Raw genomic sequence first — 491,621 nt, 5'->3', positions numbered from 1 at the left:
GTTGTCAGTATCCACTAGAAGCTAGGAGAAGGAGGGCCTGGGCCAGAACCTTTCTCAGCACCCTCAGAAAGAACCAACTTCTCTGGCACCTTGATCTTGGAGGACTTCCAGCCTCCAGAACTGTAAGGCAATACATTTCTGTTGTGTAAGCCATCCAGTTAGTGGTATTGTTATGGCAAGTCCCAGTAAGCTAATACACTTAGAAATCTCACCTAACATTCAGTTACTGTATGGCAGAGCCTGGAATTGGACCCTTGTGTTCTGTCTCCAAAGTCCTGTTCAGTGTCCACTAAGCCAAAGAAGACTGATGAAGATGATAAGCACAGAATGAAAACCAAACTGTAGTGTGATTTTATTGATCAGGTTCTGGCCTACTCACATCCTGGTTTCATTTACACTCAGTTTCAGTGGAATTATTCCAGCTCCCTCCCATGCCTTGACATCCATTATCACCACACATTTGCCTGGGATAGAAGTCAAGGAGGATCCACTGACATGTTGTATTGGTTCCTGTTTGCTTCACTAGGACCAACTGTATACACTGATAGATCAGCGAGTGGCCTACATACTACAATGCTGGATGGGCCCAGTATTGAAAGGTATCTCTTCCAACTTTATTTTTGGCAATTCACTCCTTAGGTTTGAAAATTCTTCAACATCTTCAAGAGGCCTTGATTAATTCATTTTTTTGAAAGTAATACTATCAATGAACAAGAATGAGACAGGGATCCCTGGGTGGCGCAGCGGTTTAGCGCCTGCCTTTGGCCCAGGGCGTGATCCTGGAGATCCGGGATCGAATCCCACGTCGGGCTCCCGGTGCAGGGAGCCTGCTTCTCCTTCTGCCTGTGTCTCTGCCTCTCTCTCTCTCACTGTGTGCCTATCATAAATAAATAAAAATTAAAAAAAAAAGATTTAAAAAAAAAGAAAAAAAAAAAGAAAGAATGAGATGATTCCAGAGCACTTAGCAAAGTCGCCTCGGGCCAGGCTGACAACATGGAAGGGCTGTGTCCGAACTCTTAGGTGAGGTTCAGTCTGCAGACTGAACCCCAGGGAAGAATAAACATACCTGTGGTGTAGAATAGAGACTTCAGAATTTGCAGTTTGGGTGGGGTGAGGTTGGGGCCAGCATCACCTCATTTTCAGTTGCTCTGACAAGGCCTTTGTTGCTTGGAACTGGGAAGCACTAGTACTCAGGAAATGCCATTCTCTGAAATGTAGCTGTGCAAAAAAAAGTCGTTGGTCCTTGTGTTCTGTGACCCAAACCAATGCTTTCTATTCACTGTCTATCTTACCATCTTGGAGTGGGACTCAGGGGTAAGGAAACTCTCTTTTGCCTTTTTGTGATCTTTATTTTCTTCCTTTGTAAATTTGTTTTTCCCCCAAATTGCAGGGAGAATGGGGATGTTCTGGTAATACAAAACTCTGAGTTCTTCTTTCTCAGAGCTAACCAACTTCCTTTGATAAGATGATGGACCCAATGCAATGTACTCACCCAATGCAATCCATATCAAAATATCAGTATTTTTCACAGAACTAGAACATCTAAAATTTGTATGGAACCACAGAAGACCCGGAATAGCCAAAGCAAACTTGAAAAAGAAAAACAGCTGGAGGTATCATCTTCCAGATTTAAAGTTATATTACAAGCTATTGTAACCAAAACAGTATGGCACTGGCACAAAAACAGACACATAAATCAATGGAACAGAATAGAGAGAGCCCAGAAAGAAACCCATGCTTATACAGTCAATCTATGAAAAAAGAAACAAGAATATACAATGGGGAAAATGTCTCTTCAAAAAATGGTGTTGGGAAAACTGGACAGGAATATACAAAAGAATGAAACTGGACCACTTTATTTCACCATACACAAAAATAAAATGGATTAAACATATTAATGTATATGAAAGCATATACATTGACCTGAAAGCATAAAAATACTAAAAGAAAACAGGCAGTAAACTCATGGACATCAGCCTTAGCAACACTTTTGTGGATCTGACTCTAAAGGTAGTGGCAACAAAAGCAAAAATAAACAATTGTGACTACACCAAAATGAAACGCTTCTGCACAGTGAAGGAAACCAGCAGTAAAACAAAAAGGCAGCTTATTGAGTGGGAGAAGATTATTTTCAAGTGATGTATCTGGTAAGGGACTAATATTGAGAATATATAAAGAACTCATACAACTCAATACCAAAAATCCCTCCCAAATAATCCAATTTGGGTAGAGAACCTGAATAGATATTTTTTCCAAAGAAGACATACAAGGCATTCATGGTCAATAGACACATGAAAAGATGCTCAACATCATTCATCATCAGGGAAATCAAAATCACAATGAGATATCATCTCACACCAGTCAGAATAGTCATTATCAAAAAAGACGAAAAACAACAGGTGCTGGCAAGGATGTAGAGAAAGGGGATCCCTCTTGCATTGTTGGTAAGAATCAAACTGGTGCAGCCACTGAAAAACAGTATGGAGGTTCCTCAAAAAACTAAAAATAGAGTTATCATATAATCCAGTAATTCTACTCTTAGGTATTTATCCAAAGAAAATGGAAACACTGGGGTGCCTGGGTTGCTCAGTGTTTGAGGATCTGCCTTTGGCTTGGGTCATGATCCCGGGGTCCCAGGATGGAGCCCCACATCAGGCTCCTTCCTCCCTCTGCCTGTGTCTCTGTCTCTCTGTGCCTCCATGAATAAATCTTTTAAAAAATGAAAACAAAAACACTACTTCAATAATATATATGCACCTCTATGTTTATTGCAGTATTATTTATAATAGTCAAGATACAGAAGTAACCTAAATGTCCATCAATATATATATGGATAAAGAAGATGTGGTATAAAATCTTGCTTCTGGGTAATTACCCACAGAAAATGAAAACTCTAATCCCAAAAGATATATACACCCTTACGTATATTGCAGCATAATTTACAATAGCCAAGATATGGAAGCAACCCAAGTGTCCATCCATAAATGAATAAAGAAGATGATGTAATGTACACAAACACACACACAGTGGAATACTACTCAGCCAAAAACAAGAATGAAATCTTGCCATTTTCAGCAACAAGGATGGACCTAGGTATTATGCTCAGTGAAATAAAGAGAGAAAGGCAAATGTCACGTGATTTCATTTATATGCAGAATCTAAAAAAACAAAACAAATGAATAAACAAAAAGTAAAAACAGACCCTTAAGGACAGAATAAATTGATGGTTGCCAGAGGGGAGGGTGGGGATATAGGCAAAACAGAGGGAATTAAGAGGTACAAACTTCTAGTTTTATTTTTTTTAAAGATTTTATTTATTCATGAGAGACACAGAGAGAGGCAGAAACACAGGCAGAGGGAGAAGCAGGCTCCATGCAGGGAGCCCGATATGGGACTCGATCCCGGGACTCCGGGATCATGCCCTGCGCTGAAGGCAGGCACTAAACTGCTGAGCCATCCAGGGATCCCAACTTCTAGCTTTAAAACAAAAAGTCATGAGGGTGAAAATTACAGCCTAGGGAATATAATCATTAATATTGTAATAGCTTCATAGAGTGATTGATGGTGACTACACTTACCATGATGAGCACTGCATAATGTATATAATCATCAAATCACCATGCAGTACACTTGGAACTAATATGATATGTTAACTATACTTAAAAAAAATAGGCTTGTCTAACTCTAAAAAAAAAAAAAAAAGATGGAGAAGGGCCAGGGAATGTTCTGAGGCCAGTTTGTATCCTCAGCTGGGTGGTCTGTGTCTTTGCCAATAACTTACCTCACTTCCCTCCCCTGGTCTTTTTTTTTTTTTTTTTTTTTTTTTTTTTTAGGTTTATTTATTTTTAGTAACCTCTGCACCCAGTGTGGGGCTGAACTCACGATTGCAAGTCGCATGCTGTTCTGATAAGCCAGCCAGGTACCCCCTCCACCAAGTCATTTTTTAACCTGAAATTTATAGAACTCAACAAACCAATTCATTAACAAGGAATAACTACATTGAATGCTAATGATGAGACAGGTGGAGAAAACTTTCAGGAGCACTACTGAGGAAGATTAAACCAGTCTTCTATTCTTAGGAATAGAAGCAATCTAGCAGATTTTCCTTTCCAAGCCACTTGGGAAATGTCTGTAATTTCTCTCATTTATTTCACCTTGTGGTTCACATAGATGTTGAAGCAAATGGACCCCAAATCAGGAATTTTGTGAGAAAAAAAAAGGGAGCTTGGGATTTGGCTCTCTCGCTGCATCAGTTCTCTGAATTATAGCAAGTTTTCCTTTTGTTCAGTCAAAAACTATTGAGTACCGACTATATGTCAGACACTGAGGTAGGCTCTGGGCACACACAGTGGTGGACCAGATGCAGACCCCGCTCTCATGGAGTCCACATTCTAATGAAGAAGGCAGACAATAAACAGCCACATTTATGTTGTCAAGTAGTGGTAAGTGCTGAAGACAAATAGAGCAGGATGAGAGGAGACAGAGCCATGGGCGTCGGGGTGTGGGTAGATGATGTCGGGCAGAGATGAGAAGGTGAGGGAGAGGCTGTGCTCATTGCTGGAGGAAGAGGGTCACAGACAGAGAACTCGGGATGCTTGCAGGTAAGATAGGCTGGGCTGGGGCAGTGCTTGTCCCTACACACACCCAGGACAGGGTAGATCTGCCCCTCTCCCTCCCCGCTGTCCAGCCTGGCTTCTCCGGTGACCAGTCACTCACGCACCAGGAACACTGGCTGGGATAAGGAACATTGTCTCCTGCCATGGAGAGAATCAAGCTATCTCATCTACCCAAGATGGAACCCTTTCTCCTGGCTTTTCCCACCTGGTTAACAAGCCGCCAAACCCTGAGTCCCACAGATGTGAGTCGGGATTCCCTCCACTGAAAGAATACACAGAACACTGCCTGTGAGTTCTAGAACAGTCAGAGGGTGATGGGTCTTTGTATTTCTAGGGACAGGGAGGCTGAGAGGGGCTCCAAGCATAAGGTTTTCACCCTCAAGGGTCTGGGTCTTCCAGAGAACTTTCTGCCTTTAGAGAAAACCAGGCCACATCTTATATTTGCCATCTGGTGTCAGACAATCATTAGTAAGTCTAGATTTGTGCTGGTCAAGACAGCAGTCACCAGCTACATGTATGTGGTTATGGAGCACTTGAGGTGTGGCTAGTCTAAAGAGAGCTTTGCTGTACATGTAAATATACACCAGATGTATTGAACACAATACAAGAAACAATGTGGAATACCTCAATTATTTTTCCATAGTTTACATTATTTTATGTTGATAATATTTTGGATCTATTGTATTCAATAAAATATGTTATAAAAATGAACTTCACTGGGTTCTTTTTACTTTTTAATTTATTACTTTTTTTTCAAGATTTTATTTATTTGAGGAGAGGGAGAGAGTGTGAGTGTGGGGTGGGGGAGGGGGAGACGCAGGGGAGAGGAGTCTTGAGTGGACTTTGCACCGAGCTTAGAGCCCCATGCGGGGCTCAGTCTCATGACCCCAAGATCACAACCTGAGCCAAAACCAAGAGTCAGAAGCTCAACCAACGAGCCACCCAGGTGCCCCAACGTCCTACTTTTTTAATATGGCAACTAACAAATTTAAAGTCACATATCACATATATGTGTCTATTATATTTCTACTGGATGGTACTGGTTTGAATACATTCAAGGCTCGTTTTCCTTGAACCTGATATAATCTATGCCAGCAACGCTCTGCTGTTTCAGGAAGTTCTTTGTATCTAACCCAAATCTCTATAGCCATTATTCAAAATCCCTGCCTTCTTGTCCAAGCCTCAGTGGAGATGGAGATGAACTGGTTCCCACCTTCCTTGGGATAAACTTTCCTGTCTTTAAATATCTTTATATGGGATCCCTGGGTGGCGCAGTGGTTTGGCGCCTGCCTTTGGCCCAGGGCGTGATCCTGGAGACCCGGGATCGAATCCCATGTCGGGCTCCCGGTGCAGGGAGCCTGCTTCTCCCTCTGCCTGTGTCTCTGCCTCTCTCTCTCTCTCTGTGACTATCATAAATAAAAAATAAATAGTCTTAGAAAAAAGGTGATCTGTATTTAAAAAAATAAATAAATGCCTTTATACCTCTTTTTTTAAACCTTTTTTCTTCAAGGCTCAGTAGTGCCGATCCTTATCTCTGATGGTAGGGGTGGAGAGGAGAGCTCATTTGGCACAGTGAAATCACCCAGACATTACTCTGCCACATAAGGAAATTCCCAGAATATTCTTCATAGAATGGGTTATTCAGAGCTAGACAAACAGCTCCCTTGAGCCCATGAAAGGTTAAGGGCAGCCAGTTCTATTTCAGGCTTTCTCCTCTGGCCCTGTCAGATCTGCTGAGGATAGGAATAAAGCTGTTTTCCAGAATTCTCTTGTCCGGCAAGGGTCACAGGAAGTCTGTGCCAGTTTTGAAATTGATCACTCTTCCTCCACCCCAAAAACTACCAGGCTATGATCACCTTTTATATTTGACACTTGGGTGATTTTCTCCTATTTTGTGGATGGCAAAACCAAAAAACAGAAAATTCAAGTGTTCATCTCTATTGATGAAAACAGACCGAACATGGTACACTGAACGCAGACAAGCTTGGTCAAGTATTCTGACCCAGTCTTTAACTAATTGGGTGACTCTGAGTGAAGTGCTCAAGCTCTTAGTATTACTTTCTCTCCTGTAAAACTGAAATGACACGTAATTTGTAGAATCTTTCTGAAGTTTAAACGAGAGGCAGAGTAGCAAACTTGTTAAGCACTCTCTATGGCTCAGTTTACTCATCTTTAAAATGGAGATTGTAAAAAAATAAAATAAAATAAAATAAAATGGAGATTGTAATGGGACCTATCTCATAGTATTGTGAGGATTAAATGGGGTGATTCTTGGAAAGTTCTCAAAACATTGCCTAATGAGTGCTGAGTAAATGTTTGCTGTTATTTGGGAACTGTACATGCACATAGACACGCACATGCACCCTCTCAGATGCCCCTCCCCTCTGCTCCCAGAGTACAACTGGATTGGTTATCTATGATACAATTTCTCACACTATTTTAAATTACTTGTCCACCTTCCCATCAGATCCTAGTCTTTCTAAGAGTGGGTCTTTTATCCTCTCTCTTCTTACACAAAGTTGTTGAATGAATGGTTCATCAGGACTCTCAGTACAGGAGGAAACATGCCATTATTACGCCATCTACTCAGGTGGTGAGACACTAGAACAGCCCGTTGAGTGCCCCACTCGAATTTCACCAGTAGCAGAATCCAACTAAGCCTTAGGCACCCACTCCAGACCCCGTTCTACTCATTCCCCTTTCTCTTGCACCCTCAGGACATACTTGCCAATTCCTCTCACCTGCTGGGCTCTGTGCCCAAATCTGGATTCTGCAAACTCCCCCAGAGGAATGACAAAGCTCCCTGGTGCCTCTGTACATTCCAGACTTCGTTGCTTCAGAGACTCCTGTTTTACCTTTCTTCTGGCTTCAGCCCTTCCCCTCCTCTCTCTTGGGTTTATCTGCTTTCTTTCCTGCTTCCGTTTTCCCCTCTCTCCTTGCCGAAGCTTTGGGCCTGCCCTTGGCACCCCTGGCCATGACCTTCATTTCCTAGTGGTAATCTGCTAAAGAAGTCACCGACTGTTTGCGGGGAACTGTGTGTGTTACCTGGTATGAGTGCTCAGTGAACATTTGGGAGAGTGGTGCTGGGATTGGAACAATGGAAACTTTACCTTGGCATAGGAACAATGGCATGATTCGGCAGCATGGTGATGTTCTGTCCTGGGACCTGCAGAGAGTGTGCTGGCTTGAGGTGACCATGAGATGGGCAACTATGTGACTAGCCACAGAAACCACTAATTATAATGATAAATAGAAAGAAGCAATTATTTACATTGTAAATAAGTAAATGTATGTGGTTCAGTGGACAGTACACGTAGGAGAGGGCTTGGAGGGGGAAGAGAAGAAGACGAAGAAGGGCTTGGAGTGAGTCAGCCTTGAGTAGAAACAAAAAGGCCAGAGGGTCCTAAGGAAGGTGGGAAGTGAGTCTGGAGGTGGAGGATGTCTGATTTGTCACCTCAGGGAGCAGCAATGGGGCTTTTTGAGGGTTGGCAATGAGACAGGACAAGTGTGGCACATAGCTACATGAAGACTGAAGACCAAAGAGCATGGTTGAGGGCCAACTGGATGGCTTGGTGGTTGAATGTCTGCCTTCAGCTCAGGGTGTGATCCCAGGGTCCTGAGACTGAGTCCCGTATCGGGCTCCCCAAGGGGAGCCTGCTTCTCCCTCTGCCTATGTCTCTGCCTCTCTCTGTGTGTCTCTCATGAATAAATAAAATCTTAAAAAAAAAAAAAAAAAGAGCATGGTTGACAGTGTGGTTGGCCCTGCACTTCCCCAAAGGTTCCCAGACCCACAGCTCCCGGCACTCACTGAGCTCCAACCATTCTTTCTGGCCCCAGTAACTCGGGAACCTGAACTGGCTTCAGCAACCCAGCTCATGACAGCAATACCTGGCTTAGGTGGCAGAGGGGGAGGTGTTGATCAAGAAGTGGCTCTGAGGCTGCGATTAATTAATGTCCAAGAGGCTGGTGGCACTCAGCAGAGCACAAGGTGTTCTGGGTATGTTGGGAAAGGGATGTTCACTCTGCTTCCCTCAAAAGTTGTAGCTCAGAGCAAGTCACTTCCCCATGGGCCTTGGTTTGCCATCTAAACCCTGATAGGGTTCCACTTGTGTCTCCATGGCCTACCTGGTTCTGACCTGTTAGGATCCTAGGTACAGGGGCCTCCTGCTCTTCACCACCATTCGCAACCCAGTGTGGGAAGAATGGGCACATTCCCAGAGCTCTGTCATTCCCTGGAGTACTTGGGAATCCTCCTTCAGCCCTTGACTCTGGTCATCCCCACCCATCCCACACACACATCCTGGGGAGAAGTGTTCAGGAGAAGGACTGCCAAATAGAACTATAGATCTAGAACCAGAAGGAAATTTGGAAAGTCTCTATCACACCCTATTTGTTGCAATTATTTTTAATGAAGATGAAGTTCACATAAAAAAAACAATAGCCATTTTTAAAGTAAGCAATTCAGTGGCATTTTGTTCATTCATGTTGGGCAACCAGCACTTCTATCTAGTGCCAAACTATTTTTACCACCCTAAAAGAAAACCCTGTACCCACTGAGCAGTCAGTTCCCACTTCCTCCTCCCCCAGCACGAATTCACCTCTCTATGGATTCACCTATTCCAGATCATTCATAGAAATAGAATCATACCACATGTGGCCTTTTGTTTCTGGCATTTTTAAGAAAGATTTTATTTATTTGCTCATGAGAGACCCAGAGAGAGAGGCAGAGACACAGGCAGAGGGAGAAGCAGGCTCCCTGCAGAAAGCCCAATCCCAGGACCCCGGAATCATGACCTGAGCTAAAGGCAGATGCTCAACCACTGAGCCACCCAAGTGCCCCTGGGTGTCATTTCTTAAAATATTTATTTATTTGAGAGAGAGAGAGGGAGAGAGAGAGAGAGAGAGAGAGAAAGCACCAGCAGGATGTGGGGGAGGGAGAACAGAAGAAGAGGGAGAAGCAGACCCCTCATTGAGCAAGCAGGAACACCCCCCCACACACACCAATGTGGGACTCAATCCTGGGACCCTGGGATCATGACCTGAGCCAAAGGCAAGATGCTTAACCCACTGAGCCACCCAGGTGCCCCTCAGCATCATATTTTCAAGGTTCATCTGCATTGTAGCCTGTGTCAGTACTTCAAGCCTCCTTTTGGCTGAATAATTTCCCACCCGTTGTTTTTATCCTATGAATAATTCCTGGTTGATAGCATCATTAACGGAGGGTCTACAATGTGCCAGACACTTTGCATATATTTCTCTTATATCATTTTATTTATACTGCTCATTTGTACCCTAGTGGCTCCCACTGTGCCCATGAGGAAACTGAAGGTAACAATGCCCTTCCCAAAGGTCATATAGCTGGTTAATGGTGAAAGCAAGGGGATCCCTGGGTGGCTCAGTGGTTTAGTGCCTGCCTTTGGCCCAGGGCATGATCCTGGAGTCCCAGGATCGAGTCCCACATCGGGCTCCCTGCATGGAGCCTGCTTCTCCCTCTGCCTCTCTCTCTCATGAATAAATAAATAAAATCTTTAAAAAAAAATGGTGAAAGCAGGGCTAGAACCCTGATGGGGTTTTGATTCCCAGGTACCTTGAGAAAAGTGGGCAAGAGGGCAATGACCAGAAGCCCAGGAGAAGCCCACTAACCTGGAGTATGACAGGGGTAAGAGGAGGTGTTGTGGGCCCCCACTATGCAACTTCTCTCCTTCCAGCCAGCTCCCTGCTACCCCTCCTACTGGGCCTCCCACCCCAGTCTCCACCCCAGCTGGGGGCAGCACCTCTCTGACCAACAGGATTCTCTGGCCTCCACTCTAGGCCCCTTGTCTCTGGCTCTCCATGACCAGAGCTGAGGCACCCAGGGTTAACTGTAGCACAGGCCCAAGGTCCTAACATAATGCTTCAGTCTCTACTTTGCCTTCAGTCTCTACTTTGCTCTACTACTGTCCCTCCACAGAGACCTGGTCTGCCTTCCTCAGACCTGACTTCTTCCATCCTCTAGGGCCAGCCTTGTCCTGACCTCCACTCCCAAGCCCTACATGGGAACTGCAACCCAGCATAGCTGCTTTTGGTCTTGGTCCAGACATCACATGGTCTAGGGAGGTGTGGAATTGAGGTTATTTTGTCCAAGAAGCTTCTTGTACCCTGACCAATCCCAGTTCTGTTCCAGATGGATTATGGGAGTAGAGTTAACTTCCTAGCCACATTTCTTACAGTGTCTTGTCCCCCATCCCAACACACACACACCTTATTCCTCCCCCTCCTCATTCTGTCCCTAGAAACTGCCCCCCCCCACCCGGCCTGCTCTCCTCCACTCATTCTTCCCACCTGCTATGAGAGAGTCCTCCAAGGAAGACAGATAAAAATTTAGAGTGTCAGTAGCATCTTCAGGAGCCCTGGAAGACAGAGGTGGCTTGAGGTTGGAGGGAGAGTGGAGAGGCTCTGTTCTGCAGAAGCCAGTCCTTGAGCATCCCCAAAGTCTTCTTGCTGAAGATGCATTGGCCTTGCCCAGCTGGAGGCTCTTTAGGTCTGTCCAGGTCTTCTCTTCATCTTCCTTGTTAAGGTTTTGCCAGGTGGTGCCTCGGAGAGATGACAGAGGGGCAAGGCAACCCGGTTCTCTATCAGGGTTTGGTAATTCCTCACAAGGTCCTGGCTCAGGGGTGCACTAGGCAGCAAGGCCAGTTTTAGCACCTTCTCCTGGTAATGAGGCAGAGGGTTCGGGCAGGGCCAGCCCCTGGCAAAATCATTGGGAAGTGGGTTGGGCATTAGCTGGAGGCCTCGGGGCTCAAACCTTCCACCAGCGGAGATGTGCCGGTACCTGTTGAGGGGAAGAGGTGTGCAGAGAACAGAGAGGTCAAAGGAGAGGTGCGGGCATGGTGGGAGGAGTATGGAGGGAAACAGGATATGCTTTTTTTCAGAGCTTAATTACAGTTCATTTTCACAGTGCTACAAGGGTAAGCCCCCAAATTTGTAACTCTTCATGTTCTTCTCAAGTTTTTGGAAAAGACTTGATATTAAATATCAAACTATACTTAAAAATTCTGTAGACTCAGTGTGCCTGGCTGGCTTAGTCGGTAGAGCATCTGACTCTTGATCTCAGGGTTGTGAGTTTGAGGTTTGTGTTGCATATAGAGGTTACTTTTTAAAAAAGTCTGTAGGCTTTTTAAAAAATCAGAATTATCTCAAATTATGACAATGACAAAATGCCAACCAATCAAGGTCCCAAACTAATATCATTCAAAATAAGAAAGAAGCATCACTGGGATCCTGGTTGGTTTGTTTTTTAATTTTTAGAGAGAGAGAGAGAGAGAGAGAGAGCACAGGGAGGGGAGGGGCAAAGGTGGGGGGAGAGAATCCCAAGCAGACTCTGTGCTCATTGAGGAGCCCAACATGGGGCTTGATCTCACAACCCTGAGATCAGGACTTGAGTGAAAACAAGAGTTGGACGCTTACCCAACCGAGACACCCAGGTGCTCCAAGTAGGGGGATCCTATTATATTTTGAGAGTGGTAAAGACCGACCAACTGTTGTCATTAATGCCAGTGCCATAAGAAGATAAGGCATTTATACCTACCCTGAAAGCATATTTGTCATGTACATCTTGAGACTGAGGTGTAAAGCCATGTTTTACCAGCATTTTTCTATTAATCTAACACAAGCTAGCGAATGATCGTGTTGAAGGGAATCCCTTCTGCCTCTCTTCCGTGTTGGGTATTGGTCTATGCCAGATAGCGTGCACCCTGTATTGTGTGTTTGGTGTTCAGATGATGAAATTATGTTATTTAGATGGTCAATCTCCCATTCTTTTTACATATTATCTGTATATCATTATCCAGATTCTTTCCTTTTGTCCCACGTCCTCTACTAATGCAGTGCTGGAGAAAGTAGAGAATGCAGCTCAGGGCTCAGGTGCCCCTTCCCATCACTGGTGAGCATGATGACATCCGAGAACCCTTCCTGCTCTGACCCGCTGCTGTACGACACCTGGTCTGATGGCTCCCTCTTCAACAGGCCTGTAGTGTTAGGTTCAACAGAGAGAGACTGACTTTAAAAAAAGAAAAAAAAAACAAAAAACGGTTGAATAGTGGTAAGTTTGTGCTTCAACATGTATTGGGGCTCGTCCGGCAGATATCCCTGTTTGCTGTCTTTGGTTTACATCGGACATTCTCAGGCCTGGCTGCACATTAGAAATCACTCCTAGGAGGGAGCTTTTTAAAAATCTCTGCCCCCCCCCCCCCCCCGCCCTGCCCTCATGCCAACTGAGTTAGAATCTCAGGGGTGGGACTTAAACCTCAACATTTTTTAAAGAGGCCCAGGTGACTGCAATGTAGTATCAGAGTTGAGAACGGCTGGGTTTGTATATAAATGTCCCATTTCTCAGCAACGCCATGGGCATTTTGAAGCTTAGATCTGTCTGAAGACTTCTCTGGATCTCTCATGCTCAAAATGTGCTCTCTCGCTGATCTAGAGACTTTTTAAAAAAGATTTATTTATTTATTTATTTACCTATTTACCTATTTATTTATTTATTTATTTATTTATTTTTGAGAGACAGGGCAAACATGAGCAGGGGGAGGGGTAGAAGGAGTGGGAGAGAGGGAACCCATGAGCAGATGCCCTGCTGAGTGTGGAGCCCGGCATGGACCTGTACATAGGGCTCGGGCCCGAGGACCCTGAGATGATGATCTGATCTGACACTGAGAATTGGCCACTCAACCGACTGAGCCACCCAGGCACCCTTGAGGTAGTGAACATTTAGCTATATTTTAACCCCTTACAGAACTGCTGAAAAGAAACAGCAGGACTGGATGGGCTCTCCCTCCCGCCATTCTGTCTTATTCCCTCCTGTTGAACTCCTACACATCCTTCAAGGTTCAGCTCAAGTACCGTGCCTTCTGTGAACAGCAAAACCTTGTCTGGGACTCCTTCATTCCTGGCTCCCGGGACTAGGCCTCCAGCAACAAACAGAGGGAAACAAGGATCCTTCTCTCACGGGGACGCCATAGTAATGACACACTTTACTGAGCCCCCTGTCTATGCCAGACACCACGCCCTTTCATCTTCCAACAACCCTGAAAGTACCGGGTACATCTCTAATCCATACTTGGCGAAAGTGAGGCTCAGAGAAAGTCATGTTTGTGATTGAGCTGGGTAGATTGCTACCTAGATCTGTGCAGCTCCTGAACCCATGTGGCTTCCACCCTCACACACACATTCACTGTACGCTGGGCATTGCACTAAGTTCTTTTCGTGCATAATTGTGTTTCTTTTATGCTGTCTTTATAGAACCCTATATCACATCAGAAGGAGCTGTGAACTTGTCTGATACCCCAGTCAGGCAAGAGGGAAAGTGGAGCCTAGTGGTTGAAAATACAGCTCCAGAACTGAGCTGTCTGGGTTCACATCCCAGCTTTGCCACTTACTGGCCATCATGACTTGAGCAAGATAAGTGACTTCCCCTATTCAGAGGACTTTTTTGTAAAATGTGGTTGCTAGTAATAGTTTCTATCTGGGGTAGTGGGAGTTTCCAAACAATATAGCTCAAATGACTAGAATATCTGGTACTATCATTTCGCTGAATTTTTTTTTTTTTTTTTTGAGGAGTGATCTAAGTCTTATCACCTTTGTATGCCTAGTGTTAGCACGTACTAGCAATCAACAATCCGTACTGCAAGGACTGCAGAGAGAATAACCTTCTCTCAAAATCATCGACTCCTGGCATTTTTGGAAAAGAGAAAAAATCACTACTTCCCCTCTAGCTCCTCAATGCTTCTGTTAATGCCCTTGGGGTTGGAATTTGAGATAGTCTATCCTTATTCCCCACCCCCTTTCCTGCCTCATCCCTTGTGGTAACTGCATTCAGCACAGAGAGGACTGTGCTGTGTTCCTACGGTGGGCAGGGAGGGAGAACTCCAGGGTTCTCCATTAACCTCATTCCTGTCTCTACTCAGACCGGTCACCCCTCCATCTCCTCCTTTTTACCTTTCTGAGGGCCCCCTACTCTTCCAGCCTTACCTGGTTTTCGCCCAAAGCCTTCCTGGGGGGATGCCCCAGCCCACAGGTGCCCCTTCCCCCTCTGGAGTTCTGTAATAACATCTGCTTTTTGTTCAGTGCTTTCATATATTCATTAACCCATTTTATCTTCACCCATTGAGGGAGACGTGGTCTTGACCGGCTCCATTTCATCAGTGATGGAATTGAATCCGGAACTCTAGCTCTTTCCACCAGTAATTGATAGTCTTACGACACCCACTGTCTGTGTCACACTTTGGACACCTAGCATCTGGCAGTCTTAGCTGCCTTCTCAAGCCTCTAGGAGATATCTGCTTTTCCTAAACCGACTGACCTTTTTCTGTACCCCCAGGGCCTAGCCGGTGTTATGCATCTAGTTGCCTCTTGGTCAATCTAGTTAAATGGTTAAGTGACCTCCTCCAGCTGTCCTTCCTTTGCACCTACACTTTCCCTCCAGCTACATTCAGAACCCATGACTGTGACCAAAGGCAGGAGGATTAGAGTCCCAAGGCAGACACGAGAAATGGGGATCAGAGAGAGGGAGGGGTCACCTGAACAGGAGCAGGTTGGGTGAGCTCCACCCCCCACCGAGGAAGGAGCTTCTCTTACTTCTTGAAGTTCTTTGGGGGCAGGATGTTGCCCTTGGCATCGAGCGGAGGGGCCCTGGCTTCACTCCTCAGCTTGAGTTTCTCCAGCTCTCTCAGTTCCTGCACGGCCCTGACAGTCACCTGGTTCTTCCTGTTCTCGTCCACGAAGATGGGAGTGCAGCAGATGAAGGTGAGAAAGCTGTTCTGACCCATCCAGGAGGGAGGAGGGATGGGGGGCTCCGCAGGGGGCCTGCCGTGGGCCTCGGGGTCGGTCAGCCAGCGCCACACGTTGCTATCGTAGGGCCTGTCGGGCCTGGTGGGGAAGGCGGCGGGCAGGCGGCCCACGTCCAGCCACGTGTGGAAGCCCCAGGTGTGCTGCGCCGCGTCCTTCTCGGGGCGGAGCAGCCGGCGGCGCACCTCGGCCTTGCGCGCGGTGCAGGGCGGCAGCCTCAGAGCCAGCCGGCGGGAGGCCTGCGGGGTGAAGCCAGGCCACGCCCGGGCCGCACCAGGGAGGAGGAACTCGCGCCGGGCCCGCGTCTGGGACGTCAGGAGGGGCTCGCTGGCCTGGGCCATCTGGGGAGAGACCAGAGGGAGCCTGGGGAGCGCCCTGCCTTCGTCCCGGGAGCAGCTGCGGAGAGGCCAGGCTGCTGGCCCGCTCACACCCCGGCTTCTGGTCGGGACCCTGGTGGCCGGGCCTGGCCACGGCGTCTGCGGGCTGGGCCTGCCGTCAGAAGTCCGGTCTGCTCTGGAGGGTCCCCTGGGTTTCTCACCTTGTGCTTTCGGATTTCCCACCCTGCTCTCCTCCTCACCGGTCTCCCAGCTCCTCACTTTTCACTTTCGTCCCTCCTCTGCACTCTGGCTGCCTCGGGCTCCTGCCAGGGTGGGGGCTCTGAACAGGGCCCAGGGGGCCCAGGGAAACTGTGAGGGGAAAGGCCCCTTACCGAGCGAGGCGTAGAAGGAAAATCATTCTCCGGAGAATGCAGCCCAGGGGTTCTTCTCTCCCGGACTCGTCCTCTTACTCGTTTCTCTCTCATGGGTGCGTTTCCCTCACTTCTCGTCCAAACACAAGCCAAGTATGGGGAAACATCTAGAAGGCTGGTTTCTTCCCTTTCCTTTGTCCCACCTCCCGTGAAATAAACTGGGCCCGTGCCTATAACTGGGCCCAGGTAGGTATTGGAACTGTGCTAAACACGTCCACAACTCAATTAACCCTCACAATCCTAGGAGCAAGCATTGTTACGGTCTCATCTCAACGATGCAAAAAGCAAGACATGGTGAGAGTCAGGAACTCACCCGAGGTTGCCAGGTCTGTGAGTGGCAGAGCTGGGACTTGAGCCATCTGTCCGTACTACTCATGAGACTATGCTCTTCTTTCCACCTTAGGACCTTATTGACTACAAAAACTCACCTGCCTCTTGGGCCCACTCTGCTGTCATTTCCACGTGACCACCCCAGGAGGTGGGGCTGGGAGATGTAATAACCAGGCATCTCCTTTTCTCTGTTCTGAGCTCTGTGTTCATAGTACCACAGGACTGAGAGACATCTATTGACCCCCTGACCCCAGGGGGGCAGTCCTTAGCCCAGCAGTGTGCAAACAGATAGGCTGTGGAGATAGGGCCCCACCTCCTACCTGCAAGAAAGGTTTTTGGACATGAGGCAGAACACGCCGCCCTCTGGGTTGTCTTGGTGGGCTACTGGCCATTCCACCTGTGGGCCTGATTGTCAGGAGAGGCCGCTTGGTAGGGAAGACTTTCCCTGGCAGCATTGTTTGCTGTTGGGGTTGCTATGGTGATGCTTCCTGGATGGTGACGCAGGAGGAGGCCCTTACCTCTCCCTGGGAGGACTCATCAATCCTTTGGGGCCTGGCTGCCTTTCAGGTGAGACAGGCAGGGGATAGGACTTATGTGTAGATGGTAGCCAGAGGGGTTTTTGGGGAGGGACTTGCCTAGGAGGGCAGGAAGAGAAAAGCAGGGTAGGCTGGCTTCCAGGCCCTGGGTTGGGGTGGACATGATCATGAGGTGCCTATAACTGGGCCCATCTTTCCTTACTCTCCAGAAGGGCAGGGCCCTACCCCTCTGTAGGTCTTTCCCTTATAGGGAGAACCAAAGGGCCAAGTTAACCATTAGGTTCAGTGGTTCTGAAGAGGCTGGCCATGCAGGACCAGCCTGGGAAACCTGCCAGTTTCTGATGTGTGCCTGCATAGGATGTGGGAGGCAGCCCAGGCCAATGCCCTGAGCACTCCCCTTCATGTGCTTTGTGTTGGCTTCAGGCCTTACCTCTTCCCTGTCACCACCATCTCCATCTCCCATGTTCTTCCCCAACCCCTCCTTATGCCTCAGGGACCAGACACCAACACACCACAGAGAGCACTTCCACCCTGGATTTTATTGACAGTTATGGTAGTGTTCTCGAGCTGGCTCACATGCATGCGGTCAGCTGGGGCCTCAGGTGGCTCTTAGCAAAGCTGAGGTGTGAGCTAAGGAAGTTAGGCAGGGCAGGGCCCTTTCAGTCTTCTCAAGCCTTGGGCCAAGTTCTTGGCAAATGGCTCGTCTCTCTGGCATGATTAGGGACGTTATCAGAGAAACATCTCAGGGGAGCACATCTGGGCACCTGCATTCTTTGCTTCAGATGCATCCATTCCCCCACCCCCAATTCAACTCTTGATCCTTGACAAAAGACCTTTTTTTGTCAGGATTTCTTCTTGCAGGAAAGCTGACTTGGAAACATGGGAAGGTGGGAAGGGAGGGGGACAATAAGCAGGACCCTAGGAAGCAGATCTGCTTGTCTACAGTAAAGAGCCCTGAAGGCAGGTGCCCTGGGCCTGGAAGAAACCGTACACTGCACGTCCTCCCTTCTCTAGGAATTGAAAGCAAGGAACAGGAGCAAACAAACCCCTTGTCATCCTACCCACCTTTCTGGCAGTCTCTAGATAATGATCTAAGGAAATAAGCTTACATTTATAATTAGAGGATAATTTGGAGAATATACACTATTTACAAGGGCTGCCCTGCAAGGATCAGGAAAAGTGGGGGACTCCTGGGCACAGGTGTAAGCAGTCCGAGGAGTTCCTAATCTCTTTTCACCCTTGCTTTTGCCATTCCCAACCCTTAGCTCCTAGCAGGGAGAGTGAGGAACTGGATTCTTTTGGGGAGCAGTGGTGGCACAGTGACCGGTCACCAGGACCTTGCTGCTTGCAGAGGGCTCAGTAGTGGCCACGGCATGATGTCCGTCTTGGCATAAGCAGGCAAAGTGGAGCTAGAGGGGCGGACGGTCCCTGCCTGCTGTCCTCGGATGGCCCAGCCACCCGAGATCCTGGAAGCATGGACAGCTCAGGCAGCAAGGGTAAGGTAGGCCTCTACCGTAGCTCAGGAATGAACTGAGCCCAGTTGATGCTGTCCGGGCCCAGAGGGTCCTCCTCCAGGCCAGGAAAGCTGATGTCCAGCAGGATCTTGCTGAGGCTGTCATTCATCGTGTCCAGAACCAGGCCTTCTGTCAGAGAGCGGTTGGCTGAGAGGCTGGCAGCCTCTGGCCCAGGGGAGTCTGGCTTGGGGACTTCCATATCTGAGGGGGAGGAAGTGCTGAAGGGGTCAGAGGTGAGGTCAAAGGGCTCAGAACTGAGGAGCTCTCTGGGCGAGTCAAAGAGGGGAATGCTTTTCAGGGGGGTGGTGCTAAAATCCGTCAGCCCCAGGGCATCAGGCAGGGGGCCGAAGGCAGCCTGGGGGTGGTGTACTGGGCTGAACTCTAGCCCCCCTACTTTGGCTGGGGGTGTGAGCCTCCAGGATTCGGGGGTCGCGGGGAGGACAGATTTGCTTGGAGTGGAAGAGATGGGCAGCGTCTCCTTAATGGGCGTCTTAAAAGGTCCTCCCTCCTCTTGGGAGTAGCCAAGCCGGGAGGCAGGCTCAGAGGACTCTGTGGGCAAAGTAAGCTCGGTGGCTCGCTGGGAAGCCCCGGGGCCCTGGGAGAAGAGCAGCTCGGGCTCCGGCTCATCCAGGCAAGGAGGCAGGAGGTGCTGTTTCCTTCGAGACCGGCTCATCTCCCGCCCCTCCCTCCGTTTAATCACAAGCATTTCTGAGACACACCGGGCTGGGGACTTGAGCCCGCTGTAGGACCTCTTGGGCCTTGGCGTGGGAGAGTGGGAGGAGTCCTCCCAGGAATGAGAGGATTCCTCTTTGATTGACGGGCACGGCGAGGGCCACTCCTCCAAGGGCGGGCTCTCCACTTTGATGGGCCTCCCCAAGTGTAGCGTCTCCTCCCCAGGCTGGGGTTCTTCCTCCTTGATGGACTGAACTGGAAGCAGAGGAGACAGCCCTTCTCCGAGCGGGAGTTTGTCCTCTTGCAGGGGCCCTGTGGCCGGCAGAGGGGCCACCCCCTCCTCAGCTAGTAGCACCTGAAAGGGAAGCAGGGGTGCAGTGAGAGGAAGCTCTCTGGGCCTTAACATTCACCCCACCCACCAGGCGGGACACAAGATCGTGACTAAATCAAGCCATAGGCTGGTACGGATCCTCATTTTCTATCTTTTAAAAGTCTTACAAACTATGAAATACGAGAATATACGATGAAGGTGGTAGTTCAGTTCTGGGGGTAAAAGAGAGAGCATTTACTATGCCGCTGCTATAATTAGTACCCCACAGAGAGACAGAAACCTGGATGCCAACACCTGGGTGGCTCAGTGCAACATTGAGCATCTGCCTTCGGCTCAGGTCGTGATCCCGGGGTCCTGGGATCGAGTCTCACATCAGGCTCCCTGAATGAAGCCTGCCTCTCCATCTGCCCATGTCTCTGTCTCTCATGAATAAATAAATAAAATCTTAAAAAAACAAACGAACAAACAAACGAACAAACAAACTGGATGCCTCTTCATAGCATACACAACGATTCAAACAGAAAAATTAAAACCATATGAATCCTGAAAGGGGATCTGGGAGACTACATGTACAATCTGAGGGTGGGGGTGACTCTCTTAAGCAAGACTGGAAACCCAGAAGCTGTAAAGGAAAAGAGAGACACAGTTGACTATATAAAAACTTAAAATCTTGCAGTGGCTAGGGGACCCGTGAAGAAAGAAACAAACAATAGAGGTAAAAAACTACCTTCAGCACAAAAGACAGACGTTAATGTTTTAATGACAAAGAACTTTCACGTATTATTATCAAAACCCCATAGAAAGATGGGCCATGCCCCTAAATAACTATCTCGTGGTGAACCATTGCAAGTGACCCAACGTAACAAGAAGGTACTCACGCTTACTGATGAGCAAAGAGAAATCAAATGAAACAAGGTGATATTTATACATAGCAGATGGGCAAATATTTAAAAGACTATGATTACCAATTGCTGGCAAAGATATAGGTCTTGTCACATAATGCTGGGAGAGATGTAAATTATTGTATATTTTTTTGGAAACCACTAACTGGCAAGATATAATAAAATGGAAAACCCCTTTCCACTGGGCAACCTCATGTCTGGTTTCCTATCCCACAAAATAAAAACGCTTGTAAGAAAGGTACTTGCAAAGATATTTATTGCAGTATTGTTCATAGGGCAAAAAAATCTAGAAACAAAATGTACCCATAAAAGTGGAAATGGCTGGAAAATTTATGGCACAGCTACATGGTGGAATATCATGTGGCCCTTAAGAGCTGATGCCATGTGATTGGAAGAATTTCCCAGTGGCAGAAAAGTGTAATGTGATCCCATTTTGAACATTCTGGGTGTTGTATGTGCATGTATAAAGTGGCTATGGCTACATGCGTATGTACCATACACAAAGAGCAGGGATAAATCATAAAAACAAACATACTAAATTGTCATCATGGGGATGCGAGTGAAGGTGGGGGGAGGGGAGGCACCAAGAAGAAAAGAGAAAAAAAAAAAAAAGACTGCATTAAAACAAAAACAGGGTATGTGCTAGTCACATGGATACATTTAGGTAAAATTATATATGGTAGTATATATAATTTTATGTACATTTAAAAATATTTTTTATTTATTTATTTATTTTATTATTTTTTTAAAATTTTTTTTAATTTTTATTTATTTATGATAGTCACACACACACAGAGAGAGAGAGAGGCAGAGACACAGGCAGAGGGAGAAGCAGGCTCCATGCACCGGGAGCCCGACGTGGGATTCGATCCCGGATCTCCAGGACCGCGCCCTGGGCCAAAGGCAGGCGCCGAACCGCTGCGCCACCCAGGGATCCCTAAAAATATTTTTTAAATTAAAAAAATACAAAGTAAAACCAAGTCTCTTTAAACTCCAGAGCCTATGCTATTTCTATCTCAATGAAGGAGGCACAAGGGGCCCTTTTCTCTGCTTTGTTCTAAGTTGGCTCTTGCTCATAAATCCTTCTGCACTGAGGTAAGCCCAGACTTGGTAGCCCATCAGTGTATAGGATCTTGACTTACCCTCCTCACATTCTCCTCAAGCTAGACCACTGGTCCTCAACCTGAGGGCCATATCCCCACCCTCTTGCCCCCTAGGGGACATTTGGTAATGCCTGGACACATTTGAATTGTCACACTGGGGGTTGCTCCTGGGATCTAGTGGGGAGAGACAAGAGATGCTGCCAAAGATCCCTCAGTGGGTAGGACCGTACCTGTCCGCCCCCAACAAATAATTATCCAGCCCTAGATGTCAATAGTATGGAGACTGAGAACCCCTGAGCAAGACTAACCCAACCACTCTACCATTACTGGGTATAAACTGGCATCTCCTGCCCCCATGGTACTGGTCATTAGAATGCTGTTAACACACCTGTTTGCTTGCCCAAATGTATGTCCTCCTAAAACCAATTTCCCTTGTAAATTCTTCCTTACCCATCCCAGCCCACCTCTCATAATCCCCCTTGTCTGAATTCTTATAAACTCAAGTATTCATGGGCTTCTGATACCACGTACACTATAATCCACAGTCCTTTTTAGCTCTTACAATGTTCTTGAATTTTCCTTAGTTGTCATAAAGGAAAATGCCTGGTCTACCCAACTAGATTCATAAGCTTCTCAAGGAACACTGAGCAGAGTGCTTGCCAACAATAGGCCCAATGCTTTTAATTGACTGGTGTCTCTCCTCAGAGGAGAGCAGGAGCCACTCACCTTGGGGGCAATACGGACTCGCTTGCTATGGCGGGCAAGCTCTGAGCTCATGAGTGAAGCTGCCAGGGGCAGTGGCATTTTTACCGAGGGCTGCAACACCAGTGACTGGTTCACTGGGAACTGGATGGGTACCAGGTACGAGCTGACCCGTGGCAGTAGTGGCTTCATCTTCCGCCCTAGGAGGACACAGGAGAGATGAAGAGCAGGAGTCCAGGGACACACCCCTTCTCAAGCCCAGGAGCTCTGCTCTCCTTCTCTGGGCTCAGAGCCTCCTTTGAGCTGGGCATAGACTCCCGTGGTCTGGTTCTCTAAAATATGCCCCTAGAGCAAGGACCACCAGCCTGATGCCCACTCTCCCATACTAACGTGCGCCTAGTGGGAGTTCGCTTTTGATGGTCACGTTCCGGCGGAGCTCAGGATTGGGTCGTTTCTGCTGCTGCTTGTGGCAGATAGGGAGAGAAAGAAATCTGGGTTAATAAGGCAGGGGGAGAAGGCAGGAGAACCCACCAGTTGCTTCCGATGCCGTGCACTGAGCTAACCGACAGCCCAGAATGAAAAGGCTGGTCTGGGGTGAATACAGGTGAACACTGTCTCCAAAGCCTGGTTAGCGGGAAAAGGTGGATGGCACAGATAGACGATGGCAGGACAGTCCTACCACCTCATCCATGTGTCCTCGCCGCCCCCAGGGGATGCTAAAGCATGTAGTTCTACGAGCGGCCAAGAAAAGCCAGGTAGAAAAGTGAGGGAAAACTGCCGCCTGCCAGGCCTACACCATGCACCTGCCGTTGCCGTCTTGCACTAAGCCCGCGGTGTGTCCTCCTGTCACACCCTGCTCTGCTCCGTGCACCTTCATCGTGCCCATCACAGGGGAGGAGAAGCGGGCATGAGCTGGGGCGTGGGGAGGAAGAGGAGGTGGTGGCCATCAATTTCCTTCCTCCCAGATGCTTAGGGTGCTCTGCATTTAGGGCTGGTAGTCACACGGCACACAGGCTCCCTTCCCTTGTCCACTAGAGCCATGCTGAGCAGTGAAAGGAAAACAAGGCCAAGCCCCGAGCCAGGAGGAAAAGAATCTTACTGATTCCAAGTGCTCAGGCGATTGTGGAGACCCTGGGTCCAGTGGCTGGTGGCGGTCAGGCATTGTGGGAGAGAAATGAGATGAAGTTACCACCAGCGTGGTCAGTCTGACCGGATCGGGAAAAACAGCTATTCTTGTTTGACGCTGAGGGCCACTGGGGACAACTTTCCCTCCCGGGGAACACTTATAGCTAGCAGCAGCCTTATGGGCACTCTGAAATCCCAAAACAATCACTTCTGCAAAGATGTTCTGGTGGCTCAATCTCTGGTCTCCAGGCTAAAGAAGCGATCTTTGAAAACAAGCTTCTCTAGACTTCCTCTGTAAGAATCACCAGAGATGCTTGCTCAAAATACATATTCCTAGGCCCATCCCAGACCCACTAAGTCAGAAGCCACAACAGAGGGGCCTGTATTTTAATAAGCATCACAGGCAATTCTTATCCACAAGGCAGCTAGGGAAACACTTCCCAGGGAAGTCATCTATTTGGATCCGAGCAGTCCTCTCTGTGGCCTAGCCTAGAACAGAAGTATGCCATTTGGTGTGTGTCAATTGTATTTAATTCAGCTAGTTTTACGCAGGTCGTCTCTGGGTCGTCTCTGGCTTCTAACTCTGCCCTGGCCAGGTAAGATCATCACAAGGAAGATTCATTTCCTTTTGAGACAGAGATTACGATGCCCAATTCTGGCCCTATTTAGATGAAACCAGGATACTCACCTTAAACACCTGGTCCAATGTCAAGTAGCGATTGGCACTGGGGTGGATAGTCCAGAAGGAGACCTTGCCATTGGCAGATGTCTCTCGAACAAACATGTCATGAAGAGAAAGGTTGTGGCGGATGGAGTTCTGCCGGAGAGAAAGACAACTACTTCTCAGCTACTTTAGCTTCAGAGTCATCCCCTTTGATCTCTCCCCAGTGGATATCAGCCTTGCCTCCCCCCAGCCATAGCCAGCAGCGTCCTCAAGATCTTGCCTACTGATCTTGTCAACTGGCACCTCTCTCCCTGCAAGCTGGGCCATAAAGCCATCAGTCCAGCAGCTGGTGATAAAGAAAAGACCTAGATGGCTGTCAGTAGCTAGGAAAGAGGACCAAGGCTGTGAAGCAATCAGCAGCAAGATAGATGAGAAAGGAAACTAAGCAGCTAGGGAAATTTCATTGAGGTAAGAGTGTGAAGAGTTCTACCATGGAGGAAGCAAAACCAAAAACTCTTGCTTGGAGCTGCCCATCTGTCAGAAGACCAGCACTGTGGCTCTGACGGTGTAGCATGCGCCACAGTCACTCCAAGGGATCTGTGTTCCCACAAGTACAATGAAGTCCCTGCCTTCTGGAGACAATATATGACATTAGGGGAGGTGAATCTTCAGTCACAAAGCTCATGGACAGCATTTTTTTTTTCCACGAAGACCTTTTCTTTTCTTTCTTTCTTTTTTTTTTTTTTAAAATATTTTATTTATTTATTCATGAAAGACACAGAGAGGCAGAGACACAGGCAGAGGGAGAAGCAGGCTCCCTTTGGGGAGATCGATGTGGAACTCAATCCCACAACCCCAGAATCATGCCTGGAGCCAAAGACAGACGCTCAACCACTGAGCCACCCAGGCGTCCCTAAGATCTTTTCATAAAGCTACTTAGTCACTCCAGCTGCCATCCAACGTAGCACAAAAGTAGGCTCAGTGCTACCCTGGACAGTCTCTCCAGGATCTCTACCCTTAGGGACCTCAGGGAGGGACCAAGGAAGTGGTTGTAGAGCTCCTGTTGACCATCTTGCCCTGATTTGGCAGGATTGAGATACAACTGTTTTCAGTTCCAGCTTTTTTTGCATTTAACTGTTACTCAGAGCACCAGACAGAAACTGCTGCACATCTATGAGGACAAACTGCCCAGCCAGAGTGACCTTCGCTTTGGTCACTACGGGTTGTTACATACCTTCCAGCCTGGCTTGGCAATGTGCTTAAAATAGGGGAAGTGATCCTCGATCCAAGTATAGATGTCTTTCAAGGTCATGCGCTTCCTCTCGGTGCTGTTGATGGCGAACTGTATCATAGCCATGTAAGAGTATGGTGGCCGCTCAGACGCAGAGTCCTGCCAGGATGCTGATGCTCCCGGGGTCTCCTCAACCTGCGAGTTATGAGAAGCCAAAGGTAAGGAGAAAAAGAAATGACATGGAAGAATTCATAAGACCTCCCTGGAGCCCCCTCAAAGAACATCCCCTAGAGAAACCTTTTAACCTGCAGAACTATGCTAGAAACCAGCTCATCTGAGACAACTATTCCATAGAACAAAATTTTAGGATTAGGAAGGATAGCGATGATCTAGTCCAGTCCCTAGCCAAGGTGGAGCCACTTCTGTCATTATTCATTTTTTAAAAAAGATTTTATTTATTTGACATGGAGAGAGAGAGAGAGAGAGAGCGCACAAGCAGGGGAAGCAGCAGAGGGAGAGGGAGAAGCAGGCTCCCCAATGAGCAGGGAGCCCAATGTGGGACTTGATCACAGGACTCTGGGATCATGACCTGAGCTGAAGGCAGATGCTGAACCAACTGAGCCACCCAGATGCCCTGTCATTGTTCATTTTGTTGAATATATTGTCCAATAATAAGTGAAGGTCTAGTCTTTGCTAGTTGAAATCTCTCAGGAAAGTTTGGGTGTATATTATGATTCTTAAAGCATTGATTTTATACTAAAACCATACTCATTTTTCAGACCCGGGAGTCAAGAGACCAAGGTCTTTGTCCGCTTTCTACTATTGCTGTGATGTGAACAAACCCATCTCTTTTCACTGTTTGTATAAGACAGATATTCCCAAATGTCTGCAAAGCATACATCTGGCTAAGTCTTAGGCAAAGAGCTGATCGGTCACATTTGTAAAACTGAGCTCTGGAGCACCTAGGCGGCTTGGTCAGTTGAGCATCTGACTCCTGGTTTCAGCTCAGGTTATGATCTTAGGGTTGTGGGATTGAGCCCTGGGTTGGGCTCTGTGCTCAGCTCAGAGTCAGCTTGAGATTCACTCTCTGCCCTTTGCCTCCCCTCCCCGCCCCTGGCTCACACATTGTCTCTTTCTCTCTCTCTGCAATAAAATAAATCTTAAAAATAATAGATACAAAAATTAAAAAACCCGAGCTCTAACTTTAAAAAGTGCATAAGTTTGAAGTGAACAGCTTTTTACTTTTGCACACATCCATGTAACTTTTCCCTTTTAAAGTTTACTGAATGAATGATCTAAGGGCGTGTGCAACAATATGGCAACTGTGAAAAACAACCCCAGGCTGCACAGTTGGGTCAAATCAAGTTTGATTACCAGGGAAGTATTTAAAACGCACACCTAACTCACTTTATTTGCTATTAATTTATCTTCTAATAAAACTATTCTCTAAAAATGCTCTATTCCTTTCATACCATTGGGGTGCCTCTTTAAAGCTCAAGTGGCTTTCCAAACTAAGATCTCGTCATCATTTCCTTTTTTTCTTTTTTTTTTAATAAATTTTTTTATTTATTTATGATAGTCAGAGAGAGAGAGGCAGAGACATAGGCAGAGGGAGAAGCAGGCTCCATGCACCGGGAGCCCGATGTGGGATTTGATCCCGGGTCTCCAGGATCGTGCCCTGGGCCAAAGGCAGGCGCCAAACTGCTGCGCCACCCAGGGATCCCTCTTCATCATTTCCTGAATACCTACTGAGCACCTGGGAAAGGCAGAGTACTAAACTGCTAATGGAATACAGAATACAGAAGCCAGGTGCATCTGCCCTCAAGGAAATTTCACAGATGGGGCAGAAAAGATTCCAAGACAAATGGCAGCTCCAAAGTTATACAGAATCACACTAAGTGAAGTGCTGACACCAGAACTTAGGGATTGTCCTCCACACACCACCTGATCCATTTCCCTCCTTAGAAATTCCCTGCAGTGGCCTTGACTTCCCTAGTGAGTGACAGAACAGTTCACCTTTACCTGACTTTGCTCCAGGTGACGATTCTCCTTTCCCTCCATCTCTTGTTTGATGTTGCTGGGGCCCAGTCCATCCGAACTCATCTTTCCAAGCCACTGGATGTTAGTCAAGCTGTTGTCGAGAGTGCAGCCTGCTGCCTCACTGCCAGCTAGAGGGGAAACAATCCAAGATGCCACTTAGCTGCCTGAACCAGTGCCCGGTAGGCCCATCAAAATCGGTGGTTAGGGAGCATTTCTCCAAGACCTCTACCCATAGGGACAGGGAACACGTGCTGAATCTACTGTGGCTCTCAGGTACTCTGCCCCATTATGGATTTCAGGAGAGAATCAGAAGTCACACTCAGCCTGAGAGATCAGTCAAGGCAACCCAACTAACAAAAGAATTCGTATTTGGACAAAGTCACTTTTCCTCCTCATGCTTCAGTTTTCTCCTTTATTAAAATGGGGGGAAATTCCTATTTCCTTATATGGTCAACGGGGAAGATAATTAAGAAAAATAAACAAATCCTTTTCTCATATAAGGAACATCAGAGAAATGCCAAATTATTATTTGGGCACTTTTGACAGCGCCCAAAAGATCTGGGTCAACGACTGGGGAGGAAGAAAGACAAGACTTTCCCCTGGTTCAGGCTAGGTGCCTGTCTGTGAAGTATCAACTTGATGGACTGCAGTCCTTGCTACCAGAGAGGAAAAGCTGGACTCCTCACCCCTTTGCCTTGCAGACCACATACCACAGCTCTCCCATCTCTGCCCGGGAAGGGCTTCAGGTGGTCTAGGCAGATTCACATCCCTAGCTGCCGGCTTTGATCCCAGGGTCTCGGTGACCACTTCTGTCCTCTTGGGATCATTGCTGGTTTGGGCTTGAGGCTGGGGTCCTGGAGGGTGAGTGGGGGCTCCCCCACAGCTGATGAGGATGAATTTGTTGGGCCCAGTGCTGCCACTCTCTTTTCCTTTGGCGGTCAATGCTGTGATGATGCTCTGGATATTGGCATTGTTAGGGATGGCCACCACTTGTGTGTTGGGCATGGTGGGGTGGTTAATAATCTTGATCCCAGCCGGAAACTTGCAAGAGTTGGACTCTGCTGCCTCCTTGGAGGCCTGTGCTTGACCAGGTTCCTGTTGGGCAGGGGGCCTCTTAGATTCCTCTCCTGATGTTTCACCTGGGGCATTTTGAACAGGAAGGGGCAGCCTCCGTCTTTTGAGAATCAGTGGCCGACGGGGGCTGGTTTTCATTATGAATCTGTGCTTTCACTCTCCATTGAGAATCACAGGCACGGACCCTGGAAAGTGCAAGGAACAGCAGGATGTCAGAGATTTGTTAGGCTGAGAAGGAGGTATTGCTAGAGAGAGGTGTTCCTCTTTCCAAGACCAAAAGCAAGAGCCCATGGGTCCAGGTTAATGATCCCTGGGCCTCTGTAAAGACATCAGACAATAAGGAGATGAGTTCTATGACAAAAGAAAGCTTAAACCTAGACATTTCAAAAGGGGAAAGTGGGACTGGGTTGAGTATAGGTCAACAAGGCCAAAGGTCTTCCAGAAGCTTAAGAATGTTGGCTAGAGAAATGAATGGGACAGTTACAAAAGTGTGGACATTTCTATTATTGCTTATTATTATACAGACTGCTTGCAGTGACTCGAGGGGCAGGAATGCTGAAATAGGAGGACATTTGGCAATTTGAGAAGTCCTGACAAAACTCTGATCCCGGGATCCTGGGTGGCTCAGTGGTTTAGCACCTGCCTTTGGCCCAGGGCATGATCCTAGTCCCGGGATCGAGTCCCACATCAGGCTCCCTGCATGGAGTCTGCTTCTCCCTCTGCCTGTGTCTCTGCCTCTCTCTCTCTCTCTCTCATGAATAAATAAATAAAATCTTAAAAAAAAAACAAAAAAACAAAAATCCCCTCTGATCCCATAATCTATTTCAGGATTGATAAAGCCTGTATATTTTTTTATATCATATTAGTTTATAAATAAAAGGATCAGCACCCATAGTATCAGAGGAGAAAGGTAGATCGTACTATTGCTCCCTTGCCAACACCTCCTCCACAAGACCTCAAAGAAAATGGAAACTGCTCTATTCAGGGCCCATGGTGCTATTCATATCACAGGCTACCACCCTTGCACTGGCAAAAGAAAAAGTACACTTTTCTTTCACAATCTGCAAAATATTTCTATAGTGACATTTTAGTATTTGCATGTGCTTGATTCATATTTTAACTTTCTAAGCATGTTACTCTATTGCTTAATTTCTCTTCCAGAACCAAGAATAAAACCCTATCTGCTAAGAGAATGTCCTGTCATCAATAGGCTAAGTGGTTTTGTCATGCTAAGGAAAATAGTTTTATCTTTTAACAAAATTGGGTTTGATTTTAAAAAATACACGGGATACTCTATCATGTAAAATTGCGTACTCCTGGCCAGAGGAATGGGCTGTCTGTGTTAGGTCATCCACTATCTCCCAAAAGATGACTGTCTTGGTCCTATGACATTTGCCATCTGCTTAGAGTTCATAGGCTCTCTCCCCTCTGCCTCCTCCCTTTCTTTTATAACTAGGTTTCCTCTACTTTCAAATATCAGTTTTATTTCTCCCTCATATCTCTTCGGGCCTCCCTCCGTTCCCCACCAATCAGTAAATACTATTATTCCTCCCCTGTCCCCAAAAGAGATCTTCCTGGTCCAAGGCTTCATTTTGCTTTCAACTCTCTCACCAGTCTCTTGCTATCATTGGCAACACTTGATCTAACCTAGGGGACTTCCAGGGTGACTCCTCTGACAGCACTGCCCATCCTGACCAGGGAAAGCTTGCAGGTGCTCAGGAACCAGGGGAAGGGCCCTGGAAAAGGGTGGAGTGGAGGAGGCAGTGCTGCCCAGTGGTGAGGGCGCCTGGGCGCTGGGAGGCTGCGGGCACGTTTGCCTCGTATGTAATGCAGAAGCAGCTCAGTCTTCACGCCAGCCGCAGTCTGCCTAGAAAAGCAGGCCGCCCCAGCAGCCCTCCCGAAGTTGTGGGCAGGGTGCAGAGGTCAAGCTTCCAGGGGAGGCCGAGAGGTGGTCTGAGAAAGAAGCGAGGGCAAGGCCGGGAGGCGGGGTGCGAAAAAGGCTTGCACCCTCGCTCAGCCCTGGTCCCGCGAGGCCCCAAACCTCCGCTCGGGTCCCGCGCCGGGCCGCTCGACCCCCCGGCCGCGGCGCCCGAGCCCGGCCTCCCCGCCGCCGCCCGGGCCGCGGCTCGGACTCCATTCCTCCGCCCCCGCTCACCTCCCGACTGCAGCAGTCGCCGCCGCTGGGCCGTGGCTCCGAGGGCGGGTTCCGGGCTCCTCCGAGCCGGGGGCTCGCGCCGGGCCGGCCGGGTCCCCGGCGGTGCGGGAGGGGTGGGGAATCCCGGGGGATCCCGGGAGGGGAGGGGAGGGGTCCCGGGCCGGGGGCCGGGGGTGGGGTCGGGCACCGGAGCTTTCAGTTTGTTCCGCTGTTTGAAATTGGCGCCGGCGGAGCGTTGCGGTCACGTGACGGAGCGTCGCCAATCGGCGGCCGCCCTTGTCTCCGCGTTCCGGGCCCAGGACGCGGCGGCCCGGGGGAGCGGCGGCCGCGACGGCGCCGGGCGGGTAAGGCGGGCCTGCGGCCGGCTCGTGGGGAGGGGCAGCGGGCCGCCGGGGCCGCCCTCGGGGCGCGGCGGGCGGGGGCGGGGGGCAGCCCGGGCGGCGGCGGCGGCGGCGGCGGGGGGCGGGCGGCGGGCGGCGGCGCTGCCCTGCCGGGCGCCTCGGCCTGCGCCCCCTCGCGCGTGGCGGCCGCTTCCCGGAGCCCGCCCCGCCCCGCCCCCGGCGCCGCGCCCCCCGCCCCCCGCCTCCCGCCTCCCGCCCCTTTTCAGCGTCCCGGGCCCGGCTTCCCTGCGGGGGGGGGCGGGGGGCGCTCCTCCCTCACCTCCGCTAACGATCCGCTGGCCGCGGCCGCCCGAACGCCCCTCGGCTCGTCTGAGCTAACTCCCGCTTAAAAGTAAAGGCCACGCCGTGAGGATCCCGGGCGCACTCGGTCGACCCCCTTTGCCGAGCACCTGCTCTGCGCCAGGCCCTGCGGGGACGCCGGCGGGGCAGGTTCTTTCCTCACTGTGCGCGCAGCGCAGTCTCAGGGAAGAGGAGAGGCCGGTTTTGAAGGCTCCAGCAAGCAAAAGGAGGATTACGGCTGTGAAGGGATAAATGAGAGGTCACTGATAGCAGGATCGACAAGATCTTGCCGTCGGCAGGTCAGGAAAGGCTTTTCTGAACGGAACCTTGCTCCGAGATCTGATGCGCTTGTGCAAGGAAGAGCGTGAACCCCGCCAAGCAAAGGGAAGAAGGTGCGCAAAGGCCGTGTGGCAGGAGGAAGATTGGTGTGGACAAAGGCTGAAGGACGGCCGCGGGCTCAGAGCTGAGAGGCCGGAGTGCAGTGTGCGGTGAGATGAAGCTGGAGCCGAGGATGTAGGACAAAAATCAAAAATGTTAAGCAGAAGTGATTCAAGATCAGATTTGCATTTTTATTTCTATTTTTTAAGATTTTATTTGAGAGAGAAAAAGCACAGGAGAGACGGCATGGAACGGGCGAGGGCAGAGGAAGAGGAAGAGGGAGAAGCAGACTCCCCGCTGATCAGGGAGCCGGGCATGGAGCTCCATCCCAAGACTTAGAGATCATGACCTCAGCCCAAGGCAGATGCTCAACTGTTGGAGCCACCCAGGTGCCCCCAGATAGGCATTTTTAAAAGGCTTCCTCTGCAGGGGGCGCTGGAGTGGATTAGGGTAGACCCATTAGGTTATTGTGATACTTCAGACCAGAATTGTTGGAACTTGAAGGGTGGTGGGGAGAGAATGAGAGCAAGAGAAGGGAGAAAGAGGCATTACTGAGGACATAGGTAAGAGGTAAGATTGTTAGGGCTTGGTGGTGTTGGATGGGGAGAAGGGGGGCCAGGTCAGTGTTTCTGGATGCATAACTAGATGAATGATAATACCATACCCGGAGCAAGGGCCCTGGAAGATAATAATCACCTGTGTGTGTGTGGGGGGGGGGTGCAGGGGAGAAGATCATGAACTGAGTGTTAAGTTTGAGGTGCATCTGAGACATCTAGTTGCTGTCAAGTAGGTAGCGGCTATGTGGGTCTTGAGTGTGAAGATTTGTAAGCTGAGTAGATAAATATTTAAGTCATCCATCTGTAGGTTTGAGCATATGATTGCCTAAGAAAGATGTACAGAGTAAGAGTTCCAAAGTACAGCCAGAGGGAGAGGTTTTAGGGAGCAAATGGAACCGACCAAGAAATAGCATCAAGAAAATGGATGCAGATATACATAGCATCAAGAAAATGGTTATAGCATCAAGAAAATGGATGCAGATATACATAGGTTTGTATGTTTGGTACCTGGAAAGTGAGAGTATTCTCTTTGATGTCTACCGCATTCTCTGCAAAGTAGGGAATAAGGTTATTTTTAAAGAGAGAAGGGGAGTTCTAAGGTTTAAGAAAGTGGAAAGATTTTAAGATAATCTGTGGATAATGAGTTGATGAAGGAAACGTAGTAGGATTGCAGCTGTGCAATGTCTGTTGGAGGCTGGCTAATGTCAACAGTTTGAGTGGAGCCACTGCAACTGCTGTCATCTCTCCACTGGCCTCCTGCAGCAGCCTTACCTGGGCGCCCTGCTTCCTTCTCCATGCCTGCTCCCCAACCCACCTGTTTGCACAGAGTGCCTGAAGTTCTCTTTGAAAAGTATAAATGTCGTTCCCCTATCCAGAGCTTTGCTTCCTGTCACACCAGGAATAATTAGATCCAGGGTCCTTAACCTTGCCTCTGAAGCCCTGTATCACACGAGCTGGTTCTCATCTGCTGTCACTCGTTGAGCCATGCTGACCTGTTTCTTGAACAAATCAGGCATATTCTTACCTTGTGATTTTTGCACTTACTATTCTTGAAGCCTGGAATATTCTGCACTCTCACCTTTCTAAAGCCTGTTCTCCTTTCTTCATTTCAGGCCTTTGCTCAAATACCACTTTTTCAGTTGCCTTCCCTGGCCACCCTGTCTAGAAGAGCACTGAGTCGGCTCAACCTCTTATTCTATTTGGTTTTTCTCCACAGTCATTTTCTTTTTTTTTTTTTTTTTTTTTATTTTTATTTATTTATGATAGTCACAGAAAGAGAGAGAGAGAGGCAGAGACATAGGCAGAGGGAGAAGCAGGCTCCATGCACCGGGAACCTGATGTGGGATTCGATCCTGGGTCTCCAGGATCGCGCCCTGGGCCAAAGGCAGGCGCCAAACCGCTGTGCCACCCAGGGATCCCTCCACAGTCATTTTCCAACTAGGTGTAAGCACCACAAGGGCAGGGATTTCATTTTGTTCCCTAGTATGGATTTCCAGCACCAAGAACAGCACCTCACACTGTGGGCATTCAGTGAAATATTTGTTGAATGCCTGAATGAACGAACAAATGGCTGTATTTATTACCTGTATTGTCCCTAAAAATGTTAGCGCCCAAGGTGGAGATTTTGTCCTTTGTTTTCTTTACCTGTATCTCCCCTGCCTAGTGACATCAAACAGAGTATGTTACTTTTTATTGTTGGCTAACTGAATGAATCATGAATGTGTCAGGGAACCAGTGTGCCCGCCTATGGGACTTGCCTGGATGCTCAACTGTACCTCCCATGCCCCTCTCCATTGCCTGCAAACTACTATCCCACTCTTCCACCGATGAAGCTCTCAGTAAAGTCAATCTGGGGACACCTGGGTGGCTCAGTGGTTGAGCATCTGCCTTTGGCTCAGGGCATGATCCCAGGGTCCTGGAATCGAGTCCCACATCGGGCTCAATGAGGAGCCTGCTTCCCTCTCTGTCTATGTCTGCCTCTCTCTGTGTGTCTCTCATGAATAAATAAATACAGCCTTAAAAAAAAAAAAGTCAATCTGGTTACTAGAGTCAGTGGACACTTTTTTCAGATTTTTCTTACTCTGTGGTCCTGTTGATCCTCCCTCCTCCTGTATCTAGCTTCCCATTTCCACTGACACAGCCCAGATTCAGGCCTGATCATTCCTCACTTAAGTAACAGAGTAACCTCCTAAAACTGGTCCCCTACCTCCAGAGTACTCCCCTCCTTTCACACTGTTGCCAGGATGATCTAAAAGAAAAACCCATTATGACGTTTATGAAACAAGTGAAAATTTGAACATGTCTGGATATTTGATAATATTAAGGAACACACACACACACACACATATATGTTAATGGGGATGATATAATGGTTGGGAATATCTTTTCTTCATAATAATACAAGGGAAAGGGAAGTGGATATAGGGTATGGATGGATCCTGACTGGCTGTGGGTTGATGGTTGTTGGAACTGGGTGATGGGTACATGGGGGCTCATCATATTACTCATTCTACTATGTTCAAAATATAATACATTATAAAATATAATACGTTATATTGCACACCTGCTTTTTCTGACCTGACCCTGACACTGGGTCCAGCCTCTGAGTTCTTGCATTTTTTCTTTTCATATGCTGCGTCCAGCTCCTTGGAGTCTGACACCTTGAATTTACAATGCTCCTTCATGTCTCCATGCTTTTATATGCTATTCCTCAGCCTGGAGTGCCTCGCTTTCTGCTTTCTGGCTTCCCTAGCCATTCCTTACTGGGTCAGGTATCACCCTCTCTAGAAAGCCTCCCCTGGGGTGAATGGAAGCATTCTTCTCATTATCGTAATTGTCTCCCTCTGCTAGACTCTCAGCTCTTGAAGACAGAGACAGTCTCACCTAGGTGGCTCTACAGGTGCTTGGCACTTGATAAATAATTGTAGCATCAATGGTTGTTCATCTTTAAATTCCCAACACCCAGAATGGCACTCAACAGGTGCTCGATCAAGGTGCATTGAATGAATGTTGTTGAATGTGAACTACAGTGTTTTTACTTGGTGCTGTAGGAATAGGAAGCTGTACTCCCCAAGGTGTTGAGGTAGGAGTGAGTGGTAGTTGATAGAAGAACTGGTTGGCAGAGTATGAGCAAGAGCTGGGGATGGAATCCTCAGAATTATTGTCTCCCAGCTTTTGTTTTTTTTCTCTGCAGGCATGGGTTGGAATCAGAGCCTGAACCCCAACCTGACTACAACCAGCATCATGTGGTTACTAACTGCTCTTCATTCACCTATTGATGCCTCCCAGAAAAAAACGCTGCCAACCTTCCCGGAAAGCCCAGCTGCTATTCCAACAAGAACCACTGGAGGGCCCCAAACACCACTATGGCTCTCCCCAGCGTCCCATCACCCACACTAGACAGGTGTCCAGCAAACCCATTGACCACAACACCATCACTTCCTGGGTAGGCCATGGGATTCTAACTTTGACTTTTTGCTCTGTTAGGCTTCTCAGAATTCTGACCCTTCTGCCCCTGGAACTATGGCCTCTGAAGATTCATGGGGGCAGGGACAAGGAGGCAATGTATTCTTTCTGTCATCAGCCATCTTCCCTGGTGTATCTTCTTTTCTAAGTCCAAGCTGAAACGTAGGCTGGTTGTATTTGGAGTCTTTCCCCCTAGATTCCTCTTAAAAGAGTTCAGTATAAAAGTTTCATTACCCAGTAGCTTGGTGAAGAAGCCAGATAAATGGCAGAATGAGTAAAAAATGAGATTACTCTCCAAGCTTCATGTGACAGGTATACTATTTAGCTAGATACTATATTCACTGTTTAGTAGACTGAGCCTGGAGAAAACCCCACAGAAACAGCAGGTTGTATTTTGATAGTTTCAAAGCCCTGGGAAAAGACTATAGCTACTGTCAGGAAAGTAGTATAGCCAGAGAGCTAGACAAAAACATAAACTTCACTTAGGCATGCTTAATAAATATAACTTGTTCAGGATTGCTTGGAAGAACCATAATACTTGCTTCAGGATTGTAGAAGGAACTGAAGTGTTAGAATCCCGTGGATGAGAAGAGGAATGAACATGTATTGAGAACTCATCACATGCCAGGTCTTATGCTAGTTGCTTTCCATACGTGATCTCACTCTCTATTCTTGCACTCAGCATTCGCTCTACTGGGGGCCTTCCTTGTGCCAGGCACCCTGCTAGGTGCGGGGCATCAAAAGTGAAGAATACTTCTGGTCTCTGTCCTCAAAGTTTAAAGATAGTTAAACTAGTTGCAGCTGTATGGTGTGATAAAGTGAAGAAGGCATTGTCCCTTTTCTTGCACATGAGGAATGGAAAGCCGGAGATATCAACTATAATTTGCCTAAAGCTCATACCCCTTATTAATATCCTATTAGACAGATATTTTATTTTGTTGTGTCCATTGCTATTGGGGGCCCCCATTAAGAATTCTGGTCCTTGGATATAGTTCCCTCCCTCAGGTTCGTACTTGGTAACTGGCTCTCCTCACTTCTTTTTGTTTTTGTTTTTGACCTTTAAGGTATCACCTCAGTTTAATATGACAGCAGAAAGCTGCTTCCCGGTGAACCAGAAATGTCATCACCGAAACCAGGCAAGACCTTCAAGTCGAAAATCTACCACCTCCAAGTTCCCACATCTAACATTTGAGAGTCCACCCTTGTCTTCTGGTTCAGCCACACATGGGACCTCCTTAACCAGTGAATGCCCCGATCAGTCAGAGAAGCGCATTTCCGGAAGGCTCTTAGTTCCAATGCTCAGTCCTCAAAGCTTTAAGGAAGCATCAGCACACATGCTTCAAGACTTATCGTACCCATTCATTCCACCTGATATCCAGACCCCAGAGTCCTCGTTTGTGAAGGAGGGTCCTGTTCCCCCAGGTCAGAGGGAAGGGAGCCTTCCAAGCTGCTCCTTCCACACTAGTACTCCCAAGAGCCTAGAGCCTGGGCCTGTTCTAGTTAAAGACACTCCTGAGGAGAAGTATGGGATCAAGGTCACGTGGAGGAGACGACGCCACTTGTTCACTTACCTCAGGGAGAGAGGGAAGCTGAACAAAAACCAGTTCCTTGTGAAAAACTCACTGGATTTCTCGGACACCAGCAGTCTCAAGAAATTTTCATAAAGTTGCTAAAGTACTTTTCTGGCTCACAGGAGAGTACATCAGGAGGATAAAATGGAAATGATACCAATTAATATCAACAGAAAAAAATATCTTAACTAGGACCTTGGAATCGTAAGGGAAATCAGTTCCCAGATTTGCTTTTTAAAATGTCTTTTCCTAAGAAGTTTTTAGTGTCATAAACAGCTTCATATTTTTCTTATAGTAACTGTTCAAAATTTTAAAGTATCTTGTAGTAACTATTTAACATGTATGTAAATAAATGATTGCAGAAAGGTTTTATTTTTTTATTTTTATTTTTATTTTTTTTTTGCAGAAAGGTTTTAGAGAGCCCTGCTTCTGATTACTGATCATGCAGCAATACTGCCTTCTCCACAAAAGGTCTTTCTTCATTGTTGTTGTTGTTTTTTTTTTTAAACCACTGCTCATTAATCCTCTAATCACACATTCAAACTAATTCATTGCACATTTTTGAGTACCAGCTCTGTGTCAAGTTCAGCCGCAGCTTCCTTTATGACATGATGGATGGGGAAAAATAAAAGCGGACTCTGACTCCAGTTGAGCCGCCACCTCTGCAACCTTGCCGGTCTGCTAAAAGGTCAAGGTGAGGAAAGGCAGCAAGCTCCGTTTTAGTGAAGATAGTGGGATCAGGGGTGATAAGGAGACATAGGTCACTTGGGTCTGCTCTGTTATGGTTTATTTCCATTCAGAGAAATCTGTAAATATCAAATTGGGTAGGCTGGGAAAATGATTTCTTATAGTGACAGTTTAAAATGTGATTAAATATGGAAACTTTTCAAAGACTACTTACTGTAACTAATGCAGGACTGCCCAGTCAAAAATTGCCTCCTGTGCCCTTTCACCTATACAGGCAGCATCTCTCTCACCTGCCTCCATTCAGTTTGAAGAACCTACTCTGTGTTTGGCGTAGCCAGAGCTAAACAAGCAAGGATTATTCTGTTTATTTTACAGATGGGAATCTGAAGCCCGATAATGAACCATGTTTAGGGTCACACAGTGAGTGGAGGCTGACACATGGAGGCGATGCTCTGCTTTCCCAGCTTGTGCCAAGTTCTGTGCCTCTTAGGCAAACACCCAATGTGGAAACAGCTGGCCTTGGAATGCTATAAACACAACATGCGATAACTTTTGCCAGGATGTTTTGTAGGGGTTATAATGATATGTGTAAATTGGTGGTGAGAAAGGAAATGGCGACAAGATTTCCTGGAAACGAGAGTACATATTTAGATCCCATGGGATATGGATGTTTGAAGATGGTGCGCAGGCCGCAGAGGTAAATGGGGAAAGTCCTTAGAGTCTGCAGTTGGTCTCGCAACGCGCTAAGAGCGTGGGCTGGAGCGGCGGAGGCTGAGGGAGTTTCGTGCAGTGGCACAGCGAGACCAGATAACTATGAAAGATGCACTTAACGGGGGATGGCTGCTGGAGGGGGTACAGGCGGTTCCCGGAAGGCTCCGGTGTCGGGAGGGGCCGCACCGGGAGGCAGCCGGCAGGGGTCCGTGCGTCCTAACCTTACAGACCTCTTGCAGCGCTCTGGGTGGTCTCGGGGCCGCTCGGGGGCCGCTCGGAGGCCGCTCGGTGGGTGGCCGCTGGGGGGGACGGGCCGCTCCTCGGACGGACCGACTTCCCGGCCGCTGGGAGCCCACGCAGCCGGCGCGAACACATCCCTCCGCCCTCCGTCCCATCCCCGAGACGCTCTCCAGCGACCCAGCCCTACCGAGCGCGTCACCCGCCTTCGCGCGCAGGCGCCCCCGCCCCCTGGAAACGCTCCAGCATCGCCGGGCGGCAGCAGTAGCCAATGAGAGGCGGGTGGCGAGCGCGACGACCAATAGGCGGAGGCAACAGTGCGGGGTGCGGTTGCCAGGGGGCGGGGCCACGCCGCCAGTCCGGCTCGCCCCCCGAGCGGCGGCCTCGGGGCTTCTGGCCTCGGTAGCCACTTCCTGAGCCGCGGGGATGGAGGCGTCGCGCTGCCGGCTCGGACCCCGCGGGGACAGGTCCGAGAGGGGTGGTGGCGGGTGTCGTCTCGAGCGGGGCGGAGGGACGGAGAGAGACCGCGGCGGTCCGCCCTGGGAGCTCTGAGGAGCTGGCGCGGGTTCGGGGAGGGACGGATTCGGGTTCGGCGGCGGGCGGCGAGTTCGGTCCCCCAGCCCGCGGTGGAGATAGGAGGAGGCGGCGCCTCTGCGGGCGGACCTGGGGGTCAGGTCCTTGCTTGGGAGAGTCTCGGAGTCTCGGTTCGGAGCTTGCGGTGCGGTCTGCGGGCCTGGCTTACTCGGGACGCGTCAGCGCTGCTCCTCACGGTGCCGCCGGCGGGGAGGCCCTTGCGATGCGGTGCGGCCCCCGGGCCGTGGGCGACGCTTCCCCGTCGGCTCCGATGCCACTGCTGTTGGCGGGCGACGCTGACTTCTGGAGCAGAGTCGAGGGCTCCCAGTGCAGCCCTGTTCTCCGCTTGTCTGCTCTGTAGGAATCCTCTCTCCGAGTAGGATGGTTCGTCTTGTTTGCTCGGTGCCCTACGCCTCGCGCGTGCTCCTCTGCCTCTGCGCTGCGCCTCTTTCCTGCCTCCGCCAGAGGGAGAGCCTGGGAAATAAAACCATCTGAAATCTCGGTCTGGCCATTTCTTGTTAGCTAGGCTGCTTAAAAGTTCAGGGGGAGCGGCCCGACACCATTGGCTTCAGACTCTGGCACTGAGGCTTGAACTCGCCCTCGCCGGCAGGATTCCCCGCTTGTCCCACTGCCGCGGCAAATGTGGGCGTAGCTCGTTGGGGCGCCCGGGTGGCTCAGCGCGTGATCGGGCTCCCCACGGGGGGCCTGCTTCTCCCTCGGCCTGTGTCTCTGCCTCTCTCTGTGTCTCATGAATAAATACAGAAAATCTTAAAAAAAAAAAAAAAGATGTAGCTTGTAAGGATTTAGTCTGATATTTAGATGAGCAGATATTTAAACAATTCTAAACCACTTAAAAACATTCCAAGGAGGCGTAAGGGATAGAGACACCCATTTTCCCCTTTGGTCAGATTTTATTTATGTGATAGCTGCAATCCGAAAGATTTGTTCACTGCACTTTCTTTTTTCTGGTTGAGAGGAAAATAACCCACATTTACCGGTAGGAATATGGAAGTGCTAGGAGGAGGTAAAGTGAAAATTCAGCATCTTTGTGGAATTCAGATGGTATATGTTCAGTGTGGGCATTTGATAAATTAATTGAATTTATGGCAATAAATTTCTTGGGTACCAGATGTTTGATATAGAACTCATGATTTTGGGGAGCGGGGAGAGGCATTGACTTGACTTTAAAACTGAGCTGACCAAAAGGGAATAGTTTAGTTTATTGGACCTGAAATTTAAAGGGATAATTTTAAAGTTTTCCCTTTCTTCCCAAAGAAAAGAGCTCTTTGATTTAAAAATTGACAAAGGAGAGTGTGAGTCACCAAATGTTTCTCCTGCCCCAGGTAATATTAAGTGCAGTTTCTATCACTGTTTAACCCAGTTCTTGCTGAGAAGGGGTGGAGTATCTCTTCTACTTTGTCCTCAGGTTGTGTGCTTAATGTTTTCGATGAAATACATCAATAGAGTTTTTGGTATTAATACCTTTTAATGTGGGATCCCTGGGTGGCGCAGCGGTTTGGCGCCTGCCTTTGGCCCAGGGCGCGATCCTGGAGACCTGGGATCGAATCCCACATCAGGCTCCCGGTGCATGGAGCCTGCTTCTCCCTCTGCCTGTGTCTCTGCCTCTCTCTCTCTCTCTCTCTCTGTGACTATCATAAATAAATAAAAATTAAAAAAACAAAACAAAAAAAAAAAAAAACAGCTTTCCTCGTTTTTTTTTTTTTTTAAAAATACCTTTTAATGTGAAGTATAACATCTGACTTTTAAGTTTCTTGTGATTTTTTTCATTTGAATTCTACTGTGTTTCCTTTGTTTTACCACAAGACAGATTTCTTTTCAATGAAGTGGAAAAATTACTAACAAACTTGAAATATTTTTCCTGTCTGCAATATTTAGTGAAAATTGGAGGTGGAATTTATGTTTTTAAAGGTTTATTTATTTACTTATTCATGAGAGACAGAGACAGGCAGAGACATAGGCAGAGGGAGAAGCAGGTTCCCCACAAGGAGCCAGAGGGATCATCCTCTGAGCTGAAGGCAGACACTCAACCGCTGAGCCACCCGGGTGTCCCTGGGGATGGAGTTTAAAAAACAATACTCTCAGGACCTTTGTCGAAGCTAGGCATTTTATATTATAGATTTCCTAGAGCTGACTGTGCTTGGCTAGTGCTAGAACTTGAACTTTGTCTAGCCTTTTTTCCTGATAGAGAATTGAAATTATAATGAGACATTTCTCTGTATGATGTGACCTTGTGACCCAGTTGACTAAGCCCTGGTCTGTGGTTTATCCATATACCATGCTTTCTCTTTAGAAATATGAACAGTTATAGTAACTGGAGGTTATGTACTGACTAGGCTTGTTATCCTCTCTCATGTTCTCTGTCTTTTTTTAAAAGATTTTATTTATTTATTCATGTGAGAGAGAGAGAGAGAGAGAGGCAGAGACACAGGCAGAGGGAGAAGCAGGCTCCCTGCGGGGAGCCCAGTTTAGAACTCTATCCCAGGACCCCTGGATCACGACCTAAGCCAAAGGTAGACTCAACCACTGAGCCACCCAGGTCCCCTCTTCTCTCTTTTTTTTTGAAGATTTATTTATTTGAGGGAGAGAGAAAGTGTGCAAGAGTGAGCAGGGGGAGGGGCAGAGGGTGAGAATCCTGAAGCAGATTCCCTGCTGAGTACAGAGTCCAATGCTGAGTTCTATCCCATGACCTTCCCTGAGAACACGACCTAAGCCGAAACCAAGAGTCATCCACTTAATCTACTGCACTGCCCTCTCTCCTTTTTGAATGTTTCATCAGACAACTAATTGTTGGCAAATAGAGACTTAGACCGGTGCTTAAATATACTCAGAGTAACTAACCCATGACTGCAGTATGTTTGGCAAATACCAAAAACTGATAACATCAAACATCCACTTATTTCTCCAAATGTGAAAGCTACATACAGACCTAGAAAGAGTAATCCCATGCAGTACATTTTCTTTTTTCTGGGATCCTTCTGTTCTAAGCAGACAGACTCAGACATTTTTTGGAATAGTTTTTACATCTGACTTCGCTTATTCTTTCCTGTGGAGACTCTGCCATTTCCCCTGCATTTGGGTCCATGAAAAGAAAATGCTAACGTTTGTTCTTACCAAGGGGAAAAGTGTGCTTGAATTACTTAGAGGCAGAGTTGAAGTTGCCTTGCTTCTCCGCATTTGACGACTTTAGGACTAGAAGGGGCCTTGCTAATTCCCTTCCTTCTCCTGTTTGAGAAGAGTGGAATTATTATGGCTTCTTTCAAACTAGAATTTTCTATAGTCTGCTTTTGCCTTATTTCCTCCAAATCAATTCACTAGAAATAAGCCCTTTTGTCTACTAAATCTATTCAGCCTCATCAGACATCCTTACTGTCAGTAATAATGCAGGCTGCAAAATTTTCCTGGCCTGCTTAAGGCTTAAACCCACTTATGCTTGAGCGAAGACGCCCTATCCACATGCTGATTGATGTGCTGTCTTTATTTACTCACTTTAATACCTGCCATGAGGGTTCAATGATGAGGATTGCTATCCCTGACTCTCTGCTTTAGAACTTCTGTGAAAACATGAATGATGAGTACTGTGTCATGTGAGTCCCCAGAACCCCTGAGAGTTACAGTAATACTTTTATTGTTCATAAGATGGCATTTGCTGTTTTACCACATGGCATTGTGAGAGACACTGGAAACTTACACCGGGTTCCTGAGTTCTGGTCCCAGCTTTTTCATTCTCTGGCAGTGTGATCTTGAGCAGCTCATCTACTTCTTTGGCTTCAGTTTTCTCCTTTGAAAAATGAGGGCTTCTTTCGATTCCCTCAGTGATTGTAACGAATTAATAAAATGATAAATATACTTATTTTTAACAGCACATGGCTCAAATTTCAAAAGATACAAAGTGGTATTGAGTGAAAAGTATGTCTCTCCATGTCACCTAGTTCATTCATTGATGAGCATCTTCAGGGCCTTCTAAAGATATTCTGTTAAATAATTTTTTTAAAGATTTTATTTATTTATTCATGAGAAACACACAGAGAGGCAGAGACATAGGCAGAGGGAGAAGCAGGGAGCCTGATGTGGGACTCGATCCCGAAATTACGGGATCATGCCCTGAGCCAAAGGCAAATGCTCAACCACTGAGCCACCGAGGCGTCCCTGTTAAATAAATAATCCTTAAATATTCCTTTCCTATTCTTAAAATTAGGTGGTTTTGAGTTTTAGTACAAAATATAATACTGTACACTCTGATGTCTACTTTCATCACTGACAAGATATATTTTTAGAATATGAATTATAGTTCCTGTAAGTTTTTTTCCTGTGGTAATTAAAGTATAGAAAGTAGCACTGTGAGAAGAAAACAAGGGTTATTTTTCAGACAGGCTTCTAGAAGGATAGATCTTGCTATTCAGCTTTTCAGGAAGAAACTTTGGTACATCTATAGTTTGCCTTTGATTTTATGTTTTAGAATGCAACCAATTTAATAGAAGATTGATTTGTTTCCCTATTGAAGCAGTGTAATTTTGTTAGGGCAATGCCATATGAGCTAGAGACAAAACAGGAGTTTCTTTGCTGAGTAAAGTTCTTGGGCTGTGTTGTTTTAAAAGGGAAGATGTGAAGATAAAATGATCAGTAATAAGGCTTACATTTGGGTGTCCTTTGCAGCCTTCATAGTGTTTCACTCATTTGATCTATTGAGCTTCATAGCTCAAAAGAAAACAGGGGCTGGTGTTGTTATCTTCATTTTATAGATGGTGAAGCTAAGAATGAGAAAGGATGTGATACACCTAAGATCACATGATGAGTAAATGATACCATCAAAAGTAAAAGTTTAGAAGTAAAATCCAGGCTTTTGGGATCTAGTCTCCTCTCCCTTCTTTCCCCCCCACCATGTATTATCGAAATATCTGTTCTGAGTATTCTGGATGCTATTTTTACAAATAAATGATAACAATGGGTACTGATTATATTCTAATTATTTTTAGTATGAGCAGTTGAAGAAATCAGACATTTAATTTCATCCGATGGAAAGGGAGTGGAAATATTTCTTTGGTATTATTAGGCAAACATCTTTACCCAAGAAATAGAAGGGAAATAAGAAATATTCCTGATGAGAGAAATGTAACCCTGAGGAAAGGAGAATCAGGCGAAAGGTAGAATGATCTTAGATTCTGAGTAACATCCCTTTTTAAAACTAGAAAGAAGAAATGAATTTACTTCAAATTATACATTTAAAATGTCCTTTCTGTTTGGTTCACTCAAAAGAATGTTTTTGCCTTTGTTCTGTGGAACATGCAAGATGAAGAAGAGTTCACTCTAAAGTAATTTTCCGGGATCCCTGGGTGGCGCAGCGGTTTAGCGCCTGCCTTTGGCCCAGGGCGCGATCCTGGAGACCCGGGATCGAATCCCACATCGGGCTCCTGGTGCATGGAGCCTGCTTCTCCCTCTGCCTGTGTCTCTGCCTCTCTCTCTCTCTCTCTCTGTATGACTATCATAAATAAATAAAAATTAAAAAAAAATAAATAAAGTAATTTTCCTTGCTGCATTATTTGGGGCCAAATGAATGATTAAGTCAGTTACCGACTTTTCCTTCTCATTGCCTCTCTCCCACAAACAATTCTCCCTTCTTTCTGAAGGAAAGAAATAGGTCCACGAAATAGGCCTCTTAGGAAATGGATTTTCATTCTCTAGCTTCAATTAAGTTAGTTCCAGATTGTGGCAGTCATTCAAGTAAAAGACAGCCGAGCCTAGAATACTAACATTTGTCCTCAGATGAGGAAGGATAGGTTTCAAAGGAGTCTTTTCTGGCAGTTCTAATTCGATCTTCCTGTGCCTTTTCCCAGAAGCCATGTTTTGTTCTAGCCAGAGGCGTTCTTGGTGTCTCAGTATATGCGAAAACACTGCCTTCCAAAATTGACATTTAGGATTGGGACAAGGTGAATTGATTTGTTTATTGACTTAGAGATGTTTACTTTAAGAATAGCCACTGCACCCCCCTCACATGACACCGGAATCAGTTTAGACAATGAAATCTGATGACTCCTTTTCACCAAATACAAACTAATCAACTCCTCCCATGGATTTCTTCAGAATCCACTCACGGGCTTGGAAATTCTCCCTAAAAACACTAAATGAACTGGCATTTTGACTGAAAAATTCTTGGCAGACTTATGGAAATACCATAGTAGTGAAAGCCAGACTGCTGGCCATTGATTGGAGGGTATGTGGTCAGTCAGTGGTGCAGGTTAACATGCCAAGTTGTTCCACTTTTTGGCTATTTTGAATAATGCTGCTATGAACATTAGTGTCCAAGTGTTTGTGTGCTCATATATTTTAATTTCTTTTGCATATGTGCCTAAGTGGAGTTGTTGGGTCATATGGTAACTCTGTGTTTCACAACTTGATGAACTAGTGGATTTGGTTTCCAAAATAGCTGCAACATTTTACATTCCTCCTAGTGATGTGTTAAGGTTCCAGTTTCTCTACATTCTCACCATGACTTATTATGGTCTTTCCTTTTGGTTATAGCCATCCTAGTGGATGTGAAATAGCATCTCATTGTGCCTTTGATTTGCATTTCCTTAATGGTGAATAATTGAGCTTTTTTTAAATGTGTTTATTGATTATTCCTATATTTTTAGAGAAATATCTTCGTTTGCCCATTTTTAAGTTGGGTTTTCTTTTTATTACTTAGTTGTAAGAGTTCTTTATAGGTATTCTAGATATAATTCCCTATCAGATAAATGATTTATAAATATTACCTCAGTGGATTGCCTTTTCATTTCTTGACGGTGTCATTTGAAGTGCAAATGTATTTTATTTTGATATAGTCCAATTTGTTAATTTTTCTTTCTATCCCTTTTGTTTTTGGTGTTGTACCTAAGCAGTCATTGCCTAGCCCAAGTTTATAAAGATTTAGTTGGATGTGTTCTTCTAAGGTTTTTAAAGCTTTAGCTCTTATATTTAGGCCTTTGATTCATTTTGTGTATGCTGTGAGGTAGGGATCCAAATGCATCCGTTTGTATCTAGTTACCCTAGAACCATTTGTTGAAAAAAATTTGAACCAATTTTTTTTTTTAAGATTTTATTTATTTATTCGTGAGAGACACACAGAGAGAGGCAGAGACACAAGCAGAGGGAGAAGCAAGCTCTCTGCAGGGAGCCTGACATGGGACTTGATCCCAAGACTCCAGGATCACGCCCTGGGCCAAAGGCAGGTGCTAAACCAATGAGCCACCTAGGGATGCCTGATGCGGAGTTTAATTTTAGTGGAGGCGAGATGCCTGGGTGGCTCTGCAGTTTGGCACCTGCCTTCCGCTCGGGGTGTGATGATCCTGGGGTCTCGGGATCGAGTCCTGCATCGGGCTCTGCTTCTCCCTCTGCCTGTGTCTCTGCCTCTCTCTCTCTCTCTCTCTCTCTCTCTCTCTCTCTCTGTGTGTGTCTATCATGAATAAGAGGAGTGAATAAATAAAATATTAAATAATAATAATAATTTTAGTGGAGGCTGCAAAATTTCCCTCCAAAAAGGTTATAAACTTTTCCTTCAACAGATTATGAATGCTCATTTGAAAGGGGAGTGGTTAACCATTTATTCTTGTTGCTCAGTCCCTTTTTTATGTACAGAATGAGTACATAGTAGGCACTTAGTAAATATTTACAGGTGGTAAAGACTAGGGTGAAATTGAGGGGCTACCTGCAATTTGGATTAGAGTCACCTTAAACCTTAAACTGGTCAGTGAGACAAAGAATAGAAAGCCAACTAATGCAAAACTGATCAACTAAAAGAAAATTTACATATGAAAGTAGGAACAAAGGTAGCCAAGATTATGTAGCTAATATTCTTATATTCTTTATAGACGAAATAAAGGACATTATTTGTCGAATCCAAGATGTTTACTGGCAATTATGACAGGGAATCACCACAGAAACTATTCCAGAAGTATATAATAAAATAAATTTTGATTGACAGGCATAAGAGTTCTAGTTAGCAAAACATAATTGAATGTATGATGGGAAAATGTACCATCTTGGAGGTGCTAAGATCATCGTTTGTCTCTCAAATGTGGTTTGATAAGAGGATTATCAGTACAGTAAGTTCAAATTTAAGAATGTATTTAAAAATCACTGCTTCCAGCTTTTCCAATACAGAATAATGATCTCAGACTGACTAATCTTGGCCAACAGAATTAAAGGTCTGCTCTGTGATATACATGATACTATAGTATAGTTTGAAACATTGTCCCATTTAAGCTTATAACTGACAGAAAAAATAAATGAGAAAACAGCAGAGGTCTCTGTCATCTCTGGTTGTATGTACACCAGTAGGGTAGGTACTATTTTGTGAAAGGTATATCCACAGTTTTAAACTAAAAGTTTTTTCTTTAAAAAATGATTTTAGGTTTACAGTAACTTCTGGTCAATTTATTTCTCATAGGCAGTTATCTTTTATCAGCTTCTTCATTATTTTCCATATCCATCCAACTATAAAATAGTATCTAATTTCTACCTACTTCGAAAAGCCCAAAAGTGAGGGGTGATGAATTAGAATATTTCTTGAAGACATAAGTAAAAGGACTTTTTTTTCAACTAACTTTAAAATTCATTTTTTATCAAACATTTATTTCACATTGTCCAAGTTCTAAGCATCACATGCCATGAGCAATGCTAAGTAGTGTTAGAATATACTGATGTTCATAAAGTTTCTTTTGTAATTTTATTTTTCTTTTCAGTGTTAGAAGTTTGTCTCAAGAGTCATAACACAAATGACTATGCATATCTCTTAGCTTAGCAGAGGCACTGCTTTGGTGATTGCTCTGTTGTAGTGAAAGCAAGAGAATCCCCAGAGAAGTGTAGAGTGCATCTCCTGACACCACAGCTATAGCATAAACACTCTAGAAGAGACACTGCGTGGATAAACTTAGCTTCATTATCCGCAAGCTTGTACTTGAACCAGAAGTATGCCATACTCCCTTAACACATGCCTCCTAAAAGTATTGTTTTCCAAAAACTGAGCAAGTTGCTCCTGTGGGTGTTCTGGATGTTCATATTACTAACTGGAATAATGGCATCAATTTTGATTTCTATTTGAAAAATAATCAACAGAAATTTTCTGGGTCATGAGTTCAAGACCCACGTTAGGCATAGAGTGAGCTTAAAAAAAAATAGGGTCTCTTGGCTAGCTCAGTTGGTAGAGCTTGTGACTCTTGATCTAGGGTTGTGAGTTAGAGCCCCACATTGAGTGTAGATATTACTTAAAAATAAAAGGGATGCCAGAGTGGCTCAGTTGGTTGGGCATCTATCTGTCTTTGGCTCAGGTCATGATCTCAGGGTCCTGAGATCAAGCCCCACATCTGGCTCCCTGGCTCCCTGCTCAGTGAGGAATCTGCTTCTTCTCCCTCTGCCCCTCCACTCTGCTTAGGCATGCTATCACTCTCTAAAGTAAATAAACAAAATCTTTTAAAAAATTCTAAAAAATAAAAATAATCAACAAAATTGACAGTCTTTTTTTTTTTTTTTCATTTAAAAATGCTGCCATTTAAGAGCCTTCAAAGTACTTGCTTTGGCAGCACGTGTACTTAGAGCCTTCAAGCATATTTTGAATGAACACATGTAGCAATTAGTGGAGATCAGATCAATGTGCTTATAACTGAGACATTAGGCTGGTTAATACATAGCAGCAGCACATTGCTAGCTCCTATATTGATTTCTACCATTTATAGTTTCTTTTTTTTTTTTAAAGATTTTATTTATTTATTCATGATAGTCACACACAGAGAGAGAGAGGCAGAGACATAGGCAGAGGGAGAAGCAGGCTCCATGCAGGGAGCCCGACGTGGGACTCGATCCCGGTTCTCCAGGATCGTGCCCCGGGCCAAAGGCAGGCGCCAAACCGCTGCGCCACCCAGGGATCCCCCATTTATAGTTTCAAATCATTTCATTTTTAGTTACATTTAATAGGCTTTAAAAAGTTGACTTTTTTTTTTTAAGAGTTTATTTATTCATTCATGAGAGACACACAGAGAGAGGCAGAGACATAGGCAGAGGGAGAAAGCAGGGTCCACGCAGGGAGCCTGATGCTGGACTCAATCCCAGGACCCCACGATCATGACCTGAGACAAAGGCAGACGCTCAACCGCTGAGCCACCCAGGCATCCCAAGAAGTTGATGACTTTTAATATATATATTTTAAATGTCTTTACATGGTACTGTTATGAAAGAACTCCGCTTATTCCTTCCTGGATAGGGGAAAACCCAGTCCTTCTATGTGTTTCTTTCCTGCTATGTGTTTCTTCCCTGTGTGTCTAGTTAACTACTCACACAGAACACTTTACTTGTGACATCTCTGGTCCTCATATGTGTGGGGGTTTTGTCCCTACAACAAACAATTCTCTGACACCAGCTGGGAGTCCCACAATTCAACTCAATTTGATACTATCTACCTAAGATAGTTTTGGATCCCACAGGTTAAGGGCCTTGGTCCTTCAAGTCTGCTACTAACCTGCTACCCCCATCTTTCAGATGTTATTCAGAAGTCTGGTTATCAACTGTGCTTTTGTCCAACTGGCTGTAGACAGTAGGTTCCAAAGATCTTCTTGGGTTCATTTCATTTGCTAGGGTGGCTCACAGAACACTTAACATTTCCCAGCTTATTAAAGGATATGATAAAGGATGAAGAGATATATAGGGCAAGGCCTGGGATGACTCCAGCCACAGAAACCTATGTCTTCATGGAGTTGGGGTATGTCACCCTCCTGGGGTAGATGTGTGTCAACCTGGAAGCCCTCTAAACTGTCTACTTGTGGAATTTAATGGAGGCTTCATCAGATAGACATTCTCAATCATGAATCCCATCTTCAGCCCTCTCTTTTCAAGAGAATAAGGAGCAGGGCTGAAAATTCCAAGCATCTTATCATGGTTTGATCTTTCAGGTGACCAGCCCTTCGTAGGTATGCAGGTGCAGGTACGAAATTCAAAAAGGATTGAAAGAGTACATAATGAAAAGTAAGAATACTTCCCATTCCCCTACCTTTTTAGTTTTCCTCCCTGAAGGCAACACTGATTCCAGCTTACTGTGTATCCTTCCAGAGATGCACTCTGCATTGCAGTTGAAAGATATGTATATTTTTTCTTTCATAAATGGTGATAAATACTCCCCAATTTTCTGCACCTTGCCTTTTTCAATTAGTAAAACATCTTGGAAATTCTTCCACATCAGTATCTCTATATTTCTATATTTTATTCATATCAGTACTTTCTTTTTAAAAACAGTTGTGCGATATTCCATTGTATGGATATGGTATACTTTAATCAGTTTCTATTGATGAACATTAGAGTGTGCTGTATTGCTATTACAGACAGTATTACAAAGTCATGTAAAGCTTATATGGGGTGACTGGGTGGCTCAAGTTGCTTAAGAGACTGACTCTTGATTTCAGGGTCATGATTTCATGATCTTAGGGTCATGAGATTGAGCCCTGCATGTCAGGTTCTGCTGCAGCCTGCATTGGACTCCATGCTGGGCATGAAGCCTGCTTAAGATTCTTTTCCCCTCTCTCTGTCAAAAAAAAAAAAAAACTTAATTTTTTTGGTAAAGATTTTATTTATTTATCTGAGAGCATGTGAGGAAAGACAAGCAGGGGCAGGGTGGGTGGTGCAGAGGGAGAGGGAGAAGCAGACTCTCCGCTGAGCAGGGAGCCCTATATAGGGCTCAATTCCAGGGATCATGACCTGAGCTGAAGGCAGACATTTAACCAACTGAGCCACCCAGGCCCCCTCCCCCAAAAATATTTATAATCATACTGGACAGTTGGCTAAGGTTGGGAAATAAGTTAATAAGGAGTATAAATTTGCCTAAAAATGGATTTCTCTGAGTGTAAGTTGTATTCGTTAGTGATCAGGAATTTTATATTTCATACCAATGTATTTTTAATATTTCAGAAAGAAATGTTAGAGAAAATATGTGATCATTATACACAATTGAACCCTTTATTTTTTTGAGAGTAAAGAAATAATGGAATCCTGGGAGCTGCTGGAAGGTTAGAGTGGAAAGAGGGAAAGAGTGGGACTTACTTATGTCTGTTTTTTTTATTTTTCTTTTACTTCATTGACACTATTTCTGATAGTTCCTTGTGAATGTCACTGCCTCCTCTTTGATAAATTATACTACCAGAGGCCATACATTTTATTTGTAGCTGCTTGAATTTATTGAGTGCCCATTATTATTTTATAAGTAGTAGACCATTTGATTTTGACATAAAGATTTTCTGTAACATTTATCAATGTTAGTGTCATTAATTAAGCATAAGTTATTTTGAGCAGTAACTATATCTTTAACTCTTGCCTAACACACAGGTAAGGTAGAGATTCAGAAAAGAATACAGATTTAATGTGTGCTTTCTTTGACCTGACACTATTCTAATCATCTTCTATTTATTAATTTTTTCAAATCTTATATAGTCATATGAGATAAAAACTACTATTATCCTTATGCTGTGCATGAGGTGGGCAGAGGTTAAATAACTTGTCTGAGATAGAAAGTAAAGGATCCATACTATTATTATTTTTAAAAATATTTTATTTATTTATTTACTCATGAGAGACACACAGAGAGAGAGGCAGAGGGAGAAGCAGGCTCCACGCAGGGAGCCTGACACGGGACTCCATCCGGGGTCTCCAGGATCACGCCCTGGGTTGAAGGCAGCGCTAAACCACTGAGCCACCAGGGCCGCCCAGATCCATGCTATTAAAGAGCTAGGGAATCTCGATCCAGAGCCTATCCTTGAACTTATTCCTCAGTCAAGTTGATTGACATTACTTTCATTCTTAGATGTTTTATTATGAGATCATTATTATTATTATCCCTTTTGTTAGGGAAGAAAAATGTAGAAAAATAAGATTGTTCGCCCAGACTATATTTATGGAAAGACTAAAGTAAGTATTCTTGATATAAGAGTATTGATAGGCAAAGATGCTAGGAGGAAGAGAATAGATTTTATCTCCTGGACTTTGAATGGCATGGCTGTTGAGCAATCACTGGTTTGACTATGGTTGAGATAGCAATTTTTGTATGTTTAAGTAAATTTTTCTTGTCCTTCCCATTTATTTTATGTGTCAACTTAGTGGCTTTTTTTTTTTAATCTTTATAGGACAAAACAATTCACAAGGAAGGGTGTGTTATTTAAAAATAAAACAGAATTGAGGTAGGAAACAAGAATGATTATTCGCTCTGCTCTGAAGAGAGGAATTACATTAGGTGTCCATGTCAGCACCAGAAGAAACTTTCCAGGAGTCATGAGCATCATGGCCTGCTTCACTTAACTAAATTTCACTGGTTTTTAAATTCAAATTGAGGGTTCTTGTAACTATATTGCAGTCTTGAAATGCCTTTTCTCTCTGAGATATTTTGTCATTTGACATCCCATAGAAAGGGGTGAAATTCAGAATGATGTTGATCATTGAAAGAATTCATCAGGAAAAAACAAACCGAAGTCTCAAGAAACAAAGATGAGGTACTGTATTTGGGGGGAAAGGAATCTTTTCCTTGGTGTTAGTAAAGGTCTGATATTTATTAAAGTATATCTCTGCTGAACAACTCCAGGGATGTGGGTAAAGTAGGGACTTAGGAGTGGATACTTGTAGGGAGGAGATGCTTCTGTGTTCCCTTTTCATTGATTTTTCTGGTCTCTGATTCATCTGTGTCTTTTTAGCAGTTTATCAATTCACACCCATATTCCCATTTATAAATATTTATCATATGCATATAAAATGATGAAAATAGATTATATGTAGTTTATCAATCTCATAGGTACACATGCTAAAATTCCTTGGCAGTGGGAAACGAGGAAGTGAAGGATGTCACAATATGACAAAATATTATGACTCAGTGATTGGGAATAAATGTATTAAAATTTCAGGTGCATTCATTTGGAAGGCATATGGGAAATTTAGGCTTTTCAAAGGAGTTCTAGAGGAAATTTTCTAGGGAAAATCTTTAGAGGGAGTTGTATTGTGAAAGGGTCTTTAAAAATATAGAATACAGGGGTGCTTGGGTGGCCCTGTCGGTTAAGCGTCTGCCTTCGGCTCAGGTCATCATTTCAGGGCCTGGGATCAAGTCCTGAGTTAGGCTCCCTGCTCAGCGGGGAGTCTGCTTCTCCCTCTGCCTTTGCAGTTCCCTCTGTTCTCTTTCTCTCAAAGAAATTTTTAAAATCTTAAAAAAAAAAAAAACCCTGCCAAGCTATCTTCCATAGTTGCTGTGCCATTTTTGCATTCCGTCTAGCAATAAATGAAATTTCTTATTGTTCATGTCTTTGTCAGCATTTGGAGTTGTCAGTGTTTTGCATTTTAGCCCTTCTAATAGGTATGCAGTGGTAATTATTATTGTTTGTTTTTTTAATTTGCCATTCTCTAAGGGCATATTATATGGAGTGTCTTTTCATATGCTTACTTGCCATCTATATATCTTCTTTAGTGTCGGAGTCTGTTTAGATCATTTAACTATTTTTTAATTGGCTTGTTTTCTTATTGTTGAGTTTTAAGAGGTCTCTGTATATTTTGGATATGACTTCTTTATCAGATATGTGTTATGTAGGGACGCCTGGGAGGCTCAGCGGTTAAGGGTCTACCTTTGGCTCAGGGCTTGATCCCTGGGTTCTGGGATTGAGTCCCACATCAGGCTTCCTTCATGGAGCCTGCTTCTCCCTCTGCCTGTGTCTCTGCCTTTCTCTCTCTGTGTCTCTCATGAATAAATAAATAAAATCTTTTTTAAAAAAAGATATGTGTTTTGTAAATATTTTCTTTCAGTTGACATTGTTTTTTTACCTCCTCTGGCCTCTACTTTTCTAGTAATTTCCTAGTTGGCAGAGCTGCACAATGCTGTTGGTCAATGAGAGTCAATATCACCAAGTGGTGACACTTATATAGGTTTCCTAGCAAGCTTCTCACATATCATAGGATATAGGAAATTGTAAACTTCCTTTCTCTACATTATCCCCCCAGATGTTAATTATTACATGGGTAACAGAGGAACAAGGAAAAAGGAAAGGCTATCCCAAGATTGAAAATGCCTGTCTAGTCTCCCAGGGGGAGGGAATGTCACTCAAAATGTATTCTGGGTAGATTTTACCCATGACCCATGTTAATGTGTTTCTGAGGGCATTGCAAGCATCCAGCTATATTTGCTACTTTCATCGGAATTTCACTAAGACTACTTAGGAAACTAGTCTCAGCAAACTCAGTAGACATCTTACCTTTTTATCACTAAGGTACTATGGTCCTTTTTACATCATGCTCAATTATTATTGGAGTTCAAGTGTGAATTCATTGTACAGACCCATGGCCTGCCTTAAGAACAATGAACAAAGGGGATGCTTTAGCAGGTAGCAGTTAACATTCACACAGTGCTTTGCAATTTCCAAAGCACTTTTCCTTATGTCTCCATATACTTTCATGTATAATTATCTAATACTTAACAAACAACTCTGTGAGGTAGATACCGCTGTCCACATTTTATGATTGAGGCGACAGATGTTTAGGTAGATGAATTGACTTGTTGAAGATTTAACGAGGAATTGCCAGAATCAGAATTTGAACCCAGGTTTTTTGACTGAGGTTTTACTACTATATTCTACAAAACCATTGATTTTTATTCTCTTTAAATATAAGATGTGGAAAGGATCAGGATTATTTTGAATAATTTGGGCTGTATGGTCATTGTGGTGTTAGTGGAGCATTGTTTGAATGAACAAACACAGTATTATTTTAAAAATGAGAAAATAGTGATACTTTAAAGAGCAGTTGCTGGTTATACCTGACTTTTTCTTTTTTTACAGTAGTCTTTGGCTTTTATTTATTAATTTTTAACAGGTTTAAACTTTTTAAAGGGCATTATTTATTTATTCATGAGAGACACAGAGAAAGAGGCAGAGACACAGGCAGAGGGAGATGCAGGTGCCCTATAGGGAGCCTGATTCAGGACTCGATCCCAGGACCCTGGGATCACAACCTGAACCAAAGGCAGATAGATGCTCAACCACTGAGCCCCTAGGCGTCCTGCAGGTTTAAAATTTTTATGTAATAAAATGTATCACTTGTTTCCCTGATACTTTCTGGGCTCTATGTCTTGCTGTGACTTTTTCTTTTCTTTTTAAAAATTTATTTATTGGTTTGAAAGAGAGCACGAGAGCAAGAGTTTGTGTGCACAGGGGGAGGGGGGCAGAGGGAGAAGGAGAGAGAATCTTTTTTTAAGCAGGACTCCTCACTCAGTGAGGAGCTGATCCAGGGCTTGATCTCACAACTCTGAGATCAGGACCCTGTGGTCATGACCTGAGCTGAAACTAAGAGTCAGAGGCTTAACTGACTATGCCACCCAGTTGCCCCTGCTGTGACTTTTCTATAGTTCATGTTATAAAAATATTAACCTATATTTTCTCAAATTTTATGTGTAGTTTTTTTTTTTTATTTTATTTATGATAGTCACACACAGATAGAGAGAGAGGCAGAGACACAGGCAGAGGGAGAAGCAGGCTCCATGCACCGGGAGCCCGACGTGGGACTCGATCCCGGGTCTCCAGGATCGTGCCCTGGGCCAAAGGCAGGCACTAAACCGCTGCGCCACCCAGGGATCCCCTTTATTGTGTTAAAATATACATGAATTTTTAAAAACATTTTATTTATTAATGAGAGACACACACACACAGAGACGGAGACATAGACAGAGGGAGAAGCAGGTTCCTTGCAAGGAGCCTGGTGTGGGACTCCATCCTGGTACCAGGATTACACCCTGAGCCAAAGGCAGATGCTCAACCACTGAGCCACCCAGGCATCCCAAAATATATGTGAAATTTACCATTAACCCTTCCTTCCTTCCTTCCTTCCTTCCTTCCTTCCTTCCTTCCTTCCTTCCTTCCTTCCTTCCTTCCTTCATCATTAACCATTTTTGAAGTATACGGTTCAGTGGTATTAAGTATATTCACATTGTTGTGCAGCCAGCAATCACCACTATCTATCCCCAGAACTCTGCTCACCTTGTAAAACTGAAACTCTACCTGTTAAACAATAACTTCTCATTATCACCCCCCACCTCAGCCCCCGGGCCCTGGCAACCACCATTCTATGATTTAGACTATTTTAAATACCTGATATAAATGGGGTCATGCAGTATTCGTCTTTTTCTAACTGGCTTATTTCACTTACTATAATGTCTTCAAGGTTCATTCATATTGTAGCACGTGTCAAAATTTCTTTCCTTTATTAAGGCTGAGTAATATTCCATTCTTTGTATATGCCACATTTTGCTTATATGTTGAAATTTGATGGCCATACGGGTTGCTTCTGCATTTTAGCTATTGCAAATAATGCTGCTATGAACATGAGTGTACAAATATCTTTTCAAGACATTGCTTTTAAGTTCTTTGGGGTAAATACCCAGCAGTGGAATTACTGAATCATATGGTAGTTAAATTTTTAATTTTTTGAGGAACGTCCATGCAGTTTTCTACATTGGCTGCACCAGTTTACAATTCTACCAGCAGTGCACAATTCTAGTTTTTCCAAACCCTTGACAACATTTGTTTTCTAGTTTTTTGATAGTAGTTCTCCTAATGTGTGGGTAGTGGTATCTCCTTATAGATTTGATTTGAATTTCCCTAATGGCATGATCCTGGGGTCCCAGGATCTAGTCCCACATCAGGCTTCCTGCATGGAGCCTGCTTCTCCTTCTGCCTGTGTCTCTGCCTCTCTCTCTCGGTGTCTCTCATTAATAAATAAATAAATAAAATGTTTAAAATATATATATGTATAAAAAGAATTTCCCTAATCTGTGCTGTTGGAGATCTTTTATGTGCTTATTCACCATTTATATATCTTTGGAGAACTGTCTTGCCCATATTTGAATTGGGCTGTTTTGTTGTCGCCATTGTTGTATTTTAGGAGTTCTATCTATATTTTTTGGATATAAATGCCTTATCAGACATATAATTTGCAAATATTATCTCCTGTTCTGTAAGATGCCTTTTTATTCTGTGGCTAGTCCCTTTTGATGTACAAATTTTAAAATTTTCATGAAGTCTATTTGTTTATTTTTTTTGTTACCTGTGTCTTTGGTGTCATATTCCAAGAAATCATTGCCAAGTCCAGTGTTGTGAAGATTTTTGTCCTGCTCTGAGTTTTGTTTTAGGTCTTACATTTAGGTTCTTGATCTTCTTTAGTTAATATCTGTATGTGGTGTTAGGTAAGGGTCCAAATTCATTTTTTTTGCATGTGGATATTGTTTTCTCAGCACCATTTGTTGAAAGACTATCCTTTCTACATTGAATGGTCTTGACACCTTGTCAAAAATTATTTGATCATATATTTGAGGGTTTATTTCTGGGCTCTCTGTTCTATTTCTTTGGTCCATACATCTGTCTGTTTTGGGGGTTCTTTGTGTGGTATTTTTTCTCCAGCATATGTCTTTATAGCAATACCATACTGATTAGCTTTGGGTAGTAAGTTTTGAAATCAGGAAATGTGAGTCCTCCAGTTCTTTTTCAGGATTGTTTTGGTTATATGGGGCCTGTGAGATTCCTTAAGAATTTGTGATGGGTTTTCCTATTTTTGGAAAAAAACGTCATTGGGATTTTGACAGGGATTTACACTGAATCTGTAGTGATTGCTTTGGGTAATATTGACATTTGAACAATATTAAGTCTTCTAATCCATGAACATGGGGTATGTTTCCATTTATTTCTGTCTTCTTTAATTTCTTTCAGCAGTGCATTGTACAAGTCTTTTACCTCCTTGGTTAAGTTAATTGCTAAGTATTTTATTTTTTTGATGCTATTGTAAATGGAATTATTTTAGTAAATTCCTCTTCAGGTTGTTTATTATATATAGAAATGTAGTTGTTTTGTGTCTTTGTGTCCTGCTAGTTTGCTGAATTCATTTATTAAATCTAACAGGGTTTGTTTTTGTGTGTATATGAAGTCTTTAGAATATTCTATGTCGGGATGCCTGGGTGGCTCAGGGGCTGAGTGTCTGCCTTCAGCTCAAGGAGTGATCCTGGGGTCCCAGGATCAGGTCTCACATCGGGATCCCTGGATGGAGCCTGCTTTTCCCTCTGCCTCTTTCTCTGTGTGTATCTCATGAATAAATAAATAAAATCTTTTAAAAAATATTCTATGTGTAAGATCATATCATCTGCAAACAGAAACAATTGTACTTCTTTCTTTATAGTTTGGATACCTTTTATTTCTTTTTCTTGCCTAGTTGCTCTGGCTAGAACTTTCAGTACTCTGTTGAACAGAAGTATTGAAAAGAGGCATCCTTGCCTTATTCCTGATCTTAGAGGAAATGCTTTCAATCTTTCACCATTGTGTAATATGTTTACTGTAGGCTTTTCATATATAGCTTTTATTATGTGGTGGGAGTTTCCTTCTATTTCTATTCTATTCTTTTATCTTGAAAGGATCTTGAATTATGTCACAGGCTTTTATACATCAATTGTTTTTGTGTTTTTTTAACTATATTTTGTTGATGTGTGCTTGTTTTTGAGAACCAGGGTGACAAAGGGAAAGAACAGGGACTTTTTGGTGTCTGACATATTTGCATAAAAATTTGGCTTTTTTTTTTTTTTTTTGGCTTTGTTTTTTTAATTTATGTGACTTTAAGCTTGGCTTAGTAAGTTGCTCAGTCTCCTGAAGCCACCCTTTTTCACTTATAAAGTAAATAAAATAGTAGCAACCTTACATGGTTCAGATGAACAGTGAATGAGATTTATGTGTATAAAGGCCTAAGCACTCTCCCTAGCAAATAGTAGAACCTTTTTCTTTCCTTTTGCCTGAATGACATGTATTTATTACTATTGTATTTCTGTCGTTAGGCTTTTGCCTGCTGTGGCTCTGGGGACAGGGCGGAGGGTGGGTGCTGTGGGGACCATTTGGATGCACACAGACATGAATGGATAACAAAATGGTATTGGAACAGTGGGAATCAGCAATTTTGCACAGGAAGCTTTGGGAGATGTTGTAATGTTGTTTACTGTAGTCTCTAAAGTTGGGACAAAGTTGAACAAACAAGGTAAGTTTGGTGCTTTGGAAAGTATGAAAAGTGCTAGTGAGCTCTATTCTCTCCTATCAGGAGCAGTAACTGAAATTAATGAAGCTCTTGTGGAAAATCCAGGACTTGCCAACAAATCTTGTTATGAAAATGGTTGGCTGATCAAGATAATGCTTGGTAATTCTTCAGAACTGGATGAACTAATGAGTGAAGAAGCATATGAGAAATCCATAAAATCTACTGAGGAGTGAAAATAGAACCCCTAAATAAACTAGTATGAAATAAAAAAAATAAATTAGCAACAACATAAATATCCAACAATAGGGGACTAGATCAGTATAGATAAAATATTATACAGCCAATAAAAATTGTGCTTATAGAAATTGTTTTTCCTATTTCTGCAAAAATGAAGGAAAAAGTTTATGATATATGACTTGGAAAAAATAATGCATTATTATTATGTAGTATATTTTTATTTACCTTAAAATTTTTCTATAATAGAAGTAAATTTTCTCATAATAAAAATATACTTTAAAAATCTGAGTGAGTATCATTATACTTTAGATATTGTGAGCTTTGAGTATGTGGGCATAGAGGGTAGTCAAGTTGAACTTCTTTTGTATCTTTGCTTGTATGACTTTCTGGATTTGAATCCAGACATTTCCAGTTGTAGATCAGTTATGTGTATCAGGTGGAGTAATTATTCATTATATGGTAAAAGATTCTTTTCCCTTAGTAATTAAAAACATGTAAGTTAAACAATTTTAAGCTCCTTTTTTTTTTTTTAAAGATTTTAAAATTTTATTTTAGAGAGGAGAGAGTGAGCATAAACAGGAGGGGCAGAGGGAGGAGAGAGAATCTCAAGCAGACTCCATGCCCAGCATGGAGTCCAACTCAGGGCTTGATCTCACATGAATCAGAACCTGAGCCAAAACCAAGATTCGGGTGCTTAACCAACTACACTACACAGGCGCCCCTTAAATTACTTTACTATATCATTAATCTAACAGAGATAATATCCCAAATTGGCCAGAGCATAGAGAAATATGGTATTAACTTATTGGTAGCAACATAAATTTATATAAAGTTCTATTTTGGAGAAAAACAATTTGGAAGAATTATAGGTAAGGATTTATAATAGCATAATTTATAATTTTTGACTTGAAAATTTCACTTTGAAGAATAAAGATACTCATTGCTGTTCCATAGTAACATAAAAGAAGATAAGTTCTACATTTAACAAGGGAACAAGTCCATCTTGCCAGTGGGGTAGGGCACTTTAACCATTAAGATATGATATGTATATGAATTTTGTCCATTAAAGGAGACACAGACATAAATAAAATAGTTGGGAAAAAAAGGCCAAAATGAGTTTTTGGAGTGTTCACAGCAAATCTGTGCTTGTGTTGAATTGGTAGTACATTTAAAAAGTTGATTTTACTGTATGATAATTTAAAAAATTAATATAAACTCATTTTGAGAAAAAGGAAAAATATATGGAGGTACTGACAAGAATTAGAAATTGATTGTGTTGTGAGAGTTTGTAATATATTGGGTTTTTTTTTCTGTAAAGCCTTTTTTAGTACTTTAAAAGATCAGCTGTGCATGTGTATGTGTACATATGTGTGCTAAATCACATTGAATAATAAAGTTCTTACTCCTTCACTGTCAACAGTTTTTGAATGTCACTGCTTTAATGGATAGGAAAAGATATAAATGTACCATCAGGATATTCAGGATAAGTATAATTTAGAAATGTTCAAAGTGCTGTTAAAGTAGAACAGAGGAAATTATTATGGAGAAATTGAGGACTTTTTCTTAGAAAAAGTGAGAATTGAACTTAGGGTTGTGTGTATGTGGCATTTGTTATTTTTGGCGTTCAGTGAGCTTTTGAATCTGTGAATTTATGTCTTTTATCAAACTTGAGAAAAGTCCAATGACTATTTCAAATACATGAACATTAAACTTTCTGATATTGTCTCTTAGGTCCCTGAATCTCTCTTTTCGTGTTTTAAAAAAACAGCTTTCTGCCCTGTTTTTCAGATTGGATATTTTCTACTGATGATATATCATGTTTTTCCTGTTTCTTTGGATATGGAATAATTTTTTATTGTGTTCTGAACATTATGAATGATACATTGTAAAGACTCTGGATTCTGTTGTTTTCCTATGAAGACAATTGACTTTTTCGGTTGGATTTTTTAAAGGTAGATCACTTATTTGATCTCTCTCTTTTTTTAAAGGTTTATTTATTTATTCATAAGAGACACAGATAGAGAGGCAGAGACATAGGCAGAGGGAGAAACAGGCTCACTGCAGAGAGCCCAATGTGGGACTTGATCCCAGAACTCCAGAATCATGCCCTGAGCCAGAGGCAGACGTCTACTCAACTGCTGAGTCACCCAGGCGTCCCACTTATTTGATTTCTTTAACTGCAACTGAGCTGGAAGGCAGCAGGTGAAATCTCAGGTTGATTCCTAGTCTTACCAGAATTGCTTGGAGCCTGCCTAGTTCATGCTTGATTCAGGGTCAACCAGATATTTGGGCTGAGTCTAGTGTGGCTGCTAGAGATAAAGATTTGGGGTTATCAGTCATGGCAATAGGTACATGACACAGGATGGGCCTGTAGATCAACATGTATTAACTACAATAATGGTCAATGGAAGAAGACTGAAAGTAAAGCTGTGAAGGCTTAAACTATTTCCTTGTTCATTCCTGTATCCTTAGTGTCTACCTTGGTGCCTGGTATGTGGGACAAGCTTAACATTTGCTGACTGTATTTAATGAAGGGAGCAGCTAGGTAAGAGTAGAACCAAGGAGTTATCAGGAAAACAAGGGAGGAGAGAGTTTCAGTAAGGAGGTGGTGGCTAGTTTTGTCAAGTACTTCAGGCAACTCAAGCAGGAATGAAGAGAGTGAAAACAAGCTATTATTTTTGGCAATTAGAGGAAGAGTTTCAGGAGAATAAGGGAATAGAGCCAGACTGCAATGAGTTGAGAAGTGAGTTAGAGTTGAAATAGTGACAGCGAGTGTTATTTTGAAGTTATTTAATGATGGTGGGAAGTGGCGATTGGTTCTTTGCTTTATAGATAGATAAGGCCTAGGAAAGTATCTTTTTAAAGAATGATTTTGAGCTGAGGAAAGAAGCTACTAGAGATGGAGAGGCTGAAAATACAGTAGCAGTATTCAATGTAATTCTAAGGGAATGGGGGCCAGAATCAATTCACCAGTATCAGAGTTCACATCTTCATCTGTTAGGAGGAGAGAAGGAGCGTATGTATTTTTATGAGTACAGTTGTAGAGGAGGATGAGAATTTGCTTCTCAAACTGTTATCTCACCTGAGGAAAAAAGAGCTTTGTGGCCCTTGGGCCCTCTAGGGAGAAGACTGAAACCTAATTCACATGATGTTTTATTCTTCAACTTACATGCTTTTTAAAACATCTTTTTATTTATTTAAGTACTCTCTACAAACCAATACGGGGCTTGAACTCATGACCCTGAGATCAAGAGTCACATGCTCTTCTGACTGAGCCAGCCAGGCACCTCTCCAAATTACATGCTTATTTACTGTGAATATTTTTGAGGCAAGCCTGCTCTTAGATCTTTATTTCCAAATATTTATAAAAGGCCTGAAGTATGTGCACGGAACACATTGGAGATATGTTTAACATTTAATATGTTGGAGATTTTCTGTCATTATAGTTTGTAAAGGCTAAATATATATAGCTTGCATTGGTTTAACATTATATTGACACTCATATCTTGTGAAATGATCACCACAGTAATCATATATCATTACAAAATTTGTTTTTTTCTTTCAATGAAAGCTTTAAAGATCTCTTAGCAACTTTCAAATATCTAATACTTTATTATTAGCTATACATTATATCTCCATGACTTACTTATTTTATGACTTATTTACTTTATAACCTTTTGACTCCCTTCACCCATTTTGCCTAGCCTCCACCTGTCTCTGGCAACCACCCATCTGTTCTCTGTATCTATGAGCTTGGTTTTTGCTTTTGTTTTAGATTCTACAGATAAATGAGATAATACAGTATTTGCCTTTTCTCTGATTTATCTCACTTAGCATAATGCCTTCAAGATTCATCTATGGTGTCCCAAATGGGAAGATTCCATTCTTTTCATGGCTAAATAATATTCCACATTTCATCTTTATCTGTTCATCCATTGATGGACACTTAGGTTGCTTCCGTGTTTGGATATTATAAATGATACTGCAGTGAACATGGGGGTGCATATATCTTTTCAAGTTAGGGTTTTCATTTTCTTCAGATAAACACCCCAAAATGGAATTGCTGGATCATATGGAAGCTCTATTTTTAATTTTTTTGAGGAACCTCCATACTGTTTTCCACAGTGGCTGCACCAATTTACAATCTCACCAACAGTGAACAATGGTTCTCTTTTCTTTTTTTTTTTTAAGGGTTCTCTTTTCTCCACATCCTCATTACCACTTGTTTCTTGTCTTTTTGATACTAGCCATTCTGACAGGTGTGAGGCAGTGTCTCACTGTGGTGTTGATTAGCATTTTGCTGATGATCAGTAATATTGAGCACTTTTTAATGTACCTGTTAGCCATCTGTCTCACTTTGGAAGAAATGTCTATTCAGATCTTTTGCCTATTTTCAAATTCGGTTGTCGGGATTTTTTGCTATTGAATTGTATGAGTTCTTTATATATTTTGGATTTTAACCCCTTATCAGATACATAACTTGCAAATACTTCCTCCCATTCAATAGGTTACCTTTTAATCTGTTTATTGTTTATTTTGCTGTGCAGAAACTTTTTAGTTTGATGTAGTCTCACTATCATTTTTAAGATTTTATATTTATTTATTCATGAGAGACACAGAGAGAGAGGCAGAGACACAGGCAGAGGGAGAAGCAGGCTCCATGCAGGGAACCTGATGTGGGACTCGATCCTGGGTCACCAGGATCACACCCTGGACTGAAGGCAGTGCTAAGCCGCTGAGCCACCCGGGCTGCCCACTGTGAGTTTTTTTAATGAAGTCCACAATCTGTTGATTTTATTGATTTTTAGTTTGTATATCTAAGTAAAAGGCATAATCAAATCTACAGTTTTTTCTCCCAGAAATGGGAGTCAAATCTTTAAGTATGAATAACTGACGATTTAAGAATTAAAAAATTATATAGCTTTATGTAGTTACTTGTCTTCAGTTACTAAACCTTTTTTTCCTGAATCTTTCCTGAAATATCTTTTTAGTAATTCCTTATCACACATAGTACATTTGTTTCTGATTGAGTTGAGTCAGATTTTCATAAATTGTTTTTATTTTAACTTCATACAGGCAGCTAATGACTAAAGACTTACAATTATAAATTCCCCTAACTAAAATGAATGAAATCACCTTCTAAGTTGTACCCTTTATCAATACCCTTTGGCATTTATTGCATTTATTTAAATAAAGTAGGGTCAGCCTTTCCTTCTCTTATCTTCACTAACTCCTGAGACTGAAAAATATCATTTGTGTTGTTATGAAGTAATATTATCATAAGCTAAGGAAGTGCTCACTCAAGTTACTATTAGAAAAGCCATGGGCTGCTCACAGCCTTCAGATTTGCAAGTCTTAGCCTGCTGTGCTCCTGGCAAGGAGGGTGTTTATTCCTTCCAGTGCCACAGAAGGAGCCTGTTTAGCCTCCTGCATCACTGGCCAAATTGCAGTTAAGTGCTGATTACAGCATCCTTATTATCTGGCACCGTGTAGGAGGCTGCAAGAAGCACTCCCCTGACTATATAGCAGCCATGGATTATGTGTTAGAAAAATTTATTCCTGTGTCTCTCATGAATAAATAAATAAAATCTTAAAAAAAAACCAGAAAAGTAAGTTGATAACCTAAGTATTGCTTATTAACATTATTTTTTAGTATCTTTATTTTTTTAATTCTTTTTTTTTTAAGACTTTATTTGTTTGAGAGAGAGTGTGTGAGCTGGAGAGAGCGAGCACGAGCAGGGACAGGGACAAGCAGAGGAAGAAGCAGACTCCCTATTGAGTAGGTATCCTGATGTGGGGCTCGATCCCAGGACTCTGGGATCATGACCTGGGCTGAAAGCAGATGCTTAACCAACTGAGCCACCAAGGTGCCTGTTATCTCACTTTAAACAATCTTTTAAATTAGACTTACAAAAAGGTTATAAAAATGTAAGAGAGTTCCTTGACTAAAAGTTTCTCCTAATGTTAATATCTTACATAATCATAGTAAGTTACAAAAACCGGGACATTAATACTGATTCAGTACCATTAACTAATCCACAGGTCTTTTTGGAGTTTTGCCACTTTTCCCACTAATGTCTCGTAATAGTTTGGGATCCAAATCCAGGATCCCATAGTCTACTTAGTTGTCACGTCTCATTAGTCTTCTCCAACCTGCATAGTGTATCAGTCTTTCTTTGCCTTTCCTGATCTTGAGGCTTTTTTAAAAATCAAAGTATAGGTGATACACAGTGTTACATTAGTTTCAGGTGTACAGCATAGTGATTCAACAACTCTGTGGTGTGGTCACAGCAAGTGTAGCTACCATCTGTCACCATACAAGGCTATTAGAGCATCATTGGCTACATTTCCTAGGCTGTACCTTTCATCTCCTAACTGGAAGCCTGTACCTCCCATCCCCTTCATCCCTTCTGATCTTCACACTTTTGAAGAATACTGGCATTTATTTTATAGCATGTTTCTCAGTTTGGGTTCCTGTGGTGTTTCCTCCTGATTAAATTAAGAAGCATTTTTTGGCAGGAATACCACCAACATGATGCTGTGCCTTTCTCAGCACATCATATCAGGAGGAGTACGATGATGCTGTGTTTTCTTACTGGTGGTGTTAATCTTAATTGCTTAGTTACGGTGCTGTCTTCCAGGTTTCTCCCCTCTAAAGTTACTATTTTTCCCTTTGCAATCAGTAATTATCTTGTGGGCAGATACTTTGAGACTATGTAAATACCTGTTTGTCAGCATACTTTCACCCACTAATTTTAGCATCCATTGATGATTCTTGCCTGTGACAATTATTTTTTTAATTATTATTTTTTTGCCTGTGACAATTATTATTGTGGTGTTTGCCTTTGGTGACTATTTCCATCATTCCTTTTATCTTTTTTTAAAAAAAGATTTTATTTATTTATTCATGAGAGACAGAGAGAGAGAGAGAAAGAAAGAGAGGCAGAGACATAGGCAGAGGGAGAAGCAGGCTCATGCAGGGAGCCTGATGGGGGATTCGATCCCAGGACTCCAGGATCATGCCATGGGCCAAAGGCCAGTGCTAAGCCACTGAGCCACCCAGGCATCCCTCCTTTTATCTTTTTTAATTGAATTTCTTTTTTTGTAAGGAAGAACCATACCTTCTTCATCATTTAATTAATTATTCATTCATTCATTCATTCATCTATATCATTATGGACCTATGGATACTCAGAGAAGTGTGGCTCCCCATCCATACCACCCTGTTCCCTCATCATTTCTACCTTATTCACACTCCTACATGATCGTAATACTATTTTCACATGTGGAACACTTCACATTAATATACTAATACCCTTATGTGCTAATGTGCTACTTATAGTCAGATATCCTTAGTGCACCCATAATAGTCCTTACTGTGTGTACGTTTTGATCCATAATACAAGGATTATGTGTTATATTTTCTTGCCAGAAATCTCTTAAATCTCCTCACTTTAACCTAGAGCTATTTTTTTCAACTCTCTTGGTAAGGATGTTTTTGAAGAATCCTGAGAGTCATCTCGCAGAATTTCCCTCCATTTGGTTTGTTTCCTCTTGAATAGATATAGGAAACATTATTGGCAGGAGTGTTGCATACATTATATTGTATGCAATATATTCTTCTCGGTACATCACATCAGGGAATACCAGATGTCAGTCTGTCCCATCAGAGTTGCTATATCCCTTCATTTGGTTAAGGCGATGTCTGCTAGATTTCCTCATTGCAATGTTACCTTTTCCTCTTTGTAATTAATATAATCTGTGGGGAGATACTTGAGATTGTGTTGAATATCCTGCTTCACTCAATGGTTATAGGATCCATCAATGTTTCTTTCAAGAGTCAATTATTAATATGGTGGTTATAAAGTCATGATATTCTACTTCCATTATTCATCCTATATTTATTAGTTGGCATTATTCTGTAAAGAAGATCTTTGTTGTGCTATATTTATTGAGAATTAGTATAGACTCATGAATTTTAAAAATAATAACAGCTTTATTGAAATATAATTCATATACCATACAATACATCCATTTAAAGTATACACACTTCACTGGTTATTAGTATATTCACAGAAGTGTGCATCCATCACCACAGTTAATTTTAGGACATTTTCATCACTTCAGAAAGCTATCCCATGCCCTTTAGCTATCATCTCCCAGCTTTTATCCCCCCAAGGCCCTAAGCAATCACTAATCTACTTTCTGCCTTTGTAAATTTGCCTATTCTGGACATTTTATGAAAACGGAATTATATAATATGTGGTCTTTTGTTGATTGGCTTCTTTCATGTAGCGTAATGTTTGCCAGGTTCTCCCATGTTTCAATATCTACTCCTTTTTATGGCTGAATAATATCCCACATTATAGATAAACCAGATTTTGTTTACCTGTTCATTAGTTGATGGGCACTTGACGTGTTTCTACTTTAGGGCTCTTGTGAATAATGCTGCTATAACAATTTGTATGCAAACAACAATATAAGTGTACTTAACACGACTGAACTGTCCACTTAAAAATGGTTAAGATGTTACATTTTATAGTACATGTTTTTACCACAATAAAAAAAAGAAAAGAGTTTATGTAATGTCCATGTGATGTGACTATTACATAGTCATTTAGTATTATATTTCAAAAACCTATATAATAACATAAAAGATGCTTATGTTATAATCTTAAAGTGATACAAAAATCATAAATATTTCAAATATATACAAATTTATAGAAATATTTGTAAAGATGTTTGTTTCCTTGTTAGCAGGGATTATATCTCAAGATGGTAGGATTATGAAAAGACTTTCATTTTCCTTATGAATTTTTTCAAAAGTTACAAAATGAGTATGCATTATTTTTTATAGTCAACGAAGGAAAACACTAGAAAGAAAAAAACCATACATAAAGGATTTAGCACCAGCAATCTTCTTGCAACACATATGTTACCTCAAAAATCCTTTCGGGGCACCTGGGTGGCTCAAGGGTTGAGCATCTGCCTTTGGTTCAGGGCGTGATCCCAGAGTCCCGGGATCGAGTCCCACATCAGGCTCCCCGCAGGTAGCCTGCTTCTCTGAACTCTGCCTGTGTCTCTGCCTCGCTCTCTGTGTGCCTCTCATGAATAAATAAATCTTTTTAAAAATCCTTTCAATTAAAGAAATAATAGAGTGAATAGGTGAAGAGCATTAACAGATACAAACTTCCAGTTATAAAATAAGCCATGAGGATAAAAGTATAGCATAGAGAATATGGTCAATAATGTTGTAATAATGTACTGTGGTGATAGATATGATTACAGTTATTGTGGTGATCATTGCATTATATATAATATATATAATGCACATATATATAATGGGAAGTAGTTCAAGAGAATGATGTTCTATGGGCATAATTATATCCCATACTCAAATGCTGGATCTGTGTTTTACTAAGATGTATGTTTAGAATTTTCCCTATTTGGCAGCCCGGGTGGCTCAGCGGTTTAGCACAGCTTTCAGCCCAGGGCAAGATCCTGGAGACCCGGGATTGAGTCCCACGTCAGGCTCCCTGCATGGAGCCTGCTTCTCCCTCTGCCTGTGTCTCTGCCTCTCTCTCTCTCTCTCTCTCTCTCTCTCTCTCTCTCATGAATAAATAAATAAAATCTTTATACAAAAAAAAAGAATTTTCCCTATTTGTATCAAGTAATAGGAAATTTTCCATGAGAAAAATGAGATACAGTAATTCCATCTCTTTTACTCTGTAGGAATTCTTTCTGTTTTGTGTTGATTTACTAACCAGGCTTGGTTAGACTTGCTAGTAAACAACTTGATTTGAAAGGAAGGGAAGAATATTAAAAGAAAAAAATGCAAGTTTAGTAAGATCATATTCGAGGTTAGACTAGAAATTCAGTTCAATGTAAGTGTATAAAATGTTATTTCTGCTAAATTATAATTTAGAACTAGAGCTCAAAGGAAGTGTAGCTTTTGATGTATAAGAGGTATCTAAATGTTACAATTATAGCATCTTTTTAGTACCTCTTTTGTTCAGGCTGAAACAAAACCTGTTTATTTGAATTGTCTGTTCAGCTTGCCCAGGCTTGATGAAAGGAATTAGTGGTGTCAAGATGGTTATTGAAGATACACCTGGTTTCCTCACTATTAGAGGCCTTAAGAGAAATGTTTGAGGACTTCATTTGTATGTCAAAATTTACCGTGATTGAGGAGGTTTTAGCATTTTGTGTGTGTGTGTGTATGTGTGTGTGTAAGAGTGGGCTGGGGGGGGTAGGATAGGATGATTTCTTTAACATGTCAGGGGATTTTGCAATTCTGGTTTAGTGTTGAGAGCAAAATGAGGTAGAGGAAAAGCAGGACTCATAGCAGTAGCTGTTAGTAGTAGTATGTAAGTGCGTTTTTATACCATGTTACCTGTTCCTGTATATTCGCAGTTTTTTCCTATATATATTTAAAATAATAATTTTTTGTCTTAGTGGGTTTTTTAAAAAGATTTATTTATTTACTTTAGAGAGACAGAGTGGGGGAAGGGGCCCAGGGGAGAGAAGGAGAGAGCATCTTCAAGCAGACTCCCAGCTGAGTGCAGAGCCTGATGCAGGCTCACAGGATCTCACAAACCCTTGAGATCATGACCTGAGCTGAAATCAAGAGTGCTATTCTAGCACTGTATTCATAAAGCTAAGATTTAAAAATATGTGAATGAGGGTTAAAAACACTAAGGAAAACAGGAATGTATCTATGAAATATGTTAGGAGCGCATGAAGTCAAGGCCTGAGTATATCTTATCTAACATTTCTGTTTATCTGTTTTTCTTTCCCTTTTTCTCTTCTTTAAGTAGGCTCCACGCCCAGAGCAGAGAGCCCAATGCAGGGCTCAAGCTCAGGACCTTGAGCTGAGATGAGTCAGATGCTTAACCAACTGAGCCACCCAGGGACTCCATTTGTCCCTCTTTTGAATTGGGAAAAAAGAGATGATTTATCTTGAATACTTAGGGTTTTTTTTAAAGCATATAGTTGATAAGGAAGTTAATAGAGGGGAACTGTCAGAGAACCAGAATGTCATCTTATCTATATCTAAGGGGTTATTAAATCTGCTTACAGATTAGTAGGCAGGAGGAATCTTGGAGATAGTATGCAAATTCCAAGTTGCTATGCATTGTTAAAAAGTGTAACACCTGGGTGCCTGGGTGGCTCAGTCAGTTACAGGTCTGCCTGCCTTCTGCTCAGGGGCACAATCTCTGGGTCCTGGGATCCAGCCCTATGTTGGGCTTCATGTTCAGCAGGGTGTCTGGTTCTCTCTTTCTCTTCCTCTGCCCCTCCCCCATTGCTCATTTTCTCTCTCTCACTCAAAATCTTTAAAATTCTTTTTAAAATAAAAAATAGGGGCAGCCCCGGTGGCGCAGCGGTTTAGCGCCGCCTGCAGCCCAGGGTGTGATCCTGGAGACCCGGGATCGAGTCCCACGTCAGGCTCCCTGCATGGTGCCTGCTTCTCCCTCTGCCTGTGTCTCTCCCCTCTCTCTCTAGCTGTGTCTCTATGAATAAATAAATAAAATCTTTAAAAAAAAATTAATTAAAAAATAAAATGCATAACACCTTCTAAAATATATGAAGGTAGTGGTGAACCATTAAGCCATGGATAAGATGCTTTAGTATTTACATCAATACAGGAAAAGCCATGCTTCCTTTTGTAGCCATAGAATTTGTCTTCTTAAATAGGACCTTGTATTTGTAGTTTCCTGACAATAAGCTCCAGTAAAAATTTATAATACAAATAATAATTACTATTATTATAAATAATAATAAGAACCATTTCTGCCTTGTTTCATACTCTACTCTTTCCAAGAATGCTGAGTTGCAAAAACAAAATCTTAAATTAGAAAAATTTCAAAAATAGAAAAGGCTTCAGAGAGAATTTTTGAAAAGTTCAAAAGGATTTGGAGACAGTAATTAGATTCCATTTTTGTCATTGTTGTTTTCTTCTCTCCAACAAATCTGTCTCCTAGTGGTGTTAAGTCTTATCTGTTCATCCATACTTATAGTCTCCTTGCATGACTGGCATCATGTTTTATTAATGACAAACTTGAAAGTTAAATGACTTGCCTAGATTTTAAGGAAATCAGTGGGCTATAATAAGATGCTATACACAGTTGTTGTGGGGAAGATTTTTACCCTGCCCATTTTACCCTTCCAGGTTCTTTTGGCTGGTCTAATAATTAAATCGACACAAGACAGATTAACAGGAGAAAAATTAATTTTGGGGGCTCCTGGGTGGTTTAGTGGTTATGTGCCTGCCTTCGGCTCAGGTCGTGATCCCGGAGTCCTGGGATCGAGTTCCACATCAGGCTTCCTGCGAGGAGCCTGCTTCTCCCTCTGCCTGTGTCTCTGCCTCTCTTTCAGTCTGTCTCTCATGAATAAATAAATAAATCTTTTTTTTAAAATGTGTCTCTTTAAAAAAATTAATTTTGTACATATAGAGGTCTCATAGATATGGGACCCAAGAAATGACCAAAGCAGGTAGTTTATATACCTTTTAGAAAAAGAAACAATAAATTTGTGAAGAACTGACAAGACAAAGTTAGTCTTGGGTACTAATTAGTGAAAAAATTAAACAGAGTTTGTATACATCGACTTAGTCTAGGTCTTGAATTCTCTGTCTCTGGTAATTAGCGTGTTTTTTTACTTCTTGGTACAGGGAGGGCACCTTTCACATGGAAAATTTATTTCCTGCTTTCAGGGGGACAGAAGAGGGTCAGAATGTGCTTGCATTGGCTGTTTCTCAAGTAAGCTTTACTTCAGAATCATCAGTGTACCACTTCCATATATCTGGGGACAGTCGGCCCTGAGCCCCGTTATAGTCTCATCTCTCTTTCCTAGAACTAGCTCCAAAAAAGAAGAAAAACATTTGATTTTTAGTGGAGTTTAGGCTCTGAAAAGAGACCTGGATTAGGGTCTGTTTCTGCTGTTTAACCTTATGCATGGCCTTCTGAGTCTCTTTCCCCATCTTCAAAGTGGGAAAAATAATAGTACCTAATCCATAGCATTGTTTTGAGGAATAAATAGAATATGCATGTGCCTGGCCCATAATAACTACTTTTACATATGGTTTTTAAAAATTCCTGCATGCATGGGAGTCTGTGCTCTACATCTTTATTTTTTTTTTAAGATTTATTTATTTATTTGAGAGAGCACAGGTAGGAGCAGAGGGAGAGGGAGAGAGAATCTTGAGCAGGCTTCATGCCCATTGCAGAGCCCCACGTGGGGCTCTATTCCACAACCCTGAGATCATGACCTGAGCCAAAATCAGGAGTTGAATGCTTAACTGACTAAGCCACCCAGGCAACACAGTACATCTTTTTTTTTTTTTTTTTTTTAAGATTTTATTTATTTATTCAAGAGAGACACAGAGAGGGGAGGAGGGAGGGAGGGAGGGAAAGAGAGAGAGGCAGAGACATAGGCAGAGGGAGAAGCAGGCTCCATGCAGGGAGCCTGACGTGGGACTCGATCCTGGGTCTCCAGGATCAGGCCCTGGGATGAAAGCAGTGCTAAACCACTGAGCCACCTAGGCTGCCTCCTTTTTTCTTTTTCTTTTTCCTTTTTTTTCTTTTCTTTTCTTTCTTTTTCTTTTTTTACTCTTTGGGTATTTCAGTCTCCTGAGGTCCTCTGTGGACTAAGTGTGACATTAAGGATGGCAAGTCCTCCTGTGGTCAGTGTGGGTAACATCTAGAAACTGATGCTTTCCCTAAGGCAGCATCAACTGGTTCCTAACAGTCCAAAGGAGTAGATACATGGAAGAGATGAAATTGACATAATTTTAATAGAATTTTTTCTTTACATGCTTTTTCCCCCATTTTTTTTAAACAGTGCCTTTGAAGATGAGACCATGAAACTTCGACAGCTGAAACTAGATAATCAGGTGAGTAAATCAGGAGTCTCTCTCCTGTTTTGAAATAAGTGGACAGTTATACTGACCATGATGGAGATAGTCTTGACTCTGAAGTATTGGTGGGGTCATGGAAAGATGACAGGAAAGGAAAGGCTCTGATGTTACTAAGTAGTGTCTGGAGGTAGTATTTGCTAAACCAAGGCCCTGGGCAAGACCAAAGTGTTTTCGGGATCACAGCCATAAAACTGGCCTTGGATTTATAATCACTGAAAATTCCTTGGCACTTTTCCTAAGAATTGGAAGAATGTTAACACTGTAGTAATTTAGTCCTGCTACCTTACATACCTCTCTGCACTGTAATTTCATTTAAGTACAAGATGTGTTTCTTATTCTAAAATGCAGATCTGAACATGCTTGCAGGGCTGCTTAAAAACCTCAGCTGCTTACGATACAATTTTCTTTACAATACTGGTCCAAATTTTCAGTTACATATGAATTCTTTTTTTTCAGTGATTAGATTTATGTTTGTTTCCTCCACTAGGCTAAGCTCCATGAGAACAGGAGCTTAGTCTGTTTATGATGACCATTATATCAGAAGTTCCTATCACAGGGCCAGGCTAATCTTTCACTAGACATTTAAATGAAGGAAGTAATAAATAAACAGTTGTACATCATTATTTGCTATGATCATCATTGTTAGCTTAGAACCTATTACCAACATCTATTGCTTTCATATTAGCATTTTCATATGAATGCCTTCTTAGGACATTCTGTAGTTGTAGTCTCCCTACATAGAATTATGACCAAAGTGTCTAGACCCTGTAGGTGATTAAACGTATCTCTAAAGTTTTATTTTATTTAATGTTAATGTTGGAATTAATAATGGGACTTCTAGTGTAAAAAGCTACTTTAAATGTAGAATCCTTAAAAAGTGGGAGAGGTCTCTGTGCTGTGTGCAGGGCCACACTCTGTAGCACAGTCCTGGCAGGTTGGAATGCCATGCCCCCCGCCCCCCGCCCCAGGGCCCCAGAACTCTTCTGGCGCTCGTGCTTATGTATGGCCACTCTCACCTGGCACCTTTTAAGTATAAGGAGCTAACAAGGGGACTGTCATCATGTTTCACTACCACTCCAGTCACCAGCTGGTGGCGTCCAGCCTTCTCACCTGCTCCTCCTGGAAGGGGAGCATTGCCTGATTGTCTTTAGGGATTCCCTATATGCAAGTCTGTGCCACATAGGAGACCTCTGGCTTCTGGATGGTGGTGATGGCCTCCATAGTCCTGTTCAGGCCCCTGGCCCTCTTCACGTGCTGCTTCCTGAAGTGCACAGACAGGAGTAGTCCCAGCACTTGGACAGGGCAGCCCAGCTGTGGATCCAGCTGCCTCTCTCAGTTGGCTTCAAAGTCTAAGTAACAACACAGTGGCCACTGGCCAGTACAGAACCGCCCAGCAGGGCATATGACAAGCACAGCTTCTCCAGCCCTCCCCTACTCCCCTGCCAGGGCCCCAGAGTGCTGGCCAATACAGACAAGGACCTCTGGGCCCGCCCCTCTGGACCCCAGTTGCCCCAGGCTCTCCTTGTGCCCAGGTGACTCATGCGACAGAGCTTGCCTGTCCTCTGGCCCCCAAGGGAATGCCTGCACAGCTGGGGATACAGAGCCCACTTTTCACTCAGGGAGGGCCTGGTGGCCCCACCAGCTCAATACCTGTGTTGGTGAAATCCACCTACTGGCTTAGGGTTCTTCGGCTCCAAAGACCCTGGTGTGGGTGACCTGTTCCTGGAGGTAGCCTGGCTGTAGCAGTTTTTATGGATAGATTCCTTGAAACCACTGCTGAGGTTAATATAGCAGCTGTAGCCTACCTCCAACCCTCTTTCTTTAAAGAGACTGAGGGAGGGGTCCCTAGGTGGCTCAGTGGGTTGAGCATCCAGCTTTTGATTTCAGCTCTATCATGATCTCAGGGTTGTGAGATCCAGTGGGTTTGGAGCTAGTGCTCAGCACTGCTTGAGAATCTCTCTCCTTCTACCCTTCTCCTTCTGCCCTTCCTTCCCCCTGCTGCACTCTCTCTCTCTAAATAAATAAAATAAAATCTTTACAAAGAGACTGAAGGCCATTTTAAACATATCTAGTTTTTCATAGCTTCGTAGGAAGATAGCAACAAATTTCTAAGGAATTACAGGTGGCTGTCTCAGCATTCTCCTTCATGGGATGGGCTGCCTCTAAGCAGATAACCACCTAGCATTTTGTGCACATCATCTGTAAAGTTGTCAGGGGAAGGGTGTGAAATAAAAAATCCTTTCTAACACTGGAAAACAATAAAATAAAAAGGTGGCCCAGATATTTTCTAATTTTTATTCTTTTTTTTTTTTTAAGATTTTAATTTTTCATGAGAGACACACAGAGAGAGGCAGAGACATAGGCTGAGGGAGAAGTAGGCTCCTCACAGGGAGCTGGATGCGGAATTGAATCCCCAGACCTGGGATCACGCCCTGAGCCAAAGGCAGATGTTTAGCTGCTGAGCCACCCAGGTGTCCCTCTAATTTTTATTCTTTTCAGTAAGAATGCTTCATGTGATATGTGTATGGTATACAGGTTGGGATTTTGTCAGCCTTTTTTTTTATGGCACAACTTTTAAAAAATTATGTTTTTATATGCACAATAAAAGCATATGGGAAGGATTCCAATAATACTGAAAAGATATTTCATGAAGTCTCTCCCTCTCTGCTTAGCTTAGTTCTTTACTGAAGACTGTCATTGACTTTTTATTCTTGTGTGTGTGTGTGTGTGTGTGTGTGTGATAGGGCAGAGGAAGAGGGAGAGAATCTTAAGCAGGCTCCACGCAGAGTACAAGAGCCCAGCATGGGGCTTGTTCCCGTGACCCTGAGATCATGACCTGAGGCAAAACCAAGAGTCAGATGTTTATCTGACTGAGCCCCCAGGAGCCCCCAGAGACTGTCACTGACTTCTAACATATCTTTGCAGAGATAGTCAATGAATACAAAGATAAACATTTTATAGGAATTCTTTCAAAAAAACCTTCAGACCTGATGTATAAATATTGGTGTTAAATAGCCTATGAGAATACTGTAAGGGCCTAAGGTGCTGCCTTGGGCAAAAGAAGGTTGGTTGCTCAGCAGGATGTAAGGGAATTTCCACAAATGCAAGCTGAGCTTTCAAATGGCCTGTAACAAAGGCAGCACTAACAGAATGAATAACATATTGGGCTGAGAATCTAAAGACTGGTTTTTGGTTCCGATTTTTACTCTGCCAATACTTAGCTGTATGATTTTTTTTTTTAAGATTTTATTTATTTATTCATGAGAGACAGAGAGGCAGAGACATAGGCAGAGGGAAAAGCAGGGTCCCTGTGGGGAGCCTGATGCAAGGACTCGATCCCAGGATCCCGGGATCACAACCTGAGCCAAAGGTAGCACTCAACCGTTGGGCCACTCAGGTGCCCCAGTTAGCTGTGTGATTTTAGGTAAGATTCTTAAACTCTGTGCATGAGGTCAGACTGGATAACATAATAGAATGTGAGGATCTGAGAGTATGGAAGTTAGAGTTGAGATGGGGGTACACTGAAGAAGTCTAGGGTTGCTGCTCAATCTGGGCCTCAGAGACTGGTAGGATCTTAGTGGAAGGCTCCTAGTCCAGGGCATACCAACCTACCTGAGGAGGACTGTGCACTCCCAGATATGACAGTGGCTGTGATTGTCAGGGGAGGTGGGAAGGGCTAGGGAACCTGAGTCTGCCCACCTCTGCCCCAAGTATACAGTAGATTAATCTTTTAGGGGTCCTATTTTGGGAATGTCCCAGTGGTTGAGAGTCATTGGTCATGAACTTTGTAGGATGAGAAATAGTTTGCTAAGAGCAGCCAAAATTTGTTAGTTTCATGAGGACTGGTTTGTACTAACCAATATCATAAGTGAGGAATCTAAGCCAGGGGATTAATTTGCTAATTTCTGATGAACTATATACCAGAATCAGCTGATCATGACAATCCTATCAGATAAGTCTGTGGGAAGTTTACAATGAAAAAGTGGCCTGGTGAGCTTGAAATCAGAGCAAGTGGAGTTTGTAAAATGATATTTATGGTAACTATCACTATGTGATTGTATAATTAATTCACCTCTACTAAAGGGATACACCTGTGGATGGAATGAGCTAGGTGAGTATCTGACCAAGCTGCTCCCTGCCTTGGATGGTACTAGACACACAAGGTGACTCCTGCTCCAAGTTTTGTCTTACCTTATTTCCACATAGACCATTTCCCTTCTCTTAACTTACTCTTTTATCGTCCAGGTTTCTGTAATACTAAGTAAGTTAGTTTCTTTCATATTGTCTTTATTCCCCTGACAGTATAATCTTAGGATTTAATGTTTAAAAATCCTTGGGTAGGGGCAGCCTGGGTGGCTCAGCAGTTTAGCGCCGCCTTCAGCCCAGGGCGTGATCCTGGAGCCTCAGGATCGAGTCCCACGTCGGGCTCCCTGCATGGAGCCTGCTTCTCCCTCTGCCTGTGTCTCCGCCTCTCTCTCTCTCTCTCTCTCTCTGTCTCAAATAAATAAAACCTTTAAAAAAAAAAAGAAAAAAAATCCTAGATTTACAGATAACTTACACGTGGCTATTTTTTGTCCTGTACAGGTTTTTGAACAACTTTATTGAGATCGAATTCACAATACTGTAAACGTACACCGGGTTAAAGTGCACAAATGGCTTTTAGACCTCATATCAAATGGAATCATAACATGTGATGGTTTGTGTCTGGCTTCTCTGACTTAAGAAGAAGTTCATACATGCTGTCACCTCTGTCGATGCTTCAGGGCTTTTTATTGTTAAATAACATTCTGAGTTGTGGCTACACCATGTTTCGTTATCCATTCATCAATTGATGGACATTTGGGTTGTTTTCACTCTTTGGCTATTACCAGTAATACTGCTCTGAACATTTGTGTGTAAGTTTCTTTTTTTTTTTTTTTAATTTTTATTTATTTATGATAGAGAGAGAGAGAGAGAGAGAGAGGCAGAGACATAGGCAGAGGGAGAAGCAGGCTCCATGCACCGGGAGCCCGATGTGGGATTCGATCCCGGGTCTCCAGGATCGCGCCCTGGGCCAAAGGCAGGCGCCAAACTGCTGCGCCACCCAGGGATCCCTGTGTGTAAGTTTCTATGCAGACATGTTTTCATTGCTCTTGGCTGTTATATCTCCATATAGGAATTCCAAGGCATACCTACTCTACCTTGGGTAATAGGGATGGAGTTGCTGGTGCTGGGTCATATGGTAACTCTGTTTCACATGTTAGGGAGCTGCCAGACTGTTTTCCAATGCCATCAAACCATTGTACATATACCCACTAGCCATATAAACTGGAGCCGCTGGTGCCTTATTTCTCCACATCCTTTCCAACACTTATTATTGTCTGTCTTTGATTATAGACATTTTAGTGGGTATGAAGTGGTATCTCACTGTAGTCTTGATTTGCATTTCCCTAATGACTAATGATGTGGAGCATTAAAATGTACTAAGTGGCTCTTTGGATGTCCTCTTGGAGGCATGGAGAAATAGAGAAAACTCATTTTTAAGTTGGGTCTTTTTGTTGTTAAATTGTAAGAGTTTTTTATTCTGTGTAGATCCAAGTTCTTTATCAGAAATATTATTTGTGAATATTTTCTTCAATACTGTGGGTTGTCTTTTTACTTTCTTGATGGTATCATCTTCAGCATAGTTTTATTTTTTCTTTTGTCCCTTGTATTTTTGGTGTCATACCTAAGAAACCATTGCTACCCAAGGTTATAAAGACTTGCTCCTGTGTTTTGTTTTCTTATAAGAGTCTTATACTTCCTGTACTTGTTTTGAGTTATTTTTTTTAAAGATTTTATTTATTTATTCATAGAGACACAGAGAGAGGCAGAGACACAGGCAGAGGGAGAAGCAGGCTCCATGCAGGGAGCCCAAAGTGGGACTCGGCCCTGGGTCTCCAGGATCAGGCCCTGGGCTGAAGGCAGCACTAAACTGCTGAGCCACCCGGGCTGCCCTGTTTTGAGTTATTTTTATATATGCTGTGAGATGAGGTTCCAACTTCATTCTTTTGCATGTGGACAACCAGTTGTCCCAGCACCATTTATTGAAAAACTACTTTTTTTCAGTGGGTATACTTTGCTTTTATTTTTACTAGTTTCACTAGGGTACTCATTTTTTCATGGTATGTGGACACCTTAGCTGGCTCCAGATTGTAAAGATTTCTAGACAAATCCAGTGATGTTCTTAGACACAGATGCACATTAGATGGAGAACATTTATGCCACCTGCTGGGCAATGGTCTTTTTGGGTCAGGTTGTCCATCTATTGGTACCTCTAAGAGAGGTGGTCATTGGTGTACTGAACTAATATTTTAAGAACTGTGATTTAAAGATTTTAGTCTTGTCTTCTTATGATCTCACTTTGTGTGCCAGGAAGACTAGTTATTTTTAGCCACTGTTAGACGCAGGCAACCATTCTGATCTTGCTGGTCGTCCAGTCTATTCCAGGAGTGTCAGACTATAACTAGCCCACCAGCTCTACAGAGTTTTTGTGGAAAATTGGCTGTCAGTGATGTCAGAATCTCATTAATTTGAGGCTTTCCTGACCTTTATTATTTTATAAAATGAAGCTCTTTGTTGGAATGCCATCTAATCTCCTTTATTTCCTCACTTATTTTGGAATTACCATTCAGTATTTTGCTCCCGGGGATTGATAATAGAATGTACCACCACATTCTGGAGAAAATGGAGTCTTTGAGTTACTGTTTGATTTCCAAGGGAATTGGGAAATTTAAAGGTCTATGCAACTCTTAACATCCTGAAAGCAACATATTTTAATTGCATTGAGGGCATCAGACAGTCACGTGTGGCTCTCTTCCTGACTGCCTGTCCTTTAATGTGGTTTATGGGGATGCCTGGGTGGCTCAGTGGTTGAGAGTCTGCCTTTGGCTCAGGGTGTGATCTCAGAATCCGGGATTAAGTCCCACATTGGGCTCCCTGCAAGGAGCCTGCTTCTTCTCCCTCTGCCTGTGTCTCTGCTTCTCTCTCTGTGTGTCTCTCATGAATAAATAAATCTTTTTTAAAAATGTGGTTTATGAAGCCTCATTGACCGCTTCTTAGGGAATGTAAAACATAAATGAAATATGAATTGTCATTGTTGCATTGAAGCTCAATTAACGCCTCATCCAAACCATATGAGGATGACTAGAATGCTAAACCCGGTGACACTTTTTGTCAACACGGCAATTTGCCCACATGTAGGTATTTTATGATTTTTTCTTTTTATTTACAAACTTGGACAAGAGTGGGATATATTTAGTGCTGTAATGTAGTACCAATAGTCCTGGGGTTCACAGTTCAAATCTACAGTTGTTTGTTTCCTTTTTTCCTTCAAGTTGTTGATCTAAATAAGAGAAAGGCTTCACCAGATACATTCATAGGATCACTATGACTGAGAATCTAGTTTGCCCTTTATAGGTCTAAAAACCTGGTTTTGTCAGTGAACCTAAATGTAACCAGGTCTTTTTTAAAAAAATATTTTATTTATTTATTTATGAGAGACACACACAGAGAGAGAGACAGGCACAGACACAGGCAGGGGGAGAAGCAGGCCCCATGCAGGGAGCCCGACGTGGGACTCGATCCCAGGTCTCCAGGATCAGGCCCCGGGCTGAAGGCAGTGCTAAACCGCTGAGCCACCTGGGCTTGCCCTGTAACCAGGTCCTTTGTGGCACAAACCCACACTAGTGAAATTGACAACAGTCAGTTACAAAACTGGATACCAATTTATTAATTTGCAATGAGAGCTCCAGCTTTACAGTATATTTTTTATTAATTAAAAATATAAATTTTTTATTAATTTGTTAATTAAATACAGTATATTTATTATTAATTTACAATGAAAGCTCCAGCTTTACAGTATATTTTCCAGTATATATTCATCTCTGCTGGTCATGATTCCCTATTCTCAGGAATATGGTATCTAAGAAGTCAGTTGACTATTAGAAGGCTGATGGGTAAGCAGGGAATCTGAGGAAATGAAATTAGTAGTCCCAAGGGCCATTTCATCAAGACCATGAAGATGCCTTATATAGTTTCTTGTCCACAAAGAAAGGAAGCTCTCCCCGTAAATAGATAATAGATTTAGCGTTTCTCTGTTTTTGGACAGGTTGGATAAACTCTGCCAAATTCTTGTTCTTTGGCTCCCCCTTTCTGGACCACAAACAGAATACCTCTTTTCTTTTCTCTTTTCTTTTTTTTCTTTTCTTTCTTTTCTTTTCTTTTCTTTTCTTTTCTTTTCTTTTCTTTTCTTTTCTTTTCTTTTCTTTTTTCTTTTCTTTTCTTTTTTTTCTTTCTTTTCTTTCTTTCTTTCTTTCTTTCTTTCTTTCTTTCTTTCTTTCTTTCTTTCTTCCTTCCTTCCTTCCTTCCTTCCTTCCTTCCTTCCTTCCTTCTTTCTTTCTTTTCTTTTTCTTTCTTTCTTTTTCTTTCTTCTTTCTTTCTTTTTTCTTTCTTTCTTTCTTTCTCTTTCTTCCTTTCTTTCTTTCCTTCCTTCCTTCTTTCCTTCCTTCCTTCCTTCCTTCCTTCCTTCCTTCCTTCCTTCCTTTTTTTTTAGAGAGAGAGAAAGAGGGAAGGGGGGAGAGAGTGTGAGTGAGGGAAGGGCAGAGGGAGAGGGAGAAAGAGAATCTTAAGCTGGCTCCGCATGGAGCCTGACGTGGGGCTCCATCTCACAACTCTGAGATCATGACTTAAGCTGAAATCAAGAATCGGGTGCTTAACCAACTGTGTCAGCCTGGCACCCCAGTTGTCCCCTTTTCCATAGAACATTTTTTCTTTACAGATGTTAACAAAATGGATTAGCCATGGCCTGTGGTTGTGCTTCCTTGGTTATTGCTGGGTATGAGACTATATGAGGCTAGATAACTGGCCACATAGAGCAGATTTGGCAGTTTCTTATGCCTCTGTGTTTCATATTTCCCATCTCTTCAGCATATCCCCTATGTGAGACTTCTCAGTTGCTGGAAGAACCATATCAGCAAGTTCTGCAGGGAGAAGTTCATTATGGCCGCTACATATTTAGTGTTCCTATTACATTAAGATCTGTCTATTCATATTAATTCATGAGTTTCAAAAATCTCAGAAATGTCAATTATTCTTCCTAGCTTCCTCTGACCTTTATTCTTTCTTGACAGGTTAGTCCATTTGGGCACATTACCTTATCTCCCTAGTCTTTTTTCTTATTCACAAGGTTGGGTAAAGAATAGTTCTGTTTCTTCTGTGTCCTCTGGATTTATTCACAAGCTTTCATCAGCCCAGTTGAGGAAAAACATACTTCCTTTCTTATGGATAGTCTCACCCCTTGAGTAACTCTTCTTTCTAGTAGCACTTTTTAAAAGCAGTTGAATGAAAAAAAGTAAATAGATTTTTGCCTAAGAAACAATAAAATAAGTTATAATATCTTTGCTTTAAAATCATGGCTTGAGATCCCTGGGTGGCTCAGTGGTTTGGTGCCTGCCTTCGGCCCAGGGCGTGATCCTGGAGATCCAATGAGTCCCACATTGGGCTCCCTGCATGGAGCCTGCTTCTTCCTCTGCCTGTGTCTCTGCCTCTCTCTCTGTGTCTCTCATGAATAAATAAATAAAATCTTTAAAAAAAAAAAAAGAAATATTTAAAAATAAATAAATAAAATCATGGCTTAATTTTTTAGGTTGGGGCTTGGCACTTTTCCTATTCTGAAATATTCCAGATCCATAATAATTTCCAGGTATTATAAGCTCTTAATTGCCAAAGCTTAAAAATAATATATATACTAGTACTTTCCTTTTCATGTTGTTGGACTTTTTTCTCATAGTCCTCATGCTTTTTCCCCTGACTTTCCTTGTTACATATTCTCTGTGTCACTTTTAGCCACAGAGTAATTGCCTTCTATTTGGAATGTAATTTATTTCCCTTTTTATCCTTGGCCCAGATTTGTTTGATTTCTCATTATGTAAAAATGAGCAAGAAAGCAAAACTTACTACTCTGTAGCCGATTAAAATGGAAAATAATTTGAGGTTTAGAGGATAATAAGTTTTATTTTTCTATCCATTATAAAAGTAAGAAAATTTAGGAAAAATATAGAAAACTAGAAAAAGGGGGAAAAATCCATATCCTACCACCCGAAGTAATCACCATTACTGTATTTCTTCATCTTTTCTCCTATGCATACGTTTTTATATAAACTTGTGACCATCCTCGAATAATAATATGATACTGTAAATATTTTAAATAACTTGGATCATGGACTCAGCTTGGCTAGAAATGCATTTGTATCATTTTAAATAGATTTTTAAAGGTTTTTGGTAAATATTTATTAAACAAAATGAGTGAATCCTTGTCCTTCTCTTGCCTCAATTTTCCCATGTCTCAAGCATGATAATTAGTTTATAAGAGGTTTGTGAGGATTAGTGAAAAAATGTAAATGTGTGAAGCAGCTAGGTCTTGTCATAACTCTCCTGTGATGTCATAACATCACATTTTTTTCCCTAGAGAGCCCTGCTGGAGAAGAAGCAGAGAAAAAAGCGCCTTGAGCCGCTCATGGTACAACCAAATCCAGAAGCCAGGCTACGTCGATCAAAGCCAAGAGGTAGCGAGGAGCAAACTCCTTTGGTGGAACCTCATACCCCACAGAACGAGGTCATCCTACATGGTGTGTGTTTAGGCAGCATCCCTGCCCACTAGGGTACAGTTTTCAAAAACCTAGCAGAAGGCAGGAAGATTCTCAGATGGACCAGAGGGACAATATTAGCATCATTACTAGGTACCTTCGTAAATCTTCTGGGTCTTTGAGTTAAAATAAAAGCAACGGTTTGATCAGTGGAAGGTACCTTGCAGTATGTGTCCATCCTAAAACTGTTGTTTTCATTGCCAAATGAATTAGTCCAGAAGGGCCTATTTGAGGAACATACAGTCTTGATTGTTGCATCATGACAGAGTAAGCCATGATGCCAAGAGTAGTAGAGAGCACCCATTCTTCCAATAGATAGGACTCATTGGACCACATGAAGTGGTGAGCTGTTGACTTGGACAGGATCTGAACTTTGAGGGGCCTACTTTGTTTTCATGATCTCATTCTTTGGTTTCTAAAGTATAACATCAAGTACATTTTATTTGGTAACAGTCAGAACATGTTAATAAAATGAACACCAGTCCTGAGTTCCTCTATTGACAAATGTCCATGTGGATATTAAGGAAGAAGTGAAATGCTTTTTGGTTCTTAATTCTAATCATATACACCAGAACCACCCAGCCAAATAACAGATAATACTTTCCTCTTTTTTCCTTTCTTTTGGACCCTAGGCATTGATGGTCCAGCTGCCTTCTTGAAGCCAGATGCTCAAGATTTGGAAACCAAACTTCATGTTGTCTCAGTAGACTCTTCTGCTGTGGAAGAGGATACCGAAGGAAGTGTTGATGGAGAAGGCACTTTGGATACTGTGTCCAAGCCAGATCTCCAGGAGATTCTCCAAAAACATGGTGAGGATTGGTAATGATTGTAAGGCAGTTAATCATCTTAGCCATGTATAATCTTTTCTTTTCCTTTCTTTCATTGTCAGTTAACAATCTAGATGATTCAAAATTGCTTGAAATGTGGCTTATGGCATTACAGAGGTGAGACAGATTAGGCATCTTTGACATCTGAGAATTGACCATTGTCAACTATGGTAGTATTTACTCTGTTGCCTGAGAAAAATAAGATAATTACATATAAATTATCAGCAACATTAGTTACTATATGTGGCTATTTCTTTTTGACATTTTTAGTTCCCACTCCCTTCTTTTGACAAAGTTGCCAGTCAACACCCCTACTTGGCCTCCATTTCACAGTTTATATTGATCTAGTGATAAGGGGAAAGATAAGTAGTGGCTGAATAGAAACACACATTATATCAAAATATACTTAAGCTAATACTTTTTTCACTAGAGCTTACTTTCTGCCAGTTGGAGTTATCATTTCCACAGATATTCCTATGTATTTTAGGGATCTCTTGTAGTTTTCTTTCCTTCTTAGAAAAATAATTTTGGGACACCTGGGTGGCTCAGTGGTTGAGCGTCTGCCTTTGGCTCAGGGTGTGATCCCTGGGTGCGGGGATCAATTCTCGCATCAGGCTTCCCGCAGGGAGCCTGCTTCTCCCTCTGTCTATGTCTCTGCCTCTCTCTCTGTGTCTCTCATGAATAAATAAGTAAAATATTTTTTAAAAAGAAAAATAATTTTATAGTGGGAAGGAATTAAGTGTTCCCTTTTCAGATGAGAAGACTGAAATCCAGTCATGAATAAGTATTTATTGGGTGCCTGCTTTGTAATAGGCCGGCATTGTAGGTCCTGGGATGTGTGAATCGGGAGATTCTACCACAGAATGCAGAACAGATATACTTTCAAACAAATTCACTAGGTACTGAGGCTGTACTATATATTGGGGAGTTATAGGCACTTAGGCTACAGTGGGTTCCAGCCCTCCTGAAGTGTTTACTCTAATGGAAGAATCACATACTTAAATAGACGAGAGTGTCAAGAGAGGTACCTAATCTAGAGCTGAAGGTTTGGAAAGCTTTCCAGAGAAAGTGATATCCAAGCCAGAGCCTGATACAGGAGGAGGAGCTCGCCAGTTCAGAATGGCTGGAGCACACAGTGTGAGGGGATGAGGTAAAAAGATGGATTAGAGAGGGGAGCCTGGAGGGATAAGTAGGCTCTGATTATATAGTCAAATATAGGCCATACTGGAAATTTGGACTTTACTTGAAGAGTAACAGGAACCTATGATTAAGATCTACAATGTAGCAGTTTGGTAGATTATGTCCCTTAAGTGGGTCCGATTTGTTTTTTCTACAAGTTTGGGAGAAATCTTTGATTTCCATCTTAAGACATATATTCACATAAGCTGAGTTCTTTGTATAAAAATGGCATTTGCAAACAGTACTAAGTGAAAATATCCACATGATTGTGAAGTTTTATGCCTTTTTGCTACAAAAGCACAGAAGGTTAACATTTTTTTCTGTTAACATAGAAAGCAAAAGAAAAAAAAAAACAAAGAATTTTTTAAATAATAGCTTTATTATAGTTTAAAGTGGACAGTGGGTGTAGGAGGTGAAGATGGCAACAGAGTAGGAGGACCCTGGATTCACCTCGCCCTACGAGTACAACTACATAACTAGCAAATCATCCTGAATACCCTGTTGACCTGAAGACTGGCAGAACATACTCCACAACTAAAGGTAAAGAAGAGGCCGCATTGAAGAAGGCAGGAAGCATGGAGACGTGGTTTGGGAGAAAAGTGGATCAGGGCTGCTGTGGTAGGGAGGGAGGTGCAGTCATGGAGAAGGGCAAGAGACAGACTCATGCAGGGGAGTGCACATATAGTACTAGAGTCCCTATAGCAATTGGCTTGGAAAGTGAGAGGGGCTGGATTTCATGAGTTCTTGCGAGCATCGGGGCTTAAAGCTTGGTGTTCTGAAGGTCAGTGGGCTTTGCTCAAGGAGAGCTTGGAGGGCACCGCGCAGTTCCTAGAGAAAAGGCAGGCAAACGACCTTTGCACATACAGCGTAGAAACGATCTGAAGAGTGCCCAGGGCACACAGTGGGAAGGTTAGTTGCTCATCTTGGAGCATTTCCCAGAGAGAGAGCATTCATGGAGACACCCCTCCAGGAACAAAGAAACTGGCAGGTGCCATTTCCCTCCCCTGCTCCTTAGCATAGGCACATAGCCACCTGTGAGAACCAGTGCAACACTGACACTCACTACCTAACTTGCTTACACCAAGCCCCACTCCACCCTTGGATCTGCTCACCCTTCCTAGTTATGCATGCCTCAGTCCCTGAAGTGGGTAGTCCCCTCTCCAAATCCCTCCCCCAGGCCAAACCCCTGCCCATGTTTTGTCTCCTGACCTGGAAGCGTGAGGCCCCAGTTCCATTGGCAGTGGTAACAGGTGTCATTTCACAAACAGACCAGAGCAGACCTAATTAAAACATGCCACATTCAGGCCAGGGACTAAACACTGCCAATAACAGGCAAAGAGAACCTCTGCAGATGACTCTCCTGAAGGATAAAGCAGACAGGACACAATTGCAGAGCACATGCAGCACATATTGGAGACATTCCTGGAAACACCAGGCCTTGAGAAACGGGACACTATACTGCAGGGCACTGTAACATATCTTCTTGATAAAGCCATTACCTTCAAGAACAGAAGACACAGCTGACTTTTCTAACACAGAGAAACAGGCACTGAGAGACAAAGTGAGAAGACAGAGGAATTTGTCCCAAATGAAAGAACAGGACAAGGCCATAGCCAGAGATCTAAGTGAAACAGGTATAAGTAACATGCCTGATGGAGGATTTAAAACAACGATCATGAGGATATTCACGGGTTGAGAAAAGAGTGGAGGACATCAGTGAGACCATTAATACAGAGATAAGGAATAACAGCAGAGAAAAAGGGCTCAATAGACAAAATGAGAAACATGCTTGATGGAATGAACAGCAGGCTAGAAGAAGCAGAGGAACAAATTAACGACGTCAGAGACAGAGTAATGGAAAATAATCAAGCTGAACAAAAGAGAGAAAAAGAATTTTGGAACACTAGAATAGACTTTGGCAACTCAGTGACTCCATCAAACACAATAACATTTGTATTATAGGAGTCACAAAAAGAGAGAAAAGGGGCAAGAGAATTTATTTGAGGAAATAATTGCTGAAAAGTTCCCTAATCTGAGAAAAGAAACAAATATCTGTATCGAGGAGGCACAGAACAGATCCACACCCAAGACATATTGTAATTAAAATGTCAAAATATAGTGTTTAAGAAGAAATATTAAAAGCAGCAAGGCAGGGGCACCTGGGTTGTGCTGTCAGTTGAGTGGCCAGCTCTTGATTTTGGCTCAGGTCATGATCTTGGAGTCATGAGATCAAGCCCCATGTCAAGCTCTACACTCAGTGCAGAGAGTCCTCTAGAGACTCTCTCTCCCTCTGCCCCTCCCCCTATACACTCACATAAATAAATAAACAAACAAATAAACAAACAAAGCAGCAAGTCAAAAGAAGACAATACAAAGGAAACCCCATAAGAATGTTTAGCAGATTTTTCAGCAGAAACTTTCTAAGCCTGAAAGGAGTGGCATTCAAAATGCTGAATGGGAAAAACCTGTAGCCAAGAATACTCTGTTTAGCAAGACTGTCTTTCAGAATAGAAGGAGAGATAAAGCGTTTCCAGACAAACAAAAACTAAAGGAGTTGTGACCATTAAACCAGACTTGCAAGAAACATTAAAGGAGGGTCTGGAATGGAAAGAAAAGACCAAAAATGACAGTGTGAAGATAGGAAACACAAAAGCAGTAAAAATGAATATTTCTGTAAAAAATAAAGGAACTCACAAAATAAAAGGATATAAAATATGATACCGTATACCTAAATGTAGGGAGGAGAGGAATAAAGAATGGTTTCAAACTTAAATGACCATAAACTTAATACAGATCACTATATGCAGATGTTATATGCAAACCTAATGGGAACCACAAGTCAAAAACCACTAATAAATATGCAAAGAATAAAGAGAAAGAAATCTGAATATATCACTAAAGAAAACCAACAAACCATGAAACAAAGACAAGAATCAGAGAAAAATCTTCAGAAACAACCACTAAACAAGTAATAAAATAGCATAAATACATATCTATCAATAATTAGTCTGAATGTAAATGGACAAAATTTACAATTTTACAAAATTTACAATCCAAACCAAAGACCTAGGGTGATGGAATGGATAAAGAAACAACATGAGGGGATCCCTGGGTGGCTCAGCGGTTTGGCGCCTGCCTTTGGCCCAGGGCGCGATCCTGGGGACCCGGGATCGAATCCCACGTCAGGCTCCCGGTGCATGGAGCCTGCTTCTCCCTCTGCCTGTGTCTCTGCCTCTCTCTCTCTCTCTCTCTCTGTGACTATCATAAATAAATTAAAAAATTAAAAAAAAAAAAACAACAACATGAGACCCACCCATATGCTTACAACAGACTCATTTTAGACCAGAAGACACCTACAGATTGAAAGTGAGGGAATGGAGAAAATTTATCATGCAAGTGGATGTCAAAAAAAAGCCAGAGTAGCAACACTTGTATCAGACAAATTAGACTTTAAAACAAAGACTGTAACAAGAGACAAAGAAGGACACTATATAATCATAAAGGAGACAATCCAACAAGAAGATATAATGACTGTAAATATTAATGCACCCAACATGTTAGCACCCAAATACACAAAACAGTTAAAACAGGGGCACCTGGGTGGCTCAGTGGTTGAGCGTCTGCCTTCGACTCAGGTAGTGATCTGGAGTCCGGGTATCAAGTCCCACAATCAGGCTCCCCACAGGGAGCCTGCTTCTCCCTCTGCCTATGTCTCTGCCTCTCTGTGCCTTTCATGATTAAATAAATAAAATCTTTAAAAAAAAACAGTTAATAACAAACATAAAAGAACTAATTGAAAATAATACAATAATAATAGGGGACTTTAACACTCCTTACATCAATGGAGAGATCATCCAAACACAAAATCAAGAAGGAAAGTGGCTTTGAATGACAAAGTGGACCAGATGGATTTCACAGGTATATTCAGAACATCCCATCCTAAAACAGCAGAATGCACATTCTTTTCAAATGCACATGGAACATTTTCCAGAATGCATCACATATTACACCACGAAACAAGCCTTAACAAATTCAAAAGGATCGAAGTCCTACCATGCATCTTTTCTGACTATAGCACTATGAAACTACAAGTCAACTACAAGAAAAAGAAAATCTCTGGAAAGACCACAAATACCTGAAAGTTAAATAACATGGTACTAAACAATGGAGTGGTCAACCAGGAAATGAAAGAAGAAATTAAAAAGTACATGGAAAGAAATGAAAATGAAAACACAAGTGGTTCAAAAGCCTTTGGGATGCAGCAAAAACAAATCTAAGTGGGAAGTTTCTGGCAATGCAGGCCTACTTTAAGAAGCAAGAAAAACCTCAAATATGCTACCTAACTTTATACCTAAAGGAGCTAGAAAAACAACAACAACAAAAATCCCTAAAACCAGCAGAAGGAAGGAAATAATAGATTAAAGGAGAAAAAAAACAAAACAAAACATAGAACATATCTATGAAACTAGGAGCTGATACTTTGAAAAAAATCAATAAAGTTGATAAACCTTTAGCCAGACTTATCAAGAAAAAAAAGTGGTTCAAATAAAATTACAAATGAGAGAGGAGAAATAGCCAACAGCACAGAAATACAGTTATAAGAGGATATTATGAAAAATTATATGCCAACCAAATTGGACAACCTGGAAGAAATGGATAAATTCCCAGGAAATATAACCTACTAAAATGGAAACAGGAAGAAATAGAAAATTTGAGCAGACCAATTACCAGAAAATAAGTATCCCCAAAAATCAGTTATCAGAATCAGTAATCAAAAACTCCCAACAAACAAAAGTCCAGGACCAGATAGCTTCACAGGTGACTTCTACCAAACATTTAAAGAATTAATACCTATTTTTCTCAAACTATCCCAAAAAATAGAAGAGGAAGGAAAACTTCCAGTTTCATTCTGTGAGACACCATTACCCTGATACCAAAACCAGATAAAGATACCACAAAAAAAGAGAACTATAGGCCAATATCTCTGATGATGAACATAGATGCAAAGATCCCCAACAAAATACTTGCAAATTGAATCATCCAACAATACATTAAAAAAAATAATTCACCGTGCTCAAGTGGGTTGCAAGGGCAGTTCAATATTTGCAAATCAATCCACATAATACATCACATCAATAAGAAAGGGTAAACAGTGTAGAGGTTCCTCAAAAAGTTAAAACAAGAACTACCCTATGATATAGCAATCACACTACTATTTACCCAAAGAATATAGAAATACTAGTTCAAAGGGGATTCATGCACCCCTATGTTTAAAACAGCATTATTTATGATAGCCAAGATATGGAAGCAGCCCAAGTGTCCATTGATTGATGAATAGATAAATAAGATAGCCCGAGTTCCACATCGGGCTCCCTGCATGGAGCCTGCTTCTCTCTCTGCCTTTGTCTCTGCCTCTCTCTGTGTGTCTCTCATGAATAAGTAAATAAAATCTTTTTTAAAAATGTGAGGATAAAATGAGAAAATAGTTTTTAATGAGATAGGGTTTTTCCCCCCACGGGGAGCCTGATGTGGGACTTGATCCTGCCAGGATCATGACCTGAGCCAAAGGCAGATGTTCAAGCACTGAGCCACCCAGGTGCCCAATCAAATAGTTTTTAATTTTTTTTTTAATAAAAAGGACTTCATAAATCCAAGGTAATAGCATTTCAAACATTCCCAACTCTAATTAGTTAGACTAGAGATGAACAAAATGCTGGAAAACAAAAAAGTAACTGATGTAGAGAACAATAGATCATTGAATTTTTTTAAATTGTGGTAAAATATACATAACATAAAACTTGTCATTTTTTAAGTGTACAGTTCAGTGACATTAAGTACATTCACATTGTTATGCAAGTATTGCCACGATCCATTTCCAGAACTGTATATTAAAAAGGAATGGAAAAAAAAAAGAAAAATAAATAAAAAGGAATGGAATTCTGACACAGGCTACCATGTGTTATCTGTTCATCAGTTGATAGATACATGGCTTGTTTCCACCTTTTGGATATTGTGAATAATGTTGCTGTGAACATTGGTATATAAGTATCTGTTTGAGTCTGTGCTTTCAATTCTCTTGTTACATACCCAGAAATAGAATTACCACATGTGGTAATTCTATCTTTAAATATTTTGGGAACCACCATACTGTTTTCCACAGTGATTGCCCTATTTTACATTGCACAAGAGTTCCAATTTCTCTGCATCTTTGCCAGTACTTATTTTCTATTTTTTTTATTTGCATTTGCATTTCCCTAATGAATAGTGCTGTTGAGCATCTTTTCGTGTGCTTATTGGCCATTTATATGTCTTCTTTGAAGAAATGTCTATTCATGTCCTTTACCCACTTCTGAATTGGGTTGTTTGTTTTGTTGTTGTTGAATGTGTGTTGCCGAAGTGCTTTTTCTATTCTGGATATTAATTCTTTATGGAAAGGGAAAACAAGGGATAGATCTGAGTGAGAATATGAAGAAAGAATTGTCAAAATTTGGATGAAGTAGCTATGTTTTAAGTCAGAATAGCTGGAATGTGTTAAGCAAGAAAATTAAAATTATATTTGGATCGATGATTTATTTTTTAAACCAATGTTGGCAGTTTTTGACAGTTCTTCCTTTCTGCCAGGTATCTCAGGTAGTTTGAACTTTGATGAAGAGGAGACCGATGGGGAGGAAGAAGGAAAAAAACTATGTCATTCACCATATTCAGTGGCAGAGAGACCCAATTCTGCTTCTAGCCAGAAATCAACCACAGTATGTAGTTCTGAAACTTCTTCCTTTGGAACTAATTTAACTATTTCCCAAATGTATGTCTAGTATTTAAACATGATTACTGAATGAAGGTTCCTTCAAAAGATTTAAGGTCAAATTTAGTCTTGAGGTTCATGACCTCCCTAATTTCCTGCATCTCAAGCCAGCTATTAGTGGAGTTATATCCCACTTTTGTACTTAGCTCCTTCATTATTTCCGATATTCATATACTTATTTAACTTCTCAGAGTTTCCCCTTGTTTTGTCAGGAGACTAGAGACTAGGAGTAAATCACTAAATTATTTTGTCCATTAATTGTTTCTTGAGGAGAGTACGTTATCTGATCCAACCTCCTATTGCTCATGTATGACTGTTCTTTCAGGATACAGGAGCTTCTGGTTCTGCATCCCAACAAACTGATAACCAGCTGGGAGAAGTGGAGAATTTAGAGGACTTTGCATATAGTCCTGCCCCTCGGGGTATTACAGTAAAGTGTCGGATAACCAGGGATAAAAAAGGAATGGACAGGGGTCTCTTCCCCACTTACTATATGCACTTGGAAAAGGATGAAAATCGGAAGGTATGAGAATTGGTTCTTTTTTTTTTTTAAGAGATTTTATTTATTTACTCATGAGAGACACAGAGAGAGAGGCAGAGACACACACAGGCAGAGGGAGAAGCAGGCTCCATGTAGGGAGCCCGATGTGGGACTTGATCCCAGAACTCCAGGATCACACCCTGAGCAGACACTCAACTGCTGAGCCACCCAGATGTCCTGAGAATTGATTCTTAAGACAGATCTTGAGATAGAAGGGAAGAATATTGTGGGAATAGATTGTTGAAAGGTCTTAGGATAGGAGAATAACACTGGCATTGGAGCAAGTTGGCTGGAAGCAGACTGTATTCATTAATTCCCAGTTGCTGTGTTCTATCTTCAAAGAGCTCATAGTCTCAGGTAAAATCTACTCTACTCCAAAGAAAAAGAATATAAGAAAATGGAAAATAATAATTTAATGTAATCATTTGCACCTCTATCCTATTTTTTGGTGGAGGGAGGGTGTTACTGTGGGCTCTCTGGTTTTTATTTTAATTACGGTAGAACATGACGCTGGAAGAAAGAGCAAGTTTTAGTGAATAGAAGGAATTGGAAATATAGAAGGATATGCAAGTTAAATGTCTTATTCCTCACTAGAAATTCTAATTTACTTTCAACCAAATTTGAGGCAATTTAATACTTGGTAATGAACAATGTATTTTGTTTTGCTACCAGGTCTAAGCTGATGATTTTAAGAGCATAGAAATGAGATGATGATTGATATCGTTATTATAACCTCTAATTTATTAAGTGTTTATGATGCACTGGGCATGTGCTTAGTGCTTTGTGTCTATATAATCTTCTACAATCCTAATCACAACCTTGTAAGATAGGATTTCTTATCTCTGCTTTAGAGATGAGTAGCTGGGGCTTGAGGAGTGACATACCTGCCCCAAATCATGCTAAGTGGCAGAACCCGAGTCAAACCCCTATCTGTTTGATTCCACAGTCCCTTTCTTAATTATTGCCATTCTCCTGCTTCCCTGTTGTCCAAGTCCAGTAGGGTATGGGAAGGATACACAAGTGTGACAGTGTTCATGTCACTGGAGCCACAGGGGTTTAAAACACCAACATCCAAAAAGGAATAGGAAGAAAGCAGCTGTGGTAAAGAATGGGAAGAGTGGGTAGTCAGCATCCTGTGTCTCCTGAAGTTGGAAAGACCCTTCCTCACTAATTCGGATGAAGCTTTTTTGAAAAAGCCACTGGAGGTTTTAGGGATAAGATTGCACATAGTTGCAGTAGTCCCCTCCCATCCACCCGGTCCAATTTTTTGCCTTCTGCAGTTTCAGTCACCTACAGTCACTGCTGTCTGGAAGCAGATGGTCCTCCTTCTGACATAGGTTGGGCAGGTCAATAGTAGCCAAATGCCCCCTCTCTTCATCTTATCACATAGGCATTTTACCATCTCACAGCAGCATGAGAAGAAGGGGAGTATGGTACAGTGAGATATTTTGAGAGAGAAAGACTGCATTCATACAACTTTCATTATAGTATATTGTTAGAATTGTCCTATTAGTGTTGTTGCTAATCTCTTGCTATGCCTTATTTATAATTTAAACTTTGCCCCAGGTATGTGCAGAAAAAAACATAGTTTGTATAGTGTTCAGTACTATCTGTGGTTTTAGGCATCCCCAAGGGTCTTGGGACACAGCCTCTGGTGGGTAAGGGGGTCTAGTATATATGGAGAATCCAGCTAAGTGAATTTTGAAAAGCTGTATAGTAGGGAAACCCTGATAGTGAATTCTGAGAAGCATTATAAGGATTAAAAAAAGAATTGAAGTTCCAAAGATTGGTCTTCTCCAAGAAAACACCTAGTGGCAGATGACACTGGTGCCAGAGGAAGCACTGGGATGGGAGGCCACATGGCTTCAGCCGTCAAGGCCAAGGAGCTCATGACAGCAAGACTAAGAATGAGGAGTGGGTGCCTCTCTCCAATTTGGGTTGTCTTGTCAAGGACATAAAGTTCAGGTCCCCAGAGGAGATCTATCTTTTCCGTCTGCCCATCAGGGAATCTGTGATCTTTGAGGTATTCCTGGGATCGTTCTTCCAGGATGAGGTTTTGAAGATCATACCTGTGCAAAAGCAGACCCATGCTGGCAGGCAGACTGGGTTCAAGGCATTTGTTGCCATTGGGAATTACAACAGACACATGCGTCTGGGTGTTAATGCTCCAACGAGGTAGCCACTGACTTCTGCAAGACCATCATTCTGGCCAAGATCTCTAGTCCCAGTGCAGCAAGGTCTCTGGGAGAACAAGACTGGAAAGCTCCACATCATCACTTGTGAGGTGACTGGACACTGCAGCTCTGTGCTGGTGCACCACATCCCCACCCCCAGGGGCACTGGTATCATGTGGGCTGCTACACGTGGGCCAGGGGCTGCAGAGCCACCCTGGGCAACTTCGCCAAGGCCACTTTTGATGCCATCTACAAGACCTACAGCTGTCTCATCTCAACTCTGGGAAGAGACTCTTTTCACCAAGGCCCCCTATCAGGCATTCACTGACCATCTTGTAATGACCCACACCAGATGCTGTTGCCATCATGAAGTTTATATACAAGAAAAATTAAGGTGAATTAAGCCTGTTAAAAAACAAAAGATCAAAAGATTGACTGCTTGGTACATGATAGGCACTTGCTAAACATTTGCCAAGTAAATAGGTAGGACGGACTGTGGTGGTTCTCTTGACATTTTTGACTGGCATTTTTTCTTTTTTCCAGATATTTCTTCTTGCGGGTAGAAAGCGGAAAAAGAGCAAAACATCTAACTACCTTATTTCCACTGATCCAACAGATTTATCTCGTGAAGGGGAAAGTTATATTGGCAAGCTCAGGTGAGAGCAGCCTTGTATCACTGACCTATTCTTTCTGATACTTTTATTCCTGTAGTTTCAGAGCAATCTGTATTTTTTTTTTACTCTGAGCATGTATGATGTTGTAATCTTTAAAAAAAAAAAAAGTTCACAGAGCATCTACGTCCCTTCCTTATGTTAATGAGAGATCTTTGAAACAGTGGCGATGAATATTTGGAAAATGGCAGAAGGGCTTCCATTCTGTTCCATACCTGTCCTAGATTTATATTTGTGTAGGAGAAAAAATATAGATCATTAATGGCAACTTTGTCCTCTCGATTCTAGATCCAACCTCATGGGGACCAAGTTTACAGTTTATGACCATGGTGTCAGCCCAACCAAGGCCCAAGGCCTGGTAGAAAAGGCCTATGTCCGGCAGGAGTTGGCAGCCATCTGTTACGTATGTGCCATTCTCGTAAAGCACTCTTTTTCTGAGTCTTTTCCCTAATCTCCTGGGTGTCCTGCTGGCACTTGAAACTTACCCAACACTGAGCTCATGATCTTCCTTCCGAAGCTTGTTTCTATTTCTATAATCCTCCTCTTCTGTTGCTGGTTGCATTTTTCTCTGTATATTCAAGTTTTAATTATTTATGAATTGCCAAGTTTGGTTATTTTTTATTTTTTTCTTTAAAAATTTTTCTTATATTCAAATTCAATTAATTAACATATAGTGTATCATTAGTTTCAGTGGTAGAGTTCTATTATTCATCAGTTGCATACAACACCCATTTCACCACCACGTCCTCCTTTATGCCCATCACCCAGCTACCCCATCCCCCCAACCCCTTCGCCTCCAGCAATCCTTAGTTTACTTCCTAGAGTTCAGAGTCTCTTAAGGTTTGTCTCCTTCTCTGATTTCGCATTTCTTCTCTTACCTGCTCTTTCGTTTTCCTAAAACACAGCTTCAGTAGATCCTGTAGTTTTCCTGTTTCAAATCTTCTAACGACTACCCATTGCATCCAGAATAAAGCCCTAATGTGTTAGCCTTTCCTCCCAGACTCCTCTAGTGGTCCTGGCCCCCTCCTGTTCCCCTGTTCTAGCCATGACAGCCCCCTGTCATTCCTTTGCTGCACCATGTGATCTTTCTTCATCCAAGAGCCTTCCTTTCCCTTTCCTTGTCCTTTATCTAATCAATTGATGCCATTGGAGAAGTCTTTCCTGACCATTGATAGAGTCTACCTTATGTACACATCCCCATGGCACCCTGTGCTTCTTCTTGTAACTAACACATTATACTTATTACTGCTTGTTCAACATGAACCTTCTCTACCAATTTGCAAACTCTTATTCTCTGCTACATCCTCACTAGCAGAGGGACCAGTGCAGGTAGGCACTCAAAGCGTTGTTGAGTAAAAGAAAGCAAGAATCAAATAACCTGACTTAGCTGTTGCTTTGATTCCAAAGTCTTAACTTTTGCTTAATTTAGAATTAATCTCATCATTTCCCATGAGGTTTTATCTATGTGATTGAGAAGCATTTGACTTAGTATTTTGTAACATAGTATATTTTTTTCTCCCACCTTCAGAATCCATTACATATTTCAATTACGTATAACTTTCATATGTATGTACATATGTATGTGTATGTATGTATAGGTGTACAAACACAAACGTATATACCTACCTATTTGCTGTGTTATTTTATTCATATATAGTCTTCCTGGCCTGACAGGTGTTTAAGGTTTTTTTTTAAGGTTTGTTTCCTTTTTTTTTTTTTTTTTCTCAGATTTTATTTATTCATGAGAGATAGAGACAGAAGCAGAGCCAAAGGCAGACACTGAAGTACTGAGCCACCCAGGCATCCCATGTTTCTTTTTTTTAAGATTTTATTTATTAATGAGAGACACAGAGAGAGCGAGAGAGAGAGAGCGTGGCAGAGACACAGGCAGAAGGAGAAGCAGGCTCCGGGCAGGGAGCCTGACATGGGACTTGATCCTAGGTCTCCAGGATCAGGCCCTGGGCTGAATGTGGCGCTAAACTACTGGGCCACCCGGGCTGGCCATTTTTTTTTTCTTTTTAATTAAGGTATAATTGACATATTAGTTTCAGATGTACAATGTAATGACTTTTTTTTTTTTTTTTTAGTTTTTAAAAACTACTTATTTTTAAAGATCTTATTTATTTATTTGAGAGAGTGAGAGCGAGCGAGCATGAGAGGGGACGAGGGGCAGAGGGAGAAGCAGACTTTCTCTGAGCATGGAGCCCAATGTGGACTCAATCCCAGGATCTCGAGACCGTGACCTGAGCCATAAGCAGATGCTTAACCAAGTGAGCCACCTAGGCGCCCCAAGATTTATTTATTTATTTGAGAGAGAGTGCATGTGCACACGTGAGTGGTGGGAGCAGTAGAGGGAGAGAATTCCCCAAGTAGACTCTGCCCTTACTGCAGAGCCCAATGTGAGGCTGGATCTCAGGACCCATGATGTGACCTGAGCCAAAACCAAGAGTTAGACACTTAATCGACTGAGCCACCCAGGTGCCCCAATGTAATGATTTTATATATGTATATATTGCAAGATTTATATATATGTATATATTGCAATGATTTTATATATGTATATATTGCAAGATATGTATATATTGCATCACAGTAAGTCTAGTTAACATCCATCACCACACATGGTTATAATTTTTTTCTTGTGATGAGAACTTCCATGATCTACTCTTAGCAACTTTCAAATATTTACAATATTATTGTTTCCTGTGTATAGTTGACACACATAGTTTCAAGTATACTACTTAGGGATTTATACATTATGCTATGTTCACCAGAAGTGTAGCTACCATCTGTCCCAATACTGGTGACTATATTTCTTATGCTGACATGGGCATTTGAATTTTTTTGCCTCCTGCTATAAGCCCTATGTAATTTGAGCTATAATTCTCACTGTATATCATATAGTGCCATGTCCTCATTGAGAAATAAATATTTATTGATGATGACAGCATTGGACAGTTTGCTCACAATTATCTCAAATTTCACTTAACGCTAAAGAATAAGAATAAAGTTTCAAGCCTAGAATAGAATCTGTTCTATTTTTTTTTTTTTTAATGGAATCTGTTCTAAATTCAAGTGTTCACATTAGGTTTAAAAGGAGGTACAGTATTACTTTTCTTTTTCTTTCTTTCTTTCTTTTTTTTTTTTTATGGGAGAAGGAGCCAATGAAATGGCTAGTCTTTATTGGAAAGAAGAAACTTCACAGCACATTTTGAGTAAATTAGTGCAAAGGCTCAGTGGGCCAATTGGTGGGGCACCAGCTTGTAATGGGTTCCACAGCTAGGGCATTGCTGGGCCTCGCCTTTGTGCAGCCAAAACCAGATGACGGTACTATTGTCCTCTTCACAGATGCAGCCCACTATTCGCTTGTTGGTGATAGATGGGACTAAATTAGGGTCTTCTTTGGTGCCTGCAGCTGCCTTTGGGGCTAGAATATTGTATGGGTCCAGCCCCTTCCTTTCAGCCATCATGACCTCCCTCTCCAGCCCTGTCGCCTGCTCGTCATCAGTAGGAACACCACCTCCAGACGCCATTGAGCGCACCACGGCAACTCCATTGGGACCACGAGCCCTGAGGGCCTGCGTGGCCAGCGCTCCAACTCCGCGAAGTAACCTTGAAGCCATCACGCCCGCTACAAGCAGCCTATTACTTTTCTTTTTTTTATTTTCTGTCTCTCTTCATTTACCTACAGTAAAGTAATAAAATAATTTCTGGTCTTTTTGACATCATCACTGGACATTTTGCATGCCCAAGAAAGTCTTGTGTTAAGAATGTGGGCTTCTTTTTCCTTTCTGTTTCCCAAGTCCCTGCCTTATTGTCCTATCTTCCAGGAAACAAATGTACTTGGATTTAAAGGTCCTAGGAAAATGTCTGTGATCATTCCAGGGATGAATATGAATCACGAACGGATCCCATTTCAGCCACGAAATGTAAGTACAGAAATATTTAATCAGCAAAGGCATCTGAAAGACAAGAATACAATACAGGCAAGATCAATACCAAAAAGTATTGATTCTTGCAGAACCTCAAATATAGCTCATACCCTTCTCTAGGAGAGTGATCACTCCAGAACATCAGGATAAGTGCAATTGCACAGTAATTGCTAAATTGACATGAAACCACTTAATCTGCAAAGAGAAATGCGAGATAATCTATCAGAAATTTAAAATCTGCCTTAACTTTTAGCATTCTTTGTTTCTGTTGTACCCTTTCTGAAACGGAGACAATACTCCCCAACTCTACCTTCTACATCACAATGCTGAGAGTGAATGATTTCCTGTGGTTCTCAGTACAACGATTTTTCCTTCAAACAGGACCACGAGAGCTTGCTTTCCAAATGGCAAAACAAAACCATGGAGAACTTGATTGAACTGCACAACAAGGCCCCGGTCTGGAATGATGACACACAGTCCTATGTCCTGAACTTCCATGGCCGGGTCACTCAGGCATCTGTGAAGAACTTTCAGATAGTCCATGACAATGACCGTAAGCATGCAGGAAGGGCTGGGTGGGAATAGGAGGAAAGATGTTCTTACATGGTGGGGAAACAAGTATTTCCTATCATTGACAGGAAGTTCTGTTCACGGCAGAATTATTTAAGAAAGAAATTATTTCTTTGGAAAGGCTAAAGTGCAGTTTTATTTATGTATTTTACTTTTAAAGACTTATTTATCTATTTGGGGCAGAGAGGGGAAGAGAGAGAGGGAGGAAGAGAATCCTAAGCAGGCTCCACGCTGGGTGTGGAGCCTGATAAAGGGCTCGATCTCATGACCCTGAGATTATGACCCCAAGCTGAAACCAAGAGTTGGACGCTTAACTGACTGAGCCACCCAGGCATCCCTAAAGTGGCAGCTTTATTTTTTTTTATTTTTATTTTAAGATTTTATTTATTCATTCATGAGAGACACAGAGAGATAGAGAGAGAGGCAGAGACACAGGCAGAGGGAGAAGCAGGCATCATACAGAAGAGCCTGACGTGGGACTCAATCCAGCGTCTCCAGGATCACGCCCTGGGCTGCAGGCGACGCCAAACCGCTGCGCCACCGGGGCTGCCCAAAGTGGCAGTTTTAAAGTAAAACTTCTGAACCACTGTTTGGCAAACAGACACAATGGCCCTCACTCAGTAAAGGTTCCTCGGCATGTCTAGCCCTTGGAGCTTGTGCTGCTCCCTCCTCTGACCATTTCATGCTAGTCAGGAGTAGCCTCCTGCTTTCTGAGAGGAAGAGAAATAGGAACTTGGCTCACAGTTAGCAGTCTTGGCAATGTCTCTTTCCATCCTTCTCAAGGTTTCCCATTTTAAAGAAACTGGTGGTTGACTGATGTATTTGGAGTCTTCTGTGTATCCTAAGTAGGCTTTTTCCCAGTACGGCTCCATTATCTTCTAATGTCCTAATTTCTTTCTGTTTCTAGCTGACTACATAGTCATGCAGTTTGGACGTGTGGCAGACGATGTGTTCACCCTGGACTACAACTACCCGCTGTGTGCACTTCAGGCCTTTGCCATTGGCCTTTCTAGCTTTGACAGCAAGCTAGCCTGTGAATGAGGGAAACAGCCGGCGCCGAACTTTCTCACTCAGAGCTTTCAGAAGCCAATAATTGCCTCCTTTGCTTTTGCCCCAGGACATGAAGAGCGATAGGCTGCCCCTTTGGGAGTCATCCCTGAATGTATGTATATGTGTCTATACACATGTGCGTGTTTACACATATGCCTATGTGTAAACACACACATATGTACACACACACTCAACTTCTCTGGGTTTTACAGACCCGGACAATGATCACAGCTTAACATGGGTGAGAGGCTGTTCACAGCACAGGGGTTCTTGTCCAGAGCACATTGGTAACTCCTGAGGCTGTTGCCCCACAGATTCGGACCTTGAGAGCCAGATTTTCTATGCTTGGAGACGTGCAGCTAGAATCAGGTCTAATGATTAAATACTTGGGTCTTTTTTTTTTTTTTTTTTTTTTTGAAGACCTTTCCAGAGTGGGACAGTTCCCTAAATTGCCTTTAGTCTTCAGGTCTGCACATTTTTTCCATAAATGGCCAGAGAGTCCTTCACAGCTGCTAAGCTTTGTTGTATTACAAGCACAGCCATGGCCAGTTCATAAACCAGTGAGTGTGGCTGTGTCCCACTAGAATGTTATTTACAAAAAACAGGCAGCAGGCCAGATTTGGCCTGGGGACTGGGTTGCTGGCCCCTGCTCCAGATATATTTCTTTACGCTATGGGCCTCTCAGCATCTTCCAGAATGGGCCTGTGGTCATGATGTCATATGAGTGGGAAATGGACAACTCTAGGAAGCAACAGTCCCACGGACTGGATCTAAAAAGGTACTCAGCTCCATCCACATAGCTTTTACCTTATTTTTTAAAATTTATTTTTATTATTTTTTTTAAAGTATGCTTTACGGGCAGCCCGGGTGGCTCAGCGGTTTAGCGCCGCCTTCGGCCCAGGGCCTGATCCTGGAGTCCCAGGATCGAGTCCCACGTCAGGCTCCCTGCATGGAGCCTACTTCTCCCTCTGCCTGTGTCTCTGCCTCTCTCTTTCTCATGAATAAATAAATAAATAAATCTTAAAAAAAAAAAAAAAAAGTATGCTTTACATCCAACATGGAACTTAAACTCACGACCCTGAGATCAAAAGTCATGTGCTCTACTGACCAAGCTGGCCAGGTACCCCTTAAAATTTTTTAATTAAAAATAAATAAATAAAATAAAAATTTTAAATTTTATTTTACTCTTTTTCAAGTAAGTTTCATGTCCATGTGTGGCTTTTTAAATTTTTTATTTTTATTTTCCTTTTTTTTTTTTGAAAAGTAAACTTTGTGTTTACTTTGTTTTGGTGATGATGGCTTCTAGAGCATCATTTACCTTCAGAACTGGGAAAAACCCCAACTCAGTGATCATTTTGAGTCCACACAGGTAGCCTAATTCTGTGTCCTGCTGGAAGTACCCAAGGTGGGGAGACAGTGTCAGCCACTTCACCAGCCTACGAGAAGAATTTAATGCTCACTTGGAAACAAATCTAGTATCGTCTGGTCCTGATCAAAGAAAATGTGGTATTTGTGAGAGCTATCTTGCTTTCCTCGTGGGGCTTGAAGGCATGGATGTCAGAGTGCCCCTCTTCCCTCTCTTCCCTTGGAGCCGGTTGGCTGGCTGCAATCGCAGTCAAAACTGCTGTGACCAAATTTGTGATCAGTGCTGTGAGAACTGTATTGTCTTAATTTCAGTTGAAGCTGAAAGCATAAACTCTAGAAGTGACTTAGTCTAATGAAGCCTGAGAGTAATATGACAGTGGCCTTCATTTCCAATCCAGGAGTGCCTCCTACAGCCATCTTACTACGGAGCCATTAGCATAGAAGGACACACATACCCTGTAGACCATGTGAGAGGTAAGAGGACATTATGTATCAACACTTGTCATTGTCATTATCCAGAGAGGCGGCAGGGAGGCTTTGGTGAAGATCCACTAGCTGACTGAGCTCCACAGACCTTGTTAGGCAGAACTTTGGGCCTTTCTTCTTAACATAAATATTATCAGCTCCCTAAAGCCTGGCTTATTGGTACAGATCATGCTCCTGTCACTTTTCCTCACAGATCATAAGAGTTTTGCCAAGTCTTTCAGATAATTAGCACCTCCTAACAAGTCATAGGACTCTGCTCGCTACTGTTCCGCAGTCTCAGAATGCCTCTGAATCTTGAGAATCCAGGAACTTTGTGAGTTCTGCATTCAGCATCGGTCACCTCCGAAGCCTGTATGCACCAAACTCTTTGTCAGTATGGGGCAAGGAATCAGAGGTGCTTGTTCCATTATATTTCCCTCCTGTAGACTTCCTTTTTGGCTCTGCTTCCTGTTGGTCCTTGCTCCACATCAAATAGCCATGCAAAGGAAAGAGATGTGGGAGATGAAAAGACTCTTTGCTCATCCCCTGCTGGCAAATCCTAACTGCTTTGTTTTGACATGATTGGTTTCCATCTCAGGCATGCTTCCCATCAAGTGCCTCATTCATAGAAGTGCCCTAAAGCCCTTCAGACCTCTGGCACCACCGTCCTGATTTACTGTGTGACCCACCCTGGTCGAAAACAGAAAGCTGTTCACTGCTCTCCAGCTGCAGTAGATGACAGTGTCTGGGGACAGGGAGCCTGATGGGGCGACTGGATCTAATCCTGCTTCCTCCTGCTCTGTCTGGCTCTGAGACACCTATACCCCAGCTTCATGTACTCTCTGCTTGAGTATACAGGTGATTGGTTTTATATAAATCATATTTATACCTTTTGTATGCTACATAAATAAAAGATAATTTATATAAAAATCTAAGTGTCACTGGTCTTTGTGAAGTCCCATCCCTTACGGAGTTCTGCAGTCATGTTCTGGAATAATACTTTTCATCACGTGAATCAGTTCATCCCAGGATGGCAGGAGTCTGCAGACTCAGAAGGCTGTCTTCTGGAGACTGGACTCCTCATATTCATGACACCAAGAATTTTCTAGATAGAAGACAGAGCTAAGAACTGAGCGGAGAGGGGACCACAGAAGAGTGGGGCTTATATTGTTCTAGATATCTGCCCCCGTCAGCCTCCTGGATCTTCTTTGTTGATATCACTTACTGATTTGGCAGCAAAACCAATTAAATATCTAAAACTGAAATAGACCCTCTCTTGCCTCTGAGGGTTTACATTTTAGACCTACCTTATAGAGACAAGATGAAAAAAATTACATGTTCACAAATCTTTACTAGGCCTTCCTGCTCTTATCAGTGTTCTAGTGAAAATGAGTCACATGGAAGGAAGCAGGAAGAGCCTAAAAATCAGGATGAGAGCTAGAGTCAGAGTTTAATTCTTATGGCTTGGTTTTTCTTCTTCACGTGGTTCTTCTTGGCTAAGGTATGTGGTTGGATGAATGGATTATTTATGACACCATTTTGCATACTTTTCACTGACCAGGGTAATATTGCTTCACTGGTCAACATGAATGATATGGGCAAGTGGTTTTTAAAAATCTAAAACAGGACTACAGAAGGTTCTTTTTGATCAGAAGTTTAGTAAATCACACAACCAGCATCGATTCCCTTCCTTTAGAAGTTCTATTGAGACCAAATTCCAGGGTTTTGACCCCTTTTCTGCCAGTGATTTGCCATGTGCCTCTTTCCTCTTCTATACATTGATAGGGCTTCAATTATATGATCTTCAATTCTTGCATATGGTTTTCCCCACTCGTGCTGACAACAATGTGGAATTCCTCTACTTGCATTTTGTGGGGTTTTTCATTTTTTTTTTTTTAAGAAAGATTTTGAGAAAGAGGGAGAGAAAGAGGTTGAGAGCACACAGAGGGAGAGAAAGTAGCAGTTTTCCCGCTGAGCAGGGAGTCCGACATAGGACTGCAGGGTCCTGGGATCATCTCCTGAGCTGAAGGCCGATGCAAAACCGACTGAGCCGCCCAGGCGCTCCTCTATTCGTATTTTCTTTTAAAGTTTTATTTATTCATGAGAGACAGAAAGAGAGAGAGACATGGGCAGAGGGAGAAACAGCCTCCCTGCAGGGAGCCCGATGTGGGACTAGATTCCAGGACCCCCGGATCATGACCTGAGCCCAAGACAGACGCTCAACCTCTGAGCCATGCAGGCGCCCTCTACTTGCACTTAATTTAACTCTCTGGTTACCTTCTGGACAACTTCATGCCTTTCATAGCTGAAGATACTGCTGGGAGGAGTGCCAGGGATCCCAAGAAAAGACCATTGATGCTTAAGCTAAGGAACTGGGGAGGGCAGATTCTGAATGTCTTTGGTGGGAGATTCTAGAATGGCAGGAGTGCATGATGTGGGAGAAATAGGATCTGGTGCTGAGGAAGTGCAGGACCTCAGAGCTGCTTTTCCCCAACCACTGGAGACATCTTGCTCCACTGAGAAAACCCTGGGATGTGGCTAGCTGCCCTTCTCCTCAGCCTCCAGCTCCCCCTCCAGCTGGAATGGCTCCTGCTGGTGCACTCATGCCCTATGTCTTATAGCTGTGTCTCTTATAGTCCAGAGCCCTTCCTTCCCCATGCGAACCCCACCTAGAGGCTTGCCAAGGACTGGCCAGATCCTGTCCCACCTCTCAGACACATGTCTTGACCATTTGCATATTGGATTGTTTTGTCTTCTCTCCCTGCTTTGATCGCCTAGTTATCATAATCAATCTATATTCCTTAAAGGTCTTCACACACTCCTTTCCACAAAAAAAGCCAGGGACACCGCAATAAATGAAGGATTTGCCATTGGTGCTTAGAATTTAGGTGGCTTGATGAAACCATGGGTTCCTGGCACCACCTACCGACCAAGGATGCACACTGCAAGTGTATTAAAATGAACAGGACAGAGTCTGTAATCCAGTGGAGGAAGTCACCAAGGACTCAGTGACTCCAACACCTGGACCACGTTATTACATTTTACAACGCACCCCTGTGCTTCGGCATGACTCTTCTGATGGTCTGAGAACGGTTATATTCTGGAGTTTAAAAGCCAGTAGAGGCATGTCAGGTAAAATGTCCACAATCTGGCACACACTAAACATTCGGTATAGGATACAGCAAATATCAATATCACCATTATTAACACCCTTTTAAAATGGAGCAACACATTCCAGATGACTTTTTTGGCCATACAGTTATACAAAATGTCTTATATGCACTCATAATGGAATTCTAGATGGTTTTCCAGCGGCTGTTAATGAGAGGAAAGAAGAGCGGCAACATTACCTGGGAAACTAAACATCCAGGTTCTAGTGTCAGCCCTGACCCTACCCCATGTTCCTTTCTTTGTATCCATCTCTTTCTATGTGAAGGAACAGCCTAAGCAAACAAAACAGAAAAACAACAAGCGAACAAAATAAAAACAAAAACAAAAAACTCCTGATATTAGTGAAAATTTGGAAATACTTCAAAGATGAAATGGGCCTCCATGATCTCTTCTGGCTCTATCTGGTCTTCTGGTCAGTTGGGGCCCAGGCTCCTTTCACGAGATACTAGGGCTATGGCCCCACAGACTGGAGGGCAAAGAAAGACAGTAAGCCCTGGAAAGGGCAAAGCTGGTGGGGGCCAAGATGGGAGTGGGGGGTTTTCCATCTATTACCACCTTTTATTACACATTTTGGTTTAATATAGTAGTTCTCAAGCCTCAAAGAGTTTTAACATCTAGTTAACTACTATCTACCCAGATTCTTTCCCTTATCATGATGTTCAAAGATTCAAAGAGTAATCCAGTAGTTCTTTTCTGTAGTCTGGGGGTGGGAAAGCTAGGGAGGAAGAATGATCTGAGAGGTGAGTGGCAGGCAGAGGAGGGCTAGGAATTAGATTGAGGTTTTAAAAATGGGGCGGTATGCAATTTTTAGGGTACAAATGCACGTCAGGAAAGACTACATCCATGTGAGATAGAAATATGACCTTAAGAAATTTTGCCTTGTTTTGTCTTCAATTTCATGCTGTTCTCTATCAGATAGAGATACGAATTTTATTTTATTTTTAAAGATTTATTTATTTATTTATTTATTTATTTATTTATTTATTTATTTATTTATTTATTTGAGACAAGGGGCGGGGGCGAGAGGCAGAGACCCAGGCAGAGGAAGAAGCAGGCTCTATGCAGGGAGCCCAATGAGGGACTCGATCCTGGGACTCCAGGATCATGCCCTGAGCCAAAGGCAGATGCTCAACCACTGAACCACCCAGGCATCCTGAGATACGAATTTTAAATATAATGATTTCACATGGTCTAAAAGCAACCTTGAAAACTATAGTGAAAGTCTCTTCCCATGTCTGTTCCCTTCTTTTTCCCTTGCCCTGTCCTCCTCCTGTAGTGAACTCTTTTTAGTTTCTAGTGTATCTTTCTGGTACTTCACTCTGCCGAAAGAAATGCATCTATAATTCCCCAAACTCTGTGCAGAAAATACATATAGCAGACTATATAGTCAGTTCAATAGCTTGCTGTTTTCACTTATTGTACCCTGGAGATAATCCCCTCTCAGTAAATGCAGGCCTTTTTTATCCTTGTGTATGCTCCACAGTATTTCACTGGGGGAGGTACCAGTGTTTTTAAATAATCCTCTATGTATGGACAATTGGCACATTAAGAAATTTTATCAGAGGAGGAGCGGGAGTGGGGGGGTGGGGTGGGGTGGGGAGGAAGAAATCCTATCGTGTTTTGAATATATGCAGTGTTACAGGGCCCCGTGTTACCTATTTTAATCCTTTCCTTTTTCACTCTTCATACTCAGTAACTACCACCACGTGACACTTTTACACATGATGCTCCCACAGCCCTGAGTCCTCCCCTTAGCTCTGCAAGGGTTCTCTGACTGCCTGTGGAGATCTCCTTGAGGATGGTCCATGGCTGTGCTGTCCACGCCATGGCCACTAGTTGTGTGCAGTTCTTTACATTTAAATTAATCAAGATAGAAATCCGTTCTTTAGTCAGACTAACTACATTTCAAGTTCTCAGGAACCACATGTGAGCCGTGCCTGCCACACTGGACGGTGCCGAGGAAGGACGCTTCATGTGGGCATTGCTCTAGCTCGCTCGATAGACTGTTAGTAGCTTGAGAGGCAGGGATGGTGATCTTTCTGTTTATCCTTGGTGCTTTCCCAGCACAGTGCCAAGGACATAATCCGTGTTCAATAAATGTGGAGTGGAAAATTGAGTGATGAGGACACTGGACTCATGGCCTAAGTGTGCCCAAGGTCACAACCAGCATGTGCCTGAGCTGTTATTTGAACCTGGGTTATTTAGATAAGGTCATAATGCAGGACCTGCGTTAACTTTCAAAATATTGAATGGATAGTTATTATAAATGAAAACTGTAGCTGAATAAGGCTGGAGAAAGCTTTTCCTTCCCTTTGATTTTTTGTTTTTTTTCCCTGCAAGTCTTGGCTATCTGATCCTAAAGATCCCCTGGGGACCTGAGAAACTCTCACATGAGAACTGGGTGGGGAAGGCCCCGACCTCTGGCCTCTGGAAAGCAACAGTGTGTTTGGGTCTGTAAATGTGCCATAGGAATTTGCCAGGGTTGCCACAGCAAAATACCACAGGCTGCGTGGCTTTACCAGAAATCGACTCCTCATGGTTCTATGGGTTGGAAGACAAAGATCAAGGGGTTGGCATGTTTGGTTTCTCCTGAGGCCTCAGATGGCTTGCAGATGGCTACTTTCTTGTGTCTGCACTGTGTCCTCCTCTGTGTGGGGTCTGTGTCCTTCCTCATCTCTCTATACGGGCACCAGTTGGAGATTAGGGCCCACCCTAAAGACCTCTTTTTAACTTAATCACCTCTTTAAAGACATTATCTCCAAATCTACTCACACTCTGAAGTACTGGGGATTAGGACTTCAACATGTGAATTTGGGGGAGACACACTTCAGTCCAGCATCTTCAGAACAGCATCTACTGTTCCCTAGACAGACGGAGAATTCATTCTCTTTCACATTTCTCTTTGATGGAGAGACAGCAACACTAATATACTTATCAAATTACAAGCTGCTTTTATTCTATAGAGAAAGAAGGACTCCAAACACCTTTGATAAAGGTCTGCTTTGTTCTTCAAAGCCAAGATGCAGCTCAGTTGATACTGAGAAGTCTTCTTAAGGAGAAGCAAATAGAAATCTAGTACAGAGAGGTTAAAGAGGAAAAGGAACCTGGGTCCCAGGGGATCACAATCACAGGAGGAGTCAGCCACGTAATAGTGGAAGGGCAGCATGCTTTGGAGATATCTGAAAAGCAGTATAGAGGCCTTTTACCTAGCAGCTAAGGGAGGGATCTTCTCCTTGTCAACTTCTTATTAAGCCATTAAATCCACAGGTGGGTGGCTTCTTAAAAAAAAAAAAAAAAAAAAGATGTGGAGAAATTAGGAAAGGGTTAGATATACAGCTCTAGTCACACTTTTCTCCCCTACTATAAAAGTATGAGTCTTTTGTATACAGAAAGAAGAATAAAATGCAGGAAAATAAAGAATAACACCTGAAACTAATGTAACATTGTGTGTCAACTCTGCTTCAATTAAAAAAAAAAAAAAAAAAAAAGAATGAAAACAAAAAGGGACCTGGGTGGATGGCTCAGTTAGTTGAGCATCTGACTCTTGGTTTCGGCTCAGGTCATTATCGCAGAGTCCTGAGATCAAGCCCTGAGTCTGGGTCCCTGCTCAGTGGGGAGTCTGCTTGAGATTCTCTTTCCCTCTCCCTCCCCTTCTACTCTTCCCCCTTCTTGCACATGCTTTCTTTCTCTCTCATACATAAATAAATAAGATCCTTTAAAATAATGAAAGTGAGAAAAATTTTAAAAATCCTGTTAATCTTCAGCTTGTCAGAGATAGTCACTCTAAAATACTTTTCAATTTATTTTTCAAAAACAGGATCATCCCACATATACTGCTCTTGGAATCTGTATTTCCACTTATTATATCATAATAAGCCAGACAATGTTTGTCTGGTTTATTTTTGAAAAATTTGTTATTAATCACTGAAAAGAATTCCATCATATAGATGTAGTTGTATTTGTTTAACACATAATTTGTTTAACAGTGACCATGTGGGTTGGAAAAACAAAATTTATCAAAGGAGTGGAAATAATACCAAGCCACATGTGATAAAAGTAATTAATATAATTTTTTACTATAATTTTGGAGTATAGAACAACACAAGGACCTTCCCCACATGAAACCTGGCTCTGACCACACCCCTGCTCTCCTCCTTCTGCACCACTCAACATGAAGCCTAGGTGAGATCCAGCTGTAGAACCAGGTAGAGTGGTCTGGTTCACTAAGAAGTGAGGTGAGCTGTGAATTATGTGGTGTCATTTGTGGGGAGCCATATGCATCTCTTCTAGTTTGATTAGGACAGATGCAATACTTGCTTCATCAGGGTCAGTGAAAGAGGGCAAGGAATGTCTTACCCCTGATGGGGTGGGGCATATGTGTAAAATCACTGTCAGTCTTGAACCTTCAGAATTTCCATGTCTGAGAACTTTAGCCAGAGGGGCCATGACAGCATGGGAAGTGATATTCCTGGAGACCCAGAGCTTTCTAGAAGCCTGTTAAGGGTGTAGACCAGGAGGCTGAGCTCTCGAAGGCACGCTATTCCAACCTGGATCATTTAGGGTCTCGGATAGTTAAGATTTGGAGGGAAGAAGCCATTCTCACCTCCGAATTCTCTCTCAGCCATCTGGGCTGGATGTGGTGCTCCAAGGTTGTTTTATCCTCTCCACTCTGGATTCTGTCCTGCCTTCCTCTAAACCCTCTGAACCTTGGCTGGACTCAGTTCCCAGCTAACCTATTTCTCCTTGTGTTTGAATTCTTATCTCAGTGAATGGTACCACCAATTGTTCAGCTGTCAAAGCTTAGTGAGTTTTGTTTCCTCTCTCACCCTCACAGCCAGCCTAGTTACCAATTCTTGTTGATTTTGCCTGTGGACTTTTTCTGAGACTCTTCCCCTCATCACCAAGCTTAGGAGCATGGCCAGAGCTTAGGGCACCCTGACTCTCCAATCCAGCCTGAACCTCTTGCCAGAGAGGTCTTTGTAATAGAGGTACTGATGTCACACCTGCGTCAAAATGGCCTTTCTGATGCCCCAAACTCTTCAGCATGGGATACAATGATCTTCACAACCTGGCACCCACTTATTATAATCTATTCTTCCAGCATGCCAGTTTACAAGACTTTTCCTAAACATCCTGTGTGTACATGTTACTGTATCTTTGTGGGTCTTCCAACCCAAGTTGGTAAGTTGTCATTTATCCTTCAGGAGCTGGAGCAAATGTGGCCTCTGTAATTTGAAATACATTGTTCCATCCCTTGGGTTCCCTTTGAGCTCTGTATAAGTGTCTTCCCACCTAGACTGTGAACTTCTTGATGGTACCTATCCCTGTACTTACCATGGTGCTCAACGTCAACAGACATTCAACAAATAATTCTTGCATTAGATAAGCCAGTGTTTACAGTTTGTACTTCCTTTGGTACCTATGTACTGTCTTGCAGTCTTTTCATGTATATGAGGTGTGACCAAGCCCCGATGTGACTCATTATTTAATGAGCGTACCAGAATTTATGTAACCAAATAAGAGCTGCTTCCTTCAAGGTCTTCACCTTATGAGACTGGATACTTCGTCCAGTGATGCTGTCGTTGCTCAAAACACCTTTGAGCACCTTTTGGAAACAACTTTGGCATTTGTAGCACTTTCCTTTCAATCTCTGTGGTAGCTTTTTTTGTTTCCATTTATTCAATATTTATTATGTGCTCATCCATCCCCAGGCACCTAGCCGGTGCTGGCTGAAAGATAAGATATATCAGACATTTACTCTGTCTTCAAAGGAGTTTCTGTTTGGTAAAGGAGATAAGATGTGGCCAACCACTGCAATACAAGGTGAAGTGATAAGGCTTTCTGGAGGTTGGATCTGATTTTTGGAGAAAGCCAAAAGTCTTTTGGTTTCAGCCTACCAACAAGGTGAGAGGGGTATGTGGTAACACACTGCTTTAAGCCAACGTACTCCCCACACTTCCAGCGTTTCCAGCACAGCTCTCCCCGGTAACAAGAGGCTAAACTCTCCGGCATGTTCATGTTCCTCTCAAATCCGGGCTCCCACTCCGGTGTCGATGATCTTCCACACACGGCGTCTGGCCAGCTAAAGCTAAGCTCTTTAGCTGGGCAGGTGCTGGATCTTCTTTTCATTTTTGTGTTCACAGCATCTGGGGGACACGGCACATGCCGGGATAAATACTCATCGAGTTCCTGAGCTCTAGAGGGTCTCCCTGAGCCACAAGGACTTCAATGGAGGCGACTGTCCCGTGCGCTTACATTCTTGGAAGGGACAGATCTTCAAGGGACAGACGACCACGACGCACAGCCAGGGCCGGGGGGGCGCGCGTGGGGGCCCTGGCGGCGGGCCCGGTTCCTGCTTCCTGGCTGCCCGGGGCGGGTGTCCTCGGGTGGGAGCCGCGGGAACCGGGCGGGCAGCAGCCCCTCCTGCGCGCCGGGCGCCCGCCCTTCCCCCGCCTCCCGGGACTCGCGCGAGGGGCGCCGGCCGGCAGCGCAGACGCCGAGGGTGCCAGGGTCCCCCAGGGACCCCCAGGGACCCCCCGGCCACGAGGGAGGCTTTGGGCTCCTGGGGCACGCAGTCGGAGCCTCGGCCGGGGGAGGCGGGAGAGGCAGGAGCGGGGGGCGGGGGGCTCGGGGAGCAGGAAGAGAGCCGCGGCCCGAGGGCGCAGGGAGAGCGCGCGGGGAAGCCGCGGAGGCCGGGGGGGGGGGGGGGGGAAGGGCGGAGGGGTCCGCCCCGCGAGCCCCGCCCCGCCCCGCCCCGCCGCCCCCTCCCCCCTCCGCCCAGTCTCCTCCCCGAGGGGCCGGGGGCAGGGCCGCCCCTCCCTGCCTCCCTCCCTCCGTCCCTCAGCTGCGCGCATCTCATACCAGTCCTCATTCCGCACATTCCAGGCTTCCTCCTTTCAAACTCCAGGCCTGGGGGCGGGCAGGGCCCGAGCTCCCGGCTCCCGGCTCCCCGCTCCCGCCGCCCGCGGCTGCGTCCCCCGAGTAAGTGGCGCCCGCCCCGCCCCGCCCCGCCCCTCCCCGCCGCGCGCCCCCCGCCCCGCCCCGCCCCGCCCCGCCCCTCCCCGCCGCGCCCCCCGCCCCCCGCCCCCGCCCCGCCGGCTCCTCGGCCGCGTGCGCCGCCGCTCGGCCTTCCCGCCGCGGACTTCTCGGGCCGGCCCGCGCCCCCGCCGCCTCCCTTCCGCCGCCGGCCCCGCGCTCCCTTCCTCTCCCGTTGACTCACTCCTCCAGGAATAGGGAGCTCCCGTGCTTTCCCGTCAGTCCCATTCTGGGAAAACTCCTCCCTCGGCGCGCTCCGCTCCGCTCCTCTCGGCTGCGCTCCTCTCGGCTCCGCTGCGCCCGGCCCTGCCCGGCCCTGCCCGGCCCTGCCCGGCCCTGCCCGGCGCCCCAGCCCCGGCGGCGGCGAAGCGGGTGCGGGTCGGCGCGGGGTGGGCTCCGGCCGCCGCCCGCCCTGCTCCCTGCGCGGCCGCCCTGGTCCCGCCGGGCGCCCCGCGGACCCCGTGGAGCCGGCTGAGCGCGCCCGCCCGCCCGCACCCTGGGACCGGTAAGGCTGCGGCGCGGGCCCTGGGGCGCCCAGGGCGGCGGGCGGGCGCGGGGGGCCGGGCGGGAAGCGGCGTCCCGGGGACCCGGCCTCGTCTCCGCCGGACCCTGCGGGCCTGCAAGCGCGGGCCGCGGCGGTAGTGGGCGCGGGAGGAGCCCCGACCCCCTGGCCGCGCTCCCCGGGGCTGGAGAAGCGCCGTCCTCCGCGGTGGGGACCAGCCCGGGGGAGCGCTCCCGGGCCCCGGCGCACGGTCCCGAGGGACACGGGCTCCCTGCTCGTGTGTGTTAAGGGGATTCGGTCGCACACGGTGGCGGGCTGCGGAGTTGCTGTGACCGCCCGCCGTCCCGTCCCGTCCCGTCCCGTCCCGGCTCCGGGCTCCGGGCTCCGGGTGTAGGTGAGGATGCTGTGTGTTCACGGTGACTCACCTCGGCGGCCAGTAGGCGTGTTTGTTTGTGTTGAACGTGAGTGTGTTTCCACTCGGGAACAGTGCTCTCTGAGAGTCTGAGTGTCCCTGAGTCCTTGTGCAATGCCGCGGCTCTGCGTGTGCATCTCTGTGAGGTACTAGGCTCTGGGCATGACTGTCACCCCCCCCCCCCCCCCCCCGCCTGACGGTGGGCAAGGGACCGTGTCCCTGGCTGGATGCGTGCAGGAGTAATCCGACTGTGGCTGTTGGAGTGCGCGGCCCGGGCCCCACTCGCCCTGGACTGGGCAGAGCTGGCAGGAAGCTGTCCGCACCTGCCTCTTCCAGGCAGCGCGTTTCTGAGGGAGAGCGGGTCCTGTTCTTGCCCGAAACGCTCTAAGGGAGCTCGCTGGTAGAAGGGCTAAAGGAAGCTGAGATCTTTGTCTTGCGGTGGTGGGACCGGTTGTTGATAGTGAGGACTGGGGATGTTTTCCAGACAGTCTTGAATCTTGAGAGGTGTGTAACCAGTGCTTTTCTCGTTGGCCCCAAGGACAAAGAGAATGGATGTATACCAGCCTGAACCACCTTCTGCTGGTCCAGCTTTCCTTGGCGCCAGCTACCCAGCAATCAAATGGAAGACTCCTAATTCTTTACGATTTGCTAGATCACTCTACACTTTGCTGTGGGAAGGAAGAGGAGCAGCTGGGTGCATGCTTTAGTGCCAGCTGGGGGTCGGGGGGCAGGGCTGCCTCTGATTTGCTAGTTGACCTGTGGGAAGACCCTCCTGGGTGTCTCAGTTTCCCCATTTCTCTCTTTCTTTCTTTTGGGTTTTACCATACGAAATATTTTTGAGGCAGGAACTGCGTAAGGAGGGAGCCATGACTGTCCAGGAGGTTAGCAGAAGTGACAGCCTGTGCTGGTGTTGGTAAGGGGCACAGGCACAGCTGGCACTGCTTTCCTCTCTCCTCATTCCCACAACAAGCACAAGCTGATGGGAGCATCATGTTGAGGACTTCTTGGAAGAAAGGAACAAGACACTCACAGGAGGGATCCCCGGGTGGCCCAGCGGTTTAGCGCCCGCCTTTGGCCCAGGGTGCGATCCTGGAGACCCGGGATCGAATCCCACGTCGGGCTCCTGGTGCATGGAGCCTGCGTCTCCCTCTGCCTGTGTCTCTGCCTCTCTCTCTCTCTGTGACTATCATAAAAAAAAAAAAAAGACACCCACAGGGGTACGGACTGGGAGCTGCTCCTCTGTGCACCCTGAGGGTGGAGATGTTTTGGTGGGAGGCACCTCACCTTCTCACCTGTTGGGACCAGGTGTGTGGCTGGGGCTTTGAGGGCTTCGGGTCTAAAGGCAGCATTGATGGAATAGACAAGTGCAGATTTGGGGCCAGACATACCGCCTCACAAATCCTTGCAGTCACTTAGGACTGTTAAGGCGGGCATTCAGGCTTAGTTTCCTGATGAGTGATATGGGAGGGGGTAGTTAATATCTATCCAGAATGTTTGTTGTGAAAATTCAGTGTTTGCCAAGTGCCTAGCACAGTGCATGGCCCATTCCAGACTCAGCAGCCAGCGTTTCCTCAGTTTATTTCAGAAAGGACTTCTTTTTTCCTAAAAACTTCTCTGAACATCCTTTGACAAACCCTGTTCATTTGTCATTTGTGTTTACTTAACAAACATGAAATGAGTGTTTGCCATAGGCCGAGACCTGTATGATCTTCATCCTTAGACACATGATAGCTAGTGGCCCATTTGGAGGTGGGGGCAAGGCTCTGTCTGGGGAGCACAGGGTCCACAAGTCCTTTCCTCTGATATCAGTTTTGTCATGCCAGGGTGAACCTGCTGAATGTCATTGGACACACTGATGTTAGCATCTAACTCATTTTGTTCATTCATTCATTCATTCATTCATTCAAGATCTTATTTATTTATTTATTTGAAAGAGCATGAGCAGGGGGAGGGACAGAGGGAGAGGGAAAAGGAGACTCCCCACTGAGCAGGGAGCCTGATGTGGGGCTCCATCCCAGGACCCCAAGATCATGACCTAAGCCTGAGCCAAAGGCAGACAGTTCACAGACTGAGCCACCCAGGCACCCCTAACTCCCTAATTTTATTTATTTTTAAAGATTTTATTTATTTATTCATGTGGGCACAGAGAGAGAGGCAGAGACCCAGGCAGAGGGAGAAGCAGGCTCCCAGGAAGGAACCCGATGTGGGACTTGATCCCGACCCCAGGATCATGCCCCAAGCCAAAGGCAGATGCTCACCACTGAGCCACCCAGGCATCCCTAATGCCCTCATTTTAAAGACGGGGAAACTGAGCCCCTAGTGAGACAGTAACTTGCGTTAAGATCACATAATTGCAGTGAGTCAGAACTGAGACTAGAGTCCACTCCGTTCTCACTTCGCATTCTATCTCCTCCTCTGTGGGTCCCGATGCTTGGACCCCCTAGCAACCCTCATCGGACAAGTGTGGAGGCTGGAACAGTCTGGCTTGGTCACATCTCCCATCTTGAGTCTTGGATAGGAGGTAGTAATATTCCCTTCCGTCCAAGCAGAGAGCACAGAGCTGTAGTCGGAGAATGCCAACTTTGGAGGGGGCCCTCAAGGGGTCTTTAAATGCACCTCCTTTTTCCTCACCGGTTTGTACATTAGTCAGGTGGAGAAGGGTCTCCCTATCTTTCTCAATCTCTTGGGATGCAAATGTCGCAACATCCCTTGGCTTCTCCACTCTGGAGTCTTGCACTGGTGACCCTCCTAGAGCAATACTTGTTGCCTCATCAGTGGCTCCTCTCCTCCTTCTTGGTGGAAGTGGAGGACATGGGTCACTAGCTTTGCTCCGTGGCCTTTCCTATAGTTGAGGTCAGTCTGAGGGGAGCGGGAAATTCAGGGCTTGCAAGGGTGGCTTTACCTTGCCTGTCTTGCTTTGCCCCCCATGACCCTTTGTTGGCAGGGGTTTGGACGACAGCTCCCTTTAAAGCTCTGAAATTGGAGCTGAACAGCTGCTCTCCCATGCCCCCCCTCCTTCCTCTGGGGCTTTAACCAGTGCAGGGGCCCAGGTGGAGGTGGGGGCAGGGCTTTGTCACTGGGCAGTGCGGTCTCCAACTCTGTGTTCTAATTCCAGCTTTGCCTTGACCTCTTCTGAAACAACAGTTCTTCCCTTGCTTTTGGTTTTTCCATTTAGATATTAGGGAGATTCTAATCACCTCCTGGGTGATAGGATCCTGCGGCCTTCAGCTGGTAGCGATTGGATCTTTGCTTGGGAACATTTCCACTGGAGCTCCAGTCCCTGAGATGGAAGCCCACAGCCTCCTGCCTTTAATACAAGCAGGCCCCTGGAAAGGCAGGAGGGTGGGCCCAGCTCCCTGTAGTGTGGGCCAGCTCCATCACGGTGCTGAGGGTAGGCGGGCCCCTATGGGTGGGGACCCAGCTTCCTTTGACCCAAACTTCATAGGAACAATAGACTTCAGAGGAGTCACCATGGGCAGGAAATGGGAGCTGTGCTAAGGCAGGGTGACCCTCCTGTGGGATGAGATTGCATATCCGGCCAAAAGGAAAGGCAGGGTGTTGGGGGCAGTGCAAAGGGCACTGGGGAGGGCTGATGACACATAGGGTGGGCCTGTCCTTCCAAGGGGGCCCTTGACTCACAGTGAAACCTGAGCTGCTTAGAGCCCATTATTTGGTAGAGCAGTCTGCTTTGTGTCTTCGCAGTAAAAGTGTTGTGGTGTTTGCCAGCGTCTGCGTATGCCAAGCTCACTCCTGCCAGCACCATGAATTCCCCTTCCCTTCAAGCCCTTGAGAGGTCTTCGTGAATTGTCCTGGCTGGGATAAAAGGCTAGTTTTGTTTCTTCCTGGCTGATCTCCATCTTGGCTTTGAGCCTTGAGTAATAGTTGACGAGGGAGGCAATTTGTTCAGTAGGCAGAGCTCTGGGTGGGGAGGCAACAGGCCTGGGTCAGCTGGACAACATAAAGGGATTTTTTTAGCTACAGTCAGAGCCAGAAGACAACCAGAACAGGCAGAGGGAGATTCCTGCTTGAAGCATGTGGTGGAACGTTCTTGGAGGCAGAGCACACTTATCTTGCCTTTCTCTCTGTAAGGAGAGAACCGACTTGGGGAGAATGCTCGGGAGCAGAGGAGCGGGCTTTGGGAGAAGGGAGACATTGCACCGAGTTGCCTTTTGTAAATTCAGGTGGCCAGGTTCTTACACATCAGGTTTTGGGGTCCTGATAGCAGCTGCAGGAATGAGTACAGAATCACTCTAGGTTCTAGGAGGAGTCCTGACAAATGAGAGTGGGGGAGGTAAGGGTGACAAAATAATAACTGCTGTCCTGATTTATTTTTCCATAATGTGACGAGATCCTGGAAGTGGCAGGCTGGTAAGCTGCTTATTGACGAGGGGACTCCAGAATGGCTTTGAGAGAGTTACTTGCTAACACAGTCACTCTGCCAGGTCTTGGAAACATCATCTAGTCAAGGTGGAAGAATGTTTAGTAAGGACTTTGAGTCTCATGATTTTTCTTGGGTTCAAGAGAAATAAATAAGATCTAGCTGCTGCAGCAGTAAGATAGATTTGTAGCTGGTTGAAAGGCTGCCCTGGCTGTTTATACTCAGCTCATGTCACCATTGAGGGTGGAAGGTCTCTACTGATGGGCAGTTCTGTGGTGTTTAGGATAACAAGCATATTGGATGACAGAACCAGGATTCAAAATCAAAGAAGAAAAAAATGGTACATAATGCCACAACTCAGGGATGAACACAATTAATATTTTGGTATATATCCCTCCAAATTTGTGTTCATGCAAATAAGTTTATATATTTTATTTTTTAAAAGATTTCATTTATTTATTCATGAAAGACACAGAGAGAGAGGCAGAGACATAGGCAGAGGGATAAGCAGGCTCCCTGTCGGGGAGCCCAGTGTGGAACTCGATTCCAGGACCTCAGGATGGCAACCTGACCCAAAGGCAAACACTCAACCAGTGAGCCACCCAGGTGCCCCAAATTTATATATTTTAACATAATTGCAATTATGTTCTATCCTTTTTTTCCTACTGAATACTATATAGTAAGTAATATCCCATATCATAAAACATAATTTAAATCCATAATTAGAAGGATCTGGATAATATTACCGTATATGAATATACCGTAATTCCTTTAACTGCACACTATTAAACACTTTTGAAAGTTGTATTCAAAAAAAAAAAAAGAAAGTTGTATTCAATTTTTAGCCATTAAAAAATTACCTGACATTGAGTAATGTTAAGTAAATAAATATACTTAATTTCAAATGAACTCGAATAGATTTAATTATAAAATTCTGCATTTACGTATGTATAGAATAGGAACTTCCTATCAATTCTTAGGGGAAAAAACTTGGGGTTTTGGTTGATGAAGGAAGAGGAAGGGAAACGAGCATTTATTAAGTGTCTATCAGGTGCCAATTCTAGACATTTCTGCCTACATCACCTCATTTAATTTTCATGGCAGCCCTATGAGATAGGGTTTGCTGGTTTGATTCTGTTTTGTTTTTTAAAATCTACTTTACAGAAGAGGAGGAAGATCACACAGAGGTGAATTCTAGTGTTGGAGTTTGAACCCAGGTCCACATGACTTTTCCCACTGCCCTGTTAAATCCTGAGCCTGTGCAGGCCTGTGATGTGGTGGGGTCTGCATCAAGGAAGACCTTAGTCCAGTAGGCTCTGCAGTGCTCTGGCCATGTTGGGAGCCGTGTCTAGTTTTGAAGGGTGGATACACCCTGGCCTGTTAAGTACTGAGCATGCTGATATTGTGAGTGCTCCATGTTATGTCTTAGCAGAAGAAGGAGGATGGGAGGTCGGACGGAACCTGTCCCATCCTCTGCTGTCATTTCTCACTGCCAGAAGGCAGGCTGTCTTTGCAGGAGTACAGATCAGGTCCATGTGATCTGAAGTCACTGTAGCACTACATAGACCTACGGAATTTCATGGTGTAGAACGATGTAGGTAGAGCTTGCTAGGGCGGCTTTGGAGGAGGTTTCTGCAGTGGGTGGGAAACTGCACCAGATGACCTGTAGGGCTTCTACCTCCTTCATGTGGTCCCTGGGCCTGTGCCGCAGGTGGGGATTGCAGGTAGGGATTGCCCTAGGCGTTGAGGGAGAGATTTTTCCCACCTTGAAATTCTGAGATTCCTGCTGGGCGGAGGTAAAGATAAGCTGTCTCCAAAGCTGGGGGCAAGGTGGAGAGATGTGGGGTGGGAAGAGGCAGCATCTGAGCAGTTGAAGAAGACAGAATGGGGAGTTGTAGGAATTATTGCCTGGCTCCCTATCACCTTTGTACAGGCTGAATGAGCAGGTGTGAGGCGCAGGCTGCACCCTGAGGCTGGGGCAGGGGAAGAGGAGCGCCGCGTGGGGTAGTGGCTGCAAAGCACAGACTCCAGAGCCATACTGCCTACTAGAACTATAATGTTAAGTCGCATAGGTAATTTTAAGTTCTCTAGGAGCCACTTTTAAAAAGTAAAAAACAAATTAGTAAAATGAATTTTAATAATATATCGAACAGTGATGTCTAAAATATTATCATTTAAATGTGCCATCAGTAGTAAAAAAAAAATAGTAATGAGATAGTTTATATTTTTTTCATACAAAGTATCGGGAATCCAGGGTACATTTTAGAGTTAACAGCACATCTTGATTTGTACTAGCTGTTCTTCAAGTGCTCAATGGCCACATGGTGGTGGTGGCTAGAGTTTGGACGGTACAGCTTTATAGCTAGCCTGCCTGGGTTTGATTCCCATTTCTGCCACTTATCAGGCTGTGTGGCCTTGTGCAAGTTATCTACCTGCACTGTGTCTTATTTGCCCCCTCTGCAAGTTGAGGAAAATAATAGAACCAACTTCATATGTTTGATGTGAAGGTTAAATTAGTAAATATTTGCAATGTGCTTAGTTTCTTACCTGACACATATTAAACACTATATGAGTGTTTATCAAATAAATGACCCATGTATTATCCTTAAACTCTGGACAGGCTAAGTTGTAAGAAGCAGGCTAGATATGCTGGGAAGAACCCAATCCTGGGGTGTCCCTAAGTGTAGGGTGTGCCTGTACCTCACAATTCTACATTATGAAATTGCCTTCAGATCAGATGGATCTAATCTACTCTTGCTGAAAAGGAGGCCCGCCTTCTGGAAATGGAAGAAATGTCAGCACCTGTATGATAAGACAGGTTCTGGGCAGCCCAGGTGGCTCAGGGTGGCTCAGCGGTTTAGCACTGCCTTCAGCCCAGGGAGTGATCCTGGAGACCCAGGATCGAGTCCCACGTTGGGCTCCCTGCATGGAGCCTGCTTCTCCCTCTGCCTGTGTCTCTGCCTCTCTCTGTATGTGTCTCTCATGAATAAATAAATAAAAATCTTAAAAAAAAAAAAAAAAGACAGGGTCTGATCCTTTAACAGGTGTGTCCTGAGCATCTGTCCTGCTTGGGGCTTGGTGGTGTGGAAGAAACAGAAGCATCCTCCAAAATGCTCCATTATAAATTGCATGACCTCAAGTTGGAATGGGGGGTGAGGTCACCTCCAGCACTTGGAGGTTTAAGCAGTAGTCATGCTGCTTATGCAAGAGAGGAAGCAGAGCTGTATTAATGGCTCCTGATACCCTCCTGAGAACTCTGCCAGTCCCAGCACTGCCAGCTTGCCTCGCTTGGCATCAGCCCCCTCCACCTCCACCTGCACCTGCCCTCAGCCACACTCCACAGTGGTCACAGAGCACCCACTGTGTGCTTGGCACTGTGCCAGGAGCAGTGGGCAAAATGTGGAATGGAAGGCCTGGTCCCTGTCTTCAGGGAGTTTGCAATCCAGCAAGGAGACAGACTGAGGAGCAAATGCTAAAAGCCCACAAGATTGAAGAAGGGCTGGTTAGAAGCACAAACTAGTGCTGAGGGGGTGCCTGGTAAAGGGGATTCATTCTAATGGGGCTGTGAGGGGTCAGGAAGGCTTCTCGGTGGAGGAGGCACTTGGGCTGGCTTTGAAGGGTGGGTAGGGTTTGAGTAGCTGTGTGTGTGTGCGCGCGCGCTCTTGCCAGAGCAAGAGGTGGGGGGAGAAACAGGGAGGGAGGGAGAAATACAGGGGGAAGATGGGAAAAGTGATTTCAGAGTCATGGTCATGAAATTAGAGGAGGAGAGGTAACTGGGCTTTATGAGTGAGGTGGATTTGAACCAGGTCCTCTGGGCAGAAAAGGAGGACTTTAAAAAAATTCATTTTTAAATTCACACACGGCAAAATTTACTCTCTGGTATACTGTTATATGGGTTTTGACAAATGCAAAGCATTCGGTATTCCCTAGCTCCATCTCCCTCAAAGATTCCCTCATGCTGCTGCCCCTTGGTTGTTTGTCCCCCTCCCTCCTGCTGCCCATCCCCTGAGGACATGGATCTGTCCACTCCTGTCATTGTGCCTTTCCAAGAATATCAGATGGAATCGTGCAGTATGTAGCTTTTGGGTCTTCTGCTTTCACTCAGCATGATGCCTTGACTCATCCAGTGGCGTTTATCAGTAGCCCGTTCCTTTTTATTGCTGTGTAGTGTTCCATTATGTGGCTATACTGCAGTGTGCTTATCCATTCATTGGTGGAAGGGCTTTTTTTTTTTTTTTTTTTTTTTTTTTTTGTGGAAGGGCTTTAGCTTGTTTCCAGCCTGTGTTGATTTTGAATAAAGCTGCTGTCAACATCTGTGTACAGGTTCCTATGTGAACACAGGCTTTCATTTCTCTTGGGTTAGTACCCAGGAGTGGGATTATTGGTTCACACGGTAGTATGTGTGCAGTGGTTGAAGGCACTGCCAAGCTGTTTGCCCACATATACCACTTTGTATTTCTACCAGCAAAGCAAGACTTCTGTTGCTCCATATCTTCAACAGCAACTTGGTACTGTTGGCTTTTTTTTCTTTGACATTCTAATTGCTGTGTAGTGGCATCTCAATATGTTTTTTTTTTTTTTCATTATGGTTTTAATTTGCATTTCCTTAATGGCTGGTGATGTTGAACATTTTTTTATACAACTCTTTTGATGAAATGTCTACCCAAATCTTTGGCCTATTATCTCTTTTGATGGTTATGTTTTGAGAGTTCTCTAATCTGGATACAAGTCCCCTGTCAGATATGCGATTTACACATTTTTGGAGAAAATTCACTTAAGGAGAAAATCTCCAGAAGATGGTGGGTGTGCGGGACTCTGAAAGCAAGGAAGGAATTGGATGTCCTGAGCCTTCGCCTTTCTTTCTGGGGACCCAGGTGAGGCAGGGGGTGGGGAATACCTAGAGAATGACCTGTGAAAAAGAAAAGAGGAGGAGGAAGGACAGGGCCTTCTATGAAGTTCTTTTCCTGGCTTAGCTCCTGCCATAGAGTATGCTTCCAAATAGGCAAACAGGTGGCTTCTTGGTTTGCTAGGTACCTGGTCTACTCCTCATGGCTCTTGGTTCAGGCTGGGCCAGCCCTATCTAGAACAACAAATGCTTGTGCCCAGTCGGTTATCAACCAATTACATGTTTCCTTGTTTCCAAAGTGGATGATCATGCATTCTGGAATGGGAGGTGGGGTGATTATTGGGCCTGCAGGGGTAAGCCACTGGGTAGGTGTGTGCCTGGTGCGATAGAGAATCGGTGTGGTGAGATTTCTGGGTCAGGGTGGATCCTCTGTGATGGTGACCTCAGCCTAGGGTCTAAGGGCTTTGGGTCATTACAGTCTCCAGAGCAGTGCAGTCTGCATCTCTGTCCCTGTCCAGGCAGGGTGGCTCTGAGGCAGAAGAACAGGTCTGTGCAAGATAACCAAGGTTAGAATAGGTACTGCCTCCTGCCTCTTGTCCAAACCCAGTCTACCCTGTCCCCTGCTTCTGTGTCCTGGCAACCATGGCACTGTCCAGGTGCTGGACCCTTCATTCTTTTCTGGGGGCTGGCCTTTTCCAGGGACGATGAGGGTTTACGGGTGGAGAGAGGCCTTCAGGAACTACGTGGGTTCCCCAGAGCTCCCTTGAGGGGCTGTTCCCCAGCTCTGAGAGCTCCTGCCTGGGCAGGGTGTGCACCCCGAGCCCCCAGCTCTGGTGCCTGGTGCTGCTTGGGGCCCAGGGTGGTCATAGCCTCAGGTCTTGCCAGGGTAGGGTACGGTCATGTAAAGCAGCTGATTGGGGCAAACCCACCCCAGGCTGGGGAAAACAAGCATCTGTTGAGCAGCATATCAGGCTCATGGGCTCACGTCAGGAAGTTGGTTCTGTCACTGCCCAGGGGAAATCACGATTTGATGGGATTCAGGAGGAGGTGTGTTAGGCAAAGACTCCCGAGTTCTGGGATCTACTTTGAGATCTGAATTTTCATAGGACAGACCCACTTAAAGTGAAGTCAGCTAGTTTGGTTCATTACTTCTGCCTCTCTAGAACTTTTGTGACCTTTGCTTTATTTTAGAATCCTGAAGGAAGGCCCCAAGGAGAAAAACGTGCAAGCCTTATTCGCCTCATCTTAAAAAAAAAAGTTAATAGTCTCACCCTCCCACCCCCAAATGCCTTTATTATTATTATTATTATTATTATTATTATTAATTTATTTTTAGCAGTTGGGGTTTACAGAAAAGTTGAACAAAAAACAGAGTTTCTTTCCCTTTCCCCACTTAATCCCATTATTGACATCCTGCACTGGTGTGGCATATTTCTTACATTGATGAGCCTATATTGATACATGATTATTAACTAAAGGCCATAGTTTACATTTGGGGTTCACTCTGTGTTGTGTATTCTGTAGGTTTTGACAAATACGAATGTCATGTCTACTATTACACTATCATACAGAATAGTTTCACTGCCCTAAGATGCCCTGTGCTCCATACATCCCCCCATTGATCCTTATCCAGAATGTCCTGTGATTGTGATCATATAGTGTGTGTGTAGCCTTCTCAGATTGGCTTTGGATTGACTTGCACTTAGCAGTATATGCCCTTAGGATTCCTTTTGGTGACTTGGTAGCTCATTTCTTCTTATCTCTGAATGATATTCTACTCTCCCCACCTTCTCTTTGTGTGAGTGGGGATACTGAGGTCCAGATAGGGGAAGTGAATCTGTGGTGGGGCTGAGCCTGGAGCCAGGTTTGCCTTCCTTTGAGGGCCTGTTTGGAGGGGCTTCTGTGCAAGTGTTGTACTCGGGCCTCAAGCCCTATCACCACTTCATCAGCCTCTTTAGTGGCTCTGGGGCCAGCCCTAGGGAGTGGAGGCCGAGGGCCACCCATTTGCTGTGACCCACTTCCTGGATGTGTGAGGGCCAGGCCCCTTCCAAGGATGTGGGTGTCTGGGGCAGAGTCCCAGGTCCAGCTCCTGCTGTCCCCTGGGGTTGGAGGTTCTGGGGAATGGGTGGAGGACTTGAGGCTGTATCCACTTACCTCCCTCTTCATGTCTGAGTTACCCACTGCCCCTCCCTGTTGAGGCTTGTCCCACCGGCTGCCCCCTCTCTGCCCTTACCTCCTGTGCCCCTCATTACTCCTGCCCCTCTCCACTCCAGTGCGTCCCAGAGGGAATGGCTCCTACCTCCCTTGCCCCCTGCTGTCATTCTGCCAAGAATCACGAATGCTTGAGAGCCCTCCTGAGAGCCAGTTTCTGTGTCTGCACATGGGACACACGATTACACTCAGTCCTCGCTGCAGCCCCAGGAGGAGATAACATTATTGCCTCTGGAATGTATTTGGGGGGACCGGCTCAGAGAGGTCAATAGCTTGCTCAAGGATAATGGCCATTTGGAGGCCCAGCCAGGATCTGAGCCAGGCCTCTGCCTCTGGAGCCCAGATGGGCACCTCTGCCCCATAACACCCCTCTTCTGGCCTGGCAGGTCAGCTCTCTGTGACTCATTCCTTCTGACACACTGGTGGGAGGGTGGGGTCCTGCTTTGCCTTTTCTCTCTTCCCTCCCCCTGTCCTGTCAAGGAACAAGGTGTGATAAGTGTCTTCACACTGTGAGGTTGGTGAGGGTGGTGGTGGTGGGGGGTGCAGGCCTACTGTGCTGTGTTCCTGATTCTTTACCTATTTTGTCTCTGCCTTTCATCTCTGTCAGGCCAGGCTTCTTCTCTCTTTTTGAGAGATCAGGAAACAGAAGCTTTGGGGGGTTCCTGATAGAACAAGTTCCTGATTGGCCTCATAGCTGGTTAAGAGGTGGATTTTCCTTCAGATCATGTGACTGAAGCTTCTTCAGTGGATCGGGCTCGTGCCATACTTTCCCCAGAGCTTTGTGTGTGTGTGTTAATGGAGGACAAGGCACTGCTAGGGAGGCTGCTCTGGGGGTGGCATTGGGATACCTAGGTTTTGCGTGGTTTTATTATTTGCATAATAAAAATATTATTTGTTATATATATGTATTACTTCAGGCCTCCCACAAACTCTGGCCAGCCTCCTAAACTTACGCTGGGGCCAGTTTTGCTGAGGACATGGCTCAGCTCAGTGCATGGAGGTCCATTTGTCTACCCACTTGTTTTCTCATCCTTCGCTTCCTCTCCTTCCTTTCACCCCTAGGGACTCGCCTCCTGTGACCCAAACACTGCTATCTTTTTTCATTTCCAGCTATAAACAGGCCACTTTCCAGTGTCTCCTAATCCCCATTTCTGACCACATCTTTTCCCCTTCTGTCTCCTGGTACGCTTAAAAAATTTTGTGAAGTAAGTGGATGAATAAAATATTTGTCATTTTGTGACTGGCTTATTTCACTTAATATGTTTTTCCAGTTCATCCACAGTGCAGCATGTGCCAGAACGTCATTCCTTTATCAGCTGAGTAATATTCCATTGTGTGGGTTTGCCACATTTTGTGTGCCTGTTTGTTGATGGACATTTGAGCTCTTTCCACCTTTTGACATTTCTGTCTCTGTTAGCTGTTGCATTCCCAGGGTGTTGGGCTCAGGGTCTTTTAAAATCCTGCCCCGTCCTCCCAGGATATTCTTCTGTAATTGTTTAATGTGTTACCCTCCCTGGGTGCGCTTGATTCTTAGGATGTGTGGTAGTTGGGTTCTGTAAAGTCACCGAGCACGCTGGACTAACAGATGCTGCACCACTGCTTCTAGGGGATTGGGATTAGGTCCCTAAGAGTATCTAGCATGATGTTCTAAATTGATTAATTCAGAACCTTTGTTTTATATGTGTTTCTGTTCAAAGACTCCTTGTTTCTTTAATATATGTCACTGATTTATTACCATTGAACTCACAGCCAGCAGCATTGTAGGTCACACCTGAATGAAGCTTATCACACTCATGTATCTTCTCTGTAGGGCACACTGCAGCCTTCTTGCACTTAGGAACACCAGGCAGCACTGTACTTGGGAGCCATTTTCAATTGCAAAATCAAGAACAAAAAGCACAGGGGCACCTGGGTGGCTCAGTGGTTGAGCTTCTGCCTTTGGCTCAGGGTGTGATCCCAAAGTCCTGGGATCAAGTCCCGCATCAGGCTCCCTGCATGGAGCCTGCCTCTCCCTCTGCCTGTGTCTCTGCCTCTCTTTCTGTGTCTCTCATGAATAAATAAATCTTAAAAAACAAAAACAAAAAGCACAAAAATGTGAAAAAGATGACACTGAATAGATCATGAAAAGAACACTTGTTTATAGTGTGAGAGCTGGAACCAGAAGGCAGATTGCTGCTTTCTGCCTCAGGTGGGAGCGTGTGTGATGGCAGCTCACAGTTTTGGTGGCGCAGAGCATGTGCGTGTCTGCAGATAACCACAGAGGCCCTGCCAGTACTGATCTGGGGCTTCCAAATTTTAGTGGGTAGACAAATTTGCAAATACAGAATCTGTGAGTATTCTGTGAATACTAGGGACCGACTTGTACTTGCCTCTTCACAGGGAACTCTGGACCTCCAACCCCATAGGCTGAAGGATGATGAGGATGGGACTCTGTCATTTTGTGACCTTGTGCCCAATGCCTGGCATGGAGTAGGTGCTCCATATGCAGTTTTTGAATGAATGAATGAATGAATGAATGAATGAAGACTCATTAAGGCTAAAACCCTAATGGTGAAGTTTCAGGCATGAAAATAGGAGGGAGGAATCTTTCTGGCCGGGGAACCTGCTTCTTTGCACATGTGAGTCACCTGCTGCCCTCCTTCCTAGGAAACAACTCTCCCTGCACTTCAAGGGGCATCCTGATGAAGGCCATGGTGGTTGCTATTGTGGAGCAAAAAAGCACAGGGTTGAGGCTTGGTTTTGGTCCCAGTTTTAACTAGCTTTGGGGCCCTTTGGCAAGTCCTCTGGCCTCTTAGGGCCTCCATCCCTTCACCTGTAGAGTAGAGGGCAGCGTTCCCTTCTGGGGTTTTCGCACATACCTTGACATGCCCACCTTTCCCAGCTGGGACCTTCACTGGAGGCTGTGGGGTCTCTGTGCCTCTAGCTCCCCTTTGCTGGTCGTTCCCAGGGCTGCTCCCTTTCCCTCCTGGTCTTCACACTGAACTTCAGTACCGCATGCTGTAGCATCAGACTACTTCCCTGCTCTGTGGTCCACGGAACAGTCAGCAGAGGGGTCCAGGTAGTGTGCCTTGTGAGCTTGAGCTGTGTGCCTTGTACCTGATTTCACCGAAGCCACTCACACCCTGCAGCACTTAGCCTCCCGTCCCCCATCCAAAGGCCAAACCCCCTGAGGGCCCAAATCCCCTTCTCTGGTGTTTGGTCCAAGAATAGGTACTCAGATGGGTTTTCAAAAGTATTTTTTTCTTTTTTTAAATTTCAGCTTTATTGAAGTAAATTAAATGAAATTAAAAGTAAAATTGTAAGCTCAGGTATGCATTGTGATGATTTGATATACCTATGCCGTTGTGAAAGGATCCCACCATCTAGTTAACTAACACATCGGTTGCCTCACATCTTTTTGGTGAGAACACTTAAGTTCTACTCTCAGCAACTTTCAATTCTACAATAATACAGTATTACCCGCTATGGTCACCATGTTGTATGTTAGGTCCCCAGCCTTCTTCATCTCCTGGTTGAACGACCACCCTCCTCTCCCCCCGCCCCACTTCTCTCACCCTCAGCAGATGTTTGTTAATGGACTGGTGTCAGGGAAGAGGCCCACCCTAAGCAGTAAACTTGGGTCCGGGGCTTGCCGAGTAGACCAAGGGGGCTGAAGGGAAGAGTGGGAATGAGTCTGGGGTCTGCTGTCCTGATTGCCCCTCCCATTCTTGTTAAGTAATGAGGTCAGGGCAGTGAAGGCTTAGAGACATACATACCCCCACCCCCCAGATCAGGAGTTTGCCCAGAGGTCTGTATCTCATACTTGTGTTTCAGTGTGGTTCAGTTCCTGTTGGTGCTTGTATGGTTGAGCCTAGGCTCCAGGGTCTAGTCCAGGGGCAATGGCCAAGGTAATGGTGGGAGGGGCCATTTTTGTTTTTGCTGTGAAGTGTATTGATATGGGAGAACCATATTCCATCCAGCAGAGAGGGTGTCTAACCACAGCTGTTTTGGATTGGGCAGAGCACCTGGTTCAGAGACATAATCCCATTGACCTTGGTAACCGAGCCTTCCAGATAAGTTCACCAGCCTGAATTAGGACTCATGTGTAGGACTGAAGCAGGAGGGGATCTGTTCCCACCCTGGATTACTTTAGTTACTCTCCCTGCCTCCTCTGTCTTTATACCTCTGAGACTCATGGTGGAAGATTAGAATGGGTCTCCAGGAAGGAAATCCCGTTTTTCTCCTTCCTCCCAGCTTCTCAGGTAAGGAGTCATTGGGATGAAGGTGGTTGTTCTTTCCAAGGGCCCCAGGGGAGAAGCATCAGGTGCTGAGGCATCACAGGTCATGAGGAGCCTGATAGAGTTGAAACCTTTAGCCTGGATCCCAGAGCTCTTGGAATCTGATCTGGGAGAGGTGGGCAGAGAGAACCATTTCTACCCCATAACCAAGCAGGTGTCTCAGGCCCTCTCTGAATTGTCTCTCCCTAATGTTGGATGACACCAGGAGAATCTTGGAAACTTTCTGAGCTTTAGTCTCTATCCCTTCCGATTTGGGGTCAGGAGCACAGGGCAGAGGTTATAACATGAGTTGACCTTCAACAAGTTAAGAGGTAATGTGATAACAGGAAATGAGTGGGAGATTTGTTCTCGCCTGAGGAAAGGGAATTGGGGGGATCACTGCTACGTAATGTAGGATAACATCTATCCCGATTCCCCGAATGGAGCCAGGAGACTTGGGGAGGGTGCTAATGTATAAGAAAGAATCATGTGCTCAGGTAGCTCACAGTCCAGTGGGGGAAGCAGGTGAACAGAGACTGGGCACTGTCCTGTGTTGAGTTGTATCTTGGGAATCCAGCCAGAGGGAGAAGAGTGGAGCCTCGTGATCACGGATGGCTGTGGAAGGGTCCAGGAGGGGTGGGCTTTGGGAGCAAGAGGTGGAAGTCTTGAGGATACAGCTCTGGACCAGGTAGGGGACAGGAGTAGAGGGGATGAGATCTGGTCCTGCCACTTTCTCAGGGCAAGTCATTTGTCCTCCCCAAGCTTTGTTTTTTCATTTATAACCTGGGGATCATGATTCCCTTTCTGTCCTGAATGTGTTTTTGAGGAGTTTATCATAAAGATCTTAATTGAAGTTCTACTTCTTCTGAACATTCCTGAATAACTGGCATCTGAGGACCTGAGGGTGGAGCTGATTGTTGTATGAGCCTGGAGTTTGCCTTGGGTGGGCCATCTGGTGGGCTTTTGGGTGGGGCTGGGGACAGAACCAGAAGCCTTCCAGCCAGGCTCTGGAAGCCCAGCCAAGGATTATTTTTATTCCTCTGTTCATGGCACATGGCCCAGGCGTAACTCTGCCATCTGTCTTCACCTCCCGCTCTCGTCCTGGCAGGCCCATGGGGGTCAGTGTGGAGGCTGAGGGGAAGGAGGAGGAGTGGGGATCCTTCTCTGGGCTGGTGTTGGCTGAGCCTCCATTCTACTAGCTGCAGGGCCTAGGCTGTGTGGGAGGTTTGCCAGGTGAGGGGAGGCAGCTGCCAGGCCTGGGGCCATGGGTGGTGAGGCTGGGAGAGGCCAGCCACTGAGGGCTATGGCCTGGGGGCAGCGCCACACAGGCCCAGGAGCAACTCCATTTCAGTAACAAATCCTGTGGCCTGGAGCCTTGGGTGACCCCCTGCCCTCCCTTTCCTGGGTCAGACCCAATCCTGGGAACATGAAGTACAGGTCCTCAGAGACCTCACTCATGAGGCAGTGTCTGACATGAATCTCTGCTTCCCCCTGGGTCTGGTGTTTGGTGGTTGTCTTGGGCCCAACTTCTACAGGGACTGAAGCTACTTGCTTCAACTGGCTGGTCTAGTTCAGTTCCGATGAAGGAAGGGCCCAGAGACTCTGGTTCTCAGAAGGGTTTGTGTAGTCTCGGGGAAGTTGGGCCTCACTCCTTTCTGGCCTCCATAGCACCTCTGCCTCTCTTGGGTATTCATCTGTGTTTAGTGCCGGGTCTCAAAAGCGAATCTAGGCTAAAGCCAGGACATGAAAAACCTTAATATTATTAATTAGTTAACATTGATCAATGTTAGGCATTAAGGCTTAAGGTATATGTGTCTATTAGGTCCACTTAGGACTTTAGACCTTCCAAATGAGGCAATATTTGTAATTTAGATAATGATGGTGACAATTAATATGGCTCTTACTGAGCACTGACTCTGTGTCAGGCCCTGTACTAGTTAACATCTGATCTTGTCGACTGGCATATGGGATATCTGTCCATGGCAGATCAGTTCTCCTTCTTTGAACAAAGCTACAGGTGAAAGTCTGGGTGGTTCATCTAAAGGCTACTTAGGAAAGCTCCTAGAGGAAGTGGAGGGTCTGGGCAGGGAGTGTGAGCCACAGACTGTAGGACGCAAAGGACTTTAGATCCCAGTCTGAGAAATGGGTGAATTTGACCATGGTCCCAGTTGCTTGTAACACTGGAACCAGAGCCAGTCTCTTGACTTCCAGACATTACACTTTCATTTTGCAAACCTCCAAAATAAATCCCAAAGGGATTAACATACAACTCCAGCTCTCCCTCTGGTGTGCCAAAGTCCAGACATTTACTGATATCTTTTTTGATTTCCTGACACTAAACACAGCACAGTTCATTCTCCCCACAGAGAACTCATTATTTCACAAAGGCCACTTTACAGATATCCATCCACTCCTTTGTTCATTCTTTTGTTCCCCCTCATTGTGCAGTATGCTGAGGACTTAAGTAGAGAAAGACAACAATCCCTGTCCTCATGGAGTCTGAGGTACTTTGAAGGAGGCAGTCCTTCCTGGGAGCTCGGGGGTCAGATATAGATAGTGTGGGGATCTGTTGGAGGACAGAGGGGAGTTCCTAGTCCAGACTTGAGGTTTGGGTCATCCTGCCAGAGGAAGTGACATTTTGGCTGGGCTTTAAAGATGAGTTAGGTGAAAGAGGGATGGGATGAAAGGCTGCAGGCAGCACTTCTAGGTGTGGATAATGAGCTTGGCATGTTGGGGGTATCATTTGGGGGTTGGGGCTGGGGGTACAAAGAAGAAAGTATAGATGATAGTGCAGATGCATGAAAGGCATGGCCAGAGAGCAGGAATCAGCTGATGAAGGGCCTTATAAGGAGAGTCCGGGTGGCGCAGGTTTAGCACTGCCTTCAGCCCAGGGTGTGATCCTGGAGGCCCGGGATCAAGTCCCACGTTGGGCTCCCTGCATGGAGCCTGCTTCTCCCTCTGCCTGTGTCTCTGCCTCTCTCTCTCTCTCTCTCTCTCTCTGTTTCTCATGAATAAATAAATAAAATCTTAAAAAAAAAAGGACCTTATAAAGTCCTACTGTGGTGTGTGTCATTTTATCTAAGATCATGGAAAAGCCATTGAAAGATTTTAAGTAGAGGAATCACACAATCACATTTGTATTGTATAAAACACACTGTGGCTGCCATGAAAGATCATGTAGTCTACATGGGGTTGGCACAGTCACCCAGGTGAGGACTAGCAGATTAGCTTGGATTAGGGAGAGCTCTGAGATAGAGAAGTGGTTTCAGGAAGACTTTGAGGAGATAGGATGCAGTTAATTATTTATGGGAGATAAGAGGGAAAAGTCAGAATACCTCTTAGGTTTCTGGCCTCTGGGTAGATGGTGGTGTCATTTCCTGAGAGACCTGAGGGGGAGGAGGAGCAGGACTCCATGGCAAGCTGAAAATTTGATTTTGGAGGAGTTGAATTTGAAGAGTTTTGGAGAAGTCTGATTGGGCCTGTCTGGTAAGCAGTGCCGTATATAGCTAAACTCAAGAAGGACATACAGATTTGCGAATCAAAAATACACAATGGGAGTATAAGCCATGGGTGGGGATCCCCCAGGGGTTAGGAATGGGTGTTTAAAAGGAGAGGTCAGGGCAGAGCCTTGAAGAAAACACTTAGGGAATGGGTCTGGTGAAATAGGGGCCAAAGAGAAGAAAGAAGAGTGAAGAGAATGAGTTAAGACAACTTGAGAATGGTCTTTGTTTTAACTTGTGTTCTGAGATTTAGCTTGTTAAGTTCTGTGGAAGATCTTGTGGGATTATTAGTCATAATTTCATTGAACTTATGATTTTTTAAAATAGAGATTCAACGTCTTTATGATATTTTCCCATCCATGAACACCGTTTCCTCTCCATTTATTTAATATTCTCTGTCTTTGAAAACAGTTACAATTTTCTTTGTACTTTTCTAACAGTACTCATCTCTTGTTAGATTGATCAATAGTGAATTATGATTTCAGTTTCTAAATGGAATACTTTTTTTAACGGAATGCTTTTAAAAATTATATTGTCTAATACCTTATTTCTTTTTTTTTTTTTTTAAAGATTTTATTTATTTATTCATGATAGTCACACAGAGAGAGACAGAGGGGCAGAGACACAGGCAGAGGGAGAAGCAGGCTCCATGCACCGGGAGCCCGACGTGGGATTCGATCCCGGGTCTCCAGGATCGTGCCCCGGGCCAAAGGCAGGCGCCAAACCGCTGCGCCACCCAGGGATCCCTAATACCTTATTTCTGATCATGAGAATGTAATTGTAATTTGTCAAATCCTTTCATTCAGTCTTCTACCATAATTCCTTACAATGACAGTTTACTTCTTCTAATCTTCACATCTCTTTTCCTATCCTACTGTGTTGGCTACGACTTCTATTACAGCGTGAGTATAAATGTTGAAAGTGAGCATTCTTTATCTTATTTCTGACTTTAGAGGTAATTCTTCTAGTGTTTGTTCAGTATGTGTAGTGCATGTAAAAGTTCTGGTCACCAATCCCAGCGTGTACGTGTTAGAGTGGAGTTGGGGTAGGGGCTGAAGACATTCTCACACCAATCAAGTCTCCAGCATGAGCTGGGTGTCCTACAATTCAGTTCGATTCTGACACTGTCTACCTGGAGGTAGTCATATCCCACAGGTTAAGGGCTTAGTCCCCCAAGACAGCTCCCTGACCCCAGACACCAGTGGCAAGATTTGAGGTTCCAATGATCCCTCCTTAGGTTCTATTGATTTGCTATAGTGGCTTATAGAATTCAGAGAAACACTTTACATACTAGATTACTGATTAATTATGAAAGTTAATATCTCAGGAACAGCCAGATGGAAGAGATGCTTAGGGCAGGGTTGGGGGAAGGGCATATTACTTCCGTGACCTCTTTAAGTATGTACCATTTTCCTCATATCTCCATGTGTTCACTGGCTCAGCAGTTCTCTGAATCCTCTCCTTTTGGGTTTTTTATGGAGGCTTCATTCCATAGGCACAAGTGATCAAACCACTGGCCATTGGCAATTACTTTAACATGTAGTCCCTCTCGCTCTCCTGGACTTTTTTTGGGGGAGGAGCTGGTGGTATGGGACTGAAGATTCCAGCCCTCTAATTACATGGTTGGTTCTCCTGGCCACCAGCCCTCATTCTTAGGTGCATTCCAAAAGTCACCACATTCACATAATAAGATACCTTTATCGCTCTCATCACTTAGAAAATCCCAAGGCTTTAGCAGCTCTGTGCTAGAAACTAGGGCAAAGACCAAATACACATTTCTTATTATAAATCACAATATCACAGTGGGTTTCGGGAAGATACCATTTGTCACATTAAGGACATTTCTTTGTTTCTAGAGTTTGTTAAGGGTTTTTATTGTGGCTGGGTCTTGAATTTTATCAAAGTACCTTCTGAAATTATGGGTCAAAAACATGGTTTTTCTTGTGTGTGCATGCGTGCATGAGTGTGTATTATGTGACCAGATTTAGTCATAATCGTTGTTACTGTCTTCATAAAGTAAATACTGCTTAGATTCACTTTTACTTTTACCACCACTTTGTTCACCTTTCTTCCATGTATGTAATGTCTTTTCATACATACTTCCCTGTTTTTTTTCTTTTTTAGTGAGCGTGTTTAGTAGTAAGTTCTCTCCCATCTTTTTTTTTTTTTTTAAGATTAAAAAAAAAATCTATTTGAGAGAGAGAAAGCATAAGTAGGCAGAGGGAAAGGGAGAAACAAGCTCCCTGACCTGCTGAGCACGGAGTCTAATACGGGTTCAATTCCAGGATCCCAGGATCATGACCTGAGCCCAAGGCAGATGCTTAATCAACTGAGCCACCCAGGCGCTCCAATTCTCTCCATCTTTGTCTGAAAATGCCTCTATTTAATGTTCACTCTTGAATGATATTTTGGTTGGGTTTTTTTTGTTGTTGTTGTTGTTGTTGGGTTTTTAATTTTAGGTTAACAGTTATTTTTTTTCTCAACAGTTTGGAGACATTTGCTTGGGTCCTTTAGTGCCACTATTGAGAAGTCCACTATCCATATATACAGTTAATGTCATATTCCTTCCCTTGTAGGTAATTTACCTTTTTTCGCTCTGGATGTTTTAAGATCTATTCTTTGTTCTTTGTATTCTGCAGTGTCCTTACAGTATGTGTTGATTTTATTTGAATTTTTCCTCATTAGGATTCAGTATAGTTCCTTAATTGGAAGATACATGTATTTGATTATTTCTGGAAATTTTTCTTGCCATTATCTTTCAAATGTTGTTCTACTTCATTTTCTGTATTCTTTCTGGAGTGCTAATTAGAAGTATTCTGAACTGCCTTATTTTGTTCTCCTTGCTCTTTATCACTTAAAAAAAATACATTTCTGAGTAATATCTTCAGATCTATCCTCCAGGTTGTTAATTCTTTCTCTAGCTGTGTCTAATGTGCTATTACTCTCAGTGAAACCATTGAATTTTAACTTTGGTGATGAAAATGTTTCTTTCTAAATGTTCTGTTTGGCTCTTTTTCCAGTCTGCTTTGTGTTTTTTGATAGTGTCTAATTCTTATGTTACCAATTCCTTGTTTAAGTCAATAATTATTTCAAACACCATCATATAATAGTTTTTATCTGATAGTTCAGTTATCTCTAGTTCTTGGGGCTCTAATCCTATTGGATCTTGATCATGGTAGATTGTTTCCTCTTATTACTTGCAACTTTGGATTTTGAGATCCTTTTTAGAAAGGCTTTATCTTTGGGACTTCTCTGCAATGGGTTAAGACTGTCTTTTCAGATATTTTTCAGTCGCGAACCACTATTTATTGTCATGAATTGGCTGGGAATTCCTGAATAATGTAAAATTCAAATCTCAAATCCACTTAAGGTTAAGGCAGGCCTTTGCTTACAAATATTTAGGAAAGACAGTTTTTCTTCTTCTTTTTTTTTCCTAACCTAGGACTTAGGCCAAAACAGATGATCTTCCTTGTCATATTTTGTCAGTATTCTGCCTTTTCTTGGAGGATTGAGGTACGAGTTCCAACCTCCCTGTACAGGTCAGGTCTAAGCTGTCATCTGAGTAGCCATTGAAACCCAATGGCCTCATTACTAAGATTAACTTACCCCCTTGCCTCCCACGGCTATTAAATAAATTTTTTAAAGATTTTATTTATTCATGAGAGAGAGTTTTTTGTTTTTTGTTTTTGTTTTTTGTTTTTTGTTTTGGCAGAGTACAAGTGAGTACAAGCAGGGGAAACAGCAGGCAGAGGGAGAAGAAGTGGAGCAGGGAACCTGATGCAGAGTTTGATCCCAGGACCCCGGGATCATGACCTGAGCCAAAGGGAGATGCTTAACCAACTGAGCCATTCAGGTTCCCCTTAAGGAAAACTTATTTTAACAACCACAGAGAGGAAGCCAACATTTGGTATGCTGAAAGGGCAGAGAAGAAGACCCAGCTGCACTGTTGACTTACTGTATGAACTTGGGCCAGTCCTTAGGCTTCTCTGGGCCTCAGCAAGCCTAGGGGTTTCAGCTGGATTGCCTCTGGGGTTCCTGCTTTAAATTGTAATACTTCTCACCTCCTTCAGACTGCATGTCTGCCAGCAGCTTGGCCAGGTTCCTTGGAACTTCTACTCCCTCCGAGGTTGTACCCCCATCCCCAACTCCTCCTTTTCCTTCACTGTGGACATTGACCACACTCACCCTCATACCCACTACTTTGTGAAGAGCTGTGGGGTATGTGGGGCTTCGTGTATAGGGCAGGAAAAGACAATAAGGAATGCTCTGGGAAGGTCTTATCTCAGAGGGTCCTGGGTACAAGTAGGGTTGGGGAACTCAGGCACTTAAGACCCCCGGCCCTGTGCTTGGGCTAGTGGCAAAGGGCAGGGTTGCATTGTCAGCTTCTGGAGACACCAGCAAATCAACCCCGCAATAGCCCGAATATGGTAGAACCTGCCACAGCTGAAATCTTCCTTTGAAAAGAGCCCAAGCTGAGGATGGGGATGGGAGAATGGTGACCTGCATTTTATTTTGCATCCCTTTATTTTTAAATATACAATTTTGGTTGTAGTAAAAAACACATAAGATTGATCATCTTAACCATTTTTGAGTATATTAGTTTGGTAGTATTAAAAGTATATTCATGTTTTTGTGCGACAGATTTCCAGAACTTCATCTTGCAGAAGTGAAACTATGTACCCATTAAACAACAACCATTCAATTCCCCTCCCCGCGGCTGCTGGGAACCAGCATTCTATGCTCCGTGAATGATTTTGACTACTTTAATACCTCTTATAAGTGGAATCATACAGCATTTGTCTTCCTGTGGTTGGCTTTTTTCACTCAGCATAATGTCCATGAGGTTCATCCATGCTGTAGCATATGACAGACTGTTCTTGCTTTTTAATGCTGAATAACATTCCATTTGTGTATATAGCACATTTGGTTTATCCCTTCATCTGTCCACAGACATTTGGTCTGCTTCCACCTCTTGGTTATTGTGAATAAAGCTGCTGTGAACATGGTGTACAAATATCTCTTCAGGACCCTGCTTTCAGTTTTTTTGGATCTATATCCAGAAGTGGAATTGCTGGATTGAATGGTAGTTTTTTTGTTTAAGTCTTGAGGAACCTCCATACCTTTCTGTAATGGTTACTATTTTATGTTTCTACCAATAGTGCACAATAGTTTGCATCCTTCTGGCTCCTTGTTGACTTGAGGCCAGAACGTCTGTTGGTCCTTGGTCCATGTCTCCTACTTCTCAGCCCTATTTTAGGGTTCTTAGAGCTATGCTCAGAGAATGCCTGGGCCATTGTGCCCATCCAACAGGGTGTGAAGCTGGGATCTACAGAGGGGAAATGGCCTGCTGTAGATTCCAGGCCTCCCCATCCTCCTAGACCTTTCACTTCACTCTTTAGCCTTCCCCTCCACGTTCCTGTGCTGTGGATGGCCAAGCAAGGAAGAGCGAATGATTCTAGGGCTTGGCACTCCTCGGGGTGTCCTGTCCCACGGCCACAGAGTCCTTCCTCCAGTGCTGTGGTTTCTGTCCAGACAGGTCCAACGGGCGCTCCTCCAAGCGGAGCCTTGGAGGGCAAGGCCGGCACCATTACCTCCAACGAGTGGAGCCCTCCTAACTCCCCTGAGGGGAGCAACGTCTCTGGGGGCAGCCAGGCGTTGGACAAGCCCATCGACAATGACGCGGAGGGTGTGTGGAGCCCAGACATCGAGCAGAGCTTCCAGGAGGCCCTGGCCATCTACCCACCTTGTGGCCGGCGCAAGATCATCCTGTCAGATGAGGGCAAGATGTACGGTAAGGAGCCTGTTGGTGTGGGGTCCTGCCCTCATGGTCCGACTCTGAAAATTGGGCCTAGGCAAGGGGTGGGCTGCACAGTAGTCTTGGTGTTCTCCAAGTAATGGTGGGGGGGAATGACCTCTGGAGCATTTATCAAGTGGAAGCTGTCCTTCTGTGCTGGGTTCCCAAGGAGTGGCAGGTGTGTGAGGAGAAGCCTTGGAGTGGGTGAGAAGCTGTGGTAGTAGGAGACTTGGGAAGAGCGAGAACACTCCTGCTCCTCCCAGACTGGGGAGCAGACTGGGGAAATTCTATAAGCTGCCCCCAGGCAAATGCTTTGTCAGCTTCCAGCTCCCCACCCTTGGCCTTGAAGGGAGGTTAGGAAGGTGGTTACTGGACTCATTCATTCCCTCATTCATGTGCTCACTCTGTCATGAGCCTTCTGTGGGTCAGGCCTAGCTGGGGAAGATCTGGCCCCTGCTCACAGTAGGCAGGGGCAGGGGGAGGTGAGCACATGTGTAACAGTGCTGCAAGGCAGATGCGGAGTGTCCCAGGAGACGGTCAAGCAGAGTGCTGTAGACCTTTCACTCAGGAAAGGTCCTGTCCAGCTCTGAGTGATCTGGAAAGGCTTGATCTTTGGGAGTGGCTAAGGATACGGAACATACAGACATACTTTGTGGCCAGGAGTCATGTGGAAGGGACCAAGCAGTCTGCCCGGGGTTGTGCCTTTGGATGGGAAAGTAGAACAACACCAAAAACTGAATAGCTGTTGGAAGGCCCAGGTCAGGCTTCCATTCCCCATAAACCCCCAGCTTGAAACAGGTCTTGGGAGGATTTCTGTAACGGGCAGTCCTGACAACAGAGGGCGCTGCCCTGGCTCCCAGCAAGATGGCTCCAGGCCAGGTGCCCACCCGCCCCCAGGGTTTCCATTCAAGTTCTGTCTCCTATCCAGCGTGGGTCTGCCCCAGCCCCCAAGATTGAGACTCTGTCAGCTGTGTGAGAGGCTCGTGAGGGCTGGCCATATTCGTCTCCAGGGGCTGCTATAAGAAATGACTACAAACAGGGCAGCCCGGGTGGCTCAGTGGTTTAGCACCACCTTCGGCCCAGGCGTGATCCTGGAGTCCTGGGATCAAGTCCCACGCCAGGCTCTCTGCATGGAGCTTGCTTCTCCCTCTGCCTGTGTCTCTGCCTCTCTCTGTGTGTCTCTCATGAATAAATAAATAAAATCTTTTTTAAAAAAATGACTACAAACAGATGGCTTAACCCAGCAGAAATGTATTTTCTCACAGTTCAGAAGTCTGTAGTCAGGGTGTCTATAGGGTTGGTTTCTTTGGGGAGTTCTGAGAGAGGATCTGTTCCAGCCTCTCTCATAGTTTCTGCTGCTCGCTCACAAGCTGTGGCCCTCCTTGGCTTGTAGCTGCATCACTGCAGTCTGTGTCTGTGTTGTCACTCGGCCATCTTCCTGGTGTGTCCTCACCTCTTCTTATAAGGGTACTAGTCACTCCTAATCCAGTGTGATCTCATCTTGGTACAAGTGTAAAGATCCTGGTTCCATATAAGGCACATTCTGAGGTTCTGAGTGGACAGGAGCTCGGGGAGGACACTGTTCCAGACAGTTCAGGTAGATCGAACCCATGTCCTCTTTGGTACCACCTTGGGGCACCACAGGGCCCTCACAGCCCCTAGCACTCATCCTTTACCTGTTGTCTTCCCTACAAGGCCACAGTAAATCTTTCTTTTTCTTGTGGGGGAAGCAAGGTCCATGCTAGCTGGACCCTGGGTCTCATCCTCAAGTACCAGTTATAAGTGTGCATCTCTCCTCACCAGCCCCACTGCTGTGGCTTTGCTAGGTCCCCACAGAGTCTCTCTTATTTCTGTGGCATCTGTGCCTTCTTTCGGCCACCCTAGGCCACCCCTACTCTAACCACGTCCTGCTTTAGTGGTTGTTTCTTACTTTTGGACCCTATGGAAGCTTCATGGCGAAGACAGCTAAGTGTGTGGAGCTCCTGGTTGGGGTGCCAGGTGCGTGATCAAATGCTTTATTAGGTTATTCCCGTGGAGCTGGAGAGGAATGGAGAACTGGTATCCTGGGCTCTCTCTGCTACTTTGGTGGAGAGCGGGATGGGTATTGATGCAGAGCTGAGGTGTGAAGGTGTGAGGGAGTGGGGAGGGCTGTCTAGGTCTCTCAGTGGGAAGCCATGACACTTTGCAAGATACATCTTTGTATTTTAAGGAACAAGTTTTCTGGCAAACACAAGTGGCCAAGAGGTGTTCAGCAGAAGGAGAAAGCTGAGGGTGCTGCGGGTACCAGGGTTGGGGGGTGGAGATGACAATTTGGCAGAATGAGCAGACATTTATTGGAGTGCCATGGTAGACCAGACTTTGAATGCTGAGATGGCTTTGTGTGTGTGTGTGTGTGTGTGTGTGTGTGTGTGTGGTATAATATATAGTATGTAATATTTATTCTCTTTTTCTTTTTTTTTTTAAAGATTTTATTTATTTATGAGAGACCGAGAGAGGCAGAGACATAGGCAGAGGGAGAGGCAGGGTCCACGCAGGGAGCCTGATGTGGGACTCGATCCCGGGACTCCAGGATCCTGGGCCAAAGGCAGATGCTCAACTGCTGAGCCACCCAGGCGTCCTAAAATTTATTCTCTTAACAATTTTTAAGTGTATAGTTTGGTGGCGTAAGGTACACTTACGTTGTGCAACTACCAGCACCATCCTTCTCTGAGGCTCCATACCCACTAAACACTAACTCTCATTCCCTCCTCCTCCCAGCCCCTGACACTCCCTCCCCTTCTGTCTTGTGGATGTGACTGCTCTAGGTACCCCACAGAAGTGGGTTAGTTCACTTGGCATCACATCCCCAAGGTTCTTTCGTGTTTTAGCCTATAGCAGAACTTCCTTTCTCCAACTAAATAACATTTCACTGTATGAATAGCCCACCTTTTGTTTATCTGTTCACCTGCAGTAGACATTTGGGGGGTGCTTAGTTAGTTTTATTCAGTTGTTATGGGTAGATAATTTCTCTCCCCGCTTCACCTATAGAGGACTTGGGTTAAGAGACTTCCTTGTTAGTCAGCAGACCATTGTGACTGACCCAGTTGGGAAAAGGCATGCCTGCAGCCCTCTGGCAGGCCTTGGATTGGAATTCTGTTTGGCCAAAGGGAGCCCTTGGGTGGCCGGGAAGGAGGATGGAAACGGTGTTTGGCCCATATTGTTTGTGGCAGACAGGGAGGGGTGGGGTCACACAGGGAGGAAGGGAGGGGAGGGGCAGGGGCCAGGAGCCTCTGAATTCTGCCCAGGAAGACAAGAGCTGGCAGTGGTCTCTGACGTCCTTTATCTCCTCAGTCTTTTTAAGGGAGAGGAAGGAGGAATTGTAACTTCTGGTTGCAGATGCAGGGATAGAAGCTCAGAGAAGCCAAGAGTTTCTCCCAGAGTCTGTCGGGTAGTCAGAACCAGTTACCCCACCCCCAGCACAGTGCTCCCCCATCACCCCGGATGGCCTTTGTGCGCTTTGTGAAGCCAGCTGCCCATCTGCCCCTCTCCTCCCTGTACCCGCCTTCTGCTTGGCCCAGCCTCCAGGTGGGTCAGGCTCAGGGCAGGGGCACTGGAGGCTGCTCCTCAGTGTCTGGTGACTCACCAGCCCCCATGGCACCTGTCCTCCCAAGTACAGATCCTGCTAGGGTCCAGACACTGGCTGGTCCCCGTCTCTTCTTACCAGGCGTGGGGGCTGAGCCAGGGCAGGACCGTGCAGGGAGCTGGTGAAGGGGCCCTGAGCAGGGGCTGCCGTCCAGCTGGGAGGTATATATAGCTCTGAGCTCAGCCCCATGTGTGGGATGGGACCCCGGGAGGTGGAGGAACAGGGACAAGCTGCCAAACTGACTCAGACTCATCTCACTTTGCTCCCGTCTGTCTTCTCATCTTCCCTCGGGGGACCCACTCTTGCCATCCTCCAGGGCCCCGGCCCCGTCTTGGACCCTGAGAGCCCTGGCCTGTACGCATCCCGCTTCCTGCAGTCAGAGGCTGTGGGTTTGTTTTCCAGGTGGGCCAGCCCTGTGGGAATAAGCAGGCATGGGGAGGCCTCTGGCAGGCAGAAGAGCAGGCTGGTTCCAGGGTGTCTAGAGGACAAATCCAGACCTGGAGACTCCAAGGATGGGGATTAGCCCTGTTCCCAGCTCTGGCCCCCTTACAGCCTGAGTGGGACACTCAGGAAGGCCAGGCAGACGTGCAGATAACATGCGGAGCTGCAGGACAGATTAGCGCCTGTTACTTCTGAGCCGAGCGTCCCACACTGTGGACAGGCTCCGGGGCCAGGGCTGCTAGCCGCGGCTGCCCTCATTTTTGCCATGTCACTGTGTGGCCCTGGCCCTGGCCCTGCCGTGCTGGTAACTCTGACCCCCTTCGGCCGGCCTGGCCTCTGGCCCCGTGGGCAGGTGGTGGGGAGAGGTGAGGGTGGAGCGACTTCTCACCCCCAGCTGCCCACACACTCCCTCCCCCCCCCCCCCCGCCCCCCCAGCTCTGGCTTGCCTTCTCTGTTCCCGCTTCCTGCAAGAGGGCTGCCTGGCTCTGTGTTCCCTTCGCATCCATTCCTTCCTGCCCGCCGCGCTCTGGACTCTCCCAGCTCTCGTGGTCTCTCTTCCCTCTCTCTGCCTCTCCTCTCCTCACCTTCTCTGTTGTCTCGCTGGGTGCCTGTGCCGCAGCTTCTCATTCCCATTAGCAGCCAGGCAGCTCGTGTGCAGCGGGATCCCACTGCCTGTGCCGGGCTGGGGCCTAGGGCTGTGGCCTTTGTTCTCCACGACTTCCTGGGGCAGCAGAGGGGCAGGAGAAATGCCTTGGAAAGCAAACTCATGGCCCTTATGTTGTATGTAGTGTCACCCAGAGTGCTAGGTTATCTTGGAAGTTTTCTGGAAGGAAGAAGAGCATGAGCAGGGTAGAGGAAGGGTTATGCTCCGGGAAGGGGGAAAGAGTGAGCACTGGCCCAGAGGTGGGATTCTGTGTGGTAGTTTTGGTGGGCCATCTGGGCAGGTGCTGTGATGACTGTCCAGGGGTTTAAGGGACCCTGTTTTGGATGAGTCACACAGCTAAGGAGAGGCAGAGTAGGGACTAGGCCCAGGTCACTGAGATTATGGGACAGCAGTCAGCAGTGTCATCTGAGCTTCTGCCCCCTGCCTCTGCCGTGTTTCTTGGATCCTCCACTACCCTTTGTTCTGTCGTCCTGCGGTTTCTGGATCCTTCCACGTCCCTTCTCTGGCCTATAACACTGACTTCACGCTTCTAGAGGTCTGATGATATGACCCTCAGTTCAGACTTGGTCTGTGTCAGCAGCTGGTATGGCCTTGGGCTAGTGGCCTCACCCTTCTCAGCTTCTGCTCCTCATTTGTAAAACTGGGGAGCAGTGATAATAATGCCACCTTTTTGTTTGGTTTTGGTTACATTCATTTATTTGTTATTGTGGGAAGATATACATCACATAAAATTTACCACTGTAAGCATTTTTTTTTTTAAGATTTTATTTACTTATTCATGAGAGACAGAGAGAGAGAGAGAGAGGCAGAGACACAGACAGAGGAGAAGCAGGCTCTATCCAGGAAGCCCGATATGGGACTTGATCCTGGGACTGCAGGATCATGCCCTGGGCCAAAGGCAGGCACCAAACCGCTGAGCCACCTGGGATCCCCCACTGTAAGCATTTTAAGTTACAGTTCGGCAGGATTAAATTCATTTCATTTTGTGACAGTGCCATCACTACCATCTATCTCCAGAACATTCTCATCCTCCCAAACTGAAACTCTGCAGCCATTAAACACTGACTCTTTGTCTACTCACCTGTCCACCAGCCCCAGTAAATTCTGTTCTGTTTCTGTATGTACGATTTTCCTGTTCTTGGTACCTCATGGAAGTAGAGTCAGTCATACAATATGTGTCCTTTTGTCACTGGCTTATTTCACTTAGCAACAGTGTCCCCAAGGTTCACACACGTAGTGACCTGTGTCAGAACTTTTTTTTTTCCAGAACTCCATTTTTTATAGCTGAACGATACTCCTTTGCACGCATGTACCACATTTTATGTCTCCATTTACCTACTGATGGACAGTCCACCTCTCAGCTGTTGTGAATGGTGCTGCTATGAGCATGCATGTACGGGTATCTGAGTCCCTACTTTCGATTCTTTTGGGTACATACCTAGAGATGAAATTACTGGATCATATGGTAACTGTGCTTTTTGAGGAAGCGCCAAACTGTCTTCCAGTGGCTGCCCCCTTTCGTGTTCTACCAGTAATGCGCAAGGATTCTGATGTCTTCACATGTTTGCCAACATTTTCCGTGGGTTTTTTTTTTTTTTAATGGTCATCCTTGTGGTGTGGAGTGGTTATCTTGGTTCTGATTTGCATTTCCCTAATGATTAGTGATGTTGAGCCCCTTTTCATGTGCTCATTGGAAGAAGACATTACCTTTTAGTGTGACCGCAGGGATGAGAGAAAATGGAAGTGCCCAGTGAGCAGCAGTGGGATGTAGAACTGAATGGGACATGTCCTCTACCCTCCAGGAGCTCAAATTTTAGTGAGGGAGGAAGACTGGAGCTCCAGTGATGTTAGCCAAAGACTTATAGAAAGGCACAGACCCCTGTGCATGGGGAATTGCCATGGGGAGTGGGCACGCGCACTTGGGTACCAGGGCCGGCTTCTTGGGATGGTGGCCTCGAAGATGCGAGTCGGATTTCACTGGAAGCCTCAGAGCCCCTGAGGGACAAATGGTGGTACTAGCTCGGATGTCAGGCCTAATCACTGCCTTCACAGGCTGCAGGCAGAAGTTTCTTGTCCAGAAATAGACTCCCCCTCCAGCTGCAGGTGTTTATAGCTTCAGCTGATCCCTGGACAGAGAGGCCCCCAGGCCACCGGGGTTAGGGCTGGTCGTGGAGGGTGGCTGGCTTCCTCCCCTGGGTCTCAACCTGCCAGGGTGAAGTGGAGAGCTCGTTAGAAGGGCTCGCTCCCGGCTTGCTCCCATGAGAGGCCTCTGATGAGCTCAAACCCCACAAATTTCTGTAGGTCTGTCTCCTCTCGTGTGGAGCAGGGCTCTGCCTTCAGGTTCTCAGCTTTTTCCACTTCTGAAAACTAATAGCATTCATTATAAGGCCTTGTTAACAACGTAACAGTAGCAGCTGACTTCGCTGACCTGCTAGGTGATAGGTGCTTTACTTCCTTTACACCGTTTAGTATATTTACAGCTTGGAGGGAAGGCTGGTGCAGAGTGGGGAGGCTATGCAGAGAGAATGAGGTGCAGAAATGATCCGTCCCAGACGGGGTTGTGCAGATGGGATAACATGTGGTAGCATGTGGCCAATGAGAAGCCTGGGGTGGCTGGTGGGTACGTGTGACGCCATGTGTGGGATTAGGAGGAGGTGGTAGAGACTGTGTAGACCCTGTATTGGGAAGGCCCCCGCCCTCAGCCTGTGCTTAGGCCAAGGCTTCCCTTTGTCCATTGGCTGCCCTTGCCCATGGTGGGGTTGGGGTGGAGCCGTGGATGTCAGCTGGGGCTGTTGGACACATATCCTCTAACAGATGGGCCACAGTCTGGCGGGGGCGTCCTTTCCAGCCCCACCCAAGCCCACTCCCGGGGTTGGCCAAGGCCACCTGCCACACTGTAATGCCCAGTTGCCCTCTTGGCCCCGCCGAGGTCCAGGCTGGCCTCCCGCTGCCCCAGCATGCAGTCTCTGCACTGGAGGGGAGAGGAAAGGCCTGGTTTGGAGCAGCAAGTGGCAGAGCTGGGGCAAGGGTATAGATCTCTTCCCTTCCCACTAAACTGATCTGGAGTTTCTACTAGTTTCTTACCGCCCTTGCTCTTTGCTGGTCTTCACTGCAGTTTCAGGGCTCTGCTTCTGAGCACATGCTCCCTACTTCTCTCCACGTCTTCCTTCAACTTTGTGGCTTCCTGATATCCACATCATCCATGACATTGTTGGCTTCTATCAGCTGTGGGTATCACCGGTCATGAGCGAGTGAAAATAGGTGGGCAGGCTCTTAGGTCCAAATAGCTCTTCCTCCAGGAGCTGGGTCAGGGCGAGGGGCAGTTGGACATAGCTGAGGGCTTACTTCATGCCAGGACCCAGGGAATCGGGGGATTGATCCAGAGGGAGGAGCCTGGTAGTGTCTTACAGAGGCAGCTCCCAGCCCAGCCAACGGAGGACAGCCATTGTATCATAGTCGTGAAGCCATGGAACGGTGTGTTCTCATAGCACCTGGGACAATAACAAACTGTGTGACTTTCAATAAATCATTCCCCTCTCTGGGCCACAGTTACTTCTTCATTAGGCAGCATAAGACCTCTGGGGTCAGCAGGTCTGGCCCTGGCTTCTGGGAGAGATGGCCCTCACTCCCACATTAAATAGAAGTCATATTGTGTGATCCTGAAGAAACAGGCTCTGGAACCAGATGAGATGGGTGTCAGTCTCAACCGACACACTTGGCCTGTGACCCTGAACAGCTCTCTGAGCCTCTGTGTACCTAGATTTCCCAGTGTGTAGAAGGTGGTAGTAGCAGCTATTAGAGCCCCTGTGAGCACTGAAAAGGAGCACGCAGACACAACTATCCCAGTGCACAGTCTGTATTTGTACAGGTACCAGTGCACGGACGTGCTCAGTAAATGCTCACGACTGTAACTCCTGTTACAAGAGTGAGGGAAGCGGTAGCAGCTCCCCATATAAGTGTGAAGCCTGGATTAGACGCCAGCTGGCCCGGAGGCAGCAGAATGGCCGGGGTGACCTCCGAAGCACCCTGGTGGCAGGAAGGAAGCTGGTCGGCCCCTTGTGGCTCAGCACACCCACAGAAACCCAGCACTTCGCTCCTACCCAGGGGAGTTCTCAACTCCCAGCATCACCTCTGATACGCAGAACGAGGCTGGGTGGAATAATGTCTGAGATGAGCCAGTAAGGGAGAAGATGATGGAAGAATACAGACAGCTGAGCCCCCTTGGGTCTAGCTCCTGTGGCCTCCGCTGCTGGCCTCTTGCCCACACCAACATGGCCTCTGTAGTAGCAGAGCTCCTGAACCCTGCAGCAGAGGGCAGACGTCGTTGTGGGACCAGGAGGGGCTCTGCTTCATGACCTGGGGCTCCTTGCACAGGAGACGAGTCATCTCCAATCTCCAATGTGTGGAGTAAAGGTCTCAGCCCCTGGTGGGCACGGGCCTCCCTCGCTGCTGCTCGCTGTTAAGGAAGGCCCACTGTGTACAGAGGCCAGGAGCCTACCCCGTGTTGGAGGGCAGTTCTGTTAACTGAGCATCTTCTTGTTGCTGGGCACCCGCTGTGCCACCAGTGGTGGCTGAGCCAGTGCTGAGACCCACGCAGTTAGTGTTAGATGGGCTGGTGGATGCGCTGGGGGAGACTTTCTGGTAATAGGTGTGATTGCCCACCTTTGTACAGGCAGGAGGGTGGTGTGCTGTGAGGTTAATGAGGCTAATGCTTGGGGACCATCACTTGCACGTCCCCCTTCCAAGTCCCTCATCTTTTTATTTGTAATTTAAAATTTGTCAATTAGTTTTATTGGAGTATAGTTGCCATACAGTGAACTATACATATTTGAAGTGGACCATTTGGTTAAGTTTTGACAGATGTAAACACCTGTGAAGCCAGTTTCTCTGTCAAGACAGTGAACATATATCTATCTTAACCTAAAATGACCTTACCTATTTATATTTTAAATTCTTTTTCTCAAAGAGAGCATTCCAAGTTTTAGGTGCTTTAGGCCACACAGAAATCTGGATAAGCTCCTGAGTAGGGAGGGTCAAATGAAACCAGGATAAGAAAGCACTTTAACAATTATGTTAGACTAATCAGAAATAAAAGGTTATTTGTGTACCTTACCTGTAGTAGGCTAAAATCCCTCATGGGATGTCTGGCCAGCATCTTATCACTGTTCCCTTTTCATGCATCTAACAGATACATATTAGGAGCCTACTACAGAAAACTGCAGGCAGCATTCTAGGTGTTGGGCATGAACAAGTGAATAAACAGACAAAAATCCCTGTTCTCAGGAGCTTTCCTGCTGCTAGGAGTGGGGGTGGGGGAGGCAGTGCTCTGAGTGAGTAAGCAGATCCCAGGTGTGTGAGAAGGTGCTCGGGAGAGCAGTAGAGATGCTGGGTGGGTGGAGGCTGACCTCAGCTTTCAGCGGAGTATTCAGGAAGCTGTCTCTAACACGGTGCCACCTGAGCAAAAGAGGTGTTGGAGCAGGAAGGTAAGAGAGCGGTGGGCCATGTGTGGGCTGAGAACACGGCACGCCATGTTAAGAATAGGCTGAGAGCAGGGGATCCAGGTAGAAGGTTATTGTCAAAGTTGAGGCCAGACAGGACAGGAGCCAGACAGGACCGTGGAGGGCGAGGTGGTGAGAGGTGGCGAGATTCTGGAGATACATTTGACCTTTGAACAACATGGGCATTAGAGGTACCAACCTCCACCCCACCCCCCCAGACACAGTGACAATCCACATATAACTTGACTCCCCCAAAACTTAACTACAAATAGCCTGCTGCTGACGAGAGCCTTACGATAATATCAACTGTCCATTAACATGTTTTGTATGTCCTACGTATTGTGTCCTGTATGTTTACAATAAAGCGAGCTAGAGGAAGGAGAATGTTACTAAGAAAATCATAAGGAAGGGAAAATATGTGTCTGGTACTGTACTGTATTTATTGAAAATGATCTGTGTTGTAAGTGGACCCACACGGTTCAAACCCATGTTCCTCAAGGGTCTGCTGTCAAGATTGGCTGACAGGCTCACTCATTCATTCATTCGACAGATAGGGTGGATTTTAGAGATGCAGGCCTGAATGGTGATGTGACCCCTTGCTCTGAGGTGTGGAGAATCTAACACACAAGATGGAACTGCACACAGGTGTGGGCTAGAGAGGCAGCACCAGGCACGGGTGGCCTCTGAGGCCACTTAGACGCCTGTCCCCTGCCCTTCCCAGCAGCAGCCTCCCTCAAAAGTGTGCCCTCTGGTGCTGTCATCAACCTCCTGGCTCTCAGGAGCCCTCTGTCTTCCCCTCACTCCCAGGCTGGGCCCTGAGCTAGACTACTCACACGGGCCTCTTCCTTTTGCAGGAAAGGAAACTGAGCCACAGAGCACTCTCACTGAACCCAGGCTGTGGTCTGTTTCCTAAGTCTGTGGAACATTTGGTTAGTGTAATCTGGAGGAAGAAGCTTAACAAGGCCTGGTTTAAGAGGAGAAGTCTGGGTGAAGGTCCAGAGAGGTGTGGGGCTGGCCGAGGTCCCATAGCTCAGTTTATGGAGCTTCTGGGCTAGCTCCCGGTTCCCCAGCTCCCAGTTCTGTGACCCGCCTGTGGTCCCCCTACTGGTGGCCACTTGGACTCTCTGGCCAGTGAAAATAGCGTTTCTAGCTGCAGCATGAGTGTTTCTAGTTAGATGTGGCGCAGGACTGTTGAGCTGTTTTTGGACGTTCGTTTAAAGTGGAGTACCTTGCCCTGGAGTACATCTCCCTGGAGAGGAGAGGAGACGTGCTGCTGGATCTGTGTTTAGGTGCAGACCAGCCTGCAGGTGATATTGTCAGGGTCTGATCCCTGTCCCTCCTCTTTCCCCTGACACAGACGGTCCAGTGCTCCTTGGCTGGCTCGTCTTTCTGGCAGAGGAGCCCTCCCGAGGGTGGCCTCTTAATTCAGCCTTGGCAGTGGGGAAAGGTCACCTGGGGGGCCAGCTTGGCTCAGCCATGCTCTCTGGTTACAGCGAGGTGGCGGACAGCCCGCTTGTCTCAACCCTGCCCCCTGCACAGCAGCCTCCTGACTTGTGGCCACAGCCCCCTAGGCTCAGCAAGGGCCGGCAGGATGGCAGACTGGTGGCTGTGCCCGCCGGCCCCGGGGCTGGGCCAGGGAGGTGACAGCTCCCTCTCCAACCCCCTTGCCCTCCCTGTCCCCAGCCCAATGCCCTTCTTTATGGTCTAATCCTCCTAGTCATCAGGGCCCAGCAGAAGGCTCACCTGACCACCCAGCCCGAGCTGACCCCTGTGCTCTGAGGGCACTGTGTGTTCCCTGTCCGTGGCCCGCAGTAGGGTTGCAGCTTGGGCACATGTCTCTCCTCAGCTAGGCAGTGGTTTCTGTGAAAACAGAACCTCTTTTCATAATTCCATTTACAACACTAGAGGACATGGGCAGCTCCTTACAGGTTTCCAGGGTCCTTCAGACATAGCCTCAGCCTCTCAGAGGCTGGGCCCTTGGCACACACTCGATATTACCCGTTGACTGATCTAATCAGAGCCATGGAGCTGGAGTTGTGGTCTGCCCGGGTTCTCTTGATCTGAGTTCAGGGCCTCAGGCCTCCTCCCTGGGGATGCTCAGGGTCTCAGCACTAATGTCTCCCACACCCCCTGCTGCCCACAGACAACACAAGACATCTCATAAGGTCCTGCTCATTTGTGGAGGTGCTGGAAGCCTTGGAGGCTGCATGGGGGAGTGTCAAGGCCCGGCACTTCCTGTAGCCTCCTGAGTGTGCAGGAGGGAGGCCCTGGGGAGGCAGGACAGATTGGCAGCTGTCAGGCTGCTATAGAGTGCGGGGAGGAGATGGCTAGCATGGGAAGAGGGAGCCTCTGAGAGGGTGCGTCAGGTTTGTATGGGGCTCACAGCCCTGTCATCTCCTTGCTCTCAGGTTACCAGTCCCCCAGCGAGGGCTTAGTTTCCTCTTGCTGCTGGGAGATCCCTGGGATCCAAGGAGGGGGGGTGGGAACCTGCAGAATCCTCACCCCAAGTCCCCACTCAAGGTGAGCAGAAGATGAAGGAAAGGATCCCTCAGATCCTCCCCTGCACCTGCCTTTTGTCCTCCTCCTGCTGAGAGGCTGTTGGTGTCTTTGTAGGTCGGAATGAGCTGATTGCCCGCTACATCAAGCTCCGGACAGGGAAGACCCGCACCAGGAAGCAGGTGGGCCCTGGGAGATGAGAGTGGATCCCGGGGGCAGGTACCCTGCTCCCAGCCTGCTCCCATGGTGGGCCAGGCCCTCTGCAGGACCAAGGGTGGGTTCTCAGTGGGGCTGGTTTAGAGGGGTTAGCTCTTTCTGGTGTATCACGGACAGTTCATTGTCCCTGCTGCTGTCAACTGGGAGGAGATCCCTCACCTTCCAGGGGAGTCGGCAGCCCGCTCCCCGCCCCTCTCCAGGACACCAGAACAGAGAGTGGAGTGGCAGCACTATACTTTGTTTTATTGCCAGACTCTGGATTAGCTGGATGTGGCAGGACTGAGGGCCCATCATGGACTGGGCCTTTCATTCACTCAGTCCACAGATGTGGGCTGAAGGTGCTGGAGTGGGGGAGGGTCAGGGAGCCAAAAAGGGGAGCACAGGCCTTCTGGGAGGTGGGGACAGCAGCCTTCTCTTCCTTGCTGCAGGTCTCCAGCCACATCCAGGTGCTGGCTCGTCGAAAAGCCCGCGAGATCCAGGCCAAGTTAAAGGTAAGACAAACCAGCGGCAGTGGGAGGGGGACCTAGGCCACAGGTGAGGCCAGCTTCCTAGAAAGTGGGGCTCTTTTTCTAGCAGGAAAATTCTTCCCCTTGGGTTCAGGGACTGGCTGTTTGTACACAGAGCCAGCATGCTTCTTGGTGTTTAAAAGAGTGGGATTCAGCCTATAACTGCTTGACTGTGCAGGATATGACAGTTGACCTCAGAGCTGTGTGTGTGAGACCACCAGGCTGTACAGTGTGTGCCTCCCCCCACCCCCGCAGCTCACTCGCAGATCCCAGCGGGATTGCCCTCCACACCCCATTCCTTGACAACCTCCTCAAGGCCCTGGCCCTTAGTACCGTCCCCTGTGCTTGCAGGGTGGTCAGGCTTGGGCGGCACTGCCCCTGGGGTAGGATGAATATTATTGCGGAAGCTGGTGAGATTCCTTCCTACACTCTGCTCTCTGAGATGGGCAGCTCTCTCCCCGTCCCAGATCCGCCCCACCTTACAGGGCCATCTCCTGACAGGGACTGCTCTGTGGAGGGCCAGCTGCTGTCAGGACTCCTCTCAGGGCAGTCTGTTTCCCACAGGACTGAGGCTTCCTGGACACTAGATGAATACCAGGTGGGAATGAGCTCCCTGTCATAGATGTGTTCATAGCAGAGTTTGCCCAGCTGCTTGGCAAGAAGAGCTGACATTTGGGGGTCTCAGATGAGACCAGCAGTTAACACACTTTTTTAAAGAAGGAGCAGAGGCCTCTTTTCTTTTTTTCCCCAACAAAATATTGCACCAGTATGTTACCAGAGGAGCTACTCTAGTCACAGCTAGGTTGATGAGGAATAATAATAGGCCAGAGACCCCCTGTTCCTAGTCACCTCTCGTGCTCTGTGGCTCTTAAACCCCAAAGTAGCTCATAACCCAGTTAAAAACCTTGGCACTAGATGAGCTTGAAGGTCCCATGTGGCTCCGGTTGTCCCTGATCCTGACGCAGAGGCTCCAAATAAGTGGTGGGAACTTCAGGAAGCTGCACCCCACTGCCCACTCAACCCAGCTGTCCCCCACCCCTGCAGCTGCAGCCTAGCACCTCGCTCCTTTGTCCCCCGGACAGCTGGCCGGGCCTCAGCTGTTGCTCTCTTCCTCTGAGGCCAGGCACATGTACTCCTGCAGACCCTCTGGCCCTGGAGTCCAGCATGATCCCCACTTCTCCTCTCTGGTCTGCCTCTGACTCATTGGGACCCTGGCAGGGGGCCAGAATGAGCCAGAATGGAGAAAAGACTTTCCAGTGGTCTGTTTACAGCTGTCGAGGGAAACTTTTAATTCCCTTGGGGACCATCTGCACGGCCCACGTTTGCTTCAAGGAATCACTACGTTTGTCTATAGGCTCTAACTTAGAGGTTGGGGAGAGCTTTCAGAGACCACTGTGCAGACTGCAAGGGGAGCCATGAGCTCCTGAAATAAGATGCATTCATTTTCCTGGGGGGAGTGGTCTAAGGATTTTGTCATGTTCTCAGAGGGGTCTGGGATCCAACATAATTCGTCTCCCTGATGGACAGACTTCTGTTAGGTAGAAATCCTCCAGTACTTGGGATTTGGTCTGTCTGGGTCTGCCCTTGTGCTGTGGGAGCATGGATGAGTCACTGGCCCTGCTCAAGCTTTATTCATTTTAAAATATGAAATGACAGGCTTAAGCAAGGTGGTATCTGAGGTCTTCTTCAGCCCGCAAATTCGGTGACTCCCTGGTCTTGTTACCTGGTAACTGATGTCATTCCCCATGATGTCCTTCCCACTTCCCCCTGATTCCTGTTCCACCCTGGTGAGGGCGTGGTTTCCTGAGCCCTGGTCGTTTGTTTAGATCAGCTATCCGGGAAGGGACGTAAGTTGCTGACATTGAGTAGATGGAGCTCTCCGGCCCCATAATGCAGTTGTTAACCACAGAGGTCCACAGGCTTTCTCAGGGTACGGCCTCCTGCACACACATGTCCTCTTGGAAGGAGAGCCCCGGGCCAGCTGGCGTGTTGGGCTTTTCCCTCCTGAGCAGTGTGTGTCCTCCAGAGGAGCCGCCTTATGCTAATAGCTTCTTCTTTGGTTATCAAAGAGCCTCTGAGAGTAAGGTTGACCCCAAAAGGACAGTGGTTTGAGGATGACTCCTCCTCTCAGGATGGTCTCCTCTGCCTTCCACGGTGTGTGCTGGGTGCTGTCAGAGTTCACTGTACATCCTTCTCTCCCCCTGTCCCTGGCCCAGGGACTGCAGAGGCCAGAGCTGAGTTGATATGCAAACTTAGACCAAGCTTTCAGGCCAGCCATCACCACTGTCAGCACCCTAAATTCTCTGAGGGTGCCACATAAATTCTCTGAGCTTCTGTTTCTTCAGCTGAAGATGGGGATGCTACTTGTCTTGCCAGCCTCACGGGAGTGCTGTGATGTTCAGAATCAAAGTGAGGTTGTGTTGTTGACCTTCTGTGGACCATCTTGTGCCATGTGACTGCACATGGAAGGGCCTCTGGGGTTCTAGTTCCATAGTCATGAGGTACAGGGATGCTGGGTGACCACCTGGACCTTTCAGAGCCTAATGCCTGCACAGTGGTGTTCCCCTCATAGGGCTATGGCGGGAGCCGAGGAAAACTGTCCTGGAGAAGCCACCTGTCTGCTGCATGGGCCTCCATCAGTTCTCACTATCTGTGACTCAGGACAGATCTGGTCTACCAACTTAAGTCCCACAGATCGGCTAATTTATTTTTCCCATTTAAAAATACTCATCAGAAAGAGAATTTCTTTTTTTTTTTTTAATTGGTGTTCAATTTGCCAACATATAGAATATCACCTAGTGCTCATCCCATCAAGTGCCCACCTCAGTGCCTGTCACCCAGTCACCCCCACCCCCCGCCCACCTCCCCTTCCACCACCCCTAGTTCGTTTCCCAGAGTTAGGAGTCTTTCATGTTCTGTCTCCCTTTCTGATATTTCCCACTTATTTTTTCTCTTTTCCCCTTTATTCCCTTTCACTATTTTTATATTCCTCAAATGAATGAGACCATATAATGTTTGTCCTTCTCCGATTGACTTACTTCACTCAGCATAATACCCTCCAGTTCCATCCACGTCGAAGCAAATGGTGGGTATTTGTCGTTTCTAATGGCTGAGGAATATTCCATTGTATACATAGACCACAGCTTCTTTATCCATTCATTTTTCGATGGACACCGAGGCTCCTTCCACAGTTTGGCTAAACATCGGGGTGCAGGTGTCCTGGAGTTTCATTGCATCTGTAAGAAAGAGAATTTCTAATCTGAGCTCCAGAGTTGACATATCCAGTCTTTTGGCCTCAGTTAAGTCACACACACTGAATAATACTTAATATTCCAGTCTATAAATGTGGTCTTATTTTGGACAAAAACATAGTTTCTGTTAGGCTTTTTGAAAATACAGTAATCTGGGATCCCTGGGTGGCGCAGCGGTTTAGTGCCTCCCTTTGGCCCAGGGCGTGATCCTGGAGACCCGGGATCGAATCCCACATCGGGCTCCCGGTGCATGGAGCCTGCTTCTCCCTCTGCCTGTGTCTCTGCCTCTCTCTCTCTCTCTCTCTCTGTGACTATCATAAATAAAAAATTTAAAAAAAAGAAATTAAAAAAAAAAAAGAAAATACGGAAATCTGAATACAGAAATACTGAATTATGTCTCCTCATTTTAAAGACCCGTGGGATTGGGGCACTCAGGATGGGAACCACTGGCTTCCACACATATAAAGGTTATTATTACGGTTACTATTATTGCCAGTGTTGTGAGTGCTTACATGTGCTTTTCTCCCACGGAGGGTGAATAGCTTGTATTGAATCCTGATGTGTAAAAGGCAGGGGGTGCCCAGTGCAAGAGAAGACTCCTGGGATGGAACCGAGATAGGTGGGACCCCCAGGAGACCATCCCATGCCTCCACACAGTCCATGTGACTGAGGGTGACCCCTCCTGTCCATTTGAGGAAGGCTCTGGCACGTTGGTGTATCATCAACCCTGGGTCAGGTACTCCCCTGGCTGCCAATGTCGTAGAGGCAAACAAGGACTAAAAGGCCTTCTCAAAGTAGCCCCCTTGAGATAGTTTGGCAGATGGTTTCCCGAGCCCTTTAAGCTCTACTAAAATAGATGGAACAAGTATTTTGCCCTTTGACAGATGAGGAAACTGATCAGAGGAACTAAGTGACGTGTGCTCAGTCACTAATCAAGTTCATAGGACTGCAGGGGCCTGAGCCTGGTCCCTCAGGGCCTTGTCCAGGGTTCTGGCCACTGGTGGTGGGACAGCTTCCGCGAGCACCAGCCTGGACCCCGCCTCACCCACACCTCTTATGGGGACCACCACTGAGGCCCTCCCTTCCAATGTCTCCCCAGGACCAGGCAGCTAAGGACAAGGCCCTGCAGAGCATGGCGCCCATGTCACCCGCCCAGGCCATCTCCGCCACAGCCTTCCACAGTAAAATGGCCCTCGCCCGGGGCCCAGGCCACCCAGCAGTCTCAGGGGTAAGTGGGGCTGCCTGGAGTCAGAGGCCATGCCAGCCCCTCCTTTGCCACTCTTCCGCCTCTCTAGGAGCCAGAGGCACTGGCCAGGCCTGGAGAGCAGGGGGCGGGAAGGAGGGACCAAGGACCAAGGGGCCATGCCAGGGCATGGCTCTGCTGGTGTTGGCACTGGCTTCTCGGGGGCCTTGCCTGTGACACAGCAGACCTTCCACAAGGGGCAGAGCTTCCTCCAGGAATAGACCGACCGAGTAGCCCTCCATAGTTGGCCTGATTGACAGATGAAGGGCTGAGGTGCAGCCGCCTTGTGCCCTGGAGCAGCCCCCATCTCGGTCCTGCCCCCGCAGCCCTCACGCACTCAGCGCCGTTCTCTGTCGCCTCAGACAGTCCGTGTTCAGACTCTTGTTCGTGTTGTACATTTCTTACCCCTGGCCAGCTAGCTCACACTTTCAGAATGGTCTAGAGAGGCTCTTCCTTTCCAGGGCTGTATCCTCACAGGCTTCTCTTGGTCGTAGGGACTAAATGGATCTTCATAATGCACCTGTAGCACTGCCCTAGGTGTGCAGGGAGAGGGCAGTGATGGGCAGTGTGATTCAGAGATTGCTAGCCCATCAGGATATTACACAGGACAGAGTGATGCTGTTTGCAAGGGAGCTTGGGACACCTAGAGCTAAATAGGTTTCTTGACTCTGGGACTGTTGAGGCTGCTGTGTATTGTGGGCTTCCAAGGGAGGAATATAGCTGCCAGGATTCCAAACCTGGGGTTTCTCCTGAGGAGCACCTTTTCAGCAGAGCATGTCCAGAGACTAGAGCTCCTCGCGACACATTTTGGGACACCACTCAAGCCTGGATAGTCCTGGATAGAAGCGCTAACTGTCTCCTTACTCCCACCGGTCCAGCCTCCTAGCCCTGCCTTCCAGCTGAGGCTCCTGCCTGGCCTCCCCACACCATTGCCCATGTGCACGGGGCTCTGCTGACTCTGTGCTTTTTGCCTCCTCAGTTTTGGCAAGGAGCTTTGCCGGGCCAAGCCGGAACATCCCATGAGTGAGTATGGCCTGCTACCCGTTGCTCTCGGAACTGAGCTGGAGCATAAACTTGGGCTGTGGAGCCTGGCTCCCAGTCTGGGACAGGGCTGCAATGTGCAGTCAGCCTTCCAGGAGGGGCTAGAGCTTTGGGATTTGGCTCTCCTACTTGCAGGCAACAACTCAGTCGGCAATGTGGACACCATGGGAGTTTGGTATCTGCCAAAACTCTAGTCTGTCTGGGGTAGAGCAGGGCCAGAGTTTGAGACCCAAAGGGAGGGAGGCTAGGAAGCCGGCCTCTGGCTGGCCGCTCTGGTTGGCCGGGAAGGGAAGGAAAAGAAGGAGGGGTGGATTTTTCCAATAGGCACACTGCTTTTGTGGGTCATCCATGAAACCTGATGGACTTGGCAGGGGAAGGAGCAGGTGGCCAGAGCCCACCAAGGCCACTGATGGCCAGACCCCCAGCCACACAGGAGCGTTGCACATTGCTGGAGGCTCCTGGGCTACCACCTGCTGTAAGGCTTACACTTCCTGTCTCCTGTCTCCTACAGTGTGAAACCTTTCTCTCAACAAACCTACACTGTCCAGCCTTCACTGCCTCTGCCAGGTGGGTCAGAAGTGCATGGCTCCTTTGTACCTCGCATGCCTGCAGCTCTTGCCCCCCCAGGTCCCAGGCCCCCCGACAGCTGGACATCTTATGACCCACTTAGGTGCTGCCCTGGCATGTGCTCAGACCATATGTCCCAGGCTCCTGGCTCCATCCCATTGCTTGCCCCTATCATGCACACCTCTGCCGAGCCCCTCGTTGCCTGACATGCTCCCCAGTCTGGGCTCAGGGCTTTCAGGGGTTCACAGGGTGGGGCTTATGCCCCAGGGCGACTGTTCCACCTGGTGCCCCTCGTGTGCCACTCCTGAGATGGCCTCCCTCTTGGTGACACTATAATCCTCTCCTTCAAGACAGGAGGTCCAAGGAGAGCGTGGTTTTCTAGCATGGAGCTGCTTGTGAGCAGAGGGAGCACTCCTGGCGGAGGCCTGGAGTGTGGGTGGGCCCGCTTGGCAAGCACAGGAGTCCGTCCTGGCCCACAGTGACCTGCCCTGTCCTTGCGTCTTTCTCATGAGGGTCTCCCATCTCCTTCCTCTCTGCAGGGTCTTCACCCTTAACCACCCTTAACCTTAACTTTTCTGACTCTTTGCCTCTGCCGACTGGCCTGGCTTGTCCTTTTCCCAGAGCAGCACACCCCCCTGCCTGAGGCCTTGGTTGCTGCTTTCTCCCAGTCCCCAGGAATCCACCCTCCTGTCTGTGGCCGCCTCTCACAGGCCTCCATCTTGTTCAGGCCTTCCTACTCTTGCCTGGATTATTGCAGCAGCCTCCTAACCTGCCCCCTCCTTGTTTTATCTTGCCTCCCCTCTACCCTGTGGCTCATCCCAGTGACCTTTATAAAGCAGCAGTTGCACCCTGTGGTTCCTGGGCTTAAAATCTTTTCCTGGCTCCCTGGTGCCCTCTAGGTATGATCTAAACTCTGTCTTAGGACTTGCGTGGCCCTCCTTGGTCACTCAGCTTCTTTCCTCTCCCTGCTCCTGCCCTGCATCACCCCGCCCTGCCTCACCCCGCCCTGCCTCACCCCGCCCTGCCTCACCCCGCCCTGCCTTAGGGCTATGGCTTGGGCTTCCTCTCCTGCAAGCTTCCCTGCATCTCCACCTGCCCAGTTCAGGTGCCCTGAGCACTCTGCACCCCCACCTAGCACTTGACACTCTTCATTGCTAGGGGCTGGGCTTGAGGGGGCAGTGTCTGTGACTAGCTGGTCAGTGTCTTCCATGTGTCCTGTTGTGTCTGGCACATGGCACTTCCTGGGTGAGCGGTGCTTAGACAGTGAGTGAGTCCTTCAGCGGGTGTGTTCAACACAGGCTTTTATGTCCAGCATGGTCCTCTGCCCCCCTGTTTCTTCTCCGTCTCCTTCCTATCACGCTCCTGAGTTCCCCAGCCTCCCTCTCCTGGCCTGCAGGCTTCTGGCCTTGTGCCTCACTGCTGTCATCCCATCAGGCACCAGGGCCTGGGGTTTGGCTCCCCTCATGTGCCTCCTCGTCCCTTACTCTTCCTTCCATGACACCGCTTTCATTCACACCTTCTTCATATTTCCTCTGGGAAGACATCCCCAGGACTGTGCTTCTGACAGCCTCTCCCCTGCTTGCTCCTTCCTTCACATTGGGTAGGACCTTCCAGAAATGCAGGTCTGAACATTTCACTGCTCTGCCAGCAGTCCTCTGTCATTCCCAAACACCCAGGCTCAAATTCATGCTGCTTAGCCCAGCCCGCTCCAGGCCCATCTCTTTCACTTTGTTTCCTGCCACGGCTGCAGACCCACCTGCTCGGCAGCTCCCCTGAACACCTGGCTTCTAGATGGCCGAGCTTCTCACAGCCCCCCTACCTTTGCCTCTGCCTTGTCCTCTGCTTCCAGCACCCTTTTCCTGTCTTCACCCCTTGCCTCCTGCTTGTACTTGCTACTTCCTTCAAGCATCGCCTTCCTGGGGGAAGCCTTCCCTGACGACCCCGAGTCCATTCTTACCATGGTCACTACTTCCTTTCCTGGCGAGCCTGTGTGTGGGGTCCATTCTGAGCCAGGCACTGTTCTGGGGGCTGGAGGGACAGCAGTGAACAGATCAGGAGACTTCCTGTGCTCACAGGGCTTATATCACTGTAGCAGTCTCTGTGTCTGGTTATCTCTGACTGGACTCCAAGCTCCTCGATAAGAACCTAGCAGTGCTGCTCAGGAAGCCTTCAGTCCAGCAGGCATCCTGGCCCCTCACCCGGTGTCCATTTTCCCTTGAGTGCAGTTATTTCCAGGGGCCCGAGGGGACTGGCTTGTACTAGGCCAAGCGCTCCCTTCCACCGCCCCTGCTGGGAGGCCTATTTATGGGAGGCAGGAGATGCCCTCGCCAGCTTGGGGTCTCACTGCTGGGCCTGGGATCCTCGCAGAGGCTGTTGGCAGGGAGGCCATATGTGGACCGCTCCCCATGTGCCTCTCCTGCTGTATGCAGGGTTTGAGTCTCCTGCAGGACCCACCCCGTCGCCCTCAGCGCCCCCAGCACCCCCGTGGCAGGGCCGCAGTGTGGCCAGCTCCAAGCTCTGGATGTTGGAGTTCTCTGCCTTCCTGGAGCAGCAGCAGGACCCTGATACGGTAGGTCCTGGCCTGGGTCTGGCCAGGTCTCTTACCTGTTCCTGTTTCTGGAGGCTCCTGCTCCTGTGTCTTCTCCAACTCTTCTCCCACCTGCTTCTGGCTTCCTGCCCTGGCCTTCTGCCCCCCTCCACTTTTGGGTTTCACCTAGATCTCTTGCTCTTCCCAGTCTTCCCTTCCTCTGGCCCTCCCTCCCCTTTCCTTTTCTTCTTCAACCCCTCCCTCTTCTTTCCTCATGCAGCCTCTCCTCTTCCCCTCCTCCCCTGGCACAGTGATGCTTCCACCCTAAAGCCCTCCCCAGGTTTCTTTGTCCATCCCAGTTCTCTTGGCCTCTCCCTCTGCTGCTCCCTCCCTGACCTGAATTCTTCCCACCCAGTGCCCACCACCCCCTCACTGATCCATCCTTTCCCCTGTGGCTCTGAGGAGCCTCCTGGGTCTGACCCACATCCTTGTGATGCCAGCTGAGAGCGGGGCCCCGCCCCACCCTGTCCCCTTCAGTGTCCCATGTCCTGAATGACCAGCGTCACCTGGAAAGGTCAGAGGAGGAGATGCTAGAAGAGCCTGGGCCCGGGGGACTTCATAGGCCATTTCACTTTGCTGTTTTCAAACTTGTTTTCTCAGCTGAGGAACCATTAATCAGACTCTTACTCAGAAGCCTGGTGCGTACAACAAAAGAAGTAGACTTACTTTGGTTGTAGCCAGAGGTAGCCCAGCCCCCATCTGCGGGGTGGAGCATAGTTTGAAAACACCTTATCTAGGTCAATGGTCTGACATCCCAGATGAGATAAGAGAGGCCCAAAGGTAGAAAATGACTTGCCTACGGATATTCACTGACCCAGCCAGGACTAAGAGTGACCCCAATACCTACCATTTAATGAGTATCTATTAGGTGCACACACCACCCTGGGTGTTCCATACCTGTTAACTTTGCTTGACATTGGGTCCTTTTACTGTCTCCATTATTCCAGTTGGGAAAACAGGCCCGGAGAGGTGAAGTCATTCCTTGCTCCAGGTCGTATGGCTGTGATCTGAGTTCTGGTCTTCTCCATCTGCCCTGTTCCCTTGCACCTGTCCCTCAATCCAGCTCTTCTCTCCACAGTACAACAAGCACCTGTTCGTGCACATTGGCCAGTCCAGCCCAAGCTACAGTGACCCCTACCTCGAAGCTGTGGACATCCGCCAGATCTATGACAAATTCCCAGAGAAGAAGGGAGGACTCAAGGAACTCTTTGAACGGGGACCTTCCAATGCCTTTTTTCTGGTGAAATTCTGGGTAAGCCCTTTGATAAACCCTTCCTTCCAATCTCTAGGACATTGATGATAATGAGGAGAAAGGAGGAAGAGTGGGCATCAGGTGCCCTTTTCATGAGTGGAAACCTGGAAAGGTGGGGCAAAGGGCGGCGCAAATGCAAACTGGCCACTCAGTGGTGGGAGGCTGATACAGGAGGAGGCAGTGGTGCTGGAGGACTGAGCGTGCAGAATCAGGTACTTTTCTGAGAGGTTGTGATGGCAGCTGAGTCCAGGCAAAAAGTGCAGCCACAAGGGGGCTGTCATACTGGGAAGAGACCTCGGGGGACTCTGAGGGAGGGGTAGGTGAAGAGCCAACATGAACTCTGAATTCCAAGTCCTGAATTCATTTCAGGGGTGGAGCAGGGCAGCTGTTGGGTTGGGCAGGGCTTGGAGAAGTGGGCTGGAGGATTAGGATAGCTCACCCCGAGAGAAACACCTACCCAGCTCACCCAGCTCAGCCTATAGCCTGAGCCTCTGCTGCCTTCCCTGCCTCACCCTGGGACAGGTGCTGTGTGAAGAGAGCTCCCTGCTTTTGCAACACCTCCTCTAAGATGAGCAGGTACATGCTTACCTTCCAGGGGCCCAGTACACACAGAAAAGGGGTGCAGGGTGGGGAGGCAGACAACTACACACTAAACCAGCAGTGGGGACATACAGGAAATCCCTCTGACACACAGCCTTTGATCAGTTTTCAGAGCACAGAAGAGGCAGTACTGGGACTGCGACTTGGAGTTCCTGAGCTTTAAGGTGCTGCAGGCTTGTTGTGGGAGCAGAATAGGATTGGACTCGACCTATAGGGATGGGCAAGATCCATCCAGCAGAGCCTGGGAAAGGCTCTACAGCCTGGCACAGGTGTAAGGACCATGGGCTCCGGAGGGGAAAGGCATGGGCACAGGTGTGTGAAAGTAAAACTGGGGCAGCCCCAGTGGCCCAGTGGTATAGCGCCGCCTTTGGCCCAGGGCGTGATCCTGGAGACCCGGGATCAAGTCCCACGTCGGACTCGCTGCGTGGAGCCTGCTTCTCCCTCTGCCTGTGTCTCTGCCTCTCTGTGTGTCTCTCATGAATAAATAAATAAAATATTAAAAAAAAAAAAAACTGGTAAAGGGACTCCGATCCTGAAGGGACTCCTCGTCATAGAGTCTGGGTTTTATCCAACCCAGGATGAAAAATAGGTAATATTTTCTTTTACTTTATCTTATTTTAAATCAATGAATATTAATAGTTAAATAATGAATTAATACTAAGAGGCAAATCATTCATCAGGTCCCCCTCTCTCCTGGAGATTCTTCTCCCAGGTGCCTCTGTGCTGCTTCAGTCTGAACTGGTTGTTCTCAACCTGCTGTGTGGATGTCACCTGGACACTGCATTTACTCTTCCTCCTGTATGGAATCTGTGGTTTTCTAGATCTCTACTTCTCTCTGGTGTCCCTGCTTATCTTGCAGGAAAACATTCTCTAGTACCTCCCTAAGGAAAAATGTGTGATAAATGTTCAAGTCTTTGCCTGGTTGAATGCCTATTGTTTTGTGCTTGGTTGATAGTTAGACTGGGTATAGAATCTAGGTCACAAATATTTTCCCAGAGATGATTTTCAAGAATCATTCTTCAGTGCGTTGCTCCAAACACGAGTAGTCTGATTACATTTTAATTCTCTATCCTTTGTTATGTCACTTGGGGGTTTTTTTGTTTGGTTGTTGTTGTTGTTTTTTTTTTTTTTTAAGATTCATTTATTTATTCATGAGAGACCCACACAGAGAGAAAGAGATAGAGACAGAGACATAGGCAGAGGGAGAAGCAGGCTCCCTGAGGGAAGCCTGACATGGGACTTGATCCCAGACCCCAGGATCACACCCTGAGCCGAAGGCAGATGCTCAATTGCTGAGCCACCCAAGTGTCCCTAGATTTTGTTTTTTTATCTCTGAAAAATTTGCATTTCCTTTCTATCTCTTATGTTAAGTTTCAGATAGAGGAGCTTTGGGATATGTGTGTTTTTACTTTCTGATTTTTTTAAGCCAGGCACTTTGAATTGTGAAATTAGTGTTTCTCAACTTGGGGAAAATTTACTTATATTATTTCTTTCTCTCTGTTGGCTCTGTTTTTTTTGTTTTTTTGTTTTTTTAAGATTTTATTTATTCATGAGAGACAGAGAGGCAGAGACATAGGCAGAGGGAGAAGCAGGCTCCCTGTGGGGAGCCCGATGTGGGACTCAGTCTTGGACCCCAGGATCATGACCTGAACCAAAGGTAGATGTTTATTTAACTGCTGAGCCACCCCGGTACCCCTGGCTCTGTATTCTTATCCAAGAAACCATATCCTGGATTTACCCTCTATGATTTTTACAGTTTCTTGATTTTCCACCTCATTTTCTTAGAGATTTCCTTAACTTTATCTTGTAATTCTTCTGAGTTGATTGAGTGTATCTGAGTACATATTATGTAAAACCCGGTACAACAGTGGCATAAATAGTTTATTTTTCTTTCATGTAAAGTAAGTCTGGAGGTAGACTCTCCAGGGCTGGTCCAGCAGCTTCTTAAAATCACTGGAGATCTGTCTCCTCTCCAGCTGTTTGTATACACAGTGCAGGGCTTCTGTCCTCAAGGTCATGGCGGCTTCTGGAGGTTTTTTTTTTTTTTTTTTTTTTTTTTTTAAGATTTTATTTATTTATTCATAACAGACACAGAGAGAGATAGGTTTTTTTTTTTTAATTGATTTATTCATGAAAGACACAGAGAGAGGCAGAGACACAGGCAGAGGGAGAAGCAGGCTCCCTGTGGGGTGCCTGATGTGGGACTCGATGCTGGGACTCTGGGACCACACCCTGAGCCAAAAGCAGACGCTCAAACACTGAGCCACCTAGGTGTCCCTCACTGAAGGTTTTTGAATAGGGCAAGATGTGGCCAGGGTTGTCCTGGGCTGGATAAATCAACTGCCCAGCCTGGAGGTGAGGAGCAGGCTGTACTAGTATAGGTCAGGTCTCTTTGGGACCTCAGCCAGAGAGGCCGGCTGTAGGGGGTGATGTGTGCAGCAGGACATCTTTCTCCCTTTCTTTAGGAGGGGTGTAACCCCCTTCACTTCCCCTCTTTTCTCTCTATCAGCCCTGGACCTGGGAACAGGAACTAAGAGGCTTTGCCTTGGGTGGCTGTCAGCACCACTCCTGCCCGTCCAGCTGTGCTGATTCCTCTTTCCTGCTGTGCATCCAGGGAGGCTCCTGGCCTCTCTTGGGGGAAGCCTGCATCCGCTCTTGAGTGCTCCTTCCTTTAGATCCCCAAGCCAGTCCAGGCTTAGCCTTGACTTGGAAGAAGGAGCTTTGGGAGATGATGACTCTTTCTCAGCTCTGGCTCAGCTACCCTGGATTGTAATTTTGGGTCAGAAGGAAGGCCTGGTTGGCTGGAGGCATTTGTGGAAACAGCATCTTTGGCCAGTGGGGGGAGATGGCAAATCTGGGGCCTTTTTCACCAGCTCTTGGCTTCTTTTAGTTTCTAATAATATTCTGTGTTCTAGTCACCCTCCAGATGAGGACCATCCTAGGCCTACTATTTCACAAAGTGGGGGAACTGAGGCATGGAGGTAGTGTGGGCCTGACTTTGAGACACGCGAGCCAGGATGCACCTCTTTTTCCTTTGGTTGTCCTTGTGATATAAGTGTTGTGACCTAGGTCAGGGTAGTTGGTGGAAGGTTACGCCAGGCACTGTTCATCGCTGCATGTATCAGCACGTTTCATGCTTGCTACAACCCTAAAGGCAGTTTCTGTGGACAGCCTCGTTCAGTAGAGGGGAAACTGAGCACAGAGTGAAATCACTTGAGGGTCACCCAGTTCCTAGTGGCAACACGAGGATTTACACTCAGTGTGTCTCTAGGGTGTGCACTTGGAACTGTGACACTGAACTGGCTGACCTTACAGAGTGCCAGGGGTACCCTTCATGCAGGGTCCCGTGCTCCCCCTGCTCCTGTTGGAGAAGGCTCTGGGTCGCCTAAGAAAGGACCCGGAAGACCCTGAGGAATAGCAGGTGGTGGCAGTGTGGGGATTGCAGACTCAACTGTGCATCCAATGTAGAGTTGGACAGTTGGGCTTCTTGGGTTTTCTAGAACCCAGAGTTCCCTTCCAGAAAGTGAGGAGGTGAGAGTGCGCAGGTAGGGAAAGGTAATTAGAATGTTCCTCTCCAATTTTGCTTGTGGTCCACATCCCCTCCTTCCTCTTGATGTTTTCGGGGAGGTTGGAAGTAAGGATTGATGGCAGAAGGGAAGGGAGGAGACAGTTGGTGCTGGGGAACTTGACCAGGTGGGTTCCCCATGTGGCCTCTACGTTTGCTCATGGGCTATGCACGTGGCCCTCCTGTGTGGACTCAGCTGGCCCTTGTCTTCTAGGAACTCACATTCCTTGTGGGAGAATCTGGAGCAGGTCTCAGGGTCCTGGAGCAGCAACCAGTATACAGATACAGGGAAGTGTGGTGGACTGCAAGGGGGGCCCTCCTGGTGTGTCAGGGGAGGCCAGGAGGGCAGCAATGGGCTCCAGCTGGGGTGGAGAAGCTCTCATCTCTGCTCTGCCGCTCGAGACCTGTGACCTGAGCAAAGCTCAGCTTCTCTAGGCCCTTGTCTCTGTCTGAACAATCTGCGGTTTTGTTCTTGAGGGCCTGCAGGGGACTGTGTCTCTGAGGACCGTCATGTGCCCCTGCCCCTTGCTTGAGCCCCTAGAGCCAGGTCATCTCTGAAGACCAGACACTTGGTCAGGGCAAGGATGGGTGAAATCAGAGATGGGGGCATGTCAGTGGCCAGGGCTCCTTGGCAGTCATCTGGTCCCTCCTGTGTGGGGAGGGTTAAGGCACCAGGAAGTACAAATCTGTGATGGGGGAAAAAGAAATGCTCCTGTTTGCTAAGCATGAGAGTTTTGGTCAGCCATGGGGTCCTCATAGCCAGCTCTGGTGTTCCTGCCATCTGGAACCCTCTTCTCCTGCACCCTGGTGTGGCCACTCCCTCTCCTGCCAACAACTCTTATGAGGCGGGCCACACACAGTTAGAAAGGAGAGCTGTGCAGACAAGGAAACAGAGCCACCTCCCCTGAAGCCTTCCTTTCTTCTCCAGCCAGCAGTATTCTCGGCTCAGCCCAGGTTGTGCATGCTAGGGAGTTGACCAGGGCCCTCTTAGAGTGGGAGGAGGACTTTGTCCTCTTAGCTGCCTTCCCCCCACCCCCCACCCCGAAAGTTACTGTTCTTTCTTTGGGATGGCGGTTGTGGTTCCTAGGCTCATGGCTGCCAGGACAGATCATTTCCAGCAGGAACTGGCCTCAGGGTGCAGGAGGGGTCGAGTTGTGAGGCCGTGCTCTGTTGCATGTGACATACAGGGTCTGGGGAAGGGACTGAGGAACTGAAGTTGCTCCTTCCTTCCCCACAACATGTGGGACCAGCCGGGGCCATCTCTGTCTGTGGACAGGGGAGAGGGAGCTCTTGGATCACTGATGGCTGTTAACACCAGTCTGCAAACTGAAAGTTCTGGGCAGAGGGTGAGCTGAGGCCTTGGAGGGAAGAGAGTGCCCCCAGACCGGCCCCCATCCCAGCCTGCTGCTCCCTTCAGGCCCTGACATTTCTCCCAGGCACATACCAGCACATGACAATGGATCTGAGCCCCTCCAGCCCCCGCTCCTGGGCTGCGGCTGGCTGTCTCGGCTCATCTGTCTGTCACCCAATCCCCTACACCTGTCCTAGGCCCTGCCTGGGCTGCCCACCCGCACCACGGCTATGAATAGGGTAGAGGGAGGGGAGTGTGGGGGCATTCAGAGGGCAGGAGGGCGAGCAGGGGGGTGCAGCCTTCCTCTGAGGTTGAGAAAGAGAAGCCAAGCCTATTAGTGAGGGGGCTGCAGGGGTGCCCAGGAAGTATCTGAAGTGTGGCTGCAGGAGAGGACTGGCAGGGTAGTCAGGAAGACGGAGCACAGAGGACAAGAAGAAGTACTGGCCGTGGCTTGTCCGTGTCACTGGCTGTGTCTTCCAGCTCTGTGCAGTGTAACCACAGGGCAGGTCCCTGGGCAGATGTCGGATGGCCATTTGCGGGATGTTTATCTCTCTCCCACTACCTCCTTATCTCTTTTGTCTCTATCTCTCTGTGCCACTCAAACACCATCACATTTACCCTACTTGCTGTCGCACAAGTTCTGAGTTCCTTAATAGCAGAGACAATGTCTCAGCCTCTTTGGGCCCTACTCCTCTTGGCCGTGCTGGGCTGGGGCAGGGTAAGTGGGTGACTGCGGGATGGAAGGGCCAGGTGAGTGAGAGCTATAACCAGGACCTGTGGGGGTAGGGGGAGGCTGTGTGGGGGGTGCTGGCAGGTTGGTGGGGTGGGTGGAGGGGTGATGCAGGGCTCACCTCTCTCCTCACTCCGTGCCACCGAGGCCACGCACAGCTTTCATTACAGGCCCACCTCTCCCCAGGAGTGGCCCAGGCCCTGGGGCAGCTTAGTCCTTCCTGGCAGGGTATTTACCGTCTGGGAGGGGCCGAGGCCACCCGGAACCGATCCTGGCATGTCCAGGGCGCTGCGGGGGTGCGAGCAGCTGTGACCTTTGTGTGCTGGGAAGAACCTGGGAGGGACTGGGCCAATGCTGGTGCACAGCGTTCTTTTAGGTGACATATGAATACAGACTTCTTCTGTAATAGTTACGCAGTTATTATCACGTACATCAGAAAAAGGTAGAATCCCTGACTGACTTCACAGGTAACATTGCTGAGCATGGAGTTAAGGACTGAGCGGATTTCGGAGAAACCGGGAGGGGCAGCATAGGGCCTGTGGTGGGTGGTGCACAAGTACACCAGAATCAAGAGGGCCCACCAGTAGCTGAAGTCCAAGAGGCATCATTCTATGCTCTGGCGTTGCTGCCTGGTCAGTACCCGCCCTCCTGCGTTCAGATGCCTGCCCTTCCCAGGCGCCCAGGCACCCTGCCAGCTCTTTCTCACGCTTCTGCCCCGTGCTTCTAGCTGCATAGTTGGAGCGAACTGCTCCTTTTTAAAGAAATTTGGCAAACTTGTTCTCCTTAGGAGAAGCATGTGACTTAGCAGGGAAAATAGGAGACGGAGAGCTGGATTTTGGTCCCAGTTCGCCTTATACATAATTGTGTAAGTCCCAACTGCCCTTAATTCCCAGCCCACCTGAGGACCGAGCCAGCCCCGGGTGGGATGCGGGGTGTGTACAGCACTGCTGTTTATTCCAGAGGCTGAACCTTGATGTGAACATAGCTGTAATTGCTTGTTCTCCTGTCTTCCTAGAGGTCTCATTAAAACCATCACAGGGTATGCTAAATGTATGCCATTCTATACGACATGAAAGCAGCCCATTTTCTTTTTCTCATAAAAGTAACACATCCTCATTCTGTTCCATAACCTGCCTTTTTTTTTCCCCACTCAACAATTGTAGTCCATTCGTAATAATAAATATAGGTCCTTCTCACCATTTTTTGTGGCTACATAATATTTTTATTGTGCTGTAAGACATTTACCACCCCCCACCAGTCTAGAGAATGTTCTTGCTCTTGGAAAACCTTTTTCTGGAAAGGAGAGAAACCTGATGACTGAGCATCCCCTAATGGCCAGTAACAGAACTGCCTGGTGCCTGGCTCTGAATGGTGCCAGAACCTTCCCAGGGCTCTGGGGAGACCCTCATTTTAACAGCATCTAGAGCTTCTGCTGCATCGGTAGGGCTGCACTCTGGGGCCAGTTTGGCAGTGATTTCAGGCTAGTTCTGTTGGTGGGAGGAGAGGCTGCACCCTCAGACTCAGCCTTTTTAAATCGGTGTGTTTGCTCCGAGTTCTAAGTTGCTCTGTTAGCACCTCTGGCTCAGGTGGGATGACTCGGTGTATGTAGAAGACGAGGGGCTCACTAGTCAGGCTGGGGAGTGAGAGTCATGTTCTCTCATGGCAAGGGGCTCGGTGAGAGGGTTTTAACCATGGAATGATGCAGTCAGACTTGTCTTGTGAAGAGAACTCAGAGAAGTTAGAGAATGAACCAAAGGGAAGAAGACTGGCTTTGGTAAGGGGCATGAGTCTGGAGGCTGAGGCAGGCATGTAAAAAGGTCAAGGGTGGCTTGAGCCGCCTTAGAGATGGGTGAGAGGCCAGCCCCCAGGGCCATTTCCAAAAGAGCATTGGCAGGGTCCAGTCACCAGCTGAACCGGAGGATGAGACCTAGCAGAGTCCCAGCATCCCCTCCTACCCCTCTGCCAGTCTCCCATTCGGCTTTCTGTTCCCACACTGACTTCACCATCAAAATTGACTCTGGAAAGGAGCTAACAACTTCATACTAAAATAGAAATGACTGATATAGATTCAGACGTTTGTACTTTGACAAGAGCAAAGCCTTTGACTCTTAAAACTTGAAGTCCAGAAGGCCCCCATTGGGGGCCCACCTGCTGGTTATATTGGTGCCTGAACGGGTAGCAGAGGCCTGAGACTAATGTAGGTGCCAGTGTTCTCTTTTTCCATTATTGAGGCAATACAGCCTGACTTCATGCCAGGCCTAGATGTGGAGGAAGGAGGACACTTTCCAAGATCCTACTCTCCATGTTCTTTTTAGGCCCTTATGATGTCTTCCTGGGCCTAGAACCTGGACTGTGGCCCCTGCTGACTCACCTGTCCACTGTTTGTCTTCCCCGTGTCTTCCTCCAGGCAGACCTCAACACCAACATCGAGGATGAAGGCAGCTCCTTCTATGGGGTGTCCAGCCAGTACGAGAGTCCGGAGAACATGATAATCACTTGTTCCACCAAGGTCTGCTCTTTCGGCAAGCAGGTGGTAGAGAAGGTGGAGGTAGGAGCCCACCCTGCGCGCTTGTTCAACCAGGCCCTCCGTCGATTCTCACTGGCCTTCATCCTTGTCCCCACCTCTTTCTCCAGATTTGTCTGAGTCAGTGAGTCCCCTCACGAGTCTGGCAATTACTGGTTACCCACCTCATCTCAAACACCACTAGATGTGGGGCAGGTACCAGGGAAGAAACAGGGCTCATCCCAGGGCTTCCCAGCCCCGGCTGCACCTGCAGCTTGCTGGCGACTTTAGAATCACATTGGTACCTGAAACCTGCTCCCGCAGCAATAGTAAAACACTCTTCAGGTTATTATTATCATTATTTTTTAGATTTTATTTATTTATTTGAGAGAGGGAGAAACAGCACAAATGGAGGGGGAGGAGCAATGGAAGAGGGAGAAGCAGGCTCCCCACTGAGCAGGGAGCCCTGTGTGAGGTTCAATCCCAGGATCCTAGGATCATGATCTGAGCCAAAGGCAGATACTTAACCGGCTGAGCCACCCAGGTGCCCCTTTCCAGTTATTTTCAATTAAATGTTCATTCTGAGATAATTAGGGCTTCACACACAGTGTAGTTGTAACCTCTTGAGTATAATATTGGCATTCAGGAAATGGACGTTGAGGTGGCCCAGCAGCCTGGTTCAGATGTTACCTGCTTACGTGTACTCGTGCATGTTAGCACATGTGAGTGTGCAGCCAGGTCTGAGTCACTGCTCTGTGCCATCTTGCCTAGTGCCACTATGCCTATATCTTCAAGCTCCCTCCTCCTCTACCTGGTGTGCCTGTCACTGACCTAGAAGGGAGGCTCTTTTCTCAGGGGCCTTAGGCCTCCTGCCTTTTATTCCTGCTTGAGAGTGAGTGGGTCATGGAACTTCCCCATAGAGTTGGGCCTGGGCTGGAAGTGGTCAGAAGAGATTCTAAGCCCCCGCTGCCCCCTGGGTCCTGCAGACAGAGTATGCCCGCTATGAGAATGGCCACTACTCATACCGCATTCATCGGTCCCCACTCTGCGAGTACATGATCAATTTCATCCATAAGCTGAAGCACCTGCCCGAGAAGTACATGATGAACAGCGTGCTGGAGAACTTCACCATCCTGCAGGTGTGTGTGTGTGTGTCGTGGGGACAGGGGCTTTGCAGTTGTGGGGCCAGAAGGGATCGATGGGTCGAGCAAATGACGTGCCCTTGTTTGGGGCTTTAACTCTTGCCTTTTCCTTCACCTGCAGGTGGTCACCAACAGAGACACACAGGAGACATTGCTGTGCATTGCATATGTCTTTGAGGTGTCAGCCAGTGAGCACGGGGCTCAGCACCATATCTACCGGCTGGTGAAAGAATAAGAGACTCAGGGAGCAGGGAGGGGGGAAGAGACGTCGTGTGTGCAGGGACATGGGGAGGGAATCTGCAGGGGCAGCCCCTGAAATGCCAGGAGAGCTGGGAGGTCATGACTCTTCCTATCCAGCAACAACCTGCAGTGCCCAACCCCAAATAAACCCAAGATGGTATGTATTTTCAGAGGACCTGATCTGGCTGTCTGAGCCTCGGGAGGGACTGGGAGAAGGAGGGGGGCAGACTGGGAAGCAGGCCAGAAGCAGCCCCAGAGATCCCCAGTGGACTCAGCCAGGAATGGTGCCAGATGCTGAAGCTTCGGATGGGATGGTTCCTCTGTCACCACTCGAGCCCTGAACTGTGCTGCTGGCCATGCTGGGAGGCTGCAGGATAGGCCTGTGGGCTCTCTGTTCTGTGCGTGTCCAGGTGTGTACCTGTGGGTACTTGTGCACAGTGTCCTGGCTACCTGTGTTGCCCCTGCCTCAGAACAGCTGACAGGGAGGCTCAGTGCGCTCAGGGGTTGAGTTTTAGCTATGGAGGTGACAGTTGTTGGGAAATTTGAAAGAGGACATGGCCAGAGCTCTCTGAATAGTTTTCGTCCATCCCCAGTGGGAATGGATCCCGGAGCCACACTGACTGCTGGGGAGGATTGGTTCCACATCACAGGAGCCTGAGACAGGGAGGAGGTTTAGGTGGTGAGGCTGGTGTTACGCAGCATCCTTTGTGAGAAGGGGGAGTGAAGGCCAAGAAAGTGGGTCAGAGGTCTGCAGTGGACCAGTGGTCTCTAAGACCACACAGTTCTGAAGTTCTGCGAGTCCTTCCTCAGGCTGCCTCCCAGCCAGGATGCCTGCTGGGTGGTGACTGCATCGGGGCTAGCCCAGGCTGTCCACTCCCTCCCCAGACAATAGTAGTTTCTGTGTGCCCTGTGGATGAAGGAGGGCTGTGGAACCCACCCCAAGCCTCACAGGAACCAGCTAAGGGCTCCCTGGTTTACCTCCTTGGAGAGCTGTATGGGCTAGGGTGTTGGTGGTCCTGGCTTCAGGCCTGGTATTCCTAGCTGTCTGACCTCCGGCAGATTTCTCCACCAGTCTGAGGCCTGGTGTCTTTTGCTCTCTGTAAAGGGGAAGGCAACAGCACCTCCCTTAGAAGCCCCCAGTGAGAAAGAGAGCTAATGTCTGTAAAGTGCCTGGTGCAAGATGCACTGAATAAATGTGATTACAAGTAGTTTAACCCTCCGCTTCATCAGGGAGGCCTGGGTCTAGCTCTTTGCTGCATCTTGTGGCCCTCTCGTATCACCCTGTAATGGGAACCATAATTCTGGAAATCTGGAGCAGAAGGGACCCAGGATTCAACCTATAGGTGTTTACTTTGTGCGCAGCACTCAGGGAGATATTATACAGGAATACAAAAGTGAGTAAGACAGCATCTAGGAGGTGTTATGGAATGGTGGTTAGGATCAAGGGCTTGAGTCAGACAGCTAGGATTGAAATCCTGGCGCTTGGCCACTGACTAGCTTTGTGGCCTTGGGGCAAGTTACTTAATTTCACTGTGCCTCAGTTTCCCCATCTGTAAAATGGGTATAATAAGAGTACCTACCTCGTATATGTAGAGTGCCTCAAATAGTGCTGAGCATGTAAACATGTTCGATAAATATACATTATTTTTAATAGGAGCTTACAGTCTAAAAAGTCAGATTGGATAGTTCCTAAATGGAGTTGGTTGATCCTCACAGAAACTGGAGTTCAGAGGTGGGAGAGAGCAGGGTATGGAGGATCCAGGGAAAAGGTTGTGATTGAGAGGGGCTGCCCCTTAGAGGGTGGGTATTTACAAAGGCTGGGCAGCGTCCCAGATGGGGAAAAAAAGCCAACAGCCAGTGTCCTCTTCTCGTCAAAAAGCAACTTTAAATGCCTCTGGACTGCTGCTAGATCTCGTGGCAAGTTGCATAACTTCACTACATGTGGGGCCCGGCTCTCATCAAAAGATGTGCTATGGAGGTGGGGCGTGGGGTCCCTGAGGCCCTGAGCAGACTGCATGTGCTCACATGTCCACGGGCAGCGACTGTCACAACCCTCGCCCTCTCCCCTCGGGATTTTTGGATAAGGAGACCTCATGCTGCCTCCCCTTCCAGTTTGACTGTGAACCTTCAGGCAAATACTCAAGAAGGATGTGTGAGCAGCCTCTTGACCATGGCACAAATGCACGAGCTAAGGAGATGATCTTTTGCATTATGGATGGGAAGGAGTCAGTGCAGGTGTGGGGACCCACTCTTTGCTGTGTGTTTTCCCCTCTCTCTATAGACTGACCTCAGTAGCCTCATGGAAAGTCATGTACTTCTAGCCCTAAGTTCCAGACCAGTCAGCCATGGGGATTGCTGAAAGAGATGCCTCTGCCCCTGGCATAGTGCAGATGGGGCCACTGGGGCCAGTGGGAGCCCTGACGTGCCCCACCTGTCTCACAGGCTTGTCCAGCACTCCCCTACGCCCTCTGGATCAGGTGCCCATCCCTCCCTTTCAGCTTTGGCTCTGCATGTTCCCCTGGCCAGTTATGCCCTTCCTTTGTCTCCCACTGGAGAACTGTTACTCATTCTTTAAGGGTCAATGTGGAGTCACCTCTCTCATGGGGAAGGGTCAGTCATACCTGCCCTGTGTGGCAGGAGCCTGCCACCCTGACCCAGAACACAGGTACCTCTGTCACCTCTCCTGATCTTCACCCAGTGGGTGCTGTGCCATCTCCATTTGAAAGAACAGAAGGTGGAGCGCAGAGGAGTGAACTGGCTTGCTTAGAGTATTAATGTGTGTATTCATCCAGCTGACAGATGCTTCCTTAACTTCCATGTTGTGTGGGGCGGGCCCAGGGAATGTGTCTCTGACCAAGACAGACAAGGTCCTTGGGGAGCTTCCGTTTCATTGAGGAAGAAAACAAAGTGAGCAAGTAACAGGACATGCAGACTGTTACAAGTGCTTTCAGAGCAGAGAGGGGTACGCAAGTTGAGAGTCACAGGGGAAGCCTTGGGGGCCCAGGGGAGGTGGGGGAAGGCATTGCGAGAAGAGGCAGGGAGGTATGGGTGCAGGGCCAGTGCAGAGAGTGAGAGCTGCATGAGGTACGGGGGCAGCAGGGGCTAGATCCTGCCTAGGCCAGCTGTCCAGACCTGGGGTTGGGGCTATGGGGGACAGCTCAGCTTCCTCCACTGCCCAACACTCGTTGCTTGGCAAGGACTTTGGATTTTACTCTATGTGAAGGGAGGTCCTGGAAGTGTTTGAACTGAGGGTCTCTTTGATCTTTAATCTTTGGTTTTCTTTAGAAATCAGCACTGGGGCTGCTGGGTCCCACAGAGAAGCATGTGCAGTTGTCTGCTCCTGAGTCTCTCTGTCCTCCTAGATTCAATGCCTGTGGGTGGAGACTGTAGCTTCCTTGGTCTGTTCCTTTCTGTTAACTAAGCACATTTGGAACACAGCAGGTGCTTAGTAAACGTTTGCTGAAGGAGTGCACGGGTACAAGGCAGTGTGATCCATGGCAAGGCAGTGTGATCCATGGCGTCTAGGCCTGGGAGGTAAGGGCCCTGAGCTCGCCTGGGTGGAGCCCTTTGCCCTCCTGACCATCTAGAGCTGGGGGAGGGGGGCGGTGTTGCTGAGATGGGGATGTGACAGCAGGCTGCCTCCGGGGCCCCCAGTGAACGTCCATAGAGTGGGATGATCTTCCTAAGGAGAAAAACCCACACAGGACTTGAGGGTATGTGTGTGTGTGTGTGTGTGTGTGCATGTGTGTGTAGGTACCAACTCTGCCCTTTCAGGACTGAAGCCAGGGGAGTGAGGATCAAGGGGTGGCCATGGCTCAGGCCGCTCATAGACTGTGTGCCTTGGCCATCGCCTGCTCTCTCTCCCTAGCCATAGGCTCCAGGGGACCGTGGGCAGAGTGTGACGGGGCTGGAGGTAGGAGGGCCAGCAGCTCATAGAAATAGGGGCGGGGGCAACAGGGAGCTCCTGCTGGCCCACAGCGCTGGGCCTGGTGCAGGCCTGTATCAGTTCAGTACTGCTCACCTGGGCGGAACTGGCACAGAGCAGGGATGAGAGAGCCGCAATGGGTTTTTTTTAGCTCAGGGGCAGTTATACCCAGTGGTCACTGTGTCTGACCCCTTCTTACTTATCTGCTATATCAGCTCCAGAAAGAAAAACCAGAAGCTTTCCCCCAAAGACTTAAATCTGTATATAAGTTGTTCTTGAGAACTTAAACCCTAGAGCCAGGCAGACCTAGGGCCGAATTGGCTGCTGCTAAGTTATGGGATCCTGTGCAGATAGCTTACTCTCCCAGACCTTCATAACCCTACTTGGGAAATGGAAATAAAATGGCTTTGACTTTAGGTTGCTATTGGAAGAAGTGTACCTAGCTCACGGTGAGCACTCAGTGAATGGTAATAACTTAGGTGTATTAGAATCTCCCCGGCTCTGTTCTTTCCACCCCTAAGGCAGAAAGACACACACACACACACACATACACATACGTATTTTTATAGAAAACAAAACAAAACAAAACAAAAAGGCTCATGCCTCCTAGAGCCCACAAGGAAGCCTCAGGCCTTAGTTTAGTGGGAACTGTCTGCACAAAGACAAATGCTTAGACCTTCATCCTCAGGTTTCAGAAATGGGGAAGGAAGTGTTCTTAACCAGGAAAATAGCTTTGTGGCCTACGAGGGGAGAGAGGCCCCAGGGAAGGGTCTCGAAAGGGAGCACAGAACAGACTTGGTGGGCTAAGTCACTCTGAATAAGACGCTGTCTGGGAATTGGATTTGTTTACTTCCTGAGAGAGGATGGGAGAGGTGGTCCAGAACCTCTATAGAAGGCTGAAGCCCGATTGGTGGAAATGGCTAAAGGTCTTTTTATTTTTAAGCTCATGGATGTCTAATATTCAACTTTAAGTTTTTTGTATTTTTGCTATGTAACCCCCCTTTGTCTCCTCAAATCTTCAGTAAAGTCTGCTACCTACACAAAGCCCTTTGTGCGAGTGGTTTCTTTTCATGAAAGTGAGAGAGTCTCCTCTGTGAATAGAGCTTGGAAACAGCAGCAGCAGCAGATTAGAGCCACAGAGGCAGCATGAACCCAAGCATGTCAGTGGGAGCAGGGATGCAGATCCCACGTGAGCTGCCCCCGGCCGGCCCTGTCCCTCCCGAGAAAACAGAAAGCCCTCGGAGGTACCCACATACGTGGGGTAGAGTTCAAGCTTCTGCCATCTGAGTCACATAAAGTTCTTGCCACCGCCTGAGTGAGGATGTCCTGGCGCCGCTTCTGTGAGCACTGCAATGGTAGACGCACACCATCAGGTGCTTAGTAAACAAGAGGATACAAAGTCCACTGGATTTGAAGAGTGGTCAAAATGAGAGGTTCAGGCGGGGCCCGGTGGGATTGGGTTCCTAGCTCAGCATGTTAGGAATGTGATCCTAGCTCTTGCCCCAAGGGCGGGCAGACCCACAGGACTGGCTTGCTAACCGAAATCACAACAGCGGGATGGATAAAGCCAAGTGCCACTTCATTAATTCACAGGGAGCAGCACCACACCCGGGGCGTGGCAATACTTGCCCGCTTGTTGGCACATTCTTTCCTCCCCAGGGAACCGGGTCACCTGAGTACAGTAGCTGGTGCATGTGTTCAAGCAGGGAGTTGGGCGAGCTTAAAGGAATGTGGGCACCAGTGTTCAGAGTCTGGTAGTTCTGTCTCCATGTTGAGGACCAGACTTCTCCCAAGGAACCCTTTTCTCTGGACCCCGGTGAGAGACAGCTCCTTCTGTGTCTCCACAAGCCCTGTGACATCACACTGAAAAGTTAGAGCGCCTGTGCTGGCCGTCCTGAGATGGGGTAATCCCGAAGCTCCACCCCTCACAACCCAGAGGCCTGGGCTTGCTGGCAGGGCCCAGCGGCTCACCACAGCTCTCTCATCCTTGGCTCTGCCAGCGCAGGGGACAGGCAGCCTTAGGGTTAGTGTCTCCTAGCTCTCAGGACCTTGGGTAGTAGCCTGGGGCCTCATAGGCAGGCTTACAGCTTGGGACTGAGGAAAGGAAGGAAGGGGAACAGGAGTGTGAAACGAGAAAGGAGAGGGAAGGGCAGGGCTGGGAGCAGCATGTCCCCAGGGAGGGTCCTCCCAGGCGCATAGAGGCGTGGGGTCCCCGTGTGCTCAGCAGTCCTTCTGGCAGATGCATCAGAGCACATGCAATGTGCCAAGCACCATTCCAGGTGTGAGGCCACCAGGGAGATGGCAAGGGGCTTTGCTCCCAGAGAACCCCCATGCTAGCAGGGGGTACATAAGAAATAAGCCATTATATCTTGGCCATAAGAAATAAGCAACAAGAAAAGGTAAACAACAGCAGGAAGTGGTCCATGCTTTGATGAAAATAAAACAGGATGATGTATCAGAACAGGGCTTGGCCGTATCCGGCCTGCCACCTGTGTTTGGGTAGCTCAAAAACTAAGAATGGCTTTTACAATTTTTAATGCTGGACCAGAAAAAAAATCTGCAATTCAAGTTTCAGAGTCTAAATTGAATGTGGGTGGCATGCGGCCATGGTCCCTGCTGCAGGCTGTGCACAGTGGCTTCCCGGCGTCACCCCGCGCCGAGGGCTGGGGCACAGGCCCCATCTATGGCTCCCTATCTCGCCCTCTCCGGGAGAACTTTGCTTCTCTGGAGAAGAGGCTTCTTTGGAGCCGGTGGGCATCGGAGACCTCCCCAAGGGGACACAAGGAGCCAGCCACGTGAAGACCTGGGAAAGGAACCCCTCTATTTTGAGGGTGCCGAGGTTGGGAAAGGACTGAACGTGTTCCGGTGGCCAGATGGACCGCAGCGTGCTGGAGCATCTCCTGTCCGTGTCTTCACTGGTTTCCCGGAGGATAGCTGTGCCTTTGGAGAAGTCCCAACCTAATGTGCTTCCTCCCGGCTGTCTTTCTCTTGGTGCCTTTGGTCTTTGATGCCGCAGTGGAGTCTTCCCTTGAAAGCCAGCAACCCTTGGCTGTCTGTATTGTCTTCAGAGGGGCACTGAGAGCCTCTGGGGGTGTCCAAGCAGGGCTGGGCTCTGTGGCCCTCCCTCAGCTCCCGTGTTCAGAAGTGGATTGCTCCATAGGGTGTTTCTCATCTGGTCAGATTCTGTGGGAAGGGTCCCTCTGGTTTCTCACTGGGGAGGATATACACCTTATAAGATACGTTTATGGCCATCTTAGAAGAGTCTCCGAGGGAACAAAATAGATGCATGTGTTGAATCATCAACTTTGTCCTGATTTGCTTATTTAAAATCTCACTCTGTCATGTGAGGATCGGTACTAGGAGGCAGGTGGGGAAGCAGGGAGGGCTCATTAGGAGGTTCCTGTGGAGATCTAGAGGAGATATGATGGTGCTTTGGACGTGAAAAAAGTGGACCTTGAGATGTATTTTGAAGAGAGTCACTAAGACTTCCTGATGGTGTGGGTATATGGAGTATGGGAAAAGTGGGGAACTAAGATCAACACTAAATTTCCTGGCTGAAGTCACGGGTGCCATTTAGGGTGATGGAAGAGACTTGGAGAGGAGTAGAGGCGGAGACACCCGTTAGACATCCACGTGGAGATGGCAAGTAGCAGCTACCTGTATGATTCTGGAATTAGGGAGTGAGGCCAGGACTGGATTTACAATTTCCTGGGAGCTGGATTGGCATTTAGGTCCTTGAGACGAGATGAGATCACCTAGGAGGAGAGTATGGACGAAGAAAGAAGGACTGCCTGAGTCATTCCAACATTCAAGGGTAGCAGAGAAGAGGAGGAAAACCAGAAGGGCATTTTCTGGTTTTCTTCTCAGTAGTGAAGGAAAGAACTGAACTGCTACTGGCAGATTAAAAAGAAGATGGAAGAATGACCATTTGTGGTTGAGACTCCCTAGCTTCCCCTTCTTCTTGAGTCCTAGCTGTGCACAAGGCCACTCAGAATAAATACCCTATATCCTAGTCTCCCAGCTAAATGTGGCTGTGACTAGGATGGCCAATGGTAAGGAGAGCTACAATTTCCAGAAATGTCCTAAAATGGAGGAGGCATGCTCTCCTTACCTCTTCTTTTCAGTTGACTGGATTGTCATGTAATGGCTGGATCTCCTACAACCATTTTGGGCCATGAGGTGACCTTAGGAATGGAGTTACCCATGGTAAAGCAACAAGATAAAAGGGTCTTGGATCTTTGATACCACGGAGCACCATAACAACCGTGGACAGATTTCAGATGAGAGAGAAATAAACTATCTTCTTTAAGTCACTTTTACTTTGTGTTTGCTTGCTTGTTTTTGTAATTAGTGGCCAAACTTAGCTTTGATATATCATTGGATTTGGCAACATAGAGGCATAGTGGTTGAAGTGTGAACAACTAGAACAACCACCACTACAATAATACCACCTCAACTATAGCACTTTTTCAGTTTACAAAGCACGTTCAGACATACCGCCTTGCCCGATGATTGTGTTTCCATAGTGATTCTGTAGGCTTCTTTTTATAGATGAAGAAACTGAGGCTCAGAGAAACTACGAACTCAAGTCCCCTGGTTACTGAGTTGCAACTCCTGTACTTCAGCTCCTGTACTTCAGCCTGCATCTTCTGGCTTCTCACCTGGGGCTCACGGATGTACAGGAGGTTCTGCTCCAGAGTTTGCCAAATGCTGTGGGGATTGTTGGAAGCTGGTCCAGGAGGTCCCTGTGAGGGGACTGTGAGGCCTGGGACCAGATAAAAGTGTTATTTGGTGCAGCGATCAAAGCTTTCTCACCTTTTCAGGAAGATGCTTGAATTTCTAGAGCGCTGATAGGGAGTACAGGAGACGGTGGAGAACAAAGAAAGGAAGAATGAGACAAACATCAACACGGGGAAAGTGTGTCTGCCAGCTGGCATGGTAGCAATCCCATTTTGAAAGTAATCAAGTAGCAATCAGATGTTCAGACCAAGTCTGCTGAGTGTTTTGTGACCATATAAATGTCTCAGGATCAAAGGGATCTGCTGCTCTTTGCAGCCTCCCTTCCTCAGAGGCCGGGGTGAGCGCTTCTGAAGTTTGGCGTGAATCTCTCCTTCTGCTTTTCCTCTAAAGTAACAACGTTGCTGAATTCTTTCCAATTTCTTTCTTTAAATCCCCACCAATCTGGAGATTGCTGGGGATACACAGATTTTAAGCTGATCTGGGATTTGCATCTTCTTAATGGCAAGGTGAGATTACTTTTAAGGAACTTGCTTGAGGTTATGAAGCTAGGGTTTGAAATCAGCCGTGTGACTTCTAAGCTGCTCCCCAGCTCCAGCCCTAGGAAGCCGAGAGCCCGCGGGAAATACCATTCTGTCCATCTCACCCCTGGCCCCTTTGAATCTTGACTGAACCATCCTAGCCCTGCTCCTGGAGGCACATTAAAGCAAGCCTCACATGTCGCCCCAGGGAAAGGTCCCGGCCCCTCCCCAGTTCCAAGGGGCCCACTTGCTCTTCATCTCGCTGGACCTTGGATTCCTGGCTATAGTCCCTGGCTTTGATATTTGCTTCTGCTGTCTGGAGTTTGGCAACTCATCACATTCTCCTTGCAGCTTTTTGGGCCTCAGGGGTTTTTCCATTAGCCCTCTGCTCTGTCTACCTCTGATTCACTGTCCTTCCCTGGCCTTGGGTGAGGAGCACTCACCCTCCGGCCTGGGCCCTGCGGGAGCCGCATCTGGGCCAGAATGGATGTGGCATTGAGATGGCATTATGACGGGGTATAGGGAGACTCCAGTCCTGCCCGTGGCCACACTTCCTGGTCCTGGAGGGAGGTGTTTATCCAGAAGACTAAGCAAGGCACCACTCTCTTTATCAGGTAAGACTTGGACCCCAATGTCAAATTCTAGAAGGGTTGGTTTGAATGACCTAGAGCCAGAACAGGCTTCATTCATCCCATAAACACTGAGCACCTAAGATGTCTGGCAGTGTTCTAGCTCCTGGGGTTACAGCGGTGAATAGAATCAAAGTGCCAGACCTCTAGGAGCTTACATGCTGGGCGGGGCGGGGTGTGTGTGTGGGGGGGAGGGCGGGAATCACACAAATCAAAATAACATGGGACCTCCTGTACTGTACTCCCCAGCATTCCCGCCCCCACTGGCCATCCCCAGTCTTGGATCTGATCTCTGTGATGGAAGGATCAGTGTCAGACTCAGGAACAAGGGAGGGCAGTTGTTTCAGTGCCTCCTTAGATGCGCCCCTCCACCCCCCACCCCGGGGCCCTGCTCCTGTAGGAAAGCAAAATACTTTGTTCCATCATAGAGAAAACACCTTACCTGAGAGGGGAGGAGAGAGAGTGTGTGCATGTGCTCATCCGGCTGAGAGCCCTGGGTAACAGGGACCATTGGAAAGAGCCACATCCAGGTGTGCTCACGTGTGCAGAGCATGCCCTTCGCAGGCTTCAGGGTGTGGATCCTGGAGGCAGAGTATCACCAGGAGCTCAGGAAAAAAGCAGATTCTCACCCCACCCCAGTTGTTCAGAATCCAAGTCTGCAGATGATTCCTATGCACATTAAAGTTTGAGAAGCAACAGGCTGGACTTAGACCAGGAGAAGAGAAAAGCTCCATGCCCAGACCCATAATAATTCCTCTTGGAGACGGGCTAGGAGATGGAGTGTAGGGTAGGTGTGGGGTGGGGCAGGGAGGGAGGCTTCCTCCCCTGGGAGAGGTATGTATTTGAGTAACATAGTCACCACTGCTTGTAAAAGTCAGTTACTATAAATAAAATAGTAAAAGAAAAATAGAATAAAACTAAATTCAAAAAAGGATGCTTCCTTTTAATACTTGATTTGTAACACTTGTAATATTTGCAACTGTCACCATTTCAACAAACAAATACCATTCTATACTTTGTATTTGTTTGTAAACTGTGAAGCCACAATCCATTGAGTTTTTATTGTCCGAGGGGGAAATTTTATGCATCAGAAAGAACACTTAAAGTTATTTGTGTATTTTCATGTTTTTTCAACTGATTAAAGTTGTAAATTTAAAGCCTAATTTTTATTAACTTGTGTTCAACTTACAAATCTTGCTATTTTGTTCATAAAGCTAGTGTTTCCATGTTAGTCTTTTACTTTTTTTTTTTTTTATTAATGTTCGGTTAGCCTATGAATTCTCTAAATATTTAGTATCACTTAGAAACTCGAGTAATTAAAAAAAAAAAAAAGAAACTCGAGTAATTAAATTAGCTCTGTTTAAGCTATAATTAAGCACTTCAAAAATCTTACAAAACAGACTTATTGAATCTAACAAAATCCTAGACACTAAGTATTTAATTCTAAGAAGTTAAACACTATTCATGAAACATAGTAAGTCGTAACTTGTTGATCTAATCAGATATATTTAAGCATTTAATCATCAAACTTAATCCACCTAAATTACTAAATCAGTGTCTCAAGTCCAGTATGTCACAAGCGTTTATACTTATCCAACACCTTAAAAAGCAGATAAAAATTGTACACGTTGAAATGGTGGATGCTTAACTTTGTCACATGAATTTTTTTGTAAAGCAATACAAAATTTTTTGATTTCCTCCTTCTTTCCTTCCTTCCTTTTTTTTAAAAAAATTTTTATTTATTATTTATGATAGTCACACACACAGAGAGAGAGAGAGAGAGGGGCAGAGACACAGGCAGAGGGAGAAGCAGGCTCCATGCACTGGGAGCCCGACGTGGGATTCGATTCCAGGTCTCCAGGATCGCACCCTGGGCCGAAGGCAGGCGCCAAACCGCTGCGCCACCCAGGGATCCCCCTTCCATTCCTTCCCTCCCTCCCTCCCTCCCTCCCTCCCTCCCTCCCTCCCTCCCTCCCTCCCTCCCTCCCTCCTTCCTTCCTTCCTTCCTTCCTTCCTTCCTTCCTTCCTTCCTTCCTTCCTTCCTTCCTTCCTCTGCTGTGTCCCTTTCCCTAAATATCTGTGGAAACTAACACACTTCCGGCATCATCTAGTGGATTTAAGCCAACTTTGATTTTTTTCTTGTGCAGAGGTATGCTATGAGCTACCTTCCAAGAAGCCCTGGTTTCTTTAAGTGGTGAGTGTTATTAGGGACCAATGTCTGGGCACTCTTGGTGCAGATCAGATTCTCCACATGAGAACTGCAGGTGATGAGGGGTTTCCACCTCCAGTCCTGTAGTGAGATGGTCAGAAAATGAGTTCACACTTATTTGTCCAATTTAATGCCAACCCTACTAAGTCCTTTAGAGATAAATATTCTATAAAGGCTTTCATTTTATTACCCCTCCTTTAAACTACCAGCTTTCAGGTACCAGCTGCTGCTGCTTTAAAAACAACCTTGATATGTCATGCTATATATACTTTAATTATAATATGAATGAACCTTTCCATGTTGTAAATAGATGTGTACTGACTTGGATCCCAGATGCCCCTGTGGGGCTGCAAATGTGTTCCTTGTCACTTTCATGATCCTTGAGTGTCTTATCAACCATCATCCTCTGGTCATTTTATCAACAGTCACACAATTTTATTTCATCCAACTCTATTGAATTCACTAGGCTCGATTCCAATTTCAAAGTGTCGGCTTCAGCTCTCTTCCTGTCTCCTAGAGCAATCTTTGCCTCCTGGCCCTCCTCTGCCTTTTATACTGGAAATAGGGTTGTCACTTTGTTTCTCCCTGTTATCTTTAAGACTCCTCGCAGGCTGTCTCTGTATATGCCTCCACCATCTGCTCTTTAAAGAGGCCAGACTTTTTGGAGAAAATAGAATCAATATATATTTAGCAAAGTTAACCTATTTGACACATCATTTTGGAAGTAAGCAGATTTATCTTCCATGGTACATATGATAGAGAAAGGCAGAGAACCCAGTTTCCATCAACTTTACTCAAATCTGAGCCCCTTTTCCTGTCACATTATCCCTCCTCTGCCAAAGCCTCATCCCCAAGTGCTCAGCAGTTCTTTGCCTTGAGCCAGCTCCCACCTGCATCCACCATTTTGCCCCATAGTGAATGGCACACATCCCATCTCCCTTTTCCTACTGTGGAGGACAGACCCAAAGGTGCCCCCACGATTCCTGGTGTTCATGCATCTGTGTGGTATCCTCCCCTTGAGAACGTGTGCGCCTGTGCTACTGATGCATGCGGTATGGCTAAGGTGGTGGGATGTCATATCTGTGATTAGGTTATGTTCTACAAGACTCCATCTTGCTATGAACCTCTGTTGGCTAGATGAAATTGGTGTCCATGTGGAGAAAACCCACATGGCTAAGCTTTGAGGACAGTTTCCAGCAGACAGCCAGCAAGAAGCCAGTGTCCTCAGCCACACAGCCACAAGGAAGTGAGTTGTGACAGCAGCCTGAGTGTGGATGCAGATTCTTTCCCAGTTGAGCCTCCAGATGGCAATCTGCCCAACACCCTGACTGCAGCCTTCTAAGATTCTGAGCAGAGGACCCAGCAGAGGCCCAGCAGAGGACCCAGTGCTGGGCCTGACTCATAGAAAGTATGAGGTAATAACCAGGTGTTGTCTTGAGCTGCTGACTCCATGCTAATCTGTTGTACAGTAATAGATAAGTAATACACGTACGAACACTGCTTCTTTTGTAGCCCTCCCACATGGTGGCTGGTTGTGCTGTTCCACACCACAGTACTAAAGCTGGGGGGCAGGGGGCTTCATTTTCTTACTTCCCACTTTTCTTAGACTGTTTTTTCCTGAGTTTCAGCTGTATGGCTATGCCACCTTCTTCCCCTTCTGAGAGCCACTGCCACTTACTGACCTCCCCCCCCCCCCCTCATTCTTTGAAAAATCTCAGCATCTGTCTTATATTCTCTCCTCCTATGTGAACTCAATGTTTTGGGTAAAAATTTTTTGGCTGTTTAAAAATTTTTTATTTTATTTAAATTCAATTAACATAGTGTATTATTAATTTCAGAAGTAGAGTTCAGTGATTTATCAGGTACATATAACACCCAGTGCTCATCACATCAGGTGTCCTCCTTAATACCCATCACCCAGTTACCCCATCCCTCCATCCCCCTCCCCTCTGTTTCCTGTGGCTAAGAGGTTGGGGGGAAATTTTCAACAGGTCACCTGGGCTCTCAGTTTCTTGATTTCCTTCTCTCTGCAGGCCAACTCTTTTCTTTCTGAGCCATCCACCTCTACTGTCATGACTGGGGCTTTGACATCTCTGGGAACTGTTCCATTCCAAAATCATTGAGTCAGGCTGCCCCTCTCTGACTTCTACCTCCTTTTCTGTCAGTTGGCTGGCTACTCCTACTGCCCTCATTTCCTCTGTTCTACTGATCTCTCTCATTATCCCCACAACATCAGCCCTCTTACTTATTTTCTGTTCTCCTTATCAAGCTTAGAGTTAATGTCTATACCTAACCTCAATCCTCTGTCATCTAGTCACACCCATCTGGCAAAATCCCAGCTGCGATGAACCCAACTATCCAAAATCAGCATGCTTCCTTTCAAGCAGCCTCTGGGAAAGTCACACAACAGGGCATTTATGTAGGCATTGGTCCTACATAAATTCAAGCTTTACTGTGTTCAAGCCCTTAGTACACCTAGGGAACACAATTGAGTGCCTATGATGGACTCACTCTCCCACAGTGATTCTTTCAAGCCTCTGGCCCTTCCTTACATTTTCACTTGAGCAACAAATGAACTTCTGTCTCTAAGCCTCTTTCTTTATTTTTTTAAAAGATTTTTATGTATTTATTCATGAGACACACACACAGAGAGAGGCAGAGACACAGGCAGAGGCAGAAGAAGGCTCCATGCAGGGAGCCTGATGTGGGACTCGATCTCAGGACCCCAGTATCATGCCCTGGACTGAAGGCAGGCACTAAATACGCTGAGCCACCCTGGAATCCCCTAAGCCTCTTTCTTTAAAAGGGAAAACAGAGCTCATCAAATGAAAATCCCCATCTAGGACACAATCCACTTACGTTTGCTCTCATTCTACTCTCTTTTCCCTCTTGTTGCAGTGCAAGTGTTATCATCTTTTCTGCCTTAGCCAAATCTTGACATTTAGACTTTGGATTCCATCCCTTCTCTTATCCTATAAAAACTTGTTCTATTTGTGATCTCTTACCTTTCACATATATTCAACCTCTTCCTCTTGATTGGATCCTTTCCATAAGCTTTTAAACATATATATATTTTTCCACTCCATTTCTTCTTCTTCTTCTGGGACTTCAATTACCTATTTATTAATTATTTCTCTCACATTCAGATTGGTTACTTTCTACTGATTTATCTTCAAGTTCATCTTCTTCCACTGAGATTTTATTTGGCCAGTAAGCCCATCCAGTGAATTTTTTAAAAAATTCTAGATATGTAGTTCTAAAATTCTCATTTGAGGGGCACTTGGCAGCAGTTGGTTAAGCGTCTGACTCTTGATTTTGGCTCAGGTCATGATCTCAGGGTCATGAGATCGAGCCTTCCTGCATGGGGCTGTGTGCCGGGCATGGAGCCTGCTTAAGATTCTCTCTCCCTCTCCTCTGCCCCTCCCCCACTCGCACTCTTTCTCTAAAAATTTTTTTTTTAATATAAAATTTCCATTTGATTCTTTTTTATATTCTTATATTTCTGCTGTGGTATCCTATCTGTTCATTTATTATAGATGTATTCTTTTTTTTTTTTTTTTAGATGTATTCTTTATATCTTGGAACATAGTTATAATAACTGTTTTAAGATTTTTTTTAAGATGTTATTTATTCATTTGACAAAGAGAGAAAGCATGAGCAGTGGGGGAGTGGCAGAGGGAGAGGGAGAAGCAGCAGGTCACCTGCTGAGCAGGAAGCCTGATGCCATGCGCCATCCCAGGACCCTGGGATCATGGCTTGAACCCAAGGCAGATATATAACGACTGAGCCACCCAGGCACCCCGCTGTTTTAAAATTCTTGTCTGATAATTTCAACATCTGAGTTATCTTGGATTGGCATGGGTTGGCTGCTTATCCCTTGAGAATGGGTCACATTTTCCTGGTTCTTTGTATGTTGAGTAATTTTGGATCCTATCCTGAATATTTTGAAGGTTGTGATGAGGAGACTCTGGATTCTATTTTCATTGCTCAGAAAAGTATTGATATTCTTTTCTTAGCAGGCAATTAACTTGATTATATGCAAGCTACCGATTCTGTCCTACCTGCAGCAGGCAACTGCTTGAGTCTCAGTTTGGTTCTTTCATCTTTAGCTGGAATTCCCTGTTCATATGTGCTCCAAGTGTGAGCCAAAGACTTGGGCAGAGTTTCTGCAGAGAAACTTGGGTTCCTTTTCTCTGGCTCTTTCCTCTTTCTAGGATTCACCCCTCACTCTTCAGCAACCTTGATTGCTGGGCTCTATCTTCTAGTTCCTCTGCCCAAGAGACAGTAGGTTTTCTACTGGAATTATAGCCATCCTCTGTTGCACTGTGGCTGTGGCCAACACAGGGAAAATCCATGAACAGTAAGAACTCATCTCATGTCAGTTCTTCTTCCACGCTTTTTTTTTTTTTAAGATTTTTATGTATTTATTCATAGAGACACACACACAGAGAGAGAGAGAGGCAGAGGGAGAAGCAGGCTCCATGCAGGGAGCCCGACGTGGGACTTGATCCCGGGCCTCCAGGATCACACCCCAGGCTGCAGGTGGCACTAAACCACTGCGCCACAGGGGCTGCTCTTCTTCCACACTTTGAATCCCCTCCAAACTCTATGTACATGGATTCACTCTCCAGAGTCTTCAGGTAGTTGGTTGGTTGGTTTGGTTTTCTTTTGTGCGTTTCTTTGTTTTGAATGCTGTCCAGAGTGTATTGATATTATCTGTGAGAGGGTTGGTCAGTTAGAAGCTGATTCTTCTGTACCAGAAATAAGACTCTTTCTAAAATTCAATTCTCCCTGTTAAATTCCTCAAATCACAGGCTCTCTGCAGGGAGCCTTTTTCTCCCTCTCCCTCTGCCTATGTCTCTGTCTCTCTCTTTGTGTCTCTCATGGATAAATAAATAAAATATGTAAATAAGTATGGGTGTACCTAGGTGGCTCAGTGATTGAGCGCCTGCCTTCGGCTCAGGTAGTGATCCCAGGGTCCTGGGATCAAATCCTGAATCAAGCTCCCTATGAGGGATGCGAGGGAACCTGCTTCTCCCTCTCCCTCTGTCTATGTGTCTGCCTCTCTCTCTGTGTTTCCCATGAAAATTAAATTCCTCAAATCCTCCCTTGATGCACAATTTCCTTCAGTCATCTGCCCTATGTATCTTCTCAGCTTGTTTTGAGATAATTGTCTTTCCCCATTTCTCACCTTCTACTTCCTTCTCAACTCTCTCCAGCACAGCTTCTGTGTCATTACTGCAATGAAACGGCTCTTTCCAAGATCCTCGGTGATCTTCAACTCACTGAATCTGATGGATACTTATTAGTCCTTGTCTTCTTTGAACTCATGATCTTTTTTTTTTTCTTCTCCTCTTTCCCTGTTGCCTATCTTAGGCTGTTCAGAAAGCTAAGTTGTTTTTGACACCTTCCCCTATCTAATTCCCCATCTCCATCGCCAAGCGGTATATTTCACCTTCTAAATCTCTCCCAAGTCTATCCATATCCCTCCTTCATCACTACTACCAACCTAGACCAAGTTAACTTCATCTTGTGTCTAGACCTCTGCTAAAGCCTCCTGTATCCATTTGGCCCCTGCCACCCTCTAATTTGTTCTCTATACTACAGAGTGACAGTCTCAAAATGCAAATCCGATTCTATTGTTATGTATCTATTAAGACATATGTGCATGTCAAAACCATTAACATGGTTCACTATAGTCTGGTGCCCATGGGAATCTCCCAACCAAGTACTAACCAGGCCTGACCGTGCTTAGCTTCTGAGATCAGAAGAGATCCAGCTCGTTCAGGGTGGTCAGGCCATAGACTGCTCATGTGATCCTCTGCCTATATGTTGCAGCATGCCCCCCACAACTCCCTTGTTCCAGACACATTAACATTCTCTGTGCTGTGGCAAATTGATGATTGGATTTAATGTTTTTAATTGGTCAGCTCTTTTAGATGTGGTTTTGGTTTGAAGGGCAGAACTTGAGTTGGGATTTTAAACCACGGAATTGCCTTTGATAAGTGTAGAGGAATATTCTAAGCCCATTAAGAAAGTTGATATAAATATAACTCATATTGCTATTACTGTTACATTTACTGATTTCAATCTGCCATGCAAATTCCCCAGTTGCTACCCATGTGTTCAGGTAGATGGTGTGCATGTGGCATATGCGTGTGTATAGACACAGATACCTCCCATGTGTCTCTGAGTACTCTGCATCAGGTGAATGATTACCAACAGCTTGAGCTTCACCTTAAGGCTGTCTGCAGGGGCAATTTGCTTTTCTCAGCCTCTGTACTTTCTGTCTGATTTTACAATGTTGCTTATGCATTTTTGTCTTTACGGAGTACATGCCGACCACTAGGAACCCTGGACGTAGAATCTGTACTTCTTCAGACAGGGTCTGACTAAGACTTTGTAAAACCTTAGTGTCTCCAAACAACTCTAGAAGTGCATGCCTCCTGCAGGCACTGATCCACTTGGGTCACACACATGTACACCTCCTGGGAATTACTGGTGTTCATTACATGTGATGATTTTGATCAGTCTCTCTCTGTTTTCCACACTTGAGAACTTGGGTCTAGGTCATTGTCACCCTCACAATACATCTGAAGGTAGCCAGGAATCTAAAGGCCCTAACTTGGTCCAGGGCTAGGCAAATTGTGGCCTGATGCCTGTTTTTATAAATCAGGTTTGTTTTTTTTTTAAAGATTTTAAAAAATTTATTTGAGGTGAGGGGAGGAGCAGAGGGAGAGAGACAAGCAGACTGTATGCTGAGCACGGAGCCCAACACAGGGCTTGATCTCAGGACCCTAAGATCATGACCTGTGCTGAAACCAAGAGTCGGATGCTTAATGGACTGAGTCACCCAGACGCCCCTGTAAATAAATTTTTATTGGAACACAGTCATGCATATTCACTTATGAATTGTTAATGGGTGCTACAGTGGCAGGGTTGAGTAGTGACAGAGACCATATAGCTTACAAAGTCTAAAATATTGAGTATCTGGCCCTTTACAGGAAAAGTTTACAGAACTCTGATTTAGTTCAGTTTTATTTTAGCCACAACTGATACCAAAGTGGAGTTGCCAGATGTAGCAATTAAAAATACAGGACACCCAGGTAAATTTAGAATAAGTATGTCCCAAATATGATATGGCAACCCTACGACAAAGTCTTGTGCAAGACTCTTACCATTCCCTCAGTTCTGCTACATCCATCTCATTGAGCTTTGGACAAGAAAGAAGTTGAAGGAAAGAGGGGCAGTAGGGATTATCTGCATTCTCTAGCGGAGGCAGTGTGGAAAGGAAGCAGGAGAACCATTTCGGGTCACCTCTGCCTCCTTCATCGTGGGAATGGGTGGAGGTCTAGTTGGGTCCTCTGGGTGCAGATGGTAGGCTTCTGTGATCAGCACCCTTCAAACTGCATGAGTAAATGTTGAAGGCAGTCCAGTAGGGGAGGGACTGTTTTATTCTTCACGCTGGAAAGTACTTCTTTCATCTAGCAGCTCACTGTGCATCTGGCTGATGGTTATAAATCTTCTCTCAGTCTGGTTTAGTGCCCTGATCTTCATCCCCAGGAGATGCGGAAACTCCCCTCTTTATTGGTAGATGTGCAGGTCGGCCTCCTCACACACTCTGCCTCCTACTCTCTCTTCATGTCATCACCAGGAGGGGTGGGAAAAGTCACTTGGGAGGGAAGACACACCTCTGCAGTAACCCCGGCACCTGTAGCCTATGGAGGCTGGACAGAGAAGCAGTTCAGTGCCTTGGCCCTGCAGCCAGGCAACTGGGGCTTATATCCTGGCTCCGTCTTCCTGGGGAAAGTTACCTGCCCTCTGAGCCGCAGTTGTCTCATCTGTAAAACGGAGAGATGCTGATAGTACCTATCTCATGGAGTGGCTGTGGGGATCAAATGAAAGAAACATGTGAAGTACTTGGAACTGTGCCGGACACATAAGCGCTTGGTAAATGTTCACTTGTTCTCTGCTGCACAAGCTGGTTTGGAGAAACCCGTAACACTCAGCCTCCCGCAGTATGAACTGTCCCCACTAGGTGTCACCATTCAGCAGGCACCCTCCCTTTGCTTGACTTGGGGGGGAATTTGTACTTAACCATTTTTTATTTGATTTGGGATTTCAAGAGGGATGAATGGACGTACAATCTTTGGAAGTCTCTGGGGCTTTGGGAATCCCAGCAGAATTGCTGATAATCAGGGCTGGGAGGAGCTTTGTGGAGTACTGCCTTTGTTGTTAAAGTGACATATAATTTTTTTTTTTTTTGTCCAAACCAAGCTATTTCGAGAGTGACAGGAGGATGATTAATAACTATGCAAGGACAAGTAGAGTATATGGGTTGTGAGCTGACAACCGGGATACAGTCACCCTATCAATAGGCTAATTATTCCTTAGCATTTCCAGAATCTGCAGGACAGAAACTCAATGATGTTCCTTAGAAGTCATCTATGGCAAACTGTGGCCCCATGCTTCTGGGAGCTCCTGCCCTAAGCATGTCTTGCCTCCTTGTCAGGACAATTATTTGAGTTTTGTCCTCAACAGACACGATCAGCCTCACAGACTGCAAGTCACTTTGGCCTCCTTTGTGTTGAATAATCCTATAGCCTCTATAGCTTTTGACCACATGGGTTTCTTGCAGCCATAAACCCCTCTGGGGGCAGAGTCCCCCACCTCTGGATGTGTTGATGGGGAGTGAAGAACCACTTTCTCGGTTATTGCTGAGGGACCTCTAAGGTTTCTCCATCCCTAAGGCTCTATATTCTCTTATTTCTTATTTGTTTCTCTTCCTTTCAAGGGCAGCAGGAAACTAAATTTTGTTAGGCATCCCGCATGCATCAGATATTGTGCTTCCACCTCCATCATCTTAGTTATCCCCTCAGCCCATGTGGCATCACTAATATTAAGTCACATTTCACAGGTAAGGAAACAGGCCTAGAAAGATCACAACCCATGAGAGGCTGAGCCAGGATTCAATTCCAGGTCTGTCCGGGTCCAGAGCCCTTTGGGGGCTTCCACACCAGGCTGCCTCTCTGTTTTGACAGTAGGATGTACCTCTCCGGGGCAGGTATGGCCAGCAAGTCCGTTTCCCTCCCTGGGTCTGAATTTCCTCTTCTGGAAGCTGGGCAGAGCTGGCAGTGTTGTGCTGAAGGGCTGTCACAGTGGCTGGACATTGGGTGGGGGTTAGTGGAGGAAGATTTTAGGGGAGGAGGGAGCCGAACAGGGCTTTGGGGGAAGGAAACGCGGAGTCAGAAGGAGGTGGATTATTTGCTTGAGTGATGGACACTAGCAAGACGGGCAGGGGGCCGGGTGATGAGCAGAAACCACCAGTCTCATTGGGAGAGGCCAGGGAGACCCCGGGGATCATGGTCAGGTTTTAAAAGTCGGATCCAAATCAGTAGGCAGCACACGACTGTGCACACACCCATGCACGCGCCCGTGCACGTGGGGAGCACGGAATCCGCTCGAGGACACGTGTGCTGAGGAGGTCCGGTGGCTGCTCAGCCTCACTCCAGGAACTCAGGGAGGGTCGAGGCCTTCCAGCTTCCAGAATCAGGCCCGGGAAGGCCTCCGGGAAGCGCTGGGCCCGGAGATGCCTCACTTGAGTTTTTCCAGCTTCAGGCCAGCTCCTCCGCCGCAGCGTGCCCTTTATCCGCGCTTGGAGGCCGACGCTCCCGGGGAGACGGAGGGCGGCTCCTCCTCCAGGGTATCTGCGGGCAGGTCACCGCACGCCCCGGCGGCACATCGCGACCGGTCCGCTCCGCACAGCCCGGACGGACTTCTGGGGCGCGGGGGGCGGCCCGCGGGGGGCGGGGGGCAGCGGCGACCAGCGGCGACCGACCCAGGCCGCTCGGCGCCTCCCCACTGCTGCCGGCGGGGGCAGCGGGCGGTCGGGGACCCGGCGGCGGGAGGGAGGGAGGCTCCCGGAAGGAAGCGCAGACGGCGGCCACGCCTGGCCCGGGACGCCGCTGCCCAGGGCGGCCGTGCGCCCCTGCCGGCTCCCTCCCCAGCACGCTGAGGGCGAGCGGCCCTGGCCGCGGGCAGCCCAGGCCACGCGAGCCCGCTCCGACTCCCCGCTGCGCGCGGACCCCCCCCCGCCCCCCCTGCCCCGAACACCCGGCCCCGCCCCCGCCCCCGCCCCTCGGCCCCTCGCCGGCCCCGCCCCCGCCCCGCCCCGCCCCTGCCGGCCCCGCCCCTCGGCCCCTCGCCGGCCCCGCCCCCGCCTCCTGCCGGCCCCGCCCCTCGGCCCCTCGGCCCCTCGGCGGCCCCGCCCCCGCCTCCTGCCGGCCCCGCCCCTCGGCCCCTCGGCGGCCCCGCCTCCGCCCCGCCCCCTGCCGGCCCCGCCCCGCGGCCTCGCCACTCCCGGGCAGGCCCCGGCCCCCGCCGCGAGCCCCCGGGCCCGCCCCCCGTTTCCGCTGGCGGCGGCGGCGGCGGTGCGGGAGCGGGCGCGAGCCGGGACCCCACGTTCCCCGACCGCGGTGAGTGCGGCCCGGGGCGAGCGGGCGGCGGGGGCCCCGGGAGCCCGCGACCCCGCGGGACTCGCGCCGGCTGAGGGCGGGCCGGGCCAGCCCGCGTCCCCCCATCGTGGGGAGGGGCTGGGGGCGCCCCGGGCAGGGGGGACTGAGGGCGGCGGCGGGCGCGCTGAGGGAGGGATGGGGTAGGCGCGCTGTGAGGGCGCGGGAGGGGCCGGGGCGGGGGTGTGCGCGCGGCCGCGTCCCGGAGCCGAGAGGGGTGTGCAGGGGCGAGGCTCGGAGGGGGACCCCCTGGGAGCCGGGCTGCGGGACGGCGGCCCGCCGAGCCCCCAGTGACGGGATGGCAGGGCTGAGGTTGCAGCAGAAGGCGAGAGCGCCGGAGCTGTCCAGGCTCCCTGCCTTGCGGCCCAGTGGGGCGCCCCGGGCGGCCGGGGCTCGAGCCGGGCTGGGGTACTGCCTGCGGCCCCCCAGACGCCCCGGACCGCTCCTGGGGCCGCCGCTGGCCCATCGGCCTTCACAGTGACAGGGCTCTGGCACATCCCGAGCTCCAAGATGTAGTCCATCTGTGCATCCAAGTTTGGGACTTGAAAAAACTTTCTTGTGGTTGGAAACAAACAAACAAAAAAGGCCAAACAAGAAACTGGCTTGATATGTGAGCAGAGTTTGCACTTAGGTGTCTCGGAATTGGAGTCTCTGATGTCCTCTTTTTTGAAAAGGATGTTGACCTCTTCCCTGACTCCTCCCCAAATGCCTGTACTGTCTGGCCCAACCTGCAGCATTGGAATGATACGGGATCCCCTGGGATGTGTCGATCTTTCCTCCCCATCCCAAAAATGTGTGTAAGAGGGCAGCAACTCACTTCCCTTTGGTTCAGAGAAGCAAACTCATTATGTGAGGGTGACTTCTGACCTGCAGCTGTCCCCTTTTAGGTGACTTTGAGGTTTCCTCCTCCAGGAAGCTTTCCTGGACTAGTGGAGAAAACAGAGGACTCATGCTCTGATCCCTGTATACCCGCCAGCTTCCCTTTCGCTACTAAAAATAGCCACAGAGAATGTTTTGTATGTATGTTCTGCTGTAAAGATGTGCAGTCAGCTTGTCATCGTAAGTAATGGGGAGGCGAGGCGAGGCGAGGCCTTATGGATAATTTCAAACAACGGGCTGGACGAATCATTTATATTTAGCTAAGGAATGCAGCCAGGGAGGCAGACATTCACAGGGGCTTCCTATCTTCCACCTGGTCCCAGCATGGTTGATGCAGCTGGGCTGTGGGTTGGGGGTGAGGGGAAACAAGATTGGGGTTGATGGAACTTGAAGGGTAAATCAGCTCTGCACTCACTCATTGAAGACCTGCTGTGTGCAAGGCCTGGAACAGCTGAGAGCAGACCAGAATGGAATGGGATTTATTTATTTATTTATGTTGGTCTGACTAAATCAGATTTACATCTTTAAATCTATGAACAAATATCTAGTATTAATAACAATAACCAGTGTTTTTAAAAAGATTTTATTTATTCATTCATGAGATACACAGAGAGGCAGAGACACAGGCAGAGGGAGAAGCAGGCTCCCTACGGGGAGCTGGTTGGGGAACTCCATCCCAGGACCCTGGGATCACACCCTGTGCCCAAGGCAGATGCTCAACTGCTGAGCCAAGCTGGCGTCCCAATAACCAGTGTTTATAAAGTAATTTGTAGGTGGCCAGGTGCTTTCCCTGCACATTGGCTGTATGTAATTTTATTTGATTCACACATAATCTTGTAACATACGTTCTTTTTTTTTTTATAATGATGCTTTTTTTTTTTGAAGATTTTATTTATTTATTTATGAGCAACAGAGAGAGAGAGAGAGGGGGCAGAGACACAGGCAGAGAGAGAAGCAGGCTCCATGCAGGAGCCGAACGTGGGACTCGATCCCCGGTCTCCAGGACCACGCCCTGGGCTGCAGGCCGCACCAAACCGCTGCGCCACCGGGGCTGCCCACATACACGTTCTTTTTAATTGCCTTCTTATAGATTGGGAAAATGAGGCTCAGAGAGAGTCCATGACTTCTCTGTGGTTGCAGAACTCATTAGGTAGAAGAAGCAAAACTTGAACCTGAGGCTTCTGACATTACCCCCCGCCCCAGCCATGTGTTTTGTATTACGCTGTGCTGTCTCTGCCATTCTTCCCCATTGAGTCTATGGAGAGCTGGGCTCTGATCTTAGCTCTAATGCCATCTGTTCGTGCAGCCCTGGGCATGTTACCTCCCCTTTTCAGCTCTGTGTTTTGGAGAGTTACTGGATTAAAATGTTTCTAGGGTGTCTTCCTGCATTAGATAATTAACAATAGAAGATGCTGGTGGTAGACCATTAGTCGAATAATAAGTGCGTTCTATTTAAAAAAATGTTTTTAATTGTGGTATAAAACCTCACAGATTTTATCATCTTAGCCATTTTTAAATGCAGAGTTCAGTTGTGTTAAGTATACTCACATTATTGTGCACCAGATCTTTAGAACTTTTTCATCCTGCAAGACTGAAGCCATACACCCATTAAACAATTAATGCTCCATTTCTTAGTGTGCTTAATTATGCTCCTACTGTGTGCTTAATAAATGTGGGCCTTGATGAATTACTAAGGAGGGTTGTGGAGAAGCAGTCCAGCTTAAATGGGAAGTCTCTGGGTCTGCGGTAACTGGCTAGAGTGCTGGCCTTTATCCCTGGAGTGTCTAACTCCAGTCCCTGCTGCATTGTTGAGTGAGTGGGTGAGGCCTTGGGCAAGTGCCTTCACCTCTTGTAGCTTTAGCTTCCTGCTTGCAAAATGAAGATAACAATACCAAGCTCTCAGGGCTATTAGAGGGAGTGATGAGATAATGTATGTGAAGCTCATAATGTATGTGAAGCTTGGAGCTTCGGGCCTCACACACAGCAGGTGTGCAGTAAATAGTGGTTGTTATTTATAACCTAGCTGAGGAGACTAGACTAATATGCTCAGAGCAAAAGAGGACAAGACTTCTTTTCTTCTATCATTAAAGCCCAGGCCTGGCATGATTGTCATCCTCACTAAGAGTGGATGAATCAAATCCAGGTACCTTAGCCTGGCACTCAGCATCCTTCCTATCTGTCTCCAGCCTTCCTATCTAGCCTTATCACCTGGCCGTCTCCCCCACTCCCCGGCCCCTGCCTGGGACCCTCAGTTCCAGCCAAACTCATCTAAGCATGCTTTGCTTAATCCTTCTTCGTCCCTGAGTTCACACTGTTCCACTTTCCTGGAGTGCTCCCCGCCCCCGCCTCCTCCCTCTTTCAAGACTATACTCATGTTTGAGTTCCTTCTTGGAGCCTTCTCTGGCCACTCATCCCCACAGCACCTCTTTTCCCTTGGAACTTCCCTGGCATTTTCTGTCTTCATCTCTCCTGGCTTTTATACACTGCCTGGGGTGATTCTTTAGTGAATTCTATAAACACTTGGAGCGTGTGTTATAGTACAAGAGTCTGTGCTAAGTTCTGATGAAGCAAAAATAAAAAGCACAAACGTCCTTGTCTTCATGGGGTGTAGAATGCAGTAAAGGGTTAAGAAAGGGGTTCAAAAAGTGGCAATTAAGGGTATAAGGTGAGTGGCCTACAGTGTTCTATGGGTTCATATGGGGGACTCATCACCCCAATTCTGGACAAGCACCTCATGCACCAAGGTGAACTTGGAAGAGTGGCTTGCAGTTCAGCAGAAGGGAGGAAGGATCAGCCTGCAGAGAGGCACTTGAGAGTGTGGGCTGATGAGTAGGTTGTGTGAAGGGAAGCAGAGGAAGAAAAGGTTGGACAGGTAGGACAGGTAGACAGTGGGCCTATTGTGGTCACTACAAATACACAGCCAAGGATTGAATGTATTCCTTCCTTCCATCCATCCATGAGAAGCTGAGTGCCCACCATGTGCAGGCACTGAGCTGCTGCTGGGGAGACAGCAATCAACATTGGGAAGGCCCGGAAACTTTGTAGGGTTTTGCATAGGGGCTGCGGAAGTGGGGCTGGGGCTAAAGGGGGGGGCGAGTGTGGGGTCTGGGAAGGGGGAAAATCATGGTCGGGGGAGCACTGGGCAGCTGTGAGGAATGGTGAGGAGGAGCTGAACCAGGGACATTTTGGAAGCAGAGTTGAGGGCTTTTGTGAATTGGTCAGATGGGAGTGGTGAGGAAAGGAGAAAGAGGGATTGAAGCCACTTCTGAGCTGGGTGACTGTCAATAGGCAGTGCTGTTTACTGTTCTCAGTGCTCACCCTGCTTTCTCCAAGTAGATGGAAGCTCCTTCAGGATGTGGATTCCAACTCCCTCTGTGTTATTCCTGGCCTGAGATTCACTGCTGAGTGGCACAGAGTGGGCACAGTGTGGACCTCTGACATCCTCAAGAAATGAATCTTGCACCTTCTACAAAGCTAGATTTGCATCCACATGCAACATTTATTTGCGCTTGGGCCTGGCTTTCTCCAGAGTCATGTTACCATAGCCAAATGTCTCCTGTATATACCTTCATAGCCTGAGTGACCCTTCCAACTTCTGCTCTAGTTTTCTGTCACTTGATGGTCATTTCCCGCCATGTTTTTATTGCTCCACAAGATAACTTGGGATGTGGTAGAGGTGGAAAGAACAACGTGGCCTGTTCCTTTACATAAGCCCCTCACCTAGAGTATATGAGTCAAAGTCAGGTCTCAGTAAAGTAATATAGTTTTACAGATCTTGAAACTTCAGATCACTTGTCAGTGGTCAGAATTGCAGATGTTAAATCCTTGATGCCAAGGGTCTACCCAGGGATGGCAAATTGATTTAACAGGTTACTGTTACAACTCCCCATAACAGACATCACTAATCAATCACAGCTCTCTTAACCACTGAGCTAGGGCTTGAGTTCTGCTTATGATGCTTAGGTACCCACTATTAGCCAAGTGGAATTGTCACAGCAGCTGAAACCAATTTGCTATTTTTGGCCTTCTCCTTCTGTTGATTGAATAGGTTCTAATGGGAGGCTGCATCCCCAAAGAGTAGCCATTGCTGGACAAAATTTACCCTGGACTGGCTTCCCAGCAGAGTGATTGCTTAATTTTTTATTTTCCTGCAGGAATATCCTAGGATCTTCTCTTATCTGTCAGCAGCCAAGGTGTTTGCAGAAAATTAAAGGAAATAGGTCAGTCGGGGTCCATCATGTCATGGGGTCTCTGAGAGTGTGTGTGTTATATATAAACTGTCTAAAGTCTCTCTTGTCCTTTAACTGTGGATCAGGGAGGGAGGATAGAACGGGACGCTGGTATTTTCTGGATGTCTCTCTGTGTTAGCTCTTGACTTTGAATTGATAAGTTCCTTAAATTGGGCTTTAGGAGTTAAGGAGACAGCTATTTCCTCCCTGCTATTTCTGACTGACACTTGGGGTAGTACTCTCAATTTCTTCCTTGGCCTCCCTGATTGCAGGGAGGAGACCTAGGGAAGCAGGAGAGGCCTGTAACTTCCTACTTCCTGTCTCCTCCCATCAGGTTTGGGAGCCAAAGTGGAGGACCTCCCACTAGCTGGCCAGAAAAGAATCTGGGGGAATCTGGCCAATCCTACCTGTCTCTGTTCCTCTCTGCTGGCTGCCGCTGCAGCAATGCCCCTGGCCCTCTGGGTGGGCCCCCTCTGCCAGTATCTCCACCCGAATCTTAATCTCTGCTCCTGCAGGCTCCTGGAGTCTTGCTGATAGCCTCTTCTGTGCCCAGCACTTGGGCATCAAGGCACCCACCGAGCTGGAGCTAGGCAGGAGCTACTTAGGTAGGTAGGCAGCCCTTGTGGATGGTGTGGATTCAGGTTCTCTGGGGCTTGCTGCTTACAGGCCTGGGCCTTTTTATGTTTTAATTTATGTGCGTTTTATCCTATGGCTTCCTTCTGCTGGGGTGATTTGTAAATCTCTCACCTTCAAGAATTCAGCGGTGTGGGGGGAGGAGGGGAGTGGTGGTTGGAAGATGGTGCTGGCTGATGGCTTACCTTGCCAATAGATTCCTTTCTCCCTGAGTTCCCGCAGAGATTATATGATGCCCCAGGAGTGGCCATGGACCTCTTCTTGTCCTGCCATACTTTGCATGTCATACTTAGGATGCCAGTGCTCACATTTGTCATCATTCCCAGGACCCACAGTTTCAGACTCTTTCTGTCCACAACAGTTTAATGGGTGTCCTATCAAATCTTAATTTAAATCTCATTGAATTTTCCCAAGAGTCCTGTGAGGTAGCCCTCATGTGCTCCCCCTGTTACAGGGGCTGCAGCTGAGGCTGAGAGCAGGTCAGACTTGCCCGAGACCCTATCTTTAGTGGGAGGTAGGGCAGAAATTCCATCCGTACCCCCTTCTTGCGGCTCCTGAGAATCGCCTCCAGGTCTGTCCTTTGGCCTGCTACAGCAGGAATGTGGGAGCTCCCATTTTAAGTCTTTCCCCCCTCCTCCCTGGGGCCCGGGTGGGGTGTCTGCTTTCATTGTCACCGCTCTGGGATTTGGAGCACTGCCTGTGGATGGACGATGCAGTGCAGCCAGGCGCAGCCGACTGAGCTGAAGGAAACCAGCCTGGTGGAGAACAGGCAGCAGGCAGGGATAGACTTGAGGACTAGTGTCATTCTTTGCTGCTCAGCACCTCCTGCCTCTACCCAGTATAGCTTGCCTTGTGGAGACTCTATGGGGCCTGCTCCTGGTGGGTCCTGCAGGGCAGAATGTGGTGGTGAGCTTCCCAGGAGGCCCGTGCAGCCCTGAGGAGACAGGCAGACCCTGACATCACCAGTCATTTCTGGGCAGAAGGCTGTTGTCCTTCTGTACACCTGGGAGGGAGACCTGAGGGAGGGACCCTTGGGACAGGGAGCTTGTCCTCTACTGTGGTTTTGGCCTCACAGGGCTTTGGTTTTGCCATTTCTTGTCATGCTGTTGAGCCTCTGGAATGATGGCCAGTTCCTGGGATGGGGGGCTCTCATCTGGCTCCTGCCTCTGCTTCTAATGGGCTTTGTGACCTTTTGCAAATGGCTTGCTTTCTTCAGGCTGGTTTCCTCACCTGCAAGATGGCCATTAGCTCTGATGAAAGTGGTTTCTGAGTGGGACGAGGAGGCTTTGGCTTCCAGTCCTGGGGCTTCCCAAATATCTCCTCCTCTTACAAGTGCCCTCTCTGTCTCTGGCCTAGAGGTGAATGGAAGAGGAAAGAGTGAAGTTAATGATTAAACCAGAGGCTCTGATTTCTGATGGAAGTCGCAGGGAGGGCGGAGGTTGTTTACAGAGATGGTCACCTGTCCAGTTGGTGGCAGGGTCTTGCTGCCTGACTTCCATCCTGTACTGAGGGCTCTGCTGCCACTTCCATTTTAACTGCCTCCTGCCCCTGCCTGATGCATTTAGGAGTTAGAAAGTTCCATTGCTGCGCTCCAGCCTAATGAGTTAATAATTTCAACTTTCAAGTATAGCCACAGCATAATGAAATGAGAATATCTCCCTAGGTGTAGTCCAACGTCCAAACCCTTTCCCTCCTCTTGAACCACAAACTCAGCCTGAGCTGGGTTGAGGCACTTGTGAACAGGACAGAACCAGAAGGAACACCTCTACTGGTTTGGAATATCACGGCATGTGTGCTTTAGTTCATACTCAGGAGTGAAACGTGGATTATTTTTTGACTGTCCCTTGTTTAATACTGTGTGCTTTTGAGTTTACCACATCCCTCCTCCCCTCTGTCCCCCTTCCCACTCCTTATACGTGGCTGGAAATTAATTGTACTGTGAATACTCATGTACTTCTTGAGAGCCTTGTGACCATTTTTATGTTCAGTGGTCAGTGTTTGCTCAAATATCTGACTTTGTGATGGGGATAGGAAACGGTGTGGATGGACAACTGTCTAGGGGGTCTGAAGAGTCAGAGAGCTCAGCAGACCTCCTGGAGCCTCTCTGCTTATTGGGGACGCCTGCTGTCCCTGCAGGAAGGCTGAGGGTCTTGCAACCCTGGCACAGGATCTTGATGAGTTCTTGGCTTTTGGCCTTAGCAGCATAGGCCACTGCCAACCCTTACAGCACCTTTGTGTAAATTTGAAAAACTGCCCTTTCTTAGGTTAAAAGGAAAAATTAAAGCAAGTGAATTATTGTACAACCTGAACAATGTCTAGCTTTGCCTGGGAAGTCTCCTGGAGCCCTGGTGGGCAGTCACCCTGGCTGCATGTATACCTGTGGCCACAACCTCCCACCATCACGGGAGCCGGGGCTGGGGGGCAACATGTTGCTGGTGGCACATGCATACTGTGCTCCTTCTGCTCCCAGGGAGGATAGTGTTTCAGGCTCTGAGCCCAGGAGAGGGGCTGCAGTTGGGGACAGGCCTCTGAGAACAGTGGTGAAGGGGAAGGAAGTGATCTCAGGGGGATACTCAGAGCGAGGCTGGAACAAGGTGTGGCCATGCACGTGTGTCTGTGTATGTGGGAAGTTTAGTATGCGTATGTGTGCTGTAGCGTGTGTGGCTGGCTGTGCCTGCATGGGTTTGTATGGAAATAAGTTTTCTTGTGTTGCTCTGGAGTTGAGGTGAGAGCCCCACCTGAGCCCTTTCAGTATGTCACTATATACCTGGGAAGTGAATGCCTCCTCCTTAGAGGGCAGTATAAGACTTGAACACCATACTTGAGAGCCCTGCTTGAGCCCTGTCACCTGGCCACCTGCCACTGTGTGCAAACTGAGGCTTAGGGGCCTGCTGCTCTCCCACAAGCCCTGAGTCGGGGAGGTGCCAGGGACAGAGGGAGCAGATTCTGCCTGAGCAAGTCCCCAGCCCCCACTTGGGCCAAGCCCTCTAGAAGGGCTCAGAGGGGCAGGGTGACTGACTGGGTTTGAATGGGGGTGTGTGAACACGTAGCATGGCATGTTGTGTTTTAGAGAAAGTGAGGTAGAGGTCTGGGCTTGTAATTTTCCACTTGTCTTAATCCTGAGAGGTTCTAAACAGCTTTGTTTAAAAACTGGACGTGCAGATTGCAGACCCCTGAGGGAGGAAGTGCCATTGGGCCCCCCAGGAAGGCAATTAAGTTTGAAGTCAGAGCTTGGATCTGAATGCAGCTTGTGGGACCTGGAGGGTGGGGAGGGAGAGGCCCTAGAGCAGCCCTGAAGGCATGAGTCACTCTGAATTAGTGGCCATTGCAAATTGGCTCCCACTTGCTTGCTGCTGGAGGTGGGTGCGTGGGGAGGAAGCTGTAGTCCAGGGGCATCTCACACCACCCAGGCTGTGGGCACAGAGAGGGAAGTGGGTTAGAACTGCCTGTCTGGCCTCTTCTGTCTTGCTGTTAGTCGGAGAATCTGGAGATGGTGGCGGCCAGGCAGCCCGCAGGTGTCTGTGAGGTTCCCCTTGAGGCACTGTCAGTGCCTGGAGTGCAGGGAGAATAACATAGTAAGCCATCCAATCCAGGGCAAAGCTGGCAGGAACTTTCTCTGAGGATCTGTAGAGGAACCCAGAAGAGATAGGGCTGGCGAAGGGGGAGGGAGAGGTGGGGTTTTGAGAGGCAAAGGAAGGGGTTCTTTGTGTGTTTGCACTGGTGGAAGTGGGGAGGGGTGCAAGGTGGGTGTGACCTGGAGATACAGGGAAGGGGGAGGAGCATTCACTGGCTAGAGAGGGAGGCTTCGAACTGGGGCTTCCTTGGATCTTGGATGCTACCCAGAGGAGGGTCAGATTCTAGGAGCCCTGGGGGGGCAGGGGTGGGTGTGAGCAGTGTTCGTCCCTGAGCAGGGGAATGACAGGCGAAAGGGATGTTTTAGGAAAAATCAGCTTGTAGCAGAATTCAGGGTGAGTTAATTTTTTAAACGTACCTTTCTTTGCTTTTGTTGCAAAAATAACACCAATTCATTATAGTATTCGAACTTGACATTAATTGTATAAAAGGAAAATCTCCTATAATCCTGCCCTTCAGAGATGGTCACTGTTAATACTTCGGTTTTTATTCTTTCCAGGTATTTTATGAGAGATTGGCATCCAGCTGTTCACCTATTAACTTAACAATTTCCATAAATAGAATTGTATTCTGACTGGCAACTTCTTTTGCCATGTTTCCACACCAGTGCATAGAGAATGACCTCATTCTTGGGAATAGCTGCACAGACTTGCTGGACGAGTGTCATATTGATTGTTTATCGCTGCATAACAAACCACCCCAAAATGTAGTAGATGAACACAAAAAGCATTTTGTTTGCTCACGATTCTGTGGGCCATTCAGGCCAGGCTCAGCTGGTCCCATTACCTGAGCTTATTCATGCGGAAGCAGCGGCCACCTGGTGGCTCTGCAGGGCCTGGACTGGCTGAGAGCCTCTCCCACCTGTCTGCTGATTGGCGCTGCCTCTCACCTGGGTCTCTCTTTCCCCACGTGATTTCTCCTTCTCAAGGAAGCTAGCCTCTACAGTGAAAATGGGATCACCAGGACCTCTTGGGATCTATGCTCTGGTATCTCACAGTGTCACATCCATCAGCTGCTTGGTTGAAGCGAATCATAGGGCTGGGGGAAAGACTCCACCTCGTGAAGGCACGTGTGCTCAGAGGTGGGAGGACATGGATGTGCACTTCCTTTATGTGGCCAGGAGGAGGAGAACTAGAATATTTAGGAATGGACCCCACTGATCTTTGGACGATGGCATTGGTCCCCTCCCTTCCCAGCCCTCTCCCTACCATATGGGTCAACCTGGGGAACTGGCAAGGACAGGGCGCTTAATCTTCCTGTTGGGCGAGAGCTGTTGTTTGAGGTGGCTTCCGTGTGTTTGCATGTGTCTGGCGCTTGTGCTGGCTGGGCTTTGAGGGCAATCTGGAATTTGGCCTTTGGAGCAGACAGCTTTTGCTAGGGCTACCGGAGCTGCAGAAGTAGGGCCGGAAGCTCTGGAAGCTGCCGAGAGCTTGGCTGCTTAGTACCCCCTTGCTAATTTTCATGGCATCTCTGAAGAATGTGAGTCCCTGAGTGACAAGTCTTTAAGAAAGCCAGCTGGCCACCCCAGATCCAAGCCTCTGTTGGGAATTCATATATTCATTTACCCAGCAAATACTGTACCTACCCTGCCCTAGACTTTCTCCCTCTCGTCTTATAACTGCAGCAGTGAAGTAAGAAGATGTGGGCCTGTATCATTCCCAGGCCTTCAGGCAGCACAATGAACTTGACATTTTGACTTCCTACAATGTATTTGTTTTTAAAGTGTTCTTATTACCTACCTCAGTAGCTCTTCTCCTCTGTAGCTCTTCTCTCCTGTGAAATGTCATAAGTGGCAGGGAGGCAGAAGGAAACTGGGGAAGAGGCAGCCCCGGGTCATTAATGAATCCCCAGTGCTAGTTTAGGGGATGCTGCACTGGGGCTGCTGGTGAAGTCCTCATCGGCGCTGATCATTCATCAAACTTACCTCTCCCTGGAGATCTTAGGCTAGACTTGATGAAATATAGTTTCTTAGCACAACAACGTTCTTTGGCCTGTCATCTGCTTTGTGGTTTATGCATTCATCAAGTGAGAACAAAGGCTGAGTGGGGTTTCATATTTGAAAGCCCCTCAGTGTTTTATTGTCTCCCTGCTCCCTCTCAGCATCTCTTGGAAAAGAAATGTTTTGTGGCCCAAAGTTTCTCTGTGAAAGTGCAGTCCACTGCACAGCTCAGCCTCCTGGTCTTTCTCCCTCTTCCTGCTTGACCGTGCTGTGGGGACACTGACCCAGCTCAGCCGGAGGATTTGCTGAGGATTATGGGGAAGGGCAAGCAGCTGGCACCACGCTGAGAGCCACCCTGATGCTTCTGGGTGACCTAGGGTGACAGCATTGTGCTACTGTTGCGGGGTTAATGATATCTGACCAGCTCATGGAGATGACTGTGCACCAGTGTTTAGGGTTGAGGAAAACGTGCAAAGCTGAGTCTGCAAACCTTGAGAAATCTGGCATCACAGCAAGACCAGCAACCTCAGCAACTCCTTCTGGCCAATGAATTGGAAAAATTGGATGGAGGACCTCAGCCTGCTTCAGCTGAGAGTTTGCTACTTTGAGGCATATAGTGGATACATTCCCCAAGCAGAGATCCAAGAAGCCTTTCTCTGATTTCCTCACTTCTCTGTCCATGCCTCTACTCCCATTTCTGGTTCTCTATAGATATGAGAGTGGATTCATACTTCAGCATGCTCAAGAGTCATTCTATTAATTCATCAAGCAATTACTGAGTGCTTTGATTTTTTAAAAGAATCTTACTTATTTATTCATGAGAGACATAGAGAGGCAGAGGGAGAAGCAGGCTCTCTGTGGGGAGCCAGACCCTGGGATCATGACCTGAGCCAAAGGCAGATACTCAACCACTGAGCCACCCAGGTGTTTGGAGCACTTTGATTCTTTTTCTTAATTTAAAAAATTTTACCAAGAAGATATTATTTATTTGAGATAGAGAGCACAAGTGGTGGGCAGAGGGAGAGGGAGAAGCAGGCTCCCCACTGAGCAGGGAGCCTGATGCAGGACTTGATCCCAGGACTCTGGGATCATGACCTGAGCCAAAGGCAGATGCTCAACTGACTGAACCACCTTGGCACCTAATTTTTAGAAAATTAAAAAAAAAATTACTTAATTAGTGGAACCTAATGTGGGGCTTCAACTCATGACCTCAAGGTCAGATCTGAGCAGAGATCAAAAGTCCAGTGCTTAACTGACTGAGCCACTCAGGTGCCCCTGAGAACTTTGATTCTTTAAAGGTCTGAGACATCCTTTGATCTAAGTGCTCTGTGTGATAAAGGAGCTTCCATTCAAGATGGCAGTGTGGGAAGATCCTGAACTCACCTCCTCCCATAAACACAGACTTACAGCTACTTAGGGAAAAATTTCCCCTGAAAAAGACCTAAAAACTACTGGAATAGTAGTAGGTTGCCTGGGTGGATCAGTCGGTTAAACATCTGCCTTATGCTTAGGTCATGATCTCAGGGTCCTGGGATTGAGCTCCACATTGGGCTCTCTGCTCAATGGGGAGTCTGCTTCTCCCTCTACCCCTCCCCCTTGCTTGTTCTTTGTCTCTCATACTTGCTCTCTCTCTCTCTAATAAACAAATAAAATCTTAAAAAAAAAAAAAACTACTTCGCAATGGATAAACAGACCACACTGAGATGCCTAAGTTAGGTAGAGACACAGTCTTGCCAAAAACTCCACCCCTCGCATGATGACCCACATTCTGGAGGGATCTCACAAATTTGGAACTCGTCACTGTATAGAGAAGAGTTTGTGCCCTGCTCAGATACCCCAGCCTTGGGACCTACACCAGAGAGACGAGCCCCCAAAGTATCTGGTTTTGAAAAACAACAGGGCATAGGTCTGAGATACCATCGGGCTGTAGGGAACCTAGACTCCACTCTTAAAGGGCTTGTGCGCAGACGCAGTCGTCCTGGGATAGTGCAGAAGCAGCAATTTGGAAAGCGCCTAGGCCATAAGTGAAAGAGACTCATTTGCTATTCTTTTAAGAATAGCACTTTAGTGCCTTCCAGAAGGCCGAGAGCCTGTTGGGACTCTCTCCAGGGAAGGAGATGCTGGCAGGTGCCATTTTCGGTGTTCTCCTTCTGCCCTGTAAGAGCCAGTATTGGTGGATGCCATTTTGTCACTTTCCCTCTACCCTGCTAGCACCGGCGGACAGCCCTTGTGCTGCTTCCCAAGACCCCGCCTAAGCCAGTAGGACAAAAGCCCTGCCCCCACCTGCTGCCTGACTGCAGCCCTGCCAAAGCTGGCCTATGTATGTAGCCTCCACAGGGGATGCCCGAGCACCCAGCTCCAGTGGCTGGGGACTGTGTTTCTGGGTCATACAGGTCTGAAACAATTGGAGAGAAAGTTCTTGGCAGACTGCTATCCCCAGGGCACTGCACAGACAGCAGATACACACCCCTAGTTATCTGATGGAAAAGACCTATTTATATGTCCTAGAGCTTTAGCTTCGGGCACAGGCTTCAGGTTTGCCGCACATCTAGGAGCTATGGAGGTACTATCAGGAAGCAGGGGTTACCATCATTGAGCTGACCCTCAGCCTTGCTACACCCACCCAGAAAGCTTGCTGGTACCTCCCAGAAAGGGGGCTCACATTTTGCAACTATCACTGAAGGGACATCTCCAGACTGCTTGTTTTGCAGGCTGGCAGGGTCTCTGATTATGGTCCCATAGAACTGTATATATTTACATGCTTTAAAACTTGCTGCTTAAGGGTCTAGTTTCCAAACAACCTGAAACCAGGTACTGACTGAAATCCCTCCTTCTGGAACACTCACAAGTCTTGGCATCCCTCCACAACTGGGAGCTGCCAAGGAGAAATCAGGCTACTTAGATAATCACAAAGGTTTGAGAGACAAACAAGAGTTAGGGCATGGTTGAACAATAAAGTTCATCTCCTACATAAGGCCACTCCTGCAAAACTGGGAGACAGAGCTGTTTCACCTAATGCATAGAAACAAACACAGACATTCAGGCAAAATGAGACAAACACATATGTTCTAAAGGAAGAACAAGATGAAGCCCCAGAAAAAAATTTCAACGAAACAGAGATGAGTAATTGGTCATAAAGTAATGCTTATAAAGATGCTCATCAGACTTGAAGAAGAATAGATAAACACAGTGAGAACTTCACCAAAGAAACAGGAAATATAAGTACCAAACAAATAGTAGAACTGAAGAAAAGAATAACTGAACTGAAGAATCCACTGGATGGGTTCAACAGCAGATTAAATGAAGCAGAAGATAGAATCAGTGAGCTGGAAGATAGGGCAGTGGAACTCATCCAAAAGAAGATCAAAAAGAAAAAACTAAAAAAAAAAAAGAAATGAAGGTAGTCTAGGGGACTTATGGGGTAACATCAAATGGACTAACATTTGAGGCACCTGGGTGGCTCAGTGGTTGAATGTCTACCTTTGGCTCAGTTGTGATCCTGGGGCCCTGGGATTGAGACCTGCATTGGGCTTCCCACAGGGAGCCTGCTTCTCCCTCTGCCTATGTCTCTGCCTCTCTCTGTATCTCTCATGAATAAATAAAATCTTAAAAAAAAAATGGACTAACATTCACATTATAGGAATCCCAAAAAGAGAAGAGAGAGAGAAAGAGGAAGAAAACTTATCTGAAGAAATAATAGCTGAAAACTTCCATAACCTGGGGAAGGAAACACACCTCCAGATCCAGGAATCCCAGAGAGTTACAAACAAATGAGCCCAAAGAGACCACACCAAGATACACTATAATTAAAATGTCAAAATTTAAGGATACAGAGAGAGAATCTTAAAAATAACTTGTTTCATACATGGTGGCCCCCAAGACTGTCAGCAGATTTCTCAGTGGAAACATTATAGGCCAGCAGGGAATGGCATGATATATTCAAAGTACAGAAAGGAAAACCCTTCCAACCAAGAATACTCTACCTGGCAAGGTAATCATTCACAGTTGAAAGAGAAAGCTTTTTGGAAGCTAAAGGAGTTCATCAACACTACACTGGCCCTACAAGAAATGTTCAAGGGACTTCTTTAAGCTGAAAAAAAGGGGGACTAATTAGTAACAAGAAAACACATGAAAGTAAAAGTCTTACCAGGAAATGTAAGTATTTTGTAAAGGTAGTGGACTAATTACTTATAAAGCTAGAATGAAGGTTAAAAGTATTAAAAATAACCATAACTACAATAGTTAAAGGATACACAAAGAAGATACAAAATGTGATATTAAAAATATAAAGTGTTGGAGGGGAGTAAAATCTATATTCTAGAATGCATTCAAACATCCTGCTGTCACCTTAAAATAGATTGCTATATATATGGGCTGTTATATACTTATGTATGTATATATATGTGTTATATGTCTTATATATATAAGTACGTAACAGCAATATATATACGTATATACATATACATACATGGTGATGACCAAGCAAAAACTCGTAGTAGATACACAAAGGGTAATGAGAAAGGACCCTAAGCACAACCCTATAGAAAGTCAACAAACCACAAGGGAAAAAAAAAAAAAAAAAACAAGAGAAGACATAGGAACAGAGAGGAATTACAACACAGACAAAAGACCCCAGAAAACAAAAAAAAAACAACCCACAAGAAAAATGTCAGTAAGTATGTACCTTAAATTCTCCATAGAATATAAATAATTACATTCTCCAATCAAAAGACATAGAGTGGCTGAATGGATTTAAAAAACCCCGAAGAATACTATGAGCTACCCACAAGAGACTCACTTCAGGACACATAGAGACTGAAAGTGAAGGGATGGATAAAGATATTTCATGTAAATTGAAACCAAAAGAAAGCAGGGGTAGCTATACTGATATCAGACCATATAGACTTTAAAACAAAGACTATAGTAAAAGACAAAGATGGACACTACATAATGATAAGAGGACCAATCAGCAAGAAGATACAACGTTTGTAAATATTTTTATACCCAGTGTAGCAGCATATACATATACAAAGCAAATATTAACAGACCTAAAGGGAAAAATAGACAGACTACAATAATAGTAGGGGACTTTTATACCCCACTGACATCAATGAATAGATCATCCAGACAGAAATCAACAAGGAAACATTGCATTGGCCTTACATGATATATTAGACCACATGGACTTAATAGATATGTACAGAATGTTCTATCCAAAAGCAGAATACACAATCTTCTGAAGCGCACACAGAACATTCTCCAGGATAGATCACGTTAGGCCACAAAACAAATCTCAATAAATTTAAGAAGATTTATTTATTTTTTAAAGATTTTATTTATTTATTCATAGAGACACACACAGAGAAAGAGGCAGAGACACAGGCAGAGGGAGAAGCAGGCACCATGCAGAGCCTGACGTGGGACTTGATCCAGGGTCTCCAGGATCATGCCCTGGGCTGCAGGCGGCGCTAAACTGCTGCGCCAGCAGGGCTGCCCAATTTAAGAAGATTTAAATCATATCAAGCATTTTCCAGCCACAATGGTATAAAACTAGGAATCAATAATAAGAATGTTAGAAAAATCACAAATATATGGAGATTAACAACATGCTATTGAGCAACCAATGGGTCAATTAAAACAAGAAATAAAGATACCTTGAGACAAATGAAAATGGAACTATAACATATCAGAATCTATGGCATGAAGCAAAAGTAGTTCTAAGAGGCATGGTCATGGTGATAACTGCCTACCTCAAGAAATAAGAAAAATCTAACTTTATACCTAAAGCAACTAGAAAAAGAAGAACAAATGAAGCCCAGAATGAATAGAAGGAAGGGAATAATAAAGATCAGACTGGAAACAAATGAAATAGAGACTAAACAGATAATAGAAAGGATCAGGAAAACTAAGAGCTGGTTCTTTGAAAGATTAGAAGAGTTGACAAACCTTTAATTAGAATCACTAAGAGAAGAAAGACAGGGCTCAAATAAATAAAATCAGAAATGAAAGAAGTTACAACTGATACCAAAGAAGCACAAAGGATCATGAGAGGCTACTACAAACATGTATGTCCAATGACTAGACAACCTAGAAGAAATGGGTAAGTTCCTAGAAACATAAAATCTTCCAGGACTGAATCATGAAAATGTAAAACTTTTGAATAGATTAATAAGGAGATTTAATTAGTAACCAAATACTTTCCAACAAACAAAAAGTCCAGAACCAGAAGCCTTCCCTAGTGAATTCTATCAAACATTCAAAGAAGATTTAATACCTAGCCTTTTCTCAACTTCTTACACAAAGTTGAAGAGAGGGAATGCTTCCAAGATACTAATATGAAAACCAGACAAGGACACCACAAAAAAATTATAGGCCAATATCCCTGATGAACATAGATGAAAAACTCCAGCAAAATATTAGCAAACTGAACTTAACAGTATATTAAAAGCATCATACGCCATGATCAAATGTGGTTTATTCAAGGGTTGCAGGAGTGTTTTAACATTTTCAAATCAGTTAGTGTGATACACCATATTAAAATGAAAGAAAATTGTGTGATTGTTTCAATAGAAGCAGAAAAAGCACTTGAGAAATTCAACATTCATTTGTGGTAAGGACTCTCAACAAAGTGGGTATAGATGTAATATACCTCAACATGATAAAGGCAATAAATGACAACTCCACAGCTGACATTATACTCAATGACAAAAAACTGAAAACTTTTCCTTAAGATCAGGAACGAGAAAAGAATGCCTACTTTTGCCACTTTTATTCAACATAGTATTGGAAGGTCTAGCCAGAGCAACGAGGCAGGAAAAAGTAATAAAAGTCATTGAAATTAGAAAAGAAGAAGTAAAACTGTCATGGCATGTGGACAACATGATTTATATATAGAAAATCTTAGAGCCTCAACCAAAAAAATTTTCTATGGATTTGATAAATTTGAAGGGTAGAAAACCAATATACAAAAATCTGTTGATTTTTTTTATAGACTAAGAATGAACTATCAGAAAGAGAAATTTCAAATTGCATCAAAAAGAACAAAGTACCTAGAATTAAATTTAACCAAGGAGGTGAAAGACTTATACACTGAAAAGTATGACATTGATGAAAGAAATTGAAAACATGAATGAATGGAAAGATATTTTGTGCTCATGGACTGGAAGAATTCATATTGTTAAAATGTCTGTATTTTCCAAAGCAATCTACAGATTCAATGTAATCTCTATCAAAATTCCAGTGGTATTTTTTTTCACAGAAATAGAGCAATCCTAAGATTTGTGTGGAACTACAAAAGATCCTGAATAGCCAAAGCAATCCTGAGAAAGAGGAACAAAGCTGGAAGCATCATGCACCCTGATTTCAAACTATACTGCCAAGCTATGCTAATCAGTACAGTATGGTATTGGCATAAAACGGATACATAGATCAGCGGGATAGAGCAGAGAGCCCAAAAATTAACCCTGCATATATGGTCAATTAATTTACAACAAAGGAGACAAGAACATACCATAAGGAAAGGATAGTCTTTTCAGTAAGTGTTGGGGAAACTAGACAATTACATGCAAAGGAATGAAATTGGAATACTGTCTTATACCATTCACAGAAATCAGCTTAAAATGGATTAAGGACTTGCATATAAGACCAGAAACCATAAAACTGCCAGAAGAAAACCTAGGTAGTAAGCTCCTTGACGTTGGTCTTGGTGAGATCTTTTTGTATCTGAATCTAGAAGCAATGGCAACAAAAGCAAAAATAAACAAATGGGACTATATCAAACTAAAAAGCTTCTGTACGGTGAAGAAAACCATGAACAAAATTAAAGGGCAACCTGAGAGAAGATATTTGCATATCATGTATTTGAAAAGGGATTAATACCCAAAATGCAGAAAGAACTACAACTCAGTGGCAAAAATACAATCTGATCAGAAAGTGGGTAGAGGAGCTAATAGACATTTCTCCAAAGAAGACAAGCAGATGGCCAAGAGACACTGAAAAGATGCTCAACTTCTCTCATCTCTCATCATTGGGGAAGTGCAAGTCAAAATCACAATGAGATATCCCCTCACACCTGTTAGAATTATCAAAAAGACAAAAAATAACAAGCGTTGGCAAGGATGTGGAGAAAAGAGAATCCTTGTGCACTCTTGGTCTAGCCACTCTGGAAAAGAGTGTAGAGGTTCCTCAAAAAATTAAAAATCAAACTGCCATGTGATCCAGCAATTTCCAAAAGAAACGACACTCATTTGAAAAGTTATATGTTCCCCAATGTTCATTGCAGCATTATTTATAATAGCTAAGATATGGAAACAACTTAAGTATCCATCAATGGACGAGTGGATAAAGATGTGGTATATACATACAATGGAATATATACTACTCAATAAAAGGAAGAAATTTTGCCATTTGTGATAGCATGGATGGACCTCAAGAGTATTCTGCTAAGTGAAATAAGCAGACAGAGAAAGAAAAATACCTTATGATTTCACTTATATCTGGAATCTGAAAAACAAAACAAATAACCAAACCCAACACAGATACAGAGAATAATTGGTTGCCAGAGTGGAGAGGGTTTGTGGGTTCGGTGAAATAGGGGAAGGAGATCAGGAAGTACAGACTTCTGCTTATAAAATAAGTCACGGGGCTGTAATGTACAGCATGAGGACCTGTAGTTAATAATATTGTACCGCAAAATTGAAAGTTGCTAAGAAAATAAAGCTTAAAAGTTCCTATCACAAGAAAAGTAATTTTTGTAAGTTCGTATGGCGACAGTAAAGTGAATTACTGTGACGATCATTTTGCAATGTGTTCAAATGTAGAATTATGTTGTACACCTGAAACTACTATAATGTATCTCAATTATACTTCAATAAAAAAAGAAAAAGCATTTGACTAGGGTATAAATTGTGTGCAATACATTATTAAAAGAGACCTCGGGTTAGGTGAGTCCCCAGCCCTCTCTGTTCTTGGCGGCCTCCCACTGTCTCCTGTTCTGTGGGTTTTCCCAGTTCCTCCCAGAGTTTGGTCCTGCAGTATCCCTGGCTCCCAGGAGTGGTCTCTGAAGGCCGAACAGGAAGTGGGGGAGGTGGCTGTAGATGCAGCCAGAGCCCTCTGTAGGGCTCAAAGGAGAGGCCTGCCTGGACCCACCTGAAGTCTCACTGCTTTAGTTACACCTCACGTGTGGAACAAAAATTATGTTCCCTCACCTTCATCATCCACCTTCTTCACTGCTTATCTGGATGCCTCTGGGTGGTTTCACAAGTTTAGGTGTCCTTGTAGGAGAAGGATGACCCTCCCCTGGGGATGCCTTGGGCCCCGAGGACCATTCTTCAAGCCAAGAGCAGCAGCTGCATCTCTGGAACATGTGAGTGACTTCCCCAGAGGGCCCACACTCTGCTGGCTGATGGGGAATCTAGCAGCGGGTGCCACCGTGCCCAGGGCTGGGGGGGCTGGTGGATGCTTCAAGCCAGCTCTTGGCCTGGATACGGCAGGCTGGAAGGTCAGGCGGAGCGGCCCCTCCCTCATGCAGCTCCCCTTCTGACATTCCAGTTAAGTCTGAGGCACATGGGAAAGCAGAGTCAGGAGGACCTGAACCAAGGACATTTTCTTCTCTGGGAAGGCTTTTGGGGCACTGATTTTTGGGATGCTAATGCTGATTGTAGGACCTGCTTACGCCACCAGGGGCAGAAGCCACAGAATTGTCCCCACTTCTGGGGGTGGCTGGCTGTCTGGTCACTGGCTCTGGTGGTGCAAGTGCTGATCAGCCCAGGCGGAAATGCTTGCTTGACCCTCTCTTAGGGGGCTGGGCTGGCCGAGCATGAGAGGCTCGTGAGGGAGCCCCACCCTGATGCTGGGGCAAAGGAGAAGGGGAGGAGATTTTTTAGACCACAGGGCCTATCTCCTTTGGCTCTAGCCCACGAATAAAGCATTAGATGCTGCCACTTCATAGACCCAGTGGGGAAGGGGCCTGGTCCCCACAGACCCTGCCGCCACCCCGCCCTTCCCACTGTCCAGCTTCCAAGCAGTGTTCGTGCTGCCACAGACTCAGGACTTCTGCAGCCTCCACCGGTGTTCTCGGATTCTGATAAGTAGGGACTTTTCTTTTCCCTTTCCCTTTCCCTTTCCCTTTCCCTTTCCCTTTCCCTTTCCCTTTCCCTTTCCCTTTCCCTTTCCCTTTCCCTTTCCCTTTTCCTTCCTTCCTTCCTTTCAGATTTTATTTATTTATTCATGAGAGACATAGAGAAGCAGAGCAGGGTCCTCATGGGGAACCTTCCAGGACCCCGGTATCACCCCCTGAGCCAAAGGCAGACACTCAACCGCTGAGCCATTGGGTGGCTAAGGGCTCCCTTCAGTCCCTGGATCTTCATTCCTTCTGAGGAGCAGAGCCCTTGTTTTCCCTCTCCCCTGATGCTTTGCCTGTTTTCTCATTGTCTGGCACCAGATAGGCACTCAAATATTGTTGGAATGAATGGATACTGCATTTGTGATATGAAAAGAAATGTATCCCTAATCTAGCCCATTTCCCCAGACACTTAGAGCACCTGGTTGATTTAAAACCATCCACCTTCATAAGTGCAGGGGTTTGAAATGTCTCTGGGGAGGAGACAGGACTCCTAGGTCAGGAGCTCCATACTCATGGGGTTGTGGCTCTGCCTGAGACTCTCACTGCCTTTCCTGAGGGGAGGTGGAGAGGATGCCACTGCTTAGAAATACCACAATTGTGGAAACTGAGGCTGCTTTTCCCAGGATCTCCAAGCAGTTGAGCAGAGGAGGCTGGAGCCAGACTTTCTAGATCTTCACCCTGGATTCTCTTTTATTCCACCCCCACATACCCACACCTGCTCCCATCTTCCTCAGTTCACCCAGGGGGCACCTCAGAGTTCTTAGTTCTCTGTGTGTGAAGTGACCTCGTGGGGCCTGGGGGCAGCCTTGTAGGAAAACACCCCAAATGGCCAGATCCGTGGGGACTTGGGAGAGGCACGTGTGGGGTTATTTTGGGTTTGGTGGGCCAGGCTCAGATCTCTTTGGCATTCTCAGCCACAGGCCTCTCAGAATTGACCAGAATGGAAGGATGATAAAAATCGAGGCTCCAAGAATAGCTCAAGAATGTGTTCATTCTTAACCCCTGTAAAGAGGTGCCGCCCAACCCAGAGCCCACAGTGAAGATGGGGCTGAGGGTTGGTGCTACTAGGGGAGGAGGGGGAAAGAAGGAGAGTTAAGGTGATTTCCTCTTCCTCCCCTGGGGAGGAGGATGGGGCATGCCCAGAGCATGGCTCAGGGCCAATCTGATAGCAGGATTTAGAGGTCAGAGGAATGTCTCTCCTCCCACTAGACCATCGTTGCCTCTTAGGGGGTCTCCTGGGAGCTCCCATTGGCTGGGTCAGTGGGCTGAGCTCTCTGGATCTCTCTGCCTGCCTGTTTCTGTTTCCCTGTCCCTCTCAGACTTAGGCAGGCTTGGGGCAGCTGTGTGGCCTCAGATCTTCAGGGAGGCTTACCTCTTCCTACCTTCCCCACAGTTAGGCCCAGTCACATTTGTTCAGTGTACGACAGGGGATACATTACTGAGCATCTACCCTGTAGAAGTTCAGGGGGGCAGTGATGCCAGGAATCTGCCCTTTCCCTGAACTGAAGGAGCTAGAATGGACATGTAGAAATGGCTGTGTGTAGACATTCACATACTCACTAGTATCATCCAGAGCAGTCCATAGTTCTGGAAGGGTGGTTGGGATTGGAATAGACAGCATAGGGCAGTGGACAGAGTAGTCCAGCAAGAGGCAGGACACGTGGCTTGTCCTGGACCATCCTTATTACACCTCTAGGCCTTAGGGCTTTTTTTTTCTTTTGAATCTGTAAAATGACTCTCTGATCCCTGAGGTCCTTTTTGGCTTAATAATTATCTGATTCAAAAAATAAAAAAAAAAGAATTATCTGATTCCACAGGTTGAAGGGAGGAAGAATTTCCTCAGATGGGCGGGATGTTTTTGTTGCCTCTGCTCTTTGTTCCATATGGGGTCCAAGAGTGGGCATCACAACTGGTCAGCCTCATGTTGGCGGGGGGGGGGGGGGGGTGGCTGAAGGCTCAGATGTCACAGCTGGCCTCAAACCTCTCTTCTGTTCTCTGGACACTTTTGATTAAAGCGTCCCTGGACACTCCGGGACCTGGTGATCATCCCTTGGCCTATAAGGTGAGGTCCAAGGGTTCAGAGCCTGCCCCTGGCCAGTCTTACTGCTTCCCACTTGGTGCCACTTTGCACCTTTTGTTTCTGTAATGCCAAATTACCTGTAGTCCCTCTTCTCTCTCCCCACTATGCAAGTTCTCATTTCCCATTGTCCCTGGTGTGGTCTACTTGCTTAAAATGCCCCTCCCATCCTGCATTGCATTTTCTCTTATCTGCATTGTTTTAGCAAGTTGGAAAATTTGTTCAGCCATTACTTCTTCAAGATTTTTTCTGCTCCCCCCTCCTCTCTCTTCTCTTTCTAGAAGTCCAGTTACATGTATGTTAGCTTCTTGGATGTTGTTCTACAGGTTGCTGATGCTCTATTAATTTTTTGTCTTTTTTCTTTATGTGCTTCATTTGAGACAGTTTCTTTTGTTACATCTTCAAGTACAATGCTGTTGTCTTCTGATACAGTATGATATGTGTTCAATCTGATGTTAATTGTTTCTATCCAGTGTATTTTTCATTTCAGAAATTTCTTATACCCTGGAAGGTAGATTTGAGTTGTTTTTATATCATTCATTTCTCGTCTCATCATGTGTATGTTTCCCTCTACATTCTTGAGCAGATGGAACACACTTAAAGTCTCTGTTTTTCCGTTCTCATCTACTAGTTTTGTCATCTCTGTCATTTTTAGGTCTATTAACTGATTTTTCTCCTGGTTATGGATCATATTTTTCTGCTTCTTTGAATGCCTGCTAATTTTCAATTGGATGCCAGACATTGTGAATTTAATGTTGCTGGATTTTGTTATATTTCTTTAAATAGCATTGGATTTTATTCTGGCATGCATTTAAAATTGCTTGGGATCAGTTTAATATTCAAGGCTTGCCTTTATGCTCTGCTAGGGTGGATCCAGAGCAGCCTTTAGTCTAGGGCTAATTTAGCTTCACTGTTAAGGCACTACCCTTCTGAAGACTCGGCCCAGTGCCCTGTGAATGGTGAGGTCTCTCCGCTCTCAAAGGGGGGAGTGTGTGTGCTCTACAAATCATGTAGCCTATGACTTTCCATTGATTCTCTTCCCAGTCTTGTGGAGCTTCACTCCACATGTGTGTGGATTAGCCAGAGAATCAAAGGGACTCCTCTGCATATCTCTAGAGCACCCTCTCTGTGCAGCCCCTCCTCTCTACTGTTCCACCTTAAATTCTAGCTCCCATGAACTCTAACTTCTGTCTCCTCAGCTTGCTGAGACCACTGGGCTCCATTTGGATTCCTTTTCCTGTGCAGCTGTGTGCAGGCCGCCTCCAGGCAGTCAGCTGGGCAATCACAGGACTCACTCTTTCCTTTCCCTCTTCTCAAGGATTAGGGTCCTGTGCTGCCTGTTGTCCTGCATCTGAAGGTGTTCTTCCATTCTGTTCAAAGTGGGAGGGTAGAGCCAGTCCCTGTTACTTCACCATGGCGATAAATGGAAGGCCAGCATTATTGGAAGATTTGCCTCAGGCATCATTTCCTTACCCACCAGGGAAGGTGTCTCTAGTCAGCAATCCTACAAGAACCCCAAAGCAGCGTATTCTTTTGCTCATAATTTTGTCTGGGCTTGTTTGTTGTCTCTAAGTAAGCTGTCTCCCTGAACACAAAGATGAGATGGCATTTTTGTTGTTGTTGTTATCAAAGAAAATACAGTTTTTTCCTTGTGCCTAGTGCAGTGCCTGCCATCTAGTAAGCAGCTCCTGTTTGTTTGATTCATGAGAAATGAAAGAGGCTAGAAGCTAACCATGCCATGTAGTTGTTAAGAAGAACAATAGGTATGGAGTTCAGACTCTCTTTGCGCTTTGTAGCACTTATACCACATCTGCGGCATTGGGTTTTGTTAATTCTGGTTGAGATACTGGCAAATCTGAATTCATCCACAGAAGGGTAATTAAGATGCTGGAAACTACACCACATGAGAATCAGATGAAAGATTTGGGAATGTTCATTTAGTCTGGAAATTGTTTTTATGGAGTATTAAGGGGGGCACAGTCATCGCTTTCTAACATGTGCAAGATTAATGTGGAAGAAGAGGACTTAAACATGCTATGTCCTGTGGCCTCAGAGGGCCAAACCTAGGACCCATGGGTGAGGGGATTCCAGGAGATCAGATCTAGATCCATTTCTAGGAAGAACTTTCTAGAGCTATCTAGCTGACGAATGGGCTGTCTTGGAAGGTGGTGAGTTCTTCATCGCTTGTGAGGTTTAAGCAAAAACTGATGTTTATTAATCAGAGGGTTTGTGTTTGGGATTGTAAGGTTAGATACAATGTTGTGTGAGATCATCTCTGAGATACTTCTCTATTGTGTGAGATCATCTCTGAGATACTTCTCTACTCAATGATTCTAAATCTTCTCCCTTTGAACCCCATGACTCATCCCTCCTTGCAACTCCCAGTACCCCCCCCACCCCCACACCTGAATGAATGCTCCTTTCATACTGTTTGACAAAACCCCTCCCACTCTTTCATCCTTGCCTAAAGTGGACTCCTTCTGGTGGCCTTGCAGACCAGCTGCTCAGCGTCTATGCTCATGTCCATCATTTTGATTTCAGCCTGCCTGGTACACCATGGATCTGGGCTGGTTCCTTATGTCCGTGCCTTGTCCCATTGTCTTCTGTGTGTGGATACACAGTGCCTTTGAGACAGTGGATGATTCTGGTTAGCCCACTGTTTTCCCACCTGCCTACCCAGCGAAGTCTGGCAGCCTTGCTGCAGCCACTCTCAAGGCTCATGAGTATCGCTGTGAACAGACACTGCCACTCTTGACCTGTTCATTGACTTGCCTCTCTGAGACTGTGTCTCTTCCTGTGTGGGGCCTCCTCTCCTCCCTGGACAGAGAGCTCCCAGGGAGGTGTCACCTCACTGGGGTGAGGATGATACCTGGCACACTATAGAGGCCCGTTTAGTAGTGGTATTGGCAGATTTCTCAAGAGAGTTTTCAAGCACCTGCCTTTTCTCATTTTTAAGGTGGCCTTTAGGGAGCTCCAAATAAGATTCCAGCCCAAGAAGGAAGGATACGTCTGCAGCTCAGTGGCTGGAGGAAAGAGTGTGTATGTGTGTGTGTGTGTGTGTGTGTGTGTGTGTGCGATTCAGAAGAGCCCAGAGGCCAAGGGCCCCATCTCCTGCTTCCCTGAAGCTGTTGCCCTACCACTCCGTGGAAGGAGCCTCTATCAGCTAACTCATACATCTTGGGGGGTGTGCTAGGGAATCTGGGGTGCCTCCCTGGGCCCCTCATTGTTTCTGCAGCACTCAGCTGTGCCCGGGGGTGGAGGGTGGGGTTAGTCACAGCTGGGTAGGCTCTGGGGGAAGGACTTTCCAGGAAGTGGGCCTGAAATGAGGAATCTTCCTGGCGGTTGAGAACCCTGGCCTGACCCCAAGTGGCCATGAGCTCCTGAGGGCCTCTCTTGGTGTGCTGCTCCTCTTCCTTCAGCTTACTGAGCCATACCTGGTCATGGACGTGAGAAGCACTCTTGAATTTGGACTTGGGTTCTCTGGTCTTTGGTCAGACAAGTTTGACATGGAGGAGCCTTGTCTTTTCCTCTGCAAATGGGAAGAACAGCAGCTCCACCAGGAAGCTGGGGGATGGGCTCATTTGAAGGACAAATGTTTGAGGCTCCTGCTCCCAGAGCAGCTTTCACAGTCCTGGACAGTATGGGCTTACCCTCTTCCTCAGTAGACGCACAGCACCTCTTGCAAAGGGAGAGTCCTTCCTCCCTAGGAACAAAGGGAGTATAATCTGGAAACTGACCTCCCTGGAGGGCTGGAGCCCAGCTGCATTTGGGCTCATCAGCCAGCACCCCTACTGGAAAGGGAGCCCCAGCAGAGAAGGCGCATTGCTCTCCGTGTTTGTTAGGCACATCCAGTATAGAGCCAGCAACCGGCACAACGTAGGCCCTTGGTAGACATTTGACGACCGAATGAAAGCATCCCAGAGGCAGGAGACCCAGCGTTTGTGTGGCCAGGCCCATGCTGCCCTCAGCCTGTCCTGTACCATTTCACGGGTGAGGAAGACCTGCAGCGGGGAAGGAGCGTGCCCAGGCGCCTCACTGTTAGGTGGGAAACTGAAGTGTTTTGTCTCCCAGCTGCCTGCTTGCTCCGTTGGAGGGCTGCCAACACAACAATAAAAACAATGATATAATTACAGCTAATATTGACAGAGTGCGGTCGGTCATGATGGGTAGTATTTGGGCCTAATTCTTGAAATGCACTCACTGAAAAAGGTTTCCTAAACTTGTTCACCCTTGATTTGAAGATAAGAAAAATATATTCACTATTTTTGTCAGTGTTGTGCATGGTAGCTGTTGTCTGCACAGGGTCTTAGGTCAACAAATACTTTATTCAGGGTGTTTATAGTGGCGATCTTTCTGTTCTCTCTGTGGTTATCAGTATGGGATTTGTTGGTCATCTGTAAGCAGGTCCTGGGCACCAGGGGTTTGGTGGAGAATAGTACCTGCTGTGCCCACCTCTCTGAATACCTCACGCCTGACTTAGCCGGTTCATCAAGGCAGGAACTGTGTGTATGTGCCTCCCTCCCTGTGCCCATCTCCTCTGAGCTCTCAGGGCCCCCACCCTGGCACTGAGAGTTGGCCTGGGGGATGCCACTGGAGGAACGTTTTGGGGTCTTCTGTTTCTGTAGGGTGCCCCACTGTGAAAGCATCAAAGCATATTCCCAGGCATTATCCCCTGCCCATCATATCGAGGAGGTCATTCCCCCCTGCCCACTGCCCACAATGACCTTGAGGAGTGGCTAGAATGAGGACTATTTTTTTTTTTTTTTTTTTTTTTGGGGAGGCCACTGAGCCTCAGAGGTCTTCCAGCTTCTAAGTGGGGGCTGAGGACCTGTGATTCTGATCCTGGCCTCGGCTTAGCTCACCTTGAGTGTTCTGAAACTCTTTCATCCCATGAATGTTTGAGGGGCTCCTTTTTCTGGCCCTGGGGATGGATACAGAAGTGAAGTAAAATCCCTGTCCTCAAGAGCTTATATTTTGGTAGGGGAAATAGAAAATACACAAATAATTTAAGCTCTGTATTATCTTGAGTGGTGACAAATGCTATGGAGAAGAATGAAATAGAGGAGGTGGTCAAATAGGGCAAGTCAGGGATTATGGCTTAAACAGTGTACTTAGGCCTTATCGAGGAGGTGAATTTTAGCAGTGATGGAAGAAGGTGATGGAGCCCATCCTGAAGATGTCTGGGGGAGGTTCATCCCATAGCAGAGGGAATAGGATGTGTAAAGGCCCTGAGGTAGGAGTGTGTGAGGCTTGTTCGGTCAGAGCAAAGTGAGCAAGGGAAAGGTCATGGTACTCAGATCACATAGGGCCTTGAAAGGCTTTTTGAGGACTTTGGCTTGTACGGTGCTGAGGTGGGAGCCAATGGGGGAGTTTGGTCAAGGAGAGACAGACCTGCCTTATATTTCAAAAGGCTCACTGGCTGTTATGTAGAGAATTGACTGAGAGTATGCAGTAGCAGCAGTAACAGGAATAACAAGTGCTTATTTGAGTGCCAGGCACGGTGGCATTCTATCTTCCCGACAACTCTATTTCAATTTTCCTTGGGAGGAAACTCAGACTCAGCTGGTAGAGCTGGCTGTCAGTTTAGGACCATTTGATCCCAAAGTTTGTGTACTTGACCATTGTCTAGTTTTCAGTGGCAAAAGGATGGATTGTTTAGGATGGCAGTGAACAAATGTCTGGGTGTGGTAGTCAGGCTGACCCTGTGCCTGTTCTTCGGTTCCTCTCAGGTGTTTAGTGGGCCCCCCGAGGAGGGGTGAGGGGCAGGCTCTCTCCTTCAGCTCTTGTCGGGTGGAGGCCGGGGCGAATTGCTTCCAGATGAGGGAAGGCAGCCTGGGGAGTGGAATTTGTGCCTGTCTGTAGTCTATCAGGGCCCAAGAGGGCCATGTGTCTTTGTGTATGGCATATTAGACAAACCCTGTACTTAGAGACCTGGATTTTTTTGCTACTGATCACTGGGGTAGGAGGGAGGGAGGAAGCTCAGCGCCCGGAGGCAGGTAGGCAGGAGGCCGCTGCAGATAGTCTTCCCCTTCCTGGAGCCAGAGTCTCCCTTTCCTTCTGAGTGAAGTCTGGGCCAGAGTACCCTGTGTTTTATCTCTCCCTTTTCTTCCAAGTAGTTTAGATCTCTTTCAAAATGTCACTTCCATAATCCTCTTATTTATTGCTCCCTAAGGAAGTGGGAAGATTTTTCCTTTTTTTTTTTTGTTTTTTTGTCTTTTTGTTTTTAAAGGGCTAGGGCGCCTGGCTGGCTCAGTCCATACATAGCGCATGGGACTCTTGATCTTGGGCATGTGAGTTTGAGCCCCATGTTGGGGGTTGAGTTTACTTAATAAAAACAAAAAAATGTGCTGCAGGGTGGAAAGTTGGGGTCAGGGAGTGAGGCTGGGGTGGAGTGAGGGAGGGAAGCCAGAGATCCGGGCCCAGGCTTGGGTGCAGCTTGCCTGAAGTGGGGCAGGGAGGAAAGAGCTGAGCTGAGGTGAGAAACTGGGGCTTGGGGGTTGCACCACCATGTGCTCTGGTGTCTGAGTCTGTGGGAGGTGGGGCTGAGCTGGGACTCTTGCTCTTACCTAGTGCCGATGTGGCCCTGGCGGTGCCAATTGAAGGAGATTCTTAAAAAGAGGGAAAGCACTGGAGGAGGCAGCACCGTGTCAGCCTGTGCTGGAGCTGGACGCGCTCCCCACAACCTTGGATACGTACCACCCGCAGCGCCAGACCTCTGTGGGCCCCCCGGGAGGAGGGCGCATTGTTCTGCAGGGTAGAAAAGGGCCATTTTGGGAAGGAATGGCTCCTTCTTGGCTGCTCAGATCCCAGAGGGTTACCAGCCACAGATGCAAAGCAAACAGGCCCCTGACTTTGTTTCTATTTCAGAAATCTCACTGCGGCTGACATGCCATCCCTGTGGAACATGACATCGTCACGGGGCTGTGGGAATCCAATGAGACTCGAGCCAGCAGCCGCCTCCTGCCGCCTCCTGTGTGTGGGGGGCTCCAAGTGTGGGGGCTCTATCTAGAAAGCTGCCCTTATCCATTTGAGTCAGAGTGAGGGAAGGGTGGGACAGAGATTACTGGGCTCTGGTGGGGGTCCTCCTGCCCTCTCCATCCAGCAAGTAAGAATCTGTATGAAGACCCTGGGAGGCCAGGCAAGTCTGTAAAAGGTGGGAGGTGGCCTGGAAATTTGACTTGCCTTCCCAGCCGGTTTGGCTGACCAATTGGTTGACTCTGGCCATCTTTCTAGTCACCTGGCTCCGGGATCTTTCTGAGCCTAAAAGCTCTGCCAGTCTAAGGTGGGGGTGAGGAGAGACAGCCCAAGTATAGAGACCCTCCCTGCCCCCGCCTGGGACCTAGATGCCGAGTACCCTTCATCCAGGGCCTTTGCCTGCTTGTTGTTGGGTCTGGCTTCCCCTTCCTGTCATGGCACTGGCTTCATGGTGATCTGTGCCCTGTCAGGCTACTGGATGCTCCAGGGATTCTTTGATCATACTCAGAGCCAGCCTCCTGCCTCCATGTCCTTATTCTTCATGCTTAGATTGGTTATATTTTATTAATTTGTATATCACTTTGTTCCAGAAAAGAGGATTAAAACAAACCCAAATACCTGGTAATACCACTAATGCTATTTGGGTGTGGGTTCATTTGTTCCTGACTTGAGTCTCCCCTGTTGGCTAGGACCATTGTTGGTGCTCAGCAAATTGATGGTTGGTGACAGGGCCCCAAGGCTTTGCATGCATTCCTGCTGCCTGGAACAGCACTGTGCTGTACATCCTCCTTAACTTAGTCTTAAGGATCCATTGTCATTGTCCCGGGCTTCCACTAAGTGTCCTTTGCTCTTCCCCCTTTCCTATGTAACTACTTGTGCTGAAGCTTTCCAGAGGAGTCTCTAGCTTAGAGCCTCGTGGGATAGGCAGTGAGAAATTTGCCCTTTATGCAGGAAATGCAATGGGCCACCTGAAAGGTGCTCTGTAAATGTTGGCCTTACAGATCTGAAAAGGCTTTCATTCTGTACTCACACCCTATTGCCATTTGGTTTGGGATTTTTTTTGTATGTATTCAGAATATTGCTTAATTTTCTTTTCAGTTCCAGGATTACTGTCCAGAAGTCTAATGCCATTCCCATTTTTTAAAAAAGATTTTATTTATTCATAGACAGAGACAGAGAGAGAGAGAGAGAGAGGCAGAGATGTAGGTAGAGGTAGAAGCAGGCTCCGTGCGGGGAGCGCGATGTGGGACTCAATCTCTGGACCCTGGGATCAGGCCATGAGCCAAAGGCAGATGCTCAACCACTAAGCCACCCAGGCATCCCCATTCCCAATTTTTAAATAAATATTTTATTTATTTTAGAAAGAGAGAGAGCATGTGTACATGTGAGCAGGGGAGGGGAAGACTCAGAGAGAGAGAGAGAGAGAGAATCTCAAGCAGACTGTGAGTGCAGAGCCCAACACAGAGCTTGATCTCACCACCCTGAGATCATGACCTGAGGGGAAACCAAGAGTTGGTTGCTCAGTCAGCTGAACCACCCAGGTGCCCCAATGCCATTCCCATTTTGATCCTTTGTGGATAACAAAGGATTTTTCTCTCTGGAGTTGCCAGTGTCCTGTGTGAAAGTCTTTGGAGCTATGGAACTTCACAAGAGACATAGCTTTATTATAGGTACATGTCCATCCAGGGCACTCGGGGACGGACCTCTCTGTCTTGAAACACATTGTTCAGTTCTGGGAAACTTTCTGGAATTACTTCATTGATGATTTCCTTCTGCTGTTTTTCTTTCTTCTTTCCTCTGGAGCTCCTAGAATTTGGACACTGAATCTCCCAGATTGGTCCTGTGATTTATTCTCTTCCTCTCTCCTCTTCTCACCCCTTTCTGGCAGATTTCTTCAGCTTTATCATCTGGGCTTGTATTGGGTTTTCATGTTAATTAGCATATTTTTCATTTGTAAGAGTTCTGTTTTCTAGATACATCTTTTTTTAAAAATAGCAGCCTGTTTTGGTTTTATGGATGCAGTATCACCTCTCATTTCTCTGATGCTAATCATGATAGTTATATTTTAAAGGGAAGGATTTTTCCTTACCATTGCCTGGAAGGTGTGTGTGTGTGTGTGTGTGTGTGTGTGTGTGTGTGTGTGTGACGCGCATGCACGCGTGCGTGTGTGCATGTGCGTGTGCACTTTTCCTTTGTCTTCCCTGGGACCGGCTTTCTCCAGAGGTCCAGGGACCCTTGGTGGGCTGTATATATCTGTGTGGGGCATTACGGTCTGTGTGTTTTTATGTGGGGGGCTCTTGTGGATTCTGGGCCTCATGTAGGGTGACCTGGCAGGCCTGTTTCACTTAGAACCTGGTAAGTATCTTAGGGATTTCTCTTAGCTATCCAGATTTCCTAGAGGAGACTCTTCTGCTAGTCTGCCTGGAAAGTCTAAGTCTGACCCCCTGTGCTCAGGAGCCTAATGGGGAGAGGGCAGGGATTTCAGTCTTCTGTACGTCAACTTAGCTGTTTCCAGCGTGGTGTTCAGCACTTCCCTCTGTTGCTTCCCCAGTCCGCACATCTTCCACTTTGTCCTCTCCAAAGAATAAACCCCTGGGATGGGGTGGGACACTGGCCTGCCTGAGAGAAGTTGGGGAGGAGGTTAGGGGCTTGGGACTCTTTCTCAGGCACACTTATAATCAGGCCTCCGTGGTGCTGTCAGTCCCCATGCCTCCTGGGATGCCGGTGCTTTAGGATTCAGTGCTCCCAAGTCTCCTAAGTGAATTAGCATTTGTCCTTGTGCCCTCCAGTCTCTCTAATTGTGTGGCTATGGCTATCATCTCTCCTTCTGCTGTCTTTGAGATTGTGGGTTTATGCCTTCAAAAGTCTCTTCATTCTTGTTTTAGTGAAGTTCGGGGGGCAGCACAGGTAAGCGCACGAATTCTTCCTGAGAGGTTAAGCCACAGCAGAGTTGATATGGTTAGTTGCCCTTATATGTTGTTTTTCACACACTGGTGTTTCTTCAGCGTTTGTGGGAAAGGAATGATGGACCATTTTATTATATCTGCTCCTGGCAGAGTCCCTGGTACCTGGAGCTGTGTGCGTTACACATGAGAGCTCGGTAGTCACTGGCCGAGTGAGTGAGGGAACAAATAAACGAATTGCAAAGAGACTTGGACATAAAAACGGAAACAAAACTACAATTTACCCCGGGTCCGAACTGTTCTGATAATGCCAGCCGCTTGATGTAACTCCACACCTGTTAAATATAAAACTGTTTAACAGAGTTTATGGCTAGTGGTGGGACATGGTGGGCTTTTCCCTCATCTTGGTTTATTTTCTCTGGCTGCGGCAAGCATGCATTACTCCTATAGTTTTTGAAAAGTAATTAAATGAAGAAGAATAAGAATGCATCTCGTTTAGAAGATGATCCTGAGTGCATAGGGGCAGGGGTACAATCTGTGGCTTTTGCAGCCTTTCAAGGACTCTACCTCCTTGGACATTGGTATCTTGCTCTATAAAGCCAGTGGCTAGACAGGACGCATCCAAGGTTCCCAAGTGCTAGGCCTGTGATTCCACCACTGTCCTCTCTTGCTCGTATTGTGACAGCATAGGTCTCTAATGGGAAAGAACTGCTCCCACCTCCTTTTTTTTTTTTTTTTTGGACGTAGAATGCCTTTTGTCTGCCCTTGTGCTCATCTGACATCTGAATCCCTTCAGTCCTTCAGAACAGAATCTGAGCTCACCTCCTTCATGAACAGTCCTCATGCTCCAGGATAAGCCTGACTCCCTGTCCGCAGCAGCCTTTGGCTGTTTGAGTTTGCAGCTGGGCAGAAAGAAAGAGCACAGACCTTGAAGCCGGATGGTGCCAGTGTGAATGTTAATTCTGTTGCTTACTCACCGTGTGACCTTGGACAGTTTACCTGGTATCCCTGAGCTTCAATTTCCCCCTCTTCCCAAAGGGAATTGGTAATGAAATCTATCTCATGGGAGTTTACATGAGAATGAAATAGGATACATATTTAAAATGCCTCTGTGAACATGTGACACAAAATATACCCGTGACGCAGGGTGACAATGACAAGTCGTGATCAACATTTATGTGCATTACCTTACTTACTTACCGAGTAGGTATTTATGTTCTTTTTCTTTTCTTTTCCTAAGGTTTTATTTATTAGAGAGAGAGAGAGAGAACATGAGTGGAGAGGGAGGGAGAAGCAGAGGGGAATCAGACTCCCCACTGAGCAGGGGTTGGGGGTCCTGGGGCTCCATCCCAGGACCCTGAGATCATGACCTGAGCTGAAGGCAGATGCTTAACTGATTGAACCACCCAGGCACCCCTTATTTTTATTTTTCTAATATGGAGATGGAGCCATAAAGAAGTAACTTGCCAAAGGTCACTGGTCAAGGGCATTTACCCTTTAGTGTTTAAGTGTTTGTGTTTGCACTTATTCCATAAATATTAATTAGAGAGCTGACTCCATGTCAGGTCTTGGTATTGGGAACAGAGTAGGGGAAAAACAAAGTTCCTGTCCTCATAAAGCTTGTCTTCTCTCGGCAGGGTGGCTCAATGAACAGATACTTGCATTACAGGCAGAGTCGAGTGTGGTGGTGCAAACAAAGCAGGCTCAGGCCTAGGGCCTAGGGAGGACATGGGGCCTGTGGGAGGGCAGCAGGGCAGAGTTGTTTTGAGTAAGGTGGCAGAAAGAGCCTCTCATCCAGGGATCTAGGGACCTTAGGGAATCAAGAGAGCAGTCCTCTGTGGTCTCTGGAGAAGCACATTCTGGGCATCGGGTGAGCACAACGATGAGGAGCCAAGCCAAGGACTTGGGGCTTGTTTCTTCAACTACATGTGTCCTCCTTTGAAGTCTCAGATTGCCTCTTTTTCCTGTTTGGTGTCCTATATGGTGCTGGATAAAGAAAGTGAGGGGTACTTTGTTAGATGATCAAGAAATATTTTTTTCTGTTGATGAGGACTCCCACCTGTGTCTACTTAGATCATCGAGCACAGGGATTGTACCCAGTTGCCACTCTTAAGTGGCTCTCAGCCCCCTTCCCACAGTGTCCAGGGGAGCACAGACTTGGGAGCATCACTGACCCCTAAAGACACGCCTTCTACTCTGTACTGCAGGCCTGGTGGCCTTCGAGCTCTTCTCCAGGCTGCACACATGCTCCCTTTCCCCAGGGCCTCTGCACATGTGACTCCCATATGTTCCTTCAGGTGTCAGTTAAGTCTGCCCACAAGGCCTTCTCTGATCCCTGGCCAGGGTCAGTGCCTTTGTTTTGTGTGCTCATTGGTCTGTGGGTTCTTTCCTTCAGAACTTTTCTCTCCATTTATAACTGTACATTCACCCGTGTGGTCTTCAGACTTGAATGTCTTTCTCCTTGGACCATAAACTCCAGGAGACAGAGTCCTGGGCTGCTGTGGCTCATCCCTCTTCCTCTACTGTGTCTGTAGGCTCTAGCATAGGAGTTGGGACATTTTGCCTATAAGGGACATGATTATAAATATTTTAAGCTTTGCCCACTGTCCAGTCTCTGTTGTAGCTACTCGGCTCTGCCCTTGCAGCACAGAAGTGGCCATCGACAATGTGTAGGTGAATGAGTGTGGCTGGGTTCCAATAAAATTTATTTATGGACAGCAAAATTGGAATTTCATATAATTTCCACGTGTCGTGAAATATTATTCTGCTTTTGATTTTTTCCAACCTCATAAAAATGGAAAAACCACTTTTAGTTTGCAGGCTGTATAGGCAGTGGGCTGGATTTGGCCAGCAGCCTGTCATTTATTGACCTCTGATGTAGCGTAGTGCATGACTTACAGTAGGTTCTCATAAGTATTTGTTGAACAAATAAACAACATCTTGGACATGGTAAGAGGCAATGAGTTCATGAGCTGCTGCCTTCCCTTGATTTACTCCTTAATCTCTATCCCTTATCAGACTCCCTTTAACTGTTAAAATTGAAGAAGATGGCCAACTGATTCTTCTTTTAAAAACCACTTTATTATTAAGGTATAATTTACATACCATAAAATCCACCCATTTAAAGTGAACAATTCACTGGTTTTTAGCATACTCTCAGCTGTGTGACTCTCCTTACTATCAATTTGAGAACATTTCATCCCCTGTGAAAGAAACCTCTGCCCATTGACAGTCATGCCCATCCCCCCAAACGACCCTACGAACATACTTTTTGCCTATATAGATTGGCCTAGTCTGGACATTTCATATAAATGAAATCATATTATAGGTGGTCTTTTACCTATGGTTTTGACCTTGGCATGATATTCTCAAGGTTCACCCTCGTTGTAGCCTGTGTTAGAATTTCCTTTTAAGGGGTACCTGGGTAGCTCAGTTGGTTAAATGTTAGCCTTTAGCTTGAGTCATGATCCCAGGATTCTTGGCTCAGCAGGGAGTCTGCTTCTCCCTTTCCCTATGAATAAAATCTTAAAAAAAAAAAAAAAGAATTTCCTTTTAAGTCCAAACAATAGTGCATTGCATGGACATACCACATTTTGTTTGTCCATATTCATTCCTCAGTTGATAGGCATTTGAGTTGTTTCCACCTTTAGATTGTTATGGCCAATGCTGCTCTGAACATCCATGCACAATTAAAAAAAAAAAAAAGATTTTATTTGAGAGACAAAGTAGAAGCAAGGGGAGGGGCAAAGGGAGAGGGAGAAGCAGATTCCCCACTGAACAGGGAGCCTGACACAGGGCTTTATCCCAGGACTCTGGGATCATGATCTGAGCCGAAGGCAGATGCTTAACCGACTGAGCCACCGAGGTGCTTCCATGCCCAATTTTTTCTGTGAACGTGTGTCTTTATTTCTCTTGGACAAATACCTAGAAGGGGAATTGCTGGGTGGTATGGTAACTGTGTGTTGAGCCTCTTAAGGAGCTACCAGACTGTTCTCCAAAGCAGCTGTACTATCTTCCACCCCAACCAGCAGCGTGTAAGGGTTCCAGTTTCCCTACAGCTTCACAGACGACTAATTCATTTTAATCTTTTTTTTTTTAAATTTTTTTTTTTTTTTTTTTTTTTTATTCATGATAGGCACACAGTGAGAGAGAGAGAGAGGCAGAGACACAGGCAGAGGGAGAAGCAGGCTCCATGCACCGGGAGCCTGACGTGGGATTCGATCCCGGATCTCCAGGATCGCGCCCTGGGCCAAAGGCAGGCGCCAAACCGCTGCGCCACCCAGGGATCCCTATTTTAATCTTTTGACTGACTCTTCTACTGCTTGTCTTTTTGATTGGCCACTTGGTTCTTCAGTGGCCACAGCTTTGGTTGTGGGATGGTGGGCTGATCTGGACATCTGGATAAATTTTGTTATTTTCTTGTATAAGAGCAATGCCTGCTTCTTGGAACATATTTGGAAAGCAGAACTTGCCAGTTAGTGATGTGCTGGTTACATTTGGTCATGGCCCGTGGACTCTAACAGGTCTCTGAAGGCAGATGCCGTAGCGAGCACTGCAGTGAATCAGGACACAGGCCCTGGGGCTCAGAATGCAGGGCACAGCCCAACTGTGCTGCTGCTCAGATACTTGACATTGGCAAGGCACTTAGTCTCTGCAGGCCTCAGTTTTGTCCTTGGTAAAAGGGATCCATTTACACATTCACCTCTCATTCAGCAGATCTCTTATGGGCACCTCCTGTGTGGCAGGCATAGTACGTTCCTTTACACGGTTATGGCAAGGTCATGTGTGAAGTGCTGAGCATACATGAGAATAGTACAAAACCAGTCAACAGACCCTGTATTCCTGAGGTCACCCCACTCCTCACTGTGTGGAACTGTCATAAAGGAGAGATAGATCCTCAGAGGAGGAGGGGTCCTCAGGGTTTCCCCTTCTCACGCATGGCTTGCATTGGATTGCAGCCCAGTAGCTAGTAGCTAGCTTCTGCTTGGATGTTCCCAGTGACGAGCACTCCCTCTGATTGCTGGGCAGCCCTGGTTTTCAGGTCTGCCTCTCCTTTGGCCTTGTCTCTGCCAGCTGAGACAGAGAGAGAGAGAGAGAGAGGCTGCTTCCTTGTCCACATGACAACCTGGGAGTCTTTGACAACCCCCCACCCCCACCCTGCCACCCAATCTCTTCTCCAGCTCCACCAGCTGTCTCTCAGATAACTTCATTTGGAGACCCTGCTGCCCCAGTGGCTGCCTTTGGATGCACTCCAGCTTGTTTGTGGCTTCCTGGACCCAGCCTGAGCCTTCCCCATTGGAAATGAATGCAGACCAAGTGCCAGAATGAGTTGTAAGCCTACGACGGTGACAAATCTTCACCTTTACCAGCAGGACGGTTTTATGGAAGAAAGTGCTCAAGAAGGAAAGATAACTTCATTCAAGATTATGGAAAAAATAAAATTCCAGCTAAAGCTTATCCATTCTCCCCCTCTTTTTTTAAAGAAAAAAAAAGATTTTATATATTTATTCATGACAGAGAGAGAGACACACACATAGGCAGAGGGAGATGGAGAGGGAGAGAAGCAGGCTCCATGCAGGGAGCCTGACCCGGGACTCGATCCCGGGTCTCCTGGATCACACCCCGGGCTGAAGGCGGCGCCAAACCGCTGGGCCACTGGCGCTGCCCCATTCTCTCCCTCTTGCTCTCCAAGCTCAGTCTAGGCAGGGCAGCACAGACCGCCCTGATCATCTAGCTCCCTCCTGGGCGTTGCAGGGGCAGCCCCCTCTGCTGAAAGGGTTTGTAATGGAGAGTTTGAGTGTTCCCCACCATTACCTCCTGTCCTGCTGGGGCAGAGCTGTTGATACATTTCTTGGGCTCAGTTTTAGAAGCTGCTGGAGGGAAATGGTGACAAGCAGCCTGTTAATAAAAGCACTTTAGCAAAAACAACATGAGGAAGGGAGAGGACTCAGAGCTCCATCATTTGTCTGATTTTTGTGTCCTAGGGCCTCCCTCTTCTTTTGGTGGGAGAAATACAAATGTGTTTAGCAGTTCCTCTGCTGCTGCCCGTGGGGTAAAAACCTCTAGCTTTGTAATCAGGAGTAGTCTAGAAACCCACAACAGGCCTGGCTCTGCCCCGAGGCAGACAGTGACGGAACACACATTTTGAGCCTTTCCCACTTCCTTTGCCTGAATTTTCAAAAGCCCATGCCTAGTTTTCTCCTGGGCTGTAGGCTGATTTACATAACTTTATTCTTCTGTGGTTAGTTACTCATTCAGAAATTCCCCTGTCCATCTGTTCTGGGATTCTGAGTCAGCAGGAACAGAAGATCATGGTAAATTCTGGCCCCTGCCTCCTTACTTCCTCTCTGCCTAGAGGTGAAGGCAAAAGGCCGAGGCCAGGGACCAGAAGAAACATCTGTGTGGAGTCCATCTGGCAGATCTGAGTCCGGCTCCCCCAGTTGAAGGAGCACTTTGGGAGGCAGTTGCTGCAGGTACTGGAACCTCGGGGCCTGAGAGCTTGCCTCCAAGCTGTCACCTGGGGGGCTTAGGAGGTGAGGGGAGACCTGGAGGTGAGAGGCAGCGTAGGGAATCTGATTTCCTGGTTCAGATCTCAGCCCGGCTGCTCCCTGCAATGGCCCTGGACAAGTTCTTTAAGACCCTTTCTCACTTGTGAAATGGAGATAGTGAAGGATCTGTTTCACAAGGTCATTGTGACAATATATTAAGTGAGTTAATATGTGTGAAGCATCTAGAACCTGCCTGGCCCACGGGAAGCTGTGTAGCTGTTAGCGGTGGTGAGGAAGATGGTAAGGATGATTTCTATCTTTCCTATTGGATTATCTGATCCCTCTTTTTTCTTAATGGAACAAAGATATCTAGTGTATATTTATTGACAAATATGGGAAAACTTTGGTGTGAGCTCATCCCTGTGGCACTCGCCCTCAGATTTCTTCATGTTCCCTCCCTCCCACTCCAGACCAGTGTCTCCACAGCTCCCAGCCTCCGAATGAGAACCAACCTCAGGTTGAGTGCTCAGGAACCCCAGTTTCACGTCCCTGCCTCCATCTCCTCATCCATAATCTGTGGAAACACATTTATCCCTCCCTCTACTTCTCTCTGTCCTCCAGAGAGGGGAAGAGGCACCAGGCACCATCTATCAAGTGAGACAAACAGGTTATAAAGACAGGACTTTGGTGGATGATATGGGAGAGCTGGAGGCCACAGGGCCAAGGGCTCAGGGGACTGTCATCCTGCCCTCAGGAACCGTGGGCCATGGTCTGGAGGGGGGTGACCATGATGCTGAGCACCCTCCTTGTGACACTGTGAGCACACCCAGGCCCCTTGGCTTACAACACCTGCAGGAAAGGTAGGTCAGATGTTATTTAGAAAGTCAGTCACAGATGAATGTTCTCACAGCTCATCCTCTGACCCCTAACTGGACAAGTGCCTATGCCTTTTGCCCTCAGGATGCTCATAAAGGGGTGAAGGCAGTTTAGTGCAGAAAGCCCCAGTGACGTGAATAACCATCAGTCATTGCGTTCCCTTTATGCCTCAGGTACTCCTTTATAAGATGAGGAAACCAGACTCAGAGGGGCTCATTAGCTGCCCCCTGAGGTCATACGGTGGGATGCCCCAGAGAAGCATTTAAACTCCAATCTGGGAGATTCCAGAGTCTGTGTCCCTTCCTGGAGGGGAAGCCTGATTGTGAGCCCTATGAAACCTGTTGGAGTCTCCAAATCTCTCTCTGGTTTCTCCAGAGCACTGTGGTGAAGCCCTCTCTCTCAGCCACGTGATGTTTGTGTGTGCTTTCTGCTGGTGGTCTCAGCCTTGCCCTCTTCCATCATCCCTCTTCCTCCTTCATCCCTGCCCACCCCAGCCCCATGGGATATTTAACTTGAGAACTTCCCACAGGTGGCTGCTGACACGTCCTACCCACTTCTCTGCTGCCGCTCGAGATTGGAGCCATCAGCGTGCGAGAGAGACCTGTGCTAGAAGGTGTGTGTGACCTTGGGCTTCTGTGAGAAGTGTGAGAAGGGGGACGGGGCGGTGAGGTGCTGCAGCAGTGTTGGCTGTGCTCTGGAGGTGTTTTTGGGTGAGAGCGTGGGATGCCCAGGTGGGGGCCTGGGGCGGCGGTGGTGTCCTGTCATCACAGGCCTGCCAGCTGGTGCCTCCAGAGCCAGGTGTCTGTCTGCATCGACTGATACTGTGACCTTGGGCACGTCGCTCCCTGTTCTGGGCCTTGCTGTCACATGAGGGGTTGGTTTTCCTCCATGTTCTACACCCTGAGAAGCCTCCGTGGTGGGGGGATTCGGAGCCCAAACTCCTCCTCTACTTTCCTGGTTGCCCCTTGGAGGTTAAGGTCTGCCTCTCAGCTAGAGTTAATTGGCAGGCTCTAATGTATGCTGTGGAAGGGCCAAGAGATGTTCCAGGGCCGTTACTCTGAGACACCAAGGGTGAAAAGTGTTCCGGTAAGAGCAGGTTCGAACAGGATACCCCCGGGGGCCTGGGGACAGGATGCAACCTTGGCAGGCTCCTTCACCCCAGGAACAAGCTCTGTGGCTCTGGAAGGCGGCTGGTTATGCCTGGCAGGATGGGCTTCCCTCTGCCTAATTAGCACCTTTGTGTGGCAGAATCCTAGCAGGGAGCTCGTCCAGAGCCCTCTCAGCCTGGGGACCTTTGTCCCAGCAGCAGCCACACCATCCTTTCTGGCCCTCTCTCCCGGCCCCCTACCCTCCAATCACTCTCTCTCCTCCAGCTGTACCAAGCCATCTGGCCCCAAGCACACTTCCTGGCCTGCTGGCCTGCCTCATTTTCTTCAGGGCTCCTTGTCCCCTGTCTGTCCTCTCTGCTTGTTGATGTCACCTCCATCTCTTTCATGCCCAGTCTTCCTTTACCCCCCAACCCCCTGCTGTACTGGGTTGGGATAGGTCAGAGGACTGAGCCTGGCACAGGGCCAGCCTGAGGAATGCTGGGATGCAGGGGGAGGAGGGAGGAGGAGCATCACTGCTGAGTTTCATCATCGGTCAGGTTACAGCAGGTGAGGCTTGTCACCTGTCTGGTGTGAGGCTGAGTTCTGGTAGTGAGGCAAAGATGTGGCCTTGGGGGAGCTGCCCACAGCTCTTGGCAAGACCAGCACTTGTGAGGGGCAGGTACGGAGGCATCTGGGGTAAACTGAGTCTGTAACTAGGAGGGGCTGCTTGGGCCTGTGCAGCTTAGGTGACTGTCCCGGGACCTGGGTCCAGCCCCCCTCTTGCCATGGGCTCATTTGCAGACCTTGGGTCAGCCACAGGCCCTCTCTGACATTTCCTCTCAATAGAATGAGAAGGTTGGGGTGGGTGTTCCTCGAGGCCCTTCTAGCTTGGCTGAGTTAAGTCACTCTTGTCAAGCACTTCTGTGGATTTCACAGTGTGAAGTGTGATGGGCCTATCTGTCGAACCCTTCCCACACCAGGCACTTGTATTTACCCTCGTCTTGAAGAAAAGGAACCTAGGGTTGAGGAGCCGAGGTGGCAGTTCAGTCCAGTGGCCCTAAATCAGATCCAGGCCACAGATGTATTTTGTTTGGGCCCCGTTGGTGTTCTTGTTTTTTGTTTTTTGTTTTTAATTTAAACGTGGAAGAGGTTTCACAAAAGTAGAGATTTGGGAGCTCTTTAGAGATGAAAAGTCTGGTTACATGGAGGCCATGCTGGTCAGTGGCAACGATTGGCTGGATCTGAGTCTCAGCCACCAGTCTAGGTGGGGTGTGTGCTTTCGTGACCCCCCCATCCGAGTTGACACCAGGTGGGACTGTGCCTGTTAATCCTGCTGGCATCGTCAATTTGAGTTTTCTACTTGCCTGTGGTTAGGTATGTGATATAACTCACACCACATAGGTTGCACAGCTATGCAGTATTCAAGGCAGGAGTCAGACTCGTCTCTTTCTGACCTTAAACCGTGAGCCATCCAGCTGCTTCTCTGAGTTATTTCTAAATCCCAGCAGGGATTTTTGGGTCCTCTGTGGGAGTGCAGGAGACCCTGGTCAAGTCTCTAGATACAGAAGCTGACAAGAATTCTTCTCTCCAGAGGGGTGTCTCTAGCCCCACCGGAGTGCAACGTTGCAGTGAGGTGGCATCCGCTCACTCATGTTTGGGTCTTGAGAAAAACCCTCTCCTTGCCATACATATGTCCTCTTCCACTTGATTCAGTGTCATTGTGTGTCCTCCCTTTCCTGTTTGATTGCACCTTGGTTTCTGTTTACTGGCAGGTTGAACCCAGGGGCCCCCCACCTCCCTGTCCCTAGTAGTGTTGCCAAAATGACACACAAAGAATGTGTATTTTGTCCCTGGCAAACGGAGGCAGGAAACAGAGAGGTCTGTTCAGACTGTGGAGGCCTTGGGGTTGATCAGGGGTCTCTGAGGGATTAGGCGAGCAGGATGCTGGGCCTCCCAAGCAGGGTGGGGGCTCTGAGGGGAGCCCTGGTGGAGGTTGGGGTTTCCTGCACTTGGTGTTGGGCTGTCCAGCTGTTTCCTCCTGATAGCGCATTTGGACAATGCCACGGTGACTCAATTCCCAGCATCCTCAATGAACAATAGCAGATCTGGCCAGGGTCAGCTAGGGAGTGGCGGCTTATACTAGTCAACCTGCTTCCAGGCTCCCAGTTGGGAGGAGTCAGGTACTTTGAACCATCTCCCTGTTTGCACTTGGTGCCCCAAAGCCCTGTTCTGGTTGGAGTGATTTCAGGTGGTTGCTTTTTGGTTTCCCTGTCGCTTGTCCTCACTCCTTTGTTCATAGCTGACCAGAGCTTCGGTGGCTCAGCGCTGACCTGCCTGCCTGCCTGCCACGGCGAGCTTTGCTAGACCTCCCTTACCCTTGGTTTGAGGTTCAGTGGCTTTGGTGCAATCCCTGAAGGTTCTGAATCTCTACCCAGGCATTTGGGACCTGGATGAGCTTCAGATGAGAAAGACAGCTGTATGATTCTTTAATCTCCTCCAGTGGGTAGAGGATTAAGCAATTTTTTGGTGGGTTTGTTTTCATGTATTCCATTTTTTTTCTTTTTAACAAAAGTGATTGTTGAGTGTTTTTGAGGTTCCTGTCACACAAGTGCTTTCCATAATTAAAAAAAAAATTATTCATGAGAGACACACAGAGAGAGGCAGTGACATAGGAAGAAGAAGAAGCAGGGTCCCTGCAGAGAGCCTGATGTGGGACTCAATCCCAGGACCCCAGGATCACGATCTGGGCCAAAGGCAGGCACTCAACCACTGAGCCAGCCAGGTGCCCTGCACTTTCCATAATTTATCAGATTTTGTCCTTCTGTGGCTCTCTGAGGGATGTATCATTACCCAACATTTTATAGACAAGGCGTCTGAGGTACCAGAAGAGGGCAAGGAACTTGCCCAAGATCTCAGATCCTTCTCACTTCTAAATCCTATGACATATGTGACATACTCAGTCCTGTGAATTCCTGGGGAGGAACATGGGGTGTGTGGAGGAGTATGGAAATCAGTTTGAGGACCCTTGATGGAAGACAAGTGGTTTGAAGGAAGCTGTGCAGAGAGTATGCAAACATGAGCAGGGCCAAGGCCCTGAGTTCTTGAAGTTTACATGAAAGGGAAGGAAACAGGCATGTTATTACCTACCTCTGATGCAAGACATGTTATAACTAGTGCTAAAGGTGGGGCTGCCAGAGTGATTTGGAACCACATTTTCATTTGGTATATGAGCACCTGGATAAAGAGACTCACTCTTTCTTTCTTTCTTTCTTTCTTTCTTTCTTTCTTTCTTTCTTTCTTTCTTTATTTATTTATTTATTTATTTATTTATTTATAAAGAGACACTTTAAAACAGAAGTGGAAAATACCTGGCTAACAGGACTAACTCAGCTGTCAGCATGATCGAGACTGGTCCATGCAGAAAACATAAAGATATGGGACCATTTATGTCTGGAGTTGCAAAAATGCAACACTGCTCAGTATTAATTTTAGTACAGTTATTGGAAATTTATATCAAATATTCCTTCCCTCTGGCTCAATAATTCTGTTTTTTGGAATTTGTATTGAGGAACTAACCATATATACATATGTGTGTGTATATATGTATATATGTACCCACATATGCATGAGGTATTTTCATTATAGCATTATTTACAATAGAATTGGAAACATTCCAAATGTCCAACAATAGATTAGTTATGTAAATTTTGACATGTTCATCTGATTCCTTCTGTTCAGCCTTTAAAAAAAAGTCGTCTTCAAAACTTATATCTGACAGAAGATGATGCTTATGAGAAAGTGTCAAGCAAATACTGTAGGATTTAAAACTGATATGTGCTATAAATCCTAATTTTTTAGAAACATGAAGAGAAAAGACTAGAGGGAATATACCCCAAATGCAGATGATGGTACTAATTATTAATGACTTTTCCTTTCTTTTTTTTTGTTCTTATGTAGTTTTTAAAATTTTTAAGGGTTTATTTATTTATTTTGGAGAAAGAGAGAGAGAGAGAGCTTGAAAGGGAAGGGCTGAGGGAGAGGGTGAGAGAGAGTCTCCAGCAGACTCCACACTGAGCGTGGAGCCCAACTGGGGGCTCCAGCTCCCCACCCTCAGATCATGACCTGAGCCGAAACCAAGAGTCGGACTCTTAACTGACTAAGCCACCTAGGTGCCCCTAGACTTTCTTTACTATACAATAATGACAGCAAGAATAAAAACACCTCAAGCATCTCCCAGGATCCAGGCCACTTCTTGCATGGATGTACATGCCTGTGCCCTGCAAAGTGAGGTCTCCAGCACTTTCCAAAGCATGGCATTAAATGTGTTTGGGGAGGTGGGTCCTCTGCCTTTGAGTCCCCTCTTTCTTCTTCTTCTTCTTCTTCTTCTTCTTCTTTTTTTTTTTTTTTAAAGATTTATTTATTTATTTATTCAAGATAGACATAGAGAGAAAGAGAGAGAGAGAGAGGCAGAGACACAGGAGGAGGGAGAAGCAGGCTCCATGCAGAGAGCCCGACATGGGACTCGATCCCGGGACTCCAGGATCGTGCCCTGGGCCAAAGGCAGGTGCTAAACCACTGAGCCACCCAGGGATTCCCCCCCGTCTTTCTTCTTTATCAGTGTCTCCCCACTCTAGTTTTGTCCGTAGTTGGCCATCAATTTATAATTGAAGAATGATGTTTACAAATACACATTGTTTTTTACTGGTCATGTTTCCCGAATACTCTAGGATAGACAGTATACTTCTCTCCAAAAGAAAACCCTGATTTAAGTTTCTATCCACTCACGCAATCCCAGTTGATTTTTTCTTTGTAGTTCAAATGGCTTTTGTCAGAAGAATTTTCTGCTCCTGCCTTAAATGGCCTTGGAAAGCCCAATTTCAAATGATGTCATTGCCATGGCCTGTTAGGTAATGCCGGTCCTGCCTGGTTTGACTATAGAGGGATGGGAGTGGGGGAAGCTTTGTTGTCTTAACAGTTCTGTGGTTAATGATGAGTTTGAAACTGACTCCCGAGTAAGCCTAGAGAGCATTTGGGATCCAAACTCAACAACAACCTTTTTGTTTGTGTTTTGAGGATATTGATCATGACTTAGCATGTCACCTGGCATTTTAAGGCTCCTACACATATTATTTGGATAAATACTGGACTTTGTGGCAATATTCACTCTCACCGATGAGACTTCCTTTGAGTGTGTTATGTTCAAGTGTACAAGGAAACTGGTATCCCATAGTGATTAAGAAAACAGGTTTAGGGGATCCCTGGGTGATGCAGCGGTTTAGCGTCTGCCTTTGGCCCAGGGCGCGATTCTGGAGATCCAGGATCGAATGCCACGTCAGGCTCCCGGTGCATGGAGCCTGCTTCTCTCTCTCTCTCTCTCTCTCTCTCTGTGTGTGTGTGTGTGTGACTATCATAAATAAATAAAAAATTAAAAAAAAAAAAAAAGAAAACAGGTTTAGGGACGCCTGGGTGGCTTAGTTGGTTAAGTGTATGCCTTCAGCTCAGGTCATGATCTCAGGGTCCTGAGATCAAGCCCCATGTAGGCTCCCGGCTCAACAGGGAGTGTGCTTCTCCCTCTCCAACTGCACCCCTCCTTGTACTTTCTCTCTCTCTCTCTCTCTCTCTCAAATAAATAAACAAAATTTAAAAAAAAAAAGAAAGAAAACAGGTTTAGAATCAGAGAGATTCAGATCGTGGGCCACTAGCCCAGAGATTATAAGCACTGCTCCTAACTTCTGGAGCCTCACTTTCCTCCTCTATAAAGTGGGAATAACTAAAACTCACAGGGATGTTACAGGAATTAAATGACATAATGTTTATAAAATGCTTAGTAAGGGATCAATGAAAATACAACTAATATTAAACTAGTAATACTGTTATTTTTGGAGGAGAGGTTATTACCCCGTATGGGGTGGCTTCAATGGTTCATTATCTTAGGGATCCAGAGAGCCCTGACCACTTTCTTCATCCTTGGGTTTTACTTTTAGGGCTCTGCTGGCTTCTTATGGACCTGCAAACACAAACAGGCTGATCCCACCTACTACTTTCTTGGCTATTTGCACTCAGTGGGGAATACACTTTCAAAACACAGAAGGCCTGTTTCCAGGTCATCTTCAAGAAAGCCTTAAACATAAAAGACTGAATTTCCACATCCTTCCTGGCTTCATAATGATTCAGCATCTCTGTACCCCACAACGAGGCTGCTGGGGTTGCCACTCTGGGTTTCCCACTGGTTACAGCAAAGACAGAAAAAAGTTTAAGGAACAGCAGGCTATCACTATCACCACCAGCATTTTATTTTATTTTATTTATTTAATTTCTTTTCTTTTCTTTTCTTTTCTTTTCTTTTCTTTTCTTTTCTTTTCTTTTCTTTTCTTTTCTTTCTTTCTTTCTTTCTTTCTTTCTTTCTTTCTTTCTTTCTTTCTTTCTTTCTTTCTTTCTTTCTTTCTTTCTAAGATTTTATTTATTTATTCATGAGAAACACAGAGAGAGAGGCAGAGACATAGGCAGAGGGAGAAGCAGGCTCCATGCAGGGAGCCTGATGTGGAACTCTATCGGGGGACTCCAGGATCACAACCTGAGCCAAAGGCAGATGCCCAACCACTGAGCCGCCCAGGTGGCTTAAGAAAATTTTTTTATTGTGCCAAGGTATGCATAACATTTACCATTTTAACCATTTTTAACTGTACAGCTCAGTAGTGTATTAGGGTTCTCCAGAGAAACAGAACCAACAAGAGAAACACAAAGACACACACACCTTTTATCATATGATGTCATATGATGATATGACATACATAGGACATAAGTGGAGACCGATCACGAGGGATTTTAGCTCATGTAGTTATGGGGGCTGAGAAGCCCCATTGCCATCTGCAAGCCAGGGACCCTAGTGGTATAATTTGGTCTGACCCCAAAGGCCTGAGAACCAGGGGATCCAATGGTGTACGTTCTAGTCCAAGGATGGATGGTGAGAAGAAATGTCCCAGCTTAAGCAGTGGAGGCAGGAAAAAGGGAGCAAATTCCTCCATTATCCACCTTCTGTTCTATTCAGGCCCTCAACTGACTGGTTGGTGTCCGCCAGGCTACTTCACTGACTGCACCAATTCCAGTACGAATCTCATCTGAGCCATCTCCCAGACACACCCGGAAGTAATGTTTAATCCAGGCGCCCTAGGCCAGTCAAGGTGGCACATGCCGTTTACCTTTACAAGTGGCATTAAGTACATTCACGTTACGGTGCAGCCATTACCACTATCCGTTTCCTGAACTTTGTCATCCTCCTGAACTGCAACTCTGTGCCCATAGAACCCCAACTCCCCACTCCCCTCCGCTAGGCTGGCAACCACTGCTCTTTCTGTCTCCGAGTTTGAGGCCTTGAGGTCCCTCATATCAGTGGAATCAACCAGCATTTGTCCCTGGGGGACTGGCTTAGTAGCCTCTGCATTGTGTCCTCACGGGTCAGCCGTGCTATAGCGTGGGTCTGAACTTCATCCCCTTTTTATTTTATTTTATTTTTTTTAAAAAAGGTTTTATTTATCCATTAATGAGAGACAGAGAAAGAGAGAGAGAAAGAGGCAGAGAGGCAGAGACACGGGCAGAAGGAGAAGCAGGCTCCACGCAGGGAGCCCGATGCGGGACTCGATCCCGGGACTCCAGGATCACACCCCGGGCCGAAGGCAGGCAGTAAACCTCTGGGCCACCCAGGGATCCCTTCATCCCCTTTTTAGACTGAATACTATATTCCATTGTATGATACATCACATCTCTATTTATCCAGTCATCTCTTAATGGACATGTGGCTTGTTTTCACCTTTTGGCTGTTGTGCACATCATATTTTATTTTATTTTTTTTTAAAGATTTTATTTATTTATTCATGATAGTCACAGAGAGAGAGAGAGAGAGGCAGAGACACAGGCAGAGGGAGAAGCGGGCTCCATGCAGGGAGCCCGATGTGGGATTCGATCCCGGGTCCCCAGGATCACGCCCCAGGCCAAAGGCAGGCGCCAAACCGCTGCGCCACCCAGGGATCCCGTGCACATCATATTTTAAAGTTAAACTTCCATCATCTTCTTTCTGAGTCTTCCATTGGTTCTTTGGTCTGTGCCTTTGTATACTGGAGGCAGAAACTGCACGCTTTGGGTGATAATACACATATTCGTAGGCCGTTTCCCTGAGCACTGGATCTATCTATCCATTTCCCTCATCAGACTGTAAATGCTCTGAGGCTGGGAACTGTGTTTAATAATTCTTTTTACTAGCTCCTGAGAGTCTGTTTTAGGAAATGGTAAAGGATCTTGGTTAAGAGTGTGGGTTCTGAGGTCAGACCACAAGGGGTGTGTATCCTCATTCTACTACCTACTAATTTGTCATTGCACAAGTCCCTTTCCTGCCCTGTTTGTCCTTTGAAATGGTGATGACGATGATTACTACTGTGAGGGGCTGTCACCAAAATGAAACGAGATTGTCCAGGTATAGGGTTTGGTGCAATGTCCCAGACATTAGATGCCCTTAAAAGTTACCGAACAAAAAAACAAAAAACAAAAAACAAAAAAAAACAAAAAAAGAGTTACTGAACAAGTGAGGATCTCAACGACGTGCTTTTCTGGATCCAGCTCTCTTATTTTCATAGTTTCTTCTTGAGGTGGCAGGACAGGAAGGTGAATGGCTTCTGCTGTGGATTGGGGTTCCGGGGTCAGAGCCAGGCAGAGTTAGAGCCTGCTTGCTGCCAGTTGCTCACATTTTCCCCCAGTGCCCCCAGGCCCTGTCCTGTGGCTCGCACCCCGGGTCTCCTTCCTTCGATGCCTTCCTGGCAGCCTCTTTTCTGAAGGGGCCACTGATCAGGGGGACGGACCAGGCAGGTAGGGGCGGGCTTGGGAACCGCAAGGACTCCGGCTCCTTCAGGGTGGTGGGTGGTGCTGTTGGGAAGGCCGGAGGGTCATGTTCCAGCTGCTTTGCTTCCCCGGCCACTGCAGAGTCAGCCGTGGGCCTGTGGCTGGTCCTGCCAGGCCAGCTCGGGAAACATGAACCCCTCTCACTGCAGAGCCAGCACACCGGCGGGATTGGGCTGAGCATTTGCAAGACGCTCCAAGTGGCTTGTGGTTTCTTCCCCAAGCTGATTGAACTGGTGAAAACAGAAGTTGCCCCCTTTTATCCCCCCCCCCCCCACACTTGACAGAATTTTCCCAAATATTCACTGGGTCTTCTCACAATTTGTTCTTCGCATTAGCTTCTAGCTTTAGCTTTCTGGCCAGGAATGGGCAAGGGGTGGGGGCAAGGTTCTGCTTGGGGCTGATTTTCTGCGCTGCAAGGACTTCTGCCTGAAAGCAGAAGGCAAGAGTTTGGCAGATGAAGTCCAAAGGCCATCACCCCTCGAGTCTGGTGATAGGGTTTCTTGGGGCTGGAGCTTAGGATTGGCCCATGGCTGTGGCAGAGGTGGGCGCATCCTGCTTGCAGGACCTCGAGCTAGCTTCTGTACCCCTTTTACCTTGAGCCTCCTCCTCAGTGAGATGAGGATAATAATAGTGTCTGCCCTGTAGAGATGTGAGAATTCAGCGAGATAATCTATATAAAATGCTAAGCATAGTGTCTGGCACACATGGGATTGCTCTAAAAGCGTACATTACTTCTATTTTTATTGGCGAACTTTATTTTTGTTGTTCCCAGCCGCTCGGCTCTCTACACCTTTTTTCTTTTTGTGGGGACTCTGGTTCCTCTAGGATCTCAGTGTCCTTGGATGGCTTCCTCCTTTCCTCCAGCGTAGCCTGCTCTGGGGAAAAAGCTCTCTACTGTAGCCACAGTAGATTTCAGTGCTAGAAGCTTCAAGGTCATCTGGGCCAGAACCCGTCTGATACTTGCCCTTGCTCTGTGGTGCCTTTACTTTATCTCACCTCCTCACCACCTTTGCAGGGCCTTCTCTACCTGCTCAGACTGTTTACTTTTGTAATTTTGTCCACATTTGAGGGGGAAAATAAAAGGAACTCTATGTTTATGGAGTCCCCTCATGTGCCAGGAGCTGCTGGGCACATTCATTATCTCATTTCATTGTCTCAACAGGCCTTGGACCTTGTTGCTGGTGTTATTCCAGTTTTTAAGGTGGGGGAAACTGAGGCACAGCAAGGCTGAGCAAATGGCCAGAGGCCACATGCAAGCGGGTGACAGTGGGGCCTGATTGGGCCTGGACTTCATGAGGCTACTGCTATGTTCTCTGCACTGTAGCAGGGGTGCAGTGGTGCAGTCAGCTCCCCCACTGTGACTCTGGGCCCGTGGCCTACCTTCTTGGAGCCTTAGTTTGTCACCTAGAAATGGGGATAATGGTAACATCTCAGGCTGATGAAGCTGCTGGCACAGTGCCTGACATGTGGCGAAGATGCCATCGTGTATACCGTTCTGTCAAGAGTTTGCCTCCCGTTAAGTTCCTTATTCTGGGAACTCACAGAACAAGTCTTGTCCTCTGACCTCTTCTGGATAGGCCCTCAGTATTTGCTCTCGGGTATCATGTCCCTCCCAAAGTCCTCTCCATTGTTAATTTTTTAAAAAGATTTTGTTTATTCATGAGAGATGCAAAGAGAGAGGCAACTCTCCATTTTTTAAAACATTTTTTCATTGTAGCGAAACACATATAACCTCAAGTTACCATTTTAACCTTTTAAAGTAGACAATCAGTTGGCATTAATTACATTCACTGTCCTGAGAAACTATCACCACCACCTGGTTCAACAACTTTTCATCACCCCAAATGGAAATCCCACACCCCTGAGACCTCATCCCCTGGTCTCTGCTTCCGCAGCCCCTGGCAATCACCGATCTGATTTCTGTCTATGGATTTGCCCATTCTGGATGTTCTTTGTGAATAAAATCATATAACATGGCCCTCATGTCTGGCTTATTTCAGTACTTGGTGTAGTATCGTCAAGGATCACCCAAGTTATAGTATATGTCAGTACTTCATTCCTTTTTATGGCTGAAATAATATTCCATGGTATGGATATACCATATTTTGTTGATCCATTCATCTGTTGTTGGACATTCAGGTGGTTCCTATCTTTTGACTGTTGCAAAGTAGGCCTGCTGTGAACAGTCATGCACAGGTTTCTGTTTGGACACCTGTCTTCCATTCTTTTGGGTATAAACTTAGGAGTGGAATCACTGTATCATCTGGTAACTCTGGGTTCAACGTTTTGAGGATCTGCCAAACTGTATTTGACAGTGGTGACCCCATTTCACATCCCCACCAGCGATGTAGGAGGGTTCCAATTTCTCCACATCTGTGCCAACCCTTATTTCCATTTTTTAAAAAGATTTTATTTATTCATGACACACACACATACACACATACACAGAGAGAGAGAAAGAGAGAGAGAGAGAGAGAGAGACACAGGCAGAGGGAGAAGCAGGCTCCATGCAGGGAGCCCGATGTGGGACTCCATCCTGGGACTCCAGGATCACACCCTGGGCTGAAGGCAGGTGCTAAACCGCTGAGCCATCCAGGGATCCCCAACCCTTATTTACATTAAAGAAAAATTAAAAAATAAAGTATGACCATCCTAGTGGGTGTGAAGTGCTCTCTCCTTGTGGTTTTGATTTGTAGCTCCCTGACAACCCATGACATTGAGCATTCTCTTTCAGTTTTAACATCTCCACTTTCTTTTCATCCAGTTCTACGGTCTTCCACCATCCTATTAATGCCTTTTGCGGTGTGGCCCCATTTGTCTAGATCCTGTTTAAAATGCTCAGGCCCTGGAGCAGGCATCCAGCAAGGTTGGGAGCGGTGTGGTACAGGAGACTCCTGCTTCACCAGTTCTAGATCTGCTTCTCTCTCTTACCTGCTCTTCTCTTGATGGCATTGTCTCTTCCTCCAGCTCGTGGAGTTTCTGGAGTCTGGTTCTTTCAGCCCAGGTGGTCACACTTGTTTCAGCCTGTCCTTCCCATTCATGGTCAGCTGTCTCTTTCCACCTAAGTCAGGGTGAGGACAGATGCCTTCCTGCCTGCTGACCCAGACAATCCTCTCTCTCACCTCTGCGCAATTATTAATCTACCAGGTTACTACTGCCTCCAGCCTCAATGTCCCCATCTTGTCTATGGGATGATTCTGAGAGCCTTGTGAGAGCCTTGTTCCCCCAACACCAGTGACCTTGTTCCCTCTGATTATGACTTGAAGGCACTGTTTTGCTTCTCTTGGGTGGGTTTATGGTTTCAGACCTATTTCTGACCAAGGAATCAAAGACTGTCCCTCAGCGAAGGAATTTCAGGCATGAAGGAGCAGATGGGTGAGGTATTTTGGGGGGCAGAGAGTTTGTCTCTGTGCTCCAGAAACCACTCCACCATCTGCCCATGCACCAGGAACCCCACCCACCCTGGAAAAAGCCGAGGACTCGTTTTCTGCTCTAGGGCCCTGTCCTGTGAGACCTGGTTTGTCCCCTGGCACTCTCCTTATACGTATCGAGTTGTAGATCTGCCATCTCTCTGTGTAAAGTGTTTAAGATAATGACTCATTTACTCTATGAAATATGCTGCAAAAAAATGAAGTAACATAAGATAACAGCATGAAAGATGCGAGACCCCATTCCCACAACCGCCCCCCAACCTCAGTGCCCTTCCTGGGGGAAATCAGGTGACACTTGCTGTGCCTTCTGGATCCTTCCAGGCCTTTCATCGCAGTGTATTCATTTCTTTTTTCCCCTCTGTTATCCAAGGGCAGTTCCAAGATAGCTCATGCCATCCGGCTGAGTGTATCATACAGAATGGGTTCAGCTATGGCCTAGAATGATGCTTCTTCAAAGCTGGGCAGACGGTTGGAGTTTGCCCTCCAGGGCTCTAACTGACTCTGTTGTGCAGACATAATTAAGGGGCTGCTGGGAGGGACAACTGAGTGCGGGGTGGAGGAACCTCAGGGCTTGGATACCGTGAACTCATGGGGATGGAGGGCAGGAGAGGGAAGGGCCATTTCTGAGCACCCGCTAGTGTTGGAATCCCAGCTCCACACTCACTGGCTGTGGCACTTGGGTGACTCAGTTTCTGCAGTTCCAAACCCGGTCAGTTCCTAGGGCTGCTGTGAGGGGGAATACATGAAGCAGGGCCTGTGGAGAGTGTCCCATTAGGCTTAGGCGCTCTGTCAGGAGTGTGTGCAGGAGCAGGTGAGTGCTTTCCTGCCTTCCACTTTGCCGGTGTCTGCTCTGCATTGACATTTTGCCTTCCTCACTGGCCTTTCTTCTTGTGGCTAGAGCAGACCTAAGCAAGTCGCACTGCTAAAATTATTGATCCCACCAGAAGCATATGGGTGTTCAGTTACTGCATGAATGAATGGGTGATGGGTCATGGCTCTCCCCTTCCTGAGATGAGAGGATAGTGGGAACAGTTATACAATTAGCTGTTATCAGTCATTGACACATTAGTATGAATTAGTGTCATAGACATTTTAACCTGAAAGAGACCCAAGTAATGATCCTTCGTTCTACAAATGGGGAATTTGAAGGCTTTAGGAAGGAAGAAACTTGCTGGGAGTGGTGCAGCCAGTTAGGGACCAAGTGAGGCTGGAGCCTGGGTCTCCTGGTTTTGTCTGGTGCTCTGCCAATCAAGGAGAACATCTAACATCTATGAGGACCTTCTCACCTCTGCTCAGGGTTGCTGATTCCAGGTGGAAGGCTGCCTGTGGCAGGAGGCTCACAGGCCAGCAGACAGATGGGCCTTTTGGAGGGATGAAGGGAGGTCTGGGGAACAGTGGCCCTGGGGTTTGGCATGGCAGGTTTGGCATGCCATGGGACAGGAGGTAAGAAAGAAGTGCTTGGGGTGCTGAGATTCAGCCTGGCTTGGCCTGTGGAGTCAAGCTTGCAGTTCTGTGGTTGTGACAGCTAGGTGAGAGCAGGGGGCTGGATCTGGTGGGACATGCAACCCGGTAATTGCAGCCCAGTCTGAGAACATGAGGAGAGGGAATGATGTGATGTGGAAGGGGCAGCAACATTTGCAGGGCAAAGAAGGACCAACGTGGGCAAAGTCAGAGGCTGGTAGATGTGTGTGAGAGGAGTGAGGCAGCCTGGGGTCTGGGAAAGCAGAGTAACGGCCACACAGGAAGGTTTCTGTGGCCTGGGCCAGCATCTTATTTACCTGCTTTTTCTCAGTGCTTATGCAGAGCCTTGCCCTAGAGTCAGAGCACCATTTTTAAATTGTATTTAAAATAATTGTTTTAAGTTTTTATTTTACCTGGCAGACGACCATTTTTATTTCTTACATGGTTGAATGGGCCAGGCTCCTCCTTCCTCAGTCTCTGGAGGATAACCAGAATGCTTTACACACTTTTCTTGCACTCTCTGCCTTCTGCTAGGTTCTGCCTCAGGTAGCAGGCGGTACACTCCTGGTCCAGGTGTGCAGGGCTGTGTACCGGTCACCCCTTGGGCGGGTGGGGGGGTGGTTGCTGCCTGGCGCGTTGCCTGCTCTTATTGGTGTTGGCCACTAGATGGCAGCAGAAAACCTACCAATTTCTCTTCCATGTTGATTTTATTTAGGTCAAGCCCTTTGCTCTAGGTGGGTCAGCCATCGTTTCTTGGATGGCACAGGGACTCTCAAATTCCATGCCTTGCTCCTTCCGGTGTGGGTATGCGGGAAGGCTGAGATGACGCTGAGGCAGCCTGATGTCTGACTCTCCCACAGCAGGGAGAGTCAGAACATCAGGCTCCCACTCTCTTTCTTTTTTTAAAGATTTTATTTATTTATTCATGAGAGACACACACACACAGAGAGAGGCAGAGACCCAGGCAGAGGGAGAAGCAGGCTCCATGCAGGGAGCCCGATGTGGGACTCGATCCCAGGACTCCAGGATCACCCCCTGAACCGAAGGCAGACACTCAACCACTAGCCACCTATAGCACTAGCCACCCTCCCATAGCATTCTTGAGAAGTGGCTGTCTCAGCTCACATAGGCCCAGGGTTGGGAGGCTGGAGTTCAAGAGCCCCCCTGCAGTGTGCCTTGGGATTTTTGAGCACAGCTCCCACTACTGGGGAAGACTTCTCATAGGTCCCGGGCTCGGTTTTAGGGCCTTAGAGGGAACCGAAGCTGGAGTCCCCCGTACTGATGGGCACAGGGGTGGTGATGGAGAGGCAACAGCACGAGACCAAGGGTGTGGGCTGCGCCAGCCGTGTTACAGAGCAGTGAGGAACAGTCGCTTGAGCCAGGGAATGCCCCATCCATCCTCACATGCAGCTGGTAGCATGTAGGGATTTTGATTCCAGCAGGCTGGCTGCGGTGATAGGTCACACGCCACCTACAGATTTTGCTCATTCTTAAGCGCTTTGCGTATTACGTGACAGCTTGTGTTACAGATGAGGAGATTGGGGCACATAGAAAATGAGGAGGCATCCAGTGCTTCAAAGACAGGATGCAGGCCGTGGCCATCGGCTTCCACGTCTGGTGGCATTCTGTTCGACCGCACTGTGCTGCCTCTCCTTTTGTAGTGAAGCAGGTTTGTGTGTCAGGGGTTGGCGGGAGTAAGAAAAGCACTCACTCGCTCTCAGGACCAGGATGACTGTCAGAAGGCCTATCCCAGTACTTGATAGTCACAGCCAGCACCCCTGGAAGAGGAAAGTGTGTACAGGTGCCCTGTGGGAAGCCCAAGAGCCCAGTGTGCAGGTGAGAGATTGGGCATCCCACTGTCACACACCCTGAGCGGGAGGCAGACTGGCAGGCAGGTTGGCTTGGGATCCAGCCCCAACTCACACTTCCCACGGTGGGACCACCTGGTGGCCCCAGCTGTTAGAACCTTCCACTGGCCATTGTGCTGTGGAGGCATGGGTCATGTTGGGGAGGAGGGTGTTCCTTTGTCAGGAATCGAGCTCCTGCTAGGCTTTCAAGGTACCAGCAGAGGTACCCAGAACACTGGGCGCCTCTGAAGCAAGGGGGCTTTTGCTTAGACACCCCCCTTCCAGTGGGGCCTCCTCTGCAGCAACAGTGAGTACATTGTTGATGCAGTGTTCCTCTCTGTCTTTTTCCATCTTCAAGATGAGTCTTTCTGAGTCCTGGTCTTCTACACCCAGCCCCACTCTCTCCGAGCCCAAGGCCATGTCAGCTTTACCAGAACTGCAGCAGTGACAAGAGTCGATGGGAAGATGGACACGGCCCTGCCTACCTTTCCCTGTGCCACCTGCCCCTGGCTGCCCCAGCCCCCAGTCCCCTCCTCCCTGGAGGACCTGAGGCTCTGCCTCTGGAGCTTGAGTGTGTTCTGACTCCCTGCTCTCCCAGAGCCCTGCCTCCTGCTTCCCACCTCCCACCTGGCTTTGTGTTCAGCAGGTTCTGCCAGTAGACGTAGCCCCCATGACGCCTCTGACATACCCTGCTTTGGGTACTCCACATCCATGCCAGCCTGGATTTGGGCCCCAAGGAAGCATTCCCCGCTGGGTTGTCAGTTCAAAGGCTTCTGCTTTCCAGCCAGACACCCGCCAAGGACTGCATCTCCGGCTCCAACATCCTGCTTGGCGTGTCCTATCCTCCTCAACCCCACCCCAGCTCCAGCTGCAGTCTCCCTGTTGTGCTCCTGGCAATAGGCTTGCTAGGGGTTGCGGGGGGGGGGGGTTCCTTTCCCCTTGGCCTCTCCTCTCTATATTACGTCAGCTTCCAGCCAAATACCCCTGGGGTCTGGTAAGGGAGGGCTTTTTATTAATTTTTCTTTCCAGGGGAAATAATTCCACCTCTTGTCACATGGATTTCTGCATTCAGCTCTTTAGGGGGCTTGACTTCCTCTTCACATCCAGTCCCAGCCCCCTTGATGTTCAAGAGAGGGGGCAGCTTTGTTTCCCTAGACTGGGGCTGCTGCTGGTTCTAGGGCTCAGAGGAAGGTGGTATAGGGAGTGGGGAGTGCACAGAGCTGAGAGGCAGGTGTCTGCAGCCTGGCTTCCCCTGGTCGTTGTGTGACCTGGGGGTTGGCCTTTCCCTCTCCGGCCTCAGCTTCCCCTTCCTGCACCTAGGACCACATCTGTCATCCGCAGTGATGAGGTGGCTCAGAGGTTCTCACTCTGGAATGGAGAGCTCCACCTTCATCTCCGTGGTGGGATTGTCCCATCCAGCCCCTGCCCTGTCCTAGCCCCTCTGCCTGGGGCAGGGTTCGGCAGGTGCTGTAGCTGGCTGGGAGACCGGATCCCTGTGTGTGGGGTGTATGTGGGAAGTACAGGGCCTAGCCAAGGAGGATCAGCTTTGTTTCCTTGCTGGGTGTCGCTCACCACCTCCCAGAATCACGGATGCTAGAGGAAGGAGCTCCTCCACGGTGACGAGGACAGAGGGCAGAGGCCCAGGCATCTGCCTGTACCGCGCTCCTACAGCCTCTCTCATGGACCTCTTTTCTGGCCTCAGCCCTGCTCACTGGTTTCTTCTCTGGCTTCCCTCCAGCTGCCTCCTTGCCTCCACTTCCCTCCCTCCATCCCTGTCCCTGTGCCCTGGTCTGGCCCTGATCCCTGGAGTCGCCATCCCCGAAGCCCTGAAGCCCCGAAGCCCCGTTTCTGGGAAGGCTGCTGCCTCTGGCCTCGGCCCCACCCCCGCTGTGCACACAGGCATCAGGCTGCTCCCCTGGGCCCACATCTGGCCTGAGTGCTCAGTTTTCCCGGCTGTAAATTGCCTCCCTCTGCCCCTTGGCATCTTCTCAGGTTTCAGCTTCAGGAGTCTTTTTCTTTTGGGGCGGGGGTGGGGGGGGGTGGGGGGGGGTGGGGGAGTGGGGGGGGGTCTAGGGAAGGCCATGCGCAGGCCTTCCCTTCCTTTCCTCCCTCCCCTCCTCCCTTCTCCCTCCCTCCTTTCCTGGGAGGCGCAGGGAGAAATGTTTGGCAGGGCTGTCAGTGAGCCTCTGTCCAAGTCATGGGTGAGCTGTGGTTTTTAGCAGGTGGCTGAGCAGGAACCAGTTTTAATTAGATTTTCCCCTTTTCTGTTCACACCTCCCCTCCTCCTCTCTTCCTACCAGAGGCCAGCCTGCCCCTGTGTCTCCTTACCATGTAGTCAGAGGGGCTTGCTCCCGGGGGGCCTGGCTTTTGTAGTGGCCCCCTTGGGGACAAGCTGCTCTGCCTCATGCCCTCCTTGGGATATCCCTTGACAGAACTGGCAACCTTGAGGTCTATAGATACAACCTTCCTCAGGGCTTCCCTCAAGCCCCTGGCCCTCAGATGGATTTTCTCTGGCTGCAGCAGCTGACCCACCAGGGGCTCAGACCCTTGTACCCACATCAGCCCCCGACAGAAGCATGGGGACAGTAGATTCCAGCTGGTCTGTTGGGCATGCCCACTCTCCCCTCTGTGTGGAATTTGTTCTCTACCATCTAGCTCTCCATTATTCACACACCCGGGAAGGCCTTTTGTCTGGGGCCTGAAAGGGTGTCTCAGGGCAGCTACCAGGACTGGCTTAGAGGGAATCATCTAGACGAGTGCTGTTTAAGTGTGGTCCATGGACTGTGGCACTAAGCAGGTTCCAAGACGGAAATGGAGCATTTAGCAGTGCTTCTAGCGATGGATGTGGCCATCGCTAGAAAGGTTAATTTGGAGCTTCCTGGGGGAAGCTCATGGGAAGTCTTGGAATTTGGTATTTGGAACGAAGGAAACTCTTAGGGATTTTTAGTCAGAGCTGAAGGACTTGTCCTGTCCAACAGGGTGTTGTTGAAATCTCCGGGAGATTCATGCGCCATGTGAGGTCCACCCATGGGTCTGGGACAAACTGGAAATAAAATGCCTGACATTTGCCACTGACTGGGTGGGAAGTGCTGTCCTCAGCATCCCAAGCCTGTTCAAGAGTCCCTAAAAGGAAACCTTAAGGGTTCTTAGAGAAAGTTGGGGATTTAGATTCAGTAGGAGAAGTTGAGGAGAGTTGGGGGGTTTAATGATGAAGGTCCAAGGGGAGTGCAAGGTTTCTTGGGGAATTTGAATGAGGAAGGTTTGTAGTTGGCCCAGGAAGTTCGAGGGTAGTTTGGAGTTAGTAGTGGGAGGATGTGGGAATGTTTTGGGGTTAGGTGTGAATGCAGAGGGCTGCCGGGATTTACCATGGCTGAGGATGCAAGCAACACTGGGCTCCTGGGACAGGACAAAGGGAAGAACGAGTTCAGACATGTGACCAGTGGAACTTTGGAGGTGTACAGGGGGAAGCTAAAGAGAAACTTGGTGTTTATTATGGACGTGTATTGGCTAAGGACCAAGGGAGTTCAGGCTTTACTGAAGGAGGCCAAGGGGAAGCATTGGGGCTTTGTGGAGAAGGCCGTGGGAAATGTTGGGGTTCACAGTAGGGGCCGAAGGAGATTTGGCCAGGGGCCAGAGGGGAGCCAGGAGATTCAGTCGACTAGCACCGAGGGGCCTTGGGGTCCTTGGCAGAGGGGAAGTTTGATGTTGTTTTACACAAGGTGACCTAAGCTTCCGCAGTCTCTACCAGCCCTTCGGTATCCTGTGTCATGACAAAGTCAAACAAAATCTCTCACGGTGTTCACTGTGAACCTGCTTCCCGATGCCAGAACCTTCTCTCTCCCCCAGCTCCTCCACCTCCGTCAGCATAAGAGCAGTCATGCCCATGCTGTGGCAGTACATGGGAGTGTCTTCGCTCACAGGGGGAATCTCTGGCCCTTCTAGTCTGCCTCCAAATGGCTTTTCCAGCCCATTCCCCTTGTCTCCCATCATGGCGGTGACAGATGTCCTGCCTGCCTCCGGAGCATACTCTGATGGGGCTGGCATCCATGCCAGCTTTCCCCTTCCTCTTGGCCCTGTCTCTGCTCATCAAGGCCCCACATGTCCTTCAAGGTCTAGCGAGGGAGGGCCCTGCTCCTTGGAGGAAGCCCTGTGTGACGCTATTACCCGGAGTGGCCTCTCCCTTTTCTGGTGGCTTGCATTTTCTCCAGTCCTCTCACTTGCCCTTGGCTTGCATTATGGGTGGTGATGGCCCTTGTGTATGCGCTTTTCTCCCCAGCTACACTGTAGAGACCCTGAAAGCAGCGTCTGGGTGGCTTTGCATGGTGTCTTAGTTGCTTGGGAGACACAGATGGACTATCTAGAAGCTTTTCTTTGAGTCAAAGTGCTCACCCTCAGCACTGATCCCTTCCCCAGTCTGGCCAGCCCTGCTCTGTGGACCTTACAAGGCACTGCTTGCCTTTCCCCCTTGCAGGGACAGCCACACATCAGAATAAGTCACCTCTTCTGAGTGGGCCTGTGGCTTGGATATAAGGATCCCACTACATGTTGCTCGGCACTGGACTCATGACAGTCAGCCTCTTGGGAAGCTCCTGGCTTCCTTCCTTGGCACCAGTAAGTCCCTATATTTTCCACAGTCTCCACCTGCCCTTGCTCCAGCCCTTTCCCGTGTGGCTAGTAGGTGACTAGCAAGACTTGGTGTCAGATATTATGCTGAGTGCTTAACATGGATCAATGCTCATGTGTGATAGGTCTGTCTCAGGGATGAGGAACCTGCTCAACATCACACACACCTTCAGAGGCTGAGAGCTGGTAGTCGCTCTGCTCCACTGCTCCACTGCTCCAGGGTTGACACTGCTTGGCCAGGATACCCTTTCAGGGGAGCCCGCTGCCTCACGCTCTTTCTTTTGGGTTGGGCTTTATTTAATCCGGGGCACCCCCACCACCCACCTGCACCCCTCTCCTCTCTTGGTAGCTGAGTTTCCCCTTCTTTGACTACAGGTCCCTTTCTTGGAAACTAAATGGGGTTCCGGTTGATCTCTGCCGTGTGGGCTGCGACTGTTCCCAGGCGGGTCTTGGTGGTAGGAGAAGGACTGCAGGGTGAAAGGTGATATATAAATGTAAGGCGGTGATTATTTATTTGACAGGGACAGCTGCCTGCGGTAAAGAATGTAATCTAGTAATCCTTTTGTGAAAATCGGATCCTAGGCTCAGCATGCTGCCTGAAACAGCAAAAGGCCATTCTCCCCCCACTCCCCAGACTCTTGCACACTTCCTGGCATTCCCGCATTCCTGCACTCATACATACTCCTGCCCTGTAGCATGGATGCATGTGGTGCACATAGGCACACACGCCCTTCGGATTTTGCTTTTTTGGTTTCTTGTTAACCTCTTACATAACCGCAGTCTAATTGTCACAATCAAGAAATTTATACTGGTGTAATTGTATTAACTAAACTACAGAGTATTTTGTTTTCCACTGATGTCCTTTTCTGTCTCCAGGATCCTACGCTGCGTTTAGTTGTCATGCTTGCTTGGTCTCCTCCAACCTGTGATAATTCCTCAGCATTTCTTTGACTCTTGTGGCCTTGACTTTTTTTGAAGCGAACTAATCATTCTACTTTGTAGAATGGCCCTCACTTTGGGTTTGTCAGGTGTTCTTTCATAGTTAGATTGAGGTTATGCATTTTTGGCAAGAGCACTGCAATGTGATGCTGTGTCCTTCTTGGTGCATCATGCTAAGGGGGGGCTGGTTGTCAATGTGCCTTATTACTAACGATGTTCATGCTGGTCACTTGGAGAAGGAGGTGTTGGCCCGATTGCTCCTCTATGAAGTTACTGCTTTTCTTTTGGTAATTCATAAATGGCTGTGTATCTCAAAGATACTTTGAGATTCTACAAATATCCAGTCTTTCTTCAAACTTGACTCACTAATTTTAGTACCCATCAATTGTTCTTGCCTGCAGTAGTTATTATGGTGGTTGGTGTTTGCCTCATGGCACTTTCTATTTTCCTCATTTCCTCTGTGCTTACTTATTTTATTTTCAATTTTTAAAGATTTAATTAATGAATTTATTTGAGAGAGAGAGAGAGAGAGATCAAGTGAGCATGCATGCGTGTGGTTGGAGGGGAGGTAGAGAGAAAGGGAGATAATCCTAAACCGATTCTCCACTGAGCACCAGCCTGACGTGAGCCTCAATCTCATGACCCTTAGGTTTAGACCTGAGTCCAAACCAAGAGTCAGATGCTCAACTGACTGAGCCACCCAGGTGCCCCTCCTCTATGTTTATTACTTGGAATTCTTCTGTAGGAAGAGCTGGCCCTTCTCCCGCATTTATTTATTTAACCATTGAGTTATTTCTTTTACCGTTATGAGCACATGAATATTTGTTATATTTATTTTATAAAATATGTAGTATGTAACAAATGTGTGGATGCATACTATGTGATAAAAATCATGGATATATGTTCTATTCTACAGGCCACAGTTAGAATTCAGTACTGTGGTGGTTTTGTGGTTCGGATTGCTCCACCTCTGATGTTGGAAGCTCTTTCAGCTTGGCTCCTGTGCCCTTTTGATGCACCCTCATCTTTTTTTTTGAACACTTCCTTACATTCTGGCACCCTGAGGTACTCCAGGCTCACGCTCTGTTCCTCCTGCTCCAGCCCTGGGACCAGCCACTTCCCTCAAGAGCCTTGCTTCTTGCTGCAGTCTCCCATGCTTCTCACCGCTCCCAGGTTAGCGGGGCTTGTACCCAGCAGCCCTGGCATCCGTGGTGGGGGGCTGTTTGCCTTCTGCTTGGGCAGCAAGATCCTCCAGCAGGGACCATGCTTGCCTGTGCTAAGTGCCCACAGTCTCTGGCATTCAGCTCTTGACCTTGGGATTGCACTCACCTTTTTTCTCTTTCCTGTTGTGTCTTCCGTAAACTTTGCTGGTCCACACTGCCCTGCCCTGTGGCCTTCATTTGCCAGTGCTCTCATTTGGAAATTAGCTCTTTATGTGAACCTATCTTGACCCATTGTCTTAATTGAGAGCTCTTCCAGGACAGGGACCCTACTATGCCTAGAAGTTGCCTAGCTATGTATCGTCTTGTTTATACCTGGCAGCAGATATAAAGGAACCCCCATCTCAACACATCTTGCTGAGCTTGACACTGAAGATTCCCACTTCCTTATAGGGTAACTGAATCCCAGGAAGAGAGATGCATGCCCGTCATGCTGCATCCCAACGGCACATACACAGTGAGGTCAGGGAGGGTAGGGACCAGGTGTCCTTAGCTTTCCATCCGTTTTCTTTGCCAAAATCATCCTGTCCTCCTCTTTCCTCATTTTTCTGTCCAGATGGCTGGGGGAAGGCATGGCTGGCATCAGCCAAGATGATGTATGACCACATGGGGCTTGGAGCAGAGAGGGCTCGGACGATTAGGGTTATCAGGCTGGGAAATCGGAAATTACAGGCCTGGTGCCATGGCCAGCAAAACCTCCCCCTGGTGCAATGTTCTGAAGTCGCCCGCCGTGGGTTTCATCAACATGGACACAGGGGAAGGAAGGCCTTTTGGCAGGCTGGAGAGACAGATGGGCTACAGGCACTGCCTGGCCCTGCAAGTGAGCTATAGGGCATCAAGGCTCAGCAGCGGGCTTGTGTTATCTAGCTCCTGCTGGCATAGTCATGAGAAACTTCTCTACTTTGCTGTTGTGCTGCTGTGCAGGCGGATTCCCCTCTTTCGTCTCAGTCTCCTCATCTGGACAATGAGATGATGGGACCGCATGATCTTTCTTTGCATGCGGTCTCTCAGCCCTCAGTGGCCTAGACTTAGGACCTTTGGCCACCAGGAGAGTGGGGATGGGGGCGTGGCTGCCGCAGACCATTCAGAGCCCTTGGGAACCCAGCTAGTGCTGCGGTCAGGACAACTTCCTGGACGTGGTGGGCTCTGGAAGGGCAGGAAGAGGCTTTGTCTTTCTCCCCTGTCCCTTGGCATTCTGTTGTTCTATCCACCCTTCTGTCTTCCCAACAGGCATTTATTGAGCACCTGCTGTGTGCCAGGAGCTGTGGTAGTGCTAGGGACACAGCGGTGAGCCAGACGAGGGCATTGCTTGTGTGGAGGCTGACGTCTAATTGAGGAAGACAGGTACTAATGACACTTGGAATATTTTCAAACGCCTCCACGTGCACTGCCCCCTCCCATGATTTTACTTTTCTGTTCCCTCGACTGCCTTCTACCTCCCCTTCCTTAGCCTGCTCCACCTGCTTTGTCTACTGCCTTTCTTCACCTCACCGCTGCCAAGATCTTCCCAAGATTCTGGGCTCACTCAGGCCAGAAACTCTGAAAGCCCAAGGTCCTTACAGTCATGCTCACAGTATGGAGAACTCCCTGGGAGGGAGAGTGGGGGTGGCTTCTCCCCCTTCATTGGTTGTCCGTGGACCCTACAGCCACAGAGGGGATCGTAGGTTGTAAGCTCTGCAGTCAGACATTTCTGGGCTTGCACTGAGACTGTGACCCTCCCTTCCTAGCTCACACAGCTCACATTTCTTCTCCAATTCTTATCTCGTCTATACCTGGCTTGCAGCATTTTGGGGGAGATCAAATGGGAAACTGTAAATGAAAGTACCTTTATGGGGTCCCTTGAATATGAGGTGCTTGGTGAAAACTAGCTTTCTCACCTTCCTTCTTCTCGGTCTGAGCTAGCAGCCAGATATTTTTGAGTCTGGGGTGGATGTGGAGTTGCCAAGGCTTCCAGTAGGTCCAGCCCCAGCTGAAGCTGGCTGGCTGGAGGGTGGCACCACTTCCCTACTCTGAAACGAGGTATAGCTTATGAGCTAGGAAAGGCCAGGGAGTCTGCCAGGGGCTGGAGAGAATGACGGGCGTCCCATGCATCCCAAAAATGAAGCGTGGTGTGACAGCTGCCTGTGCATCCTGCCAGGTGTTGGGGCCGGGGAGCCCTCCCTGGGGGGCCCTGCCCTGGGTTGGTGGGCCTGCAGAGCCCTCATCCTGGTCCACTGAAGCGATGGGGAAATGGCCCCTCCTCCCCGAGGATTGCCCTCCCCTCATTCTCTACCCCCTTCCAGAGTCAATCTGAGCCACCTGGGGCCTGTTCTGCCTCCAGCTTGAGAGCATCTTCTGGACCAGTGCTGTCACAATGGGGATGTTCTATTCTGTATGGTCCGGTAGAGCAGTGACTAGTTACACGTTGCTGCCGAGCATTGGAAATGTGGCTTAGTGTGCCTGAGGAACTGCATTTTAAAATTTTATTTGGTTTTAATTAATTTAAATTTAAGTGGCCACATGTTGCTAGAGTTTGCCACATTGGACAGTACTATTCTGTACCAACAGTTTGCACCGACACTGTGGCTACATCACCGGTGGGTCACCTTTGGTATGACATGGGTCAGGAGGGAGTAATTTGCCCCTTGGTAGGCAATGACTGAACTACGTGAATGGGTTATGTATTTATGGGGGACATGGCTTGGCAGATGAAGGGCTGGTCCTTAGGAGTCTGGCCTGGGCACATTCGGAGATTGAGTTGTCGGGCCTGGAAGGGGGAATGGGAGGGGAGAAGCCTTAGGTCCTGATGCATCTGGGAGAAACTGTGGGATGCAGGAAGGTATTCTGAGCAGCGATTCTCTCTAGAGAAAAGGGATGAAGGGGATACATCCCAGGGTTGTTGGCCAGAAGGCTGAGTCAGTTTTATTATAGGTGCCAGAGAGCCCTGATAGACCATCTAGGCTCCCCTGCTCATTTGACAAATGAACAAACTGAGGCCCATCATATATTGGTACCTGTCATGGACTGGGATGTGGTTCCTCTACTTAGAAGAACTGCTCCGTATAGTAGATATTATCATCCTCATTTTGCAGACAAGGCAACCAGAAGTCAAAGTCATGAAGCTTTTTAGTAGAACTAGAACTGATCCCAAGGCTGTTAAGAGTCCCACGCTGAATTTGTGACACAATCCGTGTCCACTGACAGGCCAGCACTCCACATTGTAGGTCACTGCACTGCCTTCTAGCACGTTGGGTGAGGGGTCAGGACCCTGGGCCCTCTTGGGGGCACTGTGGGAGAGCTGGGGGTAGAGGGCCTTGGGTCCCACGTGGGTGGAGGAGTGCAGAATGTTTGCAGGGAGTGTGGGCCATGGCAGCATGGTGCTGCCTGCTCCGAGAGGCCTCGCATATGCAGCCAAGCCACTGAGTGGCCTGTTATTTGTGGCATCCGGGGACACCTGCCTGCCTGGAGACCAGGAGAGGTGGGGGGAGGGGAGGGCAAGGCCAGAGGGGGGCCAAAGGCTCACATTCCACTCCTGAAGGAGGAGCACACAGAGGGGACCTGTCCTCTCCTTCCTCGCCAGCTCGCCAGCTCCAGCGGGGGAAGGGCCCTCCCTCTGTCCAGCTGTTGTCCCCCCTACTCCCTCCCACCGCTGCAGCTGTCCCGGCTCCATCAATCTCATCCCAGGCTGGCTGGAAGGAGGAAGATGAGGGAAGAGGGGGCCTCTCAGGCATGTCCCGCTGAGGTGCCTTGGGCTCCTGCCTCTAAGAGGTGTCTCCAGTTCAAGAGGCTGGCCCACTGCTGGGTAGACCAGTGGGCTGTGGGCGGCTCAGTTTTCAGCCGGCTAGTGTTTGTCCCCCAGGAGGGCTGCTCCTTTTACTGAGAAGAATAGGAATTGCTGTGTTCTTCCTTTATCTCCGCTTGTGATGCAGCACCTTCCTAACCTTCTCCCCTGCTTGGCACATCTTAGGTGTCCTGGAATTTTCATGAATGAATAAGTGAACGGCTGTTCCCTGTACCTCCAGGGCAGGCCTGAGATAAAGGGCGTGGGGCTCTCTTTCGCCTGATGGTCTAACACCAGAGAGGCTCTGTGTTTAGGGTGCCTGGGGGTATGTGACCATCAAACAACAGTATGTGTTGTCCTATACATCTGGACAGGAGGCGTAGAGATGTCAGTCCTGTGGCCAAGCGTGTGCCTGGCTTTGTTCTCTCTCTCTTGATATTTCGCTGGGCCCTTGAAAGCGGAAATACCCCTGCATTCTCCTGGAGCTCAGAAGAAGAATGAAAAGAGTAATTAATAGTCTTTCTTGGACATACCTCAGTTTGTTAGCCTACAGAATGGGGAGAAGCTTTGGCACCCTGTTTCAGGGCAACAGGTGACAGCACCATGGCATTAAAAGTTGGTGTGAGCTCTTTGGAAAAGAGCCTCTAGGAGAGAGTCACTTTTTTTTTTTTTTTTCCATTTCTTAGCTTCATCCGGTCCCAGAGCAGGACTGAAGGGGGTGTTAGCCAAGTAATATACATCAGTGCTTCCAGACCTGGCGTTGAGTTAGAGACATCTGGGGAGCTTTTTAATAATTCAGACTCCTGGGCCCCCAGCCCGGATCTTCGGAGTCTGAAACTCTGGGAGTGGGGCAGGAATATGTATTTTGACAGGATCTCCAGATGATTTCAGTGCAGAGTTAGGTTTTGGGAAGGTCCAACTTTTCTACCTCTGAGGAGAATTCTGGTAAACAGATTCTTGTAAGTGCTTCCTTCTGAAGCGTGCCTGGCTCCGAGGAGCATTTGCTCATGCATTCATTCATCGACTCACTCATTCAACCAGCTGACACTGAACGAGTGTCTGTGGCGTGCCAGATGCAGCTGTAGGCAGAGGGGTGCAGGCAGAATTTGGTGGGGTGTCCTTCTCCGAGGGAGTGCACAGTCTGTTGGGGAGGCAGGCGAGAACACAAGGCTAACAATGATAGTAAGGTATGAAAGGTGGGGTGTTGCACATCTTCACTGGGAGCTACAGCTTTTAGCTAGGATTCAGAGAACTGTGTTGAAGGCCTCTTCACCTGTTTCAGTCTCTCTGCCAGGGCTGTGGCTGACTTACCCTTTCTGTGCCTTTGTGAACAGGAAGGAGCCTTCTCAAATGTCTTAGACATCCCCTTATTCTTTTTTTTTTTTTTTAAAGATTTATTTACTTATACATCAGAGACACAGAAGAGAGAGAGAGAGAGAGGCAGAGACATAGGCAGAGGAAGAAGTAGGCTTCATGCAGGGAGCCTGATGTGGGACTTGATCCTGGGTCCTGGGATCATGACCTGAGCCAAAGGCAGGCGCCCAACTGCTGAGCCACCCAGGCCTCCCGACATCCCCTTATTTTTACACGGGGGCAGCCGGGCAGCCGATGCCCAGAAAGACTCAGCGGCTTGCCTAAGGCCACCCAGTGAGCCAGACAGCGGTGAAGGCAGCAGTGATGGTGTTCTGGGGTGGGGGTGGGGGGAAGGGGGGTGGTCAGGGATGGGGAGGATTTGCTTTGGGGAAAACTGGATATGACATGCCCCCTTCCCGCCTCCCCCCCGCCCCCCCCCCACTGAAGTGTGGTGTATCTGGAGCGTGGTGTGGCATTAACCTTGGTTCCAGCCATGTGGCTGATGTGAATCTCCTGGCTTTCTCGATTTTTTTTTGTCTGTAATATTAGAATAATATACCCACGTTGCCACAAGTTCTTAGAATTAGAGATATTGTGCACTTGGTCTACACTAGGTGCTTAATAAATGCTAGCTTTTCCTCTCCACGGTTTTATTTGTTCTCTTAAGTGAAGACAGCATGTGTCTTTGGCCTCAACTTTCTGAGTCCTCCGTCTGGCTGGGGGCTGTCCTTAGCTGGATCCCTCGATCCGTGAAGGGCTGATTCAGGGTGCCAGGCTCCAGGCCCCACAGGAGAGCATGCACTCCCCCATCCTCACCCTGCCCTGGCCTGGCTTTAGGGAGTTAAATCCCCAGATGAGCCCCATACTCCCTGCACAGCCCCATGCAGATTGCTGGAGCACTCAGAATGCCTTATTGCCTGGTAAGCCTCCTTCACCCAAGCCTTTGTCCTTCCGGCTCGACATTCAACTCTAACATTTTTTCCCAATGAAGTTCTTCCTCCCTCTGCAGTCCCCAGTCTCTAGCCGGCTTCTCTAGCCAGGGACACAATTGGATTGCAGTTGCTAGCACTTCCTGGAGATCAGGTCCCCGAAGAGCTATAAAAGTCCAGGAGTGTCTCTGGCCACCTTTCCATGTGGTTTGTAGAGCCTGGCGTGGCCAGCGCACGCTCCCACACACCCGCAGAGCCTGTGAGCATGCGTGCATTCAGCTTTAGGGGAGGCTTCTCTCGCATTACCTATGTCACTCGTTTCTGGCTGCCAGTTTGCATTTCTTAAACGGATTTGCTGATTACAGGCTCTGGAGAGCTGCCCCCCCCCCCCCCAACTGGACGTAATTGGGCACGGAGCCGTGGTGGGGTGGATTTGGGGAATGGCTGGCCTGCATGCCTCCCATTCTTTTCTCACAGGAAAAAGTGCCTGGAAATAACCCTGGGGTGGGGATTGCTTACAGGAGGAGGGGCTGGCTGCCTGCTGCCCAGTCGGTGCTGTCCCTGTTGGCCCTCCTGCCCTTCCCCGCCACCTCCCCTCCAGCAGATGCCACCAGCTGGGCAGGCACCGGGCTTGCAGATGCCCTTTGAGGGGCTTACTGACCTGACCAGCTGGGCTGCCCTCTTCCTGCCCTTGCTTGTCAGAACTGTGGCCCTGTTCCCGGGGACTCCCTCTGTGAACCCCAGACACTGAAGAGGATAGGGTGGCAATGAATGCCTCCCTCCCTCTTCCCCACCCCCACCTTTTTTTTTTTTTCTTTTTTAAGAAGCCAGTTTTTGGAATTGAAAAGTAAAAGCCCAACAATTGAATATAAGTGAATTTCCCTGAAAATGGGATGCCCTGCTGGATTCGGGGTTTGATTTCTCTAGAAGGTTTTTTCCTTCCTCCGGCTCTCTCTTGGTCCCAGGGGGAATCCGTAGCAGGAAATCTGTCCCTGGGGAGTCTGATCAGCTTGGAAAGTATATGTGAGAATGTGTCTCGTTCTGTTTTCTGAGGCACCGGCTCTCTGTTACCGCTTACAATGAGGCAGCTGCTACCTCCTAGCCGCTCAGCACCTGGTCGCCAGGAGGCCGCTGTGGGGCCACGTCTTTTGGTTGTCCACGCGGTGCCCACACTCAGTCCCTCCCTTGCCTTCCCTGGGCTCTTGGGAGGGTTGGCTTGATGCCATGGTAGGCCTCCTCCTTTTTAGGGGGTGCTCTGGCGGTCCCCCTGTCTTGATGCTCTGCTTCCCTCAGCCCGCAGCCTCTTCCCCGGACTGGTTCTGAAGTCCCCAGCAATGGATATGACAAAACATGTATTGCAGAGGGGTGAGGGATGGGACTGCTGGTGTGGCTGCTTCTGGCCTGGAGCCCTGGGAGCCTGCTCCTTTCTGGAAGTGTCCAGAAGATGGGGAGCTCTGAAACCCCGGCTGGGTGACAGAGCCGTAGAGGGCCACACAAGCATGCAGGGGGTCCTGGCAGATAGCCCTTCAGTGAGGAGAGCTGAGCTTCCTTTCATGCTGTACGTGTGGTGGAGGAGGCACAGGGAGTGTCCCCCCAACCCTGCAGGCTGATTTGTGGCAAATCCTCTGCCTTGTGCCTGCCCCTGTGGGACTCCCAGAAGGCCCTGAGTGAGTGCAGGAGACATTCTCCACCTAACCTTCCTCATCATCTGGTTTTAGATTTGTGCTAGCTTGTTTGAGGGTCAGGAGCAGGTTGGACGCTCAGAAACCAATACTTCTCATAGAACTAATGCTGTACAATAAGAGTACAAATCAAAGGAATGAGAGAGAGGAAAAACCTGCCACCATGACAAATCCACTTTCCATCTTCTAGGATGCCTTTAGTTTGCATTTACTTGCAGGCATGATCTTCACATGATTATAGTCATAGTGGAGATAGAGTTTTGCATTCTCTTTGCTTTAATATCCTACTATGAGCTACATAATCATCACAATTAGTCTTTTAAGTGCCTACATAGTAATCACCGAGTATTTATCAACTTTCCCATTGTTGAACATTTAGTTTGTTCACACTTTTTTGACTGAGCTAATACTAATTCAGTGATACACAGCAATGTATTACAGCAGAATATATATATATATATATGTGTGTGTGTGTGTGTGTGTGTGTCTACTGATGTGGCTCCTGTTCCTCTCATTCCTACCCTCTCTTTCTATCTCCCCCTTTTGTATTATTGTCTAGGATGAGTCAAGAAGCCAGGCATTCTTTCCTAGAGTAATGGAAGATCTCATTCTGGGCTGTTAACTGCCTGTCGGAAGTCAGGTGCCTGAGAGCAGCCATGGGATTTAGCTCAGATCTTGGTCTCAGTCTAGCCTTACAGACTGGCTTTGGAAGTGAGTTAGGTAGCAGAGTTTTAAAGGCTAGTAACTCTGCATTTCTGTTGTAGCTCTGGCTCTGAAGCCTGCTGGCCTGGGTACATGGATTTGGACTAGGTAGTTTTAACAACTTGGGTAATTCTCTAAGCTCACGCCTCCACCTGGTCCCATTGAAAGGATGAGAAATAGATCCAACTCTAACCCTCAGGGATCTTGTAGCCCAAAATGACCGCAAGCTCATCCATTGAACTATATGCAACTAAAGTGTGTGCAAAGCTGCCAGCTCAGAGGAGGGATGTGGGCCAGGGTCTACAACAGACTGAAGACTTGCTACCCTGTACCTGCTCGGGTTACCACACCAGAATATGAACCTGGTAGTGCCAGATCTTCCGGTTTTGAAAGGAAGCATGAATGCCTGATTTGGGGGTAAAATCTGATTTTTAACTATTGGCAACTAATTAAAAAAAATTAAAAAACTTGGTATGGATCAACAAAATACACCTGTAGCTTAGGGAGCTAGATTGTTAGCCTTGCTGTATGTGTTAGGGGTCAGTTGTGCTGGGCCCTTCGGGGGAGGGTACGAGGAACATAAAGCTGTACAATTAGTAAAAATCGTGGAGAGGGGAACAACTTGCACACAGCATGACAGGATGGAGCATGACAGGATGGAGCATGACATGACTGGAGCCCCCAGTGAGCTGGAAGACAGATTGCTCTGGAAGCACCCGGCCAGGGACCGTTGGTTCTGTTGTAAGGGTTTGGGAGATGGTCACTTACTCTCTGCACGTTGCTCTGGGCAACAATGAGATAGGGTGTCTGTGTCGATTGGTCTGTCTTGAGTGAGAGGCCATAGCTTACTTTTTTCTTCCCTCCAGCAAGGTCTGTATGAGGAGGTAGGTCTCCAGTGAGAGAGGGCTTGAGGCAGAGTCGGAACGGGGAAAATTAGATTAGGTGGGTGCTGAGGAAATTGACTTTTTTCCATCTTCCCATCTGTGCAAGTAAGGAAAATCATCCCCCTTGGGCAGTTAGCAAGTATTTATTGTAGGCACACTGGAGGCAGAGTCGCCGGGGCCCTCTCCCTCTGAGGGCTGTAGAGAAGATGAAGGAGGATCCGTTTGAGGTTCTTGGAGCTCTTTGGGAAGGAGAGGGGACTTGAAGACGCCAGCATCACTCCATGGTTTCTCTAGATGACAGCCTTGACATGTGAGCCTAGTGACACTTAAGATGTACGACTTGCTTGGGAAATAAACACCCTGAGTTATTTATTATTTATTAAAAAAAAACAAAGCTTCCCTCAGCTGGGAGGTTTCAGATCTCTGACAATGTCAGATCCAATTTTCCTCTATTAATAATAGGTCGAGGTCCTTCCCAGCTTGTGTCAGGAGCATCAGGATGTTTGTCTGGGTGTAGATTTGGCATGTGATGACTACCCCGGGGAAGGGAACATGATTTTGAAGAGTCAAAAGGTTGTGTGGTGCCTGGGCCCAGATCTTGTGAACAGCTGTGAAGATTACGACCCTCTTGGTACCGGGCACTGCGCTGGATATTTTATCCTCGTCCTCTCATGTAATCTCCTCTAGGATTGGGGTGAGTGAGGGGCAGCTGCAGTGGGAGACCCAGTGGTCAGGAGTGAGGGAACTTATGGGGATACGCACCATCTCCTGATAATGGTAGACTCTTAGAGTCTGGAACTCAGGGGAGACCTGGGCTTTGCTTCTAGGGGCCCAGTGCAATCTAGGGACTGAGAGCACCATGGAGGAAGTGACGGTGGGCCAGCGTGGTGGAAGACTAGGTAGTTGGAGGACTTTCTGTAGGAGGAGGGCCTGGGGCTAGGGCCTGAGTGAAAGTGAGTTCTAGTTGACTTGAGGGCCAATACGTTTGGGCCTGAAGTAACTAGCATGTCAACAGAGACAAATTTTACCCTTGCTGTTCTGAGAGTGAATTCTCTCCCCTGAGCTTCATAGCAAGCTGATGAGGGAGGGAAGAGCAGGCTTTATTGTTTCCACTTGAGTCGCATTAAATGTGATATGGTTTAAAAATGGGGGTTTTTAAGCTCAACAGATCTGGGTTTCAGCATAGATTTCTGACCTTGACTAATCTACTAAACTTCTGGACCCCAGTTTCTCCACCTGTAAAATGGGGAAACAAATACTTACTTCATAGGGTTTTTTGTAAGGGATAAAAGCCTGAAACAGCCCCTGGCGCATAGTAGAGCCTGAATAATTGGTAGTGGCTGTTGGTGTCAATGAAGACTAGGAAACCCAGACCTAGGGAGGGGAAGTGTCTGATGCAAGGTCACAAAGCTGGAAAGGGAAACACACCCAGGACTCAAACTGAGGATTCTCTCAAACTCTCATGCTGTCTTTCCCATCCTCCATGTCTGTTTCTGGGCTCTTCCTTCCTCTCCCTGATCAGGGGGTGCTTGGCAGCCACTGGTGGGTAGGTGCCCCTGCTGTCTGCACTGCAACAGTAAGGTACGCGCTGTGTCTCACATCTCCTAGGATTATAGGGTGCCAGTGGACTAGCACACCCCGAGGAGAAAAAGAGTAGAAATGCATCAGGGCTTTTGTTACTGAGCAACTCCATTATGTCTCTCTCCCTTTCCCCACCCCTCCCTTAAGCTCCTAAAAAAAAAAAAAAAAAAAAAAAAGAAAAGAAAAAAGAAAGAAAGAAAAGAAAACCCACCATAGAAAAGATGAAGGGCTGTCAGCACCGGATCACAACATGGGCTCTGGGAGTTGGCGGCTTTTCAGTGCCTGCAGAGTTCCCTCCTCTTCTCGCTTGCCTCAACTTCTCGCTTTCCCAAGTCTAATTAAGATAAATTGGAGAGAGCTCCCCTAGAAACAGGGAGCTCTCTGCTTCCCCACATCCCATTGGCTTCTTCTCATCAACCATGCTTGTTGCCATCCTCTCCTGTCCTGTGAATGCTTCACACAAGAGCTATTGAAGTGGCCTCCCAGGCTCTGTGCTGGCCAGGGTGGTGGCACCTTTCCTGAGCGCTCCTCGGGTGATGCTCACTTTTGTCCCGGAAACTTCAGTGGTTCCCTGTTACTTATCTCAAGTCCATGCTTCTAAGCGTAGCATGCAAAGCTCTCTAGGATCTGACCTCAGCCTACCTTTGCTTTGTAATCCCCCACTGTTCCTTGTACAAAGCATATGCTTCCGTTGCTCTGGCCAACTTGCTATTTCCTGAACAGGTCTGGAAATTACCTGCCTTTGGTCACATGGTTCTTTTGCTTGGAAAACCCTCACCCGGTGGAATTGGGCCCGTTCTTCAAGGATTGGCTAAAGTGCCAACTCTTCTGTAAAGCACATCTTGCTCAGGAACAAGCTCCTATTTCACATGGCACACAGCAGATACAGAATTAATGTAGAATTTGCTCACAGACTCTGCTGGCACTGTGTGCGTCTCTCCCAGGGCCTCTTCAGAGCTCTGCTGTCTGCCCCCTTTCCCACAAGCCATGGAGCATATTTACTTCTTAATTGCACATGATCTAAGTTCTTAGGCATTTTTCTTAAAGTTCTCTTACTTTTCCCATCATTGTCTGTTTAGTTTATGATCCCTAGAGGTTCAGGTAGAAGGAGGATATAGTAGAAAGAGCACCAGACTTGTAGTAGCAGCTGTGAATTCTACTCCCAAGCTCTGCCTCTGACCAGCTGTGATTGGGGGGGCAAGTGGCTCTCCATCTCTGGGCCTCAGTACCACGTGTGTAGAACAAAGGGTTGGGCTAGCTGATATCTAGGATTGTGGATGGGATTTTAAAAACAGCGATATGTTATATGTTGAAGCCCTAGCCCCTTGTACCTGAAGATGGGATCGTATTTGGAAATAGGACCTTTAAAGACGTGACTAAGGGTGAATGAGGTCATTGGGATGGGCCCTAATCCAATAGGACTGGTGTGCTTTAAGAAGAGGAGGTTAAGACAAAGACTCACTCAGAGGAAGAACCGTGTGAAGACATGGGAAGAAGACAGCCATTTACAAACCTAGGAGAGAGTCCTCAGAAGAAAGCAAACCTACAGGCACCTTGATTTTGAACTTCTAGCCTCCAGAATCATAAAATAAATTTCTGTTTTTTGAGCCACCCAGACTGTGGTACTTTGTTGTGGCAGTGCTAGCGAATGAACACAGCCATTTCATGTTCACAGAGTTGTAGAGCCATCATCACATCTACTTTTTGAACATTTTATCCCTCCAAAGTTAAACCCTGTACCCATTAGCAGTCACTCCTCATTTCCCCCTGACCCAGCCCTGGACAAACCACTAACTTGTCTGTTCATAGACTTGTCTGTTCTGGAGATTTCTTGTAAGTGGAGTCATACAATGTGGGGTCTTTTGTGATGGACTTCTCCGATTTAGCACAGTGCTTTCAAGGTTTATCCATGTTGCAGACCATACAAGTATTTTGTTCCTTTTTATGGCTGAATAATAATTTGTTGTATGGATATGCCACCTTTTGTTTATCCATTCGTCACTTGATGGGCATTTGGATGGTTCCAATTTTTTGGCTAATATGACTGATGCTGCAGTGAACATCTGTGCACAAATTTGTATGTGGACATGGTATCATTTTTCTTGGTTGTGTACCTGGGAGAGGAAGTGCTGGGTCATATGGTAACTCTATATTTAATGTTCTGAGGAACCACCAAACTATTTTCCAAGTGGCCACATCCCTACCAGCAATGTGTTCAGGATCATAATTTCTCCACACCCTTGCTAACACTTATTATTGTCTGTCTTGTAGCAATCTCAGTGGGTGTGAGATAGATATCTCATTGTGGTTTTGATTTGCATTTCTCTGATGAGTAATGTTGAGCGTCTGTTCAGGTACTTAGTTGCTATTTGTGTATCTTCCTTGGAGAAACATATGTTGATATACTTTGCCTGTTTTTTTTTTTTTTTTTTTTTACTTTGCCTGTTTTTAAATTGAGTTATTTGTCTTTTAATTATTAAGTTGTAAGTATTCTTCATATATTCTGGTTAGAAGCCCCTTATCAGCTGCAAATATATGATCTGCAAATATTCCTTTATATTCTGTGGGTTGGCTTTTCATTTTCTTGGTGGTATCATTTGCAGTGTAAAAGTTTTTAATTTTGACCAAGTCCAGATTATTTAACTTTCCTCACATTATTTTTGCTTTTGGTGTCCTAAGAAACGTTTGTCTAAGCCAAGGTCATAAAGATTTACTCCTATGCCTTCTTCTAATAGTTTTATAGTTTTAGCTCTTACATTAAGTCCATGATCCCTTCTGAGTTATTTTTTGTGTATGGTGTGAGGCAGGGGTATAACTTCATTTTTTTTTTTTGTAGGTGAATAGGGGGCTGTCTGGCACCAAGTGCTGAAATGCATGGGACCTTGGGACTTGGATCAGCCCACCATCTGAGGAGAAATTGTGGGGAATGCCCAGCCTGGAGCCTGGAGGGGGGTGAATGCTCTTGATTGCTTTTCCCTTTCCTCCTTTAGCAGTACCGCTGCCACACAGCTCCTCAGGCTCTGCTTGACAGTCCTTTTTGTTGAGATTTTATTTTATATTTTTAAACTAATGCTATTATTTATTTATTTAGAGTAATTTTCATTGTATTTTATTTATTTATTTTTTATGGAGTTCACTTTGCCAACATATAGCATAACATCCAGTGCTCATCTCGTCAAGTGCCCCCCTCAGTGCCCATCACCCAGTCACCCCAACCCCCCGCCCACCTCCCCTTCCACTACCCCTTGTTCATTTCCCAGAGTTAGGAGTCTCTCATGTTCTGTCTCCTCTCTGGTATTTCCCACTCATTTTCTCTCCTTTCCCCTTTATTCCTTTTCACTATTTTTTATATTCACCAAATGAACGAGACCATATAATATTTGTCCTCCTTCTGACTTACTTCACTCAGCATAATACCCTCCAGTTCCATCCACGTCGAAGCAAATGGTGGGTATTTGTCGTTTCTAATGGCTGAGGAATATTCCATTGTATACATAGACCACATCTTCTTTATCCATTCATCTTTCGATGGACACCGAGGCTCCTTCCACAGTTTGGCTATTGTGGACATTGCTGCTATAAACATTGGAGTGCAGGTGTCCCGGCATTTCACTGCATCTGTATCTTTGGGATAAATCCCTAGCAGGGTTGAGATTTTAGAATCTGTGTTTGTTTGCCTTGCTCCTCACAACTTTCAGAAAGGTGTTGTATATATTTACATGCTAAATAATTGGTTCTAATGATGGCAAAGATCAGAACAATAGGATGTGGGCTCCCATCATAGCAGGGGTGTCCCTGGCTCGAACCCACTGGAACCAAGCGCAGGGAAGTTATCCACTAGAGACATGTCTGAGGGTCCCAGAGCCCAGTTGGTGAGGCCCTGGCAGAGCTTGATCAGACTGGGGAGGGGATGACCATGACAGCTGAGACCAGAGATGATGGATGTTTGGGCATAAGAGGAAAGAGGGCATTTCCAGCTTTTTGGATCCTTTAATATGACTGCTTTCAGGCCAGAGGAGGACCATTTTCTTTCCCCTCAGCACTTTTTCAACAGAGCTAATAGGTCCCCTGGGTAGATTTAAGGAAGTTAGTAAGGCAAGTTATGGTTATATCAGGCTCTGGGCTGTATGTCCCGCTTCTCTCCCAGTCCACAAAGAACCCTGTTCCTCACCATGAAAGCTGAAGCAGATACTGAGAAGCAGGTACGGAGGCACCAGTCAGCCTGTGGGCTAGAGTACCTGTGGGAAGGCAGTGGGGGACACAGAGGGCCCAGGCCTTCTCTTTCCAGCCTCTGTTGATAGTATGGGAATGGGGGAGCTGTAACTGGTAGACCTCTCCAGTAGGGCCCAGCTCTCTTGTCCCGGCTCATTCCTGTCCTCTTCTGGGGTCCCTGGCTGCAGTCAGCACAGACCTCCGTGCTTGTTTGTTCTGTTCACTTCTACACACAGCAACTGCCTGGCACTAAAAAGTTGTTGACTAAATGGGCTGAATTTAGTCAACAACTAAATGGGATGAAAGAATGCTTTTCTACCAGGTGCTCAATCTGTTCCTTTTCCCCTCACTTGCCTCTGGCCAACTTCCAAAGTCTGTCAACCAGTCCAGGTCCAGCTTATATATTGTTTCCAAAAAACTTAGCTACCACTTCTTGCCCCCCTGTCTTTTGCATCTTCTCCTTATTTATGTTTCCACCTCTGTTTTGCCACGTTCCACACTCTGTGCTCTGCTAAAATCTTTTAAGAATCAAAACACGGACCATTGGATAGGGCCCAGGCTTTCTGGTCCTGTATTTCGTGGCATTCCTTCTCCTTGGCTCTCCACCACACCTAGCATGATGCTGTACAGACATTTGTTGCTTAGCAAAGTGGGCTTGATTACAGTGCCTAGGTCACTGATCATTGATGCTAGGTCTCCATCCCCCAGGAAGGTGTTGTGCCTACAGCTTTATGTTACCCAGAGGATTTTCCTGGGTTTCACATCCTGGAGTAGGAAGGATCTGCGAGGAACAGATACGAGTGTGTGGCCTTCCCTAGCCATTGTGTACAATTCCCATCTCTGGGTGTAGAGAGTGTCGATGGGGCCCCACATTACAGAGGTATTAGACTTGACTCCTGGCAGGAAGAATTGGAGCAGATAACACATCAGTGGTAATCCCTTACTCTGCCCTGAAGGATACAGAAAATCTCTGGTGTGAGTTGCAGCCTGTGGATATTGGAGACTCACCTGCTATGATTGAAGTGGCAGCTGGATTTCTCCCGTCAGTTGATTCAGGCAGCTCCTCTCTCCATATGGCCTCACCTCTTCACACTGTTCCTCTCCCCATGGTAGTTCCTGGCTGGAAGAATGTCAAGCTACAGAGGGCCTCTGGGGGAGACCAGCTGGCAAGGAGGCTCAGGCTTGGTGGCTGCCGAGTCCCTAATGAGAGGCAAGGGGAAGGAGGAAATGACAGTGACCCTCCATCCTTATATGGAGGGGCTTTCTGTTTCCTAACACACTTTCCTATAGATTTTCACTCATGAACCTTACAGCAATCCTGAGAGATATTCAGACCTCTATGTTCAGATACAGGGTCTGTGGGGCAGAAAGGAAGGTGACTCATTCCTGAAGTTAGCAGCAGGGTAGGAGGCATGTTCATTGTCTGTGAGATGTGGCAACAGTTAGGAAGCCATACCCCCTGTCTTGCACACAGTAGGCATCTGACCCATGTTTAAGACATGAATAGTGGGCACACAGTAAAAAGAGTTGGTTTGATACAAAAGCAGAATTCTCTGGATTTTAATCCTACCTCAGACTCGTCTCCTTCACTCTTTGATTCAGTTTCTTGTCTTCTCCATGGGGGACAGTCAGTATCCCTGGCCCTTGCATAGATCCCAGCCTCTAGAACGACACTCAAGAGTTTCTGGAAAAGGAGGTGCAGAGTGTTCATCAGTGCAGGGAATCAGTGTGGCGTAGTGGCAGGCTGGCAAATGCTTCATGCAAAACCCTCTTCCTTGGCTCAAGGTGGATGTCGCTAATTGATCACAGCAGTCTTTCTTCTGCATCTGACTCAATCCTCAGCATGGCACGACATGTCACCACCACCAAAGGGCCAAAGTGGCATTTGGATGTCAAGTAGGCTTTATTTTGGGTCTAGTCAAAAGAGCATTAGGCTGAGGGTCAGAAGACCTAGCTTTGAACCCTGTCCTCTTCATCCTGCTTTGGGAAACTGGGATAATCCTGGACATATTGGAGCCTTGAACTTATGGTTTCTCAGGTCCTTTAGAGCTCTGCAATTCTAGGATTCTGTGCTTCAGGGGTTGGGAGGGAGAGAATCCTGGTTGTGTAGCCTGGCCACAGAGGGGTAGGATTAACCTTCAGGGTCAGCAAGCTTTCAGAGCTCAGGAAATGCCTCCCTGTGATCCCTATTTGGTCCAGAGACAGGTGGTGGAGCCTGGAGGAGGGGAAGTGCGCTCATAGCCCTGAGGCTGGGGGAAGGGAGGCCTAGCTCAGCTGCCCTTTTTTCTGATGGAATAAAGTCCTGAGTCCTCCGTATGTTTAGATATTTAGTGAGGAAGCTGGGTCCTGTGAGTTAACTCTCTCAAATCAAGTACATGACCACTGATCCCATCGCACACTCTCCGTTGGTGGGGGAAAAGAGCTGTCAGTGGGGAGTTAGCTGGGAATCAGGTTCACTCATTCACTTTTCAGTAAACTTTGATGAGATGCCTACTTTTGTGCAGATCCTGCTCAAGGCCTCCAGGAAATGACCTCCTTAATGTGACTGTTCCTCCATACTTTCTTATTTGGTGGAGGAGTCCAGATATTTAGAGTGTTAATGAACCAGTTCCTTTGCCAACCCGTTGAAGCAGGGTGAGGGCCGTAGGGCATTTCCCCCCATCATATAGTCAGAGATACTGAGCCAGAAGAGAGTTGCCAGCCGGGCTGTGATTGTGCAGGCAGTCGGGGAGGGAGGCGCCCCTGGTTGTAAGCCCTCAAGGCTGCAGGCGAGCCTTGGTCTATCTGTTTGTGTATTTTTGAGGCGCCTGTGAGATTAGCCACTGAGCAGAGGTTTTATTTATGATGGCGCCTAGAATTCCCATCCCATTGCCATCATTGGTGTTGCCAGGCTCCCGGGGGTGTCTTAAGTCTCCCAAGTAATCTGTGTGTCGGTTATGTTTGGGGACAGCCACATGCGAAGCATGGCCCTCAAAGAGTGGGATCAGCACAGGGCTCACACCGGGCTCGGCTTTTCCCAGGTGTGGGGCCGAAAATTCACAGGGCTGGGAGTGGAGGTGGCCGGGGCTTGGGGATTATAGATGTCTGGGTCTATGTCACCATCAGAATGCTCTTATTCGGTGACTTGTAATGTAGCAGATGCAGTAATGTGGCATTCATGACTCCTCTTGATTGAAAAGGTTGAAATAATGATTTAACATGGGCAAGACACAGGACTTTAATAATCTTCAAGTAGTATTAAGTAGAATAAGCCAAATGCATATTGTAATTTTTTTTATTAAATTCCATTTAGTGGACATCTATATTTTAATTTGTAATGCGCTTAGTCCTTGAAAGCTGTCACACTGCCTTCTTTAAACAAATGTTCTGTTTTTTTATTTTTCACTAATTTGGGAGATTTCTTATTACTGATTAATGAGGTTTTACTAAGAATAGGATCAAAGCATCAGACTATCTAGAGCTGGAAGGTTCCTTAGAGATTATCTCATATTCTTCATTTTAGAGATGAAAAATGACTAGGGTATTACACACACACAGATGATCAATGGTTCCTTTTACATGAACAGCTTTGTCCCTTAATATGTAAGGGCTGCAGGGTGAATAAAAGAGACAGAAATGGAAACTTTTTCTAGCCTTTGGTTGAGGGGCAACATACATATGTAGAAACGTAGTGCCCGTTGAACTCTTACAAAGTGCACACATTGGTGGTACCAGGACACAGATTAAGAAATAGAACATTACCAGCACCCAGGAGTCACCCTCCTGCCCCCTTTCCAGTCACTACCCTCAGTCAAGGGTAGCCACTGTCCTGACACTGAATAACATAGCTTTGTTTTTAAACTTCAAATCAGTAAAATCATACAGTGTGTGCTCTTCTGTGTCTGGCTTCTTTCCCTGCCCTTTTTTTTTTTTTTTTTTTGTCCTGAGATTCATTTATGTAGCTGGAGGTGGCTATAGTTCATTCATTTGCATTGTTGCATGGTATGCTCCATGGGACTGACTGTGCCATCATTGATGTAGCTGTTCTATTGCTGATGGACACTTTGGCAGCTTGCAGACTTTGTTTTTTTTTTTTTTTTAAAGACTTTATTCATTCATAGGAGAGAGAGAGAGAAAGAGAGAGAGAGAGAGATTGAGGTGCAGAGACATAGGCAGAGGGAAAGGCAGGTTCCCCGTGGGGATCCTGATGCGGGATTTGATCCCAGGACCTCAGAATCATGCCCTGAGCTGAAGGCAGATGCTCAACTGCTGAGCCACCGAGGTGCCCCAAGACTGGTGATTTTTAACCAAAGTATATTTGATTAAAAATATTTGGTTATTCACTTCTGTAAATATGCTGGTATACCTTTTTCATTAAAACTTGTTCTTCTAGGTCTATATAAAGGGTGGATATGGAATATGGGAATGGTGCACTTGCATAGGTAGTGTCAGTTTTCCAAGGGGGTTGTCCCAATCTGGAGTCCTGACAGCAGTGTATGAGAGGGTTCCTGATGGCCGTGTTTATCCAAGGACTTGGTATTTTCTGTTGTTGTTGTTTAAACCATTCTGGTAGACATGTGGTAGTATCTGAGAATGGCTTCTATTCAACTTTGCTGGCGACCAGTGAAGTCGAGCAATAGGAATGAACTTGGAGCACACACTGGAACCTTTAGCTCTTCCATCAAGGAAGTTCCTCTAGGCCAGCCAATGAGGACACAGAGAGACTGAGGCATATTTCAGGGATGATAAGTAAATCTATAACTGCAGTCCAGTTCTGGTCGGCTTAGAATAGGAAGAGCTGCAAGCCCCTTGAGGTTAGGGTTGTACTGTGTGCTTCTGCACCTGCCTTCCCCTTTGCTGGTTGGAATAGTGCCAGGCACACGGTGCACAGGAAGACAAGTGCTGAGATAGGCCTAAGCTGCAGCTGGAGGGCATGATGGTGACAGCTAGGGTGGCTATGGGGGCATAGAGCCCATGATGGGCTGGATTTGGGGCATGCACAAGCCCCTCAAATGTGGCTCTAAGTCCAGGAAGCTGCTGCCTAAGTGCTGTGAGCATGGCTGCCCTGGGTGTTCTCTGTAAGTTTGTGATGGAGGGACTGGGAGCTGCTGGGGGACAGATGAAGCTGCTGACCTGGGATTACAGGGACCAAGGCTGACTGCCTCTCCTCCAGGGGCCTTGGCTGCCATCCCTTGGGGGGCGGGTGGGGATACCTTCTACTTGGCCTCCCTGTCTGGGGCAGTGTCCTCACTTGTACTCTCCATCCCCTTGGAACCATACCACTGGCTCCTTTGGGGCCTCTGGGCTTAATTCTGTTGGGTCAGGTTATGGGCATGTACTTGTGGAAAGACTGAAGTTAGCAGAGGCTGTAGGCCTTTGTAGGTGAAAGCACAGCCTAGGGTGATTCCTCCTGTCTGGTCCCAGGGAGCCCCAGGGAGCAGGGGGAAGAGCAGCCCTAGGAGGCTGCTGTCATGTCACATGTAATGCACCAAAAAGTGTTATGTGGGCCTGGGAGAGCTCACAGCACCATTTAGCTCAGTTCCCTGCAAGGCGGGGGTGGGACGGGTGGGGGGTGGTGGTGGCATTTAGCATCCTCGACAAAGAACCACTCACTCTTTATCATTAAGAAATCTCCTCTATGCTGTACTGACTCCTTCCAGATGCTTCAAACCTATTTAGTTGATAAGGTCTTCATAAAATCTTCCCTCTGGCCTTTTTCTTTATGCCTCCTTCAATTTAAAGCCAAGAGCCAGTATATATGCATTCCCAGTATGCACGTGCCAGGTGCTTCAGGGGCTGGAAGAACAAGCCCTGGGTTCTGCCTCAAGTTCCCCAGCATTCAGCACAGAGAACAGAAGTCATGTACACCAGTCATGAACCCGGGACAGGGTACAAGAGCATATGAGAAGCAGAAGCAGGCGACGGGGTACACTTATACCGTCCCTTTCCCTACCCCGACCCATTCCCCTCCCTCTCTCTTGCCCCTTTCTGTCTGAGGGGCCATCATTACTTACTCACGAAGGGCTCCATCCAATCTCTTTACCAGTGGTTGTCTCAAGAAGGAGTTATAGGGATTGAGGAAGAGTGGGGCCTGGGCGGGGAGGAGCTGGTCAATCTCCATTCTCTTCCCAGGTCAGGTCCTGGCCCTCTAAGGTGGCTCCCCATCCCTCCTTCCCTCTTGTCTCCATCAGCAAGACTCTTGCTGAGCAATGAGTGAATAAGATGTGGTCCGTTACTGGACCCGCCTCTTCTCCTAGCTGGTGCTGGTGTGTGGATGGATGAGCTCAGGTCTGGATGCCACTCAAGAGGCAGGTAGTGGAGAAATGTAAGGTGGTGATCTCAAGTGGCATTAAATGGAGCGAGGAACACGAAGTGTGTGCATGCTTATCTGCTTGTCATCTCTCTCTTCTTTCCAGAGCCCCTGGCAGCAGTCTGCCTGGATGGGACTGTCTGTGGATGCAATCGAGAGCTCCATTTTCACATGCTCTTGAGTTTCTTCTGACCATTCCAGCTTTTGGACAGGGGTGTTAAGAGAGGGTAAAGGCCCTCCATACGCGGGATGCTCTGCCCTTCCTTGTGGTGAGCAGAAGGTGCTCACTCTGTTTCGGGTGGTCAAGGATAGCTTGGCTTCAGGCTGGAGGAGGATATGATTGACTCTGGCACTCGCAGGGAGGAGATGTGGGAGGAGACTGCTCTAGGAAGTTGAGCCACAGAGTTCCTGTGTTCTGGTGGAAAGACCTTTGGCCTGGATATGAGCAGCTCTGATTTCTGGTTCAGCTATCAGTGAGTTTGGTGTCCTGGGAGGAGTTCTATCCCCCGTGTCTCAGTTTCCCCATATGTCAAGTAGCAGTAGGTATACCTGCCCTCCCTGCTGCCAAGGGCAGTGATAAGGACCATGCGAGTTAACAATGCGATAGCCTGGGGAAAGTGAAAAGTGCTGCTCACAAGTAATATGATACCATTATTAAATATAAATACTGTAAACACTCAGAGCCAGAGGTGTCAGGGATGTGAGTGACTACAGCTGTAGATTCAAGGGTAGGGGTCGTGCACGTAGAGCCTGACCTTTGTGAGGCCCTTGCAACTCCGTTAGCTCATTGGAGGAAGAAGAGGCATCGCGCTATCTTGGAGGGCTTGGTAAAGGAGGTGGTTTTTGAGTGTTATTTGAAGGAGAGAAGAAGCCTGTGGCAAGGATCCTGGTGGGCAGGTGGCTTCCTTTTGGCCAGAAGTAATAGGGTCTAGAAAGGTGCCAGTCCTGGAGAAGGGGAAGGTGAAGGATGCAGGGGAGCCTTGAGATGTGCTCCATGCCCTGAGTTAGACTAAGCCATCCCCTTAAGACTGATTATGGGGTTCTTTCTTTCCTTGTTTTTGGGAGGCAGTGTGGCAATGGAAGGGCTCTGGTTTAGGAGTCAAATGTCTTGGAGAAGGGGCCAGGTGTCCTGAATCTCCTCCCTATCATCTTCTAGCATCTGTGACCTTGAGCAAGTTCCTTTAGTTCTCCAGGTCCTTCATCTGGGAATCATGATAACCGTCTCACAGGGTTGCTGTGAGGACTGAGTGAAGCGAAAAAGCAACTTGGAAATAGAAGTGCTCAAAAAAATGTCACTTAAATCTGAATTTCTCCACTATCCATCTCATTTATGGTGTTTACTGGAAACATTCGAGAACCTTTTGCTATATCCACATTGGTCCATGCCAGAGTGTAGTGTTTGTCTTCCTTTCTGTGGAGACAGACTTTACAGTTTTTCCAGTTTCATCCCGGCAACTGGTATTCTCGTGTCATTCCTAACCGTGTCCTCTTTGCGTCCAGATATTGGATAGCATGGAGTTTGTATTGAATGTCCATTTTTGGGGAAAGATCCAAATTTGTAAGCAGCTTTTATGAAAAAGCTTCTAGAAGCAGAGATCTTTCCCTCTCTGTCATGAAAATTATACTCCTGGAAGCAAAATGTAAATGGCAGGTCTGTGTAGCAGCAGGAAGAGATCACTGAGCAGGGCTCTGCTGCCGGGTGCGACTGGCCCTGGGCAGGTCGGCTGGCTCCTCCCAGCCTCAGACTGCCTCAACTAGAGAATAGGATGGACTTATAGGTCAGACCTCCCAGTGAGCCACATAGGAGTGTTGGGGTGATGACATGGACCCCGGAATAGAGTAGCAGGACTGTATGGCAGTGGCACCTGCTTGGAGAGCTGCCAGGTCACCATCCCATTGTTACCTGTTGGGTAAGGACACTGAGTCATACTCTCTCAAGTCTGTTCTGTTTCTAAAGTTCTTTGAGTCATCGAATCATGGGATTATATCTCTACTTGGATGGATAACAGACATCCTAATGTATCTAAAAGTGCACTTTTGGTCTCCTCTACCCCCTGACCCCATGTCCTTTATGGAACAACAGGATCCATTCTGTTATTCCTAGTTCCACTGCCACAGCCTTGGTCCAGGGCTCGATCCATCATCTCTTGCTTGGATTATTACACTATTCCCTGCCCGTGTCCTCTAGCTTAAGGCTGAGACCTTCCCTGGCCACCCAGCTCAAAATAGCTGTCCTTCCCCCATGCCCTGGATTCCTGGTATCCCCATCCATCTTTATTTTCTACATAGCATATATGTATATGTATATGTATATGTATATGTATATGTATATGTATACACACACACACACATATATATTTTACTTCTTTCTTATTTCTTTATTGTAGCTCCCTTGTCCTCAAATCAGAATGTAAGCCCTAAGAAGGGATTTGTTTTCTCTTCTGGTTTTATATACCACCTGAGAGCTAGCAACTAGATCACACAACTAATCTGTGGATCTTTAGAAATTGCTATTAATCTGGGAATTACTGTCTGCCCTCTTGTCAAGCTTTTCTTGATGGCTGATCCCTCAGCCCGGGAACTCCCAGTGGCCCCTGCTGTCCCTCCCTCCCCACACCAGAATCCTGTCCTCCCTGCATTGTTAGTGATTCAGTCCTGTGTGTCCTCTGAGCAGATTGGGCAGGTAAGGTTGAGAGCCGGGTTTTATACTTCTAACCAACCCCTTTTCCCCAGCACAGACCTAAGATGTAACAGAAGGTGCTCAATAAATTCATTATTCATTCATTTGCTGGCAAATGTTTTAATGAAATACTGATGATGGATGATTAAAATTCAACCCTAGAAATGATCTGCATCTCTGGAAGTCATGTTGTGCAGTCCCAAACAAGGGGGTACTGACCAGATTGTGGTTTGTGCTTGTAGGTAGGATGTGGAAGGGCGTGCATGGTGCAGTCTCCAGGGTGCATCTCTGGGAATGTGGCAGCCGGGGGACAGGTGCTCCTTGCATCTGCTTCGAGAATGGCCCCAGTCCCCAGAGGATGAGGATGGCACCTATTTCTTTAAATTTCCATAGAGGATTGAAGCTGCTCCTTGAGATTTTAAAATACGCTGTATGGTCCCGATGGTGTCAGGTAGCTAGTTTATGGGTCCCGTCCTGGTTGTGATAACTCAGGCTAGGCTGGATAATAAACGAAAGTGGGACAGAGCTGCAGGATAAATATTGCTACAGGGCATCTCGTGCGGCACAAATCACGGGGAAAATATCTCCCAGGCTTTTCATTTCTCCTCTTCCTCCCTGGCCCTCTGGCAGCAGCTGGCAAAGCGGGATCCATCTATCATAGTGTCCCCGCCCCCAGCCCCAGCACTGCTTTCTGTGCACTGAGGGAGGGAGGGATGCAGATTGGTCCTTGGATGCGGGTGCTGCTCTGCAGCCAGGGTGGCATTGGGGAGCCAGCAGGGACTGCGTCAGGTCTCCTGTCTGTGGCCACTGTCTGTTTCAGGCAATGGACCACTCTAGCTTCGCAATCCTGTTTATCTCAAAGTGAGAGAATTTCATAATTGGTTGGTCTCTGGAGGTGAGCATTGAGTCACCCAGAGAATTTAAAAGCAGCTTCCTGAGTCCCACGGTAATGCAAGAATCAGCACCATGGGAGTCTAGTTTTGAGTGTTTTCCATGGACCTTCCCCTGCCCGTGGGGGCTCCTGGTGCCCACGCCTGGTTGGAGCCACTGGCCACATGACCCTGTTTGTGTCCAGAGGGAGGGGGTGAGATGAGTGACCAGTTAGGTGGTGAGAGGGACTGGTTCATGTGACCCACTCTGGCACTAGATCCATCAGCACTGTCACTTAGTAAGGCTTTCTCCAGCTTTAGAATTGTGCTTGCTTTGTAATCAACGGCAACCTGCAAGTATTGATTGAGCCCCTGGGGAATGCGGAGCTGTCTAAGTCATGTAGGCACAAAAAGTAACTAACTGCATGAGGCAGGTGAGTCTATTAAATGAAGAGGGTGGTCTCGGCAAAGCACCTGACCATCCACCCCAGCCCTCCCCTTCCTGAAATGTAGGAGTCATTCTCAGCTTTTTCTCTTGGACTCCACATCCAACTTCCCCACCTTGATTCTGCCTCTGGGCCCCACTTTCCCAGTTTAGGTGCTCTAAGTGTCTTACCTGAATGTTATAATAGCTCCCTCGTTGGCCTCCTCCAGCCTGACTTCTGCCGTGTACGGGCAGAGTGGCTGTGCCTATTGACCTGGTTACCTGTGCCTGGTGTATGGACGACGATGCTCATTTTTCTCAGGTAGATTAACTTCACTGGCACCCTCTGGTCCTGGGGGAAGACCCAGACTCTTGTGTGGCCTTCCAGGTCCCTTGCATGGGGCCCAGCCCTGCTTCTGTAGCCCTCACAAGTGGCATGCACCAGGTCCACTGCCCTTCTGGCACTTCTTGATTTTGCCAAGTACTTCCAGTCTCTGGGGCACACCTGTGCCATTTTCTCTCCCTGGGATGGGGACGCCCTTCTCCTTTATATCTGGCAGACAGACTCCTGCTCATCCAGTAGACCCAGCTCAGTGCCCCCATCCAGTGGAAGCAGTCACCTCCATATCTGTGCCCATTGGTATTATACCACTTGTCACATTCTTGTGCTGTTTAATGAATTTGTTTTCTCTGAAAGTTATTGTTTGTTTTATATATCTCTCCCTCCGTCTCCCTACTTCTTAAATTTTAAGCTTCTTGAGAACAGAGACCGACTATGTCTTAAATTGACCCCTTCTGCCAATGTTTGTTGAATGAATATAGTGGAAAAGACACTGATCACGCAGTCAAGAAATGTGGGTTTTCCTATCAGTTCTGTTATTGCCTTGCTAGATGACCATAGATGAATTAATTCTTTCCTCTGGAAGCTCATTTCTTCCTCAATTGTGAAGAGTGTTTGCATGTATGCATGACTCTAAATGACTTCCAGGCCACTTTCCAGTTCTGACATTCCCAGATTCTGGGTGTTAGAAGAGGGAGAGAGGTCTATGTGCCCATCTTCACCAGCATGTATGCCTTGCCATGCCTGCGGCCCTCCTCTGGGTGTCTAGTTATGGGCCCAGCACCTGGTTGGTTTATCTGTGGTTCTAACCGACATGGCTGGGACCTCAGGAGCCTCCTGATTTGGTGATGTAAGTAAGAGGGCTGCCTGGTTCTTCAGCCTCTCCTTTCCCGCCTCATCTTTTCTTCCTTCCTTTTGGAAGAGATGGCCAACGAACACTCATAAGGCTCTTGTCACCAGCTTTGTGCCCTGCATGGTATGGAGTGTTGGGATGAGCCTCTGACTTCTCGAGTGTTCTGTGGACACGAACCCTGTTAAGTGAAGGCTGTCATGTGGGATGTGTTGCATCTCGCTGAGCTGTGAGGCTGGGGAGCAGGATAGTCCCTCAGAACTGAAACCCAAACTGGGAGAGAGAAGCCCCAGAGGGTGGCACAGGAGAATCCGTCTTCCTGGGCCTTGATCCTAAAAGCATCTGATGTCCAGGCTCACGGAGGTAGGCGGGGAGACAGCCCAAGAAGGAATGGAAAGGACGGCATCCAAGTAGGGGTGTCCCTGTGAGCCGCAGCGTGACTGCCTTGGAGGTGGTATGAAACAGGGAGCTGACAGAGGCTGGGAAGGTCAGCATCCTGGACTGGGAAAGCCAGGCTGCTTGAGCTTCCTGTCTCTCTGGGCTCATTTCCCTTAGTGCTTCATAGACTCACTCCGAGAGGCCCAGCCTGTCTGGCAGTGCTCATGGAAGCCAGGAAAGCCCCCTTCCAGCTGGTCAGCAGGCCTTCCAATGTGAAAGCCCCTGGGGAGGGGGTACAGTCTCCTTGGCTTTCCTGGAGACTGTTTCTAGGCCTCAGTTTCTCTCTCTGTCTCACTCTGCTCCACCTCCGAGGCTGGGTTGGGACCGGCACTGCACATTGCAGTCAGAGTTGCTTTATAAATAGAAAGATACTTAACACCGACCATGGAACCAAGCAGTGAGGGTGGCTCTGGGCAGTGGTGTTTTAAAAATGAGCATTGATTTCTGGGAATCTACATGCTGCATATTAAACAGACCCACACTGGCTCCCCGGGCTCTGCTCTGCCCTGCACCCTGCTCTTATTCCCTCTCAGGAACACTCACTGCCTGTCCTGCTCCTCAGAGGGCCCACAGAGCCACACACTAGGGATCTGTCTCCCTTCACCTCTGGGGGCATTCTCTGCCTGCATCTGTCCATTGCGCATTCATTCATTTTCACCTCTTATGAGGCAGGCACTGGGCCAGGTTCTGGGATTCAAAGATGACCAGGAATCCCCTCCTGGTCCCTCTCTCCTCCCCATTCTTAGCATCGAGACTCACAGAGCAGTGTGCAGGGCAGGCATCTTAACACAGGGGCTTCAGAGAACACTGAAGAGAATGTCTAGTTTTGCCTGTAGTAGGGAGGGAAGAGGCTTCATAGAGAAAACAGCGTGGCCAAGAGGGGGAAGTACATTCCACACAGGGAACAGAATGCGTGAAGGCACAAGTGGCTGACATACAGCAGGCATCTCATCACTGGTACTGAGTTTCGTGTACGCCAGTGGGTTGTGATGTCCATGTAATACACCTGTTTCCTCCTCCGAGCCTCCCATGCTAGTAGAGGATCCTCGGTGCCTTTGGTTGATTACCATAGCTTGTCTCTTGGTCCAATCACTGAAAAACTTAGTTAAAGATAAACCAAAGAGTTGAATAATCTCACCACCACTAATACTTCCTTCCTTTTCCTTTGGGAACTTGCACTGCATTCTGGGACCTAGTCACAGGGGAGAAAGCATCAGGCCAGTGTTAGAGAAAATCCAAGGAAAACTCACAGCAGGTGTTCCGCCTCTACATCATTCCCTCCTCCCTGCTCTATCCCCCCAACTGCCACTTGGCCGAGGACCATGCATCTTTTAGGCCCCACTGAATTCCATCCAGTCTTTTCGAAAGGATCCACCGGAGCTTTTCTTCAGACACTCCATAAAAACTGGAGCCATTGACAATGTTTCCACAGTGGAATGAAACAAGCAGGTTTGAATATATACATATATACACACACAAATAAATTACACTTGTATTTGTATATGTACATTACAAGTGTATGTCTTATCCCATTACAAATAAATTATATGTATAACCCGATAGTGTAAACAATGATACGTTGGCCATTTTAATTTGTATTTCCATGACTTCTAGTGTTCCTAAGTCTTTTTGACAATTTGGAAGCAAAGCAGCAACATCCCTCTTCATGGAAGTTGTTGGCACAGAGTCCACAGCCCCGGTTGGAGATGCAGCCCAGGAGGGTGGGCTGGGTGCCACCTGGGGTCCTTTGAGCTCTGCCTGGGGAAGGGGTCTTGCCTGCAGATTGGAAGCTGCTCATGGGCCTAGAGCAAGTCTGGCAGTTTGCTTGACTTCCAGTGGGCGGCATGTGCTGTGAGGGGTGTGGGACATGGCCCTCTCGTTTATTGCTGTGGGCCAGGCTGTGTGCTTCAGCCTCTCACTGTTACAGACTTCTTTCTCCTCTTTTTCTTTCTTTTCTTTTCTTCCTTCCTTCCTTTCTTTCTTTCTTTCCTTTTTTTTCTTTTCTTTTTTTTTTTTTTTTTACCTTTCCCTGCTTCTTCACCTCCTTTTTCTCATCCCTCCTTACCATATTGGCGTGATATTTTATTGGCTTATTTTTCTCCATTTGCATTTCTGTCTTCAGTGCACATCTTGCCCCATAGGGATCAAGAGGCTCTGGATCCTAAGTGCTTCACCCAGTGCCTGACACTCATGCTCTCAATAAACATGAGCAGTCTTCTTCCTTTCCCTGAAAGTTTAGTTGTAGTTTTCACAAAAAAAAAAAAAAAAAAAAAAATTCAGGCAGAGGGTAGTGTAGAAACAGTTACCCTCAGAAAGCAGTGTATCCGGGCCAAGGGTACAGGTGGGCCTCTGGGGGCTTGCATCTGCTCTTTTTTTTTTTTTTTTAAAGATTTTATTTATTTATTCATGAGAGACCCAGAGAGAGAGGCAGAGACACAGGCAGAGGGGGAAGCAGGCTCCCTGCAGACAGCCCGACGTGGGACTCGATCTTGGGTCTCCAGGATCACACCCCTGGCTGAAGGCGGCGCTAAACTGCTGGGCCACCAGGGCTGCCCTCGCATCTGCTCTTGACTGCCAAGGCTTGAGAACGGGTAAAGCCCGTGGGAAGGGGCAGGTGAGCTTTCTGGGCAAGTCTATGTATCCGCCACAGAGGGTCTGACGGACAGTGGTGGAGACCACTGTCCAGGACCCTATGGCTCCTGCTGTCCCCCGTTGTTCCCGTCACACATGGGATCTGGTTGTTTGTCCTCTGATGTGGTTTCTCCTGGGAGGCTGGAGGAATGAGAGTTATTCGGTGGCTTTTCATGAAGAGGAATGTGTGATTTGAACAATGCTGGGCCCAGGATGCCCTGGATTCCTCAGTCCACACTGGCATTAGACAGGAACTATCAGGAGCTGGAAATAGGCCGTGGGGCTCCAGAGGGAGGGCTGATTGTTTGTGGCAACCCCATGGTCACCATCTTGCCTCATCCTGGAACCATGGATGCCGCAGACAGGAAGGCACCTCCCAAAGTCATCTAGGAAGGAAGGGACCATGCTGCTTCCATGCTGGATGCATTACACACCCGACACTTGGCTGCTCGGACGCCAGGTGGGGCAGGGTTCAGCCTGCCCAGGGTGGTAGCTGACACCTGCTTTGGTCACCTGCCCCTGTCCTTAACAGTTCTCTTGGGAAGGCTTCCCTTTGGATTTTGAGTCCATTCCTCTCATTCTGCCCCAAATGAAGCGAGACAGAGGCCATCATCCTTTGCAGAGAGCCTTTAAATGGAGATGGGGGAGGGTATGATATTTTTTTTTGTTTTGGAGAACCAGTGGGAGGTGGTGTCTACTTTCGACACATGAGGCAAGACAGCTGAGCAGAATTTGTAATGGATAAAATATTGGCTCAATTCAGAATTGGTTTTCTCTAGTTTAATGGGGTAGGAAGGTATATAGTTCTGTGCTGAGCTAACTTCATGCATTTTTTAAACCAACTTTGCTTCAGCAATCAAGAGAGGAATACATGAATAAAGAGTCCATATAATATGTTGTCCATCTGAGATTTTGCTTCTCTCTGAGGTGGGCACTGTTCTCCTAATTTTGTAGGCAAGTACCCTGCACCCACATTTCTAGCCAGAGCTCTGCCCAGTGGATGACTCAGGGATACATTTTCACAATGCCAAGACTTTCTGTATCTTCTCATGGTACATGTAACATTTTGGCATTTTTAAGTACATTTCCATCTCAGAGGGCAAATCAAGTATATTTCCTGCAACTGGGTAAACCTACCTGACCACGTGCGGCACCTGCAGGAAGTAGCCAGCTCTAAACTCATGCCTAAAAAGTCCCTTTTCTCATGGGCAGTCACTCCATGTCCTGAGACCCTCGTGGGCTGGACATGTCACCTCTGAAGATCCAAGGCCACCCTTCTCAGACTTCGTGACTCAGTATGTGTGTGCGTGAGCGTGCACATGTGCATGCTACATCTGAAAAGATGCTTCATGAAATTACCATGTGCGATACATGCTGGTGTTTTCTATTTAATTTTTAAAAATATTCTTCCTGACCCATTAAACTGATTTCGTAACCCACTAATGAGTAGTGGGCCTGCAGTTGGGAAAATGCTAATCTGGGAGTTGCTATAGATTAAAGCAAATGGAAACAATTAGCAAGTTAATTCATCTAGGTCATGGTCACACTACTATTATAGCTCAGATTCTTTATTTCTTGCAATTGGGTTTCTCTTTTATTGTCATTGATGCTCTCAAAGCAGGCACCTGTCCAGGAAGCCTGGATTTCACGCACCTCTTTTTTTTTTTTTTTTTTTTTTTTTTTTTATGATAGTCACAGAGAGAGAGAGAGAGGCAGAGACATAGGCAGAGGGAGAAGCAGGCTCCATGCACCGGGAGCCCGATGTGGGATTCGATCCCGGGTCTCCAGGACCGCGCCCTGGGCCAAAGGCAGGCGCTAAACCGCTGCGCCACCCAGGGATCCCATCACGCACCTCTTAACAAGGACCCCTGTCAGTATGTTAACATCATCTTTCTAAAATAAATTTGATCTTACGACACAGGTTTTTACTTAATGGGTTATTTTTCGTAATAAAAGTATAAACAGAGCCCTGATTTACGAAACTGCTAATTTACTCAACAGTTTTTTTTGAATGTTTCTAAGGTTGAGTAAATTAGCAAATCCATAAATGGGAGCTGCAGATTGAGAGGTGTCACCTTCCTGCCCTCAAGGAGCTCACCCCTCAAAGAGGGTGACAGACTTGCTCAGGAAATGCGTTCTGAGAAGCACCACAGTAGAGGTACTGACAAAGGCTCAATCCCAAAGACTGTCTCAAGGGAGCCAGGAGGGCAGGAACCAGACCAGGAAGAGACAAGGGTTGAGTGGTGTCTTGTGGGACCCGCAGGAGTTCAAGTGGCAGGCCTGCCAGGTGGTGGCAAAAGAAATTTGGACTACAATCAGCAAGGTTTTTAAGAAGTTGGAGCAACATAATGTCAGTTTATTTTAGAGTTGTGTTTATGAGGGCAAATGTAAAAGGTGTTCAGGAAATGAAAGCACCGGGAAGGAGCAACCAGGTGGGAGGTTTGGTAACAGTCTTTTTTTGGTTTTGTGAGAAGCAGGTAGTTGAACTTGGCCAAGGGAATGACATGAGGATGGAAAGAGGGCTGGCTTTTGGGACATGGGCACTTACTTGAAACTTCGGGCAAAGAGGTAAAGTAGCAGAAGCCTCAGGACAGGGCTTCTGGAGAAAGAGCATGTTCTTTTCCTAGCTTGGCTGTATATTCCTGGTCTGTGTGGTCCAGGATGAATCACCTAAGCTGTCTCCTCTGTCAAGTGGGGAAAGCAATGTTTATCTTGCAGGGTTGTTATGAGGATTGAGGAAAATAACTGTTGATGTCTTGGCACAAGGTAAGCCCTCCGAATTTTATAGCTTTACTGTCAGTGATCAGGGCTGAGAGGAAGGCTCCAGGATCTCAGTTTTGCCATAGAATTCACATGTATCCTTGGGCAAGTTACTTCATTAGTCTGGGATTTTTTTCATTTAGATATGGCAGGCATGGAGCTCCATGATCTCTAACATCCATTCTGGCATGAAAATTCTGTTATCTTCCGAATGTTGAGAGAAATAACTTACCAATACATTGGTTGATAGAATTGGGACTTTAAATCACAAGTGTGCTCTAACAATGGAGAGAAACCAATGAGATGAAAGGCAGTGGGCACATGTTACAGTACGCTGTACCTAGATTTATAAAACTGCAGGAATATTGAAGGGGGAGCTCTGCCTTTAATGCTGGACGTGACACCCTGGACAGGCCCTGGTGCTGCTTAGGGCTTTATGTTCGTGGTAGTCTGACGCACAGTATGAAGGGAGTTCAGTGCTAGGCTGCATGGATGGAAACAGAGCATCCAGATCAAGAACCATCACAGCTTGTTGCCCTTTGCAATTTTCAGATTCCATGGAGTTTGGTGTTCAGCCCATTCACTGACTACTCTGTCACTGATCATTTCTGTGCACCTGCTAAGTGCTGGGTGCTGAGGTGGGTGCTGGAGGTACTGTATTATTGATCAGATGTGGTAGTTGAGGGCACCACATCTTAGGGAGGGCATTGGTAGACCAGGAATGTCCAGGAGGAGAGTAGGCAGGGCCACAAAGGATCTGTAGGTTGCTGCATGAGTAACAGTGGAAAGAAGTGGAGATGTTTTGCTTGGGGGAAGAGAAGGCTCAGGGGCAAAGCTTGGGAAAAGCTGGCACCTGGCTGAGGAATTAGGCCTTTGCTTTACTGTTCCAGAGGAAAGAACTAATTCTAGCCAGAATAATGATGATGATGATAATTAAAAGAAGTATTATCTACTATTTATTAAGTGTAGGGTGTGCCACTGAATCAGCTCCTGTGCATAGATCATCGACTGCATGTTGTTAGGCATTTATTGTACTCATAATTCAGATCAGGAAACTGAGGTGCAGGGCAGTTAAGTAACTTGTTAAGAGGAAGAGCTGGGATTTGATACTGATGTGGCTGATTTCACGGCCCATGTCTCCCCAAGCCCCATGCTCGTCTCTAAGATGGAAAGCAGAGGCAGGTGAGTGGTGCTTTATGGCAGTTAGAGCTGTGAGATAATGCCGGAGCAGTGTCCAAGCTGAGTTAGCTGGCTGCCTTGCAGGGTCTTCCTCGGGGGGGCTTCTGCTGAGGGACGGAGGCTGGACATAAGCCAGTAGCTCTTCCTGGGCTCATTGGCTCCCAGGACAGCCCTGGAGGGAGGGAGGCACCATGCCTGTTTTGCAGATGGGAAAACCACAGCTCACAGGGGTTGAGTGGCTTGCCTAAAGTCACATGGTCCCTAAAAGACAGATCTGGGACTCAAACCTGGGTCTCATGATCCCATTCCATGTGCCCTTCCTACTGCCCCACTCTGCCTGCCGGCCCTTTACAGCAGTCATACCTTCTGTGATTCGCATTGGTCTTTTGCCTAGATCCATTCCACCTGCTCCTCCCTCCTGCTTTGCTGTATCTGACAGGTTACCTGTGACGGCCCTTGGGTCCCAGAACTCAAAACTGGCCTCACACTGAGGCCTCAAAACTGAGCTCAAAAATAGCCAGTATCTAAGCTGATTGCAAGGTGGTACACAGTCTGTGTGCATGCATGTGCTCACATGTGTGTCTTGGAAGACCATGAGGGGGGTTTGAAGTCTGGAGGGCTGTGTGTGATATGGCATGGGCTGGTGGGGGAAGGCTGGAGGATCCCGGGGGGGCAAGTGGTCTCTCTCCTGCCCCTTATTAGCCTTTCCCTGGGGTGCTCCTATCTCTTTCTAGAAGGCAGGTTGGGAGGGAGCAGATTAGGGAAGTTCATTACTCAATTAATTCACCTAGATCAGACAGGCTTTCTGCTTGGGAGATGCTCTGCTGATGGAATGAGGAAATTGCAAAATTTGCCAGTCCTGGCTACTGATAGAGGGTGTCAGGAGGTGGGGAAGCTGTTGGTACGCCCTACCAGGTTCCCTTGAGCTTATGTGAATGAACCCTCTCTTTCTCACCCTGTGATTCTCTCCCCCCAGCCCCACAGTCCCCTTTTATGGGGAAGCACTTGGTACTGTGAGAAGAGTTGGCTGGGCTAGATTTTCAGGCTGCATTCATTCACTCATCAAGTGCTTACTGAGTCACTGGCACATGGTTGGATGCTAAGGGGACACAGCAGGAATTGACTCGTGCTCTGCTCTCTTGCAGCCGACAGTGTGTGAATCAGGGAGGCGATGTGATCTGGGGTGGGGAGAGTGGGAGGGCAGGTGTGTGTTGGGGTCATGAGGAGGGGGAGGTCTGTAACTGGACCATCAACTTGAGGAGCCTCCAGGCCAAGGGAGGGGATGCTACTTGACGCCTAGAATTGGGGCAGGCTGGTGGAGAGCTGAGCCAGGCCATGTAGCCCTCCCTAAGGCTGGGATAGCCACACAGGAGTAGAGTCCAGGACAGATGATGGAGAGGGCTGACGTAGGGCACACTGGGTATGTACTTTTTCAGCTTTGCTGGGGTGAGGGCATATCTGAAAGTGAACAAAGGCGCTATGCTGTATCTTTGATGACACATGCAGGAGGGAAAGAAAAGCAGCCCTGGAGTGACCCTATCCTACCATTCTGTTCTTCCTCCCCCTGTCCCCTCCACCCCCCACCGTGTCCCTCTTCATTAGGCAGGTCTGTGAGTATGGGCTTGGGCTGACAGAGTGATTTTGGCAGTTCTGTCCCTGCTGGAGAGGGAAGCTTTTGGCCGGGATTGTCTTCCCAGCTGGTGTGACTTCAGATTACTGACAGAAATGTTTCAGGGTGACTTTGGTGATTATGTGCAGATGTCTCTTCAGGAGATGAACCAAAGGGAGCCATGGGGCCTTGCACCCAGACAGCCTCCAGGCCTGGAGGATTTGCTGGAGGTAGTCGGACTGTGTCATTGCTTGAGTAGTGAAAGGAAGGGCTGGCAGGGACCCTTGAAATTCAGCATGCCTTAGAATCCCTTGAGGGTTTGATTAACGGAGGGAGCTCATCATGGTCCTGTCTCCAGCAATCCTGACTCTATTAGACCAGACTGGGCTCAGGAATTTGCCTTTGGTAGCAGAATGCCCAAGGTCTTGGAAGTAGGTGGCCTGGGTACCACACTAAGAGAAATGTGTTTTGGGGGGAACTCGGTACTTGAAAGGGGCACCGGACCAGGGCTGTGAACACCTGGTCATGGCCCCTCAGTGATGGGCTGGGTGCAAGTGTCACCTCGGACACAGTGATGTGTGTGGCAGTTAGTTGAACTCCCCAGGACTTCCGTGAGGGTGCAATCCTTACTTAGGTGAAATCCTTTTGAACAGCATACACTTTTCTGTAGGTGCAAGCTGTTGTCATCGCTTTTACAGTTATAATAAAAATGTTCCAAAGAGTCTGTCTTGGTTGATTGAAGCCAAGGAAGGGCAGGGGAGGAGAGAAGTGAATCAGGCAATCTCTGAAGACCCGTAGCTTCTGGGATCTTCTTCCAATGAGAAAATTCAAGGAATTGCCCTCTTTCTCCCCCTAGTCCAGGTGGTGAATCTTTTTTTTTTTTTTTTTTTTTTTTTACCACACAGGCAGCTGCTTCAGTCTCGAGATAGATAGGTAGCAAGAAGAGAGGCCCCAGAGCTCCCTAATTACAGCACCTTCCAGATCGCCTTTCCCTTCTCTTTGGTGCTGATGTTGCTTAAACCGAGCAATTAGAGCTGTGGGATGTTGCTGCGAGCTCCGGGCACCCGTATTGCCCGGGGTGGTTTTGCTGATGTCTTGTGGCGTGAGGTTGGGGTGGGGATAGCCTGCACCCAGAGATCCCGTTCTGTGTGTCGCTTCTCAAGCCAGCTCCTGGTTGCTGGATGTCCTATGGGAGGGGGTGGGCTAGAGCAGGGCCTCCCTGTGGCACAGCTTCAGGGGACCTGTTTCCCAGAGAAGCAGGATAACTCTCCCCCTGCAGGTGGGTGGTGACAGCCCTCCCTGGAAGGGCCAGCCCCGAGGCATCCCTGTTTTGTTACTAAACTCTTCTGGATCCTTGCTCCCATGGTCTTTATTCTCATTTTTGGTGCCTAATGAGATCAGTAGAAGTATACATAATGAAAAAAGATAATGATAACAGTAATCAAGACGAGCTTGTCCCCTGACCAGACGTGGTTTCAGAATACCTGCAGAAGCAGTTGTTTGATAAACAAGCATTTGTTGAGTCTGGCTGTGTGTCTGGCCACGTGCAGAATGACTGAGGGTGGGAGCTGGTGTCAGGGAGAGGGGTGGAGAGGGACCCAGTAGATAAGCCATGCTCAGATAGCACAATGCTGACTCCCTCCATTCAGCCTGCATTTTTGGTGAGTGCTTGCATTGTCGGGGCCTGGGAGATGGGTACCATGCTAGCTCCAGCCTCGGAATTTCTGAGGTTGTCCAGGTGAGGCTAAGAGTCATTTTACTATGGAAACTCAGAGGGTCACATTCAGAAATGGAATCTGGGTGCACCTAACACAGCTCTTGACTCACTTTCCCCACAGCTGGTGGATTTGAGGGTGTGGCCTGGGAGTTTCCGGTCCCTCCAAGGAAGGTCCGGTGTTATGCGGGGTGGTGGACACTCCCTTTCCAAGCTCCTCAGGTCAGCACTCTTAGTGAGTTAGCTTCTTCTACCTCCAACCCGGGCCTCTGGCCCGCTGTGGCTACGTGCTATAGCTGGGACCGTGGAGCTTAAAATAGCAGGATGAGCTGGCTGCTTTGCATGTGGGGAGCCCGCCTGAGGCGCCTGAGGCATGATGGGGCAGCTGCCTGGAGTTGGGGCTCCATTGGCTCTAGCCACTGGGATGGGGAGTATTCTTTGGCGGTTTCTTCTAGGCTTGGGGCTGGGAGTACAGAACTTTGGTGGGTTGGGAACTCAGGTTTGAGTGGTGCAGAGGAGAAGCAAAGAGCTTGTCTTTCCAAAGATCTTTTAAAGGAATGCCTTGAACCTGACTGCAGAGACTCCTTCTGCATTGCCCAGAGGCCTTCGGCTTGGTGTCCTGTCTAGCCCTAGCTCTGGCCCTTGGTGCTGCCCAGGGTTAGCCATGTAGGGTCCCATTCCAGCCTAAGTAAAGGGAGAAAATGAGGCGCAGAGATGGGATCGAGGTGCTGCTGTATCAGGTCACGGTGGCAGAGTCAGCATGAGGACACAGGCATCTGGAGCACAGACAGGTGGGTGCTAACCACTGGACTCCCTCACTCCCCTGTTGCCTCCTCTAGGAAAGCCAAGATGGCACAGAGGACTGGGCAGGAGCATCCTCCAGGCATTCATTTGTCCAGCAAATGCTTGCTGAGTACTTGCCAGGCGGGGGAGCTCTGTTCTTTGGTGGAAAGATAGTAAGGAGTGAAACAGACCAAATCCCCGCTCACGCTCACGGAGCTTGGAGCTTCGGAGCTTCCTTCTGGTGGGGCAGAGAGATTGTAAACAATCAGTTAAGAGAAAGGTAGAGACATACCTTGTTTTATTGTGCTGTGCTCTGTTGCACTTTACAGATACTGCATTTTGTTTTTGCAAATTGTACTCAGCTTCGTGACAACCCTGCTTCGGGCAAGTCTATTGGTGCCATTTTTCCAACAGCATTTGCTCACTTCGGTCTCTGTATCACATTTTAGTAATTCTCGCCTTATTTCAACCTTTCCATTATTGTTACATTTGTTATGGTGATCTGTGATCAGCAATTACAGCTGGCTGAAGGCTTAGATGATGGTACTTTTTAGCAAAAAAATATTTTAAAATTAAGGTACATACTTTTTTTTAGATGTAATGCTCTTGCATACTTAATAGACTATAGTAATTTAAATGTAACTTCTATATGCTCTGAGAAACCCAAAATTCATTTGACTTGCTTTATTGCAATATTTGCATTATTGTGATATTTAATTTGTTGTGATAATTGCTTTATTAGAGTGGTCTGGAACTGAACTTGCAATATCTCCAAGGTATGCTTGTAAATTATATTATATGTTGGGAATAAGTGCTGTGGAAAAAGCTGGACAGGGTAAGAGAGTTACATGTGCTGGGGGAAGTGCAGTTTTAAGTGGGGTGGTCAGGGAAAGCCTCATAGAGAAGGTGGCATTTACTTGAAGGTGTAAAGGAGACAAGAGAATTGGCCATGCAGAGATCTAGAGGAAGAATGTTCCAGTCTTGAGAACAGCCAGCATAAAGGCTCTCCTGGAAGAAATAGCAAGATGGACAGTGTGGATGTGGTGGAGAGAGTGAGTGGGGTGTGTGTGTGAATTTTGTCTTACTCTGAGAGAGATGGGAAGGCTTTGAGCAGAGTAGTAATCTGACCTGACCTACATGATAAGGTCACTGTAGTACAGGAGCTACTTTCCCTTGTCTTTCTCTGGTTATTAGGCCACCTGTGGGGTACCCAGGAGACCAGACAGAGGGCATCTGGGACCCCTCTCCTCTGCCCTCATTCAGCGAGCATGTCAGTTCAGCACGCCTCTCATCTTTTCTTTTCTTTTTTTTTTTTAAGATTTATTTATTTATGATAGACATGGAGAGAGAGAGAGAGAGAGAGAGAGACAGAGAGAGAGAAGCAGAGACACAGGAGGAGGGAGAATCAGGATCCATGCTGGGAGCCTGATGTGGGACTCGATCCTGGGACTCCAGCATCGCGCCCTGGGCCAAAGGCAGGCACTAAACCGCTGCGCCACCCAGGGATCCCCGCCTCTCATCTTTTCTAAGAAGCCTTCCCAGATAGGCCAGGCCTCCCTGGCTATGTCTTCTGAGCCCTCAGTTCATACCACAAGTTCTGGCATGTGCATGTACGCTTCTGTCGCTTGCTGCCCTGTCCTTTTGTTACTCTTCCCCTATATGGACCATTAGCTCCTAAGGGCTAATGCTCCTCAGTAACACCCACAGTGACAAGCCCAGGATGGGCACGGTGTGGAACTCAGGAAATCTTCAGTGATTAGAAACTGCTAGAGTGTCCTTTGTGTTTACGTCGAGCTCCTGTGAAACACATTGGAGGGTTCCAGTGTGTGTATGGATGGCAGCTTCTGTCCACCTGATAAAGTAGTTTCCCAGACAGTGTCTCATCTGTCCCTCACAATCCTACCTGCCCCCCTGGTTTACAGACAGGAGAATGGAAGTGTGTTTCTTCATTCCTTTGAACAGTTTTCAGACAAGAGAATGGAAGTGTGCTCATCCATTCATTCATGTGCTCAGAGAGCTATAAGCCTCTTGTCCAGGTCACACAGATAGTGTCAGAACTGGGACCTGGGCCCCAGCGCTTCAATCTGCCTGGCTCCCTACAGCATGAGTGTTTGTCTTGTGCTCTCCCTTTACGAGGCAGATAGGGCTGCACAGTTGAGTTGAGCATGCATTCATGGAAGGATCAGGGGTAAGCCAGGTTGGATGCTGGTCAGGCTCAGGCTTGGGGGTGGAGGGAGAGAGGGGCAGTGCCAGTGCTCAGTGTCTGTCCCTGCTGTGTCCGGCCGAGGCTGCGGGCTGGCATTTCCTCTGGCAGCGGTGTGGGGGAGGGGAAGAGCAGGTGTGCCCTGGCATTGGGCCCGACTGGGATATGGAAGCGCCCCTTGGGGCCAGAGCTTGGGGGATGAGTGACATGCAGCCACCCAGACACACTGGGCCTTGCGGAGCACAGCCACATTCTCTGAACTCCAGGCTGGACATCCAAGCCTTCTGGTGCTTCAGAAGATAGCCAAATCTGGTGGGTAACCCCAGAAAGGGCCTCTAGAGGGGAGGACAGATACTAGTGATTTAGCAAGGTGAGTGCCCACCAGAAAGGATGAGTGAGGGTGGTGTCAGGCATGTCCAATACATGGGTTGAGGTAAGTACATATGGTGGAGGCAGGGGTGAGGTTTGGGAGCCATGTGGATGGTGTGAGGGATTTAGTCAATTGTCTTCAGATTTCTTAAGTGTCCTCCACATACTAGGCTGGTCCTGCAAGAGGAACACAGGTGGGTTCATCCCCTCAGATCTTCCTGTGGTCTTGTAGGAAGATATTTATGCAAACTGCCATGATATGAGACAGTGGAATGAGCGCCCCAGAGAGGTGAAGAACAAAAAGAGGGCCTCTTAGTTTGGGGGATCTTTAGGATAAGAGTTTCATTCATGGAGGATGTGGCATTTGAGTTGAGTCCTGAACCATCTACTACAGACAGAGATGGGTGAGGGGAGACATGCTCGGAGAACAGTGAGGCACTCTGATTGCCCGGGGGGAGTAAGGCACAGGTCAGGGACTTGTGGGAAATAATGTCCACAAAGTACAGTGTAGAAGGTCTCGAATGCCAAGCTTGAGTGTTTGTGTTAAAGCCCCAGGGAGCCAGCGAAGATTATGAGCTGGTGAGAGGGGCAGTGTGGCGTCTCAGGGCCCTGTTCTGGTCAGCGATGGTGGCAGCATGTGGCAGGGGCCATTAGGAGGAGGGCGGGAGGCAGTTAGGTGTGGCAGGTGGGAGGTGGCGTGGGGCTGGCAGTCTTAAGGAGGGGAGGCTGTGACAGGGACCGTGTGTGGGTGCTGTCTGCATTCTGGGCATGTGTTAGGTAAGTCTGGGTCAGGGAAGCATGGTTCCCTGGGTAAGCCTGGGTCCACGTCATGGAAGACTGGGTTACAGCAGCTCTGCCAGAAGGACCTGAGAGGCTTGGGAAGAACATTGCAGGACTATAAAGGGTGTGGTTTGCTCACCTCCGCTACTTTGAGACTAGAAAGATGCCTCTGAGGTCCCCTCAGCTGGAGGCACCTTGACCTGCTCATCAGCTGCATGGATCTGGGCCCTCCTGAGGTGGGGAGAGGCAAGAGAGATGCAGTGGGATTTGGCCAGCGCTGCTGCCTCACTTTACGCAAGTAGCTGGTGGGAGTTGAGAGAACACTGGTGGCTTCATGCACCAGGAGACTTGAGAGTCCTTTGACAGCCAACTTCTCCCCAGTGGGGGTGCCCAAATATGTCTTCCCCCATCTGGTCACCACCCACCCCTCACTCCCTTCAGCTAGGGTGGAGCATGAAGGGTGTGCATGCTCGCTTCCTGTGATGGTTTCAGGGCCCTCTCTTTTCTCCATCTTTTTCAGAGCATCCCCAAGTGCTACTCACGCGCTGCTCTTCTCTACAGAAGTTCCAGGCCCAGTGGGGAGATGGAGGGAAGAGGGCAGGCAGCAGGCAGCAGTTCTTGAATCAGTGGAGGGTCCCAGCTGCAGGGGCCAGCTTCGCAGGTGGGCTGGACGCCAGGTCAGAGGGCGCTGTCCTAGCTAATGCGTCAGTGCCCCACATGGGGTGCTTTAGGAACATTGGATTTGCTGGGTCAGTACATTTCCATTGGTGCATGGCAATAAACCTCAGGCTTCATCACACTTCCCTGTACCTAGCGGTCTGGCCTTATCTCATCCTCCCTGAAGCCATCTGCCCTCTTTGATAAGTACTTATAACAAATCCTTTCTTTCTCTCTGTCTCCCTGGAGTGAATGGCTCAGTATATGCACGCACGTGGGTCTGGGTACATCTGTCCAGCACAATGCCTTGCACACCAGGCTCTTTGGACTTGGGATGAAAGATGGTGCTGGTTTGGGATTTTCTCAGGAAAAAGGGCCTGAGAGCCCAGGGTGGCCATCGCACATGGGTGGGTCACCAGCCTGTGCTTCCAGGGCTCAGCCTCTGCTGCTCCCTCTCACTCTGTACAGCTGCTCAAAGAAAAGAGTATTGCCCTTTGGGAGTGGCCATTCTTGCTCTTTGTGTAAAGACTCCCCTGTTCTAAGCCAAGGCACATTTTTCTAAAGAGCGCCTCTGAGACCCTCACTGCTTCACTCACATGTTTGATGGTGATTAAGAGCTCCTGTGTGCGAGCCACTGTGCCAAGGGCTGGAATTCAGAGGTGATGGTCACAGCCGGTGCTCTCAAGGAGTGCACACTCGGGCTCGGGGAGATTGGTGAAAAGGCAGTGCGATGCTCTGAGGGGCTCTGGAGCTCTAAGGAGAGGTCCCAGACTTCAGGAGGAGGCCACATAGGTGCCACTAGGCTGTGAAAGTTAGCCAGTCAGAGTGGGTGTGGAGAGTTCTAGAAAGAGGAAGGAGTGACTTTGATGTTTGTTCATCTTGGTAGGAGCGTAGGTGGAGGAGGGTGCCAGGGGGATAGAGTGGACAAGAGAAATAGGGCTGGGGTAAGCACCTGTAACTGGCATGTAACTGAATGGTAACTGGCGTCTGGGTCTTCTCTGCTCCAGCCCCACCTCCCTTTCATGTTCACTAGCTGCGAAGCTCTGTTTCGGCTGGGCACATGGACATGTCCTTCCCGCATGTCCTGGGCACTCTTCTCCCTCTGGCTCTCTCTAACTATTCCCCTTCTAGCACCCTCTTCCTCCCACCCTCTGTCTGTCTAGTCCTGCCTATCCTCCTGCTTCACAGGTGGGAATTTCAGGGCTAGAAGTTTGGAAAAAACCTTGAAGAACCAACTAGTCTAAGCAACTTGTTCTGCATTGAGGAACCAGAGATCACAGAGGTAATCCTGTGGGGTTTGTTGCTTAGGTGGCCCAAGGTGCGCATACAACTGGAAGGCCCTTCCTGAAGATGCTGGTTTGCACTGCGCATGCCTCGCATTGAGCTTGCATTCATTGGTTATCAAGTATTTATTGAGGCCTGCTGCTGGTCAGGCATTGTCCTGGGTACACCGTAGTGAGAAAAACAGACCCAGTCTCTGCTCCCTGTGGGTTCATGGTCAAATAGGAGAATCAGGCGGCAAATTGTCACTCAAGGAAACATTTGCTTTCAAACTGGGATGAGCGCTAGGCAGGAAGAGGCCAGTGGTGCTGAGATTGTATTATCGATGAGCAGGGGAGCTTCAATTTAGCCTGCAGACAGGGGCAGCCAGCACTAGAAGAAACTTTTTTGAGGAACTCGCAAGAGCGCAGGGATGAGTAGAACTAGGTCAGGCAGTGAGTTGAAGAACAGCATTCTGGGCAGAGGGAAGAGCATGGGCAAAGACTCTAAGTAGAAGCGCGCTTGGAGGGTTCACTGGCTATGGCATACTGAGCAAGAGAAGACTTGCAAATGGGGCTGGATAGGTGGGCTGGGGCCAGTGGTGCCAGACCTTTTGGGTGTTTCAGGAATTGGATTGCAATAGATAAGTAGACTGGCAATATCACACACACACACACACACACACACACACACACCCCTAATCTCAGGAAAATAGGGAGCTTCTAGAGAGATTAAAGTAGGGGAAGCACGATGAGTGAGAAGATGGTGTTGGCTGCCCCATGTAGAGGACTTGGGGCCAGGGTGGGAATGGGAGCTCTGCCCCGGGTGAGACATGGTGTAGGATGGGGCCATGGCAGTACCCCTGGGGACAGAAGCAGAAGGTGGCTCATTGGATAGGACTTGTGTTTGATTGGAGGCAGGAGCAAGTGACAACGAGGAGTCATGGGTGAACCTTGGGCTTCTGGCATAAGCCGTGGGATGAGTGTTAGGCCGTTTATTGAGAAGAGAGGGTATGACCAAGGGAGCAGGGCTAGGGCAAGGTCAGTCCCTCTGGGACATGTGAAATTGGAGCTGCCTGTGAGGCAGCTAGTGGGGCTGCCAAATGGGAGCTGGGTATGTGCACTTGGGGCTCAGAAGCTGGGGCAGGCTCAGGTAAACATTTAGGTGACATCAGCAGGTGGATGGTCCTAGAACAGATGGGATGGCCAAATGCAGGCGTGTTGGGCAGAGGAGAAGGAGGCCTGGAACTGAGGGTCTGTCTGAGGAGGAGGAGCTGCCAGTGCTTACCCTTAGAATTTGAGCCATAGAATATTTTGCATTGATTATGTGTTGTATCTTTGTTTAACTCTATTGTAATTCGATGGGGCCTGGGACCATACTTACTATAATAATTATGTTGATAAATCATAATAGTGCCTCAACTCCTTTGAACATTTCTGTTTCAGACATTGTGCCATGTGGTTTGCAGTTTTAACCTTTAATCTCTGTCTTATAGCCGGGGGAAGTGTGCATTATCATCTCCATTTTATGGTTGGGGAAACTGAGATTCTGGTGGTCATTCTAGGTCACCCAGCAGTTCGGAGTCACCTGCTCCAGAAGCGGTCTGGACACAGATCCATCTAGTCCCAAAGCTCAGAGAGTTCCCATGACATTACCTCACTAGAGCTTTGCTCTCCGTGGCTGGGTCGGGTGGTGCGTATGGCCAAGGGGTATTGACAGCATCTGAGCATATGCCATTGTTTCCCACAGAACTGGGCCTAGCTGGCCCACAGTCACTAGGGCATGTGGTTTGTGCTGAGTGGTCTTCCTGATGATCCTTTCCCCTGGTTCCTCATGATCTAGAAGCCTGGATTTCAGCACTCCTGCCTGGGTCATGAGTGGGTATGGTTGGTCTACAGCTGTGACCCTGTTCCCTCGGAGCTAACTGCCCACAGGGTCAGCAGCACTTGCTCTGACCAGTGTGCTCACGTCTCATGTGTGGAGTGTGGACACATGGCTGAGAGTCCCTTCACAGTCATGATTTCTCAGTGGCAAGGAGTGGCCTCTGACAAGAGTTTATCATGCCAGCTCTTGGGCTCTGAGATGTGACCACAGTACTCAGGAGCTCACATGAGTTCCCCAGGGACTCAGCTGGAGGTGGACCTGCATTGTCCTTAGAGCTCCTCCAAAAGGCATGGCCCATCAGGGATGGGGAGGGGTCTGTGAGTAGCTTGGCCTCTGTCTGGTTCTCGTCAGTCTGTTTTCCCCTTCTTACCTTTCCTGAGTCTTCCTCCAAAATGCCCTGTGATCCATAAGCTTATTTATCCATCTGTCCATTTCCTCACCCATCCCATGCTGCTCTGTGTGTTGTGAGTATGGCTGTGAACAAAACAGTTGACCTTGTGGCCTTTATATTCTGTTATCTGTTGCTGGGAAATTTAAATTTCCTGAGCTCCCTCTTCAGGTTCTGATGGCTTCAGGTAGCCTGCTTTCCAGGAAAATTCCATAGAATTCTGGCTTGGGTCCCATCCTCTGGTTAATGAATTTGGGGCTCTCAGGCTATCCTTAGAGAGAACCTGGGACTTAGGCATGGTGGTCTTCCTTTCCCCTCTACCTACTGACACATTCTGAGTACCTTCCCTGTGGTGGTCATTGTGACAGGCCCCAGTAGGTCAGGGAGGGCGGGGTGCAGGGATGATGTGATTCAGACACAGCCGCTCCCCTCCTTTGGGAAGCCCAGTGCTCAGAGCAGAGGCATGTGGGTAAACTATAATTGCAGGCTGAACAAACAGCTGGTACTCAAAGGAGGGAGGAACAAACCTCTCTCCAGAGAATGAGGTACCCGGGCCACCCTTGACACTGTCCTGAGCAATTCTTTTTTTTTAAGATTTTATTTATTTATTTATTTATTCATGAACGAGAGAGAGAGAGAGAGAGAGAGAGAGAGAGAGGCAGAGACACAGGCAGAGGGAGAAGCAGGCTCCATGTAGAGAGCCCGACGCGGGACTCGATCCTGGGTCTCCAGGATCACGCCCTGGGCTGAAGGCGGCGATAAACTGCTGAGCCACCCAGGCTGCCCTGTCCTGAGCGATTCTAACTGTGAACCTGCCACTGCAGCCAAACCCCATTTGTTTGTGTGTGCGTGTTTCTTTACAAGTCTCAGAAACTAAACACATAAAAAATAGAACTACCCCTAGTTCTTTTTTAACTCTGATCTTTTTTTTTTTTTTTTTTTTTTTAAGATTTTATTTATTTATTCATGATAGTCACAGAGAGAGAGAGAGAGGCAGAGACACAGGCAGAGGGAGAAGCAGGCTCCATGCACCGGGAGCCCGACGTGGGATTCGATCCCGGGTCTCCAGGATCGCGCCCTGGGCCAAAGGCAGGCGCCAAACCGCTGCGCCACCCAGGGATCCCTAACTCTGATCTTTTCACTGGCATTGTTACTATCCTTCTTGAATCCTGGCCAAGTATGGGATCACATGACCTTGTAGCTGTTTAATTTCCCTGGCAAAGAGCCTTACCCCGGACTCGGGACCCTCCTAACCATTCCTCACCTACTGAGTCTTCATGCAAACATTGTGGGATATGCGCCCCCTGCTAGAGACTGCTCCAGCCTCCTTCTCTTTTGGCACCACTGGTAAATGGTTTGCTTAGCAATTAAGGCATTTTCTGTATTGCCAAAAAAGATCCCAATTTTGGAGTTTAAAAATTGGGTTGGCTTAAGACTCCTCCTACAGTGGTGGCCCATCTCACACACTACTTAGGATAGCAAGTGCCACCTCGTGTCTAACCTAAATTCTCAGTGAGGTTGAGCTGTTTGAAGCTTAGAGGTACAGCATACCTCATGAGCTGCACATGCTGCTGAACACAGAAATATTCAGAGCAGGTCAGGAAGGGGTTCTGTGTGGGCCCATCAGCTCTGATTGTGTGTGGGTGAGCGAGAGACCAAAGCTGATCTCTGGCTCACACTGCAGGCCTGAGAAACTCAGGAAGAGGCAGAGAGAGCTTGGCATTTACTCTGAGCCCACATCTCCCCAGTTGCCAGTCAGTGGAGACTTTGCATGTTGATTTCACATATTCACTTCTGTTTCTCCCCTCTGGGAATTCTGTACTTGCTTCACTTCTTTTTTTTTTTTTTTTTTTTTTTGTTGTTGTTGTTTAAAAAAAAAAAAAAGGAAAGGCAAGGCAGCTCTGCCTTGTTCACATGCTCAGAGATCCTCAAGGGCAGGCTGTACCTTCCAGCTCCCCAGAACATGGCAAGTCAGGGAGGATCAGGAGTGGGCAGGGAGACATGGTGTCTCAGAGCACCTTTGCTCTCTGATTGTTATTTCTGTACCCACAATCTAAGATATTGGGGCAACCACAGCAGCTGATCTTACCTCTCCATGCTGCTGCAAGGCCCAGCTTCATAGGACACCAATTTTGTCATGTGCCTCCATTGCTTGGGGAGCTCCAGGGTGAAGACCAGACTTTTTCCTGTGTCATACAAGGCTGTACACAGTAGCTCAGTTTGACTTCCAGGCAGGTACATTCTCCTGCTCCAGGCAGGCCTGGCTCCTCACTGCCCCCTCTGTGTACCATAGCCAGGCCTTCCTGGGATGCCTTCACACCTCCTGTCCCTGTCCACACCCACTCCAGGGGGTGCAAGGGACAGCTCTTTGATAGTCCTGTCATGGAACATGCTATATCGCTCTGCTTTGGGCTTCTCTGTGTACAGTCTTGAAGTGGGGGCAGAAGGCTTTTTTTTTTTTTTGAGGTCCTTTTTTTTTAAATGAAGTCCTTTTATCTAGTGGTCTCTCATCAGGACATAAAATTTCAGGTTCCCTGTTGTGCTTTTAAATTCTGCCTTTTAGACTGGAAGATTCCCAAGGTTGGGAACTAGATTTCTAGCCCAAGAAAGTAAAGAAACGGGCTTTGAAATTATACAGTTTCCTCATCTGTAAAATAGGGACAGTAACATCCCTTATTCTGTAGGGTTGTCCTGAGGACTCTGTGAGTTACTGGGTGTAAAGCTGGGTGCCTGGGATATAGTGAGGATTTGCAAATCTCTGTTGCTCTTACTATTTTGATAATGACTAAGCTGGGTTCCCGATGGACCATCATTGAACTTTGTTAATGGACTAAAGACCAGGACTTCAATGCCCTCCTGACAAGGATGAGCAGGAGTGAGCAGAACTCCTACACTGGGTGGCCTCCTCTCCTCTTACCTTTGCCCTTCACCCTGGCCCACCAGGGCCTCTGCTGCTAAGGAAATAGTTACTGGCCTGAATCCACTTATAATCAGGAATGAAGGTGGCATGATCCAGGGACAATGTAGAGGCTATTCTCACTGAACAAGGTGTGAGTTGATGAAAGAAAAAAGAGAGAGAGAAGGTACAGGGGGCCAGCCTGGGAGGGCCTGTGCTGACACAGAGTCTCTGTCTTAGGCCAGTGATACTAGGCCCTTGTATTTGCTCAGGGCTCAGACTGGTCTCATAGTTCACTTTATTCTCACGACACCACTCGGAGGTAGGCTTTATTAATCCCCATTTTAAAGAGGAAGAAATGGTAGCTCCGAAAGGCAAACTACCTTGTCCTTGATCACACAGCTCAACATTGAGCTCAGAGTGAAAAACAGGTCTCCTGACTCACAGTCCAGCTGGTGAATGATCTCTCCTGCATCAAAGAAGTAGTGTTATGAGAACGAAGTGGCAGCCGGGAGCCCCTGGAAGCTGGTCAGGCTGAAGAGGACAGAAGGTGTTAGCTCCCATCCAGGAGACCAAGGTGCCATGGTTTTGACACTCACTGAGTTTCATTGCTGGGCTACCCTCCCAGTGGGGAAGGGGCATGGAATAGTAACACCATTGCAGGTCCCTTTAATGAAGCTGAGCACTGGCACCCCTGCCTCTGAGCCAGTGAGGGTGCACTGAGCATGGGGCCACCACAGCTGACCTGTGATGAGGGTCTCCAAGTCCCTCTGACTGGAATTAATGTCCTCCTCCCTCTTGGCCATAGCCAGCTGTGTTGCTGCCCCTCGCCTCGGTGATTATGTTTCCATCTCCCTGGCTAGATTGTGTGTGTCTGAAGGGCAGGGAGCAGCACACCTTGTATCTGGCCCCATGCTCAGTATATAGCAGGTGTGGGAAAAAAGTCTGATGGGATCCGGGTTGGAGAGATCACACTCTGTGGGAGGGCAGGAATTCTTCTATCCAGCCATCCTTGTGTAGCGCCTCCCAGAGGCCAAGCCCGGTGCTGGGATACAGAGCCTGGTAAACACTGGGCCCTGTTCTCAGGGGGTCTCAGCACTCTCTTGCTGGTGGCAGAAAAGAGAGGTGGGCTCCTCACCTTCTCAAGTCTTCTAGTTTTGTTTGCTGACTATGGTAGCCCCGGATCAGCTGTGCAGACTTCTGCACGAGCCCAGGGGACACAGGTGCAGTGTTTTCCTGTCGGATGAAGGGCTCCTCCTGGCTGTTCCCGAGCCCCTGCTCTTGCCAGAGCATTCTTCGTGCAGTTTCCCTTGACCAGCCCCTTCTGTGCACTCCTCCAGCCCGGGTCCAAGAGGACTCCTACGTCACCCCTGGCAGGGGCGAGGCAGGACCCCACTTCTGCCACCCGCCCGGCTCGGCCCAGCTGGGGTCCCCGCCAGCGCCGCACCACCCCCGAACGCGGGGCGGGGGGGTCGCGGGCTCGCGCAGCTGCAGGAGTCTTGCGGAGCCGCGTGTGTGCTGGAGCGTGCGCGCGCGCGCAGGGGGCGGGGAGGGCGGCGCGCGCCCCGCGGCGGCCCCAGGCGCCTTTCCCACACCTCGCGCCTCCCCTGCGGTCTCCTTTCCCAGCGGGAGCCAGATCCACGTGTGCAAAAGCGCGCGCGTGTGTGTGCGTCTGTGTGTGTGCGCGCGCGCTGGTGTGTGTAGCAGGGAGACCGTGCGCCTCGGGTCGGACGGGCCCCGTGTGCAGCGGGGGCGGCGGCCAGCTCGCAATCGGCCGCGCTTCTTCCCTCCTGCTGTCCTGCCCGGCCCTTTTCTCTGGGTTCCTTGGGTCGTTGGTGCCTCCAGCCATTGCCCCTTCTCTCGCCGCCCCCTTTTCTCCCGTGGAAGAGCCCGGCGCCTTCCGGCGAAGGTTCTGGTTCACCCGCAGCTCCAGGGCCCTTGACATTTAGCGAGGCTCGCGGCGCACTGGGGTAGGCACACAGCAGAACGCTAATCCTATTAAAGATACTGTGTCACTGGGGAGGGGGAGGCTGCCCGCCCCCCGGCAGGCCTCGTGTTCATTGGTCGAATGCAGAGCAGGGGGCGGGGCCGAGGCCGGGGAGGGGGTCCCGGCGCTTTCGGAGTCGGGAGTCGGGAGTCGGGGCCGGGATTTCGCCGGGAAAGCCCAGCGTGGCCGGGTGGCGGCTGCGGCGGATCCCTCGGCACTGCCCGCCGCGCGCCGGGGCAGCCCAGGGCCGGCGAGCGGCTCCGCGAAGTCGCGGAGCGCGAGGAGGCGGGGCGGCCGCGAAGTGGTGGGGCAGCCGGGGCTGGGCAGGGAGAGGCTGCCCGGGGACCTGGATCCCCGCGCCCTTGTGCCTCGCGCGGAGCGGCCAGGGCACCCGGAGGCGAGCTGACGCCCTGGAAAGCCAAGTCAAACTGCAGCCTCCCCAAAGACCTTAAGTTACGCAGGCCAGCCGGTGCCGGGGAGCGCTCGCGAGCGCGCGTGGAGCGAGCAGCGCCGCGCCGCAGAGCCCTGCCGGGCCGGTCGGCCGGGAGCGGGGCGCCGTCCGGGAGGCAGCGGCCCCCGGGCTCGGGGTCTGGCGGCGAGCGCGCCCCGGTGCGGAGGGGGCGCGTGCGGGGCTCCGCCGGCCCGCCCGCAGCCCGCGCCCGACTCGGGCGCCCCCTCCGTCCCACTCCGGGAGCGATGCCCCCCGCCCCTCGCGCCCCCCGGGAACGACGCGAGCATGGAGAAGTCGAGTAGCGAGGATTCTTCGATCCACCGGAGCCCGTCTTTGGACAGCAAGGACTCGGACTTCGCCAGGCCGTCCGGCTCGCGCCGCCCGTTCGGCCGCGGCTTCACGGCCGGCGCCTTCTGCGGCTCCGCGGGCTCCCGGGGCCAGAGCCGCGCCGAGGCCGGCGCCAAGGCGGACCAGTACAATGCACCCAAAGGCAGCAAGTACGTCGTGTTTTACCTGGACCTGTCCTTTGTTTTTCTCCTAGAATTTAAGAAGTGCAACATGGCCAGGGGCTGCCTCTGCTGCTTGAAGTACATGATGTTCCTCTTCAATTTGATATTCTGGGTGAGTCCTTGCCTTTCTCTCCCCTTTGCCACCTCTCTCCGTTGCTCGCGGTAGCGTGCTACCCGTTCCCTCCGCGGTGCTGCATTGCCCTGCTTTCTGCACAACGGTAAGTGTGGGTTTTTTTTTTTTTTTTTTAAATCTCCCCCCCTTCATTCATCTTTCTTTCTCCTTGATGGCTGAATGGAGGCTCCGACTTGCCTATCTTCTAGGAGAGACTTCCTCTACTCCTAGGTGGCTGGCAAAGTTTGCTCCCACCTCCTTCCCCTGTAAGAAACCCACACTGAAAGTGCCTTCAACTGGGTAACCTGCAGAAATAAGAGTGGGGCTGGGATATTTAATAGCTGTGACCTTGAGTTGAAGACAGGCACAAGTGTGGATGATTTTCGAGTTTCCTCTTGTATTGTTCCTGAATACACAAGAAGACAATCTGCAGCGTTTTGTGGGCATGAGATGGGGGTGGGAGGGATGGTAGAAGTCACTTCCTCCCACTCCTTCAGTGAGTCCCAGGAGAGGGAGATGAGCCCCGTCCCAAGTGGGGGGGGAGGGGCAACGTTTGCTAGCCTACAGATATGCCCCTGAGTTAGTCAGGGCTTGTGTGAAAAAGGAGAGTGTGGAAGGGATGCTGCCATGGGGTGGCGTGCAGCTGCTTTTGAGGGATTGCAGTCCACTGGGCAGGGAGCGTGCTGGCCATGTGCTCCCACCAAGGAATGCCAGCCAGCACTCCCAGGCTCTGGGAGCCTCAAAGACTGGAAGGGATAAGGGGAGTGCTCCTGTGCTCAGGGAGAGATGATTTTCTAGAGAAAGGGTCAGTGGGTGGGGCAGTTTGGGATCTGAAGGCCACGTGTGCACCCATGTGCATGCGTGCATGAGAAATACAAGTTAGGCAAATTTTAAAACTTGGGAAATTCATATCTAATTGTTCTTTCATCCCGACTGCTGCCTCTGCCTTTCTTCACCAGAGCCCCAACGTAGTCAGCACAGATGTTTGGCTCTGCCCCAGGGCCTATCCTCCTGTCTGCAGGAGGCTGTCAGCTGCCCATAGTCCAGAAGGAGCACCGGGGGCAAGAGAAAGTCATTCACAGTGAAGCTGGGTAGATGGGGTTGTGCTTTGATGTTCAACACTTGTGTGGAGTGACCTGCTTTAACTGACAAACTTTTTTGGGTGTGTGTATGGGGTGGGGGGTGAGCTTTCCCACAGAAGGGAAGATCTCAGGGCTGGGTGGGAAGAAGACTGGGTCTAGTCTTGGTTCTGTTAGCTGCTTGTGTGACCTTGGGAAAATTGCTTTATCGCTTAAGGTCTGGGTTTCCTTTCCAGTCTTGAGGAGGAGGAGGCTGTTGTGATGGTCTCCCTTATGTCTGACCTCATTGCAGGATGGGACATCCTGCATGCTCTCCTTCCCTCTGGGGAGGGAGTCCCCTTCTCAGCAGGGGGCCACAGGCTGCTGCTTCTCTTTTGAGGAGCCCAGTTTGAGATTGAGTTGGATTTCCCCCGTGTCTGCATGGTTTGGGGCCCTCCAGCTACTGCTGTTAGGATGTTACCTGTCCTGTGGTGAGGGTTCTGTGGAAACTGGGGCAGAACCATTGGAATGTCAAGAATGATGTCATGGCTGCCTTTGGGCAAGTACTCCTCCTGGTCCCCTGGCTCATTTGCCAGCATCAGTGTCAGCCAAGTAGTGGTGTTTATTAGTCTGGAGCCTGATGTACAAGAATGCTGCCTCACTTGCATTGTGGTTTCCTTCTCTGCCTCTGTTCATAATCTCAACCTACCTTTCTGCCTTGCCACACTCTGCATATCTTACCACTCGCTAGAAAGTCCTTGGTGGGGATGCTCAGGCCTTGGCCAATACTTCCCACTCAACTGCCCTCCTCCCCACCCCCACCCTGCCATCTGCTGGCCAGAGTAGATATAACTGCTTGTGGCTCCCTTCTCCAGTCCATCCTAGCTTGGTTTAGGGACCACCTCACACCTTGGCATAGTGGTCCATGTCCTACATGTTGTAGGTACTCATGATAAGTTTGTGAGTGAATGAATGGATGGCCAGAGTGGTAAATCCACATCTTATTTGTGACAGAGATTTCCAAGTCCCACATGATAGGGAAGAGGAGTTCTCAAACTCGCCTGTGATGAAGGCTCTCCTAGCCACTTAGCTGTGGGGTGGTGGCAAGCAACTCTTTTCATCTTCCCTTAAGACCTTGGCAGAGGTTAATGAGCTGACTGATGGAATGGCTTTATTTTTTGGTTGTAGTGAGATAATTTGTTGTCTCTTCCTAATTAGGAGGTACCTACTGTCACTCTTCTACCAGGCAAGGAGTCTCTCTGAATCTCTGACTTTTCTGATTACTCAATATTTTTGGAATTTCCATGATGTGCTATGAGCTGGGGGAAATTGGATCTCAAAGACCCAGTTCTCTTAGGCTAGTGAGATGATGAAATAAGACATAGGCCTTAAGAAAGATGGAAAGTTAGCAGAAGAGAAATGGATGCTTGTATGTGTAGGAGTATTTGCCACTGTGTTCCCTGGAGGTGGAGAGGGTATAATACGGAGTTAGCTAGGATTTGGGCACGGGGTAGGTCACCACACTTCACTTGAGTGAAGACCTGATATGGGAAAGGGAACAGAGGAAAGAGCCAAGTCAGAAGAGAAAGGGTATTGGGCACCTGGGTGGATCAGTTGGTTAAGCATCTATCTTTGGCTAGGGTCGTGATCTTAGGGTCCTGGGATTGAATCCCACGCCGGGCTCCCTCTCCCTCTGCTCCTCCCCTCTGTTCATGTTCTCTCTCTCTCTCTCTAATAAATAAAATCTTTAATAAAATAAAATAAAGAGAATAAAAGAAAAAAGAAGAGAAAGGATGAAGATACTTAGGCCAAAGGCAGGTGGGGTAGTTGATGAGGCAGGACCGCTGGGATAACTCTGCTGCTTTCCAGTGCACACAGGAAGACTGGAGGTGAGTGAGAGGGTAAGGTTGAGGGAGGGATGCAGGGCTGGTCAGAGCCTGAGCCCTCTGGGACCCAGAGTAATTGTTAGGAGTGATGTAGCCATCACTTTTTTTAGTCTCCTGGCTCAGATCCCCAAAGGAGGCTTTTCTGGGGCATTAGAGTTGAACCTGAGGCCTGCAATCAATAAATAGAAATCTTCCTATAGATCCTGGAGCTACCTGGTAGCTCTCCAAACCCACCGCTGCTGCCACACCCCCCTGGCTCCTCGGAGCCTGCTGGGAGGATTCCCAGTTTGGAGGAGAGGTGGAGCTGTCTCACTGCACCCCCTCACAGGCCTAAGAATCCTGGGGCCTTGCCACTGGGTGGAGCTTCTAGGGTATTGCCTTTAGTGAGGTCCTGGGTGACGTCACTGGGGGCAGAGTGGAGGCGGGGCTATGTGGCCAGCACTCCTCCTCCTTACCCAGAAGGCCAGTGATTTACAGGCTGCTGGGCGCTGCCTACTGGGGAGGGGGTGGCATCCAGGTTTGCTCCTGGCACCGGTGACTTCAACCAGATGGTGCTAGCACCCAGGACAGCATTTCTGAAAGCCCGATGGAGATGGTGGGGCTGGGGAGGGGGAGCCAGTGGTCATACCAGTCTGAGCCCCACCTCCTCTGCCCCTGTTGTACCTCATCCTGATCCTTGGGGCCCAAGGGAATGTTGGCTTCTCAGTGGCAAGGGGGTAGGAGGCCTGAATGGGCACAGCAGTTTCTCCATCCTGAGGGGCCTGTTCCTGCGTGATCAGACCCACTCCGGGGCATTCTCCCTGCCGTGGAAGGCACAGGGCAGCTCTCTCCATCAGCCCTATCTCTGAGTCCTCCTAGGCCATTTGGTGGAATACCTTTGGGAGAAATGAAGTGACTTGGAGCCCCTCCAGGAGGGCAAAGGAGGCTCAGAGCTTTAAACCCTGAGTAGGGGAGAGAGAGTATGGGGGTGGGCTTTGGGTGCTTGGGGCCTTTATCCCCTTCTCAGCACAACAGATCGTGATACCAGCCCAGCTCCTCCCAACCCAAATCAAGCTCCTGTCTGATATGGATGGGCCAGGGGTAGCCAGGGGTTCCTGGCATAATTGCCACTCAGGATAATGGTCACTTTTCATGCTTGCCAGCAGAGCTGTCCCATCACTTTAAATCATGGCTGGCAGAGCAGTGACATTCTGGCTTCATTGGAAAGTCTATTCCTTGTGGGCTACTCCCTTAATAAAGGCCAATTAGCCAAGGAGGCAGTGTTCAGTGTGCCTGCTGGAGCAGCTAAAGGTTGGGACAGAGCTGCCACAGGTAGGGTGCTGGATGGAGGCCCTGATTAACCACCTAAGTGGGGTCAGGCCTTTGTGGCTTGGCTCCTCGTGGTCCATGCACTTGCCCTCTGGGTGTAGGCAACTTGGTTAAGGCTGTCTAGCCACATCTGAGGCATGTGTTTGTTACTGGCTTGGCTGCATCATGAGTTCCTCTGTGGGTTCCCTAGCTCCTTGTTCGACCATGGTATCCAGGACATGGGTCTGTGCACAACCGGTGTTAGATATACTGGGTGTCATAAGGAGTTGGTGGGATACCTTCTGCCTGGGAACAGAAGTGGTAAGTGGACTGAGGGGTCTGAACCGGGTCGAGACTGGTTTGGAACGTGGCCTCTCCAAGCAGGAGACTGGCTGATCTGGGCAGCAAGAGGCATTTAGAGGCTTTCTGAAATGCTCCGGTGTAAGGCACCAGGCCATCTCCCCTGTCTCTCACCTTCAGGGAGGGCCCGTTAGGGCTCTGCTTGGGGAAAGGGGGCTGGTGCTCTCAGACCCCAGGAAGTGGCCATGAGGGAATGCCAGCTTGGTGTTCACTTCCTTTCCAAAGCATTAAAAATTAAACTTCCTTGTCTTAATATCTATTTTTAAATCATGTCAGAGCCAGCACTTGTGTCAATCAAGAGGGGGTGGGGAGGAAGACGATGAAAGAGAGAAAGTCCCAGCTGAAACAGGGTGAGCCCTGTCACTACCTTAGGAAAGGTACCATGGACCTGACCTCCATTTTGCTGGCCTGCCAGTGAAGAGCCCAGAAAATACCACCGGCCTCTTCTGAGGATGGGGACCTCGCCCTCCCCCTGCCACGCCTCTGTGTGCCTGGTTGCCCTTGGCTGAACTTGGCAGCAGTCTCTGGGGCTTGCTGGGCTGTTGGGGTCCCAATTGAGCCCATTCACTCATGCCACAACTATTTACTGAATGCTTGCTGCGTGCACAGGAGCCTCCAGTTGGTAAGAACAGGCTGACTGGGCTTGCATAGGGCAGATCAGCTTTCTCAGGCCAGGAAGTCGTGGAATCGAGAGGTCATCTGGACTCCTCCACCAAGCATTTGAACACAGGGCTACCCAGGCAGGGGTTAGAGCCGGGCCATCACCCCTCCCCAGTGTTCTAGGGAGGGACAGTAGCAGGCCTGGACCCCGCCCTCCTGGGGGGCCTGACTTGACTTGTCCTCCCCTTTCCCCCACCCCCTTGTCTGACTCTCCCTCTAGAATGTTTGTGTCTCTCAGAAATAAATGAGAGGGAGAAAACCCAGTCTGTTTCCTTTAGGAGTTTCCTAGTTTGGAAAAAAGAATTAGTGAATTATGTGTCTTTCTGTTTCTTCTATTGAAACGGCTAACTGAATGCACTGTGGTTGGTGTGTACTGGTGCATTGATTGAGCACCTGCTGTAAGCCAGGCCCTTGAGCTGCTCAGAATCCCACGGAGGAGTCAGACACACAGACAATTCTAGTTCTGAGCAGTAGGTGCTCAATAGTTACTTAATAGAGTAGTTAATACTGCTTGGTAGAGAGAAAACATAAAGATAACAGGGTAGATTTTGAAGGATGAGAGTTTGCTGGATAGATGAAGACGGGGTTCCAGGCATAGGACAAGGGTGGAGAGAGACAGAGACAAGTGCCCAGGGAGAGCTTGCGGTGAAGTGGCAGGGACAGAGCCTCCTGCACACGTGAAATGGGCTGGACCCAGGGAAACAGAGGGTGCTGTGAGTCTGGGTGCCTGTTGTGGATGGCTTCCAGGGTGGGGAGTTTGGCAGGGCTTCTGAGGATGAGGTGGCCCTGCCCTACCATGAAGCTTGCAGCAGTGGCTGTGGATGCCCTTTACTTTGTCCCCAGGGCTCAGAGGAAAGGGATATTCGGTTTTTCCGGCAGTGACCACCATGACAGGTCTTGCTGTGTCACTCGGGCTGCAAGCTGTTGCTGTAGGTAATCCAGCTTACAGAGATGCCCCTGTTCTTCTCCCCCCTTCCGGCCTCTCTCTTCCAGCTGCGATATGCCCGCTTATTTGGTTCCAGTTAGGAAGCTTTGAAGCTGAGCTAAACCCGTCGGGCAGAGTTAAGTCTTCTGAGCCAGCTTTGTCCCTGCTCACATTTGAAAGCTAATCTACCAGCAGAAGTGCTGGGGGGTTGGGGCAGGAACATTACAAGTGGCACATGATCTGGAGGGTGAGCGGATCTGCAGCTGGGGGGAGCAGGACAGGGTAGAGTTAAGACTTTTGCTCCCTGCTCTTTCTCCAGGTAGTCATAGGCTTCAGGTGATACCTGAAATACCTCTTAATGGCATAATGTGCTTCCATCTGGATAGGCTCCACCTTCTCTCTCTTTTGGGCTCCAGCAAGCTTTGAAGGCTCTCAGGGGACCTGGAAGAAGCCCTTGGGAGGGAAGGCTGCAGGATTTCAAATCTTCTCCCTTGTGTTGGGTGGCTCCATGCATTGGGGTGTGCAGGGAGGTCCTGTTTTAGTGACTGTCAGGGTGTGACTGGCCAAGAAGAACAGAGACTTGGCATCTGCCTTCGGAGAGCTTTCTGTTGGAGACTTGGAGGGTTCTTCCTGAAGTTGTAGATTCAAATCAACCAGATACCTTTCTTACATGAACAGAGACCAAGTCTCCCTGCCTGCCTCTCCCTCCCTCCTTCCCTCCTTCCCTCCCACTGACCTACTGAGTCAGAGTCTCCAGGAAGGAGGCCTGCGTCTTAAAGGTTGCCTTACCTCTTGGCGTCTGGATTTTCTCATGTTTGATTTCTCAACTATCTTCCAGGGCTGATGAGGCCCACATGAGGCCATGTGTGCATTCTGTGGGTATGCTGCTTAGCGAGATGTGGACATGCTAGAGGCACAGGTAGCCCCTCTCACAGAGTCAGATGCCCAGAGGCTTGAGCAACAGTGCTGAGCAGTGCTTGGGAGCCCTATGAGGAGCCTCATGTATCTCTTGAGGCTGGGAATTGTTCTGGGATGTCTTCTGGTCTTAGGGATATGTGGTAGAAATGGGGATCAGGGGATTCCCTGGGTGGCTCAGTGGTTTGGCGCCTGCCTTTGGCCCAGGGCGCGATCCTGGAGACCCGGGATCGAATCCCACGTCGGGCTCCTGGTGCATGGAGCCTGCTTCTCCCTCTGCCTATGTCTCTGCCTCTGTCTCTCTCTCTCTGTATGACTATCATAAATAAATAAAAAAAAAGGGGGGGGGGATCAGTGAAGTTCAGGCAGATCTGTTGGGATGGAGGATGAGAATGGAAGGTGGTGGGTGAGGGGTGTGGTCTCAGATCCCAAGGCTTGCGGTTGCACCTGCCACTTTGTACACTTACCTCTGACCTTTCCAGGTGAGGTGGTCCACACCTTGCCCCAGCTTCCCTTTGCTGCTGCTGCGATGAATCAGGCCAGGAGCAGGCCAGCTGGGCCAGTGGTCATATTGCAGGGTCCTCATGGGGCCTCTGCCCTGGGTGCTCCAAGGGCAGGTCTCTCTCTCTCTGGCACACTCAGTGTTGAACTCTGCTGGGCATTTTGGCCTGTGACCCGAGCAGACTAAAAGAGCATGTGGGGCTTCAGGTGCAGGGCACTTTACTAATTAGAAAAACCATCACTTACTTTCTTTTTTAAACGTTGGAATATATTGTGTAAATTCATGTAGTTTAAAAAATTACATAAAGAACACATACCACTGTTTATCTTAAGAAATAAAACACCAGCTATACCCATGTAGCCTTCCTGAGCATGCCCCCAGCCTGTCCTCTAAAGAGAACCATTATCCTGAAATTTTGTGTTAGGTATATTTCTTTATAATTTTTTCACATATGTAAGCATCCTTAAATGCCACATCATTTGATTTGGCCTGTTTTAAAACTTTTGATAAATGGAATCCTGTGATATATATATATATATATATATATAGAGAGAGAGAGAGAGAGAGAGAGAGAGCGCGCGCGCAACTGCATGCATGAGCCTGTGCGTGGGGGCAGAGAGCAAGCGAGTGAGAGAGAGAGAGAGAGAATATCTTAAATAGGCTCTATCTCACAACCTTGACATCATGACCTGAGCCAAAATCAAGAGTTGGGCACTTAACCAACTGAGCTACCCAGGCACCACTGAATTTATTTTAGTTCAGTGTTACGTTTATTGATTCATTCATGTCAATGTGTGGCCGTTGTGCACTTACTCCATGTTCCATTATCATTCCTCTGATGATAAGCATTTGGATTATTTCCTTCTTTTTAAACATGCTCCTGTGAACATTCTTTTGCAAGGCTCCTGGTGTACATACACAAGGGTTTCTCTGGAACATTGCTTCTGGAAGTATCTGTGAAGGAGCTGCTTTTTGACTTCCAGCCGCTTTTGACAGCTCTGCTGTGCATGACTAGTACACAGCTCGAACTACAGGCAACTCCCCTACATCCAGACGAGTTCACTGGTCCTGTGCCTGAATATTCTGGCAATATCAAATTGCTATAAAGTTCTGAAGTATTAAGCATTTCTATGGACCATACTTTCAGGAGAACTGCTTTAGAGTACATAGCAAGGAATGGCATTGCTAAGTTCTAGGATCTGTGCATTTCTGCTTGACCCGATAATGTCATATTGTTTTCCAAACTGGATGTATCAATTGACACTTCTACCAGTGGAACAGAAAGTTTTGGCCTTCTCCAATATAGTGGGTGTAAAATGCTGTATTATGTTTTAAATTTGCATTTCCCGGACTAAAACTGTACATCTCTTCATAGGTTTATTAGCCATTGTTTTCCTATGAATGTCTGTTTATGTTTTTGTCCATTTTCCTATTGAGTTACTTGATTTTTTTCTATTATTTTTTAGGAGTTTTATTATGTTTTGAAGACTAATCTGTTGTCTGTTAAGTGTACCATAAATACAATCTCTATCTTCTAGTTTATAGGTTGTCTTTTTACATTCTTTACAGGGTCTTTTATTTTTTTATTATTTTTTATTTTTTTAAAGATTTATTTACTTAGAGAGAGAGAGAAAGAGGCAGAGACACAGGAGGAAGGAGAAATAGGCTTCATGCTGGGAGCCCAACGCGGGACTCGATCCCAGGACTCCAGGATCGCGCCCTGGGCCAAAGGCAGGCGCTAAACCGCTGAGCCACCCAGGGATCCCCTTTATAGGGTCTTTTAATGAACAGAAATTGTTTATTATAATGTAGTCAAATTTATTGTCTCTTTTCTTTGCTAGATTTTACTTTTTTTACATATTGTTTAAAAATACAAAATATCTTGTGGATGTCTTTGTATTGCTCATAATAGGACAGTGCTTGTCACAACGTAATAGGCATTCATGAATTTTTTAATAAATGAGTGAATGATTAAAGGTAACCTTTATTTCCAAAAGTTATTCTTTTACCATTTAAGTCCTTAATATGTCCAGAATATATATTTACATGTGATGTGAGGTAGGGCTCAATTTCTTTTTTCCCTATATACATACATTTCAGTTGTCCTAGCTCCAGTGATTGGATAGTCTCCCCTTCCCTTCTGACATGTAATGCTACCTATGTCTTTTCCATGGCACAATTTATTTATCCCTGTGTCACATTGTCTTAATTACTGCAACTTTACAATGAGTCTTGACATTTGGCAGGGCAAATCCTCTCATCTGATCTTTTTCCAGAATATTTTGGCTGTTCTTGGCCCTTTGTTCTCAAAAGAGATTTATGCAAACATAAATTTTGGAATCAGTTTGTCTAGTTTCACCAAAAATCAATTGATCAGTCAATCACTTCTCCCCATCCTCCACCATGCAAGCCCTGCTGGTAGTTGGATTGGCTTTGCTTTGAGTCTGTTGATCAACTTGAGGAGAATCACTATTTTTGTATTTCCATTCATGAATATAAATTGTATTTTAGTTGTATGTTTCTATTCATGGACATGGTATACCTCATGTATTAGGCCTTATTTAATGTCTTCTGTAAAGTTCCATAACGTTCTCCATGAAGGTCTTACACATCTTTTGTTATGTAGAGACTTTTGATCTTCTATCCTTTGATACCCCCACCTTTCCCTCAGAGTGCAGCAGAACTTCTGTACACAACAGGACAGAGAAGGGTAGGACACTGGCAGTCCTTCTAGCCACTCCTCCTCATGGTATGGTGGGGCTGAGTAGTTGGCCAGGCATGGTGCTGGGTACTTCCCTAGGTTGCTTTGTTACCTTATCGACTCTCCACAGCACCTGATGAGGAGAGGTAGGATTATTGTCGTTTTGTCTCCAAGGAGTTGTAAGCTCTGGCTGGCAGCTTAGGAATTTTGTGCCAGATCAGAACTGGAAAGTGACAGAGCTGGGATTTGAACCTAGGTTCAGAGCCCGTATTCTTTATATGACTGTCTCTGGGAGGTCATCCTGATCCAGTTCCTTCATCTGCTAACTTTAGCTTGTGCTTTTCTTGGATCCATGCTTCCAATTTGGTGCGGTGCAGCCCTGTAATAACAGGATCAGAGTTATGCATATTTGTATATAACCTATTGATGGTTTGTGCCTCCCCTCTCCCAGTCCCAGCCCCAAATGGAAGTGGATCAGGAGGTGACCACCTAGTGATCATCAGGGCCTTTCTCAGATCAGTAGATGGTCAGTTGTATACAGTCTAGGTTTTTGGATCTATTTTTGTGCTTTTTATGAGAGTACCCCAGAATGAAGACTGTTTTCTTCACAGCTTCCCAATAGCATGACCCTGCATATTGTGCTATTGAATATTTCAGATCCTACTCACCTCATTGTGGCAGGGTTTACCATATGGCAGAATTCTAACCATATGGTCCTGCTTTTATGTTTTGTATCTTGTGCCCCACTCTGCTAGCATCTTCTAGGCACTTTAAATCATCACAGCTACCATGAGTGGGCAGTGGTACCTGTGTGTTAATGAAGACATGAAGCTAGAGGCATTTGTCACCCAAGGCTGTGAGCAGGAGAAGGTGAGTGTAAGGGACCTTCATCTTATCACCTTGCCTCGCTTGCTTGTGATGGGTGCTCAGTAAATGTGTGTTGGTCTCTGGGCTGACTGAACTGCACCCCTGTACCCCTAGGTAAAGGGGGCTTGGGCAGGCTAATAATGGGATGCCTCTTGCAAGTGATACTGTTTGAATACGATTGGGGTTTACCTAAAGGAAAGGCTCCATGCTGTGGGGGAGCATACTGGCCCCCAGTTGGAATATCTTGCTTAGCCATATGGGACCTAGGCAGTCATACATACTCACTGCCTTGGAAGGAGGCTTTGTGACCAATGCCTCATCACAGCAAGGCCTTGATGGGTGTCACCCTGCACAGTGGTTCATCAGTGTGTTCCTTTTTGTGTACAACATTCTCCCTGAGAACTCCATGGAAAATACTGTTGCCTCCATCGTTTTAGTTCCCAGAGATGCTGCAGACTCATGGGGTTTGGTGCCCTGGCACTTGGCTGGCCTTTTTGCCCTGTGATCAGGTTCTGGGTAGGCCCTTGGTGGTGTTACTTTGTTACTGCATGATGAGTGATGAGCACTTGGAAAATGCCATCTGTCACTCTATGCCTCAGTTTCTCTTCCTGGTGGGGAGTTAGAAATTAAGTGGGATGGTCTGAAAAATGATTTCTGGTGTGAGGGAGAAGTGGGAAGAACCTATGAAAGGGAAAGCACGATTAGATTTGTCCTTTGGAAGAAAAGGAGACGAGGGAGCAGTGGGTTTAATTGTATTTCTGTCCGTGTCAGAGCCTGCAGCTATGTGTGAGGGGAGCTGCCAGCCACATTAGAACAGAGAACCCCAAAATGCAATCCTGCTTGGTCATGGAAGGCTTGGTCCCGTGTGCCCAGCCAGGGCCTCTATGTGGCTCAGGCTCAAGTGGAGCGGCCCTGCCCACTGCTCATGCTCCCCCAGGATCTGGGTGGGGGGCACCCTTTCAGATTTCTCTGGGCCTGGGACCCCATGGTGGCAGAGGAGATATGCTGCTTGCCAGTGGAAGCCAGCAGGGCTGGAGTTGGAGCAGTCAGCAGGCATCTGTCTCTGGGTGAGGAGTCCATGGGTAAGCATAGACAGTGAGGCAGGCTTCTGAGGGGCTTTTCCTTCTCTTCTGCTGGTCTGGTTCTGCACTTGCATCTTCCCCTTGGGTACCTAAGCTGTGAGTTCTCAGAGCTTCCCTGTGCCCCCCTACACACGAGCATGGACATGTAGACATATGTATGCATGTGCATGTGTGCATATAAACACATATATGGCATGTATATGTACACATGTATATGTGTATGCATATATAAACATGTAGAAACATTTTCATAGTGTGGATGTGTGTGTGTGTGTGTGTGTGTTTATTTATATATACAGTTGACCCTTGAACAACACAGGTTTGAACTGTGCAGGCCAGCTATTTATTTATTTATTTATTTATTTATTTATTTATTTATTTATAAAAAGATTTTATTCATGAGAGACAGAGGCAGAGATATAAGGCAAAGGGAGAAACAGGCTCCCTCTGGGGAGCCTGATGTGGGACTTGATCCCAGGACCCCCCGGGATCATGACCTGAGCCAAAGACAGATGCTCAACCACTGAGCCACCCAGTGTCCCTGTGAGGGTCCACTTACATGCACATTTTTTACGGTACTGTAAATGTATTTTCTCATGATGTTCTTAATATTTTCTTTTCTCTCACTTTAGTGTTAGAACACAGTATATGCTACATGTACAAAATACCTGTTGATCAACTGTTTACGTTGGTAAGATTTCTAGTCAATGGTAGGCTATTAGTTAAGTTTTGGGGGAGTCAAAATTTATATGCAGGTTTTTTGTTTTTATACATGTATAAGATACATTTCTATTAATAATAGTATTTTGTTCTATATGTTCTATGAACAATTTCTGTGAATTAATAACCACAGTGTACTGTAATTAATACACTCTGGAAAGACACATGTATAAAAGGTCTTCTTGAGAATTCTAGTAGCATATTTAAATATGTACAGTAATATATATGCAAATTCTTGACTGGGGGAGGATTGGTGGTGTTCAAGGGTCAATTGTGAATGTGTAAATTTAGATTCCCTCCAAGTGCTTGTGACCCTTGGGTATAAGCCGGCGTCCTCATTTTCAGCTTCCCATTTCTTCGATGGCTTCTGGGGGCTTGTAGGTTGTGAGCACCACACATCAACCGTGGCAAACTTAAGAACACCTATTTATCTCTCTCTCTGGTCTCAGCCCAGCAGTGTTGTTTTGCATTTGGGGGCAAACCACTCTGGCAGGCGCTTGTTTTCAATGGCCCAGCCTTCTTTTCCCTTCTCTTGCTATCTACACCCTTGTGTTTCTGTCTGATACTGATCTTTCAGTATCTGTGAAGAGACAAGGTTAGTTCATAGGCTAGAAAGGAAAGCTGAGCCACAGGCCACATGCAGGGAAAGGAGCCAGAGCCACTCTGGGTGTCCAGGTACCAGGAGCTAATGATGACCTTGGTCACATTGACTCTGTTTCAGGCTCATGGGGCTCACTGTTCAGGAATTGGCTTCCCAGGACAGAGGGTCTGAGGCTGTTACTGGCCAGGGCTGAGCAGAGCATCCTGATGGATGGGACAGGGCTGTATGGACAAGAAGGAGGAAAACTGCCCAAAAGAAAACAGAGGTGCTGACACCAAAAGAAGGAGCAAAAGCAGAAATGGTAGATATTTGCTCAAGTGGTTGGCCTCCCAAATGCCAGATGCCACTGCCAGATTTGCTCATCCCCTGGAAGTATCCTCCCTACCTCCTGGGGGGAGAAGTCAGGAGCAGATGGGGGAGGCTAAGACCTCCCCCCTCCTCCCTGCCACCCAGCAGATCTAGCTATGTTTGCACGTCCACCACGACTGCCTCTGGGGGAGAGATTTGGGCAGCCCTGTTGCTGTCATCTGCTCTCTGCCTGGCTGTGCCATCTGGGTATGTCTGAGTGGCTCAAGGCTAGATTTTCCAGCTTCCCCAGAACCAAGATGCCTTTGGGGCATCTCCCAGCAAACCATGCATATAGATTCCAATGTGTCAGTCCCTTTCCATACCCATCTCTGGTGACCACTGCTGGATCTGCAGGCAGGGCCGGCTGACGCTCTAGGGAATGTGTGTCTGCGATGCTGCTTCCACTTTTCAGCCCTGCCCTGGAGTTTCCTGACATTCCTTGGTCCCCAATCTCTGAATTCCCAAAAATGGGTACTGAGTGATCAGCAAGTGAGTCCTGAGTTGTTACTCATGGTTCACTAAACCCATGCTACATGTTGTAGGGGGATAAGAGCACACCACGTCCCTGCTCTCAAGAGGCTTGCAGTCTAGCTAGGAAGAGCCAGCTGCTGTCACGGTGTGCAGGAAGGCAGTGCAACGTACCAGGGGGAGCACACATACATGGCCGACCGGTCCAGGGTTAGTGCATTTTACAGACATCCTCAATGTTCAGTCTGTGGGCTACTCATCCAGGATCCTAAGGCAGCAGGGACTTAGTTGAATAACTGACGTTAGGGTTCCTGTGCATGGCCTCTCGCACACAGTGGGCACCTGTAAACAGTACACGTTATTTATTATATAACCCAGTGTATTTCCCATTTGCCTTGGCTTCCTGGGAGTGTGAACTGGGGTGCCATCAGGTTGTTCAGGTGGATGGCTAGGTGGACAGGGAAGGCTATGTGCAAGAGGCAGGACTTGAGGTGATCCTTGACAAAAGAATGGTATTTAGCCACCCGGTGAGGAGGAGGCATGGCCTTCCAGGTGTGCCTGAACATGGGGAGAATGGGAACCAGAGGCTAGCAGGGTGAGAACCTGAGGCAGGACCTCACACTCAAGCTCACCACGGCAGTGTGTACAGACCTGATGAGTGAGAAGAGTGTGGGGGACTGTGCGGTCCTCTAGCAGGTGCATGGGAGGGCGGGTACCTCTCCGGGATGGAAGAGGACACTGCATACTGAGTACCTGCTGTGCCCCAGCTAGCACCATGCTAAGTGCTCTCCTGACCATGGAGGACAGTGTCAGGATGTCCCTGTCCAGCACCTGCCCTCTGTCTTCTGAGCAGAGCAGGCTTTTTGGCAGAGGCAGGCTCTCAGGGTATTCAAGGGCAGGAAGGAGAGGACCTGAGGAGCCAGCGGATGGAAGATGTACAGCTGGGGAGAAGGCAGGGAAGGGGAAAAAGACAGTCAGGTGAAGAGGTTCTGGACCAGCAAAGGTGGGATGGAGAGGGTGGAGGAGATGGTGGCAGAAAGTTAGGTAATATCTACAGCCAGGGAAAGGGGTGAACACAGAGGGTTTTGAACCAGATTGTGGTGGGCAAGGAGTTGCTTCAGTAGAGCTGTTTGCTTGTCATTGAGGATCCCTTTAATGGTGGCACTTTGGATGGTACCTTTAGAGACTGCCAGGTGGAAGGTCTACGTACATAGTACCCTGAGTTTTGGAGAACATGGTGAGCCTGGGCTGGGCTGGGCTGGGCTGGCAGGGGGTTGAAGGAGACCACAGTGGCTGGCCGAAAGATCCCAAGCCTTCTGTGGTCCATCTGAGAGATGCAGTAGGGGCTGCATCCCCTAGTGTGTTCTCTCTGGGAGGTCAGGTGTGCTCTGAGGCCTGGCTGTGACACCCCCCCCCCCCCCCCCCGCCACCGCCCCCTCCCACAAGGGAGGCATCCCCTGCGTGTGGGCAGGAGCTCATGGGACCTCAATTAGAGTGACAGCTTGTCAGGCCAATGAGCCTGGGTTCCGGCCAGAGCTCTCTGATGTCTGAGCCATTTAGGACACCCATCATGACTGGTTCTTGGGGCCTGGGGGCCTGGCAGGGGGGAGATTGGGGGAATGGGGGGGCAGGAAGGGAGGAGCGGTGATGCTGTCGGAAAAGCTGAGCACACGAGGTGCTTGATTTGTTACCATTTATGGCAGCCACTGAGGAGGGCGTGAGGCCCTGGTCCCTCCCCCCTGCCTCAAGCCCCCCTTTGTCTGCCCCTTTCTCAGCCTGCCTGGTGGGAGGAGGGGAGTCTGTGTGAAAAGTGCATGTTTCATAAAAAGCCGCTCTGTAGAGGGCGGCGGGTCTGAATTAGGAGCTGTAGGAGGAAGATTGACAAGATTCTCAGCATTGCTGATTTGTTTTCTCTCTTCCTTCTTGAACAGGGCTCCTTGGAATGGTTGGGGTTGGGGGCCAGGGTGGGTTGGAGGACCCCTCCAGCAGCCTGAAAGATTCCAGTGGACCCAGCGATTGATCTTATCCTGTATCTCCTCCCCATTTCTAGAAATGTAGGAATCCCACTTTTCACGGGTGCCGTCCACCAGCTCATTGTCACTTGTGCTTGGGATCGGGGTGGCGGAGCGGGAAAGAGCAGGGTTTAGGTCACCAGACCCCTGATTTCTGAGTCCCAGCTGTGTTGGTAACTGGCCGTGTGACCCTGGGCAAATCACTTCCTTTCTCTGGGCCTAAGTGTCCACATCTGGACAATAGACTTATCTCTAAGGTCCCTTTGGGCTCTGACATCCTGTGATTGTATACATTTCTTCTGTTTCCTTGGTGTTTTCAGAGAGCTGATGATTCTTGAGATACCTTATCTTCCTTTCCTCCTGGTAGCCTTGGTCGAGTGAGGAACCAAGGGATGGTTCCTTGACTTCTTGCAAGTGGGGCAACTGAGGCCAGAGTGAGGGAGGACCCACTGAGCCGGGCTGGGCGTGTTCATGGTGTGCTGGAGCTCTCTACCTGAACCTCACAAAACTGCCCCAGATTCAGCTCTGCCAGGAGGCTCATCTGCTGGCCACCAGCAGCTCCTCTGCTGTGGGGCACGCTGGGTATGGGCACGGGGGCTCCCAGGTTCCAGACTGGATGTTCCCCAGCGGGCTTTGGCTCCTTGGGCTTTGGTTCCCCTGCTCAGGGGCAGGCAGAAAATCTCCCCTGCTACCTATTTCCCCACTTCAGGGTCGTGGCTGGGTCTGAGCAGGAGATGGGGCCAGCCATGGCTTCTGGCAGCCGAATGGTTTTGCCTGCCCACCACCCCCACCCACCCTGACCCCCGCCCGTGCCCAAGAGGGCCGGCACCACTGAGCAGGTAATGAGGGGTGGGCCGCTTTATCAGGCACCCTCACTAGGGGAGAGGAACTCAGCACCTTGTTTGACACACAGAACTGTCTTGGCTCCCTTCCTATTGTTAGAAGCCTTAATTATGATTGTTCCAATTCCGCCCTCCAGCATTCATCATTAGGAAGAGCTTTCTTTTCCCTTCCTGTGTTCCCCCCAACCCCCCAGAACAGCGAACAGCAGCGAACAGCACAGCGTCTTGGCTGTTCCCTTGTACTACGAGGCCTCCCACCTCTGTCTCTCCCCTCTCTACCACCCACCTCTACTGGGGGCAGTCCTGGTACCAGGCGCCGCCGTGGCCCTGCCTTGAGTCCCCAGCTGCTGCCCTTTGAGAAAACAAACAGCCCCCTCCCCAACTCCACTAAACTCAGGGCTCCAGGCTGAGAAGGCATTCCCTTCAGTGGGCCTCTTAAGCATGAGTTCAGGACGCTGCCCACCTCTCCCACTGTGGTCACGAGGAGCAGCGCAGTGGGTGTCATTGGCTGGAGAGCACGCACATATTTACTACGTGTTTGTTTTCCATTTGGGGGCTGATTACCATTGCTGGCTATGCCTCCCCTTCTGACCCACGACCCCTGGGTTGGTCCCTTCTCTGATTTTGTTTCAAGGACTCTTTTATGTGTTGGGGGGGGTTATAAAGAGCCTCGACCAGGAGTGTGGGTTCCCCTCACAGCTCTGCTGTGGCCCCCTGTGAGGATCTTTGACTTTACTTTGTCATCTGTAAAATGGGGATACACCTCAATACTTGGCTGGCCAACCTGGAGGAATTGTCAGGAGGATACATTGAGATGGTGTTCGTGAAAGTTCTCTGAAGTCTGTGAATGGTGATGCTAATGTAAATTGTTTTTCTGTTTGTAACTCTCCCTTTCTGCCACCACCTTTCTGCCTTCCTGTTTCAGAGTAGGCCATAAAGCTGCCAGTGGTTTCTACCCTGGGGTATTTCTCCATCCAGGTGACCACCATAAGTCTGTGACTAACATATGATTACGGTCCTGTAGCCTGCCTGCCAAGGTGCTGCATCACGTCTGACACCCCAGTGAAGCCCACTCATGGCTGTCCCAGAAGTGTGGTGGTGGGAGGGGGACCCCTCCTTTGTCTCCTGCATCCCCTTCCAGCATTCAAAGTTGTGGTGGGGTCCGTGGGGAGAAAATGGGTTGGCTGGGTAGGAACTACAAATACCCCTCCAGAGTCATCTAGGACTGCTCTGTCTGGTTTGTTCAGACTCATTCCTTCTGTTGGGGGTTTACTAAGATCACAGAGAACCGGTTTCGTTTTCCCAGTGGCTGACGCATCTGACCCACTGTCTATTTGACCGATGCCTTGTGCTTCCTCAGGGCAGCTGTGGCCTCAGCTCCCCTTCAAGGAAGAATCCTGTGCTGGGGATAACCTCTGGGGAGGCCCTTCCCCAATGGGCCCAAGGGCTGGTCTCTCAGTCTGTAAGTCTGGTGCCTTGATTGACAGGAGTTTGACCAAATTTGCTTGCTTGGGTTTATCTGCCCTGTGGGGATGCTCGAGCCGGCCAGTCATCCTCTGAGGGACAAAGCCAGCTGGTTTCTGCTTTAACCATGCAGATGTGGAAGTGGGTTTTGGGGGCAGGGCACTGAGCAGAGCTCTCACACTTGCCCACACCAGTATTTTATACTGTTTCTGAGACACCTGAAGAATACCTTCTCAAGGAGATTTACCAGATGTCAACAGCCTTATTTTGCTTTTAGGAACACTGAGCTGTGGAGAGAGGAGGAGTTAAATCGAGGGTCCAGGTCACACGGAGAATAAATAAACCCTGCTTGGCTGTAGTGGAACATACTGCAACCCAGAGTGCCTTTACTAGGCATTGGGGGAAGTGTGAACCTCCTTTGCCTAGGCCCTGACCTCCAGCCTTTAGACATAGACCCCGAGCCCAGGGCTTCAGTGGGCTTGGGTGCACCACAGGCTCCCAGGGCCCTCGTGAAACTCCAGGTCAGGCCACTACCCCAAGGGCCCCCTGTCCTCAGGAGGTGAGGCTGCCAGAATGGGCTTCTGAGCATGGTTGGAGAAGGGGCCAGGGAAGGCGAAGAAAATGAAGGCTGAGAGACACCTCTGGGAGGACAACCTCTTGTCTTGCTATTTATATTTAATTTACTGGGTATTTTTTCCTTGTCTCTCTCTGCTTGGTGTTTCCCAAACTTGTCTTCATAACTCTCTCCCTTCTGGGTTCTCTTCACCTCACTGTCTTTAGGAGGTAATTAAGTTGACAAGCCCTCCATGCTTTCCCTGACCTGATGCCCCCTGACATTGAATGCTGGGACTGAGGAGGTGGGGCAGAGCTGGGGAGCCCTTCTGGGGAGGCAGTCCTGGGTCCACTGATGGAGATGTCCACTGACTCGACTGGGTATTCTAGGCGATGGGAGAAGGAAGGGGGTGTGGAAGCAACCCCACTGCACCCTGCACCTGATTTCTCTGATGTCTGCCTGTACCACTGAGGCAGCACTGGGGCCCCTAGGGTGGGTGGATGGCCTGATCTCTGAGAGGAGAGTGGGGGGTGAGCCTTGCTCCAGACACTGTGCTGTTTGTGCAGGCACATTTCTCTCCCTTTCACTTGTGCCAGGAAATTGGAAGAAGCTTTTTCCTTTGGGAGGGGAGAAGATCAGAACCCACAGAGACTAACTCCTCCTGGCTTCAGCTGTCTCTGTCTGCATCCCTGTAGCCACCTCTTTCACCCCTGCCTCTTGGCATCTGATTACCTGTCCCCTCCCTTGTGCCAGGGCTTCTCTAGCTGACTGGTTTGGGAAGTGAAAGGTGGCAAGAGTGTTGGCTTTAGAGTCAGACAAGTGGGTTTGACTCTTGGTATCATTGTATATTATTTGTATGAACCTGACAAGGTCTTTAATTAACTATTTGAGCCTTGATCTCCTCATCTGTAAAATGGGATAATAGCAGAACTACTTTGTAGGTTGGCTCAAGGAGTAATAGACACCCACATGAAGAGGGTTCAGCCCATTGTATGGCACTTGGTAGATGCCTTCAGGTCAGGTGAGGTTTGCACTGGCAGGTGATGGCTGCTAGGGTAGCACAGCCATGCTCCTTGGCAGGGCGATATGGGGAATATGTATTCAGAATTAGAGTGTGGGTGCCTGGTTTCTGTTCTCAGCCCCCACTTCCTCGGCTGGGCCCTCGTTTTCTCTAGGCTTATGTTTTGGCTTTCTCCTCAGCAGAATGAAGCAAGTCATTGCGTCCCTGCCCCCTCCCCCAGCCTCCTGCTAGGCCAGAAGAGCTGGACAGATGAGGAATGAGCTCCTAGCCCCTTGAGTGCCTTGAGATCTCAGCCAGAGATGGGGGAGGAAATTGAAGGTGGGCTGTGCTGTGCTTTTAGGATGCTCTCTAGGGACTCAATATTTAAACTAGGGTTGAAACCTCTTACTGAGCTCTCACAAGAAGGATCCAGAGGAGGCCCCTGGGGCCTGCATTAGCCCCACCAGCCAGGGACCCAGGTGGGCAGAGATGTCCCACCTGGTCTTGCCGGGAGGGCTGAGGGGGTTCTGCAGGGAGACTGAGCATCCCACTTAGGGCCATGGCAGAGACAAAGTGGAAAGACAAAAGCAGAACCTGAGTCGGGAGGAGGAGAGCACAAGGAAGAAAGGGGAAGAAAGGAGAAGGCACAGGGACAGCTGGTAGGGCGGGCAGACGCCGGCAGAGCGCCTCAGGTAGCTCAGGGCTGAGCCTGCCTGGTCCCTTCCTCTCCGCAGTGATTAAGACATCACCAGCTGCCTGTGTTCTTAGCTCCGCTGGCTCTCTGCTGCCAATAACAAATGCATCTGGCTGGAATCTGGGTCATTAAAAAAACAACCTGATATTTCTCTTCTTCCTTCACCCCCTGGCAATCTATGTCCTGGAATATAGCTGGGACCCTCAAAGGAGGGGGTCCAGTGGTATAGGGAGCCAGGGTGGACGTGTTGGCTGTCAGAGCCACTCAGCCAGCCAGGCAGCCACCCTTGTTGGCTGTGTCGCTTCTGTGGTTGTGAAGTGCAGCCTTTAAATGGAGAGTGATGGGCTGAGGATGTGGGTTTTACAGGTAGTTTTCCTTCCTCCCTGCAGGCCGGGACAGGGGGCAGATAGTGTAGCGGCTGTGGTGGTAACACAAGCTCAGAGTCCCAGCCTGAGGTTCCACGGTGATCTGGTGAGAATCATTAGCCTCTCTAGGCTCACCTTCTTCCTATCGTGAATGATGACAATGATGCGGGACCTACACCAGGGGTTGCTGCGTGGGGTATGCAGGGAATGTCCCAGCACAGCACACAAGGAAGGCAGCTCTTGCTTGGTTTGTCACCATGATCGTGTTGCCTCTGTTGAGTAGCACCTCCTGAGGGAGCTATGGCCACTCAGCCGTGGTGCCTGGTATTGGGCTGGGCACTGGACCAAGGCTGACCTTCTGGAGAGCGGAGGGAGAGATGTCCAAAGCCCTCGTGGACAGGTAGCTCTCTTGGACTGAGACCTCTTTTAAGACTGCAAAGGGTTGTTTGTACATTTCACTCTGGATTTAAGAATACAGATGAGTAGGGAGAAGCCGAGGGAGGGTGGAAAGGGTGATGGACACACAGGGAAGAAATAGGAAGTTTCTTGGAATTGGAATCGGCCTGGTTCTAGTCATCTGTACAGCTTCCACTTGCGGGAGCTTCCCTCTGCCCGGCCCTGGTCTGAGCACTTCACCTCTGTTGTCCCTTGTCTGGCCGATTCCAGAGGCTCCCTTGTCCCTTGCTCCTAACCACTATATAGGGTTCCCTATTTCAAAGTAGACCCTTCCTATGAAACCTTTCACAGGCAGAAATGGTGTAAAGAAGCAGTTACCATTAATTTATATGGAAAGAGTTTTTGAGCATTCCCAGATGCAAAACATAACCTCTCTTAGGCTTTTCTGATACTTAGGACACATCTTGCTAACGGATGCACAAAATACATTGAGATAAAGCACAGATGCTCACAGATACAGTTCAAAGCTATGGCAGCTTGATGCCGAGTGCAGTTTCCAGGGAGGGAGCTCGACAGGGCCACTCTCACAGCTCCGGGTGCACTGCCTCTATAGTGGCTGGCTGCGAGACAAATGCTCAATGCTATTTTCACTTTTCTTTTTTTTTTTTTAAATTTTGGTAAAAGTGAAAATCCTCTTCAGATTTCTTTCAGTTAGCGAAAATAGGTACTGATGTAGGTCTTGCGTAAAAGCGAAGTGGCGCAATGCGAACTTTCGAAAAGCGGGGGTTACCTACACTGCCCTGTTCTGTTCCAGACTGGTAATAGACCAAGGAGTGTGACTTCGAGTAAAGCTGTCAGGGTTGGCAAGGCCTTGGGCATGCTCCCACGTGTTCTCCAGTGGGTCTGGGGTGGCTGGGTGGAGCCACACTGGCAGGCTGCAGGTCTCCCAGATGGGAACCCACGTGGCAGGTGCCCTGGCCCTGGGACCCAAGCCTCACTTCGTCCATCCCTCCAGCAGAGCATGCAGAGCTGTGTCACAGAGCAGCTCAGCAAATAAATGTTGGCTGGGGTGCTTCCTTGGATAAGCAGGGGTGATGCTTATGTTGACCGGGCTGAACCTGGGGTGTTTCCTGGGGAGTGGGAAGCGTGGGGGGTGTCTGCAGAAGAAGCTGGTATTGAGTTGTTTTCCTTGGACTGGCAGGAGGGTCCAAGCGCAGAGTCTTAGCCCTGCTGTCCTGGCCTGTAGGGAACATTCTTGGTCGGCCTGGTGGGGCTGTCTCCCTGTGAGGCAGTGGTGGCACACCAGGCCACCAGCAGACAGGCCTCAGGTGGGGAGGGCAGGCCATTTCTGGGTTCTGCCCTTCAAAGGAGAGAGCCCTGCTGGTCATAGATTGTAGATGAGGGACACACTGGCCTTTTCCCGTGAGATTGTTCCTGACTCTGGAGCCATCCTTCTCCCGTTGCTCTTTCCTGAAGACACAGAGAGATATTTCAAGTCACCTTTTATGGCTCTGGGACAGGAGGGCCCTGGAGAGTTGGCATCAGGTTGACCTTTTACACGTTTACTGCCTCTTGGTGGGTTGGGGGAGGGGAGAGAGAAGCCCTGGGGAAACGGGGACCAGTTCACCACCATGAATGCACACTCAGGGCTCTCCAGGGTTCCCTTGCCCTGCCTGTGGTTGGGAGGATGACCTCTTGTTACCAGCTCTTTCCCTTGTTTGTTGTTTCATTTATTCATTCATTTAAATACCTCCTTGTGCCAGGAAATACAAAAACAGGGCTGGAACACAGTCCCTACTACAGTCATAGTAGACTCCCTTGACATATTGAGACATTATTTTGTATTAAAGGGAAATATTAAAGATATCTGAACACCTAATTGAAGCCTGTCTTTTGACATGGTAAGATGCATTGTTTAAAGACCCCTGAATGAGTGAGTGTTGGAAAGAGAGTGAGCAGCTGTCTTAGGTGCTGTTATGAACACAATTCCTTAGAGCTATGCAGGGTTCTCTACCATCTTTTCCTGACAGTTCTTCCAATAACATTTTTGAACTTCTCCTAGGCCCAAGGCACAGCCTGGGCTTGGCTCTGCCAGGATGCAGAAGGGAGGGGCGCGGCTGTGACTGCCCTAGGAAGAGGGGTATATTTCAGTGGGAATCCCCACTGCCTGCACCTAGGGCCTTGGCCCTGTTCTAGCTGAGGCCCGTTTCACTTTGTTGTAACTTGTTCTTCCAGAATCAACTGCAATAGCGGCTGGTGGGCCCCAAAGCACTGCCCAGGCTAGACTATGATAGTGGCAAAGGGCTGGGTGGCAGGTTCTTCCGGGGCATTTAGCAGCACAAATCTGCAAGCCCAAAGCTTTACCCTTGCTAGGGTGATAGGCTCCCCCTCCCTCCGTCCCCAGCACCTTTCAGATCTGTATCTGGAGACAGTCACAGGAGTCTTAGCTCTTGGCTATGTCTCCCGAGCCTGATGCCACCAGGGTGATCCTGATCAGATCGTACGTGGGGTCCTGTGTGATAGATGGTTCATTTTGTGTCTTGGCTCTGGAGGCCCACATTCCTGCCAAGAGTGTGCCAAATCCAAGGCCCTTTCTCTAGTGGGTCCTCAAGAAATATTAATTGGTTGTGAGAACCAGAGAGTCAAGTTCACCAGAGCTGGCCTCTGGGTCTTTGCTCCCCTACAATTTATAGTTCTCTCCTTAAATCATCCCCAGGCCTCATGCTGGGACACAGGACCAGCCAGCTTCTCCTCTGCTCAAAACCCAAAACAGTAGGGAGCAGGGTAGGAGGGTAGGGGGAGGGGCTTAATCATAGCTCTGGCTATTGGAACCTGGGAACCACCACCGGAAATGCACACGGAGGCCATAGCAGACAGGCGGGGCCCAGGCAGAGGAGCGCTGGCCCACCTGGTGGAGATGGACCGCAGGGGCCTGGTGCCGAGCTGGCCTCCCCCTATCTATTAACTCCCCATTAGCATGCGGCAGTGGCGTTGCCTCTAACAGTTTGATTTATGCTATCGAGGTTTTGCTTACAAATTAGAAGCCGCTATTGTGCTAAGTCGGCTTTAAAATCGATGCAGAGTAATTGCAGTACACGGGTAGTTGGACGACGTTAACATGAGAAATGTGCTGTAGTCGTCATCTTTGGAACAAACATGACCCATTACGGTACAATCCCGCGTCCTTTACCCGGCTAATTTGAACACAGCTCATGGCCAGGCCCTCCCTTAGCATGGCCAGGCCTGGGGAGTGGGAAGGAATGACATGTCATGTCAGGAGACATGTCAGGAATGGATTTTTCGGGGGTAGGACTGGGAGTGATTGTGTTGACAGCCCATGGAGGTCTGGGACGGGGACCTCATTTGTCCCATTGCCTGTTCCAAACGCTTTGACGGTCATGGTGTGTTTTCTATATGGTTTGCTGCCATGATGCTTTAGGCCTGGAGTAGCAACCCTAAGAACCTTAATGTACGTGGTGCCTCTGTATGTGTGCACCTCCTTGTCTGTGTGCCTGTGTGTGCAGCTGTGTGTGTGTGTGCATATGCCTGGGTGTGTGTCTGTGTGTGCCTTTGTAGATGTGCCTGTGTGTGTGTGTGTGTATGTGTCTCTGCCTGTGTGTATGTATGCATGCCTGGGTGTGTGCCTATATGGATGTGCCTGTGGGTGCAGCTGTGTGTGTGTGCGCATGCCTGAGTGTGTCTGTGTGTGCCTATATAGATATGCCCGTGTGTGCAGCTGTGTGTGTGTGTGTGTGTGTGTGTGCCTGTGTGTGTGTGTCTCTGCCTGTATGTATGTGTGCATGTCTGGGTGTGTGCCTGAGTGTGCCTATATGGTTGTGCCGTGTATGTGGATGCCTGTGTGGTCTGCCTTGCCTTAGAGTAAAACCAAATACTCGTGAAGCTTGCTTGCCACTTTGCACCCTGCCTCCCTAGTGGTTGCCATCATCACTTGTGTCTCCTCACCTGTAAATTGAGGAGACGGCACAGCTTTCACACTGGTACTACAAGCATTGGGAGAGAGAATGGGAGTCGAGTGCGGTAAGGCGGGAGCACAGATCTGGCAGTGGCAACAGCAGTGGCTTGTTAGGAGAATGATTTACCCAGCAGCTGACGGGGCGACCAGCCATCAGGAGGGTTCTCAGTCTTCTTTGCACAGCAGCGTATGGTGGATTTATAATAAAATACTGATGCTGGCTTCTGTCTTCAGAAATTTTGGTTTAACTGGGCTGAGGTATGCCCTGAGCATCTGGATATTGGAAGGCCCCCCCGAAGATTCATACCTGTAGCCAAGGCTGATAACTTCAACCTGTGCATTTCTCTATCTTCAGATGGGTGTATGCTTCTTTGGCAGAGCTATGCTAATTGTTGTTACAGATCTCTGAAAAGGAGAGAGAGAGAGAGAGAGAAAGAAGAAGAAGAAGAGGAAGAAGAAGAAGAGGAAGAAGAGAGGAGGAAAGAGAAAGAAAGAAAGAAAGAAAGAAAGAAAGGAAGGAAGGAAGGAAGAAGAAAGGAAGGTAGATAGGTAGATTTTCTAATTGGCAGGCAGGAAGTTCTTCCATCTAACCAGAATCCCTGCTGCTTCAAATTTTACCACTCACCTATCCCTTAGCTGCATGTGGGTACCTGGCCTCTCCGTCTCTCTGTATGGTGGGTGTCAGGCAGCACTGTCTCTGTTGGGAGCAGCTGCTTTCCCCTGGGATTCTCACTGATTTAGAAATCGAACAGTGAGGCTTTCTGCTGGGAGTGCCGCACTGATGGTTGCACGGCTCTACTGGACAGGGTACTAGGCACACCCAACAAGCCAGTGATGGGGAGCTCTGAGCCCTCAGAGCCTGCAGGGTATGGGAGGGAAAGAGCCCAGCGAGTCCAACCCTCTGTTTTTACACATGAGGAAGCTAGGACCCAGAGAGAAGGAAAGGCACTTGGCCTGTGAACCATAGCAAGTTTGTGGCAGAGGCAGGACCAGAGCCCTGAGCCCAGGCTCCTATTCAGGGCTGTTTCCTAGCACTGTCCAGCCCCGGCTGGAGAGAAGCGGCCTCTGGACCCCGTCTCCGGGGAGGCTGTACCCAGAGAGGCAGGATCCACGTGGATGGCTCTGAGACAGAGCTGAGTGCCGGCTCACTCCCAGACACACGCATTACACCAGGATGGCTGCGTGACGGGCTGAGGGAATGACAGCTGTCGGGTCTGGTTTGACGTCAGTGGAGGCCCCCTGACAGATCCCCCAGTTCTGTCAGCCTCGCTGTAGCAGCATGCTTCCTGGTTGGTAAAAGCAGGTCTGCCTTAGATCAGCCCACCGGACGGGCAGAAGTGGCAGCCAGGGGAGCAGAGTGGTGGTCAAGATTACAAGGCAGCCCTGGGGACTGATGCTCATCCCCATGTGGCAGTCGGGATGTCAGAAATCATTTGCCATCACTCAATCATGACTGAGTGTGTGTGTGTCACCTTTTACTAATTCAGTGCAGGGTACCCCGGAGAGGCTCCCAGCCTAACGTTGGGGACCCTAGGAATAATGCGTTCGTCTGCACCCAAAGTGAAGGGAGATGAGCGGCTTCGGGCCAGGCAGGGCTTTGTCTTCTGGTATCTCCATCCCTCCCCAGCCTGCAGGCCTACTCAGCAGTGAAGGGAGTCTGGGCTGGGGCAGACAACTGCTCCTTCTGTACCTTCCATTGAAGTGAGGGCAAGGTGGTGGGAAGGATGTCACACCCAAGATGGACATGGCAGCTCCAAGCAGAGCAGCAGTCACATGTGTGCGGCACTGGTCTGGGGGCAGTTTGCTGGCAGCTGCGAGCAAGGCAGGGCCCTGTGGGACGTGGGCCTGTTGATGCCTCCTCATGAGAAGATGAGCAATGTATCCCTGCACATTGCCTGACTCATGCTTGGTTCCGGAGCTTTGAAAAGGTGGGAAAACAGCCCCCTCCCCTCTACAATAACAGGAAGACAGGGGCAGAGGGATTGCTTTAAGTCTGGGGAAGCAGAGGGGTTTGTTTTCAAATAGGTTATGCTCATAAGAGGGACTGTGACCGGGCGGCTCCTTAGTCCTGGGCCCCCGGGCTAAATCCCTGGGAGTGTGGACAGGTTCTTTCTCAGCTAGCAGGACAAGCCCATGCCCGGGGAACCCAGAGGGACTATTCCTCCGTGCTCCTTTCTGCTGGGCCAGGTGGGGAACCAGCTGGGAACTGGCTTTCATTTCTTCTGACCATCATAAACCACGACAGGTCCATCAGTGTGGATGGGGAGCAGGGGAGAGGGCTCAGAGTCCCTATTCTGCTCTCTCTCCCTCTGCAGTCAGTACTGGTGGGCTCCAGAGCAGGGCGGAAGCTGGGGTGATGGAGGGTGCAGTAGGTTGCTCTGGCTGAGTGTTGTGAGGAGGAGAGGGTGGTAGGCAGGAGGGGATGGTAGGATCAGAAGGGAAGGTTATTTTTTATTCCTAGAATTACGTATGGGGGGAAAACTTTTTTATAGACCAGAAAAGATAACCTTCCATTCTTGGTCTTTGGGCTTTGGAAGGACATTCCTAGTTTGTCTCCAAGTTCAAGGAGGCTGGCTGGGATATTTCTGAGGGAGCAGTTAGCTCTTGAAAGGCCAGATTCATGTGTCAGCAGCCATAGGGTGGCCCATGTCTGAATCCTCTGGTCATGAAGTCCTTTAAGGGCTCACCTAGGCTTCCCTCTTGGGGAGAACACTGATGACCCTTTACCTGGAGGTGGAGAGTCCCACCCCTCCCAGGCGAATTCAGATTTTAGAACCCTCCTCCTTTGTGACCTGAATCCTTTCCAAGGAGCTCAGTGGGTTCCCACAAGGTAGGCCTGATGGGAGTGGGGCCAGGTCCTCCTGACCTTGATGAGCAAGATTCTGAGGGGGCAGACGGGGACACCCAGCACTTTCCCAGCAGGTCCGGAGGGGTGGTGGAGGCAAAAATGGAATCCCTTGTGTGCAGGTCTCTGCCTGTGGATGCTACACTCCAGAGAGAAACACCACCGTGGGTAAATCCAAATGGTTGTTTAGTGGTAAAAAATTAAATGCAAGAACCGAGGCCAACAGTAATTTTAACCAACACAGGGAGACTAAGAGCCCCAGAGCAGCATTAGAAGTTGTCTGCCACACATGTGTCCTGGGTTTTTTTGTGGGCCCGAATGTGTCCCCCAAGCGCACACAGTCTGGGCTTGTTCGCGTTGCTGGGGAAGGGCTGGGGGCTGCTCAGCCTCCTGACCTGCTCCCTGTGCATGGTTCCTGTGGCCCATATGCTCCTGGGTTCCCTGAGCCACCAAGGCCAGGGGCCTGAAGGGACAGAGCTGTTTTCAGTGTGTGTGGGGGGGAGGGTGTGGGCAAGTGTTTACGCAGCCAGACCCTCTCCACTCTCCCTCCATTCCCTCATGTCATCTCACACTGTTCCCCAGGCACCCATTTGCTCTAGCTGGGCGTGTCCTCCCTGTGGAGAGACAGGGGCCTGGTTCACTTACAGCCTGGGGGTTGGTGCCCTGGGGGCTTGAAGATGAATGGGGGGGGGGAGAAGCTCTTCATGAACGGGGCTGATCCGGTCCCTCCCGTGTGGGCTGTGGTGGCTGAGAGCTTGACTTCCGCCGAGTTATAACTCCCAACAGCTGCCATTCATGTGATGCCGCCCTGTTGAGCAGACACCTTCAGCTGCATTGCTCTTGCTCCTCATGCGACCTTTCAAGGATATAACAACAGCAACTAGAGTTTCTAAAGTAACTACTATGTGCGAGGCACTGTGTGAAGTGCTTTATGGGCATTAAAAAAAAATTCTCTCCTTACAACGACCTTGGACACAGTACCAGAACAATCTCATTTTATCTGTGAGGAAACTAAAGCTCAGGGATGTTGGGTACCAGGGTCACACGGGTACTACGCAAGCCATTGGGCTCTGGAGGCTACACTCCCTCCTACCCTCTCTAGCCTGCAGGCTTGGAAGGGAGCACATCTGACTCTACCAGTCCAGAGTCCTGGCTGCTGGTGAGCTGCAGAGTGGCACCTGTTTCCAGGTGGCAGCACCCGTTTCCAGGTGGCAGCGCCCGTTCCCAGGTGGCAGCACCCTGTTCCCAGGTGGCAGCACTCCGTTCCCAGGTGGCAGCTCCCATTCCCAGGTGGCAGCACCTCGTTCCCAGGTGACAGCAGCCCGTTCCCAGGTGGCACTGCCCGTTTCCAGGTGGCAACACCCCGTTCCCAGGTGGCAGCAGCCCGTTCCCAGGTGGCAGCGCCCATTCCCAGTGGCAGTGCCCATTTCCAGGTGGCAGTGCCCATTCCAGGTGGCAGCGCCCATTCCAGGTGGCAGCTCCCATTCCTAGGTGGCAGTGCCTGTTCCCAGGTGGCAGTGCCTCTCAGCCCGGGCACGGGTTGATGCCCAAGCAGGTTTTTTTTTTTTTTAATTTTTATTTATTCATGAGAGACACAGAGAGGCAGAGACACAGGCAGAGGGAGAAGCAGGCTTCCCTGGCAAGCCCGATGTGGGACTTGATCCCAGGACCCTGAGCCACCCAGCTGCCACCCCCCCCCCCCCCCCCCCACGCAGATTTCTTAAAGAAAACTTACTACAGTTTCCTTCCAGGGTTTCCAGTGGCTGGTGTCACAAATTACCACAAATCTGGTGGCAGAAAATAGCAGGAATTTATTCTCAAATGGTTCTGGAGGTTAGAAGACCACATCACGGTGTTGGCAGGCCCACATTTCCTCCGGAGGCTCTAGGGGAGGATTCTTCCTTGCATCTTCCAGCTTCCCCTGCTGCCGGTGTTCCGCAGCTTGTGGCTGTATCACTCCGATCTCTTTCTCCGTGTCCAAGGACTCAGTCTCTGCTTCCACCTTCACATCACATTCTCTGTGTGTCTAATTTCCTTCCTCCTCTCTTGTAAGGGCACTTGTAATGCATTTAAGGGCCCACCAGGGTAATCCATCTCCCTATCTCAACATCTTTAACATAACCACACATGCAAAGATCCCTTTTCCAAGTAAGGACACATTCACAGGTTTTGGGGCTTGGAACATGGACATGTCAGTCCACTACCCAGGGTATCTTCAGGTGTGGTGGGCACGGGAGGCAGGGGTTGGTCCTATTTCAGATCCAGATGATGGTGGTGGCCATGGATCTGTACCTGCCCTCCCCTCAAGCAGCCAGTAGAACTAGGAAGGTGACTCCTACTGCTGCGTCTCATCATGCTGTGGATCATGGCTTGGCCCTGGAACATGCCTCTGACTCTAAACCTGCACTGGGTGTACAGCCTTGCACTCCCTTCTTTCCTTCCATCTCTAAACTCTGGAACCTTGGGGCTGGGGGTAGCACCCATGGGTTGTCTTGCCCTGATGATCAGACACTTTCTCCTTACCTTTGGCCTCATCGGCCTCTGCAGCATTCCTGTCTGAGGCCTGCTGCCAAGGGGCTCTCACCAGGACCTGTCCATGCAAGTACAAGCCATGACCAAAGGGAAACTTTGTACACAGGGCTGGATGGGTGTGGAGTGGTTTGCCTCAAGGTGGAGCTGTGTGCAGTTTCCCTGCTGGGTTTTGCTGAACTCAGAAAAATGGGCTCATGTTGGCATGAGCCTCTTGCCAGGCACAGCCTGGGTGGAATGCAGATGAAGCCCCTTGCTGGTCTCCCAGGTCCAGCCCCGCAGCCTCCGCTCTGGCAGGCAGGCCCTGTCACACCTGCTACTATTGCAAGGACATTCAGGAGACCTCTGCTGTCTGGGAAGTCAGAGGCAGTCCTGGCTCCCTTGGGCCAGATGAGTTCCTGTGGTCCTTGAGCAGGAGATAGGGACCTGACTGTGCAATGTGACTCCTTTCCTTATTCTCAGCTCATTCTCCATCCTTCCTGCTGTTCCCACCCCTCCCAGCACCTGCCCCATGGGGCCCTGCATTGTCCCCACCTCCATACCACCTGTGCTGCCCCCTCACCCCACCCCAGTATTGTCCTGACCCTGCTTGGGCTTTGGTTAGAGACGCTAGGGACCTGGGTGGAGGTGGCACACAACACAGGTTGTCTAAGAGAATGCATGGTTTTGAAGATTAAGAGGCAGGGTTAAGTCCCAGCTCTTCCTGTGTGTTCCTTGATGCATAGTTCTCTGGCCCAGCCTCCTGAACCCAAGTGAACCTGACCTCACTGTCCCTATCTCACTGTCTCTTCCCTCCCTGACCCTTCTCTCACTGCCCACCAGGGAGCCCTGTCTGTTGCAGTGTCATGTGCACTCGGACTTACTATTCATGCCCTGGAGCTGAATGTTTCTAGATGACAGTAGGGCACTTGACTTGCACCTGCCTCTGCATACAGTAGGTGCCTACTGAATGTTCTTCAATGGTATGGGGTATAGTCTTGTAAAATGGGGATGGAACAGTGGTTTCTCAGCCTTTGAGGTTTTTCCCAAGCTGCTCTGGGAACCAACAGGGGCAGAAGTCCCTCCTAGTCTGACTTGCCAGCTGTTCCCCCGTCCTCTCCTTCTATCCCTGGCACAACCCTCATTGGGGTTCAGCCACTGCTCCTGGTTCTCTGTTCCTTGAGCAAGTATCAATTTGTTGGAAGGCTTACTTGTTTCTTGGTCACCCTGGGGGCCCCTTAAGGATGCCACGGGGCTTCCCTGACTTTATTTGGAGGTTCCTAAGCCAGTAGGATCTCTGTGCACCCCTCCCTGACTAAAGGTGTAGAGATGGGGGGGGGGTGCTGGGAGGCTGTACTATTAAGGCCGGCTTGGCCTCTGTAAGCCTGCTGTCCCGGAGGTGAAGGACACATCAAATTGGGGACAGTGCTTAGTCAAGAGAGTGTGCACCTGGGTGTGCAAGGATTGTGGGTTTTTAAAAGTCATTTAAATTTCTCGCCAGAGAATGCCATACATTCTTTCTCTCTCTGCTCTGTGGAGCCTCTTATCCCTTCAGAGGGCAACAGGACAGCAGATGCAGAAATGAGAGAGGCAAATGGGAGTGAAGGGGAGCAGGGACAGTCCCAGGTTCTCTGGCTCTGTGACCCAGGGCCAGGCACCCCCGGTGTCTGGGCCTTGGGATTCCCATCAGTGCACTGACCCTTTGGATCCTTCAGGTGGAAGATTCTGGTTCCGTTGCCACCACTGCAGACACTAAACATGATTTGAGATGGGAGTCAGCAAGGACGGCACTCCCAAGCTGGGCCTTGCTCTGGCCATGGCTGGGGTAACATCCCTGGCACAGGCCCCATTTCACCAGGGAGAGATGCCATGGCTGAGAGCTTGGAGAGAGTTCACCAGATCCACACATTACAACCCCATGCCAGGCCCACCCTAAAGAGGTCAACCTCAAGGGGCAAAGAGTGGTCCTGGTAGGGGGGGGGCGGGTGGAAATTCATGTGGAATTGGCCAGCCTCGGCGCCAGGGCAACAGATGTTCGCTTTGGAGCCTGGATGGGGTTCGCTCCAGGCCGTGGGCGGGCGGTGCCTTTAGATGATCTCCCGGGTCAGGTTTCTCGTTGGCCCTGGGCAAGGCCTTTCATTTTGGGGGCCGTCTGGCCTCCAAGATTCCTCCCACCACTGCCTCTCCACCCACTATGGCATGCATGCCCAGCCAGCAGATTTGGCCACTGTGCCCCCGGTGCTGTGAGCTCCCTGAGCTTGGGGCCGGCTCTGCGTTGGGCTGTCTCTGGCCAGGGTAGCTGCTCCCCTCTGCCTGGGAGCGTTCTGCTCATCTTAAATGCAGCAGCACAATTATGTGCAGCCTGGGAGGGGACTGGGAGTCTGCAGGATCTCAGCCCCAGCATCTCCAGAAGTCACTTCCATCTGGTCATTAGATCCACTCCTGGATCTTCCTTTCCAGCATAGTTCTTATGGGCCTGAGGATGGTGAGCTTTGAAAGTGAAGTGGGCACAGGCTTTCCAGCTGCCAGAATGCCCTGTGCAACCAAGTACCTGCTCCTGGCACACAGGATGCTAGTAAATCCTGTGATATGTGTGCTGTCTACTCTCCAAATGCTTTCTCTCCTGACCCCCAGTTTCCATTATAAGCTTGTTTCTCGTTTTACCATGAGATTTATTTATTTGTTTGCTTTTAAAATCCTCCCAATAGCCAGAGGATATGAAGCCAGTTTAACTTTTTCAAGGGATAAGGCAGCTGGAGTGGTTTGAGGTCTGAGATCATCTGAGGTACTGGGAACCAGAAACATGTCCCCTGCTCTGATTGCCCATTCCCTGCTCCATACCCTTGGTGCCACTGGTCCACAGAATTTTGAACCAGAATAATTCTTTTTATAATTTTTAAAGGTTTTACTTATTTGAGAGAGAACACATGAGAAGGGAAGGGACAGAGGGAGAAGAAGACTCTCTGATGAACAGGGAGCCCGATGCAGGGCTTAGTCTCAGCACCCTGAGATCATGACCGGAGCCAAAGGCAGACGCTTAACCGACTGAGCCACCCACATGCCCCTGAACTAAAAGAAGTCTTAAAGGGCATTAAATCTGGTGGTTTTGAGCCTAGCACATCGCACACATCGCACACATCACATGGGAATGGCCTGGGAAGCTTACATGACAATGGACTTACAGTTCCCACCTGTGGAGATGCATTTTGTTGGTCAGGAGTAGGACTTGGGGAGTGGCTTGGTTAACAAGCACCCCAGGTGATGCTGACATATCCAGTCCTCCCTGAGCCTTGGAATGGTGTTTTAGCAGCCCTGTCCCTGTCCCCTATCAGCCCACAGTTCAGCTCCCGCTTTTCCCCATGGATGCCCGTGGTGGGTGTTCACTGCCTCCTGGGGCTGCTCACTCCCTTCGAGGACATATGTGTTCACGGTAGCTCATTCCTCCTCATTGGCCCCGCTCTGTACCCCAGAGCTACACAGAAAGGTTTCCCTTCCTCGTCACTGTGGCTGGCCTTCTTATGTGGTGACAGCAGTCCCATCCTACCCAGTCTTGTCCTCTGCAGTCTATACACCGTTGCTCCTCCTCATGCTTCTCAGACTCCTTCGTCAGCCACAGGAGGAGGGAGAGGAAACTGACAGGGAGGAGCCCATAAGAGGGAGCTGGGAACCCACGTGCTCAGGAACCCCCTCCCTTCCCACCCACTGGCTGAGGGCAGCAGTCCCCTGTCCCAACTCAACTCGACCACCACTCCTGCCTTTCAATGCTGTTACGTAACATCGGCAGGTTGGCTCATGAACTCCTCTAGCTCCCACAGCCACGTTAAAATTTTAATTTCATAAGCTAACAAGCTCATTAAGTTATGTTATTAAGTAGTATTTGATAAAATACAAAATATACGTGTAAGTTATGAAGGATAAGAGAAGGAACACCCCTGAACTCACCACCCGAACAGGTCCTCACTAGTACATTGCCTCTTGTCATCGTTTGTCCCCCTGTACCCCTGGACTCTCCCCTCAGAGAGGATCCTGACTGCGTTTTTATTGCTCTTCTGCCGTGGTTTTGTGGTGTTGCCACTCATATATATCCCTAAGCAATACATCTATAAATTTGCTTGCGTTTGAGCTGTGTGCAATGGTGGTATGCTATATGTGGCTTTTGGTAGCTTGCCATATTTTTACACAGTATTATGTTACTAAGATTCATCGTGTCATGTTTGTAGCTGCAGTTCACTCATTTTCCCCATCTTTGTAATATTTCATTGTGCAACTATAGTCTGTCCTTTGTTACCTGCTCTGGCCATCAGGGGCAACCTGCTGTGAGTGTTTTGACCCATTTCTTAAGGGCATGTGCCTAGGAGTGTCTCCAGGGCATATCCCTAAGTGTGGACTTGCTGGCTTATGGGGCAAGGACAGTGTCATCTTTTGAGAACGATCAGATCTCAAAGAAAGCAAAGGGCCATCCTACTGGTCCTACTGGCTAGGATTGGTCGGGTGTGGTTTTCTCTGCTGGGGTCCTGGGGTAGAGAGGTTGTGCAGATTAGCAGCCTGGTGTCTGCAGGGGCTAATTCCAAAGCCAATGGCATGAGCCAGGTTCCTTCAGGCAGCCCCAGGTCTGAGCCCACAGCAGGCTGCAGAGAACAGCAGTTACTTCACAACAGAGCAAGGATGAATGGAGTGTGTGAGCGTGCACACACGTGTGTGTGTGTGTGTATGTCTGAGATGTTCTCACAGATCTAATTTACTGCTCCGCTTTCCCATCCTGGAGCCTCTGCCAAATGCCTATAAAAAAGATGAAATATTTAGCTAAGATCGGGGAGGGAAGGATCAAGGCAGTCTTTTGCATTAGCCGTGGTGTTGAAAAGGTAGTTTGGGTAATTTCCTTCTATACCACCCCAGATTTAAATCCTGGCTATCCTTCTGCATCTTCCTTATTATATTCGATGGTCTGAACGAAATCTTTCTGTCCCTAGTTTCAGGTGCCTTACGTTCCTCTGAATTTCTCAGTACCATGTAACGTCTGCATTGTAGTTGAGACTGCAGTGCTTCCTGCCTGATGAGTTGGTTCTCTTACAGATGTGTCTCCTCCCCTCAGCCAGATCATCAGTCCTTTGAGGGCAAGCCCTTTGTCTCCCAGTCCATGGGGGACAAAGCCCCGGGCACAGTGGTGGGTACTCAGTATTGTCATTAATTGACTCATTAATTGACTGGATCGACTTCAGCCACATATGCATGAGTTGGGTGACAGGCTATGTTGTCATTCCCATTCTTGACTCCGTAGCCCCCTCCCCAAATACCATTCCCTAAGCCAGACTTCTGGGAGGTTGAGATACTTTTTTTTTTTTTTTAAGATTTATTTATTTATTTTAGAGAAGAAGAGAGAAAGAGGGAGGAAGGGAGGAGGTGGAGAGAGGCAGAGGGAGAAAGAGAATCTCAAGCAGACTCCCCACTGAGCATGGAGTCCAACACAGGGCTTGATCCCATGACCCAGACGGAGATCATGCCCTGAGCTGAACTCAAGAGTCAGTGCTTAACTGACTGAGCTTCCCAGGCACCTGGGAGGTTGAGATACTTTATGGGGCTTTTCACTTCTTTGTGCAGGGGAGGGGTCAGTTGTAGAGCAGGGCTGCAGGCAGGGTGGAGTGTGGAGCAGAGTGCACTGTTCCCAGCACTCACTCTGGGACCAGCCACTGTTTGCTGTGCACAGCCGTGCTGGTGAGGCTCGGAGAAGGGTGCAATCCTGGCAGGTCTTCAGAAGAGAAAAATATCACTGCAGTCTCCCATGTTTTCTTGGGCAGCAGGAAAAGGTAGTATAGCAGATAAATAACCTCAGGCGTCATAAGTATAGATGAGTGGATGAAGGAATGAATGGATCAAAGGGAGAATGAATGAATGAAAGAGCACATGAACAGCATGCTGTTATAGAAAGAATCTGGAGACTCAGGTGCGCATCCCAGCCCTTTCCTTCCAATTTGTGGGATGTTGGAAAAATCACCTAAAGCTTTCTTAGTTTCCTCATCCATAAAATGGGACAAAAGTATGTACTTCCCCAGGGTGGCCCAGAAGACCAAAATAAATTATGTCTGTAAGCATGCCTAGTCCCCTCGAAGTTATGACTAACATAACCAGGATCTGGGGATTGGCAGGACTGGGTGTGACGGGCCCATGCGTGTGATTTTCCCCATTGAGGGGGTTGTAGTCAGCGAAGTGCCCACTGCCTCCCATCTCCCAGCCTCTGGTCATTGCTGGCTGTTTGCAGATGGAGAAGATGGCACCCCTGGGAGCTGGGTTTGCACTGCAGCCAGAGTGCTGAAAACTATTGCTTTCTCGTGTGTGAAGGCTGCTGGTTGGCTGCACCTTCCGAGTTTACTCGGCCGGGGGAACAGGTGTCAATCTGATTAGCTTTGGGGAGTTTGGCCTAACTGCTGCAGCCGCATTTAACTTGGGGGAGACCAGCCATGCCTCTCAGAGACTTGCTAAGGCCATGTCTCAATTGTCAGGGAGCTGCTGGAGTCAGAGAGGGGTGGAGGTACCGGACCCAGCCTCCCCCAATTACTTGATTCTTATGACTTGAGGCTGTGACCTTCCCCGGGGATGAAGACACATCCTGCAGCCTGTCTGTCCCTTTAGTGTCTTCTGCAAGCCTGTGGTATTGCAAGATCAGGGTGCCCCAAGTCAGAAGACCTGAGTGCGAATCCCCATCTCTGTCTCCTTGGCAGCAGCTCTGTGACTTTGAATGAGTTGTCTGGCGTCTCTGAGCTTTACCCTCCTCCCTGGTAGAGAGAAGACAGTAATACCTCAAGGGAGGGATGCAATAATACAATATTATCATTTATAGGGTGCCAGCTGCTTGGCAAACACTTTACAAACATAATTTCAGCAGCAGACCTGAGAGAGAAGTGGTGTGGACCTCCGTTTTACAGAGGAGGCAGCTGCAGCTCAGAGAAGTTGGGTGACTTGTCCCAGGTCACACAGCTGGTGATTGCAGAGTTACCCAGCTGTTGCCTGTGCTCTTCACCACCGACATGTTGCTTCTCTCAGTAAATAAGATGATATGTGAAGAGCGTCTGGCATGCAGTTGGCTGGCTCTGAATCAGACATGGCCTGTGGTATTTACAGAGAGATTAGCTGAGGCTTTCTGGGACCGGAAAAAAACGGGGTGGGGGTAGAGGAGAGACTCATAAGCCTGGGTGTGTGCTCCCCAACCCTTGTAGGGGAATCATCTGTGAGTCTAGGCCTTGGCATATTTTTGGTAGAAGACTGAGGACTCTTTCCCAAGCTTAGCAGGAGGTGGAGGGCTGCTAACAATATGCAGGGAACATTTGAGAAGTATCATACAGATAGAGTGCTGCCCGTGGGGGGCACCAGATTGTCCAACAGACAGGGGAGGGCACCCATGCATGAAGCAGCAGCTGAAGGACAAGAGCAGCATAGTATAAGTGTTGCCACGGACGACACAATCAGGGAGGGCTTCCTGGAGCAGGTGTGACCACTCTTGAAGCATGAGTGGAGTGTGCCAGGAGAGGGAAGGGGCTGAGGCCATGAGGTGTGTCGAGGTGGGGTGCATCTTGAATCGGGGCTGAGGGCTCATTGTATTATCCTAATCAACTTTGTCTCCTTCATTCTAAGGTATTCATATTGGCCGCTCAAGTAGGAAGCCAATGACACAGATAGTTCTGGGACCTTGCCTCCTTGTTGCTCACCATCAAAGACAGGCTGATGCCTGCTTTGGTGAAATGTGACTTACAAAGCCCTCTGTAAAACCATGAGCAGCAGAGAAGGCTCTGGTCTCTGCATTTGGCCTCAGAGCAGGGAGGGACCTCACACTGGCTGACGCCCTCCTGCCAAAGACACTCCCTGAACTGGACTGCCAGAGCCAGCTAGGCTGTGTCTCACCTGAGGAAGGTTCCCCTCTGTGGGGCTCCTAGTCTCGCACAGACCTCTGGCCTCCTCGGTGGGTTGGAATCAGAACCTGATTGATCTCTCTGGAACGAATGGCAGTTTCATGGCTTAGGGTTTCACTTTCTGGAAGTGTCCTAGATCCCTAGTCTCAGAGAGGGCAGGGACGGTGTACCCTCCATTTCCAAAGCCAAGAGTGGACATTAGTGCCCCCTCCCAATCCCAGCAGCTGCCCTACATCTACACAGCCAGCTGTTGCCTGCTGTGGAAGGGCATTACTGCCACCATCTGCAGCTCATCCCCTTGTATGAACTTAGCAAACAGCCTTTTTAATCATGTTTATGAACTTGGCATACATTTGCCACAGGTTGGGTTCCTGTGATGACAAAGGACTTGGCAGTAAAGCCAGCAGGTTGGGCTTCAAATTCTCAGCCTCACTGGGGACCCCTCCCCTGGTTTCCTCTGTCTTCCCACTTTCCCACCTCTCCCCATCCCCTTCCTCAAGAAGTCAAGAATATTCCCAGTTTTACCTGATGCTTACAGTTTACACTGTGCTCATTTCTCCTGTAGAGAAGATGTATTTTTCTCATTTTGCAGGTAAGAAAACAGAGTGATTGGCCTAAGGCTGGTGGGTAGAAGTAGCTGAGCTGAGCTTCGAACCCATGTCCTAAGGCTGCATCTTTTGCTTTTCTCACTTTGTTGGACTCTCTCAATTTGGCCTGCATGACTCACTCCTTCCCTTGGGCAGTGCTGGGCAGTCCCTTGTGCCCCATCCCCCAGGACACGTGGGGCTGAGCACAGTCTATCACTGTAGAGGGCAGTGGGGCAGCCTGCTTCGTGCTGGCTTGTGGCTTTTGTTTTTTGCCACAACGCCCTTCATGAATGTCATGGAGTTATCAGAACTGGATCCTTCACTTTGCTAGCAGGAATCCTGAGCCCTGAAAATTATGCCCTTCTCCAGAACACAATGGTGGGTCTCTGATGTCTCCTGGGAACAGCCTGGGGTTGGGACTTCTAAGTTTACACCCAAAGCCAGCCATCCTTTTATCCCCTGTCCTGGGGCAAAGTCACATGCCCTCATTTCCCCATTCAAAGGATGGGGGTGACGGTTATCATGACTTCAAACCTCAGTCCCCAGCGAGGCCGTGTGGCGGTGCATTGGGAGACGTCAGCTGAGGCCATTTTGACCACAGCAGCAGACGGACAGCTTGGTGGTTAGCTCCTGGGGAAAAGTAGGCCACCGGTGGCCACCAGCCCCTGGGCATGCAGGCTGCGCACAATAAATGGTGGCAGGCTGTGGGTCTGGCCCTTTTGCCAGTGTCATGCCTTCATCCCCAAGGTGTTTCCTGCTGCATCTTCTCTCTCGTTGTTCCAAAGGTATCATATCATACTCCCTGAAGAAGCTCCGGTAATGGAGTAGGGAGTTTCTCCACAGTCGCCCACATGGCAGGACGTGGCTAGAATTAGATCCAGGGGCTCCCAATTCATCCTGTGATCCTAGGAGCCTCCTTTTTTCCAGGCCTGACCCTGTCATGCTGGGAGGGAAAGGAAGGCGCAGCCCTGAGCTCAGCAGGCAGCTGGGATGGGGACTGTGTGACAGGGCCACACTTACCCAGAACGCTGCCTCCCTGCCCCAAACTTCTCATCTGCGAAGGGGCACACTGGAGCACTTCTATGGAGGAACACAACCCCTGCCCCTCTTGGTTTTCATTTTTATCCCCGTTGATATGATCGCTGTGGCTGTGTTTCCCTAGCACCTCTGTGGGTGAGGAGTGTCTGCCATGGGAGTCGCCTCATCAAGGCTCCAGGTCTGAGTGTGATGCCCATGAGCTGGCTCAGAGATGGGGGGGCGCTCTTTTTAGCCTTTTCAGAGTAGCAGGAGTCGCTGCTGAAAATCTGCTGGCTCTGCTGAGCATCTACTTGATCTGAAGTGGAGAGAAGTTAGTTGTCTAGGTGAGCATGGGCCGCGGTGTGGCTGAGGCTGAAACCCAGATGTTCCGGTTTGTCTTCTGCTGCCCTGGACTTGGCCTTGGGGTCATTGAGAGCTTCCACAGCATCTGGTGGAGGGGAGCAGAGGGAGAGAAGGAGGGAAGCCGCTAGGAGTTTGGAAGTTGTAAAGTGGAATCAAGGCAAGAGAATCCTGATTATATTAGAGTGTGCGAAGAAGGAAGGCATCCCTGGCATCATAGGTACAAAGTGGGGCCAGGTATTATGAAATGGCTCCCTGTTTCCTTCCAGCTTCTCATTGTGGAAATTTTCAAACAGGTCCAGAAATAGGTCAGTGTAAGAAACCCTCATGTACCCATCACCCAGCTTCAGTGGTCTCCTGCTCCCCTCCTTGTTTGCCTTGTGGAATGTTTAAAAGTGGATGCCAGGTAGCCTATCATTTCACACGTCTACTTTTTGAACCCTTTAAGGGGCGTGTTTGGATGCTGAGGTGTGGGTGGTATGGACAGGGAGGGGGAAAGAGCTGCCCCAGGAGGACCATGGTCCTCTGGGAAGTGGACAGTCCACAGGAGCCAGAGCTCAGCCCCAGGGTACATTTCCTGTCACCTCCACTCCCTGCCTCTTCACTGGTGAACCCCATAACCCTCGTTCATTGAGTGCTTGCTGTGTGTCAGCACTTCCCATGCTTTGCCTCACTGAAGCCGCACAGTGGGCCTCTGGAGATGACTCTGTCAGCATTCCCATTCTGTGGATGTGGAATGGAGGCTCAGGGAGGTCGGGCCATGGCCTAAACTCATATAGCTGGGCAGCAAGGAAGCCAGGATGTGAATCCAGGCTGCAGGCCCCCAAAGCTCTTGTCTTGTGTGTTGTCACACTGCCTTTGATAGGCGTTGAGGTGAAGCACATACTTCAGAATTCCTTTCTACCTGGCCCCTGTGTGGCTTTTGGGGGTGGTCCAGTGTTTTGCCTGGAAAGAGGTCTCCCCTGCCCATTAAAAGGCTTGTTTTCACGCTTAAGGGGGATATTTGATCCATCTCTTCTGCCAGATGGGCCGGCGGCATCTTTCCCCTCCTGCCTGTGTCTGGGCTGGTTGGACTCCTCTGTCTGGCCCTGGGATGCCACTGACATGGTGGGAAGTAGAGCAGGAGGAGGCTCTGGACTTCCAGGCATCAGCAAGTTGCCAGCCTTTAGAGAAGGGAATAGGGAGGCATCTGAGCCACAAGGCTGTGTCTTAGGATTGGTTGATGGTTTTCCCCTCTTGGTAGCTACAGTGGTGGCCTGCATTGGCCTTTCTATGGGGGTTGGTGGCAGGGTTGGGGGCAGTCTAGGCCACCCAGCCCCCAGTCATCTCTCCTTCCCACTGCTCTGTTGCATTAGAACTGAGCCATCTACAGGAGCTGGGATCTCCTAAGTAGTAGAGTGATCACACATTTAGCTTCCTGCTACCTTTCGAAGCTTACTCTGGCACTGAATTTTTTTCTTGTCTTCCAGGGAGGAAGAGTCATTGGGTCCATTCCTCTGCTCTCCCACTGATAACCCTTAAAGGATAAGTGTCCTGCTTGCAAAGTGTACCTGATGGGAAGACCTCCTTTTGAATGCCATCCTGCAGTTGAGCATAATAGCATTATAGTTCAGTATCACTGGTGTCTTCCTCTTTCCTCCCCAACTCCCAGTTTGGGTGCTCTGCATATCCGGCCATTCGGTAGCATCCATGGTGGCAACTCTTGTTGCTTGTTGAGTTCCTATAGGTGTGTGGCCCTACGATGAGTGCCTCACCTGGTTTGTGTGGGGACCCTGAAAAGTACTCATCCTAGTTTCCTGTTCTAATTCCAGAGCAGCTGAAACTGAAGCTAGAAGAGGTTAAGTCACTTTCTCAAGGTCACACAGCTGGTATCTGAGGGTGTAGGCACTTATAGTCAGGGACGTCTGGCTTCAAATCTGGTGTTCCCAACGCTGCCCCTTGCCTGTCTCTACGGTACTAAGTATTAAATATGAGCGTAATATTAAACTCTGTGATGGAATGTAGATTTGATATAACAATAATACTGAAATGGCATGGACGTTTGAGAATTGTGGCTTACTGGCTGTTGCTGTAATTAGGTTTGTGTAAGAAGAAGTATTAGTGATCAATAAGCGTGAGGAAGAATGCATAGTGTCACTAGTCATCAAAAAAAAATCCAAATTGTGATGATAATACGATGCTGTTTTCGTTTGTTTCCAATGTGCCTTGATTTTCAAACCGATCATTGCCAGTGTGATGCAGCCCTACAACTCAGAGCTGCAGGGAGCGTAAGGTGCTGCACTCTTTGCACTAGACAACTTCACAGAGAAGTATGGAGAGCCTTAAAATCGGCCCGTCCCCTGACCAGTAACTGTGCTTCTGAGAATCCACTCTGAGAAAATGATCAGAAATGCTGTCAGATATATTATGCGTGAGTGTATTCATTAGAGAGCGATTTGTAGTCAAGGAGAATTAGAAACAACTTGAGCGTCTTACAGCAGGGGAATGGTTAAACCAACTATGCTGCATCTAGGGGTGAGCAACTTTGGGGAATTATTATATATGCTGGGAGGAACATGTTCGCTATATAGTGTACTTCGCACGCTGTCAGATGTACTCTTTGGTGTATGGTTCTGAGCTCTGCCAAACACAGCCAGTCACGTCACTACCACCACATAACATGAACTTCAGTGAGGAGGAATAGTTCGCTACAGCAAATGCCTAGATCTTTAAGAACGTGTGTGTGTGTGTGTGTGTGTGTGTGTGTGTGTGTGTGTGCGTGCGCGCCCACATAGGACCAGAAGGGCATCACGAAACAGAGATTAAGTGCAATGGTCAAGGAAGAATGGGCGGCATGATTTTTAAACCAATGTTTTCCTTCTGAGTCTTGGTTTCTTGCCTGTAGAATGGTGACATTGGGCCCTGGAGCTGTGACCAGCACGCTCAGCCCAGTCCTGGTCCATTTGGGGGGTGTGGCTCCGGGCCTGTGACAGGCCCTGACCTTGGGTGGAGGTGCTGGCCTTGGGGTGAGCCCAGTGGGGCTGGGGAGGCGGGCGGCGCTGCCAGCCTGGGGCTCTGCTGTGTCACTGGGCTCAGTATAGAACGGAATGCTGCTAGCTGGGGCCGTGTCCTGATGAAGAGCAGTGGAGGGCAGAGGCCTCTCCCCTGCCCCCTCCTCACGGCCTCTGCCAGGCAGCTGCTTGGAGTCAGGGCTTCAGCATGCAGGGGGCTGCTAGCTTGGGAGGAGGCTGTCCTCCGTTCTCCTGGGCTGTGAGTAGTCCGAATCAAGAGAGAGAACCTTCTGCCATCCTGCCCTCTTGCCCTCTCCCTGTCCCCCCTGGTGTTCCAGACAGACCACCTTTGGGAGTCTTCCTCTCAGGCTCCCTCAGGCCCCTGGAGCGGCCTTATTATTACTTTGATCCCAACAGGACCACTCCTTAGCAGGCAGGGAGAAGCCTGCATAGGACACTGGCCCTGGCGCTTAGGAGCTGCTGATTCAAAGCCCGAGCCAGGGTGGGGAGGAGACAGGGCATGGGAGGGGATCTGCCACCTGCCATTGCCTGGATTGGGGCAGGCATGCCTCCTGCCCAGTGGCCTGGTGCCCTGGGATTGCACTCAGCCTGCCCCTCAGCACCCAGCTTCCTTTCCCACCTGTCCTAGCAGCCAGCGAGGGCACCTCCTGTTCTATAGGTGAGGAACAGCTCTCGGGAGTGGGATGTGGACTGCTCAAGCTCCCCCTGTCGGTTCCGGGCAGAGTCCCCAGTGCCCAGGTGTTCTCTTCCCCTGCCCCCCTTGCCTCCCAAGTCCCCAGGACGAGGACTGTCCCTGCCCTTTTCTGTGTGTTCAGCTGATGGCCCAGGACCACACAGAGCATGCAGTGGACAAGCCAGGGCTCTGACAGTCAGTGGGGCTTGCCTATGCTCTGGGTGCAGGGACAGAGCTGTCATGGTGAGCCCCAGCTCCACTCTGGATGTACTGTGAGGTCTGGGTGAGCACTCCCTAGGCCTGGGCACCCAGTGACTATGCTTGTGATCTCCAAGGACCCTTTGTGCTCACTCCTCTCCTTGCAAGATTCCCAGTAACACTGACTATTGGGTGTCTCATGTCCCTCTATAGTCACTGCTCCCCATACCCTGTATGCGTCTGCTGTCGCCCAAAAGTAAAGGGTTCTTAGAGGCAGGGCATCCAAACAGGAACTCTGTAGGAGGATGGAGAGTCCCCGGGTCTCAGCACAGCCTTGGAATCAGCCTTAGAAAGTCTGGGTTTGGGTGCATGGGCATTTTGGGGGGATGGGGCTCGGGATGGGCCTTAAAACCCCAAGTAGAAAAGATGACTCAGTATGGAGGCATCCCTCAAGCCTGTCCTTCTCCCTACATTGCTGTGTGGTGGTTGGTTTCCACATTTCCTCTTGTGTTGGTCTGACCCACTGTGTTTCCACCCCACCACCCAGCATTTGTGGGGCATCTGCTGTGGGCCAGGCACACACTGGGCCTCTGCTCCTACTACCTTGTTAAGTTTCCATTACACCCCTAGGCGGCAGGGCTCTGTGGTCCTTCCTTTTGCACACAGGAGGTTCAGAGTAGCTCTGGTCACACCAGCTCTGTCTGGCTGGCGGCGCTTACTTCCCGCAGGGTTGCTCCACGCCCCTCGTCCCCAGCCAGCTGAGCCTTGAGCTGAGGAGATAGGCCATTGGCTAAGCTGCTTAGTGCAGGACCAGATCGCAGCCAAGACGGTGTCAATCCTGGGCATCAGGGGACGGGGTTGTGGGGGGAGAAGCCAGGCTTCAGGCCCCGCCTCTGCTGCCCGCTCCAGCTCCCTCTTTGTGGGCCCCCCTTGCCCAGATTTGGCTGAAGAGGGACATGAACACCCCATTGCTTTCTTGTCTTCTCTGATACAGGTTTCCAGGCTGGCACAGAGCATGACCCTGTGGACTACAATGGGTGGAGGGATGCAGGAGGTACCTGGGTTCAAGGCCACTGCCTTCAATAAGCCTTCTATGATTGAGTTACCACTGCCAGCCATCAGGGGTCTCCTCTGTCCACACAGGCCCTCTGTTCCCACACTCCTGGGAACCCAAAGCTTAGTGGCCAGGTGTTGGCCAGTCAGTCGAAAGCACTGTGGCCTGTTTGCTGTGCCCTCCCACCTTGCTTACTGTGCACTGCTGGGTGTAAGCTTTAGCAGCAGAGCCTGTCTCGGGCACTTTGCCCCGCACATGTACTCCGAGGTGACAGATGCTTCAGGGACATGGTTGTTTACCCCAACAGCCTGCTTGGAGGCAGGGAGATTACTTTGTGACTCAACTTTCTTGACCCAAACTCCTGTCCGCTGTCCATGAGACCCAGCCACAGGGACCCTGGGTTCCATGGATGGGTGAGTCTAGGTGGGTCTCATCCTCCCCATGGCCTTCCTTTCTCTCCCTGAACCTCCATAGCACCTCAACTGTTCCCACAAAGAGGTGTTTGGAAGCCCTGCCTGCCGCCTCCCGGCCCCCACCGGGGAGGAGGCCAGGTGCTGCCAGCCATAGCCCTGGAGCTGGGTCCCAGTACTCCTAGCCCTCCCCAGAGGGAGGCACAAGGTACAAAGATGGGGACCGGAGAGGCTGCTGGAGGTGTGTGCTGGGACTTCTGCAGAGCTCCTGGCAATGTCCACTTTGGGTGAAGGCACTCTTGCACCGCCCATGCCCTGTTGATCCCTGTGCTGTAGGCAGACGACGAGCATCCGTGGCAGCAGGTCCCACCAGATGGTGAGCCCCCCCGTGGCTCCCGCGAAGGGGACCATCTGGTTGATGGGATCTTTAGTCATGGGTGTGAGAGCCCGAGTAATGGAGGAGAAAGGGTTAGTGGAGCCAAATCTTACTGGAGTTCTATGGCAGAGAGGGGAGGATGTGGGGTTCACTAGGCTTGCACTGCCTAGCCAGGCTCTGGAATGTTCTCACTGGGAGAGTGGCTGGGCTCTTACTCCCTTTCCTGAGGACGGTTGACCTAGCTTTGTCTCTCAGTATCCAGCACCATGCTTTTGGAGCTTCATGGACCTACCTCTGCCAAATCTCCCTCCCTCATGGCGCCTTAGCTTCTCTGCTCCATGGCATCCAGGCTTCTGGGGAAGACACATCTGTGTGCTGCTGTGTTCCTGGGATGGAGGGAGGAGAACAGACTTCACTGAGTCCCAGGTACCATCCATACACCCCTCCAGCCCCTGGCAGGCACTGTTCCTCTGCCTCTCACTGGCAGCGTCTGGTTCTGGAACTCAGCACCACTCTGATCGGACCGTCCTGAGGCGGCCAAGCGAGCAAGCAGATGCCTGGACCGAGGCACGTTTCTTGCACCTGCTAGCCGGTGGAACAGCCCTGGAAGGTGCCAGGCCCATTTCCAGTTCTCAGGCTGCTGCCAAAGGGAGGTGGCTAGGGGGTGCAGGAAGGACAGACGGATGTCCTCAGAACCGTTCCTGGGCTTCCACCCTTAAAATGGCAAAGGAAAGTTGACTGTTGGCAAGAGAGAGAAGTTTTTCAGTCTTGTTTTTCTCAAACCACTTTTGAATGTTCTAGAAGAGGGGAGCCAGTTGAGTGGAAGCCTCGCTGTGTTAGAGGGAAGGGATAAGACAGTGCGGGTTTGCCCTTGATTTGCCCTATGACCGTGGATTGCTCTCTGGGCACCTGCCACCTGTAACTGGGTAGGAAAAGGGCTGCCCGCTCTCCGTCTTCCCCACTTGGCTTCCTTGCCACATGCTGGCTGCCAGAATGGTCAAAAGAGGGGTGATGGAGGCTTCGGCTGCATCTGCCGGCCCCCAAACATCCTTTTCTCGTGGCACCAAGGTGCGGTGGGAGGGGCCAGGATGTGTTGCTGGCATCAGGACCGATTCTGTGCCTGTCTTGTGTACTTTTGTGATTGGTGGGGGACTCTGGGTTTGTGTACTAGAGATTCTGCTGGGCAGGCTGGAGCATTGTCCTCAGAGTCCAGGGAAGATGGGAGCTGCCCACCCCCACCCCGGACCTCTTCCCAGGCCTCTGATAAGCTCATTACAGCCACCCTGGGGATGGGAGGACTATGTGGCAGGAGGGCCTGAATCCAGGTTACCCTTTGGGAGTGCTCCTTGGAGTGGCCAGGGGAGAAGGCGTGTGGACATCTGGCAAAATGTCCCATTTGAAAGGTTTGGGATCCTGAGTCTATTCCCCTCTCAGTGCCAGGGAACAGTAGCCCAGTTGTTCCAAACCCCTGTCATCTGGGTCAGTGCACCCATGTCCTTCCTGACTATGACCCTTCAATTTCTGGGCCTTGTAACGGCCTGATTTGGGGCAGGGCAGAGCCAAACTAGAATTGGTGGCTGTTCAGAACAACCCTGGCACCTCCCCCATTCCCCTCTACAAGTGCTGCTGGCCATCCCGGTCATAGATGGCTGTGGGACTTGGTGGTGAGTGTCTCCCTGTTCCTGGGGGCAGAGGTGAAGAGGCTGAGCCTGCTCTGGGGGCAGTGGAGTCCTAGGCGAAGTGAGGGCAGCTTCCAGGATAGCAGTCTGCAGCGTGTTTGTGGCTCCGGGGTGATGGTAATCTGGAAAGAGCATGGTCCTGGCAGAATGGGTGGAAGGAAAGGTGTGGGCTTGCCCAGAGCAAAGAAGAGGAGTGCTGGGCTCATAGAAGGTGCTCAAGAAATGGGGATTGCTTGGGGTACTGCTTCCCTTGTGGACAGCCCTCTGGGCTGTTGGTCTCCCACTGCTGGCTCCCAGACTTACAGAGAAGCTCCTTTGCTGCCTTGCAGAAATGCCCCCTGCCTCTTCCGGCCCCACTGCCCCTTGGCTTCTGTGGCTAGAATGGGGCAGTGGGCACCTTCAGGGCATGCATGCCAGTGGAGCAGCGTGGCTGCTGGAGGATGCTGGGGTGACTTGACAGCAAACCTGTATTCCTTCCCCCTCCTGCACACCTGCTTGGCCTCTGCACATGAGAGCAACAGCCCCTTGATTGTAATCAGGGAGCAGATGGCTCCTGAATGCCTCTTTCCTGACCTGTCCGTCCCCAGAGATTTTGACGAGCAGTCCCTCACTTGGCCAGTCGCACCCCGTAGTTACTTTTGTGGTAATTACTCCTTCAAGGTGCTGCACCTCCCTGTGGCACACACTCTACTTCACTTTGACATTGTCCTCCTTTTCAGGACGGACCGAGGGCTGTTGTTCCTCGTGGGACATGGGGTCATCATGATGGCCAGGCCTGGCAGTGTGAGTGCATGAACATGGGCTCTGGAGGAGGATTGCGTGTAGCCGGTCTTTGGAGATAAGATCCCACTCTCTTTCTTTGATTTTTGAGATGTTGTGATCTCCTGGTTTTTCTTCTGCTTCTTGGCTTTTCCACAGCTGCTTCTTGCTTTGACCGGATATCCCTGAAAATTGCACCTTTGGTCTTTCCTCCCTCTTGTCTTTCTCTCTCCCTGGGCAAAGTTGTCTAGCCTCTTGGTTTTAGCTACAAAGTCTGAGAATAACATCTTACATGTGCTTTGTAGTTTATCGTGCATCTTTATATGTGTTACGCTTGCTCTTTACAATAGGCTTGTAGAATTGGATGATCAAACTCAGGCCCAGCATGCTTAAGCCACAGTTTGTTTGGTTACACTCTTGAGGCTCCAGAGTACGTGGTTAAAGCATGTCTTCTGATGCCGGGTCTGCAGCCTGCCCTTACCACATGTCCCGCTGCCTTCTGGTGTCTCCATATGCCCTTTCCCCTGGTGTCTCAAACTAGTTTTGTCTTCCTGCTTCAAAAGCCCTCCATTGTCCTCTATTTGGTTTGGTAATAGGTCCCACCACCTGCCCAGCTCTTAGACCCAAAACCCCACCTGCCTCCTCCCCACCTGTCCTGTGCCTGTCCTTTTGTACTGCCATTTCCCTCCGTCAGGACTCCTTCAACCCTTGTGTGCTCATTGGTTCTTTCCTGACCTTCCTATACCCGGTATCTCTTAGATCCTTTGATTCACAACTACTAGATGATTCTTTCCAGTACCTGAACCATGTTAACAGCCCTTCCACTCCTGTGTAAGGTACCACTGCTATCACCATCACTTGGAAATCAGCAGAGACCGTGCTCTCCCCATCTTCATCACCTGGACCTCCCAAACTGGAGTCACTTTTAATGACATCAGGCAACCTGTGGACTACCTTTCCCAGTCTCTGTTTCCCCGGTCACACTTCCTGGGTGGCCCCCAGGAAGCTCAGATGTCATTTCCTGTTCTGCTTCCTTCCTGGTTGCTGTGTGACTCATGTTTCCTTCCTGCCCATGGTTCTCTCCATACCAATTATCTGTACACATTAGGAGCCCATCCCCTTCTCCTTGAAGATTCCATCTCAACTGCCTTCTTCCCTGAAACCTTCCCTAACTCCTCCAGGTAGAACCTCTGAACTCCTTTCACATTCTCTCTCTCCTGCAGTCCTTACTACTTTTCACTCACGCTGGGTTATTTATGTGCGCATCTGATGCTCCTGTGGGCAGAACCACACCTGGTTTATCCACGAAGTGACTATGGATTATGGTTAGTGGCTATTTGCTGCCCACCTCCCACCTAACAGGCACTGTCCTTGGGGTTCACCTATGTTATTTGGTTTAATTCTCCGATCATACCTACATAGAAGATAGCCTTATCCTTATTTTGTAAATGAGGGAACGGCCCCCGAGAGGTTAGGTGATTTACTCAAAGCCTCCAAGTGAGTGGTGGAGCTAGGATTTGAACTCTGGATGCCTGACTCCAAAGCCTGCATGCGTTCCTCTCTCACTGTGCCTCGTTGGTGAGTGGTGTTGACTGCTTACATGGCACGTGGGGTGGGGCTACCCAAGCCAGGTAAGCCGCTCATCTATCGGGATTTGCCACAGCCGGCCGGCTGTGAAGGTCCTAGGTGCTCCAGCTTCCCTGCTTCCTTTACTGGCCTGGCGTGGTTCTGTCACCCCTGGGTCTTATCTGAGCTGTCTTGATCTTAGTCGTGTTTTTGTCCTGTGCTATACCATGTAGTAACAAGCCCCTTGCCTTTACCTGTGTGTAAATGAACTGCCTTTTATTGATCCTCAGATAATTTTTTTAAGCTCTGAAGGTTGCCTGTGGTTCTATTTTGGGATCTGTTGGACAGGTCTGCGTTGGTTGTATCATTGTCCTTTGGGATTTTGCAAACTTTGATCTAATCCCCCACTAGCTTTGTCTTTCTAGAATGAGGAGTTTGCTGCTTCTAGAATCTTCCCTTATGCTCACCTTTACACTTGCCTCTTGTGTGTCTGGAAGGTTGGGAGTGTGTGAGGGAGTCACCCATGAGAGTCAGACATGCTGCGGGCCAGGCTTTTAGGCCCCTTCTCCAGCCTTGCTTGTACCGGCACAGACCTGCCATGGGAAGCTCTTCCTCTGCTCCCACTCCCAGGCCTGGCCTGCCCATGCTGAGGCCAGATTCTCAGCAGTTGTGGAGGTGGCTTGTGCCAACTTAGCTGGCTCACGGCATTGTGCCTGTGACACCAGAACCCATTTCGGGTGCTATGACGGAGGGCCCGAGATATGTGGCGCTCAGCTCTTGGACTTCTGTGCCAACTGCAGGCTGCCAGGCCCAGGGACGGTCAGGTTAATGGCTGTGATGGGCATGGCGACCTGCCCTGAGAAGGGGCTTGGAGCCCAGGAGGGATTAAAGGTAGCGCAAAGTGGACGGGGTGGCAGGTGCTCCAGTGCATGTGCTCTCTCATCTCCTTTCAGCCTCCCCTTCCTCCTTGGCTCCCTTTCTTCATCTTTCTTTTTCCCTCCTATGTGTTGGGAGTTACCACAGTGATGAATGTGACTTTGTACCATCCCATGCTGAGGTGAGAGCCTGGTTTTTGGCTCCATACCATTGTGGTTACAGGCACGTTAAGGGTTGCAGGTTGCCTTTGGAGATGGTTAGGGACCCTTGCTGGCGTGTGAGCAGCAGCAGAAGCTGCTTCCAGGACTATGGGAAGGGGAAAGCATTCAGTGTGCACCTGGTGTGCCACATGCTATCACATAGGCATCCAGGACCTGAGAAACGGGCAAGTCCAGTGCTCTTACTTTCCCAGAAATGATGAAATGCACTTGCACTTCATGACATTCTTCCCTGGTGTGTGTGAATGTACCAGGTGGTATGGGAAAAAGGAGGGTGTAGGTCTCTGACTAATGATGGGAGGGGTCTGAGAGGAGATAAGGAGGTTGCTTCCTCTTTAAAAAGTTTATTTTTGGTTATAAAATTAGTATGTGATCATTGGAAATTATTAGAAAGACTAGAGAGATGAAGAAAAATAAAACATAAATCAAAATCACTCATAATGCCATCTTCCAGAGATAACAACTATTCACCTTTTGCTGAGGCACGTGTGCCGTGGGAGGGGAGGAGATTTTTGATGAAAAGGATGCCTTCAGGTACAAAGAATAGAAGTACATGGAGGACAGTGGGTTCTCAGTCCCCACCCCTCCCCTGGGCTGCCCAGAGATTCCTGTGACTGCCACCACCAGCTGGCTGCCCTAGGAATGGGGCCACTGCTCAGCACCATGTTTGGGCACGCCTGGGCTCAGGGTTGGGAGCTAACCTGGAAAGAGGACCCTGCTCTGGGAAGCTCCTAGTTAATGTGGAAGTACAGAGTGGACAGTGACTAGAACAGCAACAGGCCCATGAGAGAGCCCCAGCCCCAAAGCAGAGGTTCCTAGCCGGTGGCCATGGTGTCTCCACCCAGACTTCTAGTGGCAGCCACCATGTTGGTCAGCTCTGGGTCTCTGGGTGAGCGAGGCTAGGGGAGATTGTTTTTCACCCTGTAAGTTCTAATTCTAGGTGTTGGTTTTACCCTCCAGAGCTTCATGGAGTAAGTCCAGAGAGTATAAGCCATGGCAGTCCTTGTGCCTAGAACCTGCACCTATGTTCTTTGCCACATGTCAGCCAAACACCTCTAGCTCTCACACCCACTCCTCATGGGCAGCATGATTTTCACACCCTCTGGTGCTGGTATGGCTGAGGAGAGGTGGAGCCTTTGGCAAGGCTTCCTGGCACAGGTGAGACGAGAATGGTGCTTGGAGGGTATGGTGATGGCAGTGAAATGGGGAAGCCCATTCCAGGCCAGGGAATGGCATGCAGGAATGTTCATCCGTGGCAGGTGTGTGCACATGCCTGCGTGCGTGTGAGCTCTTGCCGGGGCCGGGCAGAAATCCCAGCCCCCTGGGCTCCCCCCAGCCCCATGCCCTTGTATAGCTGTCCCCATGCTCTCAGAGCTCCGAGGGTGGGGACGGAGCCCCCCCCCTCCACTACTGTACTCCTGTGGGGAGCCTACAGCAGCTAGCTGGGCTAGAGCCGAGTCTCTCAGGATCGTCTTGTCATCACAGCCGGAGTCAGCTGTTGGTTTGGGAAGCCTTCCCTGGTCCAGTGTTTCACCGTGCACAGCCAGAAATATAACCCTCCTGTTTGCCAAGAGCATTGGATCTTGGCAGGCATCCTCATGGCCTATTTTAAACTAAAGGGAGCCGAGAGAGGTGCCTCTGAGGCTGAGGACCCTTCCCTTGTGGATCCAGGGGGGCTGCTGGGTGCTTGTCACTTTCTCTGTCCATTGGCAGGTGGACAGCTGTCTTGTGGGACAGATGCAGGGGATGGGAAATGGGGCTGTTTAGGGCAGTGTAGAAGAGGCTTTATGTGATTGCACAGAGCCCCAAATTGCCATTGGGCGACTCGGTCTGTCTTCTCTGGCCTAGGTGCTGAGTGCCTCCAGGACTCAAACTTTTTTCCCATCCCTTTTCAGCCCTTAGACGCCCTCTTCCTTGTCTCCACCTCCCACCCCAACATCCCCGCATTGGAGGCCTAAATGGAAAGGGAGGAGGTCTTCTCATGTCAGGTGAGGAGGATTGGGAGAGCCATCTGCAGATCCACGGAGAATTGGACTCTGGTCCTCAGCCTTGGCCTCCCTGGGTTGCATCCGTGGCTGCCTTCCCAACCAGCTTGTGTCTGAGCTCCAGGCCCCACACCAACGCCCAGCACATTTCTCCCCCAAACAGAGGGCTCGAGGGGAAAATTCACTTCTGTCTCGCCCCTCTCATGATGACACCGATGGCCGCAGCAGTGATGGTGACGTCATCCAGTGCCTGCAGGACTTTCACAAGGTACCAGGCACTGCTTTCAGTGCTCTTGGTGCCCTGACTTGTTTTAGTTTTGGGACAACCCCGCAGGAGTTACCGTTAGCAAAACCCACCGAACAGATACGGCAGGTGAGTCGCAAAGGAACAGTGAATTGCCGAGGGCCTTGTTCCCAAGTGGGCCTTTCCCCAGTCTTGTTCTTTTAGGTTTGAGTTCGTGTCCGTTTTCACGCACGGACCCACTCACGGTGACAGGTGCATGCCGTGCACTCCCCATGGACTTTTCTCCCAGCAGCCTGCAACCACCATGCAGGAGGGATGCTCCACACGCACGTGTGTATTGACTGTTGAGCGAATTGTATTTGCCGGTTTCCAGGGGGCAGGGAGAGGCTGAAGAGGGGGCGGCAGCTGTCCCGTCGCCAGGAGAGATGTGCTGATGCCAACCTGCCCACAGCCATCAGTTCCCCTTTGTCTATTGGAGCCCAGAATAGCAGTCTGCAGTCAAGAGGGACTATGAGGAGGGAGGCACGTGGTTGGGCTGGAGGGCTGATGGGTGCAGGACGGTCAACCTTGGGGCTTCCGGCCTGGCTCCGCCTGGCCCGCCAGCTCCGGGCTTTTTATAGTGAGGCTGCGTGAGGCGAGCCCAGCGAGTTTGTGCATTGGCCGCATCTGACGGCGGCATGTAGACCCTTTGCAGGGGTGGCCTGAGGAGACGTGGCCCCTGGGCTGACCTGGGTTTGAGTCTCCACAGCAGCTGACTCGCCCTGCCCACAGCCCCATCGCGTAATGGGAGCAGCCGGTCAGCGCAACTGAAAAAGGAAACGGGCTGTGCCCTACCCAGCTCTATTATTAAACTTTTCTCTAGCACTTTCTCCCCACTCAGCCCTTTGCCACCATGTTCGTGAGATTGTCCCGGTGCCACCCCAAGGGGATGTGGCCATGGTTAAGTTGGTATTGGGAGGACATAATGGGTGCCAGGTTTGGTTTCAGACAAGCACCATTGGGATTTCCACCACCTCCCCCCGCCCCCCTTTTTTGGTGGCAGAAGAATGACTAGTTTGCAGAAGGAACTTCTTAGGGCACCTGGCCCCCTAGCCCAGAAGTCATAGAACCTTTCCCTTGAGGACACCCTTAGGATAAGGCAAGTCTTGTCTAGACAGACACATAGTCAATGAAATCCTGGTGCGGGCCAGTAAATGTACCTTTGAGGATATGGTGATATCAGGAGGTCTTAGCAGTCTCATGGGTCCAGAGAAGTGTGTCAGATTTGGCGGACGTGTGGTCCACGCAGGACCGAAGCTGGATTTCCCCTTCCTGTTTCAGGCATGGGCATCTGCTCTTCTTCGGTTCCTTGGATGGAAGGGAGGTTTTTCCCTCTCAAATCACATCCTAGCAGGTTAGGCTATTGGTCATTCACTCCTCTCTCCTTCCCTCCTCTCTCCCTTCCTCCTCCCTCCCTCCTTCCTTCAAGAAAGTTGAGGTTTACAGCAGAATTAAGAGGAAGGTATAGAGCTTTGCCTCCCACACATGCACAGTCCTCCTCACTGTCAACATCATTGACCAGAATGGTACATTTTTTACCAAGAATCGACCTGCATTGACACAGTAATCATCCAGAGTCCATGGTTTCCCTTAGGATTCACTCTTGGGGGAGTACATTCAGTGGGTTTGGGCAAACACATGTCATGTATCCATGTTGTGTCATACAGAGTTCTTTTACTGCCCTAAAATCCTCTCTGTGCCCCCTGTTCATGCCCCTACCCCTGCAACCACTGAGCTTTTTACTGTCTCCATAGTTCTGCCTTTTCTAGAATGTCATATGGTTGGCATCACACAGTGTGACTTCAGATGGGCTTCTTTCACTTAGTGATATGCATGTAAGTCTCTTCTGTGTCTCTTCATGGCTCGGTAGTCCATTTCTGTCCAGCACTGAAGGCAATTACATTGTCTGGACGGGCCACAGTTCATGATTCATTCGCCATCTCTTTTACAGAAGGCAGGGGACCTGTACCCACCCACAACTTAACTAGACCCATTCCCCCATCAAGGCTTCTTTGCAGAAGTGTCTCCACTCCCACCCCTTTTGTTGTTTTGCCCATGCTTTCCATTTGTGGGTGTCAGGGAGGTGATGAAGGGACGAGAAGGAGGGAAGAGAGCGGTTAAGGGTGCCGGCAGTTGGAGGGGGCAGGACTGCCAGGCCTGAGGCCTAGTGATGAGCTAGTGAGAAGCCTGGGAGCCCAGCCCCAGCCAGTTAGGGGCCAGGAGCTGCCCAAGGCATGGTGCTGGAAGGGTAAGATGCTGTTGAACACAGCCCTCGGTGCCTCAGAGGTGATGGGGCAGGGACCATGTGGAACCTGAGGAGGCCCTCCTGCAGGGGTCTGGCACGGCCGAATCCCCAAGGCTGAGGCCACAGGCCTGGTGCTCGACACCTCGCTATGACAGGAGGTGTCTGGTTCCCTACAGAAGGCAAGCGGGTTATAAATAGTTGATGACGGGCTGCGGTAGCGTAATTGTCGATTTTGAGAGTGCCCTGGCTAGGGTTAGGAGGGATGGCTAAGGTTAAATTCAGCCCCGTTGGCTGATTGGCATTTCTTAAGCGAAGTGCTAATCTCTTCAGGAGGTCAGATAAGCTCCCTAGCGGCGCCCCTGATCTTAACTTTGAGGCCAGGTTAACTCTTTCCAGGGGACTGCAGAAGAACCCCAAAGTTGTGACTATTCCACATGGCCTAAAACAACAGCAGAGCTGGACTTGGGCAGGGCCCAGCCCGGGGAGGGCTGGTTCCTGAAATACAGAGAGGACTTTGCTATGTGACCATCGCTCCAACCAGGCCATCTGAATGGAGGGCTATCCTGGGACAGCCTTGTGGCTAATGAGGACAGAAACTACTTCTCCCTGGGAGGTAGCAGAGGCCTCAGGGCTAAGTTGGGTGGAAGGTGCCCAGCAGGCAGCATTGAAGGCTGGGGATGCCTTTTACCACCAGTTCTGTGTGCCAACAACCCCCCACAGTCTGATGAGTTAGGAGACCCTTCCCTGCCCAATTTCCAGTGACTCTCAAAAGTAAAAGCAGAAAGCTCCCCTCTGTGTTCACTGGGCTTTTGGGGTTTCCTGCTACCACCTAGCCCGCTGGAGGCATAATGCCTTACCCTGTTTGCAGAGTAAGGGGAAGTTTCTAGCCCCGCTTACCTAACTCCAGGGGCCCCTGGGGGCAGCAGGTAGGCAGTTCTCTATGGCCAGAGATGGAGATGCCTGTCCTTTCCCCTTCCAGGGTGTGGGGGTTCTGGCTCAGCCTTCTTTGGGTCTGATCTGCTTCCCTCCCAAAGCCGGGGGTGCTGCTCTGTTTCCTTCTATGAGGGATAGGCTGTGCTCCTGGGTTTCTTGGAACCTCCCCCACTAGGACTGTAAAGCCTGGTCCCTGTGGAGTGTCATGGCCCCCAGTGGGCCGTCTTCTGCTTTATGGCTGCTGTATCTCTGCAGTGCTCACTGCCCCGTCACAGAGCTGTGGCATCCAAGAACAACAGCAACTGCTTGTTCCATTATAAACTCAACTAGCTGAAACCCGCTGAGATGGGGGGGGGGGGATAAATTATTCCCAACAAGCTCTCCTGTTAGAAGCCAGACCCCTCCACTGCTACCGCCTGGCTCCCCTTTGCAGGCATCTCAGCAGGGTTTCTGGAGCCTGCTTGCTGGCTGTCCCCTTCCAATGCCCTTCCTACCTGCTGTCATGGCTTCTTCCTAATCACCAGCTGTGACAAGTCAGGAGGCTTTGGGCAGAGGACTAAAACTGCTGGTGCCCAGAAATGGAGAGGATTGGATTTTATTCCTTCTGTTTCTTTCTGCTCTTCATCCGCGAAAGATATCTCTGAAGGAGCAGAATCTTAGCAGGTCTTGCAAGGTGACTCAGGAGAAGGGGGATCTGCCTTCCAGGCTGGAGCTACTTGGGTGGTGATGAGTGGCTCACAAGGGATATCCTAGGAGATGAGCTTGGGGTTGGCTCACAGAGGACCTTGACTATTAGGCCAGAGGGTTTGGGCTCCTCACACAAGTATGGGGAGCCGGTGGAGCTCCTGCATATAGAAACAACATGGTAAAGCTATCTTAGAAAGAATAATTGGGGCAAGGGAGAGAGGGGTGCTAGGATGGCATTGGCAAGTATGGGGAGGGGTGTCTCAAGGTCTAGTTGAGAGCTGAGCCATCTGCAGGTGCAGCTTGACAATCTCTTGGGTGGAATTCACACTCTGGTATCCTAGCCCATAGACTCCAGGAGTTCAGGAAGGGAAAGCCTTGGCCAGGTTCATTTTGTGTCCAAGTGCCCTGGGCCCAGGACGTGTTCTCTCTACCCAGCCCAGGTTCTCTCTGGGGCTCACAGTCTTCTGGTGTTCTCTCTGGTGGGAGGGGAAGGAGAAGGCAGGCCCTCCTTTTCTGGAGGGAGGAAGACCTCAGTGAGTGTTTTTGCCTCAGTGAGTGTTTTTGCCTGGGCAGTGCAGCTAGTCATCTCCTTCAGGGAACAACTAAGGGTGGAGGGAGCCTTGAATCCTTCCCTGGGTTTTGAGCTGCTATTTGATTAGAAACCAAGGTGTCAGGTGCATTGGTTCTTATCTTGCTTCTTTGCCCTCCCACCGAGGCTGCAAGCAGCTTGAGGTTAACCCCAGATCCCAAGCACTGTTGGATAACACTGTGCCATGACCTTTCCCCTGGAGCTCCAGTGCCTTCCCCCAGGGACTTCTGCCATGATTGGGAATGACAGGTTGGTCTGGGAGCAGGCTTCCCTTGGCAGCTCCCAACAGAGATTCCCTGGAATCAGAATGCACATGGTCTCTGTGGACAACATGGCATGCTACCGGAGCCCTCTGGCAGCTTCACCACATCCCTCTCTTGTGCTTTAGGTGAGGTCCCAGGACAAGGCAGCTGATGCATGAGTGATGGTGACACCTAGACATCCCAGCACCTGAGGAGCAGAAGGATGAACTCATCTAATTAGAAAGAGTGTGTGGATTGAGCCCCTAGCATCCTTGGAAAAAGAATTTGACACGAGCGTCCATTCTATAGCTGGCACTATATTGCACAACCTCGTGAGTTTGGTATTATCTCTATTTTGTTAACGGGAAATTAAGGCCCAGAGAGATTAACTAGCTTTCTTAAGGTTGCATGGCCAGGGCAGGGGTTTTAACTCACTCGAGGCCATTGACTTTATAGCCCATATTCCATCTTGTCCTTGTTTGCCAGGGCTACTTAGAGCCCAGGACATTCTCTCTATGCTGCTACTCAGTACCCTGCTACCACTCCCATGATCTTGGGGATGCTCGAGAAGCATCATCTGTGTGTACTAAATGCTACTTTAGAGGAAAGTTCTTGAGGATGGAGGATTTCCAAGTCCTGGTCTCCTCCCTCCCTTAATCCCTCCTGCCTACAGAGATTTATTGAACCTTTGTCGCATGCCCGGCACAGTGCAGCACCCGAGAGATGCACAAGGAAACGTCAGAGCTCTTATCTCCTGGAATTCATATTCTTATAGGGGAGGCAGACAATAATATACAAACACTTCAAGTAATAACAGATTGTCATACAAGATGAGAAGGAAGCAAGGGAAACTTAAAGGGTAAGACTAAGCCAACCACATGACTACCTAGGGAAGAACGTTCTGGGCAAAGGAAACACCAAATGCAAAGTAGCATGGTGTACCTTGGGAACCAACAAAGGAGGGTGTGTGGGAGCAGAGCACGGAGGAGGTGAGGAAGGCAGAGGCCAGATCACACCGGGACTTGCAGGCTGTGGCAAGGATTTGGAATTAGGAGCCTGAACCAGCCTGCTCTGTGGCAGCTGGGAAAGCAGAACACGAGTGCAGAAGTTCAAGAAGAGATGGCAGCAGTGGAGATGGAGAGAAGGAGAGACCAGAGACAGAACCAGCTAGTTGGACCAGAAACAGAAATTGGAGGCAGAACCAGCTGGACATGTGGATGGATGGCGTGGGACACCTGATCAGGCGAGGAGCCCCTGGTGACACACAGGTTCCCTGCAGCCAGAACATCAAGATTTCTCCTGTGAACTGATCGAGAGATCCCTGTGAAGCATCTGGGTCGAGAGAATAAATAGGCAAGTGGGTTCCCAAGTCTGGAGCCCAGAGAGGGGATGCCTGCTTCAGCCCTGCGGTGGTCAAGTGGAGCTCTCTGAGATGCTGGGAGGCGCTCATGCTGCTAGACTATGGAAAGACAGTGAGATGATTGCATGAATGAGTCATACAAAGGAAGGATGTTGATAATCCCTGTGGTCACATGCTTTGGGGCAGGGATGGGGATGTAGCTGCATTTAATATGACATTTCTGTGCTGCTGAAGAATTTGGATGCATTTGGTGTTCATGGAGACAGGGCTTGCTTGACCGTTATGGTCCTTGACAGTGGAAGTGGGTGTGCCTTTGTGTGCCTTTTCCCCAGAGTACTAGCTGGGCACCTCACAGAAAAATCGTACCGTCTTAGTCCCATCCTGCTGGGAGCTTGCCTTCGAGAAAATAGCCACAACTTGAAAAACACCTTTTGGGAGCCTACTAGATATGAGGCACAGTAGGAGATGTAAGATAAGAATTGGCTTAAGCAAGACCAACAAGGAGCAAACAGCTGCCAGGCAAAATGGGTTAGGTACCCGTTTTGTTCCACGGACATGGAAGGGCAGGTGGAAGTTGGCGCGGGTAGAGGTCATGGACCCTCCATGGGAAGGATGGGCATTGATGAGCAGTAGAGGGTGAAGTGAAGGGTGTGGCTGGTAAGGGAAGAGCTAGAGGGTAGGCATACAGGCCAAAGGGCTGGGGTGTATCACAGAGGGACAAGTACCCCAGATTGTAGGGGATAGTGGTGCACTAATGATGAAGAGTTGAGCCCATACGTATGTAGAAGATCTCAAATGAGTGCCTTGCTGGAGAGTTCCAGCCACATGGTGTGGGCTGCAGGAGCCCTCCAGGGTCTGGACTAGGAGGCATGATGATATGCTCGGGACAGAGCATTTGAATTGTGGTAATGACAGAGAGGAGGTGGGATGACCAACAGGGCCACCTCCCAGTGTTCCAGCCAAAGGGGTGAGAGCAGGAACCAGACTGAGGGTGTGGAGAGGATGAAGTGAACCCAGGAGCTTTGCAGGGATATGGCCAACAGATTTGAGATGGACAAGATGCAGAAGGGCAACGATGACAGTGACAGTGGTGCACCTTGATGATGCTAGGCCATGCTCTTGTTCTGAGAGCTTTACAAGTTTTATTCTTTTTACTTCTTTTAAGATTCTATTTATTTATTTATTTGAGAGAGAGTGAGCATGAGCAAGGGGAGAGGGGGAAGGAGAAGCAGACTACCCTCTGAGTAGGGAACCTGATGCAGGGCTCCATCCCAGGACCCTGAGATCATGACCTGAGCTGAGGGCAGATGCTTCATAGACTGAGCCACCCTGGTGCCCCTGTAAGTTTTATTCTATTTAATTTTCACAACCACCTTGTAAGGTAAATATATTAAGTGGATTTTTTTGGAGATAGCACTCTTCTGTCCATTTTACAGATGAGAAGTCAGAGTCACAGAGGCCAACCAGCCCAGTTACATTTGGTAGGGGGTGGAACTGGGATTCACAAACCAAGTGTTCACTCCAGAGCTTGGCGTGAACAGAATGGAAGAAGAGATGAAGGAAATATGTCCGCAAGGTCGGGGACACGGTAGAGAAGCACATTTCAGGAGACTGGGACAGACACCCTGATCCAGAAGACATTGTTCACATGGCAGCGACATCATGGAAAAGAAGTACCATCGTTCAGTGCAAGCAAAGGATCTCAGGCATTTTGTGACCTGAGGGGCAGAGTGGCCACCTGGAGCAGGTGGCATGATCCCCACCTGAGTCCAGTGCCTTTGGTGTTTACAGTGTCATGCTCACAGACAGGACTGGTGAACCCCAACATGGAATCACGCCCCCTCCCACAGCAGTGGTTCGGGTGCTGGCTAAGCACCCCTCCTTTCTGGGCCTCAGTGACCTGCTTTCTGCAGAAAGGACAGAATCTGGAGGAGTACCTTGGAGGTTCGCTTTTGCAGAGAGGTCAGAATTTTCCTGAAGTGAAGCCAGGCTCTAGCTCCCCTGAGCAGCCGGTACCACTGATGTTAAGGGTTCAACGTACAAATAAAAAAAAAAATGTTTTAAAGTAACTTCTACTTCCAAAGATGCACAGCTGCCAAGTGAATGGGAGCGGCCCCTTTCCCTATTAATTTGAGGGTGTCTATTTTGTGGGTGCCCCTGGAGGCCACACCCTAGTCTTTCCACCTACAGTGTTGTTTTTTCTAGTTCTTCTGACTCCCGTGTCAGCCTATATCTCAAAAAACACTCTTGAGAGCTTAAGGGAAATGTGTAGCTGCAAAGTGCAAGCGTCTGCATTCTGCTGTGTCCTCATCCCTCTCTGGCTACTGCTCTCTCTTGCTCTCTTTCTTTCTTTCTGTTGAATAAGCAAAAGGAAGAGCAAATTTATTCCTTGGGATCTCATATGAAAATGCGTAGTAATTGTTTCTTTTTGCTATTGTCAATATGTTTCTGTTCCATTCCCTGAACTGTGTTCTCCGTGCCTCTGCCAGCTCTCAGTTTAATGTGTAGGTTCTTTTTCTCTCTGTTTGCCCTTATAAAATGGCATCATTTGCCCCCTCTAGGCCTTGATGAAGGGAGTACTTATCTCTGTGTGTGTGTGTGTGTGTGTGTGTGTGTGTGTGTGTGTGTGTGTGGCAGGGGTAGGAGAGGGGAGGGAGGGACTACTGGGGTTTGCTTTAGATCTAGGCCTCCCTGCAGCCTAGACGTGATCAAAGCCCTCACTTTACTCTGCTCCTTCCAGGTATGGGAAGTGCCTGAGCTCAGAAGTAATCGATTCTGATTTATATCCAGGTTGGGGTATAATTAGCAGTCTTGATTTAATGTCACTGTGGCCTGAAACGCTGCCATCTCTTTGCTCTGAGTGTCAATACACGGCAGGTCCCTGGGGCAGGGGCTGAATGGGTATCTGACTGAATCCTCGACTGGGGACCCCAGCAAGTCTCCTGTCCCAGTGTGGTCTGGTAACTGGGGGGTTTAGATCACCAGGTAACCCTACATGACAGCACTTCTCAGGCCCGGCTCAGGGCCTGGCATTTCCCCTCTCTGCTCCGTCCTGCGAGAGTGGAGGGGAACCTCTTCCTGAGATGGGGAGCAGGATGCAGGCCCGCAGTGTGTGAGCCTGTCCCTCAACCCCGAAGACCTTGTTGGGCTCTTCCCCCGGAGAGTGGACTAACCTTGGGCATCTCACCTAACTCACACAGCTAGAGTAAGGATTGAGCAGAAGTGGAATCCCAGATATTAAAGCTGGAAGGGATCTGGGATATTATGAAGTTCAATCTTTTGTTTTATGAGTGGGGGAGCTGACAGGCTAGGAAGATCAATCTTCTTGCCAGAGGTCTGCGGCCGTTGACTCCACTGTGCGGGTGCTGCGCAGTCAGGTTCATTTCACCGCTCCCTCTAACGGCTTACCTGTCGACGAACTCAAAAACATATGTAGGGCCGCACACCTCTCTGTGTGTGGTGGTGGACAGACAGCTGGCCTGTCTCCCACCATATGCTTGAAGCGTGTCAGGGATGGAAGGCGGTTAGCTCATGTGCTGCTGTCACACCAGGGATGGGGAGGCACTCCTGTTGCTGAGCTGAAAACTCGCCTTGCTTCCATGTCCCCATGTCCCTTCTTCACTTGGGCTCAGTTGATACCTGGCTCTTGATAAACTAGGACCTCTCTGTGCCCAACACTGAGCTCTTTGCCAGGCAAACGCACAGACAGATGTGACGGGAGGTACCTGCACACAGCCGTCCTAGGCTGGGACGCACACCCAGCAAGGGTCAGTACTGGAAAGGTGGAAGGAAGTTCTAAGGCTGATGAGTGGTCGGGCAGTTGAGCCACTGCAGCGTGTTGTGGTCAGGGTGGTGTTGGCCAGCCTGGAAGAAGAGGGGGACATCAGCTGGCTTCGAAGGTCCCAGATTGGATCGAGAAAGGTGAGAAGGAGCCTAGTTTACCTGGTTCTAGGTAGGAGGAGAGGCTGTGAGCAAGGCATGGAGACAGAGATGCGTAAGGTGCATTTGGGGGACTTGGCGGTTCACACAGGGGTGTGGGGAAGCTCCATGAGAATAACATTTTTACCTTTAGAGGTGGCTCTCTAGCGTTAGTGATTGGGCAGGCCAGTGTCTGATTAGATTTAGCTTGTCTAAAGTGGCAGTTGGTGTCATGATTTTGGTTCAGAGCGTTGCCGAGAACCTGATGTTATGTGTGGCCAACACTTGCTTACCCGCCCCGAGGATGGAATGGGCCCCAAGAGAGGCACAGTGACTTCCTGTGTCTCCCTCTTTCTGAGAAGGCTGGGTCAAATGGGGCCCTTGGGATCCGGGGAGAGGAGGCCGTGAGCCCTAGTCTTACTTTGGATTCACTTTGGTCCTTTTTGGGTCACAGAGCTCGACTTCTTGCCCGCCTGCCCGCCTCAGCCCGCCTCCCCGAGAGCTGGCTTTCCGCTTATCTTAATTTATTGATGAAAACTTGTTTTACGGTCCAGAGCACAGACGGCAGCAGCTCCCTGCCAAAAGAAAGCAGCTCACAAATCGGGAAAGCGAGCTGCCTCCCGGAGATGAGTGGCTGGGGAGCGGGAGGACGGCAGGGTGAGTAAAGCATGTCTGGGCAGACACACCATGCGGTCTGGGGGGGAGCCTGGCGGGGCGGGGGGGAGTGCTGGGGGCTGGGGACGGCTGGGCTCCAGCCTGGGCAGGACCTCTCCACCTCTCCGCCGCTGGCCTCTGGCTCACAGCTGCTCTCCCTGGTCTCTAGAACCTGGGTGAATGAAGACTGCGGCCCATAAATACTAATAATGACTCCTGTTTATAGCTGTGTGCACGGCACCACGCTAGGAAGCTTATTTTCATGAATCTCATTTAATCCCAGCTATGACTCTTTGTTGGTAGGTACCACAAATCCCATGTTTAAAAACAAGCACTGGAATAGTTGTTTTCTCAGACACCCCCTGCCACCCCAGTGGTAAATGAGAGCACTGAGGATTTGAACCCAGTCTCCCTGGTTCCAAGACCAGAGTTGTGCACGGTGTGTTCTTCTATGTTGTGGCTGGTTTCTGTCACCTAGACTTGCTGGTCCAGCTGGCTCAGATGGTCCTGGGATGGGGACCCCATCTGTGGCTCGTGCTGCTACGGCCAGCACGGTGTCGGCTCAGGGCAGACTCTCTGAGGATACCTGATGAGAGACTTAGGGCAGAAGGCTCTGTGAACAGGTTACCAGTCAGGCCTGCCTTGTTTTTCCTTTCTAGAAAGTGGCCTGTCTTTGAGTTGCTTCTGTGAGCTGCTCTGAAGCTCTGTTTCCTGGTGGATCAGATGAAGCTATTCCTGCCTACCACATAGGTTGTTTACAGGCATGGCATGAGAGGAGGGCTTGATTCCCGTGGGCTGCAACATCCTCATGTATAAAGTGGAATAACACCTCCTCATGAGGCTGTTGGGACTGGGTGTGTGAGATAGTGCATGTGAAAGAACATTCTAGAAAACGAACAGAGGACGATTGATTATTTCCACAATCTCCCCTTTTGTGGAAATGTAGGCACAAAAGGAAGGTCTGTGGAGCTCTACATTAGTTTACTTTGTTTCTTCTTGCTTCTTCTTGCAGAGGTAAAGTCAACAATTTTCATAACTCTGGCGAAATCAGCGAAGTAGGTATATTACCTTGGCTGGACTTCAGCAGCTCCAACCCATGTACATCCCATACACATGGCCCTGCCTGCACATGGGACATGTCTTGCCCGCCGCTCGCTCCCTGTCCTCGCCCACCCTCCTCTGCTCCCCAGCACGGCTGCCCCTGCCCCCACCCTGCCAGCTGGGCACCAGGGATGTGCCTGCCAGCGCTCCATCTACCCGTGGCACACTGGCTTCCCACCCTCACGCTGGACCCTCTTCAGGGTCCCTGCACTCTTCAGCACTCCATTCCCACCTGCTTCCACTCAGATTGGGCTGAAAAGTTGTTGAAAAGGTTTAATGAGATGAGGTCTTGGATTTTCCTTCAGTCTGTAGGAGGCACAGAGAGGTTCCAGCCATAGGATTTGAAATTACACCAAACTGGACTAAAATCCCAGGCCTGCCAGCTCCACATGTGAGCTTGGATGTGATATGTAATCTCTGATTCTTATTTTTCCTGTGTGCAAAGTGGAGGGGAGGGAAATAAGAGTAACTGTCTTGTCTGGCTTTGTAGCGAGAGGTTGACAGTGCCTGGCATGTCATGTGGGGTCTGTAAATGCCCAGTGTCCTGACCAGGCCTGTTCCTGTCTTCATCATCAGCATTGTCACCCTCGATGCCACCCTGTCACCACTGCCACTATCCACCGTTGCTGCCTTTTCTCTTCTGCGCCCCCCCCTTCCCCCAGTGCACATGTGGGCTTCAGGCCAGGCCACGGAGCCTTGCTCATGCACACCACACCACAGCTAGCCTTCTTTCCTCCAGATAGAAACATGTCTAGGAGACACCCTTTCTGGCTGATTTGGGATGACTTAGGTCTAAGCAGTGGGGCATGGTGGGTCAGAACACAGTTTCTGGGGTCAGATTTCCTGGGTTCCTTCACCACTTAAGCACTGTGTGCCTTTGTTCACTCACCTGTAAAGTGGAGAAGACAGAAAGAGCACCCCCGCCCCCTGCCACCGGATTGAGAGGGCCCAATGAAGCAGAAGAGGCAAAGCACTCAGAACTGTGCTGGCGCCCAGTCAGTGCTCACAAACGCTTGTCCCCAGCAGCATGGCATTGAAGGATGAACACAGGCAAGTCAGTGGGGCGGGGGCTGGGAGTGAGGCAGGGCTCCATCACCAATAAGCTCCTTGACCTTGGACAGGTTGGTCTGGCCAGACCCTGGACAGGCAGCTTTCAGCAGAGTATCTCGAATTGCATGCACGTGTGGAATAGTAGTAGTAGTAGTAGGGTGGGCAGGGGTCTCCCATTCTGCCGGGAGGATGAAGAGACAGGTAGGGCCTGGCACAGGGTGGGGGAGGGGCCTCAGGTGGTCAGTTGGGTTGCTGCTGAGACCATTGCTGGCAGAGGGACCTGACCATCACCGGCCTATGTCCCCCCACAAAGCATGTCAGAAATGCCAAATCCTGGCATGGGTGGACACGGCTCCCATCTGGCAGTGTTGAATAATCAGGCCGTGGGCATAGGATCCCTGGAGAGGAGACCAGTCATGTGTCGGCCACGTCCCAGGGTTATAGCGGAAGTGTGTGTAGGTGGCTGTCCTGGGCTACAGATGGACCTGGTTTCCAGCCATGATCTTTTCTGATATCTGTATGCGTAATTATAGAGTGTTATTTGCTGAACTTGAGCTGTAGGATATTATTAAAAGGGCGTCCATTTGGGATTGTGTGAAAGGCACCAGCAATGGACTGTGTGACTTCTCTTCACCTCTCAGGGGCAGGATGAGGGGCACCTTTCTTCCAACAGGAGAATGGTCTCCACCACCTTGCCCATTCCCCAGGTTGAGTTATAGTCTCATTTCCGCTCTTTGCCAGAAAGATGTGATAGGCATTCAAGGGATCCTTGTCCTGTTCCCCTGCATTTCCCAAGGAGTTTGAATAATAGCACCGTACCTTGTACGATATTTATATTCTGAGGAACACAAAGTGCTCAGCAGACATGATCCTATTCATCCTCTCTGCATCCCCACGTGCTGTGGAGCTGCTTCCTCTCCCTCATTCCTTGAGCAGAGCAACGTCTCCGAAAGGCCAGGTGGCCCGCCAGAGCTGCACAGCACACGGCTGCCCCCTTGGGCGCCGTCCTGAGATCTGGGCTGCTGGCGTTTCTGCCTTCTCAGAGAAGCCCAGGTGGACATCCGTGTCACTGTGATCCTTGAAGGCCCGTTTCCTAAGCCCGTCCCTGCCTCCCACAGCAGCCCTGGCTTCACATATTCCTCCATGCTTTGATGCTGTCAAAGTGCCTTTCTCCCCGGATGCAGAAAATAAAACAAATGCAGGAAGGATTGGAAAATCCTTTCTTCAGACTCCTTTGTCAAGCTCTTCTGAGTCCTAGGTGTCCTCCCTCCCAATTTACAGCAACTTTGGGAGTGAAGATGGTGCCTCCTACTGTGGTCCCAGGATGTGTCCCCAGGCAGTCGTGGCCCTGGGGGTGCAGGTAAGGAGAGCTACATGTACGACCCCCACCCCAGCATAGACAGTACAGTACCCTCCCTACACTGGCACCCTGCCTGACTGTGTTACTGGATGTGGGTGGCCTCAGGCCCCAAGCTGTTCCCTGTGGATAAGTTCTGGAGTTTGGGGAAAAGACATGTCAGAGGTGATCCCCCCCCCCCCCCCCGCCACACACACACTGTCCCAACGAAGGGCAGTCTGCCCTCTAGCTCAGGGAACAGAAGCTCTAGAGGAGACCAGGACAAAGGACTGTCAGCCTCCCCTGTGGGAAGTTCATTCCGTGTCTGCTGCCTGTCCCTTCTGCGTCCCTTAGCCTACTTCCTCTTGCATATTCCCGAAGAGGGATGTGAAGCAGCTGTGTTCTTTCCTATGTGTCATCTTGTTAGTCCTTGAGCAGAATCTCACCGTCAAGGTGTCTATCCCCCCGTGGCCAGCAAGGAGTGGGATTGGGATGGCGGGGGTCAATTTGGAAGCTCCGGGCTCCCGGTACTGCTGTGTTTTCCTTCTTCCCAGTACCCCTAGCTGCACGCTTGGCCAGCCTGGGAAGGGCCTCAGTGGTTGCCGGAATTGATGTTTATGGACTGGTGAATGATCATTCCTGCTTTATAAGGCTGGCGGGAGCTTTGTTTCACCCACTGCTCTTGGGCATCCAGCCAAGGGCATTCTGTGGTCCTTCTGGGGGGTGTTCCCCAGGCTTCATCCTGGCAGCCCACACCCACTTCGGGTCCCCGTAGGGGGTTCTGGGTTTGTCTCTACCTCCTTTTTCACTTATCCCCCGCCCTCACAACCCTCTGCTTGGTTTGAGAAGGTGGAAAGATGGCGGCACCTGACAAAGTTGATCTGGGCCCTACTGTCCGCGTGGAGGCTTCCAGATGGTTCAGGGGCTAGGGTGCAGGTGGAAGTGGGGGAGATGAGCCATGGCGCAGGAGACGGAGTTTAAAGGGGCTGTGTTAAAGCACCACAAGGTGGATGCCCCTTGCTCTCCAGGCATCAGTTGTATAAGGATCTAGGCCTGCTCTTGGCACCCCTGGCCTGGCCTTTGCAGACCTGGACTCTACCTGCCCCCAGGGCTGCTCACCCTGGAGTCCCACAAATGCCTTGGTTTGAGTGAGTCCCTGGGCAAGGCAGATGCCCTCTGTATGGAGGCCAGGCCAGGAAGCCCCAACAGATGGGTAGTGCTTCAGTAAAGCCAGCCTCCTGCCTTCAGGGGCTAGAGGACACCAAGCCCATTGTGCAGCCAGCCGGGGGCCAGGACTGCTGGTGCCTGGACCTTCACCTCCATCCAAGACCTTCAGCAGAGGCTATCCTCAGAGTCTCATGTAAGATTTTCCTCGTCACAGACTCTTTGATCGTCATGTGCTTTCTAGAGTTTGAGGGCACAAGAGGTATTGTGATAGGACCCACTCTCAACTGGTGGAGGGGATGGGGGCGGGCGGGCTCTAGTATGTTGGAGAGGAGGAGTTCCCGTGGTTTCAGGGTCTCTTTAAGGTTTCACAGAGAGAAGTGGACTCTTGAAACATAATTTAAGAGCTCTCTGAACCTCAGAGTCGTGCAGCAACCAGACACAGTGTCCCTGAAGTTTGGCCATGTTTAAATGCTCTCTCCTAGAACCATCTGAGAAAATAACCTCATTCTGCAATAATCAAAATGTAACTGGGTTTTAGATATGCAAATGCTTTGTGTAATGTTTATTTGGAGGAAAATTCAGCTCAGGAATATGGGTGTGATCTTCCTGTCACCTATGTAAGCTGGTGATATTGGGGGCTGCGAGGTGAAGTTGTGAAGAAATTGGAAGCTTTGAGAGAAAGTGTGGCGTCAAAAGAAGAATGACCGAGGAGTCATGCTGTTTCATGTTAAATGATGCACAACCTCAGGGTGAGCCTAGACCATGGGGGGCTGGCCGCCAAGCTAGGAGGGCTTCGGCTGGATTACTGGAAGTATAGAGCTCAGAGTGTAGGAGTTGAGTGGGGTATCTGTGTACTCTGTTCTGTCCCCGTCCAAAGCTGGAATCTAACTGCGAGTGTGGGACAGGGAGGGAACACAGATGTAAAAGCCTTGGAATAGATCAGAAGAAGCCTTGGGAAAGAATATTAGTTACAAGCCTTCAAAATATTTGTTTCTGGTGGGCTGCTTGGACACAACTGGGACTGGCACGTGTCAGCCACAGGAAAGTGCGTTCATTCTTGAGTTAATAAGAAAATTCTAGGTGGACCAGAACTGTGCAAAGGTGGAACAGCCCTGAGTGCTGGGACCCTGGGTGCACAAGCGGGGCTGGTCAGCCCAGGGCCAGGGAGAGCCTCACAAGGAGACTTCTCACCAAGTGGCTGCTTCCCCTCTGTCCTCTGATCTGCCTGCCTGACTGCAGGGTGACTTTGGCAAAGACATTGTCTGTCTCCCTCCTTCCCCTCCTTTATGGCACTGAATGAGCTGCAGGGCCCCTTGGAAGCAAGGGGTGTCTGAAATACAAAGTAGCTGCCCCACTCCTGGTGCTGATGTATTGTCCCTTTTCCCTGCGATGAAGTTCTTGGCAGGCTGTCTAATCTCAGGGCCGGGCTGGACCATGAATAGTTGCACGTCGGGCTGTGAAATTAAAGTCATTTTGGTTTTCCTTTTTATTTTCCACATACACTAATTTATTAAATGCCATTAAATGCTGTGCTTGGCTCTGGCGTGTAGAGAACACTGGGGAGTGCTGGGACCTAGTGCTTGAAAAGCTCCTGCAAAGCAGAGGGGATGAAGCTCTGGGGGGGGGCAGGGGGCAGGTTGGGGGGCTCTGTAGAGACACATGAGGCCGCAGGGATGAGAACGACCAGAGGGCTCTGAGGGGAAGTGGGGCAGGTGAGCCCGTAGCTTATACAGGCCAACGAGGGGCTAAGGAGGGTGAGGTGGGAGTAATTTGGGGGCACCTGGGGGTTCTAGGAATAGGGATTAGGGGGTGTATGGGGGGCTTCTTATTCAAGTGGGTTTGTGTGTCTGGGTCTGGTCCTTCTCCCAGGCTGTGGCCTGCTCGGACCCTCCCATCCCCTTTTATCCATCCATCCATCCTTCAATCCATCCATCCATCCATCCATCCATCCATCCATCCATCCATCTGTGGAGCAAATGTTTATGTAGTATTCCAGGCATGTTGGGCCCTGCCACAGAGAAGGAATGGATGAGTGTGAACCTGGCCCTGGAAGCGCTGGTGTCTTAGTGGGGGTGGGGGGCAAGTCTACACAGAAGGTTTGGCGGGTCTCTGATGTGTTGCCCTGGGCCCGAGGTCACCCTCAGGGAAGGCCACCCCTGCATGGGGGAGAGGCCTTTGGCAGCTATGAGGGGTACAGGGGGTGGTTGTCCTCTGAGCTAAGTCAGAGCTAGAAGCTCAGAAGGGAGGTTGGATTGAAGAGGAAACTATGGGACTCACCCACAGAGAAATGGGATGAAAATACTTAAGAACACAAGGCAGAAACATATATTAAAGCTACAAATCAATGTGATTCAAATGAAAGATGAAGAGAGATGCCAAGGGGATATTTGGCTAATTATAACAGGTTTAATAAATGAGGTGAGGGGATCCCTGGGTGGCGCAGCGGTTTGGCGCCTGCCTTTGGCCCAGGGCGCGATCCTGGAGACCCGGGATCGAATCCCACATCGGGCTCCTGGTGCATGGAGCCTGCTTCTCCCTCTGCCTGTGTCTCTGCCTCTCTCTCTCTCTGTGTGACTATCATAAAATAAATAAAAATTAAAAAAAAATTAAAAAAAAAATAAATGAGGTGAGTCTGGAGTGCTTGTTCACTACATGGCTGTAGCCTGGCTGGGCCTCAGTTTACGTGGTGTGCACCTGGTGGATGGGCCCAAGGGTGATGAGGAAGGTCCTAAGATGGCCCTCTGAAAGACCTGTACCTTCTCCTTTCCCCACTCGGCGAAGGGCCTGGACAGGAGAGCCCTGTAGGAGGGACACCCAAGGGCATCACCAAGGGTGAGGCACTGTTCTAGGCCCTGGGGATTTAGCAATGAACAAAATAGACCAAGGTCCCTGCCTGCGTAGAGATCAAGGCCCCGGGCGAATGCAAGGGTAGGAACTTGTTTTCTCACATTTATTAAAAACGTTTAGAGATGCTCTTGGTTGGGGGAGGGGACAAGGAGCAGGAAGGCTCTGTTGTCAGGAGGGTCACTGGGCCACCGCTCTGCTGGGGAGCGGCGCTGGCCAGGCCTGGACCATAACACCTTGGCCGTGACCTTGGGTCCGTCCCTGCTAACCCTGGCTAGAGCCTGGTTCTCTGAGTCACCCTGCCTCACCCTGCCTTGGGTTTGACTGTGGCTCGGTCATCTCAGCTGAGACAGTCCCTTGGTTTGGGAAGGGGATTTTCCCAAATGCCACCAGGTAAGTTCTCTGGCACGGGGCCTTGGCTGAGCTGCCGCAGGCTCTGCTTCCTTCCTGTGCAGGGCACCTTCCATCTGGGGCAGCCCTCCTCCCTCCTCTTCCCTTCCCCCATTCCTGCCGCACCCTCCCCTGCCCCTTGCTCTGGCTTCAGGGTCTGCTTCCTGTCTTCTTGCCTCCCCCCGCGCAGCAAACCTGTTCTGCTGTCCTGCTCGGGGCCAGGCACCAGACATTGGCCTCTTTGCTGTGCCTGCCCAGGTTCTCACAAGCTGTTTACTCCTCTCACGCTCTACTGTCCCTTTCAGAACCAGGACGCTGCTCCGGCCCTGGAGGAACACACCAGGTTCTTTCTGTGATGGCTGTCTTCTTGCACTGATAGCCAGAGGGTGGATGCCTGGTATGGGGATGGGCCAGGGCAGGCTTTCTTGACTTATGTCCACATTTGGGACTGGACAGTTGTTTGCGGAAGGGACTGTCCTGTGCACTGTTGGCTGTTTGGCAATAACCCTGGCCTCCACTCACTCAGATATCAGTAAGGGCCCCCTACTCCTGAGTCGTGAGAGTTGTTCCCGGAGGAGCAAAATCACCCTGGGTTGTGAACCACGGGGCAGGGACATGGCAGCACCGTGTCTCAGGCTGGGCAGAGCCTGTGCTGGCAGAGACCTGAGGAATTTTCTAGTCCAGAGCCCACATTTTAAAGGAAATTGGGCCTCAGAGAGCTAAAGAATTGTAAGGTCACACAGAGGAGCAGCATGATGAAAGCCGCATCTTAGAAAAAAAGACCCGGGCAGCTCTGTGCAGGCTGGGCTGGAAAACAGGCCAGAGGCAGGAAGGGCGCGCCTGGGACCTGGGCACGAGGCAGGTGCTGGGCAGTGCCTCCCACCTGCCAGCCCGGGCTCAGCGTGCGTGCAGCAGTCTCCTGGGGTGAGGGTGTGGAAGAGGCCCCGCACCCAAGGCCAGGAAACCAGGTGTGCGCCCTGCCTGGCAATGGGACGGCTGCCTGTCCCCTCTTGCCGTCCTTATCTGTGAACTCAGGGCCTGTTTGTATTTGCTTCCTGCCTGGAGGCTCTGCTGCTGTCTGAGAGAGGAGCAGAGGCTTCGTTGGGCAGGAGAGCCCTGACGGTATGGGAGAGTGGCAGTGGGGTGTGCAGGAGCCCCTCGTGGCACTGCAGGGTCCTCATGCACTCAGCAGATGATGTGTCCCATGCCCCCTCCACCCCGGCACTTAAGTACAGGCAGTGTGTGGGGCCTGCTCCACCTGTAGGCAGTGGATCTCACCTGGGATCCAGCCCGGGGCATGGTGGGGCCTCAGGGAGTGAGAAGGGAAGCAGGTATGAGGACAGAGCCATAGTTCCCGTCTCTTACTGTGCTGGAAGGAGGCTCCTGGGTGGGTTGTGGGGAAGCTTGCAGACCAAATAAAAAATGTGGAGCATGAAGTCTGAGAACCATTTGGGGAGAGATAGGACTGGGTCCTGGGCGTTTCTGGGCTGTTGAGGTTTTCCCAGATAGAGGCACTTGGACCTCACGGCAGTCCTCCTCAGGAGGCAGATGGAGAATGGAGGTGCACAGGGGGCCTTGCCTGCCCACTCCCAGTGGGAGCTGGCTTCCAGGGAAAGGTGTACTGTGAGAACTTTTCCAGGTCCAGGGAGGGCCCCAGTGTCCCCACTGCAGGGTGGTAGAGGCATCCTGCAGCTCCCTGGGTCCCAAAGCCAGGTCTCTCTAGCAGGCTCCTCTACCTGCAGGGAGTGACCTGGCGGCCATGGGGCTTCCTCTCAGTCATTCTGGGATCTGGCTTTTGGAACAATAAATCTTCAGCATGAAGATCATGAATTTCCATGGTGTGATTAATGGAAGAAAAATTTAGATGGCAGCGTGGAAACTGACCAGATTGAGAAGTCCCTGTGAGAAGGTGGGGGAGGGTGTCAGAGCTCCCGACCCGGCCTGGAGCGCCACCTAGTGGTTCTGGGCGTGGAGGCCACCATTCCCTCCGCAAAGCTTGGTGGATGCCCGTTGGGTGGACGCTCTGGGCGGAGTGTGCCCGTCCCTGGGGAGCCTGGGCGAAGTTCCACTGGGACTGTCCCTGGTACAGGGGGCACAGGACCACTCCACAGTGTGGGCGACCTATGAAGCCGCTCCACGTCCTCGCCTTCCTCCCCGGCTGCTTGAACCGTCTCTGCTTTAGTAATGCACGGGAATACCCCCACTTCTTTTGTCATGCCCAGCCTGGGTCACCTTTCTGGTTTCTCATTTATGAAAATCCTACTCATCTTTTAAAGCCCGCAAGTCCTGTCAAGCCTGCCTTATCAGTACCGTCTCATCGTACTGCTGCTTGCCACTCCTCCGGAGCTGGCTGGCGCAGGTCACCACGAGCTTGTGCCTGATCCCTGCCGTGGCCTCCTGGTGCCTCCCCCGCTTTCCCCTGTGCCCTTCGGTGGTCGTCTCTGAACAGCAGCCAGCGTGGTCTGTCGGGACCATAAATCACGTCACTGTCCAGCCTTAGGAGCTTCCCAGAATGCTAAGAATACTACCCACCTCGTCTATAATGATGCCTGCAAGATCTTGTCTCATCTGTCCCCTGCCACGTGTCACCTCCTTCACTCTGTTGCAGCCACGTGGACAGTTTGCTCTTCCTGGGGTGGGCCAGGCTCATTTCTGCCTCAGGGCTTTTGCACTTGCTGTTCCCTCCATCTAGAACATTCTTCCATCGCATCCCCTCTTCATTTGGGTCCTTACTTAAATGCCGCCTTCCTGAGAGGCCTTCCCTGACCACTCTGTATCCCAATACTTTCTAACTCCTTGCCATCTTTGTTTGTCTTCATGGCATGTACCATCACCTGAAACTGTGTTACTGGTATGCTCATGGAACATCTGTGTTCCCTATAAGAATAGCCTGTTCAGGGGGTGGGGGAGGCAGGGGTGGTTTGCCCATGCTGCTCATCACCACCTCCCCAGCAATCAGAACAGGCCCTGGCACTTACTAAATGGGTGCTCTGTTTGGGTTTGAGGGAAGGAAGTGCCCCTTCCAGGGGGCAACCTCTCCCCACACCCTTACCTTCCATGCACACATGTGAGAACTGTTCTGTGCCTACTCGTGGGCTACCTTGTCTTCACTGGTGCTTCGGGGTCTCCTCTCTGGAGCTAGAGCAGCTCGAAAGTGGGATGTGCTCAATTTCTGGGGTCATAACCCAGCTCCTGACACTTAGGAGCTGCTCAGTAGATGCTCTTCAAAGACCAGCACCTGGCGCTGGTCAGCCACTTCCCATGCTTCTTCCATTTAAATTCTCACAACAATCCAGAAGGCAGGCTTACTGTCCTCACTGGGCACAAAAGGAGTTGGCAAGGTCACACCACCAGGAAAGCTGGAGCCGGGTATCAGATCCGTGTCTGTACCTCCAAAAGCCCTTGTGTGTATGCTTTTACCCTGCATGGAACGTTCCTGATCCCCACCTGCCCTATGTCCACTGTCCTTTAGGGACTGCCTCTTCCAACTGACATCTTGGGCCGGGACAGTGGTTGTCTTCTCTGAACTCCTGTACTATTTATTTGACACCAGTGTATACTGCTTGGGGTTGATGCTGCTTTTTCATTGTCCCCGTCCAGCTCGAGCAGAGGCCCCAGGGAGGCAGGTCTCTGAAGAGGTTGTAGCTCTTCTGGCACAGGACGCTGCAGGCTGTGGTACTCAATAAATACCGGTTGACTGATTGATTGGCTCCTCATGCTCAGCACACTTCCTCGGAGCTGCTGGAGGGAGGGAGGTGGAGTGTCAGCTATATGGAGCATAAAATAAGGCAGCTGTGGAGACTTGCAGCCAGTGAAACAGAAGCGTCCCCAGGTGAAGCCGGTGGCGTCGCAGCCCCGGGCGAGCATGGAGGAAAGTCGGTTTTGGGGCCCGAGTGCTGGCTGCTGCCTCCCAGGGATGGATGGCAAAGGCAGTGATGGATTCGGCCAGCCCACTGAGCTCCTGTCTACTTCCATCTGTGGGAAATTGGTTCTCCGGGCTTCTGAGAATAGTGGGCATATGGCCCTTCTGGACAGTGCAGCAGGACACAGTCGCCGGAAGGTCTGGGTCTGAGAAACTGGACTCTGACGTTCTTCCCGGCCCCAGAGACAAGTCCTTGCTCACCTTCCCTGACCACCGTGCCCCTCCTCCTGGATTCCTTTCTGAATGCTGGGGGCTCTCTGCTGACAAAGGGGGTAACCATGACCACTTCCGTGTGTCTGGAACCTTCAGTATGTATTACAGGGTTTTGTGTCGTTTAAAATTTGATCCTCAGAGTGACTGGAGGAGATTCGTGATGCTAGTAGAATGCCATTTGCCAAGATGGGAAAACTGAGGCAATGAGAGGCTGTGGATTTGTCTGGGTCACACAGCCAGCGTGATTTGGGCCTGTAGCCGTAGCTGACCTGTAGCCCCATTCTCACTCTTTCCCTAGGAGTTAGGGGTGGGGTCATGCAGCCTTTGGGTTCTGTGGACATGAACACAAAGGCAGTACTGATCTAACCACTTTCCTTTCTCTCCAGCTCTGTGGCTGTGGGCTGCTTGGAGTGGGCATTTGGCTGTCCGTGTCCCAAGGCAACTTTGCCACCTTCTCCCCCAGCTTCCCTTCGCTGTCCGCAGCCAACCTAGTCATTGCCATAGGCACCATTGTCATGGTGACAGGCTTCCTCGGCTGCCTGGGAGCCATCAAGGAAAACAAGTGCCTCCTCCTCAGTGTAAGTTGGACCCCCATGCCCCAGCCCCCCAAACTCTGATCTCCCTGCACTTGGCCACTAGGATGGGCAAGACCTGGAATGACTGTCAGCCTCCTGGATGCCCAACCTGAGCCCAGGGAAATTGTTTCTAGAATGTTTTTGCCTGACCACATCCCTCTTCCTGATGATCCTTGATCATCCCTCCCACTCCTTGGTTGGTTGTCTACTTTCTCTCCCTCTCTTATCTATCTGGGATTCCTCAGAAGTAGCTGGCCCCTCCCATACCTGGGAAGCCCAGTCTGGGTGCTTGCCTATCCTCTGCCTCCCTGCCATCCTTGTGTGCAACCCCATCCTGGCCATGACCACTACCACGTGCCTATACCTAGGTGTTCTCTTTCCAGTTTTTCATCGTCCTGTTGATCATCCTCCTAGCAGAGCTGATCTTGCTTATCCTCTTCTTTGTCTACATGGACAAGGTGAGCCTTGTGAGAAGGGAGGGGGCATATGGCGTTTCACTGGGGTTGGGACAGGGCAGACCAGAGGAGAAGCACTGACAGGGACTTACCTCTGAGGAAGGGAGAAAGGGAAATGGGACCAGGGAGCTAGAAGAGGCCTGGATGAAAGGTTTTGATGAGGGCAGCATGGGGAAGGGGAGTTTGCGGGGCACTTGGGGCGGCTTATTACTTGTGTAGTCTTGGGAAATAGAATCCTTGAAATTACCCAGGGAGGCAATGGACAGCCTCTTGCATTAGGGAGCTCCCCATCACTGAGAGGATTCAAGCATAGTTATGTTGACTCCTTGGAGTAGGGATTCAGGTGTGTGCCCTCAACCTGACAGGTGAATGAGAATGCCAGGAAGGACCTGAAAGAGGGTCTACTGCTGTATAACACGGAGAACAACGTGGGGCTTAAGAATGCTTGGAACATCATCCAGGCTGAGGTGAGGGGCCGGGCTGGCTGGGGGGCGGGCCCTCAGACTTGACCTGGGGTCGCCATACAGGGGATGCCTCTGGAGAGAGACAAGCAGGTGAGTGGAAGAGGGAGGGCAGAACCTGGGCACAGGACGGGAGCCAGGGCGCATGCCTAAATGGGCCCAGGGAACTGGGACATGTAGATCATCTTCACCTTAGCAAGATCGTGGGTCAGGCCAGGAGGTTCAGATTCCAAGAGGAAAACAAGTCAGTGCAGCCCAGAAGCCCCATGTCAAGCTCTCGGGAGTAGGGGCCACCCACTTGGGATGATCCACAAAGCAGAGCAAGTGGTCTGGTGCTCCCACCTGGGTCCAAGGCCCAGCTCAGGGAGGCAGGTGGGTGTTTCCCTTTTGGGTCCGGCAGAGACCTAAAGAAGGGACAAGAAGGAGGCCTTTGTCTCCTCTGCTGACCCCCAGAGAGGCAGCCTTTGTGGGGCCCAGTCGGTCCAGGCAGGGGAAGGTGCAAAGGATGTGGCAAGTCTGACCCTGTGTGCTCCCTGCTGCAGATGCGCTGCTGTGGCGTCACGGACTACACAGACTGGTACCCAGTACTGGGGGAGAACATGGTTCCCGACCGCTGTTGCATGGAGAACTCCCAGGGCTGTGGGCGCAACACCACCACCCCTCTCTGGAGAACGGTGAGGCTGGAGGCACCTTCCCGGGGCTTCCTCCCAGAAGCCTGTGCGGAGGACAGTGTGGGGAAAGGACACCTGGGGAAAGGAGGGGTGCCAGGGACACGAGGGTATTGGCTTAACATAAGATGGGTGGGGACACATGGGTCTGAATATCTAAAAGGCAGGTAGACAGTGTGTGGGGGGGCTGGACCCACACTTGGGAGTGTCAGAGGGTGGGGGTTGAGTGGGGGTCTCTGGCTGTGCAGGGGGGCCTTGTAGGTGGAGCCTTGGGGGGGAGGGGTGGGCTTGCTCCAAGGCCAGAGGACCAGGCCTGAGGGCCAGGGAGGGCTCTTTCCACAGGAGGAAAGAGCAAGGCTGGTGGGGGGGGGTGTGTGTGAGGAGAGGGCAGTGAGGTGTGGGGGCTGGGCAGGAGGGGCACTCACGGTCCTGCCACTGCCTTAACTCTGGTCCCTGCTCCCCAGGGCTGCTATGAAAAGGTGAAGATGTGGTTTGATGACAATAAGCACGTGCTTGGCACGGTGGGGATGTGCATCCTTATCATGCAGGTAAGAGGCCTGTCTGGAGCCTCGAGGCTCCCCTGCTGGAGCTGAGCCAGAGGAGGACGAGGAGGTACACGCACATGCACAGCAGCTGACCAGGCAGCCTGCAGCCCGTGTGCCTTCCTGCTCTGCTCTGTCTTGCGGCCTTGTCTTTGGATACCTGTCCCAGCTCTGCAGGCACCGTAGGGCTGGGCTTCTGCGGCATCCCCCCTGGGCCTTGGGCCTGGTGCTGTCATTGTGCCAGTCCCGTGTGGGTTTGCTGGAGAACACGCCTGAGTGTTCCTTCCTTCCCAGGGACCTTCACCTGAGTCCTCGGGTAATACATCTGAGCACAGGCTCACGCTCTGTTGGCGGCTGTCCTGGCCGCACTGCCTATTAGTGGGCACGATCATCATGCCACTTCTTAGCATTAAGTGAGCTCAGTATGTGTCACAGGGTGCCGAGCGGGACCGGGCAGCTGGGAAGGGCTCTGCAGGCAGGAGCTGTTATTAGCAGGCATGCAGTGAGCAGCCACACTCTACAAACCCTGGCACAGATGCTGGAGACGGACAGGAGGGAGTCCTCGCCTCCCTTCCAGAAGATGAGGCTGGCAGGGCTGGAGGGGAGTGAGAGCCTCCCGACTTTCCTGGGACAAGCATTTCTGGGACTCTGTCCTTTGTCCATTTATGTATGACTCTAGCCATTTATGAATGGCTCCTCCAGCAGGAGGATGCCCAGTTCCCCTTGGAGAGCTTGAACTTGACTGGCTGGTCCATGGAAAGACATCCTGCATGAAGTTTTCTTTCTTGCCCCTCAGCTCTTGGGCCTGCAGGTCTGAGGGTCTGACCGTGTCTGATTTCTCTAAGAGCTTTCCAGCTCAGTGGACGAGCCTGCTGCCCTTTTGGCCGAGCTGTGATATGAGATGTGTGCACAGGGGTGAGATTCTTTTCAGCATTGAGAACAGGGGCACCTCTCGGCTCCCTGTGGTCAGGCCTGGACCACAACCAGCCAGGGTCCCCTCTGGTTATGCCCAAACACTGAGTGCAAGAGCTGTGAGAGCCACGCAATGTCTCCCGGTCCCTTTCTGTATGGCACGTGCCCACAGCACACTCTCTGTGGTGACTGTGAGGCCGTAGGCTGGCTTCCTCCTGCCTCCTGCACTGCTCTGCGTCCCCACTCCCTTCAGGGTTCAGGAGTTGAGGGAACACAGATGAGCATGAATGTTGTCCCAGGCACATCAGTGGTGAAGACACACCTGCTGCCATCAAGACCTCATGTCGTGCTTTGCAGAACCAAACAGAGTGACTCGACCTCCTTGGTTCCCTCCTCAGTTCCATGGTAGCTGCCTCTTAGGATCGGATCCTTTGTGCATTCAGTCCTCACCACAACCCTCGGAAATGGGCAGATTTCTGAGCCTCCTTGAGGCGTATAAGATTCTGAGGGGCTGAGCTCATCCGTGTGCCACCTCCTCTGTCACCATCGTCTGTCTGCTGCCAGCAGTTTTCAAGTACAGAGGGTTGTCCCCGCTTGCTCTGGGTGCTGTGTGGTAGACCCCAGGCTGGTGAGCTTCCCTCCAAGGGCCTCTCCCCCATGTCTTTCAGATTCTGGGCATGGCCTTCTCCATGACTCTCTTCCAGCACATCCACCGGACTGGTAAGAAGTACGACGCCTGAGCGGGCTGGTGGGGAGCACCCCAGCCCCACACGGACACTGTGCCAGGGGAGAAGATTTGAGCTTTGTGTTGCCTGCCCTCGCTCTCCGGACTGCTGACCCCTGCACCCACCTCCCCAGCCCACCTGCCCCCCAGCCCACCCCGCCTCAGCCTTCTTGGTGGGTGGAGGGTCAGGGAGGAGGAGGTGTGGACGAGGCACGCAGAGATCTTGAGAGGCTGGGGGGCACCTGGATTCCTGCATCTGTGTATTTGCCAAAGAAGACAGGGTGGGCTGGGTTCGTGCTCCGGGAGCCTCCCCGCCCCCAGCACTGATGCGTTTCTGCCCCTGCCCTTCCTTGCCCTGACACTTTGTCCCCATGGGGTGGGGAGCAGAGCGCCCCCTCCTGGTGGAGAGACTGCCTGGCGGAGGCCGCTGGCAGCCGGGCACAGCCACCAGGCAGGGGAGCTGGCAGGGGCGGGGGTCTCACTGCCTCTGGGCAAGGCCCCTGGGAGCATCTTGCCCAGGCTTTTTATACTTTACAGTGTAACTTTTTTATTTTATTTTACTCTGATTATGATTATTCAGGAATATTATCTCTCAGATAAGTTTAGGGTTAGCTTTCTGATTTATAACTTTTTACTGCGTTGGTTTCTGTAATGGTTTGATTTTTTTTTCCTCTGAGGGTGGGGGACAGGTGGGGAGAGAGGATGTCCGTCAGGTTTCAATCAGGACAAACCACTGTGCCATGCTTGGGAGGCCCTGAGGGGAGATGCACTGAGCCGCAGGGAGAGGGGCAGGTGCCCGGGCCCAGGAGCCTGGAAGAGGCGTGTATAGCCGAGGGAGCGCCCTGCCCAGCGCCAGGGTGTTTACTGATGCTGGCACCAGCGGCCAGGGCAGTTGGGGGTACTCTGAGGGGCACTGGTAAGTGCTTCACCAGAAACGTGGCCGGGGCTGATGTGGGTCCTTTTACTTCACTGATGAGCAGTCTTTCTTTTTTCTCTTCTTCCTTCTTCCTGCCCTCTGCTGGCACGGGAGGCTCCCCTTCCACCCCACGCGGGCATTCCCGCCACAGGTTCTGCAAAGCCCAGTTACTTTCACAGACATTCCTGCTAGAAACTCTTGGACAAATACCTCTCTAGTTCAGATGCTGCTCACTTTCTCACATTGCTTCTGGAAGGGGAAGCAGTCCTGACACTTTGCTGCTCAGACAGTGGCAGAGGACCCATGACCATCAGGAGGGGAAGGTGGAACTGGTGCCCATGATCATTCCAGCCACGTCCACTGGGCTGTAGCTTCCCTGCTGAGGGGGAGCGGGGGAAGGTGGCCGTGGGGCCACAGGACTCTGGGGCTCACTGATGGTGGAGTGGGGGGCCTCAAGAGAAGCACAGGGAGGTCAGTCTGGGTCTTGCTACAGCAGCCCCAGGAGGCCGACAGCCTAAACCGCAGTAGAGGAGCTGAACTGATAGGGCAGGGGTATCTGACTGCAGCAGGCACCCCCATTCAGACTTCGTGCTGATCTGAGGGAGTGTTTTTGGAGCTTAAAAAAAGACAGTCAAGAATTCACGAGACTGAGCTCAGAAAGGCTATCTGCTAGCTAGGGCTAGTGCGCTTCCTCGATGGGGCCTGGCGTGTCTCCTGCACCATTTGGCTCAGTACCTTGATTTACCACAAGCTCACATCTCCCTCTCCAACCTCTGCTTGTCTGTTCCAAAAGCTGAGGCCCAGCCACCCAGCCAGCCACTCCTCCACTCGCCTAAGTCGGGACCAGAAGTACAGAACTTTGATGTATTCAGGATTCCCGGCTTGGGGGGTGGGAGTGGAGAGAGGGGTGGTCTCAACGAGTCCAGCTGAGTGAAGACCACCCCCTGAGACTGGAGCAGAGGTGCCCTGGGGAGGTTGGGGAGGTGGGTTCTTGGGTGGGGGATGGGGTGGCCCACGTGTGGGTCTCCCGGCCGGGGGCTTCCGCTGCCTCCCCAGGGCCTCCCGACTGCAGGCTCACAGCCCGCAGGCACGCTGCCATGCTGCTGCAGACGCACACTCGGCGACCCAGCACTGGAGTCGCACGGTGGGCTTGGTGCCTAATGACCTTGTGTTTGGTTGGGGGTGGGGCGGGGCCGGTGTGTTCGTGCCCATCAATGCAATTTCAATTTTTGTTAAAATCAACAGCAAAAGCCTAACACCTTGGGAAGGGATGTGTGCAGCCTCCCTGGCAATCTTGTTCCTGGAGCCTCAGGGGTGTGCTCGGGCCCTGCAGCCTCCGCCGCAGCCCCCCTCCGTCCCCTTACCTGTCCAAGCAGCCATGTCCACAGTCCCCCCGACTGCCTTCATGCCTCACCCCGTGCTTGGCTGTGGAGGCACTTGACCGAGTCTCCCCGGGGGAAGGCACGAGTGGTGGTGGGTACTCTTCCAAGCCCCTCACCCTCCCTGCAGGGCAGGACTCACACCACCAGAAGGCCCCGCCATGTGGTGTCTGTGGTAGCAGCCCGCTCTCTTCTCAGTTTCTTCCTGACCCTGAGCTCATTGGGGTGGGATTACCCGAATGAACTCTCACTTGTGGCTTCCCTCCCCACAGTCAGAGTTCAGTCAGGTCTGAAGCAGGCTGTTTATAGGTGAGACTTAGAAGGTCAAGGTTCTACGGACCGCTTCCAGGGAGTGCTGGCCGTACACTTGGCCTTTTCCTGCCGTCATCTTGCAGAAGAGGTGGGCAAGCAGGGACTGAGAATTACCCTTGGGGGGTGGTGGCAGGTATTGGGGGGCAATAGCAGGTGTCCGGGGGCAAGTCTCCACCACCTTGCCCTAGCTGAAATACTGTCACCCCCTCTCCCTGCCAACATGGGCCTGCATCCTGGGCTCTTAATCCAGAAAAGTTGCTGACCCCACCCCACACCCTCAAGCAGATGTTCTGGTTTGACTTGGATCCAAGTGGCCATCCCTCCTTACGTTGGTGGCCAAAAAGTAGTCCAGGTGGATGGAAATGACCGTCCCCTCCTCTGCAGCCCCCTGCCCACCCACACTGGTGGAGGTGCTAACTAGCAGGGACCTGGTGTGGGACGGGAGCTGGGTGCCAGATGCCTGGAGTCTACCCTACATCCCCCCACCCCTCCGCATCCAGCCTCCCGAGGCCCTGGTCTCCCATCTCGCTCCTCCGCACCCCAGCGAGGCAGTAGTCCTGGCAGGCCCTGACCTCCCTGCCCCTTACAGGCACCCAGGGCCCAGAGCCAGGGGCTGGTGCCTGCAGCCTGCCCATGCCTGGGAGCACGTGAAAGCAGGGACAGCACGCTTGTTGGTTTCAGATGCACTTTTCTGCTTGCGATGCCGTATCTGTGCGCTTCCTTCATCCTGGACCTGGCTTTATTGAACATCATGTTTTTAGCATGTTTTTAAATAAAAACTGATAATGTGTCAAAAGCACAAACAGGTTGTCTCTTTGTGATTGTGTTTGTGTCCACTCAGCTGTGACTGTGACTTGACTTGTGGTGGTTGGTGTGAGGGTCACAAAGATGGGTTAGGCACCGGCCCTACTGTTTGTCTGAGACCCCTCAGAGCAAGCACTTCATCTCCCCTTCTTGGGCCCCAGTCACAGGTCTGCTGGGCAGGGTGGGGCTCAGACCCCCCTGGGATGCCCTTTGCCGAGTGGCTACATGCAGTTATGGTCGGGGGCCAGTCCAGCAGGCCTGTACTCTCTGCACGAGAGGTCCGCTCACACCTCGGTGTCTGTCACTGGTCACATGTGGCCAGTCCTGTGGGAATGCCCAGGATTGTGCCCCCAGGAGGAGCAAGGAACGAATCTCATTCATTCATGGCTGTTGGTTTTATACAGTTTTTCCCTGGTCCCTCTGACGTCCCTGGGATTCACTTGGGCCTGAATGTCTTCCAGGAGTGGGGAGAACTCACAGCATGACTTGGCCCAGGCGGGGATCTCTTAAGGGGAGCTCTGAGACAACCTCAACGGCAGCATGGGACACCAAGTCAGTAGAACAGGTCAGCAGGGAGGAGGGGGCATCTTATGCCCCTCTGAGCCCACTGATACTGTGGCTTCAGGCTATAGATGTTTTCTTGGTTAGGTTCTGGTTTGTGGAGTTTCCTCAGCTGGCCCGTCCCAGTGACGAGGTGCAGGTGGGGGGAGCTCAGAGGTCATCCTTGTTGGGGGCCATGAGTACTGAGCTGGTATGGGAGTGAAGAGTGAATGTGTGGGCCCAGTAGCAGGAGGGGGTATCTCTGGACCCTTCTGTGTGTGGGGGCAGTCTCTCTCCCTCCTCAAATTGGCAGGGCATTGTTCCAGAGTATCAAGGTTCAGGACCCCATCCTGCAGCTGCTGTGTCCCAAAGCTTCCAGAGGTCTGCTGAGGATGGAGGAGTCTGAGGGGACCCTCTGTCAAAGGTCTGACTAGAATGGGATCCCTGAAACTCCCCTTAGATTTCTCAGAAGGGACCATATGGGTGTGGAATTAGGAGTTGGTCGTGAACCAGGGGTGCATGGCCCTCTGACATCCTCTGAGGACCAACCACTTCATAGATGTGTGGGTGGAAGCCATTTCCTCTCTGCCCACTGTTCTGGCTCCCATCCCCTGGCCTGTGGACACCCATTAGGATGCTGGCCAGGTCCCTGTGCCGTCTGCTTTTTGGGGGACAGAGTGAAGTCCACTGGCTCCCAGGGCAATGCCCTGTTAGCACTGGGCTCTAGTCAAATGAGCTGAGCCATGAAAGGCAGGCTGCCCTGGCCAGGCAGGAGAGGAGATGTTCTTCTCCAGACAGGGCTGGGCATTGTTTATCTCTGGGGATGTCTGATGAGTAGGCCAGAGCTTCTGTGATGGGTGCTGGGCTCTTCAGCCCACACGAGGGGGGTGAACAAGATGACCCTGGAGGCCCTTCCCCCACCCTGTGTGCTATGGTGCTGTGGTGGGAGAGCTGCCTCCCTACCTGTGCTCAGCAAAGGGCACGTGAAAAATGATGGCTTGTGAGCAGCAGCCGAACAGGCTTCATCCCCATAACTAGAACTCTTTCAAAATGGCCAAGGCCAGGGCTTGTGGGGACAAGATGTTTATCCACCCAAAGAGGTATCGAATCTTAACTTGTGCCAAGCACTGGGGTGCAGTGGGGAAGGGTCTTGAGCCAACCCTGTGCTTACAGAGCCAGCGATCCAATGGGGACCACAGAACAAACTGGATTGCAATCCAGGGCTATGATCATGATGCTCGCGGGATGAGAGGCGCTGATCCCAACTTGGGGAAGAGATGTCACAGCTGAGAGCTGAAGACAGCAGTTAAGCTAGCAAGGATGGGAAGGTGTGCCCTGGTGATGGCACTGGAGCTGGCGCACAGAGCAAGCATGAAGAGGGCGTCGGCAGAGGGCGACAGCCACCCGATCACAAGGTACAAAGCCAGGGTAGAGTTGAAGTCGAGAACCGTGGGAGCTCACTGAAGTCGTGTGTGCCTGACTCACACCTGCCCTTGGGAAGGATCCCTCTGGTTCCGGCGTAGAGAGGGGTAAAATGGGACAGGGTGGAAGCAGGGACGTCAAGGAGGGGCTGCTGCAGTGACAAGTGAGAGCTGATGGGGCCCACAGGGAAGTGTCAGTGGGAGGGAGACAAAAGCACCAGATTTGAGAGACCTACAGGAGAATCACAAAGACTTGATGATTAGCTGGATTCACTGAGGGGGGTGCCTGGAGGGAGGGGAGACCATTCTTCCCATTCATCCGACATGACGTCCCTCGCCCTGGACAGGTAGATGACTAATTGCACCAAATGGAGGATGAGTGTGTTTCCCGGGGTTGGTGCTCCTGTGCCCGCAGAGACCAGCATGGTATGATTAAATCTGTCCTTGTGTTTGCATTGAGCTTCGCAGCTTGCAAAATGCTTTCACGTACGTTATCTAGGTTTCTCCTGACCTGTTATTTTATCTGCTGTCACGGGGTTGGAACTTCCAGCGTTAGAGATGGGCCATGTTCGGGTGAAGAGCACTGGTTTGGGAGCTGGAGGGTCTGAATTCTCACTGTGCGTGTGAGCCCTGGGGATCACTGAACTTGTCCTGCTTTTATCATCTGCAAAATGAGGACAATACCTATTTTACAGATTTGCTGCGAGGATTAAGTAAAACTATGTACGTAAAGGCACCCAGTTGGTTCCTGGACCAGGGTAAGTGCTTGGCAAGAAATTGGTCAGATCTGAGTTCTCAGGAGGCCCCAGACCAGAGGTGGAACCCCAGGGAGGAGCGTCCCCCTGGCTGAAAGCTGGGGACACAGGAGAGACATCTCCTGGGGACACAGGGAGTCGGTGTACGCGGGGTGGTAGTGAGCTGTGGAGTGGAGACGTGCGGGCTGGGTGGGCAAGCTTCCCCCGTGCCTCCGTGTTGCTCTGGAATGGCAACATTCAAGACTCCACAGAAACAAGGAAGTCAGATTAGATGAATGTCGCTTTGAACACAGAAATATTGGCATTGCGATGGTCCCATCTAAAGCACTCAGCAGAGAGGAGGAGGCTATCGATTGAGCCATCTCATTTTTGCTTAGTGTCTTGACAGCTGTGGAGATGGACTATTGCGTGTCCTTAAGCTAACAAAAAGTGTTATGACCCTGCACGGGCCGTGCTCAGGCCAGACTCTGTGATGCTGCCCGCTGGAATCCCCCCTCTGTGGCCCTACAGACCCAGGCGGCCCCGAGCCAGCCAGGGAAGCCTTGGGTGCTGTCCTCTTTCCCGTGGCGTCCCTGGACACAGGAGGGCAGGGGTCCGGGGGAGCAGGGCCACAAAGGGGTCTGTGGCTGGGTCTGGTGGTGTGAGACTGTCGCCCAGAGATTTTCCTTCTGGTGGCTGCAGGGTAGGGTTCTAAGAGCTGGCCTTGCCCAGCATCCAGAGCAGGGCCGATGCAATGTGCAGACACAGTGCAGGGCCTACGTGCTATTTACTTATTGGCCTCAGGAAGCTCCTTGCTCTCTGCCTCCCTCCTCCTGCCCCAACTGACCCCCTACCTGAATTCCCGGGAGCCCAACACATTCTCAATATGTGTCTTTTTCCCTGGAAAGGGACACCAGTTCCCGAAAGGACTCGGCCTTCTTATTTACAGCTTGGCACCTCAGGGAGACATGTTGAATTTGATCTCATCCCCAACTCGGGGTTCTCTAAACCCCAATTAGGGATCTCATGAGCTGCTTTCAGTCTATTAGAAGTCGGGTAGAAATTGCTCATGACCTCTTCAAGAATGCCCAGGCTCACAGGAACATGGCCCTTGGGGCTCTGGCTGCCCTGGGCCTGTCCTCAGTGATGCTGTTGGTACCTGCTGATGGCAGGGGACAGATGGGAGCTTTCCTCACTGCCCTCTTCACCCCTGGCCTGACCAAAGGATCCCAGTGAGTCCCTCGTGGCACCCTCTCCTTCGTGCCCAGTCCTTGCTCTGCTGGGTTTCAGCCCAGGGCAGAAGTACAAGGAAAAGGGACATAGGGGCTTCTCGTGTATTTGTTTTTAAGGAGAAGGTAGTGGAATAATCTAGGCTTTTGGACCTCGTGTCTCTACCACTCCCCGCCCCGCCCCGATAGCCTCTCTATTTTCAGTTGGGGAGAGGGAGTAGGAACCAGGGTCCCAGCTCAAAGTAGCCCACCTTGTGGTGACATGACAGCCTGGCACTAGAGCACCTGCTGGGAAGTAGTGGCAACTGACAGGGCCAGCTGGCAGCCATCGAGGAGGACGGCTTCGCATAGCTTCTCACTGCTGCCCACCTACCTGAGGTGGCCACCAGAGCCTTTTCAGACAGCAGGGATACTCACCCACCGCACTCTTGTGCAGTAGACAGGGGCCCAAAGGAATGCTTGTCCGCCCAGGCACCCTTGTGTGCCTATGTACGTGTGCACACCCATTCACAGTGATGGTAGCGGAGAGCAGATGTCTGGGTCCAACAATATGGGTGACCTCGCACGGGCCCTGGATTGGGTCCATCCCCTGCCTGAGACACAAGCTGTCAGAGGGCTACTGCTGTGATTGTTCAGGGAATGAACTCAACCGAAGGGGCCGGAGACCCATGAGAGGTGGCCAGGCCTGTAGACGTCATCTGCTACATAGCAAGTGAGCAAGCAGCTTCTCCCTGGCTGAGACGCTCTCACTCCCCATCTGCTTGCCCACCCCACCCTGGTCTGGCCATCTCGGAACCCCCGGAATCCAGCTTCCCCAGCTACTCTTCAGGATCACCCACTCACCCACCCACCTCCAGCGAGTTTTCTAGACAGAAGAGTGGATGAGACAGAATGAAGGGTTTGTGTCATCACAGCATTTCCTTCTCGTAGCTCCACACAGGGCCACCTAATGCTCTCCGCTCCTCTGAATAAGATTGACGTCATTCTGCATTCGGATGCAAGAGTGTGCCGCCCTGGATTTGAGGATCGGGATGCATCAGCTGGTCCAGGTGGAGAGCAACTGGTCTGGGTAGCAGTAGGAGTGTGTGTGTGTGTGTGTGTGTTTGTGTGTCTGGGCTCCTGACACTCGGCTGGGAGTCTGAGGGCCAGCGGAGGGGGCCCTTCGCCCCTACCCCTCACCACATGCAGCGTTGCTGCAGCTAGTGTGGGGCGATGCCCATGGCAGGACATGCAAACACGGGCTCATCAACAAAGCTGGCTGGGCAGTGTAGTGAGTGACGTGGGGACGTGGGCTGACCACGGCTGAGAGCTTTCAGAGGCGCGCAGTCCGAGCCTATTTGCTTGCAGCCAGGAGCCAGCGGCACGTATGTGTAGGCTAAGGCAAGGTCCAATCAGAAAAGGTGAGAGGCGGGAAAAATAAGGGTAAGTGAGACCCCGATCAGTGTGGTCAGTGGGCTTCCTTGTGGGGCTCCCCCTTTCCCTCCCTCTCCCCAGGACTAAGGTCCACTTCAGCATGTACAGTGGGTTGAAAGACATCTGATGAACTGATGGCCTGGGATTTCCCCGTGGATGAGGAAAAAAGCCACAGAAGGTAGTCCGAGATACAATTCCTTTATTATCATGCCACCCAGCGGGTGAGGCCAGGCAGGCACTGAGGCCAGCGAAGCGGAGAGTGTGTTTACAACTACAGTGACTTCTCTATATGCAGTAAGTTAAGGCAACTTCTCAGTCTCTAGAATATTGGGACAACCCGTATCCAAAGGCCAGCTGGTTCCAGAAGCCCCCTTGGCCTCCTACTGGGCTGCCTGGAATTCCTAGTGGCACTTGCACAGGGTGTCTCTGGGGCCAAAGCAGGAAGGGAAGGGGCACGTGAGAGGCTGGGGGTACAGACACGGTGGGGGGCATTGTGCTAAGCCAGAAAGTGGGGGTGATGAGAATGGAGCTGGACTCTCCCAAAGCACACAGGAGGGTGGTGGGAGAATGGGGCTGGGGACCTAATCTGTGCCCTTCCAGGAAGAGCACGCAGGCACCTGGTCTCCCAGCCATGGTCACAGAGGGCAGAGCAGGTGCTGCAAGAACGCACTGCAGGAGGGCGCGTTCGGGGCCCACTGCGATGCCTCACCCCACCCTCGCGCGGCCAGTGGGCTGGGCCCTGCTAGACCTCCCGAGGGATTCTGGGATGCTTAGGGTGACGCTCATACAAAGGAAGGTGGCAAATGTCCTTTGTGGGGAGCTCTAAAGCAGCGGTTCTCAAAGGGTGGGTCCGGGGCCAGGAGCCCCAACATCATCCAGGAACTTGTTAGAAATGCTCACTCTCCATGCTACCCCTGCAGATTTGAAGCTCTGGGGTGACACTTAGCAGTCTCCAGGTGACCTGATGCATCCTCAAGTTTGAGAACTTCTGGTTCAGACACATCACTAGCATCCCGGGCGACGTGAGTGCCACCCAGCAGTGACAGAAGATGCGTTTTCTCCTTAGCTCGTCAACCGCCTTCCCCTATGCCTCCCCCACTCTCCCCAGGCCCAAAGTAGCCAGAAAGTAGAGAATATTTGCCAGGCGGAAATTGGGGTGGGTGGTGATGAACACGTTTCAGTTTGCTTCTTCTACCTCCAAACCCAGGGACGGACCAGAGTGGCTGCAGTGCACAAGGATCCCCCACCCACCCCGGGGCTGTCCTGGCCCTGCCAAGCCTGAGTGTCTGTGGCTGTGCCCAGGCTGAGCAGCCTGCTGAAATTCCAGGCCATCAGCTCTGTGAGACAGGCTGCACTGTGCCACCCTCCAGAAGTACAGCGAGGGAAAGCTAGCTGAAGGTGGTTAACATGGGCCCCCGGGGTGGCTCTGAGTGCCTGTGACCTGAGACACCCCCCCGGCCCCCAGCAGGGGGCAGCCCTCCCAGCCCTCTGGGGCCCTAGATATGATGTCTGCATGGGCACGAGATCCCACACGCCATGGGCAGGTTCTGATTGCTGAGGTCTGGTCTGCTCTTGCTTGGTGTCAACACTGGCACCCGAGGTGACAGGCTAGCAATTCCCCCAAGCGTGGTCCCCAGGGCCCCCACCTGCTGCCTGAGCCAGTCCACCAGGAGGCCCCGGCTGTCAATCGGGAAAGGAGCCAGGCCGCTCTGCAGGTGTGCGGGGCGCGCTGGCGGTGGGGCCAGATGGATGGTTCCGTCCGATCCGGGAAGGGGGACCAGGCCACTGCTATTGGACAGAGAGTGCCCCCTGGGGGACCCGGTGTTTCGGAATGTCAGAATGTCAGCCAGATGGCTTCCTGCAGAGATGGAGAGCCACAGGATGCCGAGGAGCAGGGGCTCCCAGCCCAGCTTCCCTGGCTTCCATCAGCTTGGGGGTGGCAGGACAGCAGCCACTGCTACCGCCTGGCAGGTGTCTTAATTGCTCTGAGCCTTGATTTGTCACCTGTAGAGGGGGGACCAGTACCTCTTTGTTGCGATCGCCATGAGAGAGCACGTACATGACTCACACATTCAAAGCTCACGGTAGGCCCCCGGTGACCAGCAGCATCTGCTGTGGCCCGACCTGTACAGAATCCTGCCTTCCTTCCTGGGTCCAACGTGCCGGGGGCCTTTTGCTCGCACACGGCTGATGACAGCTGTCCACAGACATGCCCTTCTCTATCCAAGGAATTCATGACCATGACGTCCAAGCAGTGCCCTGGGTGCAGATCCGCATGCTCTCAGGCAGGGTGGGCACATCCTTGGCTCCGGACTCCAGCCCTCTGTGTCCTGAGCCTAGAGCCTGCCGTAAGCTGGGCCTCCGTCTCCTCTGCCCTTGCCTCACCTCCTGGGCTGTGGGCACCAACGAGCAGGTCACCGTTCCCTAAAGCTCTGCGTTGTTCCATCTCTGCAGCTTGGGCCATCCGTCCTTGGTCTGGGTGGGCCGGTGTGCAGGAGCCTTTTGCTCGCAGCCAATCGTGCCCTCAGCCAAGATGGCCTAACCCAACACGGGGGGCTGGGGCCGGTGCTACCTGCCTATCACCCTGTCCCACCTCCACAAGCCCCACTGACCTCAGTAAAGAGGGCAGTGGTTCCAGCAGGGGCCAGCAGGGGCCAGCAGGGGCCACAGGACACGGCCCTTCCCCTGGCATCACCACCTCCCATGGGCCCCTTCACTGGAAGAACACGGCTCTCTTTCAGGCCTCACTTGGTAAGACCTGTCAGTCTGTGACCTGGCCTTGCCGAGAGCTTGGGAGGTAGTCATTTCTCGGTTGCACGAGTCCCAGAGAATTGGAAGGCAGCAAAGATCGTCCCAGCACCCTTTCTCTCCGCCTTGGCACAGTCCGGGATTACCAGAAAGCTGGTTTCCCTGTTAATGGATTTGCAATTGCAACCCCAGGGCCCTGGGGGGCAGAGTTGCTGAGCCAGCCAGGGTTCCGACAGCCCCCAGGGGATCTCCGGGGTAGAGGAGCAATCTGCCCGGGGAAGCTGGTCTTTCCTGTGCATGCGAGTAATCTGTGTTCGGAGGGCATACAATTTCTATATGTCTAGGGCAGTGTCTGGGGACAGCAGTGACCTGTGTACGGAAGAGAGCACAGCCTTCACCCAGGACTGGCCCAGGTTACCAAGAGCTGCACTCATCACCCTGGGGCTTGCCATGAGTTAGAGGCAAGGGGTGACCTTTCCTGGCCTTGATGTTGGCAACAAGGGGTCGCTCCCTCATGGTGGGTCCCCAGCCCCGGAAGCTTAGGACCTGGAAGGTAAAGGAGCTAGGTGCGGGATTCCGGGACTATGAGCTACCCACTTGTGACAGTTACTTGGAGAGGGTCCCTGTGGCTGACTCCCAAGTTGACACCTGTTCTTTGGAAAACTGCCAGCGTCTCTACTCTGCCTTTTCCAGGGTTTTGTTGTTGTTTTTCCGTTCTATCTTAGTATTTAAGAATATGGTTCCTGAAAATTCCCTGCCTGATTCAGAGAAGCAAGAGAGAACCAAAGGAGGGGACTGGATTCACTCTGGGGAGCAGAGCAAGGGCTCTGGGAGGGGCACAGTGGTGGTCATGCAGTCTGGGACTGTGGGCCCAGGAAAAGCAGGGCCCAGGGCGGAGCACCCCTCTACTCAGCACTGAGCCTTTTCAGTGGCCCCCATATTGCAGGGCCTGTGACTTGGCCTACCCAGGAAGGACTTTTCACTCCCACCCACACGAAGAGCTGGAGATCATTTAAAAACTTGGCATTCCTGAGAATCAGGCCACAGGAGATCCCTGCAGGGCCTAGTTACTGCAGAGGGGGGGGGCACAAGCCATAGTCTTCTGGGGGGATCTCTCCCAGGGATGGCTTCTGGGCAGTGCACAGGGTCCTGGGGCAGCATTTGCCTGTGACCTTACCTGCCCTGCTCCTCGCCCTGGTGGTGCCCAAGCCCAGTTCCCAGGGTCTCACCCCAGGCCTCTCCACTGTCAGGCCCTGTGAGAAGGAACCAGGCCAACAGGGCGCTATCTTCCAGGTGACAGGGGTGGGTCGGTGTATCAAAGGCTGGGGCTTCTGGGGGCAGAGCCCACCCTGACTGCCCCACCCCAAGCAGAGACAAGACGAGGGGTGCTCAGCACCAGTGGCGAGACGATGTGCCCCAGTGGGGAGTCCCAGAGGGGCCAGAGTTTTTAGACCCTCATTCTAGCTTTTGGAGCTGGGAGGGAGCAAAAGGTGTGATTCTCACCACCCCCTGCAGTCCACGGGACCCCCACTGCTGGTGAGGGGTGCTGGTGGCTGTTTCCTGGCAGGATGCATCCTGTGCCCAGGGATCCTGGCAGTGAGCACTTGGTAGTGGAGAGAGGGGGCTGAGGGCCCCCGGCCTGGGTGGGAGCCACAGGAGCCATGGTCTTGGGCACTTGGTGGGTCCGAAGGGGCTAGGCACACAGTAGAGGGAGTTTCTAGGCAAGCTGGTGCTGACTCTGCAGGCCTGGAAGATGGGACGTGGGCACCTGTCCTTGTGAGGGGCAGTTGGCCATTAGTAAAAATGCAGCTGGAGCCTCCGGTGCAGGCAACAGGTGAGAACCATCCCACAGATCTGCCAGGTGGAGAGAGCAGAGGAGCAAAGAACAATCAGAACCTCAGCAAGCCGCCCTCCCCAGAGTGCCCTGGAGCAGGCCTGTCACACTCGGGTGCACCCACGGGCATCCTGATAAAGGCAGATTCCAACCTAGGAAGTCTGGGGTGGGGCCCGAGATCCTGCGTTACCAACAAGCTGTCCACTTCTGGTCTGCGGTCCCAGATCTCCAGAGACGGGCCAATTTAACTAGATCCTGGGTGGGGGTAGTTCCGCTCCCTCACTGCTGTCTGAAGCTGTCTTTCTCTAGGAGAGGTTCTGTCTGTGTTTCGCTGCTCTCAGACTCCAGAGCAACACTAAGGTTCACAGTCAGTTCTCTGGCTGATGTACAGAAGCCACCGGGCTCTCAGAGGCGCACCCAGAGGGGTCGCCAACTCTTCCTGTTAAGCCGGCTTGGCATGCGGCACCAGGCCCAGCCCCAACAGCCGGCCTGACAGCCCCTCCGTTGCAAGGGGCTGAACAAGGAGGCACCAGAGCACCCTGCCCAAAGCTGGGCAGTGCTAGAAATTCCCCATCCCCTGGGGGGGTCTCACCTCCCCAATCTCTAAATGCAGCACAAGAAGCTGTGGAAGTGTCAGACCCTCGAGGCCCGTGACTATGATCTTGCTGTGATAGCGATGCCATTGGATCCCAACTCCCTGCCCAGAGGGCAGAGGCGCCGCGGGGGCAGCCCCATATCTGTCTTGTGGCACGTGGGCAAAGGCAATTTCCTCAAAGATACAGAATAATGTCCATCGTCCCCAAGCACTTCTCGCCCCCTTGCCCTGCTCTCCATCCCCACAGGGCGGATGCTGCAGCCCCTGAGCATAGCTCGCAGCTTCCGGACTTGGTCCTAAGAGCTGTGCTAATCCACTTTCCCACTTAGCCACGAGCTGAAGGCAGCCCGAGAGGCTAGCTTGTGTCCCACTGGCTTCACGCAGGTGCCATCACAGCCACCACACCCAGGGGTCATGCGGCGTGCCCTGCTCCCTGGCCCTTGTGGTCTGACGGCTAACCTGTGGGGCTATCTGGATCTTTCTGGTTCTGGCTGAGGTTGGGGAGGGTAGATGGGAAGGGTTGTGGCCACACCTCCTACAGTGTGGGGTTTGTGCTGGGGACTGGGAGAGTGGAACTTGCTGGAACTTGCCCGAGTGTTCCCGGGGTGCCTCCCAAGGGAAGGCAGAGTGAGGCTGGAGGTGTATGGGCCAGACTCTCCCCAACACAGGTCCACACATACAGATGGAGCCTCCCCAACACATGCAGATGGGGCAAGGATGCACTCAACATGCATGCACACGTATGCACATACACGAGCACACACACAAGCACCCTGATGCGTGCCAAGGAGTAGTGGCCATCTGATCCCTGAGCGAGCACCCGCGTCTCCTTCCTGAAATCAGCACCCATCGCTTTGCATGGCCAGCACAGGGTGAGCAGAGAAAACAACTGACAGGTCGAGTGCAGGAGCAGGAGATGGCAGAGGATGGAGGATGGGGGGGCGGGGATGGCAGCGGAGGGGGCCCAGCTTGGGGCAGTGCTGCACGGGGCACAGCACCCTCTTCTAGCCGCTGTCCAGGCACAGCATTTGCCACCGATGGGGCTCTTTTTTCACAGGGAGATGGCATTCTCTCAGTTGCTTTTGAGGTTTTTGAGCCAGCACCTGATTGTTACCCAAGAGCATCAAGGAAGGGCCGGAGAGGTCCCAGGAAGCCAATCCAACATGATCTTTCAGCTTTCCCTTTTAATGACCTGCAGATCCCAATCTCAGCTGTTCTTGTGAGTTTTCTCGGCTCTGCAACACATTTCCATCCTCCAAACTGGGAATGTCCAGGTGGGAGTGCGGTAGCTTCTCTTTGGGCCTGTGTGACCTTGGGGACAGGTGTATCTGTCTCTGAGCCTCAGCTCTTCCTCTATCAATAGGAAAGCCTCCAGTCTGTTCAATAGCCTTCCCTGGAGAGATTCTTTAAAAACTAGGATGACAGGACCAACACCATCACGGTTCCCCTCCTGCACCCTGAGCCTTTGATAAGCCAGGCAGTGGCCCTCCTGAGCCCTTGGAGTAAAGGCCTCCCTCCACAGCAACCAGTCAGGATTTTGCAAATTCAATTCCCTCACCCTGTCACTCTTCCCCATCTTAATTCTTCTTGTTAAATCCCTTCAAGGTTTAATTATATATCACTTTCTCCAGGAAGCCTTCCCTGACTGCCCATGGCAGGTTATGGCCTCCTATGTGCTCCCCCAAGCCCTAGGTTGCACACGTGCACAGTGCCTCTGCCTGCATGTGACAACCCATGCTCTATGTGTCTCCTCTCTTGAGTGAAAGCTTCTGGGAGAAGGGACCACATCCTGCCCGCTGGTGGCCCCGGCACTAGGCTTGGCACCTGACACAGAGCAGCTCTCATTACAAAGCTGACAATGGAGGCTCAGCCCTCAGCATCCTCTGCACAGCCCCTGGGTGGGAGGCTTCCAGAGTGTGTGTGAGCAGGGTGGTAGGAAAAGGATGAGCCACTACATCCTTTCTAGACAGAAGCTTCCCTGCCAGAGTATGCTGGAAATTAGCTTCCAAAGTTATCTCAAGGTGGAGTGCCTCCAGAGTCTACCCACAGTAGAACACAGAGCCCCAGGACTGGGGTCCTCACTGGCTCTGCCATGGTGGCCATGTGACCTTTAGCCAGTGACCACATTGCTGGGCTTGGTGTCTTCAGATGTACACAAAGGGGGGGGGGCGCTCAGTGTTCTCTACCCTGGTGCACACTGGAATCCCTGGAGGGCTTTAAAAAATACCCAAGGCCAGGCCTCATCTCGGAAAGTCCGAGTCTGAATCTGTGGAGTTGGGCCTTATTGTCACGTGCAGCTGGGGCTGCCAGCACTGGCCTAGGTACCTTGTAAGGTCCTTCCAGGACACAGAGTGATTCGGAGGTATCCCAAGACCCCCATCATCCCTTTCAGGTCTGAACATCCTGAGTAGTGAGCGATGTGCCTGGGGTGGACACAGGGGCCCCGCAGGGTCTGGCTGAAAGGAGCGCCTGGCAGCAGCATGGAAGGGACGTGTGTGCCCATCGTGTGCGGGGCACCCGGCTTCAGTGGGCCGGCCGGCGTCCAACCTCTGCGGCAACCTGCAGCCACAGACAGCTCCGTGCTCAACAGGGACCACTGCCAGAGAGTTCCAATTGTTAACGGATTCTCCAGTCTGCCTCCTTGGAAACTCCACCTGTCGTTCCTATCTGTCCTCTGGTATCCCCGGAGTGTCCCCTTGCTCCCCCACATGCCTGCCTTTGGGTATTTAAGGACTGTGATGGTTCCCTCTCCTCCCTGGCCCCTGACCTTCCCCACGTCTGACCCTCCGGTGCCCTGTGGCTCCTGTCACTCGCGCAGGCCAGCGTTCTCAGCCTGGCTGCACACTGGACCCACCAGGGAGCTTTACAAGGATGCTGATACCCAGCCGTGGGCCCCAGATGATGTGACTAAATTATGCTGGGGTGTAGCTGGGTCTTGGGCAGTTCTGACGCTGGCCAGGTGGTCCCCAGGTGCAGGCAAGGTTGAAACCTGCTGCCGTGGGGGCTCTGCGGAGATCCTGTGTCCCTCCAGCCCACCACCATCTCTCCTAAGTATATCAGCGCCTGGTCCGCGCACATCCATGGGGCCACAGGTGACATGTCGCCAAATATCTGCAATCAGGGTTTGTGATGTTAGCCACATTTTCTGCTTGGCGTTGAGAGCATTCACGAGACATGCTGTGATGTTCTAGAATATTGCAGCACCTGAGTCTCACTGAGGCAGGGTCCTTACCAAAAATCACAGAACCTGAGAGCCCCAACAACCAACTCAACCAGAGCGGATCCTCCTCGTGTCTAATACCCAGGCTCCTATGTGGGATTTCCACAGATTAGAGAAGTCTATCACTTCACGGGAGACTTGAAAAATATCCAACTCCTCCATTTTGTAGGAAGGAAGCCTGAGGCTCAGAGAGGGAACGTGACTTCCTCAAGGTCACGTGAGAAGCGGGGAGGCCCTCTGACCTCTCCTCGGGTCCTGGAGACCAGGGGCACAGGACACCGCCTTTTAGCTGCTGAGGCTTGGCGATCTTTGCAGGGCCAGGCCGGGCATGTGTGGGGAAGGCGTCCGGTGCCCACTCTGGGGACCAGGACTGAGCCTGGGGCCCGCCGGGTGGCCAACCTGGACTCGGCCAGCTGAGTTCCAGCATCGGCCAGCAGAGGGGGCTGTGACCGAGGCTTGGCTGCCCAGGGCCCGCGGAGCAGAAGAAGGGCACTAGCTGGGCGACGGGCGAGGGGCGGGGTCCACGGCGTGGCCGGGGCAGCCCCTCTGGGGTCCCTGAGCGAGCAGCACCTGCGCAGGACCAAGGAGTCGTGAGGTACGACAGCATGCCCTCCCCTCCCCGGGCAGTGCTCCCACCCCTGCCTATTTCACTTTGACCTCAGGCTTGGGGCCAGGCAGGCCCACCCCCTGCCCTGGGGGTCACTGGCCCTGTGTTCAGCCTCTCCAGGCTCCCCCAGGCCCGGGAGGCCAGGAGGAAGGGGATGGAGTGTGGTCCAGACCTGGTCGGTGTGCACACAGAGCAGGCCCCTCACACCTGAAGGAGGCGGCAGGTTTCTGGAAACAAGTTATCCAGGAGCTGGAGCACACAGCTGCCCCTTCCTCACCCCCAGTGGCGCCTCCTCAGCTCACTCTGTGGGGCAGAAGGCCTGCGCCAGGGAAGTGCCAAAGGGGGCCTGCTGATGCCACGCGGGGCTTCTGGCCTGCGTGCCAACTGTTGGAGATGGGGCAAGCTGCTCTGGCCAGGAAACAACTTTTCGAGAAGGCTTTTTTTTGAGAGACAATGTGCCCACATGGAAATGAATAAAATAATGAAGGGTACCATTTATTGAACACCTGCTATCTGCTCAGCGACGAGCCAAGTGATTTACATATATATTGCTAACCCTCTCACCAAACTAGGTATAATTAGCCCCATTTTACAAACAAGGAACTGAGGCCTAGAGATGGCGTAACTAGCCCTGGGTTGCCTGCTTCCCCCTACCCCCGGCCTCCAGCGGGTAGAGCCCCGATGCACAGACCTCCGTGCCCAGGCCGTGCGGTGATCTGGAAGGAGCCCACACTGGCGGGCTGAGCCAGCTCTGAGCCAGCTGCTGCTCCCGCCCTCCGCTTCTCCCTCCATGGAACTCTGTGTTGGAGGGCGGGCGGGATGGGGGAAAGCAAACACCACAAGTCAGGAGGCTTGGGGACCAGTTCAGGAGATGACACCCTCGGTCTTTTCTCAGGGTCCCAACCTTCTGATCCGTGGAATGGGAGAACGAGGACACGCCTGGCCTGGGTCTCACGTGGTGGCAGGAACAGAAAGCGCCTGAAACTGCTCCGAAGTCTACACATAGCCTGGTAAACCACACTTCTGCTTGCGGGAGGCCTTCCCTGTTGAGCACAGTGAGCGTGTCACGCTCACGACCTCATTCTTGTCTAGACCTTCTGTCGCACGGCTGGGGGAAGTCCATCCATGTTGTGGCTGAAGCTGTGAGGCAGGCAGGGACATGGCTGCTCTACGCCCAGAGCCCAGAGGATCTCCCGGCCTCTGACCGCCACCGCCACCCCCACCCCTCAGGGCTGGCAGTCCCCGTGCGGTGCGTGCGGGAAGGGCGGGGCGGCACTGCGCTCCCTCTGGAACTTGCTGCGCCAGGCAAGGTGGCCACGCAGGGCCCAGCCCCAGGGTGCCCCTCCGGAATCCTCTCTACCGACCCTGGACTGGAGCGACTGTGAGACTACCAGTGACTTCCTGGGTGTAGCAGGGAGGCGGGTGGAGCAGGGAGGGACACGGCAGAAGGCATCGCTCAGAGCAGAGAGCTGGGCATACAGGGAGTGTACATCCACGGGCAGGCATGTGTGTGAACACACACACCGGGGAATGAGTGCACGTGCATGCACACACACACACACATGCACCAGCACACCCGAACACATACCCGTGCACACAGTGCCACGTACACCTAGATGCATGCGGATGACCCACGGCCTCACACCTACCCCGGCAGGCTGCACACACACACCCGCGTGCACACACACAGGCAGCATGCACATACCTGAGCTCACACTCACACTCCTCAAGTTGGGCCTCAGGGCCCCCAGGCATTTTCCTTCATCTTTTCTGGGGAAGAGAGTGACCATGTGATTCAGGCTTGGCTGCCAAGGGAAGGTGGTAGAAGAGGGGGAGAGGGCAGGGCAGCACGTGGGAGTGCAGAGGGCAGTGATCTGCGATGCCCACCGAGGGGAGAGGGGTTCACAGCTCTGCTAGACCATCCCTGTCCTATCTGCCCTGCCTCCAACTCACCTGCAGACAGGCCACCCCGATGCCCACCGCCCCCATGAGCAGTAGATGGTCAGCCAAGAACTGCTCCAGCTTGGTGATGCAGCCTCCCTGTAAGGTAAGGGCAGGTTACACACGGTGGTCCAGAGGTGGGCGAGGCTGGGGCAGGAAGGGCTGCTGGGGGTGCTGCATCCACCCGGCTGAGGGCAGGCCAGAGGCTTAAAGGACCTGGTCCAGCATTTCAATGGCCCACAGGCTTCTTGAGTGACCCAGGGCATGCCATGGTGTCCCAGGATCTCCCAGGGCTTTGTGGAGACCATTGAAGGCCAGCGAATAGGTGTTTCCTGCATCCCCCCTCCCCGCCCCTCTGCCCAAGCCTGCCTCTCGTGGGGGGCGGGGGTGCTCCTGGATGGCCAGGGCCATGGCGGAGCTCGGCTGGAGTTGGGCACTCACCTCCACCTTGTAGATGTTGGAGGGATGGACCCGCTGGCCACAGCGCACCACCACCGTCTTGCAGCAGCTGTCCGGCACCCGGCGGCCCTCGGCCTCCTGAGACAGGATGTACGCGCTGTGCTGCCAGTCGGCAGAGCTGTTACTCCCGCAGCACTTGAACTGGAAGAGAGACAGACGCTGAGGGCCAGGGGCCTGGGGCTCCTCCAGCACCTCCGTGTCTGGGCTGCAGGACTCATTATTCAAATATTAACCCATCCCCTCTTTGTTCTCCCTGTGATTTTTCCTTTGCCTATTATGGGTAGTGTGCTGGTCTCTTTGAGGCCCTTCTCTCCAGGCAGGTGCAGAAGCTGGCTGTGAGACACCTGCTGGCTACCTTCTATCCACCCAAGTCCTGTAAGGAGATCATGCTCAGGGTTCTGAAGGCAGGGAGGGTCTGTGAGAAGATGCATGGGGAGTAGAAGCAGTTGGGTCCCTGAGGGAGTGGGGCTGTGCACCCCGGGCAGAGCCCAGGGCAGGGCCAAGACCATGTGGGAGTGTTTTCCTAGTCACCCAGGGAAGCAGGACCCCAGGGGCAGGGACCCCGCCTTGCCTCAGAGGTTCCTGGGCCCTCATTCAACCCTTTGAAGCCTCAGAGCCCTCAGACCAACAGGAACACAGAGAGCGTCCCAGAGCCCAGGACAGGCAGGTCAGTGTTGACCAGAGGGGCGGTGTCAGAGCTGGATAAGACTGGTGGGCTTCTGCTCTGCTCCAGGGCAGGACAGCTCCAGCCCGGGGCCCCGGGGATGCAACAGGACACTGCTTCTCTCTTGCCTTTCTGAGTTGAGGGACCAAGTCCCCATGTGAGCCACAGAGCCAGCTGGGTGAGGCTGTCTGTGTGGGGGTGCAGGCAGCGTGGGAGGTACGTTCAGTACAGTTAACGAGGGTGTGTTAGGCACCTACTATGTGCCAGGAGTGAAGCCGGCCCTGGCTCTTGCGTCAGCCACCTGGTTCCTGGCTTTCTGACGCTTCTCTGGAGCTTACTAGGACAGACCCGGGGAGACGTGTGTAGCTCAGAGGAAGGGGCGAGTGACTCTGTTCACGAGCCTAGAAAGGCCCCACAAGGAAGAGGAGGAGCCCTGAGAAGGCAGGCAGGACGGAACAGCACCTGGGGCTGGGAATAGCACGGTGTGTGCGAGGAGTCACGTGGGATTATACTTCTGCGTGGCCCCTGGACAGGTTACTTGCCCTCTCTGGGCTTCAGTTTGGGCACTTGTAAACGGGGCAGATGAGGGACCTCAGTCTGGTGTGTGAGGACCGTGAGAAGTTATTCTATAAAGCCTGGAGAAGAGGGCCCTGCAGGCTGAGCAGTTAGTAGGAGACACCCTCTCCTACGATGATCGTTTTGTGAGTACACGTGGGTGAGGCATGCGGGTGCCATTTGTGTCCCGGGGTGCGGCCCGCGGCCCAGATGCTGGCCCTGGCCTGAAGCCGCTGCCTCCTTGAGGCTGCTTCCTCAGGCCTAGCTGCAGGCTGGGCCTGAGGTCCCTCGTGCACCTCTGGTTCTAACTGTGGCTGGCACGTGTGAGGTGGCGGCCGTGTGCCCTGGTGCCCACGGAGGCCCTGGGCAGTGGCGGACACTGGCTCCCACGGTGCCCTTCCTCATGCCGTTCCCTCGCTCCCTAGGCAAGCCCAGGACCTCCTTCCTGGCCCCCCAGGTGGCCTCCCCAGCTCTGTTCTCCACTCCGAGGGCCCTCCCAGCCTGGTGCTGGGTGCCGCTGCCGGCTCTGTGTCAGGCTCCCAGCGTGAGGCGCCGAGGGCAGGGACCAGATCCTCACTCGGGAGGCCCAACAAGCGCAGACCTAGCCTTGGACAGGGCTGCCCCACAGGGTATGTGCAGGCAAAGCGTGTGGGTGTGGATGGGTGTCCCTATGTCACGGGTGCCCTGAGCCACTGTAGCCAAGGACAAGAGACCACTCCATGCAGAGCTTACTGGGAGCTAAGCCAGTCCTGGGGAGATGGGGAGGGTGCCTCCCCCACTCAACTAAGATGCCCCTAAAGCTCAGAGCCCCACCAACCTCTGCTCTGCTTACTTGCCTGCTATTCCTGGCAAAAAAGACCAAGGCTTCAGGCCCAGGGTGGGGTCTGCAGACACAGAGCATAGGCTAAGGGTGAGGGTGGAGTGGCAGGGAGAAGGGAGACCCCAGCGCATAGGCAGAGCTTCCTCAGATTTTCAGACATGGAGCCATCAGGATCCTGGAGCCACAGTGTCCAACAGAACTTTCTACAGTGACAGAAATGCCTTTTATGTGTGCTGTCCAATTTGGCGACTAACCACGTAAGGTTATTAGGCACTGCAGTGTGGTTAGTGACTGAGGAACTGGTATTTATGTGAAACAAATTTACATAATCACACACGGCTAGTGACCACCACAGTGGCTGGTGCAGGTCTGAGGTCCACTTGCCCCTTCTCTACCTCAGGCAGGAGTGTCGGTGTCACTGGGAGAATTTGCTGAGTGTCTTCATAGACAGGAGGGACCGCCCTTCTGCCCCACGCTCACAACAGGGAAGTTCTTACAGTGGCCTAACTGAAATACCTCCACTCCTCAGGGACCGTGGCTGTCTGCACCCAGAGGAGGAAGCAGGCAGCCTTGTTGATGGAAAGAGCCCGGATCCTGGCCAGGAGATGGGCCAGTCAGCTTGCTGCCCACCGGGGCCCGGCGGGGAAAGGCATGGGGGGTGGTGCTTGGAGGAGGCAGTTGGGCGGAGCTGGGGTGGGAGAGCAGGACACAGGACGGGGAGGACAGAGCGAGGTTCAGTATGCAGTTTTCACAGTGGGGTGGACTTCTCCATATGTGACTATACTGAGTGCTCCACACGCACTACGAGGCTGCATTTTAGAGGCCAGTGCGGCTCAGAGAAGGTAAGTAACCTGTCCAGGGCTACACGGACAGAAGGATGGAGTCGGGATTTGAACCCACGTCTGCAGGGGCTTCGAGCCCATGGGGCAGGTGCTTACATCCTGCTGGAGGCGGTCCACCGACAAGGTGATGTCCACAGCTCCGGGCTGCCTGTAGTTCTCAGCCAGGGTCCGGGTCAAGTGCTGCTTCAGTTCCTCGCTGAGCTGGAGAGCGGGGAGGGGAGGCGGCCTCAGTGGAAGCACCCAGCCTGGTCCCACGCCCCCCGCCCCTCCTAACCAAGCCGGGAGGGAGGAGTGGGAGGCTGTGCAGGAGTTCACGGGGCGGGGCGGGGGGGAGGCTGCAGAAGCCGGGGCCTGACAGGTGCCAGGCAGAGCTGAGAGGCTGGCGGGGGAGGCCCGGCTCAAAGCTGGTGGCAGGGCAAGGAGGCCGGGCACAGGGGCGCTTTTAAATCTGTTTTCATTAGATGATGAGGAAATATTAAAAATATTTACAACTGTTACCCTGCAGGCACCCATCGGTTGTACGGGTGCTGGCTTACAATAACCAAGGTATCATCTGTCTCACCCTGGTCGTGGTCTCAAGCCCCTGATTCCCAGAACCTGGTGGGAGGGCACCTGACTGGCCACTTCGTCCTTGTCCGAGGCAGGCAGGCAGGCCCCAGCCCCGGCCTTTCTCCTTGGATGCCCGCCAGCTGGACTCATCCTCTGCCTCTGCCGAGAAGGGGAGAGGGGCCGCCCCACCTCCCATGGGGCATTCCCACTCCCTGACTCCCACGACGCACACCAGCATCAACAGATGGGGTGGAGAATCGCTGGATGCGGGCCAAGACGTAGGACCCAGATGTGCCTAGGATTGTGGGGGCTGGAGAGACAAGGCCCCCCGTGTGTCAGTGCCCTAGCTCCCCCATTCCTATGCACCCCGCCCTGTGCTGGTGCCCCCGTGAGGGGTGCTGATGGGGAACGTAGCAGGAGGATGCTTGCACTCACCCTCTGGTAGTACATGTGCGCCAGGACCCCCGCCACCAGCTCAACCAGGAAGATCACCAGCAACAGGCAGAAATACTAGGAGAAAGGAGTGAAGGTGGTCACCACCAGCATCAGGCCCGGGCGGGCAGATGGCACTTCAGGACTTCTAGGCCGAGAACTACAGTCTCCCCAAAGCAGTGGGAGAGGTGGGACGACCTGCGAGGGACCCCATCACCCATACCATCTGCCTCCTCTTCCCAGCAGCTCTGGGTAGCCTCACCTTTCCTGGCTGCTGGTATGGAGTCTCCACACACCCCTTCACCTCCTGGTCTACCGTCAGTTCGTTAATCCATCCACCCGTCCAATGCTTATTAAATACCTCCTATGGGCCAGGTATCCTAAGTAAGACAGTTACTTCCCTCAGAGTTATTGGTGGGAGGGAGGGGGCACAGATAAATAAGTGATTACAATGCTGTGCTACAAATATTACAATGGGGTAAGCCCTAGAAATGATGGGTGGTCCTAGGTGGGGGAGGGCAGTCTGAGAAGGCTTCCTGGAGGAGTTGACACCTGAATGGCATCTCTGAGGATGAGCTCCCAGGTGGAGAAGGCAGGAAGCATGTGCCAGGCAGAGGGGAGAGCATGTGGGAAGCCTGGAGGGGGCAGACGGTGGTGGAGAGAGCAGAAGAGGCTGTGAGTGTCGGGGTGGCTGGCAGGAACCAAGGCTCAGGAAATTGTAAAGGCACGTGGCCTAGGAAAGGCATCGGTGTGTCTTCAAGCCCTTCATGGCCCTGCACAGGGTTCTAAACTCCTGTTGCCACCACTGCCTGGCCTCAAGGCTCGGGGCTGCTCTGCACGCTTCACAGCCTGCTGGCTGGCTTCCGGGCTGTGCTCTCTTGCTCCCACCCGGCTTTACAGTCAGGAGGCTCCGGGACACTGTTCCATCCGCAGGTCAGAGATGCAAGTCAGGCCCACGTGGCCAAGCTGGGGACAGGGAGGAAGAGAGGAAGCAGGCTACAGGCAGGGGAGAGGGAATGAGGGGGAAGGCAGTGGAGTGCTGCTGCCTCCTCTGGGGGAGCCCAGCCTCTACCCATGCTCAGTGGTTAGTGACATCTCCCAGGCACCGCCTGTCCCATCTGGCCATGGTCACTGATATCTCTGGATTGCAGGAGAGAGCTCAGCCTATGACTGAGCCCCAAAACTCCAGGGCTCATCAAATAGGGGAAGGGATGCAAGCAGGTGGGTCTGTGAATGGGAAGAAGGCGAGGGGCAGGCCAGATGGGTAGGCCGGATGGGTGGCTGTCGGGCCAGTTCAGGGGTGAGGCGAGTTCATGCAGGGGCCTTGACTGAGTATCTCCCAGAGCCCAGAAACCTGGCATTGGGCAGGACTTCAACACAGAGGGAGGAGAGGGTATTCCTATTCACGAAGAACATTCATTCCTTCCAGGGGCAAGCCTTCCTTCCAAGGTAAGTCAATACTGCCCCTAGCCCCCAGCCATTTTATTGAGCCCATGGTCTCCTGGGCTCAGCACTGGCCACCATCAGGGGTGAGGGAAGCTTTCCTGGACCTGAATGATGGTGGCAGGCCTGCCCTTCTCATCTATGGGGCCTAAGGCAAGAGTACAAATGTGAGTCCCTGGTACCCCCTTCTCCACCTGCTCCAAGCTCAGGGCCATACCAGAGAAGGCCTCTGGCCTACCTGTCCGAGCTCAGTCCATCCCCTGCCAGGATCCGCATACCCCACCCCTGCCACCACCCCTGGGGGGAGAATGTGGTGAGTTTGAGGGACACAGCCACCTTGTCACCTCTATGCGGGCTCTGGATGGAGGCTCATGCTGTCCACTAGCTCCTAGTCTAGAATGAGGAAGGGAGCTGCATGTCCCACGAGGGCATATTCCCTGGGCCTCATGGACTTCTTATGCCACAGGCGGGGTTAGAGGAAGGAGGGCCCCATGTGACCGGGGCTGTGACAGGTGTGGGATGGTGTCCAGGTGAGCCAAGGCAGGAGGCTGACAAAAAGGTCTGTGGATTGGCTCTCTCTGCTTGATGAGCCTCTGAGATGCAGGGCCTGGAAGCCCAAAGAACGGTGGTGGAACGTCAGTGGATTTGGGTTTGAGTCGGGCTCTGCAACTTCCAGGCTCTGGATGAGCAGCCACCGGTGCCTAGTGTGAATTAGGAAAACATGCTCCAAGGAGAAACTGTGGCTCAGGGAGTTGGGCGAGCTGAATTTTGATCTTCCCCAGGCTCTCTCAGGGAGGCCCTGAGTCATAGCCCCGGGATGCAGCATCTAGGGCCATACCTGTGGGATGGAGCCAGTGGATAGGAAGAATGGCACCCTTGCTGCCCTGCCCATCCCAAGGGGTTCAAAGGACCCAAAGGGAGGACACTATGCCTTACAGCGATGTGACCCGCTCCCTGCTCCTAGAGTGTGCAGGTGACAATGTGAGGTGAACCAGACTGGTCAGCCAGCAGCAGGCCTGATGGCCCGGGCCAGGCTGTGCCCCAACCGGGAGCTTCCCGGTGCCCCCGACAGCCCAGAGCAGCACTGACATCCTGCAGCTCCTCTGACTCGGCTGCCCTTCCTCCTCACCCCAAATTGCCCCCCGTACCCCCTTGACCCCAGTATTCTGGGGCCAGCTCTCTTTCTGCGCACAGGACCCTACATGCAGAGATGGCTAGTCAGTGGCTGCCAGGCTCCCTGGGTGCACCCTGTGCCCTCAGGGGTGTTGGAGGCAGGCTGAGAGAGGACGCAGGCTGCTGGAGCAAGGAGGGCAGCATGTTGCCCCTGGCCGCCTTCCATCTGTGGGCGGGGAGGGGCTCTTCTTCCCATCACTGTTGTCCCATCAGCGGGGACTGTCAGCCGGGAGTCACGCTGGATGGTAGTCATGGAGGCTTGGCAGTGTCGTGCCACTCCCCCCGGGGAAGTCACTGCCACCGCCGCTGGAAGCCGGGCTGGGAGGAGGGCCGATGGGCCGGGCGGGCTGACTTAGTACATGCCAGCCCTCGACACGCTGGGAGGCACCGAACGGCAGCCCAACCTGATGGAGTCGTCGGGGGCGAGCAGAGCGCTCCCGCCCACCTGGGAGCCCGGCTGTTCAGAAGCCTTCAGGAGGGGTGTGGGGGCCAGCGGGGGTCCTGGGGGATTGAGGGCCGCATGCCGGGGAGTGGGCAGGCCGGGTGCTGGGGGGCACGGGCCCTGGCCCCAGACAGCGGCAGCGGCGGTGGGAGGGCTGCAGGTGCGTGACTCACCTAGGCGGGGGAGGCCCTGAGTCATAGCCCCGGTGTGACGGTCCTGGGGAAGCTGGCAAAGGGTCACACACGCCGGGGTCCCCCGCCCTGAGGGTCCTGGCAGCCCTGCCTCTGGAGCAGACTGCTGGAAGCCTGGGCAATGGGGCCAGTTGGCTAGTGGGGGTCGGCCATGCAAGGCCGTGAGCTGTGACAAATGTCTCTCCCCTGCCACTCCACCTTTGCTTTACCGAGCCTCCCTGACTCCCCTCAGTCCAGCCGGATCATCCCAGCACTTCTAGAGCACAGGCTAGCTGGCTCCAAACCTGCAGAGCGCCCCAGTGCCTGCACACGGTCCCTAAACATGCGGCAGCCTTCCAGCCTCCGCCTGTTTGCCCTCAGTGACTCCCTGCCTGGAATTCCAGGGCCCGCCTGTCCTGTGTCACCCAGCTCCATCTTGGCCTCCACTAAGTCCTCCCCGGGTCTGCAGCAGGTGCTAGCCTCCCCAGCCCAAATGCCCACAGAGCTTCATCTGCCTCCAGCTTCTGCTCCTGCTCCTCGGCTAGACTCGGGCCCTAAACACTGTTCCTCCCAGGCCGGGTGAGTGACCTCACCTTGCCCCCTGCTCCAGAGGTCACCTCTGCCTCTGGTGTTATGGCCCTGTCTCCCCAGGATGACTGTGAGTTTCTGGGGAGCAGGGACCACATCTCAGGCTCTTCTGGCTCTCCCTCAGGGTCCACTATGGTGTTGGGTCCAGATGCACGCTCAGTAAATGCCGCCTGATGAAGACCCGTGAGTGCCCTTTCACCAAGAACGCCGCAAGAGACAAAGGGGACTGGCCAGTGTGTGCGGGCCCCAGGCGTGGAGGCAGGAGCTCAGTCATCGTCTGATCCATGGGTGGCTCGGAATTGTCACCATAGTTTAATTTATACCAGTGGTTCTCTACCTGGTATGACTTTGCCCCAAGAGGACATTTGGCCATATCCGGAGATGTGTTTTTATAGTCACACCTGGGGAAAGGAGGGCTCCTGGCTGGCGTCTAGTGGGGGGAGGCCAAAGATGCTTCTCAACGTCACACAGGACAGGCCTCACCGCAAAGAATGATCTGGTCACCTAAAACGTCACAGGTGCCAGACTGAGAACCCCATCTACACATTTAACCTCAGAGTCTGAGGCTGCTGCTGGGATTTGATTTGCGTATGTGCCCCTCAGCCCTAGGGGAGACATAAAGAGGAAGATCTGAGGCAGGCTGGCTAGTTCCTGGGAAGCCTGGGCCTGAGCACACACAGAGGCATGAGAGCAGCGTACTCCGTACCCTCCTCCGCGGGGACCTAGTGGCAGGATGTCGCCCACTCTGACTCCAGGAGCAGTGAAGCCTCCGGGGCTCCAGTTCCTGGGCCTTGGGCCGTGCGGCTGTTGTGGGGATGCTATGAGCCCAGGTGCATCCCGAGAGCGCCACAGCCTGTTTCCCGAAGCAGCTGCGTACCCCTGGCTTCCCCCACGTGAGCCGGGGCGGGCTGGGCGCGCAGCCTCACGGAAGCATGAAGACGGCTCTGGCGCTGCCAGCTCCGACACCCTACGTGTAATTTGGAGGCGTCCTATTCCACTGCAGGTCGGGATTTACTGGCTTCTCCTCGCCACCCGGCCGGGGCAGGCCCGTGCTCTACCACCAGGCAGCTGACGTCCTCCCTGGGGCCACCGGGATTCCTGCAGCCTAGGGGCGACGCCGTGCTTCTCCAGATGGAAAGGCATCGCGTCCCCCCGAGACACGGAGAGGGCAATGAAGCTTCCCTGGCAGAACCAGCGCCTCACGCCCCAGCGCCGCCCCAGCACGCCGTGGGGGACCTGTGACGGCGAGGCCAGGGTGTCGCCAGCTCTTGCTGGTGCCCGTGCCTCTCGTGAGCACGTCTCAGGATGGCTCCCAGCCACCCTCGGGGTGAGCACGGCGTTGGCCTCCCTATGACCGTGAGACGCGTGTATGGAGAGGTTGGTCTGAGGTCACATGGCAGGACGCGGCCGAGCCCAGCGTTTCCAGCTGCAGAGCCTGTGCGCTGGCTTGCTGTGTGCGTCACCCCCCCAGGAGCGGCCGGGTGGGTGGCTACGGGGACCTCAGGCCCTCGGCCAGGCAGGCCAGGCGTGCTCCGGGTGGCCTCTCCCAGCGGCCTCCCCTCCTTCCTCAGGGGCCCCGCCGGGCACTCCAAACGGTAGCTTCACGCCTGTGCCGGGACTACAGCCACGGCTCTCGTGCCATGCGTGCCCCGTCACCCATTGCTTTGCTCGGCCCAGCCCCATCCTGGGTCAGAGCCCAGTGGCCTGCACAGCTGTGCGGCGCTCCCCACGGCCTGCACCTTTCGACGTGATGTCGCCTGGGCCTCGCTGCCCCGACCGTGGCTGCGTCATACGTTGTTAGCCATCAAGTCTCAGCTTAGGCCAGGCCTCCCCCAAGCCCAACCTGTGCCAGAAGTTCCTGCGCATGACCTCACAGCTGACATCCTTCTTTCGGTGCCTCTGTTGGACTCCTGGGTCTCATGTGTGTCCTGCGTCTTGTTCTGTCCTCATAGTCCCCAAGGAACCTTGGTGAACTGGACCCAGCCTGGCCCTAACTGCTCCCTGACCTCCAGTCCCACTTGCAGTTCTGTGACTGGCCAGTCCCTGCATTCAAGGCTGCCCCCAGTCCCTCCAGAAGCAACCACTGATGCTTGGTCTGATGGGGACCAGGAATGAGACTTCTATAGGAAGTTCTTGCAGCCTCTGCCTCTAGCACCCTCCGTGAGAACTATGCCACTTCAAAATCCACCAAAGTGGTGGGCCCCAAACATAGAAGGAACCAGTTTGGAAAGCACAGAAGGGGACCCAAACATTCCTCTTCCCTCTGTACCACCTAAGTTTCTTTCTTTTTTTTTTTTCTTTACTCTTTAATGGTACAGTTTGAACTAGAAGTGAAGTTGGGTATTTTCTAAAACTAGAAATCCAAAATGAAGCTGGAACAGCACAGTACTGTCTGAACCAAACCAATACTTTCTTTAATGAGAAGCTCTGCAGGAGCTATGTGGCAATATTTCTAATGGTGACATTAAGGTGATTAATTAGAAATTGCATCTGCAGATGAGCTAATGCTGCATGAGGACAAGCTGAGCCCCAGATATGGCTTCTGGGGCAGAGCCACTGGTGCATATGAGCCCAGGCAGCTTGGCACCAGCTGGCATTCTCCCCGCAGTGTTAAGACTTTATATGACTGGACTTTTGGAACTCCTTGCTGGGCTGATTCTACCACAAAGAAGGGAACCTGCTGATGCTTTCCTCCTCGGTCCCCTCCGCTATTCTGCAGGATCAGAGACGGAAACCAAGCCACAGCTGGAAAACTGAGGAGGCGTGGTGTCCAGGCAGGTGGAGGTGGAGGCCCCAGCTCATTCTACAGCAGTGTGGCAACAGGAGAGGAGAGGGGACTCGAGGTGCTGCCAAGGTCACGCTGCCCGGAGAAGGGTACCGCCAGCGTGGCTGTGTGTGAGAGGGTGACAGCAGCAGGCCGCAGCAGGGCCAGGGAACTGCCAATAGGCCACACAGGAAGAGATGGAGCCCCTGTTTAAATGGCGATGACCTCAGGTGCATTAATTTCTGGCTATTAACCACTGGCCGGAGGCAGTCAGGGCTCACAGGTACGGCTGCCCAACTGTTGGTGCAGAAAAGAGAGGATGTGGGCTTGAGAGCCTCAAGCCATTCCTGTAAGGTGATGTCACTGTTGGGAGGATGAAGGTGACCTCAACCCCTCTGGGCCCCCGCCATTCAGCCCCTCCACCTGGGGGGGGGGGCGCTGCAGGCTACATACAGGATGATTGTGCGTGTTCTGGCTGACATCTGAAATTCACTCTCAGTTCCGGCCCAGGTGAGGAGACCTGGTTCAACCAGAGATGGGAAGGTGGAAGACGAGGGGAGGGAATAGGCCGGGCCTGGGGGAGGCAGGAGGCCTTTGAGGGCCACATCAAGAGAATGCCATGGAGGCTTTCCAAGGTCCAAGCCAATATGCTGGGGTCAGGAGATCACATTGTTGGGGGGGTGGGTAGCGCGCAGGAGGAGAACATAATTTGGGACTCCAAGCCAAAGACAGGTATCAAGCCAGGACTGCTACAAGTTCAGGGTTGGATGGGCTAAGACAGTGGGTCCAGAGGGGGAGGCGCCTGGCCTGCTGGCTGGCAGGATAAGGGCCAGACTCCTCTGGGCACACGTCCTGGCAACTCAGGGCAAGCTGCTGCTGGAGGCATTTGGGCACAGGAGAAATGGCTGACCGCTGCCTCCAGCTGTCCCCCGGAAGGACCCAGATGTTCCGGTTGGAGTCTTCTCCCAGGCTGTGGGGGAGATGTGGCACAGCCCATAGACCCCTGTGCAGGCGCCTGGAACATATGAGATTTGCCTGGGCCCAGGGCAGGACCAAGGATGGGACTAGTGACAGGTTGCTAGGGGTGGGAAACTTAGAATTAGGATAGGGTTGGCTACAGGGAGGAAGGGAGGGTTGAGCAGGAGAAGTTCCTACCAAGCTTGGACGTACAGAACAGCGCAGAGAGGTCAGAAGCTCTGGCCAAATGGAAACAGGAATTCAAACCACCCACAGGGCTCTTGATCCTTTGCCACAGGTGTCTTCTCATTAGACTCCAAGCTGAGAACTGGGCTTTAGGCCCCCTCGTGTCTTCTCTTCTCATCCTGCTTTGTGCCCAGTAAAGCAGGAAATTCTGGGAATGTGCTAGAAATGTTTGCTGAGGTCAATGGCAGCCCTATCAATGGAACGTGGAGAATGAATTGCAAAAAATTGTAGGAGAGGAAGTGGTGGAAATTAGGTGGCTGTAAAACCCACCCCATATGGAAAAGCTCTGCAACAGGCAGGCAGTGACATTTTTATCCGCTGCATCCTGAGATAGGTGGATCTTGAAGCCAGGATGGTGCTGGTCAGAGAAGAGTGATGTCACACAAGGTGCCCTGGTCTAGGGGTCTGGGTCCAGCTTGCCTCTATAATAAGATGCTGTGTGACCCTGGGCAAATCGCTCACCCTCTCTGAGCCTTCTGCATAAAATGTGGGGCTCAGATGGGAAAAACACCTTGGTGCTGCGGCGTCATCAATCCATGCCATGTACGGACTTTGCCTCCTCTGTCCTGGCCTCTTGCTTCCCGCAGGGACAACTAGAGGAACACCCCCGGCGTCTCTTCTCCTTGCTCACTGCTTGTCCTATCTGGTGAGTGGGCCTTCCTCCTTCACCTCGGGACCAGCCTGCCCTCAGGATGCCAAATTTTCTTCTCTCCTGCATGCAGTGAGTTTAGTGGGGGCAGTTCGTAGAAAAGCATGTGAACCTCTTTCAACCAGAGCTGATGGAGGTGCTAAGGCTTCTGGCTGCAGAGAGAAAGCCACATACTCCAACCAGCTTTGCTAGTAATGACGGTGACCTTTTGCTGCCATCTCTCCGTCTCCTGGGTCTTATTTTTCAATTGATTGTAAATGCCCCTTAAAACCTCAGCATGATGTGTGGGAGACGGAGTAGGGCACGACATGTCAATACGGAGGCACCAACTTCAAAGCCAGGACCAGGACATGGCATGAGACGAGCGCATCCAGACAGCTGTCCAGCCACCACTACTGTCCCAGGCCAAGGGGCGTGGGGAGGCCTGCGGCCGCTGCCACAATGGGAATGAGGTGTGGATCAGACGCAGCTCATCGATGGGGCGGGGGGGGGTCCTGCTCTCTGCCTCCCCCAGGGCTCTTGGCAGGGCATGAATCTCTTCAGAGCTGGACAGTACACACTGTCCATCAGGCCTCACTAGCTATGGGGCCTTAGGAGAAGATTTTTCCCCTTGGGATCAGTTTCCCCTAGCTGCCAGCTCACTTCCAGGCCACCCTTGCTAGGTGTCTGCTTGTGGAGTAAGATCCATTTGAACACTGGTGGGAGGGACACATCACCGGAAAGGCAGAAACATCTGCATGTACAGAAATGCTTGCAAGGGGGTTGTGAGGGGCTACCTGGGGCTCAGATCTCCTGCAACCCCAGTCATCAGGGCCTGGACTAGGCTTCAGTAGGTGAGAGGGACGCGAGCATGTCTCCTTCCTGTTACATGGCTAAACTCACAATCTGCTAAGGAAGAGTAAGGAACCGAATGGTGGGGAGGAGTCATCCAGAGTTAAGCAAACTCTTGCATTTGGGATATAAATAGATGATGTTTAGCAACCATCCCCTGTGCCCCCCCCCTCCCCGGCAACACAGACACACGTGTGCACCTGCACTGTCTCTAAGCCTCCCCGGCCAGCCCTACTCTGAGTGAGACTTGCTTGGGCCCCAGCTGGGGCAGGGTTGGGGGATGGGGGATACAGAGAGCCACGATGATGGGGTGATCATCTATCCACACATAACTGAGTTGAACTTTCTCCCACTAGGCCAGCACATTTTCTTTGGTGCATTAACAGAGCTGCTTTCTGCCACACTGCCTGTATCCTCAAGCTTGCCCTTCACTTTTAAGTGGATCAGGGCACAGGCAGCTGCTAACTGATCCCAAGTTCTCCACATGCTTCACTTTTCACCTGGAATGCAAACCCTGAGGTCCTGAATCGCAAGATAGGTGAAAGCCCATTCCCTGTGTTGCAAGCATCCCAAAGGGAGGTGCAAAGCTAGCCTGGGGCAGCAGAGAAGGCCCTGGAGCAAAACTCAGGTATTGACTGGGCATCTACGTGACCTTAGGCAAGTCTCTGACTCTCTTTGAAGGACCTCGGCAGGCCCTGCTGGGAGAGGCAGGGTACAGGCTGGCTGAATGGGTCTTTGAGGAGCCCTTGCCTCCGGACTCTGAGGGTATTCTGCATCCTACTTCCTTGTGAGGAGCCTCGGCGAGAGTCATCCCGTCCATTTCCCTGCCTCTACTGCACCAGGAGAGGAGGTTCAGATCAACCATACAGGACCAGGAGAGGCTATCCTGCTCTGATGCAGAGGACAGCCTTGGCTGTAGGATCCATTCTTTTGAAGGCTGTGGGCAGCTGACTCAAAGGTCAAAGTGCTACCAACCAGATGAGGCTATGACCACCTCAGCTGGATGGCTGATGGAATGCTGACAAAGTAATGTGAGCCTGACAAATGAGCAATGGGGAGACACAGTCAACCTCCCCTCTGCTCCCCGGGCACCAGGATCCTTCCTCCATTATCAGCTTCTATCAAGGAAGTGGTCCTGCCCAAGCTGTGGGGACCCTGGGAGTAATGGCCCTAAGAATAACTCCATTTATTTAGGTTCCTCCTCAAAGGAGCTTGGTCATGGTGATGGTGATGTAAATGATAATTATAGCCACATTTTATGATCTTTATATAATGTGGTGACTCGTTTCCTAAGCCTTAGAATACTCCCTCGTTCTCTTCATACCTTAACCCCTAGATAAACATAGGGATCACAAGGTGGCCAGAAGTGGCTGAGTGACTTTCCTGAGTCCCAGAGTAAGTTGGGCAAGCTTACTACAACTTGCTTTTCTTTCTTTCTTTTTTTTTTTTTTTAAGATTTCATTTATTTATTTATTTATTCATGAGAGACAGAGAGAGAGAGAGAGAGGCAGAGACACAGGTAGAGGGAGAAGCAGGCTCCATGCAGGAAGCCTGACGTGGGACTCGATCCCGGGTCTCCAGGATCAGGCCCTGGGCTGAAAGCAGCGCTAAACCGCTCAGCCACCTGGGCTGCCCCTACAACTTGCTTTTGAACCACAGTCCTTGATTCTAGATCTCATTGCCCTGGCTAACCAACTGTGAATATACTTGATGGAAGTGTTGCAGTCTGGGGTCTCATATTCAGAAATCGGTTCTAGCACTTCTTACACTTTAATCCATCCCCTAAATATAAAAGAGCCCCTGACAAGGACCCAGTTTAGCCTGAACTATTCATCATAATCTTCATTTGGCTTAAAATATAAAAGTTTTCAGAGCCCGTATTCAAAAATCTAAAAATATCCCTTTCTTTTGATCAGGGTGGTGTCTGTCCTGGTCACCGGCCTTAGGCTTAGATGGCCTGAATTATCTGGCTCCCTCATGCAGCCTTCGCTAAGACAGGAGATCTGGTGTAAATAATTTAAACCCCATTCCCTTTCCCCTGTGCAGATTTCCTACACCGCGCCGGGCGGCATTTCAACACCAGCAAAGATGTGCTATTCCTGTCTCTGATGAACGCTTCCTTCTTAGGAAAGTGACTTTAGGGGCTGCAGAGGTGCTAGGAGGAGGGGCTCGGACCAGGGCAGATGTGGTGCCATGTGAGCTGGACTGTCTCACTCCGGGTCCTTCTCAGGGAACGTCTGATGTCCGGCCTTGCCCTCTGCCTGGTCCAAGCTGGATCCACATCACTCAGATGCCTGGTCTTTCATCTTTCCCTTTTCTCTTTGGGGACCACTTTGTGCAGAGCCAGACTCACTGCATTTCTCCTTTGGAGTTTCCTGCAGCCCTTTAGCTGATGAAAGATTTCAAAAGGAAGTTAGACGAGGAGGGGGAAAGCATGAAATGAGAGCAGCAAGGAGCCTCCAGGAACCACAGAACACTTTCAAACTGCCTGAACGGCATCACTTGTATCTGAACAGGAGCGTGAGTTTAAAAGTTCCTACTTGTCCTAGCCACCTTCTTGGTTAAACAGTCAAGTGCTCAATGATTCAGGGGCTGACAGGCCAGGATGTGGGTCTCTCAGAACCGCTGCTTCACCTGTGTTCTGTCCTTGGGACGGTTCTGTCTGGTTCTTTCAGAGGGGGCAGGGACAAGCAAAGGGAGAAGATTCCAGGCTTCAAGGTTTGCTGTCTGCTAGCCTGCTGCCCCTGGACTGGTGGCTGTGCATGAGCACTTTTTCCTGCCCTCACTTTCAAGCTGGTGATGTGTCTGGTCAGTGATGCTGGGCCACAGAGGTCAGAGGCATGGGATCAGTTCTGTTGGGATGGAAGAGAGAGCAGACCACGGGCTGGGGGATGTCAGGCAGGGCTGAGAAGAAGGAGGGCGTCTAGCCCTAGCCCATCCAGCAGCCCATCCACCATCCATCCTGGTGCCCAAGCTCTGCCTCAAGGTCCAAGGGGATGAGGAAACCTCTAGTTTGTTGACCCTCCAAAGGGCGAGCTGAGAGGTAGATGTGCACCGTCCTGCAGCCAAGCCCGAGGCCCTGGCCTTCCAGAAGTCCTCACATCTTCCCTGCACAGCTCTGGGTATGGAGTTTGGTCCTCCCCAGGCAGGTTGTGGCTGGATGCTGGAGACATCAGCTTTCTTAATGGCAGGGGCTGGAGGGCGGCAGACCTTGCTAATGGATGGTATAGGATGGGAGTGAAGAGGTGGCCGTGATGGGTGGCTCACAGAGCAGAATGCTGCCAGTTACCAACCCTTGGGCTTTCCTAGTGGTCTTTGAGCTCTTATGAGTAGACTGGTCTCCAAAGAGGCCGATAATGCTGAGCATCCCTCATTAATGCCCAGGTGACCCACACTTGCCAGTCCAATGTCTTTGGACTGGGACCTCTGGATGGAGTGCTGGACCTGATGGCCCTCAAGCTCCCTTCTACATGGTCATGCTCTGACACACTCTGTTATTTCCTTTTTTTTTTTTTTTCACTCTGTTATTTCCATATACTATAATGAAAGCAAGGAACTGCTAGGCCTCCCCACAATTCCTCCTCCCCCATCGCCCCCTTGTCTCCTGCTCTAGTATTCCAGCTGGGTTCCATAGGGAGCTCCCTCTTGTACCCACCCTGACCTCTGAAAGCAGCTGCTCTGTGCTGACATCCACAGATACGGAGTCCATGTCCCGCCACCCACATTAGCCCACTCGGCGTCCCATCCCTCTGCCTCCCACCCTGTCTGGCCTCCCTATGATGTGTATTCTTATTGGCAATTCTAACAGACTGGACTTCACAGCTCCAGCACTTACTTTCTCCACATCTCCCAGGCCAGCTTGCTCATCTGCGCAGTGGGGTGAATGATGCCTTTGAGGCAGGCTAGCCGGGGGGACGTGAGCAATGGCCCGGGAGACAGACCTAGCTGCTCACTAGCAGTATGGCCTCTGGCAAATTGCTTAACCTATTTGCGGCCTTCCTCACTTACAATGCACACCGTGAAAGTAAACACCTCACAGGGCTGGGTGAGGGTTAACTGAGCTAAATGCAGTGTTTAGAACAGTGCTCGGTGCAGAGTTCACAAAGATTATGACTTTGCAGGGCTGCTGTTGTAAGGGCAGAGGGAGGTGGCTCTCAATGAGCAGCACCCATTCATGTTAGAATTGCACCCTGGGTGGACAGCGGGGCGCTGTTTCCCAAGGCTGAGGAAGTGATGTGGGACCTTTAGAGGGGACCATTAGAGTGAAGATGGCTCTAAGTGAGAAGGAAGATTGCCAAGTGAGGGCCTTCCTTCCTGGGCTGCAAAGGTGAGTCCTTACTCTTCCTTGTGGAAGGAAGGGGCAGCTGGAGATCACAGGGCTCGGTGTGGGCCAGAGGGCTCAGCCTGAAGCCTTAGGCCAAGCCAAAGGCCCCATGTCCTAAAGGGTCAGTGCTGAGCAGAAGAGAGGTAGATCCACAGAGAAGGTAGGGAATAGGATCTCTCTGGGCCCAGTAGCCCCCAGTTCCTGTAAGGGCTGGACTTTCTCCCCAGGCCATATAGCACAGGCCCACTCATGGAGTCATGCCCCGTGTCTTCATTCAGCTAATGCTGATCAGATCAGGGATGTCCAGCAGGCTTGCAAGGACTCATGCCAGGCCATGTGAGGGAGGGCTGGTAGGTGCGGGGCCAGCTCAGGGCACACCTGTCCCAGTGCTGTTAGGACCACTCACGTCAAAGCCCACGCTCTAGTGGCTGGTCCCCTGTGGGACTTTGCCCTGCTGGTGGGCCACCATCCATGTGACCTGCACCTTGGCCCTGGGCTATCCCTCAGAGCAGAATTAAACAATTTTTCCAGGCAGGGGAGAGCCATCCTGCCGAGCCTATGCACAGGTGCTTTTGTATCCTCAGCTAAATAACTAGGTCACCACTGATGCGAGAGTCTTCAGGGGACAGCTCCTCTGCTGCCTCCTGCTCCCTTGGTTGGATGTATAAGGGTACAGGGAAGCAGGGTGGAGAGAGCACAGCCTTCAAGGCTTCTTCCTGTGACCTGATTCCATTCAGGCTCAACCTGATTTCTCATCGAGACTCGGGCTGGTTCTGGCCCTTCCCTGCTAAGTCCACGTGTTCTGTGGCCTCCCTTGCTCCCCCCAGAGGAGGCTTGGCCCTCGGGAGGAGATTAAAATGGGAGAGATGCCACCCAGGCACCAGGGAGCCTGCCCAAGCAAAGGGTGCAGAGAAGCAAGGAGGTGGGTTTGGCTTCTGCCCCTGCCCATCCCACCTTGGCTTCTTTTCCTGACACGATGAGCTGGCTGTGGATGGACAGTCTTCCCAGCTTCAAGGAGACTGTCCTGCCCACAATGTCACCCATGAAATTCTCTTGCCCAAATAATTGAACCTGTGTTTGATCACACTTCTAAATTCAACTGCCAGGAGAACACTTTAAATGATGTCCTAAGGATACAATCAGAAAATCAGAGTGGGAGAAACCATAGAAGAGATGACCTGGTTCCTTCCAACAAATAAACTGCAAACAAGATGAAAGAGAGAGAGAGAGAGAGAGAGAGAAAGAGAGAGAGAGAGAGAAGGGTAGTGGAGCTGAGAGACTGAAAGAGACTCAGGAGACAAACTGCCCAATCTTAATACATGGACCTAATTTAGGTTTCAATTCAAACAAACTGAAAAACAGAAAGAACAGTTTATGGGTCATTTGGGGAAACCTGAAACTGCCTGGCTATTTCATGGTACTAAGGGATGACTGGTAATTGTTTTTGGGTGTGATCATGGTGTTGTCATGATTTCTAAAGAAGGACTGTTCAGTTCTAGGGGGGCTCACTGAAATATTACAAACCACACGCTGTCTGGGAGCCAAGGGGAGGGAGGCAGGAAGTAGGGAGGGAACAAAGTTGTTGAGTCTGAGTGATGGGACAGGCGGCTTCACTATCACGTTCATTTCTGTCTATCTTTGAAAAGCACTGTGAAAACATCCAGAAGGAAGAGGAGGAGGAGGGAAGTGGAAAGGTAGGGTGGAATGGAAGATGAAGGAGCAGCAGGTGCCACCAGGACTGGAGTAGGTGCTAAGGACCTGGAGACTGTGGCCAACAGCAGTCTCGAGGGCGACTGTCCCTCTCTGGCTTTCCCCAGGCCTCTTTGCAGGGGCCTCCACCGCGTGCTGGGGGCTCTCAGGACAGGAGCCCAATGCGGGGGGGGGCAGGGTGTGGGCTGGGGGCTCCGGCAGGCAGGGCACTCACCGTGGAGAGGCAGCTCCTATCCTCCCGGATGATGGCGCCGAAGCCCAGGAAGCCGGTCACCATGACAAGAGCCCCCGCGAAGATGAGGATGTAGGCGGATGCAGCGAAGGTGCTGGAGGCCAGGATGCTGAGGTAGCCGCTCTTCTCCACCAGGGTCCAGACGCCCACGGCCAGGACGGTGGCCCCGCCCACCTGCGGGAAAGCCTGGGTCAGGGCAGGAATCCTCGGCTTCCACGGCGCGGCGCGGGCTGGACCTGCTGTGCCGCTCACTCTGCTTTTAAAATTTGTTTTCTTCGAAGTGCTTTTTATTTCCTTCTAGATTTTATTTATTTATTCATGAGAGACACACAGAGAGAGGCAGAGACACAGGCAGAGGGAGAAGCAGGCTCCCTCTTCCAAGTCCCAATGTGGGACTTGATCCCAGGATCTGAGCCAAAGGCAGATGCTCAACCACTGAGCCACCCAGGTGCCCCTGGAAGTCCTCAGCACCTCCAGCAGGTAAGAGAGACAGGTTGAAGAACGTCACACAGCTGCGCCACTCCAAACAGAACAGGAGAGGCTAATGTGCCACATTTCTTCAATTCCACAATGCACATCTCTCCCCAGCCCCATTTGAACATCTCTATAAATGAGATGCATCTCATGATTAATGGCATCTTATGATGATAGTCGGCTGCGCTTTTTCTTAGTGGTATAGCAAACAATGGCATATCTCACAACTGGTGGCATCCTAGATTCAGTGAAATTCTGGACTACAATAGGTTTTGAAATTCCCTGTGAGCGTACATTCTCTTCGGCCCATACAGTGTCCATGACCAGGGAGGGAGTTCCTGAGTTTGGCTCAATGGAACTGTGTCAAGAGAGGGTTTCCAGCAAAAGAACCTGCTCATATTCTTTCTGACCCCCACCCCTGCTGCCACGATACGACTGAAAGGCTGGGGTGAGGGTCCCAACTTCACCTAGCTAGCCGTGTGGCCTAAACATAGTCAGTTTCTTCATATCCCAAATAAGGGGCTGTATCAGACTAGTGATTCCCCGCCTAGAGCATCAAGGCCAACTCTGATTACTTTTTCCTGTGGATCTCATATTTTGAAGGCTTTTGCCTTCCAAATACAGTGAATTAATTAAGTAATAATTCATTTCTCATTTTTTATTAATCAAAGGCACATGGGAGCACCGGAAGAGATTCTGAGCAGCATGAAACAGTCAATGTGACCATTTTGCATTGATCTTTTAAGAGGTGGTCTCTTTATAGAAATACACACATTATCCATTATCTGTCAGGTATGTCAATCCCACAGGCTGAGAATCAAATTCAGGATCCTCCATCTGGTCATGTGTGGGCTTGACTGGGGATGCTTTATCTGTTGCGGGACATGGAACCCACTGAAAATCTGATAAAAAGCTTTGGACACTTTGGCCAGAGAAATGGTAAGCCACATAAAATAATGTGTTCAGGTTTGGGATTTGAAGTCTAATCTTGTAGCACACAACAAGCCCTGGTGTAGACAGGTCTCTAAGGCTTCCTTCACTTGGGCACCCAGAGAAAGTGGCATTTCTCACCCAGACTGCACAGTCACCTGGAAGTACAGGTGACAAAATCCAATCACACCTGGAATCTCTGGGAGTGGGATCCAGGTGTGAATATTTTATTATATTCCCAGGTACCTCTGAGGAGAACCACGGCGTGGGTTCCATATTTAATGGAGGGTCACAGTGTCCTGTCCCTTTCCCCCAGGAGGCAGCACTGTGCTGAATCTCACAGAAGATGCTACTTCCTGGAAGATTCTGGGGCCTGTCCTAGGCGTCCCTACCTGGATAGCTCTGGACATTTGTTCAGGACTTGAACTCCATCCTTTTTCCTGTCTGTATTAGGATGTTTGCTTTGGTAGGAGCTTTTAGGTTGAAGGTGGGGTAATGAGGAGCAGAGTTTCCAGTCTAAAGGGATGAAAACCCTATTACGAAAAAAAAGTAAAAAAAAAAAAAAAAAAACAACAACCCACCCATGGAGCTCCCGGAGGAAGGAGTAGGGGGCTGTAAGAAATGGAGCCCCGGGAGAGGAATAGTACTGATGCTACTAATGGAGGGCTGCTCTCTTCCAGAGTTCTTCTTGCCAGTCACAGAAAGGGCTGGAATCTTGAAAAGCAGGGAGAGCCCACAAGTCATCCAGGGTGGCAGCAGGGCCCCTAGCCATAAGGGAGGGGGTGGTCTGGAAATGACCCAAAGGGACCCACCACCTTGATTAAGGTCTGGAGAACAAATCCATACTTGTTCCGATGTCCATGGCAACACCAACCCTCTCCTGAGATGTCACATCCAGTGGAGAAGTTAGTGTCTACAGGGGATTTGCCCATCAGGAACAAAAAAGTTTCAAGTCCTCCAGGGCGTCTCCTGCTTGGGACTTGGTGAGCTCTTCAGAAAACAATTTTGCATCTGGACAGGCAAAGTAAAAGTTGCTAAATGTTGGAATGGGTCACCAGTGGGGTACTGGGAGGCCGAAGTCAGCAGGTCTGGGTTCTGGCCCCGGCTGTACCCCTGCCTACCCATGTGACTGCGTGGCAGACATGTCACTTGGTGAAGCCTCAGTTTCTTCATCTGTAAAATGGTGCTGCAGGATGCAAGTATCTCTGAGGTCTCTTCCACACGGGTAAAATGTCCCTATTAGTACCAGGGGCCAGCCTGCTGCCAATGCTCCTCCGGCAAGACGCTTCTAGACCAGCGGCCCATGGCCTTCACAATCAAGGCATGTGGACACTGCCTAGGTCAGAGGGAAGAGCAGTGGACAGGGGACCAGGAGGAACACTGCTGGGTGGCAGAGACACATCTGACCCTAACGAGCTACTTCAACTGCTGCTATGTGCATAGAGTTGATTCAACTGTATTTGGCTCCTTACAGAAACTGTGGAATATTAACTACATTTTTCAAAACCATAGCCTGTAGCCGATTAGCCAGAAAGCCCCACGGAGGGAGAAGCTCTTGCTGGTGAAGACCCAGGCAGTCCGGGAGGGCCATGGCGGGTCACCCACGCCTTGTAATTTTCAGAGCTTCCAATATAGAGAAGAGAAACATTGCCAGAATGTTCTCTAAAAAGGAGAAGGATTGGCCCGAGCAGCTGCACATGGCTGGGCCCTGACAGATGCAGGTGGCAGCAAACCACTGCCCACTACCCCCAGTCCCATCAGGCAGAGGATATAAAAGTAATTGCAGGATTTTCTTTGTTAGGCTACTGACGGGTTTCTGTGCTGGGATCTGGGGGATGGAGTGGTGGGGTGGGGCAGGGGCCAGGACTGTGGGGCTCTCAGTAAGGAAGGGTCCCCCAGACCAGAGTTCTCTGCCCTCAGTGGGAGGGAAGCCCATGGTATGGGGAGGCTGGAACACACAGGGTACCATGCAGTTCACCTCTGTACATGTTTGCTGGGAGCCTCCAAAGTGCCAAGCTCCATGCTGGACTGGAGAGGTTTTGGAGCTAGAGGTAGGTTCACCCATTTAGAACTACACTCAGAGCTCCTTCACCCCTGGCCAGTCTCATCAGTGGCACCACCATCTGCCCAGAGCAGAACCCCTAGGGTCACTCTGGACTCCTTACTCTCCTACCATGTGCTCATCCCCATCTGTCCTCCCACCATGTTCTTTTTTAACCATGCACTGGTCTGGCTTTGGCTCCTTGCCTCCCCACGCCTGTATCAGCAGCTTCCCTGCCCCTGCTCAACCCAGAGGCAAGAGTGTCATGCTTCAAATACCGATCCACCAGGCAACCCCACCAAAAAATTGCCCCTGGCTCCCTGGCACCCAGAGCATCAAGCCCAAACTCCAGCATGGCTTCACATATAGCCAGAGCCTGATTAATGACCAACAGCCCCCAGGGCCAGGCAAACATTTCTCCCAGCTCCCCCCATGCTCCTGTGGCCTTGGCGCCAGTTCTGTTTGAGCTGACTCTTCAAGGGTAGGCTTGTCCTGCTAAAAGCAACTTTCCACTTCAAGGCATTCTTTTCTTGGCTCTTTGGTTTTAAAGAGCTTTTGGTAAAATAAATCGGAGCACTATTTTCCCTCTCTCCCCAAACCAATTGACAAGAGGAGAGGTCATGGGATTTACTGAGGGTTGGAGCCGGGAAGGGACTTAACACTACCTGTTCCTCCTTCAAACCCAGCTCAGAACCTGCAGGGAACCTACCCCAGTCTTGCAAATCATCCCGTCCTCCCCATGGCTTCCATGCCTTATACAGGTGTCTAGAGTGACGCGTGTCATGGCATATTTGTTGTATTTGTCACTTTGTCTCCCTTTTAGCCTTTTGGTGAAATCTCACCCATCTTAGTATCCTGAGCAGAGCACTACACAAGGCAGTGCCCGGTAACTCCCTAGAGAAGGAGGGAGGGAGGAACAGAGGAAAGAATAAAGTCTGGCCCCTTTTATATTCTGGATGAAGAAACAATGGCTCGGAGAGGTGACTTCCCAAGGTGCCATCAGTAGCCAGGGGCCAAGTAGGGACTAGAACTCAAGAGCCTGATTGGCCAGTTCAGTTCCAATTTTACCAGCTGGGCTGCTGATCCACACAGAGCTGCTCTGCCCATGAAGCCATTCACTCTGCTCAGGGCTGTCACCACAGGCTTCCTCCTTGACTGGTGTCCCCCACAATGGCCCTGTGAGGACCACATGTGCATCTCCCCTGAGTATGAGCCTGTCCCCCTGCAAGGATGCCCTCAACTCCAAGGGGGTCCTGTGACTTTAGTATCTTAAAGAAGTGGGGGGGGGGGCGGGCAGCAGAAGAACCAACCGTGGGACCCCTCCTCTGTGCTGTCACAGATGACATGACCTGGGAGGCAGGCAGAGGCCTGTTCAGTGGGAGGAATATGGGAAAGCGAAGGGCTTTCTACCCTCTGCAGGAAAGGGAGCAGAGCTCTTCCTTCCTACACTCCATGGGAGTCCTAGAGAGGTGTCCTGAAGTCACCTCACTCCCCTGGCTGGGACACACGTCCTCCACCATCACTGCCTCCTGTGTTGGCTCACTGTCTCCTCTAAGGGATCTGGGGGTTCCCTGGAGGCCAAGTCCCACTGGTCCCCAAGAGAAGCACCAATACCTCAGACAACACCCTGGAGCAGCACAGAGCTTTGGGAGCAGCCAGCTCTTCCCCCCTGTTCTCCCATAGCCTGGCATAGCTCCTGGGAGGCTGGGAAAGTTTTGATTATTAACACAGCCAAGCAGATAATTAAAATAATAAATTAGGGAACAACATTTGCAGGGGTGATGGGAGCTATAGGGAGCCATGCAGGAAACGGGAGGGAAGAAAAGCATTTCTGAGGCACCACGTAGGGAAGCCTGATCCTGTTTTCTTTTTAGGGTCGAGGAGGAGGGATGAAGGTGTTGGTATTTTTGGTTCCTGACCCAGAGCCAAGGGGGGGCCTCCCTTGCCCAGTGAGAAGGTTCCAATCAATACTGGGTTATTTGAAATTCCAGGGGGTGGGGTGGAGTCAGGGATAGGGTGATAGTGAAGGATGGGGGATCAGGCATGGGTTGAGTGTTGGGGGCCGGGGGCCAGAGGTGGGACAGAGCTTGGGCACAGAAGATGGGTGTCTATTGTGGTGTTTCCTATGTTTTACTTAGATTCTTCATACTCTGCATGTCTGAATGCCTACACCATTGAAACATCCTAATTCAAGTTCAATCTTGAACCTTGGGGCCATTTTGGATTCCAAGTAAGCATCAGAGGAGCAGGTCTATGGCTGTAATCATTGATCAGTGGCCTCTGCAGATGGGAAGAGCACTGGACTTTGAGTCAGAAAACCCAGAAGTAACATAGGTTTCTACCAACCATGTGAGCCTCAGTTTCCTCTCTACAAAATGGGAATGGAGATATAAAAGAGTGGATGTAAGAATCAATGCAAAGGGTAATCTGATTCAGAACCCTCAAATTGTGCAAGCACAGCACAGCTGATTGGGAGGCAGGTAGACTAGGCTTAACGGCTCATTGAGACTACCAGGCCTGGCATGTGACCACTGGCATCTGCATCCTGCCCGAGTCAGGGTGGAGGTAGGGCCCATTTGCACCATCCGACTGCTCCGGGTTTTGAAACTTTGGAATTTAGCCCATTAGGGCTGTGAAATCAATTTGGTGGGGTCATAACCTGCATCAAAAAACAAAACAAAACAAAACGAAATGCCACCACGTTGAAGAGAAAATATCAGACTGCATTGTGCCCAGTAAGGGTAAGTTTGCTTTCCTGCACAATTCTTCATGTAAGCATTCTTATGCTTCCATGTATTTCTTACATGGGTCATGATCCCTGAAGTCTTAAGTCCAGTGTTAATGGGCATGGAAAGCTATAAATGAGTCTACTCAAATAGCTACACACACAAGCCAAGCACCAAGCGTGTGTCAGAAACTGTGCTATTTCCCCAAATGTTTATCTTTAATTCTTACAGGGTTTTTTTTTTCTTTTTTCTTTTTTTTAAATTTTTTTTATTTATTTATGATTATCACAGAGAGAGAGAGAGAGAGAGACGCAGAGACACAGGCAGAGGGAGAAGCAGGCTCAATGCACTGGGAGCCCGACGTGGGATTTGATCCCGGGTCTCCAGGATCGCGCCCTGGGCCAAAGGCAGGCGCCAAACCGCTGCACCACCCAGGGATCCCTTTACAGGGTTTTTAAAAAAGATTTATTTATTTGAGAGAGGGAGAAAGAGAGCGAGCCCATGCGAGTGAGGGAGAGGCAGAGGGAGGGAATCTCCAGCAGACTCCCGAGGAACCTGACATGGCCCCAAGTTCATGACCTAAGCTGGAACCAAGAGTCAGATGCCTAACTGACTGAGCCACCCAGGTGCCCCTAATTCTTACAGGTTTTTGACACTCCCATGGAAGATAAGAAAAAAGTGAAGTTCAGAGAGAGTAAGTGGCTTGCCTGTGTTGGCCTGCTCAAGTTACCATGATAAAATACCACAGCTGGGAGGCTTCAGCAATAGAAATGTATTCCCATCTCACATTTCTGGGGCTGTAAGTCCCACGATAAAGTGCTGACCCATTCAGTGTTGGACAGGACCCCCTTCCCTGACAGCTGCCTCCCTACCGTGTGCTTTGCTCATACAACCCGTCCTCTGTGCACACTGATAGAGATCTCTCTCTTCCTCCACTGGTAAGGCCACTAGTCTTATTGGATTAGGACCCCACCCTTCTGCCTTCATTTAACCTGAATTACCTGCTCAAAGCCCCATCTCCAAATATAGTCACGCTGGGGCTTAGGACTTCAACGTATGAATTCTGAACGTTAGGGTCACAGTTCAGTCCCTAGCAACTAATGTCCCATGGCAAATAATTAAGATCTCGATTTGAACCCACACTTGAGCCCAAGTCTTCCCAGCATGCTCTGCTGTCTCACTAACCCACATAGACCCCAAAGACAGTGAGGGAGAGTGCAGGACTTGGAGTTGGTGGCGAGGTAGGCTTAGGGTGGAAGAGGGCTGGGCTCCAGCTCTGGCTTTCTGGGCATGCCGCTCCTGGCACTGCACAGTGGGGCTCTGACAGCGCTGCCCAGGGTTGCGGGGGTGCTGGGAAGGTGAAACAGAATGGGGAGGTGAAGGCCTTGCACAGAGGAAGCCTGCAACAGTAAGTGCCATGCATCATAGGGACTCCGTCCACTGATGCATTCCAGGTGCCTAGCACAGTGCTTCCTAAACATTGGGGATGGAGTTTTATTGTTATTATAATACCATTGTTATTATTGACCAGGATGCCTGGGTGTCAATGCTAGCTTTCTTTACCACCACTGTAAGATCCTTTGGGCAAGATCCTAAACTGGGTGAGCCTGTTCCCTGCCTAAGGATAATGGCCATACAGACCACGGGGGTTGATTTGAGGATCGTGTGACATAATCCGAAGAAAGTCTTTCTCCAGTGGTGCCTTACAAATGCTAGGCATCATATCTGCCCCGAGGAAGGGCTTTTTAAAAATCTTCTCTGTGCTCGATTTGGACAGAATATGGCAAGAGGATGTACAGGGAAGGAACACTGTTTTGGGGGAGAAAGGGAGTTTGAGTGTTCACCCCAATCATAGTAGAAGGGCACTCTGCCCCTGCCGTCTGGGCTCGCTCTGTGTCTGCACAGGGTAGTGGTGGTAGCAAGGGGTGTCAGGGAGAAGTAGCTGGAAGATCCTCCCTGATGCTCTGTATTAGAGTCAAAGGAGAAGGCAGAAGGAGTGGGAGCACTGACCAGTGTAGACACTCGCATTGTTGTGTGTCCTGTAAGAGGGGCTCAGATGGAGGGCCGGCAGCCGGACTCTGGGGTGTACGTGGGGGGATCATTCTTTTGTGGGAAGGGGTCCTCAACGACACAGCCCCCTTCGTAGGGAATGCTGGTAAATTCCCAGGGCCTTGGCGTGCTACAAAATGTATGACATTGTGCTCTGCGTGGGAGGAGATGGGCCAGCAGTCTGTCCCATATCTACTTCTGAGGAGACAGCAGCGCATCCAGGGGACAATGCCAGGATGTCCTTGGACTGGAGACCGAGGCCTGAACATCCCCAAACTGACCATCTGTTATAAGGTGGACGAGGCCTGGCTGAATGGGTCCCTGGGAAACTGGTCCATGTCCATCCAGGCCACCAGGCAGGGGTATTTTTAACCCAGAGCAAAGAGATCTCTATGCGGGAAGCTGACCCTCCCTGGGAGCTGCTCTGGTAACATGCTTGCTGCCCATCTGCCTAGGCTGCCACCCTCATGTCCCTCTCCCTACCACTCCCAAGGGAATGCAAGCACTGAGTGGACAGACTCTGGCCTGCTCTGGCTGGAAGAGCCCCTAGGGGTGGTCACAGGCAGTGCATGCAAGGTCAGGGCACTTCCAAAGATATTCTGGGCCGAGTGCCTCACAACAACAGCCATCTGGCCCTGCCAGCTACTGTCCTCTCTCTTTTCCTGGGGCCCAGCAGGTATTGTCTACATGGAGTACCTACTTCCTCGGCCCCTGCCCCCACTACTCTCCTGGGAGTTCTCTCAATACAGCCACCAATAAACTGTGTGGTCACACCTAATGGCCACTTTCCAGGCCTTAAAATACTTGATAGGTCCTGTCCCTTTAACACGCCAGCCCTGCCTCCCAGTCTCCTGCTTCTGGGACACTGTTCCTCCTGCTTTGCCTCCCCCTCCTCACCTGCTCTGACCTCCCCTCCTCCAGCCTCCCTGGGGGACCCCTCCTGTCGGCTTGCCTGGGGCTTTCCTGGTGGCAGCACTGAAGGTCTCACAACCTAGGAGCTCCCTTGGTTAGGGCAAATGGGGCCAGTCTCCATGCTGTCTTTGGGGGTCCTTACCTACTTCTGTGCCTGCAGCCACCATCTGGGTGGGAACGATCCAGACTTCCCATGAGCCAACTTCCCACGGAGCATCCCTGCTCATATGTCTTCTGGCAACTCAAACTCACTATGCCACCATCCAAATTCTCCTTCTGACGCCAAACTGCTCGTCCTTCTGGTCTACCACTGCAGTGAGGGGCTTCACCATCCACCCAATCTTTCCTCTCAACCAGCTCATGACCTAGTTTTACCTCCCAAGTCCCTTGCTTGTCTCCAAATATTTCCATTCCTGGTGTCACTCCCATGGGGCAGGTCACCACCATCTCTTGTCCTGATTAGGGCCAAATCTAGAGGGGATTTCAGCGGGGATCATCCCTAAGTAGTGAACATTATAGCTTGAATTGTGTCCCCAGAAAGGTTTGTTGAAGTCCTAACCCTGGGACCTGTGAATGGGACCTTATTTGGCAATAGAGTCTTTGCAGATGGAATCAAGTTACAATGGGGTCATCAGGGTAGGCCCTGATCCAATATGAGTAGGGTCTTTCTAAGGAAAGGACAATGCCACATAAAGACAGAGACACGCAGGAAGAACAGCACAGGCTGGCAGACACAGAGATTGGAATCAAGAATTCCAAGAATGCCCAAGAATGCCAAGAATTGCCGGCCACCACCAGAATTTAGGAAGAGTCCAGGAAAGATTCTACCCAGAGTCTCAGAGGGAGCATGGCCCCAACGATACCTTGATTTTGGACTTATGGCCTCCTGAGCTGTGAGAGGCTAAATTCCTATGGTTTAAAACCACCCAGTTTATGATACTCCATTATGGCAGCTCTATGAAGCTAATTTACTGAGATACAGGCAATTTTTGTTTTATTTATACTTTGCGGTATTTCAGGGATCATCAATGGTGGAGACATAGGCTTTTATGATACGGAAAAGCATACTTATTCCTAAAAAAAAAAATCCTCACTCAGCGAGAATCTTAAGCACTCTATTGGATTTATCTCTAAGAATCAAAACTACCTGCACCCACACAGCTTACTGATCGCATCAGCGTGGCTTTGTTTAGTCCGCTGGTTTCATCAACCCAGCTTTACTATTCCGGGAAACTCTTGCTCAGGAAGATAAAAGTTGCAAATAAAATAAGTTCATTGTTTGTTTTAGGGACTTTGCAAAAGGCATTTAAACAAGCATCAAATGATTCCACTTTTTAACAGATAGCATCAAATGAGCGTCTACTCTCCAAGGCTCTCCCAAACTCTGGCCATGCTGTGCCCACCAATCCTTAACTACCATGTCACGATCCTTCGGGGTTTTAACACATTGCCCCATCTCAAGCAATTTCATTAGTCTTAGCGAAAGGCCCAGAACACATAGATATAACCTATCTGTGCCTTTGCTTCTCTGACATGTTTCTAAGACTCTGTCAAGGGAGGGCATTGCTTCCCTGGGGAAGCAGGAACCTCAGATCTGCTCTCTCAGCAGGCTGATTTGGTGTTTTTTCAGGCCTTCTATTGCTAACATATCTGAAATGTTGCATTTACGGAATGCCTTCTACATGCAGAGACCGAGCAAAGCACTTAACATGTACCATTCTAGGGCACCTGCTAATCGAATTGTTAAAAGATAAATTGAGGTATATTAAACATTTTAAGAGCTTCTTTGAGCAGAAATTGATTCCAATTGAGCAGCAGTCAATCTAGCAGATAGAAAGGAGCTCCAATGAGTTTGTACCAAATGAAAGACTTTTATAGCCAGATGGGTGTGGGAATAAGGCTGTTATATTTGACAAAGAAGCAGGTTGGTTATTGCAAGGTTACTTCCCTTTACGGGAAGGCAGATGGGTTACCTAACTAGTGCTCATCAGGCGATTCCTGATTGATGGTTTAAGATGTCATTTCTAGGAGAGCCAAGACTGTAAGTATCGGTTTGGTGACATTAAGCTTAGCATGAGTGACTCCGTTTGGGGCCTGTTGTCTTATTTTTAATAAATCCCAAGCAGGTAGAAATGATTCTCATTTTGTAGCTGGGAAAGACTCAACCAATGTTAAGTGGCTTGCCTCCAGGTCATCCCATTAGTAAACAGCAGACCCTAGCAAAGCCTGCTCTCCCAGGACCCTTCTGCCTCTCCAAGTTAAGGGAGACTGTAAAACAAAATACACACACGCATTCCAGGGTCTGGTTATTTTGGGGGAACCGATGATATTCTGCTCTCAATTACTCTGATAATTGCCTCAAGTAGACAGACTCCACTCCTCCTGGAAGACCTCAGCGAATAAGCTTCCTGAGAGGAGTCACCATGGCGGTCATTCCCATGGCCCCAGCCTTGTGCCCCAGGACTTTGGTTTCTCTTCCCTGGGCTTGGAGAATGTTAACCATGAGAGGCAAATGGCCTTCCATGGAAAACGAGCAATTATTTCAGGCAGGCACATTTCCCACAAGGCACTGGTACAACAAGTTAGCAGGGAAGAAAGAGCTGGACCCGTTGTACAGCAGGCTGAACACAAAGCTCATTGTGATGTTTATGCATCCTCTATTCAGATGCCATGTGGTCCGGACTCTACGCCAACCTGCAGACCAGATTCTTTTCTTCCCCCTCAGTAGCAAATGTACATATTTGCTTTAAAGTAGGCAGAATTTGCCCATGGGTGGTCTTTGATTTGGAAGAAATCAACCTGAGTGGTGACTCACAAAAAGCAAAGGTGATCTGACTCACTCCGTGCTGGGCCAGGGGATGTGTGTGCACAATTCACTTACCCAGAAGAAGAAGTTAAAGACGAAGAGTAAATACTTCAGGTAGACGATTAGCCAGTCGTCCTGCTCCACCTTGTAACGGGCCATGGTTGCTGGGCCTGCAAAGAAGACACATGCGCTGGCAGGGGGCATTGCGGAGAACCACCTTGCCCTTCCCAGAGCCAGAGCCCCTTCCTAACCTCTTTGGCTAGGTGGGTCGGAGGCTGTGGGTATAAAACCTGGGAGCAAAGATCAGGGAAATATAAAGGCTGACGGATGCACAATAGACGTGAACTGGGCAGAATTTTCTAGGCTCTCTGGATCTTGGTTTTGCCCCTTTGCCATGACTCTAACCTACAAGTCTTCCTACAGACTTTGCACTGGTCTTGTTGCATTCATACTCCCCTCTGCTGTGTCACCAGGGTCACAGGACTAGATGTACCTGTTTTACACACACACACACACACACACACACACACACGCGTCTCCTCATGCACACCTGGCATGCCTGCTTGGCCCTGGACTCTGGCACTCAGGACCTCTGTGTGCCCAGGTGAGGCATGAGCTCCAGATCAGACAGTCCACACTGGAAAGGACCTCAACTTCACCCACTCCACCCCACTGGTCCCCTGTACCTCGACTTTCCAAACGAGGAAGTAGAGCAGCAGACCTAGTCATTTGGCAGAAGGAAGTACAAGAGCTCTGCAGTCTGACTCCCTGGGTTCAACCCAGGTCTGCCACAAGATACGCGAGACTCTGGGCAAGTCATGCAACCTCCCGTTCCTCAGTGTCATCATCTGTAGCAGAGATGATAATGATGCCTACATTGAAGGCTTGTTTAGAAGATTAAATCTATGTGAGGTGCTTAGCATAATCCTTGGCACACATTAAGTGCTCAATAAATGTTAGCCATTACTATTAGCATGCATAGCAGGGATTAGGACCCAGGACTCCAGCCCTAAAATTCCTAGTGTTTGCCCTGGAGACATGCTCCCTCTCCTTGTCCTGATGCCCACTGATGGAGTCCCTGGGAACTGCGACATAGGTGGGGTGACACAGGTAGAGGAGGTTCACTGCACCTGGTAGTCCTAAGTGCTTCTCAGTGACTCTGAACAACGACCCTTGTACTTTCTTCTTCTCCTGGGCACCCACCTGTGCTCTAACACTCAGAGTGGCTGCTCCCTGAGTAACTGGCTGTCTCGAGGGAACCTCTTTTATTATTATTTAAAAAAAAATTTTTTTTGGAACCTCTTTTAATCTAGAAACATAAGCAATGGGGCACTGGCTTTGCTCCCTTACATCTCTTTCTCCCTCACTGCCCCCCTCCAGCCACCCCTCCTTGCCACCACCCCACTCCTTTTCCTGGGTCAGTGCTGGGCCAAGCCCAGATCATTCCTCCTAAACCACCATTCTGCCTTTTATTTCAAGCTCCTGGGCTCCTAAGACAGGGAGAGGAAGAGAGAAAGGAAAAGGTGGCTTATTTGGGATTTCTATTTGCAGAACTTGAAGAAGGTAATTTAAGAGTTTTAGTCTTCTGGTTAAAAAAGGACAAAACCCATTTTTCTCCAATTTTGTCTGAGAGGCAGTGTGGTGGAAAAAAAAATACAGAAGGAGAAAAAAGGAAGCCTATAAAAAAATGTGCAAAACATGGTGACAGATGGGGTCAGCTGGGCGACTGGAACCGGAGCTATTATGCGGTCATTCCACAGGTGGCCCTGACAAGAGCTCCTCTGCACCAGCGTGGGCCATTAGCAACTGGACAGTTTGTTTGGGGCCTGGCCTCTCCTGTCTGTAGCTCTCCTCCCAAACAGGGCCCACAGAACCATGCCACAGACTCTTCTAGACCTGTAAACTGAGGAGTCAGGACCCTCTAAAGGAAAATCGTATTTCTGAAAAAGGAGTTGAGGCAGAAGACAGGATTTAACAAAAAGAAACACATTTTTAAAGGTAAAATTTCACCCATTAGTGGTAGAGACAGAACCACAGAATGTCAGGGTCATGGGAAATTTTGGGTTCATTAAGTCGACCTTCTGCGGAGACGGAATGTCCCCACTAACACTCTCTAAAGTGACATGACTAATTGCTGGTAGCAGTTTCCTATCCCCCACTGCACCCCTGCTATGGGTAGGGCCCCGTTCTGGGGGTGGCAGAGGCCCTGGAGAAGTTGGCAGTACCAGCTTGGAGCCAGATGCTTGGATCTAAAAGCTAGCCTTGTCATTTCTCGGCTGTGTGACCTCGGGTAAGTTACCTGACCTGTCTGTGCAGCTCACATTTATTGTCCACTTATTATGTGCTAGGAACAGAATTAAGTGCTTTATACATGTCATCTTATCCCATCTTCCCAACAGACCTAGGAAGTACAAGTTACTCCCATTTTGAAAAATCAGGTAACAGAGGCTTAGCTAGTTACATAAGCCGTCCAGAGTCACATAGCAAGTAAGAGGCAGAGGCAGGAGAGAGTGCAGAGCGTCTGACCTGCCCAAGGTCTTACCAGTTGGGCGTGGCTCTCAGAACCAGAGCTATCGGGGGAGGCATTGAGGAAGGGACACAGATGGCTGGTTTCCTTGATACGTGTTCTCTCCTTTGGCCTCAGGACCAGAATCCCTCAGTGCTAGTGGGTACTGGCCACCTGGAGCAGACACTGCCCGGCACCCCTTCCTGTGGGGTGCAGCAGGGTTAACTCCTGGCATGTAGGCAGAAGTGCTGTACGCAGTTTCTTAGAGGTCTCATTTTGGGGGCATATGTTTCACGTGCATTTGAATAAATGACATGAAAACTGCCGTTGTAGGGTACGGAACTCTGTGTGCTCGTGAGGCCAAATTTGTTAACAGCACTTTTCACATCTATTTCCTTACTGATTTTGTATCTGCTTGTCCCTCTCTCTGTTGAAAGACTCCCACAGTGACCATGAATTTGTCTCTCCTTCAGTTCTGTTCATTTTTACTTGAGACATTTTGCAATTATTTATACAGAGTTGGAGTTGTGGTATCATCCTGGTAGATCGATCCTTTTGTCATCAATAAATGTTATTCTTTATATCTGATAATCAGAAATATCCTTAGACTGAGGAGGGAGCATGTCTCTCCTCACCCTTTCCTTCTTCCTGCTGCCTGGAAGGTTGATTAAAGGACTGCAGCTCAAGCAGCCACTTTGAGCTACGAGTTGAAAAGAGCAGTCATAGTTTAAAAAAGCTTGGATCTCAGATGATTTGGGAGCTGGGCAATCTTTCTCAGGGAAATCAGTATGCACAAGTTTCCCTTTTTTTCAATGCAAAAATGCTCCTTTACCCTAGACCTTCTTCTGGCTGCTTCCCTAGGCTTCACTTGGAAATATCTGCCCGAGTCCCCTCTCCCGAATCCCTAACCCACTGCCATCCTGCACTGATGCCACTCTGGCACAGCTGAATCCTCACCACCTCACATCACTGGGCTCTCTCTCAGCATGTGGCACTGTGGCCCAGCCCCTGCTCCCTGGCTTCTGGGACCTGCACTCCCCCGTCCTCCTAGCCTTTCCTTTGCATGTCAACCTCCCCTGTGGCTCCTTCTTCCCCCTCCCTGGGGTCATTCCCCCGCTGTCTCTTAATGGTACTCACTGCCTGCCTGTGGGTGTCTGTCTCCTGCTCACCGTCTCTGCTGCCACAGGTCTGGTTCAGACCTTGCCATCTCATTCTTGGACTGCAATGCTAACTTCTTACCTGGTCTCTGGGCACCCAGCAGCCACAGCCCATCCACCCCTGACAGGGGACTCTCTGAAATGCAAGTCCCATCAAAGATGACTTCACTGAACCCCTTCCTGCCATTCTGCATCACCTTCAGGACACCACATGCCCTTAACTTGACTGCCTAGTGAGCCGGGACAGGTGGACAGGGAAGGGGAAGCAACCACCATCCTAGGAGGGGGCATGCCTAGCCCACTTGCCAGGTGGTTCTGGATGGGACCCCAGGCAGGCCGACAGTTGTCCTGAGGACACCCTCTATAGGACCTTGTTTTCCTTGGCCTCCCGTGTGGTTAGAGAGTTAATACATGGGAAGAGGGATAGGGGTAGGGGTGGGGGGCGGGTGTTCTGGGGGTGGGAATGGCCACAGTGGCCCCTGGAGAGGAGAAAAGGAAGCATATGCTCCCTGACCCAACAGGTGTGGAGGAACCAGGGCTTCTGAGCCTCTGAGAGCTCTGAGGAGTGTCTGAGGATTTGCAGGGAGCAGACTTTCTAAGTGGGTTTTATTTCTGTCCAGGGGAGTTGCACTTCCTGAACCAATGAGAGGCAATGTCCTTAAGAGGCAAGAGGCAGACAGTCGGGGCAGGCAAGGCAGAGACACCTGCTCCCCTCCACTCCCGCCACCCCCCGCCAGAGGTGGTGGTCAGCATCTGCCGTGGAGTCCTGCACTAGTTTGAGAACATAGAAGAGGTGACGGTGCCTCCTAGGGCCTCGCTTCAAGCAGACTGATCTCTTCTCTGGCCTCTTAGGAGACCTGCTGCCCCTCCCTCTGGGCCTTGGCTCCCAGGTGGCCCACATTTGGAGTCCCAGTTCCGCAAGTGCTGCCCAGCCATATGCCCCAGGGTCAGTGGGGTCCCTCCTCACCTTCCCCACCTGACCGCGGTGCCCACCTGCAACAGCAACTGGTCTGGGTCTTTTTCAGTGTTTTTAAAATCTAACAAGCTGCCCGATTTCGACTTTGTTGCGTCTGCTGCATGTGCGGCCTGCGACGGGGTGGCTGAGCTACACACGGAGGTGGGATGCTTGGGCTTGGGCTCTTTCTTGCTGCCTGCACGTAGGCACCTTACTTCCCTTCTCTAGGAATCTATTTTCCCATCTAGAGGGCAGGACAGTGGCCTTCCTGAGAAGGGTCAGAGTTATCTGGGGTGGCTAATGACCTAATTTGCCCAGCACCTACTGAGGGGTTTCCCAGAATATTGGACTTTCAGTGCTAAAACCTGGGTCACCCCAGGCAAACCAGATGGCGCGTCACCCACTCCCAGACGCTGTTGCTGCTGCTGGTCTGAGGACCACTTTGAAACAGTTCTTTAAAGCCCCTTCTATGTCTGCAGGTCCATAACCCTGCACTGTGATAATCCTTTGCATCTGAATAGACAGAACTGAGTGGGGAGGGGGGGGATGTGTGTGTGTGTGAGAGAGAGAGAGAGAGAAAGAGAGAGACCTCTCACACAGAATTCACATTTGGGACGCAGCTCCTGCTGAATGTCAGATTTCCCACCCAGCCTGGTAATGGGACTTCAGGGTGCCTGTCCCTCCAGGCCAAGGCTCTGAGCACACAACAAAGCCGGTGGTCAAGGGCAGCCAGAGGCCTGGGGCTGCTAATGGCACAGTCAGGACCCATACCAGAGGACAGGATTCTCAGTAAAGCAATTGCACACGCCTTGATGGTGAAGGGATAGATTTGAGGGACTTTCATCAGGCCAGATGTGTGAAGTCATGAGCTGTGAGAACTGGGGATCATGATATCTTCTACTGCCACCCCCACCCGCCCCGAGGAAACGAGTCTCAAATGCAGAAAAGATAAAGGGTATGTGGAAAGAGCCCAGCTGGCTGGCAGATGTGTGGGAACTCGTGCTGCACAGGGCCAGACCAGGGCGAGCAGCTGGGAGCAGAGTGGACCCTCCCTGGGGGCTGCTGGCAGCCAGAGCCGAGTCCCTTAATGGTGATGGGTGGCAAGGGAGGCAGACTGTCAAAGTCACAGGTGAGTACATCGGCACACTTGGCCCCTGGGCCAGCCCCATCCTTCACTCATTCAACAGATGTGCATGGAGTCCCCAGGAGGTGCCAGGAGCCATGCTCAGCACCACTGGCGCTAGTCCCACAGAGCTCAGGGCAATGGTGGGGGCGGGGACAGGCATGCAGATGACCCCTACCCCCTGATGGTGGCACAGAGGAAGTGGCAGTGATTCTGCCACATGGGGACGTTTGATCTGGTCCTTGAGGTCCAGAACAGGAGGGAAGGCTGCTCAGGCAGCGGAGACGGTGTGATGTGAGCAGAGGCCGAGAGGCCGGGCTGGCACAGCGGAGAAAGGCTAACAGATCAGACTAGGAGCTGGGCCCAGTCTTGTTGCCACACTTCAGTTGTGACTCCTCCCCTTTCCCTCCACTCTCTACTTCTGTTCTCGCACAGACCTCTCCTGGGTCTGCTCCCATTCACAGCAGCTCAGGGTGGGGGGTCCTGACTCTTGACCTCCTAAGAGGTGAGCACCCTGTATCTGAGGTGGCAGAGGGGACTCCGGGGGAGCGAAGTGATTCTACAATAAAAACAAAACCAGTGTGCATATGCTAGGGAGAAACCAGACCCTATCCCATCCCCAGCCTTTCCGCTCAGTAAGTGCCAGTTTCTACCTCTGGGTTTGCGGCCAGGAAGCAGCCATGCCTGCAGGATGGCAAAAACAGTTGGAAAGGAAAAACACAATCTGAGTGGTTGAATTTATAACTTAATTTAGGTTCCTAATGAAGCCTGGTTGCAGTCCTGCGTAGCGTGGTTCTTTCCCGCATACAGACAGCTTTGTCCTTCTTTGTCTTTGTCTTTCTCTCATTTAATTTCCACCTGCTGGACCCGTTCCTGGTGGGTGGACAGTCCTTCCAAAGCCATCAGGAAAGCGGGGTTTTCTCCGACCCTCTGAATGGGTTAGCTGAAAGATGCCCAAAGGGGCCCTGAGGGAGCCATTTGAGAACTGAGCGAGCCAAGCCTGGGGTAGAGGTAGAGGGGTGGGGGGGTGGGGTGGATGACACAGGGCCAAAGTCATGCTGCAGATGGGTAGTAGGGGAGAGATCTGGTCTCCTAGTTCCATGGCCACCAACAAGATTTTGATTGACTGATATAATAATAATAATTAAACTCTTGCTAAGTGCTAACTACGTCGTACTAGGTAGGCACTGAGCTAAGTGCTGTATGTGCAGTAAGTAATTTATTACTAATAGGATCCCATGATAGTGATACTACCCCTTTTACAGAAGAGGAAACCAAGACATGGAACTAGAAAGTGGAGAGACATGAGCATCGCGGATGCAGATGTTTTACTTTGGTCTGGACAGTTCTAGTTTTGGCTTCTTGTACCTTCTTTCAGTTTGGTGGCCTCTGGTTGAAGCTAAGAACAAGGAAGTCTTCCCCAGGCAGAGACCCCAGGCGGGGCCAGCATGCCTGGGTCAGGAGTACCATGGTGGCTGTCTCCACCAAGATACCAAACTGCTTGGGGGAACCCGGCGGGGGGGACACCACTCTCCTGGTCCTCCATTTCCTTGACTTCAAGGCTGAGGACTTGGCAGCTGCTAGGGCAACAGTGGGCCATGGGGTGGCCTGGGCCTCTGGGCCACCACCAGTTACTTTTATATGACCACACTTCTGGTGTACAGGTAAAGGAATGTGGGCAACTCTTCTGGACCAAACTTAAGGTTCGATTGCTAACTATAGTGTCATGTGGATGGTGCTGTAGGCGGAACCTGAATTAAAATCCTAGCACTAAAAAGTCTTAGTCTTTATACTCAGAGAGAGATGTTCTCCTAAGTACATGGGTTATTTTTTTTTACTTCATTTGCAAGTGCCAACATGCATTATGTGGATCAGTCAGGGCTCCATTCATAATCTGAAACAGGTGGTTTGGCTTTTTTCTTGTTCTCCATATTTATACATAAACTGAGGTTTGGACCTTCTGCCTGGAGATAGGTATCACCTTTCGTATGTTTTTCCTGGGTCTTTTTGTAAATTGCAGCCTAACCCATGAAATGAGGACCTCCCTAGTTCTTCTGACAAGCATCAATGAACACACAATGATAACTAGTCAGCAGGTTAGAAGACTGGGTGTGAATGCCAGCAGTGTGACCCTGGGCATCAGCTTCCTCTTCTGTGAAATGGACCTGATGCTGGGCCAGCTTTGTCTCCCTTGCAGGGTGGTGTGAAGATCTGGCAGGATGGAGAGTTCACAAGAACTGTATGCACTGTAATTTCTTAGTCTCAGTGCTACACAAAAGCAAAGGGATCATTACAACCAACTCTCTAAGAGCTTCTCCAATGGAGGAAAATGTGTGGGTAACCCCTAGAGAATACATTAGCCGGAGGCCATGTGTCTGAGAGCTGGAGATAGTGTCTCACGGCCCCTGCCCCTAAGCCCACCCACCTGCTAGTAGACTCTACCTAGATGATCGTGACAGGACACCTGTTCCCTGGTGACATGAAGAATCCACCCAGAAAATCAGGACCTTACCTGAACATAGCAGGTTGGTTCAGACAGGAGGGTCATTTTAAAGGTAGAGGAATACAAGGGCGCCTGGGTGGCTTAGTCATTTAAGTGTCTGCCTTTGGCTCAGGTCATGATCTCAGGGTCCTGGGATCAAGCCCCAATATTGGGATCCTTGCTTAGTGAGGAGTCTGCTTCTCTCTATCCTCTGTACCCCCCACCCCGATCATGTTCACACTCTCTCAAGTAAATAAATAAAATCTTTTTTAAAAATAAAAGAAGAGTGACACAAATATTAGTAAGATTTAACTATGGTTAATAATAAGGTGAGCCTCAAAATCAAGTAACCAGTGGTGGAAGGAGACAGGATAAGAATTATAGAGAATTATGTTTTCTATAGAAGTATAGAGGAATCAATTTGGGATTATACATTGGACCCTAGAAATTGCCCATTGACACCAGGAACAAGCTCCTTGGGTTTCCACTTCCCAGTGTTAACTTATGAAAATATATTGGGACATTATTTTTCCTAGTCTTCTCTTGCTCTCTCCCCCTCTCTCTTTCTTTTTTATCATTCATCAACATCTTACTTTCTAAGCTCAGTTTCTCCTAATGTGGCCGTAAAATTCAACTTGTATATAATTTCCTGCTGGATAGGTTGGCCTAAGTTCCATTCAAAAGGTTCTTAAACTCTCCTACATTGACCACCTGAAATTTTCCAGTCTGAAAGTGTGACAAAAAAATCACTTTAGTTAGATAAGTCTTCCTTAGAATGTAGATATGATTAAACATTACTCACTTGTATTTTAGTGCAAATTTGTTACATCAGATGATTTCCTCTTTTTCTAAACTTTTAAAATTAAAACTTAACAAATATATAGTAAAGTGCAGAAGTCTTAATTGTATAGCTTTTAGATCTTTTTCAAAGTGCATACATGCATTGAAGGCTATGTGTTTTCCTCTGAGTTCTGCATTGGTTGCTTTCTGCACATTTTGACTTGCGGTGTTTTCACTTCAAAGTATTTCATTTTGAAGCATTTTCTAATTCCCACTGCAACTTCTTTTTTGCTCCAAGATTATGTGTGTGTCTCTTGCCTTTAAAACATTTTGGGAATATTTTAGTAGTCTTTTTCTTCTTTACTTCTGGCTTGATTCTACTGTGGCTACAGAACATGCTCTGTGTAATTCCAGTCCTTTGAAATTTGTTGAGACTTGCTTTATGGCCCAGAAAACCGTTCCTTTCAGTGGACGTTCCATGTGCATTGAAAAGAATGTGTAGCCTCCAGTTTTGTTAATCATGTTACTAAAATAATAAACGTTATGAAATAAATAAAAGGGGGAGGCAAGGGTTACAGTGGTCATGAAGCACCTCATCTTGGCTCTCAATAGGGCAAGTCTCCGTCATCAAAGCAGGACTAATGAGGTCATTAAGCCCAGAAGGTGATGATGTACCCCTACCCATTCCCTCTTTTCTCACTATGACCCAGTCCTCACTCCTGTGACTCAAGAGGACTAGGTTTGCACCTACTAGCCCCACTTCTGCTTCTGGCTTGCTGGTGACCGTGAGCCTCAGTTTCTCTCATTGGTAAAACTGGAAGGACTATCTCACTCACTGACCACTTCTGTATCACCTAAGGCTCTGTGTATATGATCATATGCCTATTATTAACAATGGCTAATATTAATTGATCTTTGATTAAAGATTTGACTTTGATTAAAAGTTCTAAGAACTTTTTAAAAAAAAGATTTTATTTATTTATTTGACAGAGAGTGAGAGAACACAAGCAGGGGGAACAGCAGAGGGAGAAGGAAAAGCAGGCTTTCCACCAAGCAGGAAGTACACTGTGAGGCTCAATCCCAGGACCCTGAGATCATGACCTGAGCTGAAGGCAGGTGCTTAACTGACTGGGCCATCCAGGCACCCCAGTTCTAAGCACTTTGTAAGTAGTATCTCTTTTACTCCTCACAGTAACCCTGTGAGTGGGCATGAGCATCATCCCCACCTCACAAACAAGGAAAGGGAGATGGAGGTTATAGAGCTTGCCAGGGTCCACACTGTTAGTAAACAGGGGTGCCATTTGGAGTCAGACAGTCTGGCTTCAAGGTGGACTCTTCTCGGAGGGACCATATGTTCCAGTCTGCCCACGCAATACCAGTGTCTCCGGTACAACCCTGATTTGCACCTACTGACTACACATATTTATTGGTAGTGCCCTTTTTCATGTAAAAAATGTCCCAGTTTAGATGTTCAATCCTGGCTCTTCACCACTGTCTCATATTGCTTGTCAATAATACCCATTATTCCAAGCCCCTGAATTTCTTTGCCCTATCCCCTCCATATGCTGTAGATTTCCCCAACCCGCTACGTGCTCTTACACACAGGGCCACCAAGCCCCAATTGCTGAGCCTATGGCATTTCTCTTAACTACATCATTTGCTAAAATCTGAGCTCAGTTCTGTACCCTGAACATCCACCACAGCACCCGGGTGATCACTAGATGTTGAATGGAGGAATGAACAGATGAACACATGCACTCATGGGCCATGGGAAAGCTCCTGAATTTTCTAAGAGTCATATAAATATTTCTCACACAGTTTCCCTGGACATCTAAGTCAAAGATGATGAAAAGAGAGAAGCAAAACTCACCCTATCCCTTCTGTATCCTGAACCTGCATGAATGTGGAGGAATCTGGTGGATGTTAAGCCAGCCCAAGGACTGGCTGTTTCTCCCCAGAGCTTTCTGTGTCCGCTCCACACCATCCCCTCTTTCCCTTCATCTTTCAGTTCCAGCCTCAGGTGAGAAACACAGACCTCTGTCCAAGGTATGCCAAAGTAGAAAATCCTTTTGAAAATCACCCAGATGACGACACACTAACAGGGACAGGACAGCCCCTGCTGGTGGGAAACACCCGGTAAATGGTCAGATACTTCCTCATGGAATCAGACCCCACAAGGAAGCACACAGCAGGAGGGGCAGCTTTGACAGGCTCAGAAGATGAGTGTGCAGGTAACCCCCTTCTGAACCGCACACCTTCTTTTCCTTGCCTTTGCACCCACCCTTCGAGATGGCTGTCCAGTGGAGGCTGGGAGAGTTGGTAGCCCCGGAGGCCCACCCCAGTGGGAGCTCAGCACCAGTCACCTGCGGCTTCCTTCCTTCCTCCTGTACAAGGCTCAGCAGCCAGGCAGTGGAGCCATGAGAGCTGGGAGTGTGTGTGCACCGGACCTGAAAGGAGCTCATTAAATAAACAAATGCCCGATCCGAAGGAGGCAAGCCATTCTGCCTGTGTTTCAGAAATGTAAGATTTCTAGTCTTGGAGACGAGGTGTTTGAGAGCCTTGAGAAGCCACCTCTGGTCCTAGTGGCCCTCCCAGACTCCCTGGCCAGGAGTCAGAAGCCTCAGTCCCCTGCAGTGGCAGGTAGTGACTAGGCCAGGTCTCTCATTTAGTGGTCTCAGGTGCTGTCACCTTTACAACTGAGGGGGCTGAGGCTCCTCTGGCAGACCCAGAGATCCATCGCTGGCACTGTTGGTGTCAAAGTCAAGACTCTCCGGTCTGGGCTATCATCAGGCTCTGAGGAAGAAAAAAAAGTATTTTTTTCAATCTCCAGCCAGAGTTGATTTCTCTATCCAAGCTTGGTACTAAGAGCATGGAGATACCTCCATGAGAAGCCTACCTTAGCAAGAATGGAGGTTTAGGAGGTGGCCCATTCGGGGCATGCTCAGGATTTATATGGTAAAGAGCAAGGGCAGGAGGAAGGCACCAGAGCCTGAGGTATTGGGGTTCAGCAGAGGGGTGGCTCATAGGAATGCAACAAAGACAGGGCAGCTACATTACTCAACTCCAGGGGGAGCTGTGCACATCAGGGGCCCCATGAGAGGCTGCCCCTGGAGTTGTGCAGGGCACTGTCGATGCAGGTGTGTACAGCCGCCCTGGTAAGCACCCAGCTGCTCATTTCTGATCTTTCTCTCTCTCGCCCTGTGCTGAGACTGGATGTCTTTCATCTGATGGAGCCAACTGCGTGGACTCTTGACTTTTATTAGAAGTTTCCAAACAGAGGCTGGGCAGGACAAAATACATTAGTAGGCAGACATTTGGGGGCTGGTATGACTGACAACCTCCCACCCCATGTAAATTTTTTTTAAAAGGCTTTATTTATTTATTTGACAGAGAGAGAGAGAGAGAGAGAGAACGAGAGTGTGAGGCACAAGCAGGGAGAGCAGCAGATTCCTCGCTGAGCAAGGAGCCCCAACATGGGGCTCAATCCCAGGACTCCAGGATCATGAACTGAGCTGAAGGTAGATGCTTAACCAACTGAACCTCCTAGGCAGCCCCCTGTGTACATTTTTAAACATATAAGCCTTAACTTTGACCTGCAGATAGGTATCCTCTTCTTTCTTCTAGAGGATGGGAAGTGGATTAAAACTGATTTAAATCTGATTTCTAAGATAGCCAAGACTGTTAGTGGTCTATCAAAAGTTGTTTCCCTTCCCTCATTATAATGAAGTTGTAAGTGGATACATGGCCACCTACCTAGCAACCACATGTCCCAAAACTCTCAGCAGCTAGATCTGGCTGAGTGGTAGTTCTTGACAATGGGATGTGAGTAGAAATGCCACTTCCAGGCTTGCCCCATGCACATCTCCATGATCTTTCCCCTGACAGCAGACCACAGATGTGCCTGACACCCAGCTTCCACCACACAACAAGGAGAGCACACCAGAGCAATGGTTCTCTAACTTTAGGGCACATTAGAATCACATAGAGGGCTTTTACAACCATAAGCAGCTGTGCCCTCTGGCCAGAGATTCTGATTCAGAAGGTCTGGGATGGTGCCTGAGAATTTGCATTTCCAGCAAGTTTCCAGGGGATACTGATGATGCTGGTCCAGGAACCACCCCTGGAGACCACAATCTGCTCTTGGGTATGGTAGAGAAACAAGAAGGCAGGAACCCGGATCCCTGTGTGACTGTGTGGAGCAGAACAGTGTGCCTTCCCTGGACTGTTACAAGAGAGAAAAAGAAACTTCTCTGCCCTGTTGTGCTCTGGTACAGAAGCCCAGCTTTGTCTCTAACTGAATCCTATCTCCAGGAGTCTTCTCTGTATAATGTCCCACTCAAAGAGAAGAAAGGAAGTCCAGTGAGGTGGTCGTCAACCAGACCAGTGCCCAGAGCCAGGATGCAATTGCAGGTGGAAGGCTCCCACGCCTGACCTGGTTGACTTACTTCCCAAGTCCCATGTGGCCCTGCATCCTGTCTCCTCAAATGATTGCCAGGCACTTCTTTTCTTTGCCACCGAGGCCTGAAGCTTCACTTCACTGTCCAGTCATTGAGCAGCGCAAGACAGTCCAGCTGCCCCCTCCATGCCACTCATCCAAAGTCACTTCTGATTGCCAAAGCCAGAGGCAGCTTTTCAGACTTCATCCTGCCACTTCACCTCTGCCAAATTTGAAACCACTGAGCCCACTGCACCATCCTTTTTTTTTTAAAGGTTTTATTTATTTATTCATGAGAGAGAGAGAGAGAGAGAGAGAGAGAGGCAGAGACACAGGCAGAGGGAGAAGCAGGCTCCATGCAAGGAACCTGACGTGGGACTCAATCCCGGGTCTCCAGGATCATACCCCAGGCTGAAGGCGGTGCTAAACTGTTGGGCCATCAGGGCTGCCCTCACACCATCCTTTTGAAGCTCTCTCTTCCCTGCTGGTGTCTCAGCCCCACCCTCTCCCAATCCTTTCCGTATCTCTAATTTGCTCTAATCTGTGCATCATGCCACCAAGTCTCCTCTCCTCAGTCTCATTGGCTGGGTCCTCTTCTTGGTGCACTTCTTTAACTAAAGGCTGGCACTCCCACTGGAGCAAAGTGGGGACCAATCTTTGTGCTTTGCCTCCTGCCTTCCTTTTCAACCTCACTCACACCCAGTTCCACCTATGTCTCCAATGCCGATGACTCTCAGAAGCCTGCTGGGCCCTAGGCTCACTCCTGTGGCCACAGGTCCTTGACTGCCAGCCCAGCTGAAGCTAAGTCCGTATCTCCCCTACCAATCCCTAATCCTAGCAAGTGACACTCCCATCCTTCCACTCATCCAGTGCACCAGTCTTCAGGATTATGTTCTGCTCTTCCTCCTTTTTCAGCATCACCCCTTCCTGCCCCAACACTTATTACTTCACCAAGATGAAGAGGAGATAGTCACATCAGTGTCATCCAACAAAATGCACAAAGTGCAGAGAGAAAAGTGTGTCTTGGGGTGCTGAAGAGGAACTACTAGCAAGAGTCCCAGGACAAGTGGGAATCGAGCAAAGAAGTGGGAATTAGCAAATTGACAAAGCAGCCATATGCCAGGCTCAACATTCTGGACTTGATTATAAAAGCAATGGGCACCAGTGGACTTTCTGATTCAGGGATTGATAGAATTAGAGTCACCACTTACGAAGTAAGATTAAATAAACCCAAATGGTTTAGCAGGTTATACACCAGATCCTAAGGCTGGGGAACAAGCATTACTTTAAATGAATTTTTAAAAAATTCCCATAGAGCCCAGGCATCTGAAGGGAGAAGCAGGCCTGGCTGCTTCAAATCTCTGGCTCATTTTCTGGGGCTCTGTAAGGCCACAGCAGTGGACACTGTGTTGTCTAGGGCAGTTGAGGGCAGGCCATCCCAGCCCACCATTAGTCTAAAAAGCTGGCTAAGGTGGCTTACCTGGACCAGGCTAGGGGAGAAGTGAAACCCTAAACCCAATGAGGAAAATCACCCCTTCTCTGAACAAGGAGCAAAGGGTTTTAATGTTGACACATCAGGTCTCAAAGACACCTTAAAAAAAGGAAAAACTGCATTGCCTACTACACTTCCAGCTCCCTCTAAAAACCAGCTTCATTTTAGTGAAGAATACAGTCTATAATTTAGACTCGGAGAGGGATCTATATTAGAATGCTCCCCAGTCTTCATGAATGAATGGATGTATGATTTCCATCCAGCAAGATGGAATCATCTCTTTTCATCTCTACCCATGTGGAGACACTCGAGGTCCTGTCCAGGTGGGGGCTGCTTGGTCATCACCCCCAAAGGAAGGCTGGCGCTTGGCATGAGGGGGATGGGGCTGGGGAGTGTGTGTGCTCCTGGAATCCAGGAGGGGACAGGCACCAAGTAAGGGTGGTCCTCTCTCCCCATGATTCTCAAACAAAGAGGGATTGCTGAGAGGATGCCAGGAATGTCTGCTGACAACAAGGGATGATATTTACGGAGGCATTAGCAGATGGGGTTTGGCTGTGGCTGGGCAGGCAGAGGCCCAGGTGTTGGGGGGTCTAATTCAGGATTTCCATCATTACTTGCCAGTACTTTGGGCAAGTCACTGCCTCTCTCTGTGCCTCAGTTTTTTATGGGAAAGTTGGTGTTCTAGCAGTACATTCTTTCAAAGAAATGTGTATGTAGAACCAAATGTATAAAACAGATAAAGTATAGCTTCTTGGGCTGAAGGGGTGTGCTAAGTCTCCTTCCCCACATTCAAGCCCACTTGATCACTGTCTTCCCCTTTCCCCTCCTCACCCGAAAGCTGGAACCACAAAGAAATCCAGCTCTAGCACTCTGTGAGATTCTATGAGCTTTTTAAATTCTTTGATTGCATACTGTCCCCTGTACTTGTCCCTGGTCAAAATAAGCAAGGGGAGAACTGCTGGGATCTACAACATAGAAATCTACATCCTGTATCATAGATGCATGAGACCCAGAAGTGACCTCTGAGATCATGAGAAAACTTTCATTTTATAGATACTTCCACTTCTTTTGACCCCCACCTGGCCCTAGTTCCACCCCATTGTTTTCCTTTTTTTTTTTTTTTTTTTTTACTAAAGGAAAATACACTTAATATAAACTTGTACCCACTGAGCAACCACTCCTCACTCCCCCTACCCCAGGCTCCTGGAAACCTCTACTGAGCTTCCCTATGGATTTGCCTACTCTGAATACTTCATATCAATGGAATCATATAACATGTGATTTTCTGTGTCTGGCTTCTCTCGCTTAGCATAATATCTTCAAGGTTCATCCATGCTCGAGCATGGATTAGTACTTTATTCTTTGTTATAGCTGAATAATATTCATTTATATGTATAGACCACTTTTTGCTTATCCAGTCATCTGTTGGTTGACATTTGGGTTGTTCCCAGCTTTTGGCTATAGTGAATAAAGCTGCTGTGAACATTCATGTACACGTTTTTGTTTGGGCACCTATTTTTAATTCCTCTGGGTAAAGCCTAAGAGTGGAATTGCCAGGTCACATGTTTAACTTCGTGAGGAATTGCCAAATTGTGTTCCAAGGCCTCACCTCATTTTTTTCAATATGGCGTCTGACCTAAGCAAGTGGGCCCGAGCATACTGGGCAATGGCTGCAGCCCTGCATGCTGCCATGTGGTTTGCTACTTCTGTCCTCTCCAGGCTTTAGCTCACTGATGGCTTGCACAGAGGATGGGAATAATAATGATAATAATAATGACATAATTATTACAGTACTTCTCACAGCAACTAAAGATCCTTAAGGACCCCCATTTTACATATGGAAAAACTTACTCAAAAACACACATCCTTGTCTGAAACACAGGTCCACCCTTGCATCCACAGCCTGTGGGCTCTAGAGGAGGCTTCCTACCCTCTCTCCCCTCCCCCACACCCAGCCTCCAGTCTGGAGATCCTCCTGCCCAGGCTCTTGGTGTCTGTTTCCCAGGAGCATGCCCTGGTCTGGCTCCTGCCAGGCCGCTTCATGAGCTGGGCTGCCTTCCAGGTTCTGCCACTACATCAGGCTTCTCTTATTAGCGCCCAGTTCCTAGCTGATGATGAGACCACCTCTGCCCAGTAGACTTCTGGCATAGCTGGGCCCCACTCTCTGCCCTCAGCTAGGGCCCCAGGGACACTGGGGCATGAGGATTGAGAGAGCTCGCTCCCCCTCCTCCTCAAGGCAGCTGCTGGCATATATGGGCTCACGCTGCCCATCACAGTTTTCCAGACCCTGTACACAGCCAGGGAACCTGAGCCTGGACTGGTCTTTGGCAGCACCTGAGGCCATGTGATTCTGGCAAGGCAAAAAGGCTGTCAGCTACAGACAAGGTGGGGCAGGAGGCCAGCCAGCGCTGCCCTCTCTGGTAGGTTCTGCTCTGCCAGCTAAGGCGCAGAGTTGGGGTGGAATCGACAGGTCTTCCCTGTCACCCACCGTCTACCCACAGGTGATTCAGTCAACAGCCAGCTGCAGGTCCCTGCCAGAAATTCAAGAAGGCCAGAGGGCTGGGTGGCCATGACTCTGAGAGCAGAGGGACAAACTCCCAAACATCCACAGTGAGCCAGGTGGACGTGGGAGATGCTCTGGGCCCCATGGGCCTCCCAAGGTTGGATTTAGGGCTCAGACTGGAGCTGGAGACTCATGGGACATCTGTTCTTAGGGACCAGAGTATGATTTCACTGTTGTGTGTGTGTGAGGGCGGATGGGGTGTAAGACATAGCTCCTTGAAGTAGTCTAGAGGATGTGAAAGGAACTCTGGGCCCCAAGTCAACGATGACCCCAGCTCAGCAAGGACTCCTACCAGGTTTGACTCAGGGACCCAGGTCCTCAGATGTACAGGCCCTCTCTGTTGTCCTCTCCTCCAGGATGGGATTCCCTAGCTGAGGGCAAAGTACTCCGTGCAGTGGCCTCCCCAAGCCCCCAGCTGCAGCCACTATTTGCTTGACCTGGTAGTCTCTGGAGAGCTGGTTGGGAAATGACACTGGGTGGATCCCACAGAGGACACCTGTGAGCTTCAGGGAGTTGGTCCTTGCAGGGCAGTTTATGCATGATCCTGAGTGCAGGTGGGAGGGGGGCTTTTCTTCCCTCCACCATTCCTGGTGCTAGAAGGGTGCTGGGGATTGAATGTGAACGCGAGCCTGGTTCCCTATGCTTTGGGTTGTAATATATGTGGAAGGAAAACTGCTGTCATTTTTACCAGCTGTGTAAACTTGGGCAGGTTGTCCTAAGTACAAGAGCCAGTTTCCTCCTCTGTCCTATGGGGATAAGAAGGCGCTTAAGGACCTCAGAAAGAGTAACCTTGAGGACCAGTCAGCACTGGTTGACTGCCACCTGCTCCCTCCTGACCCCGCCAGCAATAGCAGCCTCCTTTACGGAGAAGAGGGTAGTCAGGAGGCTCTGCCCTCTGGCAGGGATCAGCCAGGCTGGAGGAGAGATGCTCTGGGGTGGAAGGAGGGGTGCCTCTGGAGAGGCCTTCATTATGGGGCACACCAATTGGCTCTTAAGTACATTCACAACCTACTTGCTGGGAATCAGAAAGGCATAGACACTTCCTTCCCGGCAGCAAGAAATTAAACAAACAAACAAACAAAAAGCCTGAATGACATAAAAACTTGTCTCCTTTCCCAGAGAGTAGGATTTGTACAATTTCTCATTTGTTTTCAAAATAGTTCTGTCCTCTAGAGCAGGATACCATGGCTTAGCAGTAAGCTTAAAAGACCATTTCTTCCAAGGGGTTCTAAGTTGGAGGTCCTTGAAATTATAAGAATGAAAATGTTATATGTGCTGGGGTTCCATAGGTTTTAGAAGGTTTCCCAAAGAGGTTCATGACCACACCCAACAAAAAGATTAAGATTCCTATTTTGGGAAGTTGTAGACAAGGCCTTAATTATCAACTCCCAGGAGAAAGGCCTTGTGTTAGGCACAGGATCAGGGCCCCTGTGGGCCCCAGGGATGCCATAAGAGGCTGAGCTGGGGCTAGAAACCAGTATCCCAGGTATCCAGACCCTGGTTGAGCTTGATTCCTATGTATCACATGGACCGACAGAACCATGTTCTCATATATACGAGGGTGAGGAAGAGAGCATGTATGCATCCAAATTTAAATTCCAATTTTCACTTCAGGGCTTGGATGTAAATCTGTTAGGTCTTAAGTCCAGAAAGTGATGTAATTTATTGGAGAGAGTGTGGAAGCTGCTAAGATCCCTGATAAATAAACCATGTTTCTTCATCTCAGTTCTGTGAAAATATATTTCCTAGGGACATAGAAACCCCCTTGGAAAGTGCTAGAATCCTCTCCCTGCAGGAGAGCCAAACACATAGATTCTTGTCTTTTAAAGATATTTGACCCTTCTGAGCAAGGAAATAATGCACTCTCGTGGCAACTAACCAACAACCCCCGCACTGTTACCCTAATTCTTTACAAAAAGAAGGAAGAACTTAGTTCCATGAGTTATAGAGGGAGGATGTTATAGAAACAGACTTGGCATCAGAACACTCTAGATATTGCCCACATCGGCTCCTGAACAATGAAATGTACTGATTACATCACCATTAGCATCACTACTTATTGTTTCTAAAGTTTAGAGAGCTGCTGCATGTCCCAGGACTAGAATATGGAGAAGGAGCCTGTCCGCTCCCATATGTTGGCCAGACTCAGAGGGTAGATGTCATTTCTCGTTTCTGCCTGAGTAGGTCTGAGAAGGGCTGCCCTCAAGTGCATATCTCTGATTCTCAGCCCAGTGCTTGGGCTTTAGGAGGACTGCAGGCTCCTGACACTGCCAACAGCCATGATCTCTGAGCTCCCACTGCCTCTGGTTGTTACTGAGCCTATTAATACTAGGACATCAGGAAATAACAAGTCTACAGTGCTTGGGAAGTGTGAAGAACTCTAAAAGGATGGCTCATTATTATTGATGGTGATGATAATATGTGGCATGTAGTATTTATGTACCACTTTGGCTGCTAATTTCCAAAATGAGGAGGGAAGAATTTAAAGACCCAGCCAGTTCTATGGGTCACAACTGCATTCTTGACAATTCAGTAGAATCTTTACCTCTGGTTACCCATGTGCTTCTGGTCTTTGAATTCTTTCTAAGATGGCACATCAGCAATCCAACTGTTGGGTAGTGTGGGCTCACCTCCTGCCAAGGGTGCACAAGACACTGGGCAAGAATTAGGAGAGTGGGAAATAACTGCTTTCTAGGTCTATGAGCTCACCCAATTTAGATGTGTTGAAATGCCACATCATGCTTGATCATGGGCAAGCTTCCCCACCACCCCACCCTCACCAACTTTGAGGCCAGACCTCCCTGGATTTGAATCTCAGCTCTGCCATTTTTTTTTAATTCATGAGAGACACACAGAGAGAGGCAGAGACATAGGCAGAGGGAGAAGCAGGCTCCCTGTGGGAAGCCCGATGTGGGACTCGATCCCAAGACCCTGGGATCATGACCTGAGCCAAAGGTAGATGCTCAATCACTGACCACCCAGGTGCCCCACAGCTCTGCCATTTGTCAGCTGTGAGATTTGGGGAAGGTCTTTAACTTACATGTGCCTCAACATTCATGACTATAAAATGGGGGGAATAGCACTGATTTTGTAAGTCTGTGATGATCATATGAGATATCATATATGCACACAACACCTAGAACAACAACTGCACACAACACCTAGAACATAAGTCCTATTACACTCCTCATTGCCTCACAGGCTACATTGTTGGAGGGCAGGCAAGTGGGCTAAGTTTCCTGGGGTAATCCTTAGAGGAGGCAGTTGGGATAAGACAAGGCACTCAGCATCAGTGGGGTACTGATCAGCAACACAGCTTTCCTACTTCCTAGGCACATACATGTTTATTTCCATTATCTCTAAGATAGTTCAGAAGTGGGCTTAAACCCCCAAATTTACCAAATGGGTGCCTTCTGTAACTTAAAAGACAAACATATATAGTAATGAAAAACAGAGCCCAAAGCTAAAATTTTTGTCAAGGACAATTTTCATAAGGGAGGAATTCATTATTGCTGTTGGTGGCATTATTCTTATCCCAAGCTCACTTCACCTTCTGGGCCTCAGCTGTGAGCAAAAGAACAATTCCAGTTATTTCCAGCCTTAGATTGCAAAGCAAGACCTTGAGGCCCTGCTATGCCACCTGCCCGCCTCCTCCTTCCCTCCTGTGCACTCAACACACTTGGGACATGATGTTGGCCTGGTTGGGCAGGCTCAGGTTTGAGAGGCCACACGCCTCAGAGTAGAGTTCTCAAGCTTGAGGTGGTGCAGAATGACTTGGAAGCCTTGTTAAAACAGATCTCTGGACCCATCCCCAGAGAGTTTCTGAGTTAGCAGGTCAGAGTGGGGCCCAGGATTTTTAATTTATTTTACTTAAATCCAATTGCCCACATATAGTATAATACCCAATGCTCATCCCATCAAGTGCCCTCCTTAGTGCCCATCACCCAGTCACCCCATCCCCCCTCCATGTCCCCTTCTGCAACCCTTTTCTTGTTTCCCAGAGTTAGGAGTCTCTCATGGTTTCTCTTTTCTCTAATTTTTGCCACTGACTCAGTTTCCCCTCTTCCTTTATGGTCCCTTTCAGTATTTCTTATATTCCACATATGACTGAAATCATATGATAATTGTCTTTCTCCAACTGACTTATTTCATGCAGCATGATACCCTCCAGTTCCATCCACATCATAAATGGTGTTGGGAAAATAGGACAGCCACATGCAGAAGAATGAAACTGGACCATTCTCTTACACCATGCACAAAGATAAACTCAAAATGGATGAAGGGCCCTGGATTTTGAGAGATGTTGATTCTGCGGTACTCTACTTTGAGAACAATGGCCTCAGAGCAGTGCTTGTTAACTTTAGCTACACTAGACCCACTGGAGGAATTTGTGAAAATCTCGATTCCAAGGCTGCAGGCCGGTGAATGAAAGTGGGGTCTCAGAGCTTGGCTCCTGAGAGACTGTGGTTCGGAGGCTAGGCCTTCCTCTAGCACAAGCTAGCCCCTGTGCCCGCCTTCAGTGCTCTGGGGTCCTTGAGCTGTCCGTAACCACAGGTGGGTTGACTGGAGCTCTGGAAACTGCTTCTGGTAGAAGACCAGCTAACAACTCTCCCAGGCTCTGCAGGCCACGTGGTCTAAGCAGCATGGTCCTCTTTGTCCTTCTGTTGTTTCAACCTTTTAACTAAGCTTAGCTTGCGGGTCATGCGAAACAGTTTGCAGACCCCTGAAGAACAGCATGTCATGCGACTGTCATATTTATTTTTTAAATTTTTAAAAAGATTTTATTTATTCATGAGAGACACAGATACACAGATACACACACACACACACACACACACACACACACACACACAGGTAGAGGGAGAAGCAGGCTCCATGCAGGGAGCCCGATGCGGGACTCGATCCCAGGACCCTGGATCATGACCTGAGTCAAAGGCAGATGCTCAACTGTTGAGGCGCGAGGCGCCCCCTGACTTTCAGACTTAATCATGAAAATATCTATTTACAATTAGCATTACTCAGACAATGAATTAAAACCCACGTAGAAGGTAGACCAACTTAAAAGGAATAAAGGAACAAAGTAAATGTGGTCTCTCTGCTATCTGTAACTACTTCTAACAGGTTCATGTTAAAAAAAAAAAAAAAAGAGGTGGAAAGAACTTTTTCAGTTCATGGTATTAGTCCTTGCTTCCTAGTATTCACTGGGAACTTGAGGTTTTCACCCCCTGTGAAAAGCTCTTAGCCAGTGGCCATGCTATCAGAAAGTGTTAATTGCTGAGTGTTTGTTTGTTTATTTATTTATTTTTATCGGAGTTCAATTTGCCAACATATAGTATAATACCCAGTGCTCATCCCGTCAAGTGCCCCCCTCAGTGGCCATCACCTAGTCACCCCGTCCCCCCCGCCCACCTCCCCTTCCACTACCCCTTGTTCCTTTCCTAGAGTTAGGAGTCTCTCATGTTCTGTCTCCCACACTGATATTTCTCACTCAGTTCCCCTCTTTTCCCCTATAATCCCTTTCACTATTTTTTATATTCCCCGAATGAATGAAACCATATAATGTTTGTCTTTCTCCGACTTACTTCACTCAGCATAATACCCTCCAGTTTCATCCACGTCGAAGCAAATGGTGGGTATTTGTTCTTTCTGATGGCTAAGTAATATGCCATTGTATATATATACTACATCTTCTTTAGCCATTCATCTTTCGATGGACCCCGAGGCTCCTTCCACAGTTTGGTTATTGTGGACATTGCTACTATGAACATCGGGGTGCAGGTGTCCCGGCGTTTCACTGCATCTGTAACTTTGGGGCAAATCCCCAGCAGTGCAATTGCTGGGTCATAGGGCAGTTCTATTTTTAACTCTTTGAGGAACCTCCACAGTTTTTCAGAGTGTCTGTACCAGTTCACATTCCCACCAATAGTGTAAGAGGGTTCCCCTTTCTCCACATCCTCTCCAACATCTGTTGTTTCCCGTCTTGTTAATTTTCCCCATTCTCACTGGTGTGAGGTGGTATTTCATTGTGGTTTTGATTTGTATTTCCCTGATGCAAGTGGTTCAACACTTGTAAAGCAATCAATGTGATAGATCATATCAACAAGAGAAAAAACAAGAACCATATGATCCTCTCAATAGATGCAGAGAAAACATTTGACAAAATACAGCATCCATTCCTGATCAAAACTCTACAGAGTGTAGGGACAGAGGGAACATTCCTCAGCATCTTAAAAGCCATCTACGAAAAGCCCACAGCAATTATCATTCTCAATGGGGAAACACTGGGAGCCTTTACCCTAAGATCAGGAACACGAGAGGGATGTCCACTCTCGCCACTGCTATTCAACATAGTACTAGAAGTCCCAGCCTCAGCAATCAGACAACAAAAAGAAATAAAAGGCATTCAAATTGGCAAAGAAGAAGTCAAACTCTCCGTCTTTGCAGATGACATGATACTGTTCACAGAAAACCCAGAAGACTCTACCCCAAGATTGCTAGAACTCATACAGCAAATTGGCAGTGTGGCAGGATATAAAATCAATGCCCAGAAGTCAGTGGCATTTCTCTACACTAACAATGAGACTGAAGAAAGAGAAATAGTCAATCCCATTTACAATTGCACCCAAAAGCATAAGAAGCCTAGGAATAAACCTAACCAAAGAGGTAAAAGATCTGTACCCTAAAAACTACAGAACACTTCTGAAAGAAATTGAGGAAGACACAAAGAGATGGAAAAATATTCCATGCTCATGGATTGGAAGAATTGATATTGTGAAAATGTCAATGCTACCCAGGGCAATTTACACATTCAATGCAATCCCTATCAAAATACCATGGACTTTCTTCAGAGAGTTAGAACAAATCATCTTAAGATTTGTGTGGAATCAGAAAAGACTCCGAATAGCCAGGGGAATATTAAAAAAGAAAACCAGAGCCGGGGGCATCACAATGCCAGATTTCAGGTTGTACTACAAAGCTGTGGTCATCAAGACAATGTGGTACTGGCACAAAAACAGACACATAGATCAATGGAACAGAATAGAGAATCCAGAAATGGGCCCTCAACTCTATGGTCAACTAATATTCGACAAAGCAGGAAAGACTATCCACTGGAAAGAGGACAGTCTCTTCAATAAATGATGCTGGGAAAATTGGACAGCCACGTGCAGAAGAACGAAACTAGACCATTCTCTTACACCAGACACAAAGATAAATTCAAAATGGATGAAAGATCTAAGTGTGAGACAAGAATCCATCAAAATCCAATAGGAGAACACAGGCAACACCCTTTTTGAATTTGGCCACAGCAACTTCTTGCAAGATACATCTATGAAGGCAAGGGAAACAAAAGCAAAAATGAACTGTTGGTACTTAAGATAAAAAGCTTCAGCACAGGAAAAGAAACAGTCACAAAACTAAAAGACAACCTACAGAATGGGAGAAGATATTTGCAAATGACGTATCAGATAAAGGGCTACTATCCAAGATATATAAAGAACTTATTAAACTCAACAGCAAAGAAACAATCCAATCATGAAATGGGCAAAAGACATGAACAGAAATCTCACAGAGGAAGACACAGACGTGGCCAACAGGCACATGAGAAAATGCTCCGCAACACTTGCTTTCTGAGTATTTTATTCTGGCCAGGCACTTCCAGTCCTAACTTCCTGTCTCCTTGCCTCACTTGTCTCACCACAGAGGGAGGGATTCATTTCTTCTGGAAGGTCTGGCTTCCTTAAGCCTCTCTGTGGGCAAAAAGCACCCCCAAAATGTGGAGTCATCCAAAAAGTACCACCTTGATTGGTAACTAAGCCACACCCTTCCTCAACCCAAACAATCTGTTTGGTTTGGGTATAAAAATGGTCATGCCTAGAACAGCTAGCTGGTATCTTTGAACCTCAGACAAAAACGGGCCATATCCACCTTTACTCCTGTTCTTTGTTCCTTCCTTTTGAGCTCCTTAAACATGCTAGGCCTGTGAGTAAATGATCCAAGCTGTTTAAAAATGTAAATGATTTCAAGGAGAAGGATGGACACCTGGATAACGAAATGGAAGTCTTTGCTATTTTCTAAAGATATAAAATCCTCACTGGAATCTGAGGGCACTCGAATGGCCCAATCATTTAAAGGATGTGTTCTGCCCAAGTGGGCCACCATCTAAAAATGTGACCAAAATGAAAGGTCAAGGATTGAAGCCCAGCTGGCATTGGGAGCAGGCAAACTGCAGACTCCCAGTATCTTAAGCTGAGGAGGGTCTGGCACTTGGTTTAATGCTCTGCTATTGGCATCCTGCAATTTTTAATAATTTTATCTTTCAGCTCATGGTTTGCAAGTGAAGCCCCATGTGATGGTGGGCATGAATGTGAGGAGAGAGGCGCAGTGTGTGTGTCCACTGTTCCTTGCTGATCTCATCTGATCTGCGATGCCCCATGAGCTCAGAATTCCCTGGGGATCCTCCAGGCGAGGTCCTCTGGGAACCTCAGAGTGAGTACAAGGCAAGGTATTCTGTTTATAACCAGGCAAGTGGGTGCTAATGGCCCAAGGAGGTCAGTCTTTCTGCTGGAACCAGAGCTTTGCAGAAAGCAAACTATGCATTGTAAGAAACACATAGCAGCCACGGACCCCTGTGATACCCTGTCCTTTTCTGTATGTGGCACTTCCTGCATTAGTCATCTACTTGTGCTCAAAATGATGAGCCAAAGGGCTGAAAGTGGAGTGTAACAGTGTTTGACAGAAGGTGCATGTATCAAGAAGGTAAACAAAAACATCGAGGTTTTGTGCATTATTTCCAGTGCTCTGAGAAGAATAGAATATGAGCTAGGATGTATGAATTGTGTGATTTTGGTGATTCTACATATGAGTTAACCGCTCATATGTTGGCATTTAGCTTACTTCATTTTTTTGTTTTACTTACTTAAGTAATCCCTACCCTCTACGTGGGGCTCGAACTTACCACCCCAAGATCAAGAGTCACACGCTCTTCCGCAGGAGCCAGCCAGGTGCCCCTACTTGCATTTAAAACTGACATTGCACAATATCAAGATGAATGAGTAAAATTCATGCTAATGCTTTAAAGTTTTAATTTTTCTTTACTTAGAATGCCACTGAGTGGCCAATAAAATCTACCGTGACAGGTCAAGAAAGAGACTGCAGAAGACTGGAAAAAGATTTACATGTTAGTACTTTTCATGGCACTTTTTCCTGCTTTTTGAACCACAGGTCCACAGGTTCATTTTGCACTGGGTCTGACAAACTAACGGCCAGCCCTGGTTGAAGTGCTTCTCCCAGAGGCACAGCCTTAGTGATGACTGAGAAGCTCCCTCCTGAAATACCTACGCTATGAACACTCATTGAACTCCTACTATTTGCCCAGCTGGGTGCTAGTTGTCAAGGATAAAAAGTCAAAAACATCATTTCTACCCCCAAGCTGTGGTGAAGAATATAATTCTGGAACCAGAGTATTGGACACAGCTTCCCAAGGATCAGAATCCTAGTACTTGTTTGTGGAAGAGGGTCTAAGAGAGAAATGTGTTTACAATACTTCAAGAGCACCTATGGAAAGACGAGCACTTACCTGTCAAAAAAGCTTCAGAGGCTAGCTACCACACCTCCACAATCAAACAGGATAGTGGAAAATTTTTTATAATTTTGCAATCTGTTCCAAACCTCAGATTAGCTGGACAACACCAGCCCAGTCCTGTTCTTTGTTCTCTTCTCTTAGGCACCCTAGAATCTACTGGTTAAATGGTCTACACTGATCTTTTTAAAATGTAAAGGATAGAAAGTAGAAAAGTAGACACTAGGTAATGAAAGCACTATTCACTTTTATGGTCTTTGATTAATTGTTTTTGATGGAGAAACAAATTTTCATTTGTACCAAAGCGTGGCTGACAAAAATCTTACCAAACATTGGTTCAAAAAAGAAGAAGAATCTGGAAGTCAGGACACAGGTGAGAGCCGCTGCAGGATTCTCTGCCGCTGCCTGCCGTCAAAGAGGGTCAGGGAACTCTACTTTATTTCAAAACTTACTACTTCAAAAGAGATCAGGGAACATCAGAGCAATTTCCTTTAACATTTCCTGAACCCATGTAACAGCCTCAATTCTTGAATTCTTGGCATTTTGCAGTAAAACCCCTTAAGTCTTTAAGAAGGGTCAATTTGTACACAGGGCACTAAGGCAGGAGGGAGCTGCTTAAATCTAGCTGCATCCTGCTCACCTGCTGCATCCCCAGAGTCCTGTGTGGGGAGCGGAATGGCCTGGGGGGGCACCCAGAGGAGAAAAAGGGTGGTTGGCTGGACAGGGTGTACCCCCCAATGACTGGCAAACAAGATCAGGGTTGGGACTCATGGTGCAGCAGTCACCACCTGGCGGGCCCCCTTGTCATTGAGAAGCCTTGTCCAGAGTGTTCATCTTGGTCAGCCCACATCTGGGTGCTCTGTGCCCCTCTTTGAATTTGGGGTTCTCCACATTTAACTCAGCCATTTGTACCCAGGCCAGCCGGGAGTTAGAGATCCTTTCTTTGGTGGCAGAGGAGGAACCAAAGCTCAGTGAGATCACGAAACACACGGACAGCCACCCACAAGGAAGGGATTCCAGGCTGGAGCGCCTGACCCCGAGCTGGGCTCTCCACCCTGCCATCCACACCGGTTTTCCTTTCATTCCCTGAGCTCCAGCTATGGCTTGGATGAGCACCACACCATGGAGCATGCACTCAGCTGTTTTCTCCTCTCTTCCTGGGAGTGATTCCAATCTCCTAACAACTAGATGCTTGGAGGTCTGGGCCAGGTCTTTAGGTATTCTCAGGCCTGAAGGCTCATAGGAGGCACTATGTGAATATGTGCTATTGATTGGCCCCTCCTTCAACTCTGCAGGGTAACCCCTTGTAAAGACAGACGTCATGAACCCAGGAGCCCACGGAAGTCAGCCAGAGCTGGGCCGGCTACAAGAAGTGAGGTCAAGGGTCAGAAGGAATTAACAGGGGTTCTGTGTTCCCTGTCTCCTTTTTACTTTTCTCCATAGTCTCCCTCTCAGTCACGAACCCAAAACAGCCCAACTAAACAACTGAATGTCCTTCTCCTTAAGGTTGTGCTATTAATATATAATATTCCCATTACATGTTACGTACTATTAGTACATACTTATATATTATATATTATATGTATACTATATATACATTATTATATACTACCTATACTATTATATATTATATGTTATTGCTATTTTATGTTATTTCTATTACTATATAGTATATAATAGTAATATATAGTATATAATGCTAACATTACATACTATAATATGTAATTATATAATATGTATAATATATACTAATAGCATGTACTTAGTATATGTTATTATGCTACATATTATATACTATACATTCATTCAACCTACATAATTACATATATATAATATTATGTGTTACATAACTATATCATAGTAGGCATGTGCTATACTAACTCTTATGGGGTTTAACAAAGGTGGTGGTCAACATGTATTCTGTGCCAAAGACCTGGGCACAGTCCTGATTACGAGAGCCATAACACCACCTGCAGATGGATTTACAGGAAGAGACCACCCCGGGCCTGACAAGGCTGCTGTAAATATGGGCCAGGGTGCGCCATCATGTTGCGCCAGCTACTCAAGAAAAAGCATGCTGAGTTGACATCTACAGGGCAGGAGACATGTCTGGGCGGTCCACCTGGGAACACACTCCAGGCTGGATGATGACAGACACAGTCATCCTGAACAGGCAGCTCTCAAGTATCAGAGTGTGGCTTATCCACTTTGCAGATATTACTCAGTATCCCCTCCTGCTCAGCTCACATGGTTCAGAGTTCCCATGGACCGCCTGTTGCTGTACTGTGTGCAAAATAATTTTCATATTAACCTTATCCAAAAATTCAGGAAATTAAACCAGTTACAAAAAACATAAACCTATGACAACTTCCATGGCCAAGCAGAAATGATCTGCAGGATCTCAATGTCTGAATCACCATCTTTGGTCCTCCTGGAGGGCCAAGCACGTATTACTTCCAGATGTAGTACTATTATTTCAACTTGGAGTTGAAAAGGCCCCTAGGAATCTTCTGATACAATGGTTTTTCCAGTTTTATCTTTGTGGGAGGGCCTTTTCTTCAAAGGAAATCCTACCTGGAAGCCAGCCCATAACTCAGATTAACCCCAGCTGCTGGAGTGAGGGACCCATGGCCTGCCTTACAGGTTTGTTCCTCCCTCAAAAGCTCTTAGGAACACAGTTTGAAAAGCTTGCCGCCGCCATTCCCTGTTTATTAAGTTACTTGCTTGCTCTCTGACATAATCTTCTTTGAGTACCTACTATGTTCCGGGTGTGGGTGAGCCAGCAGGTAAGGCCAGGGGAGGGCCCTGCTTTTCCAAATCTTCCATTATGGCTGGAGATAGCAGAGCTAAGTTCAGATGATGGCAAGTGCTATGAAAGATCAGATCAAGGCAATGAGCTTGTGGCCCAGGAGGAAGCTCCTTCAAACAGGGGATGGAGGAATGACCTCTCTGGAGAAGTGAAACAGGAGCTGAGGGCAGAACAAAAATCTGGACAGATGCCTTGATTTTGACCACTGAGGAAGCAGACCTAAAGAGGTAAAGTGACTCTCCCCGGGTACACCAAGCAAGTTGGAAGCAGAGTCAGGACTTGACTCTGGGTTCCAGGCCCCCTGGCCAAAGGCTTTTCCTTCCCAGTGTTTATTAAACAGCCACCAAATGCAAATGAGGCACTGTAACAAGGGACATCCAAGTGCCCACCACACCCCAACCATAGCTTGGCTGCCTGTTATGACTCTCGGCATCCTCTCAGCCCTCCTCAGCCGATTTGGGCCTGGCTCTGTACCCCAGAAGACAGCACCCTGCAGTTGACATCCCACACCCATGACAATGCTTGGGGAAGCTTCCTCCTCCCCTATCTCCCTGGCTTCTTTCCAACTGTGGCGAGTGCTCATTACTGCTCCTGCTGGTGGCTTGAAGATAAAAGCAAAATGGTGGCTCACCCAGAGGAAGGCTCTCTGAAAAGTCAAGCTGCTCTAGGGTTACACAACAGAAAGGCCAGTCAAGCCAGTTTTCCTCCCGGGCTGTAGAAGGCTTTCACACAAAACCTCCTGCACCACACAGGTCTGGGAGTATCTCACACACCAGGAGTCCAAAGCTGGGCTCTAGGCACATGCCGCTGTGATGCTGAGTATCGGCAACCCCCAACCAAAGAGTTCCAGGCCCTCAAAGTGTTCCCCAAGCCTCTGACTTGGACTCAGCCCCATGAGCCCAGCATTGGCCTTTCACCCTTGGAGCCTAAGGCTGTCCCAGCACTTTCTCAGGCATTAGTCATTTTGAGCCTCCAGGTACCTCCTGAGGGAGGCAGGACAGCAGTTCTGTAAGTCCCATTTTGCACACAAAGCAACTGAGCCCCTGAGAAACCTCTGCAGGGAACATCACTAGTAATATAGGTAACAACCACTGATTCTGATTCAAACTCAGGGCTCCAGACTCCAAAGGTAGCTATCATCCAGCTGCTCACAAATTAAATACAGAGTATCCACCGTGGCCTAATACCACACTCATTCTCATCCCACCCTTCCACCTACATCTTATGCCTTGGAGTGTATTTACCAGTGTTTCCAGAAGCTGTCTCTTCTCTGTGCCACCCCTGACTCCTAACGTTTGCCCACACCCTGGAGAGATCTGTAGCAATTCAGACCCAAGGTGAGATGCTCTACTGCCCAACCCGACTGACCTCTCCGCCCTTTCATATTTTTCAGCCAGTTCATGCTTGTCAACACTGCACATACCACTGGGAAGACAATACACCCTACAACCATCCACATCTTCCTTCTTCCCATACCAAATCAGCCAACTGCACCTGCAGGAGTGGACAGGCAAACACAGGTGACAGGGCCTGCCCAGCCGTGTCCTCACAATACACAGATGTGCCCCCATGGGATTCAGGGGACCTGCCGGGCAGGCAGACCTGCGGGCGCATTAGCCACACCAGCCGCCAGCATTTAGCAAACTCTCTTTGGCAGGGGCTGCTGAGCCAAAGTCCATTACAATTCTAGCTAGAATTACTCTGGACTGGCCACCGGGCCTTGGGCCTAACAGCCAGCTGCTAGAGTTCAGGCGGACAAAGAGAATGACATTTTGAAGAGACAGGCCCTGGGCGCGCTGGGCTGCGCGGCCCTCGGAGGCCCCGGGCTCTCTCCCAGCGAAGGCCCCGCGCGCAGAAGGGCGGACCCGAGAGCAGAAGCCGGGAGACCGACGCCGCGTCCGCCCTGCGGGACCCGGCCGCCCGCCCCCCGCCGCAGCCCCAGGCCCCGCCGCTGACCGGCTCTGAACCCGCAACGCCGCGCGCGGAGGGGGCTGGGCGCCTCCCCACCTCCCCCCCGCCCCCGGCCCCCGCCCGGCCCCCGCCCTCCGAGCCCCGCGCCCCCCCCGGCCCTCCTCCCCCTGCGCCCCCCGCCCCCGGCCCCGGCCCTCCTCCCCCTGCGCCCCCCGCCCCCGGCCCCGGCCCTCCGAGCCCCGCGCCGCTCCCCCCGGCCCCCGCCCGGCCCCGGTCCTCCTCCACCCCCCACTCCCGGCCCCGGCCCTCCTCCCCCTGCGCCCCCCGCCCCCGGCCCCGGCCCTCCTCCCCCTGCGCCCCCCGCCCCCGGCCCCGGCCCTCCTCCCCCTGCGCCCCCCTCCCCCGGCCCCGGCCCTCCGAGCCCCGCGCCCCCCCCCGCGCACTCACCGGGCTCCGCACGCAGCGACGGGAGCCGGAGGCTCGGGGCGCTCGGGAGGCTCGGGGCGCTCGCTGGGCACCCCGCCGCGCTCCGGCCGTGGCAGCCCCGGAGGTCGGGCTGCCGGAGCCCCCCGGGCACTTCCTGCCGGCCCGCCCCGCCCCGCCCCGCCCCGCGCCCCGAGCCCACCCTCCCGGCGCGCCCCCTCCGAGTCCCAGGCTCGGGGCCTCGCGGCCGGCGGCGGCGCCCGGAAGCCCGGAGCCGGGCCGCGTCTTTGCTCGGAGCTGGCCTCCCTCCGTCTCGGAGCGGCCGCTGTGCTTGCCCGCGGATCCCTCCCGCAGGGAGGCGGCTCGCAAAGCTCCGGTCGGCCCTGCCCGCCCCCGGGGCCTCCGTCAGGTCTGGCTTGACCCTGGGTGGGTCGGTGGCTTAGGTCCGGGGAAAATGGCCCGTGGGGGCTTCCAGAGACTCTAGGGACAAGCCACTCGGACGGATCCCAATGAGCCGCCCCTCGCCCTCTGCCCACCCCTGTGCGTAAGAAGACTCCCCTGTCCCGGAGCGCCCTGTGGACCATGGGCTCGGCTTTATGTTTCCTGGGCCCAGGGAGCATCAAAACCTCTTCCTAGACTGGAGAAAAGCAGAAGAGTAAACACAGAGCCCAGGCTGTGCCCTGGCTGGGAACAGGTGCAAAGCTGCCTATGACTGGCTCTGCTCTAACTGTGCAGCATATTATCTCTCAAAGCAACAAAGGCCGGTGCCTGTCCAACCACTGTTCTGTTGAAACTGGACTGCAGCAAGCAAGGTTACCCATTTACCAGGGAGGCTAGGTCAGGGGAGCCATTGGAGACAGGGATTGCTGACAAAGGCATGGCACCAGAGCAAAAATTCAGCAGAGCAGGCAAGGTGGAGGTTGCAGGGGGTGATTGCAATGCTCCCTGTGAGGGGCAGACCCGAAGTGGGAGTGAATGTGAAGGATGCAGTGGACGCGGGTTCCACAGAGCCTGCCTTGTGTGTTGTGGATGGAAGTGTAGCCAGGGGACCTGAAGAAGGACTACGTTGGCTGTGGGTATGGAAGTCTGGAGGAAGACCTGGAGTGATGTGAAACTGAAAGAAGACAAGAAGGAGAGACTTTGAACAACGTAGAGTGGGCCTGGCTAAGGACAAATTCAAGCTTGAAAACAAGCTAGTGAGGGGCACCTGGGTGGCTTAGTTAGTTAGGTATCTGCCATTGGCTGCGGCCATGGTCCTAGATTCCCAAGATCAAGCCACATGTTATTAGGCTCCCTACTCAGCAGGGAGCCTGCTTCTCCTTTTCCCTCTGCTCCTCTGCCTGCTAGTACTTCTCTCTTTCTTAAATAAATAAATAAATAAAATCTTTAAGAGAAAGCAAGAAAAATAAGTAAAAGAAAGAAAGAAAAATAAAAGAAAGAAAAGGAGCCAGTGAAAGAAACTGACACCATCTAGGAGGGTCAGCACTGTGTAGGACACCCAAATCCAGGAGAAGCCCATGCTACAGGGACACCCAAGAAGAGGGTGCCCAAGAAAACTGGATTAGACTTGGAAATTAGGAGATCTTTGGGAGAATTCTGTGAGAATTATTTCAACAGTGGGGAGTACAAGCCACATTGCCCCTCCTTGGGGACATCTCATCCAATTAACTGATGCAGGAATACAAAGGCACATCCCCTTGCTTTCAGACCAGGAGACCCTGAAGGGTTATCCCAGCTCCAGGGCTTCCCAAGGGATCAACTGAGGCCTCCGTGAAAACTGCACATCAGTTCAAGTTCACTCTCTGTCCAGTCCCACTTCCTCACTTGCTTACAGGTATTGTTCCTAAGACTACTTATAGCAGACCTCCTACCCGCAGATCTCCATCTCCATGGAGAGTCCGTTTTCCAGAAATCCAACCTGAGATGTGGGGTCAGTGAGAAAGGGAGAGTGAAGTGGAGAGGATGAAGACAGAGGGCATGAACATCTGGCCCCAGCAGTAGGGAGACACAACAAAGTGGCAGGAGAGAGGCCTGAGTTGGCACAGATCATGATGGCCTCTCCCTTGGACCTTCTTCCAAGACTCTAATGAAATAGACCTCTCGTGAAGACCTTGAACTCTAATGGAGTCGTTTCAAGAGATGGAGGTCATCAGGAAAAGTCAGAGAAGATGGTGTTAGAGGAAAAGACAGAAATGGAGAGGGAGAGGAGAGTTCTTCATGGTAGAAATGGTTTTTCCAAAGCGGGGCAGAGGGGCAAAGGAGGAACAGGCCTGAGGAGAGAGAACGCTGTCGGTAGGGTAAGGATGAGGGAAAGTGCATGTTCATGGTGTTAGTAACATTAAACCAGTAATTCAGAAAGAGGGAGTTGGAAAGTGTTCTGGAGGGACCTTATAGCAATATGAGTGGGCAAATGATAAATGAGCCTCTGCAGGATATCCCCTCTCCAGCACTGTTCCCAGGAACATTAAACATCTAGAGCAGAGAACCAATAGAAATAGGATATGTCATTTAAAATTTCCCAGTAGCCACATTTAAAGATGTAAAAAGAAGAATCAGGTGAAATTAATTTTAATGATATAATTTTATTGCACACCGTATATCTAAAGTATGTATGTTCATTTCAACATGCACCAGTATCAAAATTATTAATGAGATATTGTACTTTTCCTTCCTGCTAAGTCTTCCAACTCTGATGTGTATTTCATACTCAGAGCACATCTGAGTTTAGATACTACATTTTCTTTTTTTAAAATATATTTTATTATTTTTTAAAAGATTTTTTTATTTATTTACTCATGAGAGACACAGAGAGAGAGAGAGACACAGGCAGAGGGAGAAGCAGGTTCCATGCACCGAGCCCAATGTGGGACTCCATCCCAGGTCTCAAGGATCACGCCCTGGACAGAAGGCGGTGCTAAACCGCTGAGCTACCCGGGCTGCCCTAGATACTACATTTTCATTGGAAATACTTGATCTGGGGTAGCCCTGGTGGCTCAGTGGTTTAGTGCTGCCTGCAGCCCAGGGTGTGATCCTGGAGACCTGGGATCAAGTCCCATGTCAGGCTCTCTGCATGGGGCCTGCTTCTCCCTCTGCCTGTGTCTCTGCCTCTCTCTCTCTCTGTGTCTCTATGAATAAATACATTTTAAAAAAATCTTAAAAAAAGAACTCCGAAAAGCAATAACTCTAAAAAAAAAAAGGAAATACTTGATCTGTATTTAGATTTCATAATGTTTATTGTTGAAGAAGTAGAGTTACAAATCTCAGTAGCTTCATACATACTTATGCTTTCCAGTAACCAAATTAAATGGTCAGTTTTTAAATTTAAGTTTATATTAAAATTCATTTAAATTAAAAAATATAGTCCTTCTGCTGCACATAGCACATCCCTAGTACTGAACAGTTGCATGTGGCCGGTGGCTACCACTCCAGACCACACAGGTCTATAATATGAACTCCTAGACTTGTGGGTTTTGTTTTGTTTTATCCTCACCTTTGACAAAGGACAGACCCTGCCCCTCCCACCACTCCACTAACAAGATCCTACTGTTCCATTTTATTTCACAGAACACACTTGAGAGAGCAGGTGAAGAATCTGTGAGGAGGGAAGAAGGGGTGTGACAGGTCAGATGAGGAGTGAAGAGAATGGGACATGAGTCAGAAGGCTTCTGTTCAGTTGCTCTGTGTTCACATGAAGAATGTTATCATTTCTTTGCCCAGAGATTGAACTGAGAATGCAGGAGTCAGCTCTTGTTATGGTCTTTCCCAGTGAGTGGTTTCCCCTGAGCTCCAAGCACTGGTTGAGTCACAAATGCTTAGGCATGGCTGCAAGGTCTGGGCCTCATTTTTTGCAGCTGCAAAATAGGGGAGAACAGTCTCTTATTTTGGGGGAAAAAAGAGAGGGATTGTGTAATCCTAAACACGAAGCTACGGATGAAGTAGTACCAAATTTGGAGACCTGTGCTCCTCCTCCAGGTCTGTAGCATGTCCTCTGCACCTGCTGGGAGCCAGCAGCCTCTGTCTGTACTGTGGCACATTTGCCTGTCATATCTGATGGAGTGACCCAACATGGAAAACTGGAGTGGAGAGGTTCTAGAAACTCTCTACGAGATGTAAACATCATATGAATAACACTTAGACTCCCTTTGCTCTAAAATGGGCTGTATCTATTGCTTGGAGTTACAGGATAGAAGCTGTGGGATGTGCATGCTGGCACATCTATATCCATTCCTAGAAATTGAATTTCTGTAGCTATTCCTAGAAATAGAGTCACAGAAAATACCTTTGTTTGTGTATGAATGGTTACATGTATGCATTCACACATGAGCACACACACATTGCACTGAAGAGTCTGACCTGATATTATTGGTGTCCTCAGGATGTATGACACATTAGCTTAGCTTAGCATTCAGATTGTACCATCACAGGACAGGCAGCATAAAACTTGAATTTCTCCATCTCCTGAGCACAAGCCTGTCTTTCAGAACAATTTCCAGTCACTACCTAGGAAGGTTGCAAGGAAATGAAGGAGCCCTTCATGATCTCTCCTCCTGCCTCCCTGGCATTCCTGCTTGATGAAGGTGCCATGCTGCTGTGGCCCTGAAAAAAATCTTTGTACAGATCCCGAGCCATTCCCAAGAAAAACAGCTATGTTCCTGGAGGTAGAAAAACTCAGGTATAAGTCATGCTCCTCTGCATACGCATCATACAGTGTGTCTGACTCAGCCTGTTTTCCCTTTTAATCTTTAAAATGGGAGAAACTCTTCCCAAGAGTGTTACTACCCTCTAAGAGAGTGGAAACTGGCCTTGGTTTCATTATCTGTGTGAAAAATACAGCTACATTGCATCTGATCAGCACCTTTCCTCTTCCAGAAGGACTGGCAAATGATCAGATGTTAAATATTGATCAGTTTTGGGCAGCCCCGGTGGTGCAGTGGTTTGGCTCCGCCTGCAGCCTAGGGTATGATCCTGGAGACCCGGGATCGGATCCCACGTCAGGCTCTCTGCATGGTGCCTGCTTCTCCCTCTGCCTGTGTCTCTGACTCTCTCTCTCTGTGTGTGTCTCTATGAATAAATAAATTTAAAAAAAATTTAAAAAAAAATACTGATCAGTTTCAATTAGCTTGAATTCAGCCTGCATTTGATTATGAACTTGATGACTTTGCCTACTCCTTTCTGGAATGATATCTGGTGTTTAATAGGAGGTGGAAAAGAAATGATTGTGGAATCAAACTGTACCATTTCAGGTATAATTCCCATGAGAAAGATGTTATACTAGATGTAGGAGTTTTTAAACTATTGTGAGGTATACTTCTAATGACATCAAGAACATTAGTTGCACTAATTAGTGCTTGAAATAATTATTGATCTTTATTAACAGTGTCAAAATAATTGGTCAGATGTCCAATTGCTTGAAATGCTCTCTTGGCATTCTACATGAAGGACTTTACAGCTCTCCCAGGAGAACATTATTTAAGGCAAAACATAGAAAAGCACATTTAGGGTACAGAAAACATAAGTACAGACAGCTGAGCAAATATATAAATAACATGCAAAATGACACTTAAATATTTACAGCTTAAATTTTTTAGTATGTGTAGCACATGCAGCTAGTCCTCTTTTCCTCTTCCCCAAGTTTCTAGAGTCTGCTTCTATAACTGGGGCATAGGCTTTTCCAAGTGTCCAAGGTCACCTGCTAGGGGGGAAGAGAAGCCTTTGGATAAACATAGTGAATATTCTCAGAGCATCTATGTTAAAATTTATTTTGGGGGAATAAATTTTCAAAAGTATAGCATCTGTATATGCTGATTGTAGGAAAATTCAATCAATATAAAATATTAAATAAGAAAGTAAGATTATCTGAAGAAATAGTAGCCATCAGATACAATCATCATATTGTTTTGATGAATACCCTCTTAATTGTGTGTGTGTTTGTAAGCAGATTTATTTCATTTTAGAATATATTCTAGTTATCTTTTTATGTCAATGGATTTAAAAATATATTACATAATTTTTGCTATAATGTATGAATGTACCACAGTCTAGTTAACCAATCCCCTCCCCTGTTGATGGATATTTAGGATGTTTTCAATAAAATAAGTATTTCCAATATGGTTATGCAAACTTTTTCCTATATATCTTTGCCTAGCTAATCAACTGTTTTTTCATGATAAATTTCAATAAATAGAATAGCAGAAAATATATATTTTTTGCAGTTACACACACATATACACATATGTAAATATATATGTAAATATGTATAATGTAATGCATGTAATGCAAAAAGTTGGTAGAATATGTTTCTTTTTTTATTTTTATTTTTTTGGTGGAATATGTTTCAAAAATAAATATGGTCATTACATTCTGAGAGAGGATTGGGGATGTAGTTAAAGAGGAACTTGATCAAACTTATAATGTTAGTTTTTCACAAGGAGAAAATATCTGTATAACTTAAACTTAGTTAAAATTGAAATGAACAGAAACAAAAAAAAGGACAAGATAAAGTAATTATCAGTTGACAATCACACATTGTTGGAAATAAAACTGCTTCTGCTGAAAAAAAAATTAAAGGTAAATACTGGAAGAATAGAAATAAGACTGACCTTGAGGGCATTATGCTAGGTGAGTCAGAGAAGATAAATACCATATGATATCATTTCTACACTGGAATCTAAAACACTCCAAACTAGTCCCCAAACCAAGCTTATAGATATAGAGAATAGATTGATGGGTGCCAGAGGTGGGATTGTGGGAGGAGAAATGAGTGAAGGGGGTCAAAATGTACAAACTTCTAGTTATTAATAAGTTATGCAGATGTAATATACAGCATGACTGTATATTATTTTTCAACATACTGGATGTTGAAAATTCAGCTAAAAAAAAAAAAGGATTTTTGATGCTTTGAAATGGCCTCTCAATCTCTCTTATCCCCCATCCTTCTCTCTTACCCAAAGAAATAAATCCAATAGAGAGAAAATGTTCTAATAAGGCCTTCTGGTCTCCCTCAGCCATAGGGCTGGTCCTATGGGCAGGCCACCTGCACAGGGCTCCATGCTTCAACAGGACCTGCACTTCATTTAATGCTCTGTTGTTACTGTCTTAAAATTTCTAATTATTTTCAAACAAGAGGCCCCACATTTTCATGGGTCATACAAGCTAATCCAAATGTAGCCTTCTACTCAGCAGAAGTGGCTCCTTGATATTTCTGTCAGCTATTTAGTAGTGCTACGGGTAGTAACTACCCAAGTTAAAAAATTAAACAGTGTTTTATTGACTCCAGAGAAATTTCCGTCATGTGGATCTTCAGAATGATCCTACGTTTTCTGCTGGGGTGGTGTGAGAGTTTGAATTTGAGACAAGAATAAGACAGGAGTCACACTCTTAGTATTCTTTTGTGAGCTGGCTTCAACCTCCGCTCTTGACACTCTTATACTCTTTCTGCCCTCTCCAGCCACACCACCATATGCAGCTCAGCACACAAAATTTGTTCATTCTTCCACATATTTGCCCAAGAGGTTCCCATGACTTGGAAGCCTTTCTTGCCCTATATCCTTGGTGAACTCTTACTCAACCTTCAAAACTTGTTTTATTACACCACTTCTTGGAGTCCCTCCTTGACCTCTCTAGGTAGAACTAAGTGCCTTGCCCCTATTGATCTCATGTATCCAGTAAGAACTCAAGCACAGAGCTGGAATTATTTTCTTATACATTTCTTTTCCACGAGCTTGGTAGTTTCCAACCTTTTTATTTTTTTTTTTTGTTTACTTTACTAATTTTATTGTGTGCGGCACACTTCAAGGCATTAAAATACTAAAAAAAATAAATAAATAAGTCAAGAATAATTATAGTGCAATTATTGCTGCAGTATAACTGGGTCTTACAGTGAGTTCGAAAGCATCCACCCTTACCACACTATCATTTGCTATCCCTCTAATACTAGTTTGCTGCTATGAATACCTGCTCTTGTGTATCTCATATGTTACATTTTCTTGCGTTCCAAAAGCCATCATGTTGCCTAGGTTTTATAGCTCTTACCTCTTCTCATAGCCAGCTTCCTCCACTCTCCACTATCATGTGACTTTGGGGCCCTGGGTTCCATTTGACAGACATTGCTAATGTGCATTTCACATTAGAGCAAAAGTATATGTGAGACATTGATTGAAATTTGACATCTCATCATGACCACCAGGATCAGTTGTGCAGATTGTTCACTGTACCAGGGTGCTCAACTGAAAACACAAAGGGAGACCAATGACTGGCTATAATCTGTCATCAGACTGTGTGCCCATCAGACTGCCTGCCCAGAAGGGGTTGTGCAAAAGGTACCATTTAGACTAATGGTTCAGGACACCCCAGGGTGCTCCAGCAGGTCAGTTGGGAACTGCTGGAAAGCAAGGACTGGATTCTATTCATCTTTACTTCTCCAGCACCTGGTGCAGTGATGGACAATAATAGACTGAAGTAAATGTGAATTATAAAACAATCAAGGGACTCTGCCGATAGCATTGCAATATGATTCAGGCTTAGTCTAAAACGCTGTTAAAATAAATTTCTCAAATCTGGTCAGTTGAGGTGGTGGCTCTTAAGTGTACTGGATATGCTGGAGTGATGTAGGCTGCCCTGGCCCCAGTCCCCAAATGTCATGAATAGCCCTGGATCCTTCACCTCTGTGCTACAGTCCACCAAAGTCCCTGGGAGTGTGTCAAATTCTTAGTCATCATTCATCAGGTGTACTGCTCCTGACAGGCAGGCAAAGCAGCACCGGTGCATGCCCTTTTTATCAAACAGTGATCCCCACAGCCTGTGGCCTGTCCCATTTCCTTCATGGTACATGTGTGATGAGCACAGCTGTAGAAATTAGCATTCGCTGAGCATTTTAAAGTTTAGAGCTGGAAGATGGCTTGAAGTTTGTCTAGGGTGATCTCATTTCCCATCAGGAGAGGGATGTGGTATCACCCAGTCGGTGTTGGTAGAACAGCAACCAGAGCCCAGACTAGGGCTACCTCCCTCCTGTGAATCATGTGTATGCCCCCTATTCTTTCCTTTCATTCAGGTCCATGGTAGCTCCCCTCCCTGACCTCTCCTTCCATCAGCTGCTTTCCTTGGCAGTTCCCCAATCCTACTCTAGAGATAGCAGAACCGAGCCTGGGAGGGGCGGGCAATAGGAAATGGCAAAAAAGATTTATCTTCTCCCCTTCTTGCCTACAGCTAGCCTGGGTCTCTGTCAGCAGAAGTCACATTGCCACTGCAGGATTTTGTGCTAATGAAGAGTGTTTCTGGCCAGACTCACAGGATAGAGGCTGAGGGTGAGGGGAAGGCTGGCTGAGTGAGGAGATAAGTGTAGGACTGTAAGCAACTCATATCTGACTTTATATCAAGCGCTGCATCCAGAAATGAAATCCACACACTTTCTTCAATCACTTTATTCCTACCACATTCCTCATTGTGGTCTCAAGGGTTTGTTTCTGAAACCTGGTAGGGAGAAATGTCAGGGGCTAGCGGGTAGCTTTTTAAAAGAAGTCTTTTGGGAGCCTTGCATGGGATCTGGCCCTGCCCAAGGCTTAGTCTGTAGGGGACCCAGAGGGATTAGGGTTTTTCCTTCATGCTCTCAGACTCTCTGCTCTCAGTCTGGCCTGGGGGCTGCCAGTCTGCTTTGGGACCCTCCAAGGACATCTGGGAGCTGCCCTGGGGACTCCAGGGACAGTGTACTTCCTTCCACTTGACAGACGGGGGGACATTGACACTTCTGGAGAGAGGAAGCAATCCCCAAGAGTCATAAAAGGAGTGAGACCCTGTGTGAGAATCAGACCAAGAAGTTCCATGATCCTTTCTGTGTAGCACCCTGGCTCCTGGCCCCTCAATTCCATATGATGGCTCTGAGGGATGTCTGTTTGCACTTGGGGTCACAGAGCTTAGAGGACATGGCGTTGGGAGAGAAGAATGAGGGGGTAGGAGATTGAGTCCCAGGGCAAGTATTTGTTGGAAGAGAGGTAGGAAATAAGGATGAGGTGGGGGAGCAGTGGAAGTGTGTCAACTGCCACAGTGGTCCCTGGCCATCTTAGAGTTTCAACATAGAAGCTTTCTCCGACCCTCATGATCTAAATGAGAATCTCTACATTATTCTGCTTTTTTTTTTTTTTTAAGATTTTATTTATTCCTGAGAGACAGAGTCAGAGACATAGACAGAAGGAGAAGCAGCCTTTCCTTGCGGAACTCAATGCAGGACTCGATCCCGGGACCCTGGAATTACAACCTGAGTCAAAGGCAGACACTCAACCACTGAGCCACCCAGGTGCCCCTCTCTTTGCTCTTTTCTATTACAGGCCTTATTAAAAATTGTAGCTGCCTATTTCTGTGTGTTTTTCTTGCTCAATGTCTGCCCAGCCATTAGATTGTAAGTTCCACAAAGACAGGGAACATATTGGTTGTTTGCTCCAGGACCCAGTATGCCTGGTGTGTAATGGGCATACAACAAATATATGATGAGAGAGGGAATATTTTTTAAAACATTTATGATTCAATTTGGACAACGATATGAACCAAAATACCACTGACCATTGAATAGCTCCAACTTGCCTCTGAATACTCATCATTAAGTGCATGTTTAACCCAAATACAAATTATGAAGATGATTTTTTTGGATTACCCATTATTTCTTTTCTAAGTGCCAGGGCCAATAACCAAAGGATTAATATATTTTCCAATGGACATGAGTTATTTAAAGGTACAAGTGTATTTTAGATTTTATTATTCCACATACTTCACTGCATAATTAATGATCCAGTCCTAGACGTAGTGATTTGTGGTTTGTTTGTCTTCCTTTCAGGCAGAAAATAGTGTGAAGGGATTTCTATTTTGCTCCTTTGACTTGAGTACATAAGGGTGTGTCTTTAAGAATCACAAGGGAGTGAAAAGCCAGACCCACAATGCATAACTTCAGAGGATACCTGAAAGGCATGCTTGGCTTTGGGTGCAGCCTGCTCAGCTGCCTTAGGAGAACCCCAGCTCTATGGTTTGACAGGCGTATGCCCTAGAAGACTGCTGTCATTGCTTGACCACTCATCTTCCTCTTCCTATTCTTGCCCCCTTTCTTCTTCTTTCCAGGGCATCCAGAATGATCTATTCAACACTTAAGTGAGACCATGGCACCTATGTACTTAAAACCGTCCAGTGACCTCTTATTGTATTGAGAGCAAAAACAAATTCTCTCCCTGGCCTGAGGGAGCCCTTGGCCTGCATCTCTTACCTTGTCGCTTTTCTCTCTCCCTAAACTCAGGCCCCAGTGGGCTCCTCTTAGTCAAGCTCCTCCCCCACCCCCACTCAGTGGTTTTGCACCTGCTGTGAACTCTGTGAGGACAGCTCTCCCTCCGAGATCTACACCTGCTCCTTCTTCCTGTCATTCAGGTCTCAGCTTAGACATCAGCCCCTGGAGAGCTTGACCTTGACCCCAGCTCTGAAGCACACCCCGGTCACTCTCTTGTGTCTTCTTTCTGGGTTGTTTTCTGTGGAATTTGTCACTATCTGATATCAGCTATCTTCTTGTTTCCATTTATTTGCTTCTGCTCTGTCTGCACCACTAGGATACAAGCTCCATGAGTCTTGGATCATTATCTTTGTTGTTCTTTGCTATATCTCTAGTGTTTGGCCTGTGATAAGTGCTCTAGAAATATTAAGCGAATGCATTAAAGTCTCTAAGTAGGCTCATTGGGGTGGCGTTCCAGCCTGGCCTGTTGATTGACTGGGAGAGGCCACCTTAGAGCCTGAAAACCATCAGGAGCTTGTTTCACTGGAGAAAGCAAATGGCCTACAAGTTTAGAGGCTTGAGTTCTAGTCTCTCTTCTTACTGTTGTCATTCACCTGTCTCTCAGGGCCCGCTTCCTCATCTGTCCCCTGAGGGCGTTGGACTGAGTGACCTCAGAGGTCACATTCTTTTTTTTTTTTTTTTTTTTTTATGATAGTCACAGAGAGAGAGAGAGAGAGAGAGAGAGAGAGAGAGAGGCAGAGACACAGGCAGAGGGAGAAGCAGGCTCCATGCACTGGGAGCCTGATGTGGGATTCGATCCCGGGTCTCCAGGATCGCGCCCTGGGCCAAAGGCAGGCGCCAAACCGCTGCGCCACCCAGGGATCCCAGAGGTCACATTCTGATAGTCTTTGCCACTTCAGCGCACTGCCCTGCGAGCACATAGTAGTCAGAGGCCAGCTTCCTTGAGGAGCAGAGGTCTTGGGGTAGCTGCAGCCACAACACCCATGCTTTCCATCATAACTGACAACCTTTCCACCTGCTCCTGATGTTGGAGGAGATGCCTGACTGTTTGGGACCTAAAGTGGAGAAGAAAACAGAAAGTAATACTTCTGGAGGCAAGGGGTTGCACTAGGAAGGGTATAGGCACCAGACAGAGCTGGATTTGCATCCCAGCTCCTTGTCTACCAGCTGGATAACCCTGGACATTTGCCCTGAGTTGTAGTTTTGGCAAAGAGAAATGCTTATACTTGGCTTGCAGATACGCAGTGAGGATCCTGTGAGTTAACAGACATGAAACTGAAGAGAGGTCAGCTCCCTCCCATTATCTTTGAAAACCTGGGCATGTTCACAGGAATGACCTAGTGCCTAGGTTTCAGATGCCCTCCTGCAGCTTATTCTCACAGAGGCCAGAAGGAGCTGCAGCAAAAGTGCAAGGTGGCTTAGCGTGGTAAAGGAAAACAAAAACAAAAACAAAAAGCCCGCAAACACCCCCATTTGTGAGAAAAAGCAAAACATGCACCAGAAGTTTCTATTTTGCACTAGAAACTTCTGGTGCATAAGCTTAGAGATGGCTCTGCAGAGCTGGAAAGGAGAGAAGTGTTAATCACTTTTTCCTGAGCACACCACATTTGCATTCCTAGAGAGTCTCGATTACAGGGCTCCAAGTAAGAAATGGAGTTGCTTGGTGGGCTGGCTTACCTCAGCCTAGACAGAAATCACTTGTATTTTTGTGTGTGGAGGTAAAGAGCTGCTATTTGGTGAGCTTCTATATGTGCCAGAGACTGAGCTGCTTATTTTACATACTGAGGCAGGCAGGACAGGTTGGCGCACTCAGGCCCCAACCACCTTCTTTCTCCTCTGCTTTCCTCTTTTATAGAGGCTGGGAACCTAAAACTCAACTTCCCAGCACCCCCACAGAAGGCCATGTAACATAGTCCTGGCCAATAAGACATAAGTGCAAATTTGTTGGCAAGGACATCTCTTCCTAACTAAAAAAGATAAAGTTTCATGAAGAAAAAAACCTGTTATCTCCTTCTCACCTCTCTTCCTTTTGCTTGTACTGTGGATGTGATGCACGAAGGTACAGCAGCCACCTTGCAACCATGAGGCAAAGTGTGAGGATGAAAGCCACTGAACTGTCTGGCCCTTTGTAATAACATATTGTCTCTCGTTGGAAACACTATCAGTATTAGAGAGTACATCCTTATTTAAGTCCCATTAGGAAATATAAAACGCTGTTAATTAAATTATAATTTGTTTGTGAAGCACATCCAAATTCCCCAGATGTTACTATGCAAAAGGAAATAAAAAGTTCCTAAAATTGATGAGATTTGAACATGTGTCTGAACCCTGGCAAGTCTGCCTCTAGACTTACATGAGAAAAACATTCTTTAAAAAAAAAAAAAAAGATTTTATTTATTTGAAAGAGCATGAAGGAGAGAGCACAAGCAGTGGGGAGCAGCAGAGAGAGAAGCAGGCTCCCTCCCTGCTGAGTGGAGAGGAGCCCAATGCAGAGCTCAATCCTAGGACCCTGAGATCATGACCTGAGCCGAAGGCAGGCACTTAACCGAGTCAGCCATTCAGGCTCATTCTTTTAGGCATGGCTGTCAGGCTTTCTGTTCCTTCTGGCAAAACATTCCTGTTGACTCCTGACAGTCATCTCCTGAGATGGGTATTAATACCCCTATTTTACTAGCAAGGAACCTGACGCATAGAAGGACATGGACTATAGATCCTATAATCACGCACAGGGGAAGCAAGAGCATAGAAGGACATGGACTATAGATCCTATAATCTACTCGGGGGCTGGACTTGGCTCCAAACCTGACCTGTTCCATTGCTTTTCCTGCCATAGACATGGCCTTTGTGGTGTAGCTAAGAGGGATGATGGGCAGCACTGCGGTTACACCCTGGCCCCCTTCCCCTCCTCTGGAGGCCGCTGCCCTGTCCTTCACCGGGACCCAAAATTCATCCCTGTGAGCTGGGAGCTCCGCAGCCTTCTGCCACAGGCTTCTCAGTCACGGAAGCAATTTGTTTTCTTGTCTAGTTTCTCACTTGCCTTCTCTCTGTGTCCTTCCCCATCCCCTCTGGAGCAAGCGCATTTGACTCATTTGACATCTCTGTTGGGAAGACTGCATCTTCCCCCTCTCCTGGGCTCCCTGCTGATTTCCAGGACGCCCACAGGCTTCCAGGATGTGGGGCTGCACGTGGTGGAGCAAAGAGTTTGCAGAGGAGGACTCTCTTGTCAAGAGCCTCTTGCAAATTAGCCAGTCAGCTTTCCTTTGCCTTGGAACCTGGCCTTGGACGACAGCCTCCTGGAGACCAAGGGATGGGGGAATGGGGAGGGCTAGGGCTCTGGTCCAGATGGCACAGGGGAAGGGTTTGTGCCTGTAGCTTAAGGGAGTGTTCCCTCCTAAACTCCCATTTTTTGCTTCCTGAAGCTTAAAGGAAGAGAAGCAATGGTTGAAAGGATATTAGTCTTAAGTAAGAAGGAACTGGATTCCCCAGATCTCTGTTATCTGCTTGGGAAGAGCAATGGAGAACAGTAGAAACAGACGACCCGGGAGACTGGTCAAACCAATACATTACAACATTAATTCTTAGTGTGTGTTTTAAGGAATCACTTGAAATGTCCAAGAAGCACCAGAGGAAGAGAATGGCTCATTTGAGAGCAACTCACGTGAAAGGGGTCCCCATGCAGAAGCCAGGGCCAGTGGGCACAGCAGCCATCCAGGGGCAGGGAGGGGAGGCAGTGGCTGTGTCTTATGCATGGCCGTTCGTGCTAGCCTTTCTCTTCTTTTCTTTTCTTTTCTTTTTTCTTTTCTTTTCTTTTCTTTTCTTTTCTTTTCTTTTCTTTCTTTTCTTTTCTTTCTTTTCTCTTTCTTTCTTTCTTTCTTTCATTTTTTTTTAATTTATTCATGAGAGACAGAGAGAGAGAGGCAGAGACAGAGGCAGAGGGAGAAGCAGGCTTCCTGCAGGGAGCCCGATGTGGGACTCGATCCCAGGACCCCAGGATCACAACTTGAGCCAAAGACAGATACTCAACCGCTGAGCCATCCAGGTGTCCCCTTTCTCTCAGAGGGTTGAAAATAGAGGACTGGGAAGGGAGGGAAGGGGTGGGCTTTGTGCCATCTCCTCTGGCTCCCAGCAGAGGCAGAAGAGAAGTGGAAAGCTTCTGAGGGGCATTTCTTCTCTGACAGGAGGGAAACACACGCAAATGATCTTTTCCTGAGGAAACCCATGGAGAGCAGCCCCCTCCCCCCCAAC

General features: G+C 49.0%; 7 protein-coding genes, 5 long non-coding RNA genes and 1 pseudogene across 73 annotated transcripts; 5 read left to right on the top strand and 8 right to left on the bottom strand.

The window, feature by feature from the left end:
- Positions 1 to 328: 328 nt before the first annotated feature.
- TEX52 (testis expressed 52) lies at positions 329 to 16,997 on the bottom strand. 7 transcript variants are annotated; one of them, XM_077871511.1, is made up of 6 exons: positions 16,839 to 16,976; positions 16,150 to 16,258; positions 15,231 to 15,781; positions 10,938 to 11,427; positions 1,067 to 1,218; positions 329 to 877 (listed from the first exon to the last, which is right to left on the bottom strand). In XM_077871511.1, exons 1-4 carry the CDS (start codon positions 16,859 to 16,861, stop codon positions 11,133 to 11,135), a joined length of 978 nt encoding a protein of 325 aa, XP_077727637.1. In that variant the 5' UTR covers positions 16,862 to 16,976; the 3' UTR covers positions 329 to 877; positions 1,067 to 1,218; positions 10,938 to 11,132. The 7 variants fall into 7 exon arrangements, with proteins under 7 accessions (XP_077727637.1, XP_077727635.1, XP_077727638.1 ...); XM_077871509.1 differs by having other exon boundaries at positions 16,617 to 16,969; XM_077871512.1 differs by having other exon boundaries at positions 16,502 to 16,968.
- RHNO1 (RAD9-HUS1-RAD1 interacting nuclear orphan 1) lies at positions 16,964 to 37,587 on the top strand. Of its 7 annotated transcripts, XM_077871517.1 has the most exons (4): positions 31,187 to 31,735; positions 31,835 to 32,014; positions 35,376 to 35,627; positions 36,712 to 37,587. In XM_077871517.1, the coding sequence occupies exons 3-4, from the start codon at positions 35,460 to 35,462 to the stop codon at positions 37,309 to 37,311; spliced, it is 768 nt and encodes a 255-aa protein (XP_077727643.1). In that variant the 5' UTR covers positions 31,187 to 31,735; positions 31,835 to 32,014; positions 35,376 to 35,459; the 3' UTR covers positions 37,312 to 37,587. The 7 variants fall into 7 exon arrangements, with proteins under 7 accessions (XP_077727648.1, XP_077727645.1, XP_077727643.1 ...); XM_077871522.1 differs by lacking the exons at positions 31,187 to 31,735; positions 31,835 to 32,014 and adding an exon at positions 16,964 to 17,085; XM_077871519.1 differs by lacking the exons at positions 31,187 to 31,735; positions 31,835 to 32,014 and adding an exon at positions 30,758 to 30,911.
- Positions 17,575 to 30,722, bottom strand: FOXM1 (forkhead box M1). 9 transcript variants are annotated; one of them, XM_077871486.1, is made up of 9 exons: positions 30,568 to 30,722; positions 28,025 to 28,597; positions 27,321 to 27,466; positions 25,302 to 25,493; positions 24,092 to 24,220; positions 23,378 to 23,422; positions 22,669 to 22,741; positions 22,303 to 22,478; positions 17,575 to 19,595 (listed from the first exon to the last, which is right to left on the bottom strand). In XM_077871486.1, exons 2-9 carry the CDS (start codon positions 28,548 to 28,550, stop codon positions 18,564 to 18,566), a joined length of 2,319 nt encoding a protein of 772 aa, XP_077727612.1. In that variant the 5' UTR covers positions 28,551 to 28,597; positions 30,568 to 30,722; the 3' UTR covers positions 17,575 to 18,563. The 9 variants fall into 9 exon arrangements, with proteins under 9 accessions (XP_077727612.1, XP_077727613.1, XP_077727617.1 ...); XM_077871487.1 differs by having other exon boundaries at positions 22,669 to 22,738; XM_077871491.1 differs by having other exon boundaries at positions 28,478 to 28,597.
- A 1,582-nt stretch (positions 37,588 to 39,169) lies between the features above and the next one.
- On the top strand, positions 39,170 to 104,806 carry TULP3 (TUB like protein 3). Of its 10 annotated transcripts, none has more exons than XR_013364449.1 (12): positions 39,170 to 39,320; positions 73,561 to 73,612; positions 84,123 to 84,282; positions 84,933 to 85,109; positions 92,928 to 93,055; positions 93,434 to 93,631; positions 96,367 to 96,479; positions 96,783 to 96,897; positions 100,325 to 100,423; positions 100,808 to 100,979; positions 101,904 to 103,885; positions 104,475 to 104,806. XR_013364449.1 is itself a non-coding variant. In XM_077871502.1 (12 exons), the coding sequence occupies exons 3-12, from the start codon at positions 78,330 to 78,332 to the stop codon at positions 102,035 to 102,037; spliced, it is 1,236 nt and encodes a 411-aa protein (XP_077727628.1). In that variant the 5' UTR covers positions 39,227 to 39,320; positions 73,561 to 73,612; positions 78,221 to 78,329; the 3' UTR covers positions 102,038 to 104,806. The 10 variants fall into 10 exon arrangements, 9 of the variants coding, with proteins under 9 accessions (XP_077727625.1, XP_077727622.1, XP_077727629.1 ...); XM_077871502.1 differs by adding an exon at positions 78,221 to 78,332 and having other exon boundaries at positions 39,227 to 39,320; positions 84,123 to 84,219; positions 101,904 to 104,806; XM_077871500.1 differs by adding an exon at positions 78,221 to 78,332 and having other exon boundaries at positions 39,228 to 39,320; positions 101,904 to 104,806.
- Positions 99,649 to 100,155, bottom strand: LOC144297429 (cytochrome c oxidase subunit 5B, mitochondrial pseudogene; annotated as a pseudogene).
- Positions 104,807 to 109,975: 5,169 nt separating the features above from the next.
- LOC144297414 (uncharacterized) lies at positions 109,976 to 114,012 on the bottom strand. Its single transcript, XR_013364445.1, has 2 exons — positions 113,909 to 114,012; positions 109,976 to 113,193 (listed from the first exon to the last, which is right to left on the bottom strand). It is a non-coding gene; the product is annotated as an uncharacterized LOC144297414 (long non-coding RNA).
- A 448-nt stretch (positions 114,013 to 114,460) lies between these two features.
- On the top strand, positions 114,461 to 178,465 carry TEAD4 (TEA domain transcription factor 4). Of its 4 annotated transcripts, XM_077871440.1 has the most exons (12): positions 114,461 to 114,587; positions 139,720 to 139,978; positions 152,820 to 152,884; positions 153,347 to 153,409; positions 157,775 to 157,903; positions 158,898 to 158,941; positions 159,471 to 159,526; positions 161,956 to 162,095; positions 163,192 to 163,365; positions 172,019 to 172,159; positions 173,101 to 173,253; positions 173,378 to 178,465. In XM_077871440.1, exons 2-12 carry the CDS (start codon positions 139,972 to 139,974, stop codon positions 173,489 to 173,491), a joined length of 1,086 nt encoding a protein of 361 aa, XP_077727566.1. In that variant the 5' UTR covers positions 114,461 to 114,587; positions 139,720 to 139,971; the 3' UTR covers positions 173,492 to 178,465. The 4 variants fall into 4 exon arrangements, with proteins under 4 accessions (XP_077727566.1, XP_077727567.1, XP_077727568.1 ...); XM_077871441.1 differs by lacking the exon at positions 157,775 to 157,903; XM_077871442.1 differs by lacking the exon at positions 173,101 to 173,253.
- Positions 178,466 to 195,871: 17,406 nt separating this feature from the next.
- TSPAN9 (tetraspanin 9) lies at positions 195,872 to 395,829 on the top strand. 19 transcript variants are annotated; one of them, XM_077871450.1, is made up of 13 exons: positions 235,738 to 235,892; positions 237,313 to 237,396; positions 274,009 to 274,124; positions 311,367 to 311,446; positions 364,124 to 364,321; positions 365,059 to 365,151; positions 365,312 to 365,521; positions 388,469 to 388,660; positions 389,041 to 389,115; positions 389,478 to 389,579; positions 390,116 to 390,247; positions 390,706 to 390,789; positions 392,364 to 395,829. In XM_077871450.1, the coding sequence occupies exons 6-13, from the start codon at positions 365,122 to 365,124 to the stop codon at positions 392,433 to 392,435; spliced, it is 897 nt and encodes a 298-aa protein (XP_077727576.1). In that variant the 5' UTR covers positions 235,738 to 235,892; positions 237,313 to 237,396; positions 274,009 to 274,124; positions 311,367 to 311,446; positions 364,124 to 364,321; positions 365,059 to 365,121; the 3' UTR covers positions 392,436 to 395,829. The 19 variants fall into 19 exon arrangements, with proteins under 19 accessions (XP_077727580.1, XP_077727586.1, XP_077727574.1 ...); XM_077871447.1 differs by lacking the exons at positions 235,738 to 235,892; positions 364,124 to 364,321; positions 365,059 to 365,151; positions 365,312 to 365,521 and adding exons at positions 195,914 to 195,992; positions 201,062 to 201,127; positions 358,321 to 358,491; XM_077871451.1 differs by lacking the exon at positions 364,124 to 364,321.
- Positions 303,354 to 305,847, bottom strand: LOC144297409 (uncharacterized). The gene is made up of 2 exons (XR_013364440.1): positions 304,603 to 305,847; positions 303,354 to 303,694 (listed from the first exon to the last, which is right to left on the bottom strand). It is a non-coding gene; the product is annotated as an uncharacterized LOC144297409 (long non-coding RNA).
- LOC144297412 (uncharacterized) lies at positions 347,851 to 361,629 on the bottom strand. 2 transcript variants are annotated; one of them, XR_013364443.1, is made up of 6 exons: positions 361,303 to 361,629; positions 358,358 to 358,451; positions 350,905 to 352,431; positions 350,372 to 350,460; positions 349,364 to 349,579; positions 347,851 to 349,248 (listed from the first exon to the last, which is right to left on the bottom strand). It is a non-coding gene; the product is annotated as an uncharacterized LOC144297412 (long non-coding RNA). The 2 variants fall into 2 exon arrangements; XR_013364442.1 differs by having other exon boundaries at positions 347,851 to 349,579.
- LOC144297413 (uncharacterized) lies at positions 376,160 to 379,418 on the top strand. Its single transcript, XR_013364444.1, has 2 exons — positions 376,160 to 376,809; positions 377,072 to 379,418. It is a non-coding gene; the product is annotated as an uncharacterized LOC144297413 (long non-coding RNA).
- A 5,520-nt stretch (positions 395,830 to 401,349) lies between the features above and the next one.
- Positions 401,350 to 476,295, bottom strand: TSPAN11 (tetraspanin 11). Of its 11 annotated transcripts, none has more exons than XM_077871436.1 (9): positions 476,141 to 476,295; positions 443,976 to 444,070; positions 431,945 to 432,136; positions 416,437 to 416,511; positions 415,549 to 415,653; positions 412,554 to 412,712; positions 412,125 to 412,211; positions 411,877 to 411,936; positions 401,350 to 405,769 (listed from the first exon to the last, which is right to left on the bottom strand). In XM_077871436.1, the coding sequence occupies exons 2-8, from the start codon at positions 444,057 to 444,059 to the stop codon at positions 411,910 to 411,912; spliced, it is 729 nt and encodes a 242-aa protein (XP_077727562.1). In that variant the 5' UTR covers positions 444,060 to 444,070; positions 476,141 to 476,295; the 3' UTR covers positions 401,350 to 405,769; positions 411,877 to 411,909. The 11 variants fall into 11 exon arrangements, 8 of the variants coding, with proteins under 8 accessions (XP_077727562.1, XP_077727560.1, XP_077727557.1 ...); XR_013364434.1 differs by having other exon boundaries at positions 405,697 to 405,769; positions 411,877 to 411,941; XM_077871438.1 differs by lacking the exon at positions 401,350 to 405,769 and adding an exon at positions 411,082 to 411,214.
- An 11,167-nt stretch (positions 476,296 to 487,462) lies between these two features.
- LOC144297408 (uncharacterized) lies at positions 487,463 to 491,150 on the bottom strand. The gene is made up of 2 exons (XR_013364439.1): positions 491,035 to 491,150; positions 487,463 to 488,431 (listed from the first exon to the last, which is right to left on the bottom strand). It is a non-coding gene; the product is annotated as an uncharacterized LOC144297408 (long non-coding RNA).
- Positions 491,151 to 491,621: the final 471 nt, after the last annotated feature.

The sequence above is a fragment of the Canis aureus genome, chromosome 25, assembly GCF_053574225.1.
Source record: "Canis aureus isolate CA01 chromosome 25, VMU_Caureus_v.1.0, whole genome shotgun sequence".
NCBI classification, from domain to species: Eukaryota; Metazoa; Chordata; class Mammalia; order Carnivora; family Canidae; genus Canis; species Canis aureus.
This window is presented reverse-complemented; position numbering and strand designations above follow the sequence as displayed.

What these genes read in the sequence shown, in the direction of transcription:
- TEX52 (XM_077871509.1), bottom strand. Translation starts at nt 16,696, where the DNA reads ATGCCTGGTTATTACATCTCCCAGCCCCACCTCCTGGGGTGGTCACGT. An exon ending in AGAGTGGGCCCAAGAGGCAG is followed by an intron (nt 16,259 to 16,616) that starts GTGAGTTTTTGT and finishes TTGGACGAGAAG; the next exon opens with TGAGGGAAACGCACCCATGA. An exon ending in CCCCCAAAGAACTTCAAGAA is followed by an intron (nt 11,428 to 15,230) that starts GTAAGAGAAGCT and finishes TCCCCTCAACAG; the next exon opens with GTACCGGCACATCTCCGCTG.
- FOXM1 (XM_077871486.1), bottom strand. Translation starts at nt 28,550, where the DNA reads ATGAAAACCAGCCCCCGTCGGCCACTGATTCTCAAAAGACGGAGGCTG. An exon ending in GTGGTCTGCAAGGCAAAGGG is followed by an intron (nt 27,467 to 28,024) that starts GTGAGGAGTCCA and finishes TTTCCCCTCTAG; the next exon opens with CTGGCAGTGAGGCAGCAGGC. An exon ending in GTCACCTGGAGCAAAGTCAG is followed by an intron (nt 25,494 to 27,320) that starts GTAAAGGTGAAC and finishes CATAACTCGCAG; the next exon opens with GTTGAGGAGACCCCGGGAGC.
- RHNO1 (XM_077871522.1), top strand. Translation starts at nt 35,460, where the DNA reads ATGCCTCCCAGAAAAAAACGCTGCCAACCTTCCCGGAAAGCCCAGCTG. An exon ending in ACAACACCATCACTTCCTGG is followed by an intron (nt 35,628 to 36,711) that starts GTAGGCCATGGG and finishes TTGACCTTTAAG; the next exon opens with GTATCACCTCAGTTTAATAT.
- TULP3 (XM_077871496.1), top strand. Translation starts at nt 39,280, where the DNA reads ATGGAGGCGTCGCGCTGCCGGCTCGGACCCCGCGGGGACAG. An exon ending in CTAGCCAGAAATCAACCACA is followed by an intron (nt 93,056 to 93,433) that starts GTATGTAGTTCT and finishes CTGTTCTTTCAG; the next exon opens with GATACAGGAGCTTCTGGTTC. An exon ending in GATAGTCCATGACAATGACC is followed by an intron (nt 100,980 to 101,903) that starts GTAAGCATGCAG and finishes TTCTGTTTCTAG; the next exon opens with CTGACTACATAGTCATGCAG.
- TEAD4 (XM_077871440.1), top strand. An exon ending in AGATCCAGGCCAAGTTAAAG is followed by an intron (nt 153,410 to 157,774) that starts GTAAGACAAACC and finishes ATGTCTCCCCAG; the next exon opens with GACCAGGCAGCTAAGGACAA. An exon ending in GCCTTCACTGCCTCTGCCAG is followed by an intron (nt 159,527 to 161,955) that starts GTGGGTCAGAAG and finishes TGCTGTATGCAG; the next exon opens with GGTTTGAGTCTCCTGCAGGA.
- TSPAN9 (XM_077871464.1), top strand. Translation starts at nt 311,111, where the DNA reads ATGGAGAAGTCGAGTAGCGAGGATTCTTCGATCCACCGGAGCCCGTCT. An exon ending in ACAAGTGCCTCCTCCTCAGT is followed by an intron (nt 388,661 to 389,040) that starts GTAAGTTGGACC and finishes TTCTCTTTCCAG; the next exon opens with TTTTTCATCGTCCTGTTGAT. An exon ending in CCACCCCTCTCTGGAGAACG is followed by an intron (nt 390,248 to 390,705) that starts GTGAGGCTGGAG and finishes CCTGCTCCCCAG; the next exon opens with GGCTGCTATGAAAAGGTGAA.
- TSPAN11 (XM_077871431.1), bottom strand. Translation starts at nt 444,059, where the DNA reads ATGGCCCGTTACAAGGTGGAGCAGGACGACTGGCTAATCGTCTACCTG. An exon ending in ATAGGAGCTGCCTCTCCACG is followed by an intron (nt 416,512 to 431,944) that starts GTGAGTGCCCTG and finishes CCTTTCTCCTAG; the next exon opens with TATTTCTGCCTGTTGCTGGT. An exon ending in CGCACATGTACTACCAGAGG is followed by an intron (nt 415,654 to 416,436) that starts GTGAGTGCAAGC and finishes CCCGCTCTCCAG; the next exon opens with CTCAGCGAGGAACTGAAGCA.